At 38.4% G+C, this 539,085-nt stretch overlaps 5 protein-coding genes, 2 long non-coding RNA genes and 2 pseudogenes across 25 annotated transcripts; 3 read left to right on the top strand and 6 right to left on the bottom strand.

Moving 5' to 3' along the window:
- Positions 1–2,925: 2,925 nt before the first annotated feature.
- On the bottom strand, positions 2,926–64,407 carry LOC144309480 (ankyrin repeat domain-containing protein 26-like). 3 transcript variants are annotated; one of them, XM_077890569.1, is made up of 15 exons: positions 64,199–64,393; positions 63,868–64,041; positions 56,990–57,093; positions 43,782–43,896; positions 43,451–43,624; positions 36,414–36,520; positions 32,598–32,668; positions 29,543–29,576; positions 23,697–23,766; positions 17,065–17,119; positions 16,768–16,949; positions 10,063–10,286; positions 5,249–5,419; positions 3,499–3,532; positions 2,926–3,111 (listed from the first exon to the last, which is right to left on the bottom strand). In XM_077890569.1, exons 1-15 carry the CDS (start codon positions 64,271–64,273, stop codon positions 2,941–2,943), a joined length of 1,761 nt encoding a protein of 586 aa, XP_077746695.1. In that variant the 5' UTR covers positions 64,274–64,393; the 3' UTR covers positions 2,926–2,940. The 3 variants fall into 3 exon arrangements, with proteins under 3 accessions (XP_077746695.1, XP_077746696.1, XP_077746698.1); XM_077890572.1 differs by having other exon boundaries at positions 2,974–3,111; positions 5,296–5,419; positions 64,199–64,405; XM_077890570.1 differs by lacking the exon at positions 5,249–5,419 and having other exon boundaries at positions 64,199–64,407.
- Positions 64,408–66,863: 2,456 nt separating this feature from the next.
- LOC144309477 (B-cell lymphoma 3 protein homolog) lies at positions 66,864–74,543 on the bottom strand. Its single transcript, XM_077890557.1, has 3 exons — positions 74,315–74,543; positions 73,984–74,157; positions 66,864–66,986 (listed from the first exon to the last, which is right to left on the bottom strand). The coding sequence occupies exons 1-3, from the start codon at positions 74,387–74,389 to the stop codon at positions 66,879–66,881; spliced, it is 357 nt and encodes a 118-aa protein (XP_077746683.1). The 5' UTR covers positions 74,390–74,543; the 3' UTR covers positions 66,864–66,878.
- Positions 74,544–105,654: 31,111 nt separating this feature from the next.
- LOC144309469 (DNA (cytosine-5)-methyltransferase 3A pseudogene) lies at positions 105,655–110,749 on the bottom strand (annotated as a pseudogene).
- A 10,923-nt stretch (positions 110,750–121,672) lies between these two features.
- Positions 121,673–150,302, top strand: LOC144309470 (WW domain-containing adapter protein with coiled-coil-like). Its single transcript, XM_077890554.1, has 9 exons — positions 121,673–121,785; positions 122,348–122,460; positions 126,763–127,071; positions 139,395–139,640; positions 141,140–141,262; positions 142,390–142,538; positions 145,851–145,969; positions 147,440–147,626; positions 148,607–150,302. The coding sequence occupies exons 1-9, from the start codon at positions 121,676–121,678 to the stop codon at positions 148,724–148,726; spliced, it is 1,476 nt and encodes a 491-aa protein (XP_077746680.1). The 5' UTR covers positions 121,673–121,675; the 3' UTR covers positions 148,727–150,302.
- A 47,461-nt stretch (positions 150,303–197,763) lies between these two features.
- Positions 197,764–210,703, bottom strand: LOC144309476 (homeobox protein Mohawk-like). The gene is made up of 3 exons (XM_077890556.1): positions 210,599–210,703; positions 198,549–198,702; positions 197,764–198,137 (listed from the first exon to the last, which is right to left on the bottom strand). The coding sequence occupies exons 1-3, from the start codon at positions 210,668–210,670 to the stop codon at positions 197,764–197,766; spliced, it is 600 nt and encodes a 199-aa protein (XP_077746682.1). The 5' UTR covers positions 210,671–210,703.
- Positions 210,704–210,729: 26 nt separating this feature from the next.
- Positions 210,730–394,604, top strand: LOC144309472 (uncharacterized). 2 transcript variants are annotated; one of them, XR_013375461.1, is made up of 4 exons: positions 210,730–211,245; positions 252,501–252,574; positions 393,550–393,641; positions 394,434–394,604. It is a non-coding gene; the product is annotated as an uncharacterized LOC144309472 (long non-coding RNA). The 2 variants fall into 2 exon arrangements; XR_013375460.1 differs by lacking the exon at positions 210,730–211,245 and adding an exon at positions 215,648–218,946.
- On the bottom strand, positions 229,490–492,411 carry LOC144309468 (outer dynein arm-docking complex subunit 2-like). Of its 15 annotated transcripts, XR_013375457.1 has the most exons (28): positions 492,338–492,407; positions 487,831–487,948; positions 487,700–487,730; positions 487,044–487,103; positions 482,760–482,887; positions 481,512–481,665; positions 459,300–459,560; positions 453,035–453,192; positions 449,972–450,164; positions 449,242–449,348; positions 448,927–449,063; positions 446,486–446,602; positions 427,432–427,637; positions 425,953–426,051; positions 418,213–418,360; positions 399,748–399,894; positions 398,922–399,131; positions 395,946–396,188; positions 395,313–395,423; positions 393,201–393,355; positions 391,412–391,654; positions 361,564–361,678; positions 328,175–328,363; positions 326,684–326,905; positions 236,223–236,508; positions 235,401–235,513; positions 231,644–231,838; positions 229,490–229,636 (listed from the first exon to the last, which is right to left on the bottom strand). XR_013375457.1 is itself a non-coding variant. In XM_077890547.1 (26 exons), the coding sequence occupies exons 7-26, from the start codon at positions 459,521–459,523 to the stop codon at positions 276,550–276,552; spliced, it is 3,105 nt and encodes a 1,034-aa protein (XP_077746673.1). In that variant the 5' UTR covers positions 459,524–459,560; positions 481,512–481,665; positions 482,760–482,887; positions 487,044–487,103; positions 487,700–487,730; positions 487,831–487,948; positions 492,338–492,408; the 3' UTR covers positions 276,153–276,549. The 15 variants fall into 15 exon arrangements, 14 of the variants coding, with proteins under 14 accessions (XP_077746673.1, XP_077746664.1, XP_077746671.1 ...); XM_077890547.1 differs by lacking the exons at positions 229,490–229,636; positions 231,644–231,838; positions 235,401–235,513; positions 236,223–236,508 and adding exons at positions 276,153–276,565; positions 291,981–292,045 and having other exon boundaries at positions 492,338–492,408; XM_077890538.1 differs by lacking the exons at positions 229,490–229,636; positions 231,644–231,838; positions 235,401–235,513; positions 236,223–236,508 and adding exons at positions 276,153–276,565; positions 291,986–292,045.
- On the bottom strand, positions 338,747–343,982 carry LOC144309475 (serine/threonine-protein phosphatase PP1-gamma catalytic subunit pseudogene; annotated as a pseudogene).
- On the top strand, positions 446,997–449,037 carry LOC144309471 (uncharacterized). 2 transcript variants are annotated; one of them, XR_013375459.1, is made up of 3 exons: positions 446,997–447,087; positions 447,535–447,650; positions 448,678–449,037. It is a non-coding gene; the product is annotated as an uncharacterized LOC144309471 (long non-coding RNA). The 2 variants fall into 2 exon arrangements; XR_013375458.1 differs by having other exon boundaries at positions 447,535–448,200; positions 448,779–449,037.
- Positions 492,412–539,085: the final 46,674 nt, after the last annotated feature.

The raw sequence follows: 539,085 nt of genomic DNA, 5'->3' as shown, positions 1-539,085 counted from the left end.
CCCTCAAAAGTATAGAACACTTCTGAAGGAAATTGAGGAAGACACAAAGAGATGGAAAAATATGCCATGCTCATGGATTGGAAGAATGAATATTGGGAAAATGTCAATGGTACCCAGGGAAATTTATACATTTAATGCAATCCCTATCAAAATACCATGGACTTTCTTCAGAGAGTTGAAACAAATCATCGGAAGAGTTGTATGGAATCAGAAAAGACACCGAATAGCCAGGGGAATATTAAAAAAGAAAACCAGAGCTGGGGGCATCAAAGTGCCAGATTTCAGGGTGTACCACAAAGCTGTGATCATCAAGACAGTGTGGTACTGGCACAAAAACAGACACCTAGGAAAATGAAAAAGAATAGAGAATCCAGAAATGGGCCCTCGACTCTATGGTCAAGTTATATTCGACAAAGCAGGAAAGACTATCCACTGGAAAAAAAGTCTCTTCAATAAATGGTGCTGGGAAAACTGGACAGTCACGTGCATAACAATGAAACTAGACCATTCTCTTAAACTATACACAAAGAAAAACTCAAAATGGATGAAAGATCTAAATGTGAGACAGGAATCCATCAGAATCCTAGAGGAGAACACAGGCAACACCCTTTTTGAACTTGGCCACAGCAACTTCTTGCAAGATACATCCATGAAGGCAAGAGAAACCAAAGCAAAAATGAACAGCAAAATAAACAGTCAACAAAACTAAAAGACAGCCTCCAGAATGGAGAAGATATTGGCAAATGACCTATCAGATAAAGGGCTAGTATCCAAGATCTATAAAGAACTTAGTAAATTCAACAGCAAAGAAACAAACAATCCAATCATGAAATGGGCAAAAGACATCAACAGAATTTTCACAGAGGAAGACATAGACACGGCCAACAAGCACATGAGGAAATGCTCCGAATCAGGGGCCATCAGGGAAAAAGAAACAACAACCACAATGAGATACCACCTCACACCAGTAAGAATGGGGAAAATTAACAAGACAGGAAACAACAAATGTTGGAGAGGATGCGGAGAAAAGGGAACCCTCTTACACTGTTGGTGGGAATGTGAACTGGTGCAGCCACTCTGGAGAACTGTGTGAAGATTCCTCTAAGACTTAAAAATAGATCTACCCTATGACCCAGCAGCTGCACTGCTGGGGATTTACCCAAAGATCCAGATGCAGTGAAATGCCGGGACACCTGTACCCCAATGTTTATAGCAGCAATGTATAGTAGCCAAACTGTGGAAAGAGCCTTGGTGTCTTTCGAAAGATGAAAGGATAAAGAAGATGTGGTCTATGTATATGATGGATTATTACTCAGCCACTAGAAATGACAAATACCTACCATTTACTTCGACATGGATGGAACTGCAGGGTATTATGCTGAGTGAAGTAAGTCAATCGGAGAAGGACAAACATTATATGGTCTTATTCATTTGGGGAATATAAAAAATAGTGAAAGGGAATAAAGTGGAAAGGAGAGAAAATGAGTGAAAATATCAGGGACGGTGACAGAACATGAGAGACTCCTAATTCTCGGAAACAAACACGGCATGGTGGAAAGGGAGGTGGGCGAGGGGTTGGGGTGACTGGGTGATGGGCACTGAGGGGGGGCACTTGATGGGATGAGCACTGGGTGTTATGCTATCTGTTGGCAAATTGAACTCCAATTTAAAAAATAATAAGATATCAAAAACAAAAACAAAGATTTATCAACACTTGACAAATGAGAAATAAACCTAACTTTTTAAATGACAAAAATTTTGACAGCTCAATGAAGATATACAGATGTTAAATAAGCTCAACATTATCAGTTATTAGGGAAATGTATATTACAACCATAAATGTATATATTTATACACATATATATGTATTTATGTGTGTGTGTGTGTGTATACATATATACACCATACCCATCCATGGCTATGATTAAAAAACTGATCATACTAAGTACTGATAAATATAGATGGAGGAGTTAGAAACCCTCACACACTGCTGGTGGGTTTAGAAAATAGTACAATGACTTTAGAAAACAATTTGGCAGTTTCATAATAAGGCAATATGAAGAGACAGGAGACTAAGAGTGATGGATATGTTAACTGTCTAAATTACAGTTATGGTTTCACATGTGTATATATATGACAAAACTATCAAATTATATACTTCATACACGTGCAGTTTACCTAACTAGGGCTGTTGGAGAAAGAAAGCCTCTATTATATGAAAAACCATCTAAGACAGTGGCTGAGACATGGATGGAAAGATGGATATGAAACCATACAAGATGAAGCTAGTGGCCTATGGTCTTTCACCTCATAGCATTAAGTAGTAATAGCTAAGCTTTAAGCAAGGGGGTAACGTGATGAAATGTAAATTTTTAAAAATGTATAGTAATTATGGTTGCAGTGTACACCAAGATCCTGAGAGGTGGAATGGCAGGGAAAACAGTCCTGAGGTTAGCTCAGTAATCTAGGAGAAAAATAATGGTAACCTGACCTTGGGTGAAGACACAGAAGAGAAGCAGAGTTCACAAACACATCAAGTGTGCCATTCCCACGTGGACAACCATAATGGAAATTATAGTTCTTTTTTTTTTTAATTTTTATTTATTTATGATAGTCACACACAGAGAGAGAGAGAGAGAGAGAGGCAGAGACATAGGCAGAAGGAGAAGCAGGCTCCATGCACCGGGAGCCTGACGTGGGATTCGATCCGGGTCTCCAGGATCGCGCCCTGGGCCAAAGGCAGGCGCCAAACCGCTGCGCCACCCAGGGATCCCTGGAAATTATAGTTCTTTGGCTGAGAGTATTCAATAGTTCTCTATTTTAATATAAAACATACTTCTGAGATGAGTAGCTCTATAACTCCTCAGTGTTGTGTGGCGCAGCGCTAGACGAGATGTGCACATATTACTACAACCATATATACAGAAAAAGGCTTTATATTTATACGACGGCCCTACCTTTACAATCCATGCCAAGTTCAATGAGCAACAGGGAACTCTTATAATCAGAGTATTGCAACTTGCAATCCTCTGAAGCTGTTTCAGATGACTGAGTTAAGTCATCAAGATGCTCGTCATCAAGATGCTCCGCAGAATTCACTTGCTTTTTGACCTACAAATAAATAATACTATTTCAAAATGTCATCCAAATATTTATAAAATATACTAAGTGTAGAAAGATGATAAATATCCATCTTTTTATAAAAGCAAAAACATAGGTACTTTTTAAAAGAACTGATTTTTATCAAAAAGACCTTTATCAATAATTGGTGTTTCTGAATAATTTTTTCACAGCAGATGTCTATACAACAAAGGAAAATTTTCATTTTTTCACTATGCGTTTCATAAAGTAATTTTTTTTACCACGGAATAATGTTTCTGATAAATATGAAATATCAACATAATATAATAAAAATATATCATGAATGAAATAGAATTATAATATAATAAAAATATATCATAAATGAAATAGAATTATATATTTTGTTTGTTTGTCTACCTTGTTCTTTTCCTTAGATGTTTTCTTTGCAGGTCTAAAAAGAGGAAGGATTCTTTTCAGGAAAATATTAAATACTTAAAATACAAAGAATATTTAAAGCATATCTAAGCAATATTAATAGCAATATTAACAAAGTATTAAATTTAGATCAAAATTGCAAAAGTAAAGGAAAATCATAATGTTACTTACATTATTTGATAGGGGTAAATATACCACATTTTTTGTTGTCATTTTCAATAAAAACAAGTTTTCACTAAATCAATTTGGAAAGTGCAAACTGTTTTTTTAATGACATAAGCCCTTTTTAAATAATCGTGATATTAGTGTTTTGAAGTTTTACTGTGCAACTACTATGCATTATTTGGGACAGTTTACATATCCTAAAGGGGTTTTAGGCCTTACACAAACCGTATGAAGTAGGCAATTATACTGGGTATCTTTTCACAGGAAGCAAATGAGGCACAGAAATTCTAAGGAACTTCCCCAAGCCCATACACCTGGTAGGAGCAGACCACCCAGAACTCAAGTCCAGGAAATGTCCCTTCCAAACATGTGTTTTAAAATATGTGGTAAAAGTAAGTTAAGTATTTCTAAGTAATGTGATACCAATTGAATCTATAGTATTATTCCATTTCTAGCTATAATTATTCTAGAAATAATTTCTGAATCTTACATACATTTTTAATTTTTTATTTTTTTAAAAGATTTTATTTATTTATTCCTTCACTAGAGAGACACACAGAGAGAGACAGGCAGAGACATACAGAGGGAGAAACAGGTTCCCCCACAAGGAGCCTGGTGTCGGACCCCAGGATCACGCCCTGAGCCCAAGGCAAGACACTCAACTGCTGTGCGACCCCGGCATCCCACACACATTTTTTAATTAAAACACTTCATACCTAGGCAGTATTGAAAATCTACTTTCAATAAACTAAAGATTTAATTCGTCTAAAGAAGTTCATTAATGGGCATTCCTTTACTCATTCAAATGTTCATTCATGGATTCAACAATTACTCATGAAGCACACAATATGTGTCAATGACGCTGCTGGTACAGTAACTGTGGCTCTTGTAATTTAGAACTTTATAATCCAAAAGTAATAATCTATGATAGATGAATAGTTTTTCAATTGTAAATAAACATATTGTAAATAAACAAAACCATTCCCCTTTCCCCAGAACCTAAACAAATATTAACTTAATATAATCAGATACTCCAAAGCCCCTCACAAAATCATAGCTATTCATGATACTGTCAAAGGTACTGAATACCTTAAAACCTATCAAGAAATGATTAGTTCTATTCAGAATCGCCTATGTGTCTGTATATTTACTATTTTATATATATATATATTTTTTTTTCAATCGATGAAGGAAAGTATCTGAATATTCAATTATATGAGAATACTGCACGGTGGAACTGATTCTAAATAAACAACCTCTTACCACAAAACTCATATCCTAATCTGGGGGTCCTGGGATCGAGTTCTGCTTTGGGCTCTCCACAGGGAACCTGCTTCGCCCTCTGCCTATGTCTCTGCCTCTCTCTCTCTGTCTCTCACAAATAAATACATGAAATCTTAAAAAAAAAAAGTCACTCCTCCTCATCCTAACCTTTCAAGTGGTGTTTTTGATATACTTGAGTATTTCTTCCCTCAGCCTGTACGACACTATATTACAGTGTTTTACTTATATAATAATCATAGTTAACGTTCCTTCAGAGGGAAATAAAGAATTTATGGGATTTTACCTTCTTTCATCCTGATCCATTTTACTTAGACTGTTGTCATTACTCACTCGTAGTAGACTACCAGTTAGGGAATCGGCCTCCTCAAAGCCTGGTGTAATCACAGATGCTTTTGATGCCCACTTTACATTTTTATCTTTCTTTATTTCCATGATAGACAAACCAGGATCATTACTTAAAACAAAAATCCAGTTAAAATATCCATTAGAAAGCCAATATTTTCTAACAATTTTACTGGTAAGGAATAAAAAAAATTTTTTGTAAACATCTGTTACCCATCTGAATTCATTTATTAATTCATAGAACAGTTATGAAGTGCAACCATATGCAAGGAAATACACATATACAATTATGATACAATGTCATTTGTGGGGACAAAACTGCCTGTGTAGGACCTGTGGAATCAAGTGCCATTCACCAAGGCACGGGGGAAAAGTCTCATCTGCCCATGCATCGGGTAACAGGCATACGCACTACACACCCAGCTGTGGATCCGGCAAAAGCCCATAAATTGGCGCCACCCTCACCCTCACAGCCACCATCTGGGAGCCCCTGGAAAACACTTAGATAATCACCCATGGGGGTAGAGAGTCTTCGTGGAAAACCAGCTTTCCTATAGAGAAGTTCTAGCACATCACCAGAGCAAAACAATCAGGTTTGGACACATGGGAGCGGTAGTCATTAAAGACTGGAGGAGGTGACTGCTACTTCAAAGGCAAAGACAGCAATGCAAAAGGATATGACAAAATCAAGGAAATATGACACCAACAAAGGATTACAATAATCTTCCTGTAATCAATCTCAGACACATGGAGATCTGTAATTTATCCAAGAAAGATTTCAAAATCTCAGTCTTAAGGAAATTCAAGGAGCTACCAGAAAACACAAAAAGCCAATTCAGGGGTGCCTGGGTGGGTCAGGCAATTAAGTGTCTGACGCTTGATTTCATCTCAGGCTATGATCTCAGGGTCATGAGATTGAGCCCTGCATCAGGCTTACACTCAGCACAGTGTCCCTCTCCCTCTGCTATTCCCCCCTAGCTCACACACTTTCTCTCGCTAAAATAAATGAATAAAATCTTTAAAAAACAGTTAATTCAATAAAATGAGGAATACACTACATAAACAAAATGAGAAGTTTAATGAATAGCTGGAAGGGCTTAGTCAGTTTAAGTGTCTGACTTGGTTTTGGCTCAGGTCATGATCTCAAGGTTGTGGAATCACCCCCAGGTCTGCTTGAGATCCTCTCTCCATCTCTTTCTCTCTCTCCCCACTTGCTCTTTCTTTTTCTTTCTTTCTTTCTTTCTTTCTTTCTTTCTTTCTTTCTTTCTCTCTCTCTCTCTCTCTCTCTCTCTCTCTCTCTCAAATAAATACATTTTTAAAAATAATTTTAAAGGGACAAAGAAAAAGAAAATGTTTTGGTAACTTGTGCATACTTTTAGCCTAGTATCTAATCCTAATACAAAAAGCTAGATTTACCAACAGAAAATTATATATATTTTTTCATGGACTAAATGCATGCAAGAAAATATTATGAGCATATAGCTATGTAAATTTACAAAAAGACTGAATTTTCCCATAGGAGATTATCGGTTGAATAACTTTAGGGCACTGAAAACAAAAACAAAACCAGCAATTACTGTTTTAAAACTGCCATACAGATAACTCTTCTAGTTAAATTAAACATCCAAAAAAGATGGATCTTCCTGAAAGCAATTATTAAACAATTCTTCTCGACCCAAATTTCAGAAGTAAATCTGTAATTATGGATACGAAATAGCTTTCATTTTGAAAACAGTTAATAGAAGCAACTTTTAAATAGAAAACAACTGGTTAAAGACACCTCAAAGTTATGTTGGCGGGGGAATGCTAACATGCAGCCATGGTAACGAGAACCCATCAGAACCAGTTTTAAATGTTTGTAATGATCAATGCCATCTGTCCTCACTCACTAGCCAACCAATGTCAGCTTCTCCCTCATGAAGTATAGCCAATGTGGGACAAAATCACTCCAATACGCATGCCTTGAATGCCAACCAATCAACAACAGTCTTACCCAAATTACCATGGTGGCTTCAGATGATGACAAACCACTTAATTCTCTGAAAGTCTCCCAAGTCTTAAACTCCACTTTTCCTGAAACTGTATATAGAAAGCGAAGACTACTCTGTCAGAAAAGACTGTAAGTGGCCAGCATAGCTCCCTCTTATTAGTCAGCAGTAAATTCCGACTTCACCTTTATATTTCAGATATTGAGGGCTCATATCCTCTGGCAAAAATGTTTAAAGTCCTATAATAATTTACCACCATATTTCATTTTCCTTAATGAAACATAAATGAAGTTTGCTCTTCCTTTGTTCCATTCTACTATAATTAAAACTAACATAAATACCAGTAAAAGAATAAGTAGCAAGTAACCACAAGATTAGGCCCAAATAATCCACAAAATGCAGATAACGGACAGGTTAAATTGTCAGAATGGACCCATGCCAACCGTTCTTTCTGTTTAAGTGAGAATTGGTATTATGTTAAAAACAATACACACGGTTTAGTTAAACTCCATTCACTCAACAAACATTTATTGAATAGCACTATATATGCTAGAATGTTCTCTAAGCACTGAGGACACGGCCATAAACAGAAAAAACCCTACTCACGAGGATAGTAAACATAGTAACAATAAACTACACAGTATGAGAGGAGAAAAACTAAAGCAGAGAAATCAAATTTCAATGTGTTGTAGCAAAAGGGGTGGTCGAAATACTAGTCAGGATAAACCAAGAAGGGCCTTGCTGAGAAAGTGACCTTGAAGCAAAAACCAGGGAGAAAAAGAGGGAGCAAGGAGTAAGCCATGAGGATACCTGAGAGAAAAGCACTCCACAGAGAGTTTATAACAAGTACAGAGGTATGCCTGAAGTGTTTATAATGAGGGTGGGGGGTAAGAATAGTGAGAAATTCAAGTGTGGCTGAACAGAAGGAAAGGGATAGAAAGTAGTTCAAATCAGAGAGACAGAGGGAGGAAAGGATAGGGAGGGACCCGAGATGAACAAGTCACATAAGGCCTTGTAGCTATTAGAAAGAACTTGAGTGAATGGGAGGCCATTAGGTTTTGAGCAGAGGAGGACATAATCTGACTTATGTTTTAATAGATCCACTGTGTTTAGAATTAATGGAAAGTGAATTTTCGAAGATTATATAATATGAAGTCACTATTGAAAAATTTGATGTGGTGCATGTTGAAATATATGCTCTTTAAAATGGAAGAATAAGGGGCGCCTGGTTGGCTCAGTCGGTAAAGCGTCTGCCTTCGGCTCAGATCATAACCCTGGAGTCCCGGGATCAGCCCCACTTCAGGCTCCCCGCTTCTCCCTCTGCCTCTGCCGCTCCCTGCACTCACACACTCTCTCTCTCAAATAAATAATCTTAAAAACATTTTTAAAGGAAAAATAATAGCCTGTATGCAAAGTGCCTGAAAAAGAAGATTCACTGCATTAACAACCTCTTGGTTTATAGCATAGGGATCAAATGTTTATACAGAATATGGGACAAGTTGCCACGTGAAATCTCTTCGTAATAATATTCAGATCAATTTGAGAGTCCAACATTTGAGCACTCGTGCATTGGGAACCAAAACCAAAAACCTAATAATTAGCAGTTTTGTTGGTAATAAGGTAGAGTGCCAGTGTAGCAGGTAACTTCCCTTTGCAACTCAGCAGATATTAAAAGTATTCTAAAGTTATTGTAAGACATCAAACCAAACACTTTAAATATACTTTGGGGGATCCCTGGGTGGCTCAGCAGTTTAGCGCCTGCCTCCAGTCCAGGGTGTGATCCTGGAGTCCAAGGATCGAGTCCCACATCAGGCTCCCTGCATGGAGCCTGCTTCTCCCTCTGCCTGTGTCTCTGCCTGCCTCTCTCTCTCTCTCTCTCTCTCTCTCTGTCTCTCATGAATAAATAAAAATAAAAATTAAAAATTTTAAATTTGTTAAACAATCAAAACCCTGCAGACCTAAATTCATTTTCTCAGATAGTTACATGCTGCATTATTTTATAGGTGTGAAAACTTACTTCCTTATGGATGGAGAGTTAGACTCCCTCCAAGTTTTTGATAGATCATCTTAACATATATATGTAACATGTTTATGTAAGTATTCTTAATATATCTGTCATATTTTATAAATATAATAATATATAATAAATGTTCTTAGAATATGTGTGTCTAAGTGTTGACACAAGTCATGTTTTCCTATAGGATCTACTCCTGGCAATGAAGCCGTTGGGATATAGGGACAGCATATATGAAATTTGAAATGCACTGCTACATCACTCTTCAGAAAGGATTTGTCAATTTTCTTCCTCTCTCTCGCTTTTAAAGATTTTTATTTATTTATTCAGGAGAGACACAGAGTGAGGCAGAGACATGGGCAGATGGAGAAGCAGGCTCCTCATGGGAAGCCTGATGCAGGACTCGATCCCACGACCCCGAGATCACAACCTGAGCCAAAGGCAGACGTTCAACCACTTAGCCACTCAGGTGCAACGGATCTGACAATTTTCACCTAACAACAGTGTATGAGAATGACTTTTTCCTTACATTTGCTAACCTAGGTTATTTTTTTTTTTAGTTAAATATTTATCACTATGCCTGCAAAACAATTTGATACCTTACTGGTCTTTGCCTCTTTCTGTTTAGCACCCTGGGTGGAATATCTCTACTAAAAATATAAAATGTGTTAAACATGAACATTAGCTCCAAACAGAATTTGTTTTATAGAAAAATAATAATTATCTACTGTTTAAATATTGCTATAGGCTTACCTATCAGAATCTTCATTCTGCGTGGTAGGAAACAGGTGGTTATCAGTTTTTCCAGTCTTTCTTTGTTGAATTAGTCCAGCAGCAGGAGCAGCAGCAGCAGCAGCAGCAGCAACAGCAAGAGCAGTACCAAGAGCAGGAGCAGCAGCAGCAGCAGCAGCAGCATCATATATGTTTTCTGCTCCTTCCATTTTATTACTCGTGTGCTGCTTCCTTTCTTTTCCAGTCTTGAATGGAAATTTGATAGTTACAACTTCATTCATTAAAAAGAACTTTTTTCATTAATTGTATCATTTGACTCTTTAATGTAATTTTAATCAATAAAACTATCTTGCACTGAACTTTATCATTACGTGTAATTGTAATTTTTGGAAATTCTGCTTCATTTCTGTTGGAATAGAACAACATAATTTTCCAGAATTCCAAAAAGGGCTTTCTTAATTTTGTGTTCATATCTACACTTTGTTACCTAACATTCCCAACTTCACCCCATCTGACCAGCAGATACAAAGAAATAAAAAGACACAAAAATCTGTCCTCTTCCGTCTTTACCATCTGGATTTTGCTTACACCGACAGATTCAAAGGATGTGACATTGTGATGCTCCAGGAACAAAGAGGAAGCTTTCCATTTCTGCACTGAGCTATTCTTTCCCCAACTGCCTTTTATAATTCTTTTTTCATTTGGATCCCAGAGCTATCAAAAAAGTCACAGTGTTCATTAAAATATGTGAACCAAAGTTCACCACAACATAAAAGGAGCAAAACTGATATTAGTGTCGAATTTTGGGAAATGAGTAATGCTCCCCAAATTTCACATTCCATAACCATAAAATTTTATAGCTAGAGGGTATAAAAATAATTATCAACTTTAATCCCATTTTCTATTGATAATGGGAATAAAACCAAAAAAGATTACATGATTTGTCCAAAGTTCCTAAAGTGGCATTACCTAGCATCAAAGAGATGATACAATTCCTTGATGCTGAATCAAATAAATGACCCAACAAGTTTATTAATCAGCTATGCTAAAAGTGTGACTTTGGCACAGTAATTTAATACCTTAATTGGGGATGAGGCGCTTAGCTAATTTTTATTTTAAAGGAGGATATCTCTAGATTTTATTTTTCACCTCAAACATCAGTTTTCTCCCTTAGAGTCAAATACTGAAGGTTTGCTGAAAATCTATGCTACCTACATGATAAAAGTCGTATGTGTCAAAATATATCATCCTTTATTAAACAAAATGTAAAGGTTTGATTCAACAAAAACACCTGAGAATGATGATTAAACAAACACATATATGTGTATACACACACACACACACACACACACACACACACGTGGACACCTGGGTGGCTCAGTCAGTTAAACATCTGCCTTTGGCTCAGGTCATGATCCCCGGGATCTAGGATCAAGACCCGTGCATCAGGCTTCGTGCTCCGCCAGGAGTGTGCTTCTCCCTTTCCCTTCCACACCTGCTCCCATTTGTGTTCTCTCTCTTGGTGTCAAATAAAATCTAAAAAAAAAAAAAAAAAAAAAAAATTTTTTTTTTTTTTTAATGTAGAGGAGATGCCTGAGTGGCACAGTTAGTTGGGCCTCCATCTCTTGATTGCAGTTCAGTTCATGATCTCCTGATCATGGGATTGAGCTCCGCTTCAGGCTCCACCCTCACTGGGGAGTTTGCTTCTCTCCCTTTCTCTCTCCCTCTACCCCCTTCACCCTGCTCACACACTCAAATAAATAAGTAAATAAATAAGTAAGTAAGTAAATAAATAAATCCTAAAAGAAAAAAAGGAGTCTGTTAAACTTTATCCCAAGAAGGTAGTAGGAGATGAAGAGGGACACTCTATCATACTAAAGGATCTCTCCAAAAAGACGACCTAACAATCATGAATATGTATGCCCCAAATGCAGGAACTGCCAAGTATAACAATTAATAACCAATGTTAGGACATACTTAGATAATAATACACATATACTTGGTGACTTCAATCTAGTGCTTTCGACACTCGATAGGTCTCCTAAGTACAACATCTCCAAAGAAACAAGCGCTTTAAATGATACACTGGACCAGATGGATTTCACAGATATTTACAGAAATTTACAACCAGACGCAACTGAATACACATTCTTCTCAAGTGCACATGGAACTTTCTCCAGAATAGGCCACATACTGGGTCACAAATCAGGTCTTAAACGATACCAAAAGATTGGGATTGTCCCCTACATATTTTCAGACCATAATGCTTTGAAACTAGAACTAAACCACAAGAAGAAATATGGAAGGATTTCAAACACGTGGAGGTTAACACCATCCTGCTAAACGATTAAAGGGTCAACCAGAAAATTAGAGAAGAATTAAAAAGATTCCTGGAAACTAATGAGAATGAAGATACAACCGTTCAAAATCTTTGGGAACAGCAAAAGCAGTCCTGAGGGGGAAATACATCGCAAGACCAGCATCCGTCCCCAAACTGGAAAGAACTCAATGCAAAAGCTAACCTTGCACCTAAAGGAGCTGGAGAAGGAACAGCAACGGAAACCTTCAACCAGCAGAAGACAATTAATAAAGATTCGAGCAGAACTCAATGAGATAGAGACCAGAAGAACTGTGGAACAGATCAACAAAAACCAGGAGTTGGTTCTTTGAAAGAATTAATAAGACAGATAAACTATTAGCCAAACTTATTAAAAAGAAGAGAGAGAAGACCCAAATTAATAAAATCATGAACGAGAGGGAGGGATCACCACCAACACCAAGGAAATACAAACGATTTTGAAAACTTAGTATGAGCAGCTTTACGCCAATAAATTAGGCAATCGAGAAGAAATGGGTGCATTCCTGGAAAACCACAAACTACAAAACTGCAACAGGAAGACATAGAAAACCTGAACAGGCCAATAACCAGGGACGAAACTGAAGCAGTCATCAAAAACCTACCAAGACACAAAAGTCCGGGGCCAGATGGCTTCCCAGGGGAATTCTATCAAACGTTTAAAGAACAAACCATACCTATTCCACTAAAGCTGTTATGAAAGATAGAAAGGGATGGAGTACTTCCAAAGTCGTTCTATGAGGCCAGCATCACCTTAATTGCAAAACCAGACACAGACCCCACCAAAAAGGAGAATTATAGACCAATACCCTGATGAACACGGACGCAAAAATTCTCAACAAGATACTAGCCAACAGGATCCGACAATACATTAAGAAGATGATTCACCATGACCCAGTGGGATTTATCCCCGGGATGCAAGGCTGCTTCAACACTTGTAAAGCAATCAATGTGATTCATCATATCAGCAAGAGAAAGAACCAAGAACCACATGATCCTCCCAATAGATGCAGAGAAAGCATTTGACAAAATACAACATCCATTCCTGATCAAAACTCTTCAGAGTGTAGGGATAGAGGGAACATTCCTCAGCATCTTAAAAGCCATCTACGAAAATATCGTTCTCAATGGGGAAACACTGGTAGCCTATCCCCTAAGATCAGGAACAAGACAGGGATGTCCACTCTCACCATTGCTATTCAACATAGTACCAGAAGTCCTAGCCTCGGCAATCAGGCAACAAAAAGAAATAAAAGGCATTCAAAGTGGCAAAGAGGAAGTCAAACTCTCCCTCTTTGCAGATGACATCATAATGCAGCTAGAAAACCCAAGAGACTCCACCCCAAGACTGCTAGAACTCACAGCCATTTGGCAGTGTGGCAGGATACAAAATCAATGCCCAGAAAACAGTGGCATTTCTATACACTAACAATGAGACTGAAGAAAGAGAAATGAAGGAGTCAATCCCAATTACAATTGCACCCAAAAGCATAAGGTAACAAGGAATATACATAACCAAAGAGGTAAAGGGTTTCTACCCTCAAAACTACAGAACACTTCTGAAGGAAATTGAGGAAGACACAAAGAGATGGAAACATATACCATGCTCATGGATTGGCAGAATGAATATTGGGAAAATGTCAATGGTACCCAGGGCAATTTACACACTTAATGCAATCCCTATCAACATACTATGGACTTTCTTCAGAAAGTTGGAACAAATCATCTTAAGATCTCTGTGGAATCAGAAAAGACCCCAAATAGCTAGGGGAATATTAAAAAAGAAAACCATAGCTGGGGGCATCACAATGCCAGATTTCAGGTTGTACTACAAAGCTGTGGTCATCAAGACAGTGAGGTACTGGCACAAAAACAGACACATAGATCAATGGAAACAGAATGGAGAATCCAGAAGTGGGCCCTCAACTCTATGCTCAAATAATAGTCGGCAAAGCAGGAAAGACTATCCACTGGAAAAAAGACAGTCTCTTCAATAAATGGTGCTGGGAAAATTGGACAGCCACATGCAGAAGAATGAAACTGGACCATTCTCTTATGCCATACACAAAGAAAAACTCAAAATGGATGAAAGATCTGAATGTGAGACAGGAATCCATCAGAATCCTAGAGGAGAACACAGGCAACACCCTTTTTGAACTTGGCCACAGCAACTTCTTGCAAGATACATCCCTGAAGGGAAGAGAAAGCAAAGCAAAAGTGAATTATTGGGACTTCATCAAGGTAAGAAGCTTCTGCACAGCAAAAGAAACAGTCAACATAACTAAAAGGCAACCTACAGAATGGGAGAAGGTATTTGCAAATGACCTATCAGATAAAGGGCTAGTATCCAAGATCTATAAAGAACTTAGTAAACTCAAAGAAACAACAATCCAATCATGCTATGGGCAAAAGACATGGACAGAAATTTCACAGAGGAAGACATAGACATGGCCAACAAGCACATGAGAAAATGCTCTGCATCACTGGCCACCAGGGAAGTACAAATCAAAACCACAATGGGATACCACCTCCCACCAGTGAGAATGGGCAAAATTAACAAGGCAGGAAACAACAAATGTTGGAGAGGATGTGGAGAAAGGGGAACCCTCTTGCACTGTTGCTGGGAGTGGGAACTGGCACAGCCACTCTGGAGAACTGTGTGGAGGTTCCTCAAAGAGTTAACAATAGATCTGTCCTACGACCCAGCAATTGCACTGCTGGGGATTACCCCAAAGATACAGATGCAGTGAAATGCCAGGACACCCGCACCCCGATGTTTCTTGCAGCAATGTTCACAATAGACTAACTGTGGAAGGAGCCTCGGTGTCCATCGAAAGATGAATGGATAAAGAAGATGTGGTCTATGTATACAATGGAATATTACTCAGCCATTAGAAACGACAAATACCCACCATTTGCTTTGAGGTGGAGGGACCTGGACGGTATTATGCTGAGTGAAATGTGTCAGTCTTTAAAGGACAAACATTACATGGTCTCATTCATTTGGGGAATATAAAAATTAGTGAAAGGGAATAAAGGGAAATAGAGAAATTGAGTGAAAATATCAGTGAGAGTGACAAAACATGAGAGACACCTCACCCTGGGAAATGACCAAGGTGTAGTGCAAGGGGAAGCGGGCAGGGGGTTGGGGTGAGTGGGTTATGGGCACTGAGGGAGTCACTTGGCAGGATGAGCACTGGGTGTTATGGTATATGTTAACAAACTGAATTCCAATAAAAAATTACAAATAAAATACAAAATTAAAAAATACAAAATACAAAATATAACAACTATGAAGACTAAAGTTTCCCGAGATAACGTAAAATGTATCCACTGTTGGAGATCTTTGAGAAAGTAAAGGTCATCCTTCTACAAATAATATTGTATACTCTACGGGCAACTTTTCCTTCCTTACGATTCTATAATGATAAATCATCTTATAAAAAAATGATAAATCATGAGTTTATTCATTTGACATGTGTCTCTATTCTAAGCTTATATTTAAAAAAAGATGCATCAGAATCCAGAAAATAGTTTTTATATTTTTTAAGAATCTTGCAGCTTAAAATTTATTTTTTTCATTTAATGGATAGAGATTAAGAACCTCACTTACCTAAGAAAAAAATTCAGTTTTAATTAATGAAAAAACTAAAATGTTTATTTACGTCCTCTCTATTCTCAAAAGATATAAAGTCGACCAAGATTATACCACACAGTAAGTTTAATTAGAAACCACAAGAAAGACAACAGCCAAAGTTCAAAACTCATAATAAATCTGATTATGGCTTAAAACAGACTTCACTTTGTACTATGTATAAACACAACTCTTGCTAAATTAAATATAGGCTATCATACTTTATTAAACTTAAAAGGGTAAAATTTCCTCCCAGTTCTTCATAAAAACCAGCTGTCATTCTGAAGAATCTGAGCATGTTTTGTATTGCCTTTTATTAACTTGCATTTAAAATAATTTCTACCGCATTTTATAATATACAGCATCTGTTCTACCTTAGCCTCACTACTGCTGTGTTTTTAATAATAATCTCTCTAAACTCTCTTATCTTTACATTCATCTCATCCTTATTAAATGAATTCTTACCCCACAACCCCTCCCCTCATCTTCACATCCATCTAGCTATTCTATCCAGTTGCTTTCTAATTCTTTCCCTCCATAATGGCACACCTAAGATTTGTTTATTCCCACCAACCGTAATAAATCTCAACCCAGTACTTACTTCTCTGTTGTTATTACACTGTTTTCTCTTATATTCTTGAGGGCTTCCATTTCTCCCTAAGATTCTTTTCATTATAAGGATATCAAGAGGATAGTATGTGAAAAAACATGGGGGACAAAGTTCAAAACAACTTACCTTTGTAACACCAAGCATTGCTGAAGACGTTTGAGGAGTTTCGGGTGATACAAAAGCAAGAGGAGAATAGTCAGAGACATTGACGGATGGTTTACAGAGAGTTTCAGTCTTATCTTCCCTTGCAAAATTGTTGTCAGCAAATAAAGGTCTATCTTCTTGGCTCACAAGACCACATTTTGCTTCTATTTAGTGAAAAACAAAGTAAAGAGTACATGAAGATATCTGTAACTTTGAATTACTAAATAACACAAAAATGGACAAAACTCCGTGAAAAACACAAATCTTCAAATAGCTTACTCTTGGGTCGCAGAAAAGCAGCCATTTGCTTTCTTAAGTTTAGTTTCGGGACAGTCTAGAAAAAAAATTGATAGTTTTCAGGATTACAAGTATCACATTTCGTAAAAATAATTGTAATATTCACCATTACCAAATGAACACCATTACAAAAAGAACACAGGTTTTGGAGATCATTCAAATACAGATTCAAATCTCAGTTCCGCCATTTACTAACCTACATTTTCTCATGGGGTGAAGATTATAAGAGATTTAATAGTCCCAAAATGTTACTTTTCTTACCCCTGATTATTATACAAAGTCTTCCTCAAAAAGTTAAATAAAAATAGAGCTATCCGGGATCCCTGGGTGGCGCAGCGGTTTAGCGCCTGCCTTTGGCCTAGGGCGCGATCCTGGAGACCCTGGATCGAATCCCACGTCGGGCTCCCGGTGCATGGAGCCTGCTTCTCCCTCTGCCTATGTCTCTGCCTCTCTCTCCCTCTCTCTCTCTGTGACTATCATAAATAAATAAAAATTTAGGGAAAAAAATAGAGCTAACCTATGACCCAGCAATCGCAGTACTCAGTATTTATCCAAAAGATACAAACATAGTGATTTGAAAGGGCACCAGCACCCCAACGTTTAAAGCAGCAATGACCACAATAGCCAAACTACAGAAAAGCCCGATGCCCACTGACAGATGAATGGATAAAGAAGATGCAGTGTGTATAAATACAATGGAATATTACTCAGCCATCCTAAAGAATGAAATCTTGCCATTTGCAATAACATAGATGGGACTTAAGAGTATTATACTAAGTGAAATAAGTTAGAGAAAGACAAATACCATATGATTTCAATCCTATGTGGAATTTAAGAAACAAAACGGAGGTGCATAGCGGAAGAGAGGGAAAAATAAGATAAAAATCAGAGAGAGAGACAAACCGTAAGAGACTCTTAATCATAGGAAATAAACTGAGGGTTGTTGGAGGGGAGAGGGTTGGGGCAATGGGGTAATTGGGTGATGGTAATTAAGGAGGGCTCTTGAAGTAATAAGCACTAGATGATGTATGCAACTGATGGATCACTGAATTCTACCTCTGAAACTAATAATACGCTATATGTTAATTAATTTGAATTTAAAAATTTTAAAAAGGGGATCCCTGGGTAGCTCAGTGGTTTAGCGCCTGCCTTTGGCCCAGGGTGGGATTCCTGGAGACCAGGGATCGAGTCCCATGTCAGGCTCCCTGCATGGAGCCTGCTTCTCCCTCTGCCTGTGTCTCTGCCTCTCTCTCCCTATGTCTATCATGAATAAATAAAAAAATCTTAAAAAAAAATTTTTTTTTAATACTTTCTTTACCAAAATGTCTTAAAATAAAAATCTATCCCTAGGTAATTTAAATTAAAAAAACTAACAATAAGGGCAGCCCCGGTGGCGCAGCGGTTTAGCACCGCCTGCAGCCCAGCGCGGGATCCTGGGGACCCTGGATCGAGTCCCACATCAGGCTCTCTGTATGATGCCTGCTTCTCCCTCTGCCTGTGTCTCTGCCTCTCTCTCTGTCTCTATGACTAAATAAATAAAATCTTTTAAAAAAACTAACAATAAGAAATGTCATTATTGGGACGCCTGTGTGGCTCAGTGGTTGAGCATCTGCCTTCGGCTCAGGGTGTGATCCCAGAGTCCCACATCAGGCTCCCTACATGGAGCCTGCTTCTCCTCCCTCTGCCTCTGTCTCTGACTCTCTCATGAATAAATGAATACAATATTTTAAAAAATTAATTATTTTATTATATTTAAAATTTTTCAAATGTGTTTGAATGATTTATAATTGCATGACGATCTCTTATAAGAGAAAATATTAAAATTTAGTTTCTAGTAGTATTTATTTGGGCAAGTTGGCATTACAAACAGTTTAAGTTGCTTTTGTTTGTCAAAATGCTAAGGACAAATGATTATCTAACATCAGCTCCTTCCAGGAATGTGAGAAAAATAATAAGGCTTGTGGGGTAATGATTCAGGAATGAAAACCACAGACACACACAGACAACAGAAAGGCATAATCAAAAATATTGACAATAAACATAGAAAGAGATGGACTGAAAGAACAGACACTAAAGAAACGTGTTTTGTTTTTTTTTCCCCCATGTAAGGAAAACGTAGGGTACGGGAAAGTCATGTACAAAAAAATGCAGGGGGGACAGCCATGGTGGTTCAGTGGTTGAGTGTCTGCATTCGGCCCAGGGCGAGATCCTGGAGCCCCAGGATCGAGTCCCATGTCAGGCTCCCTGTATGGAGCCTGCTTCTCCCTCTGCCTGTGTCTCTGCCTCTCTCTGTGTGTGTGTGCGTGTGTGTGTGTGTGTGTGTGTGTGTGTGTCTGTCATGAATAAATAAAACCTTTAAAAAATGCAGGAAGAAGAAGAAAAAAAGAAAAACATAAGACGTGACCAATCAAGCATGATCTTAAGGCAGGGAAAAATGTAAGTTAAAAAAGGCCTGTGGAAAAAATGGTTAGGTTAGTATTAACTTATTAGTTAATACTAATTAATTATTAATTATTAATAATACTAACAACCATTTTTCCACAGGCCACACTATATGTGTGTGTATGTGTGTGTGTGTGTGTGTGTGTGTGTATGTATGTATGTATAGTTAGGAATATACAATGAACAGCCGCCTCTGTTTAATATATAAATGTAACATTTATATAATAGATTGCCCCCTATATATTTTCAGACCATAATGCTTTGAAACTAGAACTAAACCACTAAAAGAAGAAATATGGAAGGATTTCAAACACGTGGAGGTTAACGACCATCCTTCTAAACGATTAAAGGATCAACCAGGAAATTAGAGAAGAATTAAAAAGATTCCTGGAAACTTATGAGAATGAAGATACAATCGTTCAAAATCTTTGGGATACAGCAAAAGCAGTCCTGAGGGGGGAATACATCGCAAGACCAGCATCCGTCCCCAAACTGGAAAGAACTCAAAGCAAAAGCTAACCTTGCACCTAAAGGAGCTGGAGAAGGAACAGCAACTGAAACCTTCACCCAGCAGAAGACAATAAATAAATATTCGAGCAGAACTCAATGAGATAGAGACCAGAAGAACTGGGGAACAGATCAACAAAATCAGGAGTTGGTTCTTTGAAAGAATTAATTAATAAGACAGATAAATTATTAGCCAAACTTATTAAAAAGAAGAGAGAGAAGACCCAAACTAATAAAATCATGAACGAGGGGATCCCTGGGTGGCGCAGCAGTTTGGCACCTGCCTTTGGCCCAGGGCACGATCCTGGAGACCCGGGATAGAATCCCACGTCGGGCTCCCGGTGCATGGAGCCTGCTTCTCCCACTGCCTGTGTCTCTGCCCCTCTCTCTCTCTCTGTCTCTCTCTCTCTCTCTCTCTCTGTGACTATCATAAATAAATAAAAATTAAAAAAAATAATAATAAAATAAAATAAAATAAAATAAAATCATGAACGAGAGAGGAGGGATCACCACCAACACCAAGGAAATACAAACGATTTTGAAAACTTAGTATGAGCAGCTTTACGCCAATAAATTAGGCAATCGAGAAGAAATGGGTGCATTCCTGGAAAACCACAAACTACAAAACTGCAACAGGAAGACATAGAAAACCTGAACAGGCCAATAACCAGGGACGAAACTGAAGCAGTCATCAAAAACCTACCAAGACACAAAAGTCCGGGGCCAGATGGCTTCCCAGGGGAATTCTATCAAACGTTTAAAGAACAAACCATACCTATTCCACTAAAGCTGTTATGAAAGATAGAAAGGGATGGAGTACTTCCAAAGTCGTTCTATGAGGCCAGCATCACCTTAATTGCAAAAGCAGACACAGACCCCACCAAAAAGGAGAATTATAGACCAATACCTTGATGAACACGGACGCAAAAATTCTCAACAAGATACTAGCCAACAGGATCCGACAATACATTAAGAAGATGATTCACCATGACCCAGTGGGATTTATCCCCGGGATGCAAGGCTGCTTCAACACTTGTAAAGCAATCAATGTGATTCATCATATCAGCAAGAGAAAAAAAACAAGAACCACATGATCCTCCCAATAGATGCAGAGAAAGCATTTGACAAAATACAGCATCCATTCCTGATCAAAACTCTTCAGGGTGTAGGGATAGAGGGAACATTCCTCAGCATCTTAAAAGCCATCTACGAAAAGCCCACAGCAAATATCGTTCTCAATGGGGAAACACTGGGAGCCTTAACCCTAAGATCAGGAACAAGACAGGGATGTCCACTCTCACCACTGCTATTCAACATAGTACCAGAAGTCCTAGCCTCAGCAATCAGGCAACAAAAAGAAACAAAAGGCATTCAAAGTGGCAAAGAGGAAGTCAAACTCTCCCTCTTTGCAGATGACATGATACTGTGCATAGAAAACCCAAAAGAGGGCAGCCTGGGTGGCTCAGCGGTTTAGCACTTCCTTCGGCCCAGCGCCTGGTCCTGGGGACCCGGGATCGAGTCCCGCGTCCGGCTCCCTGTGTGGAGCCTGCTTCTCCCTCTGCCTGTGTCTCTGACTCTCTCTCTCACTGTATCTCATAAATAAATGAATAAATAAAATCTTAAAAAAAAGAAAGAAAAAGAAAACCCAAAAGACTCCACCCCAAGATTGCTAGAAATCATACAGCAATTCGGCATTGTGGCAGGATACAAAATCAATGCCCAGAAATCAGGTGCATTTCTATACACAAACAATGAGACTGAAGAAAGAGAAATGAAGGAGTCAATCCCAATTACAATTGCACCCAAAAGCATAAGATACCTAGGAATATACATAACCAAAGAGGTAAAGTGTCTCCACCCTCAAAACTACAGAACACTTCAGAAGGAAATTGAGGAAGACCCAAAGAGATGGAAAAATATGCCATGCTCACAGATTGGAAAAATTTCAATGCTACCCAGGGCAATTTACACATTTAATGCAATCCCTATCAACATACTATGGACCTTCTTCAGAGAGTTGGAACAAATCATCTTAAGATTTGTGTGAAATCAGAAAAGACCCCAAATAGCTAGGGGAATATTAAAAAAGAAAACCATAGCTGGGGGCATCACAATGCCAGATTTCAGGATGTACTACAAAGCTGTGGTCATCAAGACAGTGTGGTACTGGCACAAAACAGACACATAGATCAATGGAAACAGAATGCAGAATCCGCAAGTGGACTCTCAACTTTATGGTCAACTAATATTCAACAAAGCAGGAAAGACTATCTACTGGAAAAAAGACAGTCTCTTCAATAAATGGTGCTGGGAAAATTGGATAGCCACATGCAGAAGAATGAAACTGGACCACTTTTTTACACCATACACAAAGATAAACTCAAAATGGATGAAAGATCTAAATGTGAGACAGGAATCCATCAGAATCCTAGAGGAGAACACAGGCAACACCCTTTTTGAACTTGGCCATGGCAACTTCTTGCAAGATACATCCCTGAAGGGAAGCAAAACCAAAGCAAAAATGAATTATTGGGACTTCATCAAGGTAAGAAGCTTCTGCATAACAAAAGAAACAGTCAAGAAAACTAAAAGGCACCCTACAGAATGGAAGAAGTTATTTGCAAATGACCTATCAGATAAAGGGCTAGTATCCAAGATCTATAAAGAACTTAGTAAACTCAACAGCAAAGAAACAAACAATCCAATCATGCTTTGGGCAAAAGACATGGACAGAAATTTCACAGAGGAAGACACAGACATGGCCAACAAGCATATGAGAAAATACTCCAGATCACTGGCCATCAGGGAAATATAAATCAAAACCAGAATGAGGTATCATCTTCCACCAGTGAGAATGGGCAAAATTAACAAGGCAGGAAACAACAAATGTTGGAGAGGATGTGGAGAAAGGGGAACCCTCTCACACTGTTGTTAGCAATCTGAACGGGTACAGCCACCCTGGAAAACTGTGTGGAGTTTCCTCAAAGAGTTAACAATAGAACTGCCCTATGACCCAGCAATTGCACTTCTGAGGATTTACCCAAAGCTACAGATGCAGTGAAATGCAGGACACCTGCACCCCAATATTTATAGCAGCAATGTCCACAATAGCCAAACTGTGGAAGGAGCCTCGGTGCCCATCGAAAGATGAATGGATAAAGAAGATGTGGTCTATGTATACCATGGAATATTACTCAGCCATTAGAAATGACAAACACCCACCATTTGCTTTGACGTGGATGGAACTGGAGGGTATTATGCTGAGCAAAATAAGTCAATTTGAGAAGGACAAACATTATATGTTCTCATTCATTTGGGGAATATAAGAATTGGTGAAAGGGAACATAGGGAGAGGAGAAAAAATGAGTGAAAATATCAGTGAGAGTGACAGAATATGAGAGACACCTAACTCTGGGAAATGAATAAGGGGTAGTGGAAAGGGAGGTGGGGGGGGGGTTGTGGTGACTGGGTGATGGGCACTGAGGGGGTCACTTGGCAGGATGAGCATTGGGTGTTATGCTAAATGTTGGCAAATTGAACTCCAATAAAAAAAAGTTAAAAAAACATAAAATGACAAGAGGCAAGCCACTTTATATTTTAAGAGTAAATAATACACAACACTAAACTCAGAGCAGGAAAATTAATTTTACAAGAGAGTACTTTACCTTGGTACCAGAACTTAAGTCCTCATGTTTTGAAGGCCTTGAATCATCAGTATCAGCTTTGCAGGTACGACTTTACAGCAAAAATAGAAAACAAAGACAAGTTCATTTCTTTAAAAAGAAAAATCGAGTCAAAGTCAGTTGTTTATTAATGAAGTTTCTTGACATACGAAAATTTAGCCTCGTTTTGGTTAAGCTTTTATTTTTAATTCTAGTATCCTTAACATACAGTGTTACATTAGTTTCATATATACAATATAATGATTTGGTAATTCCATACATCACCCAGTGCTCATCATGACCCATCTCCTATTTCACCCATTCCCCTACCAACATCCCCCCTGGTAACCATCAGTTTGTTCTCTATAGCAGTCTTCTTCTTGGTAAATCTGTCTTTTCTGTCTCCTTCGCTTATTTTTATTTTGTTTCTTACATGTTACTTAGGAGTGAAATCATATTTGTCTTTCTCTGACTTACACTGCTTAGCGTAATACGCTCTAGCTCTCACCATGCAAATGACAAGATGTCATTCTTTTCAATGGCTGAACAATATTCCATTGTGTGTGTGTGTGTGTATATATATATATGTGTGTGTGTGTGTGTGTGTATATATATATATATATATATACACACACACCACTTTTTATTCACTAATCCATCAACATGCACACTTAGGCTGATGATTGCAAATAATGCTGTAGTAAAAACATGAGTGCATGTATCCCTTTGAATTGGTGTGTTTGTCATATCTGGGTAAATACGCAGGAGTGCAACTCTTGGATTGTTAGTTTTGTTTTTAACTTTTTGAGGAACCGCCATACGGTTTCCCATGGTGGCTGTCCCAGTTTGCACTTCCACCAAAAGTGCAACAGGGTTCCTTTTTCTCCACATCCTCAACTACACTTGTTTCTTGTGGTTTTGATTTTAGCCATTCTGACAGGTGTGCAGCGCTATCTCATTGTAGTTTTGATTTGCATTTCCCTGATGACGTGTGATGCTGATCATCTTTTTATATATCTGTTGGCCAACTGGACATCTTCTTTGGAAAAATGTCTGATATATTCTGATCATTCTTGACCTGGATTGTGTTTTGGGTGTTGAGATGTATCAGTTCTTTAGATTCTTACACTAACCTTTATCAGATATGTCATATGCAAATGTCTTCTCCCATTCTGTAAGGTTGCCTTTTAGTTTTGTGGATTGATTCCTTCACTGCAAAAGCTTTTGATTTTGATGTAGCCCCAACAGTTTATTTTGCTTTTATTGCTCTTGCCTCAGGAGACATAAAAAAAGAAAAACCTGGCTACAGCTAATACCAGAGAGATCATTGCCTGTGCTCTCTTCAAGGATAAAATGGTTTCATGTGATATATTTATATCTTTAAACCATTTTGAATTTATTTTTGTAAATGGTGAAAGAAAGTGGTCCTGTTTCAATCTTTTATATACCCATTCAGTTTTCCTAGCATCATTTATTGAAGGAGACTGCCTTTTCAAACCATTGGATATTCTTTCTTGCTTTGTCAAAGATTAATTAGCCATATCATTATAGTTTATTTCTGGATTTTCTATACTATTCTACTGATATTTGTATCCATTTAATGCCAATACTATGCCGTTTTGATTACTACAGCTTTGTAATATAACTTGAAATCTAGCATAGAGATATCTCCAGTTATGTTTTTCTTTTTCCAATATTGCTTTGGCTATTTGAGGTCTTCAGTGGTTCCATATAAATTTAGTGTTGCTTGCTCTAGTTCTGTGAAACATGTCGATGGATTTTAGTAGGCATTGCATTAAATTTGTAGATTGCTTTGGGTCCTATACACAGTTTAACAATAGGTGCTCTTCCAATCTATGAGATGGAATTCTTTCCACGTCTTTGTGTCATCCTCAATTGCTTTCACCAATGTTTTCAGAATACAGGTCTTTCAAAATTTGGCCTCTGTGTTATTTTTTTAACATGTTATTTATTTATTTATTTATTTATTTATTTATTTATTTATTTATTTGAGAGAGAGAGAGAGAGTGTGTGTGTGTGCACAGTAGGCAGAGAGGCAGGTGGAGGGAGGGGAAAGAAGCAGGGCCCCTGCTGAGCAGAGAGCCTTATATGTGGCTCTATCCCAGTACCCTGACATCATGACCCAAGCCAAAGGCAGTCGCTTAACCGACTGAGCCAGCCAGGCGCCCCTTGGCCTCTGTTTTTAAAAAGGGTTTAGTTATCTATTTTGCTTTCACCTCTCCTAACCTGTGAAATGCCCAGTAAAGGCCCAGTTTTAGTTCCCATAACTAAGTGTGACAGGTGAGGAATTCTCTGAAATGTCTGACAGCTAACTGGACAAAAGTTAACCACCATGAATTATCACCTTCCACCTGTCAGAATGGCTAGAATCAAAAACACACACTAAAAAATATTGGTGAGGATGCAGAGACTAAGGAATACTCGTGAGCTGGTGATGAGGATAGAAATTGGGGCAGCCACTGTAAAAAACAAAATGGAGTTTCCTTGAAGAAGTACCAATAGAAATACCACATGATCCAGTAATCCACTACTGGGTACTTACTTACCCCCAAAAAAAGAAAACACTAATTTGAAAAGACATATGTACCCCAATGTTTACTGCAGCATTATTTACAACAGCCAAGATATGAAAGTAACCCATGTCCATCAACAGATGTATAACACACACACACACACACACACACACACACACACAGAGCAATATTACTCAGCCATAAAAAAGAATGAAACCTTACCATTTGCAACAATGTGGATTACCTGGAGGGTATTAAGCCAAGTGAAATAAGTCAGAGCAAAATAGACAAATACTGTATGATTTCACTTATATGTAGAATCAAAAAAGCAGAACAAATGAACAAACAACCAAAAAGCAGAACCAGACCCATAAGTACAGAGAATTCTGTATTGCCAGAAGGGAAGTGGGTGGGGGACAGACAAAAATGGGTGAAGGGAAGTGGGAGGTTCAGCATTCCAGGTATAGTAAGTCACAGGGATAAAAGTACAGCATAGGGAATATAGTCAATAGAATTGTAAGAGCAATATGCAGTAACACATGGTAGCTACACTTGTGGTAAGCATGGGGTAACAACATAGACCTGCTGAATCACTATGTTGTACACATGAAACCAACATAACGGTGTGTCAACTATACTTAAATTTTGAAAAGGAACTATCTACAGATGTTAAAGAACAAATTTATATGTTATTACTTGGAATACTATTCCCGAAGAGATTAAAAGATTAAAAATTATAAAATCCAAGTTTCACAAGTCCTGCCTTATTTACGTCCACACAAACTAGCAAGACCTTAAAAATCATCAAGGGCACTCAGATACCCAAGAAGAGAGACTGCTATACAAATAGTCCTGATATCTGTGCCTCTATTTACCCACACACTGCCTAATATTTTCTTTTTGTGAGCTACCACTCCTGGATCACTCCTCTGCAGGGCTCAGTGGCACTCTCCAACGTTTAAGTCTTTAGCCTGCCAAGGCACAGATTCCCAAAACAAGGAAAGGCTCAAATGACCAAGAATAGGAGCCATTTCCTGCTCCTGGGAACCAGCTAAATGGAGTCTGAGTCATCCATGCAGTCATCTCAATGTAGGCACCTTACCAACTACCCAAATGAAGCTCCGTTATTGATCTGACAGCTAGTCCTACCCCACCAAACCCTACACATACATGGGAAGGGCATCAGAGAATTACGAAAAGAGGTGGAGCGATCACAAGACCCTGTGACCTTGGGCCATACATTTACATAGTTCAGAATCTCCATTCCCCCCATTATTTGAAAGGATCTAACCCGCCTTCTGTAAGGTGGGGTAGAAGTCGATGATGTCCCATTCCTATTTGCTGTAAATACTCTTGCCAGTGGTTCAACTGATTTTAATGTTTCTCAACAGAAACTCTGAAGTAGGGCAGCCGGATAGCCCAGCGGTTTAGTGCCACCTTCAGCCCAGGGCATGATCCTGGAGACCCAGGTTTGAGTCCCAAGTCAGGCTCCCTGCATGGAGCCTGCTTCTCCCTCTGCTTGTATCTCTGCCTCTCTCTCTCTCTCTCTCTCTCTGTCTCATGAATAAATAAAATCTTTTTTTAAAGGAAAAGAAACCCTGAAGTATGCTAGTTCCTTCAATTAAACCAACAAAAAGAGGGATCCCTGGGTGGCGCAGCGCTTTAGTGTCTGCCTTTGGCCCAGGGTGCGATCCTGGAGACCGGGATCGAATCCCATGTTGGGCTCCCGGTGCATGGAGCCTGCTTCTCCCTCTGCCTGTGTCTCTGCCTCTCTCTCTCTCTCTCTCTCTCTCTCTGTGTGTGACTATCATAAATAAATAAAAATTAAAATAAATAAATAAATAAATAAATAAATAAATAAATAAATAAACAAACCAACAAAAAGAAATGCTGCTCAGGACTCTCTTGAACGCTCTATTTTATTTTATTTTATTTTTTTTTGAACGCTCTATTTTAATATGCTTTTATAAACAACAACCAATATCTTGTGTTCTTTCTTTGTGTAATTGACCTTTGTCTACCTTGTCATAAACTCCAATATTCTGTCATCATTTCTAAAACTCTTTTTCCTATTCAACCCAGTGTGGTTCTTCTTGAAACATGCCCTCTCCTGCTAATTCCCGTCTCATGTACAGTAGACCCACTCCCTATCTTTATATTATTAAATCAAAGATGAGAGAAAAGGGAAAAAATCTAAATTTAAATCTCATTTCTGTCAGTTATCAAATTCAAGTAAGTCACTTTAATCCCTTTTCAGTTTCAAATTCTCCACTTCAACAACCACTTGGTAAGGATGTTAAACATGGGTTACAGCATCAGAGAGTATTTTGATTAACACATCTCTAAGATTCTTTAAAACCCTGAAATTCTATCTGCTTTTCATTTTGTCTTTAGAAAAATGGAGAATCCTTAGCTGCAGAAATGATAAAAAGTAATGGAATAAAAGAAACAGCAAGAAAATTGGAGAAGAAAGTTTAAAAAAATCAAGAAAAGAGTATAGAAAGGACATGGAGAAAAGCAAAAAAGTCTACAAAAAAAGAAAAAGCTTCACAGAACTTATCAAGGGTGCCAGCCTAAAGGGAAAATTAGACTGAGAAGTCAGTAAATAGACAACTGTTTAGAAATACCCTCTAAATAGATGATAAATTTAATTAACGTTACATGGTCTATACCTAGATTACATATCCTTCACTTTCAGAAAAATCATTCATCTCAAGGAGAGCAGACGTCACTATATCTAAGAGCTTGCCTGATTAGGGCTTGCTTATGTAAAAGCTATGGTACTGTGGCCATAGGTAACTGAGATCCACTCCAAAATCTTTGACAGTAAAAACAAGAAACTAGTTACCACTGCAATAATTACCTCTAGCTATCACTAGTTGTGTCAAATATATTAGGAAAATGCTTGGACTTGCCTGGTTCTTAAGAAAACTCCAAATCAGAGTTAACATGTAATGAAATTTGACAATCTGGGATGATCTAAGATCTGTATCTTAATTCCAGTGCTGCTGAGGGGCAAAACATGTATGTGGGAGCCACGCAGGCTAACATTCAAATCATGGGTCTGCTACTCATTAACTATGGAATCCTGGGTCAGTTTATCCATCTCCCTGAACTACAGCTGACTAGTTAATAAAAAGTAGGCTATAACAGCACAGCTCCTTGGTGAAACTATTGCAATGACTAATAAGTAATAAGTAAGACGTATTAAGCACATAATACAGTGTCTAGCCCAGAAGACAACACTCAACAAATCCTTTCCTCTCCACTTCCTTGGTTAACACATCATTTTAAAAAAATCCATAAAAGTCCTACCTGCTTAAAGAGACTTCTTCAGACTTCTTAGCCACTAGTAAAGAAAGCAGGAAAATACATTTTAAGTCAACAATAGAAAAATACAGAATATTAAAACTGTAAGACAGATGATGACTTGTTCAAAAGTATTCCTTTGGGACCACACCTGGAAACCACACTACAGTGGATATTAATTGTACTATTGGTAGGCAGTTAATGCATTAAGAAATCTCATTTTCTCCTCTATATTTACCAATGCAAGAAAGAATTCTAGTTATCAGGATGTGGTACATACAAGTGGATGTTTCTAATGACCATTATTGTAACCAAACCAAACCCTATGAGACGGACAGGAAATGGTATCATTAGCAGAATCATTATCATAAAGTGACAATGGCAAACTTAAATAGCATGATTTTCCTGGACTTCCACTACTAGGAGCAGTTAAAACAGACTATACATATTTAGCTGGGACACAACGGAACCTCTCCAGCTCCTCAGTAGAGACTGCTAAGTTCAGGATGAAATGCCTCATCACAAAGTTCGGCTCGGCTCTGGTCACAATCTTGGGGTCCTGGGTGGAGACCCTCAGGGAGTCTGCTTTTCTCTCTCCCTCTGTCCTTCCACCTCGCTTGTGCTATCTTTCAAATAAATAAATAAACTCTTCTCAAAACCTTTTCTAGAGAAAGACATAAGGCCTAGAAAAAGAACATTTTATTTTTTTTATTTTTTTAAAATATTTTTTTCTTTATTTATTTATGATAGTCACACAGAGAGAGAGAGAGAGGCAGAGACATAGGCAGAGGGAGAAGCAGGCTCCATGCACCGGGAGCCCGACGTGGGATTCGATCCCGGGTCTCCAGGATCGCGCCCTGGGCCAAAGGCAGGCGCCAAACCGCTGCGCCACCCAGGGATCCCAAGAACAACATTTTAAATGGAATGAATTGAGCCTCCTGACTTGTTCAGTAGAGAGGGCTGAAAATTTCAAAATGGACTGATACTTGGCTAAGGAAATAAAAGCTTCCTTTGTCTTCCAGTATCTTTAACTTGGTATTCTTCAATCTATCCTCCACACGAGACGCCTGCAAACTATGGCCACAGGCCAAATCCAACCTGCCATCTGGTTCTGTAAATAAAGTTGTAATGGAGCACAGTCACATCTATTTCAATACATATTGCTATGGCTACTTTCACACGACAATGGCAGAGTGTGAGACCCCAGGGCCTAAAATATTCACTATCTGGCCCTTTTAAGAAAAGCCTGGTGATCCCCATTTTATGCCATAACCAAAGGGCCCTAATTCAAATCTAATCTGATTACTCTTCTATTTCAAATTCTCCTATCAATCCCTGCTGGCTCCCTCCCCAACAGCCATTCCATATTCTTCATTCTTGCTGGAGAACCACAGCTTTATTTGGATAGTTAGTGTCCCAATACACAAAGAATGTGGTCTCGCCCCAGCTGCAAAAGGAGAAAGGATTATTCTAAGCTAATCACAGTACCTGACTTACCAGTGACTGGTTTAGGAACAAGCAAGTCATGTTACCTAGCCTATAAAATGTTAGGGGAAGTTTACTGCAAGCTGCTGAGTTTTCTTCCTATATAAAAGAAACACAAAGACAAACACAGTTCTTCTGGTCATGGATATTGTCATGTGAAAATATGCCTGAAGCTGTTGCTAATTAGCCAAGCAGGAAAAGAGACAGGGACTCCTGGGTGACTCAGCGGTTGAGTGTCTGCCTTTGGCTGAGGCCCTGATCCCCGACTTCCCCGATCAAGTCCCATGTTGGGCTCCCTGCCTGGAGCCTGCTTCTCCCTCTGCCTATATCTCTGCCTCTCTCTCTCTCTGTCTCTCATGAATAAATAAATTAAAATCTTAAAAAAAAAACACAACACAAAGACAGCTCTATTCTATTATGAGCACCTTGAAAGACCAAAACTCTCTTCCATCTTTGCTTCCTATAACTTGCAAAACCAAAGCCAACCTAAAGAATTTCTGTGATAGAGATCCACTAAGTCAAAGGTTTCTTCCTACATTTCAGACCATGCAACACACTAGGTGCCACCTCTGGGGAGCAACGGTAACATCTTTGTGACTGCGAACATTTTTGTGCTTTTATTATAATTTGTTGAGCCCAAGTTGCCCTTTTTGAATATTTATTATGATCATCTTTTGACTAATAACAGAGTATCTTATTTCCAAAAAACTACAGTATTATGCAACAAACAGGAGAGAACATTGTTCTAATGAAGTCAACATATCACATTCTGACTTAAGAGAAGTGAAGTCACTAATAGTGAGATTGTGTTGATGCAACAGCATCTAAAATAACCTGTGCTCCTCAACAGGCTTCCGTAGGATAGGTCATCACCTAAAAAATCAAGCAATCTCATTGGTCTTTCTGCACACTAGCTAAGTTTTGCAGTTCTTATTGTTTGCCATTTGTGTAAAGGACCAGCAAGGTACTGCAGAGTTCCAGTTTTAAGGATAATGAGACAAATCACGCTATAATAATATTTACTAAATGAAATCCACTTGTAAAAGTCAAAATACCATTTGTATAACCAGTAATTTTTATAACATGTTTATAGAGGAAACATAAAACATACTAACTTGAAAATCTTTTTTCCTTATTTACACAAAGCTATCCCATAGGATTTTAAGTCTCATAACTAATGAGGGCACCTGGATGGCTCACTGGTTGAGGTTGTGATCCCAGGTTCTGGGATTGAGTCCTACATCAGGCATCCGTATGGAGCCTGCTTCTCCCTCTGCCTCTCTCTTTGCCTCTCTCTGTGTGTCTCTGAGGAATAAAGAAATAAATTCTAAAAAATACTAAGATAACGAATTTATTTTCAGACAATACTGCCTCATATTTTAAATTACCAAAAAGAACTTCTCAAATTCTGAATCCTAGACTATTAAGAAAGAAATTAAGAAACCAAACACCCATGCAATTTACACATCCGATTTGTTTTGTTTTGTTTTCATTGCTTTTTCATGATCAAAACTGCCTTACTCTGACTTCATCTATGTTAGGACCACCATAAGTAATTCACTCTAAAAAATCATACCTAGATCATGATTCTGTGAAGAATTTTCAGGTTTCATTTCTTCTTCATGTTCAGAAATTAGTTGGTCACTGCTACGTATAAGAAAGAGTGATAAACAATGAGACTTTTTTAATACTGATATGAAAAATATTTACCAGATATATCAAATTCTTAAGATTTTTCAAAGAATATCAGGGTTAACATCAAAACTTAAATTACCCGAATAGGTACTTCAAATTTGTTAGTTCTAAAAACTTTTATCAAGTATGTAATTATAATTAAAGGAGAAACAAAAGTAAGGTGAACCAGTCATGAGTTGAAGGCATTTTGCTCAGTAAACTAAGAGTTAGCCTGCCATAATGGAAAGTGTCTCAAATCCCAAAGTCCCAGCTCTAAAACCAGCAGCTTTTTGTTCTTAGACCAGCCACTTCTCTTCCACTCAAAGTCTTTCTCTATAAAACAGGAATCTTACCATCTTATATTACAAGGCTGTTAGGAGGATTTAATGAGGTATTATACCCAAAACGTGGTCTCTCAGGCAAGGTGATGCCCACAACTCTGGGAAGGGCAATATGAGACCTTCCATGACCTAATAAAAAAGGTATTCCACAGGAGTTAAAGCAAGCTTGGGGGGCAGCCCGGGTGGCTCAGTGGTTTAGCATGGCCTTCAGCCCAGGGCATGATCCTGGAGATCCAGGATCGAGTCCCATGTCGGGCTCCCTGCATGGAGCCTGCTTCTCCCTCTGCCTGTGTCTCTGCCTCTCTCTCTCTCCTCTCTGTGTATTCTCATGAATAAATAAAAATAAAATCTTAAAAAAATTAAAAAAATAAAGCAGGCTTCGGGTACAGATGTAGGAACAAAGGGGAAGGAAAGTCCAGTCTCTTCTTGTAGTATTATTTGAACTCCTTTAATAGTTTAGAATGGTCCTAACTAAAGTCTGCTAGCAGAAAAGACAAACAAAATCCTCGAAGGTTAATTCATCATGAAGGTCTGGGCTAATATATGGTTTCCACGTAAGGTTTTTGAGTGTGAAGGGAAGGGTGTATGGGGCTAAAGCCAGAAGGCCCAGCTGCCAGAACAGCATGCCGGTGGCTTTGGAATAGCAGCTGAGCATATAAGCATATGTAATAAACAAAAAAGGGTTGTAAGTTTGAATTCTAAGTGTGGATCACCATGAGGACTGACGAATGAGGATCAGCAAGGGCATCCTATGAGCAAAAGTCAATCATGACTGGACTGCAGAACCAGTTTCAACAGCAATGTTGCAGGAACAGAATCAAAGGAAACCACAGAATGATGAGCATGTCCTTTTTTCCATCCAAAAGGCTTATGAAAGAGGACTGTCTCTCTGGTCTTAGGGAAACCCTTAGGTTCTCGGGAAATTCAAGGGGGAAAGTATAGGCGATAACCCACAAGGAAAAGTATAAAGTTTTCTATGAAACTGAACATCTTAGGACACAATAGTTAGTCAAAACAGACGTTGAGGTGGGTAGTTCAGTCAGATAACCATCTGCCTTTGGTTCAGGTATGGCCTCAAGGATCCAGCCCTGTGTTGGGCTCCCAGCTCAGCAGAGTGTCGGCTTCTCCCTCTCCCTCCACCCCTCCGCCTCACTTGTGCTTGCTCTCATTAATAAATAAGTAAATAAATAAATAAATAAATAAATAAATAAATAAATAAAATCTTTTTAAGAAGCACCCAGGTATAACATTATGTGAACCCCATGCAGAAGGGTTATAGTTGGAATGAAACAGATACAGTGAGGATCCCTAAGGATAAAGGTCTCAAGAGTCCTGACATAAAGAACCCTGCACCCATTGCTACTTCTAACTAGTCTAGCCTTTTGCTTGGTTTCTGGGTGATGATAGGCTCTAACTCACTGCCACCCCAAAGTGCTGAATCAAATTATACCTTCTCAGCTGTTACCTAGGAAGTAACACTATTTTACTATATTTTAAACCTCAGTTGAGAAATATCTAGCATGTTTTAAGTTATTTTCATTTTTGAAAAAAGATTTTACTTATTTATTCATGAGAGACACACACATACACAGAGAGAGAGAGAGAGAGAGAGAGGAGGCAGAGACATCAGCAGAGGGAGAACCAGACTCCTCACAGGGAGCCAGACGTGGGACTCGATCCCCAGGCCCCGGGATCATGCCCTGTGCCCACGGCAGACACTCAACCGCTGAGCCGCCCAGGTATCCTAGTAATAACTAGCATTTTAATGTAAACTTACATATTAATACTATTAATAATAGCATATTCTTCTGCAGTCCATCCATATACATCTTAGGAAAACCTTCCTAAAGAGAAGACTGACTATATTTCATGGTTCATCTTTTACAGCATATTTTACAGCAAGCATAAGGGCTATTCTAAAATAACAGAGAGATAACTTCATCCTTAAGAACTCAGAGTATTTAAGCACCTAATCTGATATACTTCATCAGGGTAATATCTCACATGTTGCTACAGAATTGACCACTAACATGTCCAAGTGTTCATTTTTGTAAATTAACCCCACGGCTAAAATGAAGGGACAAAAAAGAAGTCTCTGGTTCCACTTGGGTATCATAGTAGAAGTTGCTAATTTAAAACCCTCTGATGAACAAGAAACTATGCCGAGGTCACTGATCTGAATAGGTGAAGGGTTTTTTAAAAAAAATTCCCCATTTTGTGACATCTGGGTGGCTCAGCGGTTGAGTGTCTGCCTTTGGCTCAGGGCGTGATCCTGGAGTTCCGGATCCTGCTTCTCCCTCTGCCAGTGTCTCTGCCTCTCTTTGTGTGTCTCTCATGAATAAATAAATAAAATCATTTTAAAAATCCCCATTTCTTCCTTAAACTGGTACAGTGTACCTCCAAACCACCTGGAGGCCAGGTCGGTATAAAAGCTATCTGTAGGCTTAAAACAGTAATATTCACACTAATGATAAGAAAACAGTCATAGTTGCAGTTAGTGATGTTAAGTTAAACATGTGGTAGGCACTAAATCACATGATTATATATATATATATAATTATTTACACACAACCACCCTTGAAGGATATATTATTATCCTCCTTTTCATATCAGGATATGTATCTGGTGATGGTAAGTAATGTTTCCAAGGTCACATACCCAGCAAGGAGGCAAGCTAACAATTAAACCTAGTCTTCTGTGAATCTAAAGTCCATCTCTTTTCTCTTTATCACTCACCTATGATTTATCCTCATTAAAGGAAGAGTCTATTCACCTAAGGTTCTCTTTCATCCTTCAATCCATTCCAATTAAAAATGAAAATGATAAAACATACTGGACATGAAAAAGTATAAAAACTGATGAACCCAGAGTATCTGCTAATGGTAACCACTTCGGGATCATCTAACAACATCAGTATTCTTCAACAAAAAGTAATAAAGCAAAGTGTCATCCAAAAAAACAAAACAACTCCTACTTATGCTTATTGTATATCTTTTAAAGTATGAAATAGAATCTTAAAAAATATTAATAAAAGAGTTCAGATATCCAGAATTGTGTCATAAAGTAAACTACAAGTTGGGAGTCCCCATTATAAAACTAATAATATTAATATGAAACCCTTTTAATATAAAATCCGATGGCAAAAAAACTATTGCAAATGACATCAATCAATATTACAAAGAAATATGAATTCTGCTATACACTGTTCATGTTGGCCTGTCAGAAAAATTGCTTTCTACCTAAGAGATGACATCCTGACATTTTTCACTATATGACTATAACTTAATCATCTTAAGATAAAATTTATGACATGAGAAATTGTTACCACTCAAGACAAAATAGTAAGGTTTAAAAAACAAAACAAAAAAATACTCTACCTTTTAACCGTATCCCCTGAAAGTAGACGTGCTCCTTTTCCTACTAAAAATTTTACCATTTGCTCTTTGTTTTCATTTAGAGCAACTAAAACTGGTGTGAGGCCATCCTGTAAAAGTGAAAAAACAACTTATAATTTATAAAATTACATATTTGCATGCTAAATTTTAAAATTTCTATACATTCTGCTAAACTTAAAACATATACTGTAGAAAGTAAAATAAAATTAGCCCCTTCCTTCTCACCACTCTGTTTTCACCACCTGCTCCTTCTTTTTAAAAGACTGCTTTCTCAGGGAGCCTGGGTGGCTCAGTTGGTCAAGCATCTGCCTTCAGCTCATCAGCTCAGGTCATGATCCCAGGGTCTCAGGATGGAGCCCTACCTTGGGCTCCCTCTGCAGCAAGGAGTCAGCTTCTCCCTCTCCCTCTGCCCCTCCCCTCCACTCGTGCTCTCTCTCCTGCTTGTTTGCTCTCTGTCTCTCTCAAAAACATAAAATCCTTTTAAAAAGTAAAATTAAAAAAAAATAGACCTCCACTACCTCTTCATAGATTACCTGAAGTCATTCTACAAACTCGCTTCAAACATTGCCTGGCTCCAAGAATCTTTGTTTCTCTCACATAATATACCATGGTACACTCTATTCCACACCATCTAAACCAAGAGCTTCTCGAAGGCAGGGGTGATTTTTTTAATCTCTGTATCTCCACTCTCTAAAACATAGTAGTGAATATTTAAAATATTGTTATTGATTTTAATGGATATCTCTGGAATAGTGTTTTTTCAATTATATTCCAAAGAATACATAATTTGCAAGAAGGAAGACACTGTGCCCCAAAAGAAAGATTCAATGATCATCTATGTTTGTGAAATACTCAAAACTGCACTATACATGTAGCACAAATGAACTCCATTTACATTTGCTCATCCCCATTTGACAATTCCTTTTTTTTTTTTTGTAGCAAACATTAATACTTGAGAAATAAGAGTTCTCAGGGATATAGCTTTAAGAACTTTCCAATAAAGGCGAGGGTTTTCTCCAGGTTGTACAAACTTGCTTGATTCTCTTCTATCAATGGTATGGGATCCCAGATGTCAACACAAAACACTGAGTCACTAAGGAGTCACTAAGGAGATGGACTCTGAATGAAAAGAGCTAGGTTTCAGGGTAGCTGGGTTGCGTAGCCAGTTGAGTGACCCTTGGTTTTGTCTCAGGGTGGTGGGATCCAGCCCCACCTTGGATTCTGGGCTCCCCTGGCACTCAGCACCAAGTCTGTTTAAGATACTCTCTCCCTCTTCCCCTCACCCAACCCCCCAAGACTGTGCATGTACAAGCTGTCTCTCTAAAATACGTAAATAAAGCTTAGTAGAAATCAAAAATAGAAAAAGAATAAATAAATAAATAAAAGAAATAAGCTTCAACTGAACATTGAATGCTTAATACTAAGTAGTTCGTGGTTGGGAAACCTGAGTGGCTTAGAGGTTGAGCTCCTGCCCTCAGCCCAGGGTGTGTTCCTGGAGTCCCAGGTTCAAGTCCCACATCTGGCTCCCGGCATGGAGCTTGCTTCTCTCTCTGCCTGTGTCTCTGCCTCTCTCTCAGTGTCTTTCATGAATAAATCAATAAAATATTTTTTAAAAAAATAAATAGTCCTTGGTCAAGGAGGGCACAAATGATGAGATGAGCGCTGGGTGTTATACTTTATTGTGGCAAACTGAATTAAAATAAAATTATAAATAAATAAATAAATAAATAAATAAATAAATAAATAAATAAATATCCTTGGACTTACTCCTATTATACAATGATAAAGCTTTATCTTAACTGTTAGAAAGCTCAGTATGAGATTTTTCTCATTTTTATCTTTTTGATTAAATTCAATTAAATAACATATAGTGTATTATTAGTTTCAGAGGTAAAAGGTTGTGATTCAGCAGTCTTATGTAACACCCAGTGCTCATTCCATCATGTGCCCTCTGTAATGTCCATCACCCAGTTACCCCAAACACCCATACCAACCACTCCAAGGACACTCAGGTTGGTTCTTATGATTAAGAGTCTCTTATGGTGTGTCTCCCTCACTCTGTCTTGTTTTACTTTTTCTTCTCTTCCCCTCTGATACTCTGTTTTGTTTCTAACATCTACATAATGAATATGACCATATGATAACTGTCTTCCTCTGACTGACATAGGATATTATGCTACGTGAAATAAGTATGAGATTTGGTCTCAATTATATTAATTCTGGGACCCGTAAGGCATATCCACTTCTAAAAATCCTCTTAGTATTCCAGTTTCTACTGTGATTACTATTTATAATTATTTTGTATTTTAGGCAAAGTGTAAATCAGAAATAAAAATATAACAGCTTATCAATAAAAATAGGAATACTGGAGGAGCACTGTGTTTTTATAGATTGGTAAAATGAATTTAAATGAAAAATCTTAATAACAAAAAAATTCTAATACTGGCTTACATAGATTATTTTTAGCACAATCAATAATACTAAATAATTTAATATTCTCTGCAATATGCATAATATATCCAAATAAAATGGATTAACCTCATAGGACTGCAGATATTCCAAAAGGAACACGAATACAGTACATTTAAAGAAAAAATGGTTTTCAAAAAAAAAAAACAACTTTTAAATTTTAACTTGGAAAATTCATCCTGAGGTACCGGGTGACTCAGTGGTTTAGCATGGTGACCCGGGATCCTGGGATCGAGCCCACATCAGGGTCCCCATAGAGAACCTGCTTCCCCCTGTGCCTAGCTCTCTGCCTCTCTCTGTGTGTCTCTCATCAATTACTGAATAAAGTAATGAAAAAAATAAGGAGACAAAGAAACAGAAAATACAATCCCAATCCTAAGAAATTAACATAAAATATAAAATATATATTATAAATTAATATGGAGTGTCTTGAAATCTTGAAATCTTTGTCAACATATACCATAAAACAGTAATTGTAAACTCAATGGTTATGGAGGCAAAGCAGGTGACACGAGTCAGTGAAGAACCTAGGCGGGACACGAGCAAACTGGAGACACACGCCTCCTATAAAGGGACAGCCTCTGCACAGCATACCAAACAGCAGCATGGGCTCAAGGTACCAGAAGTGATCTGTAAGAAAAGCTCAAAATCCAGAGTTCTACATGCGTGCCATAATTTTAAATGTTAGCTCAACTGACAGTGGAAACTAAATACATCCGGGGGCCACATTTAGTCTATAGCCTACTTGTGTTTTTCTATTTGCTGTGACTGTTTCCAATGGCCGTGCATAAAACAAATACTTGGACATCAAACCTTTCCTAAAGCATCAGGATCACGTTTTACCAACAAATTAGGCCCCACCTTCTAAGGAAAATTGCTGTGAAGACTCATTAACACCTACTGTCAGAATTTTCCAATGCTTGTTTCAACTACAATCTATTTGTATTTACTTCCCTCACATTGCTAACCGAACAGACAGGAGTTCAGAGGAATGCTGAAGCAAAGTTATTAAAACAATTACCATCTGTATTGTCACTAACTACATGCTGAATGTTTAACACAGTAGTGATTATGCACTATGCCAGGGCCCTATGAATTTGAAAGACATCCTAAGATAGTCTATCGCACAGCTTCAACTAAAAAAGAAGGTTCACGGATTTCTACTGCTGCAATTGGGAAAACCCTGCTTGTAATAATCAGAATGGTAGCAAAACACGTAAAATCTTTAAAGGGTCAGACTCTACTTATTAAAAGACTACTCATAAAGACTTCCCATCTGGGTGCCGGTGAATGACTGATAGCTGGAAGAAAAGGTAATTATTTTTCAAGCCAACAGAGATGACCAATAATTTTCATCTGTAATTCTCAAAGAGATACAGAGAGATGAAAGGCTAATGTTGGAGAGAGTGGAAGGAAGTAGCCAGTATCCAACTTCAGTTAAATCTTCCAGAGATTTAATATTTTTACATCTCTAAATTTGTATATGTATACCTACCCATTCAGTAGTTCTTAGCCAAGAGTTGTATCAGAATCTCAAAACCCTATTTCCAAATTTCTGCGTACACACGTTATTGGATTCACTCCGTCGAAATCTTCACGGGACAGTTTAGGCTTGTAAATTCTTTTAAAGTTCCCTAGTTGACTGTGATTCACCAGCACAAGTCTAGCTGAGAACTAGTACAGTACACAACCATGCCAGTCTCCTCTTTCACCTATGTGGCCAATTCTCCCTATCACTTGAGTATTCAGCCAAAAACAGAAATGAGTCACTTATCAAACCTGCATTCAATTTCCATGGCTAGAGGTAGAACAAGGACTAGTAAACTCAAAATGCAACTTGATTCCATTATTTACACACTCCTTACGTCCTTCCCATCAAGACATTCTAGATTTGCAAGAAGAGTTTAGACTCGTATCTAAGTGGCTATAGCTGCAAAATACTATACTGTGTTCTTTCCTCTTCTTGTCCACTTTTTTTTAAGATTTTTATTGATTTATTCATGAGAGATGAGAGAGAGAGAGAGAGAGAGACAGGCAGAGACACAGGCAGAGGGAGAAGCAGGCTCCTCCATTCAAGGAGTGCCATGTGGGACTCGATTCGGGAGACCATGGGATCATGCCCTGAGCCGAAGGCATATGCTCAATCACTGAGCCACACAGGCGTCCCTTTTCGTGCCCATTCAACCACCAGTTTACTGCCAATCTGATGTCCTTAGAGTCCTCCTAGAATTGATCTCTATATAAATTTACAACACACTCACTGGTTCGTAAGTAAGAATTACTATCCCTGAAAATTGAAGACTCCTTACCTAAACATAAACACTGAAGAAAAACAAACACAATCCAAAAACCTTGTCTTGATATTTCCCCTCACTTGCCAAATGTCTAAATCACTCTGCATGTTCCTGACTGCTTTCTCCTTTGCCCCTCTTTTGTCCCTCTTAAGTCAAGGCTGATAAAAGACAAACTCTGACCGTGTTAATCAATCACTTTTTGATCAAATAGGAACTTCTCAACAGCAGCAAGATTTGATATTGTAAAATACACTTGTTTTGTGTTTTAAGACAAAGCCTATTTCCAAGGCAAATTTTGCTTTCCTCTGTTGTTTGACACTAAATAAGAAAACAAACTGGGTGAGAAAACATTTTTGAAAATAAAGTTTCAGAACACATTCTGTGTTCTCAAAAATATTTGCCATAAATACATAAAAGAAACCTGTATTCTCTAATGCTTCTTTAGAGGTATCATTATTTAGGGGCAACTGAGTGGCTTAGTCCGTTGAGCATCTGACTCTTGGTCTTAACTCAGGTGATGATCAGAGTTATAAGATCCAGCGCTGCGCCAGGCTCAGCACAAAGTCTACTTCAGATTCTTACTCTCTTTCTTTTCCCTCTGCCCCCACAACATCCCCTGCTTGTAGATGCTTGCTCACTTCCTCAAAAATAAATAAAATCTCACGGCTGAGTAATACTCCATTGCGGACATATACCACAGATTACTCAACAATTAGAAACAAAAATACCCACCATCTGCTTCAACATGGATGCAACTGGAGGGTATTATGCTGAGTGAAGTAAGGCAATCGGAGAAGGACAAACATTATATGGTCTCATTCATATGGGGAATAGAAAAGAGTGAAAGGGAATAAAGGGGAAAGCAGAGAAAATGAGTGGGAAATATCAGTGAGGGGGACAGAACATGAGAGACTCCTAACTCTGGGAACCAAACAAGGGATGGTGGAAAGGGAGGTGGGTGGGGGGTTGGGGTGACTGGGTGACGGGCACCAAGGGGGGGGCACTTGACGGGATGAGCACTGGGTGCTGTGCTCTTTGTTGGCAAACTGAACTCCAACTAAAAAAATTTTGAAAAAGAAAAAACTAAAAGATAAAATAAGTACATAAACCCCAGAGTGTGAGGTGAAAAAATAAATAAATAAAAAAGCTTAATTAAAAAAAGGAAGGCAGGAAGGAAGAAGTATTATGGTAAGCCTGGGGGGCTCAGTGGGTCAAGCATCTCTCTCTGGTTATGGTCACGATCCCACTCCTGACATCAAGCCCCGTGCATCAGGCTACCTGGCTCAGTGGGAAGGCCTTTTCTTTCCCTACCTCTGCCTTTCCTCCCTACTCTTGTTTGCTCTCTCTCATATAAATACAATCTTCAAAAATAAAAAGTGTTGTTATTTAAAGCAAAAGCTTAGACAGTTATTTCAAAATATTTTCATCCAGGAAATGTTTGAGCTTCCGAATATGAAAAATCGACCCTATCTATGGCACACAACAGTGTTTCTGTAAGGGCAGCGACTGAAGGTAATGCATGTCAAAGAAAACACAGGGAGACTGGCAAGTGTGGTCATCACCAGCTCCCCATGCACACCTACCACCCCACTGAGGAAATACATAGGCTGAGCAGGAGCTACTCTCCGGAATGGGAGGCCTCACCGTGGTACATGGCTGGCAGAGTGGCTACCAGCACAAGCAGACACCACCTGTAGGATGTCATGACCTGATCCCCCTGCTCTCATCTTCTGAACCTTAGGGCCTAGAGTGCCCAAGGCCTATTACAACCTGCTGCTTTCTCCTCCCATTTACATTCACCCAAGCTACTCCTCTGGGTCACGGTCTCCTACTCATCCCCAGAAGCATCCATTTCCTAAGCCCCTGCACACCTTTCGGCCTCCATCATCACCACACTCCCCTCTAGGCCTTCAATCCTTTGTGGGCTCTGAGGGCACCATCTACTCCCAGGCACAAAGGGGAAGATTTTCTTTCTGGGGTGGAAGGGTGGCTAGCAGACAGAATGTGGTCTTTCTATATGCATTACTTTTCTTTTTCACTCACTCTGCTTTGGTTTTGGAGTTGTTTCCATGATGACAGGACCTACTGTATAAAATTCAGTGTCGATGTCTTCATATATATATGTACCTATGTACATATATATGTACATATATATATAAACCTTTTGCAGCTATCTATAAATAAATAAATAAATAAATAAGTATATATATATATATAATGTCAAGTACGTTGTAAAAAAAAAAAGTTGACTTGTACCGTGTTTTTGGCCTCTATATTTGCGTTTTGTAAAAGCAGCTTCTCTGCTATTGAGACAATCCCTTCGTGGGCTGCATAATGGAGAGCTGTGTTGCCCTTGTTGTCTTTCACTTTAGGATCAGCACCGTGTTCCAGGAGAATAGTTACACATGCCTCTTCTTGGCATTGTATAGCCTGTGAGCATTACAACAAGAAACAGAATGTAAATTCTGGGAATTGAAAGGAAACATGCCACAAGTTTCACCAATGAGTTATGTTTAAATGCAACAAATGTTCATTCCAAGGACTTCAATCCAATCCACCTCAGGCAGACATAACTGTGACCACCCACCTTCACGAGAGCTGTCCTGTCTTCGCCATCACAGAGGTTAAGCTGGCAGTGCCGATCTACCAGGAGCTTCACCATATCTTCACGGCCAATGGCACAGGCCAAGTGGAGAGCAGTTCTGTGAGTGTGAAAGGACTTGTCAAGAAATTACAGTGTACCTTTTCAAAAATTGCAAATCAATTCATAGAATTGTAAATGTTAAATACTACATTATTCTCATGACTCCAAAACAAAGAATTAGTTTACTTTAGAAGAAAGTACAATATTTTTTAGTGATTTTTCACCGCTCTATTAAAAGAGCAGCCTATCTGATTAGGAAGAGCATGACCTCAAGAGGCAGCTCAACCTGGGTTTGATTCCCACTTTAACTCTGTCGCTTCACAGTGACCACTTAGCCTTATCGCAATTTCCTTATCCACAAAATGGGCATAAAAATAGTTATCTCAGGTCACCTGTCTGGCTCACTCTGAAGAGCATGTCACTCGATCTCGGGAGCCAGGGGTTCGAGACCCCTGTTGGTTATAGAGGTCACAAAACAATAGTAATAATAAATAAAATAAAAGGTACTTATCTCATAGGACCTCTTGTCGTGATCCTTAAATGAGGATCCATGCAAAGTGTTTAGATACTAGTTCCTACCACAAATATTATTAAAGCTATTACTACAACTTACGAAGACTCACTACAATTAGGTAAAATGATCCAATTATGCCTACTTTGCAGCTACGTTTAAGGATGAGCAAGAATACTCTATTTCAATGATTCCAAGATGCTCATTTTGTCACCTTTTAATATCTCTGACATCGGAATCCAATTTCTAATTCAAAATGTCTTAAAACTATAACTGGCATGATTTCTAAAAATTTCTTCTTGGTACATAAATAGTGGGGCATCATACAATCTACAGTGTGCCTGAAGTGAAAGAATGACATATACAACAGGTCTGTTGCACTTCTAGTCCTATGCTTGGAATTACATTGTTCAAGAACTAAAATAATTTTCAGTAGGTGAAAGCACATGACGGGTAAAAGAGACCACAATAGCAAAAGAATATTTTTAAGTAATTCTTAGTTTGCTTTTCAAGGAAGTTTGAGCCAAAGGAAACTCAGATTTCAAAGAAACAGGCACAGCTCATTTTATCTTTTTTGGAGGGGGGTATGTGGGGAAGCTCATTTTATTAAGCATTTCAATTAATAGAAAAATGTTTAGAATCATAGAAATCAAGTATTTCCAAGTACCAATATTAGTATTTAGTATTATTGCAATGTCAAAAGGGCAGGTAAAGGTAATCTTTTACAATTTCTGATCTTCAGAAATGTTTTCCTTTGACAGGAAGTTCCAAGGAAAAGCTTCAGGTGAGATTAAGTCCTAATACTTCCATTTAAAATTTCTCACCTTAGGGGCACCCGGGTGGCTCAGTTGATTGAGTGTCCAACTTTTGGTTTTGGCTCAGGATGATCTCAAGGTCGTAAGACGGAACCCCACATTAGGCTCCATGCTCAGGGTGGAGTTTGCTTGGGTTCCTCTCTCTCCCCCTGTCCCTCCCCTTTCCCATGACCCTCTCTCTCCCTTTAAAATAAATACGTCTTTTAACTTTTACAAAATAAAATAAAATCTCTCATCTTAGGAGTGCCTGGCTGGCTCAGTCAGTAGACCATGTGTCCTAAAACGTCAAGCCCCACGTTGGGTGGAGAGATTACACTTAACAATGAAAGCTTTAAAACCGGGATCCCTGGATGGCACAGCAGTTGGGCGCCTGCCTCTGGCCCAGGGCGCGATCCCGGAGACCCGGGATCGAGTCCCACATCGGGCTCCCGGTGCATGGAGCCTGCTTCTCCCTCTGCCTGTGTCTCTGCCTCTCTCTCTCTCTCTGTGACTATCATAAATAAATAAATAACTAAAAAGAAAAGAAAGCTTTGAAACCTAAATACATAAAATTTCTCATCTCGTTCATACTGGGCAACATGAAATCTTTTTAAGATTGAAAAGATCCTGAGTAGACTATGTCTGCTACGTAACCGGTGTTCAGGTTCTGTTTGAGAAATAAATGGACTGAAGAATAAATACATTTGGAGAGTTCAATAGTTTTTAAAGATTTATCTATTTCTTTGAGAAAGAGAGAATACATGAGTGCGGTGAAGGGCAGAGGGAGAGGGAAACAATCTCAAGCAGCCTCCCCATTGAACATTGAGCCTGACGGGGGGCTCAACCCCACAATCCTAAGAGCATGACCAGAGCCAATATCAAGAGTCTGATGCTCAACAAACAGCCACCAAGGCACCAGTTATATTTGCTACTTTTTTTCAGAAGAGGGAAACAACAAAAGTTCTATAAGCTATCACGGTATCATTTGTATTTTTTATTTTCATGAGGATTTAACTAAAATAAAATTTTATTGTTATTTACTTATTGCTTGTTATAAAGCTGCACATAACAAAATCATATGTATATATTTAACGTATGCATAATAAAATCTACAATACAGATAAAAATATTCCCCTGAGTTCTGAAGAGGCTAAAGGTTGTCAGAAAATACCAATCCTCGCCCATCAATTTTTTTTTTTAATAGAAAGAGGGGCACCTGGGTAACTCAGTCAGTTAGGCATCTGCCTTTGGCTCAAGTCATGAACCTCGGGGTCCTGGGATCGAGTCCTACATCATCAGGCTCCCTGCTCCACGGGGTTTCTGCTTGTCCCCCTGCCCCTCCCTGCTGCTCATGTGCCTGATTTCTCCCTCTCAAATGAATCAATGAAACCTCTTAAAAGTAAATAAATAGAAATTCTTTTTGCCTACACAAGATTCATATTCTTGCTGTTCTCCTGGATTACTTCATTGATAATAAAACTTTGTTGGAATTTTTATATACCTTTTCCTGTAGAAATCAGACTTTTTTTTTAAGAAACAAGAAAAATTCACTTACAATCCAAATGTTTCAAGATAACTAATTTTATATTTTTCACATCTTTTTGGCCAACACAAAACCATTGTCTGCTTATGTGTTTGTATCATCAAACCATTTTTCCCCTCATTTAATGATCCACTAAAGTACAGCTTTGCATGTTAATGTGTATCAATTATCTCTGCCACATTCAGTGGTCACATAGTAGTCCAGCCTATGGATACACTGCCACTTATTTATAAAGGCCATTAAATGAGTTCTTAATATACCGCTATTGTAAATAGTGCTGAGAAAAGCATATAGTATATTGTTTATCTTTAATTATTTACTAAAGATATTTTAAATTAATAAAATTCATGGGTAAAAGGAATACATATTTTTCAATTGGGACTTAACCACCGAACTATCTGAAAAGTCAAAAACAACTTTAACCAGGAGTATGAGTACCATCATTCCTTATCTTCACAAAGCCTGCAGATGGAAAATGGGATTTTACTCCTTTTTTATTTTAGATTTTTTTTTTGACACAGAGAGAGCACCAGCAGAGGGGAGGGGCTGAAGGAGAAGCAGATTCCCCACTGAGCAGGGAGCCTCACCAGGGGCTGAATCCCAGGACCCAGAGATCATGACCCTGAGAGGAAGTCAGAAGCAGCCAACTGACTGGGCCACCCAGAGACCCCCTATTTCATTCCTTTAATACCTTCCCTGTAAAACATATTCTTTTGTATCTGATACACATATGTTGTAAATATTTTGCAAGGACATTCTCTTTTATTTTATTAATATTATTTTCTGATATACAGAGAGTTTTAATTTTTTATGTGGCTGAATCAACCTCCAGAACTCTTGCTTTTATTTTATTATTATTATTTTTTAAGATTTTCTTTATTTGTGAGAGACACAGGGGGAGAGAGGGAGGCAGAGCACAGGCAGAGGGAGAAGCAGGTTCCATGTAGGGAGCCCGACGTGGGACTCGATCCTAGGTCTCCAGAATCAGGCCCTGGGCTGAAGGCAGCGCTATACCGCTGAGCCACCTGGGCTGCCCGAACTCTTGCTTTTAAAGTCATTCTTAAGAATGGTCTTGGTCAACATAAAAAATGGGCATAGAAGCGTTCATGTTTTCTTCTCTTGTACTGTATTTTGCATATTTAACATTTTTAATCTGTATTCCATCTGGAACTTATTTTTATGAGATAAAATTCTAGCTAGTTTTCTCCAAATAGCAGATATGTCATCAACATTATGAATGATTCACCTTTTCCTACTAATATGAAATGTCACCAGCATCAAGTTACAAAGTCTTAACATATACTTAGGTGTTTGGCATTTTCTTATCTGTTCCATTCATTTATCTGTCTTTTCAGCTGTTAGTCAACGAAAAATTTGAAGAAATTTAAGGTACATTTTAATAACTGGAAGGTATTCTATAAAATTTTTTTTTTAAGTTTTCATTTTAGTTCCAGTTTGTTAACATACACCGTTGTATTAAGTTCAGGTGTACAGGGCAGCCCCAGTGGCGCAGCGGTTTAGCGCCGCCTGCAGCCCGGGGCGTGATCCTGGAGACCCTGGATCCAGTCCCATGTCAGGCTCTCTGTATGATGCCTGCTTCTCCCTCTCCCTCTGCCTGTGTCTCTGCCTCTCTCTCTCTGTCTCTATGAATAAATAAATAAAATCTTACAAAAAAAAAGTTCAGGTGTACAATATAGTGATTGCAAAATTTTTCTTAATTTTATCACAATGAAAAGAACAGAGACCGCACGTATAATAAGCTCAGAATTTCTAAAACCATAACGTTTCTATTGCGTCATGGAATACTGATAAACACGGGAAGAGTACACATTTTCAGAAAAATGAGACTTCCTATTCACAGTCAGAACCATCTACCCATTTCCAAATCTCCTTCCAAGGTCCCTCAGTAAATAATATAGGTACAAACTGTACACAGATAGAAGTCAGATACTGCCCTGTATCCAAAGTAATTCTGGGAATTACTTCTCTCAGCATGCACTCTTTAATAACATTGGTACAGGATGTCCATTAAAAACAAACTACTACATATACGTAATTTCATTTCTTTTTTTAAGATTTTAGTTATTCTGAGACACAGACAGAGAGGCAGAGACATAGGCAGAGGGAGACACAGGCTCCGTGCCAGGAACCCGACTGGGGTTCCCAGGACCCAGGATCACAACCTGAAACAAAGGCAGATGCTCACCCACTCAGCCACCCAGGCGTCCCCTTAATTTCCTTTCTACTACTGTTGAAAATCCGTTAAATCACATCAAAACTGTCTGTAAAGCGCTCCCTACGGAGATACGAAGGGGTCCAAAGGCAGCTGAAGACGTTTTGTTGCTCAGTGGGCCGGAGTAGACCCCAGGTAAGGTTCCACGACCTAGGTACGTGCTGCGGGGCCACCAGAAGAAAGACGGCCAAGCGCCCTGGGTGGTCACCCAGGGCTCAGCTCTCCAGACTCAGGCCAGCAAGGTGAGTGCCTCTCCCCGACCTCCTTGCCTCCTCCCCGCCAGCTGCAAAGTCCCTATCACCTGTTCCTCTGGTCTCCCAGCAACAGAATCCCCTGCCACTTTTGCTTTGTGGATCTTTCTGAGACCTGTCTGGGATGTGGTACCCAGGGCCCAGGTTGGTGAGTTTGGTACCACTCAGATGCCGCGGGCTGGGCGGCCCTCCGCCGCCCGATCTTGAAGCCCAAGGGCAGCTCGCCCCTCTTACCCGTGAAGCTAAACATGGTCTTCATCGCAAAGCTTTCAGGCTTCAGACACAGGTTTTTGCCGCCTCTACAGCTCAACACTTAGTGCTGGAGATAAGCCAAGCCGGCCTCGCGGCAACGTCCCAGCAACTGAGCACCGGGGTCCAAAATCTCTCTCCGCAGAACAAATGTACCCCGGCAATGCAGCTAAACACAAATGCGCCTGCGCACCTCAGAAACTGGCGTCACTCGCCTGCTCACAAGGAGCCCATGGCCAAGAGTGCCCAAAGCGCATGTGCCAGGAGGCCCAAGCCTCTCAAATCTCCGCGGCCCCTTGAGCTGGGCTGGCTTCCCCTCAAACGTTGCCGGGATGGCTGAGCATTATGGGACATTTGCAAAAGACTCTGGGGTGTGGAAAAGCAGTCTTCCGGGCCCCTGAGTGGCTCAGTGGTTGAGCGTATGCTTTCAGCTCAAGTCCTGATCCTGGATTTTGGGATCAAGTCCCGCACAAGACTCCCCCGCAGGGACACTGCTTCTCCCTCTCCCTGAGTTTCTCATGAATAAATAAATGAAATCTCAAGGAAAAAAAAAAAACGTAGTATTTACATACGACTAGGGCTAGAGTGCATGAAAGCACGTTCCCCCAGAATACTTCCCTAACGAATGCTCTCCCTCAGTTTATTCCTCTTCCACATCCCTCGGGACCCCTGTCAGTCTCCATGGAATGCAGCGGATGCAGCCAACAGAAAACTGTTCTCATGGTCAGACTTGGCAATGTGTATCATCAAGTGCAAGCTCACAAGGGGAGAACAATTCACATTCCCTAGATGAAATGAAAACCCGTTTCTGCATGCCTCCTAATCCTCCCATTTGGCCCAGCCTTACCTTTACATTTTCTTTATTTTTAGTTTTTGCTGCTATTCCCCAATTGAACCTTTAATCAATCCAAGATTTAGTTTGCAGTGTGGTGCAACATTTAAGTTTTGTTTTTTTGTTTTGTTTTTTTGTTTTTTTTTCTGAGAGAGAGAGAGGTACAGAGGGTGAGGGAGAGAGACGGAGGAACAGGAGCTAAAATCAACAAACACGAAAAATAAAAATAAACAGAGGCTTAACCAACTGAGCCACACAGGCTCCCGCGCCCCAACATTTAAGAACTCTTTAAAAAAATAGCTATTTGCTTCTAAATAACCCATCTTTTCTCACCTAGCTTAAAATGCCACTTTATCATAAATTCTGTTATGGTTTTCTTTTTCTGGGTTTTACACTGGATTCAATTGACCAGTTGCCTTGTATCAATCAGTACTCTAGTATTTTAACTGCTTTATACATATGCTTTAGTATCCAATGCAGGTCCATAGTTCCCCTTCTTAATCTTCTCCTTCAGTATTCTCTTGGCGATATTTACCTCTATGCTACTGGAGATATATTTTTAATCACTATGCCAAATTTAAAGAATTCATGGAGAGAATTTGTAATTAGGTTAAGAGAATTAATGTTAACAGAATCAATCTCCCTGAATCAGTGTATTTAGATGTATGTTATGTCTTTGTGCCTAAGTCTTATTTGACATCCCTCCTTAGCTTCCAGGAGGTTTTTTTTTCCCTTATGTAAATCCTGCATACACTTCGTGATGTATTTATATCCTGGCTTTTTCTTTTTTCTAATGAAGTGATATATTTTCTGATTATAACTTCTAAGTGGTCACTCTTTTGATATCTGTATATTTATTTGGTAATGAGAATAAAGCACATTTTAAACTACATGCTTGTTAACAAAAGTTGGCAGTTTCTCGTAGATACTCAGCGAAGGCACGAATTGGATGGGAAAGATTTCACCAGAAAGATATACATCGAAGAATGGTATGATGTGGTTGAAAAAAAAATCAAGTAAAATGCAAACAGGATAGGCTGTTCATATTTATGTGTATGTGATACACACACACACACACACACACACAGAGGCTGTATACGAATGTCTACAGAAACTCCTTTGAATGTGGTGGTAATTGATCCATTAATTAATTACAACTGGACTACAGGCGATATTCTGGGTGAGGCAGATAGAAAAAAGCAGGAGCAAACCCATGACAACAGCTAATACAAAACTAGCTACCCCTAAACTCACCAGATTCCTATTACATTTGTTAATGATTTTAAGGATTAACCAAAGTAGGAGCTGCCCCTGACTGGCTTAGTTGATAGAATATGCAACTCTTGGTCTTGGGGTTGGGAGTTTAAGCCTCCTGTTGGGACTATAGCCTGCTTAGAAAAGGGAGGGGGTGGGGGCTTAGTCAGGCATCTGCCTTCAGCTCAGATCAGGATCTGAGGGTCCTGGGATCAAGCCCCATATCAGGCTACCTGGTCTGTGGGGAAACTGCCTCTCCCTCTCCCTTTGTTGCTCCTTATCCTTGTTTTTTCTCTCTCTGTCAAATAGATCTCTCTCTCTCTCTCTCTGTCAAATAGATCAGTAAAATCTTTTAAAAAAAAAAAGAAAGAAAGAAATTGACCAACAAAACCTAACAGAAGCCACTGTTGGCACAAGATGCACCAGCAAAATTGGGAAGTTTGGTGTCTGTTTTTACAGCAAGACAAACGCATAGATAGAAGTGTAGGCACTTATTTCAGAGGCCATTTAATGCCATTTTGTGCATGTAGGTCGCATGATTTGACAAGAAGTAGTTTGGAATGAGCAACCTAGAAACTAAGGGGGTCTGCATCTTCAGAAACTGCTGCTGGAATGAGCTACAGAACTCTGGAGACCACTAGGGTCCCTTCTGAGAGGGTGGCTAGTTCCAGGGCAGATCATGTTCATTGGTGGAGGAGCAATGAACAAAAACAAAGGAACAACAACAAGAAACCATTTCTTGGCCCTATTCAGCTTAGCTAGACCAAATGGTATTGGTGCGTGTGAATGATTGCAACTATGAGCATCAAGCATTTGTCTCTTACAGGTGCCAGCTAGAAAATTATCTTTTGTCCCCTTAGAATTCCCCAGGGTGACTTATGAGACCAGTAGAGGCTCTGTGTAGTGACAATTGACTAGAAGACTGACATTTCCTAACGCAACCTCCGATGAGAGGCAACGGCATTACTAGGCTATAAGGAGACAGGAACTCCACACCAGGACTCCAGGTAAGTTGAACAATTTGGTTGACTGTAGTGTTTTTGTATAGATCAGAGATACTCAAAGAGTATATGGTAGTCCAACTCTGAGCTTCTTTGTTCCTTGGTCGAATGCTAGGTGGATCCCCCAAAGACTTTCTCACAATCACCTGAAACCTAAGATTTCCAATTCCCAGACTTCTGTGGAAAACCATTTCGGATCTAGAACAGACATCCTCTAGAAAGTTCCTGATTAGAACTCCCATCCCCATGAGTCTCATGTATGTCCTGGTTCAACTTTGCTGCATACTCATTTGGTAGTTATACCAATGAAAATAACAAAGTGTTAGAGTAATGTATCTTTTATGATGAAAAGCAACTGAGATATGAATGCTTTACCAAATCCCTTAGCTCAGGTTTTCCAATTCTACTTCAGGGCTGTCATGTCTCCTCCTTTTAAGAGTTGCCAAGAAATTCACCACACACTTTCCATAGGGGCACCTGGCTGGCTCAGTCCATTAAAAGGCTTCGTTAAGGGAATCCCTGGGTGGCTCAGCGGTTTAGTACCTGCCTTTGGCACAGGGCGAGATCCTGGAGTCCCGGGATCGAGTCCCACGTCAGGCTCCCTGCATGGAGCCTGCTTCTCTCTCTGCCTGTGTCTCTGCCTCTCTCTCTCTCCTCTGTGTCTTTCATGAATAAATAAATAAGATCTTATAAAAATAAGGCTTCTTTAGCTCAGGTCAGGATTCAGGGGCCTTGGGGTTGCCCTGCCTCCAGCTCTCTGCTCAGCAGGGAGTCTACTTCTCCCCCTTCCTCTGTCTCCACCCCCATTTGTGTTCTCTCACACTCAAATAAATAAAAATCTTTTAAAAACAACCAACAGTTTTTCATAACTGTTTATTCATTCCTTTGGATATCTCTTCCCTTGCAGTCCACTCTATCTACCGAGGAAAACTGAATTTATGTCGTAATTAAACTATGATGAGAATTTGAGGGCTCCAGTGTGTTGAGGATGATCTGGGCCATAGTCTACTAAAAATCCCTGACCTGGGAGAACCACCTCAAAGGGACCACAAAATTAAATCAGAAACGTGTACTGAAAACCTGTATTCTGGCATTGTGGGAGTCAGTGAGGGAACAACAAACATGACATTGCGGTGTTCATGGAGTAGAGGCGAGTTTAATGCCACATTTAGGGTGAGCACAAAGGGCCTACGGAGTCATGTAAAAATAAGGGTAGTGACTCAGGGATGGATGCACAGGAAGAAGCAATATCAAAGCTAAAACTTAACGAGTAGGGGTTAGCCAGTGAGAGGGAGAGAAGCACATTCCAAAAAGAAGGGATAGTGTATCAGTGAGGATCCAAACAAGAGACAAACCACTTAGTAATTTCAACAGGGAACGTTTAATATAAAAAATGATGAACTATAACAGGAGATCAACTATAAAGATGAGAAAAGAAATCCAAATACCCTAAGGTGCAAGATTACCCAAGAAAGGTTACCCAAATGGGTAAATCCCAAGGCTGGGATTCAGGTCTCATTGAAGGAGATGTCGGAACTGCAGTCAGAGTTGCCCGGCCAAAGCTAGTCCGTGCTACAAAGCATGCAAACAGGAACTACCCTTCAGGAGTGCAGGGAGTCCTGTCTGATAAATGGATGTATAGGGAGGGTCAGGGAACAATGAGCCCACCGACAAGCAGAGCAGTGCAAGGCCTCCAGTGTATCATATGCACATGCAGAAGGATGCAACAAACCCCGTAGGGATACAGCAGAGTTAAGACTAAGGACTGGATGCAGAGAGTGAGTAGGGTGTCAACAGCATTTGCTAGGGGCATGGTATCCATTTTAGAAAGGTCACTGGCTGAGGCCCGGACTGCATGCTCTGGAGTGCACAGCTGGGAAGAGTACTTCTGATGCTGGTGAAGCGGGGTTAGCAAGGGAGGAAGAGAAAGGAAGGAGATAGGAAGAAGAGAAGAAGAAGGAAAGGAGGAGGAGAAGGAGACAGAGAACACAAAGACGATGAAGATGAAGATGAAAGAAGACGAAGAAGAAGAAGAAGGGAAGCAAACCGGAACATGGGCCAGGGCCAGTGCTCAATCTCCAGGCTAACAGGAACAACCCTCTGGGACACAAATGAGTTGAGGTTGGTAATTGGATGCGCAGAGGAAGTCAGACATACAGGACTCAAACTTCTCTGCCATCCATCGTGCTTCAATCACACCTTCTTTAGCAACTTTGGACCCCCCCTCCCAAGTTACCTCTTCTGTGGTACTGTCTTCAGACTTCTCTGTCCCACCTTCTCATTACTATCTCATCATCATTTAGTAATTCTTTATATTTACTTCCACTGTTTAAAATACTATGTCATATCTGTCTTCCGATTGGACCCAGACTAATATAGAGGCCAGGGAGTTGCACTCTTTGGATTTGTCTTCTAGAGGATCTACCATAGAGAGCACAGTTGAACTGCAGCTCAAAATGTAGACAGCTGCTACATTTTCATATCCACCGTAGCACTCACACCAAGGCCTTGTGTCTCTGCTAGGCTGTGTCCAGCCAATGACTTAGCACAGAAGGAATACAAGTCATTTCTGTCTCCCGTAGGACCCCTCTACAGGCAAGCTTCTGATGGGGACTCAAGATCAGAAAACCCCGAGGGCCTGTGCTCTGATTCTCCAACAGGGGCTTGCCCTGAGATCCACGGTACAACTTTTCCCCACCACTGACACCATGAATAGCATAGGGTCTACTGGATCCTGCGACCAAAGCAGTGAGGACTCCTAAGCACAGCCTGCACCTGCTGCACAATTCATCTGCTCTGAGACCACTGAAGTCTTGCATTCCTTAGTTTCACCAAGGTGTATGGATGAAACGAGTACTCAATGTAGGACAAGGTTTCCCAACCTTGTACCATGGACATGGTGGATTGTTGTGGAGGCCTCTCTTGGGTATGTTTACCAGCACTCCTGACATCGACCCACTAGATGCCAGCAACATCCTCAGTTGTGAGGATCGGAAATGTCTCCAGACGAATCTATTGTTAGCAGTGTCTATAGCTAATAATACTGCATTGTATACTTAAACTTTGCTAAGAGGGTAGAGCTTATGTTAAGTGTTCTTACCAATTAATTAATTAATTAATTAATGAGACCAGGAAGAGACTTTGGGAGGTGATGGGTAGGACTATGGCTTTAAGGCATTGATGATTTCACAGAGGTCTATACTTATCCACAAACTCACTGAATTCGATACATTAAGTATGTACAGCTTTTGACATGTCAAAAAACAGGTCTCCAGACACTGCCAAATGCTCCCTGAGGAGCAGAATTCTTCTCCCACCACCCCACCCCCAACGCATTGAGAATTAGTGGCGTAAAATATGCTACCTCCAGAACCCAAAGAGGTCTCCCAGTTTCTGTCTTTGTGAAAAGGTATTCAAAATGTGGCAATTTTTCTTTCACTCCTGCGAGAATATCCTGGCATGCCCACTGGATGCCTCAAAACTTCACGGATATGTCAATTCATGCCGTCTTACCAAGGGCCCAAAGCGTTATAGCCTCTTACTGATCCTCATGTCAAATTAGCATGGTGTCAATATGATAGGCCAATGAGATATTCTGGGGATGTTCAAATGGTCTAGCTCCATGAGTTAATAAAACGCTGAGGCAAATTAAATGAATGAACACTTTGCCTATACTCTATGAATATGAACTATTTCTGATTCACTAGCGGACTAGAAAAGAATGCATTTGCCAAATCAGTGGTGACACATACCATGTACCTGATGTCTTATCAATCTGTTCTGGAAGCAATAAGAGGCGCACAATAACTATGACTGGAATTACTCTTTGTTTAAGTTGACAGTAACTACAGATATTTGCCACAATCTATCCTGTCTCTGAATGGGCCAGACTAGTGAATCAAGCAGAAATGTGATAGAGCTCACCAGCCTTTCATCCTTTAGCACTATCCCACTGCACCTCTGCTAGGATGCAGGGTTGTTTTTGGTATACCCTACCAAATGAAGGCTTGGAGACAGTTTCAGAGGTTTCTGCTTGGACTCTCTAAATTTTTTTTTCTCAGTTATATTTCCTTATTCAGGAGAGACACAGAAAGAAAGGCAGAGACATAGGCAGAGGGAGAAGCAGGCTCCCTGCTGGGAGCCCTATGTGGGGCTCAATTCCCAGACTCTGGCATCAAGCTCTGAGCTAAAAAAGAAAAAACTCACAATTTCAACAAGAAACACTTTTAGCTACTGTAAAATCATACAGAAAAAAAAAAAACTATTGCAAATGACATCAATCTATATTACAAAGGATTCTGAATTATACTATACAATGTTCTTCACCATGTCCTGTCAGAGTAATTGTTTTCTACCTAACCGATCACATGCTGACATTTTTCACTATACTTATAAATACTCTTCTTATTAAGTTAAACTTTCCGCCTTGAGAAATTGTTACCACTCTCGACCAAATACTAAGATTCACAAAAAAAAACCTTACCTTTTAGCGTAGTCAACTGCATTTATATTTGCTTTTTCTACTAAAAATGCCACCATTTTCTCTTTTTTTTCATTTATAGCAAGTAAAAGCGGTGTGAGGCCATCCTGTAGGAGTGCAAACAAAATTTATAATTTACAAAATTACATATTTGGATAATGAATCGTAAAAATTCTGAACGATCCTGTAACTTAAACATGTAACATAGAAAGTAAATAAAATTAGCCCTTTCGTTCTCAGCCCTCCATGGTTTCACCAGCTGCTCCTTCTTTTTAAAATACTGCTTTCTCACGGAGCGTGGGTGGCTCAGTTGGTCAAGCATCTGCCTTCAGCTCATCAGCTCAGGTCATGATCCCAGGGTCTCAGGATGGAGTCCCACCTTGGGCTCCCTCTGCAGCAAAGAGTTAGCTTCTCCCTCTCCTTCTGCCCCTCCCCTCCACTCGTACTCTCTCTCCTGCTTGCTCACTCTCTGTCTCTCTCAAAAACATAAAGTCTTTTTAAAAACTAAAATAAAAATAATAAAATAGACCTCCTCTTCCTCTTCAACAGATTACCTGCAGTCATTCCACAAACTCGCTTCAAACATTGCCTGGCTCCAAGAATCTTTGCTTCTCTCACAATATATATCATGGTATACCCTAGTTATTTTCTTCTGCACCATCTAAACCAAAAGATTCTAGAGGGGAGGGGTTATTTTTTATCTCTGTATCTCCACTCTCTAAAACACAGTAGTAAATATTTAAAGTATCGTTACTGATTTTAATGGATATCTCCGGAGTAGTGTTTCTTCAATTATATTCCAAAGAACACATGATTTGCAAGAGATACTGTCCCCCAAAAGAAAGATTCAATGATCATCTATGTTTGTGAAACATTACAAAACTGCACTATACATCTAGCACAAATGAACCCCATTTACATTTGCTTATCCCCATTTGACAATTCCTTCTTTTGTAGCAAACATTAATACTTGAGAAACAAGAGTTCCCAGGGATATAGTTTTAAGAACTTTCCAATAAAGGTAAGGGTTTTCTCCAGGTTGTACAAACTTGCTGGATTCTCATCTATCAATGGTATGGGGATCCCAGATGTCAACATAAAACACTCCAGCTCCAAATGAGTCACTAAGGAGATGGACTCTGAATGAAAAGAGCTAGGTTTCAGGGCAGCTGGGTTGTGCAGGCAGTTGAGGGACGCTTGGTTTTGTCTCAGGTGTGATCTCAGGGTCGTGGGATCCAGCCCCACATTGGATTCGGGGCTCCCCTGGCACTGAGCACCAAGTCTGTTTAAGACACTCTCTCTCCCTCTCCCTCTCCACCTCCCCCACCCCCACAAGCCTGTGCATGTGTGTGCTGTCTCTCTAAAATGCATAAAGAAACCTTTTAAAAATTAAAAAGAAAAGTAAATAAATAAAAATAAAAGAAAGAAGCTTCAAATGAATTTTGACCACTTAATACTAAATAATCTTTGGTTAAGGTGGGCCCACAATGAGATGAGCACTCGGTGTTATTCTTTATGTGGGCAAATTGAACTCCAATAAAAAATTGTGGGTTTTTTTGTTTAAAATAAAAAATAAGAACAATAAAATATTAAAAATAAATAACTAAATAAATAGTCCTTGGACTTTCTCCTATTATACCATGATAAAGTTTTTTCTTAACTGTTAGAAAGCTCAGTATGAGATTTTTCTCATTTTTACCCTTTTATTCAAATTCAGTTCCATATAACATACTATTAGTTTCAGAGGTAGAAGTCAGTGGTTCCTCAGTCTTATGTAACACCCAGGACTCATTCCATCATGTGCCCTCCTTAATGTCCATCACCCAGTTATCCCATCCTTCCACTCCACCCCTCCAGTGACCTTCAGTTTGGCTCCTATGATTAAGAGTCTCTTAGGCTTTGTCTCCCTCAGTCTCTCTGGTTTAAGTTTTTCTCTTCTTCCCCTTCTCCTCTGTCTTGTTTCTTAAGTTCCACATATGAATGAGATCATATGATAATTGTCTTTCTCTGACTGACTCAGGGTATTACGCTAAGTGAAATATGTCAATGAGATTTTATTCTCAACTATACTCATTCTGAGAACCTAATGCACATCTACTTCTAAAAAAACCGGTTTGTATTCTAGTTTCTATTATCATTGCTATTTTTGATTATTTATAATTTAGACTAAGTGTAAATCAGAAATAAAAATGTCATGACTTACCAATAAAAATTCTAATACTAGATGAGCACTGGGTGTTTACATGTTGGGAAACTGAGATTAAGTAAAAACTATTAATCACAAATTCTAATACTGCTTTATACGGATTATTTTTAGTATAATAAAAGCTACTATATAAATTGCGTATTTAGGGAATAATACCAAGGAGAAAGAGAATACTGTCTGGAATATGCATAATCTATCCAAGCAGAACCAGGATTAACCTCACATGGCTTACAGATATTCCAAAAGGTACATGATTACTGTACATATATAGAAAAAATGTTTGTAAAAAAAACGACTTTCATTCCTAACTTAGAAAATTCATCCCGAGGCACCTGGGTGACTCAGAGGGTGAACATCATGATCCCAGGGTCCTGGGATCGAGCCCATATCAGGGTCCCCATAGAGAACCTGCTTCCCCCTGTGCCTAGCTCTCTGCCTCTCTCTGTGTGTCTCTCATCAATTACTGAATAAAGTAATGAAAAAAATAAGGTGACAAAGAAACAGAAAATTCAATCCCAATCCTAAGAAATTAACATAAAATACAAAATATATATTATAAATTAATATGGAGTGTCTTGAAAATCTTGAAATCTTTGTCAACATATACCATAAAACAGTAATTGTAAACTCAACGGTTATGGAGGCAAAGCAGGTGACACGAGTCAGTGAAGAACCTAGGCGGGGACACGAGCAAACTGGAGACACACGCCTCCTATAAAGGGACAGCCTCTGCACAGCATACCAAACAGCAGCATGGGCTCAAGGTACCAGAAGTGATCTGTAAGAAAAGCTCAAAATCCAGAGTTCTACATGCGTGCCATAATTTTAAGTGTTAGCTCAACTGACAGTGGAAACTAAATACATCCAGGGGCTACATTTAGTCTATAGCCTACTTGTGTTTTTCTATTTGCTGTGACTGTTTCCAATGGCCGTGCGTAAAACAAATACTTGGACATCAAACCTTTCCTAAAGCATCAGGATCATGTTTTACCAACAAATTAGGCCCCACCTTCTAAGGAAAATTGCTGTGAAGACTCATTAACACCTACTGTCAGAATTTTCCAATGCTTGTTTCAACTACAATCTATTTGTATTTACTTCCCTCACATTGCTAACCGAACAGACAGGAGTTCAGAGGAATGCTGAAGCAAAGTTATTAAAACAATTACCATCTATATTGTCACTAACTACATGCTGAATGTTTAACACAGTAGTGATTATGCACTATGCCAGGGCCCTATGAATTTGAAAGACATCCTAAGATAGTCTATCGTACAGCTTCAACTAAAAAAGAAGGTTCACGGATTTCTACTGCTGCAATTGGGAAAACCCTGCTTGTAATAATCAGAATGTTAGCAAAACACGTAAAATCTTTAAAGGGTCAGACTCTACTTATTAAAAGACTACTCATAAAGACTTCCCATCTGGGTGCCGGTGAATGACTGATAGTTGGAAGAAAAGGTAATTATTTTTCAAGCCAACGAGATGACCAATAATTTTCATCTGTAATTCTCAAAGAGATACAGACAGATGAAAGGCTAATGTTGGAGAGAGTGGAAGGAAGTAGCCAGTATCCAACTTCAGTTAAATCTCTTCCAGAGATTTAATATTTTTACATCTCTAAATTTGTATATGTATACCTACCCATTCAGTAGTTGTTAGCCAAGAGTTGTAACAGAATCTCAAAACCCTATTTCCAAATTTCTGCGTACACACGTTATTGGATTCACTCCATCGAAATCTTCACGGGACAGTTTAGGCTTGTAAATTCTTTTAAATTCCCTAGTTGACTGTGATTCACCAGCACAAGTCTAGCTGAGAACTAGTACAGTACACAACCATGCCAGTCTCCCCTTTCACCTATGTGGCCAATTCTCCCTATCACTTGAGGATTCAGCCAAAAACAGAAATGAGTCACTTATCAAACCTGCATTCAATTTCCATGGCTAGAGGTAGAACAAGGTCTAGTAAACTCAAAATGCAACTTGATTCCATTATTTACACACTCCTTACTTCCTTCCCATCAAGACATTCTAGATTTGCAAGCAGAGTTTAGACTCGTATCTAAGTGGCTATAGCTGCAAAATACTATACTGTGTTCTTTCCTCTGCTTGTCCACTTTTTGTTTTTTTTTTAAGATTTCTATTTATTTATTCATGAGAGTCTGAGAGAGAGAGAGAGACAGGCAGAGACATAGGCAGAGGGAGAAGCAGGCTCCTCCATTCAAGGAGTGCCATGTGGGACTCGATTCGGGAGACCATGGGATCATGCCCTGAGCCGAAGGCATATGCTCAATCACTGAGCCACACAGGCGTCCCTTTTCGTGCCCATTCAACCACCAGTTTACTGCCAATCTGATGTCCTTAGAGTCCTCCTAGAATTGATCTCTATATAAGTTTACAACACACTCACGGGTTCGTAAAGTAAGAATTATTATCCCTGAAAATTGAAGACTCCTTACCTAAACATAAACACTGAAGAAAAACAAACACAATCCAAAAACCTTGTCTTGATATTTCCCCTCACTTGCCAAATGTCTAAATCGCTCTGCATGTTCCTGACTGCTTTCTCCTTTTCCCCTCTTTTGTCCCTCTTAAGTCAAGGCTGATAAAAGATAAACTCCGACCGTGTTAATAAATCACTTTTTGATCAAATAGGAACTTCTCAACAGCAGCAAGATTTGATATTGTAAAATACACTTGTTTTCTGTTTTAAGTCAAAGCCTATTTCCAAGGCAAATTTTGCTTTCCTCTGTTGTTTGACACTAAATAAGAAACAAACTGGGTGAGAAAACATTTTTGAAAATAAAGTTTCAGAACACATTCTGTGTTCTCATAAATATTTGCCATAAATACATAAAAGAAACTTGCCTTCTCTAATGCTTCTTTAGAGGTATCATTATTTAGGGGCAACTGAGTGGCTCAGTCCGTTGAGCATCTGACTCTTGGTCTTAACTCAGGTGATGATCAGAGTTATAAGATCCAGCGCTGCGACAGACTCAGCGCAAAGTCTACTTCAGATTCTTACTCTCTTTCTTTTCCCTCTGCCCCCACAACATCCCCTGCTTGTACATGCTCGCTCACTTCCCCCAAAAAAATAAAATCTCACGGCTGAGTAATACTCCATTGCGGACATATACCACAGATTACTCAACAATTAGAAACAATAAATACCCACCATCTGCTTCAACATGGATGCAACTGGAGGGTATTATGCTGAGTGAAGTAAGGCAATCGGAGAAGGACAAACATTACATGGTCTCATTCATACGGGGAATAGAAAAGAGTGAAAGGGAATAAAGGGGAAAGCAGAGAAAACGAGTGGGAAATATCAGTGAGGGGGACAGAACATGAGAGACTCCTAACTCTGGGAACCAAACAAGGGATGGTGGAAAGGGAGGTGGGTGGGGGGTTGGGGTGACTGGGTGACGGGCACCAAGGGGGGGGCACTTGACGGGATGAGCACTGGGTGCTGTGCTCTTTGTTGGCAAACTGAACCCCAACTAAAAAAATTTTTAAAAAGAAAAAACTAAAAGATAAAATAAAATAAGTACATAAACCCCAGAGTGTGAGGTGAAAAAATAAATAAATAAAAAAGCTTAATTAAAAAAAGGAAGGCAGGAAGGAAGAAGTATTATGGTAAGCCTGGGGGGCTCAGTGGGTGAAGCATCTCTCTCTGGTTATGGTCACGATCCCACTCCTGACATCAAGCCCCGTGCATCAGGCTACCTGGCTCAGTGGGAAGGCCTCTTCTTCCCCTACCTCTGCTCTTTCCTCCCTACTCATGTTTGCTCTCTCTCATATAAATACAATCTTCAAAAATAAAAAGTGTTGTTATTTAAAGCAAAAGCTTAGACAGTTATTTCAAAATATTTTCATCCAGGAAATGCTTGAGCTTCCAAATATGAAAAATCGACCCTATCTATGGCACACAACAGTGTTTCTGCAAGGGCAGTGACTGAATGTAATGCACGTCAAAGAAAGCACAGGGAGACTGGCAAGTGTGGTCATCACCAGCTCCCCATGCACACCTACCACCCTACTGAGGAACTACATAGGCTGAGCAGGAGCTACTCTCTGGAATGGGAGGCCTCACCGTGGTACATGGCTGGCAGAGTGGCTACCAGCACAAGCAGATACCACCTGTAGGATGTCATGACCTGATCCCCCTGCTCTCATCTTCTGAACCTTAGGGCCTAGAGTGCCCAAGGCCTATTACAACCTGCTGCTTTCTCCTCCCATTTACATTCACCCAAGCTACTCCTCTGGGTCACGGTCTCCTACTCATCCCCAGAAGCATCCATTTCCTAAGCCCCTGCACACCTTTCGGCCTCCATCATCACCACACTCCCCTCTAGGCCTTCAATCCTTTGTGGGCTCTGAGGGTACCATCTACTCCCAGGCACAAAGGGGAAGATTTTCTTTCTGGGGTGGAAAGGTTGCTAGCAGACAAAATGTTGCCTTTCTACAGGCATTACTTTTCTCTTTCCCTGCCCCTGCCTTAGTTTTCCAGTTGTTTCCAGGATGACAGGACCTGCTGTATAAAATTCAGTGCCGATGTCTTCATATATATATGTACATATACAAAGAAAACTTTTGCAGCTATTTTTATTTACTTATTTATTTATTTATTTATAATGTAAAATACGTTGTAAAAAAAAAAAGTTGACCTGTACCTTGTTTCTGATCTCCATATTTACTTTCTTTAAAAGTAGTTTCTGTGCTATTGTGACATTGTCCCCTAATGCTGCATAATGGAGAGCAGTGTTGCCCTTGATGTCTTTTAGATCAGGATTAGCACCATGTTTCAGCAGAATATCTACACATGCCTCATCTTGGGATTGTACAGCCTGTGAGCATTACAACAAGAAACAGAATGTAAATTCTGGGAACTGAAAGGAAACATGCCACAAGTTTCACCAATGAGTTATGTTTAAATGCAACAAATGTTCATTCCAAGGACTTCAATCCAATCCATCTCAGGCAGATATACCTGTCACCACGCACCTTCAGTAGAGCGGTCGTGTTTTCAACATCACGGAGGTTTAGCTGGCATTTCCGATCTACCAGGAGCTTCACCATATCTTCATGGCCATTGGCACAGGCCAAGTGGAGACAACTCCTGTGAGTGTGAAAGGGCTTGTCAGGATTACAGTGTACCTTTTCAAAAATTGCTAATCAATTCATAGAATTGTAAATGTTAAATACTGCTTATTCTCATGACTCCAAAACAAAGAATTAGTTTACTTCAGACTTCTCTGTCCCACCTTCTCATTACTACCTCATCATCATTTAGTAATTTTTTATATTTACTTCCACTGTTTAAAATACTATGTCATATCTGTCTTCCGATTGGACCCAGACTAATATAGAGGCCAGGGAGTTGCACTCTTTGGATTTGTCTTCTAGAGGATCTACCATAGAGAGCACAGTTGAACTGCAGCTCAAAATGTAGACAGCTGCTACATTTTCATATCCACCGTAGCACTCACACCAAGGCCTTGTGTCTCTGCTAGGCTGTGTCCAGCCAATGACTTAGCACAGAAGGAATACAAGTCATTTCTGTCTCCCGTAGGACCCCTCTACAGGCAAGCTTCTGATGGGGACTCAAGATCAGAAAACCCCGAGGGCCTGTGCTCTGATTCTCCAACAGGGGCTTGCCCTGAGATCCACGGTACAACTTTTCCCCACCACTGACACCATGAATAGCATAGGGTCTACTGGATCCTGCGACCAAAGCAGTGAGGACTCCTAAGCACAGCCTGCACCTGCTGCACAATTCATCTGCTCTGAGACCACTGAAGTCTTGCATTCCTTAGTTTCACCAAGGTGTATGGATGAAACGAGTACTCAATGTAGGACAAGGTTTCCCAACCTTGTACCATGGACATGGTGGATTGTTGTGGAGGCCTCTCTTGGGTATGTTTACCAGCACTCCTGACATCGACCCACTAGATGCCAGCAACATCCTCAGTTGTGAGGATCGGAAATGTCTCCGGACGAATCTATTGTTAGCAGTGTCTATAGCTAATAATACTGCATTGTATACTTAAACTTTGCTAAGAGGGTAGAGCTTATGTTAAGTGTTCTTACCAATTAATTAATTAATTAATTAATTAATGAGACCAGGAAGAGACTTTGGGAGGTGATGGGTAGGACTATGGCTTTAAGGCATTGATGATTTCACAGAGGTCTATACTTATCCACAAACTCACTGAATTCGATACATTAAGTATGTACAGCTTTTGACATGTCAAAAAACAGGTCTCCAGACACTGCCAAATGCTCCCTGAGGAGCAGAATTCTTCTCCCACCACCCCACCCCCAACGCATTGAGAATTAGTGGCGTAAAATATGCTACCTCCAGAACCCAAAGAGGTCTCCCAGTTTCTGTCTTTGTGAAAAGGTATTCAAAATGTGGCAATTTTTCTTTCACTCCTGCGAGAATATCCTGGCATGCCCACTGGATGCCTCAAAACTTCACGGATATGTCAATTCATGCCGTCTTACCAAGGGCCCAAAGCGTTATAGCCTCTTACTGATCCTCATGTCAAATTAGCATGGTGTCAATATGATAGGCCAATGAGATATTCTGGGGATGTTCAAATGGTCTAGCTCCATGAGTTAATAAAACGCTGAGGCAAATTAAATGAATGAACACTTTGCCTATACTCTATGAATATGAACTATTTCTGATTCACTAGCGGACTAGAAAAGAATGCATTTGCCAAATCAGTGGTGACACATACCATGTACCTGACGTCTTATCAATCTGTTCTGGAAGCAATAAGAGGCGCACAATAACTATGACTGGAATTACTCTTTGTTTAAGTTGACAGTAACTACAGATATTTGCCACAATCTATCTTGTCTCTGAATGGGCCAGACTAGTGAATCAAGCAGAAATGTGATAGAGCTCACCAGCCTTTCATCCTTTAGCACTATCCCACTGCACCTCTGCTAGGGTTGTTTTTGGTATACCCTACCAAATGAAGGCTTGGAGACAGTTTCAGAGGTTTCTGCTTGGACTCTCTAAATTTTTTTTTCTCAGTTATATTTCCTTATTCAGGAGAGACACAGAAAGAAAGGCAGAGACATAGGCAGAGGGAGAAGCAGGCTCCCTGCTGGGAGCCCTATGTGGGGCTCAATTCCCGGACTCTGGCATCAAGCTCTGAGCTAAAAAAGAAAAAACTCACAATTTCAACAAGAAACACTTTTAGCTACTGTAAAATCATACAGAAAAAAAAAAACTATTGCAAATGACATCAATCTATATTACAAAGGATTCTGAATTATACTATACAATGGGGATCCCTGGGTGGCGCAGTGGTTTAGCGCCTGCCTTTGGCCCAGGGCGCGATCCTGGAGACCCGGGATCGAATCCCACGTCAGGCTCCCGGTGCATGGAGCCTGCTTCTCCCTCTGCCTGTGTCTCTGCCTCTCTCTCTCTCTCTCTGTGACTATCATAAATAAATAAAAATTAAAAAAAAAAAATTTATACTATACAATGTTCTTCACCTTGTCCTGTCAGAGTAATTGTTTTCTACCTAACCGATCACATGCTGACATTTTTCACTATACTTATAAATACTCTTCTTATTAATAAGTTAAACTTTCTGCCTTGAGAAATTGTTACCACTCTCGACCAAATACTAAGATTCACCAAAAAAAAAAAAAAAAAAAAACCTTATCTGTTAGTGTAGTCAACTGCATTTATATTTGCTTCTTCTAATAAAAATGCCACCATTTTCTCTTTTTTTTCATTTACAGCAACTAGAAGCAGTGTGAGGCCATCCTGTAGGAGTGCAAACAAAATTTATAATTTACAAAATTACATATTTGGATAATGAATCGTAAAAATTCTGAACGATCCTGTAACTTAAACATGTAACATAGAAAGTAAATAAAATTAGCCCTTTCATTCTCAGCCCTCCATGGTTTCACCAGCTGCTCCTTCTTTTTAAAATACTGCTTTCTCACGGAGCGTGGGTGGCTCAGTTGGTCAAGCATCTGCCTTCAGCTCATCAGCTCAGGTCATGATCCCAGGGTCTCAGGATGGAGTCCCACCTTGGGCTCCCTCTGCAGCAAAGAGTCAGCTTCTCCCTCTCCCTCTGCCCCTCCCCTCCACTCGTGCTCTCTCTCCTGCTTGCTCACTCTCTGTCTCTCTCAAAAACATAAAGTCTTTTTAAAAACTAAAATAAAAATAATAAAATAGACCTCCTCTTCCTCTTCAACAGATTACCTGCAGTCATTCCACAAACTCGCTTCAAACATTGCCTGGCTCCAAGAATCTTTGCTTCTCTCACAATATATATCATGGTATACCCTAGTTATTTTATTCCACACCATCTAAACCAAAAGATTCTAGAGGGGAGGGGTTATTTTTTATCTCTGTATCTCCACTCTCTAAAACATAGTAGTAAATATTTAAAGTATCGTTACTGATTTTAATGGATATCTCCGGAGTAGTGTTTCTTCAATTATATTCCAAAGAACACATGATTTGCAAGAGATACTGTGCCCCAAAAGAAAGATTCAATGATTGGGATCCCTGGGTGGCGCAGTGGTTTGGCGCCTGCCTTTGGCCCAGGGCGCGATCCTGGAGACTCGGGATCGAATCCCACGTCGGGCTCCCTGCATGGAGCCTGCTTCTCCCTCTGCCTGTGTCTCTGCCTCTCTCTCTCTCTCTGTGACTATCATGAACAAATAAATAAAATCTTAAAAAAAAAAAAAGAAAGATTCAATGATCATCTATGTTTGTGAAACATTACAAAACTGCACTATACATCTAGCACAAATGAACCCCATTTACATTTGCTTATCCCCATTTGACAATTCCTTCTTTTGTAGCAAACATTAATACTTGAGAAACAAGAGTTCCCAGGGATATAGTTTTAAGAACTTTCCAATAAAGGTAAGGGTTTTCTCCAGGTTGTACAAACTTGCTGGATTCTCATCTATCAATGGTATGGGGATCCCAGATGTCAACATAAAACACTCCAGCTCCAAATGAGTCACTAAGGAGATGGACTCTGAATGAAAAGAGCTAGGTTTCAGGGCAGCTGGGTTGTGCAGGCAGTTGAGGGACGCTTGGTTTTGTCTCAGGTGTGATCTCAGGGTCGTGGGATCCAGCCCCACATTGGATTCGGGGCTCCCCTGGCACTGAGCACCAAGTCTGTTTAAGACACTCTCTCTCCCTCTCCCTCTCCACCTCCCCCACCCCCACAAGCCTGTGCATGTGTGTGCTGTCTCTCTAAAATGCATAAAGAAACCTTTTAAAAATTAAAAAGAAAAGTAAATAAATAAAAATAAAAGAAAGAAGCTTCAAATGAATTTTGACCACTTAATACTAAATAATCTTTGGTTAAGGTGGGCCCACAATGAGATGAGCACTCGGTGTTATTCTTTATGTGGGCAAATTGAACTCCAATAAAAAATTGTGGGTTTTTTTGTTTAAAATAAAAAATAAGAACAATAAAATATTAAAAATAAATAACTAAATAAATAGTCCTTGGACTTTCTCCTATTATACCATGATAAAGTTTTTTCTTAACTGTTAGAAAGCTCAGTATGAGATTTTTCTCATTTTTACCCTTTTATTCAAATTCAGTTCCATATAACATACTATTAGTTTCAGAGGTAGAAGTCAGTGGTTCCTCAGTCTTATGTAACACCCAGGACTCATTCCATCATGTGCCCTCCTTAATGTCCATCACCCAGTTATCCCATCCTTCCACTCCACCCCTCCAGTGACCTTCAGTTTGGCTCCTATGATTAAGAGTCTCTTAGGCTTTGTCTCCCTCAGTCTCTCTGGTTTAAGTTTTTCTCTTCTTCCCCTTCTCCTCTGTCTTGTTTCTTAAGTTCCACATATGAATGAGATCATATGATAATTGTCTTTCTCTGACTGACTCAGGGTATTACGCTAAGTGAAATATGTCAATGAGATTTTATTCTCAACTATACTCATTCTGAGAACCTAATGCACATCTACTTCTAAAAAAACCAGTTTGTATTCTAGTTTCTATTATCATTGCTATTTTTGATTATTTATAATTTAGACTAAGTGTAAATCAGAAATAAAAATGTCATGACTTACCAATAAAAATTCTAATACTAGATGAGCACTGGGTGTTTACATGTTGGGAAACTGAGATTAAGTAAAAACTATTATTCAAAAATTCTAATACTGCTTTATACGGATTATTTTTAGTATAATAAAAGCTACTATATAAATTGCGTATTTAGGGAATAATACCAAGGAGAAAGAGAATACTGTCTGAAATATGCATAATCTATCCAAGTAGAACCAGGATTAACTTCACATGGCTTGCAGATATTCCAAAAGGTACATGATTACTGTACATATATAGAAAAAATGTTTGTGAAAAAAAACGACTTTCAATTCTTAACTTAGAAAATTCATCCCGAGGCCCTGGGTGACTCAGAGGGTGAACATCATGATCCCAGGGTCCTGGGATCGAGCCCATATCAGGGTCCCCATAGAGAGCCTGCTTCCCCCTGTGCCTAGCTCTCTGCCTCTCTCTGTGTGTCTCTCATCAATTACTGAATAAAGTAATGAAAAAAATAAGGTGACAAAGAAACAGAAAATTCAATCCCAATCCTAAGAAATTAACATAAAATACAAAATATATATTACAAATTAAATATGGAGTGTCTTGAAAATCTTGAAATCTTTGTCAACATATACCATAAAACAGTAATTGTAAACTCAGTGCTTATGGAGGCAAAGCAGGTGACACGAGTCAGTGAAGAACCTAGGCGGGGACACGAGCAAACTGGAGACACACGCCTCCTATAAAGGGACAGCCTCTGCACAGCATACCAAACAGCAGCATGGGCTCAAGGTACCAGAAGTGATCTGTAAGAAAAGCTCAAAATCCAGAGTTCTACATGCGTGCCATAATTTTAAGTGTTAGCTCAACTGACAGTGGAAACTAAATACATCCGGGGGCCACATTTAGTCTATAGCCTACTTGTGTTTTTCTATTTGCTGTGACTGTTTCCAATGGCCGTGCGTAAAACAAACACTTGGACATCAAACCTTTCCTAAAGCATCAGGATCATGTTTTACCAACAAATTAGGCCCCACCTTCTAAGGAAAATTGCTGTGAAGACTCATTAACACCTACTGTCAGAATTTTCCAATGCTTGTTTCAACTACAATCTATTTGTATTTACTTCCCTCACATTGCTAACCGAACAGACTGGAGTTCAGAGGAATGCTGAAGCAAAGTTATTAAAACAATTACCATCTGTATTGTCACTAACTACATGCTGAATGTTTAACACAGTAGTGATTATGCACTATGCCAGGGCCCTATGAATTTGAAAGACATCCTAAGATAGTCTATCCCACAGCTTCAACTAAAAAAGAAGGTTCACGGATTTCTACTGCTGCAATTGGGAAAACCCTGCTTGTAATAATCAGAATGGTAGCAAACCACGTAAAATCTTTAAAGGGTCAGACTCTACTTATTAAAAGACTACTCATAAAGACTTCCCATCTGGGTGCCGGTGAATGACTGATAGTTGGAAGAAAAGGTAATTATTTTTCAAGCCAACAGAGATGACCAATAATTTTCATCTGTAATTCTCAAAGAGATACAGACAGATGAAAGGCTAATGTTGGAGAGAGTGGAAGGAAGTAGCCAGTATCCAACTTCAGTTAAATCTCTTCCAGAGATTTAATATTTTTACATCTCTAAATTTGTATATGTATACCTACCCATTCAGTAGTTGTTAGCCAAGAGTTGTAACAGAATCTCAAAACCCTATTTCCAAATTTCTGCGTACACACGTTATTGGATTCACTCCATCGAAATCTTCACGGGACAGTTTAGGCTTGTAAATTCTTTTAAATTCCCTAGTTGACTGTGATTCACCAGCACAAGTCTAGCTGAGAAGTAGTACAGTACACAACCATGCCAGTCTCCTCTTTCACCTATGTGGCCAATTCTCCCTATCACTTGAGGATTCAGCCAAAAACAGAAATGAGTCACTTATCAAACCTGCATTCAATTTCCATGGCTAGAGGTAGAACAAGGACTAGTAAACTCAAAATGCAACTTGATTCCATTATTTACACACTCCTTACATCCTTCCCATCAAGACATTCTAGATTTGCAAGCAGAGTTTAGACTCGTATCTAAGTGGCTATAGCTGCAAAATACTATACTGTGTTCTTTCCTCTGCTTGTCCACTTTTTGTTTTTTTTTAAGATTTCTATTGATTTATTCATGAGAGATGAAAGAGAGAGAGAGAGAGAGAAAGAGAGAGAGACAGGCAGAGACACAGGCAGAGGGAGAAGCAGGCTCCTCCATTCAAGGAGTGCCATGTGGGACTCGATTCGGAGACCACGGGATCATGCCCTGAGCCGAAGGCATATGCTCAATCACTGAGCCACACAGGCGTCCCTTTTTGTGCCCATTCAACCACCTGTTTACTGCCAATCTGATGTCCTTAGAGTCCTCCTAGAATTGATCTCTATATAAGTTTACAACACACTCACTGGTTCGTAAAGTAAGAATTATTATCCCTGAAAATTGAAGACTCCTTACCTAAACATAAACACTAAGAAAAACAAACACAATCCCAAAACCTTGTCTTGATATTTCCCCTCACTTGCCAAATTTCTAAATCGCTCTGCATGTTCCTGACTGCTTTCTCCTTTGCCCCTCTTTTGTCCCTCTTAAGTCAAGGCTGATAAAAGACAAACTCTGACCGTGTTAATCAATCACTTTTTGATCAAATAGGAACTTCTCAACAGCAGCAAGATTTGATATTGTAAAATACACTTGTTTTGTGTTTTAAGACAAAGCCTATTTCCAAGGCAAATTTTGCTTTCCTCTGTTGTTTGACACTAAATAAGAAAACAAACTGGGTGAGAAAACATTTTTGAAAATAAAGTTTCAGAACACATTCTGTGTTCTCATAAATATTTGCCATAAATACATAAAAGAAACTTGCCTTCTCTAATGCTTCTTTAGAGGTATCATTATTTAGGGGCAACTGAGTGGCTCAGTCCGTTGAGCATCTGACTCTTGGTCTTAACTCAGGTGATGATCAGAGTTATAAGATCCAGCGCTGCGACAGACTCAGCGCAAAGTCTACTTCAGATTCTTACTCTCTTTCTTTTCCCTCTGCCCCCACAACATCCCCTGCTTGTACATGCTCGCTCACTTCCCCCAAAAAAATAAAATCTCACGGCTGAGTAATACTCCATTGCGGACATATACCACAGATTACTCAACAATTAGAAACAATAAATACCCACCATCTGCTTCAACATGGATGCAACTGGAGGGTATTATGCTGAGTGAAGTAAGGCAATCGGAGAAGGACAAACATTACATGGTCTCATTCATACGGGGAATAGAAAAGAGTGAAAGGGAATAAAGGGGAAAGCAGAGAAAACGAGTGGGAAATATCAGTGAGGGGGACAGAACATGAGAGACTCCTAACTCTGGGAACCAAACAAGGGATGGTGGAAAGGGAGGTGGGTGGGGGGTTGGGGTGACTGGGTGACGGGCACCAAGGGGGGGGCACTTGACGGGATGAGCACTGGGTGCTGTGCTCTTTGTTGGCAAACTGAACCCCAACTAAAAAAATTTTTAAAAAGAAAAAACTAAAAGATAAAATAAAATAAGTACATAAACCCCAGAGTGTGAGGTGAAAAAATAAATAAATAAAAAAGCTTAATTAAAAAAAGGAAGGCAGGAAGGAAGAAGTATTATGGTAAGCCTGGGGGGCTCAGTGGGTGAAGCATCTCTCTCTGGTTATGGTCACGATCCCACTCCTGACATCAAGCCCCGTGCATCAGGCTACCTGGCTCAGTGGGAAGGCCTCTTCTTCCCCTACCTCTGCTCTTTCCTCCCTACTCATGTTTGCTCTCTCTCATATAAATACAATCTTCAAAAATAAAAAGTGTTGTTATTTAAAGCAAAAGCTTAGACAGTTATTTCAAAATATTTTCATCCAGGAAATGCTTGAGCTTCCAAATATGAAAAATCGACCCTATCTATGGCACACAACAGTGTTTCTGCAAGGGCAGTGACTGAATGTAATGCACGTCAAAGAAAGCACAGGGAGACTGGCAAGTGTGGTCATCACCAGCTCCCCATGCACACCTACCACCCTACTGAGGAACTACATAGGCTGAGCAGGAGCTACTCTCTGGAATGGGAGGCCTCACCGTGGTACATGGCTGGCAGAGTGGCTACCAGCACAAGCAGATACCACCTGTAGGATGTCATGACCTGATCCCCCTGCTCTCATCTTCTGAACCTTAGGGCCTAGAGTGCCCAAGGCCTATTACAACCTGCTGCTTTCTCCTCCCATTTACATTCACCCAAGCTACTCCTCTGGGTCACGGTCTCCTACTCATCCCCAGAAGCATCCATTTCCTAAGCCCCTGCACACCTTTCGGCCTCCATCATCACCACACTCCCCTCTAGGCCTTCAATCCTTTGTGGGCTCTGAGGGTACCATCTACTCCCAGGCACAAAGGGGAAGATTTTCTTTCTGGGGTGGAAAGGTTGCTAGCAGACAAAATGTTGCCTTTCTACAGGCATTACTTTTCTCTTTCCCTGCCCCTGCCTTAGTTTTCCAGTTGTTTCCAGGATGACAGGACCTGCTGTATAAAATTCAGTGCCGATGTCTTCATATATATATGTACATATACAAAGAAAACTTTTGCAGCTATTTTTATTTACTTATTTATTTATTTATTTATAATGTAAAATACGTTGTAAAAAAAAAAAGTTGACCTGTACCTTGTTTCTGATCTCCATATTTACTTTCTTTAAAAGTAGTTTCTGTGCTATTGTGACATTGTCCCCTAATGCTGCATAATGGAGAGCAGTGTTGCCCTTGATGTCTTTTAGATCAGGATTAGCACCATGTTTCAGCAGAATATCTACACATGCCTCATCTTGGGATTGTACAGCCTGTGAGCATTACAACAAGAAACAGAATGTAAATTCTGGGAACTGAAAGGAAACATGCCACAAGTTTCACCAATGAGTTATGTTTAAATGCAACAAATGTTCATTCCAAGGACTTCAATCCAATCCATCTCAGGCAGATATACCTGTCACCACGCACCTTCAGTAGAGCGGTCGTGTTTTCAACATCACGGAGGTTTAGCTGGCATTTCCGATCTACCAGGAGCTTCACCATATCTTCATGGCCATTGGCACAGGCCAAGTGGAGACAACTCCTGTGAGTGTGAAAGGGCTTGTCAGGATTACAGTGTACCTTTTCAAAAATTGCTAATCAATTCATAGAATTGTAAATGTTAAATACTGCTTATTCTCATGACTCCAAAACAAAGAATTAGTTTACTTCAGACTTCTCTGTCCCACCTTCTCATTACTACCTCATCATCATTTAGTAATTTTTTATATTTACTTCCACTGTTTAAAATACTATGTCATATCTGTCTTCCGATTGGACCCAGACTAATATAGAGGCCAGGGAGTTGCACTCTTTGGATTTGTCTTCTAGAGGATCTACCATAGAGAGCACAGTTGAACTGCAGCTCAAAATGTAGACAGCTGCTACATTTTCATATCCACCGTAGCACTCACACCAAGGCCTTGTGTCTCTGCTAGGCTGTGTCCAGCCAATGACTTAGCACAGAAGGAATACAAGTCATTTCTGTCTCCCGTAGGACCCCTCTACAGGCAAGCTTCTGATGGGGACTCAAGATCAGAAAACCCCGAGGGCCTGTGCTCTGATTCTCCAACAGGGGCTTGCCCTGAGATCCACGGTACAACTTTTCCCCACCACTGACACCATGAATAGCATAGGGTCTACTGGATCCTGCGACCAAAGCAGTGAGGACTCCTAAGCACAGCCTGCACCTGCTGCACAATTCATCTGCTCTGAGACCACTGAAGTCTTGCATTCCTTAGTTTCACCAAGGTGTATGGATGAAACGAGTACTCAATGTAGGACAAGGTTTCCCAACCTTGTACCATGGACATGGTGGATTGTTGTGGAGGCCTCTCTTGGGTATGTTTACCAGCACTCCTGACATCGACCCACTAGATGCCAGCAACATCCTCAGTTGTGAGGATCGGAAATGTCTCCGGACGAATCTATTGTTAGCAGTGTCTATAGCTAATAATACTGCATTGTATACTTAAACTTTGCTAAGAGGGTAGAGCTTATGTTAAGTGTTCTTACCAATTAATTAATTAATTAATTAATTAATGAGACCAGGAAGAGACTTTGGGAGGTGATGGGTAGGACTATGGCTTTAAGGCATTGATGATTTCACAGAGGTCTATACTTATCCACAAACTCACTGAATTCGATACATTAAGTATGTACAGCTTTTGACATGTCAAAAAACAGGTCTCCAGACACTGCCAAATGCTCCCTGAGGAGCAGAATTCTTCTCCCACCACCCCACCCCCAACGCATTGAGAATTAGTGGCGTAAAATATGCTACCTCCAGAACCCAAAGAGGTCTCCCAGTTTCTGTCTTTGTGAAAAGGTATTCAAAATGTGGCAATTTTTCTTTCACTCCTGCGAGAATATCCTGGCATGCCCACTGGATGCCTCAAAACTTCACGGATATGTCAATTCATGCCGTCTTACCAAGGGCCCAAAGCGTTATAGCCTCTTACTGATCCTCATGTCAAATTAGCATGGTGTCAATATGATAGGCCAATGAGATATTCTGGGGATGTTCAAATGGTCTAGCTCCATGAGTTAATAAAACGCTGAGGCAAATTAAATGAATGAACACTTTGCCTATACTCTATGAATATGAACTATTTCTGATTCACTAGCGGACTAGAAAAGAATGCATTTGCCAAATCAGTGGTGACACATACCATGTACCTGACGTCTTATCAATCTGTTCTGGAAGCAATAAGAGGCGCACAATAACTATGACTGGAATTACTCTTTGTTTAAGTTGACAGTAACTACAGATATTTGCCACAATCTATCTTGTCTCTGAATGGGCCAGACTAGTGAATCAAGCAGAAATGTGATAGAGCTCACCAGCCTTTCATCCTTTAGCACTATCCCACTGCACCTCTGCTAGGGTTGTTTTTGGTATACCCTACCAAATGAAGGCTTGGAGACAGTTTCAGAGGTTTCTGCTTGGACTCTCTAAATTTTTTTTTCTCAGTTATATTTCCTTATTCAGGAGAGACACAGAAAGAAAGGCAGAGACATAGGCAGAGGGAGAAGCAGGCTCCCTGCTGGGAGCCCTATGTGGGGCTCAATTCCCGGACTCTGGCATCAAGCTCTGAGCTAAAAAAGAAAAAACTCACAATTTCAACAAGAAACACTTTTAGCTACTGTAAAATCATACAGAAAAAAAAAAACTATTGCAAATGACATCAATCTATATTACAAAGGATTCTGAATTATACTATACAATGGGGATCCCTGGGTGGCGCAGTGGTTTAGCGCCTGCCTTTGGCCCAGGGCGCGATCCTGGAGACCCGGGATCGAATCCCACGTCAGGCTCCCGGTGCATGGAGCCTGCTTCTCCCTCTGCCTGTGTCTCTGCCTCTCTCTCTCTCTCTCTGTGACTATCATAAATAAATAAAAATTAAAAAAAAAAAATTTATACTATACAATGTTCTTCACCTTGTCCTGTCAGAGTAATTGTTTTCTACCTAACCGATCACATGCTGACATTTTTCACTATACTTATAAATACTCTTCTTATTAATAAGTTAAACTTTCTGCCTTGAGAAATTGTTACCACTCTCGACCAAATACTAAGATTCACCAAAAAAAAAAAAAAAAAAAACACCTTATCTGTTAGTGTAGTCAACTGCATTTATATTTGCTTCTTCTAATAAAAATGCCACCATTTTCTCTTTTTTTTCATTTACAGCAACTAGAAGCAGTGTGAGGCCATCCTGTAGGAGTGCAAACAAAATTTATAATTTACAAAATTACATATTTGGATAATGAATCGTAAAAATTCTGAACGATCCTGTAACTTAAACATGTAACATAGAAAGTAAATAAAATTAGCCCTTTCATTCTCAGCCCTCCATGGTTTCACCAGCTGCTCCTTCTTTTTAAAATACTGCTTTCTCACGGAGCGTGGGTGGCTCAGTTGGTCAAGCATCTGCCTTCAGCTCATCAGCTCAGGTCATGATCCCAGGGTCTCAGGATGGAGTCCCACCTTGGGCTCCCTCTGCAGCAAAGAGTCAGCTTCTCCCTCTCCCTCTGCCCCTCCCCTCCACTCGTGCTCTCTCTCCTGCTTGCTCACTCTCTGTCTCTCTCAAAAACATAAAGTCTTTTTAAAAACTAAAATAAAAATAATAAAATAGACCTCCTCTTCCTCTTCAACAGATTACCTGCAGTCATTCCACAAACTCGCTTCAAACATTGCCTGGCTCCAAGAATCTTTGCTTCTCTCACAATATATATCATGGTATACCCTAGTTATTTTATTCCACACCATCTAAACCAAAAGATTCTAGAGGGGAGGGGTTATTTTTTATCTCTGTATCTCCACTCTCTAAAACATAGTAGTAAATATTTAAAGTATCGTTACTGATTTTAATGGATATCTCCGGAGTAGTGTTTCTTCAATTATATTCCAAAGAACACATGATTTGCAAGAGATACTGTGCCCCAAAAGAAAGATTCAATGATTGGGATCCCTGGGTGGCGCAGTGGTTTGGCGCCTGCCTTTGGCCCAGGGCGCGATCCTGGAGACTCGGGATCGAATCCCACGTCGGGCTCCCTGCATGGAGCCTGCTTCTCCCTCTGCCTGTGTCTCTGCCTCTCTCTCTCTCTCTGTGACTATCATGAACAAATAAATAAAATCTTAAAAAAAAAAAAAGAAAGATTCAATGATCATCTATGTTTGTGAAACATTACAAAACTGCACTATACATCTAGCACAAATGAACCCCATTTACATTTGCTTATCCCCATTTGACAATTCCTTCTTTTGTAGCAAACATTAATACTTGAGAAACAAGAGTTCCCAGGGATATAGTTTTAAGAACTTTCCAATAAAGGTAAGGGTTTTCTCCAGGTTGTACAAACTTGCTGGATTCTCATCTATCAATGGTATGGGGATCCCAGATGTCAACATAAAACACTCCAGCTCCAAATGAGTCACTAAGGAGATGGACTCTGAATGAAAAGAGCTAGGTTTCAGGGCAGCTGGGTTGTGCAGGCAGTTGAGGGACGCTTGGTTTTGTCTCAGGTGTGATCTCAGGGTCGTGGGATCCAGCCCCACATTGGATTCGGGGCTCCCCTGGCACTGAGCACCAAGTCTGTTTAAGACACTCTCTCTCCCTCTCCCTCTCCACCTCCCCCACCCCCACAAGCCTGTGCATGTGTGTGCTGTCTCTCTAAAATGCATAAAGAAACCTTTTAAAAATTAAAAAGAAAAGTAAATAAATAAAAATAAAAGAAAGAAGCTTCAAATGAATTTTGACCACTTAATACTAAATAATCTTTGGTTAAGGTGGGCCCACAATGAGATGAGCACTCGGTGTTATTCTTTATGTGGGCAAATTGAACTCCAATAAAAAATTGTGGGTTTTTTTGTTTAAAATAAAAAATAAGAACAATAAAATATTAAAAATAAATAACTAAATAAATAGTCCTTGGACTTTCTCCTATTATACCATGATAAAGTTTTTTCTTAACTGTTAGAAAGCTCAGTATGAGATTTTTCTCATTTTTACCCTTTTATTCAAATTCAGTTCCATATAACATACTATTAGTTTCAGAGGTAGAAGTCAGTGGTTCCTCAGTCTTATGTAACACCCAGGACTCATTCCATCATGTGCCCTCCTTAATGTCCATCACCCAGTTATCCCATCCTTCCACTCCACCCCTCCAGTGACCTTCAGTTTGGCTCCTATGATTAAGAGTCTCTTAGGCTTTGTCTCCCTCAGTCTCTCTGGTTTAAGTTTTTCTCTTCTTCCCCTTCTCCTCTGTCTTGTTTCTTAAGTTCCACATATGAATGAGATCATATGATAATTGTCTTTCTCTGACTGACTCAGGGTATTACGCTAAGTGAAATATGTCAATGAGATTTTATTCTCAACTATACTCATTCTGAGAACCTAATGCACATCTACTTCTAAAAAAACCAGTTTGTATTCTAGTTTCTATTATCATTGCTATTTTTGATTATTTATAATTTAGACTAAGTGTAAATCAGAAATAAAAATGTCATGACTTACCAATAAAAATTCTAATACTAGATGAGCACTGGGTGTTTACATGTTGGGAAACTGAGATTAAGTAAAAACTATTATTCAAAAATTCTAATACTGCTTTATACGGATTATTTTTAGTATAATAAAAGCTACTATATAAATTGCGTATTTAGGGAATAATACCAAGGAGAAAGAGAATACTGTCTGAAATATGCATAATCTATCCAAGTAGAACCAGGATTAACTTCACATGGCTTGCAGATATTCCAAAAGGTACATGATTACTGTACATATATAGAAAAAATGTTTGTGAAAAAAAACGACTTTCAATTCTTAACTTAGAAAATTCATCCCGAGGCCCTGGGTGACTCAGAGGGTGAACATCATGATCCCAGGGTCCTGGGATCGAGCCCATATCAGGGTCCCCATAGAGAGCCTGCTTCCCCCTGTGCCTAGCTCTCTGCCTCTCTCTGTGTGTCTCTCATCAATTACTGAATAAAGTAATGAAAAAAATAAGGTGACAAAGAAACAGAAAATTCAATCCCAATCCTAAGAAATTAACATAAAATACAAAATATATATTACAAATTAAATATGGAGTGTCTTGAAAATCTTGAAATCTTTGTCAACATATACCATAAAACAGTAATTGTAAACTCAGTGCTTATGGAGGCAAAGCAGGTGACACGAGTCAGTGAAGAACCTAGGCGGGGACACGAGCAAACTGGAGACACACGCCTCCTATAAAGGGACAGCCTCTGCACAGCATACCAAACAGCAGCATGGGCTCAAGGTACCAGAAGTGATCTGTAAGAAAAGCTCAAAATCCAGAGTTCTACATGCGTGCCATAATTTTAAGTGTTAGCTCAACTGACAGTGGAAACTAAATACATCCGGGGGCCACATTTAGTCTATAGCCTACTTGTGTTTTTCTATTTGCTGTGACTGTTTCCAATGGCCGTGCGTAAAACAAACACTTGGACATCAAACCTTTCCTAAAGCATCAGGATCATGTTTTACCAACAAATTAGGCCCCACCTTCTAAGGAAAATTGCTGTGAAGACTCATTAACACCTACTGTCAGAATTTTCCAATGCTTGTTTCAACTACAATCTATTTGTATTTACTTCCCTCACATTGCTAACCGAACAGACTGGAGTTCAGAGGAATGCTGAAGCAAAGTTATTAAAACAATTACCATCTGTATTGTCACTAACTACATGCTGAATGTTTAACACAGTAGTGATTATGCACTATGCCAGGGCCCTATGAATTTGAAAGACATCCTAAGATAGTCTATCCCACAGCTTCAACTAAAAAAGAAGGTTCACGGATTTCTACTGCTGCAATTGGGAAAACCCTGCTTGTAATAATCAGAATGGTAGCAAACCACGTAAAATCTTTAAAGGGTCAGACTCTACTTATTAAAAGACTACTCATAAAGACTTCCCATCTGGGTGCCGGTGAATGACTGATAGTTGGAAGAAAAGGTAATTATTTTTCAAGCCAACAGAGATGACCAATAATTTTCATCTGTAATTCTCAAAGAGATACAGACAGATGAAAGGCTAATGTTGGAGAGAGTGGAAGGAAGTAGCCAGTATCCAACTTCAGTTAAATCTCTTCCAGAGATTTAATATTTTTACATCTCTAAATTTGTATATGTATACCTACCCATTCAGTAGTTGTTAGCCAAGAGTTGTAACAGAATCTCAAAACCCTATTTCCAAATTTCTGCGTACACACGTTATTGGATTCACTCCATCGAAATCTTCACGGGACAGTTTAGGCTTGTAAATTCTTTTAAATTCCCTAGTTGACTGTGATTCACCAGCACAAGTCTAGCTGAGAAGTAGTACAGTACACAACCATGCCAGTCTCCTCTTTCACCTATGTGGCCAATTCTCCCTATCACTTGAGGATTCAGCCAAAAACAGAAATGAGTCACTTATCAAACCTGCATTCAATTTCCATGGCTAGAGGTAGAACAAGGACTAGTAAACTCAAAATGCAACTTGATTCCATTATTTACACACTCCTTACATCCTTCCCATCAAGACATTCTAGATTTGCAAGCAGAGTTTAGACTCGTATCTAAGTGGCTATAGCTGCAAAATACTATACTGTGTTCTTTCCTCTGCTTGTCCACTTTTTGTTTTTTTTTAAGATTTCTATTGATTTATTCATGAGAGATGAAAGAGAGAGAGAGAGAGAGAAAGAGAGAGAGACAGGCAGAGACACAGGCAGAGGGAGAAGCAGGCTCCTCCATTCAAGGAGTGCCATGTGGGACTCGATTCGGAGACCACGGGATCATGCCCTGAGCCGAAGGCATATGCTCAATCACTGAGCCACACAGGCGTCCCTTTTTGTGCCCATTCAACCACCTGTTTACTGCCAATCTGATGTCCTTAGAGTCCTCCTAGAATTGATCTCTATATAAGTTTACAACACACTCACTGGTTCGTAAAGTAAGAATTATTATCCCTGAAAATTGAAGACTCCTTACCTAAACATAAACACTAAGAAAAACAAACACAATCCCAAAACCTTGTCTTGATATTTCCCCTCACTTGCCAAATTTCTAAATCGCTCTGCATGTTCCTGACTGCTTTCTCCTTTGCCCCTCTTTTGTCCCTCTTAAGTCAAGGCTGATAAAAGACAAACTCTGACCGTGTTAATCAATCACTTTTTGATCAAATAGGAACTTCTCAACAGCAGCAAGATTTGATATTGTAAAATACACTTGTTTTGTGTTTTAAGACAAAGCCTATTTCCAAGGCAAATTTTGCTTTCCTCTGTTGTTTGACACTAAATAAGAAAACAAACTGGGTGAGAAAACATTTTTGAAAATAAAGTTTCAGAACACATTCTGTGTTCTCATAAATATTTGCCATAAATACATAAAAGAAACTTGCCTTCTCTAATGCTTCTTTAGAGGTATCATTATTTAGGGGCAACTGAGTGGCTCAGTCCGTTGAGCATCTGACTCTTGGTCTTAACTCAGGTGATGATCAGAGTTATAAGATCCAGCGCTGCGACAGACTCAGCGCAAAGTCTACTTCAGATTCTTACTCTCTTTCTTTTCCCTCTGCCCCCACAACACCCCCTGCTTGTACATGCTCACTCCCCCGCAAAAAATAAAATCTCACGGCTGAGTAATATTCCATTGTGGACATATACCACAGATTACTCAACAATTAGAAACAAAAAATACCCACCATCTGCTTCAACATGGATGCAACTGGAGGGTATTATGCTGAGTGAAGTAAGGCAATCGGAGAAGGACAAACATTACATGGTCTCATTCATACGGGGAATAGAAAAGAGTGAAAGGGAATAAAGGGGAAAGCAGAGAAAACGAGTGGGAAATATCAGTGAGGGGGACAGAACATGAGAGACTCCTAACTCTGGGAACCAAACAAGGGATGGTGGAAAGGGAGGTGGGTGGGGGGTTGGGGTGACTGGGTGACGGGCACCAAGGGGGGGGCACTTGACGGGATGAGCACTGGGTCCTGTGCTCTTTCTTGGCAAACTGAACTCCAACTAAAAAAATTTAAAAAGAAAAAACTAAAAGATAAAATAAGTACATAAACCCCAGAGTGTGAGGTGAAAAAATAAATAAATAAAAAAGCTTAATTAAAAAAAGGAAGGCAGGAAGGAAGAAGTATTATGGTAAGCCTGGGGGGCTCAGTGGGTCAAGCATCTCTCTCTGGTTATGGTCACGATCCCACTCCTGACATCAAGCCCCGTGCATCAGGCTACCTGGCTCAGTGGGAAGGCCGTTTCTTTCCCTACCTCTGCCTTTCCTCCCTACTCTTGTTTGCTCTCTCTCATATAAATACAATCTTCAAAAATAAAAAGTTTTGTTATTTAAAGCAAAAGCTTAGACAGTTATTTCAAAATATTTTCATCCAGGAAATGTTTGAGCTTCCAAATATGAAAAATCGACCCTATCTATGACACACAACAGTGTTTCTGCAAGGGCAGCGACTGAAGGTAATGCACGTCAAAGAAAGCACAGGGAGACTGGCAAGTGTGGTCATCACCAGCTCCCCATGCACACCTACCACCCCACTGAGGAAATACATAGGCTGAGCAGGAGCTACTCTCCGGAATGGGAGGCCTCACCGTGGTACATGGCTGGCAGAGTGGCTACCAGCACAAGCAGATACCACCTGTAGGATGTCATGACCTGATCCCCCTGCTCTCATCTTCTGAACCTTAGGGCCTAGAGTGCCCAAGGCCTATTACAACCTGCTGCTTTCTCCTCCCATTTACATTCACCCAAGCTACTCCTCTGGGTCACGGTCTCCTACTCATCCCCAGAAGCATCCATTTCCTAAGCCCCTGCACAGCTTTCGGCCTCCATCAACACCACACTCCCCTCTAGGCCTTCAATCCTTTGTGGGCTCTGAGGGCACCATCTACTCCCAGGCACAAAGGGGAAGATTTTCTTTCTGGGGTGGAAGGGTAGCTAGCAGACAGAATGTTTCCTTACTATATGCATTACTTTTCTCTTTCCCTCCCTCTGCCTTGGTTTTGGAGTTGTTTCCATGATGACAGGACCTGCTGTATAAAATTCAGTGTCGATGTCTTCATATATATATGTGCTATAGTACAAATATATCTACATATACATGTTGAAAAACCTTTTGCAGCTACATTTATTTATTTATTTACTGATTGATTTACTGATTTATTTATTTATTTATTTATTTATTTATTTATTTATAATGTGAAATACGTTGTAAAAAAAACTTGACCTGTACCTTGTTTTTGGCCTCTATATCTCCTTTATTCAAAAGCAGCTTGCGTGCTATTGAGATATTTCCCTCATAGGCCGCATAATGGAGAGCGGTGTTGTCCTTGAAATCCTTAGTATTTACATCAGCACCTTTTCTGAGAAGAATATCTACACATGCCTCTTCTTGGCATTGTACAGCCTGTCAGCATTATAACGAGAAACAGAATGTAAATTCTGGGAACTGAAAGGAAACATGCCACAAGTTTCACCAATGAGTTATGTTTAATTGCAACAAATGTTCATTCCAAGGACTTCAATCCAATCCACCTCAGGCAGACATAGGTGTGACCACCCACCTTCACGAGAGCTGTCCTGTTTTCTCCATCACGGAGGTTTAGCTGGCATTGAGAAAGTACCAGGATCTTCACCATATCTACACTCCCAATGGCACACGCCAAGTGGAGAGCCGTCCTGTGAGCATGAAAGGACTTGTCAGGAAATTACAGTGTACCTTTCCAAAACATTCAAATTAATTCACAGAATTGTAAATGTTAAATACTGTATTATTCTCATGACTCCAAAACAAAGATTTAGTTTTCTTTGGAAGAAAGTACAATATTTATTAGTGATTCTTCACCGCTCTATTAAAAGAGCAGCCTATCTGTTTAGGAAGAGCATGACCTCAGGAGGCAGCTCAACCTGGGTTTGATTCCCACTTTAACTCTGTCGCTTCACAGTGACCATTTAGCCTTATCGCAATTTCCTCATCCACAAAATGGGCATAAAAATAGTTGTCTCAGGTCGCCTGTCTGGCTCACTCTGAAGAGCATGTCACTCGATCTCGGGAGCCAGGGGTTCGAGACCCCTGTTGGTTATAGAGGTTACAAAACAATAGTAATAATAAATAAAATAAAAGGTACTTATCTCACAAGACCTCTTGTCGTGATCCTTAAATGAGGATCCATGCAAAGTTTTAGAATACTAGTTCCTAGCACAAATATTATTATAGCTATTACTACAACTTACAAAGACCCACTACAATTAGGGAAAACAATCCAATTATGCCCACTTTGCAGCTACGTTTAAGGATGAGCAAGAATACTCTATTTCAATGATTCCAAGATGCTCATTTTGTCACCTTTTAATATCTCTGACATCGGAATCCAATTTCTAATTCAAAATGTCTTAAAACTATAACTGGCATGATTTCTAAAAATTTCTTCTTGGTACATAAATAGTGGGGCATCATACAATCTACGGTGTGTCTTAAGTGAAATAATAGTGACATATACAACAGGTCTGTTGCACTTCTAGTCCTATGCTTGGAATTACATTGTTCAAGAGCTAAAATAATTTTCAGTAGTTGAAAGCATTATGAGAAGAGAGGACTAAAAGAACAAAAGAATGTTTTTAAAGCAACCCTTACTTTAAGTTTCAAGGGATTTTAAGTCAAAAGAAACTCAGGATTCAAATAAACGGGGAGAGTTCTTTTATTTTTGGGGGGGGTGGTGGGAAGCTCATTTTACTAAGCATTTTAATTAATAGAAAATGTTTAGATTCATAGAAATCAAGTATTTTCAATTACCAATATTAGTATTTAGTATTATTGCAATGTCAAAAGGGCAGGTAAAGGTAATCTTTTACAATTTCTGATTCAGAAATGTTTTCCTTTGACAGGAAGTTCCAAGGAAAAGCTTCACGTGAGATTAAGTCCTAATACTTCCATTTAAAATTTCTCACCTAGGGGCACCCGGGTGGCTCAGTTGACTGAGTGTCCAACTTTTGGTTTTAGCTCCGGATGATCTCACGGTCATGAAGACAGACGCCCACATTAGGCTCCATGCTCAGGGTGGATTTTGCTTGAGATCCACGCTTTCCTTCTATTCCTCCCCTCCCATGACCTTCTCTTTTTCTTTTTACAATAAATACATCTTTTATCATATGTATACAATGGAATATTACTCAGCTATTAGAAATGACAAATACCCACCATTTGCTTCAACGTGGATGGAACTGGAGGGTATTATGCTGAGTGAAGTAAGTCAGTCGGAGAAGGACAAACATTATATGTTCTCATTCATTTGGGGAATATAAATAATAGTGAAAGGGAAAATAAGGGAAGGGAGAAGAAATGTGTGGGAAATATCAGAAAGGGAGACAGAACATAAAGACTGCTAACTCTGGGAAACGAACTAGGGGTGGTAGAAGGGGAGGAGGGCGGGGGGTGGGAGTGAACGGGTGACGGGCACTGGGTGTTATTCTGTATGTTAGAAAATTGAACACCAATAAAAAAAATAAATAAATAAATAAATAAATAAAAAAAAATGTAAAAAAAAAAAAAAAAAAAAAAATACAAAATAAAATAAAATCTCTCATCTTAGGAGTGCCTGGCTTGCTCAGTCTGTAGAGCATGTGTCCTTAAATGTCCAGCCCCATGATGGGTAGAGAGATTACTTAAAAATGAAAGCCTTAAAACCTAAATACATAAAATTTCTCATCTTGCTCATACTGGGCAACATGGAGTCTTCTTTTTTAAGATTTTATTTATTCATGAGAGACACAGACAGAAAGCACAGACATAGGGAGAAGCAGGTGCCTCACGGGGAGACCAATGTGGGACTCGATCCCAGAACTCTGGGATCACTCTCTGAGCCAAAGACAGATGCTCAACCACTGAGTCACCCAGGAGTCCCTGAAGTCTTGTTAAAATTGAAAAGATCCTGAGTAGACTATGTCTGCTACATAACTTGTGTTCAGGTTTGTCTGAGAAATAAATGGACTGAAAGAATACATAAATTTATTTGGAGAATATAAATAATAGTGAAAGGGAATAGAAGGGAAGGGGAAAAAATGGGTAGGAAATATCAGAAAGGGAGACAGAACATGAAGACTCCTACCGCTGGGAAACAAACTAGGGGTGGTGGAAGGGGAGGAGGGTGGGGGTGAATGGGTGACGGGCACTGAGGGGGGCACTTGACGGGATGAGCACTGGGTGTTATTCTGTATGTTGGCAAATTGAACACCAATAAAAAATAAATTTATTATTAAAAAATTCATTTGGAGAGCTCTGTAGTTTTTAAAGATTTATCTATTTCTTGGAAAAAGAGAGAATGCAGGAGTGCGGTGAAGGGCAGAGGGGCAGAGAGATAGGGAGACAATCTCAAGCAGCCTCCCCATTGAACATGGAGCCCAACAGGGTGCTCAACCCCACAATCCTAACATCATGACCAGAGCCAAAATCAAGAGTCTGATGCTCAACAAACAGCCACCAAGGCACCAAGAAAGTTCAATATTTTTAAAGAAAACTTTTGTGAAGTAAACTAATATTTTTGAAATAGCAATAAAATGTGTATTTGCTATTTTTTAATTTTTTTTCAGAAGAGGGATACAACAAAAATTCTATAAGGTTTTGCAATACCATTTGTATTTTTTATTTTTTATTTTTATAAGGATTTAACCAAAATAAAATCATTAACCGTTCACTTATTAGATGTTATAAAGCTGCACATAATAAAAACATATGTATAGGTCATCCCCCGTGGCGCAGCGGTTGAGCACCGCCTGCAGCCTGGGGTGTGATCCTGGAGACCCAGGATCGAGTCCCACGTCGGGTTCCCTGTAATGGAGTCTGCTTCTCCCTCTGCCTGTGTCTCTGCCTCTCTCTCTGTGTGTGTCTCTCGTGAATAAATAAATAAAATCCTTAAAAAAATAAATAAAAATAAATAAAACCGTATGTATATATTTAATGTATGCGTAATACAACCTACAATACAGATAAAAATATTCCCCTTAGTTCTGAAGAGGCTAAAGGTTGTTAGAAAATACCAATCCTCTCCCATCAATTTTTTTTGAATAGGAAGAGGGGCGCTTAGGTGACTCAGTTAGGCATCTGCCTTTGGCTCAAGTGTAGGGGTCCTGGGATCGAGCCCTACATCATCAGGCTCCCTGCTCCATGGGTTTCTGCTTGTTGTCCCCCTGCCCCTCCCTGCTGCTTGTTTGCCTGGTCTCTCTCTCAAATGAATCGATAAAATCTCTTTAAAGTAAATAAGTAGAAACTATTTTTTGTCTACACAAGATTCATATTCTTGTTCTCCTGGATTAGTTCATTGATAATAAACCTTTCTTAGAATTTTTATGTATCTTTCCTATAGAAATCACAGATTTTAAGAAAATGAAAAATCCACTTAGAATCCAAATGTTTGAAGATAACTAATTTTATATTTGCACATCTTTTTGGCTAACTCAAAACCATTGTCTGCTTATATGTATGTATCATCAAAACAATTTTTCACTCATTTAATGATCCAAAGTACAGCTTTGCATGTTAATGTGTATCAATTATCTCTGCCACATTCAGTGGTCACATAGTAGTCCAGCCTCTGGATACACTGCCATTTACAAATACAGGCCATTAAGTGACTCCTTAATACACTGCTATTGTAAATAGTGCTGAGAATAGCATATTGTATATTATTTATTTCTAATTATTTCCTAAAGATATTTTACATCAATAAGCTTCATGGCTCAAGGAAATACTTATTTTTCAATGTGGTACATAACCACCAAACTATCTGAAAAGTCCAAAACAACTTAAATTTTAAGTAGTATAAGTAACATCATTCCTTATCTTCACAAAGCTTGAGATGGAAAATGGGATTTTATGCCTCTTTTTAAAATATTTTATTTATTTGAAATTAAGAACACCAGCAGAGGGGAGGGGGAAAGAGAAAAGCAGACTCTCCACTGAGCAGGGAGCCTCACCAGGGGCTAAGCTCCAGGACCCAGAGATCATGACCCTGAGAGGAGGTCAGAAGAGGCCAACTGACTCAGCCATCCAGGGGCCCCTATCTCATTCCTGTAATAACTTCCCTGTAAAACGAAGATGTTCTTTTTCTCCAAAACATATGTTGTAAATATTTTGCAAGTACATTCTCTTTTATTTTGCTAATATTACTTTCTGATTCAGAGGCGTTTTTTTTTGTGTCTGTGGCTGAATCAAACTCCAGAATTTTTGCTTTTAATGTCATGAGCCCCTCTACTGCTCGCCCCGACTCCTCCCGCCCGCCTCAAAAGCCCTGTTACCTGTTCTTCCTGTCCCTTTTATTTAAGTCATGTAAACCAAAAACCAGCAACTGCTGTATCTCCTGCATTTTTTCTGTATCGCCCTCAATCACAGCTCTGTGGATTCCCCGGAGATCTTGATATCTGATGTGGTATCCGGGACCGGGGCTGTGGAAGCTGTCAACAGTCATAGTCATAGGTGGCGACCTGACCCTCAGAGGCCTGAGGTTGAAGCCGAAGCGCAGCAGGCCCCACCCATTCCGCGCTGTAGATCTCTTTTTCATAATGAAGCCGACAGGCTTCAGTGACACAGGTTTCACCGCCTCTAGTGCGATACACTCCCGCGCCAGCAATAAGGCAAGTGGGCCTCGCCTCAATGTCTCAGGGACTAAGCCCAACGACTTAGAATCTTCCTACGCAGAACCAGTGTAACCTAGCAACGCTGCTAAATGCGAATGCGCCTGCGCACCTCAGAAGCTGGCATCCCTGCGCATGCGCACAGAGGGCAGTGGCCAAGGGTGCCCAAAGCATATATGCGAGGAGGCCCAAGCCTCTCAAATCTCTGAGATCCCCTGTGAGCTGGCTGGCTTCCCTTTAGAAGTTGGTGGGATGACTGAGAATTTGGGGACATTTGCAAAATCCTCTGGGGTGTGGAAATGTAGTCTTCTGGGCCTGTGAGTGGCTCAGTGGTTGAGCATCTGCCTTTGGCTTCGGTCATGATCCGGGGTTCCTGGGATCAAGTCTTGCATCGCACACCCCACAGGGAGCCTGCTTCTCCCTCTGCCTATGTCTTGCCTCTCTCTCTCTCTCTCTCTCTCTCTCTCTCTCTGTGACTATCATAAATAATAAAAATTTTTAAAATTTAAAATAAAAAAAATAACATCACTCATTGAGCCCTGCACCACGCAGGGGGCTGATCAGCTCCCCCAAGTGCCCACACCTGAAAGTCAGCACAAAGGCCCCTCCACCAGAAGAATTGATATCAATCAATTAATAACCAAATTAATAACCAAATTTAAGACATACTTAGATAATAATACACTTATACTTGGTGACTTCAATCTAGCGCTTTCTACATTTGATAGGTCTTCTAAACACAACACCTCCAAAGAAACGAGAGCTTTAAATGATACACTGGACCAGATGGATTTCACAGATATCTACAGAACTTTACATCCAAACTCAACTGAAAACACATTCTTCTCAAGTGCACATGGAACTTTCTCCAGAATAGACCACATACTGGGTCACAAAACAGGTCTGAACCGATACCAAAAGATTGGGATCGTCCCCTGCGTATTCTCAGACCATAATGCCTTAAAATTAGAACTAAATCACAACAAGAAATTTGGAAGGACGTCAAACACGTGCAGGTTAAGAACCCTCTTGCTAAAAGATGAAAGGGGAAACCAGGAAATTAAGGAAGAATTAAAAAGATTCATGGAAACTAATGAGAATGAACATACAACAGTTCAAAATCTTTGGGATGCAGCAAAACCAGTCCTGAGGGGGAAATACATCGCAATACAAGCAGCCATTCAAAAACTGGAAAGAACTCAAATACAAAAGCTAACCTTACACCTAAAGGAGCTAGAGAAAAAACAGAAAATAGATCCTACACCCAGGAGAAGAAGAGAGTTACTAAAGATTCGGGCAGAACTCAATGAAATCGAGACCAGAAGAACTGTGGAACAGATCAACAAAACCAGGAGTTGGTCCTTTGAAAGAATTAATAAGATAAACCATTAGCCAGCCTTATTAAAAAGAAGAGAAAGAAGACTAAAATTAAAATCATGAATGAGAAAGGAGAGATCACTACCAACAGCAAGGAAATACAAAGGATTGTAAAAACATATTATGAAAAAAAAACATATTATGAATAGCTATACGCCAAATGGACACATTTCTAGAAAGCCACAAACTACCAAAACTAGAACAGTAAGAGATAGAAAACCTGAACAGGCCAATAACAAGGAAGGAAATTGAAGCGGTCATCAAAACCCTCCCAAGACACAAAAATCCAGGGACATGTGGCTTTCCCTGGGGAATTCTATCAAAAGTTTAAAAGAAGAAATCAGGGGATCCCTGGGTGGCGCAGCGGTTTGGCGCCTGCCTTTGGCCCAAGGCGCGGTCCTGGAGACCCGGGATCGAATCCCACGTCGGGCTCCCGGTGCATGGAGCCTGCTTCTCCCTCTGCCTGTGTCTCTGCCTCTCTCTCTCTCTCTCACTGTGTGCCTATCATAAATAAATAAAAGTTTAAAAAAAATTTTTTTAAAGAAGAAATCATACTTATTCTACTAAAGCTGTTTGGAAAGATAGAAAGAGAAGGAGTACTTCCAAATTCATTCTATGAGGCATCACCTTAATTCCAAAACCAGACAAAGACCCCACCAAAAAGGAGAATTATAGACCAATATCCCTGATGAACATGGATGCAAAAATTCTCAACAAGATACTAGCCAATAGGATACAACAATACATTAAGAAAATTATTCACCATGACCAAGTAGGATTTATTCCCTGGACACAAGGCTGGTTCAACACTCGTAAAACAATCAATGTGATTCATCATATCAGCAAGAGAAAAACCAAAACCATATGATCCTCTCAATAGATGCAGAGAAAGCATTTGATAAAATACAGCATCCATTCCTGATCAAAACTCTTCAGAGTGAAGGGATAGCGGGAACCTATCCAGAAAAGACCATATACTGGGTCACAAATCAGGTCTGAACCGATACGGAAAGATTGGGATCGTCCCTGGCATATTCTCAGACCATAATGCCTTAAAATTAGAACTAAATCACAACAAGAAGTTTGGAATGCACTTTGCAATATAATTCAAATTAGAAACCAAAGATGCATATCAATTTCGTTAACTAGTGACACTCAAATTTTTGTCTTCTGTAGAATTTGTAACATACCAATTTAAATGAAATTTATAACTAAAATTTATTCTTTTCCCTCATTTTTTAAAATAAATTTATTTTTTATTGGTGTTCAATTTGCCAACATACAGAATAACACCCAGTGCCCATCCCGTCAAGTGCCCCCTCAGTGCCCATCACCCATTCACCCCCCCCACCTCCCCTTCCACCACCCATAGTTCGTTTCCCAGAGTTTGGATTCTTTATGTTCTGTCTCCCTTTCTGATATTTCCCACACATTTCTTCTCCCTTCCCTTCTATCCCCTTTCACTATTATTTATATTCCGCAAATGAATAAGAACATATAATGTCTGTCCTTCTCCGATTGACTTATTTCACTCAGCATAATACCCTTCAGTTCCACCCACGTTGAAGCAAATGGTGGGTATGTGTCATTTCTTTTTTTTTATAATAAATTTATTTTTTATTGGTGTTCAATTTCCGAACATACAGAATAACACCCAGTGCTCATCCCGTCAAGTGCCCCCCTCAGTACCTATCACCAATTCACCCCCCCACCCACCTCCCCTTCCACCACCCCTAGTTCGTTTCCCAGAGTTAGCAGTCTTTATGTTCTGTCTCCCTTTCTGATACGTCCCACACATTTCTTCTCCCTTCCTTTATATTCCCTTTCACTATTATTTATATTCCCCAAATGAATGAGAACATATAATGTTTGTTCTTCTCCGACTGACTTACTTCACTCCGCATAATACCCTCCAGTTCCATCCACTTGAAGCAAACGGTGGGTATTTGTCATTTCTAATGGCTGAGTAATATTCCATTGTATACATAGACCACATCTTCTTTATCCATTCATCTTTCGATGGACACTGAGGCTCCTTCCAGAGCTTGGCTATTGTGGACATTGCTGCTAGAAACATTGGGGTGCAGGTGTCCCGGCATTTCATCGCATCTGTATCCTTGGGGTAAATCCCCAACAGTGCAATTGCTGGGTCGTAGGGCAGGTCTATTTTTAACTCTTTGAGGAACCTCCACACAGTTTTCCAGTGTGGCTGCACCAGTTCACATTCCCACCAACAGTGTAAGAGGGTTCCCTTTTCTCCACATCCTCTCCAACATTTGTGGTTTCCTGCCTTGTTAATTTTCCCCATTCTCATTGTGGTTTTGATTTGTATTTCCCTGATGACAATTGATGCAGAGTATTTTCTCATGTGCGTGTTGGCCATGTCTATGTCTTCCTCTGTGAGATTTCTGTTCATGTCTTTTGCCCATTTCATGATTGGATTGTTTGTTTCTTTGCTGTTGAGTTGAATAAGTTCTTTATAGATCTTGGAAACTAGCCCTTTATCTGATATGTCATTTGCAAATATCTTCTCCCATTCTGTAGGTTGTCTTTGAGTTTTGTTGACTGTATCCTTTGCTGTGCAAAAGCTTCTTATCTTGATGAAGTCCCAATAGTTCATTTTTGCTTTTGTTTCTTTTGCCTTCGTGGATGTATCTTGCAAGAAGTTACTGTGGCTGAGTTCAAAAAGGGTGTTACCTGTGTTCTCCTCTAGGATTTTGATGGACTCTTGTCTCACATTTAGATCTTTCATCCATTTTGAGTTTATCTTTGTGTCTGGTGCAAGAGAGTGGTCTAGTTTCATTCTTCTGCATGTGGATGTCCAATTTTCCAGCACCATTTACTGAAGAGACTGTCTTTCTTCCAATGGATAGTCTTTCCTCCTTTGTCGAATATTACTTGACCATAAAGTTGAGGGTCCACTTCTGGATTCTCTACTCTGTTCCATTGATCTATGTGTCTGTTTTTGTGCCAGTACCACCCTGTCTTGATGACCACAGCTTTGTAGTACAACCTGAAATCTGGCATTGTGATGCCCCCAGCTATGGTTTTCTTTTTTAAAATTCCCCTGGCTATTAGAGGTCTTTTCTGATTCCACACAAATCTTAAAATAATTTACTCTAACTCTCTGAAGAAAGTCCATGGTATTTTCATAGGGATTGCATTAAACATGTAAATTGCCCTGGGTAACATTGACATCTTCACAATATTAATTCTGCCAATCCATGAGCATGGAATATTTCTCCATCTCTTTGTGTCTTCCTCAATTTCATTAAGAAGTGTTCTATAGTTTTTAGCCCACAGCAAATATAATTCTCAATGGGGAAGCACTGGGAGGCTTTCCCCTAAGATCAGAAACAAGACAGGGATGTCCACTCTCACCACTGCTATTCAACATAATACTGGAAGTCCTAGCCTCAGCAATCAGACAACAAAAAGACATTAAAGGCATTAAAATTGGTAAAATTTATTCTTAAGGCTGACCGTGAAGACCATTTAATTTATTAGCATTTGGCTGAACTAAACACAGAAAGGACAAGGAGAAAAAAAGAGTTGTGGCTGCAATACTACAAAAGAAAAGAAATCCTGCAATCTGCAAAGGAAACAAGTTACAATTAAAATGCTAATTGCAAAAAAAGTGAAATGCTAATTGCATATGTAATACACTGTTTGATACATGATAGGTCACTTCTTTTGGCTAAAAAGGATATAAATCAGACGATATGGCGGGGGTGTGTGTGAGTTACATGTTATACTTTGATACTGAAAACCCTTGCTTGTTAAGTCAAAATAAGCTCATGAAATTCATTAAGAAAACAAAGGAATCTGAAAGTAACATAGAGATACTGGCCCTCTGTCTTATTAGTGCTGAGAGAGAACACGAAATGGACAAGGTCTGACCCAAGATGGCACACTATCCTGCTATTATATTACTCCAGAATAATCACATCAAAAAGTGAGATCTGGGGATCCCTGGGTGGCTCAAGGATTTGGCGCCTGCCTTTGGCCCAGGGCGTGATCTTGGGAGTCCTGGGTGATATCAAGTCCCACATCTGGCTCCCTGCGTGGAGCCTGCTTCTCCCTCTGCCTGTGTTTCTGCCTCTCTCTGTATCTCTCTCTCTCATAAATAAATAAATAAATAAATAAATAAATAAATAAATAAATAAAATCTTTAAAAAAACCATTAAAAACCAGTGAGATCTTTTAGTTCATGCCAGCCTTTCTCAGGCCTCACCCCAGCAGTTAGAAGGGGAGTACGTGTCTATCAAGAAAGACCTAATAAAAGATACATAGTTTTTTACAAGAACATAAACCTTAACTTTTTACAGTGCAACTCCCAGACCAAGAGCAGCCACTTAAAAAGAACTACATGGAAAGTTAATTACATCTGCTTTACCCTCTACATCACTAAGCTATACTGTCAGAAAAACAGATTTAAAATATAACATGGTGAAGGCACTCATCAGAATTAAATAGGGGAACAATGGTCATAAACAACTCGCAAATGTTAGTGGCACGTGACACTGGAGATTGATTACCTCACTCCTACTCTGTGGACACATGTCCTCTGGGAACTCTGCTCCCCATTTCCACACTCCTGGGCCCCCGTGCGAGAGCTTCTACCATTTGGAACAGCACCTGTGACCAACGGGGAGTGCACGGGTGGAGAAATGTAGCAGACAGTGCGCTGGCCCTCAAAGACTTCTGCCTTGCAGTGACACACTTTACTTCTTTTCACATTTCATTGACTAAAAAGTCACATGACCATAAGTAACATAACCTTATATGTGTCTGTGAACAGCAAATATCAGACAGTATACAGCAGGATGGATAGATGCTTACAACAATATACAAAATTCTTTTTCATTCCAAGTGAATCGTCTGAAAGAAATTTTAGGTCATACACACAAAAGCCTATGATTTCACTTCTGGCATGCAAGGTAGGTACCACTATTATCATCATTCACATATAAGGAACAGAGGTGCCACGAGGTCAGACAATGAGGTATTATCATCACACTGTTGGCATGATATTCTTGGCACAGCCAGAATCCAAGTCCAAGCAATGTAGCTCCACAGCCCCGGCCCTGAACTACCACCACAGATGTGTGTGCACCAGAATGGAGAGCCCGGGGATCTGCACACACGGAATACTCCTTACTACACCCAATTGACCATATAGCTAAGGCACTCCAAGAGAGGTGACTAGACAAACATAATGACAATGAAATGACCTCAAGGATGAAAGACAAAGGAACAAAAGAAAAAAGAAAAGAGGCAGCGAAAGGTCCACACTTGACCTGGATGAATAATGAAAGGTGTCCTGGAGGTTGCAGGATCCCTCCCTCTAGAAATTACCTTTAGTGCCTTGAGCCTCACACCAGACTCTCACTCATTCAATGAGTGGTAGCTGAGTGCCTAAGGGACCAAACTAAACTTCAAGGAGTACTACTCAGTCCCTCCTCCACCGAAATCAAATGGAGCTGGTGACAAAAGTTCACTTGTAATTCTATGCTAGATTCTGGGACACATATTCCTGTGATACTGTGAATATGGTGGTGATGTCTCCAAGTCAGCCCATAAAAGCAGGTTTCAATCCATCCTATGAGGGGTGTCTGGGGGGCTCAGGCAGTTAAGCATCTGCCTTCAGCTCAGGTCATGATCTCAGAGCCTCAGGGAGGAGCCCCACATCAGGTGCTCAGCGGGCAGTCGGTCACCTTCTTTCTCTCCCTCTGCCACTTCTTACCTGCTCATTCATTCTCTCTCTCTCTCTCTCTCTCTCTCTCTCGTAAATGAATAAACTGTTTTAAGAAAAAAAATCTACCCTGTGAGATTCTACCTCAACCTTGACTTTTCTTCCAACAGAACTTGTGTTTCTATAGCCCTTTTCACACAACTCAGAGAAGCGTGGACCTAGCCTCTGTACAATCGCCACATCCCGTTCCATCTCGGCCCTGAGGAACAGGCCACTCCCTTTTACCATCTGGGTCCACAATGAATTGTGGTCAATGTACTCTGAGAACCAATGCAGAATGTCAGGCCCACGCTCATGACCAAACACCTTCCCGGCAACAGGACATGAACTACCACCTACCCTGGCAATAAAACAAGGGTTCTGAAAACCACACAGTCCAGAGACTGAGGAGATAACGAGAGATGAAGCGGGGTACTGCTAACGCCAACACAAGGCTCGGCAAGCCAGTCACCTCTGGTCACGTACAATCACCTGTAGGATGATTTGGCAAAGCTGAATACAGTGGGAGACACATGTTCATGCCCCAACAAATCCACTGTTAGGTAGAATAGCTCAGGAGCTTGTAACTTCCCTACTAGAATTCCTGGTCTCTGGAGATGGAGAAAAACAGGAATCACCTCCACAAGGGAAGTGAGAACTGCCTTCCTGCCTCCACTCATTCCAGGCAATCAACTACCTGCTCTTATGTGATGCTCAGGAGGAAACATCCCACGTGCATTTTTGTAGAGCAAATAGACTCCTGTTATTAAATTAGGAATCGATCCAAAAGTAAGGTGACTGTTCTGCAACGAAGCATGGTTGAATAAACACTTAAATCTCACACTAACTTTCAGAAGGCAGCTGATGTGTTACGCTGAACACAGACTACCTCGGTAGGAGACAGCCCCATCAAGCAACCATTTCGGGACATCTGTAAGAAGAGAAACTGAGCATTTCCAATGACAACCTGGCTCCTAATCACTCAGCCCCAGTCCCACACAGATCTCTAAGAAGGGCTACATATGGTCTCTGTCTTGAGAGTGTGAATTACAAAGGCAACTGTTTACTCAGGGTCTCAGGAATTCCTATCTTTGGCAGACTTTACCTGTTTCTGTGCCAGAAAAAAATGTCAACTATAACGTAAGAAATAAGGTTGTCTGCTTCCTCCAACACAGCTGGCTGAACAATTACCTTGGACTGCCCAAGGAGCATTACCAGCTTCTGATGCCCAGGTCTCCACTCTGTCAGACCAGGTGGCCATGGATCATTTGCAACATCTGGCTATCTTTTCCCTTTCCTCCCACCAAGGCAAATAGGACTGCAGAGGCAAGTAACATAACCACCCCAACCGGGTTACTCTGAACCTAACACCACCTCTCCCCTTTCGAACAGTACAATTTGTTTCTAACAAGCCCTGTACCCCCCCAAGTATCTTATAAAATATTCTTTTGAATCTCACTTACTACTATGTAAATCTCACCTTCCCTCCCCCACTACTTTGCTTCTCGTTGCTTCTAGACTCAAATAAAAGAGGAAACCAAAGGCCTGCACAGAAAATAAGTTTATAAAACCACTGCTCAAAACATGATCTCTCTGTCTTTCTCTCTCTCTCTTTCTCTCTTTAATAGCTTGGCTGTATCAATTATCTTGGAAATAACTTTTTTCCAAGCAACACTCATGGTGCTAATTAGTAAGAAAATTGGAATTACTGAAGGATGAAGATCACACATAAACTTCAAATTGGTCTTTCATTTTCTAATGTTTCCTACTTGGAAATATAAATATAAATAAATTCTTGTTAATAGGTTACCTTCTGAGCATCTGTTCAAGACTTACTTGTAGACTCAGACAAAGAAGACTTCCACTTTTAAAATTCTACCTAAATCGCAAGTATTAAAATCTTCACAAATTCACATGAATATCGAGATTTAAAATAAACTAATTATCCATCATATCTTCCTCCCTCTGGTCAACTACCCTGTCCACAACTTTGTGTGTTTCATTAAAAACAACATTCCAGGCTATCTTTTCCAAAGGAGAAACTGAATATTTCCAATTACAAATATAATTTGGCAGGGAGTTGGTATTCAAAATACACAACGAATTCTTTACAAACCAGCAATAAAAATAAGAACCAAATGATAAAACTAGGTAAAGCGAGACTTTTGGTTTCAGCTCAGATCATTAGGGAGAATGAAAGTCACAGAGCAAACTGCCTCTCGGAAATCAGAAAAAAACAGAGGAATAGAGAGATTCATGGCCAAGATCAGCTTAGCAAAGCAGAAGCCGGTGGAGCCAGAAGCTTGTAGGAAAACAAAAATGGTAACTCTGATGAATTGATGGTGACTGGATGCGGAAGTCTGAGAGTCAAAAACCTCCTGAGCCCCAGTCCTAGGGGAGGAGGCCCCTGCACGTTCCTTGCACCAAATTCTCATAGTGAAGACTGGAGAAAAATCCCCTTGGGTTTGCAATAGAAGAATAGAGAAACAATCATTTTGAAATACGTTAAGTCAAGAGCTTTTTCCGTAACCGAGGCCTGCCCTCTGAGAAAAGCAGCTTTAAATAGAGCCCTATTGGACCTGGGGAAAGAGCTGTAAGGTGAACTCCAGCCCCTGCTAGCCTTCCTGACCCAACTAAGGAAGGAGGGGAAAAAAGGAGGCTAAGAAATGCTTATAGGAGTCAGCAGAGCCCAGGACTCAGGCCCACTAAATAACGGACACTTAACCATCAAGATCACAAGAACAACTCCCCACCAACGGGGTGCCAGTGAAACCACAGTGGTCATAGCTGAGAGATGCACATCAAAGACCTCAAGAGAGTTCCTTAAAGAGCCAGAGGAGGAGGCAGGGAACGGGAGAGACACGAAGGTTTCCGAAGCCTCTGACACTGACAGCTATAGCAAACATTCAACACAACCTAACCTCTAGCTGGCTTAACATAAAAGCTCACACTAAAAGCTGGATTATATCAGTTCCTATTACCCAATAACTATGTCCAATTTTCAACAAAAATAATTACAAGACATGATAAGAGAGAAACACAGTTTGAAGAGATAAAGCAATCATAAGAATCAGACTCAGATATGACACAGATTTATGGAAGCAGGAGAAATACGGAGATTAAAATAAGTATGATGAATATGCTAATGCCTTAGCGGATTAATATGCTAATGTGAGATGGAAACTCAGAGAGAATTAAAGTGAAATGCGAGAAACCAAGAACAGTGTAACAGCAATGAAGGCTGCCTTTGGACGTGGCCAAGGGAAAAATCAGTAAGGTCGAAAATATGTTCATGGAAATTCCCAAAAGTGAAATGCAAAAAGAAACAAAATATCCAATAACTGTGGAACAATGCAAAAAGGATAGCAAACACATGATGGAAAACACCAGAAGGAGAACAAAGAGAGGAAGGAGAAGAAATATTCAAAGTAATAATAGCTGAAAATTCTCCAATATTAATGATAAAACACCAGACCACATACCCAGGAAGCTCAGAGAACACCAAACAGAATAAATGCCAAAAAGATCTACATCTTGCACTAATACTCAAACAGCAAAAACCAAAGATAAAGATACTGAAAAGAGCCAGAGGGGAGAAAAAAGCACCTTATCTACAGAGGACGAGGATAAGAAATACATCAGACACCTCATCAGAGATCATGCAAGCAAGAACAGAGAGGGTGCAGGTAAAAAAAGGTTAAAAAGAAAAACCCACCACCTAAGAATTCTGTAGCTGGTGAAATTGTACTTCAAAAGTGAAAAGAGGACCCCTGGGTGGCTCAGCAGTTGAGCGCCTGCCTTCAGCCCAGGGCGTGATCCTGGGAACCCGGGATCGAGTCCCATGTCCGGCTCCCTACATGGAGCCTGCTTCGCCATCTGCCCGTGTCTCTGCCTCTCTCTCTATCTCTCTCTGTCTCTCATGAATAAATAAATAAAATCTTAAAAAAATAAAAATAAAAAACAAAAAAGTGAAAAGAAATAAAAACAAAACACTCAAATAAACCCAAGGAATTTACTGCTCAGCAGACTTGTCTTGCAAAAAGTATTAAAACCAGCGTGCTGAGTTCTTAAGGAATATGACAAAGTGAAGTCAATTAAAGCAATGTTATAAAGGATGGGGAAAAAAGGAATTGAATATATTCTCCTATAAGGCAACTGCACTACCTGTGAAAAGGTGTAATGTTATTTCAGAGTGGACCTGGATTAGTTAGAAATGAATATAACAAACTGTAGGGCAAGCACAAAAAATTCTTTTAAAGAAGTATATGGGGATCCCTGGGTGGCGTAGCGGTTTGGCGCCTGCCTTTGGCCCAGGGCGCGATCCTGGAGACCCGGGATCGAATCCCACGTCGGGCTCCCGGTGCATGGAGCCTGCTTCTCCCTCTGCCTATGTCTCTGCCTCTCTCTCTCTGTGTGACTATCATAAATAAATAAAAATTAAAAAAAAAATATTTAAAAAAAAAAAAAGAAGTATATGGACAGGGTTGTCTGGGGGCTCGGTTGGTTCAAGCGTCTACCTTCAGCTCACGTCATGACCCCAAAGTCCTGCAATAGAGCCCTGCATTGGGCTCAGTGGGGAGTCTGATTATCCTTCTCTCCTGCAACTTCCTCCCCCTGCTCCTTCTCTCTCTCTCTCTCAAAACTAAAATCTTTAAAAAGAAAAAGTATATGAATATGCTAAGAAAGAATGGAATCCCATAAAATGTTAAACTAAAAGCAGAGACGGAAGAGAAAGAGAGGGTGATAAAAATATAAAAAAGAACAACTGTAATGAGTGAAAATCAGTTGCAAACATGGTGAATATTAACCCAACTACAGCAACAATTACCTAAAATGTGGATGGTCTAAATATGCCAATTAAAACAAGAGACTGGAGGTGCCTGGATGGCTCAGTGATTGAACATCTGTCTTCCGCTCAGGTCGTTAATACTGGGGTCCTGGGATCCAGTCCCACATAAGGCCCCCTGCTCAGTGGGGAGCCTGGTTCCCCTCTGCCTAGGTCTCTGCCTCTCCTTCTATGTCTTTGGTGACTAAATAAATTAAATCAAGCAAGCAAGCAATCAAACCAGAGACTGCAAGAGCAGATAAAAAGATCCAACTATATGCCGTCTACAAGATACCTACTTTAAATAGAAGTACAGGGATCCCTGTGTGGCGCTGCGGTTTAGCGCCTGCCTTTGGCCCAGGGCGCGATCCTGGAGACCCGGGATCGAATCCCACGTCGGGCTCCCGGTGCATGGAGCCTGCTTCTCCCTCTGCCTGTGTCTCTGCCTCTCTCTCTCTCTCTCTGTGACTATCATAAATAAATAAAAAATTTTAAATAGAAGTACACAGGTAGAAGAGAAGTAAAGGAAGGGGGAAAGAAACCAGGCCTACACCACCCAAAAGAAAGCTGAAGAACTCATATCAATTTCAGACAAGGCAGATGGCAGAATGAGGAAAATTCTCAGGGATAAAAGAAGGTATTACACAGTGAAAAAGGGATCAATTCTCTGAGAACACAGAACACTCCTTACTGTGTATGTATGTGCCTAACAAGAGAGGGTCAAAATACATGAGGCAGAACTGATAACATCCAAGGAGTCATGGATAAACACACTAGCACCTTTAGAAACTTCTATAGCCTTCTACACAATAATTGACAGACCCACTAGGCAGAACATCAGTGCGGATACAGTTGAACACAACAGCACCAACTAGTCTAACACTTCATCTAACACAGCACTACACAGTCTTCACAAACTCACGCAGAACCAGACAGACCACATCCTGGCCATAAAACACACTGTAACTATCTAAAAGAATGGAAATCACACACCATTAGCTTAGACCACATGGAGTTAAGTAAGAGAAATACAGCAGAAGAATCTCCATACATTTGGAAATTAAATGAGTTAAAGTTGAAGCACTGAAATTTTTAACTATTCTGAACTAAATGGAAATACAACTTATGCAAATTTGTGGAAGGCTGCAAAGGAGTGGTTAGAGGAAGATTTCAGCATTGAAGGCATATGTTAGAGAGAGAGAGAGAGAGAAGAGAACACTAAAATCAGTAACTTAAGCTTCTACCTTAGGAAACAAGAACAAGAAGAGCCAGGAGAAGAAAAGGAAGAATAAAATAGAAATCTGTGGAATTGAAACAGGCAAACATGGCTAGGTGGCTCAATCGGATAAGCATCTGAATCTTGGATTTGGCTCAGGTCATAATCTCAGGGTCATAAGACTGAGCCCTGAGTCAGGCTCTATACTCAGCAGGTGAGTCTGCTTGAGATTCTCTCTCTCTCTCTTCCTCTCCTTCTCCTCTGCTCATTCTCTCTCTCTTTCTCAGAGGAAAGGAAAGGAAAAAGGAAAAAGGAAAGGAAAGGAAAGGAAGGAAGACGCCCAGTTGGCTCAGCGGTTGGGTGCATGATCCTGGATTCCTGGGATCCAGTCCCACATCCAGCTCCCTGCATGGAGCCTGCTTCTCTCTCTGCCTATGTCTCTGCCTCTCACTCTCTCTGTGTCTCTCATGAATAAATACATAAAATCAAGAGGGAAGGAAGGAAAGGAAGGAAAGGGAAGGAAGGGAAGGAAGGGAGGGAGGGGAGAGAGAGAGGAAAACAATTGGGGAAAAAAACAACAAAGTCAAAAGCTGGTTCTTTAAGATGATTCATAAAATTGGTAAACCTACAGCCAGGCTAGCCAAGAAAAAATGAGAAAAGAGACAAATTACTAATACCAGAAATGAAAGAAGAGTCGTCGCTATGGATCCCACGGAGATTAAAAATTAAAGGTAACGATAATCCTATGCCCTCAAATTTGAGGATTTACATGACACGCACCAATTCCGTAAAAGACACAAGTAACAAAAACTCCTACACAAAGAGAAATAGGTGATCTCAATAGGCCTATACCTAAAGAGAAATTAAATCAATAATTAGTAACCTTCCTCAACAGCAAGCACTGAGCCCTGACGGCTTCACTGGCAAAAATAAGAAGATGACATTATACCAATTCTCAAACTCTTTCAGAGAAAATAAAAGAGAGGCTGTACTTCCAACTCATTCTATAAGGCCAGCCTTATCCTACTATCAAAACCAGATAAAGACAGCAGAAGAAGGAAAACTATAGTAGTCTATACTTTTCTATAGAGATATAGACTACTATATAGTCTATAGACATATAGACTACTATATCTCTTATGAACAGAGATGAAAAACTCTTCAAAAAAATTTGAAAAATTTCAAATCAAATTCAACAACATATAATATGGATGCTATACCAAAACCAATGTTTTTTTTTTTTCCAGGAATGCACAGGCTGTATAATATGCAGAAGTATTAGTGTAAGCCATCACTCCAACAAGATAAAAAATATCTATTTGATCATATCAACAGATGCCAAACAATTATTAAGAAAAATCCAACACGTATTCATGATAAAAGTTACCACCAAACTGGGAATAGAGGGGACTTCCTCAACTTGATAAACATGTATAAAATACCTAGAGCAAACCTACTTAATGGTGAAAAACTAGATTTCCCTCTAAGATCAGTAACAAGGCAAGGATATTCCCCTCTTACCACTAGTAAAGATTCAGTACTTAAGAAGAAGTCCTAGCTAATCCTCTAGGAAGGGAAAAGAAAAGAAAAGATTTACATATGGGGAAGGAAAAGGTAAAACTGCCTTTGTTCAGAGACAACATGACTATGTATGTAGAAAATCCTAAAGAAACACGAAAAAAACTCTGGGAACTAGTAAGTGATTATAGCAATGATTCAGGATGCAAACTTCATGTACAAATATCAATTACTTTCCTATATACCTGTGTTCTATGAAAGAGAGAAGAAAAAGGCTGACAAGTCCACCTTGATGAGAAATGGCTTCTTAAGGGGACTTATGGACAGAAGTGTGTCTTGGGAGGCTGAAAAATTAGTAGATCTCCACAACCCCACCTCCAGTGAGACCTGTTTTGGGGCCCAAGAAGCTGGCGGGTAACTGCTGGAAGCCCACCCAGGAGGAAATGCTTGAAAATCATAATCCTATCTCTAGAGCAGATGAAGGACATTCATGGGTGTACTTAAGGGTGTGACCAGACAAAAAGAAAGAATATGAGAGGGACCTGTGCTCCAGAAGGCTTCAGGCCACAGAGAGCCATCAGCATGGTGGGTCTGCCCAAGATAGCATTGTTCACACTGCCAATGAACAATGCGAATTTGAAATTAAAAACAAAATACCATTTACATTAGTGCCCAATCTAACAAAAAGTGTACAGAATCTCAATTCGTATAAAACTCAGCTGATGAGGAGCCCGGGTGGCTCAGCGGTTTAGCGCCGCCTTCAGCCCAGGATCTGATCCTCGAGACCCAGGATCAAGTCCCACGTCGGGCTCCCTGCTTCTCTCTCTGCCTGTGTCTCTGCCACTCTCTCTCTCTCTCTCTCTGTGCTCTCTGTGTCTCTCATGAATAAATAAATATTTTTAAAAACTCAGTTGAAAGAAATCAAAGATGATCTCCATAAGTAAATTCCATGTTTACGGACAAGAATATATAATATGATCAAGATGTCAATTCTTCCCAACTTGGTTTATATATACAACACAACCCCAACCCAAATCCTAGCAAGTTATCACATATATATGACAAACTCATTCTCAATTTTACATGAATAGGCAAAAAAAAAAAAAAACAGAACAGCTGACACAATATTGAGAAATACAAAGTCAAAGGACTGACACCAACCAATTTCAAGATTTCCTATAAAGCTTCAGTAATAAAGACACAGCAGTATTGGTCAAAGAACAGAAAAACAGGGATCCCTGGGTGGTGCAGCAGTTTAGCGCCTGCCTTTGGCCCAGGGCGCGATCCTGGAGACCCGGGATCAAATCCCACGTCGGGCTCCCGGTGCATGGAGCCTGCTTCTCCCTCTGCCTGTGTCTCTGCCTCTCTCTCTCTGCGTGTGTGTGACTATCATAAATAAATAAAAATTTACAAAAAAAAAAAAGAACAGAAAAACAGATCTGTAGAACATAACAGAGCTCAGAATAAAACCCACACGAATACAATCAACTGGTCTTTGGCAGAGGAGCAAAGACGATTCAGTGAAGAAAGGCCAGTCTTTTCAAATACTGATGCTAGACAACTGGATATTCACATGCAGAAAATCTTTGAATCTAGGCATAGAACTTATCCCTGTTCACAAAAATGAACTCAAATTAGATCACAGAACTAAATATAAAGACAAATCTGCACAATTCCTGGGTGACTTTGAGCATGGCAAGGAGTTTTTCCATGCAACTCCAAAAGCCCAACGTATGAAAGAGAAATTGCAAGGTTGGACATTATTAAAATTAAGAACTTCTGTTCTGTGAAAGAAACCGTTCAGAGAATGAAGAAACAAGCCACAGACTGGAAAAAAAATATTTGCAGAACACGTATCTAATAAACGACACGTATCCACAAAAGACAACTGTTAAAACTCAATGATAAGGGAAAAACACAACTCCCTTAAAAATAGGCAAAAAATGGAAAAGACACTTCTGTAAATCTAAGACTGTTCTAAAAAGAAGTCTACTATTTCAAAGGTATCTAATGAGAAAACTGTCCAAAGAATCCAAAAAGACGTTTCTGCAAAGATGATACAAAAATAGCCAATAAACACACAAAAAGATAATGAACTTCATCAGTCATCAAGGAAACGTAAACCACAGCAACAAGGAGGTATCATGTCCCACCTTCTTCTAGAAAGGTGAGAACAAAAAAGTCAAACAAAAGCAAGTGTTAGCTAAAACAAGTGTTGGTGGGGCACTTCAGCGGCTCAGTTGGTTACACAGCCGACTCTTGATTTTGACTCAAGTCATGATACCAGGGTCGTGTGAGATTGAGCCCCAAATCAGGGTCTGTGTTCACAAGGAGTCAGCTTGAGATTTCCTCTCTGCCCCTCTCCCTCACCACTGCCCACCTCCCTGCTCGCTCTCTTGCTCTCTCTCTCAAATAAATAAAATCTTTTTTTAAAAAATAGGGTTAAAAAAAAATAATAATAAAAAATAAAAAATAAATAAATAAAAAAAATAAAAAATAGGGTTGACAAGCATACAGAAATCAGAAGCCTCACACACTGCTGGTGAGAATACAAAACAGTGGAGCCACCTTGGGAAACTGCTGGTTCTTCTAAGTGTTAAACACAGACTTAGCACTTAACCCAGCAATTCCGCTCCTACATACATGGCCCCCAGAAATGAAAATATGTCCACATAAATACCTGTATGTGAAGGTTCCTTTTTTTTTTTTTTCATTTTGTATTTTTTTTTTTCTCCAGGTGGGGTTTTTAACGGTCACTTTCCCACACTCTGGATAATTTCTGATCCCACCACAAGGAGCCCTTGAATTGGCTAATGTGAGAAACTGGGAATGAAGACCCCTTTTAACTGCCATCTTGCCGAGGGAGTCTCCTTTTTTTTGGAAAAAAAAATCGAAAGGTTATTGCGTGAGCCTGGATGAATCCCACTCTCAACCCTCCACGGTCCGACCCACCCCATCTCACCTCATACCCGTTTTTGGCAGGGAGAAGCAGGAGTACGTGGTCCCGAATTCTCCTCCTTCACCTTGTTAAACACTAGAGGGAAAGCCCGCCATGAATGGCAACGATTCACCTTCAAGCTGCCTCCCTTCATCCAACGTTAAAACCCTTTGCACATAAGGCAACGTGGAAGCTGATGTTTTTACTCACCTCGCTGTTTTAAAGCACCATTATGAAGTCAGGTTGTACAGTAATTAACAGTACCTTTTATATATATCTCATATCTGTCATTTATATATATATACACACACACACACACAAACTGGAAGAGGTAACAGCAGCTTATAGAAATGGATCTTCTTCAAGGTTTCCTGTGTGGTAAGCACCTGAAATACTGCATAAAAGGGTCTTGTGTGATGTGTCTCCCTGCTGCTCATTGGGCTCTGTTCTGCATGACCAGGAATGGTGCTGGCAAGAGAGCTCAGCGGCTGGAAGGAAAGTCTGCTGCTGAGCGTCACTATTTTCCACCCCCTGCTTGTGCTCCTATCTGATCAGGCTAGAGAAGACAACAAAACATACATAGTTAGAAAAAACTCCAATATATAGATTTCTGTAGAATTTCCTTTTTTTTCCCTCCTGTCCTTCCTCTGCAAGGTATTGTTGCTATGTCCTGTTACTGGTTTTTGCTGCAATAAACCCTCTTTGTTTCAATCACAGCAAGAAACAAAAATCCAAACAGAAACCCCTCTGAAAAGAGTAGAAAACAAAAGGTTTTACCTACAAAAAGGGGAGGGGGAGACAGGAGGGACCTTGGTTTTGTTTTTAAAAAGGACTGAAGATTAACATTGAAAAATCAGGAGATGATGTGCAACCCTTTGTGCAAGGCAAAGCCCTCTGGTACTTCCGCCTCTGGTTTTGTTTTAAATTTCCTTTTTCTCTTCTGCGTGCGGATACTTCTCTCCATCTTCATGTTGTCAGTGTTTTGCTGTGTTTTGTGTTTTCTTGTTTAACTTTGTGTCACTACCTCAGTCTGCCCTCATGTCCCTTACACACAAACAAAACATTCCTTCAGCAGAGCGAAGAGGTGGCGGATGACCGGCACGCTCCACGACCGGCCCAGCAGTCTCTGCGTCGCCAAGTGGCTCATGTTGGAGACATCAGTATAGTGGACAGGGAAGCCAAACACCCTTTCCATTTTAGTGCACCGTAAGATGTCCTCTTTCTCATTCATGAAGACGGGGACATGCTGGTCTTTGCCCTGCTTTATGGAGTTCGACCTAGTAGTAATGGTCCTCACTTTGCTGAACTTGGCTATCCAGCCGTGCTCCAGACACTCCTGCAGCTCCAGCTTATCATTCACAGTGGATGCCAATGGCCTCCTGTTCATACCAGGAAGGTTCCCCCAGAAGTAGTGGGCCCTGTGTGCAGCTGACACTTCTTTGGCATTAATCATCATAGGGTTGGACTCGAGAATTCGCGAGATGTCCCTCTTGTCACTAATGCCCATGGCCACCACATTCTCAAAGAGCCGGAAGAAGGGGCGGTCATCGCCCTCCTTGGGCCGCGCATCATGCAGCAGGTGGTAGAACTCAAAGAAGAGCCGGCCAGTGCCCTCGTAGAGTCCTTTATGGGCAGGATTGATGATGGAGAGACCATTGCAAGGACTGCCCCCAATCACCAGATCCAATGGGCCCCACTCCTGGATATGCTTCTGCGTGACGCTGCAGACGTCCCCAACATACATGATCTTCCCCACCGTGATGGAGTCCTTGCACACCTCGGAGGCGATGTAGCAGTCCACCTGAATCCCCAAATCCTTCAGCACCAGAAGCCCTGTAGCAATTCCATCAAATAGAGACAGCACCCGGATGGGCTTCCTCTTCTCAGCTGGGACAGGCAGGTAAACCTTCATAGGGTCAAATTCCTGGTCGTGGCTGTTGGTGAAGAACATCTGGAGCCATGAGGGCCAGTCGTCCCGCTGCCGCAGTAGCCCGTAAGTGCCCTTGTGCCCACACATGTAGCAGTTCCGGGGGTCCTCCTTGATGGCTGCCAGGTGGCCCCCAGCCCCAATAAGAGATCCACACCCTCCACACAAAAACACCTGCAGCAGTTATTGTTCCCACACATGAGCACCTTGCCCCCCACCCCCCACAGCAAATGGTGTGGTAGGACTGGTAGCTGTCATCATCATGGTGATACGTATGCACACTCCAGGAAGCAGTTCTTACAGTTTTGGCACATTTCTCCAACAAAGAGAGGGTGTTCCAGGGTAACGTTGAGGCTCCCACAAGAGATGCAAATGTCCTCGATGTTCTGGCACTTCTGCCGCACTTTGTACACCAGCTGCTCTCTTGTGCGTTCATCAATGATCTTAGGCTTCTCAGTCGTACTCTTTCGGGGCTTTTTGGCTGGGGGGGGTGGTGCATAGGCAGCTGCCTCAGGTTCGACCCACATGTCTGTGTAAACTTCTTTGTAGGGGTTCTTCTCTTCTTTGGGTGGCTTCAGGCCCTTGGGGCCAGAAGGCTGGAACCCTCCGAGAGACCACTCGATCATCTGTTTGTTCTGCACCTCCACGGACTTGGCAGTGTCGCTCTCATCGCTGTCGTGGCACGCTGGGAACAACTTCCCCGCATGGCTACAGGCCACCTGCAGGACTTCATAGATGGCTTTGCGGTACATGGGCTGCTTGTTGTATGTGGCCTGGTGGAAAGCACTGCAGAAGGAGCTCAGCGGCATCAACTTCTCAACACACACCATCAAGAACTTGCCATCTCCAAACCACATGACCCAGCGGGTGCCTTCAGCTCCTCAGCTCCGGCCTGTCATCCACCAAGACACAATGCGGCCTGGCCACCAGGAGAAGCCCCGACGTTTCCCCCACACCAGCTCCCCAGTGCCAAAGCCCCGGCCGTCCTCGTAGGCCAGCTCATCATTGGCTGCTTTGGTGGTGTTCTTGTCCCCAGCATCTGCCCCCACGGGCTCAGGTGTGGTGGCCACAGTGGGGGATGCAGGGTTGGTGGGCTGCTGCATTGCAGGAGGACTGGCCTCCTCCACCTTCTGAGACTAGCCAGACCCCTGGTTTTCTTCCACAGCATTCATTACTGCGATCACCTTGGCTTTTCTTCTCAGCCCATAAGGCCACGTGCAGCCCCTCTATGTAAAGATTCTTAGCAGCATTATTCATCATAGGCAATAGGTAGAAATGACCCAAATGTCCAAAGCTGGATAAAGAGGTTAACAAAGCTGGTATATCCATAAATACTACTGGGCCATAGAAAGGTATGAAGTATTGCTACATATTATCATGTGGATTAAGCTAAGTGACAGGAGCCGATGGCAAACAAATCTACCCACCATATGATTCCATTTACATGAATTGTCCAAAACAGGTAAATAGAAACAGAAAGTAGATTAGTGGTTGCATAGGGCTGGAGTGAGGAAGGGTCAGAGGATGAAGGATTAGCGGTAGACAGCTACATGAGACAGGGGTTTGTTGGGAGGAGATGAAATTATTCTAGAATCGTGGAGGTGGCTGCATCACTTTGTGCGTACACTTCACATCCTTGCACATATACTTGAGATGGGTAAACTGTCTGATATATGTCTCAATAAAGTGGTTACAAAGAGTTACTATCTAAATGTTGATGACACCCCAATCAGAGTTGCGAGATTTCACAAAAGGAAATATAAAAAGACAGCACAGTTCATACGTCCACTAAAAAAATAAATAAATAAATTACTGTTTCTCTTAAGTTCAAATTAAACTGGATGCCTTGTATTTTATCTGGCAACCCGACTCCCAAGTCTATTACCTACAACCTAGAACTTACTAATTATCCTCAAGATCCACGTATCCAACTACACAGTAGGAAGTTCTACTTGGTTAACTGCCAAATAGCAAATGAACATAAAACTAAAATCACCTTTCTTATGAGAAGATATTCAATTATGTCAGAAATGGTAGGTCAGGGCTTGTGCAGGTCTCTGGAGCCCTCTCTCAACCCCCGATGGCCTGGCATCAACAATCTGGTGGTTGGATTAGTGGATGTGGTGTCTAGGAGCTGAGGTTTAACCAACACGGGGGAGGAGTTTCAATATGTTGAGAAACATCACCCTGATGGTGAGGGCAGGCTGAGCATCCAACTCCCTTTCTCAAAACAAAAATCACTTTCCTTCCCTCACCCATGGGTTCATTGCCATTGTCTTGACCTGGAAATCTCCAGGCCCATCCCATCTCTGTAGCAACTAAATTTTACTTCTGAAAAAAAAAAACCAGTCTGATATCATCATTCTGCTGCTTTAACCCTTTCAATATACTGGCTCCTACCATGGTCAAATAAAGTCAAAGCCAATTAAGAAGAGGTCTCTACCTGGGCCCCTGGGTGGCTCAGTTGGTTACACCCCGACTCCTGGTTTGGGCTCAGGTCCTGATCTCAGGGTCGGGACCCCGGATCCTTCACAGGGCTCCACACTCTGTGGGGAGTCTGCTAAAATTTCTCTCTCCATCTCCCTCTGCACATTCTAGCACTTGTGCGCATTCTCGCATACGTGCACATGTGGCTCGCTTTCTCTCTCTTGCTTGTTGACATACTTGAAAGTGAACAGAATGGGTCAAAAGACACACGTGAAGTTTGCGTGTGATAGAGGCTGGGAGTGGGGGGCAGCTAGTAAGAAACATAGAATGGACTAGAGGGGCACAGTAAACATTAAAAGCACATTTTACAGCAATTACAGGAAGATCCTTGTAATAGTACACATGCTACTGTGCCACTTAAATGCTAGCAACATCAATTTGTTTACTCATTGCTTTTCTAAAACCAGGATATCAGTGACTATGCTTCCTCGCCACTTACTAGTCACATTTACTTTGAAAAACCACCAAGCTTAAAACTCAAGAGCTAGTGTAACTAAGACTTTGAAAAAAAATTAGTGTCCTTTTCTTAGTAGAAATAACAACCACCTATCACTACTTTTTGGTCTTTCACGTGCTATAATTTAATACTAAATGCCTGCTTGTATTTGCCTAACCTATGTAACTATCAAAGAAAGAAGATCTTCACTATTGTATTTGAAACTCACAAACCACCTTGTTAACATTATAACATTATAATTTCCATTTTATAGGAAGGAAACAGTGGCCACATTACAACTAAATAGAGACACACATGCATGCATTGTTTTGGGCATGTCTGTTTAATGGTTAAGGGGTGCTGATGAACACAACGATACACAAAGGTACCGTGGCAATTCCATAAAAACTAAATCAAGCACTCTAGTCTTTACATGTATTGTTAGGAAAAATGCCACATCTCAACTTTTTCATTTCTTGAGAGTTGCTACTGCTTGAGGCAGGCAAATTTCAGCCAATTTGATGGAAAAAAATGGACTAAGATTTCTTCTAGCCTGTGAAGCAAAAGCACATTGCAAGTGGCTGATTTTCAAATACTATACATCAGTAACATCCTTCTCTCGTGACAGACAACCATAGCAAATTCACCTGAGTTTGGTTTTGGTGCAGATAGAGCTAAGGCACCACAGGTATCAATTTCCTACAGACTCAGGTAAGACTCACATCTTTTTTTTCAGCATCCGGAGGACAGACCCGGCACTTGCTGCCTCGGGCGACGTGGCCGGAGGCTCTCGAGCTGTCCAGGGACCGTCTGTCCGCCGCTGGCGCTGCCCTAAACACGAGCCGCTTCCGCCTGGGCCCCTGGGCCCTCGCCGCTGCCCCGCGGGAGCCGGACGCCGCCCCCTCCTCAGGCCCCGCAGCTCCTCCAGCCCGCCCGTCTCCGGCACAGCCCGCGCGGCACCCACGTCCCGGGAGTGCAGGGTCCGGGAAGCACCGCCGGCGAGGCACCCAGGCGCCGCGAGGGACGAGGCCGCCGCGCAGCCCGCGACCGGTCGCCCCGGCAGCTCGGCCCCCGCGGCTCGCACCTTCCTCAGCGCTGACATCCTCGGGCGCTCGCGGTTCAGCAGGCGCAGGGCGACATGCTTTGTGGCCCGTCTGTCCGCAGGGTCGGCTGGCCGTCAGTCCGGGGGACCGCGCTCGAGCCCAGTGCACGCTGGGAGCCCCTCGCTGGCGCCTGCGCACTGGGGCCTCACGGGGTAAACAACCCCCACTGAGCCCTGCACCAGGCAGGGGGTTGAGCAGCTCCCCCAAGTGCTAACAACTGAAAATCAGCACAATAGACTCTCCCCCAGAAGACCAGCGAGAAGGACAGGGGAAAAACAAGTTATTGACCAAGCAGCACTGGAAAGTTCCAGGGTAAGACAAGGGACTTGCAGGATACAGAATCAGACGATATTCCCCCTTGTTTTGTTGTTGTTGTTGTTGTTGTTGTTATTTTTTATTTCTGTTTGCTTCCCCCACCCCTTTTTTCTTTCTTTTTTTTCTTTTTCTTCTCTTTTTCTTCCTTTTTTCTTCCTTTTTTCTTTCTTCTTTTTTCTTTTCTTTCCGTCTTTCTCTCCTCTCTTTTTCTCCTTTTCCCAATACAACATGTTTTTGGGCACTCTGCACTGAGCAAAATGACTAGAAGGAAAACCTCACCTCAAAAGAACGAATCAGAAACATCCTCTCTCCCATAGAGTTACAAAATCTGGATTACAATTCAATGTCAGAAAGCCAATTCAGAAGCATTATTATAAAGCTACTGGTGGCTCTAGAAAAAAGCAAAAAGGACTCAAGAGACTTCATGACTGCAGAATTTAGAGCTAATCAGGCAGAAATTAAAAATCAATTGAATGAGACACAATCCAAACTAGAAGTTCTAATGATGAGGGTTAACAAGGTAGAAGAACGAGTGAGTGACATAGAAGACAAGTTGATGGCAAAGAGGGAAATGAGGAAAAAAGAGACAAACAAGTAAAGGACCATGAGGATAGATTAAGGGAAATAAATGACAGCCTGAGGAAGAAAAACCTACGTTTCATTGGGGTTCCAGAGGGCGCCAAATGTGACAGAGGCCCAGAATATGTATTTGAACAAATCATATCTGAAAACTTTGCTAATCAGGGAAGGGAAACAGGCATTCATATCCAGGAAATAGAGAGATTCCACCCCCTGAAATGAATAAAAACTGTTCAACACCTCGACATTTAATGGTGAAGCTTGCAAATTCCAAAGATAAAGAGAAGATCCTTAAAGCAGCAAGAGACAAGAAATCCCTGACTTTTATGGGGAGGAGTATTAGAGTAACTGCAGACCTCTCCACAGAGACCTGGCAAGCCAGAAAGGGCTGGCAGGATATAGTCAGGGTCCTAAATGAGAAACACATGCAACCGAGAATACTTTATCCAGCAAGGATCTCAATCAGAATGGAAGGAGAAAGAAAGAGCTTACAAGACAGGCAGGAACTGAAAGAATATGTGACCTCCAAACCAGCTCTGCAAGAAATTTTAAGGGGGACTCTCAAAATTCCCCTTTAAGAAGAAGTCCACTGGAACAATCCACAAAAACAGGGACTGAATAAGTATCATGATGACACTAAACTCATATCTTTCAATAGTAACTCTGAACGTGAACGGGCTTAATGACCCCATCAAAAGGCGCAGGGTTTCAGACTGGATAAAAAAGCAGGACCCGTCTATTTGCTGTCTACAAGAGACTCATTTTAGACAGAAGGACACCTACAGCCTGAAAATAAAAGGTTGGAGAACCATTTACCATTCGAATGGTCCTCAAAAGAAAGCAGGGGTAGCCATCCTTATATCCGATAAACTAAAACGTACCCCGAAGACCGCAGTGAGAGATGAAGAGGGACACTATATCATAATTAAAGGATCTATCCAACAAGAGGACTTAACAATCCTCAATATATATGCCGCGAATGTGGAGGCTGCCAAATATATCAATCAATTAATAACCAAAGTGAAGACGTACTTAGATAATAATACACTTATACTTTGTGACTTCAATCTAGCGCTTTCTACACTTGATAGTTTCCTAAACACAACATCTCCAAAGAAACGAGAGCTTTAAATGATACACTGGACCAGATGGATTTCACAGATATCTACAGAACTTTACATCCAAACTCAACTGAAAATACATTCTTCTCAAGTGCACATGGAACTTTCTCCAGAATAGACCACATACTGGGTCACAAATTGGATCTGAGCCGATACCCAAAGATTGGGATCGTCCCCTGCATATTCTCAGACCATGATGCCTTGAAATTAGAACTAAATCACAACAAGAAGTTTGGAAAGACTTCAAACACGTGGAGGTTAAGGACCATCCTGCTAAAAGATGAAAGGGTCAACCAGGAAATTAAGGAGAAATTAAAAAGATTCATGGAAACTAATGAGAATGAATATACTACCATTTAAAACCTTTGGGATACACCAAAAGCAGTCCTGAGGGGGAAATACATCACAATACTAGCAGCCATCCAAAAGCTGGAAAGAACTCAAATACAAAAGCTAACCTTACACCTAAAGGACCTAGAGAAAAAAAAAAAAAAAAACAGCAAATAGATCCTACACCCAGCAGAAGAGAGTTAATAAAGATTCGAGCAGAACTCAATGAAATCGAGACCAGAAGAACTGTGGAACAGATCAAACAAAACCAGGAGTTGGTTCTTTGAAAGAATTAATAACATTAATTAATTAGAGGTATTGAATAATATAAATGGTGAAGTAACCTCGTACTTGGAATTTAAAAAATTCTATCAGATGGTAGCGTGGAAAATACAGAAAGGAAAGAACAACTAGAAGGCTATAAAAGTGTAGGTTGAATCCAACAGATTTTGCCTTGGATATTTGGGTGATCATCCTACCTTAATCAGATTTGAAAGGTCTTTGAGACTGATTATTTCTTACCCCTTCTTGAAACATTGTGGGTAGTACATTTCCAAAGAAATTCAAAACATAAATGATAGATAGCATTTTCATGAAGATAAATTTAGAATAATTTTAAATACTGTAACAGAGTCTAGGTAGGAAAACAAAACATGTTAGTTATTTTAGCACAGAAAATTTGACAACACAGAAAATTTTACATGCAGGATTGGTTAAGCACATACTGCCTGTTATTGAGGAGTGGAGAAACCAAAAAGGAACACTGAGGTAACACACATACAGTATATATATATTTACCCTGAGAGCTGAAGTATGGTAGGAAGAGGATGTAGTTATTAGAACCTAATGGCTTAAAGGAGGGGCCCTGCAGAACTGGTGATATAGTACCTGCAAGCGGTGTGATGAAGCTGGTTCTGGCTTGGGTCAGATAACAGAGAACTGGAAACTGGAGCTGTGGCTGCTAGGTGTCTCCTTGTCCTGCCTCTCAGTGTGAATTCCAGTGCCTCCTATGGGCAGAATCTAACAGGAAGCTAGCTGACTAAACAGCATTATTTGCAGTATCCCAGTCCTAGTAGCATCACAGTAGAGAAGGGGGTGGTGTTGAGGCTGAGACAGCAGCTTAGTAAACCTTAATAGTTGTTGTCATCAAACTACTTGTAATGAGTTATTTCCAATAAAGTATATATTCAGGATTTTAGAATGAATCTAATTTCGTGGAAAGTGGCCTTGTTAATTTGCAAAGTAACAAACTCTAAAGTGCCATTTATCATTACAATTTCAATTTGGTAGTTCTTTGCTGATAGTTACAGTGGCAGGCCACTTGGACATTGTTTTGGCTTTTTAAAAAATCATAATTCAGAGAAAACTAATTCTGCTTGTTTTGATTTCTAAGACATGGGCTAAATGTAGTGAAATCAGAAAGAATAAATAATGGGCATGTAAGCTTGATGGACCCAAATCATAAACGGTGTCAGGGGATTTCATTTTATGGGTGGAAGCTGAAGACTGTTACCTGAATGGATTAAGTGTTACGTGTTTTCAGAATCAGGATTTCCCTTTCTATAAATTTCAAGTATAGGTATATAATCTCCGAGTAATGGTCTTTTTCATTATAATGCACCCAGTGCTGTGAGCATAACACCTAAATTATTTATAAATTACAAATTTAATCTTATCTGAGATGTTAGCTTTTGAATCTTTCTGCAGGTTACTGTAAACTCACTTTGTCTTTAAATCACTTTTAATGGAAGTTTTTGAGTAAAAATTTTAAAACATAAAATTAGTTTTTATCTAATATTTTCATAATGAAAGAATAAAATAACAGATGAATAACGTAGGTCAAGACATTATTTTAACCTAGGTTTAAGAAGTTATGGAATAACTTTTTTTTAAAAATAGTTCTTTTTTCTCTTTGAAGTTTTCAGACTTTAAATCCAACTTTGAAAATCAGTAACAATATTATCTAGTTATCTACATAGACATTTGGTTGTATGAATGATTTATATGTATCAAACGTTGATGATGGTCTAGTAGAAGTTAACCTTATTTTTTCAGTATTAGATTAAGATACTCACATGTAGTTCCCTAAGTCCCGTGATGAACATTTATTGTGATTTAACATAGAACCTAGCCTATGATAAACTATTTAGGAAAAACTTTTTTGAATGTCTCTTCCTTCCTAATATAAATCATAATAAGACTTACAGATCACATGTAGCTTGTTATAGATTAGTTATGCATATTTGTGATTTTTAAGACGCCTCCGAATTGCTTCATTTAGAAAAAAAATTATTCACATTTAAAGAGTTAATTGATATCTTCCCTTCTACATATCTACCAATTTTGATTTGCTGGGAAGTTCTTTAAATTCAATCACAGATGACTTTGCATTTATATTCCAGCACCACTTGTTATCCCTTAAATATCTTCTGCATTTTTTGGAGCTTTTCAAATTGAGGCTCTCAAGATCTACTTTCTGTAACCAGTCTTTGCCTGAAGATATTCTACTTAATTTTTTAAAATATATAAATTTATCAGAAAACTCTTAGGCCCCATGAATTTCTTTGTTATAGTAAATGCCTTTCCTTGATGTTGTAGATGTTATTCAGTGAACCATTCCTTATTAACAATTCATCAGTTAATTTCTAGGATTAACTATTTTTTTTTCCATCTTTTCACTTGGGGAAGAAGTAGTAGGATTCTGTATTTTAAGGGAGAGTGCAGAAAGGGATATACACTTTTTTAAGAGGAGAAAAACATGGTTAAAAGACATTTTGAATTGAAGGAGAGCAGATGGGTGCCTCTTTATTTGTTTAGTACATTCTTTCAGAGCAGTCCTTTTCATCCCTTTTGGTCTCAAGACCTCTGTCTCTACAGTCATGAAAACTGAGAGCTGTTGTTTATCTTCTACCAATATTTACCATATTAAAAATTAAAGCTTGATAAATGAGTCACTTGGGTGACTCAATCAAACATCTGCCGTAGGCTCAGGTCAGGATCCTAGGGTCCTGGCATAGAGCTCAATGTCATACTATTCAGTGGGGAGCCTGCTTCTCCCGCCGCTCCTCACCCTTGCCTAAGAGTGCCTGCCATGTCCCCCAACTCAAAATCTTTATTTAAAAAACTTGATAACTATGAAAAATAATTCTAAAATCAGTTGATTGTAAACCCTTTAATGTTAGCTTATGTAATGTTTTTATGAAAAATAATTATAAAATTAAAAAAATAGATCTTGAGTATCTCTTTAATGCCTCTCTTAAGAGGAAACTTCAGATGTGCTCTGCATTCAATCTTCCATGATAACATACTTTTCTACAGCATCTGGGAAAACTCCACTGTTTTTGTGGTAGAATGAGGAAGAAAAAGACCATCATATTAGTGTTATTATGAAAATAGTTTTGATCTTTTGAAATGATTTTGGGGTCCCTCAAGGGTTCCTGGACAACACAAGGAAAACTCCTGCCTTAGTATATCAAGCCTAAGCCAGCAAATTTGAAGTGTTTGCAGACCTTTTTGAAGTTTAGTTCTTCGCTTGTTGGTTTTTTTTTTAATTTTTTAATTTTATTTATTTATTCATGAGACACACGGGGGGGAGGGGCAAAGACACAGGCAGAGGGAGAAGTAAGATCACGCCCTGGACCGAAGGCAGGTGTTAAACCGCTGAGCCACCCAGGGGATCCCTAGTTCTTGGTTTTAGATACTCTTTTTTTTTTTTAATCAAATTTAACAACTTTAAGATCTAATGTTTAATATGGTGATGGTAACTGGTAACACTATATTGTGTAATTGAAATTTGCTGAGATGAAGACTTAAATGTTTTCATAAAATCTGTTAGGTGATGATGTGTTAATGAACCAGATGGGTGGAATCCTTTCACAGTGTCAAATCATCACAGCATACACTAAATATCTTCCAGTTTTGTCAATCATACTTCAATAAGGTTGAAAATACACAATGAAGAAAAGCATTGTAACACCTATTGCACAACAGTATTTAAATATTTCCCATTACTAAAAGGTTTCCCCCCCACAACCTTTTTTTTTTTTTTTGAGTATGGAAGTGGGGTGGAGAAGATAAACTAGAGTTATTAGTATGTTGTTGTAATGCTGTACGCTGAAACACATTTTGTTAAGTAAGACATTAAGTTATACTGAGCTAAGATTTGGTGGGCAGAATCCACACAGTGTCATAGACTCCTATTCTTCAAGGTTCTGGCCTGTAAACTTTTAACTGTCCTGGAGTTAACCTGGGTGTAAATTAACTGTCATTAAATAATATACCATTTACTTGAGCTGGAAAAAAAAATACCCTTTTTTCTTAAAGTGAGACTTTGACAAGGAAAAAAGTATGTTGATATAATTTTTTTTTTTTGATGCATGCTCCTTATCCCCTGCAGAACAGGTAACAATTCACAAAGCCATCGCTTTGAAGAGCAGTGGTGTAGATCACTCTGCCCTGCTCTGATGTCCTCTCATCCACCTGTCTCAAATCTTATCTACCTCTCCAACCAGACTAGTTATCATAATCAATCTCATGTAACCACCTTCCAAGCAACCCAAATCTTCCAGATACATGCATAGAAGTATTCAGTTTGGGGCAGCCCAGGTGGCTCAGCGGTTTAGCGCCACTTTCAGTCCAGGGCCTGATCCTGGAGACCCGGGATCGAGTTCCACGTTGGCTCCCTGCATGGAGCCTGCTTCTCCTTCTGCCTATGTCTCTGCCTCTCTCTCTCTCTCTCTCTCTCATAAGTAAATAAAATCTTTAAAAAAAGTATTCAGTTTGTATAATAATTTAGGTACAGGGAGTAGTAAGTGGTGAAAAAGCTTTTAGAACTTGGCCTTCTGTGATTGGGTTTCTGCAACTTGGTTGTAGCCTACCTTTGGAAACTAGAAGGATTGAGAATTAACTTTCTGTATGAGAGGTTTGGAGGCACAGGGCTGATTGCCAATAGCTTCATTATTTTGAGGCATAATCCCAAGAGCATAAGTGTGACAGAATCTGCAATATTTTTTCATCTCTTAAAATTATTGCAGCATTTTGAGAATTGGTATTGATTTGGTGGCAATAATGGGCATCCTGAAACTTAAGTTTTTATCCTTTTTTCTGTCACCAATTAGTTTTATGGCGTATGGATAACTCTTACGACTATCTCTAGGCTTGTTGCCTACTTGGCAAAATTAAAGCTGAGTCAGCAGGGCATGAAGGTTCATTCTTTTCCTCAAGCTTTAAGATTGTGTCACTGTCCACTGGTGAACCAGAATTGTAGACTACCAACGTATAACATTTCATTAATCTCAAAGCTCCTTTGAGGAAATAGTCCAGAAATTCATCTAGAAGTAACTTGGGATTCTTCCAGATTCCTGGGGCCAGTGCACTTCTTTAAATTTTACACTTTTTAGATCAGTAGCATGGAAATTGGCCCTCCTTTCAGATTTCTCTAATTTCTTTATAATTTTACTATACCTATAAAATACCTAAAGAGAATGTATCTGAGAGTTTTTGAAAGGCTAGTTTTTGTTACAGGGATATGAGTGATGCTGCTGACCTCATATATTATGTGAGACAAGGTTTAGCTTGCCCAATCTCATGGATTTTGAAGGTGAAGCAAATATATGGCTTTTAATTAGCTCTGTGTTTATAGTTTTATTTTTAAATTCTGTGGGTTTTTTTTTTCTTCACTAAGTAACAGTGAATACAGACCAATTGTTCTTGGTTACTAATATATATGAGTATTATTGTGCATGAGTTTAAAATTGATACACCATCATGTCATGAAATCAGTTAAGTATGGGTTTTCTAATCTCCACCCCCCCCCATGTGACAGGATTTCAGCAATTAAAATTATGTAATGGGGAACTTTGGTAATGCTTTTCCAAAGTCAAGATGTTAATTTTGCATTTCTCATTCTGTGCTTAATAAACTAATGTATATGAATCTGTTTTAATTTCGTATTTTACCGGATTTTCCATTGTTATTTTTGAAGGTTTTCATAGACTAAAGTCTCCTAAGAGATATAGATAGATATCTACACACACACACACATAGATAGATAGATATCTACACACACACACACACACACACACAATTACATTTTATATCAGGGTACATTTTTTTTATGGTCTTTTCCCTTATATGTGCTTTGAAAACCATTGACTGTTGAAGTTTCATAATAAGTGGTTAAATAGTATTAATATTTTCTAATTTTTAAAAATGTATTTTTAAGCCTTATGATTCTGCAGATGACTGGTCTGAGCATATTAGCTCTTCTGGGAAAAAATACTACTACAATTGTCGAACCGAAGTTTCACAATGGTTTCCCAAAAGAGTGGCTTGAAAGGTATTTGCTCTTACTCATTAAAAAATACTTATTATTCTTGACTACAGCTTAACATCTTAGAACTTTCTCAGCTTAGGTTTCTTAGTGAAACTCCTCATTCCCCCCTTCAATTGCAATAGTTGGCCCATTATGTTTTCTATAATTTCTCTTTGCTTAAAAAAAAAAAAGAAAGAAAGAAAAAACTTGGATAAGTCACTGTCCACAAGGACCTTGTAAACCATCAGTATATTTAAGATTTTATATCAACCTATATTATCATTTATAATGAACATTTTCATAATTTAAAGTATATTAATGTTTCCTTCATATGTGTAGAATTAATATTGGGGAGTTTTGGTTGTAGGGTTTAATGGTGTTATAAACAATTGCTATAATGCTATCACTGAGAAACATTAATGTTCTGTTAGCTATGTTTCATCTCCCATACCAGTTGATATTATGGCTATGTTCAGTTCTTTTATTTTCCATATAACATTCTGTTGAGCATTTGGTCAGAAGTGTCATATGTAAACTCATTGTACCTGATGTAATTTTTATGAGTTTATCTATGTTTTATTTTTAGAGAACAGAGACAAAAAGAAGCAAACAAGATGGCAGTTAACAGCTTCCCAAAAGATAGGGATTACAGAAGGGAGGTGATGCAAGCAACAGCCACTAGTGGGTTTGCCAGTGGAAGTAAGTATTAATTTTTTTTTTCTTTGAAACAACATGATGTTTAATTCACTCCTATAGTTTGTATGTTTATATCCATATGCATAGCTGTTTACATATGTAAACTAAAATAATGTAAATGTATAGTTTCTTTTATGTTAGATCTGTCTTCCTAACCTCCACCATTTTGTTTCCTGAAAAGGAAAAGAGTTCATGGAGGATTAGTACACGTATGTTATTCTTCACTACTCATACTGGCTATGATGCAGTTGAATTGGTGGAAAACAAAATCTCATATTGTGGATTGACTCTTAAAACAGGAGTTGTTTGGGTTTTTTTTCCCCCCTTTGCTGAATTGTGTCCTGTTAAACTGGACAGTGAAACTTCTTCCAAAACTCATTGAATGTTTGAATCTAACAATTGAATTGTAGCCACACACAGATGGTAACATTAAAGTGTCTCTTGGTGTTTTGTGTTTATCAGTGAGAAACTTTTTTACCTTTTATCTGGGAACTGATTACATCATCATAGATGTGAATAGCATCTCTATACTGTGAGCATACCTTAAAGGTTTTTGAGGTCACATTTTGTCTAAGTGGGACAATATGAGTAATATGCATTTATTTCTTAATTCAAATTAAATTTGAATTTGAAGCTTTTAGTAAAGGTCCTCTATTCCCAGTGGCTTCCTTTTGCCCAGAATAGAATTTAAATGCCACCATAGACTTCTTAGGCTTTTTATTAGATTTTGAAATTTGGAAGAATTTTTAAGATGTGTTCAGGGAATTCTTGGACATCTTCTTCCTGTAACTTACATAGAAGGTTGTATTTGGTCTTAGCAAGACAGTACTGCTTTTTTGATGGGAAAAGTTTTAAGATGAAGCAGATAGTAAAGTAACATAATTCTTCACTGAATTTTTAAGATATGTTCCTTTGAACATTTAATTTTTTTGTACTAGTGAAATTGTATTTAATTCTTACAAAACAATGATTTAGTGTACTGAAGTAAGGAAATTAAAACTATTTTTGAGACAGAAGACTTGGGTCCTGGTTCCATTTTACTTAATATCTTGAATAACTGTTACTTCTTGCAAACAATCAGAAATAAGGTAAAGGTTTTCCTCTCCAGGTTTAAAAAAAAAAAAAAAAAAAACCGCACCCAGCTTGTAGTAGTTCTGTCTGAACAAACTGCAGAAGGATATTGAGAAGATATGGTGGAGGAGTGGCAAATGGTTGTAAAAAAAATAGTCACTTTTTTTTTTTTTTTTTTTAAGATTTTGGGCCAGGCCTCTCACTTAGTGGGTGATAGTTCCCAGAGAGGGAAAAAAAATAGCCTAGTGCGTCAGCTTTATTCTTTCCAAAATACCCTATCATTTTAAGTCTCTTCTCCTCTCTTGAAGTAAATGGAAGTAAATAAAGATCTGATGGAAGTATTGATGAAAGTGAAAGTAGTGTTTTTTTGTCTTTCTAATAAACCATCTTTAAGGAAATAAAATCAGAATTGTGTTTTTAAATTGTGTGCATCTTTTTCTTTCACAAATGAAGGAGTTCCTTCTCTTTTTTCTTTGTAATTTCAAAAGTGAAGCATGTTTGTTACTAAAAAATAAAAAGGGGATTTTTTTAATTTCATGAGCCAAGAACATTTGGGGACATACACTTTTTTCTGCGTGTATATAAATGTGTATTAAAACTACATATGTGTGTGTTTTACATAATGGCATTATATGTTACTATTTTTAACCTTTTTTTGTTCATTAATATTTTGAGGAAATATTTCTGTGTCAGTTTAGAAATCCCTGTGTGTTAAAATTACATGGTTTTCCTTTTTTTTTTTTTTTTTTTTTTTGATGTGCCCTCATTTATAGGTAATCATCTGTGGATACTTGGGTGGTTTTTATCCTTTTCCTACTGTCAGCAGTGCTGTGATGTCTATCTTTGCCCATTACTTCCTTAGTCACATTCCTAAAAGTGCAAATGAGGAGTCAGTAGGTCTCTGTGTGTGTTGAAGTACAGTCATGTGTCTCACTTTTTCAGTTTTAAGTGATAATTAGAAAAAAAAAAACCTTAGCTATATTTCTTTTTATTTTTCCTTAATTGGTCAACTGAGTTATACCTAAGTGTGGTAGTAATGAAGTCATTGAGTCATTTAAGTGCTTAACTTTTTCTGTCCAAAAAGTATTGGCAGAATTTTCCCATGTGTCCAGCACATTGGTGTTCATGTTGGGTAAGACCTAAAGCTTTGCAGTTTGAACTGCTAATACAAGGTATGCGTGTTGGTGGGGGTGGGCAGATTGAAAGATTTTATATGAAAGGAGAAAAAGGTAGAAAATCAATTTATTTTATGCACTACAGCAAATAATGTTATCTAGAACTTGACCTTGAAAACTTTATGGATAAAATTTTTAATTTGGTTTTACTGCTACTAGATTATTTTCATTGTCTTTAATCTGTGCCTTACAGAATTATTGCTCTATACTTAGAGAAACCTTAACTTGGTGTTTCTCAACTGTAGCACCAATGACATTTTGGGTTAGGTGATTCTTTGTTGTGGGTTGCTGTCCTGTGTCTTAGGACATAGAGTACTGTACCTGGCCTCTACATGCTAGATGCCAGTAGCACACCTCCTCTCTTCCAAGTTGTGATAACCAAGAATGTCTCCTTACATTTGCCAAATGTCTTTGTTGTGGAGGCGGTGTGCAAGTAAAGTCACCATGTTAACTGTTTCGTCTAGAGTTGTGAATCATAGAAAGCTGTTGTAGCTACAGCTTCCTTAGTTCCTATAATGCTGCTGCCACTGTAAAGCTTACAAGTGTCTGAAGAAGTATCAACTTTAATTTTCATCTGAATACATTTGCTTGATACTCTTTGACTCTAGTCTTACAGAAGTGAGATTTTTTTCTTGGTGTCCAGGAAATAAAAGTTATTGGTAATCAAGTGACAGGATTGGTGGGAATTGGGTATGGTATTATTTCTGTTTTATTCCTAAACGTTTCTGTTGTAGCAGTATTCTTTTCAGGAAGAAATTGTAGAATAAAATTTAAGTTCCTTGTGCATGCAAATGGATAGTTTACTGATGAGTTAATATCATGCAACAGATGTTTGTATTTTGCTGTGATTAGCTCAATCTGTTCACCTTTTTCTGTTAAGGTTAATATATGTGTAACTTACAACACTGAATTTCATTTATTAAGTCAAAGACTTTGTGTTTTGATATAACTAAAGCTTTTTGGCAGTAGCCAGTACATTCTGTTTAGTATAACATGTAGGAGTTGTACGCTGAAGGTTTGGAAACTGACTTGTAGTTTAAGCATACTTCCTTCTTTGTGCTGTCTTGGTTTCTAGATTCAGAGGAACCATGAATTGGGAAAAAAAAACCTAAAATACTCAATGGGGAGGGCATCTTTTGGTAATATTATTATTACATATGTGCTTGAATCTTAAGATATTTCTCTACTTGAAAGTTGTTTTAAGTTTCAGTTATTGATTAGACTTATAATTTTGGTTAGAGATTTTTTGATAAATTTTATCAAGATTGGAATTTTCCTTATTTTTTTGTGGAAGCAGAAGTATTTCTGAGGTTTAAATGTTTTGTGACCAAATTGGAAGAGGATGTTTTTAATATAACTGGTAATAGCAAGTAGATTTTTCTGACTATGCTGCTGGATGTAGGCCTTCTCTGTTTTCAGATAGCATTATCTATAACTTGAGCTTATTACTAACTTGTATTGTTAGCATTTTCAAAAATATGAACTGATTTAATTACTGATTGCACAGTTCATCATAAATTCAGCCGTCCCATTTAAAGCCCTAGCACAAACTACTTTAGAGACCACTAATTAGCTACTTCAGTATTCAGAAAAATCAGGCTAATAAAGCTAATATTCCTTTGCAGTTGAACCACTGTGGATAATTCAATTATTAGAACCCATGGCCCATATTTTCAAAGAATGGACCATTTGCTTTTTATATTTTTAAAATACTTTAAAATTTTTCATTTGAGTGAAACGTTAAAACTCCATATATGGACTGTTTGTTTGTTTTTTTTTTTCCAGTGTTTTGTTTGAATTGTGGTGTGGTTCTAAAGAATCCCCAAAAGCTCATAGCTCATTTGAAATCTGAGTATAGATTACTTAGAGTTGAGGCTAAATATCCTCTTTCAGTATTTGCTGGTGGTAAAACTGCAGATACTAACTGGGCTTGCAGTTTTATAACAAGATATAAGTATGTTGCTAAATTAGCTGATGTTATAGACAGGATTCTAACGTAATCTTTTTTCTTCCCCCTTCTGTCATTCCAACATCTCTTTTTTCGAACTGTGAACTAAAGTGGAAGACAAGCATTCCAGTGATGCCAGTAGTTTGCTCCCACAGAATATTTTGTCTCAAACAAGCAGACACAATGACAGAGACTACAGACTGCCAAGAGCAGAGACTCACAGTAGTTCTACGCCAGTACAGCACCCCATCAAACCAGTGGTTCATCCAACTGCTACCCCAAGCACTCTTCCTTCTAGTCCATTTACGCTACAGTCTGATCACCAGCCAAAGAAATCATTTGATGCTAATGGAGCATCTACTTTATCAAAACTGCCTACACCCACATCTTCTGTCCCTGCACAGAAAACAGAAAGAAAAGGTATGCCATTATTACTAGATGCTGCACGTTGAACTGTAGATTGAGTTTTTTTTATTATATTACAGTATCTCCATTAGCTTGAATAAGACTCTTAATTATAAATTCTTTTTAAAAGTCTTTTAAATGTTACTGCGTAGATTTAGGTCTAGAGTTAGCCATATTTAGCTTTTTCTTTTAATTTTAATTACTAAGCCTTAGCTGTTTTGCCTTTGACACTTCGAAGTCAAGTGCTTATTAATTTATAAGTTAGTAATGGTTTAAAGTCAAAGGACTGTCCCATCATATTTGTGTAAAAGTAATTTTTGTTTTTTGTGATAATTGTCATGATGGTTTAGTTGAGATATTGTCTCAATTTTCTGTTAATTAAAATTTGATATGAATAGAGACCTTTTAAAACCTGTTATTTCTGCACAACATGCAACTATTGGTTTCAGTTTGTGAATAAGAAAACTGTGTCCTGGGCCAGAGGACAAAGAGTCTTAAAGTCTGAATTAGAACTTAAATCTGAAGGGTAGAAGTTAACTTCAGAACTCCAATTGTGTTTATCCAGCTCAGTGCTGATAACCGTAGCATGTTAAAGGAGAAAAATTGTGGCTACAACTACTCAGGAGATAACATACAACAGAAGCAGAGTGATGAGATAATAAGTTTATTTGCACAGACCACTCACAATTCTAAACTTAACACATTATAATGTGTTTTAAGAAATGAAGGAAATTAAAAGACAATAGGCAAATAAATTATAGGCAGACCCATTAGCAGCCTAATTAGCAGATTAGCATGAGTAAATTCTGAGAAACTTTTAAATGTCCTGTGGGTTTAAGAGATGTTACAGGGAGCTAATGAGTCTTTAAGCTTTTAATCTATGGTTTGATTCATTATTTCACATTGATTTAATTTGCTTACAAAGGGTTCTCATAGATTTCTTTGCTGCTTGTTTTCTTTTATGCATGTTATTTGAATTTCTTCTGTAAGTACTCATTCCATATTTAAACCACGTACTTTGGGCCGCCCGGGTGGCTCAGCGGTTTAGCGCCGCCTTCGACCCAGGGTGTGATCCTGGAGACCCGGGATCGAGTCCCACGTCAGACTCCCAGCATGGAGCCTGTTTCTCCCTCTGCCTGTGTCTCTGCCTCTCTCTCTCTCTCTCTCTCTCTCTCTGTCTCTGATGAATAAATAAAATCTTTAAATAAATAAATAAATAAGCCACGTACTTTTGTCATCTGGTGCTTAATGCATCATAAACAGATCGTCCCAAATGTTGTCAGATTCCCCTAAGATAATTTGTACCAAAATCCATATGTTGAAGTCATATTTACCCTGATGCAGAATTAAATTTGTAAAGAGAATTCTTGAGGGAAATCTGAATTAATGCAGTAATTGTTAATGTGGTAGTACTTTCTAAAGGATGTTAACGGTTTTTCAATTTTTATAATTTTGATTATTTAGTCACAGAAATTCTTTTAAAAATCATTAAATCCTGTGGCCTTTTAAAAGTCTTTATCTTGGGGTGCCTGAGTGACTCAGTTAAATGCCTTTGGTTCAGGTCATGATCCCAGGGTTTTGGGATTGAGCCCTGCAACCCTCTCCCTGCTCAGCAGGGAGCCTGCATGTCCCTGTCCCTCTGCCCCTCCTCCCTACTTGTGCTCTCCCTCTGTCTCTCACACCTTTTTTTTTTTCTCTCATACCTTTTTAAAATCTCAAATAAATAGAATCTTTTTTTTAAAAAAATATCTTTATCTCATTTCTCTCTTGTTAATTTAATTCTTAGCTCTTACCTCCTTTTTGAAATTCTTTCCATCACTGGCTTCTGGAATAATGCTATTTTTCAATATTCTAGTTCTCTTCTTGCCCCCTAAATAACCAGTATTGTTCATCCTTTTACTGTTTTCTTTTTTTCTTGCTCAGTATGTTCTCTTTTGCCAGGCAGTCTTATCTACAAAAGTGACTCCCAAATCTTTATTTCTGACTCCTACCTTTTATCTGCTTTATTTCAATAAGGACTTGTTGTGTCCCAAATGCCTCCCTTTCCCCACAGCTTATTCTCAGATTCTTGGTAAGTAACTACACTGTCCTCCACTGTTTCTTGTTCTTTAGAATTTGTCCTCATCTCTGTCTACTGACCTATCAGCAGATCTTGGATTCCGCCTTCTCTATCCTTTCTCTGGTTGTCGCCACTACTATGGAAACTCCAGGCATCTCTCTTGAAAAAGCCTTCTAATAACTGTTCTGCATCCTTCCATCCACACTATTCACTGACAGTTGTTTCATTATAAAATTTAGATTGGATTGTGTTACTTCTAATACTTTTCCATTATCCACAGGATACGTCCATACTTCTTAGTGCCTGACAGTCTGCTTGCAGCCTGTTATATCCTGGGCATGTTATATCCATTCTTGTTGTGAGCTTTTGCTGAAAAAGGACATGCTCTAACATTCCATCCTGTTGAGCTCTTTAAGAGGCAGCTCCAATGCCCTTGGGTTCTCAGCGTCAGTTATGCTCTCTTAGTCTGTGTTTCCCAAACCTCTCCCTGTTATATTTATTTATTATTATAGCACCTATCATATTGTAATTTTAGTTGACTTAATTAAACTGTTTAGAGTTAGGTATTAATTACATGTTGAACTTGGTTCACCTATACTACCTTCTCCCTCCATGCTTCACCATTCCTGACAAATTTTTAAAATATCATTAAAAAATTTCTTTTAAATATTTATTTATTCATGAGAGAGCGAGAGAGGGTGGGGGGTGCACAGACACAGGCAGAGGGAGAAGCAGGCTCCATGCAGGGAGCCCGACATGGGACTCAATCCGGGGTCTCCAGGACCACGCTCTGGGCTGAATTCTGCGCTAAACCACTGAGCCACCAGGGCTGTCCAAATACCATTAAAAATTAACTGTGTACCAGGCTTGGTGCTAAGTGTTTACTACATATTTTAGTTTATTTTTTAAGACAGTATTGCAAAGATGGTGTATCTTTTAGATAAGAAGAACCTGAACATTGCCACTGTTTAAGTACATGATGTTAGAGGCAGCTTCTCCAAAATTCATGTTATTTCCATAAAACCCTAGGGTAACGAAAGACACAAATCTATATATTTTTTTTTAATTTTTATTTATTTATGATAGTCACAGAAAGAGAGAGAGAGAGAGGCAGAGACACAGTCAGAGGGAGAAGCAGGCTCCATGCACCGGGAGCCTGATGTGGGATTCGATCCCGGGTCTCCAGGATCGCGCCCTGGGCCAAAGGCAGGCGCCAAACCGCTGCGCCACCCAGGGATCCCGACACAAATCTATATTAATTTGAACCCCAGTAATTAAAAATTGGTAACAAATCCTAGATGATTCCATTTTAATACTACAAAGTATATTTGCTAATCACAAACTTTTTCTAAAACTTTTACATATGGTAATTTTAAACTTACAGGAAGAAACTTGGTTACCTTGCAGTTGACTATTGAAATAGGAAAAATTGTATAATTTTCCCAAGTATTCCTTGTGTATAAATGAAGACTACTATTTTCAAACTGTTCATTAGTTGGTCTAAATTTGTGAAGTGTCCATTAATTTGAAATATTTTTTTTCTCTCAGGCACATCCATGTTCTTTAAGTTAAGCCTTTTTATTGACTGTTATCAATATACTGATTTCCTTGTTTGAGTTTTCCTTAACAAATAATTTATATTAAAAGGCTGATGATTGGGTAATATCAGACTTTTGGACTCTTGGTTGTAAGTGCTAATAGTATGGCTAGGCTCTATCTGGGGGTGTCCATGGTAAGATGCTGTGTTAAATAATAGCAAGATCTTTGTCATTATGACCCACTGCTCTATCCCTAGTTCTGGAAAAAATAACAGACCATCAATACTTGTAGATGGATAAGTAACAGAGAATGGTAATGGTGTGTGTGTTAAGGGCTTGGAAAGCACTTGCAGTAGTTCATGGTTTAAGAAATGGATTTGGAGAAAAAGAAAAGTATTATAATTGTTGTAAACCTAAAGATTTAGATCTGTTTAATGCCAGTGTGCCTTTTGAGAAGAAGCAACTAAATTAATTAATTTAAAGGATAAATTCAAAGTCTGTGCTTGCTTGAGAGACAGAGTGTGGAAAATCTGAAGCTCTGGTTTTGTAGGAAACAATCCTGGTGTTAGGTAGGGTGAAACAAGGTCAGGCATCTTCTTTTAGATCTGTATTTGTTGTTAGGATAACATTTGAACATCTCTTGGCATATTACTTTATTGGACAACCATATAACAGAGTGATAGAGACAATGATATACTTAAACACCTAAAACTTGGTTTTTATCAGTTGGTATCCCATTAACCATTCCTCATATATATATATATGTGTATATGTATATATATATTATTTATTTATTATACAGCGCAAGAGAGAGAATATGAACTGGGGGACTAACGGGGAGAGGGAGAAAGAATCTCTAGCAGACTTCCTACAGAGCATAGTGCGGAGCCTGACAAGGAGCTTGAGCCAAAACCAGGAGTTGGAAACTGGAACCTGGATGAGAAGTCATCCAGGAGCCTCTTCAGTCCCCCATAGACTGTTCTAAATTGTATCTAACTCTACCCTTTCTTCCAGATTCATGAAATGACAAAATAGGCAGGAAACCATTGCTTTGGCCAAATAACTGCCAGAGTGAGAGGAGTTTAATGACCTTAATTAATAAGTTTCTTACTTAGTAATTTTAGAGTTATGATTTATTAGCATAAACAAACTTGAAAAGTAAGGCAAAATAACCAAAGAAGCAGACCTATTCATTGAGTAATGCTAATCTGCTGAGGGCTAGTTTGCATCTAAATCCTTAATGTGGTTACTTAATTCCGCACTCAATCTAACAGGAGGGGGGATTAGTCATTAATGTGAGGTGTGAGTCACTTGGAATAAACTTTGCTTTTGTGTCTTGATGGTATGTAGACTGAGTGAAATTTAAATGAACCTGAAGATTTCAGTATGCATTAAGGCAGTACTAGCCTTTTATAAGCTAGTGTAGTAGGTCATTAACTAACTTGAGTGGGCCATGTTCAGCCCTCGCTCCTTTGCTTTACTTTATAATAATTTTTAGGATTACTAAACTCTTCATGAAAATTAGGAAAACTGGTTACAGATGTGTTAGTGACTCAAATTTTTTTTAAGATCTTAAAAAATTTATTTGACGGAGTAAAAGAGCACAAGCAGGGGAGAAACACCCCACCAAGCAGGGAGCCTGATGCAGGGATGCAGGGCTGGATCCCAGGGCTCTGGGATCATGACCTAAGCCAAAGGCAGGCATTCAACTAACTGAGCCATGCAGGCCCCCCATGATTCAAATTTTGTTGAATAACTGAATACGTTAGTAGAAGAATTTAGTCTGTATTAGTCTGTAACTTTAAAATTATGCTAGTTAATCTAAGATGGCACTTTTAACAATGGGACGGGGGAATAGCTGTGATGAAAGAATATACTATTTATAATTTGAGGGGTGGGGAAGGGCTTTTTAAATCAAGATCCAGTATGCCTTTGCCTTTTAAAAAAAAAATGTTGATAAATTTAAACACAAGACATATCTCAAATTGGTAGAAAATACTTGCAACACGTATAGCAATATGTTAAGGATTCATTAAGAATACATCAAAATAGTAGGAAAAAAGACAATCTAATAGAAAAAATAAGCAGTAGATATGAACAAGCAGTTATAGAAGAGGAAATTAAAATTGCCAGCCTTGGCTTACAGCTATAAAAGTTAACTCAAAATGGATCAAATACCTAAAGTTAGGAGCTGAAACTCTAAAAACTCTAAGAAGGAAACGGGTGAAAATTTCTGTGACATTGGATTTGGTAGTGATTTCTTAGATGTGACACAAAAAGCACAGGCAACGAAGGAAAAAGATAAAACGGACTTCATCAGTATTAAAAGCTTTTGTGCATCAGAGGGCACTCTAGAGTCAAAAGGCAACCCATACAGTAGGAGGAAATAAATTGTAAATCCTATATCCAGTAAAGGATTAATATCTAGAATATATGAAATCCTATAACTGAGCAATTAAATGAAACAAGCTAGCTCAAAAATGGGCAAAGGACTTGAATAGACGTGTTCTCCAAGGCCAGCCAGTAAGCACACAAGGCATTCAGCATCAGGGAAAGCAATCAAAACTACAGTAAAAAAAACATTTCACACCCATAGGATGATTATTATGAAAACAAACAGCAATGAAAATAAATGTTTTTGAGGATGTGGGAAAAATTAGACCTCTTTTTTTTATTTTTATTTTTTAAGACCGCTTGTACATTGCTTCTAGGAATGCAAAATGATGCAGCTCCTGTGGAATACAGTTTAGCAGTTCCTCAAAAAATGAAACCTAGAATTACCATAGGATCAAACCATTCTGTGCTTGGATATATAACCAGAAGAATTGAAAGCCAGGGAATCAAACCGGTGGTTATACACTGATATTTGTACCATTGTTATTTAAAATAGCCAAAAGATGGAAATGGTTCAGGTGTCCATCAGCTGTTACAGGTTTTAAAAAAATATATATTAGCTAGACATACAGCCTTAAAAAGGAAGGAAATTCTGACGCATGCTGCTGTGACATAGATGAAATTGAAGACCTTATGCTGAAAGGAGGTAGTATAGTGGCTACTAAGGAGTGGGATGATGAGCCCTTGTTTAATTGGTGACAGAATTTCTGTTTGGAGAGATGAAAAGGTTTTGGAGATGGATAGTGCTATGTGATGTTTGCACAACAGTTTGTAAATACTTAATGGCCCTGAGTTGTAAACCTAGAAGTAGTTAAAGTAGTAAGTTTTATGTTATATATATTTTAGCAGGCTAAAAAATTTCAAGAGAAAGATTATCAGTGCATATTGGAAATTAAGATTAAAATAAGATTTTTCACCTTTAAGATTAGTGACAGTTAACAGCTGGATGTGGGGAAGCACAATTGGTGGGAATGTGTATGTCGGTTATTAGAGGAATCCCTTTAATAAAATCTGTTAAAAGTTTCAATACGGGGATGCTTGGGTGGCTCATGGTTGGGCACCTGCTTCGGCTCAGATCGTGACCCCGGGATCTGGGATCGAGTCCCACATCAGGCTCCCTGCGAGGAGCCTGCTTCTCCCTCTGCCTGTGTCTCTGCCTCTCTTTCTGTGTCTCTCATGAATAAATTTCAGAGTATGTTTATCCTTTACATGTATAGCATAAAGATTTCCTCAGTTGAATAAAAAAGCAAGGTGCAAAAATATATCTTAACATATTTTACATCACCATATTTCTGTACGTTTGTAAAATGCAAAGAAAAGGTTCTGGGTGGTGGATATGTGATTTAACATATTCATGAATTATCAAATTAAAAATAAGTGAAAATCACAGATTATATACCAGGTTACTGCCACCTAGATACCTTATTATTACATTTTTTTCCTACTACTTTTGAATACTTTGTTTCCTTTGTAACTTCCCCATGTTGTAATCTTCAGTGTAACACCATTACTACAAAACAGAACAAAACAAACTGCCCTTCTTGCAACAGTAGTTTGAGCTTTGTTCACATGTTCCCCTGAATATTATTACAGCAACTCTCCAAGCATCAGAGGAAATTAATGATTAGAAATGTAGTATGGTACCTTTTACCCTTTTTAAGTGCAGTGTCTTTAGATCTTATTGTAGATCTAGAAGGAATTCTTTGGCGTGCCAGAAAAATGTAGGTCAAAAATAGATTTTGACTTTGGTTTATGCTCTTGGATATTTTGGATGGGGGCCTAGATTTAGAAGAGGTGAATATTAACTTTAAACCATAAAAGAATTAGGGTATAGTAACAGATTTTTAGGTGACTCTGAAGTTTAGTCTTTAGTAGATTATGGCCCCTACTGGTAAGCATTGGAAATGTAAGTGAATAATTCATACAAGTATAAGGGGAAAGAAAAATTTTGTCAAAGCATATATACCAAAAATGAGAGGATAAAATTTTAAAGTTTATAGTAAAGAGTTGGTTAGAGATCTGTAAGTCTTAGAAATAATCATAAGGGAAAGTGACTTAGTTTAAGTTTAAAATAGGTGTGTAAGAGATTGAAAAAAATGCTCAAAGGAACCTAGATTTGCTTGGGGAGAGTTTACATTTAAGGAATGAGACTGGAGGATGATATTCTTTAAAAGTGGAAGAGCCTATAGAAATGGCTTTGTAATGCAAAAAGTGTTCTTTTACCTACATTTACTTCTTGGTCTTTATTTTGAAAGACCCAAGTTTTTATTTGTTTAGTTTGATAAAAATATATATTTGATGACATTACTGTTTATTCCAAATAGTTCCATTTCCTCTCTGTGTTTTTTAAAAAGAAAGGTTGAGTATTTTATAGGGTTATTTAAAATAAGCTTAAATAAGTTAAATTTATCTCTAAGACTACATATAGTTCCTTACTTTTATGAAAGTAGCATAAAGCTGTAATTGTCAGTTATTTAGGATGGAGATCTTAGACTTTCCTCCGTATTATCATAAATTCTATACTTAGAGATTAGAGGGAGAATGCATGTACGTGGACCTGGGCCTTTACTGCAGGATCAGGTACCCATTCAACAAGTACATGTTGATGCCATCTTGGTGTCATGTCCTCTCGTACCAGGGCTATAGAGATAAATACAACAAAATCCCCCTACTGAAGTTGTTAAAGTTCTGCAAGAAAGGAAAGACAATAAACTATATAATAGAAGATACTGGGTAACGTTAATAGATCTCTTTTAGGGCATTCAAAACACAGGAGAGGTACCCAACCAATACCTTTCTTTAGTAATATTTTAAGACTACCTTACAGAGTAGTATTTTATATCTATATTATTAAACTCAGTACATTGTTCTCAGTTATATATATAGATTGAGGAAAGTAATATGTAAAATGTTTAACATGTAACATGTTTTGGAAGGGCATTTGTATGGATGTGTCTTTATAGGGAGACAAGGTGAGTGGAGCTATTATTAAAATAGTGTGGAAATACTTATATATGTGAAGAGTCTAAAAAACCAAAACCAAGTGTATAGATACAGAGCACACAGCTTGGTGGTTGCTGGGACGAAATAAGTGAAGGAAGTCAGAAGATACAAACTTCCAGTTATAAAGCAATGGGGACATAATGTGCATAATAATACTATTGTATATTTTCAACTAAGTCTTGAAAGTTCTCATAGCAAGAAAAATAATTTTGTAACTGTTTGGAGATCATTTTGCAGTATATATAGATAAGAATGTTGAACACCTGACACTACTAGAATGTTGTATGTCTGTTATACCTCAATGGAAAAAATAGGAGACCTACCTGGGAAAAATGATTTAGCTTTTCTGTCTTGCATCTTATCCTTAATTCCACTCACTCCTGTACCTTTGTGCTATGCTGCTTTGTTTTGGTTTTGTTTCCTTTGGTTTTTAAGGTGAAAAGCAACCTTGAAAGCTCTAACCTGTTTTTTCAGAATCAACTAGGGTGTCAGAATCACCTATAGAATTCTTACAACTTCAACATATGCCTGGGCCTCCCCAGGTTCATTAGAGTGGAGCCCAGGTATCTGTTTTGTTTTGTTTTGTTTTTAGCTTTATAGATAATTCTGATAAGCTTTCTGCTGAAAACTGATACTCAAACCTTTTAATAGAAAAATTCTGGCCTTTAAAGATGTTGCCTGTTCAAGGGTCTCCTAGATATTAAGCAGGATCACCTGGTTTCCATACTACTCTTCAGTGATCTTTGACAGAACTTCAAAAGAAATTTATCTTAGAGTAAACAAACTTACTAAAACTAAGAGTTAAGGATATTTAGTTTTTGTTACTTTATTTCTTTATGGTAATATGTATAGTTTTCTTTTCTGGGGTGTTTCCTTTTTTTGGATTAAAGGGCAGCACTCAAGAGTTTTTTAAGCTGTGCTTATTTTAAAAATGTGTGGATAGATTGAGCAGCATCAGAATACGTTAAAAAACAGAAGAAAGCCACAATAAAAGTAACAAAAGAGTAAGGATCATTTCAGAGGTATGTAAGCACTAATTTGATGGTTCATGCAGAAAGTAAAAATGCAGAACTTGTTTTCATTTTAAACATTAATCAGGAATGCCCCTAAGCTGACCCTTAAGGAGTATGATCTGGAGAAAACTGTCATCATAAAATGTAAGAACTGACAGGTTTTCAAAGGGGAAATTTTATTTCTTTCAAGTTTCTGTATACTTGTATATGAATCCAGAGCAACAAAATTGAACGTGATAGGCAATCTGCTAAACTGAATAACCCTCTTTAAAATGTGTGCTTTACAAAAATTCAGATGTTACACTTTTATCAATTTTGATCATAGTTGATCAACATAGCCATGAAATATATTTTAAAGCAGCTGTGAAGTCCATACTTCAGAGAGCTATTGCCCCTAATTCTTTTGACTATTATAGTAGTGGTATAAAAAGGCTGATAGAGGAGTCCTTTTTCAGTAAGTTTACTAGTAATTCCCAGCTTCTGTGGGGACATGAAGATTAATAAATGTTTAGTTCTTAGAATTGGAAATGAGGATTTGCAGTTACTAGGTAGCAGTGTAATATTCAGATGCAGTATTCCTGCAACTTTTATACATCATATAATAGTCTTAATTTGGGATATATATATATATATATATATATATATACAAACTTGAAAATCTTCAAGAAATAGGTGTGTATGGAAAATTAAAGATTTTTAGCAAATCTTCATATTTAGGCCAGTATTGTAAGCATATGCATGAACATCTTGATTAGTTGTTTTAATATTTTTATCCAGAGGTCCTCTGTTCCTCTTTTTTTCTTTCTTTAAAGTTATTATATTAGTAATATTCCATGGTATGAAAATACAGTGTTCATCTTTCTGTTGGTGAACATTTAGTTTGTTTCTAGTTTTGTGCTAAAATAGAAACAAGCATTGTATTATTATAAAAATTGTAAAGCCATTCCGGTTTCTTCTGGGAAATGTCTTTATTTCATCTTTTGTTCATTTTTCTTTCGTGTAGTTTGTCTTTTCTGATTATAGGAGTTCCTTAGAATACTTATCTGTGCTTTGAATGTAATTGGTTTGCTTTTTGTAGTTTTCTGCGTCTAGATGTCAAAGATACCTTCTTGTTTTCATCTTCTAGTTCTAAAGACACATAACAGAAGTTTAATCGACCTTATATTGGTTTTCTTTCAATTGTGAGTTTTTATACTGGCAAGACACATTTCACTAGCTGTGTTCTTTTTTTTTTTTTTCATGAACTTCATGGCCGTACTAGCCCTTACCTTTTTCTTTTTTTTTTTTTTTTAATTTTTATTTATTTATGATAGTTACAGAGAGAGAGAGAGAGGCAGAGACACAGGCAGAGGGAGAAGCAGGCTCCATGCACCGGGAGCCCGACGTGGGATTCGATCCCGGGTCTCCAGGATCGCGCCCTGGGCCAAAGGCAGGCGCCAAACCGCTGCGCCACCCAGGGATCCCTACCTTTTTCAAATAAGTTAATAGAATCAACTTCTCAAATACTGCCAAAAATGCTTTTGGAGTTTTGATTGCGATTGCATTGACTCTATATATGTAATTTGCAATGATAGCTTTCAGATAATGACCATTTTCCGTGCATGTTTTATTTATTTATTTATTTTTGGTTTATTTAAAATACTGAATATATGTATTGTGGATGGGTTGCTATTAAAAAAGCATCATTTCTAGTGCTAATAAGTTTTAAATGTGACAAATAGATATATTTATAGAAGGAAAGTATGTAATCTGGAAACTCAATTGTTAAGTATGAAAGTTCAAAGTTGGAGTTTCATTCTTCTGATCTGTAGCCTATATTGGAGGTGCTCGCCATGGTGTTAAATCCTGATTTGTTTTCTGGTCATTGTCATGTTTTGGAGGGCTGTTACTGTGGTCATAAACATTTTCACCTTAAATTAAGTCCAGGAGAATTGTATTGTACCTTTATCTTAATAGAAGCTTATTTGAACGTGTAGTTAATACATAACTAACTGTGTTTGAAACAGCATTACCAGTAAACAGAACATGAGACTTTTAGAATCAGACATGAATATAGCAGAATCACTGCTTTACCAAGTTTTGTGATTTCAAGCAAGTTACATAATCTTTCTTGTTTAGTTTTCTCACCTGTGAAATCGGGATATAAAAATACTTAACCCTATTATTCTAAGTAGGTAGATCTTTACTGAGCCCCCTCCCTGTGTCACCTTGGGAAGATGGAATGAAATTACTTGAGTTGGGTGTTTGGCACATGAAAGTTGCTCTTTCGATGTTGGTTCTAGTTTTCTCCAAGTAGTTTTTTTTCAGCCTTGTTATCTCCTTTTTACTTAGAGTCTACACCAGGAGACAAATCTGTATCACATTCTTGCACAACTCCTTCCACATCCTCTGCCTCTGGACTGAATCCCACATCTGCACCTCCAACATCTGCGTCAGCAATCCCTGTTTCTCCTGTTCCACAGTCACCGATACCTCCATTACTTCAGGACCCCAACCTTCTCAGACAGCTGCTTCCTGCTTTGCAAGCCACACTGCAACTTAATAATTCTAATGTGGACATATCCAAAATAAATGAAGGTAAATTGGTAACAGTTTTATTATTATTATTTGCTTCGTGTCGTTAGTAAATTCCCCAATTTAGGAGTGGTCTTTTGTTTCATTTTGAAATTCACATTTGAGCGTCATTCTTTGAAATTCATATCGTAACCTCATGGTTGTTGAAAGCCTTTGGTATTGTAATTGAGTTAGTAGTACTTGGATTTTTCCTGTATATTTTTCTTTTTTTTTTCTCTCTGTATATTTTTCAAGACTTGCTGTGTACGGTATTTACCGGAGATAAAGCTATTCTGTCTGCTTAATGTGTATAATAAATCTCTTTTTTTTAATTAAAATTAAATTTTTTTAATTTCTAAAAACTGATATAAAAACACTTAAATTCTAGCATATTGTTAATTCCAACTTTGCTTTTCAGTATGCTGTTTAGCTAGCAACATCAAAGAAGTCTGAATAAAAGTGGATATAGTTTTAATTGACAAGCTATTCAAATTCAAACAGTCTTAAGAGCATTTTAAAATTTTCTGTTTAGAATAGTCCATTTCAGTATGTGTACATTGTTACATAATATATTTAACAGTAGTGCTAAATGGTTAAGTTCTTCCTTTATCTTAAAAATGGAGCTATTTCACGCTAGTTGGTCAATAATTTTGTTCTTACTGTACTTTCTTGCATTTTGATTTTATTCTCTTAAGATAACTGTGCCATTCTATTTGATAGGTACATGTTTTACTAGGGAAAGTAGGACTTTAAGCAGTTTGAAGAGATGATAGCATAAGAAAATGTCAATAATAAAGGATCTTGTGCTTTGAAAATAAATGATGTTCCTAAATTACCTAGCTTCTTTTATTTAATGTCTGTTCTTTAAAAGATTGTTGGAGTGGGTATTAATGTAGGGTTTTATTTTATTTTATTTTTAAAGATTTTATTTATTTACTCATGAGAGGCACAGAGAGAAAGAGAGGCAAAGACACAGGCAGATGGAGAAGCAGGCTCCATGCAGGGAGCCTGACATGGGACTCGATCCCGGGTCTCCAGGATCATGCCCTGGGCTGAAGGCAGGCACTAAACCGCTGAGCCACCTGGGCTGCCCTAATGTAGGGTTTTAATGGTCACCTTGTTTAGTAAAGCATTCACATGAAATAACTACCCTTTATCTTTTTAATTTCAGGTAACCTACAAAAGCCCTTTAGCTATTAATGAATAGATTTCTGGTATAATCAGAATTTCCAGGGAACACTCTTTACTGTTTTTAAAAAGTCTCCGGAGTTTCTTAAATTGAACACAAATTTTAATGCAAAGGAAAACTACTGTTTTCCTTTACAAAAAAAAACCATTAAATTTCTTCTACCTCTGATCATTTCCTATCTCTGGACCCATTTTATTACCATCTTACAGATTTTTATTTTGAGAGTTCTAGTTTGAAACACTGCAGTTTCTTTGGGGTTTTTTTAGTTTTCAAGTTGTTACTAATACCATACTGTGCCACTATGTTTTTATTTTAATTTAAGATATGTGTTTAGTTCTTACAGCAGCTGTGACACAAGCCTCATTGCAGTCTATAATTCATAAGTTTCTTACTGCTGGACCATCTGCTTTCAACATAACTTCTTTGATTTCTCAAGCTGCTCAGCTCTCTACACAAGGTATTCATTTTCTTAGGTATTGTGAGAATTGTATATTAATTTGGAGCAGGGGGTTCATGGTAAAACTTTTTGGTTTCTGAAGAGACTAGCTATAACAATTTGATGTTTGTTTTACAGGATCCTGTAATTTGTTTTTAATTTTATTTATTTATTTATTTGAGAGAATGTACATGAGGGCGGGGAGAAACAGACTTTCTGCTGAGCAGGGAGCCCAATGTGGGACTCAATCCTGGGACCCTGAGACCATGACCTGAGCAGAAGGCAGATGCCCAATCTATTGAGCCACTCAAACACCCCTGATGTTTGATGATTTTTTTTTCTAACACTAGTATATACAGTATTTTTTTTTCCAGATGAGGCAAACATTGACATTTATCTTCCAGTATTGCCATTAAATCTGTAATACATATTTAATTCAGACTTTAAGTTGTCAATGTACTCTAAAGCTGAGTGTAAACTGATATAAAGCTGAGTGTAAACTGATAGGTCCTCAATTTTTATGAAACATTGAATATATTTTAAGTGTTGGTTTGGTTCACATTTGATGTTTAATGATTTTTGACTGACCACAGGATACAGAAATGCTCAAGTCCTGTCTTAAATTACCTATTTCTCTTCTCCATGAAACATCCAATGGAAAGAGGCATATATAGGAACAAAGAAGAAATGAATTGGTCACTTTGACTTGTCCCCCTGCCCCAATTCTGAAAACTAATAAACTGAGCAGAAACACTTATTCTGAAATTGAAATATAATAGTGCAAAGACTTAACTCTCTGGTTATCCTCATGAGGCAGGAGATAAAGGGGTATAACCAGGCCTAAATATAGAATAAGAAAGAACAAATAAGAATGGTGAGGATGCCTTCCATGTGAGAATAGTTCAGGCTTACCTTCTTGCTTCAGCCTAAAAAAACAGGTTGGAGGAGGCATACATTGGATGTGCTTCTCTAATTCACAGCTCGTTTTTAGTCCGTGACTCCAGTGAGTATTTCAGATTCTGACTTTAAACAGTTAAGTGTTCTGTCTGGTGTTCAGGGGGCATGTAGAGGGATGGAAAGACCTCTACATATATATTACGGAAGTTTTGGTTTATTTGGAATTAATTAATTGCTTTACTTTTTCACAGCTCAGCCATCTAATCAGTCTCCAATGTCTTTAACTTCTGATGCATCATCCCCAAGATCGTATGTGTCTCCAAGAATAAGCATACCTCAGACTAACACAGTCCCTATCAAACCTTTGATTAGTACTCCTCCTGTTTCATCACAGCCAAAGGTATGTTGCTTTTGAGGGAAATTTGGAAAAGAAAGCACGAAAGCACTCACTTCTGGAAAAACAAGTTTAATGTTTTAGACTCTCTATTGTAGGAAAAGCCCTCTTTGAGAACGTGTAGTAGTGGTGGAGTGAATGATGGGTCAGCTTAGATGCAGGTTAGTCTCAGTAAATTGAGGACTCTAGAGGGAGTTGCATCTATGCTACTTTTAAACATTTTTTTAATTAAAAAATTATATTTATTTATTTACAGAGAGGGCATGGGGGGGGGAGGGCAGAGGGAGAAGCAGACCCCTTGCTGAGCTGGGAGCTCACTGGCGGCTTGATCCTAGTACCGGGAAGTCAGACACATAACTGACTGAGCCACCTAGGCACCCCCATCATATGTGTTACTTTTATACGCTGATTGTTTTCTCTTACTGGCTGAGATTTGTGACCTGGAGGAAGAGTGGGATAAAGAAGGATAAAATAATTGTCTTAATATTTGTAGAGTTTTTTAACTTTTTAAAAGATATAACCTGTTTTCCAGTGGCTTTCCTCCCATACTTTTATTTTAGAAATGAATCCATTTCTGTGCTAAGAGCTTAATAGTATTATATTTAACTTCACATCATGAGAATCAACTACTATTTGCTTCATTTAATAGATAAGAGAATTAAGCCTTCAGTTAAATCCAGTTTTTGTGGTGGAATCAGAATTTAAGGCCTAGGTCTTTCTGAACACAGAATCCATTTTACTAAGCTTATACTACCTGTGTTTCTCCAAGCAAAAGTTTGCATGAATGGCTCCTCAGAGACAGTTAGAAAATTGCTGGTCTCTTCTTATTGGAATATAAACCAGACCTTAACAACACTGCCTTCAGATTTTATACTATATCATTTGAGTCTTGCCCAAATTTTTTTTTTTTAAGATTTTATTTATTCGTGAGAGACACAGAGAAAGGCAGAAACACAGGCAGAGGGACAAGCAGGCTCCATGCAGGGAGCCCGATGTGGGACTTGATCCCAGTACTCTGGGATCACACCCTAGGTGGAAGGCAGACGCTTACCTGCTGAGCTACCCAGGTATCCCTTACCCAAAATTTCTTAAGCAAATCTTAGTCATACTCATTCTTTGCTTTGTAGTCCTATTACCAGCAAAACATTAAAAGATTTGGAAGTTGGTATATGCACAAATTGCAGTTTTTTTTCTTAATGGTAAATTTAAGAAATTCTTTTTAGTTAAAAAGTAGGCTATTTCAATCCTTCATGCTGAAGATTTTTTTTTTTAAGAAGGAACTTTTTTTTTTTAAGAATTTATTTATTTATTCATGAGAGACACAGAGAGAGAGAGAGAGAGAGAGGCAGGCAGAGAGAGAAGCAGGATCCATGTAGGGAGCCCGACGTGGGACTCGATCCTGGGACTCCAGAACCAGGCCCTGGGCCAAAGGCAGGTGCCAAACTGCTGAGCCACCCAGGAATCCCCTGAAGATTTTTTTTTTTTTAAGATTTTATTTTATTTTATTTTATTTTAATTTTTTATTTATTTATGATAGTCACACAGAGAGAGAGGCAGAGACGTAGGCAGAGGGAGAAGCAGGCTCCATGCACCAGGAGCCCGACGTGGGATTCGATCCGGGGTCTCCAGGATCACGCCCTGGGCCAAAGGCAGGCGCTAAACCACTGCGCCACCCAGGGATCCCTAAGATTTTATTTTTAAGCAGTCTCTACGCTTATCGTGGGGCTCGAACTCACAACCCTGAGATCCAAGAGTTGAATGCTCTACCTACTAAGCCAACCAGGGGTCTTGCCAAAATTTTATATTGAAATAAAGTTAAGGCTTAAAGCTTTAGGCTTTTTCACAGAAGCCTAAAAATAAAAACGTATTGAAAGATAACTTGAAATTGATGCTAGGACAGCTTTTAGGTCTTCCTTAGCTTATCCCTTCCCTATTTAAGTCATTTATCTAAACTCATTTTAGGGTCAGTCTGGATTGATACATTTAACTCAAAATTTAAAAAGAAATTAGTCTATTCTGCAATTTCATACTGTTTGCACTTTGTGAGAGAAGGAAAAAATTGTTTCAACAAAGGAGATCTTCTTAGAGCTTAAAACTCGTCAGGGTGTAGTATCTTAGGAGTACAATAAATAATGACTAAAAGTGATTGTAAAGTTTTACAATCAGTTATAAGATTAGCATTTCAAATCCCTTATGTATATGGGCATCAAATTTTTTTTTTAATTTTATTTATGATAGTCATACAGAGAGAGAGAGAGAGAGGCAGAGACATAGGCAGAGGGAGAAGCAGGCTCCATGCACCGGGAGCCTGACGCGGGATTCGATCCCGGGTCTCCAGGATCACGCCCTGGGCCAAAGGCAGGCGCCAAACCGCTGCGCCACCCAGGGATCCCCATCAAATTTTTTTTTAAGTGGGAATTCAGTATTAAGTAGACCTTATAAAAATGCTTATAAAAATGATTTTTATGTAGCCAGGCTATCCAGATTTGTTTGGGGGAATATTAAAAAAAAAAAAAAAAGGAAGAAAGAAGAAAAAAACAAAACTATTATTGGAGGATGTGACTTAATCACAAATGGCTGTCTGCCTTCGTGCCTTAATTCGGGGCTTGTGTTTAAAAGTACTTGTTTTCTTTTTCTGTGGCATGTAAGTATGTGTAGTGTACATATCCTCACTGACAATCATGGTCCTCTTGTTCCACCTCTGTAGGGTAACATGTCTTTGAAGACCACTCCAGTGTTGACTCATTCACTGGTAGACCAATCTATACGCTCTGCATATGTGGTTTAAATTTGAGCAGCTGTATTTGTATGATATAGTAACATTAATTTTTACTGATATAAAAATAACTGAATCAGAGGAGCTATCTTAGTGTATTAGAAAGAAAACTGGGCTCAACATTAGAGAACTAGTTTGTGTTCTTCTGCTTTACAAAAAGTAATCTTAAAGTCTTCTGGGCCATTTTATGAAGAAATTCTATGTTAGTCTCAAAATGAACGTGGCTCTTCTAACTGTGAACTTTGGGAAATTAATCTGACTGCAATTCTTGAAGTCTCTAGATTTTTCAGAGTTTAAGACTATCCAACTAGATTTGGAGGGGTGTGTGGATTTGGGGACCTGGATGACCATGATTTACACAATTAAATATGTCTATATCACTAATAATTATGAAACAATTAGGGGACAGCTCATGTTATCTTAAAAATTACTAAAGAATAGAAATAAGAGACTTCACATTGATAGTACTTTTGGTTTTATGTACTTTCCATGGTATTTATGTATATAATAGAAGCCTGTCTCACCAGATTTTGACATTTCAGGTTAGTACTCCAGTAGTTAAGCAAGGACCGGTTTCACAATCGGCCACACAGCAGCCTGTAACTGCTGACAAACAGCAAGGTCATGAACCTGTCTCTCCTCGAAGTCTTCAGCGCTCAAAGTAAGTTCATGTGTGTTGAAACATTTTTTCATTAATGTTGCATGCTGCATTGTTTGAATATTATAAAAATATATGTATAATAGAACTTGATCTTGTAAGAATCCATGGTTAGCCTAAGTTTTATGTATTATAAGATTTACAAAGGCAAATCTTACTCCAAGTAGGTTGTTGTCTCTAGTAATGAAGCCAGCTTATTTTTTGAAGAAAGTCATTCTTCAGATTTTACTTAATAGAATATGATAGGAGTAACAATATGTCATACTTGTACAAAGAGGGCACCTGATTTTATAATACTTGTTGGAAATGACATCATTTTTTAACCTCCTCATAGCAGTTTTAGATATGAGTGTATTGCTGAATCCAAAAATGGGAAATACTATTTCTCAACTGGTATGTGTCAGGTTTTCCTAAGAGCTTCAATTTTGACCCCTGTGTGGAGTGCTTGTCAGATAGGGCTGTATTGTGTTACATGTTTCTTTGTTAATTAACAAATACAACTTTAAATGATTTTCATTTGATTGATTTTCCTATTTTGATTTCTTGCTATGAGGTAGCAAAATAATTCAACTATTGTTTTTATTGTTGTTTTCTAAACAAGCATTTCAGAACTTTTACATCCAAATGAGAGTTGTTCCCTTCAAAATAATCACCTTGGGAAGCTGTCTACTTACTCCAGCAATGTTGCCATTGCTCAGAACATTTTTGGGAAATACTTCTTTTAAATTGTCTTTAGAGGCTGCAGTATTATTTTAAATATCCTCAGTGATGAAAACTCTTCATCCTTTGGGAGATTTAGTTTTTGGAAATAACTGAAATTCATTCAGAGCCAAGTCTGGTGAAGCAGGTAGGAAATCAACTTGGGTGATTAAAGTTTTGGTTCTTACCACCATATCCCCAAACCCTAGCCAAACCATACAGTTTTAAAAGAAGATAACTTATCTCAGAGTGTTATTTTGGGTCTTATTTTGCCACTAAACTCATTTGTTGCTGTCCAATAAAATGCCTGTATTTTGCTTCACATTATCTACCCTCTGATTCAGTATTTTGTTCTGACACTAAACAAAGGCAATAGATTTTTTCCCCCTCTTTATCTACATGTACTTAAGATGCAATACTCAGTTGTGCCTTATATCTACAACTGTTAAAATATGACCATTTCTTAGTTACATTCTGAGTAGTGTTTCTGGTATACAAAATCACAGGTTCTGCTGTCAAATTTGAAGAGCACTATTAGTTTAAATTTAACTGACATTACTGTTCTTAGAAGGGCCCTTTTTCCTCCCAAAAGTGTGTTTAAGGAGTACATGATATATAACTACACTTTGGATTTTAAATTCTATGTATTTGATGTTAAAATAACAGATTTTTCTTAGGAATTTGGATATCTTTAATTTAATAGAAGATATTGACAATTTTTAGGTATCTCCTTTTAAAAATATACTATACATTCAATTCTTTTTTCTCTTCCAGTAGCCAGAGAAGTCCATCGCCTGGTCCAAATCATACTTCTAGTAGTAATGCATCAAACGCAACAGTTGTACCACAGAATTCATCTGCCCGACCTACATGTTCATTAACACCTACGCTAGCAGCACACTTCAATGAAAATCTCATAAAACATGTTCAAGGATGGCCTGCAGATCATGCAGAGAAGCAAGTATGTTACATGATTCATAGCAGATGTTTTACCTTTGGATGAATGACAAAATATAATTTCTTCTAGAAAATCTAATCTAGATCACTGAATTTAAGCTACATTTAAAGTAATGTCTAATTAGATTGTCTATAGTCAGTGCATTAAATTAAATATTTGGTAAGCACTTATTTTAGGGCATTTATGAGATAACTTTTTATGGTTTCACATAAAATATTTTAATATACTCAGCATTTAGCACTGTGCTGAGTGCTTTATTTTCTCCACTTCTCAAAACTGTTAAGCAGTGCAGATGAGTTCTCCCATTTTACCATTGAAGACCCTTAAGACCAAATAAATTATATACCAAAGTCACCCAGTTAGAATAGTTATGAGGCTTAAAGCCAGGATGCTACTCAGCCAGCTGCTCTGATAGTTTTAGAACTTGTTCATACTATTACTCTTCTATCTCTCCACTAGACTAGCAAGTAGAAGTTAGAAAACAGTTTTGCTTTGGAATGAGGGACCTTTGGACATTCCAATTAACTGCCATTGGCTTCTCCCTTTTAGCAGCTTACTGACTGTCTGAAATTTTCTCTAAGTTCACAGAGGTAATATTGCATATCTTATGACATCAGAATACAGTGAAGTCCCTTTTAACATTGTTACACCTGAACTTTACTCTGGCTGACTCAGCATCTTATTAACCACGAATCATGAGCTCTTCTATCCTTAGTGCTATGCAATACTAAAATTGGAAATACTATATCCTCCAGAAGTTGAAGGGGGAAATCTTGGAAAAATACCTTCTTTCCACCATTAGACAGTTTTTTAAAGAAAATCCTTTTTCTCCTTTAGATTCACTATCATTTTTGTGGATTTAAAGGCGGATTGTTCTGTAATCTTGGTACAAAGTTGTCAGAAATTTAATGTTTTGGGGTTTTTGTTTTTTTTTTTTGTACGTGATTGTGGCATGTATGTGATCTTTATTTCTTTAATTATAGGCATCAAGATTGCGAGAAGAAGCCCATAATATGGGAAGTGTTCACATGTCAGAAATTTGTACTGAATTAAAAAATTTAAGATCTTTAGTCCGAGTATGTGAAATTCAAGCAACTTTGTGAGAGCAAAGGTAAGTTTTTCACTGACAAAGTTTTTGTCTTAGTATATCTTAAATCAGACTGAAGAATATAAATCAAATTTCATTTCTGAAATTTAAAGTTCTCTTTGATAGAACGTGTTCCATAACACTGTAACTGCATTTTTAAAAAACGATTGATTTAAGAGAGAGAGTGAGTGAGGTGGGTGGGGGGGAGCAGAGGCAGAGAATCTTTAAGCAGACTCCCTACTAAATGTGGAGCCTGATAACACGTCTTGATCTCTAGACCCATAATAAGATCATGACCTGAGCCAAAACAAAGAGTTGAACTCTCAACCAACTGAGCCACCCAGGTGCCCCACACTATGATTACACTTTGTAATTTAATAATAATCCTGGTGAATGGTAATGGCATCTAGATTTTAGTTCTCTAACCCATGGTAGATGCTTCATTAGACTTTTGTCTTCTAACTCTGTAAAGTACAATAGTATTTAAATAGTGAAATGTTATAACACTGTTAACATATAATGTTAACTAAATGTTAACAACAACTGTTAACACAGTTGACAGCAACTAATTATAAAGGGTCTCCTCTTCAATTGAGGGTAGTATTTGGTTGCTGGCCATACTTGTTTCAGTTGAAATTTCAAATCACTGTAAACATTGTCTTTGGATATTTCCAAGATCCCTTGGAAATTTAATTGTCTAGCAAGTATATCTGTTTCTGAGGTGTTTTCACTTAAACTCTTCTTGTCTCTCAGTTTTTAATCTAGTATCCTACTCAAGCAAGGATATCTACATCCAAGTAAATAGGACAGATATTTTTTACATGTGTCTTATAAAATCAAGGACAAATTTTTAAGGGCCTCTCACATCCTATCTTTATAAGTCACTGGGTCACAAGTAGAGTTAGTCTTAACATGAATCTACAAATATTTAGTAAATACCAAGTTGGCATTTATAGTAAAAATTGAAAACTGTTTTTGTCTAATCCTTTATTAAATTCTCTGGAGTTGTATTTTGAATATCAACTGGGATTTGTTTATGATTGCTCTGAAAGTACTTCAAACATACATAAAACTTGACTACATTTTGGCTTAATAAGACAGGTGATTTGACTTTTAGGAAATTATTTGCTGCCCCAACTATTGACAACAGTATACACTGATTACCAAGCTATAAATACTATATAATTATGCCTATTTCACTGGTACAGGCAGTAAATATCATACTCCATAGAAAAGAAGGGTCAGAAGTTCATGGAAGGTTTATGAAGTTCATGGAAACCTAGTTAGCCGTGGAGTTTATTTTATTTTTTGTTTTAAATATGCTTGTTAATTGGAATTTGACTCAGCTTTCTTTATGAGCCTATGTTTATATTGAGAATTTGTTCTTCAAAATGATTAGCCTCTTGCACCTAGTTTATTCTAGGCTTATTCTGTTGTGGCCTAGAAAACATATTTGGCTCAGGTTGTGATCCCGTGGTACTGGGATCAAGTCCCACATCAGGCTCCCTGCAGGGAACCTACTTCTCCCTCTGCCTATGTCTCTGCTTCTGTATGTCTCATGAATAAAGAAATAAAATAAAATATGTGTCTCATATTTAATATGTGCTGCCTTTTGTGTGTATCTGTGGTGATACAGTAAATGACATTTTAAAAAATCAGTCTTTATAGTCAAATTAATTGAGAAATTGTTAGAAAACCAGGAGACATTCTAACTTTTGTCATCCTAGTGTTTCATGCATTCACTGGTCATTTTGTCTTAACTCTAGACTAACACATTTATTTATTTTTAAATATTTATTTATTTGAGATGGGGAGGGGCAGAGGGAGAGAGAATTTAGAGCAGACTCCCTGCTGAGCACAGAGCCTGCCATGGGGTTTGATCTCAGGACCGGACCTTAAGATCATGACCTGAGCCAAAAGCAAGAGTTGGGACACCCAACTGACTCAGCCACTCAGGTGCCCCTAGACCAATCCATTTTTAATTTCTTAGTTTTAACTGTAGTTATTCATTTTATCTTTTTTTAAACATTTTTAAAAGATTTTTTATTTATTTAAAAAAATTATTTATTCATGAGAGAGAGCAGCAGAGACAAAGGCAGAGGGAGAAGCAGACTCCATGCAGGGAGCCTGACGTGGGACTCGATCCCGGTCTCCAGGATCAGGCCCTGGGCTGAAGGCAGAGTTAAACTGCTGAGTTAAAACTAGACCTGCCCTACGACCAGCAATTGCACTGTTGGGGATTTACCCCAAAGATACAGATGCAGTGAAACGCCGGGACACCTGCACCCCGATGTTTCTAGCAGCAATGTCCACAATAGCCAAACTGTGGAAGGAGCCTCGGTGTCCATCGAAAGATGAATGGATAAAGAAGATGTGGTCTATGTATGGAATATTACTCAGCCATTAGAAACGACAAATATCCACCTTTTGCTTCGACGTGGATGGAATTGGAGGGTATTATGCTGAGTGAAATAAGTCAATCAGAGAAGGACAAACATTATATGGTGTCTCATTCATTTGGGGAATATAAAAATAGTGAAAAGGAATGAAGGGGAAAGAAGAGAAAATGAATGGGGAAATATCAGAGAGGGTGATAGAACATGAGAGACTCCTAACTCTGGGAAATGAACAAGGGGTGGTGGAATGGGAGGTGGGCGGGAGTTGGGGTGACTGGGTGACGGGCACTGAGGGGGGCACGTGATGGGATGAGCACTGGGTGTTATGCTGTGTGTTGGCAAATTGAACTCCAATAAAAAGAAATTTTTTTAATTTTTTAAAAAATTAAATAAATAATATAAAAATCATGTACTATGTATTTCCCTAAATTAAAGTGGAGTGAGTCAGAGCTCCAGGCGCTTGACAACTGCATCCCCTCACACTGTGTCAGTTTTGGGGCCATCATTGGAGACAGCCATGGTTCAGTGTGTTTCTGATCGCAGAGGTCCATGAGTCCCCAGGACACCAGATCAATTTTTGGAATTATTTACATACTTAGAACAATTGAGATAAAGAATAAGACTCTGGTGAACCAGGCAGATGGAAAACCTCTCTGAAGGTGACAAAAAGCCAACAGCTCTAAATCTACAGGAGCTTACCCCAAATGGACACAGCGATTCCCTGGGGCTCCCTGCTCCTACCTCCACAGTCTCTATCTTTATCTCCCCCATACTAGATCCAGGCGGGGTCACACACATATACATAAAGATTGGTTGGTTCCACAGTGACTCTACACTTCTTTCCTTTGAAGAATAGCATATGCTGCATGTCTCTAATAAGAAAGTAATACAGGTTCACTGCAGAATCTGGGAAAAAGTATAAGAGAGAAAGTAAAGGAAATTTAGGGAAAACTAATATAACATTTGGTTCTATGGCTTTCCAAACAGGTTTATATGTTTTTTAAAATGGGGTCATGCTGTACGTTTGCTTTTTCACTAAATTTCTACGTTTGCCTTACACCTTGTTAATAAATGATAATAATCTGCCATTTGGTCTTCCCTGATGTGAAAATGCTTTTTGCCTGTGAAATATAAACAGATTGAAAGAATTCAAAATCCAGCTTCATCCAGTTTAAACTTGAATATTGAGAGACTCAAATGTTATGAGAAGGGGTTATCTTTAGAATAATAATTACTAACTAACATTCATTGGATGCTTATTCTTATGTTAGGCATGATGCCAGGAACTCTAAAATGTTATCTGGTTAGATGCTTACAATAACCCTGTAAAATAGAATCATGGCCCTTATTTTCAAATGACACAGTAGCATAGAGGGGTCCAGAAACTCGCAAAGGACTCAGTTTGGCATTGGGGGTGGTGAGTCTTAGTGCCATGTCAGCCAAACTAAAGGTCATGTTTTTAACTACTGCATTCAATTATTCAAGTGGTCTCTATCGATAAAGTCATTTCTATACACTAACAATGAGACTGAAGAAAAAGAAATTAAGGAGTCAATCCCATTTACAATTGCACCCAAAAGCATAAGATACCTAGGAAAAAACCTAACCAAAGAGGTAAAGGATCTATACCATAAAAACTATAGAACACTTCTGAAAGAAATAGAGGAAGACACAAAGAGATGGAAAAATATTCCATGCTCATGGATTGGCAGAATTAATATTGTGAAAATGTCAATGTTACCCAGGGCAATTTACACGTTTAATGCAATCCCTATCAAAATACCATGGACTTTCTTCAGAGAGTTAGAGCAAATTATTTTAAATTTGTGTGGAATCAGAAAAGACCCCGAATAGCCAGGGGAATTTTAAAAAAGAAAACCATATCGGGGGCATCACAATGCCAGATTTCAGGTTGTACTACAAAGCTGTGGTCATCAAGACAGTGTGGTACTGGCACAAAAACAGACACATAGATCAATGGAACAGAATAGAGAATCCAGAAGTGGACCCTCAACTTTATGGTCAACTAATATTCGATAAAGGAGGAAAGACTATCCACTGGAAGAAAGTCTCTTCAATAAATGGTGCCAGGAAAATTGGACATCCACATGCAGAAGAATGAAACTAGACCACTCTCTTGCACCAGACACAAAGATAAACTCAAAATGGGTGAAAGATCTAAATGTGAGACAAGATTCCATAAAAATCCTAGAGGAGAACACAGGCAACACCCCTTTTGAAGTCGGCCACAGTAACTTCTTGCAAGATACACCCACAAAGGCAAAAGAAACAAAAGCAAAAATGAACTATTGGGACTTTATCAAGATAGGAAGCTTCTGCACAGCAAAGGATACAGTCAACAAAACTCAAAGACAACCTACAGAATGGTAGAAGATATTTGCAAATGACGTATCAGATAAAGGGCTAGTTTCCAAGATCTATAAAGAACTTATTAAACTCAACACCAAAGAAACGAACAATCCAATCATGAAATGGGCAAAAGACATGAACAGAAATCTCACAGAGGAAGACACAGACATGGCCAACACGCACATGAGAAAATGTTCCGCATCACTTGCCATCAGGGAAATACAAATCAAAACCACAATGAGATACCACCTCACACCAGTGAGAATGGGGAAAATTAACAAGGCAGGAAACCACAAAGGTTCGAGAGGATGTGGAGAAAGGGGAACCCTCTTACACTGTGGGTAGGAATGTGAACTGGTGCAGCCACTCTGGAAAACTGTGTGGAGGTTCCTCAAAGGGTTAAAAATAGACCTGCCCTACGACCCAGCAATTGCACTGTTGGGGATTTACCCCAAAGATACAGATGCAATGAAATGCCAGGACACCTGCACCCCGATGTTTCTAGCAGCAATGTCCACAATAGCCAAACTGTGGAAGGAGCCTCGGTGTCCATCGAAAGATGAATGGATAAAGAAGATGTGGTCTATGTATACAATGGAATATTACTCAGCCATTAGAAATGACAAATACCCACCATTTGCTTCAACGTGGATGGAACTGGAGGGTATTATGCTGAGTGAAGTAAGTCAATCAGAGAAGGACAAACATTATATGTTCTCATTCATTTGGGGAATATAAATAATAGTGAAAGGGAATATAAGGGAAGGGAGAAGAAGTGTGTGGGAGATGTCAGAAAGGGAGACAGAACATAAAGACTCCTAACTCTGGGAAACGAACTAGGGGTGGTGGAAGGGGAGGAGGGCGGGGGATGGGGGTGAATGGGTGATGGGCACTGAGGGGGGCACTTGACGGGATGAGCACTGGGTGTTATTTTGTATGTTGGCAAATTGAACACCAATAAAAAATACATTTATTATAAAAAAAATAAAGTCACTTTTGGAGACCATGACAAGGACAAGGCTTAACATGCTGTTTACTAGAAACCCTACTGAATGACAACCTATTAATCTATTAAGAATCTTTTTTTTTCTTTTTGTTAGTATTTTAGACCACAGAGATGCAAAGAGACTTTGTTTCCAGCTTATGATTTAATCTGTAAAGTAAAAAAGTCTATCCAAATCACAGAATAGGGACTCTAAGCTCTCTTGAGCTCTCTCCCATGCTTTAATTAGATTGACATTTTAATAGATGTGATATCCTTCTAATCACTCTTCTATTGCCCAGAGTGAATTACTGCTAAATAACTCCTAGACAGCTGTGGCTACATCACTTTTAGAAGAAATTTTTGTGGTTAGCCTCTCTTTGGGGTAGTCAGAGCTTCTGAATGAGTAATGATAAATCATTCTAAGTGATGTTTGCCTCAGCAGGAAGGAAAAAAATACCCAACAACCTGCAACACGTATCTGTTGATGACTGAACTGCTTCTTCCAGATCCACTATGACCAGAAGTGAGTTCTACTTCAAAACGTTAGCATGACAGGAAGAGATTGCAATTGAGCTTGGCGAGTATCAAGGACACTGCTTGCAGAAGAGTTATTGAAGACTGAGTTTCGACAGCCTTGAGACGAGGGAGTTGTGCAAGCTTTCTGAATAGTGAGAATTATAAAATGAAACCCACCTCATCTTCATGGATAGAGTTACAATTTTTTCCCTTTTGCAATATGCTAGCTAAATTATTTATCCTGAGGCCTTAAAGAACGAGTGGCTTCCAAAGTCATTTCAGAGTTTGAAGAAAAATCTTTTCCAAAAATTAAGCCAGTGTTTCCTCCAGCCATGACTTCCACCATCTGGCCATAGATTCTTTTCCTTCCTGCTACCTCTCATGTGGGCTGGCCCCTCACCATGGCTAATGATGCCCAGATGTCCTGGATCCACAGGGTCCCCACCTTCAGCTGCCTGTCAATGCATCATCTCCTCTAACTCCTGCCAGGAAATAAAAATTAGAAACCACATTCCTCTCTTCTGGACCAATAGCAAAGAGCTCCCTGGTCAAGGTAGGGTAAGTTGACATCTCAAAGCTTTCAGGGTAGGTTATATTTCCATTAAGAACAACAGAATATCTTTATTTTTCCAGCAGTACCCATGAAGGCACAGACCCCAGCAGTCTGTGTGCAAACCTGTGAAACTGTTGCTTGGCTCCTTATCAGTTAGGGAGTCTAGCCTTGATGGCTTTCCTTGCTATGCAGAGCATAAGAACTTGAGACTAATGGCTCCTTGTTAATTCCAAGTGGTACCTTTGTTATTGTAAAATGCACAGGTATTCTGACGCATCAATCTAGGCTGGAGGACTAAAGGTGAAGGAAGTGGGACTTATAATTTGAAAGGAACTTTTCAAATAAGCAGAGTACCACCCATCTGTCATGCCTTAACTTCACTTTCAATCTTTTTCACTAAATATTCTTGATGCTAAATTGTTCTGCGTAATCCCAATCTACCAAGATTGCTCCTCTGTGATCTCAAAGGTTCCACCTTTCCAAAGTCTAAGACTTTCACTTTGAAACTTCACTTTGAAAATGAGAATGCTGTCTATGGGGAGGAAATTGTTGGTGAGTGACCAGAAAGGGGGTTTGGAAATGTTAAATATTCTCATTTCTGTCCTTAGTTCATTGTTATTAACTACAAGGCTGGTCTAGTGTGAGGCGCAGAGACAGTTTAGTGCAGTGGTTGGAGCCCAGACCCTGGAACCAGACAGCAGGAGTTGGACTCTTGCTCTACTACTTACTATCTCAGCTGGCCAGCCGCTTGACTTCCTTGTGCTTCAGCTTTCTCACCTATAATGGGTCTAATAGCACAAGACTCATAAACTTCTTTTGAGGACCATATGATTGAATATTTTCTAAAACAGAAGAGAGCTTGAGCACTTACACCAAGCACTATATAAATCCTCATAAAATTAAAAAAAATTAACCTCCTCTCACTTTACTTTTTACATCTAGAATATGGGGTTGAATGTAGTCACCCGTAAAAGAGTATTGTTCAGAGATTTAATAAGAAAACCATTATGTAAGAACAAAATATTTTAACTCTGGGCAAAGTCCATCAGCTCAGATTAATGGATTAAGTGTGCAGAATCTATCATCGTCAAGGACAAAATGATGCTACTTTGTGCCAAACTATCACAACATGCCAAGACCAAGAGGACTGGAGCCACATGAAAGAAGAGCTGCAAACTTGAAGTGTCTAATGGATGTCGTTACTTCATTTTCGCAAGGGGAATATTGGAGATGTTACCCAAAATGTTTCATCCATGAAAGCTACGTTTCCAGCCAAAGTCTCAGAAAATGACTTCCTAACTATGCATGAATAACTCCCTGTGTGTTGCAAGGAGCATTAATTGTTTATAAAAGCACTCCATTTACATTCCAGTTGGGCTACTAGTTTTGAAAACTGGATGGACTTACCAATTCTTAGCTAACCCTTAATTCTGGCCCAAAGTTGACATTGATATTCATCCTCTAAGTTCTTCAGTAGCACAAGAACTCTTTTTCCCGAGATCAATGATATAGCTGCCACACTGCAGTTCTAGAAGGTTGACTTGTCAAATGAATGTGTAGCTGCATAGTGTTAGGTTGTGAAGTATTAATAGGTCTATCTTCAATAAAAAGAAATGGAAAAATATGCATTTGTAATGATCTAGAAACTGGCTGGAGAGTCTGGCTCCATCCATGTATTTTCTTTTTCTTTTTTTTTTTCCATCTATGTATTTTCAAGCTCTTCAGTATCTCTGAGAAACCATCAAAAAGTATTTTTCCTTTGATATATGAACTGTAGTGTATCTTTGAATTGGCTCACATTTTTGCCATGCTTTTCAAATTCCTCAAATTACCATCTCCAGAAATGGCACTAGAGACTAGGAGACCTTGCTGTTAAACCTGTCTGACTGCATTAACAGCAGAAATGACACAATAAAAGAGATGACGTTCACAAACTTCTTGGATCTTTCCGAGGAGTAGCAAATGACAGCTTCTCTACTCACAGTTCATCTGCTGTATTTATTAATAGAAAAGAAACATATTTTAGACACAAGATGAACAGGATTACTAGTCCTTCTACTTTTCAAATACATTTCAACGTTAATACATTTAAAATGTTAAAACTGTACTTGGCATGTCAGTGTTCTATGTTCACACATTTCTACATTTAAAGGTTCTGCGATTTTCTGCTTTTCATTTCAGAAACAGTCATTTAAAGTCTAAAGTGGAGTAGGGATGGGCTTTGAAATGAAGATTGGGAAGATTTTTGCTGATGGTATTGAAGGGCATGAGAATTTTAAGAAGGAACTAGGCATAAAAGGAAGATAAAATCCTTCTGGTGCCTTGGCTGTGGCTAGAGGTTCAAGAGCACTAGTCTAAAGGTCTTCTGATGTCCCATTTCGATGAAATCCCACCACCACCACGACCACCCCTCCACCTCTGCCATTTAAATCTTGCCAGAGGTATCCACTCTAAATTTCATCCAGAAATCTACATCCCAACACATTTATTAAATTCCAAAAACATACAGATCCTAATCCACTATTATCACCTAAATTTAGAATACAAGAGATTTATAGGGAAAAAATGGGAAAAATTGCTGCATGGTAATAAGTTGATCTGTTTGAAGGGAAAACAAAAACATTTTATAGATCAAAAAACCATCTTTTTGTATCATAATTTTTTGAAGCACAAGATATGTCCTGGGACCATAGGAAAACAGCCGACTCACCAGGCATGCAGCCTTGGGCAAGCTATGCACACTGCGTCTAAGTGTCTTTCCCTACAGAATGGGGACAGCAGTAACCCTACTTCCCTGGGTGGCTGTGAGGGTTAAATGAGGTAGTGAGTACTGAACTCTTGGAACAATTCCTGGTCCATAGTAAAGGCTATGGCATCATGATTCCTGAAGTGAAGAAGCAATGCTGTCACCCTTCACCAGCCACAGGAGCTGCTCCAAGTTCCACGGAGGTGCTAGCCCTATATGTGCTTTCTGCTATCACACCCTAGCCTCTAACCTGTCTTCTTGAATGCTGTAGAGAGGAGAATAATACACACAGGGAACCTCTCCAAAGGGCAGGCTCCTGGATCCCGTCTCTGAGACTGTGACTCCATAGGTCATAGAGATGCCAGAAATGTGCCTTTGAATGAGTTCCCCAGGTGCTCTAATATATGGCTGCCTGGGGAGAAAAACTGCTGCAGAGCATCACAATATGTGCTGCCGAAGTGAGCACTGCTGCAGAGCATTAGAAGTGGTTGTGTTTGGTGCAGGAATTTCTGGGTTTCACTCAAGTGTAGCAGCAAATGTACAATTTCTTCAGTTTTTCTCAAAAATCATTATGGATTCTTAATGTTCCAACAAAGATCAAATAACAGGGCTGTATTTAACAAACTAAGTTCTTGATTCTATCTTCATGTGAATAGAAGATATAACACTATTGTTGGAAAATATTTTTCAGAAATGGGTGCTCCAGCTTCAGAGATAGTTTTCATTGCCTATTTTTACTGAAATATGAATATAATGCCACTAAAAATGCCTTTTTTGGGGGAGAGATAAAACATTTCACTTTACTTGCATTGTTTTTCCCCAGTTATTACAATTTTTAATATACTATGACATATAATTCAGGGATAGTCATTACAAATACAAACTAGAGAAAAAAGAAACCCAAGATTTTTGCTGTAATATATTACAGAATACTTCAGAATAATCAAATCATCCTCTTTCTTCTAATTGGAACAGTGATGGTAACAATATACTGTTATAAGATCTGTGTTTTCTGTTTTGAAAATAAACATGTTGGCCCAACTGTATATTGCTGTGGTGGTGGGACCTTTTATTTTTGTAACCCTTGTATTTTTTTATCTTTCCTTTGGGAAAATAGGGTGACAGATAGTAATCCACATGGGATGATTAAAAACTAATTATTCAACGTAACATAGATTTTTTTCTTTCTAGGGTAGGATAATATGCTTTTAAAAACTAAAGTAAACTTAGTTTCTGCTGCTCTTAGTAGAATGTTTTATTCACGGCTGCCTCAAAAAGAACAGAGCATTGTTTTATTATACATCAACATAGTGATGAGGTTTTACAAACAGTTTTTGGTCGTTTTTAATGTTATTTTTATAACAGCCCTGAGACATAACTAGAGCTATATGATCTCTAAAGAGGAACAAGGTTAAGGGTACAGAGGGCGCCTGGGTGACTGAGTTGGTTAAGCATCTGCTTTCAGCCCAGATCCTGATCCCAGGGTCCTGGGATCGAGTTCTGTATTAGGCTCCCTGCTCTGTGGGAAGCCTGCTTCTCTCTCTCCTTCTGCCTGCCACTCCCCTTGCTTGTGCTCTCTGTCCAATAAATAAATAAAATCTTAAAAGAAAAAAGGATATAAGGTACAGAACCACTATGCAAAAAGCGGGCTACCACCAAGGCCAAAATCACTGAAATTGAATGCAGTGGAAATGATGTTGAATGTAGCTGTGAAGTAGGATTGAGAGAGTCCTGTCCAGGCCTGTGGGTGGCTTTGCTCTTGAACAAAGGCAAAATGTCAGAGCATCTTCTTGGACCAAAGGACCAAGAACCAAAGTGCAAATGGTGGTCACCTCAAAGCCACCTAATGGTTGATGGGCAGGCTGAGAACAGAGAATGGCCCAGGTGTCTGTGGAAGGGTGAGCTGAGAATGTTCCTTTCCAGAGCATGTAGACCCATCCTGTGCTGAGACCCAACTGCCAATGGCCTACCAAAATTATATATAGTGAATAAAAAGGGTCACTAAAATAATAAAGTTCCATACCACAGCCTTAAGAAATGTAATATTCAGGAAAGGTACTTCTGTGAGCTTCACAAGATATTAAAAATATAGAACTTAATCATGGAAACAAAGAAATGATAAAGAGAAAGCAAGCACCCATATACATCAAAAAACAAAACAAAACACAACACCAGATCTCAATGACCACCAGGGAAGAAGGAGAACAAATATAATATACAGAAAAATTCTTGCAAAGCCATTTCATGAAAATTTAAGTACAAAAGAATGGCACATTTTCATGATTTAAATATATTTAAATGCAAACAGCTGCCATACATATTGTCTTATAAATGTTATGTGCTGTGGTTTGTAAATAAGGCACCTTAAAAATAAAAAGAAAATATTTATTTTATCATTAAATATTATTTAGAGAAAAGAACAATGAAACTAAAACTTTCTCAAGGCTAAAAGTAGTCCTCTGCCATTCCTTATATTTTCTACCTTTTACCATAATTTTGAGACTTTAGAAAGAAATGTAGCATTTTAACAATCAATAACATAAATCAATTTTAAACAAAAGAGAGAAAGGGAGGGAAAGGCAGGGGGCTGTGCAAAAAGAAAAAGAAAGCAAAAGTTACATTTCCAGAACAAACTAGATCCACTTACCCACATTTTTGTTTCTGGTGATGGAATACTCTATATACATTCTCAAAATGATTTAAAAATTAAAATTTCCAATTCTAAATTCTCTTCAGACATCCAGAATTAGATGGTGAATGAGCAACGAGAAACAGTCATTATTGCCTTGAATCAAAATGATATAAAAGAGTCTGGCTTTCCGGTGGTCATCAAGACAGTGTGGTACTGGCACAAAAACAGACACATAGATCAATGGAACAGAATAGAGAATCCAGAAGTGGACCCTCAACTTTATGGTCAACTAATATTCGATAAAGGAGGAAAGACTATCCACTGGAAGAAAGACAGTCTCTTCAATAAATGGTGCCAGGAAAATTGGACATCCACATGCAGAAGAATGAAACTAGACCACTCTCTTGCACCAGACACAAAGATAAACTCAAAATGGGTGAAAGATCTAAATGTGAGACAAGATTCCATAAAAATCCTAGAGGAGAACACAGGCAACACCCCTTTTGAAGTCGGCCACAGTAACTTCTTGCAAGATACACCCACAAAGGCAAAAGAAACAAAAGCAAAAATGAACTATTGGGACTTTATCAAGATAGGAAGCTTCTGCACAGCAAAGGATACAGTCAACAAAACTCAAAGACAACCTACAGAATGGGAGAAGATATTTGCAAATGACGTATCAGATAAAGGGCTAGTTTCCAAGATCTATAAAGAACTTATTAAACTCAACACCAAAGAAACAAACAATCCAATCATGAAATGGGCAAAAGACATGAACAGAAATCTCACAGAGGAAGACATAGACATGGCCAACACGCACATGAGAAAATGCTCTGCATCACTTGCCATCAGGGAAATACAAATCAAAACCGCAATGAGATACCACCTCACACCAGTGAGAATGGGGAAAATTAACAAGGCAGGAAACCACAAAGGTTCGAGAGGATGTGGAGAAAGGGGAACCCTCTTACACTGTTGGTGGGAATGTGAATTGGTGCAGCCACTCTGGAAAACTGTGTGGAGGTTCCTCAAAGAGTTAAAAATAGACCTGCCCTACGACCCAGCAATTGCACTGTTGGGGATTTACCCCAAAGATACAGATGCAATGAAATGCCAGGACACCTGCACCCCGATGTTTCTAGCAGCAATGTCCACAATAGCCAAACTGTGGAAGGAGCCTCGGTGTCCATCGAAAGATGAATGGATAAAGAAGATGTGGTTTATGTATACAATGGAATATTACTCAGCCATTAGAAATGACAAATACCCACCATTTGCTTCAACGTGGATGGAACTGGAGGGTATTATGCTGAGTGAAGTAAGTCAATCAGAGAAGGACAAACATTATATGTTCTCATTCATTTGGGGAATATAAATAATAGTGAAAGGGAATATAAGGGAAGGGAGAAGAAGTGTGTGGGAGATGTCAGAAAGGGAGACAGAACATAAAGACTCCTAACTCTGGGAAATGAACTAGGGGTGGTGGAAGCGGAGGAGGGCGGGGGGTGGGGGTGAATGGGTGACGGGCAATGAGGGGGGCACTTGACGGGATGAGCACTGGGTGTTATTCTGTATGTTGGCAAATTGAACACCAATAAAAAATAAATTTATTATTAAAAAAAGAGTCTGGCTTTCATACATAAGAGTAAACAAACTACATATTTTTGTCATGAAAGTACAAAATAATTGTGTTTTTGGGTGGCTGGGGTGGAGAAGGCTAATGACAGCCAGGAAAACCATACATTCCTTCTAGTATCCCCAAGCTCTTGTAGGTAAGTTAGGTAAGTGGCCTTCTCCCCTTTTTAATAGGATGTGGTAGTTCTAGTCACTTTTCCACACTCAGGCGTTGGAAGCAAGAAGAGGGATTGGTATTCAAGGGAAGACTAGTTTTTTATCAAAAACAAAGAGATGGGTAGGCCTCTGCTCCTAGAAGAGTGCCATAGCACCATTGTTCATGACATTTCCTATTGTTTTGGATGTCTATCTCCTTAGACGCACACCCAGGTAATGCCCAGCATGAATGCACCACTCTTTGTTTTGCATACAGTTTGCACATAGGTGCACAGCCAAGGGAGCTGAAGGCATCTACTGAGCATAGGAGGAGTAACAATCCTTCTCAGGCCACCCAGAAAGGGAGCTGAACACAAGACATTACAAAACACATATGAAGAAGTGAGCCACTGTTTCAGGCCTCAGGGCAGCAGTTAATTACACAGACCTCAGCATAAGATGAGAACAGGAGGTGAGAAGGTGGAGTTGGCAAGTAAGTCTTTTTAGAAAAAGTATTTCTTTTATTTTCCAAACTTGAAGTATCTGGATACATTATCTAGTTGATTTTCAGCCTGCTTTAGGAGGCTTATAAAAACCATTCTATAAAATAATTGTTTATTAGACAACATAACATATTGATTCTTACTCAGACAAGAAGGTGGCCAATAATACTCTCAAAGTGAAATTAGTAAGGAATCTGTATTTGAGTTGACTTATAAGAGTCTGTAGGAGAAGAATAAAGAAACGAAAGATGAGCAGTAATGAAGAGCCCTTGGTAAAAATACATTTAATTATTCATACAACTAATGATTGTAAAAATAAAAATTGGCAGGGCTAGGAAAAGCAGAAAGTGGGCCTAGAAATAGAAAAGAGATTATCTTATACCGAAGAAAAGAGGAAGTAATAGGAGTTGCGTGGGGCAAGTGTTGGAAGCACCTATCAAAAGGTTGCTTTAGAAATGTGAGTCAGAGTTCATGACTAATTGAAGAATTTTTCAAATGGAATTTCAAGCTAATTTTAGAAATATTTGAGGCACAGAGAGAATAACCAATTAGTTGCTCAATTCGCCCAGCTGCTTTTAATGGGATTTGTGCCTTTGTTTTGGTTTATCATGAATTGAGCACACCTGTTCTCTGCTAATAGTACAAACTGTGAAGGATAGACTCACTTAACCACACTTGATTCCCTCAAAAGTAAAGTACACTGGAAAAAGGATAGATTTAGAAGCAGAGAGCTTGGGGTCTGAATCCCAGTTCTGTTGTATATTAGCATGTGGTCTGAGACAAGTTACCTAATCTCTCTAAGCCTCATTTTTTTCATCTGTAAAATAGATACAAAAAAATACTGAACAATGAGGACTATTGTAGAAATTATAAATAAGCACTGTAAGACATAAGGCACCCAGTAATACTTAATACATAGCAGTTATAATTATTCCACAATTGGAAATACTCTGCAGTGGCAGCAACCTTTTGTGAATGTTGAAGATTTATCTTGAAGTGGAGCAGATAAGTAACAGAACAATTTGAAATAGCTTTTGTATTTGAATTATCTAAGCTAGGTCAAGGGCAGCCATGTTATGTCTACGATGCTCAAGTGTAGAGAATTCTCACAGGAGCAAGGTTGCATATTATGAAGGCTTCGGTTTTGCAATGTCTTGGAGACTATCACTTCAGTTGCTTGGTAGCCATAATACTCAACACTTGAGGATGGAATCTTTGGTGAGAGTGAGAATGAGCATACCAAGACAAATTACAGGATTATGTCAGCAACTGGTCTTTTGCTGCTCATTTTGGGGTTGACGCATGTAAGCTATTGGACCAGTGGCTTATATATGTTACCCATGTAATCATATAGGCATGTTGGAGTATTTACTCTTAAATGCTTAGAGAAAGTATTACATGTGAAGACCCTTATTCAAGGTAGACTACAGCACCTAAATTTGAGAAAACAGCTTTGGAAATTCCTAATTCTTATAAGCTACTTCCCTAATATTTATTATTAAGGATTTCCTATGAAGATATAACTAACTAGTATATCTGTCCTTTTCACAAGGAATAAACTAATGACTTACATCATATTTAAAAGGCCTTAACTGTATCACTGCTTCATCTTAACTATACTTGAATCCTTAAATTCTTGATTGACTGGAGCAAGAATATATAGATTATTTCAAATACTCTTGATATTTTACAAAGAGACTGATGATTATTAAAAAGTTCTTCCCACTAATGACCAAATGAACAAAATACTTATTTTTCTTGAAATTTTTTTGCCATCTCTGAATGGTTGACACTTTGATAGAGAATGTACAACTACACTACAGTGAATCTGAAGTTATCCAAGTGAAAACCAAATTATCTTCTTGTACCAAATGTAAAATTATACTTTGTACATATTATTTTATCACCCTAAATCCCCCCTGCCTTTTGGGGGCATAAGTAAGGGCCAGGTTAAGTGAACACAATTCAGGTGATGATAATGTTAACTGAGCATCTTGCAAGTTGTAAGTGTGCAATTTATTTCATTTCCCTTTTGTGTGCACATATCATTTCCTTCATTTATAATATAGAAATTGAGACTCAGAAAAAATGACTGTCAAGTCCAAGGCCAAGTTGTTAGTAAACACTAGGACTAGTACTAGAAGCCACATCTTTTAAGCACAACAGAATTTGCTCTTCTCCAAGTTGTCTTTATTTACTTTTTCATGAGTCCATGGTTCATACAGCAAACATTTACTGAATGCATCTTATATGCCAGGCACTGTGGTAGGCCCTAGAAATACGAATCACCAATGAATCTCATCCCTAAGCAACTCACACTTTGATAAATGAATGACAACAGCTCCTTTTGCCAAGTGCTCTGGGAGCAAGGAGGAGGAGAGAGCAAAGGCAGGGGTAGGAGCTGGTGGTCCTGAAAGGAAAAGATATCCCTGAGCAGCAGATAGAGGCCTTGGGCAGCTGCAGCTGCAAGCAGTCTCCTCTATTCACACTAGCATGCCCAGCCAGTGTTATCATTATCTGAGTACCAAGTCCCAGAAAAGATGGGAAAAGGACAGGCCCGGGGAAAGATGAGCAGGAATTACTCAGGTGAAGAAGATGGGGGAAAAGCATTCCAAGGGAAGGGAATGGCTGCTGTATGAAAGCACGATGTCATGACATTATATGGCTCCTTTGGGAGACTCTATTTGGTGTAGCTGAAACGAATGAGGTGGGCGGCAGGGCAGTAGGGAAGTGAACCAAGAGAGATTAGCAGAGGCCAGGCACTGTGAGGTTTATGGTTTTGGGTGCATCCTGCAAGGTACAGGAAGTGAGTGAAGGGTATTTACCAGTGGTATGATCAGATGTGGATCATAGAAAGCTCCCTCTTGCCGTAGTGGAAAACCAGATTGGAGGAGCCAGGTGGGATCATGGCAGGAACCTAAGGCAGAAGTGAAGAGTCCTGGGATTAAGGACGGAACAGTGAGGATGACAAGCCAAGATTTGAGAGATAGGGGGGCAGACTTGTTGAATGTCTAGATAGGTGTAGAGATGGGAGTCAGGAGTTTGAGATGTCCCTTAAATTTCTGACTGGGATGAATGGATGGACAGTGATGATATCCTCTGAATTTAGGAAGAAAGGGAGAAAAGGAAATGTCCCTTTAGAGGAGGAGGGACATAATGAGTGATTCTGACATGCTGAGTGTATGAGGTGCTTTGAGGACTTACAAGTGTGGATGCTGGGTTGATGCCATCCTTAACATAGAACACTGTGTTTCTGGATGACTTACAGAAATTTTTTGATATTTTCTACTCAAAGCATTTATTTTAACATGGAAATTCATCAGCATATAGGAAAAGCAGCTATACAAATAAATAAGGATGAGTCTTATATGAATCTAACTACAGAATAATATTTTAGCACATAGATCTAAACATTTTCCCATTTGTTAATATTTTTCAACACGTGATTTAAAAAGTCTAAGATACCAAAGTCTTAAAAGATAAATTATTTAAAAATCTTTATTAGTCACACACCCTTAAAACATTTGCATTTGCTCTGAGAGGGAAATATACACCCAAAGGGTGAAGGAGAAAAAAATAGTTTCCTTAAGTGAAGGAATGGGAAGAACAGAAGATCTATCTGGCCACTTGCCAGAGAATATTGAAAAGCTGGACATTTCAAGACAAATCTCCACTAATCCATCTTTTACCAAAGTTCTCACTTAAAGTCCACTTTTTGACATGAAATATTTAATAGGAACTTATTTTAGCCACAAAGTGCCCTTAAAAAAATGTAATACTGGGCTCCTTACTCGGCTAAAAGAAGAAGGTATGAGAAGAAACTTGCATTTAAAAAAAGGAAAAAAGGGACTTGAGGAAAGCCTTGACCAGTTAATGAGAGTTTCTATTGAAAACTGAAAGTTAATGACAACACAAAGTTTCTTTGCTATTTAGGACAGATGTTTCTTAAAGAATGGATAAATCAATAAAGTTCATTTTCTATTGGCATCTGGAACCACAATTTTAATCTGTTGAAATGGCACAAAGACAAAGAACAAAATACAAATAAACACAAAAAGGTTTTCTGTAGAAAGGAGCACCTTTTAATTGGCTTTCACCCTCAGTTTATATTCAGCTCCCTAATGGGGAATAAACTCCCTCAGGAAGGTGACTTTTTGTTGGGTGCGTGCATGATGTTCATTTGTCTTGCATCTAAAAATTAGAACATAACAAGCTTCTAATCATCACCTGTTAATTCAAAACAAAAAGAATTCTTTTTTTTTTTCCATTGAAAGCAGATTGTAGTAAAAAAAAAAAAAAGGGCAGCATTCTCCAAGGTCATATGCTGTTGGCAAAGCTCAAAAAAACCTTGTAGTCCAACTTGCTTATGTTCAGCTGTGTTTACTTAGACTTAACATGACAAAGTCTGCCTCTGATTATGCTGTGCAGTCATCTGCCCACAGATAAATAGGTATTACACAAACTTTTGGAGAGAATGACATTTGGCCTCCATAATTTTGGAATAATTTACTATGTACCTTCAACTTAAAACACCAAAATGATCCACAATATGTTTTTGGGAATGAAGCATAAATATTTCATTTTACAAAGGGAGCAGTCTCCATGACCTTTATGGATTTTAGGTGATTTACTAACAAAGTATGGTACTGGTTTGGAAGGTGTGGGGTAGCTCTGCAACAGGCAGTTTGAGGCAACATTTATTTCAGTCTTTTCAATAACCATCAAGATTTCAAGGAATTTCTGTAAACAAACTGTCACTTAAAGAAAATAACTTTCCATCATTTTTTGCAACAAGTCTCCAGAACAGAACATGCATATAAAAATAAGAGTTAACTAAATTATTTCCAGAGACTGCATCTTGGAGTAATGTTTACACTATTGGTAGAAAGCAAAAGCTCAATGTTTTACCACCATATCTTACAGTAAATGCAAAATTTTGCTTTTGGAGTAATGTAAACCATTTCCACAGCATACAGTCTGTTCCTGATTACCTAAGAATTGATTCTGACCCATCATATTTACTTTGCTTGCTGTTGTATTTACATAATAAAAGATACACAGACATTCCTCTCCAAACTAAGATTGTTTCAAAGGTGGAAGTACTTATTATATTCCCCAGCTATCAATCAATAAACCAATCAATCAACAGATCTTTACTGTATTTTGCTAACAGCTGGTAATACAGTAGTGAACGAGAGGGAGATGGTTCTGTCTTCTGAAAATTATCTAATGAGAAAAATGATAAATGGAACACGTGCTGTCACTTTCTGGGTTACCTAGTTTAATTTACATAATTATGAAGAGTTTTCCTCCACAGAAATGAATATATTTTCAACCCTGAGTCTTGTTTTATTATTGAATTAACTTAGGAATATAGCCCTTCATTTAGAATGTGGTCTGTCAAGGGAGCCATGAATATTCAGCTGTGCCAGCTCCCTTTACCAGTTCAGGACACATCTGTAAAAAGGTTAGTTTTGACTGATTCATTTGATACTTTCTAGTTTGACCTTTATTCTAATTTACTGAATTTGCTTTGATACACACTCTGTAAAGTGAAATAAGGTAAAGGATGGCACTGCTACTCTTCTAGCAACTGCCACTTACATTTAATAAGCAAAGATTTCCAAAAGCCTTTCCCTCTAAAGAACTGAATAGATCTATGTACCTTATGCCACATTCCCCCACTGTTTTCTTACTGACTTTGGGATTCACAAACAATGATTTTAGGAATACACACACACACACACACACACACATTCATATATGCATATGTTTTCAAATGTGTATGCCTTTAAGGTTAGGAAACAAATCCATAACATGTGCTGGAGACTAGTGTCCTGCTCACACCAGTCTCTACAAGAGCATATATGTAGGCCTCATCAGCTTTATTTTTTTTAAGATTTTACTTAATTATTCAAGAAAGACACAGAGAGAGAGAGAGGCAAAGACATAGGCAGAGGGAGAAGCAGGCTCCATGCAGGCAGCCCGCTGCAGGACTTGATCCCAGGACTCCAGGATCACAACCTGAGCCGAAAGCAGATGTTCAACTGCTGAGCCACCCAGGCGTTCCAGGCCTCATCAGCTTTCAATGCAAAACTGCATCCACAATCATTCTAGAAAGGGCAGATTCCCCAGATTCGACGTGTAGTCAGAGAACTGAATCCAGGAAAATGAGGGAGTATGAAATTCTCTTCTGAAGCCCAGCCACATGACCAAGCCACTGATGGAACAGCAAGCCCAGTGAGGAAGGCTGCTGCTCTAGAGAGAAAGAAATTACTTTCACAGCTTGATACCTAGGTCCTATGATAGCTGCCTCAAAGAGGAAGGTAAATGATGTTAGAAAACATGGGGGATGTACAAATGACCACAGTTTACTTTCCGAGCATGGGAGCTGTGGGGCCAGTTGATATATTAAAGTAATGAAAACCCTTTAAGTTATGCAGCCACTTGCTGGGGGATTTCTTATTAAGGAAAAGTAAATTTGCAAGTATTAGATTGGACCAAGACATAACCCTGCACAAAAACTAGCACGAATTCCTTTTCATTTTAAAAAAGGAATTTGTAAGTCCTATATGTGCAAATTATCTGACATTCAGTCAGGGCTATCAGGCAGCAATATTATGTCTAAGAAAAGAATGGCAGACATCAGTATCTCCACACATGCAGTTTGCTCTCTAAAACACCGAATTTAACACAGAAGAAAATGTTAGTTAGCAGATCACTTGACGGGAATTAGTTTGCAGAAGATATGTAGTTGAATCAAACTTATATGGCTCTCTCAATGTTAACCAAAGTTGGAAGAAAAAAAAAAAAAGGAAAGCTTTCACAACCAAAAATCTTGAAAAATTTCCTATATTTTCTGGTTTCATTTTTCCCAGAACTGAAACACCACAAAATAACATCACCTCAGTGCACTCACTTCTAGCTCAGCCAGGAAGTGCTGAGGTACATAAACATTTTTTATTTCACTTTTTTACAAGAAGGTGACCAACATTTTCTTAGCCTTCCAAAAAGCTTCAGGTTTGGAATACATTTTGGTTAAATGTCAGCAAAGGAATTTGCTCATCGTTCAAAAAGCACTTTTTCTTTCCAACTTTGGAATATATGTAGAAACTGTGTTGTGAATGGAATTACCAAAAAGGCTTGGAGCCACAAAGGGAAATCTAGTTTTACAATTCCGAAAAGAGTTGTGTAGGGAAGCCTTCTGTATGGGAGGAAACAGAATGAACAAAGGACATTCATATAGCACAGCTTGTCAAGTGCTTTCACAACCATTAGCAACAGCTCTGGGAGGTAGGACATTTTCTCTCCCTCATTTAAAGATATGGAAATAAATCAGAGAAGTTAAATGATTTATCTAATGTTTTTCAGTTAATGGTAGAGAAAAAATATCTGAACCCAGATCTTCAAAGTCTAAGGCCATAACTAGAAGGCGCAGATTGAAAACCAAACGCCAGCATTGTGCATACTGGGAAAAAGCTAGAAGTCTTGCCAAGGTGTATCATCATCACTATTATTTAACACTGTATGTAGAGGTACAAGTCAATGCAATAAGCCAGGGAAAGAACTCATGGCAAAAATTTCAGCAGGAGGTAAAACCATCACTGTTTGCATGTAATATAACTGTATTGCTAGAAAACATAAGAAAGTCTACTAAAAGGCCTACAAAAATAATAAGCAAATTTATTGCGGTAGCAGAGTATAACAACATATGCAAATCAATGGCATTCTCATATAAAAAGCAACAACCAGTTAGAAACATGTGATGGAAGAAAGGACTCTACTTACAACAACAAAGCAGCAAAAAGATAAAATGCCTATGAACAAATTTAACAAGAAATATGCAAGACTTATTTAGAACATTTTAGAACCCTCCTAATGGCAGCAAAAGAAGCTATGGACAGACATATCAAGTTTTTGGATAAGATGATTCTACATCCTAAAAATATCGATTTTCTGTAATTAATTTGGAAATATAACACAATTCCAATAAAACTAACAAAATAGTTCTTTTTAGTAGACAGGTTGATCCTAAAATTAATATGGAAAAACAAGCAACAATAGCTAGAAAAACTGAAAAAGGAGAAATGAGAATAAACACAGCCATATATTAAACGTATTCTAAAGGCTCACTAATTAAAACAGTGTGGGACTTTCTAGTAAAAGAGTAAAAAAAAAAGAAGTCAGTAGAGGAGAATAGAGAGATAAGATAGGCTCAGTTTAAAATGTGGTATTCCTGGGGATCCCTGGGTGGCTCAGCGATTTAGAGCCTGCCTTTGGCCCAGGGTGTGATCCTGGAGTCCCGGGATTGAGTCCCACGTCAGGCAACCTGCGTGGAGCCTGCTTTTCTCTCTCTCTCTCTCTCTCTCGAATAAATAAAGAGAATCTTTAAAAAAAAAATAAAAATAAAATGTGGTATTCCCATCAGGGAAGAAGGAAAAAGACAAATGGATCAATAAGTGGTATTAGGATAACTAAGTAGCTGTATGGGAAAAAAAATTGAGTAGTTTTTCACATTGTATGATACCATATGTCAAATTAAGATGCATTCCTAAAAGATTTAAGGTAAAAATTGAGACCCATAGAAATATTGGAAGAAAACTCGTGACACCCCCTTTAAAGCTGTGAAGGGAGGAAGTTCTATCACTTAAAATCTAGAAGCCATACAGAGACAGATTATTAAATATAATTACAGTTTTTTAAAGACTACATGAGGAAAAAATCAAAATGAAAATAAACATATGTAATTAATAGAGACAAAATATTTATTACTCACAAGTATCTCCCTACTCCATAAAGTGTTCTTCAAATTAATAAAACATTATCCACAAGAGAGTCCCATAGCAAAAAGAGTATGAATATATATACACACAGGGAGAATGAAATTTTGTGACTGTCTTATTTCACTTAAAAAAATGTCTTTAAGGTTCATTCATTTTGTAGTGTGTGTCAGAATTTCCTTCCTTCTTAAGGCTGAATACTCTTCCATTTTATGTATATGCCACATTTTCTTTATGCATTCATCTGTCAGCAGACACTTGAGCTGTTTTCACCTTTTGGCTATTATGAACAACACTTCTATGAATGTGGGTGTTACAAACATCTGCTTGAGTCCCTGTTTTCAGTTCTTTTGCATATATATATCCAGGAGTAAAATTGCTGGATCATATGGTAATTCTATTTCTGCTTTTCTGAGGAACTAGCATACTGTTTTCTATAGAGGCTGCACTTATTTTATATTCCTACCAGCAGTGCACAAGGGTTCCAATTTTTCCACATCCTTCCCAACACTTGATTTCTGTTTTGTCTTATTTATTTATTTATTTATTTATTTATTTATTTATTTATTTATCTTTTTTTTTTTTTAAATAGTAGCCATCCAATGGGTGTGAAGCAGTATCTCATTATGGTTTTGACTTGCATTTCTCTAGTGACTAGTAATGTTGAGTGTCTTTTCATGTGTTTATTGGCCATTTGTGTATCTTCTATGGAGAAATGTCTATTTAACTCCTTAGCCCATTTTTTAATTGAGTTGTTTTTTGTGGAGTTGAATAGTCTTTTATATAAAATAAGGGAAATAATACTTTATATTCATATTTGCTTATAAATATTAAGGATTCTCTGTAAGGGTATATTAAAAGTTAAATATTTAAATAATGTACTTAGATGACATTCCTCTGTTACATATTTATAGTATCCTGTATTTCTTTGTAGTATTTGGCATACTGCTTCGTTCAATGCTTATCTCCCACAATATGCTGTCTGTCATGCTCATTGTTTTAGCTTTAATACATAGCAGAAAAGATCTCAAGGATTATTTGCTAACAGACTCACTAACTGATGAAGAGAGTAATTTATCACGTTAGAACATATTATGCTATTAGGATGCTAGACTGTTAGATTACAAAATAGTAGTCTTGTTGGAAAGCAGAAAGAAGGACCCAAGGGAGTTAAGCAGCAGGCTCGGGGCTGCATTATGATTTTTGTATGCTCTAGGGCCTTCTGTCTTTGCATACTCTTTCCTATATAAAAAAAGGTTAAAATTGTATTTTATGATTACATCAATAGGTAGATGTATATAATTCACATTTGTTATGTATTCATTACTATTATGTTCATTTTTCTTTTGATTTTAAAAGAAGTAAGATAGAAGTATTTCCATGGGTCCTAGCCATTGTGCTACTGTTTGGAAGTTAGCCCTTGGAGAGGTAACCAAGGAATAAGTAGTAGATGTGAGGTATTTCTTAAAGAAAGCAGGCCTATGATGCTGTGATGCTATGACCAAAGACTTAATCCTGGGGGACTGAGAGGCAATATGAACACATGTGAACCAAGTGTGCATGAAAAGAAGTAAAAGGAACATACAAATTCAACCATTTTGAGGCTTATCTTCTCTGCTTCTGCACCACTGTTCTCTGCCCTCTCTAACAACTTGCTACAGTAGTTGGCATCCATTGGCATTAAACAGGGGTTACTTCTGTGAAACTAAGTTTTGAATTTCAAGGACAATGAAAAATAAAACAACTTTCTTCTCACCCTACTCTAAAATGTTCTTCTAGTTAATTCACTTGAAATTTCAAGAGAAATTTATCTTTAAAAGAAACTAACTCTGCTTTTCTAAATGGAAACTTACAATCTATAAAAAATTGTCTTCTTTTGTTTGTTTGTTTTTTTTTTTTGGTGAGCATAGTGAGATGAACATAGTGACTCCTGTTGTACATATACACACACACATTATGTTTTAGAGAGAGTGTGTACACAAGAGGGGGATGGGGCGGGGGAAGGGCAGGAGAGAGAGAGACTCCCAAGCAGACTCCACACCCAGAGTGGAGTCTTACAGGAGGCTTGACCTCATGACCCTGAGATCATGACCTGAGCTGAAATCAAGAGTCAGATGCTTAACAGACTGAGCCACCCAGGTGCCCCCAAAATGAATTATTGTAATAAAATATTTTCTTATCTCAATATGGTCCAAAATATTACCATTTTAACATCTAATCAATATAAAAATTGATGATATATTTTCTGTGTTGTTTTCCTCCACATATTTAAACATATCTCAGTTTAGACTAGTCATATTTTAAGTGTTCAGTGGCCTCATGAGACTAGAGGCTAATATATTGGACTGCACAGTTCTAAGTGACTCTAGATAAAATGCACACATGAACCACTCTATGACCCATCTCTTAATTCTCATAGTGAGATAATGAATCCTGAGGAATCTCTGAAATACTGAAAATGTCCATAGTTTCCCACAGCATTCCTGTGAAAGCAGAGATTTCTAGAGTTATCCTACAATGAAAAAGTTGAAGATAAGACAGGGCTTGACTGTAGCATGTATTTTGCTTTCCATTCTTGATCCCTGGTTAAAGAAACCTCTTATTCACTACTAATTGGTCATGATGACCATTTCCTTTTACCACATCATCTTCAGTTTCTGTATTAGCACAAGGAGAAAAGATTCCTTGCTGTTGCTGACTTCATGCACACTCTTTCCCCCTTAAGAGTACTTTTTAATCTTTTTTATGGGATAGTGGGAGAAGACTGAACGAGGCTTATAACAGGCTTATACATAAGCCCCACAGTACTCAATAAGTAAAGAATACCAGTTTAAAGACTCACCCCACACTACTCAACATGGAATCCACAAATTCCTTCAAGAGTCTCTTCAGGCCTAATTTGTCAGTAATTCCTGGTATTTAAAAATTCTCTGGTCCTTTAGCATACAGACCCTGATCTGGAAATAAGAGTCATTCCCTTATCCTATTATGATTTTCTTGTCTTCTTAGCTCTCTCCTTTCTCAGTCCAATGAACTTTTCAAATGTTCTTTTCCCACATCACTATGAAATATTTTTTGGATGTTTCTCTTCTAGTTTTTCTTTCCTATTACACATTTATTCGGTCTTTCAATTTCTGACATCATTATTTCTTATAATCACCACTATACTTTCTATTTTTCTAGATGATTCTCTCTCAAAATCAGATTCTCTAGCTCTTTATCAAGATAGAGCTATCCGACCTATAGTCAAGTATTAAAACAGCCCTTCCATCCCAGGAAAGAAATTTATATATAATTTACCTCAAGTACCCAAGTTTAAATGACCAGTGGTTAAGATAGAGGTGAATGAAATGATTTTTGATTCTGGCTGAGTCTTTCAATGGTGGCAGAAAGCACTTGAAGAGAAGTGTCTAATTGTGATGAGCTGGCTAAAGAAGGTAAAATGTGTCTAATGTTGCTCCTTTGTTTTTTTTTAAGATTTTATTTATTTATTCATGAGAGACACACACAGAGAGAGATAGAGGTAGAGACACAGGCAGAGGAGAAGCAGGCCCCATGTAGGGAGCCTGATGCGGGACTCCATCCTGGAACTCCAGGACCATGCCCTGGGCCAAAGGCAGGAGCTAAATCGCTGAGCCACCCAGAGATCCCAATGTTGCTCCTTTGATTTAACATCCTCCCAGCTTTTCTCTCGTTAATAAATCAGAGAGTAAGCCAAGGATTGGGGATCACAGAAGGTACTCCAGTGCTAGAAGAAAGCATGGTCAGGGCCTAACTTCCACTTTGAAGATGTCTACCTCTTCAACACAACCTCAGAACTCTAGGGGTTATAATGACATTTCTGGCTTATCCCTAACTCCATACCTCTGCCAGTTTCTCAACATATGTGTTTACTGGTGATATTTCTAAGTCATATCATGGGACTAGATGGGAAGCTTCTCTCAGAAATATGATAAACTATAGCCCAATAATATCACTGCTTTGAAATAAGATAAAAATCTTTTTGTCCTGCACAATCACATGTAAGAACAAAAGTATTCATGCTAGAATACCCTAAAAATGGAAATAGAATGAAAGCAGCAGTGCTTTGAAATCATAGACCATCACCAAGGAGAGGACCATCATGGGGAAAAAAGAATGTGTCTCTTAGAATAACATAGTTTCAAATTTAAAACAAATGGAAGAAATGATCTAATTATCTAATTGACTCCTTTCCTAAAATCACTATCCACTTTTTAATACCAATTTCTATTCCTCTATCATGTTATTCACTTTTCCTGATAATGCATGTATCATTTTCTTAATAGAGCACGAACATAAAACAAAGTATTTTCTGGTGGATTTGTTTTCTTTTTTCCCAGAAGCTTCAAAGCCACCCTCAGTTTCCAAACTGGCCAGGAAGATGGAATGGACAAGTCCATTAGTATGGGCTTCTGAGCCCAGAGATGACCTCTACACTAACTGTCCTGACCTGGATTCAACTCTGCAGAGGTTATGAGAGCACCCTGCCTAACCATCAACTCTGCTTCAAAGAGGAACCCCAAATAAGTCCTAAACTCATAGTCCCAAGAACACTAGAAACTCCAGAACTATCTCCAAATGGGGTTACAAACCTAGGTGGAATGATGGTTGGGTTTTAGGGAATCCTTGAAATCTTTAAAATTATAAACACGTATAACTAAAGAAAATAAGTTCCCATTTAACATCACAAATACCTTATAAAGAAAGTGAAAGTAATAAACCATGAGGCCCCTTAGGTTTGTTTAGCATCTTGGGGGGCAGGTTAAGTATGCAAAGGTAGGCCTGGAACAGAGTTTGCAAGCTGATGCTGGAGAAAGCTGGATTCTACTACACTGAGTGAAAAGAACTTGGAGATTTCGAGACAATTAGGAAACTAGCGGGTGAATAGGAGAGGGTGGAAGGCAGAAACTTGAACTAGTGAGATGCTGTGAGGCTGGGGGACCACATCAAGCATAGCAGGAAGAGTCCCATGTGGAATGTCTAAAGGACACTTAAGAACAGGGAAAAATAGTGCTGCACATGAAACTATGTGAACTGCTATAATATAAGGCTCTCCTCCGTTCTCTCCAAATTTTCCATAGTCTACTACATTTCTGCATCTTCTGAGTGGAAGGACATGCTGGCATTTGAGGAATAAAGTACATTTCATATCTGAATCTTTGTGATGCAGAACAGGGACAACATATGTGAGATGGCAGTGCAACCCAAAGGTTGAATGTAGCATGGAAAGTACATAGTGACATATGCTTTGAAGACAGAACCCTCAGGCATAGTCAGAAATCCTCAGAAGGAAGGGCACCTGGGTGGCTCAGTGCTTGAGCGCCTACCTTTGGCTCGGGGCATGATCCCAGGGTCTGGGATTGAGTCCCACATCGGGCTATCCGCAGGGAACCTGCTTTTCCTTCTGCCTATGTCTCTGCCTCTGTGCCTCTCTTGAATAAATAAATAAAATCTAAATAAATAAATAAATAAATAAATAAATAAATAAATAAATAAATTCATTCCTCAGAAGGGCCCGACATTCCACAGCATGAATAAAGTGTCCAAGAGAATCCTATTTAGATTTAAGGAATCAAAGATACTCCTTCTACCATCTGGGTTACACTGAAGTGTCAGGTAAGGAGAATGGATGCACATTCCTCTGGACAAGGATCCAAAGCTTTCTATCCAGTTTTCAAAGCAGCCCATATACAAAAGGAGGAACAGCTCTAAATAAACTAAGAGTCACTGTTTGGGAGACTTCTACTCCATGAATGATTTTTTTTTTATTTTGAATATACTTAACTAGAATGGAAAACACCGTAAAATCAAGTGGAAAAAGCCTGAACGAGGAGCTGAGAGACTCAACTTCTCTTTCTGGCTCTGTCATTAAGTAGCTGTGCACCAGTGGGTCACTCCTTCCCACCCTGCAAGAAAGCAGGGATAATTATCCTTATTTTTACGTCATAGAGTTATAATGACGATCAAATAAAATAACAGATGTTCATGTACTTTCTAAAGTACATAGAGCAACACAATGTATTAATAGATCTAATCTGGCATTAGATTTGCTAACCTAATACCAGAATAGTAAGTACAAAAAATGACTTTAGTAAAAATATTTTTACAATTCAATCATGGATATTATACCCTTTTCTTGCCATAATAAACAATGGCATTCTGCTTTAAAGGATATTTTTATCGTTCATCCAACTTTCGGAGTCTCACTGTGTTCTAGCCTCACTTTACAACTTCTATTTTGTGACTTTTCCTACCTACTGCCTTGTTCCTCTACAGGCAAGCACATCATACTTATGCAAAGGGAAAAGAGGCTTTGCTTGCTGCTTCTACACATGGCAATGGACATGACATTTGATCTTAACATAGGGATTAAGTCATTCATGAGTACAGCTCCAAAAAAACAACTAGCCTTGCTGGTACTACAACATCCAGAAATTCAGAGTTGCTTCTGGTACAGTTACAATTTGTAGTCTGTCTGGCACTGAGAAATCCAACTGCAGTCTCTGTGGTTTAAATAAAATGTATCTACAGCAGCTTGGAGCCATGTTTTAAAATTTTCCATGTTATTTTAGTTCAAGGACAAGCTTTCAAAATTAAAAGAAAACTTTGGCTTTAATTATAGATTAAAAATGAGGGTTTTTTTTTTAAAGGAATGCTATTGTGTCCAACTTTTGGAGAGAGCATTCAAAATAAAAAAAAAATTCTTCCCCTAAAGTAACAATCTTCATTAATATAGGAAGATCAAAAACTGAGAGCATACACTCACACATAAAGACAACATTTTTGTGGCTTTAAAACTATGATAGTCACAGTTCATCTACTCAGTATGATATTTTCCAGTAATTTCAGTTACATTTTACAATCAGGATGCAATACTTTAATAGGCATTACTGCTGACACAATGACAGGACTAATAAAAGGCAGTTGATATTGTTGTTTAACCTCAAATGTAAGAAAAACCTAATATCTTAGAATATAAACTTAGGAAACATAGAAGTTGAGTTATATCCTTCATATAACCAAAGGATTCAATGCAGGAATATTTGAAGTCATCAAGTCTCTACACTGTCTTTAAAATTTGATTCAATTTAAATCTAATGTTTGTGGAATGTATCTATTCTGCAATTCAAGGCACAGCTGTATTTTCTGTGGATTTCTATAGAGTGGCTTGAAGTAGAAGCCTGAAGTCAAATTTACCAGCAGAGGCTGTAAGTGAAGCCTTAGACCCCAGACTCTAGACAAGTGCCAGCTCCTCTCCTGCCCTCAGTGCTCTGGGGCCACTCAGGATGCTACAGGAAAGAATCTGACTTCTTTTCTCAACAGATTTGCTGCCCCCTCCAAGGGAAAAGCTCCCCCTAATAAAGGGCCCCATCACCCTTGTTCTATATGATTGCTTTATCTACTTTCTCCACAGCTTGGGCTCCACAGCTCTCAGGAAAATTGCTTTGGGCAGATGTTTGCTTCCCTATGGCCATTGTTATGTCCCTGGATCCCTTCTCCTTTCTACAGAGATGCTCTGTACTTCCTCCTGGAAGTCTATGGCCTGTGTGCCATTGCCTGTCCTACAGAGAAAGCTCTGTCCTAATTTGTCCTAATGGCATCATCTCCAGCCTTAAATACTCATTCATACTGGGACTCTGAAAAAACTTGCATTACTACAAAGGAAGTGATGAAATAAATTCTGGACTGAAGGTTGTAATCAAAGATGAAGGAGTGACAAGGCTGATAATAATCTTCTGGAATGGAGAAATGATTAGGATGGCCCAGAGGAGTGAAGGGGGCTCCTTTGATACTCTCTCACACATTCAATCATTTAGAGACCTGCACGTTCTGCTTTCAAAATACTGTGTGGGAAATGGGGATGATAGGTGGTACTTACCTCACAGGGTCGTTATGAAGATTAAGTAAGAAAATGACTGGCACTTGGTAAACAGTGCTCAATAATTACCAGCTACTATTATTGTCATTATTATGCCTAAACTATTTTGACCATGCTGTTTTCCATCACCTCACAGACATCAGCTGTCCTAAAATAAAGTCCTGCAATTTTTAATGGCGATTCATTTACTATAGAAGACAGAAGGGGTAGACAGAGTACCTACTATGATTGGTGGGAGGCTGAGCACAGAGCAAGGACATAGGCTCCTTAGGAACCAGGAGGTAGAATAAATCTTGGAAAATGAGGTGGGGGGATCTCTCAAGATATTACCATCTGTGTAACTTTCCCTAGGTTTGGGGAAAAGTAAAAAAAAAAGGGGGTCCAGAGCAAGGCTTTAGAGTCAAACAGATCTGAGCTTGAATTCTAGCTCTGCAACATCACAGCTTATGTGGACAAATTTTATATAACTGTTCTTTCATCGTCAAAGTAAGGATAGTAAGACATATATCACAGAGTTATTGTGGGGTTAAATAAAATAGCACATGAGGGTAAAGCACAGTGCAAGGCACATAGTAAGCACTCAATAAATGGCAACTGTTGTTACCATGTGCAGTAGATGTTCACCATCACACTGGGAACCATTTAGGAATCTACCTTAGAAATACATTGTCAGGGATCCCTGGGTGGCGCAGCGGCTTGGCGCCTGCCTTTGGCCCAGGGTGCGAGCCTGGAGACCTGGGATCGAATCCCACATCGGGCTCCCGGTGCATGGAGCCTGCTTCTCCCTCTGCCTATGTCTCTGCCTCTCTCTCTTTCTCTCTCTGTGACTATCATAAATAAATAAAAATTAAAAAAAAAAAAGAAATACATTGTCAGTTGTCTGATGGTTGCATGTTTGTTAAAATGCCAGCTTCAGGGCAGCTGGATGGCTGTGGTCAGTTGGTTGAATGTCTGACTTTTGGTTTTGGCTCAGGTCATGATCTTAGGGTTGTGAGACTGAGCCCTACATTGGGTTCCACACTCAGAGTAGAGTCTGTATGGGATTCTCCTCCTCTCTCTCTCCCCTTCTGCCCTCCCCTTACTCACACTCTTTCTCTCTTTCTCTCTCAAAATAAATAAATAAAATCTTTAAGAAACAGCCTCATGTTATGAGCTAACATTATGATATTATTATGATAAATATATGTATCATTAAGGAAAGCAAGACTAATCAAATATATAAAGAGAATACATAATGTGCAATTTTTGTACTCATATGTAACTAATTATGTAAATGTCAACTAATTTATTTAGACAAGATTTGATTTCACAAAACCTATCCATAGCAAAGCAGTATACTTTTCATACTTTATAATTAAAAGATCACACTAATTATAATGCTTATTGTCTAAACTTTTGAGATCGAATGGGCAAAACCTTACTTAAATCCCTCTAAGTGATCTCTTCTGGGATAGGCAATATTTTGCCCCTGTGACTTTTTCCCCAGTGTCACATCTGTGAATCTGTTATGTTCCATATTAAAAGTGGCACTGCAGAGGTAATTAAGATTACCAATTAGCTGACCCTAAACTGTGGAGATTATTCTGGATTATCTGAGTGGGTGCAATTTAATCACACATGCCCTTATACTCAGAGCTTTATTCTGTGGGGATACAGGACAGAAAGATTAAGTGTCAGAGGGGAGCAATGTGCTGTTGCTGGTTTGAAAATGCGGAGAACCAGTGAGGGGATCAGGCAACTTTGGTAAGCTGAGAGGCAAAGAAGTGGGGTCCTCAGTCTTACAATCACAAGGAAATTATTTATGCCAATAGTTTAGACAAACTTATGAGTGTGATCTTTCCCAGCGCCCCCAGATAAGAGCCCAGTGTGACTGACACCTTGATGTCAACGTAGTGAGACTATGAGTAGAGAATCCAGTCATGAATGCCAGACTTCTGGCTTATAAAACTCAGAGGTAATAAATGGTATTAAGTTGCTGTTGGTGGTAATTTGTTATGTACCGATATAAAGCCAATACATAGGAGTAACAACTATTCTGCACTTTATAACCACAGTTGTCCCTTTCAAATCCGTCATGGTTAAGTATTAAAAAATACTCCTTTTCTGTCTGTGGCATATGAGCTGTCTGTTCCTAGCAATGTATGTTCCATGATCTCAAGCTGGCTTTCCAGCATTTCTTTCTTCTTCTTCATTTCAAAGCCTTCATTTAATATTTTCTTAGAATAAGTGCTTGGATATATTGCTGCCCATTAGCATCTCCCACAGAGGGTATGCAGGTTTGTTGGAAAAGAAAGCCCTTCAAATCCCTATATTCCAGGAAAAAAAAAAAAAAAAAACCCTTGTGAAGGGATTTGCTGCAATGTCCGGCTAAAAATTAGCTCTGATATTTACTGTTTATTCTTTTTGCCCAACAGCATATCAACCAGTGATAATATGTAAAGCCCTTGACCTCATCGAAATGATTCTAGTGCTTCAAAGGATATACCAAAGCATTTGCTATATAATCCAGAGAAAGACCCACCCCATAGAGCAGATATTGCCTAACATCATGACAATAAAGTCATCACAAGCAAAAGACTCTGGAAATGTTAGGTCCAAATAAAAGAGGGTGCTACTCTAGGAAAGACATTAGGAACAGTGGCCTATTTTAAATTAATTACTGTATAAATAGCACAGTCTCCACATGTTGACAGCTGGACAATCAAGAATATCCCTGAGGGAAGAAAGAAAACTCATAGAAAAGTATTCTGTGGTCAGTCTACCACTGCCCAGAGACATGAGAATGTGGTGAAATATTCAGTCAGCTTAGCCACAGTCGAACAAACTGAGGAAGAATCTGGATAGCAGAGCCCTAAATAAAGATCATGCATTTTACTCTTTAATAAAAAGAGAGAGAGAGAGAGACTGGAGAAGGGGATTGAAGGAGGAGGGGAAGGTAGGGAAGGAAGGAAGAAAGGAAAAGAAAGAAATTAGAGGAAGTCAAGATATTCTGACATTTTCAAAATAAATCAAATATGTAAATTTTAATATGCAGCTCTTTAATATGATATTTTTGAAATATGATAACAGTTTCTCTCCCATGGCATCTCTTTACTTTGATATATAACTTTAATCAGCTATATTTATAGCAATAGCTAAAAATTATTAAGTAATCCAAGTACAAAAGAGTAAAAAAAAAAAACCTAACAATCTGAAGTATATGATTATTCAATGCTCCATTAATCGATTTGCTTGACGGAATGATTGGGGAAAAGGAATGGAATTCTTAGCCACTTTTTTTTACTTAAAAATTCCCAACAGTACTCACTCACAAAGAACTTAGGTTTTCCACTGGAAGGGTGAAAAGAAAAGTTAGTTCTAGCAAGTCCTGCCACATGCTCAACTAGAGGGTAAAATAGTATCCATTCAGATTTGAAATGGATACTATCACATTTCAAAAAAAATCACATTTCAAAAGTGTAGCATTTATTAGGTCTATGACTACCAACTACTACAATATCATGTCATAATTACAAGTATTTTTTATTTAAATTATATTTACCTTTTTATTTCAAGCACTGAAGTTTGGAAAGTCTTATCATCATAATGTGTCATGTTTATGTACATGAAACCCAGCAAGATTTTTCCAGGAGTTCCCATGTTCCATTCTGTATGAAATTACTCTTTATTTATTATTCCTTTGATATTCAAAATCTATACATAATTCTGAATGTGTGTAAATTCCCACTAAAAACTATCAGCAACAAACATCTTTGAGAAAAACATTTACTGACAACAGTCTATATTACAGAGTTCCCTTTAAGATGGTGCACTGAAGAAGCTTTACTTATGTCTCTCAAAATCCCATTGAAATTATGGGATGTAAATTTAAAAACAAGTGCCTAGCAATGCTTGAAAACAATAAATGGCACCACCATCAAATCAGAAAAATTGAGAAATTCACAAAAGATGAAATGCAGACTAAATTGATGAGGAAATCTACACAGAGAACTACAACTCAAAACAAGTGGCAGAGTGTGGTAGAGTGTGAGCTGCTTTTCCCAACAGGGCACAGAAGACACTACAAGCCAGGAATTTATAGAGAACAAAGTGGGCCATGGGAAGAATCATGAAGGTTACCAGTTATAGAACAGACATCAGAAGAGCTAGCCCATGCTTTTCCTTGCTGAGTCTGTAGAGCACCTCTAGATTACCTGAATCCAGGACACAGTTTCTACAAATGTTCTTTAAACAAGTTAGGGGACCTAGCAAAGATGACTCCTAGCAAAGGCATAAAGGCCATTAAGAGATGCAGAGTAGAGATTCAGATAACTTCTGATCTCTACAGGGGTTATGACTGCTATGAAAAAGGAGTGATAAGAAAAAAAATGATGTTCTTAGAAAATAAAAAACAAGACACCAAAATTAAAAGAAGTAGAAAGGCTGACCAATAGAATGGATGGGGCAAAGCTGATGACCAAATGAGTGATCTGGAAGATAAAGCAGAGATAATTGTTCATGATATGGAGGGAAAGATGAAGAGCATGTGAGAGAAAGTAGAGAACCAAGGGATCCCAGGCCAAGATGATTTCATAGATGAACTCTTTCCAATCCTCAAGATATACAGAAAAACTAATCCTTACGTTGTTTAAACTTTTCCAGAGTAGGAAAAGATGAAGTATTTTCTAGCTCATTCCACAAGCCTGGTATACCTCTAATATCAAAATTGTGCAAGGAGAGTGTTAGAACAAAAGAAAATTATAGATAAAGCTCACTTGAGAATTTTGATATAAAATGATTAAATAAGGGCAGCCCTGGTGGCTCAGCGGTTTAGCGCTGCCATCGGCCTAGGGTGTGATTCTGGAGTCCCAGTTTCAAGTCCCACATCGGGCTCCCTGCATGGAGCCTGCTTCTCCCTCTGCCTGTGTCTCTGCCTCTCTCTGTCTCTCAGGAATAAATAAATAAAATCTAAAAAAAAAAAGAAAAAGAATTCAAGGAGGTTAAACCCTAAGAAACTTACTCTACACAAACAGATTAAAAGAGGACAGTCAAATGGTATTAAAAATTGTGGAATTAGCATCTGATCATTATAATAACCTATTTAGTTATGTGTACATTTTGGGAGTGGGGAGAATCTCTTATTAAATAATCTAGGAATGGAAAGAGAATCCCTTACCTTGACAAAGTGATGACATCAGAAATTTTCTGCAAACGTTATACTTAACAGTAAAATATAAGAAAAATTCCCTTTGATGCCTGCCATCACTACTATTATCCAACATTGTTTTGGAAAATTTGGTCAATGGAATGTAATAACTGGAGGGAGGGAATAAGGGCAAGAGAGAAAAGAGCAGAATAAGTACATAAAGCTGTTACTATTTGAAAGTTGGATGTTTATTCATCCTCTGACAATCAGGTAAAAGAAAATATAAGATGGTATAAGAAAAATACACAAACCTCAACAGATTTCCTATTATATATCAGTGATAAATATGATAATATGTAATAGATTGGAATTCATCCACAATGGAAACAATAAAAATGAAAAAATAAAACATCTAATAATTTAATGAGAAGTATGTAAACCTTATGTAAAGAAAACTATAAAAATTTATTGAATATCCTGAAAAATAATCAGCATAAATGGAAAGACTGAGTGGAAAGATGATATAATAAGGATAGAGATATTCCCCAAATTACTATATAAATTCAATGCAATCCCAGATGAATTTCCAATGAAATTTTTTAAATGAAACTTGTCAATCTTGTCCAAAGTTCAACTGGAAAAGAAAATCTTAAGTGCCTTGATGAGAGTATTTTGAAAACACGGACAGCAGACATTCCCTGCCATATGTCAAAATGCACAATAAGGCTCCAGTCACAAAAACAGTGTGCTACTGATGTAGAAATATTTTAAAAGTTTGGTGGAATACATTAGAGTCTAGAAATAGACACATTAAAAGGAAGGTAAGGTATAATAAAGGTAGCATTTCAAATATGTAAGGAAATGTGGAAGTACTCAGTAAGTTGTGTTGGGACAAATGGTGTTGAGGAAAAAACAGAAATCAGATCACTACTTCATATAATTTACAAAAAAGTTTAGGTAGATAAATGTACAATTTATCTTTATCTTTTTATATACTTGTACAATGTACAAGTATATAAATGTACAATTAAAATAATAAAAGTTTGTTTTTATGTTTTTTTGGGATAGGTCTACCTAAAAATGACACAAGACATAAAGAACACACTGACATATTTAATCATAAGCCCTCTCCACTCTTGGCATCCTAACCTACCCTTAAGGTACAAAACCCTCCCTGGGCAAGGTCCTTTCCTACTACCATGGGGGCTCCTGTGGCCAAGCTCCCTGAAGCTCCTTTGAAATGTTCCTGAGCTCAGAGTCCAAATTTGTAGTGATAAAATGGTATGCACTTAACTATGACTTTGTCAACTGTAGCCTTCTTTTTCTCCCTCTACTTTTTCGCAGAATCTCAGATTTTCAAAGGTATAAAATACTTATGCATCCCCATTTTACAAGTGAAGGAAAACCAAGGCCCTGGTTAATAAAAGAACTTGCCTTGGAACACATACCTAGCTGCTAGCAGTTCAGCTGAATATGGAGCTCCTGGTTTCAAAGGCAATTGGTTTCTGCTCTTTCCACATTATAACTTCCTGTGGCCTAATCTACAAGTGGCTAATTTTCAGGTCAGGTATGGAGGCTTACTACAGAGAAAATTTGAACCCAATAAAGTCATTTTTCAAACCACATATGAAACAGTAGGAATTTAACTATAGTCAAAATACAGATTAAACTTGTATTGTTTCCAGAGTCCCTACTCATTTATACCATAATTTTAGTTAAAGTACCTGAGAGACAGGATGAGATCAAATAGAACATAGATCATTTGCCTTTGTCTTTTTGTTCTGAGCTTCCTATTAGCATTTCACTGAGTGTGTATGTCAGAGGGTGGGAATTAGGAATGGTATTTAGGGGTTGGTAATATGTCATGAAATCATAACGTTGAGATTTTTTATATTTTCCTAATGAGAGGAAAGTTATTGTAACTATAAACTAAATTTTACTGCTTCAATCATAGTAACCATGAAATAGTCCTCAAACACCTTTCAAGATAGTTGAAAATTACTATTCCAGATGATTTATGTTTGTACTTTTTAAAGCACATTTTAAGAAAAAATATAAATAAAAAACCTCCTGAAGGAAAAAAGAACACAGGTTAGATAAACCAGAGGCCCCATGGGTTATGAGTAAATCTGAACTGGTGCCATTTTTCTGGAAAGGTCTAAAGTAAAGGAACCCAGGAGACACAATAAAAACTAAGACAAGACCAACTGCACTACTGACAAGGTTGTGAAAAAATTCCTTGATCCAACTGGATAGATTTAGCAGCTCAGAAAGAATTGAGGAGTGGGGGGGAACACCAAGAGAGATAAAATGAAGTCAAGACAATGATAAAAGAAAATGCAAAACAATGGCAGTCAACCTCAGTTGCAAACTAGCAAAAGCTATGTGGGTTCTCAAGCAGCCACAATATTATAACCATCTAGTTTTGTGCTCAGGCGAAGACATCACACCAAAGGCACTTGGCACCAAATAACTTCTGGCCAGGGATTTTACATTTAGAAATGTAAGACCCAGTAACATTTAAGGAATTCCCCCTCTTGCCAGATAGCCATCCTCTTGCCCTGAAGCCATGTGACAAATGATCCTGAATACCACGTTGCCTTTTATGCATCTGTTGTCTAAATCAGTGTAGAAACTGGAAGGAGAGACTGAATTCTGGCCCTTAGCAAAAGGCTACATTTTAGTGTCATAATGACAGTCTTGGCAGAACAGGGCATTCTTACTTGAAATGTCTCTGCCATACTAAGAGCTTTGTCCACCATAACCTGAACCTGGCTTGATCGAAGGGACTATCAGTTCTAAATTTTAAATACACAATCAACTATGTGAAAATTTAAAAGAAGCAAACTGTTTCTTGGAAATCTCACTTCATGAATGATTGTCTCTGACTACTTTTTAGCACTTGAAAAGGTTTCATTTTCATTTGTGTTGTTTTCTGTTTTTATATCACCAAAATATTTCTCTCAAAATCACCACTGAAAACTTTTTTTTTGTTCTTTTTATTTAATGACACTTGATCAAAGGCAAAATTGCTTTTGTGTACTCTGTGTGTGTGTGTGTGTGTGTGTAGTGTAGTGTATAATGGCACCAAAAAGGGAATACATTCTTTCTGTCAAAGATGTTCATCTTGGTCACTGTATCAAAGATGCTCTAAAGCACTGAAGCCGGTAGGCAAGAAACTGTTTTTAATCCTCTCTGAAGTGCAGGATGGCAAGAGAGACACAACATGCACTTGAGAGCATCCTGGCCACAGTGCCATCACTTCAGGGTTGCCCAAATCTGTGAGTATTTTCATAGCTTGCTTTTCAGACTGGAAAGATCTAAAATTGTTGGAAATAGATGAGCAATGTTGTGCTTAAACCTGAGACTAGTCTATCTTCCCCAAACCATTTTCAATTTGGGTTGTTATTATCACTCAAGTTTTTTTCTGGCCACTATCAGGTAAGGATTCAAGGTCTCCAGTGTCCACACAAGGCAGAAGGAAGATACCACTGGTCATTTTGAAAAGCCACTTTGTTTTCCTAACTACATCCAATTTCTTTCACCACTATGACTACACACACATGCAGACACACACACACAAACCAGCAGTATTAAGTTTCAGGCGTTTTCTGCAAACTATTCATATTTCCCTTAGTAACCAAAGGATGACCCCTAGGTAACGATGCCTATTACAGCCTGCAGTCCATAAACATATGTAAAGATCTTTCCACTGCAGCCATTAAAATAGAGAACGTTTTTTAAATGAACATATACCCTGCCTAAGTTCTCAAAAGTTCAACAAAAAATGACTTAAGTATTTACTTTTATTTAAAAGTAAAAGTCAATTAAGTACCTGAAATTGCCCAAAGCAATCAGACTTATTGTACCAAGGATCTGGATCATATCTCCAAACAACTAAGCAACTCATCCAAAAACACTAACAATTTCAATGCCTAGAATAGAGCCTAAAACAATTTTCTAACCTGCAAATTCAAGAATTGAACTAGAGGAGCCATTAAAGTTCACTCTTGGATTTATAAAAATATCCTTGACTATTTCCTTCTTTAGTACAGTGAAAATGAGAGAAATTGGGTAACAAAGTTGTTAAAGAAGAAAAGGAGAAAAGGGGCATTATGCAATTGTATTTTAAACGGCCTTCCTTGACCTAAACTGAAAACTAAGAGAAAAATTCAAAATTTGTAAAAGAACCATTTCTTTTGTGAGTGAACAAAATTGTTACTTTGTTGCTTCCTCAAAACTCACAACTATAAATGATATAATTTCTAATAGAAAACAAGAACAGGAGTTTCCAAAATTTAAAAGTACCAAAATTCTGGTCTGGAAGAAAACACGTATTTATTCTGAGTAAAAATTCTGTTACATCAACAAGACACATTTTGACATAGAAAAATACCTGTTTAATTTTAGAAACAAAGTAGGGAGGCAGAAGGGAAAAACTAACTGCAGTTAACCAAAAAAGAAAGAAAGAAAAGAAACCACTTCCATATTCATTAAATAGAATGTCTTGTTATTTTCACAGACAGTAAAAACTTTTTGACATCCTTTTTAGTCCCAGACTGGAGAAGTGTCAATGGATCTTATTTGGTCTCTTCTTCAGTGTGTAGAGTTTACAAGCCTAACCAAATTTAGAATTAGTGGGAGTTATGCACTTATGTTCCTTATACATAAGAGAAGAAAAAAAGGCCCTTTTATGCCAGCTTTGAGCTGGGCTTGAATTTTTATGACTTATTTAGAAGCCCTAGGGAATGAAAAAAAAAAGTTTCTTAATGGAAATACTGACACAGTCTTAAATATAGTGACATGAACAAGCACTTCTATGAAACAGCACCAGGATGTGACTGACCACTCCAGCAAGTTTGAAGTGAAGACAGTTGCAGACAATTGATGATAACTGACTGAATGACATTAGGAAAGTAATGGCAAGCTAGAAAAATCAAAATTTCCGGTTGGTAAACTTGTTTTTAATAGGAAAATATGTAAAATGTATGGGATCTTTACTCCAGTAAATGGAGGAAAAAGAAAATGTAAAATTTTTGCATAGATTTTCTTCAATTGTTACCGGATTAAAAGTAGTCATTCTTAAAAAGTCAAAGCTGTCATATCAATCCTGAGAGATGTAGCGAAGAGTTTAAATCAGTGGATCTAAATCTTGGTTTCTCAGATCTTACAAGGCTATGTACTAGATAGAGATATACAACAAATACTTGTTTTTTGTCTACCTGTTACACTTTTCATTCTTTGGTGGATTTCTAAAAATTAGCTAGTCTTTTCCATTTATCATCATATTTTCCAGAAAGTCACTTATTTACTTGAAAATTGGGTTAGTTTCATTTTATACTTTCTAAATTACTATGTTGAATCTCTTAAACCTCTCGAAGTTTTCAGCTACATTTTGTTTAGCATTTTCCTCTGGCTTTAACTTTTTTCACAATTGCCTCTTTTTAAAAAAGCTGTTTAAACTTATTCAAGATCATTTTTTTTCTCTTATCATGTTCAGGGACACAGATCAACATGTATATGTGTACATTAAAATGTCCTTTATAGTTTGGAAGGCAAACAGACCAGATCATTAAAACACTAACTCATTTAAGAAACAGTTACGGGGCAAATATGGGAAAGACACTGTATGAAGTGCTAAGGGGGCTATAAAATGTATAAAACACCACTTCAGGACCCCAGAGAACTTTTAAACACATAAGGCAGTGAGTATCAGCACAAAAGAGAGACAGAATACCGCTGTCTTTCAGAAAAACAGTGTGTCTAACCTTCCCACAAATGTGTATTAGTGTTACTATCATACTTAGGTATCGGATAGAAGAAATGTAATATTTGTTACAATGTAAAATGTTCCCACAAATGTGATTTAGTGTTGCTATCATACTTAGGTATCAGATAGAAGAAATGTAATGTTTGTTACATTGTAAAATGTAAAAGGAATGCAAAACGTACATTTTTAACAATGTAAAAGGACAGAAAACATTAGGACTAAACATAGTTCTAAAAAATGTGTATATTTTCTAAACCAAACTGCCATAGACTTCCGATTTGTTTGCAAGCCATATGGTATAGGGGCTTTAGGTCTCAGTATTTACATTTATGGTTTTTCAGACTCTCATGTAATACCAAAGAACAAAGAAAAGTGAAGGAAAAGTTACCCCTGAAGAAATCAGAAGAAATCAGAAAACTGCTCATGCCAATAGTTGTTCTTTTTTTTTAAATTTTTGTTTGCCATTACTCTCTCAGTTTTTAACAGTAGATGGAACACTTTTGCAATTTCATTTAAATTTTGCAAGTGAATTCATAAAGGAAATTTAATTTTAAAAAGCAAGCTACTGTTAAATACTCCATATGATGTATTTGGCTTTCATCATCACTGATAAACATTTACAAATCTATGGTGTTTAGAATATCGTGCTTAAGTTTGAATGATTCTGGAGTAACCTCACGCCTACCCGAAAGTCAGAACTTCTGTAGATATCATTTATAAGATTACTGCTTTGGAATAAGTAATTAGGAAAGAACCCTTTTCAAATGGCTATGAGAAAGACATCATTCTTTATTCAAAGATATTAGGGGCAAGTTTAGGATTGTGGTTAATTCTGAAACTACTGATTTGAAAGGGTGGAATATATAAAAAGCAATAGGAGGAGGTAGTTTAGAGAAGAAAGGATATTGAAGCACACCCCACATGCTGTGTTTAATATTATCATCTTAGGAGAACAGACAATTCTATATTTTTAAAATCAGTACTTAAATTTCTACTTGGAGATTTCACTTATGATGGAATACCTCATTCCCAGATGGTGTTTGATAGGCAAAGTATTATTGTAGTAAGGATACAAGACAAGAAATTGGATAACCTTTCAAGTATCCTTTAAATGTCACTAACTGGGCTCGTGATAGAGGGTTTTATTATTCTCCGCTGAAGTACATGAGCAGTCATTTGCATGCCAGGAAAAGAATGTCTGGAATAATCCAAAAGGGCAAAGCTTAGCTCTTTCACTAAAAATAAGGAAGTGACAGGCACAAAAAGGGAAATAAAAGAAGATAAAAGTATCCAAAGCAGACTTACTAGTCAACAAATCCCATAGAGAAACTACTATGTACACAGAAACATACTATTTTAACAGCTGGCTCTTGACAAAGCCTTCTCTTGACTACCATGAAGCTTTCTTTAAGCTACTCACAAATACAAAACCTAAAATTGATGAAACATATAAATTAGTAGTGATTATTCACTGTTGAAAAAGATCTGCCAAGACAGCCCTTTAAATCTTTCTTCTGCTTCATGTAACTATGGTTTCTTTGTTGAGCAGCCTAGCACAAAGCACAGGGCTCCAGTGAGCCTAGGATAGGGCCTGTGTAGAGTGGCTCTTAATATTTTTGTACATGGAATGAATGCATGAAAGAGCACCTCATACATGAGAGAACTGTATCTCAGAAACGTACCTGTGAAAGTCAGCTTTCCGAACTGGGAGTGCACTTCTTCAAAGAAGCCATTCTGTATAAAGTTAAGGTTAAATCCCAGGCTAATTCAATGCTTTTTTTTTTTTTTTAAGATTTTATTTATTTATTCATGAGACACACAGAGAGAGGCAGAGACAGAAGAAGTAGGTTCCCCACAGGGAGCCTGATGTGAGACTGCCCCTGGACTCCGGGATCAGGTTTTGAGCCAAAGGCAGATGCTCAACTGCTGAGCCACCCAGGCATCCCTAACCCAGTGGTTTTACTGAACTCCTGAGCATACCTGGGTTTTTACCACTGATAATGCCCTTTACATTCTAAAGTACTTGTGTATGTAGGAAGAGAGAAAAAAGAACATCATTAGCTGAGAGGAAATGTTTGAAAATGGCATTTAGCCTCTGGCATCCTCCCAAACTTATTTTCTACTTCCTATTTCCTCTTTCCCTAATAACCAAAATCCTTAGTTCTGTCATTTTGCTCCAACTGTGGCAGGCCATCCAAATGGCCTCTACCTTCCAAAAAATTCCATGTAGCAAATAAATGACTTCTTTTTTTTCTCTCAATCAAAATCTCCATTTCTTCAGGGATATTCACCTCAGTCAAGTGGAGGGGAAGCTAATCTAATTAATTCACACTACCATAGGAAAAGAGTTCTATCGGCCTGTATGTTTTTGCCACACCACATGTGTCTAATTAAGAGGGATTTTAGACAGTTTAACACGATGAAGTTTAAACATTCAGCCTGTGGGAGCTGGTTAAATTTATGAATTATATACTAGCAGAGCAGTGGGGCTCAGAGAATAAGCATTCAAATGTACTAGCCATTTATAAGTTGATCATTTGTGAGCTGCAAAAAGAAAGAACATAACAGGGATTTGTTCTCAAGCCAAGCAAAAGAAGGGGAAGAAGTCTACCCGTTTTACTTCAAGACTTGCCTGATTTTTCCCCTTGTCAATAGACTTCTTAGAAACCTCTCCTTTCTCCTTCAGTAAAGAAGGAAATTTGTTAGGTTTTTGAGGATAAATCAAACTGCAATGCAAGTTAGGAAAGGCTCCAGTGAGGACTCACTGTAAGGTGGCACAGATGGCACATAGCTCCTTCATGGATGGTCCCATCTGGAGAATATCAGTACTGATTCAATAGAAATGGAGGTGGATATTAAAGCTAGTCTTCATCCTGATACCTCAGAGAGCAGACTCACTGAGGGACTAGAGGGCTCGAGGTCAGTTTGTCATGGGGATTCACTCCATCACATACCTGAAAATTGTCATCCATTAACCTAACATGATGAACAGTAAGATGAACAGTATTGTAATTTTAATTTAGACATAGACAACACTGAGTGACTAAGTTTTCTCAAGTATTATTTAGCTGTATTTAGAAGCAATAACCTTAATAATTCTAGTCAATTCTTGTTTAAAGATTTTATTTATTTATTCATGAAAGACACACAGAAAGAGGCAGAGACATAGGCAGAGGGAGAAGCAGGCTCCCCAAAGGGAGCCTGATGTAGGACTGTATCCCAGGACCCCAGGATCACGACCTGAGCCAAAGGCAGATGCTCAACGACTGAGCCACCCAGGGGCCCCTAATCAATTCTAATGTTATAATTTCTGCTGTTAGAAAGAAATATTTTAGCCAATACTTATTGAAAGCCTATTTTGTCCCCTGGGGGAAAAAATCTTTTTTATCCCTTGCATGATGGGGAGACTGTAGATTACAAAAAAATGTTTAATGTCTACATAAAATCAACAAAAACATGTTTGCATCTACTTTGATGTTGTCAGTCAAGTGGAGAGGAAGCTAATCTGATTAATACACACTGACATAGAAAAGACTTCTATCCACCTATATGTGTTAATTATGATTACTACTTTATAATCTAGCAGGCTTCACCCTCCTAGAATTTACAAGAACAGGTGAAATGAAACTCAGTGATACATTATCTTTCCACACACCAACTCTTTCATTTGGCTTTTTTTTATTCAATTATCATTAATGGAATGAATCATAAGATACTAAAAATGGGTGAGGAAATGGATACAATTCTTTTTTAGCATAGATAAATTAATACACTATGTTTAAAGGTGATCTAGTCTTGAAAAAGAATTTAAAAGATGAAATCTTTGCACTAGGGACACCTGGGTGGCTCAGTGATTGAGTGTCTGTCTCTGGCTCAGGGTGTGATCCCGGGGTCCTGGGATCGAGTCCTGTATCATGATCCCCACAGGGAGTCTGCTTCTCCCTCTGCCTATGTCTCTGCCTCTGTGTGTGTGTGTCTCATGAATAAATTTTTTAAAAAATCTTTAAAAAAAGGACAAAATCTTTGCACTACTATAAAACTGGGGTGGAGGAGGGGAGTGGTATTTAATAGCAGATTGAGAGGATTTCTTTTTAGGCAAAGAAAGAAAGATATAACCAGAAGGAATTGAAGGAATTCAGAATAAGCCTGTATGCCAGAGAAAACCATAGCAGTTGCTCAGAAAGTATTTATTGAAATCCCCTGTTCTACTATTTATGCTTGAGTGGTAACCCAGCTACAACTGCAGCAACGTTGTCGCTCGGTTCCCCCAGAAGACAGCCATTTATTATTTCAGGCTGAGATTTAGCAGACGAGTCTTAGACCACCAATCTTTCTCAACTCTCTATCCACAAAACCAAAAAATTTATTTCGTTCTTTTTAAAGTTCATACTCATGCATGCAAAACCAGAAGTTTACATGTCTAGGTTGCTTTCTCATTGTTTGCATAACTAAAAAATAGGCTTTTATTTAAAAATAGAACTTGGCAGATGAACAGGCCATTGATTGGATATTTTAATAAAAATAAATGGCCAAGATACTTAATTTCGAGAAGTATCAACTATACAGGCAAGTTTCCCTCTTTGGTTTTCTACTTTATCACCTTTGAAAAGAGCATGCATTTTCAGAAGATTCATCACAATGTGTAAATTTCAAATTTGTTTCTACTGGGTAACATAAAGAAATTTATAAGAAATTTCACAAAATAATAGATCTTCAATTATTCCACCTAATCAAAATTAATCTTCATTGTTTCAAAAAATCTTCCTTGTTTTTGTCTATATATATATTTGTACTGTCATAACTGCATTCAATGTTTCCACAATTTTAAATTGTTTTCCACTTAACCTTATGCTATCAATATTTCTCATGTTGCTTTAAAGTCACTATCAGTATTATAAATAAAAATGTTGATTTTTATGCTATTCTAATCTAGCTTTGAATTAGAATAACATTTACATTTTTAAAAACTGACATACTTCCCATATTTTTATATGTTCCAGAAAAATGCATGAAGGATGAGAATTAATTATTTCTTCAAAGTTTGGGGGAAAAAATCCAACAAATCTATCAAATCATATGTTTTGGGAACAGGGTTTACTAAAATCCTTGACTTTCCCTGAATTAGTGATCATTTATAACTTTTCTCATTGTAATTTTATAATTTACTTCGTGTGGATATTACCAATTCATTTCATCTGCACATTTATATATAGTATATTGTCAAATAACTGTGCATAATACACCACAATTTTAAAAAATATTTTTAATGACTATATATTGATTGCTATATCTCCTTTCTCATTTCCAACTTTAATCTCTGCCAAGTTTTACCTGTTTCTTTTAGTATTGCTTTCAGAGTCAACTCTTAATTTATTTTTCAGCTTTCCATGTTAACTTTTTCATTTTATTTTTATTCTTTTTTCAATTATCTGTACTTGCACATTTTGACGTCCTATCCCTTTCTATCTCTGTAAATAAAATTAATGAAGCTCTGAATTATCTCCAAGTTCTGCTCTGGTCACATTAGTTAGATGTTAGTATGTAATTAAAAAATTTTTTTTTATTAGCTAAATAGTCTTTATTTCATCTTTTACTTCTTACTAGACCCAATTATTACTTACAAGACTAATTTTGTATGTCAGAGCATTTGGAGTTGTTTTCAACCTTGAAGTTGGAGATGCAAACAGAAAGTGAAGTTAAGTCTTTAAAAATGTATTGAGATTTTCTCTGAATCCTTACAGATAATATATCTTTTTTTAAAAAGATTATTTCTTTATTTATTCATGAGAGACACACAGAGAGAGAGGCAGAGACACAGGCAGAGGGAGGAGCAGGCTCCCTGCAGGGAGCCCGATGTGGAACTTGATCCCGGAACTCCAGGATCATGCCCTGAGCTGAAGGCAGACACTTAACCGCTGAGCCACCCAGGTGTCCCACAGATAATATATCTTGTACACATTTGTAGACACTTGAAGATTTCCAGTTAAATAATCTGAAAGGTATATTAAACAGACCAAATGTAATTCTTTTATAAAGACCTATTGCCCACATATCAAGCTCCTTACAAGGACTACACTCAGTATCATTTGTGTAGTGTTTAGCAGAGGGCCTAGAATATCATAATTGCTCAATAAATGAATTGTGGCAGTATATGTAATAATTAAGAGTTATCATAGTCTTGTAGTAGTTATGTTCCTCCTACCCCTTACACAGGCTAAGCTGCACTACTGATCCGGAGAAGAGTTATTAACTTGTGTTTTTGGTCTGGGTTTTCTTATCTATGATATAACATGGCAGGACTAGATGCTTTCTAAAGTTATTTCCAACTCTAAAATTTCTAAATCTCATTTGTTGGCATTTTCAGGATCTGGACTCTATCTGCACCAGATGTAGGTCACACATATCCTTTGTTCTGAAGCAACTTGCTCAAACACACTCTTTACGAGCAAAACTCTGGAAACTGAAGTGAAGATAGAAATTTTTACCAAACTCACTACTCCATCAGAAAGTTCCGGACAGGCAGAAATCAATTCATAATTTTTGGAATAAAAGTAAAAATTTCAAAGCTATTTATCAGTCTTACTTGTGCTTTCCAGGAATAAAAGTAAAATTTCCAAAGCAATTTAAGCCCGATCTACACTTTTCCTTCACATGAGTCTTGGCACCCATGCTAATTTGTGTTCATTTTCCATCACTATTAGCAATCAAAGAATTTAAGAGAAAAGATGGAACACAAAGTGTTTGCATGGCTGGCTATAATTCAGGGCATTCCTCCTCCAAGAATGTATATCATTGAGATTAAAAATGAGCATTAAGAATGAAAATTCTCATCTTTATTACTAAGAGTGAAAAACCCAAGTAGACCATCATCTACTAACAAGTACATCTGGTAATTAAAAACAAAACAAAAGCTTTCAAATTAAATTATGAGCTATATGTGAATAATCTCTTATAAAAGCAGTAAAGATCATGCCATTATACCTGTTGAATTTGCTGCAGTTTTAGTTCTATTTTAAACAAGGTGTCATGAAAAGCACAGACTTACCTGTATGGTAGACAAAGTTGCCTTCGGTTTCTGATGATGAGGGAGACACCAATTCTTCCTCAAATTCATTGGAACTAAAAGATCCCGAATGGTTTCTTTGCCTTGTCTTTCCCATCATGGCAGCATTTGTGGCCATGACATGTCTCAAGGAGTCGTTAAGGTAACGATTCAATAAGCTGCTCTTGTATTCGGGGGGTGATACGTAGTCCTCACTGGCCTGTGACTCTGGCCTCACTCCAGCTTTTATGACTGAGCTTTCACTTTTAGTCACAGGATGATGAACTGGATTATTATAGCCCCCTTCATTTATGTGGTTTCTTGGAGGATTTTCTCCATCTAAGGGAGAAAAATACCAATAGGTAGTACTTACATATACTATTCCCTGTTATAGTCAATCATTAAATATATACATAAATAAAGAATATTTAAAGTATATTAAATTGTCTTTGATACCCCAGGTTAATTTTTAGGGAAAGGAAGCAGGAATCTATGTAATCTCTCCCTATGGTATCTTAATTTTAACGAATTTCACAGAAAATGTTATTCTGACACATGATAAATCTATAAACAAGAGGAAGCAGCCATATTCTGTTGGTCATTTATAGAATTGTAAAAATGAAGTTACTTCACGCAATAAAAAAGAATCATTAGAGTACCATCATATTTAGTGGAGTCAACCTTAAAAAACAGCACTTGGGGTGAACTTCTTATTAATAGAGGGAAAGCAAAATAAAAATATTAACAAACCTTCAGAACATGAATCATCGCTGCTTACACTAAGTCGCTCAGCGTTTCCTTGAACATACTTGTTGTACAGTTTTATTCGTAAAGCCCAGCTTAAATCTGGCTGTCGAACGGTATTCTTAAGCCGACGTCTTGCATTAGCAAACCAATTTGACACCTAAAAAAGTTTTATTTTTCAATTAACAAAACAAAAAATATTACCCATCACATATTACTTTCCCACAAGGGACCTAAGCCTCTCACAGTATCTCTGATCATTAAATATTCTCAGAATGCAATAGTACTAGACATTCATTCATTCATTCAACAAATGCTGAGCACTTACTACAGAGACTGAGCACCTACTGTGTTCTAGGAATAATAATAATTAAAAAAAGAACAGGCTTTGCCATCAAATGCTCAGTCTAGTAAGAGGTAGGATAGTGTACAAATAACTTTAGTATAGGAAAGAATGTGATTGAATGGCTTAAGAGGCATTAAAATAAAATGATACAGGAATCCAAAGGAAGAAGGGGTTACTTTCATGTATGACTTAAGACTTCATGAGGAATTAAGTGAAACATTGAAGGAGTGTGTCAGGTATAATGGGTAGGAAAGTGTGTTCCCAATAAAGAGGACTTGAGAACAAATATAAGTCAAATTCCAGAGACATTGTGGTGGGTGAGGAAGAGGGAAAGAGTTAAAAATGACCTTGAGCCATTCCTTTGTAACCAAGAGAAGGACAATGCCATTTTGAGAAGGAAAGTAGAACTGTTTATGGGTGAAATGATGTGCTTGGTTTAGGGAATGATTAGTCTGAGGTACTGGAAAAGCATACAGGTGAGATGTGAAGGAAGAAAGCAAAAATGATATCTGAGACTCAAGGGAGAAGAAAATCAGATGTGGGTCAAATGCACAGAAGTGTCGGCGGCAGCTTTGAGTAGTCAGGGAGATGGCTGAAGACCAAACCCTGGAAACCTCCAGAGATCAAAGAGACAGAATTATAACAGAGAAACTAGCACAGCAGTCAGATACAGCAATCAGAGAAGTAGAGAGAGAGAAATGCCAATAACACTCAGCTTTTTTTTTTTTTTTAACACTCAGCTTTAAGTTGAAAGTCAAATGCTTCCAAAGAAAATAGCTGAATGCAAAGAAACAAACACTGCAAAACAAAAGAAAGTTACTTCCATTTCTTTTTAATAGATACTATTGTATTTCTGGAAGTTAGAATGGTGCTTGAGATTTCCTTGAAAATATCTGGCTATCATCAGGAAAAAATATATGTAAATAACCCAAAGGGCCAATATTTGCTTTTAAAAGAATGATATATGGAAAGAGAATTACGTCTTTCTGCCAATTTTTTTCTAGAACATGAGTCCACATTACAACAATAGTTTGTGTGGCAGTGCTTACGTTGGAAGTTTCTTTTTTTTTTTAGAGATTAATAATATAAACCTACAATTTTTACATATTTCTCAAGACATAATTATTGAATGGGCCTATGGTGAATCCTACTTTTTAAAAAAACAGAACTACATTTTTTCCCTCTTTGACTCTACAAGTTTTTAAAACATGGTGGTTTTTCCCAATTTACATACACACACATACACATGCACACACACATATATACAGAAAATATATCATAGGTAATATATATCCAATATTAATTACCTTTGAGTCTTAAGTAATAACTGTCCCCTTAAATTTATGTGCATTGATGTAATAACTCACCATGGCATTCCAGAAGTTTTAGTTTTTATCAAGCCCTCTTCCTATCAAGTTGTGCTATTATACTATGATTTAATATGGCTTCAATTTTTTTAGTCTTCTCCAACCTCTAGACAGACACCTTCTGCAAATACTCATTCAATAAATATACATTGAGTAGTTCTTGTGCTCTAGCTATGGTGGTCAGTGCTAGGAATGTTAAATATTAGGATAAACTTCGTCCCTGCACATATGGAAGGATTAGTGTGGAACTATGTATTAACTGAAATACATGGGTGAACATTTACTATGGAAGCACAAAATGCCTGGTCTAGTCTTCAAACCTTCCTCTACTCTCCAAGTCATAGCCGAAGTATTTATTCAGGTTTTTGTTAGTAGTAACTGGGAATTTTAGAACTTTTTTTTTCTGGATTTCTCTATCTTCCATTCTATGCACTTGAATGAATCTTAACCATCACCATCAACTTCAAGTGTTGATGTACCATTATGATTTAATTGCTTGACTTCTTCAAATCCTCATCAATATCTTGTTATCCTATAACTGTGGCATAATGTTTTCCTATTCTGAATTTGCCAAAATCAAGTGTGAATCTACAGAAGTCACTTAACTTTTCTGAACTTCAAACCCTTCATCTATAAAATGCATTAGATGGTTCCTAACATCCTTGCCAACTCTAAAAACTAAGATCTGTGAAATACAGTCTAAGCTCTCCTACAAAAGTGTTAATTTATTCCTTTTATAGTTGGTACTAATCTACCTTCTGCTTTTGACCACTGCCCTTTTGGGGCAATCAGACATGTGTGTTTATGTCTTAAACTTTAGCACAACCATCATATAGTACAGTGTAATCCAATTCTTACGTGACTCTGCATATTTTTATTTAAATGCAATGGCCTTCTAATTTCCAAGGACATTAAGACTATAATTCTAACATACAAAAATTGGGACCTTTGAATATCATGGTGGGATTACAGTTTTTCAAATACAGGGGTCATATCCTTTTTATGTTTTATATAATTAGTTCTTACCATAATATATTTATCACATGTTAGAAGATTTTCCAAAAAGGTCTGCTGATATCTAAGATGAGCTGTCTGTAACCTGATTTCATAAGTTTGACTGGCAAGCAATCTGCTAATATATTCACTCTGCCAGTACTTTATCACTAGAAATTTACTGTACAATTTAAGGTGTTTAATATCTGCTTGCATTGTCATGTAAACAGCAAACAGTTGGTTAACAAATTTGCATAAATACTGTTTTTCTTTTCTTTTCTTTTTCTTTTTTTTTTTTTTTTTTTTGGTCCTGATGCACTAATGCAAACTCCATCTGTTTCACAGAAGGTAAAAATACCAGTTCAGATTTTTCTACCTTCAACTTACTATGGATTCCTTCAGGTTGTCATGCAAATCTCATTAAATTCTATTTTACACGAAACAGGCCTCCTTACTATGGATAGGTTCTGCAACATCATTTTGATGTCAAACTCAGAGCTTAAGAAACAAGGTATTTTATAGTGAAAACTTGGAGAACCAAATATCTAGAAGTTGGAAGAGAAAAACTAGTAATTTTCATCCCTACTTTAACCAAGGTGTTTACATTCATCGTATTGACAGAGCAATCATTATAGTAAACCCAAAGGGATAAGCCAGCATCTGTCCACCTTTGAACATACAGAATTAAAAAACTTATTCTGAGTTACCCAACTGAAATATTGACAACCTCATTTCTATTCCATATAGTATAACACTTGGAATAATGTAGAAAGACCAATTTGAAATTTTGTTGAAAATTTAACAGTTGCTATAATCCTTGCAGTTGATAACTACATACATATTCCGGCAGAAGCACTCACCAAGCAAAAATGGAGTTATGTCAACAGAAGGGGCAAAATCTTAGAACAGAGCAGTTTTAATCAATGGTACATTGGTATGTTTAGCCATTATCATAGAAATGTGAAACTTCTATAAGTAAAGGAAACATTAACACCCAATCATTAAACATAATCTCAAGCTCAATGTGCATTGCACTCTGCATTGGGATCATGAAAGAAGTCAACTCAAGGAGACAGTTCACTCTTATAATCCAGAAAAAATATAATAACTATGTTTTAAAATATATACACATGAACAATGGGCAACACTGAAACCAGATATAGCACCCATCTGTCCTTCTCTGAAAAACTTCTTCCAAGGCAATTATTCTGCAGTATGCTCTATATCCTACAATAATATAAACCCTAAATGCATGCCACTTTATGTCATTCCACAATAAAGCTCTTCACATTTTGATAATACAGAGTATATTTTTTATAATGTTTAAGCAATGGGCAGCCACAGAGATTAAGCACAATGGAATATTTTGGTTGGTTAAAGTACACACACACACACACACACACACACTACCTGTTAATTTTATGGAAATGTGTATATCTCATTAGGTAGTAAGATGTCAGGTTAACAACAAAGAACTCTTTTAGCTTCATTTGTCAGGGATAAATAAAATATAAGTGTAGATTAATGTCCTTAGTGCTTCTATTTATCAGAAAAAGTACCTTTTGAGGTGCTAAAAACATTTCCTCCACTAAAGTTTCAATTCTATGCTTCTAGGTTTAGTGGGACTGCTGACCAGGTTTTATGTTCTTCCTTATCAATTTAAGAGTAACAAAACAAAGCAAAAATATGTTTTATGGAAAGCTTAATGGCCTGATACACAGCCAAAAGGAAAATGTTAAATGTGAAGGAAATTGTCAAAATACAAGACACTCTAATAGTTAAGGAATAAAAGTTATGTTAATTGCTTATTAACATCAGTTATAGAAACAGAGACAGAAGGTACTGCAATAAACAAGAAATAGGAGTTTGGAACTAGAAATAAGGGGAACACCCCATATTTATTCACAGACATTAAAAATATGACATATTTCCAGACATACTGAAGATGATAAAATGAGTTACATTCATGCCGTTGTATGGAACCATCATATAGCATTAAGGATAATGAGCTGCTCCCTGTGTATTCAATGGAATGGATTTAAAAACTAGAATATCTATAAGATTTCAAGACATTCTCTAGTTTTCAAAATGATACTTTGGAAAGCCACATGGTGATTATAGCGGTATTCCCCAAAAGAACCTATTCACTCTACAAACATGTATGAACAGTTTATGGAAAATACAGTGCTGGATAACATGGGGAGTGTGAAGATGAAAAAGACATGATCACTATTCTCAAGAAACCTGACTCCACAGTAGAAATTTGTTCACTGGGAGAACGTGATTCATTAAATAGGGCTCTAATTTGCAGAGATCAAAAGCTTTATTCAGCCCATAGCTTTCTATTTTTCCTCCAGAAGTGTAAAGTATTTACATAATTTATTTGGTTTCCCAGAGAGTCAGAATTTGCTTGAATGTTGAATGTATGTCTGACTTTCACAAACTCCCCCATACAATGCAATATAAGTGCAGCTGACCCTTGCACAACACAGGTTTGAACTGCATGGAACCACTTATGCACAGATTTTTTTTTCACCAAATCAGTAGTATTGTAAATGTATTTTCTCTTCCTTATAATTTTCTTACTAATATTTTAATTTCTCTAGGTCACTTCATTATAAGAGTATGGTATATGATATGTATAACACACAAAATATGTTTCTATCGACTGTTCATGTCATTGATGAGGCTTCCAGTCAACAGCAGGTTATTAGTAGTTAAGTTTTTGGGAAGTCAAAGCTATATATAGATTTTTGACTTGCAGGAGGGTTGGTATCTCTAACTCTTGGGTTGTTCAAGGGTCAGCTGTAGATAGATACGTATGTATACATACACACACACACACACACACATATATATACAGATATTCTTACATGGATATCTTATTATGCCTCATTGAAAATAACTGGACCAAAATTGGATTATTATACTTAAAGTCCCTTGCCTATTCCACACATTTTTATTTTTTCTGTTAATCACTATAAAGTTCCAGAAACCAACTTCATTTGCTATAAAAATTTGAAAATCATTAAGCAGGAATCACTTATTATTATAAATAATTATCTTCACTTCACTTAAAAATCAAATAATTTTGTGCATTTTTATTTTCTGAGGAGTAGTGTAAGAGAAAGAAAATACAATGAAAATATAAAGTATAATTAGAAAACCATAATAGAGTTACCAAGCTCTTAATGCAGAAAGAATGGTTATTTGCATTTGAGCTATCATTATAGGTAGAAAATAATTTGGTTCTGTATTAAAATTATGACTGCTTGCATTGCAACTCAACAGTACTATTGTACACAAAACTTTAAATGTCTCTGCTAATGACAATGTTACTTTTCATAATTAAAAAAAGTCTAAATATGCCATATGCTTTCCGTATAAAAGGACGGCAAGCATTAAGTATGGAACTGTATGATATACCAAATTAATCTAATGTTTTATTGCTGACATCATTGTGAAGTATTCAAATAGTTCTATAAACTAGTGTATTTTCAAAATAAATAGCATACCTGTTTAAACTGAAATTTGAGCATATGTATTTATTTTCACGAGTCAAGTTTTTCTGACTAGAATCACTGAAAATTCATAGTTTTATGTTAAACAGATACTGAGCCAAGAACACTAAATAAATTTTCCCCTCCAGTGCTACAGCAAATCACTATTAATACTATTGCCTGTTAACATGAAGCAAAACAGATGTTATTCTCTACAATTGTATTCTGAATATAAGCAGACAAATGCATATTATAGTTTTAATAAGCTTGAATACAAGTCAACTTTCATGCTTTGTCAAACTTTCCAGCAATTCCTAAAATGTCAACCTTCAATACTCTGGAAAGCAAGTTTTATTTTATCTAGTAGTTAAGTATTATCTTTTATTTGGGGCCTCCCTCACTATAAATTTAATGGAATGACCAAAACTTCACAAATGCAGTAATGTAGTTGCTACTATCATACATGAAACTTCTCAGCTCACTTACCTCCTCCTCCTGTTTCTGAATAAATTTGTTCTGTTTGCATGTATAAAAGTTCATGTCACCACACTTATTAAAGAAGTCTGTGGTGCGTTGGAAAGAGCATTTGATCTGGAATTACATTATTTCCAAGACTACTTCTATCCCTTAGTAACATTTAACTGCCACAGTGCCTTGGTCACATCACCTGTAAAATGCTCATTACTGCTCTAACTCACCATATTTTGGGGGAATATCAAGTAAGATTACGTACGGAAAAGTCAAATATAAAGAAGTGTTGTTCACTAGAGAAGAAACAAACCTGCACCCTTTCTCTGCACTTAACAAAGTGGTAAACCAACCACTTGAAATTGGCCTCTTCTCAACCCCAGTAGAAAGATACCAGCAGCAAAATTGTGTGGATTCTAGCTAATGCTCGGGATGCCTCTTACTTAATAAAATAAATACAATTAAATTAAATTTTAAAAAATCCACCTCTTGCTCTTCCTCTCCATCTCTTGGCTCTATTAGTCAAGGTAATTCTGAAAGTCAGCCTGTAATCGACCTTTCATGTGGGGCCCTAATGTGTAGTGCCTTTGTTTGTACACGGTTCTCAAAGTTTCAGCCAGGGCCAGCAACTTTAGTATCCTGAAAACTTGTTAGAAATGCAAATAATTGACCCCACTCCAGACCTACCCCTGAATCAGAAACTCCCGTGTGGGGCCTAGCAGTGTGGGTTTGAACAAGTCCTCCAGGCGACTCTGATGCACGCTCACGTCTGAAAATCACTGCAGGTCGTCCCATCCTACCCATCTATGCATGGCACCTTGTCATAACTCGCAGGTGACTTTTCACCTCCCTCCTTCACAAAGCACCACGCGTCCCTCCTGCATCGAGCACGAGCACTGAATCGACAGCTCAGATTGAGGGGAGACCCAGGGCAGGAGCCCGAGCCCCAGGACGGGCCTCCGCCGACCCCGTCCCACCGGCTCGGCTCGGGAGGCGTCAGGCGGGGGTTGGCGCAAACACGCCGCGGGCCGGCTCCTCGGCCGCCGTTACGTGCACGAGCGTCATCTGCGAGCCGAGCGCCAAGAGGATCTTCTCAGTCTTGGTGGGGTACGGGTTGTCACGGTGCTTGTAGAGCCACTGCTTCAGGGGCCGCGCCATGTCTTGCAGGGCCTGCCGCTTGTGCCTCACCTTCCCGCCATTCTGCCTGGCCCTGAGCATCGGGGGAGGGGGAGGGGGAGGGGGGAGGGGGCGGCCCGGGTGAGCGGCGCCGCCCGGCCGCTGTCCCCGGGGCCCCGGGGCCCCCCGCGCCTGGACGCCTGGACGCCTGGACGCCTGGGCGCCGTAGGCCGCGCGGCCCGCTCTCGGGGGCGTCGGGCTCCGAGGGACGCGCCCGCCCCGCGCCCGCCAGCGGAGGTGAGGCAGGGACGGAGCCGCACTAACGCGCATCTCGCTTTGAAATGGCCTGCTTGCCGCCAGGGGCACGTGGCGGCAAGGACACTGTCTTGAAAGGCGGGAGAGCTTGGCCAGCGGCCAGCGCCTAGAGCTGGAGGGGACCGGACGGTTGTTAAGCGACCTGAGGGAAAATGGTATTTAGGCTCCGGATCTCGCAGCGGGGCCGGCCCCTCTCCCCCGCGCCCGCCCTAGGGATGGGCCCGGTCAGGGTGCTGCCAGCTCTCGAACGTTCCCGTGGGGAGCTCACGCCTGCCTCTCCCGCCTCTCGGGAGCTTCCCGAGCTCAACCACTGGACGGCGGGAATAGAGCAAGGGATGCTGGCGGTCCTGCCGCCCCCGCTCTTTCCCACGGAGCTATTTTCTTTGATCCTCTGGACAAAGGGGAAATTCTCCACGCAAGTGTTTGTGGAGGAAGGACGCAGAACCTTAACCCCTCCCCCCACACACACACACACACCACCCCAGGGGCCTTTTCCCGACTGAAGGGAGACTTTAAAAGGTATGGAAAGCTCGGTCCCTGAGCAAAAAGCACGTTCAAAAAGGGAGGGAAGAGGCTGAAGCAGCGCGGAGCCCTAGGAGGCTTCGGCGCTGCGCTCCCCGGCGGCTCCGGGAGGTGTCGCCGCGCGCCGCGCCCTGCGGCTCCGGGACGGTCGCGCGCCTGCGCCGCAGCTTCCAGGACTTTCGCCTCCTGAAACACTTTGAAGTGCAACTCAACGCGAAAGGACTGGTAGTGACATTTCCACGAAACCTAATCTCTATTTCACTAACCAGCAACGCCGCAGAGCAAGCAGCTGATGCAATCTTTCAGGTGGAGACGGCCAGGACGGCCGCCCCTCTCCCGCGGGGCGCTCGGGGAGCCGCCGCGACGCCTCGGCAGCCGGAGGGAGCTGCCGGCCCACCCGCGAGTTCCCGCTCCGCAGCGGCCCCTCACCCCACCAAGCCGAAACCCGGCGCGGCAGGCCGGCCGCCTCCACCCCCCCCCCCCCCGCCCGGGCTCGCAGCGGGCCCCGCCGAGCCGCGCGCGCCCGCGCCCGCGCCCAGGGCGCCCCGCGCATTGGCGACCTTGCCAACACCTTCGAGGCAGCTCCGAGGCCCCGTCGCGACAGAAGATGGGGAAGGCCACGGGGCCGGCCTGACCCGGGACGCCCTGACCGCTTGGCCCTGCCCTGTTCCTTGGCATCGCGCTCAGCCCCCTCTGCCTAGCTCTCAGCCGCGTCTGCACCCGTGGGCCGGAGCGGGGCAGGCAGCCCCCACCCTGAGATGCAGGTATCGGGGCCCGAGGGGCCGTCCCAGGTGTTCTCACTTTCCAACAAGCCTCTTGTGAGCTGTCCTGATGAGCTGATTCCCCTATATTTCGAGAAACTAATGCTCGAGACCAGGGGCGGAGACCTTCCCTCCCGGGGACTCTGGGTCTCTAACCCAGGGGCCTGGCTGCCACTTGCACGCCCCGCGCCGCTCACCGCTCCCACTGTCCCGGCTGCAGGCGGGCGGGGGTCCCGGGAGGGTGCGCGTACCCAGTCCTCCGGTGTCTCAGGCCGAGGTTGTCCTTGAGGGGCGGGCCGTCCGGAATGCCCACCTCGGGGCGGGCGTGGGCACTGTCCAGGACGCCACCATAGGGCCGGCTGCCCCGTTCCCGCTCCGCAGCACCGCGGTCCTCAAAAAGCACGGCGCCGCTGAGCTTGTTGAAGACGATGGTGTTCATGGTGCGCGCTGGCAGGGGCGCGCCGCGCGGCCGCAGCGCCTCGAGGCCTGGCCGCCGGGAGCTCCGCAGGGCTCGGGTTCTAGACGAAGAAGATGCATCACGTTACTCGCTCAGTGCTCACGGCCCAACGCGTCCCGAGCCCCGGGCTTGGCCGAGGCTCTGGGCCCGGGAGCCGAGGGGAGGAGCGGGGCTGCGGCACCTGGACACGGGAATCCTTGCTCTCCCCACCTGGCTACACCGCTAACCCGCCAGCCTCCCCTCCCCCCCAACCCTGCTCGCTGGGGGGACAGGTCCCTACCCTCCTTCTGGCCCCCCGACATCGAGTTCCCAAGGAACCTCAACCAGGAATAATTTACCTGCGTTGGCAAAGGAAAGTAATTCCTAAACGAGTTCTTTTCTTGGTTTTAATCTGGAAGAACTGCAATCGGGTTAGCGGAGCCCGAGAGGCGCGGGGAGGGGGGTGTTGGTTCTTCAGGCACACGGAAGTCTAAAGCATCGCGGAGCTCCCACTCGGGTTAGAAGGAGGGATTGGAAGGAAGGGAAATTTGGGGGTAATATGAACGACTACATCTGCAAGTCCCGGTTAATGAGTCCCAGGCCACACTGGGATTCCGGGGATTTTCATGTTTTCTAGATCCTGGATGGTTTGGCTGAAACCCCTGCGTTCTAATTCTGGCTAAGGTCCCTGGGGGTAGGGGTGAGGGCAGGGAAAGTCAGCTCACTCCAGAGCTAGAAAGTTAAGTGGCGTCAGAGGCAAATGCACCACTTTGTGTCCCTCCCCCCCACCCCCGCCCGCTCCAGGACGCGCAGGGTCCCGGCGGGTCAAAGGCGCCGGAGACCCGGGCCTCCCGGAACCCGCTGTCAGTGCGGTCCTCTTCCTCAGCGCGGGTGTGAGCCTGGAGCTCGGAGCCCCTCCTCACTCGCCCCTCTCTGGAGCCTCGGGGAACCATTTCAGAGGTTGCATAGGTGTCAGGAGCGGAAGGAGGCATAGCGGTCCGCGCACCACCGAGCCTGCGGCTTCCATCCTTGGAAAAAGCTTGCAGCTCACCTCCGGGGTCGCGGCGGCCCCGAGCCTCTGGCCGCAGAGCGCCGGCCTCAGGTTCAAGCGCGCGCCGCGGCGGAGCAGTGGAGTTACCGCCCCCATCACCCCGCCTCGCGCCTCGGGGTAGCTCCTGTTTCTCCCCAGCCGCCTCCGCACTCCTGCCAGCGCCCCCTCACCCCGCCCCGCCCGGGCCGGGGCAGCCACCCCAACACCGCCAGATCTTCTGCCTCGCAGAGCGCCCACACTCGCCAACGCCCCCTAACCCCGCCCTCCCGCCGCCACAGCAGCGGCCACGCGCGACACTGAGGACCGTGACCACAAAGATTGAGAGACGGCTACCGTCAGGATTCCTGGGGAGGTGCAGCCAGCCTTCTGCGGAGTGCTCAGTGCACTATAAGGCTGAGTCCTCCCGCGCAGGCAGGTACGTGTCTGGAGTGTGCCCACAGCCTCGGCGAAAAGTGTCCAAGCAAATTTCCGTGCTTGCAGCCCCTGTTCTAAGGTCAGGACTAGCCTTGGTGGTGGTGGTGGTGGTTTTTTTTTTTTTTTTTTTTTTTTAAATCAGTGCGCGTAGTGCTTTGCGTTCACGCTGAGATGTTTGTCCAACACACCCTTTCCCACTCCGACTGTGTCTCTCCGCCCCGTGGTCCCATAGTCAACGGCGAGTTTTTCCAGGCGACTCCGCCGTGAGGTTTGCCACCCCGGACCTTTTCCTGGCTGTCCCAAGCCCACGCAGAGGTCGCAGCCACAGACACCCGGCGCAGTCTGGGTCTGCAGGCTGCAGGCGAGTTGGGAGGGGGCTGCAAGGGTCCGAGAGCCGGGTCCGGAAGCGAGGGGTTCGGGGCGTGGGGCGTGGGAAGCGCAGCTGCCGGCCCTCACCCGGCGCCCAAGCGCAGTCCCCAGCGCCCCTTTCTGCTCCTGCACCCCCCACTTCCCCTTGCCCCGCCTCGCTCCAAACTGTCGCTTGGGGAGCTCCCTGCGTGTGGAACTACCGCACCCGACGCCCGCGAACAACTGTAAAGCCGCGCAGGAGCGGCCACCCCGGGGCGCGGACCTCGAAGCGGGGTGGGGGCAGGGCGGGGAGAGCCGAGGGCAGGAGGCAGAGGGAACGCGCCCCCCCCCCCCCCCGGAGCCAGGGCGAGCCGCGCGTCCCCCGGCGCCGAGCACGACGCGCGACCCGAGGGCTGTACCTGTGGCGGTGCGGCCGGCGGCCGGCGGCAGGGCGGCTGGCTCTCCCGCGTCGAGGCTAGGCGCGCTCCCATCCCCGCCGCATGTTCTCGGCGCGGGCTCCAGCGCGCTCACCGCAGCCACCGGCGTCCTCTCGGCTTTATTTACGCAGACGGGCGCGCGCGGCCCGGGCACAGGAATACCGAGGCCTTCTCATGTTTCTTGACTGCGCGGCCCAGCCGGCGAACATCCTGCGGGCGCGGTATCCACGTTCCCGGGCCGGCGAGAGGAAGCCTCAGCACCCTCCCGGCCGCGGGGACTGCCGTTAACCTCGCAGACGAGCCGCCGCTGTAGGCGCCGCCGGGGAGGCCCCCCCGGCCCCCCTCCCCCCCCGCTCGCCGGGTCCTCCCCAGCGGGGCCCGGCTCTCAGATCCACCGGCCCCGCAGGCGCAGAGCAAAAGGGGCTATTTCCTTCACACTTAGGGGAGAAATTGGAGAAGCCGCAAGTAGCGCTCGGCTCGGGCTCCGGGAGCTGAGAGACTGCGGTGCAAATCCCGCGTCTTAGCTGGCCCGAGAGCCGGAAATTTAGCCACGCGCGGCCAGCAGGAGAGTGCGCTGCGATGCGCCCTTCATTTGCTTCGCGATTAGCGGGAGAGAAGTTAGAGCTCAGGTTTGTGCCTCTAACGTGCGAGCATATCACGGGAGGTGCTTGCGCCCCGGGAGCTTCTTTTCTGGTGTCACCGGGCTTCTGAGGTCCGGGTTGTCTCGGATCCAGGCGCACGTCCCGCGTCCGAGGCCAGGGCTGGAGAGGCTGCGCTCGCCGTGGACACAGGGGTGGAGGGAGGCAAGGCTGGGGCGAGGCGAGCCCAGGTGCCCAGCCCACGGTGACCCAGGTAGAAAGAGAGGGCGAGCCCAGGGCCAGGGACCTGCATGGAGGAAAGGGCATGGAACTTGGAAGAATCCCGAGCTGGGACACAGTGCAAGGAGTCAGAATGCCTCTCAGATTCCCTTATTGACGATAGTTCTCTTCCCACCATCACCCTAAATATAAGAGTAGCGAAAGCTGTAATTTGGGTGCAACGGTGAAGCTCAGAGCTTCTGGCAGCCTTGAATATCCTCCAGGCGCCGAGCACGAAGCCGCCCGCGTACTCGCCGCGGGCCTTGCCGCCGCAGCGACACCTTCATCTTTTTGTAAGAGCGAAAGTAGATTTTCCCAAACCTGAAAGTTATGACATCATTATTCTTTTCTCCTTAAAGGTGGCTGGTCAGCTCTGGGGCAGAGGCCCACCTAAGCATCTTCCTTTTATGGCCCTGGAAGTGGTTAAATATATCTCTATATTAAAGCTACTATTTCCAAGACTAATCACACCTTCGAATTTTCCATTATGTTATCTCCCAAAATACGCGATGGCAAACCCGGCAGTGGCACAATCTAAAGCAGAACAGGACGAAGGTTTAAGTTTTTGCGCGTTAGGCAGATAAATATTATCATTTGAGCACATTCCCCCCTGTCCTTGTTTTCCCTTCATGTATAATTTGAGGTTGGAACGTTAGCATTTTGTCATTGGGGCCGCACTTGACTTGCTGAAGTGTGAATTCAATATACACATCGGTCTACAGAACTCGCTGTGGGATTTAAAGTCCCATCATAAAATTTCAGCCACAGACTTGCAGCGAATAAGTTTCACAACAATTGATAAATTGATAATTCACAGGAAGAAAGAGAGGGATTCTCTCCTATGGCTCTATGATGGTGGTCACCAGTCATTATAATGAAATCAGCTGTAAAACGCCCCTCTGACATCTATTTTGGTCAGCTGTGCTGTGTAAAGCAACAAGCATGTACTTGGTTGCTTGTAATTTCATTGTACAGTACTGAGTTAGGGAGTAGTATATACTGCATTTTGTTGTTTTAGTCTTAACTGCATTTACACAATTTTAAAATGCACTTAGAGGACTTTCATCTTAGATATATTTACGTATAAGATTTGTTTTCTTAAAATGTGATATAAAATATACAGCAAAATAATCTTTGTGTGAAACATTTTTTATTTGGTATAGGAATAAATATACACACCTTTGTCTTAAGTCACTGAAAAAGTATTGCAGAATTATTTTAGATTATAGTTTAGTAATTAGAATCCATTTTAAAATGAAAAAAAAAACAGTGAAGGGTTGGTTTTTAAATGAAATCATATGGAGGATCCCTCCATAATATACAAATGGGCATGTGTTTTCTGATAGACCAAAATTTTTATTTTTGCAAGTTTCATCCTCTGTGCAAGAATAAAGTTTCTTCTTTATTTTAACCCACAGTTCAGACACAGTTATCATTATATTAAATTCCACCTCTTCTGAAGATGAATTTTACTGAGCTTCTAATGCTATGTTGTAATCTCAGCATATGAAATGCTGCATTATAATCCTCAGAAGCAAACCTTCAAGTTTTAGAAAACATATCAGAAGACCTAAGAGAATATGTAGTTTGTGGGAGATGGCCATGTGCAGGTGAAAGAAAAAACAGCTTAGGCCAGAAGTCAGAAAATTTGAGTCCTAATCTTAATTTTGGTTAGTTTGATCTTGGTTTAGCCTGAACTTACTAAAGCATAAAAGATGAAGCTATTAAGTTTTCCACAAATTTGCCATATGCTATTATTAAGATTTTTTTTTTAATGTGAAAGCAATATATTACTACTGCTAAAGCTAGAAAAATGTTAAGTAACAACATTTGGCAGAAATCTTGATTCATTCTGTTAGACCTAGAGTGTCATTATAAACATAAGCAATTTTCACTTTCTAATAAAAAAAAAGCCTTCATTTTAAGCATTTTAGTATTTTACCAAGGAGCCTGACAGTTCAGAACAAATATTGATTAAAGTTTTTGAAAATAAGGATTGCTTTTAAACTCTTTTTTTCTAGTTATTACTTATAGGCAATGATATAAATTACAAAGCCAGGGAATGACTGTCACTTCCCGTCCAAATGTTATAAAATAGTAAATTTATGAACAAATAGCAGGTTCACCTCACACTTGGCCAGTGTGACTTGTAGAGATACATGTCGAAGTGCATAAGGGAAACAGCGAAGCCCATAGTGAAAGCCACAGCTGCAGAAACGTGGTGGGTGAGCCAGCAGAAATGGGAGCCTCCAAATTTCTCACAAGGCATTTTTTGCTTTGTTTATGATTTAATTTTAATTGCATAAATAATGCAGGATAAATTCTCTCTGAGAGGGCCTTCTCCATAAATTCACTCACAGCCAAGGAACAGAGTACAAGTGAAAGTTCCTCGTCAGCCAGCTCCACCCAGTCACGTTCCTGGGTAGCAACCACCAAGAGGTGGCCACTGCTGATTTGATGTGCAGCCTTTGGCTCCTTCTTCTCTGGGTTCACATACATGAATGCAAGCAAATCATCATAGTTTCGCTTTCTGACCTTTTGAAATAAATGAGACCATAACTTATGCCCTTATATAAACATACACAGACACACAGAATTAAACTAAAACTCGCTTTTTCATTCGATTTCATAGAGAACTTTCATATTAGGACATATATATGTAATTCCGTATTTTTAAGTCTTACATGATGCTCCATAATCCATTTAGTCATTCTCCATCATCATTTCTGCCTTTTCAATTCTCACTATAATAAACATTAAACACCTTTGTTGGACTATTTCTGCACAAGTGTAAGCATGTTTCTAGGAATCGCTATACAGATGTGGAATTCCTGGGTTGAAGGAGACATGATTTAAAAATTTTGATAGATATTTCCTAATTTCCCTCCAATCTATGCCCCTAAAGTCCCCGTTTGCTGACGTGCTACATAGCATTTCATATATTTGGACATCATAATGTTTGCCAGTCTGATGAGTAAAATAGTGTCTTATTGTGTGAGAAGATTTTCATTTGTTTATAAGCCATTTGTATTTCTTACTTAAAGAAACTTGCTTATAATTTTATTAGATGCCTTGTTAATTTTATAAAGATCCTTTATAAATCATTTTTCCATGATATATATGTTTTATATAGTGCAAATATGTTACCTGGTCTGACATCTGCCTTTTGCCTATTTTGATTTTGCCTTATAGGGGGTTTAAAGGTGAATATAGGTCAATAGGTCTGCATTTTCCTTTATGAATTCTTGGTTTTGTGTCTTCCTTACAATTTTGTGTCTGTATTTTGTGTTTTTATTTTCTTCTAATGGTTTTAAAAAATTATTTTCACTTGGCTCTTTAATCCTCTTGGAATTAATCTGTATATGTTGTGAGGTGGAAATCTAACTTGATTCTTTTCTCTTCTTCAGTTGAATAGCTAGTTATTCCTGTGGTGTCCCTTAAAGAGTTTTCCCCCACTGATTTGAAATTCCTTTTCTGGTGTACATGGCGAATTCCTTTCCAATGTAGATTGGTCTAAGAGATGTTGCAAAACACCCAAAAGGCTGTAATAAATTTAATCTTCAAAATTTTAAAACCATCTTGCGCTCCAAAGACTTCCAATATTATTCTGTTTCTAATTTCAGAGCATGTCAAGTATCGAAATAGTAATATGCATGGCCTGGTTATGGTTCTAATTTAGAAGGCTAATTCAACACTGTTCTAGGACGAAGCTGCCTTTTATTTTGTCGTGTCCTGCTCGAAGCAGGAGAGCAGTTTCGGGCAGCCATAGTCTCCAGAGTAGAGGACGGCTGTACAGAGCTTTTCAAATGCATCACATAACCAAGTGGTAACTGACCACCAGCAATATAAGGTTATTTGTAAAAGTGATGAGTCCCTGCCATCCATCATTTGAAAAAGTAAAATGCATCTTTTTTTTTTCTTGCTCAATACTTAATGGAATGCGAATTACTTTTTTTTTTTTTTTTTTCACAAAGCAACCAGTCAATATGAGAACCTTCAATCTGCTTGCATATTAGTCGAATTCACTCTGGACAAACATGCAAATATTTTGTTGCCAACACTCCTCAAAACGTTAGCTACATAAAAAGTACAGAAATACAAATAATGAACAGTCAGTAGAGCTGAGATCCAGGTGGGTTAATGTTCTTCTTCTACTTCCCAGAGTTTGAGACAGGGCCTGAAGTAACCGTGAAGCACTAACACTTCATCTTTTCGTTTCATTCCAAAATATCTTCGGTAGCCACCAATAATCACAGAGTCTCTACTCCATTATACACATGAAAATATACTATATTGTGGAATCTTGAGGTGAAATCTGGAGAACGTTTTGTCCTCAAAATGTGCATTGAAATACAAGAATTTCTCCCAGGAGACTATTCTATCTTGAAAATCAATTTGCTTGCATATCAAAACGTGGCCATTTAAATATAGTGAAGACTTTTGATCACCAGCTAGTATGACTCTATGTTTGGAACCAAATGGACTTCAGGTACTCAATAGAGTTTTAAGATGCAATTACTCTATGTACTTCATGCTGTATCAAGCTTTTGGCTGACCCCACCACCCCATCCATCCTCCCTGCTTTCATTTTTATTCTGTTTTCATGTATGTGTGGTTTATTTGAATAAATTCACCAAAGGAATGCGTGTGAGCAAAAGTGATGTATTCAACTTTTGCTTAATCTGCTTAAAAAGAAATTGCTTGTCTTCTTTAACTCTTCCCTGTTACCAAGGGCTGGAACACGGATGTGACAGTGACCCACATCTATTGATCAGATAACAACTCAAAGAACAGCAGAGAGTCACAAGATGAAAGGAACCTGGGGCTTTGAATGGACCACATGGATGAGAGCTTCCGGGCTTGGGCTCAGATAACTCTTTCTGGGAATGGCTGGACAGTAAATGTGTGAGGTTTTGTGGGTCATAAGTTCCCCGTTCAACTCTGCCACTGCAGTGTGAAAGCAGCTGTAGATAATGCTTGAGTATGAATGAGTCAATGAATGAGTGTTGCTGTGTTGCTGTAAAACTATTTAATGGACACCGAAGATTGAGCTTTATGTAATTTTCATGTGCAACACAATATACTTCCCTTGACTTTTTTTTTTCCAGTCATTTAAATATGTACAAACTGTTCTTACCTCAGGAACAGAAACAGACAGCAGGCTAGATTTGACGGGAGGTTGATTTTGCTGGCCCCCCGCACCTGGGCTATTCAGCTCTGGACTCTTATGAGGGACCAATAGACTTCCCCTTCTTGAAGTCACAGTACTTTGGGGTTTCTTGACAAAGGGAACTTAGCCTATATGCTCCATAATGCACACCTGTACAAAGTTACCGCCAGCGGGCTTAAGCAAAGCACTTTTAGATGACTGGAGGCTTTCCCAAACAGAGGGAACTCAAAAGATGTCAAGAAAGCATGCTTTCTCCCCTCTCCTCCTGAGAATGTGTTAAATATGTTTAGAGAATCAGCCTAATTATTTTCACAATATTTTTAATGCTGTTCTTTTTGTATTTTAACCCCCTTTAAAAAAAAAGTATTGACATACCTTTAGACACGGTATTGTTTGGGTTTTGATGCTTATGTTTTTTTTAAGTCATGGAAAAATGGTGATTAATTTATAAGGATTACTGTTTTCTAGCTCACTTCCTCCTGCCTCTCCCCCAAACCCCACAAAATTCAAACTATTTTTTCCATTGTTTTCTTTTAAAATAATCAACAGTAAACATTTATGGGACACCTGCATGCAAAATCCTGTGCCAAGAACTGCATTGAATTTGATTTAAAAGACATGATCCTTGCCTAGCTTAGAAACTTGTTAAGAAAGCCCCAGAAAACAAACATACCTCATCTAAAATGTTCTAAGGTGTCTGATATAAAGATTGCTTGAATCCAGTAAATCTGTAAATCATCTGTAGAAATTGCATGAGGGAGCATAAAGACGATAAAGGGCCATTTTATGTGTCTGCTAAAAATTTTGTAACCATATTACCAACATCCTTCCCGAAAACATGCAAAAAGATCATTATTTCAGAAATTTGAGCCTGATTGAAAAACAGCATTTTCACCTCTTACATCAGACATTTTCAAGTTTTATGCCAAAAACCTCTGGGTTTCAAGAGAGATTTTTAGGGCTTCCATTGGAAAAAAAAAAAAACAAAAAAACAAAAACAGCAAGAGTAAACACAGGAGTTGTTAGCTCATCTTTCCTGGTCCAGGCCTTCCTGAAACCTGCCTCTGGTCCTCCACCTTTACACTCTTTTGGAAAACTCTTGAAGGGAGAGGGGGTTTGGAAGAGACGAGTTTTGAGAATAAACTTGTCATATGTGGCAGTGAGGTAATTCTTGAGAGAGAAGCCTCTACCTCTCTCCTAAGACCAATTCTTGCCCAAGTGTCTCGGCTCCAGACTACCCCGGCAGGCAACTTATTGGGGTGGAGTGGTGGAGTGGAGCAGTTGGGCCTTCACCTAGAACTATACAGTGATCCTAAGTAATTAGCTATCTGTTTGTTTTGATATTCATTGATCTTTGCTAAGTGTGCTTTGATGTTGTCAGCTACTACAAATCCTGTTTTAGAAGGGAGTGTGGGCTATACAAGAAAGGGAAAAGGAAAAAAGGTGTTTATGCCAATGAATTGTGCAATTTAAATAGCCCAAAGTCTAGGATAAGAGAAGCCCTGTAATATCCAAATATCACAGTTTTTTTTTTCTTGGACCTGCAGTAGCGGTCAGCTCAAGACAGAATGTCCTAATGCTGCTCTTCTGGACTCTTATAAATGGGGACATAGTTATGGAATAAAAAAATTTACATCATATGCACATGGCACTTACTACATGCCCATGTACCATCGTAGGCACTTAACTCATGTCATTCTCACAGCCATCCTTTGGGGTAAGCACCTATTAGTGCCCATTTTGTAGAAGAGGACGCCTAGGCCTAGAATTGCCCTAAGTCACGGGTTGATCACTGGTGGAGTTAGGATTTGAATGCCGTCAGGCAGGTGCCAGAGCTCATTTGCTGAATCACCTAATTCTGACTAACCGCCTCTCTGAAGGTACGCTGGAAGGGTAGAGAGAAAGAACGTTACTTGACTGCATCATTGTAGGCACAGCTAAATACGTGGTTGCACACCTTTTGGCTCCTCATGCAGCAGCAGGAAATTTGACACCAGTGTGTTTGCTTTCCTTTCTGTATGTGACCTTGGTGGGGAGCAGATAGACTCTCAGTGTCACCCAGAATGTGCTGACTTCCCACAGCTCCGACATCATTGCAAAAGGCTGTACTTCCTGTTAAATTTCATGTGTGTGTTCACACTCAAAAGCTAATAACTGCTGACTCTTCTGTGGGTTCTCTCAATCTGGAGAACATCCTTCCTACCAGGCGGTGAAGTGGTTCAGCAATGAAAAACAACATACTTTGGAACACCCCCAGCGATCTGGAAATGTTGCTCTGTTATAGGAATAGACACAGCATGATTGTAAGTGGCATATCCCAAGTGGGGTGAAAACCAGTCGTTTGACTGAGAGGCCTAAAGAGATGATAGTGGCTCCTACAACTTCATGAATTTCTTGCTGTTTTGTCTTGTCTTGTTTTGTTTTGTCTTGTTTTTGTTTGGGATAGCTTCTAGGCCTCCCTCTAATATTCGTGTAGTCCAAGGCAAAAGTACAAATGGACGCCTACACACCATATGTCTAAATATTTAAAAGTTACAAATCAAGCTAAAAACACTGTTAAATAAAATATGTCACATCCCTCTACCTTGACAACTATACTATCATGATGAAAAATCAAAAACTATTTAAAGTTATGATTTTTCTTTGAAAAATATTGAAGACAAGTTGGTTTAATTGTTACTGCACATGTCTGGATGTTTTGTTGTTGGACTAGCAATGTTAAATGAGTAATAAAATGAAAGAGACACAATTTGTAATTTATTATGTATTTATTTAGTTAAATTTATTTTCCTTGTCTTCATTTCAGTAAAGATCACTGTGTTATTATGATCGATATGCTCTCATAACTTGTGTTCTGAAGGAATTCAAATAAAAAGTAATTCTACTAAAAGTGTCCAAGATATATTGAATATATGAAATAAGTGAATATATTTTCATCAAGAATGTACATTAAAGCAAATATAGAAAATTTTAGGTTTAAAGTTATTTTAATATAGTTTATATATTTTTAATATATATTGTTATGAAGTGCTATTTCATTCTAAAACATTATATGTAACATTCAAATAGAAAAGAAAAATTAATAATTAATGAATATAGGGTTTTAAATAAAGCTGAAATTTTATTTAATATTTTGGAAAATTAATTTAGAATATTCCATATAAATAAAATTATCTGTTCATGCTAGTGTTCAAGGCATAGCTGGTTGTCAGTGTAAAGTATTGATATCTGATTTCATGAATGACAGTCTAGATCTACACACTTATCAATCTTTAAGTGTTATAAATTGTTTAATATTGCAAAATGTTCTGTCACTGCCAGGTGCAACCACTGCAAAGATTTGCTAAACATTGAATATCTTGTATTGGAGAAGCAAGAAAGTGATGCCAGGCACTTCTGGAAAACAAATACTATATGAAGCAAGGCTAGATTGCATTCAGAGGATTTGCTGAGTTGATTAACTTATCTTTTCTCTCTGCTCTTGAAAGAAATGCTCACCTCTAATGTTCTTAGCAGGATAACCAAAACCTTTCCAATATTTGGAAGTGATTACCTTTTATCCTCAGGTTATACAACAAACAATGTGTAGAAGAATTCCTATGGGCCCTGAATGGTATTGGTCACAACAGCAGATTTTTTGGTTTAAAGTCATTCTAATGAGTGCTAAGTCCTATACAACAGAGGCACTGTGTGCTCTTTAATATAGTTACCTGCACACATGTGTGTGATGTAGGTACTTTCAAAGAAAGGTTCAGGACAGTGGCCCCTTGCCTGGGTCTAAGGGTGATACTGGTTGTTTCGAGTGCTTTTAAATTTTTTGCATTTATTTACGTACTGATTAACTGACTTCTAAAAAATTTATTAAACTTGGGTTCTCTGATGAATCAAAATGAAATCACACTTACTGAATAATTCCCATGAGTTTATCCTCTGATGAGCCTACAATGATTAATGCATGTGACAACACCTGAAGTGACAGAAAGGAGTGTCATTTTTAACAGGGCAACATACATTTTTAAGAGGGGCAATTATTACAGAGCCGTTCTTAGGAAACAATATTTTCACTGAGGGTCAGGGGATTATACACTCGAGCGAAGTCAGCTTTTCTGTTTTTTTTTTTTTTTTTAAAGATTTTATTTATTTATTCATGATAGTCACAGAGAGAGAGAGAGAGAGGCAGAGACACAGGCAGAGGGAGAAGCAGGCTCCATGCACCGGGAGCCCGACGTGGGATCCGATCCCGGGTCTCCAGGATCGCGCCCTGGGCCAAAGGCAGGCGCCAAACCGCTGCGCCACCCAGGGATCCCGCGAAGTCAGCTTTGCAAATTATTTCCCTTAAGATGAATGAGGAGACAGCTGATTATGGGCACTGCATATGGCTACTACCACTTACCAGCCTTATTCACAGGCAATCATGAGCTCCACAAAATGCTTTTTATTTCCTTCAACACCATGTTTTTCAACATGTAGCTTGTGAACTGCCTTAAGCAGGGGTACTTGTTAAAAATGCACATTCCAGATCCCAACTATACATGCTGAAAGTCAGGTTTCCTGGGCTTAGGCCCTATGGCAATGCTAACACAGATGTTTCTCAAATCATACTTAGGGAAAAAATTGATTTAGGGCAGTGGCGCTTAAGCTTTTTAAATTATACACCCTGATTAGTAAAAAATATTTTGGGCAGACGTCTCTAATATATAATCATGTATTTGTAAATAGTCTATGTGCACTATTGTCCTATTATATCATGTTAATTCTAAAACACAAAAAAAAATTTTTTTAAAGGCAAAGGTAAGTAATATTTTTAAAATATCTTTTTCTCTCAGTGAAACAAAAATATTTTTTGCTTCCAGCAAAATATAATTGTTAATAAGTAAATATATATTAATATGATCAACAGGTTTTAGTGAAAGTTTTATAATTTGAATTGCTTCATAATTAAAAAAATCTTGGCTTAATAATAATTTAAAAGTTGGGGCTCAAGTTCAGGTTAATTAGAGACTTGTTTTTCATGTCATCTCAAAAAAAGATACTTCAAGACAAGACAGATTCACACAGAATAGGTCAATTTCAGACCACATTTACCATTTGTTTTCGGCCCACCCACAATTAAAAGAAGAGTTTGCTTAAAATTATGCTTACAAGTCTTTGGGGATCCCTGGGTGGCTCAGCGGTTTAGCACTGGCCTAGGGTGTGATCCTGGAGTCCCAGGATCGAGTCCTACATCAGGCTTCCTGCATGGAGCTTGCTTCTCCCTTTGCTTGTGTCTCTGTCTCTCTCTGTGTCTCTCATGAATAAATAAATAAAATCTTTTTAAAAAAATTATGCTTACAAGTCTTCCTTGATATCAATCAGTTCTTATAAATTAATCACATGTTGCATTTTTATTTTCAACAACTGACTTTAATAATTCGCTTAAACTCTTTGAGAAATTTTTAAAAAGATGTGAAAATTTCTGTTTTCAAGTTTTTAAAGTGTGATTGGAGTTTCAATAGGCAATACAAGTCATTTTAAGGAGCAAAATCACACAATGGTGGGTACACTTGTAAATCATGAGTGTCTTTTGGAAAGCAGTTACTTTCTCAATTATTGTTAAATGTCATCTTTACCTGAAGGGGGCAGATGAAGAGTGTTTTATGCTTTTTGTTCTTAAATAACAGCTAAGGTAGATTCCCATTGAAAGTCATATCCTCAAGAAGATAAACAAATGACCATGGCTTTTAAAGCTGAAGTTTCAGAGTTGTAAAGGAAATGGTGAAAATGATGAGGCTGCCAAGAAGTGAGCATAAGCTAGATATTGGGAGACCTGTGTTTTATGTCCACTGCTTTCATTTGTATCCCATAAAAAAAGAGCAGTCATGGATGCTAATTGCTGACATTGCCAATTCACTGTGGGAAGGGTATGGAGGCCTCTGGGATAATTGGGTGCGTAGTGGAATTCTTTACTGTGAGGGAGAATAGTAACAATAGCAAGAGCTCATAATTATGGAACACTTAGGTGCCAGGCACTGTCCAGGGTTTTATATGAATCACTTCATTTCTTACACAATGTCCTGGCACAGTCCTAGAATCAGGTTTTTCTGGATGAGGAATCTGAGTTCAAGGTCATATAGCTACTAAATAATGGAGCCAGGAGTCTGGCATGTTAGGGATTTCATTTGTGGATCTGGGGATTTAAAATGCAGGCCTGGCCCTGGACCTACGATTATGACTCAACTCTGACTTCCCAGTAAGATGGAGGAGGTACTAGAGGGTGCCTGGGGGGCTGAATGCTACACACTCAGGAAACCGACCAATCTCCTGTGGAAGGTGCCCTCTGCAATCTTAAATCTGCAAATAGAGCAGAGGCTAAAATAGCTGATCTTGTCAGCTGATCTTGTGGAGCATTGATTTCCTGAAGACTACAGCCTTCTTTTTTTTTTTTTTTTTTTGACTACAGCCTTCTTGGCAGGATTTCCCCGGTTGTTTTGGATCTCATTTACTTCAGAATGTGTTTCTTTAATTTCTGTGACATATAGAGATGCAATATTAGTGGCTGGGGCAATTTCTTGCCCCATTATAAATATTAGTTTATGTTTTCTTGGAGGGCTTCCTCTGATTGAGTCAATACTTTAGCATCCATTCTATTCCAGGCATTGTGCTTGATTCTTGAGATACAGTGGTTTCAAAAATCTGTCCCTTGCCCTCAGTCTAGACAGAAAGAGGTAAGTGGGTAGGTAGTTAATATAGCACGTTGAGATTGTTTTTAGGGCTAAAACAGCGTGCAGAGACTTGGAAAGACAGAAAGTTTCCCAAAGGGATGATTTGAAGATAGCTAGGTGGAGAGGTACGGGCTGCAGAGACTTCATTCACGTGTGTATCATCATACTTCAAAATAGGTATCATGTGCTTCCTATCTCTTTCCTCACTTCTGTCCTTGCCCAATACCCTCTTCACAGATTTCCTTTCATTGTTCTTCTGTTTTTAATTCCTTTCTTCCTTTAAAACAGAATCACTTTCTTATGTTCAGAAGTATATTATTAGCAATAAACAAAAGGAGATGAGCAAATCTTCACCAATAGTCCTTACCGAAGATTAAGAGTTCTCTGTTTAAAGTCATTGAAAATTATTGCAGTAATCAGTGTGAGGTACCAGAGAGATCTAAAATTCTAAGGGCATTAAATCATGGGCACTCCCACCCTCAGTGTTTAATTCTTATAGTTTTTAAACCACACACACACACACACACACAATCTTATTGTTACAAACACTGCTACCTTGAGAAAGCTAGAAAATAAGATAAGCAAAAATTAAGAAAAGAAAAGCACTATATTCCCACCATTGGAGATTATCTTTAATATCTTTTTGATTTGCTTTCAGATACTTTTTTATATATGGATGTATTTTTATAAAAAATGAAATGATTGCAAAGCAAGTTGTTTTGTATCTTGGTTTTCTAATGATCTTTCCCTTTGTGAGTCAAAATTTTAATCTTATCTAATAGTCTATCTTGAATCAGATTTTCTCAATTATCTTCATAATACCATTTAGAGCTAGTAGGTCCTACGTGTTGAATCTAGCTTTTATGGCTCTTGGTTTTCTTATATTCTAGCATCATCCTTAATTTTTTCCTCCATTGTACACTGACTTGTTGAACAGATCCGACCAAGGACCCCAACAGAATGATTCGTCTTGGTTTTGTCTGGGCGTCTTCTGGTGCTATCATTGAACTTCCCCCATCCACACTATTTTCTTATGCTGAAAGTTTGGTTTAAACTTCTGCTCAAAAAAAAAAATAAAAAAATAAAAAAATAAACTTCTGCTCAGGTTATGTTAAACATTTTGGCTAGAATATGCCACAGGTGACAGTTTGTGTTTTTTTGTGTGTCACATCAGGAGACATAATGTTTGATGGCTCCACCATTCAGGGGGCTAAATTTGAGCACTGGATTCGGGTGTTGAAAATCTGGTCGCTTTGTGAACGTACACTTATGTTTTTCTCCTGTGACTAGAAAGAAATCTTTAGTATTGCTTTGGCACTTTATAACAGTTAGATTCCCCATAAAACATGCACTTAATGCTTTTTAACACTACTTGACAACCCTTGCCTAGGTCAATAATTTCATTAGGGATCAACAATGATTAAAATCTAATTCAATCCTTCCTTTTCTCTTAGTAGGTAATACTTTTCTATGAAATAACACTTTCTTTCATCAAGTGGTGTTGTTTTGTTTTGTTTTGGTTTGGTTACTCTGTAATATAGTCTAACTGGGGCAGCAAAATAAATGTTTAATATTCCCCATTAGATACATGTTTTCAAAGGAAAAAACTTACTTAATAACTGCCTCAAATGGTGACATCTGGTGAGGAGGGCTTCTTTTTTCAGTATCATTCTCTATTCATGGATTTTCACTGATTCAATCAATGTTCCTATATCCTTGAAACATTTCTGGTCTAAAAAGTTTTAAGTTGAGTAATTCAGTATCAGTTGTTTTACACTGAAGTGCTACTTAAGAGAAACAGATACAGCCAATTCTACAATTTTATGAATATTTTGAAAAAATGAGATTGACAAGATGGTGAAAATCCCTTTCATTACACATGACGAGCCACCTGGCTCAGAGTATGCCCTTCCCCGGTTGCAGTGTGTGAAGTTCAGTCTGTCAGCCTCACAAGATGAAAATGAATTTACTCTTGGAAAAATGGATTTACAAGGCTGAAAGGGAGGCACCATTTCACTAACTGTTCTCTTGTACCATAGGCAAGATAAGATGTCTCTATTTAGAGAATTTTTCTTTTTTATTTCACAATGCAGATATGGAACTTCAGATTTTTTCTTACCCATTTTAAAAAAATGAGTTGATAAACAGCTGACTACTGGCTTAGTGGTGCAGCTCATCACATAGCACATACATTGGAAAGAGGTATATATTTATTTGCTTGTTATTCTGTCTTCTAAAGTGAAGTCAGGGATCCCTGGGTGGCGCAGCGGTAAACCAAGAAGAACATGAAAATGACAAACGTGTGTGAGCGGGTATATATAAGCATGCATACATGCATGCATTCACAGAAAGATGTATTATTGAATTGTAATGTTACTGAATGTCTTGACTTCAGCACTGAAAGTCTCGTGTCTGGGTAAACACTCCAGTCCCAGGCAAAAAGGGATGGTTGGCCACCCTAAAGTTACCAGATAGAAACCACATGGGATTCAGCAACAGATCTCTGATCAGTCTTCCTGTTCTTGACTCAGACATTTAATAAGGCCTTTAATTCAGACATGAGTTAATATGTCAAACTGGCAGGAAAATAACTTATTAAGTACATAAGAATATGAATTCAAGTAAGTATGAGGAATGCACTAAAAGTCTTTAAAACTGCCAGTATGAAAAGGATCAAGAATTGTACTCCCTATTTTTTCTTCAGAAGAGGTAATATAGCTGCCAGTATTTCTGAATATTCCAGCCAAAGCTTGGAAAATAGCATGGCGGAAGGTACGAGGTACTTGAGTTGATTTTCACGATGGAATTTTATTTATACAGAGACCATTCATTGACTGTTTAGTTAGAAAAGACCTTAAAGAGTTATATAATCTATCTTTCCACATCTAGTCAAGGCCACAATTAGATCATGATGGGATTCTACCCAATATATTTTTAAAGACCCTCAAATAAAGAGATGTTCCATTATTAATTTTATGCCTCGCCTGAAACTCTCATCCTTTATATGGAACTAATTACTTTTCTGGTTGATGCTAGAGAGTGTGAATAGCCAGAAACCATTCTCTGACAAAGGTTAGAAGATTATTTTTTCAATTTCCTTTAAGTATTTTAATTCTAGAAGCTTTTAACTTTTCTTCAAAGTTTGTACTTTTAAACTTTTGATTACATCTGTGCTCTGCTCCAAATCCCTAATGCATACATTTGGGTATGTTCTGCATTCCTAATAGCTCCTAGGTGATGCTGATGGTTCAAGGACCATAGTCTTGCTTGCTTGCTTAATTGAAGTATAGTTGACACACAATGTTACATAAGTTTTAAATGTACAACATAGTGATTCAGCAACTCTGTACATTATCCTATGTTCACCACAAGGATAACTACCATCTGTCACCATACAACACTGTTACAACACCGCTGACTACATTCCCTATGCTGTAACTTTCATACCTGTGATTTATTCATTCTGTAACTGGAAACCTATATACCTCCCACTCCCCTTCACCCATTTGCCCCTCCCCCCACTGCCTTGCCCTCTGGCATCCACCAGTTTGCTTATTCTGTATTTATGGGTCTATTTTTGCTTTTTTTTGTTTATTTGCTTTGTGTTTTTTTTTAACCACACGTTGAAGAGCAAGGTTGCAAAGAACTTAGTTATAGCTTACTTCAGACTTTTCTTCTTAACCTAGAAAGACAAATAGTACCCAGTTAGATACAGTCTTTACAGAAAGCAGTGGACATAGATAGAGATGGAAAAACTATTTTAAGGGTATTATTGGTATAGAGAAATATTTGTAAAAACAAAATAAGAAAGCTATTTCTGTAACATAGTGACTAGACTGCGATATAAATATGAATACTATATACAATGGTGACTTATCCTGTAATTGCTGATTGCTTTAGTTATGAATTTTTAATTCACACTTTATAACTAGATTTAGACTTATTTTACTCCCCTTTGATGAAATTATTTTTCTCTACTTATTTTTTCTTTTTCTTTTTTTTTTTAAATGATTTTATTTGTTCATGACAGAGAGAGAGAGAGGCAGAGACATAGACAGAGAGAGAAGCAGGTTCCTTGCAGGGAGCCTAAAGGGGGACTCGATCCCAGGATCCCAGAACCGTGACCTGAGCCCAAGGCAGACGTTCAACTGCTGAGCTACCCAGGTGTCCCAAGTTTTCATAACATGAATATATGAAATTACTTTATACAAAGAAAGTTCACATGTGGAAATGCAGTATTGCAAATACCATAAACCAAATACATTTTTATATTTTGTAATTCAAGCTAACATTTAGATTGGGGTGCCTGGGTGGCTCAGTCAGTTATACATGGGACTCTTGATTTTGTCTCAGGTCCTGATCTCAGGGCTGTGAGATTGAGCCCAGCCTGTGGCTCCATCCTGAGCGTGGAGTCTGCTTAGATTTCCTCTCTCCCTCTGCCCCACTCCACTGGAACAGCTGAGGGCAGCATGGAAAACCTCAAATGTCTCTGTGAGGAGGCCTACCAGAAGACATATCAAAACTGCAGAGGCAAGGCCTCTATCGTACTTCCAAATGCCAAGTCTCCCGCAGAGTACATCTGATTTGTCAAGCCTAGATCACATTCAGAATTCAAGCTGCAAGGCAGTCTGGAAAATGTAGATCTTAAGTTTCTAGTCTCTATGACCTGAGAAGGCCAACTAGAAAAGGGGTGGAATGAATGGTGGTCACCAATACTTTATACCCTGTCCTAGGACTATTGTTCTAGAATAGAAGCTCAACATCTACATGGGATGATGTTCTTTTTTGTCAATTCTGACAAGTCAGTATATCAATCTATCAACAGTCTTCCTGATCTTGGTCAAACCATAAAAGTTTGATATTCTCAGAAACATACCAGAATGAGGCAATCTTAGATTTGAAATAATCGTGTTATTTAAAGATTTTATTTATTTGAGAAGGAGAGAGTAAGCACAAGTGGGAGTGGGGAGGGGCAGAGGCAGAAGGAGAAGCGGGGAGCCCAGTGTGAGATCATGACCTGGGCCAAAGCCAGACACTTAACTGACTGAGACACCCAGGCGCCCCTTGAAATAATCACTTTATTTTTGGATCGGTGCCTTTATATGTATATATATATATATATATATATATATATATATATATATATATATTTTTTTTTTTTTTTTTTAGCTAGAAAATGCATTCTTCAGGTAAAATATCCCTTGGAAACATTATACATAAGTAAATAAATAAATAGCTACCCTCCTCAAAGTGGCGGTAGGGCTTGTTGGCAGAAATATTTTGGGCTTTCTGTGTATTCCAGGTGGTTGCTTAGGTCTTCCAGATTCCCTTAAAGTTAGCTTGAGACCATGTGATGGCTTTCCGGCCCTAAAACCCCTGTGGATCCTCCATTCCTTTCTTCCCATTACAGACAGTGGAGTCTGTGTATTGATACATAATAGCATCACACTATGATGACAGCTGGACCCTACGCTTACTAGATGGAAGAGGTCTTTTGCCTTATGCTGGTGTTTGTGGGGAGAGAAATAAACATTCATGATAGGATACCATTGAGATCGTATGCCATTGCAGCATAGCCTGGCTCTCTTGACAAATGTGGGCCTGAAGTCCTGCAGTCTCCACCTCTCATTCTTCCAATGCCAGCCTCTTTGCCTCTCCTTTTCTCTCTGCTTTCTACTTGCCTCCCAAGGCAAATCTACATCGCTACTTCCGGGTGCACAGTTTGTAAACCATTACTCTCGGCTTTTCAAGTACCCCCTCCTCTGGTTTTAAAAATATAAAAAACTGTGTGATAAATGAGTATTACTTTATAGATAAATGGAGGATAGGAGTGGGGTAGAAATGATGTTAAAATAGGCACAAGGGGTCCCAATTTCTGAAATAAAAATTACTACAGATACTATATCTAACCACTTGAAAATAGTATATTTGACTAGCAATAGAAATAAAGTTATATTAATCAAATAAATGGGAGCTATATTAATCAATCACAGAACATTCTACCTAATGAAGAACATTATCATAATATACTATAATTAATCAGCTCATGAAAAGCAATCTCAACAAATAGATCACAAAATTCAGAAGGGTTTATTTGAAAGATTGACAGGTTTTGGGGGGAACAGACCTATTGCATAACTCATCCAGGAATTTGATTACTTTCTTTTCCTCATCAAACATTTCCCTGCAATAATCTTAGGCACCAGAGATCAAGCAGTTGACCTCACTGATACATTGGAGGTCAGACTGTTTCTGTCAGCTTCTCTCTGGGATCCATGGTGTCCATGAATGTCTAGAAGGTCAGAAGGAAGAATGTTAATGGACTGAATATGGATCTATCTGCATTTACAAAGCAAGCTTCTAATCCATTCACACCTCAGCTCAGATGCCACCTCTTAGGGAGATCTTCCCTGACCACCTTATCTGAAATAGCTGTACTTTCCTCCCTGATCACTTTCTAGCCCTCGCTTTACCTTATTTTCTTCATACCACTTATCACTGATTGAAATTCTATTGTTTATTGTCCTATTTCTTCACTAGCACGTAAGCCCCACAAAGAGAGGTGCACCTGGGTGGTTCAATAAATTGAGCATCTGACTCTTGGTTTTAGCTCAGGTCATGAGATCAAGTCCTGTATCAGGCTCTGTACTCAGCACAGAATCTGCTTGAGATTCCCTCCCCTCCCCTCATTTGCTCATTCTCTCACTCAAATAAATATTTAAAAAAAAAAAAAAAAGCTCCACAAAGAGAGAGCTTTTGTTTAACATCACTGTAACTCCAACAAATACATTGCCTGGTACATTACATAGTAAGAATTCAATATTTCTTATATTTCCTATGGTTCTTTGCCAGACACAGTGGAGAGTTTCCTCTGATCTTTTCTATGAGAACCTGGTAGGGCTTTTGGAGATAAAACTCATTCCACCTTCCCAAGGCTGGATCCCACTCTGGAGTTTTTAATTCTCAAATTTGCACAGAGCCTCCAGCAATTTGTCAATTACAATTTAGGTTTCCTATGCCATAAATGGGTCTCTAGAAGGTTTTTCCTGCGTGGGATTCACCTATCTGTCTCTATAATTTTTGAGGCAGGGGTTTGCCCTATGACCTCAGTTCTCTAATGGATCCCAGAATTGTTGTTGATTCAGCTATTTTTATGTGGATAGGAGAGATAACTTCCAAGTTCTTTTTGTGCTGGACTGGACACTGGAAACCATTCAAAAATTTTACTAAATAAGTGAATAAATGCTATAAGAATGTACAGCTATCAGCTGGCTCACTATTCTAGTTTTGTAAATCTGAACTTTATTTTAATCAATCACAACATAATTATACAGGAAGAGATGAATTCTCATGCCAGTGAATGGCACTTCTCTGATGACTGAACTTTTGGACTGAACATCATATTATTTGCATAATATGGAAAGTGGTATATAAAAGTTACATTATTTATTAATTAATAATTCCTTAAACTGAAAGCAACATATTCTAAATGTATTGATTGTGGTATAGGCTAAGCTGCAATAACAGATACTTCCATAAATCATTGGTTCAAATATAATAGAAGATTATTTCTCTCTCTTACAGTCTGGAAGGAGATGGTTGCCCAGGTTGGGGTGGGCAAAAGATCAGATAGAGCCCCAGGCTGAGTTCAAAGAGAATATGTAACCGGATCCTGGCTGTTTAGTTAGGAAGGATTGTATATGATCCAAATATAAAGTGTGTATATGTGTGTACAGGGCTCAGATGAATCAATTTTAGCATAGCATTCCATTTGAAGAAATATATACTCCAGTAGCCCAACAGAAATTAAAAGACATTTTAATATTTTATGTGCATTTCTCAAGAACTGTTAGGGAGATCTGTGCCATAACCCACAACAATACTTTAAAAAATATTATCTGTCTTCCACACTTCTTTCGTACTCCGTGTTTTTTGCAGTCTTCTCAAAATCCCCCAATTCCCCTGACACCCACCTTTTATGGCTTTTCTGTCTTCTTCCTCCTGCCCCCACCTTATCTCTTTCTTATTTAGATCAATTTAGAATTGAGCTTCTTTTTATGGTTTCATTTCTGCTTTGCTCATTACCTGGATTCTCCACAAGAAAGAACCCAGGGCTGACCCAGAAAGCAAATATCCTTTCCCTTACTTGACTGCAGCTCTGGCCCAGTTGCTCTCCCTGTCTTCTAATTTTGCATTACAAAAACACCAAGAACTAGACTGGCAAAGAAAGACTTGCTTAAGGTGGTGGGGGAAGGGTAGAATCTGCACAGACAGGACTGGGGAGGCAGTGAATACTTACACGTTAAGACGTCTTGTTTCCATCACACATATATCATTAAGAGCTCAAGTGAGGATAATGTGGACTGCTATAACTCCAAAACAGATGGAAAATCTCTCAGTTTAAAAATATTCACAAAGCTAGATTTATGCAGATGTTCCACCTGAAGACAGCGCTGAACAAATTAATGCTCACTGTGGACTATGAAAGTCTAATCTATAAAGTGAAAAGGGAAGAGAAGGAAACTGAAAATTACTGAGCATTTACTCAGTATTGGGTTAAGCTCTTTAAAGAATGTCATGTTATTTAAAATCCCCCCATAACCCTTCAGATCAGTGTTCTCGGCTTGGGGATCTATAGACCATATTCTCACTCATATGTGAGTGCTGAGATTGAAAAATGCTTGTGTTTTCATACCAAAAATAGCATGAAAATGTTTAACACGATATAGTGTGAGTGCCTGACATTAACCTTTTTGATTGTAATGTAGGTGCCTGACATCAAGCTTTTGATTGCTGAGGTATTCATTTCAAATAAGTCCATCTCAAATAAACATACTGCCAGCTGTATGACACAGCTACTAGCTAAACAACTGTGCTAAGGAGTTAGGCTGCCCTCACCTGTGAAGGTCCCTTTTCAGAAAGCCCTGTGTCACCTAGATAGATGATTGCTTGAGTCAACCCAATTTTTCTTTCTTGCACCCCAATTCCTGCTTGGGATGCTGTAAATTCTCCAATAAAGAGTGAACCCAAGAAACCCTAGGGAACCACACTTGGATGCCAATAAAGTCAAAGCCCCAGATCCACACTTCTTCCCTCTCTCTCTACCCATGACCTCACTATATGGCCCTTGGATGTGCTGTGTACCCTCCAGGACCTCCAGTGCTCCCTTATCTTTGGCACTGAGGTGCATCTTGCAAATGTAAAAACACAAAGGCTGGTACAGCCACCACCATTGACTCTGGTCAGCGAAAATGTCTATGGGACCTTGGCATAAATAATATGGACCCAGGTGATTGGCCTCGGGCATTCCTGGGCCAACGCATTACTAACAATTGGCTGGCACTGACAGGAACACAGGGGCATGTTCTAGATCATCAGGAAGATTATCTTATAATCAAATAATTCTAACCAAAGAGTCATATGACTGTATGCTACTGTATGCTACTGTAATTGAGGTAGACTAGTGAGAAAGGCATGCAGTCAGACTTGATCTGTAAATGACATGTGTAAGCCAAGTGAAGGCCAAAATATCTCATACTGTATGAAATAAATGATGACTTTGTAAGAGCTAAAATTCAGAATTGGGCTGAGATTTGAGTCATCACCCGGCATATGGTGGTAAAGTCATATTCTAAAGAACACGCCTAGAAGCAGTATTAACATTTGAGCTGTGATTTGATATAAACCAAAAAAAAAAAAAAGTCATCACATTGTTAATGCTATTTCCTTGAGGTTTGTTGTTTTTGTGAGTATTTAAACAAATTTACAAAATGTGTTGATTTATATCAGGGCGGTATATCAGAATGATTTATATCATTCTTCCCAATTTTTCATCTCTCTCTATCCCAGCATTCTCTGTTCTACAAGCCAAGCTTATGTCTTGTGACTTCGCAGCACCCCTCACTAGAGAAGGCAGAATGCCGTAGGAAGCTGGAAAAGAGGCAAGCTGTTTATGTGGCAGCAAAACACTGGCAAAACCGTTGCTTTCAGTGGCCCAAAGGCAAAAAAAAAGTACTTAATGAACCTGTGGCAGACAGAAAGGTTCTCAATCAGAATCTTGATAATGTGAACAGACTGTAATTTGCTGCATTCAAAAAGGTACAACAAGAAAGTGATGAGCTCAGAAAAACTGGCCACTTTGCAGGCAAAATTGAGAGGGGATGTAGAGAACCTAGAAATTCCAGAAGCTGTAGGGTTGATAAATAAAATTGTTTCTCCTTTCCATTCAGTAAGAGATAAAATTTAAAAACACCTTGTATTTGAAAGACCTACTAAAAAATAGCCTCACAGAAATGACAAAATCCAGGCACAACCTCATTAAGACCGACCTTAAGGCAATGTCTGGCAGTAGATACCTTCACCTGGACAAAATGACTTTTGAGAAAAGTGATTATGAACTCAAAGTACTTGTAATTAAGTCTAGAGAGAGACAGGCCTCACAAAAACTACAGTGTGGATTTTGGCACATGGAGTGGCTGTAATTAACGGCATCAAAAATCCAACAGGTTTTCAAGAGCCATGTTTGCAAAAGTGCTGCCATGCTAGATGAAGAGGTTGACTTTGAGATGGATCAAAAAGCTCTGGGATCCCAACTTTCTAAGGGTAGCAAGTGGGTGAGAGAACTGCTCATGTTCGGCAATACTATTTCAGATGTGGCCCCAAAGGGTGGAAAGAAAAATCACACCGGAGGCAGAGCAGGGCTGTGGAGAACAATGGACTGGGCCCTTTGTCCCAGGGAGCAGAGCCAGGGCCCGAATAAAGGACTGTTCCCTACCCTAGTGGAGAAACTGGCTGATATATCCCTGTTTCAGAGTGTCTGTGGACCAGTTGACCCCATATGCCTTCCAATCTTCCCTTTTTTCAGATAGGAGAGTTTACTGCTAAATCTTGTCCCTGTTTTATGATTGTATGTTGGCAGAGGGTGACAGATTCCTTGGTTTTGTTTTGGCTTGTAAATATCTAGATTGGGAAGAGCCACATCTGGCCCCAGGGTAAAGCACAGATCCTGAACTTTGAACCCCATGCTATGACTGGATGAGACTTTTTAATTAAAATGTCTTGAGAGGCAGGGGTGGGGGGAGTATGTTGCAAAAGGGAGCAAAGTGAATAATTATTATTTGAAGGAGACTGTGGTGGATTAAGCAGCTGTCATTCTCAATTCTTCATATACTTCCTCTTATAGATCTATTCATCCATGCTCTTTGCCTTGGGACTTTGCAGTACCTCGACTAGAGTAAACTAAGATATTTCCTTGCCCCATTGAAGCTGGACCTGGCTGGAATGTTAATAAACATGATGAGGCTTTAAATATGTGTGCATGGTTTGGCATTGCCTCTTTAGTCCAGTAATACATCATTAAAAAAAACCTAAACAAAACTCAAAGAGCCAAAAAACCCAAACAATAACAACAACAAAAACCCCATACTCCGTGTAGCCTCTGATCTCAAAATGAAGACTTGAGGAGAACTGATTCTACTTGTAACCTGGGGCTAGTCTTTACCTAGTCTACCTGACATCAGCCAAACCCAGCTGTGAATAAAAAAAAAATAAAAAAAAATAAATTTAATGTGCAAGCAACAGAGATCTTTGGTGCTTTCATTTATGCAATCAGTATTAGTTGACTAATAAAATTCACATAAGGAATATAAGTATAAAGAATTCATACCTCATTTTATGTTTATACATCGCTCATGTCATTAAGTTAGAAAACATTTTGAGTTAACAATAGAGTTCAATTTTTTTTAAAGATCTCCATGGATTTATCAAGTTTTAGAAACTTTGCCTTAGAGAGTTCTGATTAAACCCATTTTCTACTATCTGTCTTTCTGCCTCTTTTATTAGTTTTAAGTATCTTCTCTTTTGGTTAGGTGACTATTAAAATTTGCTCTAAGGGCATAAAGAGATTAAAAGAAAGAAAAAAGTTTTCTAAGAAGAAAGATAGAAAGGAAAAAGCTAAACTGCTGAATTCAGATGATGCAATTTGGCAGAATAATATAAGCAGAACTGTGAATGTCCAAACCCTGTCAGAGATTTTCACCATCAAAGGATTGACGTACCAGGTTTGCGCATCCCTACTGCGGCAGACAAGGGCAGCTTTCAAAATACTTCCAAACTTGGGACTATTCATCAATAAGGCTGATACTAACATCAAAATGTCAAAATGTGCAGCCTAAAAAAAAAAAAAAAAAAAAAAAGATAGAATCTTGCAGAATTAGACCAGGAATGAGAGGCCCTTGGGGAATAAAAATGCAGATTACAAAACAAATAGAATCTTTTAATATTCAAGAGACATTTTTTTGTTGAAGTTTTCCTCACTAGACCATAATTTGAGTAGCTTCAGACATTAATCACATCATGGAGGGGTGAACCGCCCCCCACCCCTGATTTATTTTTTATGTGTCTCACTGTTAACAAACTTTTTTATATTTAGAAAAAACTTGAAAGCTCCTTGGGGATTTGCACAAACTGTTCCTAAGGTGGGCCATACAGAACCCTGTGGTCAGTCACTCCATGAAGGGAGCTGTGGCTTCCTTCAGTCTTTACCTCCTTTAGGTGAGCGGAGAGGAAAGGCTAGAGCAGCTCAAGCACCTCCCAGTCTGTCTAGAGGGAACTATAGTGACTACACAGGTTGCTTACACACAGGTAGGCTGATAACAAGAATGTCTTGTTTATGAGCATTACTTCCTCAAGGAGTGTTGTGGGGATACTAACGTGGTAAAAAGAAGGAAAGGAAAAACTAACAAGGAAAGGAGGTTAAGTCCTCCACCTCCAGCCATCTAGAGCCAATTTTCTCACTTTAGAAAACTTCATTTCTGAAAGCTCTCAAAAACCTGCCCACTTCTTAATTTACTGACCATCTCTTGGGTAAGGGTACTCACCTCCTTCATATGACATGTTGGGGCACATTTGCTCTGGAAGCAGTTTGGAATCAGAGAAGAATGGTTATCCCACAAATGTGGGGTCTCTTTCAGGGAATGATGCAAAGTCATTCAGTTTCAGGAGGTGAAACTTAGAAAGGTTGCTCTTGCAGATTCAGGGTCCTGGGGAGGTCATTCTGGTTTGGAGGCTCTCAGCAAGCCCTTGTGTCCAGGCTTCTTTGTCATTGGTAGCCCGAGGGATAAAGAGAGCAGCTGTTTAGCCAGGGCAAACTCTGTTCTGGAACCACTGTGAGAAAAATAATACTTCAAATCAAATTCCTATCAAAAAAATTCATGGATTTTTGGTCAAAATTAAGACTCGCACAGTTATCTTTATTATTGGTTGATTGATTGCTTTTCCCATGATCATAGGTGAGACCACTTCGTTTCCATCTTTACCTTTTCTACATTCTCCTTAGCTCCTTTTTTTGGGGATGCTAATCCAATTATTTGTGTTGTGGGGGTGGTAATGGAAAAAGAGAGTGGCTGCAATTATGGAAGGAGTGGAGGTATGGATCTTATTTTCAGTGCAGTTTTTACAGTAGATTTCCTTTAAAAATTACATTGAGCAGGGATACCTGACAAAAATATTACTAATACATAACTCTGAAATTAGATATAGCTATGTCTTATGTAGACCACTGTACATATCCTTAACTTGAGTAATTAATTTTGGATAGATACATTGCATTATTTTTATTTTAAAATTCTTTTAAAATCAGGAAAATTATTCTGTTTTAACAAATACAGAGGACAAACTGGTAGTTGCCAGAGGTGAGGTTTTTTGGGGAGGGGAATGGTGAAATAGATAAAGGGGATTAAGAATATAGACTTATCATGAAGAGTGATGAGAAATGTATAAAACTGCTGAATCATTATATTGTGCACCTGAAACTAATATAACACTATATTAATTATACTTCAATCAGGTTTTCTTTTTAAAAAAACAACATTTTTGTTGAAATATTTCAAGTTATTTAGAGGTACATAAAAAATGTTCAATCTCTCTGATAACAGTTTAACACTTTGGTGTATATTCTCCCAGACATTACACATACCTCCATATATAAATGGACTTTAACAAGCTTTTCTCCCTCTAGTTTTCATTGATGCTCTTCCCATGTGAGTTTATGTAATATAATTCATTCTTCTAAACAATTACACAGAATTGTATGTACTAGAATTTATTTAATCATCCCTTTATCGATTGGGCATTTAGGTTACTTCTAATTAAATTTATATTATAAACAATGTTGAAAAACAACTATGTAGAAATACTTTTTTACTCACTTAGAAAATTCTCTATAGGAAAGATTCCTAGAAATGATATATTTGATTGGCCTTTGTGCTTTTAAAATATTCATAGAAGCTATCTGATTATTTTCCAAGAATTTTACTAGCTTATAAATGCATCAAAAATAGATAAATTTTGGGATGGCTGGGTGGCTCAGTGGTTGAGCATCTGTCTTTGGCTCAGGTCATGATCCCAGGGTCCTGGGATTGAGTCCCACATCAGGCTCCCCAAAGGGAGCCTGCTTCTCCCTCTGCCTGTGTCTCTGCCTCTCTCTCTGTGTCTCTCACAAATAAATAAATAAAATCTTTTAAAAAATAGATAAATTTTCTTCCAAATTCCTTTGAATTTTTATGCAATCATAGAATTCATTTAAAAAAAGGACATTTATATTCCTAACCTCCAAAGTAATGGTATTTGGAAGTAGAGCCCTTGGGGGGTAATTAGGTTTAGAAGTGGTTATAAGTGTGAAGTTCCCATGATGAGATGAGTGTCCTTATAAGAAAAGGAAGAGCATGAACTCTCTCCATCCCTCTTTCATCCCCCTCCTCTTCTCTCTGCTGTGTGGGGACAGTGTGAAAAGGCAGGCATCTGCAAACTATGAGGAGGATTCTCATTACATTCTCAACATGCTTCACACCCTGATCTCAGACTTCTCAGAGAAATGGATTTCCATTGTTTGTCACCCAGTTTATAGTATTTGTTTTGGCAAAGCCAACTGACAAATACAAGAGTTTTCTTTCCAGTTAGGGTGTTCTCAGCTGCAAGTGATAGAAAGCCTAATTAGGTGGGGCTTAAGCATTAAAGACATTTGTTACCCTCCCCCCGCCCCACCCCTTAAGAACTTCAGGGTTTCAGGGAACTCCAGGGCTTGATAACCTCACAAATCTATCAGGGGCCTGGGTTCCTTTATCTTTGCACTTCATTGTTCACACTGTGTTCCTACACATATGTAGGAATTCCTGCCTTTTCTCATGATCTCGAAATTGCTGCCACAGTTCTAGGTGTCATATTCAGACAATTTTTATTTATTTATTTATTTATTTATTTATTTATTTATTTATTTATTTATTTTAAGATTTTATGTATTTATTTGACACAGAAGGAGAACCAGAGAGTACAAGTAGGGAGAACAGCAAAGGGAGAGGGAACAGCAGGCCCTCCACTGAGCCCGATGTGGGGTTCGATCCCAGCACCCCAGGATAGTGACATGAGGCCAAGGCAGCCACTTAATGACTGAGCCATATGGTCACCCCCAGATAACAACTTTTTGAGGCAGAAATGGTAATATGTGTGACATTCTCAGAGTGAGGAAACCTTTGCAGCCCTCTCTAGCATATTTAACGCTAATGTCTCACTATGCAAAATGTAGTCATAGACAATGAGATTGCCATGATTATCTTGCTTCAGTGAAGACTTGCCCTCTGGGCTGGGAAGAAGCCTACCCTTCTTGTAAAATTGATTGCTTTAGTTCTGTATTGCTAGAAAACAAATTACCCCCTGAATTTAGCAGCTTTAAAGAACAAACATTTATTATATCACACAGTTTGTGAGAGTTGGAATCTGGGAGTGGCTTAGCAGGGTGGTGGTGCCAGTTGAAGGTCTTTAATGAGGTTACAAAGAAGTTGTCAGCAAGCACATGAGAAAATGCTCCACATCACTGGCCATCAGGGAAATACAAATCAAAACCACAATGAGATCCCACCTCACACCAGTGAGAATGGGGAAAATTAACAAGGCAGGAAACCACAAATGTTGGAGAGGATGCGGAGAAAAGGAAACCCTCTTACACTGTTGGTGGGAATGGGAACTGGAGCAGCCACTCTGGAAAACTGTGTGGAGGTTCCTCAAAGAGTTAAAAATAGACCTGCCCTACGACCCAGCAATTGCACTGCTGGGGATTTACCCAAAGATACAGATGCAATGAAACGCCGGGACACCTGCACCCCGATGTTTCTAGCAGCAATGTCCACAATAGCCAAACTGTGGAAGGAGCCTCGGTGTCCAACGAAAGATGAATGGATAAAGAAGATGTGGTTTATGTATCCAATGGAATATTCCTCAGCCATTAGAAACGACAAATACCCACCATTTGCTTCCACATGGATGGAACTGGAGGCTATTATGCTGGGTGAAATAAGTCAATCGGAGAAGGACAAACATTATATGGTCTCATTCATTTGGGGAATATAAAAAATAGTGAAAGGGAATAAATGGGGAAAGGAGAAAAAATTAGTGGGAAATATCAGGGAGGGAGACAGAACATGAGAGACTCCTAACTCTGGGAAATGAACTAGGGGTGGTGGAAGGGGAGGAGGGCGGGGGGGATGGGGGTGACTGGGTGACGGGCACTGAGGGGGGCACTTGATGGGATGAGCACGGGGTGTTATTCTATATGTTGGCAAATTGAACACCAATAAAAAAGAAATTTATAAAAAAAAGTTGTCAGACTGAGTGGCAGTAATCTGAAGGCTTGACTATGACTGGAGTATCTGCATTCAGAATGACTCAGTAACATGGCTGTTGGGGGTGAGGGGAGCTCAGTTCCTGGTTGGCTTTGGCTGGGGTGTCGGCTCCTTGCTGGATGTTGGTGGGGTGTCAGGTCCATGCCATCTGAGCCTCTCCACATCTGGGCTGCTCATGCTTGGCAGCTAACTTCCCGGAGGGCAAGCATTGCGAGGGAGTGAGTAGTAAGCTGCACTGCCTTTAGCGACCTAGTACCCCAAGTCATGCACTGTCACTTCTACTTTATTCTATTCATTAGAAGTGAGTCACCATTAGGTTCTGTCTCTTACAGAAACAAGTATCAAAAAATTTGTGGATATATTTCAAAACCATCAGAGAAAAGTAAGTGCGGCAGCTCTTTCACAAGAGAAGAAATGAGGGTGGCTGATGAGACAATTGATTATTTTTTTTTACCTTCCATTCTTGGTTTGCTAGGTTTTTAAAGATTGTGTACACTTGAATTTTATCAAAAATCATTTCAATTATAGAAGCAAATGGAACTTTTTTCTCTTTTAATGTGTTGGATTATATTCTTAGATTTTTCTAATGCTGAAGCACCTTATTAGTAGTGGGATAAATCTTTATTGTCATTCTGTATTATTATTTTTTGTACATTGCTTATTTGATGTTGCACCTGTGTTCAAAGGTGAGATGCATTTCTTCTTTATTCTTCTATTGTCTTGTCAGGTTGTGGTATTAAAGATATGTTAACCTCATAAAATGATTTGGGAAGCCTTTCCTCTTTTTCTATTCTCTGAAAAATAAACCATGTCTAGCTGTCTCTCTTGCTCTCTCTCTTTTTGCTGTCCTTGCTTAGCCTTTTTTGGCTCCAGGGATATCTTTTAATTTGAAAATTTGTCTTTCTTAAGAGTGTGGTGTTTTCAACCACTGCCTTTTTTTCTCTCTAATAATCATATTTAGCTTCTCGTTTCACAAGGATCCCACAGTTACAGTCCCTCTGATTTATTTAGGGAACAGTTTTTCAGACTTTATTCTGCTAAAAATGTGACAGTTTCTGTGGAACTCTAGCCTAGTACTTTTGCAAAGTTTTAAGTAGGCATCCCTCCCTCTCAGTGCATGATTCCCTTTGGCTCCATGGATATCCTGACTCTACCCAAGGTGGCTGAGAGAGTTCTTGTTGGGAAGATGGTAACACACTTCTCTGGCAATTTTCTCCTGTTAGTGCTTGGACTCACTTATGAGCACTTGGTGCTGGTTTCTTCATAAAGGGGACCTCATTTGCTTTGTATACTACAGAAACCCTTCCCGATACCTGTTTTACTGGTGATACTCGTCCTTGATTTCTAGCACTTAATGGATTTATTCCTTTTACTCTTTGGAAATTTCAATGAGCTTTTGGGAGGAAGGATAATAAACCTTCGTGTTGTCCATCCAACCTGCCATTTAGACTACAAGTCTGTTGCTGCTACTTACTATGCACATAGAACTTGACCTCCACACAAGCATGTCCACAACTATGGTATTTAGAATCCATTATCTTTTAATATATACATTATAAAAATAACATATGCATACTATAGAAAACGTGGAAAATGCAAAAATGTGAAAAGAAGGAAAAAAGATCCATTGACCAAACACCTCAAAATAATGGCTTGTATCAGACCTGGTATTTTCTTGTAATTCTGTTAAATATTTGTAATCATACATATATTTTTATATCTTTTTTTTTTTTTGAGAGAGAGTGAGAGAAAGAGCTTGAGCGGAGGGAAGGAGCAGAGGGAAAGGGACAAACAGACTCCATGCTGAGCACAGAGCCCTGTGTTAGGCTCGCTTCCAGAACCCTGAGATCATATCCTGAGCCAAAATCAAGAGTCATATACTTAACAGACTGAGCCACCCAGGTGACCCTGTATATCTTTTTTTATTTAGTGTTATACCAGAATTCTCTTTTAGTGCTATTGCTTGTTTTGTAATGATAGTGTCATTTTTGAAGTCACTGTTTTCATGATTCTAGTATCTAATTTTTAAAATCTAATGATGGTCTTTGATGTTGCTTATAGCATTCCATTTTTCTGTTTTTACAGGATTTTCTACTAGTCCTTGGGTTGTGCTTTCTATGAGCAATGATTGCTCACCTTTTCTCTTTCTATGATCTTTTCCATTATTTTCTTTGCTGTAGTGAATTTATATATACTTGATATGTTATTTTGTTGCTGAAGGCAGCCCTACCAAAGTGTTCTCTCACATCTGAATATAAGTGAGTCATCTCGATTCCCTTATCACTTATCTGAAACCTGAGAATTCGAAGACCGAGTGCTGGTGTTCCAAATACTTTCAGAAGCCTGGTTCTGATCTTTAGTGAATGAGTCGTGATCTTTCTTCTATAATTTAAAGCCCTGTAATGGGATTAATTACATCTAAACAGCGGCATTTCTTACTCCCTTCAGTAATTTCCTTAAGCTTCACATCCTTCTCGACTCAGGCTATAGCACTTCAGCAGAGCCACTTCTTGCACTTCCCCCAGCTCTCCCCAGAAGCTGTTCACACTCTTCTCTGGCTCCTTTTTTTTTTTTTAATAATAGGATTTTTTTAAAATATAAAATTGACATACCATAAAATTCTTCATTTTTAGGCATACAATTCGTTGTTTTTTAGTATATTCACAGAGCTGTGCAACCATCAGCACTAATTTTAGCACTTTTCCTTATCCCCCAAAGAAACCCCCCACCCATTAGTAATCCTTCCTCATTGTCTTCCTCCTCCCTCATCCCCCTACTTTCCTGGGAATTGCCAATCTACTTTCTATTGATTTGCCTGTTTGGGACACTACATATATGTGGAATCATACTGTATGTGACCTCTTGTCACTTAGCATGATATTTTCAAGGTTTATCCATGTACTATTTATTTCTTTATTTGAGAGAGAGAGGAGAGAGAAAAAGAGAGAGAGAAAAAGAGAGAGAGAGGGAAAGAGAGAGAGAGAAGAGAGAGAGAGAAAGGGAGAGAGAAGAGAGAGAGAGAGGGAGAGAGAAGAGAGAGAGGGCGAGAGAGAAGGGGCAGAAGGGAGAGGGAGAGAGAGAACTTTAAGTAGGCTCTATGCCCAGCATGGAGCCCCTACAAGGTTCAATCTCACGACCTCAAGATCATGACCTGAGCCAAAATCAAGAGGTAGATGCTTAACTGACTAAGCCACCCAGGTGCCCCTATCCATCGACTTTTTAAAAATTGTGGTAAGAATCCTTAATATGAGAGCTACATCCTTAACAAAATTCTAAATGTATGATATGGTATTGTCTATAGACACGAGGTTGTGCAGCAGATATCTAGAACTTATTCATCCTTTACAATTGAAAATTTATACACATTGATTAGCGACTCCCCATTTCCTCCTCCCCACTGGCACCCACCATTCTATTCTTTGTTTCTATGAGTTCTATTGTATTAGATTCTTCATAGAAGTGGAATCATGCAACATTTGTCCTTCTGTGACTGGCTTATTGAACTTAGCATAATGTCCTTAAGTTTCACCCATTTGTCACATATTACAGGATTTCTCTCTTTTTTAAAGCTGAATAATATTTCATGGTACTTATATACCACATTTTCCTTATTCAGGTTGTTTCTTTATTCTGTTGTGGGGATAGGCCACATTTCGCATCATCAGTTAATGAACGTTGGGGTTGTTTCTACTTTTTTGGCTATTATGAATAATGCTGCTATGTCTCAGGGGTTTTAAGAGGGGGAATATCTCATGAGTTTTGATACAGACATTCTTTGATGGGGTATGGAAGGGGATGGGTGGTGGGAATCTCCTTAGACTTCTCTGCCCTGTGCTCTCACTCTAACAATGAATTTGCCTTCTTCTCCTTTGCTTTCTTTCTTTTTGTTTTATTTGTTTTAAGATTTTATTTATTTATTTGATGGAGAGAGAAAGAGAGAGACAGAAAGAGCAACAAGCAGGGGGAGTGGCAGGGATAGGAAGAGGGAGAAGCAGGCTCCCCGTGGAGCAGGGAGCCTGATGTGGGGCTCGATCCCAGGACTCTGAGATCATGACCTGAGCTGAAGGTAGATGCTTAACCCACTGAGCCACCCAGATGCCCCTGCTTTGTTTGATTTTTTTTTTGAGAGAGAGAGAGAGAAAGAGAGAGAGAGAGAGAGAGTGAGAGCACGAGGTGGAGGTAGCGGCTGAGGGTTAGGGAGAGAGACAATCTTAAGCAGGTTCCATGCCCAGTATAGAGCAAGATGTGAGACTCAATCTCATGACCTTGAAATCATGATCTGAGCCAAAATCAAGAGTCAGATGCTTAATGAGCATCTGAGCATCTGAGCCATCCAGGCACCCTGCTCCTTTGCTTTCTGTTCCAGCAAATCCTTGTTTGTCACTGAGCTATTTGTCTGTGCCTCACAAGGGACTGCTCTGCAGAGCCCTCTATGTGTTCTATCAAGAAAAACAAGAATGGTGAGCCACCATTCTTTGTTACTGGCCAGACACTGGCTTGGGCAAAGGAGTTCTCCCTTCTACAAGAGTTTGCTGCATTTCTTGTTCCATACTGCTCCCCTCTGTCCCAAATAACCTCTCCTCAACTGAGTAGGAGTCACAAGAATATTTAGGATTTCATGTATTTACCTTCTTCCTCCCTCTCACTTTCCACTGTTCTAGAATGGAGAGTTAGGAGTTCATCCAAATGACATTATTTATTGGTCTGTTTCTTGCCCTGACTGCCACTTTTCAAGCATTATTATATGAAATTGGCCTTCTCTCTATGCATTGCTTTTTTCCTTCTGTTTGTAACCTATTTTTTTTTTTCATTTTATTAGTTTTAAGAGGAGGGAGAGACATTTTGTGATTTGGCTTTTTTTTTTTTCAGAAAGTCTTCAAGTGATTCTCCAAAAACTGTTATAAATTATTTATTTAATTGCTATTTAATAGTCCATGGTTCAATGTGACATGATTTATTCCAGAATTCCCTTATTTTTGGACATTAGGTTTGTTTCCCTTTTTGGCTATTATAAATAATGCTTGGAGGAGCAATTTTTCCATAAATCTTTTTGTTTCGAGATCATTTTCTTAGGCTAAACTGCCAGATGTGTAATTATCTGACCAAAGAATAAGATGGTTTTTAAGTTACTTGAAACATCTATGCAAAATTATGTCCCTAAAAGATTTCTCATTTGCACTCCCAACAGTATGGGTTACATGACTCTCTGATTGAATTTTTGCTCTTATTTAAACAAAACAAATCAATGAAACACGTAACTAACTTCTTGTTAGAATTTATGGCACTATGAGTTAGAAAAAGCATAAAATTCGTTGTAACTGCCTTACAAGGCATAAAGGTGTGACAATGCTATTATTTTGTTTTGTATATCTGCCTACTTTTTGGTGGCTAGTCTTTATTTCAACGAAAACAGTAGAAAGATACATGTTGGATCAGCATGATCCACCAAGTTTGGGTATACTTAAGTAGATTTTTCAGAATCTTGACTTCAGCTAGGTCACTTTTTGTTCTGAACAGTTTTATTAGGGTAGACATACATATTGAAACATATAGTATAGTGCATATTTTAAAGTGCTTAATTTGGTACATTTGACATATGTATATGCCCATGAAACCATCAGCACAATCAAGACAAAGAATATTTCCATAATTTCTAAGTTTCTTCTTGGTCTTGTATTCTTTCCAGGTCTTTCCAGCACTCCCACCCCTCATCTGCTTTTTTTTGTCACTGAAGATTAGTTTGAATTTTGTAGAGTTAAATAAATGAAATCATAAATTACATGCTCTTTTTTTTTTTTTTTTTGTCTGGCTCTTTCAATCAGTGTAACTATTTTGAGAGTCATTTATATTGTCATGTTTCCAGTTTGAGGACATTACCAAAGAGTTGCTATGAACATTTCTGTACAAGACTTTGCATGGACATAGGCTTTCTCTTCTTTAGGGTAAATACTTAAAAGTGAAAAGTCTGGGTCATATGGTAGGTATATGCTTAATTTCCAAATAAGCTGCCAAACTGTTATCCAAAGTGTCTATGCCATGTCACATCCTACCAGCAGGGTATGAGAGCTCCATTTCTTCCACATCATCACCAACACTTGGTATGTCAGTTTTTTTGAGTTCAGACATTCTGATTCTAATGGGTGGGTAGTGGCATCCCATTGTGATTTTAACTTGCATTTCCAACTGGGTTATTTGGTGCTTTATGGATGCCTAGTGATACAGTGGAACTGTTGTGTCCCTTTATATAGTTTTGTGATGCTGGATACATTATTCGATCTCTCTGTGCCTTGGTTTATTTATCTAAAAATATATAGATGAAGAAAACTGTACCATATACTTCAAAAAAGTTGTTATTAAAATTCATGGACATTGCAAATGTAAAATGCTTTGCAAATTACATAAGTAATAGATATTATCATTATGATGGTTAAATTGCTGCATGATTTTGGGCAAATCACTTCAACTTATTTGAGGATTACTTTCCAGTTCTGTAAATTGAGGCTAAATAAGGTGACCTCTAAGTTTCCTTCAAGTACAAAAATGTTCTTGTCTAAAAAATATACTGATGTTCCAATACCACATATATATATAACACATTTATGGAAAAGTACTCCTTAATGTGGAAAAAATGATAGCAAAACATTAAAAAAATGCAAACTTTATAATTTCTTATTATCTTAGCTACGCCATATTTTAGAATTTTAACACAGATTTCTATTTTTCTGTGTCTTATGTGGAGGTGGTTACTAATAAGACCTTCCTTCATCTCTGTAACTACTCTGATCCAGAGAGAAAGAAATTTTAGTATTCATACACAAGTTCATCCTCTATTCCAAATATATGGAATTCAAAATATTCAAAATAATGTGGTCATTTCACTAAATATCATGCAGTTTAAGGCATTTTTGTGAAGTTTAAAAAACTTTATCTGCTGGGGCACCTGGGTGGCTCAGTGGTTGAGTGTCTGCCTTTGGCTCAGATTGCACTCCCCATGTCCCGGGATTACATCAGGCTCCCCCCAGGGAACCTGCTTCTCCCTCTGCCTAGGTCTCTGCCTCTCTGTGTGTCTCTCATGAATAAATGAAATCTTTAAAAACAAAACAAAACTCTACCTGCTTATTCAGATCAAGAGCCAGGCCAAATTTTGGGATGATAAAAGGTCTAGGAATCACTTCTATCTGGATTTGCATATAAATGAAATCATTTAAAGGAACACCTAATTGGAATTGGGATCAAGGGAACTGTGCTATGAAACTATTGGAGGATTCGAGGTTCCCTATTTTAATAATGTTCTGCCAAACATCTGTTTTATTGCTTAAAATCACGTAAACAAATAATAAGATATTTGATAGAATAGCATCTCAAAGTTGCTTTTTAAATTATTTAGAGATTTAAGGATATAACTTGTATCTAATGTATTTCTTAGCAATTGACCTAAACATGTTAATTCCCTCATAATTTCAATGACTTCATTATATTTTGATGCAGTTTAACTGCTCGGTTTGAAATATACTCACAGTGACATGTTTTTTCTTTAAGTCTTCCTGAGTACATTATGATTTGTCCATATTCCATAGAGTTCAACAGTCATCTATTAGATTGGAGAGAAACAGTAGCAAGCAGGAGCCAATTCCTTCCTTCATATTCTCCAGTATTTAGCAGTTGAAAGCTGACAAAGTTAAACCAGTGGCCTCCCATTTCTGCATAAGAATTCTGTTTTTCCAATATTTTATTTCATCATTTCACTGTCTTATTTTAGTTTCATTATTTCCATTTCCGGGCTTGATATTATTGGATTTGTTTTTACAACAGTTGTAGAATTACAATGATAGCTCCAGTTTTTTCTCCCTGACTGTATTCACACCCTTGGCCATCTCATTGTGAGTGGGGTGACTGTTCATCCCTCAATAAGCAACTCAGCCAGCTAACTTTCTTTGGTTAGTGGGATGTTAGCTGACCTGACTGACACAAACCAAGTCTTGAAGAAGGTGTCTGTGGCTTGCTAACACTGTGGACATCACCACGAGAATATCTTTGGGCTAGCCTGCTGGAGGATGTGAGAAAGTGGGCACAGCCAGAGTCACCCTGCTTATGCCCAGTCACCTGGATCAGGCAATGGCCAGCTGACCCCCAGTTGTGTGAACTGGTCCAGCAAAGGTTGGCAGAACTGCTAAACCAATCCTCAAATCACCCCAGATGCATGAGCAATAAACACAACATTCTCTCCAGCAATGCAGCAATGCAGTGTTATTGTCACAATAGACAAGGACACACTACCAAGTCCTATCCTTAAGCAACTTCTCTTCACATATATAATATTTAAAAAAAAAAAACAACTAAAGAGACTATTTGGAGTGGCTGAGCATCTGCCTTTGGCTCAGGTCATGATCCCGGGGTCCTGGGACTGAGTCCCACATCAGGCTCCCTGCATAAAGCCTGCTTCCCCCCTGCCTGTGTCTCTGCCTCTCTCTCCATGGCTCTCATGAATAAATAAATAAAACCTTTTTAAAAAAAATAATAATAACCCTTAAACAGACTATAAGGGTAGAATAGTCTAGAACAAAAAGGTATGGATATCTTTTGGTCAAATTTTGCAAGTATGCCAGGAATCTCCTATGCTGTTGATGGTGAATGAGAAAAAGTTTTATACCCACATTGTTTGACAAGATGGATTGATTAATACCATCAGAACTTTCATTAGGATAAAAAGGATAAAAGCCAGTGACAAGTCTGATGCTTTTCTGACTTAAATAAATTCAGGTAGGTGTCTTAAAGAAAAATTGGAGTTTATTGTTTGTTTGAAGTGCAGTTAGGTGATATAGTTACAAGGCATTGGTTCTCAACCCTGGCTGCATATCAGAAGCACAAGAGGAGGGTTCCAAAAATACCCATGTTCAAGCCCATCCCAGACCCCCTGCACCGGCATGTCTGGGAATGAGGCCCAGGTTTATACATTGTTTAACAGCCCTTCGGATTTTCTAATATGCAGGCCAGGCTGGCAGATATTACCCTAAGAGGAATGATTGCATTATATAAGAGATAATGCTAAACATTTCATTCTGACCTCAAAAAGTAGGTTTCTTACAAGAGTAGGCTTCTACCCTTTTTTTGCAAAAAAGGTAGTGGTCGGTCAGTTCTTTGGTGACAAGGTACAGAGCAGAATGATTTAAAGACTTGAAACATATGGACACTGGAAGGTCTTCCAGAGTAGTTAGAGCTCACTGTCTTGTGAACATTGTTGGCATGTAGGTTTTATTTAAGTTTTTATTTAAATTCAACTTAGTTAACATATAGTGTAATATTAGTTTCAGGTGGACAATATAGTGATTCAGCTTCCATACATCACCTGGCACTCATCACAAGTGCACTCCTTAATCCCCATCACCTATTTCACCCCCCACCTCTCCTTTGGGAACCATCAGTGTGTTCTCTAGAGTGAAAAGTCTGTTTCTTAGTTGGCCTCTTTCTCTCTCTCTCTTTTTTTTTTTTTTGTTTCCACATATGAGTGAAATCATACGGTATATGTCTTTCTCTGACTGACTTACTTCACTTAGCATAATACTCTCTAGCTCCATCCACAGCATTGCAAGTGGCAAGATTTTTTTTTCCTTAGATATTATTTGACAGAGGGAGAGAGCACCAGCAGGAGAAGGGGCAGAGGGAGTGGGAGAAGCAAGTTCTCTGCTGAGCAGGGAGCTTGATGCGGGGCTCAATCCCAGGACCCCAGGAGCATGACCTGAAGTGAAGGCAGACACTTAACTGAATGAGCCACCCAGGCGCCCCAAGATTTCATTGCTGAGTAATATTCCATTATGTGTGCATATCTGCTCATTTGTTAATTGGATTGTTTGTTTTGAGGGTGTTGAGTTTTAGAACTTCTTCATATAGTTTGGCTATTAACCCTTTATCAGATTTGTCATTTGTAAATATCTTCTCCCATTCTGTAGTTTGCCTTTTAGTTTTTTTTTTTTTATTGTTTCCTTCCCTTTGCAAAAGCTTTCTATTTTGATGAAGTCACAAGAGTTTATCTTTGCTTTTGTTTCCCTTGTGTCAGGAGACATTTCTAGAAAGAAGTTGCTGCAGCTGATATCACAGAAGTTACTGCCTGTATCCTCCTCTAGGATTTTGATTTCATGTCTCACATTTAGGTCTTTCATCTATTTTGAATTTATTTTTGTGTATGCTGTAAGAAAGTAGTCCAGTTTCATTCTATTGCATGTGGCTGTCCAGTTTTCCCAGAAGCATTAGTTGAAGAGACTTTTTCCTACTGGATATTCTTCTCTTCTTTGTCAAAGATTAACTGACCATACAGTTGTAGGTTCATTTCTGTGTTTTCTCTTCTGTTCCATTGATCTCTATATCTATTTTTGTGCCAGAACCATACTGTTTTGATCACTATAGCTTTGTCATATAACTTGAAGTCCGGGATTGGCATCCTCCAGCTTTACTTTTCTTTTTCAATATTGCTTTGGCTATTTAGGATCTTCTGTGGTTGCATACACATTTTAGGATTGTTTATTCTAGTTCTGTGAAAAATGTTCTTGGTATTTGATAGGTATTACATTAAATGTTTAGGTTGTTTTGGCTAGTATATTTGTTCTTCCAACCCATGAAGATAGAATGTCTTTCCATTTCTTTGTGTCATCTTGAATTTCTTTCATCAATGTTTTATACTTTTCAGAGTAAAGGTCTTTCTTTCACCTCCTTGGTTAGGTTTATTCATAGGTTTCTTATGGTTTTTGGTGCAATTGTAAATGGGATTGACTCCTCAATTTCTCTTTGTGTTGTCAGCATATGTTTTGATCTAATAATTTCTACCTGTCTTGTTCAGTGTAGCACACAGTTCAATAATCTTGTAACTTTCAAAAGCTTTTCATTAACAATTGCTCCTTAAGCCCCTCAGTCTCCTTCCCCCAAGAATGTACTAACCAAAGCTGAAGCAAAGAAAAGTATAGTGCTTCTATAAATCAAAAACTCCCACAAAGATTATGGGTTTGGAAAATGGTAATTATGATTTCTGCCTCCATAGCAAGTTGAACTACTGTTTGAATACTTTAAGTGGTAATATTGCTTGCTAGCATAAGAATTCTAGTTTTTTTAAAAAAAGATTTCATTTATTTATTAATGAGAGACACAGAGAGGCAGAGACACAGGCAGAGGGAAAAGCAGGCTCCCTGCAGGGAGCCCGACGTGGGACTCTATCCCAGGTCCCCAGAATCAGGTCCTGGGCTGAAGGCACGGGCTGAAGCCTGTGCTAAACCGCTGAGCCACCCAGGCTGCCCAAGAATTCTAGTTTTAAGTTCAGATAGGTTTAGATTCAAAATCTGGTTTTATCACTAATTTTGGTTTTGTCATTTTAAAAATGGAGATAATAGTTAATGGTCAGTTGCTCATGAGGTTGCTGAATGTATTAAATAACATGTCGCAGAAAAGTGTCCTTCACAGTTCTTGGCAGACAGTAGTACTCAATACATGTTATCTATAATAATGATAATAGTTATTTTAATTACTATTATATCATAAGGCAATCATTCTATTTTATATTACTTGGCAGCTCTGTACGATATTTAGGCCATTATATATTTTCTCAGAACTTCCAGTGACTGCAGTCATATTCTGAAGTACTGGGTGTTAGGACATTGACATATGAATTTGAGGCAGGAGCACAATTAAGCCCATAACAAAAAGCTTTGGAATCTTCTCCCAGAGTATGAAACCAGAGCATAGTGACCAAGGACAGAACACAGCTAGAGCTGATTCATTGAGGTAGGGTTTCTTTGAGCGTCTTTCCATTAGTACCCAGGGCTGCCCTGACTTGACTTCTGTCCTTCGTGAGACTTGGTCCTTTGCTTTCTCTTTTTTTTATGAGCAATCCCCATTCCACGTGATGCACTCTTTTCTTTTCCCTTTAAGCTAGCCAGAATTAATTTCTATTGTTTGCAATAAAAAAAACAAAACTAAACAAAAAAAAAAAAAACCTCTGACACATACCCTGAAGTTTGTTCCCCAAGTGTGGACTCTAGACAACTTGTGCCGAAAGGTGGCATCACCCTTTGGAAGTCCTTGTGACCAGAACCAACAAATTCCCAATTTGAGTTGGACCAAAAGAAAACTCCCTATATCCCTGGGTGGCGCAGCGGTTTAGCGCCTGCCTTTGGCCCAGGGCGTGATCCCGGAGACCCGGGATCGAATCCCACGTCGGGCTCCCCGTGCATGGAGCCTGCTTCTCCCTCTGCCTGTGTCTCTGCCTCTCTCTCTGTGTGTCTCTCATGAATAAATAAATAAAATCTTTAAAAAAAAAAAAAGAAAACTCCCTAATTGTGTATGTGTGCAGATATTTTACTTTATGAGTGAATTAAATTACTTATATGCTTAATAATAATTTGTTCAAAGAATATATGCTGGGAAAGGATTAGGAGAAAGTGCTCTTTTTTAAAAAAAAATTCTATTTATCACTGAAAAACCTTATTTTTTTTGGTTTAGTTAACAATTGTGAAAGTTCCCTTATGAAGACCAGGAAAAAAGTTGGGCTAAACGGACAGAACACAAATTCTCTGGTAAGAAATGTGTTGCTTGGTAATAAAAGGTTTCGAGTGAAAGTCAAACCCATAATGCTTGATTTACAGGGTGGCTCTGACAAAGACTACTATTTATACTCAATGTTCATCCTCTATCTCCCCTTTTTATGGTATTAGACTATTTTAGTTGGGTCCATGGCCACCCGGAATAAAGGTGACATCTTCCAGCCTCTCTTGCAGCCAGTTGTGGCCATATGACTATAGCTATTGGATGAGTTACATGGACAGTTTTATGGTTTGTACCCTCCCCTTCTCTTTTATTCCTTGCCATGACTAATTATGGATCTAGTGGGCTCTATTAGACAATGCAGACAAGGGCAACATCTAGAAGAGCACTAGGCCAAGAGAGAAGGAACATGGCCATCTGCTGATTTTATGGGACAGACCCTTGGCACCACCTTGAATACTAAGATCCTTAGTATTGGAGAAAAATAAGCTTCTCAAAAAAAAAAATAAGCTTCTCTGTTGTTTTAGGCTCTGTATTTTGGTTTAACCTGCAACAGTATCTATGTCCTATCTGATATAGTGGCCATTAATATGCTTTTTATCCTTGATTAAATATGGGGGTAATAGAGCAGCCCGGGTGGCTCAGTGGTTTAGGCCGCCTTCAGCCCACGCTGTGATCCTGGAGACCCGGGATCGAGTCCCACATCAGTCTCCCTGCATGGAGCCTACTTCTCCCTCTACTTCTCTCTCTCTCTCTCTCATGAATAAATAAATAAAAATCTTTAAAAAAATATGGGGGTAATAGTGGTAAATGGGACTATAACCAAATTAGAACTGTTGGTAATGAGTTGTATTCAACATGCTCAGTGAACGATGAACATGTACAATATTCACTTTTATCATATGTTGAAAGTGAGAGGAAGGCCCTCAACTTCAGTAAGAAATGTTATATTATATATTTCAATTCCTCTTAAAAAATGCTAGCAAAGAGCATTGCCATGATTTCAAGAGGTTTGCCAAAGTAGCTTGTATTGCAGTATAGTGGGTTTTGTTAATGGCCTGATCCTATCACTTCAGAGCCAAAAACAACTTAATTTCTTGATGTTTAAGAGAAAAAAAGAGAATTTCTTAATAAAATCAAACTCTGGTGCAAACAGCTCTATCATGCTGTGTATAAGTCCTTTCAAACATCAAATACTCAATTTTCTTCCATCTTCAGAGGAAAAAAATAATGACATCATATTGGACACATTATAAAACCACATACATATGCTGTAACAGAAGTGGGAATGCTTTTCAGAGTCAAATGGAACCAAAGAATGGAAATCATTTGCCCCTAACTTCCAACTCAAAGCATACAACAGTCCAGCTCTTGAGTGTGGTATGTTCCTTGATTTGGTCTTTGACAGAATGCTGAAAGTAGTCCTCAATTGGAAGTTTGTCCATAATTTCAATCCAAATATCCAGAGCCATTTGTCAGATCCATAAAACATTTTCTGCCAGTTCTGATGACCTATAATTGTGAGTTAGCATTTTTTTTATCTAATAGAATAAAAAATGAAAAATAAAACCAGGGGATCCCTGGGTGGCGCAGCGGTTTGGCGCCTGCCTTTGGCCCAGGGCACGATCCTGGAGACCCGGGATCGAATCCCACATCAGGCTCCCGGTGCATGGAGCCTGCTTCTCCCTCTGCCTGTGTCTCTGCCTCTCTCTCTCTCTCTCTCTGTGACTATCATAAATAAATAAAAATTAAAAAAAAAAAAAGAAAAATAAAACCATTTGAACTTGGAATCTAATCTAGCACTTTAGCTATCCATTTTTGAGGTTGATGTCAATTTTTGGTGAAAAGATTTCAAATCTTAAAATCTTTCTAACAATTACATAGTTTCTCTTTAATATTCTCATGAGTGTTCTTTTAAAAATTACCTAAAATGGATGTCTCCTATGTACATCTAGTGTCTAATAAGAGCATCTTGTGTTCCAAAAGTCAAGGAAAACCTTTTTTTTCAGAGTTTACATTTTCAGATTCTTTAGGGCTAAGATTCTTAACTGGGATCCATGAGTGAATTTATGAGTCTATGAGCCCACTCACTGAAATTACATCAAAATTTTGAGGATGCAGAGCCATAGCTTTCATCAGATTCACACAAACATTCATAACCCCCAAATAGACTAAGAGCTTATAAGATATTGGATAATAGATACTAAATAAGTGTTTAATATAACCTGGCTCTATACCATTAAAATATTAAAACAGTTCAATCCTTTTGCAATGATGAAAGCAAAATATCTATTGCAACAGCCCACAGTTTTCAAACCTTATTATTTTTCCTCAGTTGTACCAAGTCTTGATACTGTGATACTGAAGCCAGAGCCCTGCAGTGGCTGCTTAATGGAGAATATAACTCAAGATTGGAATAAGAGTTTGATGTTTACTGCATCAGTTTCAAAGTCCAGCTGTAAATATACTATAGTTGAGAAACAGAGCAATATAATCTTTTCAAGCTTGAAAAAACAGTGATGCATAGCCAAATACTTTGAACTGTTTGCTTAAGAACAAATCTATTTCAAGATTTGATTACCACTAACTCAGACTTTTTCATCACTAAGTCCTTTCAATTCCATATCATGTGTTTCAAATTTTGTCTGCATAACTTATTTTTGTTCTACTTTTCTGTCAAAAACAATGTGGAAATCCCAGGTTATATAATTGAGGACTTGGAGAGGCCATATACATCTAGCCAACCAAAATAAAATGAAAGCTATTATCATGAAACATGCTTAAGGAAGTGTATCCTTTGTTCGGGTAAAGAGTGCCAACATTTGTGATCTTAGAATGAAGTCAAAGGAAACTAAAATGGGTTTTCCTTAATGCAACCATGTGCAGAATCACTCTTTACCAAACATATGATCCATAAAAATATTTGTGCATATTTAGATACCCATGAGAACAAATCAATTTCAAGTAAAATAATAATGTATTATTTTTATAATATACCTGGAGGCTGAAGTCATCCCATTCATCTTCCTTACTTGGGTTTATTATCCTACACATTTGATAAGTCAAGTGGAAGCCTCTCTGCACACCCTCTCTGTATATAGAGCAGACACCAAACTGCTAATTTCTTTCTTCCTCCTTCCTTGTGTCAGGTTGACCATGCAACACATTTGAATTACTGTTAGAAGGTAAATGTTGCATGGCTTTGAACCAATATCTCTCCTGTCTATAGAGTTTTAAATTCACATGTGGGTGTTCTAGAAAGAGGAGGTTACCAATGTGTAGAGTTGTGAAGAGTCACCAAGGAAGGCAATTTAGATTTCTTTGTGGAGGGGTCAAGAGAGTAGGAGATTTTTCTGATAGGTACCTGATGGAATAAGGAAAACATTTCTCTATGGGGTGGCAGTGGAGAAAGGCTGACCATTACTGGACTGGCTATTGTATAAAATTGCCACAAAAATGCTTAATAAAGAGAAAATGAACAGCATATGGACTCTGGTTGAGGCTTCATGAAAACATTCAGGGAAAGAAAGAACAAAGGGCAATCTTTCCAATGTATATAGAAGAAGTAAGATGTTTTCCTAAGTTTTTCTATCACTGTCAGCATTTGGGATGGAAATATGCTGTAGGAAAAAGATTAACTCCAGTTTGCTTAGAAAGAATTTTCCCTGAAAATAATCCTGTGTGTTTTTAATATGTCGGGTTACATTGCCAATCAGTTCTATTTGGTAATTTTCAGTATGATTTCTTTTTAACCCATGAATTATTTAGAAGTAGGTTTTAAAATTTCTGAATTTATCAATTTCTTGGCTCTCTTTAGCTATTGATTGCATTTGTAACTTTGTTGCATTGTATTTTTGAGTTGTGTTTGTGGTCAAGTGGTGATCAGTTTTTGAAAATGTTCAATGTGTGCTTGAAATTAATATGTATATGCCATATTTATTTATAGGACTGTATACATATACAACATATATATGTATACACACACATATATATGTTATGTCAAGCTTAATAATTCTGTTGTTCAGATTTTCTCAATTTCTACTTAATTTTGATCTATTCAATCTGCCTCTCAGAAAGGTATGTTAACCTCTTTCTGCTATGATCTATATGATTTTCCACTATGATCTAAATTGTTAGCCACCCCTTCCTGCCACCTCTTGTTTTTCTGCTTACTTTTTGGCATGTATTTTGAGGTTATGTTTTTAGGTGGATACATAATCAGAATAATTATGTCTTCCTGGTAAATTTATCACTAAGTAGCTCTTGATCTTTAATAATGCTGTTTTGTGCTTAAATCTGTTTAGTATACATCACCTTTTCTTTGGTTCCTATTTATCTGGTGTTGTGATCATCACTGGTTGCTCAACCAGCATCCATTTATCCCTCTTCTAGTAGAACCAGGACCTCAGTTTTGTTCAGGTAGCCACCTCTTTCTCACACAGCTAAGTGTCTCAGGAGAAGGTTTGTTTGGTTTAAGGGTGAATCCATTCTTTTTTTCAGTTGATAGATCATTAGGCGTGGGATTCAGTGCTGGCCAAAATGAAGTGTGTGGGTAGGTAGGGAGTCTTTGGGAAAGTGTCCTTCTTCTGAGCAAGAGCTGGGGTCTCTTATTTCCACCTGGATATTGCTGTTTCTGGTAAGACACCCAGAATCGCTGCAACCATCTCGTTAGAAGCCTAAAAACCCAAACAGGGATGTCAGAGCACAGAGATGGAAAAGACCTGGGTCCTTTATACAACCATTTGCCTAATTTCTTCTTGCATATCCTTTTAATTTTTTATGTGTAACTTTCCTTCTAGTGCCTTATATAACCTGAATGAAGTTGATTAGCTTCAGACCTGAACACAGGTTTTTTTCTTAACCTCTTAAGAGGTACATTCTTCCATTTATATTCATTTACTAATATATTTGCTCTTCTGTCATCTTATTTTGCTGTTTTCAACTTCTTTTGCTTTTTAATCTTTTGTCATATATACTAACTTTTATCTATTTTTTTCTTGATAACTTTTGTAATCAGGGCAGCCCCGGTGACCCAGTGGTTTAGTGCCGCCTTCCGCCTGGGATGTGATCCTGGAGACCTGGGATCGAGTCACACGTCGAGCTCCCTGCATGGAGCCTGCTTCTCCCTCTGCCTGTGTCTCTGCCTCGCTTTCTCTCTCTGTCTGTGTCTGTCATGAATAAATAAATAAAATCTTTAAAAAAAACTTTTGTAATCATGTTTTCATTCTGCAAGCAGGTGCCTTTAAAAATAAGAAAAATTCTCAATGTTCAATGCCAGTTTTATAAAAGCAAAAATTGATACAATTAAATGGTAGCAAGAATGAAATAAATCATATATATACATGTAATGAGATGTTGATAAGCAAATGAAGTGGTAATATTGATATTCACCTGGAAAAAAATTTTAAGAGATAATGATAAAAACAGTTTGTAAAATTCTATGTACAGTTGACCTTTTGTGACTTCCTATAGTTTGTTCCCATTCCCTTTATATTTAGCAGAAATTCTGTTATGTTTCTGGCATGTAACGCCACTTTTCCTAGTTTCCACATCTAGTTCAGGCTTTCTTCTATTTTTATCTTCCATTGGTCCTATCATTAGCCTGAGTGGTGGTGTAAGAATTAGAGTTTTTATTTCTTCTGTAAGTCTTTTTTTCCCTTTAGTGTTGGGTTTCATTCATTCGTTCCTTCAATAAATAATAGTGACTACCAACTAAGTGCCAGGTATTTAAGTGTTAAGGTTAAGTATTTATGCTTAATTGTAATATTTTATCATCTATAAACTAAAAACAAAAGAGGCTGGAAGATAGAAGGTGTTAGAAAATAAAAGCCCAATAAGGTAGCTTTGACTATGAATGAATAGGAGAGATAACTTCTCATTATGTATTTGTTGTTTTCCAACTGAGTAAGTAGAGTAGTGATCAGAAGAGAGTTCAAGGAAAGTAAGAGATTAGTAAATCTGAAGTTCCTCTTATTATTTTTTTAAAGATTTCTTTATTTTTAAAGATTTCTTCCCAGCAAGTGGGAAGGGAGAGACAGAGGGTGAGAATCCCAAGCAGCCTCCCTGCTGCGCCCAAGAGCCCAACGCAGAGCTCAATGTCATGACCCATGAAATCATGACCTGAGCTGAAATCACTAATACTTAACTGAGCCACCCAGATGCCCCAGTTTAAAGCTGGTTTCAAGGTGTGAATCTTATTCTACAACTTACCAGGAAAATCCTGCCATGTCACTATGTAAGAAAATCAATAGCCTTTTAATTATCTATGCTTCAGTTTCCTCTGTAAAATGGGCTAAAAAAAAATAGTGACCCTTCTAGGTCTAGCCTAAGGATTGAGTAAATACAGGCAAATGGAGTAATAATGACATAGCTATTATATATTATAATGATATTACATATTACTACATGATATTAATAAATTCTATTATATAATGATATTATATTAATATGTCAGGCACTTTGTACTTACTTTTCATATGTTAGCTAGCCCCTTTAATCCTCATGTACCCTATGAAGTCAGTGTGATCTTTCTTATTTTGCAGATGAGGTTTAGAGGCTTACTCAAAACATTTTCCCCAGGAAATAAATTTTTTTTCCCTAGAAATTTCAAAGATATGAAGACTAGTAATTACAGGGAAAAAAACCTGAAATTATGCTTTTTTAGAAGGCCAAAGTTATTGTTAATTTAAGAATAAATGTATCACCCACAGTTGTTCTCACCAATTACATTTTGTTGAAATGAAAATAGAATTTATTGAGATGATAATTGCATACGGGACAACTATTTGCATTGGAATGTTTTTGGTTTTATTTGGAATTGAGCAGGAAGCACAAGAACCTTTGTTTTGATTTAAAGATTTTATTTATTTATTCATGAGAGAGAGGCAGAGACATAGGCAGAGGGAGAAGTAGGCTCCCTACAGGGAGCCCGATATGGGACTTGATCCTGGGACTCCAGGATCACGCCCTGGGTGTGAAGGCAGGTGCTAACCCGCTGAGCCACCCAGGTGTCCCGCACAAGAACCTTTGACTCTGTGGAAGACCCATTGTGAGAAATGGGATTCACACTCTCACACATTTAGTGACACAATAACTGAGAAGAGGAGAAGGCTTTGTAGCACCTATTATGCTTTTTAATACATAGAATTGTTGCTTTTCTTTAAGAGAGAAATGCAAGAGATCCAAGCTAAGGTTTACTCCCTGAGAATGTTCTATAACCTGTCATGGTTTGTTACACAATAACCTGCCATTGTTTGTTTCTTAATATTTGCCTACTTATTCACCCAAATCAGAGCCCAGTCAAGGACAGTTTATTCCTGCTCCCCTTCTGTCACCTGCATTACCTGAAGCAGGCAATTTACTGGCTCCCTCCACTGCACACTTCCCCACTGAGTACCTGCTATGTGAGGTGAGTGAGATGGAGTCTCCATGTTGTAGTCTCTACAGAACCCAATGAAATCAGCATAAATCCATTCCTTGCCTTGGTTCCTCAGGGATGGATACAGTTAAGTCTAAAGCAATCTATGTTGTCATTACCTGAGTCCGTTCAATCAGCGGAAAGCCCAGAGGTTTACTCAGTGGCTCGAGGAAGTGAAACTCTTTTGAATGGAGTGATGTGAGGATATGACCTTTGGAATTGCTGCAGCCCTTTTGCAACTATGAGGGAACCCAGCTGAGGAAGACAACATACAGTAGAGGGGACAGCCAACATAATTTCAGACAATAAAATTCAAACTATAATGGAAGTTTACTTGAAGATCACTCTACCTTTGGAGAGTGGTTACAAGGTCCAGTAAATTCCCTTTATTTTATTTTATTTTATTTTATTTTTATTTTTTTTTAAAGATTTTATTTATTTATTCATGATAGTCACACAGAGAGAGAGAGAGAGAGGGGCAGAGACACAGGCAGAGAGAGAAGCAGGCTCCATGCACCGGAAGCCCGACGTGGGATTGGATCCTGGGTCTCCAGGATCGTGCCCTGGGCCAAAGGCAGGCGCCAAACTGCTGCGCCACCCAGGGATCCCTCCCTTTATTTTAAATGCCATTTTGAGTTAGGGTTTCTGCTTTGCAACTACATGCATCTTAGTCAGTGCTGACAGTGGTGTCAGACAACAGGCTTGTAGAGAAATGTATGAAATCCAGGACTGTTTATTTAGCCATATGGTAACATAGTCAATAATAACTTGGTTTTTATTATTGCAGCTGATTAACTGCTTCCTGATGTCTTTTGTGTGTACCCTACATTGTATTATCTTTCTCACTTTTGATGTGGTCCGTACACATTTGTGTTCCTTCTTTTTGTTCATCCTTGGTGATCTGGCTCAACATCTTTCCTTGGTTCTCTAAATTGCCTTTCAGAACTTTGCACAGTTCTGCTCCTCCAATTTGGCAGGCTTTTCCCTGTCCTGCACTTCCCATATAGTTTGTTCACCTGCCAAAATTGTTTGTTTAAAGAGCATCCAGCTCTTCTGGAATCCTTTCTTCCCATCAAGTCTTTTTTTTTTCCTCGTCAGTGCCCTACACTTGTTGAAATTTGCTTTCCCAGAACTGATTATTTTTCCCTCATCAGCTTCTTTCCTTTTCCTTAGGAAAGGAACTTTTTTTTTTATTACTTTTACAGAAGCTTTAGTTCTCTTTTAAGTCTTTATTAACTCTGCCATTATTGAGAATTGATTTTAAAAGGACTTTTCCCTTATGATGCATTTTTAAGCAAGTAACTATCTCCAGTATATTTTAAATCTATTTCACAGTTTGTTGTTGACCCATTTTCTACAGACAATATCGGGGAAGTTAGAAACCTGTCTGATCACTACACTGGGGTATTTGGATTCCTGTCCTTGTATAATTCCAGTCCTTGTATAATCTGCTAAAATAGCTATAATTATCCCCCACCCCACTCCTAGCTCATCATATGCATACCTCTTTTCAAAGTGACTTTGTAGCTTTTTTGACCCATGACTTCAAATGCAGCAGAGGTGATGTACTAGTTTTTCCTAGGATTCAAGAAGCCTTGTATACATGTGCTTGTTCTCCTAGAACTTGGCCCAGCCTCCATGTGAACAAACACTGGTTAGCTTACTGGAGGATGAGAGACTCCATGGGAGATTCATGTCAGCTCATCTGTCCCAGGTGAGGCCCTAGACATATGAGAGCCCAGCTAGTAAAAGCAAAGCTAACCTCCCGATGATAGCAGATGCATGAGGGTGCCCAGCTGAGTCTAGTCCAAATTGCTGACCAGCAGAATTACTAGCTAAATAAGTGGTTGTTTGGAATGGTTTGTTAACCAACAAAAGCTAATTGATAGAGAAATATTTAAATCTCTGAGGATACCATCATGGAAGGAGAGTGCTAGGAATGGGGGAGGCTATGGGAAAGGAAAATTGGTGGTAAGGAAGAAAGAGCCCAACAGGGCAGGCAATGTCAGTCAGAGGTCAACTGTGAGAATGGCTGGGAGGCAGAGCTGAGGTTGGTATTACAGAGTAAGTTTTCTTTAGTCCTGCCCTAACCCCAGAATCTCCCACAAATGACTCCTACTCATGTTTGCCTTGGATGCGTGGTATTTTTCAGAATCAAAGAAAAGAGGTTGTGTTTCATATCTGCAATCACAAGGGTATGAAGGGAGGAAGGAAAGGGGAGTAGTTGCCAGAAGTGAGACTTGGGTTAACTGAACATCTAGAAGAACCAAGCAATGATTAGAATTGTGCAGTAAGTCAGAAAGATAGGTCCCACCCAAGAATTCCTGGAAATATTCAAAGTGTTGAGTTTTTTTGTCCTATGTAGGTTCAAGCCAATTTTATCTAAATCTTAGTGCATAAGATCACCCCACAAACCAGAGAATGTTCAGTCACCAGGAGCCATCAGGTAATACAAGCTTCTGTCTATCAGATACGTTGTGTCTTCATTTGTTTCAAAAGCTTAAGGTGGCTACTGAAAACATGGTATGGCACACCAGTTCAGGTCTGGCATTGGTAAGAAGTCATTTTAATTAATTCATTGCTAATGTTTCTTTTAGTACATCTGGGATCAAAAGAGAAATCTGCTCACCAACCAATGTAAAAAGCCAGGCAACAGCAAAACAGGTGTGAAGTTAAAACTGAATTCTTGGGTGTGTTTGAGGTAGAGGGAACAATGCAGGCAAGATGTAGAAGCAGGACAGTACAGCATATTTGGGGAAGAGAAACAGTTTAGTCTGGCTGATTATAGTGGACAGTTGTTTGAAATACCATATGATGTATTTTTCCTCCCTATTATTTCCAGAGTTAGTATTTTTTATTTGTTTGTTCGGGTAGTTGGTTGTTTTGAAAACCCTGCAGCCTTCCCTCCATTAAACAAAGAAGATGAAGATAATTTTTTGCAGGGAAAGGGAGACTGAACACTGTCCAGAACAAAGTCCTCGCTCAGCTCTAAGTTTCAAACTAGATTTTTAAAATAAAGTCTGGAGATAAATAATAGTCTCAAAAAATTAGACTTTCAAATACTCTGCAGTGCTAGAAAATCAAAAGAGTGCTTTTGTGCAGTGATGGGGAGAGGGTATGAAAGAGAACTGGGGGTGCTGTTGGTGTCCACTCATTGATCTGTATGATCTTGATCTTATATGGATGTTTGCTGTGAGAACTTTAATTGAGCTACATACTCATAATTGTATAAATAACTGAATGAATAATCAATAGAAAAAAATAGCCTTTCAAGCAATAGAGGAATGTTTTCTCAAATGTCTTGGAGCAGAGTTTTTATTTGAAGAACCAAAGTTTTGAGAGGTGGCCTCAGAGAAAGATGAAGAATACCATTAAAAAATGTGCCCAAACATAGAGGAGAATGAAAACCTTCTACTTTGGGAGGAGATGCCTGGGAATGCAAGGAAGAAAAGGGGAAGAGGTTGCTTGCAAGCTCTTGTCCCACTTGGAGTTTGAGGGAAACAAAACAATATTAGGGATAGCTTGAGTAGGGGCAAGCCTCAGACAAGTTCCTGTGTCAGCAAAGCATCCCAGAGGAAGATGCCCCAGCACACCTGGCTGGGAGGGACATCTAAGTTGGTGAGCTCAGAGCAGCCTCATAAGATCCTCTTACAGCTTTAAGATGCTGGGAAAGTTGCCGACACATCCCAGCCCTCCAAGAGGGCCCAGCAGTGTGGTGACCTGGATGCCAGAAGAGGCCAGGGGTCCTCAAGAGAAGCTGCTGAGATGAGGCCTTCCCTTTTGACTAGGATCCATGGAGGACTCCAGGCATCAGCACAGTTGCCAGCACAACACCCCAAACTCCAGCCACACATCAGCAGCCACCAACACAATATGCCCAGCGACCATGAGAGCCCAAACTCCCTGCAGTGTGACAGGGAGGCAGACTGGTGATGCAACCATCAGGGAAACATAACTTACCTAGAGGCTCCTCTATGCCTCCCAGGAATCCTCCCTGCCTACAAGGTGCCAGTGAGGGAAGCAGGTGAGAAAAGGGAGAACACTCAAGAAGTGGGCAAACCCTGAAAAATGCCAAAGTTAATCCAAAAGAGCTATTCTTCTAAATCAAGAGAGGCTGGACACTTTTATTTGGCAAAATCAAGTTTTTCAACCATCAGCAGAAAGGCATGTAAAAATTAAAGTTCTATGAATTTCTGCACATCAAGTCAACATATGTGATTTTTTTTGTTGTTTTGGACCAGAGTACATGTAGAATATATTTGAAAAAGAATAGTGGGAGAGAAGACCGGTGAGGTAGATTGAAATTAGAACACAAAAGTATTCTATAAAGGAAGGGAAATCGAAGACATTTATGTTAGTTTCCTTGATCTCTGAATAGAAGGGCCAGGACTACATCTGATCATCTAAGAATATTTATTTAGAATGTTATTATTATTATCATCATCATCATAATTATTACTTTTAGAAGGTTATTATTAATGTTTTTTTCCTGGGAGACAATATGCTAAGTGAAATAAGCCACTCACAGAAGGACAAATACTGAATGATTCCACTTCAATGAGATTTTCTGTGACTATTCTAAAATGAACTCAGAGAAGCAGAAAAACGAATAGTAGTTGCCAGGGGTGGGGGCTGGGAGGGAATGGGAAGATGGTCAATGGCTATAAAGTTTCACTTATGATACATGAATAAGTTTTAAAAAATTTTAGAATATTCTAGAAACTACAACACATTGCCTATAGTTAACAATTTGTTAAGCAGGTAGGTTTCATGTTACTATACACACACACACACACACACACGTGACACAAGGAAACTTTGTTTTTAAATATTTTATTTATTTATGAGACAGAGAGACAGAGACGCAGGCAGAGGGAGAAGCAGGCTCCACGCAGGGAGCCCGATGGGGGACTCGATCCCGGGCCTCCAGGACCACCTCTGGACTGAAGGCAGGCACTAAACCTCTGAGCCACCCAGGGATCCCCGACACAAGGAAACTTTGGAAGGTGTTGGCTATGTGTATTACCTTAACTGTGGTGCTGGTATCATGAGTGTTTGCATATGTCCAAACTCATCAAACTGTACAGATTAAATCTATGCAGTTATTTGCATATTAATTAAAATTCAATAGAGTTTTTTTTTTTTTAAAGAATAAATTGAGGGTTTTCCAATGCTCAATAAGGAATTCCTCATTCCTTAAAAATAGATCTGCCCTATGACCCAGCAATTGCACTGCTGGGGATTTACCCCATAGATACAGATGCAATGAAACGCCGGGACACCTGCACCCCGATGTTTCTAGCAGCAATGTCCACAATAGCCAAACTGTGGAAGGAGCCTCGGTGTCCATCGAAAGATGAATGGATAAAGAAGATGTGGTCTATGTATACAATGGAATATTACTCAGCCATTAGAAACGACAAATACCCACCTTTTGCTTCGACGTGGATGGACCTGGAGGGTATTATGCTGAGTGAAATAAGTCCATCGGAGAAGGACAGACATTATATGGTCTCATTCATTTGGAGAATATAAAAAATAGTGACAGGGAATAAAGGGGAAAGGAGAAAAAATGAGTGGGAAATATCAGCGAGGGTGACAGAACATGAGACTCCTAACTCTGGGAAACGAACCAGGAGTGGTGGAAGGGGAGGTGGGCAGGGGGATGGGGTGACTGGGTGATGGGCACTGAGGGGGGCACTTGATGGGATGAGCACTGGGTGTTATTCTATATGTTGGCAATTGAACACCAATAAAAAATAAATAAAAAAAAAGGAATTCCTCATTCCTTCTTTGGAACATCAGTCCTCTGCCTAAAGGGCTAAAAGAGAAATATTCTTTCTCAGGAAATTATTACCAGTATTATCCAAAAATGAAAATCTCACACAGCCACCATCCAGGGCAGGTCCATTTGAGCTCTGTTGGGCTCACAAGCAGAATCTGCAGAGCTGAGAAGCTGGACCGCAAGTCTTGGCAAGAGCACATCTGTCTCACACATTTGTCTGATGCATTCATAGGCAGAGAAGAAGACAGGACTCTCCTTTACACCTTCACATTTGTTGTTTTAGCTCATAATTAGTTCAGATTAAAAGAATAACCCAAATAAATTGACTTCAGAGAGCACAATGTGTTAGCTCATCTTCTGTTTTAAATCAGCATCAGCTGGTGTTTATTGCTTCAACAAGACAGTGTAACTAAGATGACCCCTTAAGGTTTTACACCTTGCAAGTGAAGATTGGGAATAACAGCCAAAGCTTTTAAAAAGCAACACATGGGTCTAGCTGTGAGCTCCTCCCGATGTGTGCACAACACTCCAATAAGACGAGGTTTGGTTGGTGCTACCATGGCCTTGCAGTGGAGGTGCATAAAGCTGGAGGGAAAGAGCGCGCAGGTGCAGACAGCAGCATTTGCAAGCAGTCAGGAAACCGGCCTTACTGTCTTTACAGGACTGTTTGTATGGAAGTTTGGATTGCATCCACAGTGCAAATTGCACAAATTCTCATCGCAGCTCTCACCGAGGAAAGAGCTCTAATAGCTCCAGAACAAACTTTTCAGAGGCCTTCAGCCTTTTTCTCTCTCAAAAAGTGCAGTATTATACATGGTAGTTGCAGAGGAGACATATTTCCCCTTTAGCACAACCTAGACATCACACAGTGGAACTTATGAGAGTTAATGTTAATTTTTTAGGCCATTTTGGTACTATTAGTGGCATAGTTGCAAGGCCTTACTATTTTCCCAAAAGTATGACTATACCTTCTTAAATGCCTAATTTGCACTCACTGAATCACACACTGGAAGAACTTGGCTCCTTCAGGATTTAAAATATACTGAACCTACTGAAGCAGCTTGAGGGGATTCTTTGTCTATGAGTCAGTGACCGTGAAGCTGTTGGAATGCTTAGGAAACAGAGGTCCTTCTAGAGAGACAGTGTGTGAGTTTATCTCAAGTCCACTGACTCTGCTGGTAAGGATGCCCCAAACCACCTTTTCTAATGATAAATTTGAGGAGTTAAGTCTTAAAAATAACTGTATCTAATTCAGCAATTCCACTCCTGCTTGTCTACCCAAAAGAACTCAAAGCAAGGGCTTGAACAGATATTTGTACACCCACGTTCAGAGTAGCCAAATGATGGGAACAACCTGAGTGCCCCTCAGTGGGTGAATGGTTAAAGAAAAGGTGGTATATACTTACAATGGAATAGAATCCATCCCTGAAATGGAAGGAAATTCTGAAGACATGCTGAGTGAAATAAACCAAACACAAAAGACCAAATACTATATGATTCCACTTATATGAGGTTCCTAGAACTGTCAAATTCATGGAGACAGAAAGTAGAATGGTGATTACCAGGGGCTGAAGGAGGAGTTATTGTTTAATGGGTAGTTTCAATTTGGGGTTCTGGAGATGGGTTGTGGTGATGGTCACACAACAATGTGAATGAACTTAATGCCACTGAACTGTACATTGAAAAATGGCCACACTGGTAAATTTTATGTCATTTATATTTTACCATAATAAAAAACATTTAAAAATAACTGTATCAGGGGCACTTGGGTGACTCAGTTGGTTAAGCATCTGCCTTCAACTCAGGTCATGACCCCAGAGTCCTGGGATGGAGCCCCACATTGGGCTCTCTGCTCAGCAAGGGAGCCTGCTTCTCCATCTCCCTCTGCCCCTCCCCAGCTCATTCTCTCTCTCAAATAAATAAAAAATCTTTTTAAAAAATAACTTTACCCCAAATATAATGCTGACTATAGCCTTCTAGATGAATTTCATTGAAATTCAAAATTCATACAAATTTGAATTTAAAAAATCATCATGCAATAGAAAGAGCATGACTGAAACATCTGTCAGAAGGGAAACAACACTCGACAAGATGGCGAATGATCTAACATAACCTAAAGAAATAATGAAAACTTGTATAAATTAAAGCAATAGTATTAATTAAAGAAACCCCTTACCCTAGCCAAGTGGATAGACTAAGACTTATCCAACATGGCATCCCCCTGGCTATATGAGACTAGAGAGCCCTTGATTTGAGGCTGGTCTGAGTTGAACTGTGCTATAGGTGTAAAATATACATCAACTCCAAAGATTTAGTGAAAAAGAAAATGTAACGGATCTCAATAGTTTTTATATTGATTAAATGTTTTAATGAGAATATTTTGGATGCATTGGGTTAAACATAGTAAACTTAATTTCACCTGTTTTAACACTTTTTAATAGGGCTACTAGAAATTTTATTTTATTTATGTATTTGTTACTTTTTTAAAAGTTTGTTTAATCTCTACACCCAACGTGGGGCACAAACTCACCACCCTGAGATGAAGAGTTGCATGCCCTTCTGACTGAACCAGCCAGCCACCCCTGCGTTTATTGCCTTTTAATTGAGATATAATTGACATACATTTATTAGTCTCAGATGTACAACATATTGATCCAATATTTGCATGTGTTGTGAAATGATCACCTCAAGGAGTCTAGTTAACATCCAACCATGGTTACAAAAAAGTTTTTCTTGTGATGTGAACTTTTAAGATCTCTCATAGCAACTTTCAAATAAACAATCCAGTAGTTTTAACTATAGTCACTATGTTGTACATCACATCCTCAGGACTATTTATTTTATAAATGGAAGTTTGTGACTTTTTTACTTCTTTCACCCATTTCACTCACACCAGTCTGTTCTCTGTATCTATGAGCTTGGGTTCTTGTTTTGTTGTTTCGAGTCCACATATAAGGGAGAGCATGTGGCATTTGTCTTTCTCCATGTACCTTGCTTTACTTAGGCTAAGCTCCTCCAGGTCTACCCATATTGTCACAAATGGCAAGATTTCTCTGGTTTTTAATGGCTGAATAGTATTCCATTACACACACACACACACACACAAACACACACACCCCTACGCCATTTTCTTTATCTATTCATCCATCAATGGACAGCTTAGGTTGCTTCCGTATCTTGGGTATTATAAATAAGGCCGAAAGGAACATGGGGATGTATTTATCTCTTTGGTGTTTTTGCTTTCTTCAGATAAATAACCAGAAGTGGGTTTGCTGGATCATGTGATACTTCTAATATTTTGAGAAAACTCCATACACTTTCCCAATTTTTATTTTCACCAAATAGTGCATGAGGGTTCTTCACATTCTCACCAAAACGTGTTATTTTTTCAATGTTAGCCATTCTGACAGTTGTGAGCTGATATCTCATTGTGGTTTTGATTTGCATTTGCCTGATGGTTAGTGATATTGAGCAGAAAAAAATTTAAAACAGAGTGGCTTGTCTTTTATTTCTATGGGACAGCACTGCTTTGGAGGTATACTAGGGTGCTTCCTAGTATAACAGTATAGAAATAGAGTTCATTTCATGATTGTGGATTCAATCTCTAACATATAAGAGAATAGCATTATTTGTTACTTTTAAGACTTTATCAGTCCTGCCAATTTTTTCTTAACATCTTTTTCTCATACTTTTTCCTTTCCATTTCTATTCTCTAGTGTTGGCTCTCTGTGGCTTTGAACTAGATCCCGTATAACCAATAATTATTGGCTTCAATTCCTCTTCTATAATCTATTCACTATACCCTGACCAGATTAACTTTTAGGAAACCCATGTGTAGATATTTTTTTCTGTGCTCAACACCTGGTGACTACAGTCTAGGGAGTTTGCAGATTCTGGGTTTCCCCAGAGATTCTGAATCAGTAGGTTGGGGTGGGGCCCAGACTTCACATTGTAACAGGTACCCTAGACTGTATTAAACAGGTCTGAAGAACAATAGCCTGTAGGATTAAGCTCAGATTCTTCAAAGTAATTTTCAAGACTCTTTTCACCTTCATAGTCTGGTTAGTTCAATCTGTCTGAGGGAGAATGGAAACACTCAATATCTAGAGAACCTCTGGAAAAAAATAAGCTTCTGTCTGAGCAGCTTTAATACTTGCCTAATTGAGGGAAGTGATTTGACCCTAAAGATATCTCCACCACAGCTATTCTATGACCCTACACTTACCATTATGATAATCTACTTCTTCAGAGTAATTTTTCTCAGCTTCTATCTGAATTTGAGGAAGCCAATCTCTTCAGTACCGCATTTTATAGTGCTGCTATCATAATATGAATCTACATAGACCAAGATAGTTTTGACATGTGTCCTTTTGCACTAATTATTTTCTTTGGTTTTCTATTGATTAACACCAGGCATCTTTAGGGATGCAATTGTCAGGATTTAGTCAAATAATCTTTCATCCTACTAGATAAAGATTATGATGTTGCAGACTTGTGAACCATATCTGGTTCAAAGAATCATTTTGATTTTTCTGCATGTTTGTTGTTATAGACTGTATCTCATAAAAATTCATATGTTGAAGCCCTAACTTCCAATCTCAGAATTTCAAGAAAGCCTTTTAAGGGGTTAATTATGGTTAAATAAGGTCAGAAGGGTGGGGCCTGATCCCACTGGACTAGGGTCCTCATAAGAGGAGGAAGAGCCATCAGAGACTTGTCTCTCTTTGCATGCACACAGAGGAAAGGGCATATGAGGACACAGAAAAAAAAAAAAAAAGCATCTGTCTGCCTCATCAGAAACCAACCTGCTGGCAGCTTGATCTTGGACTTCTAGTCTCTAGAACTGTGAGAAAATAAATGTCTGATGTTTAAGCCACTATGGTATTCTGTTATGGCAGCCCTAGCAGACTGATAGAATAGCCAATATTTAAAATTTGGGAGGATGCCTGTAAAAATCTGAATTTCTTTTGAGAAGTTGATTTGGCAACAACTGGCTAGAGATGAATAGTAATTTGTTTGCACTCCCTAGTTCTCCAGTCTCTGTCCCCCAGACATGAAGGCTAAAGGTCCATTGCCAATTGTGTCACTCTTATTTTATTTTTATTGTTTTTATTTTAATTTCAGTATAGTTAACATATAGTGTTATATTAGTTTCAGGTGTACAATATAGTGATTCAACACTTCCACACATCACCCGGTGCTCATCATGACAGGTGCACTCCTTAATCCCCATTACCTATTTCCCCCACCCCCACCCTCTCATGTCAATATTATTTTAAAAACAACAACAACAGCTGAGTGAAGTAAGTCAGTCGGAGAAGGACAAACATTATATGTTCTCATTCATGTGGGGAATATAAATAATAGTGAAAGGGAATATAAGGGAAGGGAGAAGAAATGGGTGGGAAATATCAGAAAGGGAGACATAACGTAAAGACTGCTAACTCTGGGAAATGAACTAGGGGTGGTAGAAGGGGAGGAGGGCGGGGGGTGGGAGTGATTGGGTGACGGGCACTGGGGGTTATTCTGTATGTTGGTAAATTGAACACCAATAAAAAAATATATATATAAAAAAATAAAAAAAATAAAAGATACACGAACCATTAAAAACAACAACAACAACAACATATCTAGCTATTTACACTCACTTATGTTACTTGCCTAGCCCTTGTGAACACTTAGGTTTAAGAAAAGGATTTTAAGGAAAGGGTTTTATTTGCTTATTCATGAGAGACATAGAGAAAGGCAGAGACATAGATAGAGGCAGAAGCACGCTCCCTGCAGGAAGCCTGATGCGGGACTCAATTCCAGGACCCTGGGATCATGACCTGAAACAAAGGCAGACGCTCAACCACAGAGCCACCCAGGTGACCCTAAGTTTATAATTCCTGATGTAACATATCTACTGACAAAGGTCAGTTTTCAATAGTGAAAACAATTTGCATTTAACTATCCACACTTTATCTAAATTTCATTTTTGATAATAGTCATTCTCTATGAGCAAGCCAACCAGCTATAGATTCTCTAAGACTGTATGAACCATGCTGATGTACACTAATGTACCTTTCAATCATTAAAATAAATTGGGACATAAATCTAAACTTATGACAAATCTTAACTCTGAACATCATGAGCCAATTATGTAATTTGCAAAGGATGTCTTTTTATCAACTAATAAATCAGGGTGGCATGAACTGGAGAAGAAAAATTCCTTTTAGTCTTGACAGATGCAAATAAAGAATAAATTATTTTTACTTGAATATTTGAAAATAATGAATTGGGAGTATAAGGATTCCATCTGTTAGATGAGTTCAAGTCAGCATGACAGTTGTGTATTGAAAGCATATTGAAATATTAACTTTACATCTTGCATTTATAGAAACTAAAGCATAAAACTTTTTAAGAGGCAGAAGATGTAAGAGCCATTCATCAGAGAAAATGGGAACAGAAGCTAGAGACAGAGATTTGAGTGGAGAGAAAAAAGGAAAATAAAAGCTTGAAGGCAAGGAAATTAATCTTAACAATTAGAGCATAAAAGAATAGCACACAAAAGGGGAGATCAGAATTCTATGATAGTCTACAGAATTTACTTACTGGCTGGCAAATTTTGTTGGGACTGTATTTCTTATTAGACTTATACTGTATTTCTACTATACGGGCAAAATATGTTAGTAAATTACTATATCATTTGTCTTAGCTATCTATAATGAAGTAAATAAATGAATGGGTAAAATCATTCTTTTCAAAACAACGTTTTATGAAGCAATCTGTCAATGACCTTCTGAGTTATTTCATTTGTCTACTTCCTATATGCTTGAGAATAGAACTGATCTGCTGAATTTACAAAGACCAAATAAGGAAATGTTCAAAATTTTGCAGATTAAAAATATTCTGATAGTAGGTTAGATGTTTATTTCATAAAAAAACAACAACAAAACAAAACAAAAAACAAACCAACCCTGCTCATTAATTTGATCTACGGGTTGTGTATCCCATTTGTTGATGGAGGATCTCTCTTTTAAAGTTAGTATTAGGAAGAATGTCTATCCTAGCAGTTTCCAAATAATAGAAAAGTAAATTCATTGGGTGTTTTTATTGAAAAAAAGTAATTCATGTTCATTTTGGACAGATTAGAAAACACAGATGGGCAAAGAGAAAGCAAAAATCATTCTTGTTGCTCTATTCAGATATAATCATTTGTTTAATCACAGATTGGTGTATTTAAGTTCTTTCTTCTTTCATTGTGTCTAGCTACATACTAATACTTTTCTAAAAATGTGGCTCAGGGTGTATATACTGCTTCAGAACCTGCTATCCAATTTAACAATATTTTGTGAAAGGCCTTCTATGTCATTAGTTAATATTCTACAACATGTTTTTGTTGTATGGTTGGACCATAATTGGATTAGCCAAAATTTCCCCTAACATTTGTACCATTATAAGCAATGATGTGGTAAATACTCTTGTAGAATAACTCTTGGGCATAATCCAAAACGCACACAAAATTATGAAGCTTTTGGTATGCATTGCCAAATTGCCCTTGCAGGATGATTGTGCCCATTTAGATAGACCCTAGTATGATACGAGATTATCTATTTTTACCAATTCTTCTGTATTTCAAATAAGATCACAAGTAGGAAGAAGTATATAATACAGTGCCTGTATATATTAATTAGCATTATGTACAATTTGGTTCTCTTTCTACTCCAGTGTCATCAAGGGACAGAATTCTACATTTGAGTACATGAGAAAGTGTTTTTTAGGGGGGAATTTAGTGCATTCGAGGCAGTGAGATTCTTAAAAAAGTGGGTTTCCTTACTGTTTTCACTGAATTATAGGAATAAACATAGCCTATTTATTTCCCAAGTCTTCCGTGGGATGAGATTAAATATCTTGAATTACTGAACTGTGAAATTATCTTTTAAACCTACTCCCATTAGGTAAAAGAAAAAGAAAAGATTTACCCAATGATTTCAGTTGTCTGTTTATCAACAACTGAGATTCTCATTTTCCTAACTGGAAATGCATTTTCTGAGTATTTTGGATCATAGTCTCTTAATTCCATGCCTTAGGGAGGCATAATGATAATACCAAAATCTCTCAAAATAACAGGATTTGCAATGCCATTCCATAAATGAAAACCAAATTCCTGTTAACTGTCAGAACCTAAGACAGTTATAAAAAGAGACAAGTTATTTTTAGTGCAAGTCATTCTGATAGTGGCAAAAGAACATTCACTCTAAACAGCAGAATGATCACGGCAAGATTTCTAAAAGGAAGCCCTGAAAACTGAAGATGGTGGAAGATCAAAGAATATCTATTTAAAATTCCTTCCACCTTAAATTCCTTTCAAACTGAAACAGCCGGCTATCACCAAGAGTATATTGGATTCCCAGGATGTCCTGGGGAAGAGTAAAATCTAAAAAAGAACTGTTGCTGAAAACTAATAAGGAATTAAGGTTGCCAGCTTTAAATAGCAGAAAATAAATTATAACACACAAAATCTTACCAAAAACTAATGAAAAAAAAAAAGAAAGAAAGAAAATATGAATGCTATTGTAGCATATAGTAGCAAAGATATGGTATGACTGTCCCCTGCTTGTTCTCTGATAGCTCTGGGTGCTTTCACTGTCTTTGACATTTTTCTCACGAGTTCAGAGTTTTCTGTGATGTCATTTCTCACACAGATGCACACACACACACACACACACACACACAAACCAAAATTAACCCTTAACTTCAGGTTCTCATTTGTAGTAACTAAAGATACTACCGTCCTGGAGTTAAGAATTTAAAAGAATTCTTAGGAACACACAAGACGATTTTCACGTTAATTTCCCTGAACTGTTTTCAAGTGCTTAGTTTCATTTCACTTTTTAAAAAGATTTTATTTATTTATTCATGAGACAGAGAGAGAGAGAGAGAGAGAGAGAGAGAGAGACATAGGCATGGAGAAGCGGGCTCCATGCAGGGAGCCTGATGTGGGACTCAATCCCAGGACTCCAGGATCGCTCCTTGAGCTGGAAGGCAGACGCTTAACCACTGAGCCACCCTGGTGTCCCCTTAGTTTCATTTCAAATGGCACTGTTGCTTTTCTTTTATGCATTTATTAACCATAAAAAATGAAAACCCCAGCTTCCTTCTATGAAGCATATTGTGAAAGAACAGTCCTTCACTTCCAATGACTCTTCCAATTCTTTCTGTGCTGCTGTTTTCTACCTGCTGCTTCCCTTGGATCCTAGGTCTCCCTAATATCAAGAATATTTTGATATTTTAAGATAGTGGTAAAAGCTTCCTTTAATAAAAATATAACAATAATGTTTGTTCAGTTTCTACAGCTTTCATAATCCATGATTTCTAAGATGTATTTTTAATTTTTGTGAAGCACAGGCAAACAGTAACTTTACCATTAGAAATATGTTGAAAGTTAAAGGATTTACACTATTATTTAAATCCAGTTCTTAGTTAGCATTAATACTATTGCCTTGTTCTTATTATCTTCTTTTATGACCTCTTTTTCAGAGGACGGAATAGGATTGATGTTTTACAAAACCTTGAAATTCTCAGAAACGTCTTATTTTTTTAATCAGATAATCTATCACTAGTATAATTTTCATCCTTTACAGGCTTCTCATTTCATACAAATTATTTACATTTAATTCAATTAAGTTTATGATCTTCTCCAAATTATGACAAACATAGACAGCACTTAGTATTTTTCTTAATAAAAACTGCTTAGCCTGTTCTTCAAAGAATTAACTGAGATAGTCAGTTTATGGAACTGATGCATACAAAATGATTTTCCTGGCTAGTACTGGATGCTTGGGACAGTTAGTTCCCAAACATTTTAGCACACCAAGGTTACATATGCGATTCCTTAAAGTGGCCTCTAATGTTTCCATAACCTGATAAAATGCTATTAATCTTTTGTGGCCACTTAAAAAAAAGTACTCTGTGTGCTAAAGGCGAGTTCAGAAATTCAAAGCAATTTTATGTGAAGTAATATTATCCTTACAGCAACATAAATTAATTCTTCAATAAAAGTGTTGGTCAGTCCTGTGAGGGAAATAAAACATAATTGTTTATGCTTCGTAAGTCTAAAAGTAAAAATCCCACTCATTGCTTATGTTTTTGTGATTTACATTATCTGGTACAGTGACAGCCATACATTAACTTCTCCGATGTCTGATAGTATTTAGGAGAAATCTAGAATGACCTCAGGATGATCTCTCTAGGTCCCGCTGCCTGACTCTAAATTCTATTTAATAACAGTTCGTGAAATCAGCACATCTCCTTAGAGCTCTCCCGTGGGTTGCAAGTGATCAAACAGACAAAACCATAATGACAGGGCAGTGAGATAGGTTTAACAGAAGGAAAATTCTAAAGACATGCAGAATGACTATAGGACTGCACACCAGGAAGGCCATATCTTTTATTAAAATCATCACAAACAAAAGTATCACAATTTTATTAGCTTTACATTTCATTACATGGCATATCCCCAAAATATTAAATAGAACAAAAATATCTATGCAATTTTTGGATGAAGAGTATCCTTTGCATTTTTAATTCCTGTGTTTTCATTCAGACATTTATCTGTCTGTAAAACATTTGCTCAACATGCTTCCTGATCTAGGCTTCTTGGCCATGGGACTGACATGTTCCCTGTCATGTAAAATTTGGTAGTTTGTAACGTCTGTGCACATTTCAAGTGTATCTTGCCTTGTCTATAGCAAGAGCCAGTCTGCGTATGTTGGATATACATCCAGCTGCGGCTTCCTGGAGGTCCTGGTCAGAAGACCCAATCATACCCAGCAGTAGCTGTCACATGTAAAAGAGGAGGGCGGAGAGGGAAACAAAGTATAAAACCATTAATCTCAAGGCATAAAGTTAGGCTTTGAAAACAATTTTTAATATTAAATGTTTTTAAAAGTCACCAAAAAAAAAAAAAAAAAACAAAGAAAAGAAAAGAAAAAAGGACAAGAAATGCCATTTAGGCAAATGCAAATATAAATGGTACTTAACCAGACCGAGATTTCTCATGAAATGCTTACCATTTTATTTCCTGAAGCTGAGATAGACCTATTTCTCCCACCTTTCTTTGGTCATCTAACTGCTATGGAGTCTGCTTTGAAATTTGTCTTGCATTCTTTCTGACTTTTCTGCCTCTAGGCCAAGCCAACAGCACACCATGCCTCGGCTATTAGTACAACCTCTTAGATATGATTTCTCTGCATTCCAACCCACTTGATCATGTCACAACTTAATTATGTCAATCCCCTAACTGCATTGACTCCCAGTGCTAAATAACTACAGCTTGGGACAGTTAGTTAACTAACGAGTTAAACAGTCTGTTAACTCATCCTTTAAAGGATTTTTGTGCTTTGGCCTCAGTTTACCTTTCTAGCCACTTATCTTTCTCCTGCTCTATCCTGTACTCCAAGGTCACACACTTCTCCACTTCTTTTGCCCTGATTGATGCCATCCCTCTTCCTAAAAGGCCCTCTCATTCTCTTCTCTGAATTTCTAAATTTTACCTATCTTTCATGACCCAGTTAACTTTTCCACAAAGCCTCCACTGATTTTCATCAAATAAGATGCTATCTTTGCTTTATCAGAACTATCATAGCAGTTTACTCAAATGCCTATTACTATCCTTATATCATCCCTTTTATTTTTTTTAAGTTTTGTTTTTTATGTATTTAAGTAATCTCTACACCCAATGTGGGATTCAAACCTACAACCCCGAGATCAAGAGTTGCATGCTCTTCCAACTGAGCCAGACACGTGCCCCTATGTCTTTCCTATTAAATAGATATGTAGATTAATGCTTTCTGTCCTTTAGATTATAAACTCTAAAACTTATAATACTGTATCATGCCTAATACACCAAAAAATGACATAAAAAATGTAGACACCAAAAACTGACAAAGAAATTAATTAGAACTTTAAAAAAGTCTATCAGTTATGAATCAGATGAGTAGTTCTGACAAAGGATTTGAAAATTTAATTCGAGTCATCTATTTTCTACACAGTAGCATTTGGGTACAAATGTTGATGACAGAAAAGATGTGATAAGCAAAGAGATATTGTAAAGATAAATGTGAAATACCTTAAATATGACAGGCTTAGGGATTGGACTTTTATTCTGTAGGCAATAAAAAGAAGTTATTTAAACAGTTTAATCAGCAGAGTGACATGATCACATTTGTATTTTAGAAAGACAAATTTCATGACACCATGCAGAATATGGATTATAGAAAAGAAAGGGAAGGATCCTGAAGTCCTTCAGGGCAAAATGAATTCAAGGGACATTTGGGGGTTAAGCTTGTGTTGAACACAAATGGCCCAAGGATATCTGGTTATCCAAAAAGAAGAAAATAAAGATGGTAATCTTTCATCATACATAAACATTATGTCCAGGTGAATTAATGATTGAAATAAAAATGAAAAATATAAAACATTTGGAAAGTTGGAGTTGAGAAAACCCTGATAAAATTGAGGTACTGAAGGATGTCTGGCAACTCAGGTCCTCGACCTCCTCATTGTCCATGGAATTGTCCTCCACTTCCAGGGTCACATCCTGGTCCTTATTTTTCATCATGTTCAACAGTCCCACCAGTGCTTCTTGGACATCTCTATATTAGGCAATCTCAGAACTATCTCGAACCTAATATATTACAGATAAAATTTCTAATTTTTTTCCTATCTAAACCTGGGTCCCCCATCCCCAGTATTCTCCTATATCAGTGAAGATATCACCACTTAGTTGCTCAAGCCAGAAATCTCCTCACCTCACACTCCCACCTCATCTCCCCTGCTTCTATCCAACAATTATATCTTTGTGATTCAACTGCCTACACTTATTCCAAAGTCATTTGCTTCTCTCTATTGCCATTGTCATCACCCCTGTAAAGCCTACAGCACTTTCCCACTGTCCTTGCACCCTCTCTTGCCTGGCCCCCAGTCAATCATTCATACTGTATCCAGAGTAATGTCCTAAATTGTGAAGTTCACTGACAAGGGGCAAAATTCTAGAGAAGCAAAGGGAATAAGACATGATCAGTCTTCTAAGAGTCAAGAGAAAGAAATACCGTCTTCTGAATAAGGGAAACAGAGCTGTTTGGGGGAGCTCCTGACTTGAGAGTTTTGCATTGTTAAAGTAATTAAACAGGAGGCCATTAGATAAAGTGTCTCTAAAGATTTGGTGGCCTATGTAAGCAAACCAAAACCTAATCCAGAATCAACACACTTGAATCTAAGAATATGAAACCTGAGGCCAACCAATCACAAATAGGCTTTCCCAAATAAGGCAAGAGCTTATGCTATAGCCAATCAAATAATTTCCTTGCTTTGCTTCTGTATCTTGTTAAAAACTTTCCCCTAGCTCCTGGAGTGCTCCTAACCACTTTCAGTTTGGCACTGCCTGGTTTGAATCATGCCTCAGTTTATCTTTTTAATAACATTACTAGTGTTTTTCTCCAGCATCATCCGATCACTGAGGTGTAAGATGGAGGAAATAGGTTATAGCACTGCAACTCATTTGAATAGTCATACAGTCTGAGCTGACTGAAAGGACAAACAGAAGGCTACTCATAGGGATGCCTGGGTGGCTCAGTGGTTTAGCATCTGCCTTTGGCTCAGGGCATGATCCTGGGATCTAAGATTGAGTTCCGCATTGGGCTCCCGGCAAGGAACCTGCTTGTGTCTCTGCCTCCTCTCTTTTTGTCTTTTTGTGTGTCTCTCATGAATAGATAAATCTAAAAAAAAAAAAAAAAAAAAAAAAAAAAAAAAAAAAAAAAGAAGCCTACTTATAATCTGGGAGGATGACCTGTAAGAATTAGGAAGGTAGGAAGGCAGATCTCTGTGAAGTGAGAAAACAGTGAGATGGAAGCTCAGGAAGTTGAAAAATAGGACATTAGAGTTTGAGAATGGATTATGTGGAGTTTAAGATTTTATAGATAAACTTGTATTGCTTATTGACAGGGTCCAGGAAGTGACCATGGGAACATACGTCAATATAAGATTGTTAGGCAGTTTTATACATATGTGCACATGCATACACACACACACCTCTATGAACACATTTATTTAATTTATATTCTTATTCTCTCTGCAAAAAGAGCAAATAGTGCTCTATGAACATTATTGAAAAATAATGAGAAGGAAGAACAGAGTAGCCAGCTCTCCTTGGTTACTATAACACATGGCTTAGGTGTCTCGGTATTATAACTCCCACTTAAATCCCTTTTCTAGCTTGCAACTTTTAACTCTTGATCAACAATTCAATATTTTTATCAATTTATTTATTTTCTTGTACCTCATTTTATTATCATATGAAAGCTGCTAAAGCAGACACAGCTATATGAGGCTTCGGCTACTTCTTCTTGTCATGTCCTGTTATGTGAAAAAAATAAGGGAAGAAAGTGGCACTAGCAGAACTCTGTGTTCATGGTAATAGATGGATCAGTTGCTCAAATTATAGTTTCCTCCTGCATCAGTCTCTAGTCCAGAAGGACATCACCCCCATTGCTAAATAAAGGCATGAAGTAGCTATTAATAAAAATGAGACAAAAGCATTAGATATGGAATATGCTTGCAAGAGAAATGGGAGAAGTTCGATGAATAGGGAAGTGGCTATAATTCAAAATATTCACAAAAAGTTAAGGCTAAGCGATATTATTTATTAATTTATATTATAGAAAACCAGAACTCAATCACACCTCCTTTGCTATTAGAATAATTGAATAAAACTACCTTCATTTTGGAAAAGATTATCCTATAAACTCATTTTTTTTTGAGATTTTATTTCTTTATTCATGAGAGACACAGAGAGAGAGAATCGGAGGGAGAAGCAGGCTCCCTGCGGGGAGCCCCATGTAGTGAGCTGAAGGCAAACGCTTAACCACTGAGCCACCCAGGTGCCCCTATCCTATAAACTCATTTATGAGTTTGATCAGAACTCAGATGCTTTTTTGGTCAGATTTTCTACTTCTTTCTATTGGGTTGGAAGATGTTGAAATTAAAAAATTCAATCTAAGCGAAGGAACATGGAGAAGACCACAGCGAAATGAAGTACACTGATAATTTAATATTTTAAATGATTGTCCCTTCCCCTGCCTGACCTTTACAAGGCACATTAAGGAAAAGATTCGCACCCAGCCTGCTCCTGCTCTCAGACAAAGGTAATAAACTGGGAAAAGATGGAGTATATGATAGGGGCCAAGAGGAATGTGCATGGGGAAGCCACCTATGATAATCCCATGTTTATTATTTTCTATAATATTATCCATAAAGGAGACAAAGTTATATCTGATAAGGATCCCAGAACAAGGTTTGGCTCACAGTAACTACTCTTTAGTTCTTAGCCATTATTATTCCAATAGAAAACATACTTCAAGCACTATTCTAAGAGAAAACATACTTCAAGCACTGTTCTGATTCTAGTAACAAGTGAGATGTAACAAAACATTTTCAGCACTGTATTGGCTGGCATGATATCCTCTTATGAAGAAGTCAGGTTATTGCTACCCAGTGGAGGCTGAGAGTCACGTGGGTGGGCACTTCTGTAAGGAAAGGCAAGAGGCCCTCAGAGGAAGGTCAGCAGGGTAAAGTCTCTGAGTCCCTATCAAGTTCTGCCTCTGTGATGGGATCTAAGGAGAAAGGAGGGAGCCCTGAGAGACCGGGCTCATTGCAATTGGGAACGCTGGCAGGATGTAGTACTGACAGGTTACTGCAGGTCCCATGGAAATATAGTAGAAGGAATAGACCACTCTGTATTTCCTGCCTTGGGTTATCACTATGACTTTCCTCTGGTTCTTTAGAAGGAAGTCAAAGAACACTTTTGTGGGGTAAAATGATCTAGGAAATAAAGCAGTCAGGAACTTCATCAATACGTGGTCAAGACAAAATCAAGTTTGAATCAAAGTAACTCAACATTCTCTGAAAATATCAGTGAGAGTGACAAAACATGAGAGACACCTAACTCTGGGAAATGAACAAGGGGTAGTGGAAGGAGAGGGGGGCAGGGGGTTGGGGTGACTGGCTGATGGGCACTGAAGGGGGCCCTTGGCAGGATGAGCACTGGGTGTTATGCTATATGTTGGCAAATTGAACTCCAATAAATTTAAAAAAAATGCATAGTCAACCACCACCACCAACAAAAAGTATAACTCAACATTCTCTTTGAAGATTTAAAGATACTGGCAGAGTCACACTCTCCAGTAGCCTCTTGACAAATGTGCAAAGGAGGTAAACTTCTTAAGACTCACATGTCTTTTCTATGACTTGATTAAGAGTTTTACTGAATATAGGATTCTAGGTGAGAAATAATTTTGAAGAGTTGGATGAGTTTTGAAGGCATTCCTCCATTTTCTTCTTGCTTCCAATGTTACTGTTGAGAAGCCCAAAGTGTTCTTCATGTTTGGTTTCTCTTGTTCACTCTATCTTCTTTTTCTATCCTTTCTCTTCTGAACATTACAGAATCTTTCATTATTATTATTACTATTATTATTATTATACTTAATGTTCTAAAATTTTACAGTGCTATATCTTGTGGATAGGTATACTTTTATCCATTGTATACAGGGAACCTGATGCATCATTTCAATCTGGTAAGTCATGTACTCCAACTCTGGGAAATTCTATTGAACTATTTCATTTCATTTCCTCCTCTCCATTTTCTCAGTTATTCCTTTGTGGAACTAATATTCTGAAGTTAGATCTTTTGCACTGTTTTTTTTTTTTTATTTTTATCTTTCCTTTTTTCATCTCTTTATGTTTTTACTCTTTCTGAGAGTTTTTTTCTTTTTAAATTTTTATTTAAATTTTAGTTAGTTAACATACAGTGCAATATTGGTTTCTGGAGTAGAATTTAGTGATTCATCACATACAACACCCAGTGCTCATCACAAATGCCCTCCTTTTTTTTTTTAAATTTTTATTTATTTATGATAGTCACACACACAGAGAGAGAGAGGCAGAGACACAGGCAGAGGGAGAAGCAGGCTCCATGCACCGGGAGCCTGACGTGGGATTTGATCCTGGGTCTCCAGGATCGCGCCCTGGGCCAAAGGCAGGCGCCAAACCGCTGCGCCACCCAGGGATCCCAACAAATGCCCTCCTTAATACCCATCACCCACCTAGCCCATCCCCTCTTACCACCCCTCCAGCAACCTCGGTTTGTTCTCTATCATGAAGTATCTCTTACAGTTTGCTTCCCCCTAATTTTCCCCATTCCCATATATTCATCTGTTTTGTTTCTTAAATTCCACATATGAGTGAAATCATATATTTGTCTTTCTCTGACTTATTTTGCTTAGCTTATTTTGCTTATAAAACACTCTAGCTCTATCCACATTGTTACAAATGGCAAAATTTCATTCTTTTTGATGGCTAATATTCTATGGTATATATGCCACATCTTCTTTATCCATTCATCAGTCGATGGATACCTGGGCTCTTTCCATAGTTTGGCTATTGTTGATAATGTTGCTATAAACATTGGGATGCATGTATTCTTTCTGTATTTTGGTATCGTTAGTAGTGCAATTGCTGGGGCATAGCAATTCCTCAATTCCTTGAGCAAAAAGTTCAACTTTTTGAGGAACCTCCAAAATGTTCTCCAGAGTGGCTGCACCAGCTTGCTTTCCCACCAACAGTGCCAAGACGGTTCCCTTTTCTCTGCATCCTCACTAACATTGTTTCCTGAGTTGTTAATTTTAGCCATTCTGACAGGTGAGGTGATTGTGGTTTTGATTTGTATTTTATCTCCCTGATGATGAGTGATGTTGAGCATCTTTTCATATATCTGTTAGCCATCTGGGTCTTTGGAAAAAATGTCTATTTTGTCTTCTGCCCATTTTTTAACTGGATTATTTGTTTTTGGGGTGTCGAGTTTGCTAAGTTCTTTATAGATTTCGGATACTAACCCTTTTTCAGATATGTCATTTGCAAATATCTTCTCCCATTACATAGGCTTTTAGTTTTTTTGACTGTTTTCTTCATTGTGCAGAAGATTTTTATCTTAACTCCCAGTAGTTCATTTTTGTTTTCGTTTCCCTTTCCTCTAGTGATGTATCTAGTAAGAAGTTGCTCTGGCCCAGGGTGAAGAGGTTGCTGCCTGTGTTCTCCTCTAGGATTCTGGTGGTTTGCTGGTTCACATTTCAGTCTTGCATCAATTTTGAATTTATTTCAAGAAAGTGGTCCAGTTTCATTCTTCTGCATGTTGCTGTCCAGTTTTCCCAACACCATGTGTTGAAGAGATTTTTTTCCCATTGGATATTCTTTCTGCTTTGTCAAAGAATAGCTGACCATAGAGTTGTAGGTCCATTTCTGGATTCTCTGTTCTGTTCCATTGATCTATGTACCTGTATTTGTTGTGCCAGTACCATACCATTTGTTGTACTTGTATTTGTTGTGCTAGTACCATACTGTCTTGATGACACAGCTTTGCAATAGAGCTTGAAGTCTGGAATCGTGATGATTCCAGCTTTGCTTTTCTAAAATTTTCAGGATTGCTTTGGCTATTCAGGGTCTTTTGAATTTCTGTACAAATTTTAGGATTGTTTGGTCTAGCTCTGTGAAAAATGCTGGTGGTATTTTGATAGGGATTGCATTAAATGTGTGGATTGCTTTGGGTAGTATAGACATTTTAACAATGTTTGTTCTTCCACAAGCATGGAATGTTTTCCATTTCTTTGTGTCTTCTTTAATTTCTTTCATAAGTGTTCTACAGTTTTCAGAATACAGGTCTTTGGTTCTTTGATTCAGTTTATTCCTAGGCATCTTATGGTTTGGGTTCGGTTTAATCCTCTTCGGTTTATTCCTAGATACCTTACGATTCTTGGTGTATTGTAAATGGGATCAATTCCTTGACTTTTTCTGCTGCTTCATTATTGCTGTATAGAAATGCAAGAGATTTTTGTATGTTGATTTTATATCCTGAGACTTTACTGAATTCATGTGTTTGTTCTAGCAATTTTTTCATGGAGTCTTTCAAGTTTTCTACATAGAGTATCATGTTATCTGTAAATAGTGAAAGTGACTACTTCCTTGACAATTTAGATGCCTTTTACTTCTCTCTGTTGTCTGATTGCTGAGGCTAAGGCTGCCAGGACTATGTTAAATAGTAGTGGTGAGAACAAGGCATCCCTGTCCTTGTTCCTGACCATGGAGGAAAAGCTCTCAGGAAGATGGTATAAGCTGTGGGTCTTTCCAATATGGCTTTTATGATGTCGACGTATGTTTCATCTATCCATCTATTCCTACTTTGTTGAGGGTTTTTATAAGGAATGGATGCTGTCTTTTGCCAAATGCTTCTTCTGCATCTGAGAGGATCACATGGGTCTTATCCTTTCTTTTATTAAGGTGGTATATCACATTGATTGATTTGTGAATATTGAACCATCCTGGCAGCCCAGGAATAATTCCCTCTTGATCATGGTGAATAATTCTTTTAATGTACTGTTGGATTTGATTTGCTAGTATCTTGATGAGAATTTTTGCATCCATGGTCATGAAGGTTATTGGCCTATAATTCTCCCCTCCTTTTTAGTGGGGTCTTTGGTTTTGGAATCAAGTAATGCTGGCCTTGTAGAATGACTTTGGAATTGTACCTTTCATTTCTATTTTTGGAAACAATGTGAGAAGAATAAGTTTAGTTTTAGAAGATTAAGTTAAAGAAGTAACTCTTCTTTAAATGTCTGGTAGAATTTGCCTATGAAGCTACCTAGTCCTGGACTCTTGTTGGTTGGAAGATTTTTGATTAATCTTCCAATTTCTTTGCTGGTTATGGTCTGTTCAAATTTTCTATTTCTGTTCAGTTTTGGTAGTTTGTATGTTTCTAGGAATTTACCCATTTCTCCCAGATTGCCTAGTTTGTTGGCATATAATTTTTTCATAATATTCTAATTGTATTTCTGTGGTGTTAGTAGTGATCTCTCCTCTTTCATTTGTGATTTTATTTATTTGGGTACCTTCTCTTTTCTTTTTGGTAAGTCTCGCTAAGGGTTTATCAATTTTATTAATTCTTTCAAAGAACCAGCTCTTACTGTCAATCTGTTCTACTGTTTGTTTGTTTGTTTCTATATCATTTACCTCTGCTCTAATCTTTACTATTTCCTTTTTTCCGTTGATGTTACACTTTATTTGCTGCTCCTTTTCTAGCTCTTTTAGGTGTAAGGTTCGGTTGAATATTTGAGATTTTTCTTGCTTCTAGAGTAGGCCTGTATTGCTATATAATTCCCTCTTAGGACTGTCTTTGCTGCATCCCAAAGGTTTTGGACTGTCATGTTTTCATTTTCACTTGCTTCCATGTATTATTTTTTTTAATTTCTTTTTTAATTTCCTGGTTAGCCCATTTGTTCTTTAGTAGGATGTTCCTTAAGTTCCTTGTATTTATGGTCTTTCCAATTTTTTTCTTGTGATTGATGTCAAGTTTTATAGCATGTGGTCTGAAAATATGGATGGTATGATCTCAATCTTTTTGTTATTTGTTGAGGGCTGACTTGTGATCCAGTATGTGATCTATTCTGGAGAATCTTCAATGTGTACTTGAAAATAATGTGTTTTCTGCTGCTTTATGATGAAGTGTTAATATATCTATTAAGTTCATCTAATCCAGTATGTCATTCAAAGCCATTGTTTCTTTGTTGATTTTCTGCTTGGAAATCAGTGGGGTGTTAAGGTCCCCTACTATTATTGTATTATTATCAGTGAGTTTCTTTATGTTTGTTTTTAATTGACATATTTTTGGGTGCTCCCAAGTTGGGGACATAAATATTTACAATTGTTAGATCTTCTTCTTCTTCTTTTTTTTTTTAAAGATGTATTTATTTATTTTTAGAGAGACAGAGGGAGAAAGAAAGTGAGAGCAAATGGTGGGGAGGAGCAGAGGGAGAGAATACACAAGCAGGCTCCCTGCTGAGCATGGAGTCTGATGTGGGGCTCGATCCCAAGACCCATGAAATCACTATGTGAACTGAAAACAAGAATCAGAGGCTTAACTGACTGGACCCCAGGTGCCCCTATAATTATTGGATCTTCTCAATGGATAGAGACCTCTGAGAGATTTATCTTCCAATTCATGTTCCCTGAATGCTCTCTTTTCTTTTTCTTTTTCTTTTTCTTTCTTTCTTTCTTTCTTTCTTTCTTTCTTTCTTTCTTTCTTTCTTTCTATCTATCTATCTATCTATCTATCTCTCTGAGGATGTTCACTTTTTTCATTCTCTCTGCTACACTATGTTTCTTCCAAGCACTGATTTGTTTCCATTTGTTTCAGTTTTTGTCTTCTATATTCAAAACATTCTTCAGATGTTACTTGTTGGGTGAATAGAGAATTTGAGCACATAAATGGGGCTTGTTGGCTGTGTTTTACTGTAGGATAATCTGAGTGGTCTCAGGCCACTCAGGATTGTGCTCTCGATGAAAACACCGGATTAAAGGGGCCTGAAAAGCAGCTCTCATTTTCTCACTATTTCACTGGTCAAGGAAGAAGGGATGCCTTTTTCTTCCCTCAAACGTGTTATCTCCTTTTTAAGTCTCAGACCAACAAAGCTACATCTTCTCAGAGGGAACATCTTTTTCTAATTCACATACAACAGTTTCCCACAGCCACCAGAGGCCCTGGAAAGGCTGGCTGGGGTCTTCCCCAGGTCAGTATCTTGAAATCTTCTGTGTTGAGCTAGTCAGATTCTCCAAGGAAGAGCTTTTCAAACTCCAACCTGTAGAGGAAGGGACTCACTTGTAGGAATTTGGGACTGAGAAGGGCAGATCATCCATTTAGCTTCGGTGTTTATATGGTCACTTAATCTCCATCTTCAGTAGAATATCTTTACTTCACAGGGGCTGCTGTCCTCCAGTCCAGAGACTGTTTTATTTGGGCAGCTGCTGTGTTGGGAAAGGGCAGTGACTTACTGAGTGGAGTTAGGGAAGGGGCTCTAGCTTTTACTCAGTTTCCCTTATTATAGCCTCCATCCTGAACCCTACAGACCAATTCCAGAGGCACTTAGGGCTACCAGTTCTTAATATTTTGAGGCTTCCACATTGTAAGCTGGGTTTTTTTTGAGTTTCTCCCACTGTTGACTTTACATTCTGATTCCTGAGGTCTGCCAGGCAGTTGTCACTCTTCCACTGAATTTGAATTTACAAAATTTTGTTATTTTCTCCTCTCCAATTCTCCGTCTTTTTTTTAGTCACTTGAACGTAATGTTAGATTTCAGAAGGAAGCAAAAGTATATTCAAGAGTTTAATATGCTTGGAACAAGCTATAGGTTTTCTTCAGACTCCAGGAAAAATGTCCTGGATATCAACTCTTAATACAATGCCTGCATTTAACGTGAGTTATCTCCCATTGAGAAGAGACTGAAAGTCTATGTGGTTGCCTGTGTTCTATTGTTAGAACAGTTTTTGAGAGAGTATTTAGAAATATTTTTCTGAGAGAGGCTGTATATATATATATATATTTTTTATTTATTTATTTATTTATTTATTTATTTATTTATTTATTTATCAAATATATGTATATATAAGTCTCCAGCTCAGACCATTCAATTGCCTGTTTGACATCTGCACTTGGAAAGAAAATACACTGAGTTTCACAGAGGATGAACAGAGCTCAATCCCTGACCCTTTCAAAACCTATTTCCCTATGGCCTCCACACCTCAGTTCATGTCAACTCATCTCTCTAGCTGCTTGGGCCAAAAACTTTGGAGTATCCCTGACTTCTTGCTTTCTCTCACTGCCTTTATCCAAGCCATGAACCGATCCTGTTTTACCCTCAAAATGTACCCAGAATCTGACCTCTTTACCTCTGCTGCGGTGATCTGAGCCACTATCATCTTTCTTGGATTTAAGGATGAGGCCAAATTTTTGATATGCAAGAAGATCTGGAGCTAACTTTGAAAGGTATAGCCTAGAGAAAACTGAATCACTCAGATCAGCAATTTGTGAGAATCTGTTCTTCTTTTTAAGAAGAAAAGGCAGAGAAGGGAAGAGACAGTAAAGTGATCCACTGGGAGAATGAAAGCCTAGTTCAGAAACGGCCATGGGTTTTTTACCAGCTGCCAAATGTAATACCTGTCTTGAAGTTGTTGGCATTGCTACAATGTATACTTCCTTCCATCACTACAAATCTTTGATTTTTTTAATTAAATTTTTTTGCTTTGTATACAATGACTTTATAAGAATGTTTTTGTTTATTATTCTCATCAAGGTAGAAGTTAGTGGGGAGAACAAGATAAAAGGGTGAAATTTGAAATCTATGTCAGCTCTGGGTACAAAATGCTTATAAGAATGAAACAATCCATAACCTGAATGAAATAATCAGACTCTGGGTAATACACAGAATTCCCTCTAAATTAGACATTGTCTAGGGCATGGAAAGCAGAGGGAAGCTTGAGCCAATATTTCCTACATGATCATGGGAATGGCAGCCTTAGCTAACATCTGAACTACTGACTATGGGTTTTGTTTGTTTTGGTGTTTTGTTTTTGTTTTTGTTTTTGTTTTTTGGTAACATGAATAAAATTGTGACTTAAGATGACATCTCATCTCAAAATAAAAAAAATAAACACTTTGACCCAAACAATAATGTCACCCATAGCCTCAGAATTTGACCTTCTCAGTTCCATTGATTTTTACCCCTACTCCATAAAACTAGTCAGCTATTCTCATGGTCATACTTGGGCCTTACTAATCCAGTAACTGTTCCATATCTGCCTCTAATTGCCCTCTAGCAGAAGCTCCAGGTTCTGGTAGAGACAGAACGGGACTGAAAACACAGGAGACACTTGTATATTCACAGTCTTCCTGCTCTTACCTACCTTCTGGGCTTCACCATGTCAGCTGCTTTTCCATCACTAAGTTTAGCTCTCTTTTCTCTACTATTCTCCTAACATACTGATATTACAAATTGAAATCCCAGATCCCAACTAAGCTTCTGGATAATGCACACATGTTCATGGTCTCTTATCTCAACTGGCTCTCAATTCTGGCAATCCACAAAGGTATCCTTTCTCATCAGCTTTTTTTCTCTGCAGCAGCTATTTAAAACTTTCTCTATTCTCCTCAAATTACCCAACTCACTACTTCAGTTCCCTTGCTCTCAGCCTGTGCCTTTGCCTCCTACTTGATGGGGAAAATAGAAATCACAAAAAGGGAAATTGCCCAGCTCCCTGTCATCTCGTGCATAGATTACCACTGCAATTGTGCCCATCCTTTCCCCCTTGCCATCTGTCATACACAAGAGGTGTCTCTCCTCCAGGCTAAACTCATCTCCATGCCCTCAAGCTCTGTGTTCCCCTACCTCTCCATTCCTCTAGGAGCTTGCTCCATATCATTCTCAGTCCGATACCTTCACTGGCTCCCCTCTCTTCCTGCACTTGCCAATGAGCACATAAGCACACTCAAGTTTCTACTGTCTCAGGACACAAAATAAACAAAGAAAAAACCACCCAATCTGCCTTTACCTCCCCTTTCAGCTACCATTCTTGTTCCCTCTTCTTCTCTGCCAAACTTTCCAGAGTGGCCTCACTAGCTGTCTTCATTTCCTCATCTCTTTTCTGAGGTTATTAGAAATTGCTTTGCTATGAATCTAGTATGTGCTTTTTGTTCTTGTTTTTCTTCACTTTTCAGTTGGTCCCACTGGTTATGTCCTTGTTCTCAAAATAATCTCTCTTCTTGACTTTCCTAAAATAGCACTTTCCTTATTTGTTTTGATTTTTTCTCTTTAATACTCTGCTTGTGTGTGTGTGTGTGTGTGTGTGTGTGTGTGTGTGTGCATAATCCTCTTTCTTTGCCTTCGTGGTATGACTCAGGATATCATATCAACCCTCTCATTTTTTCTTTTCTCTATATACCCTCTAAGAGAAATGTCACCCAGTCTCATAATTCATGGACCATGGCTTTCAAAGCTGTTGTTAAGGCTTCATAAAGATACATAGGCTTCATAAAGCTATGTAAATATGTGTGTGATATCACATATACACATATATCACATCTCTGTATCTTTCAAGATGTTCAAAGCCAAAGTTCCTCAAAAAAAAATTCACAGAGGTCTTCTTCAGCAGGCTTCAGTTAATATTTTTTATCTTTTTTTTCATCTTTAGTTTCTAATTTGTTATCAGTGAACATACATTACTTATGTTATTTAAAAAGTCATAACAAGTGGATTAGCCAGAAAGAAGTGAGACCCGCAAAGGAGATGAAGAGTCAACAAAGAGGTGAAAGGAGGACCAGGAGACTATGGAATCACAGGAGCTAAGGAAAGGTGGCACTTTAAGAAGATGGTGGGATCAATATTATAATGAGACTTAGGGAGATTAAGTAATTTGAGGACTGAAAAGAATACCTTGGATTTGGATACTTGAAAATTCTAGAGATTACCAATAAAGCAATCTCAGAATTTTTGAAGGTAAAAGCCAATGGAATTGGCTGAAGAATCAAGGACAGCTGGAGAAATGAGGATCTCTAGAGAATGAAACTCCTCTGATATGGTGGATTCCATAGTGGATGTGATCAACTGATGGTGCAATATGAAATGAGTAAGTAGGCAATGAGATATTAAGATTAAATATGCAGAAGTTAGAGGGAATAGCCAATGTCAAAATCTCCAGCTTTTGGAGATAAAATGAGATCATGAGTATAGTGGAGTATAGCCAGGAGAAGGAACACGCAAAGACAAGAGAGGTGTATAGACTGAATGTAGTTAAGGATAAGTTTGTAGGTGTAGGACAGAAAGTCAAATTATTTTCTGCCTGTAACTCAATTTTCTTTTTAATCTTGAATGCAAGTTCATGTGAGTAATATCCCTACTAAATACAGACGTAGGTCTATAATTGATAATTTCACATGGAAGTATTTTAAAACAATAAAAGATAAGCGCCATTTATAAGAAGGTATTTAGCTTAATTACCTTAAGAAATTATCATTGGAAAGATTTTGGTTTGGTTTACTTTGCTCTAGCAAATGCTAAGAATTTATAAAGTCTGATGTCAAACTATAAAATTATATCTTGCCAAGCTAAGAAAAAATTTAAAATTGTTTACTATAAAAATAAGGCCAAGCATTATCTCAAAATGGATATATTAAAAGGGATAATGATTTCCACAATACTCCTCAATACTAGAATCAGTCTGAATTATTAATGTTATATTGTTTGCATTTATATTTATCTCCAAAAACTGGCACATTATTAGAAGGAATTCAAAACCAAAGACATGTTAATATTTAAAATACCTTACTAGATATAGAATTCGTCCTGCATGGGAGCAAAAATGGAAAGATATCCAGAAAAGTTGAAGCTGAAGAATTGAAAAGGAAAAAAAAATCCTTTAGTGAAACCACTTTCCCAATTTCATTTTGATTTCTTTTCAGCTTTAAGAGCAGCTTAATATGGAAAAAAAAAAATAAAGCACAAGGCTGGAGAGAAGAGCCACATTTTTTCTTCTTCATTGTCAAAGAAATAGCTTTCCCTGCTCCTACTAAATTGGAACTAAGCTCATAAGGATGAAAATAAATGACTAATTTCTTGGGAAATAACCTTAAATGAAAGATTCTTTTTGCCCAATGGTTGCTTTTCTTAAACTCCAGTTGACTTAACCTCATTCTCAAGGCCTCTTCTGGTCTTCCTTTCCTTGCACCCTACTGGTATCAAGTGTGCCTTAGAAGTCTGTCTCATCACTTGCTACCCATTTGGGAAATGTTTTCCTTTTGTGATACAATTTGTGGGAAGGAATAAGTCAAATGTGATTGTGCTTACTTAATTTCTCTTTTAAAACCCACCGAATGTTTAAGATTTGTAAAAATGGCAACCAAAAATATGACCATTAATTTTGCAAAGTAATGTTTCCAACAACTCTGACAAAAACTCCTGATAATCCTTGAAGTTTTTAATATATGCCTAAATATTAATTTTAGTCTTCTCTTTTTTGCTAAAATTATTTAAAAGGATACTTCTTAGTGTCATCTGTGTAAGAATTTAAAATTTCAGTGAAAGAAACTGAATTAATTTTATTAATTAATGAACACAAAGACTGTGTTCATTTCAGAGCCCACCTTGCATGGTTTTTGCTAGGTTAGCTGTTTAGAACTTCAGGGCTGGCCCTAAGCATGGTATTTAGGCCAGTGATTTTAAAAAAAAATTTTTTAAGCAGTGGAAATCTTTTCCTCTCCTGCCCTCAAACTGAATCTTAACTATCCCATGAAATTCATATATACATAAATATCATATGTAAGACAAAATGGAACATCTGAAGAAAAAGTAGGGCTTGGGTTCCTAGAACTCTGCCTATTTCTTCTTGTTTTTCATAGTGACTCTCTGGTACCTTCTTTGATTCTATGATATGCAAAAAAACCACTCATCTTCACCATAGAAAGAGGGCCAAACTTTGGTCTCCATGCTCATTTTCTAGAATTTCTTTCTCACTGCAAAACACCTCTCCTTGCTTCTCACTCCTCAACTGGTGATGTAAGCTTGTTCATCATTTGTTCATTCCACACAGATCTGCCCAATCTACACTTGTACCCTTTCAACAACTATCCCAAACCACTACTTGCACCACAATCCCAGAAACTCAGTCCCTCTATTCCGATAGTCTTAGCTAGACATTTGGTAGAACACAGTTCAAACACATTGCTATTGAGTTTTACACGAGTGATAGCCTTGTTTACTGTTCCCAGATTTGAAAATTTTTGTTTACAAATTTTAGAGAAGATATTTTTTAAGCCAAATACTTAGTCTACAGAATTTCAATTATATACCAAAGTGTTACATTTTTTAAAAGATTTTTTTTATTTATTCACCCTGTCTCTGTATCCTGAGAGAACTGGAATGGGTCACATCCCTAAGCTGATTCCAGGACCAGTCCAGAGATTCTGATCAGACATTTTCATAAAGTCATTCCTTCAATCTTACTTTAAAATCTACTTGGATCTGGGTTACTAAAGTAGCTTATTTGTATCAATACTAATTTTATGTTAATCTAGCTTCTTCAATACACATCTTACATTTCTGGGAAGATTTTACGTTTTTTTTTTAATTTTTTTTATTTATTTATGATAGTTACAGAGAGAGAGAGAGAGGCAGAGACACAGGCAGAGGGAGAAGCAGGCTCCATGCACCGGGAGCCCGATATGGGATTCGATCCCGGGTCTCCAGGATCGCGCCCTGGGCCAAAGGTAGGCGCCAAACCGCTGCGCCACCCAGGGATCCGAAGATTTTACTTTTAAGTAAATTTTTTCTCTATTACATCTTTTTGGGTATGATAAGCAGGTGGGGCAGTTCTTTGTTTCCTGTGTCAATCAAGAAAATGTTGCTGATCACCTGTGATGGGATGTGATGTGAAAGGCACTATAGGAAAGGCACAGTCTAGCTCTCAAGAAGTGTACAGGGTGAGAAGCAAGGCATATGGCAGCCAGTGGCCCAGGGTAATAGCCCTCTCTCTGCCTTGTGGAGGGGAACCCAGGAGACAGAGAATAAATGACTTCCCAGCTTTCTGGTTGTTGTGCCCAGTGACTCAGGGAATGGGTGGTGGGGAAGATCTCTCCCTTTACAAAGCAAAGCCCAGGCCAGATATAAGTGAAAGCTCAGGCAAGCTTTCTCAGATCATCATCACCCAGTCTTTACCAGAAATGACATTCCTCCACTCATTCCACCATTAAAGATCCAGGAGAGGCAGGGAGGATAGGTATCCCTTGGGAAGGATGGAACTAATAATAGCAATAGCTAAGATTTCAACAAACAATTAATGCCTGCCAGGTATCAGGTACTATTCAAAGGGCCTTATATATGTCAATTCATTTAATGCTCTCAACAAACCCAAAGTTAAATACTATCATTAATAGTCTAGTGTTACAGATGAGGAAACTAAAGCATAGAGAGATTAAGTCACTTGCCCAAAGTTGCAATGTTTGGGAAAGCCAGGATTTGAACACAGGCTCCAGATCCCATGCTCTTACCCATATATACACACTGCATCCCTTGGTGTAAGTACCCATGGAGAGGGAGGTGGTCTGGCCTGATTTCTGGACCTGGACTCCCGGGGCTAGCACTTCCTGAGGTGTGTCTAGTTTTCCCTGGTCCATGGGCCATCATGCCTGCACCTGATCTTGAAATCTGTAGTCATAGTCAACTGCCTCCATCAGCAATTCTTTCATTCAATGGGGCCTCTCTGTTCCTGAAAACTCTCCTGTGGGTCTTATAGGAGCATGTGGCTCCCTTGTTTGCTATGTGTAATCTGTGGGGCCAGGATCTAGCTGTGGTTGACCTTTTAGATGCCCACCTCCACCAGTGGTGGACCATTGCTCCTACACCATACTGGTTTGCAGTCAAACACACTCACAGCTTCTCCTGAAGGCTGAACCCCTTACTTTCATCTCTGTGTCTTCAGGGGCTAACACAATCAACATTACTTTGAGGTTAAGATGCTCTGCATATTGAGTGGAGGTATGAGGTAACTAAGTGATGGGCATTAAGGAGGGCATTTGATGTAATGAGCACTGGGTGTTACATGCAATGGTGAATCACTAAATTCTACCTCTGAAACTAGTTATATGCTGTATGTTAACTAAATTGGACTTAAATGGGAAAAAAAAGATGCTCTGCATATTTCAGCTCCAGCAACAAACAAAACTGAGATTTTAAAAATGCCCTTCTGATCCTTTTTTTTTTTTTTTTTCATTTCAACTCATATTCCTTTTCAAAAGTGCTTGAATTTTTTTTTTCTGGTCCAAAATAAAACTTAACCAGCTACTCTTTTGTCTGGGCACAATGACACTGGATCTCTCTGCTTAATATTCCTCATAGCTTACTTGTGTTCACAGACTGGATTTCATTGTGTATGTTTTTTTCTAAACTGTTCAGTGAGATTATTCCTAGGACTGACCCTTCAAGAAGGCTGCCCAGGAATGGCTGCCCCCTCTATCTGTTCTCTTGTCCTTGTGTCCCTGTCAGGTTTCCTGACCATAGCAAAGCTTACTTATTTTGAATTGCTTTGGTGCAGAACTTTGTCACAAATGTCCTAGAAACTTACATGACAACTGGTTTCCTCCTTTGGGGCACTAGAGGAGCCCTAAGCACATTGGATGAATTACCATAATACACGTAATCGGCAAAGCTATTTTTTCTCCTCAAGTGTTATGCCTTAACACAGAGTAAAAGGATTTACTTAATGTTGCATTTCAAGAGGAGACATTCACAATTAGAATCTTATCCTCTCCATGATCCTATGGTATGTTAAAGTTCTCATGTATTAAAACTAAGGGGATCCCTGGGTGGCGCAGCGGTTTGGCGCCTGCCTTTGGCCCAGGGCGCGATCCTGGAGACCCGGGATCGAATCCCACGTCGGGCTCCCGGTACATGGAGCCTGCTTCTCCCTCTGCCTGTGTCTCTGCCTCTCTCTCTCTTTCTCTCTCTGTGTGACTATCATGAATAAATAAAAAAAATTTAAAAAAAAAACTAAGTATCTCTTTTCAGCCTATCAGCTTACTCTGACATAAGCCATTACTATGAAAATGATCTTAATGAGCATTAAAATTATAAGTAGCAGAAATAATTTTAAAATTATTTCAGTAAAGTCAAGTGTTTATGAAGAAAGTATCAGTGCTAAATGGCTTTCCTAACTTGGTAGTGGTAATTTTTAAAGTTAAAAGCTTTGAAATTTTTACCTTGATGCAACAAACTGGCTTTCTCTTTTTCCCAGCCATGCTTTTTGAAGTTTTTCACATACCACAAAAATACATAATAAGGGATAGTTAACTTCACTCTGAACCCCAGCTACATGACCATGACATATTTGGAGGTGACTTTGAGGTGCATTCCCAAATATGGTACAATGCTTTCTAAATTTACAGTCTGATTTCCTGCTGCCAGTTATGACTGCCAAATGCTACCTACAGTGCGGCCAGTTTGTGGTGTCCCTAAAAATCATCAGCAATTTGAAAACATTAGCGCCCGGCAATAGTCATACTTTGCAATGATTGCCTGTATTTATCACCTTACTTTTCCAGGGTACAAACTAAAAAAAAAAAAAAAAAAAAAAAATCACAGAGAAAAATTAAACTTCTCTAGCAGAGGGAAAATATAGAGTTGAAAAGTCAAATGCAGTATAGGATCCCAACCCCTTTCTGTATTGTTTAAAAACAAAAATAAACAATTTAAGCCCTGGGCTTCTGTGGCTATGCAGAAGAAAAAGATCATAAATATGTACCCTCCTCAAATGCTGCTTTTGTTTGCCTTCACATTTGCAGAGCATTTCGAAATATTAGTATTTCGATCCTAATTGTGGTTATGTGGCAGTACTAAAAATGGGGAGAAGTTCATTGCTTCATTCAGCAGATATTCACTACGTTCTGCACCATGGCATGAACTGTGCCTGGCAATGCAGAAGTGCATGACACAGGCCTGGCTTCTGCCTTCAGGAATCTTATAGTCTCCCGAGACAAACAGTGATGTCCATACAACAGAGAAGAGGAGGCAGTGCTAGGAGAGCACATATGTAGGCAGGCAGTAAATACAGACTCCCCGGAGGAGCAAGAGTGAATCCAAAGCCCAAAGGATGGATGTGAGCAGTGCAAAGTGTGGTATGGGCATTTGGAGAACATTCCAGACACAGGAAGAATGGTGGGGCCACCTACTAGAGATTTGGGTTTGTGCGGAGCCCAGAGGCACCAACAGAAGAGATGAGTAGCAGTCAGCCCCTGCTCTGCTCTCCATTTGTACATCGTGGCAAGTAGCTGTCTCCCATCCAAGACCATGTGTCTGTCTTTTCATACAAAGGTACCAAATGCTTGCCAAATCAACTCCTATGAGTAGGTTAACTTTTTAAAAAGTATTTTATTTTTTTTGAGAGAGAGAGATAGTAAGAGAGCAGGGTGGAGAGGGAGAAGCAGTTCCCCTGAGCAGGAAGCCAGACATGGGGCTCGAACCCTAGACCCTGGGATCATGACCTGAGCTGAAGACAGATGCTTAACCTACTGAGCCACCCAGGTGCCCCTGAGTATGTTGAGTCCAGGATAAACTATTTTCACATACAGACTCCCAAACTTAGTGGTTTAAACAACCTAGAAGTTTGTTTCCTCTCATGTGACACTGAGCAAGTGGTCCAGGGGCAGTAACGTGGCTCTACCACTGTCAGTGGGTTGGCTAGAGTCCAAAGCCACCCAGTGGTCTCTATTCTTTAGCCTTCAGGAGTAGGGAGAGGGATGTGACCTGGGATACACATGTGAGCCTTGATGTAGGGCGAGAAACACAAGTAGCGTGCATCACTTCTCACTTCTCATTCACAGGGTCATAGCAAGATTCAGGGGAGGCTGAGAGATGTATCCTGTGGCTGGAAGCCATTTGCTGTGCTAAAATTAGCATCAAAGAGTGGAGGAGGGATGTGGGTGGACACTCAGCAGTCCATGCCACAAGGGCAGTGAGGAAAGAAGGCGGGTGTGATGGTAGAGAGGCAGGCAAGAGTCCATCACATGAGGCCTCATTCAGAGCAAAGGAAACCATGTTAGTGTCTTAAAGGCAGTGGTGGATTTAGGAGTATGGTATTTGCTCACAGAAGAGGCTTTTGCAAAAGCCTTGATTGATCAGGGCAGCCACAAGCCAAGGTTTTCTACTGATTCTCCCATTGAATTGTCACATCACCTTCTTCACCAAAAACCCAAACACACATTCGGGGGACACATATCTGAGTCATATGGTCTCTGAAGAAATGGCTTGAGGACTTTTAACAGATAGTTGTGTGTAGTTAGACAGAAACCTGAAATATCCTGTGTTATTTGGCTTTATACTGTCAGTGACCGTAGGGCGTACTCTGAGGTTACACCCAGTCACAGAGGTCCCAACAAAACACACAACCTAAGGTGCGGAGGTGGCCACGGCAGCACATTCCTACCTGTAGATACAAGTGTGGCCTCTGCATTGTGGTCAAGCTACAGGAAAGAGCTAAGCTAGAGCTACCCTCTAGGGGGGCACAGTACTGCCTGCAGCCTCTCTGGGGAGCTGTATTTGTGGTCAGATCCCACCATGGATACAGGGCTGTCCACACAGCATTTTTCAGGCCAGCACGCCAAATTCTGTCTACACTGGGAACATCGAGGTCAAGGACTTTGCTGCTGTCTGATTTGTTCGGTATACAGGAACTGGACTTGAATCCAGGGAGAAGCCTGTTAGAAAGCCACCTGCCCCACACCACAGCTCAACTTGGCAAGATGCCACTCTTTTAAGGATAGCAGCAGCCATTCTGATGCACCCGCTGCGAGGCAGGCTCTTTATATATATGTAAGTGTGTGTGTGTGTGTGTGTGTGTGTGTATATACATGTCATGTTATATAGAAAGATGTATATATTATATATGTCATTTTCATCCTCTCAGTAACTATTTGAGGTACATATTATCATCCTTTTAGAACCATGGAGCCTGGGAAAGCAGGGTGACTTGGCAGCTGCACCCATAGGCAGAATTCAAACCCAGTTCTGATGGCACCAAACCCCAAAAATTTTACTGCTGTGTTATTTATTTAATTAGTAAGTTTCTTCCTGATATTTAATTTTCTAAATTCAATCAATGGACTGGCTTTGGGACATCTGTTTAAATTATACTTATATAAAAAAATTATACTTATATATATTATATATGGCTATCAACTAAAATGATCTTTTCGGGGCACCTGGGTGGCTCAGTTAAATGTCTGCCTTTGGCTCAGGTTGTGATCCCAAGGTCCTGGGGTTGAGTCCTGCATCAGGCTCCTGGCTCTGCGGGGAGCCTGCTTCTCCCTCTGCCTCTGCGTCTCTGCCTCTCTCTCTCTCTCTATGAATAAATAAATCTTTAAAAATAAAAAAATATGATTTTTTCAAAACCTACCTAAATTTGCATGCAAATCACTGGCTATATCCTATAAAAAGTACATCAGAAAATTCTGATGCTCTTATTCTTAAAAAATGGCTTTTGGCAGCTTTAGTGCCTATAGGCTGCCTGGATTCTTGTCTTAAGGCTTCATTATCAAATCATTCTTTCTATGATAGGACATCATTTCTTTTAGGATAGCAATCAATGAATGAAAAATACAGAGAAGTCATGGCGGTGGTGTCCATTTAATTACTAATAAGTGTTATCAACTGATTAATAGTTAATTTCTGGTTAATCATCAATTATTAATTTAATTGAGTTGCCAGAGCTAAAACTTAAAATGGAGCTGAAGCACAGAGGACTGATTTAATAAAAGTCAAACCTAATCAGGAGAGTTAAGTGAATCACAGCTAAGCCTCAAAACTAGAAATGGGGCTTCTCTCAACACAGGGTTTTTGAGATCAGTCCATATTGTTGCATATGTCACGGCTTGTTCCTTCTCATTGCTGGGTAGTATATTCCATTGTATGGATGTACCTGTCATTCAGCCATTCACCTGTTGAAGGACATTTTGATTGTTTCTGTGTTTTGGTGATTAAGAAGAATGCTGCTATAACTATTCACAGAGAGGTTTCTGTGTGCACATGTTTTCATTTCTCTTGGGTGGATAGCTCGGGGCAGAGAGGCTGGGCCATATGGTAGGTGCATGTTTAATTTTGTAAGAAACCAGCAAGCTGTTTTCCAAGGTGGCTGTATCCTGTTGCATTCCCAGTGTGTGAGCAGTATATAAGGGTGCTGGTTTCTCCACATGCTTGTCATCACATTGTATTGTCAGGCTTTTGAATTTGCGCCATTCCAGGAGCGTGTGCCTGTTTCTCAAGAAGTTTTGGTTTTCATTTCTGTGATGATTAGTGATGATGATTTTGAGCATCTTTTCATGTGCTTGTTTGCCATCTGTATATCTTTGCTGACATTTTGCAAAGTTTTGAGTTATCTTCTTACGTTGTAATAATTTTTTATGAAATTTGAATAATACAACTCCACTAACAGATATGTATGAGGGGGGACTTGCCCTAGTTTTGACAAGAGAGCTGGACTGAATGTTACCTAAGTCCAGATCTTGAACACTCAACTTCCAGACCCAAACTCCCCCACTATGAGAATTTCTGGGACTTGTGCAAACAAAATGGAGGGCACATTTTGGTGCAAGAAAGGTATATTCATCCAGATATATATCCGGACATATGATAATTTGTTGTTGATACACGGTTTCACCATAAAGTAAAGCAGCATCTTTGCTTCCTCTCCACGTCTCAGTAAGCATGCTGCATTTCCATCTGTGCAGCCCTCTGACCATGCAGCATTGTGCCAGCAGACCTGTCCCTAGCTGATCATGCAACACATCTTAGATGTGTTTCTACTTCTCTTTGGCAAAGATGACAATTTTCAAAGAGATTTTCATTTTTACTTTTCTGCATGCAAGGTGGAGTAAAATCATCCAGTCAACATTCTTATAAGTAGTTTCACTGGCAAGTGACCATCTGAGGAAAAAAAATACCTTTTGGAATTTATTTTCACAGAAATGTGATCAGATCTCCCCCAATCAGAAAAGCATGACCTAGAGAAAGTATCAATATTTGCACTAGTCAGTGTGCATATTTTAAGTTACTTCTTACCATAAGCAGAGGTAAAAATACTAAGCCCCATGTCATAAAGAGACCCCCCCAAAAAGCATGTCAGTTTTCACTGCTGTACATGGAAAAGAGGGGTGCTTTTCTAATTTTTTTCCTCCTTGGGGATTCAAACTTAAAACTTGGGTTATAAAGAATAATAGCTTCAACTTTAGAAATATTTTTCTTACTTTTACTCATGGATAACTAAAGACCTAGAGAATGAAGTGCTTTTTCCCAAAAGCATATTGCAAACTAGGATATTATAAACAAATCCTAACTTGTTAACCATAAGGATAAGCCATTATGTTTGATCACTCCTGAACCACAGGCATAGTTGCTCTGATTTCGATCTGAAAAAGCTATAATTAATTTGATTTTAAAAATGTAACTTTTGTTTAGCACCTGTACTTTTAAATTTGTGTCCAAAGACATTTCAAAGAGACATCTTACACCATGGCAATAGGTTGGAAAATACAGAGAACACAGCTCCTAAGAACCCAAGAGTTTTGTATTTTTTTTCTTAACAAAAACTGATTGATCCTGAAGGAAGTGAAAAAAAAAAGGAGCCTTAGAAGGGAATGTTAATGCATGCATATTTTTGGTACATTAAAGACTCCAACGTGCTAATTCAAGCACTGTTTACTTTTCGTATATAACAGGATTGCTGTTTTCAAGTGAAAAACAGAAGATATTTTCTGAGTGCCAAAAACTACTTATTCATGAAGTCTGAAATGCCATTATTATTATTATTAATTCTTATGTCTAGCATCTGTGAATAGCTTCTTATACGAGAAAACCATTTTGGGTCAGCTGAAGGCCAAAAATAATGAGCTGGCCTCCTGCCTCTGTGTATTGAATCAAGTAGCTGCCAATTAATAAAACTGATTTTTTTTTTTGTTCCTGGGGTAAATTTCAGAAAATGAAAACAAACAGTTGTTGGTGCTTTTCATAAATTTCCAATGGAAAGAATATATTTTTCACAAGTTTAAAGACTGACTGTACTATAAGTAACCAAACAATTACGAGAAGCCGTCCGGTGTATTTCTGTGGTTTAGCAAAAGGGCCAAGTCGGAAGGAAAAGACATTCCTGGCATTTTCTGAAGCTAGATAAATACAGAGAAGAAATATAGATGAAAGATGGAACTGCTCTGCACAGTCCCTGCCAGATTCCTCGACTTTTTGGCATACTGATTGAATTTGGCAAATGTAACCAGTAACAATCTTTTCCATTAAAAAGAGCAGCATATACTTTATTTTACCATGCTGTTTGTGTATTTCTGACCCTCCCAAACTGTCTCTCTGTTTTAGAAAGTGATTCTTTCTGCAGAGTTGGCTGCCACTTCATTTATTTGAAACGGATCATTTATCACCAAAAAGGCTGCAGGGCACAGCTACTGTTGAACAGCTCCAAGAGACCTACAGCTCGGCAGGAAAAGTGTCTTTTTCTAGACCGAAAGATCCTTTAACATGTGCCAACAGCATCTTATGCCAATCTAATGCCTTGATATCCAAACCTGTGTAATTTTGAGGAATCCTGGACTGTACAGTTTAGACAACATAAGCTACCCAGTCCTGTCATTTTCTTTTATTTGTGATCAGAAAAACTCTAATGTAGCCTGATATTCCTAATTTTGGTAACATGATTACATTAAGAAAAAGAATAACTCTCCAGCCCCAAGTCTAAATTTCATGGACTCCAACACTTCTGAGCCCTAATGCTTTTTTCTTATCTGGCAGTGATACTATAGTAAATTTATTAGGATAGGTAAGTAGCAATCTCTAGAAATACAATGTTGAGAAGCAAATACTAAGGCTTTGGTTCAGCTTCCCCCAGTTTAGGGAATGGAGGTTCACACTTGATAGGCCTCTTATGCAACTCAGATGGAAATGACCTTTTGTCCTTACCTTTCATTGGCTTCTTCTAAACTAAACAAAGATTAGGGTGTTCACCTGTTGCTATGAAGTTTCTGAATACAACATGATAGACATGTTTTGGTTTTTAATCAGCCAAAATTCAAGCAGCCTTTGTGTGGTTGGCAGTGATTTGTGTTTGTTATTGCTCTTATGCTATTTGCCATCTCATACACCCTTTCTTAGTCATTAAGTAGCAGCTAATTTAAAGCAAGGGAAAAACATTAGCTTGGTGTATGTGCCAGATAAATCCTGTGGTTTCAATTTACTGTTTGGAGCCAACAGTGACAGATAAAAAAATGAGAATCTGTAATTTGCCAAGTTTAAAGTCCCAAAACCAACATGTGAATACTTCATAGGCTTATATGTTCATAAAATGAAGACTGTTTGCATAGATTCAAAATGCATATGAGTGTTGTTTCTTACACTTCAAGATGACAGATAATAATAGGCCTCATTTAATCACAAAGTATTGGACAAAAAAAAAAAAAGCAAAAAAAAAAAAAAAAAGCAAAAAGTCACTGTTTAAATTTCAGAATGCTATTCCATACGAGTGGTAGGTCCAAAATATTCTCAATAAAAATTACAAATAATTACTTTCCACATTTTATAACTTACATCCATTTAATTCACAAAGGTTGCTTTATGAATGAGTTTTTAATAATAACAATAGAGCTAGCCAAAGCTGTTAGCAAGAATTTATAATTTTAACAAACATGGCATAACTGTTTTTAGAAATACTGGGTAAGGGCAGCCCCAGTGGCACAGTGGTTTAGCGCCGCCTGCAGCCGGGGGCATGATCCTGGAGACCTGGGATAGAGTCCCACGTCGGGCTCCCTGCATGGAGCCCACTTCTCCCTTTCTCTGTGTGTGTGTCTCTATGAATAAATAAATAAAATCTTTAAAAAAAAATACTGGGTAAAATGACTTTTTTTAAAATTTTTATTTATTTATGATAGTCACACAGAGAGAGAGAGAGAGAGAGAGGCGCAGAGACATAGGCAGAGGGAGAAGCAGGCTCCATGCACCAGGAGCCCGATACGGGATTTGATCCCGGGTCTCCAGTATCACGCCCTGGGCCAAAGGCAGGCGCTAAACCTCTGCGCCACCCAGGGATCCCTAAAATGACTTCTGTACATCTTTACAAGACTTGCAAAATAACCTCACAACTAAAGTTATATAACTCCAAAACACCCTCAATAACAGCATGATAATAAAAGAGTAAATGTTAACTGCCCTAAAATTTTCTCCCATTATTGGTCCAGAAATCCAAATCCTGGCTTGTCACATTAGTGCACACCCTTTACGGTATCTGCCCAGCCCACCAGGGATGCTCTTGCCTGCTCCTGTACCTCACCCCCAGGGCAAGCCTTGGAAGCAGTTCTGTAAATGACACACTGTTTCCTTGTCCATACTGATTGGATGAAAGGTGGATACTCTTCCTGAACTGGGCCAGTCAGATCCCCCTTCCCTGAAGTTTCCGAATTGAGAGTGTGAATAGGGGGCACCTGGGTGGCTCCGTGGTTGAGTGTCTGCCTTTGGCTCAGGTCGTGCTTCCGGGGTCCCAGGATCGAGTCCTGCATCGGGCTCCCCACAGGAAGCCTGCTTCTCCCTCTGCCTATGTCTCTGCCCCTTTCTCTGTGTCTCTCATGAATAAATAAATAAAATCTTTTTTAAAAAGTGGGAATACTATGTGGCCTCACTGGGTTGACTGGAGAGTGAAGCTTGGGGACACAGTGGAGGAAACCACAGAAAAACAAGGAAAGCCAACTGATGGAGAAAGAATAACATGGAACAGATACAGATGACAGATGAGGGAAAAAATGTACTAGAAAACCTGTGAGACCCTGTCTCAGTACCTTTTTAGATCTGGGTCTGCTACCTTCTTGCTTGCTTTTCTTTTTCTTTCTTTCTTGACTTATTTATATAGAGGGATGGGGGAGGGAGGAAGGGAGAGAGAGAACACGTGTGAGCATGAATGGATGGGGCAGAGGGAGAGGGAAACAGAATCTCAAGCAGACTCTGCCTGGATCCCAGGACCCTAACATCATGACCCAAGCCAAAACTAACAGTAGGGTGCTCAACAGGCTGTACTACCCAGGTGCCCCTACAGCTTCGCTGCTTTCTTGCCCATGAGATGTTAAATATCTGTGTATCTTCTTTGGCACCCAAGCTTATTTGTGTTGTTTACATTGCTTGCAATTTATTGTATCCCAATTGATCCTGCATTCTATCTATGGGGCTTTGGACACATCGCTTAGACTATTGAACTAAAGCTTCACAAATCCTTAAAATGGGGACAGTATTGCCTGCATCACAGGGTTCTTGCAAAGACCAAATGAAATAAGAAAGCACCTAACCCAGCAATGACCACTCAGTAATTGGCTGCTATTTTAAAGAGATTATTCTATAACTTCCATTTTATAAAATATATACAGCTATTTATATTACATATTTGTTAGTCAAGGGAAAGCACTGCAACCTCTTATTAAGCCTAATATTCTAATATTTGCTAATTATTCATTTAATGGGTGATTCCAAATTGTTTGGTGAAATTTAAAATAAAGAGGGGCTTCCTAACAACTATTACCACTATAGTATTTCCCTCTTCATAGCAGAAACCTTGTAAAAAAAAAGTTTGTGAATAAATCCATAATTCTTTCTTTTCTCTTAATCTCGCATTTAATCTGTAATGAAGCCCTGTTTAGGCTGCCATGTTCCCATGCACTTGACAGCTCACCAGCTTCCTAGAGGGTTTTTGCCAACACCCTTTCTGACCTTCTCCCTACAGACCTCTGAGAGTGATCTTCAAAAACACAAATGGGATCATATCACTGTTCACATTAAAATTTTTCAATAGCTTCTCAGTACCACTAGAACAAAATCCCAATTCTTTACTATGGTCTGGCATTCCCCATGTAATCCAGGCCCCCACCCCCATCCCTCCAGCTTTCTAAACACATCTTGTGTCACTCTCCCATTCAATTGTCACTTAGCCTCAACTGCCTTGATCTTCTTATAAGTCCTTGGAAACTCTAAGCATATTCCCACCTTATGGCCCCTGCACATACTTTCTTTCTGCAAATTCTTCTTGTCTTCATCCTTTATATCTTAGTTTAGATGCACCTGCTCCAAGATGCTTTCTCTGATTTCCTGGTCTAAATAAAATATGTTAGCCCTCTATTACTCTTCATCCAGCCCCATTTGTTTCCTTCATAGCATTCAGCACACTTAATAATTATTTTGTCCATTTATTATTATTTTTTTGACCAGGACCTTCTTATAGCATTTGAGAAAGCTATGAGGCCTGTAGTCCTACTCTTTTCTCCTGAATTCTGGGAGTGATGACTAGGCCAAGTCCTGCCTGTGTGGAGGATCTGTATACTGTGACTTTATTCTACCCCTTTGCAAAGGGTTATCTTTGTGAAGGAGGAGTCATCGCCTGGATCAGCACTAAACATATGTGGTCATTCTTGATTACACTTTTCAAGAGGTCTTGCCCCCAGTTAGCAGTGCATAATCTCCTCTGATTTCAATAAATTAATAACCAGCCTATGGAAATGAAGTAGAGTGGAATCACTTCTTTTCACTAATAGTTATCAATCTGCAATCATTTGAAGGATTATTTTGCTAAAAGGGAAATTCAGAAGCATATAAAATTACCTTTAAATAGATTCTATAAAGCAATAGACTATTTCCTATAGATTAACTTAAAGTGGAAACTAAAAATGTGGTACCTGTGGTAAAATCTTTAAATAAATTTAAATGACAAACTGAAAGGGAAAGTCAAGTCAGCTAAGTTATTACAATTATTTTTTTAAAGATTTCATTTATTTATTTGTGTGAGAGAGAGACAGAGAGAGCAGAAGGAAGGGTAGAGAGAGAGAGGGAGAGAGAGATTCTCAAGAAGACTCCATGCTGAGTGAGGAGCCCCACAGGGCTCCACCTCAGGACCCTGAGATCATGACCTGAGCTGAAATCAAGAGTCAGATGCTTAACCAACTGAGCCGAGGAGCCAAGTGATTAAAATTCTGAATATTTATCCAATATATTGGATATTTATCCAATCCAAATATTTATCCAAGTTTGAACATTTGAACTCTCATCTGGCATGAAATCAGTACAGCAAAAGTAATTGTTTAGTAATAATTATTAAAACCAATTATCAGTCAGTGCATAGGTCCACCAAAAATCATGTCAAGAATGCTCATAGCAGCACTATTTGTAATAGGCCTAATTTATTCTCACTTAGTATGTAGAAGATTATTTAAAAAGCATTATGTTCAAGTTATCCATTTGTAAGTTTCTCAGAATGTTGAAGAAGTACTCTATAATTTGTAAACAATGTAAATGTCTGCAATTATACATAATGTGTTATATATTCTCTAGAATAGATGAGAAACTAGTATCTAAAATAAATTAGAAACTGGTGTCACAATTTAAAAAGTAAGAGGCTGAAGTCACTTATTATGGAATATTAAATCTTAACAGAAACATCCTGCTTGCACACAAATCTGTACACAGATACCCTAAGGGTTAGGAAAGAGAGCTGAATCAATAATAATTTACACATCATTCCAGTAATCTGTGTAAATATACAAAATTTGAATACAATTATGATGGATGCTGCAATGGCTGCCCAGTATAACTGAGTAGAAAAGCAATTGACTGATGAAGAATATCTCTACATACCACAGTTACCTAAGAGACAACTATAAAATTTGGCATTCAAACTTAATAAATTAATTTAAACAACAAATAGTCTGAATGTGGACTAATTCATCAGAATCTAGGATATCAGAAGAGTGTCCCCATGAAATATGAAGTCAACAATATAAGGGCAAATAAAGTTGCTTTCTACTGAAGAAAGTAGAAGACTTATGAAATTTTCTCGTCTAGCATGTGGTTTCGGATAATAATATGAAATACTTAAATAGTGTTAGAAAAGTTATAGTGACCACATGTCCCAAATCAGAAATTTTAGCAATGTATATAAAACAGTTTTATGCATTCAGCACACTTATAACAATTAAATCACATTTATACATGTAACATACCTTTAGGGTCCATCCAAATCAACTTTATAGAAAATATTAAAACCATATCAAATTCGGATAATTAATAAAGGCAATCATGGAAGGAATACTTTAGCAACATTTAATTCCTTTTTCTAAGTTTAAGTGTACTCCTTATCCAGTGCTTCTCAAGCTTTACTATGAATATTAACCATCTGGGAATCTACTTAAAATGCAGATTCTGATCCAGTAGGTCTGAGGTAGAGTCTGAGATTCTGAACTTCTAATATGCACCTTGGTGCTCCTGTTGCTTCCTGTCTGGCACCACACTTCGAATAGCAAGTCCTTAGCCATTGGACTGTTGGGAGAGACCAAGAGCAAGAAAAAGCCCCAGACCAGTTGCATCCAAGCCACCGCAACTTTGTCCATTTATTCCAGGGTGCCATACAAATATCCCATACTTTTCTGCTGACAGGGGAAAGGTTAGGAAGCAGTGTTTTAGAAGACAAACATATAACATATATTTTGATAAACTTTTGGAGGCAATACCATTAGTTGGCTTGGCCAGGGGTCCGGCATACTGGGTCAGGTCTTCCTATTTTAGGAGAGTATTTTAAACTGGTCAACACGTCAATTTGTCTTCTCTCAGTTTTAGGAACTTATAGATATATTTTTATAGCATTAGCAGAAAGTTCTCCTTGTTTTCTTTTCTTTGATGAGGAGCAAATCAAGTGCCCTAGGGAGATTGTCTTCATGCTTGCAGGAATACAGCAAAGTGCAATTCTATAACTATATGCCTATCCCAATCTCGCATGGGCCAGAGCCACACTCATCCTGTTCAGCATGACATCATACACTGGAGCATTCTACATACACAGTTGTATTTGTTGAGGGGATTAGTTTTCCATGTAATGGCTTACTCATCCTCAAGCATTCTTTAACTTTTTTCTTTGAGAAGGCTGATTTTTATTTCCCTTGCATTTAGCGTCATGGACCAATGAATATAAATGCTTCTGCTTCTCTTGCCACTGAAACTCCTGTGGATCAAGGGTTCTTAAACTTTTGTGTGCTTCTCAGTTACCTTAGGAGCTATTGAAATACAGTTTTCAGGTCTTATTCATAGAGACTCTCAGTCAGTCCATTTAGGGTATGGCCCAGCAGTCTTTTTTTTTTTTTTTCAAACTCCATATTGCTCTAGACAGGTGGACTATAGACCACCCTTTGAGAAACACTGTGGCAATGCACCACAGTACATGAACGTGGCCCAGGAGTAACTGTTGGGAATGTTCCATAATACTTAAAGAGTATTGTGTAAGGAGAGATGAAAGCGCTGACTCGTAAGAAGTTATAAGGCTAAGAATGGACGCTATTATTCAAGATGTGCTAAGAGGCATGACCTTTTTATTGCAGGTATCCAGTTTGAACTTAGATTTTTAATTTGATTTCTTTCATTAGGGATTTTTCTTTTTACTGCATAATAATTAATGGCATTTAAGGTACCTAGAAGTCATCCCTTGGTAGTGGGGGACGTGTTTTTTTGTTTTTTTGTTTTTTTAAGATTTTATTCATCCATTCATGAGAGACACAGAGAAAGAGAGAGACAGACAGAGACACAAGCAGAGGGAGAAGCAGGCTCCATGCAGGGAGCCCGACGCGGATCTGGATCCCGGGACTCCAGGATCACGCCCTGGGCCGGAGGCAGGCGCCAAACCTCTGAGCCGCCCAGGGACACCCGGGGGGATGTTTTTAAAAGTAAAAATAAGATACATGAAAGGTGACTAGTTACAAAGATCTTAGACATTTGGAATAGAGCTCATGTAAGTGGTAGGTATAGAAAATTGACGTAGATTAGTGTAAAAGATTTAAATTAAACCCAAAGCTGATGTATTCCAGTTTTCTAGTTTCAATTATCTTAATTCTAAAAATGCAAATATAGGGCAGCCCGGGTAGCTCGGTGGTTTAGCACCGCTTTCAGCCCAGGGCCTGATCCTGGAGACCTGGGATCAAGTCCCACGTGGGGCTCCCTGCATGGAGCCTGCTTCTCCCTTGCCTGTGTCTCTGCCTCTCTCTCTCTCTCTCTCTGTGTCTCTCATGAATAAATAAACAAAATTAAAAAAATAAAATTAATTAAAATGCAAATATATACATATATGGGTATATACTTATGCATACAAACATATATGACATAAAATGTCATTAGTATTAACTAATACTAATATTTGGAAAATATAGCTACCCTTCTTAAAGTCTACGTAATAGAAATAACTTTAAAAAATCACAAAATCATATGGTTTTAACTACATATACCATAACTCTTACTAGTAATAATGCTTAATTAGCATAAAGTTGCAAAGACAGCAAGCAAGACTAGAAAATCCTGAAAACCAAGGAAAGAAACAGAGCATTTGGGATGCAGGAGGACGGCACCATTCCTCCATAAAACAAGTATGTTCTCTGTCAAGTCCTATTCCCCCTTGTGCCTTCCGAGACAGCTGCTCTGTCTCATAAAGCAGTTTCTCAACCAGGCTTAGTCTTTCAAACACAGCCTTACACAGCAGCGTCCACACCCACACACTGCTTTACCCTGCAGTGGCCGTTAAGAGAACAGACTGCAGAACCAGATTTCTTGGGTCCTTTCCTTATGACCTGGGTGATTCAGGGCAAGTCGCCTAATCATTATGTAACTCAGTTTCTTTACCTACAAAATAAAGATAATTCCCATATCACTGGAAAATGGAGAAGACTAAATAAAAGGGTATGTGTGAATGGCACACAGGAAGCCAAATAAAATGAAAATGATATTACTTTTATCACTATCTCTTTTGCTCTACTTACATGCAGCTCTGTTTTTCATCTTTTCTCACCTTTAGCCTTCAGGAAGGGGAGGGAAATTTATTCTGCTGGGAATGTGGTAGTGGAGACATAAAAGAAGTAAGATGGATTCATTAGAGTGAAGCAGAGCTAGTATGGATGAAGGAGACAAGTGTCCTATTAGCTCAGACTGTCTGAGACACATTTGATTTTTCCAAGGGCTCCCTGGATATTGTAGAAGACCACTGAATCACATCAAGCGTAAAAGCATTTCCTAGAGCTGTCCAAGGAAAATTTAAAAACACAAACAAACAAAAAGTGGCTTCAAAGAGTCATTCTGGTATCAGATTTTTAGATGCACTACACTTATAAAAATGCAAAGAATTAAGATTAAAATTCTTGATTCTTATTTTGTAAATCTTTCTGTCAAAGCAGAGTGCTAAATAAATATGAAAAAGAGCTCCTACTGGGTTTCATAAACAACAATTAAAGGGCAGCATGGCCCTAGTGCAGTAATTTTCAATTTTTTCTAAAGCAACAAAAAGCTGTTTTAAAACAAGATCTCATGCATAATCCTAATATGTAAAATGGAAAAACTAGCTGCTCTAATTAAAGTAGGTGACTGCCCCCCACACCAAGCATTGGCTTCCACCTTGCCCTGAGGACTGGGCCCCGATCTCTCCCAGGGGGACCCTAACAGTCCACGAGACACAGTTTGAAATTCTCTCATCTGTGGAAACAGCCCTAAACGAGACATCACAATCATTTATGATGTTATGCCATGTGTTGACAGTGTGGTTTTCGGTACTTCACTGATCTGGGCCTTACATTCCTCATCTGCAAAATGTGTATTTAAACAGGTAACTCACGTCTCCCAGCTCTCACTTTCCATGAATTTATTATATAAAGAAAGGATAAAAAGGAAATAGGAATTCTGCTTCATGCAAGATAGGCTAATAGGGACTGGATTTATCTTCCTGTCTAAAAAAACTTAAAAATAGTAAAATATATAAAGCAATGGCTTTTAAGACACTGGACATCAGGCAAAAAAGGACAATCATCTCTGAGAAAAGGTAAACTCAAGAGGTAAGCCCAACCACTGACCCAGCTCCTGCCTGGAGAGAGCTGGAGTGCAGGGAAAGAGAACCCGAACAAAGCACAGCAGCCTCTCCGAGCTGGGAGGCCAAACTTGGAAGGTTGGAAAGCTGTGATGACTGGAGTCTTCAGGGAAGATTACTGGAGGGGAGAGAACATTCTGAGCACAGAACTCTGGAGATGTGTAGTAGATGCCCATGAAGCTTTAGCACAGAACTGATCAGCACTTGTGTGTGCAGGAAGTACTTACCCAGACAACAATCTTGAAGCTCTTACGGGTCAAATAGTGCCTGATCTCACTACTCAGCATGAAAGCCTTAATAATCTATGGGTTTCAGGTAGAGTAACCAGAAGGCTCTTATCTCAGTAGTGGGTAAGAATTAGCCATAATCTAATTGTGACAACAAAGCATAGAACTGAGGGATGCCTGGGTGGCTCAGTCAGTTAAGCATCTGCCTTCAGCTCAGGTCATAATCTCAGGGTCCTGAGATGGAGTCCCAAGTCAGGCACTCTACTCATCTAGGAGCCTGATTTTCCCTCTGGCCCTGCCTGCTACTCCCCCTACTTGTGTTCTCTGTCAAATAAATAAATGAAATCTTAAAAAAAAAAAAAAGAAAGAAAAGAAAAAAAAAAAGCATGGAACTGAAAAGATCAAATTGTTTCTAAGTAATACAACCACATCCTAGGAAAAAAACTCAAGAATATTTATAGAAACGATCAACTCAACACATTAAAATTCTGTGTCTTCCAAGAAGCAGACTCTTCACTATGGAGGGCAAACTGATGGTTACCAGAAGGGAGACGGGAGGGGTGCAAATTGGTGATGGGGATTGAGGAGGGTACTTGTCTGATGAGCACCAGGTGTTCTATGTAACTGTTGAATACTGTACACCTGAAACTAATACTATACTGTATGTTAACTATTCTGAAAATAAAATTAAAAACTTAATTAAAAAAATCCCTCCTACCCCACCGTCAGCGCCTGACATGACCCATGAAAAGGGAAAAAAATTAACCAGTTGAAAGTAAACCAGAAATGACACTAGAACTGTTACTAGAACTGGATTTCATAGGAGCTAGAAAAAAGACTCAGTATATTAAGGAGAGACGTGAAAGATACAGCAAGACCCAAATCTAATCTTAAGAGATGCTATTATACTATCTGAGATATAAAACGCATGAATGGAAATAAAGGTAAATTAAACATTATTAAAAAAAGATTTTTTGAACTTGAAGGCACAGAAATAGAAACATTCCAAATTGAAACACAGAGAGGAAAAAAGACAAAAAATAAAAAATTAACAGAGCCACAGGGAGCTGTGGGAAAATGTCAAGTAGCCAATTATGGGTGAAAATGGAGTTTCCAAAGGACAGTAGAAAAGGAAGAGGACAAAGAAAAGTATTTGAAGAAATAATGGCTCTAAATTTGATGAAAACTATAAGCCTATACATCTAAGAAGTTCAACAAAGCCCAAGCATAAGAAACATAAAGAAAACAATACCAAGGCACATCATAATCAAATTGCTCAAAATCAGCGAAAATGAAAAAATCTTAAAAGCAGTACAACGAAAAAAAAGACATACAAGTAAACAAACATGAGCATGACAGGTTTCTTCTCAGAAATGACACAGGTATGAATAAAATGAAGAAACATGCTTATTGAAGGAAAAAAAAGTCTTTGTAAAATTATATGCCTACCAAAAACATTATTCTTCTTTTTTTTTAATAAATTTAATTTTTATTGGTGTTCAATTTACCAACATACAGAATAACACCCAGTGCTCATCCCGTCAAATGCCCCCCTCAGTGCCCATCACCCATTCACCCCCACCCCCCGCCCTCCTCCCCTTCCACCACCCCTAGTTCATTTCCCAGAGTTAGCAGTCTTCACGTTCTGTCTCCCTTTCTGATATTTCCTACCCATTTCTTCTCCCTTCCCTTCCATTCCCTTTCACTATTATTTATATTCCCCAAATGAATGAGACCATATAATGTTTGTCCTTCTCCGACTGACTTACTTCACTCCGCATAATACCCTCCAGTTCCATCCACGTTGAAGCAAACGGTGGGTATTTGTCATTTCTAATGGCTGAGTAATATTCCATTGTATACATAGACCACATCTTCTTTATCCATTCATCTTTTGATGGACACTGAGGCTCCTTCCACAGTTTGGCTATTGTGGACATTGCTGCTAGAAACATCGGGGTGCAGGTGTCCCGGCGTTTCATTGCATCTGTATCTTTAGGGTAAATCCCAGCAGTGCAATTGCTGGGTCGTAGGGCAGGTCTATTTTTAACTCTTTGAGGAACCTCCACACAGTTTTCCAGAGTGGCTGCTCCAGTTCACATTCCACCAACAGTGCAAGAGGGTTCCCTTTTCTCCACATCCTCTCCAAAGTTTGTGGTTTCCTGTCTTGTTAATTTACCCCATTCTCACTGGTGGGAGGTGGTATCTCATTGTGGTTTTGATTTGTATTTCCCTGATGGCAAGTGATGCAGAGCATTTTCTCATGTGCGTGTTGGCCATGTCTAGGTCTTCCTCTGTGAGATTTCTCTTCATGTCTTTTGCCCATTTCATGACTGGATTGTTTATTTGGTGTTGAGTTTAATAAGTTCTTTATAGATCTTGGAAACTAGCCCTTTATCTGATACGTCATTTGCAAATATCTTCTCCCATTCTGTAGGTTGTCTTTTAGTTTTGTTGACTGTATCCTTTGTTGTGCAAAAGCTTCTTATCTTGATGAAGTCCCAATAGTTCATTTCTGCTTTTGTTTCTCTTGCCTTCGTGGTGGATGTATCTTGCAAGAAGTTACTGTGGCCAAGTTCAAAAAGGGTGTTGCCTGTGTTCTCCTCTAGGATTTTGATGGAATCTTGTCTCACATTTAGATCTTTCATCCATTTTGAGTTTATCTTTGTGTCTGGTGCAAGTTAGTGGTCTAGTTTCATTCTTCTACATGTGGATGTCCAATTTTCTCAGCACCATTTATTGAAGAGACTGTCTTTCTTCCAATGGATAGTCTTTCCTCCTTTCTCAAATATTAGTTGACCATAAAGTTCAAGGTTCACTTCTGGGTTCTCTATTCTGTTCCATTGATCTATGTGTCTGTTTTTGTGCCAGTACCACACTGTCTTGATGACCACAGCTTTGTAGTACAACCTGAAATCTGGCATTGTGATGCCCCCAGCTATAGTTTTCTTTTTTAAAATTCCCCTGGCTATTCGGGGTCTCTTCTGATTCCACACAAATCTTAAAATAATTTGTTCTAACTCTCTGAAGAAAGTCCATGGTATTTTGATAGGGATTGCATTAAACGTGTATATTGTCCTGGGTAACATTGACATTTTCACAATATTAATTCTGCCAATCCATGAGCATGGAATATTTTTCCATCTCTTTTTGTCTTCCTCAATTTCTTTCAGAAGCGTTCTATAGTTTTTAGGGTATAGATCCTTCACCTCTTTGGTTAGGTTTATTCCTAGGTATCTTATGCTTTTGGGTGCTATTGTAAATGGGATTGACTCCTTAATTTCTCTTTCTTCAGTCTCATTGTTAGTGTATAGAAATGCCACTGATTTCTGGGCATTGATTTTGTATCCTGCCACGCTACCAAATTGCTGTAGGAGTTCTAGCAATCTTGGGGTGGAGGCTTTTGGGTTTTCTATGTAGAGTATCATGTCATCGGCGAAGAGGGAGAGTTTGACTTCTTCTTTGCCAATTCGAATGCCTTTAATGTCTTTTTGTTGTCTGATTGCTGAGGCTAAGACTTACAGTACTATGTTGAATAGCAGTGGTGAGAGTGGACATCCCTGTCTTGTTCCTCATCTTAGGGGAAAGACTCCCAGTGCTTCCCCATTGAGAATGATATTTGCTGTGGGCTTTTCATAGATGGCTTTTAAGATGTTGAGGAATGTTCCCTCTATCCCTACACTCTGGAGAGTTTTGATCAGGAATGGATGCTGTATTTTGTCAAATGCTTTCTCTGCATCTAATGAGAGGATCATATGGTTCTTGGTTTTTCTCTTGCTGATATGATGAATCACATTGATTGTTTTACGAGTGTTGAACCAGCCTTGTGTCCCGGGGATAAATCCTACTTGGTCATGGTGAATAATTTTCTTAATGTACTGTTGGATCCTATTGGCTAGTATCTTGTTGAGAATTTTTGCATCCATGTTCATCAGGGATATTGGTCTGTAATTCTCCTATGTGGTGGGGTCTTTGGTTTTGGAATGAAGGTGATGCTGGCCTCACAGAACGAATTTGGAAGTACTTCATCTCTTTCTATTTTTCCAAACAGCTTTAGTAGAATAGGTATGGTTTCTTCTTTAACTTTTGATAGAATTCCCCTGGGAAGCCATCTGGCCCTGGACTTTTATGTCTTGGGAGGTTTTTGATGACTGCTTCAATTTCCTCCCTGGTTATTGGCCTGTTCAGGTTTTCTATTTCTTCCTGTTCCAGTTTTGGTAGTTTGTGGCTTTCCAGGAATGTGTCCATTTTTTCTAGATTGCCTAATTTATTGGCGTATAGCTGTTCATAATATGTTTTTAAAATCTTTTGTATTTCCTTGGTGTTGGTAGTGATCTCTCCTTTCTCATTCATGATTTTATTAATTTGAGTCTTCTCTCTCTTCTTCTTTTTTCTCTCTCCTTTTTAATAAGGCTGGCTAATGATTTATCTATCTTATTAATTCTTTCAAAGAACCAACTCCTGGTTTTGTTGATCTTTTCCACAATTATTCTGGTCTCGATTTCGTTGAGTTCTGCTCGAATCTTTATTAACTCTCTTCTTTTGCTGGGTGTAGGATCTATTTGCTGTTTTTTCTCTAACTCCTTTATGTGTAAGGTTAGCTTTTGTATTTGAGTTCTTTTCAGTTTTTGAATGGATGCTTGTATTGCGATGTATTTCCCCCTTAGGACTGCTTTTGCTGCATCCCAAAGATTTTGAATGGTTGTATCTTCATTCTCATTAGTTTCCATGAATCTTTTTAATTCTTCCTTAATTTCCTGGTTGACCCTTTCATCTTTTAGCAGGATGGTCCTTAACCTCCACATGTTTAAGGTCCTTCCAAACTTCTTGTTGTGATTTAGTTCTAATTTCAAGGCATTATGGTCTGAGAATATGCAGGGGACGATCCCAATCTTTTGGTATCGGTTCAGACCCAATTTGTGACCCAGTATGTGGTCTATTCTGGAGAAAGTTCCATGTGCACTTGAGAAGAATGTGTATTCAGTTGAGTTTGGATGTAAAGTTCTGTAAATATCTGTGAAATCCATCTGGTCCAGTGTATCATTTAAAGCTCTCGTTTCTTTGGAGATATTGTGCTTAGAAGACCTATCGAGTATAGAAAGAGTTAGATTGAAGTCACCAAGTATAAGTGTATTATTATCTAAATATTTCTTCACTTTGGTTATTAATTGATTGATATATTTGGCAGCTCCTACATTTGGGGCATTTATATTGAGGATTGTTGAGTCCTCTTGTTGGATGGATCCTTTAAGTATGATATAGTGTCCCTCTTCATCTCTCACTACAGTCTTCGGGGTAAATTTTAGTTTATCTGATATAAGGATGGCTACCCCTGCTTTCTTTTGAGGACCATTTGAATGGTAAATGGTTCTCCAACCTTTTATTTTTTGGCTGTAGGTGTCCTTCTGTCTAAAATGAGTCTCTTGTAGACAGCAAATAGATGGGTCCTGCTTTTTTATCCAGTCTCAAACCCTGCGCCTTTTGATGGGGTCATTAAGCCCGTTCACGTTCAGAGTTACTATTGAAAGGTATGAGTTTAGTGTCACCGTGATATCTATTCAGTCCTTGTTTTTGTGGATTGTTCCACTGAACTTCTTCTTAAAGGGGAATTTTAAGAGTCCCCCTTAAAATTTCTTGCAGAGCTGGTTTGGAGGTCACATATTCTTTCAGTTCCTGCCTGTCTTGGAAGCTGTTTATCTCTCCTTCCATTTTGAATGAGAGCCTTGCTGGATAAAGTATTCTTGGTTGCATGTTCTTCTCATTTAGGACCTTGAATATATCCTGGCAGCCCTTTCTGGCCTGCCAGGTCTCTGTGGAGAGGTCAGCTGTTACCCTAATACTCCTCCCCATAAAAGTCAGGGATTTCTTGTCTCTTGCTGCTTTAAGGATCTTCTCTTTATCTTTGGAATTTGCAAGCTTCACTATTAAATGTCGAGGTGTTGAACGGTTTTTATTGATTTTAGGGGGATCTCTCTATTTCCTGGATCTGAATGCCTGTTTCCCTTCCCAGATGAGGAAAGTTTTCAGCTATGATTTGTTCAAATACATATTCTGGGCCTCTGTCCGGCACCCTTGGGAACCCCAATTAAACGTAGGTTCTTCTTCCTCAGGCTGTCGTTTATTTCCCTTAATCTATCTTCATGGTCTTTTAATTGTTTGTCTTTTTTCCTCAGTTTCCCTCTTTGCCATCAACTTGTCTTCTATGTCACTCATTTGTTCTTCCACCTCGTTAACCCTCGTCGTTAGGACTTCTAGTTTGGAGCCGCGCAGCCCCTCCGCACGGAGCCTCTTCCTCTGCTGGAGCCGCCGCCCGAGCCCCTCAAGCTGCTCCCGCCCCGCAGCCCCCTCCGTGGAGCCACCCCTGAGCCCCTCCGAGCTGCTCTGGGTCCTGCCGTGCGCGCTGCAGCCCTTAGGGAGCTCGGCGCACTCTCCCGGGGCGCAGGTGTCTGTTAGTGTCCCCGGGAGCCCGAGGGCACCCCCGCCCTCCTGGGTCCTGCTCCAACTCCCCGCGAGCCCCTTTCTGCCCGGGAAGGTCGGTGCCGCTCCTGCTCCTCCGGGACGGGGCTCTCCTGTCCTGGGGACACTCGCCCTGGCCTCAGCCCGGCTCCTCGCGGGGCCCCTCCCCCTTGGAGGCCTTTTGTTTCTTTACTTCTTTTTCCCCGTCTTCCTACCTTGGTAGAAGCGCGAACTCTTCTCACTGTAGCATTCCAGCTGTTCTCTCTTTAAATCTCAGACCGAATTCGTAGATTTTCAGGTGATTTGAAGGTTATCTAAGTAATTTGGTGGGGACAGGTGATTTGGGGACCCTACTCTTCCGCCGTCTTGCCCCTCCTCCCCAAAAACATTTTTCAAACACAAAGACAAAATAAAGTCTTTTTCAGAAGTATGAAAGATAAAAGAATTTATCAACAGGGCTATACCAAGAAATGTTAAAAGTCCTTTGGGCAGAAAGAAAATGATACCAGATGGAATCTGCATCTATAGAAAGGAATAAATAGCACTTTTTCCTATTTATTTAAAGTTCTGAAAGTGATATTTGATTATTTACAGCCAAAAGGAAGAACAATGTGGAGTTTATAATATATATAGGAGCCAAATGCATGACAATAGCACATAAGCCAGGAGGACAAAAATGGAAGCATAGTGTTGGATAATTCTTAAACTATATGTTTCTGTGTGTAATAAAACTTGAAGGTACCCTGTGCTAAATTATATATGTATACTGTAAACTCCAAAGCAGCCACTAAACTAACAATAATCATACAAACTAAATGATAAATAAATAATAAAAACAAAAAGGATAAAATGGAATGCTAAGCAAATATTCAGTAAGAAGACAACAATGAATAAATGGGAAAAAAAGGGAACAAATAAAATGACATTTAAAGCCAACCCGGTCAACAGCACATTAAATGCAAATAGTGTAGACACTCTATAACCTGTCCACAAAGGCAGAAGTTGTGATTTGAATTAAAAAAAAAAAAAAAAAAAAAAGCAAGCCCCTACTACATGCTGCCTACAAATAGTGAATAAATTAAAATACACAAATGGGGTAAAAGTTTAGAAAGGACTACAGAATTTAGCATACTAATTCCAACCAAAAGAAAGCAGGAGAAAAGGCAGATTTCAAAGCAAAGAATATGACAAGGCATCAAGGTGATTTCATACATATAAAGGGGTCTCAAGAAGACATACTATTCCTAAATACTCATGTAGCTAATAAGAGAGCTCTAAAATGCATGAAGAAAAGAACTGATGAGATAGAACTGTAAGAAAGATGTATAATATTTGAACAATATATATATATTATTAAGGGAGATATATCAGCGCTATAAAATTCTCCCAGAAAACTTAAGGAGGAACAATTTCCAACTCATTTACGGAAGCATTACTGTGATAGCAAAACAGAGACATTACAAGAAAAAAATACTACAAACCAACATCCCTCATGAACACAGATGCAAAACTCTAAGCAACATTTTAGCAAATTATGTTCAACAGTGTAGAAAAAGGATAACACACTGTAGCTACATGGGTCCATCCCAAGAATGCTGGGTTGGTTTAACATTTAAAAACCAAATCAATGTGATTCTCCATAATAACAAACTCTAAAAGAAAAGCCATAATATAATCTCAATAGACACAGTAAAAAGCATTTAACAATATCCAGTATCTTTTCCTGATAAAAAAAATTTTCATCGAAGTAGTTATAGAAGGGAACTTACTCAACCTGATAAAAGTCACCTAACAGGGGTACCTGGGTGGCACTGGTGGTTAAGGGCCCAACTCTTGATTTCAGCTCAGGTCTTGATCTTGGGGTATTGTGAGTTCAAACCCCACATTGGGCTCCTTGCTGGGAATAGAGACTTAAAAAAAGTCACCTAACAAAAACCTACAGCCAACAGTAAACTGAACGGTGAAACAATGTATTCCCTCCAAGATCAGGAATAAGACTGGGATATCTGCTCTTATTGTTTTATTCCCAGTATTGCATAGGAATGACTGGCCCATGCAATCAGTAAAAGAGGCATCCAGGTTAGAAATAAAAGGCATCCAGGTTAGAAAAGAAGAAAGAGAAGTCTTTATTTGTAGATGACATGATTATTTATGCGGCAATTGACAATCTGTTTTTGTACGGCTTAAAGAATGAAGAATGTTTTTTGTACAGTTATAATCAGTAATAACAACAACAATAAAAGAAGAATCTGTAACAGAGACTTAATGTGGTCCATAAAGCCTAAAATATTTACTATTTGGTCCTTCAGAGAAAATGGTTGCTGACTCCTGGTCTATGTAGAAAATCTGCTGGAATCTACAAAAGCCTACTAGATCTAATAAATGAATTTAGCAAGGTTGCAGGATATAAGATTAATAACACACAAGATCAATTAAATTTCTATATAACAATGAACAATCAAAAATTGAAAATCTTAAAATTACATTTAAAGTAGCATCAAAAACATTTATATAGGAGTAAATCTAACAAAAGATGTAAAAAACCTATGTGAAGAAAATCACATAATATTGCTGAAAAATAAACATGTAAATAATGGAGAGATATTTCTTCTTTATGAGTAGATGACAATAATGTTAAGATGTCAATTTCCCCCCAAAAGATGTATAGATTCATTGCCCATCCCAAACAAAAACTCAGAAAGCATTTCCTGTAAAAATTAACAAACTGATTAAAAATTTATATGGAAATGTAAAAAGCTAGAATAGTCAAAGTAACTTAAAAAAAGAAAAAGGTAGGAAAACTGACACCACCTAACTTTAAGGCTTATTACAAAGCTACAGTAATTAAGACAATATGGTATTGGTATAAATATAGACAGAACAATGTAACAAAACATATATTCAACTATTTTTTTTCAAGATTGCAAAAGAAATTCAGCAGGGAAAGGGCACTATTTCAACAAAGGATACTCATATGCCCCCCAAATGAACTGCAATTCATTCCTAGGATGGTAAACAAAAATTTACTCAAAATGATTTACAGACTTAAATGTAAAACCAAAAGTTATAGAACTTCCAAAAGAAAACGTGGGAGATCTTTGTGACTATGTGTTAGGCAAATATTTCCTAGACATAACACCAAAAGCACAGTCCATAAAAAAAAAAACAACAACGAAACCACAAGATAAATTAGACTTCATCTACTTTGGGGAGGGGATCATTATCCTGATCTGATCCTGGCTTTGTGGGTATGTGTCTATACCTCACAATTTATTACACTGACACTCTTGATATGTGCATGTCAATTATAAAGTTATTACGTATTTTAAGTTAGAAATGAAATAAGGAAAACATTTGTGTATGTAAGATATTAGAGTTAATCGAACTCACGGAATCCTTAAGTAATCATACATTTCTTTCTCACTTTATTTTTTAAAAATTTTATTTATTTATTCATGAGAGACAGAGACAGAGTGGCAGAGACATAAGAAGAGGGAGAAGCAGGCTCCTTGCAGGGAGACTGATGTGGGACTTGATCCCCAGATCTGGGATCATGCCCTGAGCTGAAGGCAGATGCTCAACCGGCTGACCCACCCAGGTGCCCCTCTTTCTCACTTTAAAGGATAAATGCAGGGGATCCCTGGGTGGCGCAGCGGTTTGGCGCCTGCCTTTGGCCCAGGGCGCGATCCTGGAGACCCGGGATCGAATCCCACATCGGGCTCCCGGGGCATGGAGCCTGCTTCTCCCTCTGCCTGTGTCTCTGCCTCTCTCTCTCTCTCTCTCTGTGTGTGTGTGACTATCATAAATAAATAATAAAAAAAAAATAAAGGATAAATGCAAATAACGAGTCAATCAGAAAGAAATCTGGGGGTGCCTGGGTGGCTCAGTCCGTTAAGCATTTGCCTTCAGCTCAGGTCATCATCCCAGGGTCCTGGGATCGAGCTTCATGTTGGGCTCCCTGCTCAGTGAGAGCCTGCTTCTCTTTCTCCCCCTGCTCATGCTCTCTCTTGCCATCTCTTTCATTATCTCTCTTCTCCCTCTCAAATAAATAAATAAAATCTTAAAAAAAATAAAGTAGAAACAAGTCTGTATATGACTCTATCTTTGGTATCATCACATAGTTACTGATACCTAAAAGTGCTAAGTAATTCAATAGCATATCACCAATAGACCATCCCCAGCACTCCAGGGAATATCTGGAATGTGAGGAAAGTGCACAAGACCCATACAATTACAGAAAGAGTTTTCATCAGCAGAAAAGATTATAGTTCTATCAAGCATTAACTATGTGGACTACAGAGAGGCACTGAGAGTTCTTGGGTGATCTCAGCCTCTAAAGTCCATTTCCTTGACTCAAAAGTATTAGTGATATTTTTTGTTTTGGTGCCAGGCTTCAAGGACTAGAGGGTGTGTTTGCTTCTGGGTTCATCTTCTCCACTCTCTGGAATGCCACCTTAGTCTGGGAGGCTGCCAAGATGGCCCTTGCAGGTCCACCCAATGTGAACTGTTCCTTCTACTCTCTGCTGGACCCACTTCTGGTTGTATTTTCTGCAATCTCTTCAATTTCCTGCCTTCTAGAAAAGTGATAGGCTCTAATGTAGCTTTCACCTGCCTGGTATAGACATTTGCAAAACAAATCCAGTCACCATGGGGAAGGGAGCTTAATGCTGTTTATAGGTGCTCATCATCTTTCTATCTGATCACTTTTTCTGTCTTAGGAAAGGGCTTGTCTTGCTCAGTTTTTCCTGCAACTTCTTTTCCTCCTTGTATTACTTTCTTATGTTACGGTTTTGTTATGATTAGCAGTAACTGTTATATCTCCTAGACTTATGCTTTCAATAGAGTTGCCAACAGATCTGCATGCATGTTCACCAGGTTTTATAATAATGCAAGTCCCTGTACTGATACTTTTGAGAAGAGATCTGTGTAAAATCATAAAGAGGATAAAGAGTGCATTATTCCTCTCATGTCGCATTTACCAGGGCAGGCGATTTCTTAGTTTGTACAGAACTTCTTATCTGGAAAGGCTCTAACCCCAGGATTATTTTTCAACATAATTGAGTCAGGAAATCCTTATTGATCACTTCGCAGTTTTTAAACACAAAACCTTTGGAAACTCCCTCTTCCTCTGGCTTCTAGAACTCCTAGGTAACCTGTGAACTTCCCAAGGTTACTTTGACAGCTCTTCTTCCTAGCCTACATGCTCCGTGAATGCAAATATAGACATTTCCCAGGCTTCTCTAAACTCTCTGCCAAAAACAACTTATCTACCCTTGTTCGTGACTTTTTACCTCTCACTGATACTTCCTGATCTTCCCCTCTCCTGCCTCTAGACTTGTGCTGTCCAATAAGAAAGCCACTAGCTGGGGATCCCTGGGTGGCTCAGCGGTTTAGCGCCTGCCTTCAGCCCAGGGCGTGATCCTGGAGTCCCGGGATCGAGTCCCACATCGGGCTCCCTGCATGGAGCCTACTTCTCCCTCTGCCTGTGTCTCTGCCTTTCTCTCTCTCTCTCTCTCTGTCTCTCATGAATAAATAAATAAAATCTTTGGGGAAAAAAAAAAAGAAAGAAAGAAAGCCACTAGCCACTGGTGAGAACCTGAAACATGGCTAGTCCCAATGGAGGTGTACCGCCAGTATGCAACAGAAATACTATATACATATACACATACACCCATATATATGTGTGTGCATGTGTGAAATAGTATTGATTAAATGTAGAAGTAAAAATATTTTGGATATAATAGGTTAAATAAAATATGTCACTAAAACTAATTTCACCTCTGTTTATCTTTTCTGAAATTCTACCCCCTAGAAAGTTTAATGTTACATATTTGGCTTACTTTACATTTGTACTGGACAACACTGCACTAGACCAGAAATTCAAACTGACCATTTAAATCGAACACAGTAGAAACTGAAACCAATCTATTCCAGACCCTCAAGCCTGCTCACTGTTATTATGGAATAAACATCGGTTGGCATGAGACAGATAGGTTGTGTAACATCAGCTGCTGTTGTTAAGGAAAAGGTAAGATGAAGGAACTAACTCTAGGATAAATTACTCATGAACCGGGTGACAGGATGAGTCTGGTAATTGTCAACCTTGCTCCTGGGCAGCTGTAATGGGAATGTATGTAGGACTGGGAAATAACACTATAAGATTTTGACTAGAAAGGCACAGTAGCAATTAGGAATGAAAACAACTGGGGATTTGCCAAAATAGTGGATAATGTTTATATGGATTTGGAGTAAAAAATGTTAGCAGTTACACATTGTGACACTCACAGCAGGTACTGTTAACCAAACAAATATGCCAAATATTTTCTTGCATGATCTTGGGTGATAGAATCTTCCTCTTCACCTAGCTCCAAATCTGGAGTCATTTTTGACTCAACCCTTTCCTTAGTCCTCATACCCAACCACTACACCAAGCCCAGTTTATTCTACTGATACTCACTCACCACATCCACATTTATTTCCTCCTTAAAGAAAACCAGAGAGGGGTGCCTGGGTGGCTCAGTTGGTTATGTGTCCTCCTTGACTTGGGCTCAGGTCATGATCTCAGGGTTGTGAAACTGAGCCCTGAATGGGGCTCTGCGCTGAGTGTTGAGCCGGGTTAAGACTCTCTCTCTCTCTCTCTCTCTCTCCCTCTGCCCCCCCATCCCCTCTCATGCGTACGCTCTCTCTAAAAACAAAACAAAACAAAACAACAGAAAGGAGACATGGGTCCATATGCTGCCTCCACAGTCCCAAGAGGGAGAGCTTAGGATTAGGGCTGCCTCTATATCATGACAGAGTAACTTACAAAAAACAATATCCTGTTCTTTACAGTTATTCTCTGGTAGAAATAACAGGTAGTTAGGAAGGCAAATAGGCAAGATGGAGAGGCCCTCAAGAGACCTTGAGATGAGGAGGAAAGAAAGGGTCTAGGGCTAAAAAACCCTTGTTTTCTTTCTTGGCTTTTCTCTTTCCTGTCCCCTCCCTCTAATAATTTTTATTGCCTTCTTTTTCTAGCACATATAAGCTGTGGGTGGGTGAACAGAGTTTCATCACTTTACATAGCAGAATACAATTCCTAAGTGATTTTTGGGTTATCCATTGGCTTGCCTTAGAAGAAATGATTCAGAATTGCATGTGCAGCTGGCATGTATGTCAATTAAACCATAAACCTTAATAAATTTTAAAACTTTGAGTAGCCTAGAAATTCTCTTTTTAAACTGGCAGTTGTCTCCGCATATGTTATATTTCAGACACTGTATTATGCTACTTAATTTTTACAGTTTAATTTTTTTAAGGCTATACTGACAGCATGTTAGGTTGGGCAAGTCTTGTTCAAGACCAGAATGTATAGATATATAAAGGTCTATGTGCAGAAACTCTCCTACCTGTGTATTGACTAAAGGCAAAGAAAATTTGATGCACAGATTTTTTTGTTAGAGAAAATATGTCTTTAAATTGGTCCTTTGCTATTACAGTTAAGACTGTCAGGTTGTAGTCTAGTTGTTGTTTCAGTCAGCTCCTTTGCTGTTGAGTTCATGCCTCTATTTTGTTATTTAAGTGCTAAGTAAATAATATATTAAGTAGAATTATGAATGCCAGTGATTATTTATGCACTGTACATTTTTAAAATCAATTCAAACTACAGAGCAATTATTTAACTAAGTATGTTTTAATTCTTTAAGAAAAATTCGATCTCCAACTTTTCTGCAGCATAAACCATGCTAACACATAGCTCAACTGCAGCCACGACCCAACAAGTAGGCAGTTTTGTGTGTCCAAATACCCCTCATCAGTGAAACTTTATTGTTATGTAAGTTTCTTTTCAGCCTCCATCTACCTAATTTGGACTAAACCATAAAGTCAACCATACCTTTACAGTCAATCATACCTTTACCGCACCATTCTCGTGAATGGTGATGCAGTTATCTGCATCTTCTGAGAGCTGGTACAAGGCTTGAACTGTTGCTCGATGTACGTTGGCATCATTTGATTTCAGATAACGCACTAATGGAGCCACTGCTTTGTACTCGCCAAAGGCCACTCTATTTCTGCCCCACATACAGCAACGTGAAATAGCTTCTGCTAGATGACGCCTCAGTTTATCATTATTCTGCACAAAGGAAATGAATTGTGGTATATGTATTGCAATGGACCTGTGAGGTCATGTTTCTGTGCTAGATGTTTATTACCCAATAAAATGCCAATGAGTCAAGGGAAAAAGGCTAGCAGGCTGGTCAGATGGTGTCTTGAAGGAAATTAGTATTCTCCTGGTCCCCCATGGGCCAAGGTTCAATCCTGAGTTTTCTTTTTATGGCTTTAAATTTTTTTAAATTTCTTTTTGCTGACTACTGAATGTAGTCAATACACTCAAAAGTGATCAAGTGTCTGGCATTTATTATTTGCTCAAGGATTTATTCCTTTTTGAGCAAGTGCTTTAGTTAAAAAAATAGTTAAAGAATATTGGGCATTCTTACGGGGGGCATTTCACTTTACTGGGATAGGTGATTAACTTTATACCTTTACCCTAGGAATACTTCTACATCAGTAATACACCTTGGTCCCCAAGAGGGAGAAGACAATGCAGCAATGACATGTTTCAGTCTGCCACATTTCTTTCTCTATCCTTTATCCAGACTATATTCTTCTTCTTCTATGTATACTTACTCCTACAGGTATAATATAACTAAACAGGATATAGTTTTCTGTTTATTATATTTTTCTCCTTATTGAGGCAACAACTTGATGTCCTTAAGTGAATTTGGAACTCAGTGTTAGGCTGGCCCTAAAAAGTCTTCTAAACCAAGCATCCTTCCAGTGATGGAATTTTTGCTCTGAGATTTTCCTGCCAAGAGGTAGCCCAAGCTATGCTCAAATACTTCTGGTCATGGTGAAGTCATTATCTCCCAAGGCTGCTTATTCTATCTGGCACAGCCCTGAATAAATAATACAGTGGTTGCCAGAGTCTTCCAGCCCAAGAATGCCATCGATCCAAGCTTTTAAGCCTGGGGAGGAGCATTTATCTTCTTAAGTTGGCATGAACAATTATCTTAAAGATAATGATAATGATGGTGGGGATAGAAGATGATAGCTAATACTTCTACAATAACATTTATGTTTGCTACCACTTTACTTCCCAGTAATAAATAAAAAACAGCCTCTATTTTATAAGGATCTTGCACATAAAATTACACAGTTTGAATACACTTTTGCATTGATTAGTCTCAGAGAAATTAAATGAGGTGACTCAAAATCTCATACTTCATAGGTGATGGATATTAAGCTTGAATCCAGGTCTCTGGACTTTAAGCTTATTTTTTTTTATTATTCCATGATATTTTATGACAATACACACTGAATATAAAAGGATGTTGTTACTTACTGTATTTGCTAGTTTGGACAATAAAGGGACAACTCCAAGATCTGTAATAGCAGCTAAATTTTCTTGATCTTTTGCAATGTTGGTAATAGCAGCACATACACTTGCCAAAACTTCTTTATTATCTGATTTCAGTAAATTGACAATAAGTTCCAAACCACCAACAAAGCAACGAACCATTTCTCCAGCATCCTAGAGAACAATTAAAAACAAAAGATGTTACCAAAAATAATCTTATGATTAATAGTTTTTTAAAAAGTAGAAAGTAATGATAAGGCTGTGAGGTACACTTTTGGCATAAAAAACAAATTCAGTTTATTTCCTTATTATACATATTTCTATGTATGTAAGTATATGTATAATTACACACACAATTCAGTTTCAACAAATATTAATTGAACAACTACTATGTGAGTTACCATGCTAACTACTGGGGATATAGAAGTTAGTAAAATACAGTGGAGTCTTATTATTTGCAGTAGCTGTATTTTATAAAGACATCACAAAAATTGAATTCGTAAATATTGAACCATTGTTTCTAGGGGAAATGCAGCATTAGCTTCCTACACACTTCTGGTCACAATTTTGTCAACTGATCAGTATATAACCTTGTTTTATGTGTGTTTCTGCTTAAAGATTTCTTGTTTCATAAATTGTTAATTCATTAATGTTGAATTTGTAGACACTACACTGTAAGTCATGCCAGAGGGAAGCTTATCTAACACACAAATTTTTTCCCTAAGGCACATCACAGCCTTCTGATGCTTAGGAAGACCAGAGAGCACTGAGGGGGTACTACAATGGCAGCCATGACAAAAAGTGAAATCACCAACAAAACCAACAAAGATATGAAAAATGTGCCATTGAGTAGACTACAAAATGGATGCTTATTAATAAATAGTATGAGAGCTAAGACAAGAAGGCAGAGTGTCATCTTGTTCAACCCCAGCTGAGAATATGCATTTTAGGTGACTCAAATTTTTCACCTCTCTGTGTATGTCCAAGAATGACCACAGAAGTGTTCTAAATATTGATTTGAGGGTTACATTTTAGCAAGTAAGCAAAAATTCCCAAACTGAATTTGTGAAGAATATAGATTAACTGTGTATACCTTTTTGCCATTGTATTACTTGCAATCCAGTGGGGAGTAGGGACATTAAGAAGTATAATGGAGACACCTAGGTGGCTCAGTCTGTTAAACAACCAACTCTTGGGCAGCCGGGGTGGCTCAGCAGTTTAGTGCTGCCTTCAGCCTAGGGTGTGATCCTGGAGACTGACCCGGGATCGAGTCCCATGTCGGGCTCTCTGCATGGAGCCTGCTTCTCCCTCTGCCTGTGTCTCTGCCTCTCTCTCCCTCTCTCTGGTCTCTCATATATAAATAAATAAAATCTTAAAAACAACAACAACAACACAACCAACTCTTGGTTTTGGCTCACATCATGATCTCAGGGTCCTGAAAGAGAGAGCCCTGTGTGGGGCTTTGTGTTCAGTGGGTAGTCTTCTTGAAGTTTCTCTCCCTCTGCCCCTTCCCCCAATTCTCTCTAAAATAAGCAAATAAAAAAAAAGGAATAATTATAATGAATAGCACTAAGGGGAAAGATTCAAGGACTGCCACCAAAAGGATGTTTATTAACTAAGTCTAAAAGATGAGGAGTTAACCAGTGTGAAAGGGATTCAGGGTGGAGGAATCATCATGAAACAGAGTGAGAGGAGGTGCCTTTTTTTTAAAGTGCAAAATAGAGCATAAACTTACTAAGATCTTGAAGGGTCTTTATTGTGAGCTTTGGTAGAGAACATGGAGTTCATTTTAAAGGTGCAAGAAAGCCACTCAAAAGGTTTGAGTGTGTGTTGGTGGGAGGGTGGGGAGTGGGGAAGAGGATTTTATCAATTTTGTTTCACAGTAGACCTCTCTGGATTACAGAGTTGAGGTTAGGGCAAAGCCTGGTGCTGGAAACTCAGGCTATTTCACTTCACTAGGTTCAGGTAAGAGGTGGTGGCAGTTTGGATGCAGGTGATGATCTAGCTCTGGAGGAAGGAGTGTGGGTTTGTGAGTGTTGACTGGTGAAGATAAGGACCAGGGACTCAATAATGATTTCCCTGCTCCTAGCTTTACCTAATTGCGTTAATGTTGGGAAGGCAGGGTATTGTTTTGTTTTCTAGAGGTGAGAAAGGATGGTACTTGATATTAGTGGCCTGATTTGAATGAAGTGCCTATGAGACATTTATGTGGAGACATCAGAAGTCAGCTGGATATACTGGTGTTTGGAGCTCAGGGAAGAAAACCAGGCTGGAGTTGTAGATTGGGAAGGCGTCAGCATGAAGTCTGTAACTGAGATAATGTGTGTGAGAGGTGGGGGGTGAGGGATGAGGGCTCTCTGTACCAGAGCCTAGAGAATGGACAGGAAAAGAATTTGTCAGAGGAGCCTGAAAACAGATAGTTGCATGGAAATCTTCACCTCCCCTGATGCATGGCAGTGCCTGTGTGATGACCAATTATTTGGCTCCATGGCTTTCTCAGGTAACAGAAATGAATACTTTTGGAGGGCCAATTACATATTGGAAACTTTGCATAAATTATCTCAGTTAAACTTTGTAATAACCATGGAAAGTAGATATTATTTCCATTTTATTTATTTTTATTTTTTTCTTTTTCTTTTTTAAATTTTTTATTTATTTATGATAGTCACAGAGAGAGAGAGAGAGAGGCAGAGACATAGGCAGAGGGAGAAGCAGGCTCCATGCACCGGGAGCCCGACGTGGGATTTGATCCTGGGTCTCCAGGATCGCGCCCTGGGCCAAAGGCAGGCGCCAAACCACTGTGCCACCTAGGGATCCCTTTTTTTAAAAAAATTTTTTATTTATTTATGACACTCACACACACACACAGAGAGAGAGAGGCAGAGGGAGAAATTATTTCCATTTTAGATTTCAAAGATGTTTAGATTTCATAAACTAGACTGTATCCCTCAAGGGGCCATGTTCTAGTTATCTTGGTGAAATTTATAATCATAAACCTGAACATCCCATCCCCATATCCCCCAAATTCTTCTGTAAGGATAAAATCCCTGTGGCATGTGTGCCCCTGGCTTCCCTGTCTCACCTTCTCTGCCTTGATTTCCCTTTTCAACACGCCCCGCCCCATGCAAGCCCTAAGCCAGTACCTAATGCCAATAATTAATAATCAGAATCCTGACACTCATTTTCTGAGAATGGGGTTCATTAAGTCTGGGGTGGGGCGTATAATTTTTTTTTAATTTTAGAAATCTCTCCTGTGATTCTAAACTTCAGTCAGTATTGAAAATACTGCTTGTGCAGGACCTTCAAGTTATTGTCCTCAAACATGCTATGTGCATGTCTCTGTCTTTGTGTATGGCTTTTTTTTTTAATTTTTTTTTATTTATTTATGATAGTCACAGAGAGAGAGGGGGGCAGAGACACAGGCACAGGGAGAAGCAGGCTCCATGCACCGGGAGCCCGACGTGGGATTCGATCCCGGGTCTCCAGGATCGTGCCCTGGGCCAAAGGCAGGCACCAAACCGCTGTGCCACCCAGGGATCCCGTGTATGGCTTTTTTGTCTATTTTCTGACTAGCTTGGAACTTTCCATGTGGTCTCAGCTGCTGACTAAGGTATCATTCTCTTCAGGGAGCTTTCCTGAACTTTGAGTCTGGGTTAAGCTGCTCTTAGTATAATACCTGGTTCTTCTATATTAGAGCACTTACTATTTTCTGCAGTAGTGGCTTATTTGCCTTTGACCTAGAACATAAGTTCCAGGAGGACAGGGGCTCCTTCTGTCTTGTTTATTGCTCTAGGCCCAATTTCTGTGAAGGTTTCTCTGCCAGTTTCTAGAAACCCCATTGAATTAATTTGCAAACTCATAGCTACATAAGGAAGCTTTCACTGAGGACATAAACCAAACTGAACTTCTAGTTATTGGTGAAGGAAGGACCCCAGTCAGGTCCTCCCCAGGTGTAAGTGGAAAGTATCTTTTCCACATCATGTTGCCTCTCCTGATTGCTGTGGGAAGTGTGTGAGCAGTATTACTGGCCTTGTTCCCAGTACCACACTTAAATACAATTTCTGCTAGGACATATGTTCACATTCTGATGTATTAATAAAATTATTTTGAAAATATTTGCCATTTTCCCTAAAATTCTATAAGAAAGCCTTTTATATAAGACAAAAGAAATGACTATACTTTGAATTGTATTCTACATTGCCACCTTCTCACTTCTATGCACTAGGATGCAACCACATTGAAAGATTAAAGTGTTAATTTACTAACCTTCAGTCAAATACACTACATAATTTAATCCAAATTTCCCCTTTGAAGCACTTAGTAGTAGTAGTAGTAGTAGTTGTTGTAGTACTACTTCTAAGGAAAACCTTAGAGAAGTGAATTAGTATGTGGAAAGTGAGATGATAAATGGCACAGTGTGTCTGAATCCATGTCTGCTTGACTCCAAAGCCACTCAACAATACTGCTGTTATGTAAACCCCTACCACACACGTGGTCTGGATGAAATAAATTCATAATCCTAACCACATACTTGGTCCAGATGTACATGTAAACTCAAAAGCAAAAACAATGGCTCTCAGAATTTCAGGGAACTTCAAAAGTGTAGCCCCAAAACTTCAAGTGACATTATGTGTATCAATAAGCTAATTTACTTGTCAATTATGAAGTTATAGAACAATTCTTTTTCTCTAGAAAGACTAGAGGATTATCAGGAAGATGATGGTGGCATAGTTTTTTAATCTTCCTAAAGAAACAGAGAAATTAGTGGCAGCAAAACAAAAATACAGAAACTCTAGATGACAAGGTATCTTCAAAGATCCCCAAGAATACACAGATTGGGACAAACTACCAAAACTACATGCTGTAAGAAACCAGAAATCTACAGAGAGAAGGCAGAAGGACTTGTGAAGGCCCTAGAACCAGGGAGTCCAGGCTGCCACCAGGTCTCACTGGAAAGCTCTGGAAAGCTCAGGAGCAGCCCCAATGGACTTTCTGGGCTCTGATTAATAGATAAGACCAACATGTCTCCAGGTCTGACAGTGCTGTAGCATTCTGTGGTCTGAGTTCTGTGAATCCATAATACCAACAATTGAAAGTAGTGGTTAAAGTCCTGTACTAAGGAAGAACTACTGGGAGTTGCATCCAAACAGGAAGACAGGGATAATGGGATGAAGGAATGATACAGTCCAGGTAAAAAGGGGTGAGGGGAAGCAAAGGAGCCTGAGTCTCCTCTCCATCACTTGGAAAATAAGAGGAGTGAGATCTTGAGAAGCATGAAATTAGAAAAACAACTCTGGTCCACACTTCCCTCCTAAAACACCATGAAAACTCATTTCACTTAAAACTGAGCAAAACAAAAAGATTACAGTCAATTCCATATGGAGTTAATATAAGAAAAAGAATGAGCTGAAAGAAAATCACAGAAGCAATGAAAAAATACCAATTAGAATTATCAAAGCTCATGAATTAGGTGATTAGTAAAAAACCAATCTTAAAGGCAGGTGTAACCTATCTGCAAAGGATTAGAAATGAAAGAAAAAGTCATTTTGAAAATGAAGAGTAAACTAGAAGGAATGCAAAAACAAAAACAAAAAAAACTAGAAGGAATGCAAAAATGAATATACATAATAGGTAATATCTTTAAATAAACAGAATATGTGAAGAGTCTAAAATGATGGGGGGAAAGCTAACAAAAACTTCAGGAGACTAGGCAGAGAAAATAACACACACATAGTAAGTCCTGAAGAAGGAAACAAAACATAATAATAGAGAAAATTTTTAAAACTATGATTTAAGAAACCTGAAATAAATAGAATCTGAGAGTATATTGGAAAGTCACCATATACACCTGGGAAAATTGGCCCAAAATGTGCTAACATAGAGAAATATTCTAGTACAACTGCTGGACTTTAATAAAAAAGAAAAAAAAATTATTTGGTCATCTAAGCAAAAAGACTAGGTCACTTCTAAGGGAAAGAATAAGATATTATCTTTAGCCTTTTCAGTAGTGATGTTTTTATGCTGAGGGAAAGAGAATAACATATGCAGACTATCTCAAGAGAAAATGTGAATCAATGTTTTAATATCCAGCCAAAATGACCTTCAAGTATAAAACTGTTATAAATGTGGAAGACTCCAGGGAATGTGAACACAGGCCCTTCTGAGGAATCGACTTGAGACTGACAGATCTCCAAAAAGACTAGAAAGACATTGACAAAAGGATGGAAGGTTTCTTAAAATGCTCTAAGGCTTCATTTCCTTCAGGATGAGGTTTAAGTCATTAGCATGATTCAAGTGTTTTCCCAGTCTGGCTCAACCTTACCTTCTGGTCTTTTTTTTTTTTTTTTTTTTTTATTATTTTTTTTTTATTTTATTACCTTCTGGTCTTACTTCTAAGTGTATACTTTTGTATAAACTATTTTGCAGCCTCTAGGCTTACTAGTGTTCCCTAAAGTGCCATGTTCTTTTACATTTGTGCCTATGTCACTTTCTTTACCTGGATGCCCTTCTAAGCTCCCAGAAAATCCTACTCAGCCCTGAAAAGTGACTCCTTTTAATAGCAGCTTAAATAATATTTCCCCCATAAAATCCACCCCCTCCCCTTCTTAGTATGGTACTCCTACCCTCCACATTTCTGAAGCTGCTTTCCTCTCAAATCCATTCCTTCATTCTCCCATATTTGCCACAACTTGATTTTGCTTGAGTGTCTAACTGTCACACAGAAGCACTTGGAGAAAGTGCTTCTATGCCTCAGAGGTAATTCTTGACTGGCCTAAGCCTATCATGGAAGTCTCATTCCCTTGACCATTATTTGTTTAGGGCTGGGCTAGATATGGCCCAGTTATGATCAGTGAGTTCTGAGATAATGTCACCCAGGAATCCTCTGGAAGTTTTCCTGTTTATAATAATCATCACAGGTCATATTGAGAATGACAGAGCCTGGAATCAACCAGGCCTAAAATCCACTTTGGCCATTTAAAACCAATGGCATTTGTAGCAACAGTTTTCATTCTATTGTAATGATTTTCTTTTTTTTTTTTTTTAATTTTTATTTATTTATGATAGTCACAGAGAGAGAGAGAGAGAGAGGCAGAGACACAGGCAGAGGGAGAAGCAGGCTCCATGCACCGGGAGCCCGACGTGGGATTCGATTCCGGGTCTCCAGGATCGTGCCCTGGGCCAAAGGCAGGCGCCAAACCGCTGCGCCACCCAGGGATCCCTTGTAATGATTTTCTAATGGGTCCTTTCCCCGTTATTTGTGAGCTCTTTAAGAACAGAGCTGTCTGGTCTTGTTCTTTGTTTCTCATTTGGAATGTGGTCTAATGTCTGTCACAGAGTAGACTTTCTTTTAAGAAAATTATTTATTTATTCATGAAAGACAGAGAGAGAGAGAGAGAGAGAGAGAGAGAGAGAGGCAGAGGGAGAAGCAGGCTCCCTGGGGGAATCTGATGTGGAACTTGATCCCAGGACCCCAGGGCATGACCTGAGCCAAAGGCCTGAGCCACTCAGGTGCCCCTCACACAGGAGACTTCCAATAAATGTTTGACGAATTGTGAAAAAAATAAAAATAATGAGGGAACTATGACTTTAGGATACTTAGCCACAGTCACAAATACTAAAAAGCAAAGACCATTAATTATGTATTGATAGTATAACTATGTAAAAGTAATCTAAGTGGGTAAGACCAATTCAACCTCACAGTCTTCCTGGTTGTCTTGCTGCTTTATCAGTAGAGACAGTGAGTCACAGCGCTGGGGCCATACTGGAAGAAATAACAAAAGTGATCACATCTGCTTCTGCTCCAAGAACTTCCTAAGGTGCATGGTATGAGATAGAGGGAGCCAAAATCTCAATGAGATCATGGGCATGGCTCACCAAGGTCTTATAATGTTTACAATCTGTGGGACAGTGAAATGTTAGACTCAAGCCTACAGGTCCTGCCAAAGTTTGTTTATTTGCTTGGAAGGTGAGATTTCTCTCTCTCTCTCTCTCTCTCTCTCTTTTTCCCTTTTAGGTTTAAAGATTCTAAACATACGACATCTTGACTCACATAGTTTCTATGGAAAGGGAGACAGTATATTTGAGAATGGAAAAAGTAATTATTCTGCCAAAACTGTCTTTCACTAATGCTAAACAACTGGGCAAATTTAACACATTTTCCACCTTCTCACATATCTTAAAAACTAGGCCTTGCCAACTCGCCACTGGTGTGATATTGGTTGTGCACAATTCACATTTTCATCTGTCATGCAAAAACCCCCAATTAGAATAATAATAGTAATAACAATGAAAACAGTCTAGCTTTTTGCAGTTTACAAAGGATTTCCACAAAGCTATCTCCTTTGATCCTCACAGCTCTGCCTTTGGGAGGCATGATACACCTCCCCCCCTTTTATAAGATGGGAAGGGTCAAGGTTCATGAATAGTTAGTGACAAAACTAAAAATCCACTTTATGTTTCCTGATTTCTCATTTCTGCTATACGCTGTGTGCTTAGACCAGAAAATGCCAACAATTATATCTACCAGATTAGACCTAGTTATAAACAGTGAGAAGAGTCTTCACAATTTAGAGGATTAAAAATTCCAAAGAGATGAAGCTACTTTGCCAATGACAGTCCATAAGACAAACAAAACAGTAATTGAAAGAGAGAATATGAAACACCTTTATAATGCTATTAAAGCTTGAATGTGTAATCAAGCAGGAAAAAGTGTCAAGTTCAAATTAACCGAAGTTAAGTCAAATACACAAAATAGGACGAAAAATGTAAAGTAACAAAATACTTTTGGTTAAAATTCAACTAATAGGAAAATATTAAGGTGTTATTTACAGATTAATGAATAAAACAGAAAATTGGATGTTTGGGCATAGAGCAATTATACTAATGGGTATGAAATTCCTTCTCTTGCCTCCAGCGAAAAGAACTGGCAGTTTTCTGATGAGGTGAGATATACATAATGCAACTTTAAAGCACATACAAGGCAAGCATAACATGACTTAAGAACAAAAATTTTTAACCAGAAGGGCTATAAAAATACTGTTTTATGCCATACAGAAACCATACAATGCATAATACAGTATTTGAAAAAGATTTAAAAATAGCACATTGCATATAAAAAATTCCAAAAATGCTACTTTCACATTAGAACAGCATGTCAGAGAAACCAAAACTGAACAGGCAAATCTTGTCCTAAAAGTATATTCATTACATCAAATGCTTTAAAAATTTTAAATACAACATATATACACAAGGAGAACAGGCTGTTTGTGTCGCTCTGTCACACAGTAAGATCCTTGTTCTGTTTCTAGGAGTTAACAAGTCCAACAGCTAAAAAAAATTTACTGATTTAGAACTACCTTCAACTTTCAAATGCAGTTCTTCAAAAATCAAGGTGAGGATATCAGTTATTACCTTTTCTTTTCATTCTAAACTGAAGTAAAAGTAAATTAATTTCAGGTAAAATAATTGATTCACTCCTCAGAGTGTAGATTTGCATGGCTGAAAATGCATTGTACTTTGAGGGTAGCTCTATCAAATTAAATCACACACACAAAAAAAGAACAAATTTAATGGTTTTGATTTTCTCTACTTCCCAAGCCTAATTTATGATAATTTTCTTAAATATCACAGTTTTCTGTGATATCTTCCTATGTCCTGTGTTGATTCTGTTTTAGATACATTATTATATTAATAAGGAGGTCTAAATTGTGAGAAACCATTGTGTATCCTATTCAGAGGCTTAGAGAGTTAATTAAATGACATTCTTAAATGATGACTTTGAAAAAAGCATATAATTAGTACAAAAAGCTGAACAAATGTAAGTCAAATTATCATAAAATAGCTATTATATAAATATATGTGTGCATATATATGCATTTAATTTTTAATATTAGATATATATATTTTTAAATAATGGCTTTAATTGTCATTTTGAATATATGGTAAGGGAAAGTGTACTTTAATTAAATATACATCATACCAGTGATGCTGGCAAGGCTGAGTTAATCCTAATATTGATAACTATAAAAAATATTTTGTACATGATAAGACAATGAGAGAAAAAAAGCAATCCCTTTGAAACAAAACTAAATATATATATATATATATATTCACAGTGGTTTGTATAAACAGTATGCACTTCATGACAAAAACATGTACAGATTGAGCACCCTAGGGCTCTCTATATCCTAAAGAAAATGAGCATTTACATTATTCATGGATTGAACTGAATTTTAAAAAGATCAATTGTACACTTACCCCTTAGGATAAAATGTTCTGGGTTGTACAACTTTAACACCATCATTAAAGTTGTTTGCAAAAGGAATACAGAATTAAAAAAACAAAACTTGGGATCCCTGGGTGGCGCAGCGGTTTGGCGCCTGCCTTTGGCCCAGGGCGCGATCCTGGAGACCCGGGATCGAATCCCACGTCGGGCTCTCGGTGCATGGAGCCTGCTTCTCCCTCTGCCTGTGTCTCTGCCTCTCTCTCTCTCCTCTCTGTGTATTCTCATGAATAAATAAATAAAATCTTAAAAAAAAAAAAAAAAAAAACCTTTTTTTCTTGGGAGTGGAGAGTCTTTCATTTGCTGTTATAACCAGCAAATACCATTCATTAACTCAAAAAATGGAAGAGGGGGCCCCCTAAACACTATTTGAGCAAGCTGACCAATATACATTACAGTTTTAAAAATGAAAGTTATATGCTCTATGTTACAAGTCCCAACTAGGCAGTGTCAGAATGACATCTATTTCTTTTTTTTTTTTTTTTTTTTTTTAATGACATCTATTTCTTTGCTTGCTTTGTGATCATACCCCTTGGAGGTGTTATAGGTCACGTGGCATTTGGCTTCTTTTTCTCTGCAGGCTTTAAAATATGAAAAGAACTCATTAGAGTCTCAACCACACTCATCATGGCACCTGCATTGTCAAAGTCTCCAAAATAATTGGGTTCAGGAAACAGAGTGACCAACTGCGTCTTTGCAAGAAATTCATATCCATCTTCAACCACCTGATGGGCTCTACATAGAAGATCCAAATCATGCTTATGGAGAAATTTTGCAACCACTTCTACACCAAATGTGAAGGACACTCCTCTGTCATTTTCATCTCAGCCTAAGACATCTTTAAGGGGGTCAGACCAGAAAAGATTACAAAGACCCTGATCTGGTACATCAGTTGGTCACGTAATTTGCCGAATCTGCTCCATAGATCAAAGATCTGGTGATAAACCTCTGTGACAGCAGAGTATCTTCTCATCCACGATGGCTGGTATCGGTAAACAGTTAAAGCAGTATTCATCATAAAATCCATAAATTCTATTGATGCTGGCACACTCATGTTTTCCTCTGAGAAGAAAGAATTCTCAAGATATTTGATTTTGTAAGCCAGTGAGGGGCAGGTAGTCTCCGATGACTGCTTCCCCTGTCCCCAAGGCACCGTTGCTTTCTGGTGGGAAAGTTGAAGCAAATCATAGTCTTGCCCGTGGATATCACCACTATTGTGAGTGGCGCTTCAAGGCCTAGTAGGATAGGCTGACCGAGAAGGATCTCTCAGGACTTTACGCACAGTCCTCGGATTTCATTCTCCTGTAGCTGGACTTTCTTACCAGGCTTGGACCCTCTCACTTCCTGCAGCCATTGGATGATGCTGTTGACGTTGAGTTTATCCCCCCTAACTGCCCCGCTCTCTGCTTCCTCCTTCTCTCCTCACCGGAACCATGAGAAGCAATATTAGATATATTTACAACTTCTTCCCACTTGTACTCAATAACACACAGTTGTCAAGCAACTTCAGGTTAAAATCCAGTCAGATGCCTCTGAACAGTGAGTTGCAAGGACCACACTAAGAATGACACTTGAAACCATAATCTTGACAGGAAAAAAAAAAAAGTTTAACTACATGAAATACTATTTAAAAAAACCAAGAGTCTCTCATTTATGGAGAGACCGTTTTCAAAAGGTTTACTTGTTTGGTCTATTACATCACATTTTTTCTGTAAATATGTGGTTAATATCTCAGTTTGATAGATAAGAGTCTATTTAACTCATAACCAACCTGAAAAATAACATACTAATGGCAACTAATCTACATTTTCATGAATGGTCTTCTAATATTTGAAGCCAGATATCTTGTCTACCTTATCTTCTGTGATGTGTACCTTTAATTTTCACATGAAATGACTTTCATGGGTCTCCTCTCTCTTTTTTATCAAAGTTTCTCTTAAAACACACCCAGCGTTTAACACAACATGGTCAGATGTGGTCTGACTAGAGGAGAGTGCATAGGAATTCCTATCTTCTGTGAAATAGATATAGTATTTCTGCTAGTGTGGCCAATCACACCTACTATTTCAGCAGTTACATTGCCCTATTTGTTCACATTAAGCTTTGTCAGCCAAAATCCCTGTATCATTTCTAAGTGAATTATTATACAGCCAGTACTCCCACATCCTGCATTTATGGGATTTCCAGCTTCCTTTTATTGCATAAAATGGACTGAGCAATTTTCATATAAAAGAGAGAAGCTTTTAGATGTAAATTTCACTTTGTAAAAATGTATTTCTATGTAAAACTTAGAAAAACCAAGGGAACCATCTGGATATTTTGAGGTAAGTAATTTATCTAAGCATTCTTAGAGGTAGAAAAAAATATTTTTTTGAGGCAGTAGTTCTCAAACTGTGTTTCACATTAGAATTCCAAGGGGGAATTTTTAACTTTCTCTAAGCTCAAGCTGGACCTCATACCAATTAAATCTAAGTGTATGGTGGTGGGTGTCAGCAACCATACATATCTCTAGATGACTCCAATATATACCAAAGTTTGAAAACTACTGGTTTAAGAGTGTAAGTCGTATAATGAGAACACATGGGGGGCACATCTAAGTTTCATCACTATTAGTTATAAAGCCTTGAGCAAGTTACATAACTTCACTTCAGTTTCATCATCTATGAAATGGAGCTAGTATTTACCTCCTGAAGGTTGTTAAAAGGATACATATAAAGCATATAACAAGGTGCCTGGCATATAATAGCTGTTACTAGTGTTATTTTTCTAATATTTTGAGAATGTATATGTTACCAATAGTTGGCACAACAAAATACCAACTTAAGGAATAAGCACATGAAATTTATTTTATTCCACATGTCATTCACCCTTATGAATATATTCAATATATATAACTCAAGTAGCAACATTTTTACTACATGTCAGTCCTGTTTTAAGAGCCAAATGGGAATGAGTTGTCAAAAAAATATGTCCTTGAGTATAATTAGATAATAAATTTGTTTATTTTATTAAAATCACTTTCATTCATGTATTCATTCATTTGGCAAATTAGGAGCCTCATAAATGTTAAGATACTATTTTATGTTGTGGAATTCAAAATAAATAATTTGGTTTCAGGCAGGGCAGCCCGGGTGGCTCAGCGGTTTTGCTTCAGCCCAGGGCATGATCTTGGAGACCCGGGATGGAGTCCCATGTCGGGCTCTTTGTATGGAGACTGCTTCTCCCTCTGCCTGTGTCTCTGCCTCTCTCTTTCTCTCTCTCTGTGTCTCTCATGAATTAATAAATAAAATCTAAAAAATAAAAATAAAAAAAATAATTTGGTTTCATATTATAATCATCTGGAGTGATTTTTTTTGAAGATTTATTTATTTTAGAAAAAGAGAGAAAGAGAGCATACACATGTGGTGGAAGAAGTGGGGGGCAGAGAGAGAGAATCTCAAGCAGACTCCCTGCTGAGCATGGAGCCTGATCCCAGAACTCTGAGAATCATGACTTGAGCTGAAATCTAGAGTCAGACACTTAACTGAGTCACCCAGGTGCCCCCTGGAGTCATTTTTTTTTTTTTAGAAATATGAATGCCTAGGCCATAGTCTCAATACATAGAATGGGGATGGGGCTCTTGCATGAGAATATATTTTTTAAAGCTCTGAAGGCAATGTGCATCTAGAATAGAGAATGACTGATGTGCACAATTCAGACTGTGTTGCTATTACAAAGTCAGTACATGGATGATGATCTGAAATGCCCACATTTAGTTTAAGAATAGATGAGGGAGGGATCCCTTGGTGGCGCAGCGGTTTAGCGCCTGCCTTTGGCCCAGGGTGCGATCCTGGAGACCCGGGATCGAATCCCACGTCGGGCTCCTGGTGCATGGAGCCTGCTTCTCCCTCTGCCTGTGTCTCTGCCTCTCTCTCTCTCTCTGTGACTATCATAAATAAAATAATAATAATAATAATAATAATTAATAATAATAATAGTAAAAGAATAGATGAGGGAGGGTGCTTCTGGAATCTTCTATAAGAATGAGAACAGTAGCAAAAATTGGCAAAAGTAATTTCTTTAGAACTCTAGAATATAATGAAAAGTTCATAATTCAGCATGTTTATGCAAGAAAAATGGCTTGATCTCAGTAAGAACAATAAGTTTTGTGGCATTTAAAAACTTTCCCTATTCCCACCTCCCTCTCCCCAGCTTGATAGTAGCTAGAAACTATGTTATCTGAGAATACCTGTAGCCTAGCAACCATAGGAGGAGAAGAATGTGTTTGGAGCTCCGCCTAAAGCTCTATCCCAACAGAACACTTGTGATTTGACTTTTTTTTTTAATTTATTTTTTATTGGTGTTCAATTTACTAACATACAGAATAACCCCCAGTGCCCGTCACCCATTCACTCCCACCCCCCACCCTTCTCCCCTTCTACCACCCCTAGTTCGTTTCCCAGAGTTAGCAGTCTTTACGTTCTGTCTCCCTTTCTGATATTTCCCGCACATTTCTTTTCCCTTCCCTTATATTCCCTTTCACTATTATTTATATTCCCCAAATGAATGAGAACATATAATGTTTGTCCTTCTCTGATTGACTTACTTCACTCAGCATAATACCCTCCAGTTCCATCCACGTTGAAGCAAATGGTGGGTATTTGTCATTTCTAATAGCTGAAGAATATTCCATTGTATACATAGACCACATCTTCTTTATCCATTCATCTTTCGTTGGACACCGAGGCTCCTTCCACAGTTTGGCTATCGTGGCCATTGCTGCTAGAAACATCGGGGTGCAGGTGTCCCGGCGTTTCATTGCATTTGTATCTTTGGGGTAAATCCCCAACAGTGCAATTGCTGGGTCGTAGGGCAGGTATATTTTTAACTGTTTGAGGAACCTCCACACAGTTTTCCAGAGTGGCTGCACCAGTTCACATTCCCACCAACAGTGTAAGAGGGTTCCCTTTTCTCCGCATCCTCTCCAACATTTGTTGTTTCCTGCCTTGTTAATTTGCCCCATTCTCGCTGGTGTGAGGTGGTATCTCATTGTGGTTTTGATTTGTATTTCCCTGATGGCAAGTGATGCAGAGCATTTTCTCATACGCATGTTGGTCATGTCTATGTCTTCCTCTGTGAGATTTCTGTTCATGTCTTTTGCCCATTTCATGATTGGATTGTTTGTTTCTTTGGTGTTGAGTTTAATAAGTTCTTTATAGATCTTGGAAACTAGCCCTTTATCTGATATGTCGTTTGCAAATATCTTCTCCCATTCTGTAGGTTGTCTTTAATGGCAAGTTCTAAGAAAAGCTCCAAAGCTTTGTCTTTACCTCAGGGCTTATTCATTAAGGAAAGCCCTATTCTCAAGGCGTGTCATAAAAACTATCAGTGGCAATTATTTAACATAAAACCTGTTTGATATGGTAATATCAGTTCATCAGTTCGGACAAATGAGAGGCTGGCCCAAACATAATTAAAAAGGAAAATTTTAAAAATGGGATGTCCATAGAGGGCTTTGAAAAACTCCAACATTTTTGTGGGGATCTGAAATGCCACATATAAGTGAAGGGCATGTGTATGGTCAGAAAATACCTGAGATGGCCCTAAATGCTCATCTCTGGCTGACTTTGAGGCTCTACACAAGCAGAAATAAAGGGGAAAGTTGCAAACTGTTGGAGTGTTCAATGTGTGCCATAAAGTATACACAGAACACCTCATTAAGGATGAGAAACCTACTGGTGAAAAGAATTTAAGGAAATTTCTGTTAACTCATTTGCTGACCAGTAATTCATTTGCTCAGTAACTGAGCAGAAATCTCAGTGGCCATACTGACAAAGAATAGACATTATAGAATTAGTACAAGAAAGTAACTAACAAAGAAACAAAAGCAAAAACAGCAACACATAGCAAAAATACAACCCCTGAGAAGGAGGAAATCTGATTTCCAGAGTTTCTACATTGTATTATTTAAAATACTAAGTTCTTTCCAAAAAAAATTATGAGACATACAAAGAAAGGGGAATGTTTACCACAAAATATAACCAAAGAAAGAAATCAGTCAATAAAACTGGACCCTAAGGAAGCCCGTACCATCTTGGATTTAATAAAGGCTTTAAATCAGCTATTAAAAATAAGTTCCAGGAACTAAAGGAAACCATGCCTAAACAACTAAATTTGAGACCGTATCTCAGGAAGTAGAGAATATTAATAAAGGGATTGAAATTACATATAAAAAAGAATCATTAGAGGGCAGCCCAGGTGGCTCACCTGTTTAGCGCCGCCTTCAGCCCAGGGTGTGATCCTGGAGACCTGGGATCAAGTCCCACATCGGGCTCCCTGCATGGAGCCTGTTTCTCCCTCTGCCTCTCTCTCTCTCTCTCTCTCTGTCTGTCTCTCATGAATAAATAAATATACTCTTTAAAAAAAAGGAATCATTAGAAATTCTTCAGTTGAAAAGTACAGTAATTGAATTGGAATTCACTTCATGGGACCAATAGCAGATTTCAGCATGTAAAAGAGAGACTCAATGAACTTGATTTATTGAGACCCAATGAATCTGATAGGCCAATCAGACTATCCAGTCTTCAGAAACAAAAGAAAATGAAGAAAAATGAACACATCATCAGAGATCTATAAAACAGCATCAAGCATACCATTCTACATATATGGGAGTTTTGGAAGAAGAGGAGAGACACAAGGGGCCAAAAGAATTTTTTTTTTAAATTTTTATTTATTTATGATAGTCACAGAGAGAGAGAGAGGCGCAGAGACACAGGCAGAGGGAGAAGCAGGCTCCATGCACCGGGAGCCCGACGTGGGATTCGATCCCGGGTCTCCAGGATCGCGCCCTGGGCCAAAGGCAGGTGCCAAACCGCTGCGCCACCCAGGGATCCCCAAAAGAATATTTGAAGAAATAATGGCAATCACTTCTCGAATCTGATGAAAAACTTTAACCTATATATTCATGTATCTTAATGAATTCCAAGTAGGATAAACTACCACAGACTAACTAATATAAACTGTATAGGAGCTCTGGAAACCAGTTCAGAGATCTATAGCAAAGAAGTAAGAAAAAGTCACAATAAAAACTTCAGGAAATTTCCTGGCATTTTTTTCTTTCTCTTGTCCCACCCTCTTCCAGGCAATGACACAGGAGGAAGCAGATCAACTCCCAGTTCCTTACCTTGGAAATTATCTGCAACACTCTGGCCTGCCTATGGGCTACCTCAGAGAGACTGGTTTCTATCTCACCTCACTCAGAGCTCAGACAAGAAATTGTGGCAGAGTTTGGACCTGAGGTGGCAAAAACTATGGAAGGCAGTGGCAGGCATTGTGGTGTGGGGGACTTTAGATTCACAGATACCTGGGGGCAAGAGATTACAAACAGAGGAATATAATAAAACATCTATGCCCCCAAAGAGAAGCTGGAGTGAGACTCTTTGATAAATTAAGATATTTATTTATTTTTTTTTTTTAATTTTTATTTATTTATGATAGTCACAGAGAGAGAGAGAGAGAGAGAGAGAGGCAGAGACACAGGCAGAGGGAGAAGCAGGCTCCATGCACCGGGAGCCTGACGTGGGATTCGATCCCGGGTCTCCAGGATCGCGACCTGGGCCAAAGGCAGGCGCCAAACCGCTGCGCCACCCAGGGATCCCGATAAATTAAGATATTTAAACACAGCCATAATCACAGGGAAGTTTTTAAAAAGGATACACACAGGCCCAGATAGAACACATGCCCAGAAAAGACCTCTAAAGACCTTATAGCTTCACCCTGGGCTGATTCCAATAGAAATGACAGGATCTTGTTAACTAACTTTCCACTTTTCCAATGTGGAAAAACTAGGAAAGGTGGCTGTATTTTCATATGCCCGCTTAAAAGATCACAACACATACCAAGAAACAAGGCAACACAGCTCATTCAAAGGAACAAAATATATCCTCAGAAACCATCTCCGAAGGAACAAATGTATCAGGAAGGCTTTAAAACAATTGTCTTAAGTATCCCAAAGCTAAAGGAAAATACAAAGAATTAAAGGAAATAAGGAAAATGACATAGGAACAAAATGAGAATATGAACAAAGAGATATAATGAAAAAAAAAAAAGGAACCAAATAGAAATTCTGGAATTGAAAAGTACAATAGCTAAATTGAAAATTTCACTAGAGATAAAAAAGAGACTCAACCAGGCAAAATAAAGAATCAGTGAACTTGAAGACAGGTCATTTGAAGTTACTGATTCTAAGCAGCAAAGGGGAGAGAGAGAGCCAGAGAGAGAGAGAGAGAGAGAGATCAACATAGGCATTATGAGAGTCACAGTAGAAAAAAAGAGAGAAAGGGACAGAGAGATTATTTCCAAACATTTAGTCTTGGAACATTGAAAAACTCACAGCTCATATCATGATCAATGATGAAAAGACTGAACATTGTCCAAGACTAAATATTTTAGGCCACAAACAGGACTAAATGTCCAGACTAAGGATTTTAGGCCACAAAACCAGTCTAAATTTTTTTCAAAGACTGGAATCATACAAAGTGTCTTTTCCAAACACAATAATTGAATGAAAACAGAAATAAACACCTGAAGGAAAACTGGAAAATTCACAAATATGTGGAAATTAAATAACACACTTTTAAATAACCAATGGGTTAAAGGAGAAACTATTTTCTATTTCCTATTTCCATCTATTTCCTAGAGGGAAAAAAAATAGCAAAACAATAGAGAATATAAATGAAACCAAAAGTTGGCTATTGAAAAAGATCGGTAAAATTGACCAATTGTTAGCTAGATTGACCAAGAAAAAAAAGAGATAAGACTCCAGTAATTTAGATCAGAAATAAAAGAAGGGACATAACAACCAATTCTAAAGAAATAAAAAAGATCAAAAAGGAATATTATGCATGGTTGTATGCAAACAAGTTGAATAACTTAGATGACATGAACAAATTTCTAGAAACACATAATCTAATAAGACTGGATTATGAAGAAATAGAAAATCAATATATCTATAATTAGGGAATTGAAACAGCAATCAAAAAGCTCATGACAAGTTAAAGCCCAGGACTAGATGGTGTTACTGGTGAATTTCACCAAACATTTAAAGAAGAATTAACAATAATCTTCCTGAAAGTCTTCCAAAGAATTAAAGAGCTAATATTCTCAACCTCAGTTTATGATTCTGATACCACAGCTAGACAGACACTATACAAAAAGAAAACCATAGACCAGTACTGTTTGTGAATATTGATGCTAAATTCTTGACAAAGTGCTGACAAGCCAAATTCAACAGGATTATACACCATGACAAAATAGGATTTACTCCTAAAGTGTATGGATGGTTCAACATAAGAAAATCAGTAAGTGTAATATACCACATTAAGAGAATGAAAGTAAAAATCCATAAGAACATGTCAATTTCTGCACAGGAAGCATTTAAACGAAATCAAATACCCTTACATGATTTTTTTTTTTAAGTCAACAAACTAGGAATAGAAGGAAATTATTTCAACATAAAGAAAGCCAGATAGGAAAAACTCACAGCTCCTATCATGATCAATGATGAAAAGACTGAAAAATTTCCCTCCAAGGTCAAGAGCAACACAAGTATGCCTGTTTTTATCACTTCTATTTGACATAGTACTTAGGAAGTCCAAAAGAAAAAGAAATTTTATTTTTTTAAAAGATTTATTTATTTGAGAGAAAGAGAGTAAGAGAGAGTGTGTGAGTGGGGAAGGAGCAGAGAAAGGGAGAGAATCTCTAGTAGACTCCATGCTGAACATAGAGCCTCACAAGGGGTTTGATCTCATGCTCCTGAGATCATGACCTGAGCCAAAACCAAGTCGTTTAACCACTGTACCACACAGGCACCCCAAGAAAAAGAAATTTTAAGATCTAAATTGGAAAGGAAGAAAAAAATAATCTCTATTCACAAATGACATGATCCTATATGTAGAAAGCCCTAAATTCTGTAATAAACTGGTAGAACTAGTAACTGAATTCAGCAACATTGTAGGTTACAAAATCAATATGCAAAAATTAGTTGTGTTTGCACTATACATTAACAATGAACAATGTGAAATGGAAATTTAGAAAACAGTGCCAATTAGAATAGCATCTAAAAGAATAAAATACTTAGGAATGAATTTTTAGCTTTGTACACTGGAAACTATAAAAGATTGGTAAAGAAATTAGATACAAATAAATGAAAGATATCTTGTGTTCATAGATTGAAAGATTTAATATTGTTAAGATGGCAGTGCTACCCGTAGTGATCTACAGATTCAATGTAATGAATGTATCAACATCCCAATACTTTTTCTTGCCAAAATAAATTAATTCATCCTAAAATCTATATGGAATCTCCAGAGACCCTGAACTGCCAAAATGATCTTGAAAAAGAAAAAGTTGGACTCCTTAGACTTCCTGATTTCAAAACTTACAACAAAGCTATGGTAATTAAAAGAGTGTGGTACTGACATATGAACAAACATGTAGACCAAGGGAATAGGATAAGAAACTCAGATATAAACCCTTGGCTATGTGGTGGAATGATTTTTGACAAGGCTGCCAAGACCATTCAATGGGGAAAGGACAGTTCTTCAACAAATAGTGTTGTGAAAACTGGATTCCACATGCAAAAAGAATTAAGTTGGACCCTTACCTTTTCTATATTAAAAAATAATAATTTGGAATGGATTAAGGTCCTAATGTAAGACCTGAACTATAAAAACCTAGACGCACTGGGTGTTATTCTATATGTTGGCAAATTGAACACCAATAAAAAATAAATTTAAAAAAAAACCTAGAAGAAAATAATCCAATGAAGCTAAAGTTTGAGCAGGCTGAGTTTAGGTCTAGAAGTAGGATAATAAAAGTATTCCAAGCATGGGACCCAAATCCATTTCACTTCTTAAAAACAAGGGTACACAGGGGCTTCCACATTCATGAAAGGAGGCAGGAAAACACTACTAACTACTGTGTATGGCTACTTCTTGTGTAAATATGTGTGTCTAGAGAAACAGAGTGGTGTAACTTTGTGACTAGGAACATCAGTGAGATGTCTGTTGGAGGAGAGTGGGGATGTGCTAGATGGGTGATGGGTATTAAAGAGGGCACATGTTGTGATGAGCACTGGGTGTTGTATGTAAGTGATGCACCACTGAATTCTACTCTAGAAACCAATACTACACTACATGTTAACTAAAATTTAAATTTTTTAAAAATAGGCTATACCTTTGGTTGTAACTTTCCATTCTGTATATTACACCTCTGTCAATTCCATCCCCTCCTACACTAGCAACCTACACGGCAGCCCTTTTTGGAGGTAGCGTCTGAGAAGTACATGGTAGGGGAGAGCAGCCCCAGAGCAGGGGAGGAATGTAGGTGAAAGCCACAGATTTGACCTTAGATGGGGTGGTCCTTCCAGCTGCAGTCTGAAGATAAGCCGTTTAACACCCTCACTATTGTTTTGGTCCTTCATGAATCCACCACTTGAAAATGTGGCATACGGAAAAAAAAATATTTGTAAGACAATTCACTTTAATCTTTTAGGATTTGGGGAACTGGGAGCCAGATGAGTATACTTCAAACTGTTTGGTGACTTTAAAATGAGAGCAGACCCCAAATAGGCAGAACACAAACATGGATCCCATTTTAAGGAGCTTTCAGATTTAAAACAAGACGAAACTGTGTAGCCTGTTAGGCGCACCATTGGACAGCTATACATTTGACAGTCCAAACATGACCAAATCAAAGCTCATAAACCATGTTTATGGCAGTAGTCTTAGTATGAAACTACACCACTACACATGCCTTCTCTAGCTTCTCTTTGGCTTCCTGATTGGGCATGGGTCATTGGACAGCTGAAGGTAAACAGTGTGATGTCAGATTCCTGTGCTGTTTGATCAGCTGTGTTCCGTCACACCTGCAGTCAGGAAGCTGGCCTCATCCACACTCAGTGCTTGACATTCCTGGCTAAAATTGCCTAAACGTGTATTCCAACCTCACAGAAAGTAACTTTTTCTCTTCCCTTTTGGGGAATCATTCACAAATGTCTCTGATAAGCTACTCTGTTTGGAGGAGCTCCTTAGGCCACTGGGTTTGAAATTACTAGCGATTATTTTCCTCTAAGATCAAAATTCAGAACCAGACATTATTTTCTAAACAGCTAGCAAAATCAAGTTTAGGGAAGTGACAAAGCCAAATGATCTCATGGATATATTACTTATTTGGAGTATTCTTCCTAATTCTACAAGTGGGTTACAATACATGCAGAATAGTTATTCTAAAAATGAGAATACCTGTTTCCTATCTAATTCAAAAATGATGGCTATAATATAACACTTTAATACAAATTAGCCTGATAAAAAGGCAAATGAACATATCTGAACTTCCACTTTTTCTTATTAAAAACTTTTTAAAAATTAACGAAAAGAAACAGAATTAAGAAAATCAAATACTATCTTGCCAAACTGTGGAAGGAGCCTTGGTGTCCATCGAAAGATGAATGGATAAAGAAGCTGTGGTCTATGTATACAATGGAATATTACTCAGCCATTAGAAACGACAAATACCCACCATTTACTTCGATGTGGATGGAATTGGAGGGTATTATGCCGAGTGAAGTAAGTCAATCAGAGAAGGACAAACATTATATGGTTTCACTCATTCGGGGGATATAAAAAATAGTGAAAGGGATTATAGGAGAAAGGAGAGGAAATGAGTGGGAAATATCTGTGAGGGTGACAAAACATGAGAGACTCCTAACTCTGGGAAACGAACAAGGGGTAGTGGAAGGGGAGGTGGGCAGGGGGTTGGGGTGACTGGGTGATGGGCACTGAGGAGGGCATTTGGCGGGATGAGCACTGGGTATTATACTATTTGTTAGCAAATCAAACTGCAATAAAAATATACAAAAAAAGAAATAACATAAAAATGCAACAATGTTTTAAGAAAGAAAATGGTTCTCATAAATGTTGGTGAAAGACAAGAAAATAATTAGAAGCAATGTACCAATTATATATTCTTTATATGAGTTTCTGTATCACAAATTTGAGTTGACGCTCTGCAGCAGAGTTTTGCTTCTTAAGAACAAAGAATTTAATACATGGATTTTTGCCAGACCCAGCTGTTGCATCACAAGTTTGTAATACTGAACACCTGTTCAACCACTGTTTTTCTCCCAAAAATGTGTTTGATCATGCAGCTTGAAAGGAATGGCTTTTCACTTCTATTTACAAATCTCTCAGACTTTTTACACAGTACTTTAATTGTCTGCAACCATACTTAGGGCTCATGAAATTTACTAAATAACTTCACTATAGAGGTCATGAGGATCTCTATCCTTTTCAGCAAGCTTAATTGGAAAAAAAACAAGAAATTTTCCTCAAGCCTAACACACAAAAAAACTCTCACCTTACAATGGTACGCTGTTAAATAAAATGACTTAGAAAAATATGCAGTGAATTTTTTGTGGTTATTTCAGTTCAGCTTTCTGTTCTTCAGTCTATCAAGAACTGATGAACAATGCTTATTTTCTGTCTTGGATATTCTTCCAAGTTTTATATATGACATAAAACAGGTTCGTATTTCACATTCTGATTTTCCGGTCATATAAAGAAGAAACAAAGAATTATTAAGCTTGCAAAACATACCTCTTTCATGTACCATATTTTCTTTACCACTGAGAAGCTATCAAAAACTATTACCGACTTTCTCAAAAATGAAGGAAAATGTTATGTTTTCTAATTGAGGTCTAGTGGTGCGAGTGTCAATCCTCCTTACTATGAAGATGTCACATTCCATTTGTTTTATGTCTCTAACAACTATAATGCAGCTGCAGTACAAAATCAGATTATGAATCTTTATTTGTCTCAAGGATCCCCCAAGTCAGTACCTTAGTACTTTGCTGCCTAGCTCATTCACTGATATGTCGCTTTAAATATTCCTTTGCAAGAAAAGATGCAATGCATTCACTAGAACTGATTTTCACATCTCATTTCCTTTACAGGTCTGAAAATGTGTTCTAATACACCTGGTGTTAAAAATATAAAAAGTGGATAACATCTGTTTTGAACAGTTGACATTTCACCATATCCACTCCACATGGACTCAAACATAGTGTGCTTAGGCTTCATGATGCCTGACAGACGTGGTAGGGACCCTGACATAGCATAAGCTGTCTGAAGGCTTGGCTTATGCTTTCTTCCCATTTATGTTGCTCTTAGCTATATTTGACAGCTGATTTCTGCAGCATTTCTGTCAGTGTTCTTAATCCAGACAAAGAAATTCTTTATTTCAAAATGGTGCTAAATCCTATCATTCATAAGTTAATAAGCTTAAATGACTTGCAAAGCATCTTATGTGGAAATTCTTTCTTAGAAAATAAAACACAATCTTTCCTAGAAAGTTGAGTCATTAACTTACTTGAATGGGGCTGGGGTGGGGAGGAGGAGGGAAGAACAGACCAAAGTATCTGGCAAGATATCTTCTAGTTCCTTAATTTTACTGCAAGCTGGAAGCCCTGCATAGTCAGAAAATGTTTCCTGCCTCTACTCTCCTTCAGAATTTATAATCTCATTAGAAAACTATTTTAATTCAAGTAAAAACAACAGAATATCCAAACTGCTACTTGAAAATGCTAAATTGAGGGCACCTGGGTGGTTCAGTGGTTGAGCACCTGCCTTTGGCTCAGGTCATGATCCCAGGGTCCTGGGATGGAATCCCACATCAGGCTCCCCACAGGGGGCCTGCTTCTCCCTCTACCTATGTCTCTGCCTCTCTGTGTGTCTCTCATGAATAAATAAATAAAATATAAGAAAAAAGAAAATGCTAAATTGAATATAATTGAGTAGGATAAATTTTGGATGGTGATGTTCAATAAAACATGAGGCCCCAGAAGAGTTCCAGTACACATAACCTGTCTCCATGCATACAGACATTTACAAGTATCTTTATCCATATTATTTCAGCTAATCCAAAAGGCAGTTGATTGTAAAATGTGCAATTATATTTACATACCACCAAGGAAAACATTGCCCTTTAACCTATGATGCAATGTCAATTATAAAACATTTCCCTGAGCTACTATGTTTGTATCTCTACCATTAGGTCAAAGGTAACTTTACTTTCTCTAAGTGAAAGAACATTCTAGAAAGTCTCAACTATTTTGTTTAACCTCATTCTGTATTTTAACACTGGAAACAACTGCATAAATGTTATGCATTTATGTTAAGATTATTTAAAAAAGGCATACAAAATGTAATGTGTACCTACAGAGGGTTTGGCAAACAGTGCGAAATAATGTTGCTGAATTAATGAAGTTATCTGATTTGCCCAGAGATTAAATGAAATCACTGCTGACTTCTAATATAATATTAATTATATTAATATAATATGATTTTAACTTCTACTTTACTGTATTCGTGTATTGTCACAAAACTCTTTAAGGCAAAATGAAAATTTAAATGTAAGTGCTTAAGAAGTATAAATCCAGTCCATTTACTAATTATTAATACTACAACATGTTCCTCTCAGGCATCGTTATATATTTGAGAGCTATCTTTCACACTTACTTAAAGCCAATGGAAGTGATGGAAGATGCTGTATCTCCTTAGGTATAATATGTGGATGAAATAGGAATAAAAAATTATTCATCCCTCAAGTTACTATGTCCTAGGTTGAAAATGGAATCAAAACCAAAACCAAATCTTTTCTATTCCTGATTTGTGATTAATTTTTGGTAAAAGAATTGAAAAAACAAAGAGCCCAACAATTCATGGATTTGAATTATTAATTAGGTTTAGTGTGAAAAAGGATTACTCAATAAACTATAAAAACATTGTTGAAAGCTTACTAAAATAAATACAGCAAGACCCAAATGTCTTTGTGTGGTTTACACTGTAATTACTTCAGAGTATAAATGGTTCAAAATTTGAAAATTCAATTATATGCATTTCATTTTCATTTAATTTTGTGAATTTTGAAAAGCATGTGGTTGTTTCTTTTTAAATTTTAGTTTTTTAGTCTCTCATTGAGGATGGCAAATACTGTTGGAAACAAAACACTGAAGGTAAAATTTTAAAGTTTCCCAAACTGAACAAGTGTCAAAGAGAGTTAAATAATGACAATTCTAAATGATTTTTAAAGCTTCTTTTTTTTAAACATACTCTGTCATTTAGAGCAGTTTTTGGTTGATAGCAAAATTGAGCAGAAGGTACTGAGGTTTCCCATAATGTCTGATCCCGCACATGCACAGCCCCCCATTATCAACACAGTGGTACCCCATTGTATGACAAATCGAAGATTTGAAATATTTGAAATATTCTCTCAAAGTGGCACACTAAATGATATTTTTTTAAAGCTTGTAGCATTTACATTTTTGAGGTTCTCAAAGCTTAAAAGAGCCCTAAGACTTTAAGAAATCCCATATTTTCTGGAGCAATAGGGCTTTTCTTCACAAAGGAACTGTCCAGAAAAAGCTTCAAAATGAAAAGAAAACTGTAGAAACTTGTTTGTTGATGTGGGTGGCAGCTGTTTTGTGGTAGAACCATAGCACAGGATATGGGGTTAGAACTGGGTCATATCATACGCTCAGTTACCATTCTAGTTATGTGATCTTCAGCAAGTGTTTAAATAATCTGACAACTTACTTTCCTCAGAAGCAAAAATAATTGTGCAGTTAATTGAGATGCTATATGCAAAAAGCTATAGGTTACATACATAAAATTAATTATGGTGAAAACAGTAAAATGACAATCTAGTGTGAAAAGAGGTAAGTACCATGGAATCTGCTTTACAACACAAATCTGGATGAAGAGTTGAGAGTCCTAGAAGGACACATACCTGGGAATGACCGTGTTAACTAAAGAAGAAAATCTCTGGCCAAATTAATATGTGGGACCACACTTCCTCTTTTTTTGGTTATCATCTGCTTATTTTTCTTATCATTTTAAGTTTTTATTTAAATTCCAGTTTGTTAACATAGTGTAATATTAGTTTCAAAACACAGTGATATTAGGTACTTCCATACAACACCAAGTGTTCATCATAGCAAGTGTATTCCTTAATCCCCATCGTATCATTTTATTTATTTTTTTCATCATGGTAAGTATATTCTTTAATCCTAATCCTCTATTTCCTCTATCCTCTCCACCCATCTTCCTTCTGGTAACTATCAGTTTGTATTCTATAGTTAAGAATCTGTTTCTTAGTCTGTCTCGGTCTCTCTCTTTTCTCCTTTATTTAAGCTCATTTATTGCTTAAATTCCACATATGAGTAAAATCATATGGTATTTGCCTTTCTCTGACTGACTTATTTCACTTAGCATGATACTCTCTAGCTCCATACATGTTATTACAAATGGCAAGGTTTTATTCTTTTTCATGGCTGAGTAATAGTCCAGTATATATATATATATATGTGTGTGTGTGTGTGTGTGTGTGTGTGTGTACCACATCTTCTTTATCCACTCATCAATGGATACTTGGGCTATTTCTAATAGTTTAGCTATTGTAAATAATTCTGCTATAAACATAAGGGTGCATGTATCCCTTTGAATTAGTGTTTTTGTATTTTTTGGATAAATACCAGTATTGTAATTACTGGATTATAAAGGAGTTGTATTTTTAATTTTTTGAGGAAAAATATTTTCCAGTTTTACACAGTGGCTGCAGTTTTCATTCCCACCAACAGTGTAAGAGGGTTCCTTTTTCTTCACATCCTGACCAATACCTGTTGTTTCTTATGCTTTTAATGTTAGCCATCCAACAGGTATGAGGTTATATCTTATTGTAGTTTTGGTTTGCATTTCCCTGATGATGAGTAATATGGAGCATCTTTCCACATGTCTATTGGTCATCTGTGTCTTGGAAAAATGTCCATGTCTTCTGTCCATTTTTAAACTGGATTACTGTTTTGGAGGGTATTGAGTTGTATCATTTTTTTATACATTTTGTATACTAAACCTTTATAAGTTATATAATTTGCAAATATCTGCTCCTATTTAATAGATTGCCTTTTATTTTTGTTGATTTTTCCTTTGCTGTGCAGAAAATTTTTATTTTGATATAGTCCCAAAAGTTTATTTTTGTTTTTATTTTCCTTGCCTTAGGAGACATATCTAGAAAAATGTTGCTACAGCTGATGTCAGAGAGATTACTATGATTTTCTATCTCACATTTAGGTCTTTCATCCATTTTGAATTTGTTTTTGTATATGGTGTAAGAAAGTGGTCCAGTTTCATTTTTTTACATGTTTTTAGAATAGCTCAAATTAAAATTTTTGTTTCACTAACTTCATTCTCCTTTAACACTGGAAATTTAAATGCGTAAATAAATTATGAAATGGCCATACAACAAAATACTATACAGCTAAGGAAACTAGACAGGGTGTGGAAAGATATAGAGAGAATAAGAGAGGTATTCACAATTCATTTTTAAGGGAAAAACTCCAATCTAACTCTTAATCATGGTTATCCCCAAGTACTGAGATTACAGGTAATTTTTTTCCTTTGCTTTTATTTTTAATTAAAAAAACACTTTTTACTTGTAGGAGAAAACTCATAAAACTCCTTGTTTTTATTTACATCCTAAATTTTACAGAGTGAGGATGTAACCTATGTTATGTAAAACTTCAGGTTTACAGCTCTTTGCAGGGGTGCCTTAAAAGACAACCCACCATTATTTGCATATCTTAGACTTGGGTTTCCCAAAACAACAGCCACTAGCTGCATATGGCTACTTAAATTTAATTTAAATAATTTAATTAACATAAAACTTAATATAATTAAAAATTCAATTCCTCATTCATACTAGTCATATTTCAAGGGCTCAATAGCCACAGGGGGCTTAATGGTTACCATATTTGAAGAGTACATTTCCATAATCACAGAAATTTCCATTAGATTGAGCTATCTTAAACCATAGATTGGGATCTGTATACACAATAAGATACGATTTTTCAATATTATGAATGTGCTTTCTTCTTTTTGCATTTCTGAGCACATGACCTCTTTCATACTCTATCCCTGAGGTATCCTTCTACCTTGGGAAGATAAGTTTTGTTCTATAAAGATGAAGGAGAGAGACCATACAATACTCATTTACCTTCTCATCATAGAAAATAGGATTTTTCAAAAAAACAAGAGCCTTGCAAATCCACCATCTTTGCCTGAAATCATGGTCTTCTCATGTTTTGTAAAGTTACCATTTCTTAGTTGTCAAAGTTAAAATACAAAAACAAAAACTCAAACTCTCTCTTGATCACCTTTGCATAGCCAATACCAATCACACACCAATATCTGATTCTACTTTGCAATTCTTTCTTTTTCTTTTTCTTTCTTTTTTTTTTTTTTTTAGAGAAAGAGAGTAGGGGAGAGGTAGAAGGAGATAGTGAGAGAATCTTAGGCAGGCTCCATGCCCAGCATGGTTGATCTCACAACTCTGAGATCATAACTTGAGCTGGAATCAAAAGATGCTCAACCACTTGAACCACCCAAGTGCCCCTGCAATTATTTCTGTACTGACTCTTCTCTTTGCCCACACTGCCACTGTGTCAGGTCAGATTCTAATTATTTTCACCCGAACCACTGCACAAGCCTAATTAATCACCTACTCATATTTTCTAATTAACCAATCTGCTCACATCACATCCTTATTTAAAATTCTTCAAATGTTTGTGTTGCCTAAATGATAGTGCATACAGAGGAGTGTAGTTCTTGGTAAGAGTAGTGAACAAGCAGGGATGCCTGGGTGGCTTAGTGGTTGAGCATCTGCCTTCTGATCGGGGGGTGATCCCAGGGTTCTGGGATTGAGTCCCACATTGGGGTCCCTGCATGGAGCCTGCTTCTCCCTCTGCCTATGTCTCTTTCTTCTCTCTGTGTCTCTCATTAATAAATAAATGAATTTTTTTTTAAAGAGTAGTGAACAAGCAGAGATCATGCATCTGCTCTTTCCTCAGGAGTGATAAGATGGGGGCTGAGGTTTCCTTGAGAAAAATTCAAAGACACTAAAGTGGTAGGAATAGATAATGCGCAGGGAAGATTCAATAGAAATGGAAAAGTAGGAGCTCTTTATGGAGGCTTGGATCCAATGTAGGACTTGGGGCCAGGGGCTAAAAGACAAGCATGATGGGTTGTGTTTAGTTTGAGTGTGGTTCAGTTTAGGTTGCTAGAATAGTCAGATATTCAGGACAGAAATCCTGGGCAGGAATGATGAAAATGAAAATACTGGTGTGTCTCTTACAGAATGTCTTATTACAGATAATAAGATAAATAGGCAAATTTGTAAATAGGCAAATTTGTAATTAAAATCCATGAGAATAAAGGACATAATTTACACATAACAGCACTATGTAGAACTGTTAATCTATATACAAAATGGTATCTCATCATAAAACAAAATTAAATTCTGTATTTAAGTTTATATTTTTGGTGATGATTGGGAATGAACCAGTATCCACAGCATCCTTCTCTGGGAAAAGTAAAGACTTTTAATATGTGTTTACCTGTTACTTTACACTACCTAATACATTTTTTTAAATTTTTTAAAAATTTTTTAAAATTTATTTATGATAGTCACAGAGAGAGAAAAAGAGGCAGAGACATAGGCAGAGGGAGAAGCAGGCTCCATGCACCGGGAGCCCGATGTGGGATTCGATCCCGGGTCTCCAGGATCGCGCCCTGGGCCAAAGGCAGGCGCCAAACCGCTGTGCCACCCAGGGATCCCAATACATTTTTTGAATCATCTAGTAATTTAGATTCAGATTGCTACTGTGATAATATTATCTGCCTTTATTTTATTTTATGTCATTAATTTTAAATTCTTTCTTAGAAATTTTCTAAAATTTGAGAGACATATTATCAACAAAAATTTATATTTACCTATAAATTCCAGTGAGTTATTTGCTTATTATTGTTTCTATAACAAATGCTATTCTCTTTTTTAAAGAATGTTTTGTTTTGCTGGAAAATAGTCTAAAGTTGTTGGGGTTTTGTTCCAGAAAAGGTTTATGGGGAATAAGCTTCCTGAGTCTTGACATTTCTGAAAGAAAAATGTCTTTATTCTGTCCTTACTCTATACTCACTTGAATGCTAGTTTTTATAGGATATAGAATTCCAGGATAAAAATACTTTCCTCTAAAGACAGTGAAGGATTTGTTCCATTTTCTTTTACAATTTATTGTGAATGATGTTAAGTCTAATACTGGTGTGATCCTTGTTCTTATGTAATTTTTTCCCTTCCTCTAATTTTCTGGAAATGTCCAATCTGAATTTATGTCAAGGTATAGATAACTGTCTTTGTTCTTCCTGCTTGGCACTAAGTGGATCTTTTCAATCTGAAGACTACAATCTTTAACTCTTCACTTTACAGAATCTTCCCTCCATTTTTTAAATGATGATTTTTCTTTATTTCAATTGCTCTCTTTCCTTTTGTGTATTTTCTTGTGCTATATTTTCAAACTTTCCCCCATCACCAGCCTACTTTCTTTTTACTTTTACTTTGCATTCTTATTTACTAGACTTTATCTTTCAGATAATTACTCAATCATATCTAGTATTTGTCTCTTCTATTAAATTTATTGTTTTGCCAAAACTATATATTTTTAAGATTTGTTTATGTATTTATTAGAGGGAGGAAAGGGCAGAGGGAGATGGAAAGGGAGGGAATCCTCAAGCAGATTCCCACTGAGCTTGGAACCTGACATGAGGCTTGATCCGAGGACTCTGAGATCATGACCTGAGCTGAAATCAAGAGCCAGATGTCCAACCAACTAAGCCACCCAGATGCCACACCAAATCTATATTTAATCTCCAAAAAGCCTTTGTTAATCTATGAACGTATCTTTTTTTTTAATATAACAGCCTTTTTGGGTATAGTATTCCCCTTGGGTCATTCCGAGGATATAAGTTTTTAAAATTTCATATTATATTCCTTATGTTATCTGTTTCCTCTGAAGTTAATTCTGCTTCTTAATACTGGCTTATCGATATCAAGGATATGTAGTGATATTTCCTTAGTGGACTCTTTCTTGATCCCTAAATGATCCCTAAATACTATCATTTACGTTTTACATTTAAAAAATTTTTGTGGACCTTAAAGAATAGGAATTATGTTATATATCTACTTCTGAAACTTGGTATTTTTGCTCAATATATTTATAAGATGTATTGATATTGATGAATACATTACTGAAATACATTTGTTTCTCACTACTGCGTTGTATGATCATAGTATCATCCTGTTGTTCATTTTCATGTAGGTTGACACTTGAGGTGTTTTTATCTTTATGTTTTATTACACTTATTTTGCTCTTATATAAAAAATAGCTCATTGACCAGTCTGTAATAGATTTCTTCTATTATCAATACACATCACAATTCACTTTTTACAAAAGATTATTTCTAGTCACAAATATTTACAATGATATTTAGAGTCATGTTAAATTTATTATAGGAGTAAAATCCTTTAGATTTTTTAAATCAAGCTGAAAAGAGATCTTTAAAGAAAATAATAAATTTACAAAAGAGCTAAAAGACTTCCAGTTCAGCCTTTTTTTTGTCATGTAAAAATTTTATTTATGGGTTTTATATCCAGTATTTATTGAAGCTAAGAAAAGTGGGATTCATGAAATAATTTTACTTTATTTTAATTATTTTAATTGATGCTAATCCTTGGTTCTTTGTATTTTACTTTTTCAAAGTAACAAAGAACTTAACGATCTTTCACTGTCATATTTCAAGCTATATAAATAAGATAGAAGTAATTTTATGTTTCTTAAAGTAGTAGGTATATACAGACAATTTTCTTATCACCCAAGAGATAAGAACAGTCAACTTTTCTTCCTCTTGACTTACCTGACATACCTGTTTCAATTGCACCAGCCAGGTAGAACACGGTAAGCGCTGCCACCTGAGCCTAGTTTCATTTGGCATTTAAAAACTAACCAGGAAAAGACATTGCTCAAAAATTATTTTGGCACAAACATTCAGTACTCTTTTCTGCTAGATAAATCAGACCAAAAATAAGTCGAAAGCAACTAGTGACCTGTGATGACATTATTCAATATAATATTAGAGATTCAAGAAGGGATTGATTTGTAGTCTGTTCTTACCTTAGCGTTTTGGATGCAGGGACAGAGGGCCCAAGCTGCGCTGGCCTTCACATCTGGATGAGGATTTTTCAGCAGGGACCATAGCAAACGAACTCCATCTAATCGATCAATTATTCTAATGTGAGACCAAAAACAGAAGTATAAACTGTAATTAGTATTTAGGAATGAAACTTAAGTGGCCTATCTATCCACACAACTCTAATTATTTTTCTCCTTGTGACATTTGGCTTAGATTTTTTTTTTTTCAAAACTAACAACAGCCGGGGAGTCTGGGTGGCTCAGTGGGTTAAGCAGCCAAATCTTGGTTTCAGCTTGGTTTTAATCTCAGGGTCCTGAGTTCAGGCCCCATGTTGGGCTCCACCCTGGATGTGGAGCCTACTTAAAAAAAAACTTTAACAGCAGGAATAGAATGTGCTACTAAACTGTAAGCTCTCTGATTTCAGTTTTAAATTCATGACACAGAAAGCAAGCTCTGGGATAATTATGATTCACGCAAATGTAAAATCAAGCCATGTAATTTTTTAATGAGTTGTACACAGACTGTTACCTAAATGTCAAAATACTAGTTCCTTTATATAGTAACATCTATATACTTTCCAAAACAAATATTTATGCCTGAAAACTGTGAAGTTACCTTTTTTATTTGGTCTACCCTTAATTGACTTACCTTACTATATGACATATTTTAAACTCTGCCAGTCCTAATCTAGCATTAGGAATTAAAATCATTACACCACAGTGCACCCTTTGTTAGGCATGGATAACACGTAACTTGTTTTCCATGTGCTCCCTTCTCAGCAAGACTAACATTGCAGACTGTGTTATAATTACTTAAACACACTGTAATCAAAATATCTTCATGACTAGCTGAAAAATGAATTATCATCAGAGTCATCTCTACACCATCTGTCTTCTGTTTATATATCAATCAGTCCAGGGAGCATAACCTTGCATTAAGGTCCATTGAGTACACTTGCAGTTGAGAAGATGGCCAAACAAAACTTAATATCCTTTACAAACATGGCTTTGTTCAGAAAGATATGTTAAACTCAAAACAGATGAAAAAAGATAAAGAACATCAAAACTCCTTTGATTTTTAATCTTGAGTAAAACACATGTAGTATTTAGCCACAGACAGAATAAATACTACTAGTTTAGAAGACCATTCAAATTATCTCTTGAAAACTGACATAAAGACAACTACATATCATATTGGAGATGAGTTGGCCAGGAAAAAAAAAATTATTTCAACTGGTCCAAATATGATACCAGGCTTGCATAACCTTATAAAATAGCTGGTAATGCAAACAGCCTGTAGTAAGATACAAATTGTCTCTTTAGAAAATGACTTTTAATAAGAAAGAAGCACACTGAGAAAGTATTTTAACACAAAGTTTAACTAAATAGCTTTCCAAACTGTAAAGCTCTCTGTCGATATCATGCTGAGAGAAAAAGTTTTATTTCTCAACTGATGGAAAATGTAAAGAAAGATACCAAGCACTTCATAATGAATGATTTACTTTACAAAATTAAACAATCTTACTGCCTTACATATGCCACTGAAAGCATAATTGATACTAATCCTTGGGTCTATTTTTTTCACATGCAATTAATTTCTCAGTGAACAATAGGTCTGTCCTACCCTCTTGCAAATGTAGCAGTAAAATTTGCATTGGTAATATTTAACTGGACAGTGCTGGACATAACTTGACATTAGAGCAGAAATCATTTGCATGGCACATCTTTTCAGGTTTCTTTTAAAGGGATAATTCGGTGTGTTCTGGACTCCCACCCCTCTGACAAAATTTCACAATTAGCTATAAAAATTCACTATTAATTATAAAACTACATCTATTGTCCCTAATCATCACCCAAAACCTTAGGCAATTAATTCATTAGCTGCTTAGTTGTAACAGATGAGGATTGTGGCTTCATCACTGGTGCCTTAGAAGACTCAGCACAGGGGATCCCTGGGTGGTGCAGCGGTTTGGCACCTGCCTTTGGCCCAGGGTGCAATTCTGGAGACCCAGGATCAAATCCCACGTCAGGCTCCCGGTGCATGGAGCCTGCTTCTCCCTCTGCCTGTGTCTCTGCCTCTCTCTCTCTCTCTCTGTATGACTATCATAAATTAAAAAAAAAAAAGAAGACTCAGCACAGCACAGAGTAATAACCTTAGATGAGGGGAAACGTGATTGACACACATTTGCAAGCACAGGAACTAACAAAGTCAGGCGGTAGCAGACTATAGGATTTAACTGGCCCTCCCAACTCCCTCATTCTCTGTATCAAGTTATTTACTGCTGATTTTTACTTCACAATAAGTCAAGTATCAGGGCGCCTGGATGGCTCAATTGGATGAGTGTCTGACTCTTGATTTTGGCTCAGGTCAAGATCTCAGGGTGATAAGATTGAGCCCAGGTCAGACCCACACTCAGCACAGTGTCTGTGAGTCTGCCTGAGATCTCCTCCCCCTTTGTCCCTCCCCCTGCCCCCCTGCACATGGTCTATCTCAAATAAATAAAATCTTAAAAAAAGCGCCAAGTATGTGCCCTTACTTCCCCCTTCCACCTGCCAGCGCCCTAATTCTGATCTTTACCACATCATATCAGGATGGCTATTGTAGCTGCACCCTTGGTTTGGGGTCTTCAATTTCTCTCAATTCTATCCATCCTATAATTCCTGTGAAATTGATCTTCCTAAAGGACCTTTTGGAGCTTCTGTAGTGGCTCCTTGAGAGCAGGTCCCCAGGTTTATTCAGTCTGTTCATCACACCACCTCGCACATTTAATCAATGCCTGCAATTCCCGGAGAAACTTTCCAATGGCTTCCCATTACCCCTGTGGTATTAAAACCCTGATTCCTGAACTCAGTAGTTATCATTTTCAATAAGCTGATTTATTCTTCCCAATTTCCTATATTTGGGCATTTGCTTATAAAACTCTTGTGCCATCCACGAAACACTAAGTGCTAAGCATACAGAAATAACATATACAGTCAACTCTCGTTACTTGGGGGGTAGTTATGTTCTATAAAGTCATTGCAAACAGGGAATTAATCAACACTGAACCATTGCTCCTGGTTCTCCCAGGGAGAAATACAATTGTCCCTGAGAGCCTCTGTTCAGAACATTTTTGTCAAATGATCTATAACCATGTTCTATGTGTGTTTCTGTTTAAAGCACCTTGTTTAATATATATTGTTGATTCATTAACATTGAACCAGCCCGGGATCCCTGGGTGGCGCAGTGGTTTGGCGCCTGCCTTTGGCCCAGGGCGCGATCCTGGAGACCCGGAATCGAATCCCACGTCGGGCTCCCGGTGCATGGAGCCTGCTTCTCCCTCTGCCTGTGTCTCTGCCTCTCTCTCTCTCTGTGACTATCATAAATAAATAAAAAAAGAAAAAAAAATTAAAAAAAAAAAAAAAAAACATTGAACCAGCCCATGGCCAGCAGCACTGCCATTCATCCTGAGCAAAGCTTCCTAACACCTGTAGTTTCTGTGTAAGGCATGTTATAATCTTCTTGCGCTTGGGAACATTAGACCAGATGGCTCTTTCCCTCTGCTTAGGGACCATGTTAAGCAGCAACATAACCAACTCAAAACACAAAAATGTGAAGCATGTGGCATGACACAGGTTGTAAAAAAAGATGCTTGTTTACAGTAGAAGAGCTGAAACAAGAAGACAGAGCCTGGCCCTCTGTTCAGTATCGGCTGAACAGGTGCATGAGGTGACTTAAACTGTTCCTGCTCTGTGCATGTCTGTGAATGACAGCAAAAGTGCTGTACTGCTTTGGAGGTTACAAATAAATTTTAGCAGGGATGTGAAGTCACAAACATGGAATCTACAAATAGGATTTTAACTGTCCTTCAGGAAAGTACAGTCTAGTGAGGGAGATAAACCGTTATAATCCATTATGATAAATACAGTAGATGGGTGCATGGGGTTCCATATGAACACAAAGAGGACACAATAGTTTACTGACAGGCTACAGAAAGTCTCTCAACTGTGAGCCTTTCCCTATACCAGATCCAAAACAAGATAGTCTTTGCTCCATGAATCTAAAATCTCTCCCAACACAAATACATTCATTTCTAACCTCATTCTTTCAAAGTACATGTTCAAGTTCTAAATCTAACCATTGGAATAATCTTCCATTTGAAAGTCGAAGGTGCGTTTTCATAAAATTTCTTTGAACTTTATCGCTTTTTGCATATACAGCAATGGGTTTATAGGTAGCATTAGTTTACACCCACAGGCCATTGCAAATGGGTTTATCTCCTTTTGTATAGTTTTTTAAATCTGATTAGCAGCTTGTTCTGAATTCGTTTTCAGTAGTAAGTAAGCTCTTCTCATTTTGATTATCAATTGAATTTTACATTAATTCTTTGACATTATAAACACAAAACTGAATTGTGTTTTCAAAATCTTCAACTTTATCGTAGAAGTCAAACTGTGTGGCTGGCAAAATAATAGTTCTAGAAAGATGAATACATATTCATACTCTATTAAACAAACCCAAACAAACTAAAAATGATGTAGCTGCTTGTTATGTTTCTTAGGGGTTTTTGTTGTTGTTGTTATGGTAACATTTGCCAAGATTGTTAAGAAGGTTGGCTGGCTTGCCTGCCCACTGAGGACATGTATATCAACAAAAGTGAAGTGTCTGTGCCCACAGAGTAGGCATAGCCAAGGTTGTAGAGTTTCTTTCTGGCAATGTCAACAGAACTATATTGAAACCATAATTTTACATGATTTCTAAAAATCTCACAATTTTCACTGAAAAGTACACTGGTAAATATTATTATCTCGTGATGGCTCACAATAAAGGTGGTTGACCTGAGAGAACATGTTATTCTTACACCTTGTTAGAGGATGCAACTGAAATCTATAGATTTTAAAATCAAGTTGGCAACTCAGTAAAAATGGAAACATGAAAAGGATGTCAGAATTAAGTGGTCAGGGACACCTGGGTGGCACAGTGTTTGAGCATCTGCCTTTGGCTCAGATAGTGACCCCAGAGTCCTGGGATCGAGTCCCATATTGGATTCCTCGCAGGGAGCCTACTTCTCCCTCTGCCTGTGTCTCTGCCTCTCTCTATCTCTCATGAATAAATAAATAAAACCTTAAAAAAAAAGAATTAAATGGTCACCGATGAAAAGCTACAATTAGAAAAGAATTTTACTTTTTTATAATGATTCTCAATGTTTTTATGTTTATCTCTCTAAATATTAGAGATTCTACGGGAGACCAAATTTGAAGAAAAAAAGTGAACATGACAAACTCTGGAAAGTTATGTCCCAGAATTTCTTGGCCCTGGTAGTATAGAATGATAACCTATCCTTTTATAGTTGTGTAAACAATATGATTAGAAAAGTCCCAGAAACATTTTCTCAGGGGAAAAAAAAATCATTCTTACAGTAAATATTAAGAGAGTGCCCACTAGGTGCCAGGTAATTTTTGAGGCACTGGGGATATTTCCACCTTGAAAGCAAACTGAAATCCCTGCTCTCATGGAGCTAATATTCTTTTGGGAAAAGACACAGAATAAAAGAGCAACCTGGCACATTATATGAACTATTAAAGTGACTGGAAAAAAAATAAACCAGAGAAGTGTGGTGGGATAGACGAGTGGCGGGGGGGCGGTGCAAGGAGGCTGTCCATGCAACAGTAACATGCGGCAGTACCCCTGCAGGGGTGAGAGAAGCTAGCACAGGGCTACAGAAAACAGTGTTCTGGTACCTAGTGCAGTCCCTGGCATGAAGAACTAGTCATTTTCAGTAAACACTAAATGAAAGTTACTCAGTAGTTGTTACATGCATACAATATTAATATTGGATCCTAGAGAACATATACTCCAACACTTTTATTACCCAATGAGAAAGCAGAAGTAGAGTGCCTAACCAACTCTGTATGATATGTGGTATGTTGGTTGGATATGCAAATAAAACATAATTTATTTTTTCTTTCTTCCCTGGAAAAAAAAAAAAGCATGATTTAGATGAGTGTGTGAAAAGCAGCTGAGGCATGGCTTGCCCAAAAGAGAGAGCAAAATGGACCAACACAAATATTAATACTTATGGTTACCACAATGACAAGACACCCATTCCATTCACTACCCCTTCTGTTTTATAATCTGCCTTTTTAATTCAATATATGTAATGGAGCTTCTGTGTCAATGAATGCAAATGAACGTAGATTCATAGTAATCATTTTAATGACAAGTATTGCTATATTGATGTACCATAATATAGTTAACTGATCCTTTATTAATTGAAATTAGGTTCTTTCTGGTTTTGCAAAATAATAAAAATAACATTGCAAAGGCCATCCTTGCATTCTTTTGCAATGCACTGATTATTTTCTAAGGACACATACTGAGAAATGGAATTGCTCAGTAAAGATTTTGTATATTTTAATTTTTAATACACAATAGCAGACTATTCTCCATAAAAGTTATGTCAATTTGATTCCACATACACAGATCATAAGACTACCAGCCACCAGCAACAGCAACTATCTTAATTTTGTCTCTACATGCAAAAACTTTAATTTTTCACCTTAATTCTTTTTCTCCTTCATTATGGAATATTTCAAACATACTTAGTTTTTAATGGTAAATAAACATGAATAACACACAACTTTCAAAACCTCATTGCCAGTGTCATCTATCAGTATAAATGTGTGTTTATTTTTTCTAAACCATTTGTAAGTGAATTAGAGAAATAATATAATTCGCAGCTAAAATTTCAAGAAGGTCCTATCCTAACAACATCTTCCCTACCTTAAAGTTTTAGCATCTATTAATTATCCTTGCCTAAAATAATTATTTTATTGGGAGTTAGAGTAAACAAAATTAAAAAAACCACTACATTCATTGACTGAATTCTTTAATAAAGAGAGCTTCCTCTCATCACCTAGGGGCTCAGTTATCCTACAGAAAAGCAGAGTAAGTTTAATCTATTCCCTTTAACCACTAATTTGTTGAGTAAGAAGTTACTATACTGGTTATTTCCAGTGGAAGAGGAAATTTTTCTTCTCTTTCATTTTCATTCTTCCTCAGTATTTAAAATCCTGTGTAATTAGATCTATCAATTATTTTCTTTATGATTTTGATCTTTTACTTATGCTTAGAATAGCCATCCACACCCCCAGATAGTAAAACTTGAATATTTCTTTTGTTCTCTTATAATATACTTTGCTGGGCAGCCCTGGTGGCTCAGTGGTTTAGTGCCGCCTGCAGCCCAGGGTGTGATCCTGGAGACCCTGGATCGAGTCCCACATCGGGCTCTCAGAATGGAGCCTGCTTCTCTCTCTGCCTGTGTCTCTGCCTCTCTCTCTCCTCTCTGTGTATTCTCATGAATAAATAAATAAAAATCTTTAAAAAATATATACTTTGCTTATACTTAAATATGTTAATTACCTGAATTGTCTATAAGAAGGAAGTAGAGATCCAGCTTTTTTATGGTCATTCTGTGATAGTATACTAAAATTTAAAAAAATATTAAGTATGGTGGATCTGTTTCCTCAGGCAATGGACATAAAAGCAAAACTGAATATTGCAACTACATCAAACTAAAAAGCTTTTGTACAACAAAGGGAACTATCAATAAAATAAAAAGACAACCTACTAAATAAGAAAAAACCACGTCTGATAAGGGATTAATAACAAAATATTTAAAGAATACAATTCAGGGATCCCTGGGTGGCGCAGCGGTTTGGCGCCTGCCTTTGGCCCAGGGCGCGATCCTGGAGATCCGGGATCGAATCCCGCATCGGGCTCCCGGTGCATGGAGCCTGCTTCTCCCTCTGCCTGTCTCTCTTTCTCTCCCTCTCTCTGTGACTATCATAAATAAATAAAAAAAAATTAAAAAAAAAGAATACAATTCAACACTGAAGCCCACAAATAATCTGATTAAAAATAGGCACAGTACCTGAAAAAGGATATTTCCAAAGATATCCGGATGGCCAAGAGACACATGAAAAGATTTTCAACATCACCTACCACCAGAGAGATGCAAGTCGAAACCACAATGACATGTAACCTCATATCAGTCATAATATCCTAAATTTTGATATGTAGTTATATAGTTATATATAGATATATTTATTTAGCCTATCTAATTTATTCCATTTATCTGTCCATACTTGCACGATTCTTGTTTTCTTTTCTTTTCTTTTCTTTTCTTTTCTCTTCTTTTTTTTTAGAGAAGGAGAGAGCAGGGGTACGAGCAGAGAAAGAGGGAGAGAGAGAATCTTAAGTAGGCTCCATACCCAGTGAGAAGCCGAACATGGGGTCAGCCTCATAACCCTGAGATCATGACCTGAAGTGAAATCAAGAGTCAGACATTTAACCCACTGAGCCACCTAGGTGCTCCTAATTGTTTGTTTTTAATAGTATGGGTAGGAGCTCTAAAGACTGAACAATAATCTGCCAATTGGATACCCTTTAATTGTATAAAATAATTTGTTGTTGCCTGATTAAGAGGCATTTATATAATTTGACTTAGATTATGTATTTTTCAAAAATGTTTATAATTGGTTTCAAAAGAAAGAAAATTCTGCAACCAGAGACACGAAAACTATTGTAAAAAAGACCAAGTGGAAAAGCTAGACTTGAAAACTGCAGTATGAGAAAGGAAGAATTTATTAGATGGGCTTAACAACAAACTGAAATTAGTAGAGAAAGGAATATATGAATTTAAAGAAAAGGCATCCAAACTGAAACATAAGGAGAAAAAATGAAAAAATAAGAGTTCAATGTCTGTGGAATATTATTAAATAAAACAGCATGTGCAAATTGGAATTTCAGGAAAAAAAGAGGGAAAGAGAGAATGAGACCAAAGAATATATGCAAAGACAATGACTGAAGTCTTTCTAAAATTGATGGAAGACATTAATCCATAGGTCTGAGAAGCTCAGTGAACCCTAAACAGAAAAAAATACAAAGAAAACTACACCTTAAGCATTTCATAATCAAACTGCTGAAATCCAAAGCTAAGAAGCAGGTCTTAAAGCCAGCTAAAGAAAAGACACATCGGGTATAGGGAATTAAAATAAAAACAAAATCTGACTTCTCACAATAAACAATGAAAACAAAAAGACAAGAAAATAGCATTTATAATGTGCTGGAATAAAAATGCTGTTCATCTAGACTTCTAAACCAAGTAAAAATATCTTTCAAAAATAATGATACAGCCCCTTCCCTGTGCCCCCGGAATAATTCAGCCCCAAAATCATTATGTGTGGGAGAACAATGTAGGGACCACAGTAGAAGGTAAAGTGCTTTAGTGGCCCTGCATGGGGTATTAAAGCCCAAGAAGATGAAGAAGGAATCTCTACATGCAGGATAAAGCAGGAATGTGGTATCCAGTTCTAAATCAGAGCAGCCCCTAGGAGTACAACTCAAGTGGGGAGGTGGAACCCTTGCAAAAAGAGAGCCCCTCGAGAATCAGCCTGTTGTGTAATGATGAGCCTGAACAGGGTGCGAAGTCTGGCTCGGGAAATAAGAGACTAAGCAGTATGAAGAGTGAAAGGGAAAGGTGGTCCAGCATGGGGTACCAGAGCTTGAATAGGATAAAGACAGCATAGCATGCAGGCACCTGGGCATTCTGGCATGTTGAATCAGAGCCAAAGCAGAATGAGAACAGCATCTGCAAAGGGGACAGGATAGGGGTGAACATGGAGGACAGGTTATATACAGGGAGGGAAGTCTGATAAGTATAGATGGGAATCAGTTTCTTATTGTCAATGGAAGAAATTACAAATACTGACAGAAAACTAGAAACAAATTTATAACTGTAGTGAACAATTTTAGCACCTCTTTCTCAGGGGTAATAGAATAGGAAAAAAAATTGTAAAGATACAGAAGACTGAACAACACACTTAACCAACATGACCTAATCAACATTTTAAAAACACTACAACTGCAGAATGCACATGCAAAATCCCATGCAAAGAGAATATTTACAAAAATGGACCACATGGCCAGACCATAAAGCTAAATGTGGAAAAGTTAAAATCTCAGTGAATATCATCTCTGACATGGTCTTAAATTACAAATCAAGCATGATATGGTTTCTGGAAAATACTCAAATTTTTGGAAATTAAGCAACACCTGTAAATAACCCTTGGGCCAAAGGGAAGTCACAAAGAAATTCAGGAAATATTTTGAATCAAACAAAAAGAAACCGTATTTGTGGGATGTGCTAAAATGGTACTGAGAGGGAAATATATAATAGCTTTAAATGCCCACAGTGGCAAAGAATGGACCTGTAATGTAAACTATCACAGCTTTTACTTCAAGAGAGCAGAAAAAGCAAAAACTTAAACCTGAGATGAGTAAAATAAAATAATAAAAAGAAGATGAATAATACTGATAATCCACTAAAGTAACAGTTGACAAACTTCTTATGAAAGGAGACAACAGTGAGTATTGTAGGCTTTGGAGGCAGCATATGATCTCTGTTGCATAGTCTTTGTTTTGTAAATATTTAACATGTAAAAACCATTTTTAACTCACATGTTATTAAAAATGGTCCTTGAGCTGCATCAGGGACTGATAAAAAAAGAGACACAAAAAGAGAGAGAACACATATTACTATCATTACAGAACGTACAACTGATAAAACGATAAAAATAATAATACAAGGACATTATAAATAACTTTGTGCCAATTAACTGAACTTAAATGAAAACAAATATATTGAGAGAAACAAATGACATAATTGGTCCAAAAAGACATGGAAAATCTAAACAGTACCATATTTATTAAAGACACATAATTACCTTTAACACCATCAGATACAAATAAATCATCATCAACAAAAGTCCTTTCCACAAAGAACTCCAAGTCCAGATGGTTTTGCTGGTGAATTCTATCAAACATTTAAGATATAATCCTACACAAATTCTATTTGAAAACAGAAAGGAAAGATGATCTTTTGACTTGTTTATAGGGCCAGCATAATCCATATGCTAAAACTCGACAAAAATATTACAAGAAGAATATAAACCAACATACCTCATCAATATAAACATAGAATATGAAACACCAGCTAATAAAATCCAAGAATAAATGAAAAGGGTAATATAACATGCTCAGTGATTTTACCCAAAAAATGGAAGGTTGACTCAATCTTTGACTCAACCTTCAAAAATCAATTCATGAAATTCACCTTGTTGTTAATAGAACAAAGAAAATTTATCTGATACTCTCAAAAGCTGTAGAAAAAGCATTTTACAAAATTCAAAACCTATTTATGATTTAAAAAACAAACTCCAAAACAAACTGGGAATAAATGAACTTCCTCAATCTGATAAAGGGCATCCACAAAAAACCTACAACTAGTAGCATACATAACAGTAAGAAATGGAATGTTTTCTCCCCAAGTTCAGGACAGCACACAGATGTATGTGCTCACCTCACTGTAACAGAGGTCCTGGCCTGTTCAACAAAGGAAAAGAAATAAAAAGCATAAAGATTGGGGGAAAAGAGTAAATTCTCATTATTTGCAGATAACATAATTCTATATGTAAAAAACCCTTAAAAAATCTATAAAAATTTATTAGAAAGAATAAAGTTAACAAGGTTGTAAGAATACTCAAAGATATACTTGAATATATACAACTATATTAAACAGTCACTGAAATTAAAGAAGACCTAAATAAATGGAGACATATGCCATATTAGTGGATTGGCAGTCTCAATATTATTAGGATTTCCACTCTCCCAAATTGACTAGATAGGTTCCTAACAACATTTATTAAGTGTTAAAATAACCTATTATTTTGAACAAAAAAAGTCAGACAAAACAAATACATACTATGCTTCCATTTGTTTCCAAGTAGAGACAGGACTGAGCTATACAAGGAGGCATTCTCAAGAATTATGAAAACAAAAGCAAGATATGAAATGCCATAAAAGGCAAGAGAAGGGAGCTCCCCGGAGTGAAGAGAGGTGGCAGTGGATACCTTGCGGTAAGGAGGAATAGCCAGGGAGTTTTTAGGGTAATGACAATATTCTTGGCTTGGGTTGCAGTTATAGGAGTCTTCCCTTTTCAGTACATTACAAATATGTACATTTGCATCATGTACTTTCCTTTATACATATTACATTCCTCAAAATAAATGTTTGAAAATGCGTTTTAATTTCCATACACAGATATATATTCTTTCTATCACAAGAAATGGTACTGAACAGCTCATTTAATTCAGTGTTAAACTAAGCACACATCACAACTGGATAAAATATATAATATGAATAAATAGAATCCACATCATCTTCAAATCAAAAATCCCTACAGCTTGTTTTAAAATGAGAAAATGAAGATTCAGAAGATGAAATTATTCACGTAATTACTTTGCATTTGTCATTTGTTATCAGGCAAATCCATGTGCTTTTAAAAGTATGTAGATGAGAAACAACAAAAAAGAAAACGTGAAAAGCAGGAAAAATGTTCTTAGTGATACAAATATATAAAACATACTCTATTTTACGTCTTGCATAAACCCTAAAAGGTCAAAAGACTGGTTCTGTGGTAAAAGAAATATTTGGGCAGCCACAAAGAGATTAAATCTCTTTTGTATACAAACAAGCGTAGCTTTACTTTTTCCCCTCTTTTAAAAAGAACAAATAAACCCAATGTAAAAATAAGAAAAAACTATGTAAATGCAACATAATTATGTTTAAACCACAGAAGACAGGGAATTTAGAGTTACAGATTCCATGGTAAGTTTTAATTCTATCCTTGTGTACATGTTTTATAAAAAGAGTCTTTCATTACATGATCACATAACACTATACCATGTAACAATCAGTTCAGCAAATGTTTATTTTACAATGTGTGGAAGGAAAATATTTTATAGAATAAATTACAGGAAATTAGTACATTATTTAGGTAGATTGCTCCTTAAAATTTCTGAAAGTCTTGGATATTTACTGAATATTAATAGAAACACTCTTTTCTTATCTTCTAAAGAAAATGAAATTTAACTCTTATGGGTAAGCACTTATATTTGAAAGTCGACCTTTAGATTTTAAGGTTATTTTGAAGTAATGAAAAATAATTCATTATTAGGACATTAGGATTTTAGCAGGTTTTGAATTCTGTATGCCAGGCATTTCATATAAAAGAACAGTAGAGACTGAAGTAAATCATGAAAACCCATGAGTTCATAATAAATCCCCAAAATAGCCCTTACTGTCACTACTGGAGTTTGCTAGGGCTCCTAACAATTCAGATATCTGAAATTTGACTTTTTTTCGAAGAAAGGAAAGGCATTTATCCTTCTGCCTTTCCTGTATTAATTCTATTTCAGTTTAACCAAATAGTTAGCAATCAACTATGAGATAAACCTATAAAAATATTGTTTTCTAAAGACCCCTCTTCCCTCAAAATCTCAAGGCCTCCAGAAAAAAAGATCAAATGACTTACAAAGACAAAAGAATTAGACTAGAATCAGACTTCCAAGAAAAAAAAAAAAGCTATGAAGCAAGTAAAAAATGGTGCATTTTTTTTTTACTTCAGTGAATAAAGTGGGAATAAAAGATTTTATATCTAGCAAGGCTGTCCTCTGAGTATTCATAGGAAAATAGCTTCAGTGGGTATTCACATGTGTGTCTGCACAGCAAAGGAAATAGTTACACAAAGAGGCAATCTATGGAATAGGAGAAAATATTTGTGAACCATAAACTGAGGAGTTAAAAATCAAAATATATAAGGAGTTCATATAAGTCAGTAGCAATCAAACAAACACCTTTATTTAAAAAATGGGCAAAGGAACAGACATTTCTTCAGAAAAGACCTACAAATGGACAACAGGTATATAAAACCAGCTCAACATCACTAATCATCAGGAAAATGCATATCAAAGCTATAATGAACTATTGCCTCACTCCTTAAAAAATCTATTCCCCAAAAGACAGGAGATAAAAAATGTTTGCAAGGATGTGGAGAAAAGACAACCCTTGCACGATGTTGGTGGGAATGTAAGTTGGTACAGTAATTATGGAAAACAATATAAAGGTTCCCCCCAAAATGAAAAATAAACTATTGTATGATCCAGCAATCCAACTTTTGGGTATATATGCAAAGGAAGGAAATTCAGTATCTCAAAGAGATACTTGCACTCTCACATTCATTACAGCATTATTCATAATAGTCAGGATATGGAAACAACCTAGGTGTCCATCAGTAGATGAGTAGAAATTGTGAGTATATATATAAATAATGGAATGTTATTTGGCCTTAAAAAAGAAATACTGCTATTTGTGATATGGATGGATTTGGAAGACATTATGCTAAGTGAAATAAGCCTGACACAGAAAGACAAATATTGCATGATATCACTTATATGTGGAATCTAAAAAAGTTGAACTTGGATGTCCATTGATAGATAAATGGAAGAGATGTGGTATATATGTACAATGGAATACTATTCAGACATAAAAAGAATGAAATCTTGCCATTTGCAACAACATGGATGGAGTTAAAGGGAATAATGCTAAGCAAAATAAGAGAAATAAAAATACCATATGATTTCACTCATATGTGGAATTTCAGAAACAAATGAACAAAGGGTAAAAAAAGAGAGACAAACCAAGAAACAGACTCTTACCCATAGGGAATAATAGATGGTTACCAGAGAGGAAGTGGAAGGGGGGATGGGTAAAATAGGTAATGTGGATTAAAGAGTACACTTATGTGATGAGCATTGAATAATGTATAGAAGTGTTGAATCACTATATTGTACACCTGAAACTAATATAACACTCTAGGTCAACTATACTGGAACTAAAAAACTTTTTTACAAAGTTGAACTTAGAGAAACAGAATGTAATGGTGGTCACCAGGGCTAGGTGGAGGAAATGGGTCAAATGTACAATGTTTCAGTTTTAAAGTACCTAAGTTCCAGAGATCTAGGGTACAGAACAGTAACTAGACTAATAATAATGTATACTGATATCTTGAGTGTTCTTATCATACACCCAAATAAATGAATAACTGTGTGAGGTAATACACTAATTAGCTTGATTGTGGAATTATTACACAAGGTACATTATATCAAACACAACGTTGTATACCTTAAATATACACAATTTTAAAACTGTCAATCATATCTCTAAAAATTAGAAAAAAGTAAAACATTTGAAACCTTATGGAATTCTGCACCCATGAATCCTTTATGAAGATTTTACTACAGGATGAATTCCAAACAATTAAAATATGATAAAAACTTCAGCAAAAACTGATTAGTGTGTGTACACGTGTGTATGTACACATATATATGACTAAACAAGAACACAATAATGTTCAAATATTATATGTTTTGACAAAGTAGAAATAATGCACTAAAAAATGGGAGGTAAAGGGGCACCTGTGTGGCTTAGCCAGTTAATCATCTGACTCTTGAATTAAGCTCAGATCTTGATCTCAGGGTCATGAGCCTACTTTAAAAAAAAAAAAGGTAAAGGGAAGGAAAAGAAAGAGGGAAAGAAAAAACAGAATACACTTACTATTATATAGAGAATAGATAGGAGTTAAAAGATAACCAGTAAAAACTGAGGAACTAAGCAGCAAAATATGACATAACAGAAAGGAAAAAGAGGGCAGTAGAAAAATGTACAGGTACAGGACAATGACTAGAATAAAACAAGAATGCAAAGCTTTCTAAGTAACAACAAAAACTAGCAAAGACTACAAATCTTTTTTTTTTTTAATTTTTTATTCATTTATGATAGTCAGAGAGAGAGAGAGGCAGAGACATAGGCAGAGGGAGAAGCAGGCTCCATGCACCGGGAGCCCGAAGTGGGATTCGATCCCGGATCTCCAGGATCGCGCCCTGGGCCAAAGGCAGGTGCCAAACCGCTGCGCCACCCAGGGATCCCTACAAATCTTTTTGAAAAGCAGCAGCAAATATAATAAAATATGATTATGAAATATTATTACATTGTTGAGACCAAATGTATCAGTCATATCAACAAGTGTGACTGCATTCAATTCATTAAAAGAACAAGTATCCTGGGTGCCTGGGGTGGCTCAGGTGGTTAAGTGTCCAAAACTTGATTTTGGCTCAGATCATGATCTCAGAGTTGTGAGTCAGGCCCCCACTGGGCATAGAGTCTGCTAAAGATTCTCCCTCTCACTCTGTCTCACACCCCACTCTCTCTCACTGAAAAAAAGAGAAGAAGAGCAAATATTCTTAATTTGGCTTGCAAAGCAAGACCCATCTATATACTATTTTAAAAGGGAATACTTAAAAGAAAATTATTCAAAAAAGGCTAAAAATAAAGGGTAGGCCAAGATATCCCAAGAAAATGCAAAAAATAAGAAAGCAGGAGTAAAGATTCTGATATCAGACAAAGTAGAAATCAAGCCCAAATTCATTAAACAAAGCAGAGAATAGCCCTTGTAATATTAAAAGCCAAAATTAACGACTATTAAAAACATTTATGTGCCAAACTATATAGAACTTGCCTTTAAGAAGTAAAAACTATATAAGATGTAAGAAGATACAGATAGAAGCACACTACTGATAAAAGGCTTTATTATACTATTTTTAGTATAACACAGCTTAAGTGTACAAACAACGCTAAGTAGAGATAAAAGCTAAGTAACATAATATACATCAAACTCTACATTCTGTTGACATAGAATACATTTTCATCCCAAGATGCTGTGCAAAAATTTACTTTGTATAAGCTTGTAAAAAATCACTAACTTCCATAAAAAGTAGAAATTGAAAAATTAGCCCAGACCAAAACATAGTACAAGCTTCTCCTGCTACCCAAAATTAAAGTGTTCCTATGAAACTTTTCATTAGCCAAAAGGGAATAGAGCAAGGACACATCTTAGGACACATCTTGCTAATGGATGCACAATATTGAGATAAAACACAGATGCTCACAAGACATAGTTCAAAGCTATGGTGGCTTGATGCTGAGAGCAGTACCCAGGAAAGGAGCTTGACACTGCCACTCTCACTGCTTGGAATGCACACTACCTCTGTAAGGGCTCACTGAGAAATGAATGCTGAATGCTATTTTTGCTTTTTGCCTTTTTTCCATAAAAGCAAAAATCTTGGGATCCCTGGGTGGCTCAGCAGTTTGGTGCCTGCCTTTGGCCCAGGGCATGATCCTGGAGTCCCGGGATTGAGTCCCACATCGGGCTCCCTGCGTGGAGCCTGCTCCTCCCTCTGCCAGTGTCTCTCCCTCTCTCTCTCTCTCTCTCTCTCTCTGTCTGTCTCTCTCTGTCTCTGTCTCTGTCTCTGTCTCTCTCTCTCTCTCTCTCTCTCTCTCTCTCCGTCTGTCTCTCATTAATAAATAAATAAAATCTTTAAAAAAAGCAAAAATCTTCAGATTTCTTTTGGTTAGTGAGAACAGGTACTAATGTAGATCTTTCAAAAACATGATGTGGCATAATGTTAACTTTCAAAAAGTGGGTGATGCCTTTATATTGAGAAATAGCTAACAAAACAAAAAATTAAAAAGTTCTTCCTTGTAGAATAACAAAAAAAATCTATTAAACAATTCCTGGGCTAAAAGGAAAATAAAAACTGATATAAAAGGATTTCCAAAAAATGATGATAATGAAATCACTACATATCAACTATACAAGAGATATTTAAATCATGTCAGAGGAAAATTCATGCACAAATTACTTTTATTATTTAAACAGTAATGAAACTAAATAACTTCCTAGCTCAAAATATTAGAAAAAAAGTTACAAAATACACCAAAAGAAAGCAACAAGGAATTAATAAAGATAAAAAAAAATAATTTGTGAGAGAAAGAGTGAGAGATCACAGAGGCAGAGGGAGAGGGAAAAGCAGACTCGCTGCTAAGCAAAGAGCCTGATGTGGGGATTGATTCCAGAACCCCAGATCATGACCTTCCCCAGATCATGACCAGATGCTTAAAACTGAGCCACCCAGGCACCCTGGGTTTTTTTTAGAATTAAACAATTAAAAAAAATCAAAATAGAATAACCAGATAATTTGATCAGGAAAATACTAGATGAAAGCTCACATATACCAAAAAATATATATACACCAAATATATATATATATATATACACACAAATATATATATATACCATTAAAAAGACAAAATTTAAAAATCATAAGATATGACTTTGTAGACCACTTACTCAAATAAATTCTGTCATACAATGAAATTGAACATTTTACAAGGAGATGCAGATTGCCATAAATGACCATTAGAGTAGGGAGGATAAAGAGATTCTATAGAAGAACTAGAGAAAGCTAATAAGGAACTAATAACACACACACATAGTAGGGCCATTTGATTGCACAGTAGACTTCTATTGAACCTTTAAAGTCTAGGTGGTCTCATTGATCAATAAATCATTCCAGAGTAAAGAAATGAAAGAAGACTTAATTCCTTTTGTGAAGCAGGTACAACATTGATACCTAGACTTGACAGAAAAGAAAAAAAAAAAAAAAGAAACAAGCCAATGACCGTCACTCATTTCATTAAAAAGAAAATAAAATATTAGGAAACAAAAGCAGATACTACACTAAGAAAACAGTACATTATAACCAAATGAAACAATTTCTGGAATGCAAGGTTGGTTCAGTGTTTAGAAACCCGCTTAAGGCCATATGAGCACATAAAAGGGAAAAATCATAATGATTATTTCCATAAATGTTCGAACACTCTGACAAAAATTAAATACTTTTCTGATTAAAAACAACACTTTAAAATAGAAATTGATTTTTAATTTAATTTGAATTTTAAGATGATAAAATATATAATTTAGTTCTCAAGATGTTATTTTACTTGCTATAAAAATACTAGAGGCACTTCCACTAAAATCAGGAAAAAAGGCAAAGAAGACCACTGACTATACAACTATCCAGTATTATGCTAGGAAATTAGTTAATGAAATCAGACAAGAGAAATCAATTTAAAGAACTTCTAAAGAAGAGATAAAATTTTCTCTGGAATACCCTAGGGCAGAAGTCGGCAAATTTTTCTGTAAACAGGTAGATAGTATTTTAGTTTTGTGGGTCATTCAGTCTCTGTTGCAACTATTCAACCCTGCCATTGTAGCCAAAAAGCAGCCAAAGACAGTAATAAATAAATGAGTGTGACTGTGTTCCAATAAAACTTTATTTATAAAGAAAGGGTTTGGACCATGGGCTACAGTGTGTCAACCACTGTGCTTAGACAGTTAATAATAAAATGAACTCAAATAATGAGAGCATTCTGTAAGATAGCTCCATATAGAATTAATATATAAAATTTAATAGTGTTCATAGAGACAATTAATTGAGGGACATAATGGCAGGAAAAAAACCATATATAACATCAACAAAGAAGATGAAATACTTAGGAATGACCTGAACAAAAATGCACAAAATCCACATTAAGGAAACTTTACTCTTCAAAGTGAAAAATCTACACTTCAACAAAGAGTCCTATAATTTCACTGTGGTTATGGAGGATGTTAAGGGAAGCTGGATAAAGGGTATATGGGAAATCTCTCTATTTTTGCAACTTTTCCATAAGTCTGGTGCTACTATAAAAGTTAGGTGATCCCTGGATGGCTCAGTGGTTTAGCGCCTGCCTTTGGCCCAGGACGTGATCTTGGAGTCCCGGGATCAAATCCCTCGTTGGGCTCCCTGTGTGGAGCCTGTTTCTCCCTCTGCCTATGTCTCTGCCTCTCTCTCTCTCTCTCTCTCTCTCTCTCTCTCTCTGTCTCTATGAATAATAAATAAGTCTTAAAAAAAAGTTTAAAAAATGTTTTTAAAAAGTTAAGATCCTGACGTAGAAAATAAATCATGGATATTTATTAAGTTTTAAGCTTCTATGCTTTTTATTTTGGATTTTTACAGTCTTTTAATAGAAAATTACATTTCGCAAACTGCAAGTGTTTTTTTGCAATGTTGGTGTGATTTCATATACCTGAAAGCCAGATTACTTCCAGATGAATTTTGTACATTTCAAGTAGATATTAAGTCAACAAGAAGAGAAAATTCAGCACAAAAAATCTACTTTTTCACGAACTTTGTATGTCAGAATGCTGTTCCATTTTAGCTCCTGGGCAAGGGCATAATTAATATGAAATAATTCATATTGAGTTTCTAAAAGCAGTCATCTGAAGTACTGAAAAAAGCCAATAGAGTTTTATGAAATCATTGGTTTCTCAAAAATCATTTTTGATTCAGTAGCCAAATTGTTATTATTAAGATGTTTCTGATTCTTATTTAAAAGGGAGAACTGCTTATGCATTCTATTGCACAAAGTTCATAAAACTGTGCTATGAGTATATGTTTATCCTGCTATGTGACCTAAGCCTTAGCCACAGCCACAGCCACAGACAAATCACTAAAACATAAAACTGCTAGTCATTAAAATAATGAATTATATCAGACTCACATGCGGGAGAGGTATTTGTTTGTCATTTCCTTACCATTTACCTGAAAGCTCAAAGATGCAATAAATCCTACAAATCTAGCAAGAACAGCCATGCCTGAAATATGATGCCAAGAGCAATGCTGTTTGGATTCTTACCAAGTTCAAAACACTGTTTTCTGAAACCACCTTAGTGCGTTTATAAAAACATTTGTGGGAAAACCGTATTTAAGAGTACAAAAGGATCCATCAACCCCTTGTTGCACAAGGAAGGACAATTTTGTCTTTATCTTATGAGGCCTTCTCAGAGAATGTGACAGTTTTGAACTCTTTTGCTCTTTTAAATGTTCTCTTTCCTTTCTTTCTTTCTTTTTTTTCAATAACTCATTTAATTTCCCTCACAACTCTTGCTGATTCTTCTGTTTCTTTATAGGTACTTCCTGTACATTGCTTCTCCCTGAAAGATCAGGTTCAAGTAGGATCCTGTTCATTCTGCTTTCATCCTCACAATCTCTCATGTATAGCTATGACTTCAGTTACCAAATATTATGACACTATGTCTAACCTGCATCTCTATCCTGAGCTTTAGACACGACTAAATCCAATAACTGGTCGCCATCAGCACATGAACATGCCATGGGAACCTCAGTGTCCACCCAACTGTAACCGAATTCACCATCCATTCCATAAGAAATGTTTGTTGGGTGTCTACCCTGAGCCTTGGACTGTGTTAGGTACTATAATGATGAACAAGTTGATTTCATTCCTCCCCTAGTCAAGTTCCTTCTTCCTTCACTAGTACTGTACCTATATCCCCCATGTCAGTAAGTGGTGGTACCATTATCTATCTAGTTGCCAAAGTCAGAAACCTAAATATGCATATGATATCAAAGCAACATACTGTACATCTTACACTCACATAATGTGACACATCAAATTTATTCAATTAAAAAAAAGAATCCTAAATATTATCCATCACTACTCCTTCTTCTTTAGAACTCATGTTTAATCATTTACCGGGTTTTATTCATTCTTCCCCTTTATATCTCTTTAATCTGTCAATTTCTTTATTTTTTATTATATTATATTCCACTGGCTTAGTTTAAGCCACCTTCACCTCTGGCCTACAATGATCCCTTAACATGATCCTCTGTCTCATGTTATACTTAAAACCTTGTAACTTTCAGTCAACTTTCAAACAAAAAGTAAATGTATTAGCATGATGCAAAGGCCTGAATTGTAATTGCCTATTTACATATCAATGCCACAGCCTCCAAGCTTCTAATTGCAGGTGAGAGTTTAAAGTGAGTTATTCCCCATTTAGGGGCCACTTGTTCTCAACTTAAAGCAAATTAAATAGCATGATTAATTTGATGCAAAAGTAACATAGAAACAAGGAATTCATCTGTAGATGAGTACAGATACTAGACAGTCTGACTTTAATTTTCTATTTACGTATTATCATTTTAAATTGTTATTAATCGAACCCACTGCTACATGAACATTTACCCAGTACTTATTACATAAGTACTTTACACATATTAATTAACACAGTCATCACAACAATCCAATGAGATAGGTATCCTTACCATTCCCATTTTATATATGTTGTAACCAAGACATCAAGTAGTTTAATAATTTGCCAAAGGAAACATAGTTGGTAAGTGATAAGACTGGCATCCAAGCAATGGTTCCAGAATCTACGGTTTTTTAAAAGATTTATTTATTTATTTATTTGAGGGGGGAGAGGCAGAGGGAGAGAGAGAATCTCAAGCAGACTGCATGCTGACTGCGGGAAGCTGATGCAGGGCTCCATCTCAGGACCCTGCGATCATCACCGGAACGGAAACCAAGAATCAGATGCTTAACTGACTGAGCCACCCAGGCGCCCCAGAATAAAAGGGGATTGTGAAAGGTATTAAACAAGAACTTTAATTTTGTAATGATATGTATTTATCATATAGACTATATAGAAACATATAAAGAAGAAAATAAGAAGTGATCCCAAATCCTGTCTTTCAGAAATAATGATCATTGATAATTAATGTAAATGATTCTGGACATTTCTTTATGCCTAAAGCTAAACAGGATGGATAGACAGAGAAAATGAATGCATAGATGATAAACAGATAAGAGAAGGTTGTATACAGTATCTACTGATTCATTTATGTGAAAGAGGATAACTCACTTATCTTGTATTTGTTTTATTTTTATCAGATAGTTGTATTGTTAAATTATTATCATTAGTATCTATAAAATAGTATGATTCCTCCAATGATAACTCCTCCATTATTTCCTTAGTTTAATATTTAAAGAAACTCAATGGTCTCTACTGATACATTTTAGCCATATTTTGCTGTTGTATTTATTTATTCATGATAGACATAGAAAGAGACAGAGAGGCAGACACAGGAGAAGGCAGAAGCAGGCTCCATGCCGGAAGCCTGACATGGGACTCAATCCCAGGACTCCAGGATCGTGCCCTGGGCCAAAGGCAGGCACTAAACCGCTGAGCCACCCAGGGATCCCTAGTTTGCTGTTTTAAAATACTTTAATTTCTTGATTGACTTTCTGTAATTGGCAATTTTTTTCAAGAAGATCTAGTACTATGTTTACCGAATCCTTGCATGATTGAGAATGTGCTACTACCTTCACACTTGAAGAACAACTGGGCTGGATGTGAAATTCTTGGGTAATATTTTTTTTCTACCTCACAATGTTAATCTGTGGGATTTGATCCTTTAATTAATGTTTTTTGACCTTAAAAGAAGTTGTGGAGGAATATGAAGGCATTTTGTCCTCATGGTTTGTTCTTTTGCCTAGATATATTTGTTTTTTCCTTTACTTTTGAGATACAAGTAGATTTATCAGGATGCATTACTGTAGGCTATTCTGTATCAATATTACTAAGGTCTTGTTGGGTCTTTTGGTCTACAGAATCACATAAAATTTTTTTCTATTGTTATCTTTAATTAAGATCATATTCCACTGGTTCTAGCCTCTTCTTAAGGAATATCCATTATGTTTAAGTTGGGTCTCCTTGGGTTCCATATTTACCAATTTCCCTATTGTAATATTAATATATTCTTCATTTCATTTTACATTTCCTATATACCACTTGCCTGATGGTGTTTTTGGTTGTGTCTATCACACTTCTTTTGCATCTATTCAGACTTTAAGTTCAATAATTTTTTTATTTCTCTTCTGAGCTCTGACAACTAGTTTGTCATAACAACTTAAGTTGTCTTATAAAGTCTTTTTGTAAAATTTTATGTAATTTCTTTTGGCTCCTTTATTATGAGGGAGTATACTGTCTTAATAGCCTTGTGATTGTAGGGAAATTTTTTGTCTGAATCTATCTGTTTCTTTTTATGATGGAATTACCTCAAAATCCTACAAAAATCTGCTATTCTCTTTGCCTTGTGAACACATCTCTTTCATTCAGTTTTGAGCATTCAAACAGTCAATCTGGCTTACTCCAAATCTCTAAAAATTTATAGCTTCATTGTGTTGCAATCCAGCAGTCATAGTCTCTAGTATTCTTTTCACTCCAAGGGGTCTCCAACAGTCTGCTTGGGCTAGAAGACTGCTGTAGACAATATAAAATAACATGTACATATGACTTTTCGTTAGGCTCCACTTCTGGTGTTTTACGTGCAAAACTAGGTCTCTGATGGGAAATTCCTCACTTCTTCCAAGGCCTATTTACTCCCCTAGTCTCTGTTATGAAGAAAAAAAAAGGTTGGCTATACATTTCATGACCATGACACTTATTTGGGGGGAAATCTCGAGATATGAAGCAGCATGTGTTAGCTGTCAACATATTACACACAGGTCAGTAATTTACCTACATTTTTCAGGTGTGTTTTACATTTAAGATTTGGAACTGTGGCATTTCCTTGTTTGAGAGGACATACCTTTTTCCTACTTCTCTTTTTTTGTAGTTTTCATATTAACCAGAAGTCAAATGTTGCATAAAGCTATTCAAACTAGTACTGTATATTTACAAATAATGTTTGTTTATAGCCATTTCATTATCTACTCTAACATAGTAAAATTACTTGTCTGTCTCCTCAACTCAGTCAGAAAGTCCTTGAGGCTTGCTGTTTATTACTGAGTTGTTCTTTCATTACATTTTGTTGCTTCAAAACCTATGTTAAGATTCAGAATAAGAAAACTATATGGGGTCCCCAAGTGGCTCAGTCGGTTAAGCCTTAGATTGAGTCCTGCATTGGGCTCCCTCTCAGCAGGGAGCTTCCTTCTCCCTCTTCCTCTGCCTGTTGTTCCCTCTGCTTGTGTTCTCTCTGTCAAATAAATAAATCTTAATTAAAAAAAATGTAGCTGTTTTCTCTGGCTTTTCCTTGAATGGGTTCAACTGAAAAATCAATATAACAATTTGCCTAATATAGTTATATTAAAAAGAGTTTGAAGGCCTGTTGTAAAAGTAATGTAATGATGACATTTAAAAGTAATTTTTACAGGTCAACTAGATAACCTGGTAATGACTTATGTGGAAATCATTAAATCAGAGATACAGAATAGAAGGAGGGGCTTTGCAATAATGAATTCTAACCTATATGAATGGAATTCAATATATTTGTTATTTATTCTTGGAGCAGAACAGAAAACCCAGAAATAAATCCATACTTATGTGGTCAATTAGTTTTTGACAAAAGAGGAAAGAATATGCAATGGGAAAAGACAGTCTTTTCAACAAATGGTGTTGGGAAAACTGGACAGTTACATGCAAAAGAATGATACTGGACCACTTTCTTATACTATACATAAAAGTAAGCTCAAAATGGATGAAAGACCTAAATGTGAGACCTGAAACCATAAAAATCCTTTAAGAGGGACGTCTGGGTGGCTCAGCGGTTGAGCAGTCTGCCTTTGGCTCAGGGTGTGATCTCAGAGTCCTGTGATTGAATCCCACATCGGGCTTCTGGCATGGAGCCTGCTTCTCCCTCTGCCTGTGTCTCTGCCTCTCCCTCTCTCTCTGTGTGTGTATCTCTCATGAATAAATAAATAAAATATTTTTAAAAATCCTTGAAGAGTGTGCAGGCAGTAATTTCTGACACCGGCCATAGCAAAATCTTTCTAAGTATGTCTCCTGAGGCAAGGAGAACAAAAGCAAAAATAAACTATTGGGACTTAATAAAAATAAAAAGCTTTTGCATAGCAAAGGAACCAATCAACAAAACTAAAAGGCAACCACCCTAATGGGAGAAGATATTTGCAAATGACAGATCCACAATAAAAGGTTAGTATTCAAAATATATAAAGAACTTATACAACTCAACAGCCAAAAAAAATAATAACCCAATTTAAAAATAGGCAGAAGACATGAACAGACATTTCTTCAAAGAAGACATACAGATGGCCAACAAACACATGAAAACATGCTCAACATCACTTGGCATCAAGGAAATACAAATCAAAACCACAATGAGATATCACCTCACACCTGTCAGAATGGCTAAAATCAGTAACATGTGAAACAACAGGTGCTGGCAAGGATGTGGAGACAGGAACCCTCTTGCAGTGTTGGTGCGAATGCAAACTGGTGCAACTCTGCAGTATGGAGGTTCCTCAAAAAGTTAAAAATAGAGCTAACCCTATGATCCTGGAATCACACTACTGAGTATTTACTTCTAAAATACAGAAACACTAATTCAAAGTGATACATGAACCTTTATGTTTATTGCATTTACAATAGCCAAACTACTGGAAGAAGCCCAAGTGTACACACACACACACACACCCCGATACACACAATGGAATATTATTTAGCCATAAAAAGAATACAATTTTTACCATTTGCAATGACATGGATGGAGCTAAAGCATATAATGCTAAGTGAAATTAGAGAAAGACAAATATCATATTCTCACTCATGTAGAATTTAAGAAACGAAACAAATAATAAAGGAAAAAATACAGAGAGAGACAAACCAAGAAACAGACTCTTCACTATAGGGAAAAATTGATGGTTACTATATACATATATACATTATACACTCTACTTTCAAGATGAAGCTTGAGAGGTAGAAAGGGGCCAGGAGGCAAATGCTTTGAATACCAGGGTAAGGAACTTAGGTTGGGTTTTCAAAGCTTGAGAGGGCATTGATAGTTCTTTAGGCCAAGAAAACAACCCTATCAGACCTACAGTTTGGAAGAATAAATTTCAGTGCCATGCAGGGAGGTGTGGAAGGGGAGAGATGTGAGATGAGACCAAATAGGACCTGCTTCAATTGTCCAGGTAACAGATGCCAGAACCTCAACTAAAGGCAGAGAGCAGGAGGATACATTCAAAACAAGTTCAGAGGCAGCTGGTGTCATTGGCAGATGTGAGAGACAAAAAGTAAGCAAGAGCCAAAGATCAAAAGAAATACATAAACCCAATACTGACAAGTGTTTATCATGTGCTACTGAACACCATGTGTTTTTCCGAAAGAGAAATACAATAGAAAACTGTTTTATAAGCCCTTCTTTCCTTGAAGTTATCATGAGTACAGCTAGTGTTCCTTGGTGCCTGAAATCCCTGAGCCTAAGGTTCCAGAAGCCAAATCCAAAAAGAATTATAGAGGCTTTAGTACTTTTATTCCAGATATGCAGTGAGATGAGACTCACATTAACAGTGTTTCAGGGCTGTCTTAGAATTGCAGGCTTCCCATGAAGGAAGAGGACCTTCATGAACACAAATGAATCACAAAAGCCAGGAAAGTGAGAAGGAAGAGGGCACTACCAGAGACGACTGGCATAGGGTAAAAGCTTCTGGTACCAAATGGTAAAATAGATAGGAAATAATACATTTCCACAGGGTTTTATGTATGGCCCCAAAGTATGATGCTCTGTATACGTCCACGGGAATGGTGCTCCCTAGAGTTGTGCAGGATATATCCTTACACAGCAGCCCTGGGTGCCTGGTCATACATACTGAAGAGCTGAATGAAGGAGTGAATCAGAATGAAATGATATGGGAGATACATAGGAGAGTCATATGATTAAAAGATTATAGGTGTGACTCATGGATCCAATCAACCATCTTAATAAACACTGCTCTCCTGGACTGAAGTGGACAGAAAAAGATGAAATGAAGGAAGGTTGTCAGATCTCTGGGATTATATAGGATAGGCCAATAGAGCTAACCAATTGCCAAATAACTTGGTGTTCTTTCATACATAGCCAGGATTCATGGGTCTAGGAATCAGGGAATGGAAATGACTCACTATTACCCCTAGTGACTGATCCACTAGCAAATTTTTTGCTTCCTGTTCCTGTGACCTTATACTTTGCTGGTTTGGAGGTCTTTGTCCCACAGGGAGGAATGCTTCCACTAGGAGACACAACAGTGGTTACACTGAATTGAAAGTTAAACCTGCCTCCCAGGCACTCTGGCCTCCCCGTGCCTCTATATCAATAAGCAATGGAGGGAGTTACTATGTTGGCTGGGGTGACTGATCCCAATTATCAAGGGACTGCTACTCCACAATGGAGGTAAAGAAGACTATATCTGGAAAACAGGAGATCCCTCAGGGCATCTCTTAAGTATTACCATGCCCTGTGATTAAGGTAGATGGAAAACTGTAACAACCCACTCTAGGCAGGAATACTAATGGCCCAGACCTTCAGGAATGAAGGTTTGGGTTACCCCACCAGGTAAAGAACCACAACCAGCTAAAGTGCTTGCTGAAAGCAAAGGGAATATGGAATGGGTCATGAAAGAAGGTAGTTGTAAATACAAGCTATGACCACATGGCCGGTTACAGAATAAGTACTGTGATTGTCACAAATACTCCTTATTTTGTTATGGATTATGTGTGTGTGTGTGTGTGTGTTTCTTTTCTTCCCTCTTATCCTCTTATCATGTAAATGAGACATTAACTTTCTATCATAGTTTTTAAGTATGATGAACTTTACATCAGTGTATTTATAGAATATCAAGGAAAAGAATAAACATCATCCAAGAACTTTGCTTCCTCTTCTAAGAAAAGGGCTAAGTGCATTTTCAGTGGTACACTGGATAGTTGTATAGTGGTAGGCAGGAATATGGCCTTGTTATTATCTTTTATTATCTTTCTATGGAGATTAAGTGTGGTTTAAGGAGATGCATGAGTGGGTACCAAGTTGACAAGGGGTGGATATGTGATGGTTAATGTTGATGTGTCAACTTAGCTGGGTTAAGGGATGCCCAGATACTTGATCAAAAAAAATTTTTTTGAGAGAGAGAGAGAGAGAGAGAGAGAGAGAGGGAGCATACATGCCAGCAGGGGGACCAGAGCAAGAGGGAGAATCTCAAGCAGGACCCATACTCAACATAGAGCCTGATGTGGGACTTGATCTCACAACCCTGAGATCATGACCTGAGCTGAGATCAAGAGTCAAGTGATCAACTAACTGCGCCACCCAGGCGCCCCTGCTCAAACATTGTTTTGCATATTTCTGTGAAGGTGTTTTCTGGGATGAGATTGATACTTAAATTGGTGGACTTTGAGTATAGCAGATAATCCTCCATGACTTAGTGGGCCTCATCCAATCAGAAGGCCTTAGTAGAAAAAAAGGCTGACTTCCTCTGAGCAAGAAGGAATTCTGCCAGCAAACTGCTTTTGACCTCAAAATGCCGCTCTTTCCTGAGTCTCCAGCCTGCAGCCTTGGGTCTTGCCAAGCCTCCGCAATCACCTGAACCAATTCCTTAAATCTATCCCCCCTACTCCTCCCACCTTTCTCATCCTGTTGGTTCTGGTTCTCCGGATAACCCTCATACAATATTTGGCCCATATGGATTCTTGCCTTTCTGCACACACACACACACACACACACACACACACACACACACACACACACAATCATATTTCATGTAAATACATTTACATTTAATTTATACACAAATGTTTATATTTTTAAATATATATTTATGTATGTATATATAATCTCTATATAATCTTGCTATTGTTCTTACGTTGTACAACATTTAAGTCTTTTCTTCCTAATTAGACAAAAATTTGCTTAAGGAACAAGATCACAGCTTAAAATTCTTTGTCTCTTTCCCTTGTTAGTTCACAGCTAACTTGTTAGGTGCTTAAAATATGTTTGCTGAATTGAATTGAGAAACAAGGATATTGTGAGAATGCCATCTAGAACTACCTAGGGTCTCAGTTAGATAGATGGATAATTCTTCCTTAGGAAGCAGAGAAAAATTTTGTTGATTATATGAAGGTTTCCAGGTGGGATATTAATTACTGGGAATGTTAAGTCCTCCCAATATGCCCAGCCTCAGCCCTCCAGCTCATCCAAAGGAACAATGTGGCTCTGTAACTCATGACTGATAATCTTGTGGTTATTTATAAGTAAATCCATTTTACTTTTTCACCATTTATGCACGCCAATTCTAAGTGATGACACTATTCTATTATGACCTGAGCATTTCCCCTAACACTCTCAAATAAAATCTTTCAGTTGTGAAGCTACTTACATCATACTTTCAGGTTCTACTGCACAAGCACCAACTGCTTTTGTGACATTGACAAGAAGAGTTTGGTTTATTCCAACAAGGAGGTTTACGAGTGGTTGAAGGCCACCACATTTCCGGACAAGGACACGGTTTTCATATTCCTGACAACATTCTCCCAATGCACCAACCACATTCACAAGTACTTCTTCAGGCTGGTCAGTTAAAAGTCCCACCAAAGTTTCAATGGCTTTGTATTCTCGAAACCTAAGTTCATCACAAGAAAAAGAGATAGGGCGAGGGAAAGAGAGGAACGATATTACTTTTGGTATAAAATCAGCTGATAATATTAATAGCACAAAATTGCCAAATGCCAACCATATGCTCACTCAGTCCTTACAAAAACCCTATGATGCAAGTACGACCACAATCCCCATTCTCAGAAAGCTCATTTGAAGCTTGGTACACAGCGATGCTGGCATCCATATCTAGCCATCTGCACCTTTAATCACTATACTATACAGTCTCTAAGACAACTACAACTTCTTCCAAATGACAGTGTCAGCAGTTCTACTATTCTACAAGTGTTTTTCCCATGTCACAGAGACTATTTTACATGAACAAAGCAAAAATAAATCTATCTTCTGTTAAGTAAGATGTGAATTTCTTGTTAAATCATCACACTGAGGGGCACTTGGGTGGCTCAGCTGATTGAGCATCTGACTCTCGATTTCAGTGCAGGTCATGATCTCAACACTCAGAGATCATGCCCCCAAGTTGGGCTCCATGCTCAGTGGGGAGTCTGCTTGAGATTCTCTCTCTCCCTCTCACCCTCTCCCCACACATGCATACTTTCTCTCTCTCTCTCTCTCTCTCTCTCTCAGGTAAATATATAATCTTAAAAAAAAATCATCACATTGATACAAAGAAGGGTTGCCTCAGAATATCCATCATAGGGCATAAGAACTCTAAAAGTATATGAAGAGATAAATTTGAAGATTAAAATAAATCAGTTTACAAGTATTTTAAAATTCAATGAAATAATTTGAAAATGACTACTCTTTAACTGGTTAACTGGCATCCAGCTGACTCAATTATCTTTAAAAAAGGAAAAAGAATGGAACCACTTCCATCTCTAAAGATTCAGTGGGAAATTCAACCCCTCACCATCACATCAACCCTTTCTCTACAAGAAATCAGAGATACTTATAATTTAAACAGCTGCCCCCCAAAAAAAGAACTCAACACACAGACTATGTCAGCAAGTCCTTTAGTGAGGCACAGAAAACCATTGCCAGGTGGTGGGATGGGAAGTAGAAGTCTTTCATTTCTAAAAATACCTTGATTCTGCAAAATTGGTCTAGAAGGTACATGTATAAAAACTATAGGAGTTATATTAGGACCGATTCTTTATTAAAATAACATTATGGGAATGTAGTTTAATGGCCATAAATTTTAGGCATCCATACTTTTATTTAGAAACATTTATATATTGGGGCACCTGGATAGCTCAGTTGGTTAAGTGCCAGCCTTTGCCTCAGGTCATAATCTTAGCATCCTGGGATCAAACCCCATGTTGGACTCCCCACTCAGTGGAGAGTCTACTTCTCCCTCTTCCTCTTTCCCTCACCTTACTCATGCTCTCTCTCTCTCTCTCTCTAATAAATAAAATCTTTTTAAAAATTTACATATTAATAAGAGAAGATGTTAGTTGAAGGACTCACTATACACAATGTAGTTTCAGTGAGTTAAGAATACAGCTATTCCTCAATGGCCATGTTTTTATTATAGAATATTGAAAGGCTTCTCTTACTTGGTCGCATTCTCTTTGCTGATGGAACATTTCCATATTGCCCCAGTGACAGCAGCCAACCGTTCTTTATTGTCAGTGTTATTGAGCAGACTGGCCAGGGGTTTAAGTCCTCCATGCAGTCTAACCAGGTCACGGGTTTCCTTATCTTCAGCACACTACACAAAAAGTCAAATCAGAGGCTGTCAGTGATGACGGCATATCAAGCTTCCAGTGATTGCTAAAGAGGCTGACATTCTGGTGGCTACAAAACTTCTTTTCAGAGAGTATCATTTTCTGAAGGGGCCTCCAAGTAAAATATAATTCTCCTTTATATTGGCAGTTATCTGACAGTGTCTCTCTTCCCTTACAGGATTTTGGCAATGTCTAGAACTTTCTACATGCTTGGAAATTCTTCCAAGCTGTTCTGAGGTAGTGTGGGCTTCCATGAAGACAGAAAGAGAGGTTGGTAAGAAATCTAGAATACCACATGCATGGACAGAGAATTTCTGCAGTCATGCAATCCCCAGTCTCGGGAAAGTATAGAAAAGATAGCTGAGTGATAAAGCTTTAGCCTGATCTTCAATGCTTCTGCCCCCAAATCTAAGAGATGAGCATTTCCCTAATAGAGTTCCTATGCTCTGAACAGTTAGTTATATCAACAGCAAATGGCATTATATTCAGATATATTTGTCCAGAAGTTTGTGTAATACTTATCCTTTGAGATAAGTATTATGTTTATCCATGTTCGTGTCATCTTTTGAAGTAAATATGTACTGCATAGATGTTCCCAGCTTATCATGATTCCCAGGTTTGAGAGAAAAAAGATGCTAAATTTGGTGCATATATATGTTATCATCCTAGGCATACAGTTGGTTGTGAGGCCACATGATACAGATGCATGTCATGCATCATCTGTGAGGGCCACTAGAAGAAATCCTCACAGTAAATGCACACAAGGCACCTGCCATTTTATCTTCTATTTATGATTTTCAGTTTTTTACATTGCAACTTCTAAAAACTTAATCACTATTTCTAACCAATCCTTCATAATTACTCATATGAGGCATGTATGCCAGTCAAGGCTATATATATCCTTGTTATGAGTTGTGTTTCCTTAAAACTGATATATGTCAAAGTCCTAACCCCTGTACCTCAGAATGTAACCATATTTGAAGATAAAATCTTTAAAGAGGTAATTAAGGTTAAAAAAGGTCACTGAAGTGGGCTCTAACCCAATATGATTGGTATCCTTAGAAGAAAATATTAGGACACAGAGGAAGGAACATGTGGAGACATGTGAACATGAAGATGACCATCTACAAGCCAAGGAGAGAGTCTCCAGAAGGAAGCAATACTATCAACACCTTGATCTCAAACTTGTAACCTCCAGAACTATAAGGAAATAAATTTCTGTTATTTAAGACACCCAGTGTATGGTATTTTGTTATGGCAGCCCTTGCAAACTAATACAATTCTCTACTGACATGAACCCCTTTCTCTAACTCTGTCATTTTGGCATACTGTCACTGTGCACATTTTAAAATGTATTCCTCTAGGAAATCAGCTCTGATTTCTCTGATAGGTAGAAGCTGGAATGGCCAGTAAGCAGCCATCTACTAATTTGTCAAGGCTACCTTTTCTTCCCTTTTCTGATGTACTATGAAATGCATAACTCACAAAAAGCTAATGAAGATTAAAATAATAAAAAGATACAACAGGAATACACACACATACACAAGCATACACTCATTCATCATCCATCTGTCTTGGCAGAAGATAAATTTCCCAAGATCAGTATGTTTGAACAGGGTACTTGAAAAGCAATATAAAGGCACCATGCATATATTTAGCTATTTTACACTAAGTAACTTGTTTTAGGAGACAAAGATATATAAGTACCTTCTAGAAATGTACATAATCAAGATATGTTGGAGCAGGCTTCTCTCTCTCACATACACAGGCATCTATCATTAGCACAGTGATGCAGACCTGTGTGTGCAGAAAAATCCCTGGGGATTCTTGCTAAAAATGCAGATTCCTGAGTCATAGCCCCAGAGAATGAAACTTCATATTTAGAAATGCCACCTTAACTATATGAAGAACACCACAACTTTGCTGGGGAGTCCACCATACCTGGTAGATGGCCATGGCACACTGTTCCTGTAGTTGTTCATTCTCACTATTTAGGTTCTTGACTAGATTTTCAATTATCCTTTCTGCTTTGATTGCAGCTCGGTACTTTTCCTAAGAATACAAATTTAAATATTTTTTTAAAGATTTTATTTATTTATTCATGAGAGACACAGAGAAAGAGAGTCAGAGACACTGGCAGAAGGAAAAATAGGCTCCATGCAGGGAGCCTCACATGGGACTTGATCCCAGGATTCCAGGATCACACCCTGGGCCAAAGGCAGGTGCTAAACCACTGAGCCATCCAGGGATCCCTTAAATTTAAATATTTACATGTGTAATGCATGAATATAAATATCTATTTACATTTACTAATAAGTATGCCAAACAAACTTTCTTAAAAAACACTAAAGTCCAAGATTAACACAACTGTATAAGAGAATTTAGTCAACATTTTAAAAAATACATCACACAGGTAACCATTTAATTAATGTTCTATTAGTTTCATCTTCTCTAAAGAACTGCTGACTTCTCAAAAAAAAATCCTTAGCAGTCACAATAATCTTAAAAATTATTATTCAACTAAAAAAAAGTTAATGCAAATGAAAACAAGGGAAGCAGAGCTGGCTTGAGTACCTCTGATGCACATTCTTGCAATGTCCCCACCACTGGAATTAGCATGTTTTCATGAGAAGTCTTCAGTAAGTGAGCCAACAAAGGAATGCCGCCGGCTTTATGAATGGTTTCTTTATTTGCATAACTCTTACTACAGCTCCATAATGCCAGTGCCACACAGCGAGCTACTTCCACATCTCTGGCATTATACAGACTTGATTGAGCTGGTTCTGCTGAACTCTGTACACAGTCCAGTAAAGCGACCTACAAAAACAGATAAATACAATGTATGTGGGAATCTTTAAAATAAAACAACATTTCCCACAACAGTTACAGGGCTGCTACCAAGCTAACTTCTATCAAAAATAAGAATACTTCTACGAATTAATTTTCATACTACACAGAAATAGTCAGTGAAAGCAAAGAAACAGAACCCTTCAAAATATATCTTCCTCCAGATCTGGGAGCCTTTACATTTCCTTCCTACAAGAAATTTAATCTCACCAAGATTGTATTAATATTAATATGGCTGTTACATTTATATTAACAAGATTTGTATACTATATCTGCAGCCCGGGTTCTTACAATCCTTCCCTGCATGGATGCATTCTTTCTGCTTGCTCAGAATTCTTAACTTCTGCCCAGGTTTCTACCAGGTGTGCCTCTTTCGAGATCTATCTCCATCTAAGTGCCCAAACCCCACTGTGGTCAATGGCCTCCTGCCTGCTCTTCTTTTAACCTCCATTCCCTTGCTCTGATGTCATGACAAGCCCACTGTTCCATCTCTGTACTGAGTGATCTCCCTCTCTTCCCATTTTAGTGAGGGACTCTTATCTGTATGTCATCTACCCTCATATTGTTAGCAAACCAAAAATGGATTACCAATCCTGATCTTTCTCAGATGTGTTCTCAACCTAGTAATTACAAGTCTATTAATGGTTGATCTATTACTCTTCTTTCCCATTCCTAACTTAGCTATCATGTAAGATTATATTAAAATGTGTAGCATTATCTTGACTAAGTAATTGCAATTCAGGTACCAAATTCTAAGTCCCCGAATGTGATATATAAGACTCTCATAAAAGAAATTTACTAAAATTTATAGTTTTAAGTTACATTATTCATTTATTCTATACATTATTCATAATTCCAGTAGACAGCCACATCAGCCTAATGTATTACTTCATTACTTAAGCAGAACACTGATAATCATACTAATAATTACCTTTCCCCAACATTTTATTATGAAAAATTTTCAAACATACACAATGGCTGAAAGAGTTGTACAGTGATTATACAGCAAAAAATGTATACATTCCCTAGATTCTATAATTAACATTATCACATTTGTTTTATCTCATAGCTAACCATCTATTTATCCATCTATGCAGCCATAAATCTATCTTATTTTTGAAGCAAATAATTACACTCTATTGTGATCTACAGATTACAAGTGACATCAGACGGTCCCCAATTTATGATGGTTCAACTTATTTTTCAACTTTACTATGGTGTGAAAGTGATATGCATTCAGTAGAAATCCTATTTGGAATTTTATCTGAGCTAGTAATATGTATGTTACATTCTTGTGATGCTGGGCAGTGGCAGCAAGCCTCAGCTCTGTCAGCCACAACATCACAAGGGTAAGCAACTGATATGGTTACAACCATTTTGTTCCCAATCTGTAGCCATTGTGTTTTCACTTTCTGTACAGATTCAGTAAATTACAAGAGATATCAATGCTTTATTATAAAATAGGCTTTGTGTTAGATAATTTTGCCCAACTAGAGGCTAAGTATTTTGAGCATGTTTAAGGTAGGCAAGGCTAATCTGTGATATTCAGTATGTTAGCTGTATTAAATGCATTTCAACTTAAATGCATTTCAACTTACGGTATTTTCAACTTACAATGGGTTTATCTGGACATATAACTCCATTGTAAATCAAGGAAGATCCGTACACAGAATCTCTCAGTAAATTTCTAAACACATTTCACTGTGTATGCATTCCTATTAAATGCATATTGATTCAATGTATATTTATTAACCTTTCATATGTGTAGGGTACTGGGCTAAGTGCTGTAGATGACAGTAAGATAAGTAAGACACATCTCTTATCTCAAGGAACTCAAACTATAGAAGTGGAGACTGTCCAGTATGTAAATGCTATAGGAGGAACACAAGATCCTTTGGAAGGTGGATGAAAATGCATTTCCTTAATGCCCTACGTTTTCTTGACATGAGTGTTGAACAGAATGTTCACTTATTTCTTTCAGTGACAGTTATTGATATAATCATTTTTTAAATTATAAAAATAATACACAATAAATTGGCAAATATGGAAAAATATGAAGAAAAATTGGTAGTTATTTCAGAGGAAACACCTGCGTACAATTTTGTGTATTTATTTCACATGTTTTTATAGAAAACTTGTTATATACTTGTTAGGTAAGTCTTTGAAAATTGGAGTCATATGTGTCAATCAGGTTTTGATCCTGTCATAATTTTATATAATATTATATACTGATAGCTGATGATGCATGTTTCCTCGAGATACACTTCATATTATTTTACTGATCTCATATGGTAAACATAGTTTTCAGTTGTCACTATCATAAGTAACAATGAGATGAATAAATGTCTGTTGCTCTGACAGTCTCCTTGGGAGGCAGTCCTCATGGTGAGCTCACCAGAGCAGAGAGCATGGACTACACTTCCCGACATTACACACACACATAAACATCTCCCTACCAATGTGGTAGGTGTAAATTACATCTCTTATTTAGATGTATATATCTTTGAAAAATAAGATCAGACCTGTTTTCTGGCCAGTTGCTAATGTGAATACACAAAAACAGTTTTTGAGGACGTTATACCAAAGAAGGTTCCTGGAACACACCTATGGTTATTTAACATCCAGGAGTGGCCAGGAAGGACAGCAGAGAGGTGACATCTTGGTGGCAGGTGGTGTGCTGATGACAATGGCAGAGGTACTCACCAGTTTGGTAATGCCTCCATGGTGTCTCACTGCCCGTCGGGCTCTTCTAAACTTGGCAACATTTGCGATTGTCTCAGCTGCCAGGCATTTCAGTCTCTTATGTGGAGAATCAAGTATATTAACCATAATTGGTAAGCCCCCAAGGTCAACAATATTACGTCTGATTTGAGGATTATGACTGATTTCCTTTAGGATTTCTAATGAACCAATCTAAATGAGAAAATAGGAGTTAGAGGTGAAAATAAGTGCTTAATACATAACCAGTCCTAGAGTTTTAAAAATTCCAAGTCTACCTCAAATCCTTCCCTCATGAAGTTTTTATTTTTATTTTTATTTATTTTTTTTTTAATTTATTTATGATAGTCACACACAGAGAGAGAGAGAGAGAGAGGCAGAGACACAGGCAGGGGGAGGAGCAGGCTCCATGCACCGGGAGCCCAACGTGGGATTCGATCCCGTGTGTCCAAGATCGCGCCCTGGGCCAAAGGCAGGCGCCAAACCGCTGCGCCACCCAGGGATCCCCCTCATGAAGTTTTTAAAGGAAATGCCTTCTGTTCCCAGGTGTTACACATAGCCTCCTTATTTTCCTTCAATTATGCAGACAAACATTCATCATTTAAGAAGCACATAGAAAAGGTTCTGGAAATGAACCAGAAGATAAAGCACAGCCAAGAAGAGAAGAGCAGCGAACAAAAGGAACAAGCTATCAGTGAGATGAGCAGGCAAAGAAAAGAACTAGGCAGAGGTAGCAGAGACGTATCAGTAAAAAGAGAAGCACAAAGAGGTATGAACAAGGCTCATCACCCACGTGAGGTAAGCCACTCACCTTATATCTGAATTCATCAGTATCCAGTAAATTTATCAAAACTTTAAGGCCTCCAACATCTCTGATTGCCAACTGGCAGGTCTCTTGCGCCAAGTTGAAATCTTTTATTGAACGCAATGCAATCACTGTAGCTATCTCTTTTCCTTCCTACGAAACGCAAGGCCATGGAAAGGTTAAATAAGATCACGCTTCTATAGAAATTTCCTTAATGGTTATGAATCCATGAACTGGGAAATGTGTCTCCCCATACATGGCATGTTAAATTTTTTTAAGTTCTCCGAGTGGGTTATAATTTGTTAAATGAATCATGTAGAGTTGAAGCACAAAAAAGCTTTACAGAGTATCATAAAACATTATTCCAATTAAGAGTCAACATTTAAAGGTGGTCTGTCTGCTTTAAACAGCTAGAGCATTAGGTGGTATTAGTACATTAAATAGAGTCGAGGGGCAAGCCTTGAGAAATCCACTGAGGAATGTAAGTTTTATGCAGAGGTAACAGGCCGTCCCTGGAGTTCTTGAACAGCATACTGTGCAATCCAAACCGTGTCTGGAAATTATTCTCACAGATGTATGTAGAACAGTCTGGAACAGGGAAAAACCTGAGGAAAGGGAAACCATGTGGGAAGCAGTACAACAAACCATGCTGGGACCAGGATTAAGTGGGAGAGGGGCCATGGGGTTGGGAAGGAGGTGGCGAGCCCATTAGGAACTGGAGATGACTCCGTGTATGGATAAAGGACAAAAAGGTAGCCTTCAGTATCGCATGCAAAATGCTGTCCCAGTGTTGAGAATCATGTGATCAATGTCTGCTTGGCTAATCACCAGCTGTAAAAGGTAGTGGGGAATGGCTCCTTTAAGGTAAAACAATCTGGGAGAATTTAAAAGAATGTAATGATTGATCAGTGAAACAGATGCACCAGGAAATTATAATCAGAATTCATTGCAGGAATTCTTAAGCAATGTCCACCCATCATTAATGCTTTAAAAAATCTTCTGATGGATGCAACATAGTACATATTACTTCTCCTCCTATTAAGACGGGATGGTAAATAAGAGTTCCAGTATAAGCACCGAAATAGTTCATAAGACACAAGAGCAATGTTTCTAATGGAGCTAAGGATAAACTATTTTTGTAAAAGGTGCTCATGAAAGATGGCCTTCGGTCTCTACCTCAAAACACAGTATGAATGGCCTCAAATAAATCTCTTTCCTTTTTGAAGAAAGACACCTACAAAATATGTTTATTCTCATTTGCTGATTATGACTTTATATTGCTATATTACAGATACATGTTCATAGATACAATATATACATTTACACAAAAGTGGAAATTATATCCAAGCAGCCCAACCTCCTCCTTCATATCTCACACACACACAAATCCTTTTGTGAATACAACATGATGTGTTACTTTTAAAATAAGCTGAAATGGGATTATAAGAGGGCAAGCATCAAAAAGATAGAAAGGTTTAGACTTCAGCCTTTCCTCTTAATGCGTCCATAAAAGCCCCTCCACATCTCTAAAAATATTACAAACCACTATCCTGTGCTGAAACCATTGTCAGTCTGCTTTTCATATTAATTTTCTTCCTGAGTAATCCAGGCTGTCCTCTATATTCAAGATGAAGTTGAGAATGGCAAAAGCCTTCACTTTACTATTTACATTGAAAATAAGGAGTTTTCTTCCCATAGCTTTTAATGTCTTTGTTTATATCAAGAGAAATTTTTACCACCACCAATCGTCCTACAGTTCATTTTGAAACATAAAATAGTAAATCCTTATTACATTCAATTTTATAATCTCCCTTGTTTTGGGGTACAGGACCTCTTCAAACACACATTAGCACTTTTGATGCCTTTCTTTTTAAAAACAGAAGGCAGATATTTCATAAATCATAAAGAAGAATCTAAATGCTAATCATAATATATAAAAAAAAAAAGAGAAAGCGAGAGAAACAATTATTTAACAATTCTTTTGTTGAATTTAATTGGGTTAAAAGGAGCCCAAAAATTCCCCTGGTGTACCTGGAGGAGGAGAGCTGGGTGGGCTCCCACATGAAAAGTTTAAAAATGCAAACCAGGAGCTTCAGATAGAGTTCTTTAGGCAGTGCCTTCAGACTCAAGCATGACTTGAAAGCAAGAAGGTATCAAACAGCATGTCATGCCTCAGTCAAGCCAACAGAGTCCACACACACACACCAAACTCCGAGGCAGAGCATGCTGTCCTGGCGTTCTCAGTGGTGTGTGATAGAGGACTTTCTTGACTGCTATACTTGCATTGTATTTTCTTTGGTAGCACTTTCCTACTTACACATTCCGCACAGTCATTCTTTCCTATTTCATTTCGAGGTCTCTTAATTTTTCTCTTCTAGATTATTTCTATCTTGTGTGCTTGATTTCATCATATGCACCATAACCAATGACATAACAATTTTAAGGAATTGTGTACTTGTGGTAGATGCCCAAAAGGTAAGACACTATATTTTTCTAAATGATCTCTAAGCCACTTTTGAAGCCAAAGGATGGAAAATTTTCTTTTATCATTGAGAAGTTAGATCCTTATAGAAAAAAACTCTGTAAATCAGCAGCTTTTTTTCTGAAAATCTGGAAACATATTCATAGACTTGAGAGTTTTTTTTTTAGAACAGTTTTATATTAGGGAAAGTTAGTTTTTCCACATTTCAGGATTTAGTTCTACTCTTGTCACTGACCACACTCCCCAAAGGATTATAAATCTTTCAGAATGAATACCAGCGAATGGGAGCCAAAATATTCAACATACAGAGCCACAAATGTTAGCCAATTGCTATTCTTTAAATACCAGCTATGTCAAAGGATTTTCAAATGTTTGTTCTACTTTGACCAGATGCCATAAACATCTTACTAAGAAGAAGCAGTGCAAATATGCTTATTTTTCAATTAAATCTCCCCTGAGAATGTAATTAGTTGCCAATACTTATTTTCACATTTTATCATGTATTTGCATTTGTGAAGTTTTAAGAGCTGGAGAAAACATAGTAAAATATTATTTTACTAGTTTCTGAAGGGTTTTGAAGAATGCTTCCAATAAGCTTTTCCACTTCTTAAATTAATGCAAGTTGTTTTGCTAGTTGTCATCCTGCCCCTGCGTCTTCTCAGACATTTCCAGGCTCTGTCAGCCTTCAGATACTTCGCAGTTCACATTCCTTTCTGAGACTGGGAGGCCTTTGTTCATTATCATTATCACAATCATGTTGCTAATATGTGAAAGTTGAAGAGATCTTGCTTTTTCCTTCATTTTTCTCAAAATTTCTTTTGGAAAGACAAGATCAATAGGCACTCTTCTAAACAATGTTTCTCAGTGTTTTAAATAACATCTTTGAAAAAAAAAGTATTACCTTATCTGGTACATAGAGTAATATCTACCTCCAATCCTCTTACTGCTGATAAAAGAGAAATAAATGCTTATGAAATTGAGATGAAGAATGTATCTGAGACTAAATCAGGGAGCCAGATGCCTCCAACCATCCAACCATTTTTTAATTCTTTCATTCAACAAATTTGCAGTTATTCACCATGTCTGATACCAGGAACTAGAGACATCCTGGTAGACAAAAACAGATCTAGTTTTTGCCTCGTGGAGCTCATAAAGCTTAGTGGAGAAGAAAGATCTTAATTGTTAAGCCCATCCAAATAAATGAAAACTTTAAGAAGTGTTATACAGAAAAGTGGCACAGGGTTATGGATGTTTGCAACAGGGGACTCTAGGCCAGGACATCAGGAAAAGTTTCCCTGAGGAAACTATGTCTGGACTGAAGTGTGGACAGAGTAGGAGCCTTCCCTGGTGAAGGAGGTCGGACATGATGAAAGGCACACCAGTCAGAGGAAACAGTATGTGTAAAACCCTAAGGAGGATTGGAACATGGCCTGTTTAAGACCTAACGAAGGCCAGTGTGGCTGAGACCCAGAGCCTGGGTGGCAAATGATCCAAGATGAGCTAAAAAATTAAGTGGGCAAAGGAATCTGCTGCACCCATAGGCCAGGTTGAGGATTTTAATCTTCATTCAAGATTAATAGGAAATATTCAAGGGTATTGTTTTGGAGGAGAGTGGGAGGACTCACATGAGTTGCGTACATTTTTAAAAGATCATTCCAGCTAAAGGGCCCCCTGTAGGGAGGGGGCAGATGGAACATATGGAGACCATGCAGGTTACTACAGCTATCCAGAGAGGAGGTAACTGGGATTAAGAGGTCAAGGATACTTATTTGTGTCATAAAGACTTCAAGTAACTTGATTCAGAAAAGGATACTATAAAACAAGTAGACGAAACTCTGATAGGCTACATGCTCCCAGAGCCATCATTTGGAGCTTCCTGTAGAGTCCCACATGGTGACAGTGAGATAAGAAGGCAGTCAGAGGCACAATCGGGAGTGGAGGCCCTTCTTTTGCTCCCCACCGTCTGTAATCAAGGGGCAGTGGGTGAGACCTGGTGAGGAGATACAGCCATCACACAGCCATCCAACTGACTTTCAATGATTTCAGCATTTTTTCCTCCAAATATGCCACTCAGAGAGCAAGAAAAGTGAAGCCTGCCAGTGACTGTTTATTAATGATGACAGAGGGCCTGGCACCCAGCACAGAGGTTGGCTTACAGATACTCTTCATGTCCCAGGATGAGAAATGGTAAAAAGTCAATGCTCAGAGTGAATGGCATATGAGCACGTAAGTCAAAATAGTAAAATATATTGCTTTGCTTTCTGTTTATTTGCAAACTGGCTTTATACTGATGATTCAGCACTCATAAACCTAAGACTCAAGAGATGAGACTCAATAGAACTCCAGGAAAGAAAATGAGAAAATATTGTTCCAGAGGAAAAAAGAAATTAGACTCAAACTGTTGTATTACAAGCTTGCTGAGAATTTTTATTGGGAATGGGTAAGGAACAATGCAAGCATTCCCTACACATTCCTTTTAAACAGACATGGAACATTTACAGAAATAGATAATCTGCTGGAATGTCCTAGTCACTGCAATGAGGAAAAATTTGTAGCAAATATAACTGCCTTTCTAAAAAGATTTGGAAGACTATACTGAATAATTATGATAATTAATAAAAATAGCTCAATAAAGTGGATATAAGGGCCACATTAAAAATGAGTAACTCCCCCATACACTAGGAATAACAAATCACAATGCATAATTTGAAAAATGTTCCCATGCCAGTATTAGCAAAATAATAACAAAAATATCAAGGAGTAAATCTCACAGTATGTTGAAAATATGTGGAAAAGAAGCTATTAAGTTTTACTAAAATACATACAAATTTAAAAATAAATGAATGGTCATACCATGTTCCTGAATAGGATAACTGAATGATATTAAAATTTGCAAGCCCACAACTATATGGTCAATTAATCTTTGACAATGCAAGAAAGAATATCTAATGGAAAAAAGATAGTCTCTCCAACAAAGTGTTGGAAAAACTGGACAGCGACATGCTAAAGATTGAAAGTAGATCTTTTTCTTACACCATCCACAGAAATAAATTCAAGATGGATTAAAGACCTAAATGTGAGACAGGAAATCATTAAAATCCTAGAGGAGAACACAGGCAGCAACCTCTTTGACATCAGCCCTAACCTTTGACATCAGCTTCTCTTGAGGCAAGGAAAATAAATGCAAATATTAACTACTGGAACTTCATCAGATAAAAAGCTTCTACACAGCAAAGGAAACAATCAATAAAACTAAAAGGCAACCTATGGGATGGGAAAAGATTTTTACAAATGACATACGAGTTGACAAAGAGTTGGTATCCAAAATCTATAAAGAATTTATAAAACTCAACACCCAAAACACAACCCAATTAAAAAATGGAAAGAAGATATAAACAGACATTTCTCCAAAGAAGATATCCAGATGGCCAACAGACACACATTAAAAAATTTTCAACATCACTCATCATTAGGGACATACAAATTAAAACTACAATGAGATATCACCTCACACCAGTCAGAATGGATAAAATTATAATACAGGAAATAGCAGCATTAACCAAAGGATACAAATATACTAATTCAAAGGGAATGGAAAAAGGGAATATTTATAGCAGCATTATCAACAATAGCCAAATTATGGAAAAAGCCCAAATGTCCATTGACTGATGAATGGATAAAGAAGATGTGGCATATATACAACGGAATATTACTCAGCCATCAAAAGAGTGAAATCTTGCCATTTGCAATGGCATGGATAGAGCGAGTATAATGCTAATTGAAATAGGTCAGTTAGAGAAAGACAAATACCATAGGATTTCACTCATATGTGGAATTTAAGAATTAAAAAAAATGAACATGGGGGTGGGAAGAAAGGAAAACCAAGAAAAAGAAACAGACTCTTAACTAGAAAGAACAAACTGATGGCTACCAGAAGGGAGGGGGGAGGCAGGGAGGTGTTAAGTAGGGGATGGGGATTAAGGAGAGCATTTGTTGTGATGGACGCCGGGTGTTGTATTTAAGTGCTGAATCACTAAGTTGTACACCTGAAGCTAATATTACACTGTGGTTAACTAACTGGAATTTAAATAAAAGCTTGAAAAAATTGCAATTTATCCAAAATAATTTATAAATTCATGTAGACCAGCCAAAATCCCCGGTAGCATTTTTGAGGGTTTTTTTTTTTATTTGATTTTCAACTTTTCTAAAAATGATCTGGAATGGAAAATATGCAAAAAGTAGTTTTAAAGAATTTAAGAAAACTCTCTGGCCAATCAAGTATTAAAATACACCAAAGTAGCAGTAATTAAAACAGCATGGGCCTGGCATGGGAGCATCCAAATAACTCAATGTAATAGAGAAGGATCCAGAAAGAAACTCTCACATATGAGATGACAATACTTGATATAGGTAATATCTCAGATCACTTGAGGAAAGAGTGGAGAAGCCAATTATCTGTGTTGATACAACTGAATCTCCATCAAAGAAAAAAAAAAGTAAAATTAGATCCCTGCCTCACACTATACATAAAATGACATCAAGATAGAAGCAACTTCTAAACATTTTTTTAAAACTATAAACCTACAAGGAGGAAATAAAAAATTTTTGTTCTCTTGAAATGACATCAGAAAAATCTTCTTAGCTCTTAATACACAAAATTTTATAAGCTATGAAGGAAAATCAATATATTTACTAATGTACAATTTTAAAGTTTTCAAACAGAAGAGTAGATAAAAAGACATGAGAAACTGAAAGAAAATACTTACAAATACTATAACAAAGGGTTAATTTGTATTAAGATTCAAAACACAACCACAGAAAAATAGGCAAGATATACAATGCAATGGCTATTGGACACATGAAAATATTTATCAACTTCACTACTAATCAGGAATATGCAAATTCACACAAGATACCTTCTCTCAGTTGGAACAAATTATTTTAAGATTTGTGTGGAATCAGAAAAGACCCTGAATAGCCAGGGGAATTTTAAAAAAGAAAACCATAGCTGGGGGCATCACAATGCCAGATTTCAGGTTGTACTACAAAGCTGTGGTCATCAAGACAGTGTGGTACTGGCACAAAAACAGACACATAGATCAATGGAACAGAATAGAGAACCCAGAAGTGGACCCTCAACTTTATGGTCAACTAATATTCGACAAAGGAGGAAAGACTATCCATTGGAAGAAAGACAGTCTCTTCAATAAATGGTGCCGGGAAAATTGGACATCCACATGCAGAAGAATGAAACTAGACCACTCTCTTGCACCAGACACAAAGATAAGCTCAAAATGGATGAAAGATCTAAATGTGAGACAAGATTCCATCAAAATCCTAGAGAAGAACACAGGCAACACCCTTTTTGAACTCGGCCACAGTAACTTCTTGCAAGATACATCCACGAAGGCAAGAGAAACAAAAGCAAAAATGAACTATTGGGACTTCATCAAGATAAGAAGCTTTTGCACAGCAAAGGATACAGTCAACAAAACTAAAAGACAACCTACAGAATGGGAGAAGATATTTGCAAATGACGTATCAGATAAAGGGCTAGTTTCCAAGATCTATAAAGAACTTATTAAACTCAACACCAAAGAAACAAACAATCCAATCATGAAATGGGCAAAAGACATGAAGAGAAATCTCACAGAGGAAGACATAGACATGGCCAACATGCACATGAGAAAATGCTCTGCATCACTTGCCATCAGGGAAATACAAATCAAAACCACAATGAGATACCACCTCACACCAGTGAGGATGGGGAAAATTAACAAGGCAGGAAACCACAAACGTTGGAGAGGATGCAGAGAAAAGGGAACCCTCTTGCACTGTTGGTGGGAATGTGAACTGGTGCAGCCACTCTGGAAAACTGTGTGGAGGTTCCTCAAAGAGTTAAAAATAGACCTGCCCTACGACCCAGCAATTGCACTGCTGGGGATTTACCCCAAAGATACAGATGCAGTGAAACGCCGGGACACCTGCACCCCGATGTTTCTAGCAGCAATGTCCACAATAGCCTAACTGTGGAAGGAGCCTCGGTGTCCATCGAAAGATGAATGGATAAAGAAGATGTGGTCTATGTATACAATGGAATATTCCTCAGCAATTAGAAACGACAAATACCCAACATTTGCTTCGATGTGGATGGAACTGGAGGGTATTATGCTGAGTGAAATAAGTCAATCGGAGAAGGACAAACATTATATGGTCTCGTTCATTTGGGGAATATAAAAAGTAGTGAAAGGGAGCAAAGGGGAAAGGAGAAAAAAATGAGTGGGAAATATCAGAAAGGGAGACAGAACATGAGAGACTCCTAACTCTGAGAAACGAACTAGGGGTGGTGGAGGGGGAGGTGGGCGGGGGGTGAGGGTGACTGGGTGGCGGGCACTGAGGGGGGCACATGATGGGATGAGCACTGGGTGTTATTCTATATGTTGGCAAATTGAACACCAATAAAAAATAAATTTATATATATAAAAAAGATACATTCTCTCCCCATTTGGAATTGGCCAAAATAAAAAAAGACTGTAGATTAGTGAGAATTTGTAACAATGAACCTTATTTCTAAACAAATAATTTTAACACCCTGGAAAGATTTTAAAGACAATCTGCCTAGATCCCACTTCACACCAATTGGTTTAAAACTTCCATGAATATTACCTGAGCATTGAGATTTTTGCTTTGTTTAGTTTTTAGGAGCCTGGCTGATTTCACTGTGTTCAAGGTCAAAAATCATTGGTATATTACTAATTGAGTGTAAACTAGTATTTGCTTTGTGTAAGTAGCTACAAAATTTTTTTTTTATTCAAACCAAGCTTGGTCAGTTTATTACTTTTCATTATTTCTCTTTAAATTTTAAAATTTCATTGTAATACTTCTCTAACTTCATTGTGCATATATTGTTTCTTGTTTAAAATAGATTGAGGTGGAACTGATATGCAAAAAACGAGTTGGGACACATGCGTACATCTGTGAAACCATCACCACAATCAAGATAACAGGAACATCCATTGCCTCCAAAAGTTTTATGTCTCTTCCCTTTTTGTCATACTTACACTTACCATGAGATCAAATACCCTCTTACATTTTTTAAATGTACAATTCAATATTGTTAACTATGCTGTGCAGCTCTCTAGAGCTTGTGAAACTAAAATTTTGTACCAATTGAACAACACCTCCCCATTAGAACTATCAAAATTTTAAATGTACACAGTCTTTGACCCAAGCAATTCTACTTCAAAGTAGCTATCCTACAGAAATAGGATACATATCCAAAGAATATGTAAAAATATTTACAATGTTGTAATAATAAAAATTGATCTGGGAGACAAGGCAAAATGTTATCAGTAAGGGAACTGTTACATAAATTATTGATATATTCATATAGTACAAAACAATGTTGTAATTAGAAGAACTGAGGCAGATATGGAGGATCACCAAGAAAACATTAAATATAAAATGCAAAATGTCACATAACAAGTAGTCTGACTTCATTTCATACATAAAAATTTCATATGTATATTTATATAAACAGAAACATCTGGAAGGGGGCTTTCCCTGTTATTCTTTTGCATGGCTTAAATTTTAGGGTATATATTAATGTATTATTTTTATAAGATTTAAATAACTTAAATACAGAAAAGAGATAAGGGAGGGCTAGAAGAGAAACCTGTGCTTCTGCAATGCCCTGCATGTCCCAGAAATATCAGAAGGCCACAGCCAGCCACACACCCCCAGACAGCAGGAGCTGGGAAAGGAGCCACAGCCTTTGCCAGTGGGACTAGCAAAGGCTAGTGGACCACAATGGGACCTAGAGTTTAATATTTTTCCTACAAATATGCAATTTCTAATAATGAGTACAGTACAAGTATATGCATATAAAATGAAAAGATCACTTATACCAAATCTGGTACCTTTTACTCCCTAACTCTTCTATTTATAGATTCTTCAATGTGCAAACTTTTATAATAGGACCTGAATATGTGTTTTTTCAATAAAAAGTAAAGCAGCCTAAAGCATTATACAAACTGGGAACTAGGCAACGCTACTTTTCTACCATTTATTTAGCCTCTCAAGTAAATTTGGGGGAAAGCATACTTTGAGGAACAAACAATAGTGTTGCTGGCAATACACTGAGCAACAAATTCCCCCCATTTTACATTTTCAGATTACATAAAACTGAACAGAAGTCACATAAAAGTTTGATAGCAAAGTTCTTTACAATCAAATATCTTATGACTAGCTAGATGAGCAATGTGTAATATCATAGAATTGTATTCTAGCTGGGCGGGCTCACAGGTACATTTATGAATGAATGAATGAATGAATGAGTTAAAGCTTAAGGGAGCTCCCTTGAGATTTTTAACATCGTCATTTTCCAGTAGGTAAGTTGATGTGGTTGTATAATGTCAGCCAATGGTGGTATGAAGTGTTATGATTCAGTAGCATTACTTTATCGTTCTTATCCAGTTATCTTTGCTTTTCTCCACTCTTGTTTATGATACCCAAGGGGCAAAAAGAGCTTATAGCTCAAAAACTAAAAAGCTCAATTAGTTTATTTGTGGAATACAGATTCCTCTGTGGAGATGAGGAGACTCTCCGTCACTTTCATGACCTCCTTTGTAACAAAGGATCATTTTTTTGGGGGGCAATATATAAATATACAAGTGACACACAACTCAAGTAATCCAAGTACTTAAAGTATGTTCATGACTTACCTTGCAGTATTTAAGAAAACATAAGTGCAAATTCTACTAAGTAGAAATTTTTTAGGTGATGCAATTTAAAATATCTTATGATTTCTAACAGTGTTTTTTTTTTTAAAGGATAAAACTCTTTTGTCATGGAGACATTTTTTTAAAAGTTAACCCACATCAATGCAACACCACATGTATTAACTTAAAGACTTTCTCAGGAAGGTGGTAGTAACTTTGCTTTCTAACTACTGCCATTCATTTGAATATATAAAAAGTGACCATTTTTTCCATTTTTTTAAGGATTCTGCTGAACACAAATAACACTGTTCTATCACAATCTTCTCCATCTCTTTCAGTATAAACTTAGCCAAAGAGCACACTCTCATAGTGCCTTCCAGAAATGAACATTGAATTCCTTTGTTTAGAAATGCTCCCTGTTTATTTAGTTTCTTACTCAAATGAAGAAAACCAAACAAGAGAGTAAATAGGAGGACACAACAGCAAGGCCTGAAGGCCCTCTGTGTCCTGAGTTTCTTGACAGAGGAACAGAATAACTAGGCAACAGGCAGTAAAGATAGAAGCCTGAACATCAGCCTGGCCCACGGCCACCTCGCCTTCTGTGTGGCCCAGAGTGAACTATTTCTCAGCTTTTCCACCAATGAAATAAGGATCACACTACCTGCACCTCCATACCCAAAACCCGAGTAAGGGGAAAGGAATTTAATTAACTGTAATTGACTGTAAAGTACATCAAATTCCTGCAATGAAAAATCACATAACTCCCAATTACCACTTAGAAGAACTCTTTAACCAATTAAGGTGGTTGTGTGTGTGTTTAATCAGCTCATGAAAGATTATTAAGGAACTGAATGCCACAAAAGTAGTCTTTAACAAAGGTTTTAAAGTTTCAAAATGTCTCTGCAGCGAATCCCCTTCCAGACGGGGAAATCTAAAACATGCCAAGGACAGAGCCTGCGGGGTCTCCTGGGAAGCCTTGTGGAATTTCTGATGTGATTCTTTGAGTTTCTGATGTGATTCTGCTCACTGTGGAACAGAGTCTTGGTCACTGCAAAGCTGGGGGGTAACTTCACTTTTCATGGCCTGAGAGATCTCAATTTGCAGATACGTAACAGAGCAGGAGAGTAACTAGCAAGACCCCTGGCTCACATGAAAGGTGAAATAAACACCAGTGTTTCACGAATTTGATCAAAGACAATTAAAAAAAAATTAGGCACCACCCTCACAACATGGTGGCTGGGGGAAGAGAATGAATGTGTGGTGATGCCCAGTTGTGATCATATGATGTCACTCAGCAGCCAGCATTAGCCATTCTCCACTGAGTGACACATGTCTGGACAATATCACCATCCCCCAGGACTTGGGAACAACGACTGCACAGATTTAACATTTAAGAATGATACCACATTTGTGAATTTACATTAAAAACCCCATCTTTCCCTGACTTCATCATAGGAAGGAACCATAGTTCCTTATGGTTTTAGGGTGTAGGAGCTTTCAACTGGAGGGAACCTTACTTTAAAAATAAACATTGTTCTCTTTTTGCTTCAAACTTTCCTATCTTTCTTTAATTAATCTTTTTTTATCTACTGGCTAGTTGCATAAAATTACCAAATAAAATGTTACTTTAAGATTTTTTTTTTTTAAAGCTTTTTTTTTTTTTTAATTTTTATTTATTTATGATAGTGAGAGAGAGAGAGAGGCAGAGACACAGGCAGAGGGAGAAGCAGGCTCCATGCAGGGAGCCCGACGTGGGATTCGATCCCGGGTCTCCAGGATCGCGCCCTGGGCCAAAGGCAGGCGCCAAACCACTGCGCCACCCAGGGATCCCTACTTTAAGATTTTTAAAAAAAAAAGCTGATGAATCAATCTGTTTGTAAGCTGGCAAACTAATATTTAAGGAAAGACTTCTATTGGAATAATAATGGAATTTTGATCTAAAAATATCGCTTTGGGGGATGGCTGGGTGGCTCAGCAGTTGAACATCTGCCTTTGGCTCAGGTCGTGATCCCAGGGTCCTGGGATTGAGTCCCATATTGGGCTCCCCATAGGGAGCCTGCTTCTCCCTCTTCCATTGTCTCTGCCTCTCTCTGTGTGTCTCTTGTGAGTGAATAAATAAAATCTTTAAAAAAAACTTGCCTTGGTTGTACTAACTGGAATGGGAGGCAGCTACTTTCTGATTAGTTATTAAGAGGTCATATTCCTTCATGAATAAAAAGACAAAAACAGGCACAATGCTTCACATGCTCATTCATGCCCTTGGGTCCAGAAGCAGTAGTTCGATTTTTAATGAATAATGTGAGCTTCAGTCCTTTATTTCCAACTACGGCATGGGCATTTCTATTTGGGTATTTCATTTTTTCAAACTCAATCTGATCCAAACCCAAGCCTCCTCATAAACTGACCTGCTTCCTTTCCTAGCCATTTCTTTGCTGCTTCCAAGATACTTCCAAGGACAGTATCCTATTCAAAGCCCCCAGCACACTCTGATCACTGCAACCCCCTGGTTACTGGTCTTCTGTCTCTTCCCAGTCTGATTCATTATGTAGACCACCTACTGCTGGACTCAACTTTCTAAATCCCTGCTTTCATCATCCTGATCCCCTGGCTGGGCTCTGATCAAAATCCCAGGTGTAGAAATAGGCATCCTGCAAGGAGGAGGCACACCTGGGAAGATGGCCCTGGGGATTGACCCCAGATGCTTCCATTATTGCCTCAAGGACCCAGGAACAAGACCAGCTGAGATGAAGCACTTCAGAGTAGCGGCAGACATCTACAAGCCCGCTTGCTAATAATCTCCCATCTGAGCCTGGAGGTAATGCCAGAGTAGTATTGACATCTTATCCTCAAGTGACAAGGAAATGCCTATAAGGGAGATAGAGCAGGATTCTAGACCCAGTCTCTGTGATCCCTCCAAACTACCTAAAATCTTAACCAGTCACATTCTTGGCATCACTCTATAGCCTCCTCAATTTTCTCCTGGATTTATTTATCCTATAGTATTAAGTTCCATACCCAATCCTTCTCCAATCCACACAGTAATAGATTTCAATAGGCTTGAAACCTTGTGTCCAGAAATTCATTCTTCAGTTTCATGATAGGTATAATGTGTATGAAATGCAGACCTACTTATAGTTACAACTGTTCAACATTTTCTCTCACTTGACTGAAGAGTACCCATTTGTATTAACTTATAATACTATAATACTTGTGACTAATCCACATTTCCAAACAAAATAAAATTCTGCAACTCTCCTCCTATTTCATAAAGGGGTTCTTTGTGAATGTAACTGGTTGAGTAGTAAAACTTCCACATTTTACAAAACTTCACAGAATCAGTGTGGGATGCACCTTAACAAACTATCTTCCCCAATTGCTGGAATCGATCCAAAGCAAAACATTTTAATTGCGAGATTTTAAAGCAGCCCTGGCCAGGGGAAAAATAATACCCATAGAAAGCTAGAATATACAGCAATAAAATTGCATATCTACATGGAGAAAGGGAACAGGAAAGGGAGAGGGTAAGAGAAGGTGGGAAAGATGTCAAGAGCAGAAGGAATGACTCTGGCTCACAGGGAGGAAAAACTGCTCTCAAGGAGCTGAGCATGAAGAACAGCACAGCCTGGCCCTTTGGGAACCCATTCTCTCCCCATCACACCTCCTGAGCAGAGGGTTGAGAGACAAGCCTGTACTCACTGGCTAGGCACTCTGCAAGACATAGAAGTGAGTTTAATATGGTCTTTCCATTTGAGTAGCTGACAAGACAGACAAGTTGAACCATAAAGATAGCAGAAGAAAGAATGTGTTTCTTGCTAAGGAAGCTGAAAAGGTGGTTTATTGCTTCTTTTAGAACTCGGGTACAGAGTCATCTGTTATGTGTGTGGGGGGAGGAAGAAGTTGGAAGGTTAAAAAGTAAAAATGCAAAGTCTTCATTAGTTTAAAAATTAAATTGTATTCTAAAAATCTAGATTAAAAGAATATATGCATATATAAAACTTGTAAGTTGAAATGAATGTATGTCAAAGCCAAATAATTAAATATAAATTCCCTTTACTTACATGCCAAGATCTGAGCTCATAGCTCTGGATAAATAACAAGCTATAGTTCATTGACCTGTTTGGGTATTAATGAGCTCATCAAATTTTTTTCAACAATTACAGACATTGCTGTACTTGGAAAATGGTAAGTAGAAAGTCAGGTCAACATTAACATTTTTCTACTAGTGTAAGTCTACATTTAAGGCATAAGTCTGCAATTAAAATGTCAGGTGTATTTATTTTGAGATTACCTAGAGACATTCAATTTTGCATTTCATAGACTTTTAATATCCTTTTGTGTCCCCATATAAAACATTTATCTGTGTCAAAAAGCTTGAAATCATTTGTAGATATACTTTTTCTTTTATTGGCTATGTTAAGAATATCTACCTGTGGGAACTATAATAATTCCAAGCAATTTACTGTCTGGCCAAAAGTATCACATTTGCACATGATTTATTGATGAATAACTTGTGCAAGCTTAAGTAGCACTTCATCAATAAATGTTTTCCTTAGCTGTTCTGGGACAGAAATAGTGCATCCCTTTTTGGCCTGATTTATATGGACTTATCCTAAATAGTCGAAAAACTCAAGATAGTTATCCAATAGTTAGGCTATTACGAGAAACGCTCATTGCCATGTTCACTGGGAGGATATTATTAAGGATGTCATTCACTACCACACTCACTGTCTGCTTCATTAAATCCTCAGGGAGAAAATTCTTTCTGCTCTTAGTACCAGGATCAGTTACACACATTGGCAACTGGGCTATTTTTACCTCATGATGGTAAGAGTCTTTCCCTCATGGTATTAACTCTGTATTTCCCTCCTTTTATTGGTTGCTAGAAAATTTAAAGCAAAAGTTGAAGGCCAGCTTTGCAAGTCCAGAAGACTCCACACCATATGTTGTCTATAATAATAATAATATGTAACAGAAGCCATTATTATTACTAACGAGTACTGAGTACTTTCTGCTAAGCACTTTATATGTGTCAGATCTTTTTCATAATAATCATAAAACATGAGAACCTTTGTTTTTGCCAACTTGACCAATGAGAAAACAAACTGAAACTCACAGAGGTCAGTCAAATACCTCAAGGCTACTGAGCCAGTAAGTGGCAGACTCCTGACCCAATTAGAATCTTTCTAACATGGAAGGTCATGCTTCTAACTGCTCTGGTAGTGTGCCTCCTGGTCCATCCATGCGTCTTTCCTGTTGACTCTTTATTTCCTTTGACTAATGAAATAAAGTTAACAGACCAGAATTATTTGTATAAACACCAGGGCTCCCATCTGGCTCAAGTTGTTCAAATGCTAGATGGCAAAATTCTCTGATGCATTTCCCTCCCCCCCCCCCCAGAGTGACATGTGCTTTATGAGTACAGGAGAGATGGTGGGAAGATCCACGGACCTTCCTACCATCAGGAAGGTCTTCTGAGTCTGAACATTGGTGCTGTGCATGCTAGGCTGAACCACTATGTTGACTGCATGATTTGTATGCAAAGACGCCCACCAAGGGCATGTGCCTGACCATGGGGCCTGACCTCCAGCCTGTGCTCCAGATAGTTTCCAAATTCCTAGGATAGGAATATTCAAGATCCCAGAGTAAGATCTCCAAATTCTTAGGAATTCTTGAAATGATAATCATTCCATGTTTTTTCCCAAATTGTATTTATATATTTTTAGGTGATAATGATGATCCTAAAAGTTTTCCATAATAATAAATAGTATATCATTTTTTGTAATAGATATGCTAAAAATTTCAGAGGTTTTCTATTAAAAAAAACCTCAAACATATCTATTGCAATAACATGAAAAATGATCTCCACTAAAAGAGGGGAACATTACCACGAAATAAATGCCAAATCAAAGCCATTTTAAAAATTGAAGTTGATATAAAAATATTTACTATTTAAAAGATATTATTCTTAAGATGAAATTTTAAAACAAAGCATTTAATAACTAGGCTTTCAAAAGCATAGTACCTAAGGTGGGCATTAGGATTTGCTTCACAGAAGCTCCCATCCTTTTTTAATGATGAAAATCTTTGATTTGCTTGCCTGGATCCTGGTCTGGCCATTGAAATCTATGTTACAGTGGAGAATTAGAATACTTTTTCCCAATTTCTTGACTAATTTTTCTTGGGATTCAGGAAAACATAGATTTTTTTTTCCTGAGAAATACAGGGAATTGCAGCTGGGACCATGCTAAGAAAGGGGGCATATTTTTCTTCTAAAGCAACTTTCTCAGCTACAAAGCTGTGTCCATGCAGAGGATGTTTATTGAATTCACAAAAATGTATGTATAAACTATTTTACCTGTCAGCTTTGAAGGACCTCAAGGGCACCAGAAAAGTAGCCTTAAGTAATTTAGGAGCCACATAAATATCTTTACATATTGCAAAGCCATTGGCAAATGCCCTTGATTCACTCAATCATGTAGAAAAGCTGGAGGAAACTATGAGTTAAGTAAAAATGTTTTTACGAGTACTTCTCAACTATTGCTTTAGTCCTGGCCTACCTAGACATTATCAATATCAGTTATCCACTGATATTAATCTGGGTTTTGGCAAATCATTTTCCCTGCCCTGCCCCCATTCATGTCTTAAATACATTATATAGGCCATTATTATGTAACATGTGTTTACACATATTATGTTGAGAGTAATGAAAAGGGACTGATACATATTTTAAGTATCTACAATGTACCAAACACTATCCACATCTTTCAAATATGCTTTACCAACCCTGAAGTAATCCTATAGGACAGGTATTAACCTATTTTCCATAGGTTAAGAAAAATAAGGCTCAAAGCTATAATCAACAGCTATACTGTTGGTAAGTAACACAGCCTAGAAATTATAGTCCAACTTTAAAACAAATCCATGTTCTTGATGCCACAGCATACTGCAAGGTGTAAAATGATGGCAAGTCATAATAGCTGCTGGCTACCATGGCCCAGGGGAAAGGGTTGGTACCAGGCAGACCGGCTGCTCCACGAGGACTAACCGTGCTATCCTCAGGGTAATAAGACCTTCCCCTGTGCACACAGGGTAATAAGACCATTCCCCATGCACATTTAAATAATAACGGGAGTTTTTACTACTCTTATTTGAAAAAAAAAAAAATATATATATATATACATATATAATCAATTTGGAAGTAGAATATACATTTTTAGGAAAGGAATTAAAAGAATCATTGTAAACACAATACAAAGAGGTTTGTCTTACCTTTAAATATTTCACCAGTTTCTGAATTTGCCAATATTCAGATGACAAATCTGCATTTGCTTCCTGACGACGATCAGGTGGTTCTTCATCTTCCTCATTCTCTGAGGAGCTGTCACTAAGAATTTCCTCAATCTTCTCAGCACTCTTACTAAGAACAGTAACAACCACCACATATAATAAACATATTTATGCTACAAAATGGATGTGGTTATAATCATTAATATTTCAGCAATATGAACATAAGCAATGTATAAGGTACCAATACCTTCTGAGTTCTAAAGATCTTTGCTAAGATCTAAGCAAGGAGATGAATAAATCCCTGTCTCTGTACCAGGTGCAGTTCATTATTATTGCTTTGTATGCAATAATAATAAAGAAAATAGTAAGAAATGAACAAAGGCATTAAGTATATGTCCTATGGCTGTGCTGTACAAAAAGGCAGCCACAAGTCATAGAAGTTAAATATCTTCTGGTTATTTATGTTTATATTTATTTAAATTTATTGATTGAATCATGTTTATATTTATTTATCAAATTGAAATGAAATACAATTAAAATTTCAGTTTTTCAGTCAAAATAGCCACATTTCAAGCTCTCAACACTCACCTACTATACCAGAAGCTTAGATAGAAACCATTTCTATCATCAGGGAGAGTTCAATTGGGCAGCACTGCAAATGCCCACAGGAAGGGTGTCTCTTTTATGAAAGGGAGTACACTTTGTTCCTCACTGCTCTAGAAGCTTCTAACTCAACATCAGGGCCATGGATACCAGCAAGTTCACTCAAGCTTTCATCACCATATCTAATTCATTCTCATTTTCTCTTTCGCTCCATCCTCTCTTCCCTCCAATCCCCCTGTGTGATCTCTTCTCTCAATGTCTTTCCTCATTCTGTTTTGAAGCAAAGGAGAAAGCATATTTCTAATAATTGCACAGAAGTAACTTTCAAGTTTTATTAATTTTTAAAAAGATCTTCTGTTTATTTATTTGAGAGATAGAGCATGAGCAGGGGATAGGTAGAGCAGGTGGGAGAAGCGGACTCCGTGCTGAACAGGGAGCCTGAAGTGGAGCCAGGGCTTGATCCCAGGATTCTGGGATCATGACCTGAGCTGAAGGCAGATGCTTAACTGACTGACTCACCCAAGCGCCCCTGAGTTTTATAAATTTTTAAGATTTTTTTTTTTTTGAAAGGTGCTTTTGCACAGAGAGTCATGCAGAATGATGCTCCTGTGCTGTCTGGGCTGCAGTGGAGTGAAACTGAAATCCTGAACTGAAGTGCCTGTTCCAATTCATCAAGCCACATGATGAGTTTCAGTTTAATGTATTCTCTTGTCCAACAAATGTCAGGAACCTGGTTTGGTTCCAGAGCAAAATCTGGTAGATAAGGCTTACTTAAGAACCAATGTAAATTTAACTCAAAGGTCCCAGATTGAAACATATACTAAATAACCTATATCCTCCAGAGAATCTCTAAATGTACTTTCCCTTAGCCTAGCAAGCTCCTGGAGTTAAGAGCAAGGTGCACTGGGTTGACCCAATCACTCTCGAATCATGTTAAAAAAAAAAAATCAGTACCTCAAAGGAAAGCTGTTCTCTTTTTCCAATGATGAACCCTTTGACATATAACCTTAAATGGCTTTCCCTATTTTATGAGGTTCCCTTCCGGTCCTGTCCCATAGCAACCATACATTTGGGAGGTAAAAATAAGCAAATCTCAATGTTTCACTGACCTATGAACTCCACCTTAAGAAATACTTCTCTACTACATCATTATATCCACTTAAGAAGAGACATAGAGAAGTTCACATTTTTGTCAGAGTAATGGTTGTTGCTTGGATATACTACCCCTTTACCCTTATCTATTACTCTAGAATTCTCTGACTCACTAAATTTTTTTTTGACTCACTAAAATTTGACTTAAAATTGAAACATGTAAGGCCAAACATTTAGTTTAGGAAAGATGAAGTAGATCTTAAGTACATAAAAATCCTGGATATTATATATAAAACAAACACGATAGGACTCTGACAGGTTGAAAGGAGAAGAAAGACTATTTAAGGATCTACAGACTTGAGGAGCAACACAATGGTGAGTTCCTTGGGTTTTTTGTCTCGTGTATTCCAGATTGGGTACTAGAGAAGATAGTGATGCAGAATTATCAGTGGGCACAGGGAAAAAAGCACCTAAGAAAAGCCTGCTCTTTCTACTCAGAGGACCAGAAAAGGAACAGCTTAACAAGATAGAAAACTTTTAGGCAACAGATGATCTATTCTAGTCAACACCACAGAAAACACTGTGGCTCACCCCCACTTCTGCTAACAATGCTAAGAGAAGAGTGTTCTACCTTTATCAGACTACAACAAAACTCCCTAATCCCTGTGTCAGAAGAGACCTAATGGAGAGTCAGAATTTCCACCAACCCCAACCCCACTGACAAATAAACAGAGTCTCTTCCTCTCTGTTACCCACAGAGACCTAGTCAGAGCTTGAACTTCCATTACCAGTTAAAAATGATGAGAAGCCCCTCGCTCACCTCCCCAAGTTGTCAATGAAGGCCTAATTGAAAATTTGTAATTTCCTTCTCTAACCTGAGGAGACAATACACATCTTATTCCACCAATGTGATGTAGGAGGAAACCTGCTAAAACATAAAATTTAAATAAGATTCAGAAAAATTAAGAGAATCATAGAATCTCAAACATTATTAAAACCTAAAAATTACCCATTCTTTTACCATGCTCCAAAAGGTAATAGATAAAAAAGACATTCATGGAAGAAAGGGTTAGAGAGAATGGAGAGAAAGAAAACCAAAACCAAAACAAACAAAAACAATGAACAGAAAAAAATATATATATAATGACAAACTTAAGCCCTAACATAATAATGACATTAAAGGTAAAAGTTCTAAATACACCAATTAAAAGAATTTAACTTACTGTACCAAAAAGAAAAAGAAAAGAGAATCAACCAAATGCTACCTACATGGAACTCATTTCAAATGTAATGATATAATATCATTAGTTTGAAAGAAAAAGAGGAAAAAAACCCACCATGTAAACAATCAAAAGAAAGCAGAAGTGTCTATAAAATAATCTGATTAGGTAGACATCAATAAAAAGAAAATGACAAGGCATATAGAGGAACATTACATAATGACAGAGACATATCAATCCCAAATATGTACACACCAAACAGCAGAGCTGCAAAATGCATAAAGCAAAAATAGAACTAAAATGAGAAACAGAAAAATTATACTTAGAGACATCAATACTACTCTCTCATCAATTTGTGGAACAACTGGACTGAAAATAAGCTAGGATATAAAAGAAATCAACACCACCAAACAATATGATTTAATCCACTTTTATAGAATACTCCAACAGCAGCAGGCTCTACATTCTTTTAAGCACCCAAAGACTCTATACCAAGATAGTGTGACCACACAAAACCTCAACAAATTTAAAAGAACTAAAATTATATAGTGTGTGCTCATTGCCCATAATGAAATCAAACAAAAAAAAATCAATAACAAACAGAAGACGAAAAATCTCCAAGAGTCTGGAAACAAACAAACAAAAAATGCACTTGGGTCCAAGAAGCGAGCCTCAAGGGAAATTAAAAAAAAAAAAAAGCCACACTGAACAGAAATTAAAATGAAAATACAACATATCAAAAACTTTTGTACACAGATAACAGCTAACACAGTGCATAAAGGGAATTATATAGCACTAAATGTTTGCATTGGAAAAGAGAAGTCTCAATTCAATAATCTAAACTTAAGTCTAAAGAAACTAGAAAAAAGAATAAAGTAAACCCAATGCAAACAAAAAAGGAAATACTAAAGAGCAGAAATCAGTAAAATTAAAACAGAAAAACAATTTGAAAAATCAGTAACAAAAAGCTGCTTAAAGAAAAGATCAATAAAATTGACAAAACTCTAGTATAACTGACAAGAAAAAGAAAAGACACAAATACCAGTACCAACAATGAAACATGGGATATCACTACAGATCCTGCAGACAACAAAAGAATAATAAGAGAAAACTATGAACAACTATACACACATAAATTTGACAATCTAGATAAAATGGACCGTTCTTTTAAAGTATAAACTATCACAACTTGCCCAATATGAAACACATAATTTGAATAGCACAATTATTAAGAGAATTTAATTCACAATTAAAAAACCCAAAACAGAAGTCTTTAGACCCAGATAGCTTCACTGTAGAATTTTACCACACAGAAGAACACCAAATTTTATATGATCTCTTCTAGAAAATAGAATAGGAGGGAACTCATTTTACAAAGCCTGATATCAAACCAAAGACAGTGCAAACAAAAACAAAAACCAATACAATACTCTCAAGATTGTGGATGCAAAAATTCTTAACATAATATTAAGCACATGTAATTCAGCTACCTATAAATAGGATGAGTGCACTATGACCAAGTGGGGTTACTACAGAGATGCAAGGCTGATTTGGTATTCAAAAATCAATCAGTGTAATCAACCACACTAACAGCCTATAGAAGAAAAATGACATGATTATACAATTGATGTAGAAAAAAGATTTGACCAAAATGAACACCCAAATGTGAATAAAAATGTTCAGAAAACCAAGAACAGAAGGGACCTTTATCAACTTGATAAAGAATATTTGTACAAAAACCTACACCATCATCATACTTAATGGTGAAAGACTAAATACTTTTCCCTTAAGATTGAGAACAAACAAGGCTATTGTTCACTTTGATCACTGCTGACCAATACAGCACTGGAACTTCCACTTCTAGTTGTAAATCTAAGAAAAAATACACAAGACTTGTATGCTGAAAACCATAAAACATTAGTGAAAGTAATCAAATACTTAAATAAACCGAGATATATAATATTCATGGATTGGAAGAGTCTACATAGTAAAAATATCAATTCTTCCCAAATTAATAGATATTTAATGTAATTTCCAAGAAAATCATCAGTGATTTTTTTCTGTTGGAGATATAGCAAGATTATTCTAAAATTTATGCAGAAAGGAAAGGAACTAGAATAACTAAAAGCAATTTTTGAAAAAAAAAAAAGTGAGAGAAATCACTTTTCCAGACTTCAAAATTTACTATACAGCTACAGTAATACAGATTGTGTGGTAGTGGTAAGGGGCTAGATGAAAAGAAAAAAATCAGTGGAATAGAACAGATACCCAGAATAGCCCCACATATGTACACCGAACTGATTTTGAAGAAAGATACAAAAGTAATTCAATGGTGGAAAGATAACCTTTTCATTAAATAGTGCTGGAGAAATTGGACCTCCACTTAAAAAAAAACAAAGCAAACAAAAAAACAACAACAACTAAATCTTGACCAAAGTCTCACACTAAAAATAAGAAAAAGGCCATAGGCTTTATAATGTAAAACTATAAACATTTTTAGAAAAAATAGGTGATAATCTTAAGGACCAAGGGCTTCATGAGGACTTCTTAGACATGACATCAAAAATACAACCCATACAGGAACCTGGGTAGCTCAGTCAGTTGAGCATCCGTCTCTTGGTTTGGGCCCAGGTCACAATCTCAGGGATGTAAGATTGAGCCCTGCACAGGGTCTGCCTGCTTGAGACTCTCTCCCTCTCCCCTTCTCTTCCCCATGCACTCTCTCTCTCTTTATCTCTAAAATAAACATATTAAAAATAAAAACAAAACAACCCATAAAAGAAAACATTGATAAATTGAACCTCATCAATAGTAAAACGTTATTCTATGAGAGAGACTCTATAAAAAGGATGAGAAAACAACTTACAGGGAGAAGGAAATATTTGCATACTACATATTCAATCAAGGATATCCAGAATAAAGAACTCTCGAAACTCAACATTTAAAAAGTGATCTGATTAGAACATAAAAAACAAAAGACAAAGAGACATTTCACTAGAGAATATATATGGATGGCAATAAGCCCATGAAAAGATGTTCAACATCACTAGCCATTAGGGAAATGCTAAGACCATGATGAAATAATACTATACATCTTGTAGAATAGCTCAAAACCAAAACCAAAAAAAAGTTTGGATGCAAAGGCAAGGATGAGGATAAACTCAGTTTCCCCTAAGTGTTTGATGGGAACTAAATGGTACAGCCAGTCTGGAAAAGTTAGATAGTTTCTTAAAAAGCTACACAATTATTATGTGTCAGCAATTGGGCATTTATCTTAGAGAAATGAAAACTTCATCCATATAAAAGCCTTTATATGATTGTTCATAGCATCTTTATTTTTAATATCCAAAAGCTGCAAACAATGAAAATGCTCCCAATAGGTGAATAATTAAATAAATGATGGTACAACCACACCATGGAATGCTACTCAGCAAAAATAATTAATAAATAAATAAATAAATAAATAAATAAATAAATAAATAAAAAACGATTGCACTATGAACATATGCAACAACTTAGATGGATCTTAGGGGTATTATAGTGATGAAAACAAAGTCAATATCAAAAGTGTATAATTCCATTTACATGATATTCCCAAAATGATAAAATTATAGAAGTGGATAACAGGTTAATGGTTGCCAGGAGTTAGGATTATAGGGAAGAGGTGTGGGCATAACTATAAAGAGGTGGCAAGAGTGGCTTCCCAGTGGTGATGGAACCCTTCCACACACTGACTGACATGGTCATCACACACATCTACATGGAATAAAGTGATAGAAAATGATACATGCACATTATATCAATATCAGTCTCCTGGTTTCAGTGCTGTAGGATAGTTATGCAAGATGCAACCACTGGGAGAAGCTAGGTGAAGGGTATGAGATTCCTCTGTACTATATTTGCAGCATTCTGTGAATCTGTAATTAATTCAAAATAAAAAGTTTTAAAAATAGTCAAATAAATCAAATAATTTATTATGTTGAACCCAAGAATATAGGATTAATGTAGTAGGGTGTCTTAAAGTTTCTTCTTTTTCTGTGTGCACAAACTTTATAATGTGAAATGTCTGCATTTCTTCCCACTACTACCCCAAACTTACTAACAAAAGTAGCTGACCCTCCTCCACATATGCCGCTTTTGTTGTCAAAATGAAAATGGAGTCAGAAGTTTACTAGCCTTCTATTGATGGCTGTTTTTTAAAATATTTTATTTATTTATTCATGAGACACAGAAAGAGAGAGAGAGGCAGAGACATAGGCAGTGGAAGAAGCAGGCTCCATGCAGGGAGCCCGATGTGGGACTAGATCCCGGGACTCCAGGATCACACCCTGGGCCGAAGGCGGCGCTAAACCGCTGAGCCACCCGCGCTGCCCTGATGGCTGTTTTAATGAGAAATAACATCTATCACTTTAGGATTGGCAGTGCCACCAGTGATGAGTAAAATGAGGCTCAGGAAGATGACTTACCCTTGCTATGATAGGATTGTTCAAAAGTAAGAGATCAGCAAAGAGCCCAGTTCTCCTATCACTCAACTCATGGCAATTAGCATTAAATTCATTTGTTTACAGAGAGTTAACTAGTACCAATAGATGCCTGTGTTTCAAGGAACTCTTCACTAAAAGGATATCTTGCAAATATATTCAAAGAAATTCAGTATTATCATTTTTATAACTAGTCAATACTAGTTGGTCCAAGGGTCCAGTAGAGGACCCCGATGTAATGATAAGAACACCAGAAATTTGCATGCTATCTAGCCCACTGGGTAAAGGGTGGCTTTAAAGGATGGTTCCTTTTAATAGATACGTACCGAACTAACTGTGCTCTTCCAGGTGAAACAGGTGGTCCTGACCTTTCAAGTCTTCCTCTATGTTTTTTCTCTTGAGTGTCTCTTAGTAAGCTTTTGTGCCTAAAAATATATTAACATTTTAAAATTAACTTATTGTGGATTGATAGGAAATTAAAAATAGAAATGTACCTAAAGATTTCATCATTTTCATGCACCCGTGTGACATGTTTTCCTAATACAGAAAATAACTGTATGAGTTCCAGCCTCATCTGACACCTGGAATGTCCCTTCAGTCTTTCAGGCACATTTTGGCCAGTATTTCTTTTATAAGGACCAAGTACTAGGAACTGTCACTCTGCAGGCCCCTTCACTCGGAGCCTTCTACTCTGGGCACATCCTGCCCTGGGTGAAAGTTGCCTGGTTACTTCCCTTCCCCACCCGACTCTGCCACAGGGCCTGGATCTGGTTTTCCAGGGATTCCCAGGTTTAGCGTGGTCCTTGGCACATAGTGGGTTTTCATTACATAGTGGCTAGGTAAACTCATAACTGAAAAATGCCAGGACGTGGGAAGAGTGGTATTTTAAGATTCACCTTCCAGCATAACAGAGCAGCCTGTGTATTTGTCATTTTCATACTCCTTCAGATAGGAGTCACAGAGATCAAACACCTCAAAATTGATGAGAATTAGAGGAACAAGAGCATCTCCTTTTTCCCCAGGACTCCTTCCATCTGCTCTCTGGGTTTGCTGGCAACATGTACTCACTCCGTGGTTCTCAGAATCCCTGCAAGTGAGGGTCCCCTGTGACCAGCTGGGAGCCACTTCTTGCTTTACCCAATCGGGGACCGCATGGAACATTAAAAATAGGCTGAAATTTGTAAGCTATATGCTAATTTAAAAAGTGTCCTTGGCATCTCCGACTGCCGGCTTTTATGAAACACAGGGCCTTAATCTGTGCTTAGGTACCTATTTAAAGACGTCCCTAAGTGGAACTCGTTTTGTATGTCAGACATTCTTTAAATTAGTGTCCGCTTCACTTAAGCCTGTTAATATTTTGGAGGCTCTAGCCTTTCTGTGGTATTTACTTAAAGTTCTGTTAATAGATAAGATGCTGTCTCTATCAAGATTTCCCTGATTCACTTCACATAATTTTAATCATTCTAAATTCACCTAGCACTTAACTTCTTCAGGTCCCTACCACTGCGTTTACATTGCCCGTGAGATTCCTCCATGTCTTTTATCATCTTTTTCACGTGATATTAGCCCTGACCTACCAATTGAGTCAATGGTGCTCTTGCCTTCCCTTCTGGTGCCCACACATAAGCCGTATTCACGCCAAATACTTCTACTTGGAATATGAAGAGCAGGGAGGGACTGACTTGTATTATGGAGGGACATGTCAACATCTACTCTGGACTTTCTCCCATGACATAAACTAACAACTAGGCAAATGTGGTTACTGAGGATGTATCAGAGAAGCCCTCATGCAAATTTCTACATACTTTTTGAAATCAACAGTGGCCTTCCAGTTTAAAGTTGGCTCTAATCTCTTGGTCATTTGAAACTTCCCGAAGTTAATTTGGTTCTTCTCTAGTATATTCTTGCTTGAAGCAAGAAAAGCTTTAGGAAGGGCGTCTGCTTCTTCCTTCTTAGGTACCTCCTTAGGCTCTTCATTTTCTTTTTTCCATTCTTCAGTGAATCTAATATCCTTTATGTACAAAAAAAACAGTAATTTTTACAATGACATCACTTCTGAATTGTTTTGTGCTATCTGAAAATTAAAAAGTGATAACTTCAGAAAATGAAGTCTCTGATGCCTCTAACTTGTGTTGCTTAGTGACACACACTAGAGAAGGGCCACTTCAGGACTCAGGTCTCTACTGGAGTGACGTTGCCAGAAATGTGATGTTCCTAAGCTCCCCTCCCCACTGCAGCACACACAGATACAACAGCAGGGTTAGACCTACTCACTCCTCACTACTGCCAGACAGATCTAAACTCAAGGGCTGCCTGGGTGGTTCAGTGGTTGAGTGTCTGTCTTTGGCTCAGGGTGTGATCCTGGGGTCCCAGGATTGAGTTCCACATCAGGCTCCCCGCAAGGGGCCTGCTTCTCCCTCTGCCTATGTCTCTGCCTCTCTCTGTGTGTCTTTCATGAATAAATAAAATCTTTTAAAAAAATATCTAAACTCAGATGCTATATTGACTGGGACACATCATGTATAAATTTCTGAAACAAAGGATTAAAAGCATATTTTGCAGTTAGCCAGAGATAAAAGACACATGACAGAGGAAGTCATTATATTTAAAAGACACATGACAGAGGAAGAAATATAATTATTAAAAAAGACTTATCAGAAACAATGCAAGCCAAAGGAAAAGAGAATGACATCTTTAAAATATTTTTTTTTAAAAAAGACCTGCCAACCCAAAATTCTAAATAGAGATTAAAAAAAAAAAAAAGCTTTCAAAAATAAGGGCAAAATAAAGACTTTCATAGATGATCAAAACCAGAGAATTCTTGTTCACTTCCGGAAGGCCTGTGCTAAAGAAATGGCGATGAAGTTCTTCATTCAGAAGGAATAACATACCAGAAAGAGGACTATACCACATCTATACAAAGAAATGAAAATCTGTAGAAATGGTAAAAATATAAAAGACTCCTCATATTATTTTTAATCATTCTAAAATGTAATTGATTCTCTAATGTAAAAATAGTATCGTTGTGTTGAGGGGTTAATAGCATACAAAAGTAAAATGCATGACAATAGTGCCAAGGGTAGGGAGAGGCACTGAAGGTTACTGTGGTAAGTTCTTAAAGTCTTTGTGAAATGGTAAGACAGTATTTAAAGGTGGGTAGGATAAATTAGAGATATACATTATGAGCCCTAGGGCAGTCACCATGAAACTTTTAAGAAGCATAACTGACAAAAAGCGTAAATAAAACAATCATTTTTAAAGGCTCAATTAATACAAAAAGGGCAGGAAAAGAGAGAAAAAATAACAAAGAACAAATGAGACAAAAAAGAAACAAGTAGCAAATTAGTAAATTTAAATTCAAATCAATCCCTAGTTACATTAAATAAAAATGATTTAAAACTTCAGTTAAAAGAAACTGGATTGAATTGGATGAAAAAGGTATTTAAAAACCCACTTTCCATACGACCAATAATCAAAAAATGCAGGAATGGTTACATTAAAATCAAACAAAATGGACTTAAAAACAAAATATTATCAGACCTAAAAAGGGAGACACATAATGACAGTCAACACAACTCTTATTGTATATTCACCAAACAACAGAACTTCAAAGTACATTTAGAAAAAAATGTAACTACAAAGAAAAATAGATAAGCCCACAATTATGAGACTTCAAAAACTCCTCTTTCAGTAATCAATAAAATAAGCACACAAAAATTAATAATATAGAGAACTGAGCAATACTATCAATTACATTGACAAAACTGACAATTATAGAACATACTACCCAATGGCAGCAGGACACATACTCCTCTCGAACAAAAAAGAAATCACCAAAATTGACCACATTTTGGTCCATAAAACAAACATCTACAAAGCTAAAAGGACTAAAATCATATGAAAAAAAAAAAAAAAAACCTTCTCTTAATTCAATGGAATTAAACCAGAAACCAGTAAAAGAAAGATAACTAGAAAATCTTCAGATATATTAATGTGCCTGAAAACATATCAAAATCTATGGGATGTAGTTCATGTAGTGTTCATATAGAAATTTACAGGATAAAACTTTATAGTAGAAAAAATAAAGGTCTCAAATGAATGGCTAAACTTCCAAATTAAGAGATTAAATAAGAGCAAATTAAACCCAAAAAAATCAGAAGGAAAATAAAATCATCAAGAGCAGAAATCAAATAAAAAGGAAAGCAGCCAAAAAAATCAATGAAACAAATAACTGTTCTTTAAATAAAATCAACCACTTCTTTCCAGATTAATCAAGAATAAAAAGAGAGAAGACTCAAATGATCCATATCAGAATTGAAAGAGCAGTCATCACAAAAGATCTTCCAGACATTAAAGGATAATAATGGAATGCCATACTTGATGCCAATAAATTAGATAAGTTGGATAAAATGTAAGAATTCACTGAAACACACAAACTACCAAGGCTCAAGAAGAAGAAACTGGACTAGCTCTATATCTATTAAAGAAATCAAATTCTCAATATAAAAACATTCCAATAAAGAAAGCTACAGGCACAGATGGCTTCACTGGTGAATTGTATCAAATATTTAAGAAAGGAATAATATCTAATTTGTATGAAGAATTCTAGAAAGAAGAAAAGTAAGTGAATATTTCCCAATTCATTTTCTGAGGCCACATTACCCAGCTACCAACACCAGATAAAGATGTTAAAAAATAACTACTAACCCATACCTTTCATGATTATAGATGCAAATATCCTCAGTAAAATACTATCAAATTTCATCCAGTAATGTCAAATAGGGTAAGACATAATGATGAATTGGGATTTACTCCAGAATTACTCAAAAAAGTCATCAACAGACAAAAGAAGGATAATCGTGCAATCATCTCAAGAAATGCAATAAAATCACCACCTCAAAGCAGCAATGGGCTCATCTCCCATGGGTTAAGTGGAGGCCCCATGGGAAGCATGTAAGAAGGCACTCTCCCTCCCTATCAGCCAAGGTAGCGTCAGCAGAGGCTTCATAGGAACTGAACTTCCACCCCTGTCCAATGGTAATGAAGCATACTATTCCACCAGAGTTGTCAATGGAAAGTGAAGAACTCAGATCTTGCAGGACCTCCAGACTCCACCAGCAAAGTACCAGAGAAGGCCTGCTAAAACAAAAGATCTAAATAAAATCCATAGTTTCACAACATAATGCCCCAAATGTCCAAGACAATAAAAGATCATTCATCCTACCAAGAACCAGAAAGATCACAACTTGAATGAGAAAGGATAATGTAGGAATAATGTTTATACCAAGATGAAATAGATGTTGGAATAATTTGATATGAATTTAAAGCTGCCATCATAAAAATGCTTCAGTGAGCAATTTTCAAGACTTAAAACAAACTAAAAAGCCTCAACAAGTAAATAAAAGACATGAAGAAGAACCAAAAAGAAATTTTTTTATTTTATTTTTATTTATTTATTTTTATTTTTTTTTTTCAAAAAGAAATTTTGAAACTGAAATTTATGAACCAAAAAAAAAAAAAAAAAAAAAAACCTCACTGGATAGGCCTAACAATATGATGGAGAGGACAGAGGGGAAGAATCCATGACCTTCCATGAAATTACTCAGTATGAATAAAGAAGGGAAAATTCATTGCAAAAAAAAATGATAGAACCTCAAGATCTGTGAGGCCACAACAAAACTTCCAAAATTCATGTCATCAGAGTAACAGAAAGAGAAGAGGAAGGGAGTCAGACTAAAAATGTATTCTAACAAGATTTGAAATTTTCTCAAACTTGGAAAAAGACATAAATCTAAGATTCAAGAAGCTGAGGAAACCCTAAACAAACAAACAAAGTTATCCATGCCAAGACACACACACAAAAATCAAACTCGACAAACTAAAGACAAGGAAAATTCTTAACAGCCATGAGACATAAACAATATTTTGCTTTTAAGAGGAAAACAATTAAAATAATAACAGATAATCATGGAAGCCAGAAGAAACATTTTTTAAACACTGGAAGTAAAGAATTGTCAGCCTGGGATACTATATCCAGTGAAAATATTCCTTCAGAAATGAAGGGGAGGTCAAGAAATTCTCAGATGAGGGAAAATGAAGAGAAGCTGTCATCAACAAACTTAACCTAAAAGAGTAAGTTCTTAAACAGAAAGACTATGATAAAAGAAGAAACTTGCAACAGCAAAAAAAGAAAAACAATGGAAAAGAATAAAAGTGTAGGTAAATACAAAAGACATTCATTCTGCTTTTGAGTTTTTTAAATGAAGTTTGATGTTTGAAGCAAAACATAATGCTGTCTTATACAGTTAGCAATGAATATGGAGGAAATAAAGACAATTACAAATGAGAGAGGTAAAGGGACTTAAAAGAAGATACTTTTTTTTTTTTTTTGGTTACTAAAATTGTATTTATTTTTTCAGTCCCATCAGTGTAATAGTATTATAGCTTTTGCAAGAAGTTTATGTTGAAAGAGAAATGACATAAATTCTCATAGTATATTTGTAAAGAAAGACTATGCTGACAGTTTTTTTGTGTGACATCTCAGGGAGTTGCAAGGGATTAAGTCATACACAATTATTGTTTGAAGGCGACATGGTTTCTGTACTTTGCTCAAACTGGTATAATGTCAAATAGTAGATTATAATTGATTACATAGGTATATATGGTACAATACTCATAGTAACCACAAACATGCAAAATCTTTACAAAGAGGTACATTCAAAACACTATGGATAGAGGAGCAAGATGGCGGAAGAGTAGGGTCTCCAAATCACCTGTCTCCACCAAACTACCTAGAAAACCTTCCAATCATCCTGAAAATCTATGAATTCGGCCTGAGATTTAAAGAGAGACCAGCTGGAATGCAACAGTGAGAAGAGTTCGCGCTTCTATCAAGGTAGGAAGACGGGGAAAAAGAAATAAAGAAACAAAGGCCTCCAAGGGGGAGGGGCCCCGCGAGGAGCCGGGCTGAGGCCGGGGCAGGTGTCCCCAGGACAGGAGAGCCCCGTCCCGGAGGAGCAGGAGCTGCACCGACCTTCCCGGGGGAAAGGGGCTCCAGGGGGTGGAGCAGGACCCAGGAGGGCGGGGATGCCCTCGGGTTCCCCGGGACAGGAACAGAGCAACTGCGCACCCAGGAGAGTGCGCCGAGCTCCCTAAGGGCTGCAGCGCGCACGGTGGGACCCGGCGGGACCGGAGCAGCCAGGAGGGGCTCGGGCGGCGGCTCCGCGGAGGGGGCTGCGGGGCGGGAGCAGCTCGGAGGGGCTCGGGCAGAGGAAGAGGCTCCGTGCGGAGGGGGCTGCGCGGTTCCAGGAGCAGCTCGGAGGGGCTCGGGCGGCAGCTCCGGGGAGGGGGCTGCGCAGCCCGGGAGCTCGAATCCAACAGCGCAGGCACCGGAGCACAGGGCGCCGGGACACAGCCCAGGATCCGGCCTCCCCCGGGACAGGCAGAGGCCGGGAGGGCCCAGGACAGCGAGGACGCTCCTGCCCCGAATGAGCAGATCAGCGGCCCCGCCCCGGAGCCTCCAGGCCCTGCAGACGGAGTTCCTGCCAGAGCTGAATCCAAGTTTCCAGAGCTGCCCCGCCACTGGGGCTGTTCCTCCTGCGGCCTCACGGGGTAAACAACCCCCACTGAGCCCTGCACCAGGCAGGGGCACAGCAGCTCCCCCAACTGCTAACACCTGAAAATCAGCACAACAGGCCCCTCCCCCAGAACACCAGCTAGACGGACAACTTCCAGGAGAAGCCAAGGGACTTAAAGTACACAGAATCAGAAGATACTCCCCGGTGGTTCTTTTTTTGTTTTTTGTTTTGTTTTTGTTTTGTTTTGCTTTTTGATTTGTTTCCTTCCCCCACCCCCTTTTTTTCTCCTTTCTTTTTCTTTCTCTTTTTCTTCCTTTTTTTTTTCGTTTTTTTTCTTACCTTTTTTTTCTTTCTCTTTTCTTTCCTTCTTTCTCTCCTCTCTTTTTCTCTTTTACCCAATACAACTTGCTTTTGGCCACTCTGCACTGAGCAAACTGACTAGAAGGAAAACCTCACCTCAAAAGAAAGAATCAGAAACAGTCCTCTCTCCCACAGAGTTACAAAATCTGGATGACAATTCAATGTCAGAAAGCCAATTCAGAAGCACTATTATACACCTACTGGTGGGTCTAGAAAAAAGTATAAAGGACTCAAGAGACTTCATGACTGCAGAATTTAGAGCTAATCAGGCAGAAATTAAAAATCAATTGAATGAGATGCAATCCAAACTAGAAGTCCTAACGATGAGGGTTAACGAGGTGGAAGAACGAGTGAGTGACATAGAAGACAAGTTGATAGCAAAGAGGGAAACTGAGGAAAAAAGAGACAAACAATTAAAAGACCATGAAGATAGATTAAGGGAAATAAACGACAGCCTGAGGAAGAAAAACCTACGTTTAATTGGGGTTCCCGAGGGCGCCGAAAGGGACAGAGGGCCAGAATATGTATTTGAACAAATTCTAGCTGAAAACTTTCCTAATCTGGGAAGGGAAACAGGCATTCAGATCCAGGAAATAGAGAGATCCCCCCCTAAAATCAATAAAAACCGTTCAACACCTCGACATTTAATTGTGAAGCTTGCAAATTCCAAAGATAAAGAGAAGATCCTTAAAGCAGCAAGAGACAAGAAATCCCTGACTTTTATGGGGAGGAGTATTAGGGTAACAGCAGACCTCTCCACAGAGACCTGGCAGGCCAGAAAGGGCTGGCAGGATATATTCAGGGTCCTAAATGAGAAGAACATGCAACCAAGAATACTTTATCCAGCAAGGCTCTCATTCAAAATGGAAGGAGAGATAAAGAGCTTCCAAGACAGGCAGCAACTAAAAGAATATGTGACCTCCAAACCAGCTCTGCAAGAAATTTTAAGGGGGACTCTTAAAATTCCCCTTTAAGAAGAAGTTCAGTGGAACAGTCCACAAAAACAAAGACTGAATAGATATCATGATGACACTAAACTCATATCTCTCAATAGTAACTCTGAATGTGAACGGGCTTAATGACCCCATCAAAAGGCGCAGGGTTTCAGACTGGATAAAAAAGCAGGACCCATCTATTTGCTGTCTACAAGAGACTCATTTTAGACAGAAGGACACCTACAGCCTGAAAATAAAAGGTTGGAGAACCATTTACCATTCGAATGGTCCTCAAAAGAAAGCAGGGGTAGCCATCCTTATATCAGATAAACTAAAATTTACCCCAAAGACTGTAGTGAGAGATGAAGAGGGACACTATATCATACTTAAAGGATCTATTCAACAAGAGGACTTAACAATCCTCAATATATATGCTCCGAATGTGGGAGCTGCCAAATATATAAATCAATTATTAACCAAAGTGAAGAAATACTTAGATAATAATACACTTATACTTGGTGACTTCAATCTAGCTCTTTCTATACTCGATAGGTCTTCTAAGCACAACATCTCCAAAGAAACGAGAGCTTTAAATGATACACTGGACCAGATGGATTTCACAGATATCTACAGAACTTTACATCCAAACTCAACTGAATACACATTCTTCTCAAGCGCACATGGAACTTTCTCCAGAATAGACCACATATTGGGTCACAAATCGGGTCTGAACCGATACCAAAAGATTGGGATTGTCCCCTGCATATTCTCGGACCATAATGCCATGAAATTAGAACTAAATCACAACAAGAAGTTTGGAAGGACCTCAAACACATGGAGGTTAAGGACCATCCTGCTAAAAGATAAAAGGGTCAACCAGGAAATTAAGGAAGAATTAAAAAGATTCATGGAAACTAATGAGAATGAAGATACAACCGTTCAAAATCTTTGGGATGCAGCAAAAGCAGTCCTAAGGGGGAAATACATCGCAATACAAGCATCCATTCAAAAACTGGAAAGAACTCAAATACAAAAGCTAACCTTACACATAAAGGAGCTAGAGAAAAAACAGCAAATACATCCTACACCCAAGAGAAGAAGGGAGCTAATAAAGATTCGAGCACAACTCAACGAAATCGAGACCAGAAGAACTGTGGAACAGATCAACAGAACCAGGAGTTGGTTCTTTGAAAGAATTAATAAGATAGATAAACCATTAGCCAGCCTTATTAAAAAGAAGAGAGAGAAGACTCCAATTAATAAAATCATGAATGAGAAAGGAGAGATCACTACCAACACCAAGGAAATACAAACGATTTTAAAAACATATTATGAACAGCTATACGCCAATAAATTAGGCAATCTAGAAGAAATGGACGCATTCCTGGAAAGCCACAAACTACCAAAACTGGAACAGGAAGAAATAGAAAACCTGAACAGGCCAATAACCAGGGAGGAAATTGAAGCAGTCATCAAAAACCTCCCAAGACACAAGAGTCCAGGGCCAGATGGCTTCCCAGGGGAATTTTATCAAACGTTTAAAGAAGAAACCATACCTATTCTCCTAAAGCTGTTTGGAAAGATAGAAAGAGATGGAGTACTTCCAAATTCGTTCTATGAAGCCAGCATCACCTTAATTCCAAAGCCAGACAAAGACCCCGCCAAAAAGGAGAATTACAGACCAATATCCCTGATGAACATGGATGCAAAAATTCTCAACAAGATACTGGCCAATAGGATCCAAAAGTACATTAAGAAAATGATTCACCATGACCAAGTAGGATTTATCCCTGGGACACAAGGCTGGTTCAACACCCGTAAAAAAATCAATGTGATTCATCATATCAGCAAGAGAAAAAACAAGAACCATATGATCCTCTCATTGGATGCAGAGAAAGCATTTGACAAAATACAGCATCCATTCCTGATCAAAACTCTTCAGAGTGTAGGGATAGAGGGAACATTCCTCGACATCTTAAAAGCCATCTATGAAAAGCCCACAGCAAATATCATTCTCAATGGGGAAGCACTGGGAGCCTTTCCCCTAAGATCAGGAACAAGACAGGGATGTCCACTCTCACCACTGCTGTTCAACATAGTACTGGAAGTCCTAGCCTCAGCAATCAGAAAACAAAAAGACATTAAAGGCATTCAAATTGGCAAGGAAGAAGTCAAACTCTCCCTCTTCGCCGATGACATGATACTCTACATAGAAAACCCAAAAGTCTCCACCCCAAGATTGCTAGAACTCCTACAGCAATTTGGTAGCGTGGCAGGATACAAAATCAATGCCCAGAAGTCAGTGGCATTTCTATACACTAACAATGAGACTGAAGAAAGAGAAATGAAGGAGTCAATCCCATTTACAATTGCAACCAAAAGCATAAGATACCTAGGAATAAACCTCACCAAAGATGTAAAGGATCTATACCCTCAAAACTATAGAACACTTCTGAAAGAAATTGAGGAAGACACAAAGAGATGGAAAAATATTCCATGCTCATGGATTGGCAGAATTAATATTGTGAAAATGTCAATGTTACCCAGGGCAATATACACGTTTAATGCAATCCCTATCAAAATACCATGGACTTTCTTCAGAGAGTTAGAACAAATTATTTTAAGATTTGTGTGGAATCAGAAAAGACCCCGAATAGCCAGGGGAATTTTAAAAAAGAAAACCATATCTGGGGGCATCACAATGCCAGATTTCAGGTTGTACTACAAAGCCGTGGTCATCAAGACAATGTGGTACTGGCACAAAAACAGACACATAGATCAGTGGAACAGAATAGAGAATCCAGAAGTGGACCCTGAACTTTATGGGCAACTAATATTCGATAAAGGAGGAAAGACTATCCATTGGAAGAAAGACAGTCTCTTCAATAAATGGTGCTGGGAAAATTGGACATCCACATGCAGAAGAATGAAACTAGACCACTCTCTTGCACCAGACACAAAGATAAACTCAAAATGGATGAAAGATCTAAATGTGAGACAAGATTCCATCAGAATCCTAGAGAAGAACACAGGCAACACCCTTTTTGAACTCGGCCATAGTAACTTCTTGCAAGATACATCCACGAAGGCAAGAGAAACAAAAGCAAAAATGAACTATTGGGACTTCATCAAGATAAGAAGCTTTTGCACAGCAAAGGATACAGTCAACAAAACTCAAAGACAACCTACAGAATGGGAGAAGATATTTGCAAATGACATATCAGATAAAGGGCTAGTTTCCAAGATCTATAAAGAACTTCTCAAACTCAACACCAAAGAAACAAACAATCCAATCATGAAATGGGCAAAAGACATGAACAGAAATCTCACAGAGGAAGACATAGACATGGCCAACATGCATATGAGAAAATGCTCTGCATCACTTGCCATCAGGGAAATACAAATCAAAACTACAATGAGATACCACCTCACACCAGTGAGAATGGGGAAAATTAACAAGGCAGGAAACAACAAATGTTGGAGAGGATGCGGAGAAAAGGGAACCCTCTTACACTGTTGGTGGGAATGTGAACTGGTGCAGCCACTCTGGAAACCTGTGTGGAGGTTCCTCAAACAGTTAAAAATATACCTGCCCTACGACCCAGCAATTGCACTGTTGGGGATTTACCCCAAAGATACAAATGCAATGAAACGCCGGGACACCTGCACCCCGATGTTTATAGCAGCAATGGCCACGATAGCCAAACTGTGGAAGGAGCCTCGGTGTCCATCGAAAGATGAATGGATAAAGAAGATGTGGTTTATGTATACAATGGAATATTACTCAGCTATTAGAAATGACAAATACCCACCATTTGCTTCAACGTGGATGGAACTGGAGGGTATTATGCTGAGTGAAGTAAGTCAGTCGGAGAAGGACAAACATTATATGTTCTCATTCATTTGGGGAATATAAATAATAGTGAAAGGGAATATAAGGGAAGGGAGAAGAAATGTGTGGGAAATATCAGAAAGGGAGACAGAACGTAAAGATTGCTAACTCTGGGAAATGAACTAGGGGTGGTAGAAGGGGAGGAGGGCGGGGGGTGGGAGTGAATGGGTGACGGGCACTGGGTGTTATTCTGTATGTTAGTAAATTGAACACCAATAAAAAAAAAACACTATGGATAAATCAAAATAGAATTCTAAAAAATGTTCAAGTAATCTGCAGAAACCACAGGAAAAAGAAAACAAAAATGAAAACTAGGAGGAACACAAAATAAAAGTAAAGTGGCAAGCGTAAGCTCTAACGTATCAATAATTAAATGGATATTATCTAAACACATCAGTAGATACATCAATTGAGTTACACAAATTTATTTTTAAAATGACTCAACTATCTGCTGTTTACAAGAAACTCACTTCAAATATAACAATATATGTAGCATGAAAGTAATAGGAAAGATGGGTGCTGGGTGGCTCAGTCGGTTAAGCATCTGCCTTCAGCTCAGGTCATGCTCACAGGGTCCTGGGATAGAGCCCCACATTGGGCTCCCTGCTCAGCTGGGAGTCTGCTTCTCCCTCTGCCCCTCCCCCCGCTTGTACTCTCTCACTCACTTTCTCTGTCTAAAATAAATAAATAAAATCTTTAAAAAATTATATTAAAAAAGAAAATAATAGGAAAGAAAGATATAACATGCAAACAATGGTTAAAAGAAAGCAGGAGTGGCTATAAATGTATCCAATTAAGTAGACTTCAGCAAAAGGAAAATCATGAAGGACAGAGAGGGACATTACATGATGATAAAATGATCAATCAAGAAGATATAGCAATATTAAATGCATATACAGAGCTTCAAATACAAAAACAGAACTAAGAGAAAAATTAGACAAATCCATAATTATAGTTGAATACTTCAAAACTTCTCTCTCAACAACTGATAGAAAATCAGCAAGAATATGAAAGAACTTAGCACCAAAAACCACATGATTTTTTACACAAGGTAAAAAGAAGAGAAGAAATAATAAATACCAAAGTGAAGTAGAAAAAAACACACAGAGAAAAATCAATGAAACTAAAAGCTAAGTCTCTGAGGAAACAGAAAATCAAGAGACCTCTACCCAGATGAGTCAAGAAAAAATAAAACACCAATGACCAATATTAGAAGTGAGAGAGGTAACAATAGCTACATAGTCTACAGACATTAAAAGATGAATAAAAGAATAACCATAAACAAGTTTACACCAATACATGTGACATAGATGAAATGGACAATTTCCTTTAAAGACAATCTACCAGGGTGCCTGGCTGGCTCAGTCAGTAGAGCACGCAGCTCTTGATCTTGGGGTTGAAAGTCTGGGGATAGAGATTGGGATAGAGATTATTTAAATTAAAAAATAAAATGGCAAAAGGTTATGTATACTTTACATATATATATGTATACATATATAAAGTATATGTATACTTTACTCCAACAGAATCATTTTTTAAATAAGTAAAAAAAAATAAAGATTACCATAACTTCCTCAAGAAGAAACAGATAACCAGCCTGGCCCAAACTAGTAAAGACACTGAAATCTGTTGTTTAACAACTTACCTACAAAGGACACTCCAGGCCCAGATGGCTTCACTACCAAACATGTAAGAAAGAAACAATATCAATTCTACACAAACTCTTTCAGAAATTGGAGAGGAAAAAAAAAACTTCCCAACTCATTTTATAAGGCCAGTATCACTCTGATAACCAAAACCAAAGATATTAAAGAAAACTACACATCAAAACCTTATAAATATAGATGTGACACTTAAAATCTTAGCAAGTTAGATCCAATAATATATAAAAATGATACTACATCCTGAACAAATGAGCTTTGTTCCAGAAATGTATGGTTATTTTTTTAAAGCTCATCAATGTAATTTATTACATTAACAAACTAAGAAAGAAAAAAAAACATGTAATTTTCTTAATAGGTAATCATTTGGTAAAATCCAACATCCATTCCTTTTTGTTTTGGTTTTATTTAAATTTAAATTAGTAAACATACAGTGTATTATTGATTTTGGGGTAGAATTTAGTGATTCATCAGTTGCATATAATACCCAGTGTTCACTACATCAAATGCCCTCCCTTAATGCCCAACATCCCATTCTCCCATCCCCCACACCCACCTCCCCTCCAGTAACCCTCAGTTTGTTCTCTATAGTTGAATCTCTTATGGTTAGTCTCCCTTTCTGTTTTTATCCAATATCTATACCTAATAAAAGTTTTCAACAATCTGAAATAAAGGGGAACTTCTTCAATCTTATAAATGTCATATACAGCTAACACATACTTAATAATGAGAAACTGAAAGTTTTTCCTTTACCACCAGGAGCAAGAGACTACTTCTATATAATTCTGTGCTGGAGGTTCCAGATAATGCATTAAGAAAAGACAAAAAAAGGCACTGAGACTGAAAAGGAAGAGGCAAAATGATCATTATATACAGTCAATATAATCACATACATAAGAAACCCTCTGGGATCTATGAACCAGACACTAAAACTAGTAAATGTTTCAGAATATAAAAATGATATATAAAAATCAAGTGAATTTTTATATAGTAGCAACAGATAATCACAAATTAAAATTTTAAAACTACCATTAACCGTAGCCTTTTTAAATAAAAATTCAACTTTGAAGTTAGATTCAACTTTGAAGATCTAACTAGCTTTATTAATTGATTCATGAAGCCAGCAGCATCCCATGTAGCTAGCAGACAAATGTTCCACTGAGCTAAACAAAAGAAATAATTTTAAAGGCAGAGAGACCATTTGAAAAAAGGAATTTATTAGCAAGGAATGTATTCTTTAGACAAGGTTGCCCTCTTAAGAGAAGCAGAAGGGGTAAATCAGTAAATATCCTAGTATTGACCAGGAAATTCCAATTGACTTGTTATAAGTTACATTCCTGGGTGGTTGAAATTGCAGTTATTTAGGTATAAATAATAATAATATAATATAATATATAATAATATAATTCTTGAGTGTTGACTTGGCCTAAGTAATGCCACTTTGGGCCTGTGGTTTTCTTTTTTAACACTCTTAAAATATGAAATATTTATAAGTAGGTTTCACGAGATATATGCAAGACCTGTGCATTGAAAATTACAAAATATTGCTGAGAAACTGAAGGCCTAAATAAATGGCGAGACATACTCTGTTCATGGATTGGAAACCTCAGTATTGTTAAGACATTAGCTCTTTCTAAATTGATCTATAGATTCATCATAATCTCAACCATAATTCTTTCAGGCATTTTTTAAAAGATTTTATTTATTATTTATTCATGAGAGACACAGAGAGAGAGGCAGAGACATTGGGAGAGGTAAAAGCAGGCTCCATGCAGAGAGCCTGATGTGGGACTCGATCCCGGGACTCCAGGATCATGCCCTGGGACAAATGCAGGCGTTCAACTGCTGAGCCACCCAGGCATCCCATCTTTCAGGCTTTTTATGAAGAAATTGACAAGCTGACCTTAACATTCTAATGGATATGCAAAAGATGTAAAATAGACAAACAAGTTTGAAAAAGAAAACATTGAAGGACATATACTACCTGACTTCCAGACTTATTATAAAGCTACAATAATCCAAAGAGTGTGCTACTGGTATAAAAATAGACAAACAGATCACACCCATACAAACGGACAACTGATTTTAGACAAAGGTATAAAAGTAATTCAATGGAGAAAGGATGGCTTTTTCAACAAATGGTGCTGGAAAAACTAGATATTTATATGCAAAAGAAAAAAAAGAACTTTGATCCACACCTCATATTATGTACAAAAATTAAATTTAAAGGCCTTAATGTAAAACCTAACATTTGAAAACTTTTAGGAAAAAAACACTGGAGAAAATCTTTCTGATACTGGGTTTGGCAAAGCTTTATGAGATACAACACTATAAAGAAAAAATTAACAAGTTGGACTTCATTAAAATTGAGGACATTTGCTCTTTGGAAGATATACTGATTGGAGAATGAAATGACAAGCCACAACCAGAAGATCATATTTACAAGCCATATATCTAATAGATTACGTAAGCCAAAAATATATATAAAAGAGCTCTTACAACTCAGTAAAGAAATCAAACAACCCAATAAAAAAAAACTGGGTGAAAGATCTAATAGACATATATGATATATAAATGGCAAATAAACATATGAAAAAATGCATTCAAGAAATGCAAATTAAAACCCAGTGAGATATTAGTACACACACCTATTAGAATGTCTAAAATTAGAGGACTGACCATACCAGTTATTGACGAATATACAGAAGAACTGGAAGTCTCATACACTGCCAGTGTGTATGTAAAATATTACCACCGCTTTGGAAAGCAGTTTACCCATTGCTTAAAAAGTTAAGCATGCAACCATATGATCTTGCTGTTTATTCCTAGATTTTACCCCAAGAGAAATGAAAGCATATGATCTGTGGAGATATACACCTGGAAATAAAATGTTAAAAATATGAGACCTTAAATTTTAAAGATATGTACAATGTTTTGAAAATAAAAGAATATTTGCAGGTGGGTGACAGAAAAGAAAATCAGAGGATCAATCTCAGAAGCCCAACACCCAACTAGTAAGAGAACAGAGAAGAAGGAATGATTAAAGATGTGATACCAAAAAAAGTATTTTTCTAGTTTTGAAGGACATATGTCATCATTAATGAAAAACAAACAAAACCAGCACCAACCATATCATCATTAAAATTACAGAACATCTGGAATAAGGATCCTAAAGGCTTTGTTAGATGGGAAAAGTCAAAACAGGCCACGTAGGAAAAAAATGCCTCTAAAATTCTAAGTAAAAATTGTTTTTGAACTATCATTATAGAAACAATAACAGAGAGAAAAATAAAGATATTTTCATATGCTAACCCTCAATTTTTTCCCTGTTATATGCCTCTTTTACTCAGGAAGCTCCACCAAAATGATGGGATATACCAACAAAAGGAAAAATAAATGGAAGGGAACTTCAACATAATAAAGACCATATATGAAAAGCCTACAGCAAATATCACATTCAGTGGTGAAAGCCTGAAAGCTTTCCCCCAATATCAGGAATAAATATGGAGATAGTGTTCACTGCTTCTATTCAGTGCAAAATCCTAAAAGGTCTAGCCATAGTAATTAGACAAGAAAAAGAAATCTAAGCGGCACCGGGCAGGCTAGGAAGCCTGCCTCTCCCTCTCCCTCTGCCTGCTACTCCCCCTGCTTCTGCTCGCTCGCTCTTTCTCTCTCTCTGTTAAATAAATAAAATCTTAAAAAAAAGAAAAGAAAAAGAAATTTAAAAACACGCAAATTGAAAAGAAGTAAAACTATTTGCAGATGACATGATCTTTTATGTAGAAAGACCTAAAGATTAAAAAAAAACTGAGTTAATAAATGAATTCAGTAAAGTTGCAGGATGTGATTTTGAATTTCACATTCAAAAGCCAGATCTGATTTCAACACTAAAAAAAAAAAAACAGTTCCATTTCTCCTCATTAGCAGTGAACAATCAAAAAGGAAATTAAGGAAACAATTCCATTCAATAGCATCCAAAAGAATATAATGCTTAGAAATAAATTTAACCAAGGAGGCAAAAGAAGACACTGAAAACTATAAAACACTGCTGATAAAAAAAGTTAAAGGAAACAAAAACAAATGGAAAGACACCCCATGTTCATGGATTGGAAGAAATAATATTGTTAAGACAACAATGTTATACAAAGCAATCTATAAATTCAATGTAATCCCAATCAAAAGCCTAATGCTGTTTTTTTGCAAAAATGGTAAAACCAAACCTAAAAGTCAAGGGAACCTAAATAGCTAAAGCAGTCTTTAAAAAACAAGAACAAAGTTTGAGGAGTCATACTTCTCAATTTCAAAACTACCACAAAGATAATCAAAATAGTATGGGACTTGTATAAGGGCAGACAAAAAATAATAGAATAAAGAGTCCAAAAATAAACCTCTACATCTATGGCAAATTGATTTTCAACAAGGATACCAAGAACTTTCAATGGGGAAAGAACAATCTCTTCAACAAATGGTGCCCGGAAAACCGGATATCCACATGCAAAAAGAATTAAATTGCACATTACTTTACTTACACCCTATACAAAACTTAACTCAAAATGAATCAAAGACTTAGAGATAACACCATGACATTATTAGATGAAAACAGGGCAAATCTTCATTACCTTGGCTTTGGCAATGGTTTCTTATGATACCAAAAATATAGGCAAGAAAAAATGTATTTGTTGGACTTTATCAAAATTAAAAATGTTTGTGCATTAAAGAACACTATCAAGATGAGTGAAGACAACCCACAGAATGGGAGAAAATATCTGCAAATATTCTATCTGATAAGGGATTAATAGTCACAATATATAAAGAATTCCTACAACTCAACAACAAAAGACTACCCATTTTTTAATGGGCAAAGGACTTGAATAGACATTTCTTAAAATAAATATACAAATTCCCAATAATATGGAAATATGCTAAACATTACTATTAGGGAAATGGAAATCCAAACTATAATGGAATACCATACTTCATACTTACTAGGATATCTATCATAAAAAAACACACAATCACACACAGAAAATAACAAGTATTGGTGGTAATGTGGAGAAGCTGGAATCCTTCTACAGGAGCATAAAATGGTTCAATCTAGGTACAGTTTGGTACTTCCTCTAAAAGTTAAATACAGAATTAGCATATGACACAGAAATTCCACTCCTAGGTAACCTCCAAAATTAAAACAGGGACTCAGTTACTTGTAAGCCAATATTTATAGCATTTTTCACCATAATCAAAAAGTGGAAACAACCCAAGTGTCCAACAATAGATTTACTGATAAACAAAATGTGGTTATATACACGAATGGAATATTATTCAGCCACAAAAAGGAATGAAGTTCCGACACATGCTACAACATGGATGGACCTTGAACATATTATGCTAAATGTAATAAGCCAAGCACCAAAGTACAAATTTACAATTCCACTTCTCTGAAATACCTAGGAAAGGCAAATTTATATTTGATTAGAAATCGAGAAACCAAAAAGTAGATTAGAGGTTCCTAGGAGCTGGGGAAGTAGGCATGAGGAGGTTACTGCTTAATGGGAACAGTTTTAGTTTGAGATGATGAAAAAGATTTGGAAATGGACAGTAGTAATGGCTGCACATAATTAATGCCACTCAGTGATACACTCGAAGTAGTTAAAATGACAAATTTTATGTTTTGTACAGGTATATTATAACAACAACAAAGGAAAACTAGAGTCCAGGAAATAGGTGATCAAACACCAGGGGAAAAAAACTCACAGGATGATGACAGAGAGACGTTTCAGGACAAGAGCAGCAGCAGAATAGTAAGAAAATAGAGTGCTCTGGAAGTGGCAGTGTCAGAAGGAAAATAACAGATCTGATAAACTGTCTGATGTAGGATTTGTGGAATTGACATCATCTTGAGAATCAGCCTGGGGCTTAAGTGTATCACTTTAGTATTTCTTGCATATTGCTTCTTACCCACATCAGCTTCAATCAAGATTTAATAACTGTATTAACTGATTCCTTTGTCCACCTCAAAAACTATTTCAAAAACCATGCAAGACACAGAGAAAGTACAGTTCTTATGCATATGCAGTTGACACACTTACTGAGACAATCCAACTAGTTAGTAATCATGGGATGCCCAGAAAAGATAAAAATAATCAAAACATCTAGGCTTCATTAACAGGGATGACTGCTTTGTTCTTAGCATTATAAATTCAAAAGGAAAGATAAAAAGTGCTTTTTTAGAAAGCAATCTGACATATTTTACACCTATTACCTAAAGAGGTTCAGAAACTTCCTTGAAGTACTCCACTTATAATATTTCTTATGTAATATATTGTGAAAAACTCTCTAAAAATTATAAACAGGGTCCAAAAATAGAATTATTCTCAACAGAAGGTAACATGTCAAGTAACACTATGCTATGATATTTCAAGATTCTGTAAACTTACCTGTTTAGACATATTTTCTGAAAATTTTGCCGATTTTTCTTTTAAAAATGTGACAAGGTCTTTATAAATTTCACTTTTTCTCTCATAATTAATTTCCCCCTCATCTTCTGTTTTGCCCTTTGGAAGAAAAAGTTTGGTGCAATTATTAATGTAGTAGCATTTGAACCTGATCAATACATCACAACCCAAGGCCACATATTGTTTTCTTCTCTCGAGGATCCATGTGGCAGTTTTTATACATCAAAAATATGGGCAGAATTCTTCCTTCTTAAAGTTATCCATTTGTCCGTCCATCCACTCATCCACCCATCCATCATCCATACATTATGCTTTTACTGAGTACCTCCTATATGCATGTAGGGCATTTTGCTAGTTAGCAAAGAATGGAGAGCTTCCTTCCCTCTGCACTCCTCTAATGCAAAAAAACAAAACACACACACAAAAAAAAACATTATGACTTCAAGAGAATCTGATGAAGTCATAAAAGGTCCCAAGATTAGAATGCCACCATAGAAAAGCTTGTTTCCATTTGTCACACTCTGTTCTTGTTCTGTGTGTAAAGAGGTTGCTATGGGATTATTTTCTAGAGTTACAACCTCCATGTAAGCACCTGACACTCCAACCTTTTTCTCCATACCTCTTTCTTTTTGTCTCTTTCCTTTCGTCACCTATCCTAATAGAAAAGATTTGGCTCTGCCTTAACCAAATGTATATATAAAAACCCATAGTGTGCTTTTTATATATACGTAACCACACACATACACAAAACATCATATACACCCATATAACTCAGGCGTGCCATGCATTTTGTCGTAATTATTGAATCATGTTCCTTATCTTTCATTCTTGAAATTGAGAGGAACACTTAGATATTTCCATATCAAATAAAGGTATATGTAGATTAGTAGCTCTTGATAGGAACAAAGTGTCCTTGCCCCACTCTAGAAGGTCAAAGTCTCTTATTTTCTGATTGGAAATTTCACTTTCTTAGAGTATCAAAACAAACCAAAGGCTAAATCATATTTAGCTCATCTCCCCCCTCTGTGCAGATATAATCTGAGAAGATCATGCTGAGAAGAAATGCACCATAAGGCAAGTCAGATGAGATGCTTGCTGGTCATCAAGAAAGTGGCACTCACATTTTGAAGCCAATCCAAACCAAGAGGTAGCAATTCTCCCAACAGTCCCCTGTGATGAGGAATCCCCACTAAGGATTTAGGTTCTCCCTGCAGATATTGCCTGTGAGGCCCCACATTACATTGAAGACACCAAGGGCAGGGTTGCCAAGGGGAAAGCTGACCACCTAGTAAGTTCAGTGAACAGGTATGAGACAAAAAATAAAATGTGTTCATGTGGAAGATTCAGAAGGCCACCACCCTGCTTAGTGCTCAGGGGTGGGAATCTGGAATGCTGTGTTTCTCCCTAGTCAGCTTCAGTTAGCAGCAAGTAAAAGGAAGACTGTAAAGCTGGAGGAGGGAGAAAGGGACTGCTCCCAGCTCCTCGTCCCCTGTCCCCAGCAGTGAACCCTGGCAGTGGCAGCTGCTTCCAGTAGCAACAGTTGGTTCCAGTTCCCAGGGGTTTTTCCCTATGTTCCCAGAACCTGGCTCATTACAACTCCTTAGAATCCCATTACAAACCAACCAGGTCTCCCTCTTCCAAGGTCTGGGTCTCAGCTCTGCTGGTTCTGCAAAGATCCTCTCCTCTGAGCTCCTGAGGTACCAGCTCCTGGGCATTGTACTCCTCTGACATCTGGGTGCCAGTTTCATGAGACCCCCTGTGCTCCAGCATAGCCTGGAAGCGACCATTCTTCAGAGATATGGATCCCAGCTCTGTGGGAGTCCCCCCTCTGAACTCCCAAGGGACCATAACCAATGTAAGCAGGGTCCCCTCCTCAGAGGTCTAAGTCCCAGCTCTGCAAGGACATCTTCTGAGACCCTAAGGAACCAGCACAGCCTGGTGGTGCTCCCTCACCAGACACATGGGTCCCAGCTTCTTGGGGGTGCTTCCTCCAAGCTCCCACATTTTAATTCCTTCCCTTTGTCCTCTCAACACTTAGGGCAAAAGCTATAGTTACTGCTTCTGTGTTACCTCAGCCACCTCTTATTTGCCCGAATACTTGTATAATTAATTAATTAATTAATTAATCAATCAATCAGTGAACTGATCGTTACAGAGGTTTTCATTTTATAAAGTGGCGTGGGTTCCTTTGACGGTCATTTCTTAGAAGACTGATTTAATGACCTGCAATGGGGAACACCGAGGCTCATTCTGAAATGGTTTTGGATTTGCTCAGCAAACACATAGCAAAGGGATCTGCTTCAACCCAACAGAACAGAATCGCATTTTCTGTGGCCATCAGCATTCAGTCCTGGAGACATGCCTGCATTTACAGAGATGGAGCCAAGCACCAAAGACAACATGGTTCTTAAAAAATTACTTACGCCATTTAAAAATACTCCTTCTGTACTACAAGTAACACACAGAGTTTCAACATCATGGGGTTTTACCAGCACGTAACAAATTTCCCCATGAATTTGTCTCCAAGGTGGGGCTCGACATCCATTTGAAAATTCATAATCTGAAACCAATTATCGATCAATTAAAAGGAGCTCTGAAAAATAAAATATGTTATCTTTAAAAAGAAATAAATATGATTACAGTTTTTTTCAAATACTCAATCCTAATGTAGCTATTGAAGCATTTGGAAATAATAATTATTTTACATAACACAAAGCAAATCTGAGAATAATAGAAACCTGAAGTATAGTCAATAGATTCCAAGACAGTTTGTTCTCCTTTTCCTGAGAAATGTTTCAGCAGTTTTATATCGTTCTTAACAGTTGTTGGGTTTAAACAGATTTGTCTGAAATGAATGATAAGAAATGCATTTTAACACTCTAAAAGAGAATCTCCAGAAAACAGATGAAAATATACCATTTTAGCAAGGGGGGGGCTGGTGGGAGGAGGAATATCACTTTTTATAATTAAAATTGTAGTCAAATTATACAACAACAAAAATGTTGCAGTTAGTTTTAGCTGTGTTATAGCCTTACAACACTGTCAAGACATCAAGAAACCAGTGATTCATATTTAATGCAACATTAAATAAATTCGTTTAAAAATTCATTTCATTTCTTAGTGGTAATAGCATAATACTAGAAAAAAAACTACAAAAATGAACAAGTTTTAAACCTTACAAAGTCTATATGATATTTGCATTACTATTTAACCATCTATTTAATTGTCTGAGGAGAGTGAAAATAACAAGGCCACTTCATGTCCTCAGAATCAGGTGAAACCCCATAGAAAGCTCTAGCAAAGCTAACAGTAAATCTTTACATTTTAGAATTAGAAATATCCATGCAATACCCTAAAATCTACTGTTAAATCAATAACAACTCCTATAATTTGTGTATGTTTAAAAAAATTCTGAAAGCATTTTTTGTAACTAACTTTTAGAGGTTTCTTTTTTCTAAAAAGACTCACAATGAAATACATTTTAGAGAATGATTCAGTAGGTGCAGATCCAGTTGCTTAAGCAGCATGCCAACCTTCATCTTTATCTCACTCTCAGGATCTTCATCTTTGGTAATTTTATCAAGAATATTTACTCTGGATGTGTCTTCTTTCACCGTGTTATAATCCAAACCCAGGATTTTTGTTACAGGATCTCTGTTAGCTGATCAAACAAGTAAATAAATAAAAATGATTCTCTTGTCTTCTGTTGTAAGAAAAATAATGACTAACAAGTCCTCTGAAGCCCACCCAAATGTGCTTCCTTCATTAAGCTTTCTCTCATGGACCCAATTTGAATTAATCTCAACTTCTCAGATTCTACTGCATTTAGGAACTTTCTTGTACTCCTTGAGATTCTCTACCTTGTACTGCAGTATCATCTATCTATATCATATCTCTCATAAGACAAAGAACAAGACCTTCTTTTTTTTTTTCTTTTTTTTTAATTGACTGTAGGGCATTGTCCAGCATGGTCATTCAATTAGTGTATCCAGAACTGATTTGAAGATAGAGAAATACTGGTCTCCTTAGAAGAATCATCACTAGAACTGTGTGTGTGTACGTGTGTGTGTGTGTGTGTATGTAACCACTGAGGCTTAGTGTTCACAAATGCTTTCTTTCCAAAACAGCATGGTTTTCTCAGTCTAAAGATCTACCACCAGTCTTTTCCACCTGTTCAAAGTGCTTATATTTTCTTTCTTTTTTTTTAATTTTTTTTTATTTATTTATGATAGGCACGCAGTGAAAGAGAGAGAGAGAGAGAGAGGCAGAGACACAGGCAGAGGGAGAAGCAGGCTCCATGCACCGGGAGCCCGACGTGGGATTCGATCCTGTGTCTCCAGGATCGCGCCCTGGGCCAAAGGCAGGCGCCAAACCGCTGCGCCACCCAGGGATCCCTCAAAATGCTTATATTTTCTTTTTTTTTTTTTTAAGAAATATTCTTTTTTTTTATATATTTATTTATTTATTTATTTATTTATTTATTTATTTATTTATTTATTTATGAATGATAGACACACAGTGAGAGAGAGAGAGGCAGAGACATAGGCAGAGGGAGAAGCAGGCTCCACGCACCGGGAGCCCGACGTGGGATTCGATCCCGGGTCTCCAGGATCGCGCCCTGGGCCAAAGGCAGGCGCTAAACCGTTGCGCCACCCAGGGATCCCAATGCTTATATTTTCAATGCCTTTTTATGTTCAAGTTGGAAAAACAAATCTGGCCAGTACTCACACACATACCAAAGTTACAGTGAAAAACTCCAATACTAATTCATGATCAAGGCTGACATAGGTGTGAAAGTAGACTCTAGAGATGGTTAAAACTCTAGAGATGGTTAAAAGAATTTGGTGAAAGCCAAAGAACCATGTAGTTGCAAGTGAGGAAGAAGAGGGCAAAGCCATATTTGGAAAGGAGGAATTTAAATAAGATGAAATATATATGTATTTGAACAAGGAGGCCCATGGGACTAGTTCAGAAAGCTCCACCTGATTGAAATGAGTGAAGCACAGTGATGGCATTAACTCTGCAGTGGGAGATGGACTCTGGCACCAGGAAATAGCAGAAAAGGCTTAGGGCTTCTTAGAAAAAAACACACAAGGGGAGGGGCAGGGAAAAGAGATCTAGGAATCATCTACTTTTTGAGCATCTCAATCATCCTTACAGCAGTCATCTCATTAAGACTCATGGAAAAAGGTATTATATGAATTCTGGGGAAAGACACAAACCTGCCCCCCAAATTGCCCTGCACCATGGAATCTGGACCCAAAACTAAGAGTTGTACCTAGAGCTCTTACAGAAAGGACAAAATGCAGCAAAGGATACACATTTAGCCAAACTAGATATATAGCAGCCAGTCTATGTATTAAGTTCATGCACTAAGTTGAAATTAATGCTATTACCAACCTCCTTGAATTCAACTTTACTCTTAAGATTTCATTCCTCCTCAGCAGGGTAGCTATGAGGTATAGATAGATAGATAGCCTAATAATGAAGAGTAGGCAAGAGAGAAGAAAAGGCTGCTGTCCTAAGGTTCACATCTTTTTTTAAAAAAATATTTTATTTATTTACTCATTCATTAGAGTCATAGGGAGAGAGGCAGAGACACAGGCAGAGGCAGAGGGAGAAGGAGGCTGCAGGCAAGGAGCCCGATGTGGGACTCTGATCCCGGGTCTCCAAGATCACACCCTGGGCTGAAGGCAGACGCTTAACCGCTGAGCCACCCAGGCATCTCATAAGATTTACATCCTAAAGAATATTTTTTTTAAAGGTTCATCTTCCCACGTCATAGCAGTAGACACAGCAAAGAATGATTAGAGGCAAGACCAGGCACCTCATGCTTGAGTCCTTCTAGTCACATGATTCCAAACAGGCAAAACATGTATATGACACCATTACGTACTGTTAGGTATTTCTACTCATAAGAAAAATTCAGAAAACAATTGCTCCAGGCAATTGGTCACATTCTTTTACGCATGTTAGATGCTTAGACAATAATGAAAATCTACATCCTTAATGAAGAGGAAAACGTTTCCCATTGAGTGAATGTAACTACCTCCACAAAGCTATGCAACCTACAAAGGAACATTACTGAGACCAATGGAAAGTGAGATTACTCTGGGCTATCTTTGCTGCATACATTTTAGAGGAAACCGAGCATCATCCGTCACAGCAGGCCTGAGGGTAGAGGGTGGAGTTTGGTGCAGGCCCCACTAATCTGTCTTCTCTCCTGTGTAGACCTTAGAGGATACAGGCCTCTGGTCTTTCCAGAAGTGAGGAAGCCTCTCTTTAAACCACATGCTAAAATTAGAAATCTAGAAGCTTGCTAGTGGTAAAGTATTAGGCCTTTCAGTTTAAAGTAGAAACTTGATATGAGCATGACATTCAGCCAAGAAAAATGAATGACATTTTTACAAAGTCGAACATAGGACTTTTTGCCTTTTAGGTCACGGAACTTTTTTCAAGAGACTGCAACTCCCCCTCCCCCATGATTATGTTTCTAAAAGTTCAAGTCATAGACTGGAGCATAAATATCACCTTTGATACAAGCCTGTGCTTCCTTCAGCTTTCTGTCTTTGGCAATAAGCAGCAAACGTGACAGCTGCCCCAAGCTCCTGATCTTAATGTGTGCCACAGAGAGGAACAGCAAAGGCTGCCCATCTTTATCAACTTCTTCTGACTTGACTGTTGTTTCACTAGGAAATAAAAATAAATAAATAAATAAATAAATAAAATCTTAAGCTTACCTGGATGCTAGTGAAGTTAAACATAAGACATTCTGACAAATCATCCCTCTGGCTCATTATAAAACACAAAATATAAGTACTTCTTGTTAAAAGCTCATGTCTTTTCCTCATTTGTCCACACTCAGATCCCTAAGTTCCCAGGCTTATTAGCAACCATAGTTAGCAACATGATATACCCAGGAAGAACATTTTAAGCCACGTCTTGAATACTTACATGAACTCAATCACAGTTTTTGGTTTTGTTTTTCTAACAATGTGTTGGACAACTTTAAAAAAATCACTGGTTCTACAGGACCATTCATGTTTTGGGGATTTCTAAAGTTATTTTATTTATAAAGTTTACACCACAGTAATTAGTGGTTAGAAATCTTCTTGGCTACTCTGTGTTTATGAACAAAAAGCTATAAAAAAGAGAAAGAGAGAGAGACAAACTAGGTTCCCTCTGTGGATGTTTTCCCACTCCAAACCCCCTAATTTGGTTTACTTTAGGATAATAAGCAGTTTTTCTAAATGGACTTTTCCTGATCAGAAATTTCTGGGTCTCCTAGATTTGTCTTTCTGCCCATTTTAATTATTTTTTTTAGGTCAGCATTTAAGAAATATTAAGATGTTTTTACGGCAGTGATATTTCTATAGATTTCTACCACGTACAACATTAACTAAGCTACCTAGGTTTTTATTAGATATGGATATCCCTGGAAAAACTGCTCTCCTCTTAAGACCTGATCTAACATATTTTAAATTGTAAGGCAGATAAACAGATGTGGTGTATTGCCAGTTCATCAGAAAAAGTAAACCTGACAGACTCAGACTCAGATGTACTACCAGCACGATTTCACTAGAAAAGGAAGAAGATAGAGATCATGGAGGCAGACTAGTGGCTTGCCACGGATGTCCACATCCTAACACCCGAGGCCCACAAATGCCTTATCTTACATGGCAAGAGAGACCATGCAGATGGATTAAGTTAAGGATCTTGAGATGGGAAGACTATTCTGAAATGTGCAGGAGGGTCAAGTCAGAAAAGCCAACGTGACATGGAAACAGGGTTCAGAGTAACACAGAGCCAGAAGCTATGGAATGTAGGTGGCCTCCAGAAGCTGGAGAAGACAAGAATGGATCTTCCTTCAGCCCCCAGAAGGAACACAGCCCTGCCAACGCCTTGATTTTAACCCTACACACTTATTTTAGTCTTTTCACCTCCAGAACCCTAAGAAATTAAATCTGCATTATTTTAAGTCACTAAGTATGTGAAAATTTGTTACAGCAGCAATAGGAGGCTAATACAGGGACTTTTACCAGGCTTTCCCACTGTTCTTCCAGCAGTAACTTTCATAGTAACTCACATAGGAAGTAACTTACATAGTAATTGTACACAGAAGGTACTCAATAAATAGAAGAGGAATAAACGAATAGAAGATTTCTAGGCTGACCAGTGATGTGTGTTGTATACAAAATGTGTGTTTTCTCTAAAATAAAGCTTTTGGAATAATGTCTTCAGGTTTGAGATTTCTTAAAGGTCTGTGCCAGGTTGGTCACATGTGCTAAGTGGATGATGACAAGACTAAGTTATAAGCTGACTGAATGCCAACAATATCAAGCCACTGAACTTGAGAAGGTGAAACTCCTGGTAAGATATGGGAGAAGTCAAGGGCACAGGACACATATTTCATTGCTCCCACCAGTTGAAGCCTGTAACTCAGCAAAGCAGTAGGAACTAAATGCCAGCTCCAGGGAGGATGTGGAAGAGCAGGTTTGTTTCGGGGTTTGCAGTTTCTAATACTGGAAGAAAGAGATTTTGGAAAGAAAAAATACTATGCCCATCTTGTGAGGTCAAGATAAATGTGCTGCAAATGAAATCCACTGACCTGATCAAAAGACTTTCAAACTGTAATTGTGGAGGGCAGCTGAAAATACTATAGCTTTATGCTATAAGGTGAGAGAGCAGAAAAATGTCACATTTATTTCATCCCCAGTGTCTAGTTTAGTGTCCAGAACATAGTAATTACTCAATAAATGAGCCTAAAAAATAACAAGAGATATAAAGCTACAGTTGCAAAACTAGTTAGTAATTCTCAGGAACAAAAAACAAAGAGCTCAAGTAACAAACGTTATGGCCATCGATTTTAATAGCATAATTTGGACATTTCACCAAAATATGGGGCACCCATGTGGCTCTGTTGGTTAAGTGTCTGACTCTTGGTTTCTGATCAGGTCGTGATCTCAGGGTCATGAGATCAAGCCCTGGTTGAGCTCCACAGTCAGTGAGGCGTCTGCTTGTCCCTCTCCCTTTGTTCCACCCCCCCATCTGCTTGCTCTCTCTCTCTCTCTCTCTCTCTCAAATAAATAAAATCTTTTAGAAAAGTTTTACCAAAACATAATAATTATCATCTCATAAAACAATACAATTTTAAGATCAGAGATCATGTAACTGATCCTTCATGACATTGATAAGAGAACTAGAACAAGAAGGTAAAAGGATCAAACAATGCCCATTACCAAGGAGTATTGGGAAGTCAACAATAAAAAAGATGCCTGTAGAGATTTACAAAAGAAAAAAGAAAACTAGGAATCAGAAAGGTATGAATTGTGAGGGCGGTGGGCAGGACAGGGGGAAGAGGGTCACTGCTCGGGGCTCAACTCCTCATCTACACAGCACTCTTACCAGGAGAGAATTTTGTCCCAACTCAGACATATCATTGAGACAGCAGAGAGACATTAGAAGCTAAAATATCACAGTATTAAAGCTGACATGAGTCAAAATCGTAATTTTACCAAAAAAGAAAAGAACTGATAATAACATTGTCACTAAGTGATTCTGAACACTTATCCAGTCTTTATATTTCCTGAGCTACATTCTAATGAGTCAAAGCAACTGAGCTCTGTATACCACCACCATATGGTGTTAATCATTGAAGGGTGTCATTTGTCCTTAGCTTACAGTGGACTTGGGTTTCATTCTGGAGTGTTTTAGAAAGATTAGTTATCTCATTCTGTCTGATAAGAACAAAAGCAATTGAAAATGGTAATACAAGGAGACCTATGATTTCCATTAGAATGAAAGTGGAGTTATTTTCCCCAAAACAATGAACATGGAAAGACGATGACCAGTGTTATTATAGAATGAAGGGTTGTACATTGGAAATGATTCTAAAAGAAAAGAGTAAGTCATCTAACATGTGGACAGTGCCATGCCTATCTACTCAACAATGATCTGCACAAAAGAAGATGGGTGACGACATGTAAAACCTTTTTTCAGTGCATGATGAGCAGATCAGTTTCAATGTCAGATGTCTGTTAGCCTAATTCAGAAGAAGGCTGATCAATTTTTTAAGGACTGCTGCAAAGAGTACATTTGGAGATGTGCAACATCAAATGAGAAATGAGGCCTCAAGTGCGAATATAAAAGAGATCAACAAAAGAGGGTAGCTTACTTACTTCAACAGACTTTCCATGTAAATAAAACTGACTTGTTTTGGAACAAAAGGCTGAGAGAACATATAGTCCCAAGAGGAAGAAGAAATATCCTAAAACATCCAATAATATTGTGGTTTGGTAGAAATGCATCCAGAGGCTCCAAACTCAAAGCCTTTATGATGACTTAGGTATCCATATTTATGTGGACTTACAGAGCTGAATCCTATCTGAAAGGACAGCAGTTGACCCTCCACCCTTTAAATAAATGAATAAAAGGTGTCCTAAGGGCCAGCAGCCTAAGCAAGAACAGTGCATGTGTACAAAAGGGCAAAGAATGAGGTAGCCGGGACTCTTTTAATGGTACGTTCTTCCAGCCATTGAGGGCATCTCTGGTCTATATCACTTTTGTTATGTTGGTGGACACAGCATACCAAGTGGCTATGGGTTGCTGACAGTTCTTTGGTTTGGGGGGGTGGGGGTAGAGCAAGGGGAGTGGTCAAGACTTGGATGTGTAAACATTTAGAATTTTCCATAACTACCAAAATCTCAGCTGTATCCTTTGCCTTCTTCAGGACTATCAGTACCCACCTGGTTTTCATCCAGCCACAATGGCATGGTTTCCTTCAACTACAACAAATGCTACTTTCAGACCCTCTTTTCCCTTCCGAGGTCAAAGATATCACCAATAAAAGTCAGAAATAAGAATAATGGATAGAAAAACTGGCCCAAGGAAAAGGTGTCCAGTAAATTTGACAGAAGGAAGACAATCAAGAGGTAGTTGGTTCAAAACATATATGTGCCAAAATGTTGAGACTTCCTGCTTAAGAGGGACCTCTATGCATAAAGACTGTATGAAAAAAAAAAAAAGACTGTATGCAGAGGTATAAGAATGGAAATAGAGCAAAAAGCAATTGGATAAGGATAAAGAAAGAGAAACAGTGATATGATTGAGGTATGTGTAACAGCCCACCTAAGTAGGTTGCAGATGTGGTCATGTTTGTCCTTGGAACACAAAATAAACAGAGGTAAGATACAATGACGCTCTTGATACTCTTATGACATCTGCTTTAAATTCATCTCTGTACTAAGTAGTTCATATGTTTTTGAACTATATGGTTTTGCAGATGAGTTCATCTTTCAAAGGTTAGAAAAAACAACATGTGACACTACACTGAACTTAAGTGGGAGCAATGAATAATGACAAGCACTTTGGGAGGAAGTGACCATAGGCAGAGTTAGAAATAAAATACAATTTTAGAAAAAGGCTTCAGGAAATTCAGAGAGAAGGTAGAGCATGACAACAGAACCAAACACTCCTGAAATACAGTTCAAAAAAGGTTTTTCAGTACTAAAAATGAAATTCAGAGTTTATTCTCACAAATAATCCCAAAGGGAAAAAGTGGAAAAGGCATATATAAGAAGATTTGACTGATTAGTGACCTGTCTTTGATAATGTCACACTTTAAAAGTTCATATGCAAAATTAAGGAGGAACACGGTGGCAGAAAAGAGGATCCCGATGCCTGAAAGTGGAAAATAAACTGAAGCTGACCAAAACAACAAAAAAGATTTACATATGCAAATGTCAATTACTCCTATATAATTATGATTACATTTATATAAATACATATATATTTTTTTATCTAAGCTCTCTAGAGCTAAGTTGACAGCTCCCTGTTTGAGGTAGAGGTAGGTTTTTCTTAAATCTCAGATTTGGAAGGTTCTCATTTGAGGACAATGCTAATTGCTAATTAGCCTCTCCCATATATTGAGGGAAATTTACCGCTCCCCAGGAATTAATAGATTTTAATACCAGAAGGGATTTTGCCTATAGCAGAGGTCACAAAACCAATGCCTACTGACACCTGTAGGGTTGTATAGATGAGTGGAAAGCCCAAACATAAAGCAACAACAATTGTTGGAGTGTGGTGAACTCAAGAATGCATCCCCTATCAAAAGAAATTCAAATCAAAATTTAAAAATTAGGAGTGCCAGGGCACCGGGGTGGCTCAGTGGTTGAGCATCTGCCTTCAGCTCAGGTCATGATCCCAGGGTCCTGGGATTGAGTCTCACAACAGGCTCTCTGTAGGGAGCCTGCTTCTCCCTCTGCCTGTATCTCTGCCTCTCTCTCTGTGTCTCTCATGAATAAATAACATCTAGATAGATAGATAGATAGATAGATAGATAGATAGATGATAGATAGATAGATAGATAGATAGATAGATAGATAGATAGATAGAAAGAAATAATTAGGGGTGCCTGGGTGGCTCAGTCGGTTAAGGGTCTGCCTTTGGCTCAAGTCATGATCTCAGGGTCCTGGGATAGAGCTCAGTGTCTGGCTGGCTCCCTACCCAGCCAGGAGTCTGCTTCTCCCTCTGCCCCTGCCCCTGCTCATCTTCTCTCTCTCTCTCTCTCTCATAAATACATACATACATACATACATACATACATACATACATAATTTTGTTGTGCTAAACAGAATGTTCCCAGATTTCAGCAGAGTGCCTCCTGATTGCAATTCCTGGGTCAGAATATTTCTGAGATTCACAGATGTTAAATTACTTGCCCAAAACCTACAACTCATTTATCAAAATATGTACAATAAAGACATTAAACTCTAGAAGCTCTTTACCAGCTTACCTGACAATATATCCTGATTCAAATGCTGAGGGGTCCAAGTTTGTTTTCCATTCAAGTGGTTCTACAAAAACATATTTTGCTTCTTGAGGATGTTTGTAGATAAAACTCTCCACAAACATCACAATTTCTTTCAATATCACTTCATTCAGTGGAGTAATTTCCAGGGTTCTGGTCCCATATCCAGCAGCAGTCCACTGTGCAGACCTTGTCAGAGCCACCCCCATGCTCAGTCAATGCTCAGATCTGAGCTCACCACACACCCTGCATCAGAGTGGAAAGAGTTAGAAACACAGGATGGCAATCACCTTTTTCCTGGAACCGTTCTCACTTTCAAGCCTTTAAGCCATCCAACACATATTCTGCTTCTTAATCTTAGTGGTCAATTTTTTTTCATCATCAAATTGCTCCTTAATGCAACAGAAATATTCATTTTTACTGGGCTAGCTCTAAGTAAAACTGACAGGCACTTGGATTTTCTAGTATCTATTTGCCCTAAGCAAATAACTTTCTCATTTCCCTGGGCCCCAGAAAGAAAAGCTCAAATAACTGGGCAGAAAACAGAAACAGAAAACTCCCAACAGTGGAAGGAAGAGCTGGGGGAAGATGGCATCAAGGCCTTTGGTCCAACAGGTTTGCTGGAGCCAAAGGCTCTTCTGGGCTGGGCAGTGCATAATTTAGAACCATGCTGTCAAACTGAACTCTGTTATTCTGACTTTCTTTAAAAAGAGAACATTATCTGCAACATTGAGTAAAAGCCGAGTTAGCAAGCAAGTTCTCACTGTGAACATTTAAGGCTTTTTTTTCCCTGATAGTCTATACTTGTTTGATTTTTCACTAATAGGATCATGAAAGGCTTCCTTCCAGAATATTAGAATGGTGATAAAGTTAAATATAGAATAGAATTAGCTTTCCCCCATTATTACTAAAGCTCCGAAGTACCAGGACCCTTCGGAAATGACTTGGGGATTTTGGGTTTTGTACTGCACTAAATCTAGTAACAGGATATCTAGATCAGTGGCTCTCAATGAGGCAATACTCATAATTCAGAAATATTATTAAGGATATTTCATTATCAAAATGATAGGAAGGGGACATCATTGGGATTTAGTAATGAGGACCAAGAATGTCAGACATCAGGGCACCCGGGTGGCTCAGTGGTTGAGTCTGCCTTTGGCTCAGGGTGTGATCCTGGGGTCCCAGGAGCGGGTCCTGGGATTGAGTCCCGCATCAGGCTCCCCACAGGGAGCCTGCTTCTCTCTCTGCCTACGTCTCTGCCTCTCTCTGTCTCTCATAAATAAATAAACTCTTAAAAAATAATGTCTGATGTCCTGCAATGTGCACAACAGTCCCCAGACAGAATTATACTACACTCTTTAGGCATCTGGTGGGCGAAAAACTTCAGATAAGTAATACCTGCGCTAAGAATCTAACTCCACTTTACAAAGTAATTTTTCCACAGTTTTGACATACACTGAATTTTCCAGGATTGCAACTATCATGTAAGTCAAAGGAAGGTTGTATATATTCTGTCTTATATGGAAGTCTACCAAGAGCTCAGTATTTTGGAAAATCACACCATTGATGGCCATGCTGGTCACACAATTTAAGTTTCAATGATGTGTTTACATCAGCCTGCATTTGGAGCTACTGCATTCACAGTATATAATTCTATGTAAGGCTGGAGCACCTGACTACTTCACTACATATTCTAGTGTAGTGGTACCTGAGCATTTACATACTATTACTGTATTGCAATTATTTACCTTTTAATTTTCCTTTATTTTACAGTTAGGGGACATCATTGGGATTTAGTGATGAGGACCAAGAATGTCAGACATCAGGGCACCTGGGTGGCTCAGTGGTTGAGTGTCTGCCTTTGGGCTCAGGCTATGATCCTGGGGTCCCAGGAAGTAGCCAATATCATTTTGATAATGAAATATGGTTAATAATACTTCTGAGTTATGAGTACTGCCTCACTGAGAGCCACTGATCTAGATATCCTATCTACATTTAAAGATATCCTATCCTACATTTAAACTATGCACACATGTAGAATTACTACCTAGGATTTTGATTTTGGAGTAGCAAAGAAGGCATTACAAAATATTTGTTATAAAAAATGATAGTTCTCAGGGCTAAGAATGGCTGATATATGTGTACATAAATAGGTATATATATTTTTATATCTGTGTATATACTTATATATACAAATACATACAATTATAAAATATATACAATTAGGGTACAGATTTTTTCGTGTGCATTTATTTTAGTATTCTAGTAGTTTGTTTCTATTGCTTGATTCCAAACATGTAAGCCTGTACTGATGCTTACATCAGTAACACTGTTGAGTTTGCCAGTATTAAGAGAGTAAGTGCAAGCTAAGAATAAGTGCAAACAGCTTTATCACATATAGAAAGTCTTATGTGCACAATTTATTTTTAATCTTAAGCATACCACTTGTTTCAGTGGTCTTATAAAACTACAACATGTGTATCATTTCCTTCTTGTACTTTTTAAAAGGAAAATGTGGACATACATAGATTATATAAGACTGTAGCAGCAGTCAACACCCCATACAGCAACTTCCTGAAAGACACTTTAAAAAGAGCTAAGAAATGCAAAAAGGTCTTCATCATGATAAATGTCTATACAAAAATAACACGTTTGTATCTCTTCAAATTGTTTTTCTAAATCTGGAAAGGCAGGAGCTGCAACAATGAACAGGCTTGATTTGAGGTCTAAGAAAATTTCAGGAGGGTCTGGGACAACCCAGAAGGCAAAAAATATTATTAGGGGGGAAAAGTGTATCAAAATCTTGAACAAGATAGGTAGAAAAAGCCTTTAAAAATGAGAGTGAGAGCAGAGAGAGAAAGAAAGAGGGACAGCCTGGGCGGCTCAGCTGTTGAGCGTCTGCCTTTGGCTCAGGGCATGATCCTGGGTCTGGAATCGAATCCTGCATCCAGTTCCTTGTGAGGAGCCTGCCTCTCTCTGTGTCTCTCATGAATAACATCTTTTTTTTAAAAAAAAGAGAGACGGACAGAGAAAGAGAAAGAAGTACTTTGTAGGCGTAAGTGAATAAATTACAAAAAGAAAACAGTGTAATCTAAAGCTTTTCATGTTAAGTCTAGGACATTTCTAATAGCCTCATTTAGCAGGAGAACCGTATTTATTCCACTAGTCCCAGGGGTGTTAAAAAAAAAAAAAAAAAGGTCTGTGTAACTCAGGTAAAAATACAAAACTAAATTTTTTTTTTTTTAATCAAAACAGGCTGTTCCCCAGTTTCTACCCACTGCCAATCCAGGAGTCCTTTTGGCCTAAGAACCACAGTTACAACGAATACACATGAATATGTAGTAAGTATCTTTGAATTAAGGTGCGACTGTTGAAAAGTTTAATGATTAAATGGAGAAAAGTTTCTGTGCACGTGTTCTCATAAATGGAAAATCATTTATATTCATTTTGTCTATTATTCTACTCATTTTCTGTCCGAATCAAATCACTGTAACACAGCTTGTTTTTCTTTTTTAAGGATTAGCTGCAAGCTTCCCGTAGCATTAAAAAAAATGAAACCCGTCCGTGAATAATTTCTGTAACGCTTGAGCAGAAACAGAGCTAAGGGAAGGTGAGCATCCACGCTGAGATCTAGAAATGTGGCTGGTAACACAGATTGGGAGTCGGCGCATACACGTGCCATTCTGGGAATGATGAAGCTACAGAAAAATCAGAATTTCAGAACTGGCATGTGCAGGGCCCTGAATCCACGTACACTTAAAGCCTGCGTGAAAACACCGAGCAGACGGCGACAGGCGTTAGTTAGAGCCGGAGCTCAGTCTGTAGGGGTGAGGGGGCAGGGGGCGCCGGCAGGAAGGCGCAGGGAGGAGGACGGTAGGTGGAAGGAGGGCGAGCTGCAGGGGCGGAGGGTAGGAGGACGGGGAGGCGCCGGGAGTCGCCTGAGCCGCGGAGAGGGGCTCGGCTCGGGAGCCGAGGAGCAGGAGGCGCCCGGGCAGGGGGTCTGCGGGGAGGGGAGGGGAGGGAGAGGGCCGGGACAGGGCGGGCCGCGGCCCGAGGAGACGAGGGGAGCGGGCGAGAGAGGCCCCCATTGCTCGAACCCCGCCGCGTTAGGCTGCAAGGACCCCTGCGCGGGGCGGGCGGGAGCGGCGGGGCCCGGCGCGGAGAGGCGGCGGCGAGTCCCCGGCGGCCGCCCTGCGCCCAACGGCCGCACTCACCTGCAGCGCCCCGCTCCGCGTCCGCACTGCGCCCAGCGCCCCGCGCCCCGCGCCGCCAGCCGCGCGCCCGCCAGTTGCTAGGGCGCGCGGTAAACACTCAACGCCCCGCCGCGCGGAGTGTCGCCGCCCCGCGGAGGGGAGGCCCGAGCCCGCCCCCGCCCCCGCCCCCCCCCCGCCCCCGCCCCCCCCCGCCCCCCCGTCTCCCCCCCTCCCGTCTCTTAAGAATCAATAAACAAAAACTTAAAAAAAAAATAACACACTAAAAGAGATCATTGTCTTTTCAAATGCCCTAATCTCAAAAGATCAAAAGGCCCAAAGGAAAACAGTTAAAGATGGTTCCATCAAACGAGCAAAATAAAGCACCACAACCAACCCTTAAGAAATGAAGATCTATGAATTACCTGAGAAGTAATTTAAAATAATAATTCTAAAGATGCTCTACTAAAGATGCTAAAAGACAACACAAAAGATACCTAAATGAAATCAGGGAAATAATGCATGAACAAAATAAGAATATTGACACAAAAACACTTTTTAAAAAAGGTAAATAAACTTTGTAGCTGAAGAATACAATGATTAAACTGAAAAATGCACTAAACAGATTCAACTTCAGATTTGATCAAGCAAAAAAAAAAAAAAAAAAAAGATTTGATCAAGCAGAAGAAAGAATCAGCAAACTAGAAAACATCATGTGAAATTACTGAGTCACAGGAATGGAAAAAAAAAAAGGAATGATGGAAAGTAAAGAGAGTCTATGGGCTATACAGGACACTACAAAAAGTCTATCTATGCATTATGGGAGACCCAGGAAAAGTAGGAAAGAGATAGAGAGCCTATTTAAAGAAATAGTGGCTGAAATTTTTCCAAATTTGAGGCAAAAAAATGGATATATAAATTCAAGAAGCTGAATGAACTCCAATTAGGGTAAATGCAAAGAGACCAACACTGAAACACATTATAATGAAACTGAAAAGCTGTGCTCACTTCAGCACCACATATAGTAAACTGAAAAGTTACAGGAAAAAAGCAATCTTGAATGTAGCATGAGAAAATGGACTCCTCATGTAAATGAGAACCTCTGTTGATTCAAAGCCAATGTCTCTGCAGATATTTTGCAGGTCAGAGGGCAGCAGTATGGTATATTCAATATGCTGAAAGAAAAGAACTACCAAGAATACTGTATCTATAAAGTCATCCTTTAAAGATGAAGACAGGGATCCCTGGGTGGCGCAGCGGTTTGGCGCCTGCCTTTGGCCCAGGGCGCGATCCTGGAGACGCGGGATCGAATCCCACATCGGGTTCCCGGTGCATGGAGCCTGCTTCTCCCTCGGCCTATGTCTCTGCCTCTCTCTCTCTCTCTCTCTCTCTCTCTCTCTGTGACTATCATAAATAAAAAAAAAATTAAAATAAAATAAAAAAAAAACAGGCAAAACTATAAAAAAAATAATAAAATAAAAAAAATAAAGATGAAGACATTAAGACTTTCCCAGCCAGATAAAAGCTGATGGAGTCAATCACCACTGGACATGCCACACAAAAAATACTAAAGGATTGCCCTTGGAGATGAAACAAAGGACCCTAGACAACACAAAACCATAGAAAATATAAAGCTCTCCAGTAAAGGTAAATACTTAGGCCAAAAACAGAACCCTAACGTTGGTGCATAAATCATTTTTCATTCTTTTATAGGATTTAAAAGGAAAAAGCATTAAAGTATAAATCTATGTTAACAGACACACAATATGAAAAGGCACAATTTGTGACATCACTAACAAAGCAGGGAAGGTGGAGGGACAGAGACATAAAGGAGTAGAGTTTTTGTATGCAACTAAAGCCATCAGGTTAAAATAAACTGAAATCATGAAGATATTTTATGTAATACCCAGAGAAACCACAAAAAAAAAAAAAAACTGTAGAAAATACACAAAAGGTAATTAAAAGGGCATGTGTCCAAAAAAAACTCACTAAAACACAAAGAAAAGGCAGTAGTAAAAGAAAAGAGGGACAAAAAACTTACAAGACATACAGAAAACAATTAAGAAAATGGGAATAAAATACCATCCTTATCAGTAATTACTTTTTCTTAAAGATTTTATTTATTTATTCAGGAGAGACACAGAGAGGCAGAGACATAGGCAGAGGGAGAAGCAGACTCCTCGCAGGAAGCCTAATGTGGGACTCGATCCCAGAACTCCAGGATCATGCCCTGAGCCAAAGGCAGATGCTCAACCGCTGAGCCACCCAGGCGTCGCTATCAGTAATTACTTTAAATGTAAATGGATTAAACTCCCTAATCAAAAGACAGAGTGGCTGAATGGATTTAAAAAAACAAGTCTCATTCATTTGGGGAATATAAAAAATAGTGAAAGGGAATAAAGGGGAAAGGAGAGAAAATGAGTGGGAAATATCAGTGAGGGTACAGGACATGGGAGACACCTAACTCTGGGAAACGAACAAGGGGTGGTAGAAAGGCAGGTTGGGCGGGAGGGTGGGATTACTGGGTGACAGGCACTAAGGGGGGCACTTGATGGCATGAGCACTGGGTGTTATGCCATATATATATATATATATATAGGCAAATCAAACTCCAATAAAAAAACATACAAAAAAAAAAAAAGACCAACCACATGCTGTCTACTAGATACAAACTTTAGATCTAATGATACACATAAGCTGAAAATGAAAAGATGGAAAAAAGATATCCCATGAAAATGTTAACCAAAAGAGAGCAGGGTGGCCATACTAATAGACAAAAGAGATGAAGTCAAAAACTAACAAAACACAAAATAGGACATTATATAATGATAAAAGGGTCAATTCACCAAGAAGCTTTGACAATTATAAATATGTAAACACCTGACATCAGAACTCCTAAATTTTTGAAGCAAACACTGGCATCAACACAGTAAGAGAAGACTTCAATGTCATTCATTCAAAAGAAAGAACCACCAAACAAAAATCAATGAGATAACAGAGGACTTGAACAATACTGTAGACTAAATGCACCAAACAATCATACATGGAGGACTCTATGCAACAACAAGAAAATGCACATTTTTCTCAAGCACACACAGAACATTTTCCAGGACAGACCACATGTTAGACCACAAAACAAGTCTTAACAAATTTAAGAAGTCTGAACTCACACCAAGTATCTTTTCTGACCTCAATGGAATGAAACCAGAAATGAAAAACAGAAGGAAAAATAAAAATCCACAAATATGTGGAAATTAAGCAACACAGATTTAAACAACCAGTGAGCCAAAGAATAAATCACAAGGGAAATTAGAAAATATCTTCAGGCAAATAAAAATGAAAACACAATGTATCAAATCTTATATAACGAAAGCAGTGCTAAGAGTGAGGTTTATAGCTATAAACACTTACATTTAAAAAAAAGAGAGAGAGAGAGAAATCTAAAATCAGTAACCCAACTTTATAACTCAAGGAACTACAAAAAGAACAATGTTAGCAAAGAAAGGAAATTATTAGAGCAAAGATATAACAGAAAAAATTAATGAAACAAAAGTTGTTTTCAAAAGATCAACAAAATTAATAAACCCTTAGCTAGGCTAAGAATAAAAGATGACTCAAATAACTAAAATCAGAAATGAAAAAGGAGACATAACAACTGATGTCACAGAAATTAAAAGGACCATAATAGACTCTTAACAACCATACACCAATAAGTTTGATAACGTAGAATGGATAAATCCCTAGAAATAAACAACCTACAAAGTCAATGGCTTAAATTTAAAATCTGAACAGACCAATATCCAATAAGGATATGAAACAGTAATCAAAAACCTCCAGCATATTAAAGCCCAGGGCCACATGACTTCATGAGAGCATTCTACTAACCATGTAGAGAATTAACACCAAAACTCATCAAATTCTTCCCCAAATTTGAAGAGCAAGGAATACTTCCAAGCTCATTCTGAGGCCAACATTCCTCTGATAGCAAAGCAAAACAAGATACTACAAGAAAACTATAGACCAATATGCCTGAAGAACAGTAATTTTAAAATCCTTTTAAAATACTAGCAAACTGAGTTGAATGGCACATTTAAAGGATTACACACCATTACCAAGTTGAATTTATCCTACGGATGTAAGGATGGTTCATCATACAAAATGTGATATATCATGTTATCTGAATGAAGAACAAAACCACATGATCATCTCAATCCATTTGACTAATTAAATACCTTTCACAATTAAAGCAATAAACTAGCAATAGAAGGAAACTATCTCAATATATAAAGGCCATATATAAAAAGTTCACAGCTAACATCATACTCCATGCTAAAAGACTGAAAGCTTTTCCTCGAAGATGAACAAAGTATTGATGTTCACCCTCACTACCGCTATTCAAGAGAGCACTAGAAGTAAAAATTTCTTTGCAATTTGGCAAGAAATAAATTAGGAAAGAAGAAGTTATCTCTGCTCACAGGTAACACTACATGATCTTATATGCACAAAGCCCAAAAGATTACACATACACACACACACCCAAATTATTAGACTACTAAACAAATTCAGCAAACTTGCAGGATACAAAATCACCACAAAATAAAATAACTGAGTTTTCAAACACAAACCACAAACAAAAGGACAATAAGAAAACAATCGCATTGACAAAAGTGTCAAAAAGAATAAGAGACTTAAGAATAAACTCAACTAACAAAGTAAAAGACCCATAGAGTGAAAAACTGCAAAACACTGCTGAAAAAAATTAAAGATGCAAATAAAATTGTTAAAATGTCCATTGCACCCAAAGCAATCAACAGATTCATTATAACTCTTATCAAAAATCCTATTTTTGGCAGAAACAGAAAAACTGCCCTAAAATGGGATCTCAAGAAACTCTGAAAACCCAAAACAATATTGAAAAAGAAGAAAAAAGTTTGAGACTTCACAGTTCCTGATATCAAATCATATTATGAAGCTTCAGTAATCAAAACACAGATAGACTGGCATAAAGACAGACATACAGACCAACGAAACAGAATAGAGAACCCAGGAAAAATACTCTCTGGCATATAATCTCAAAAACACTCTCAGGGGGATCCCTGGGTGGCGCAGTGGTTTGGTGCCTGCCTTTGGCCCAGGGTGCGATCCTGGAGACCCAGGATCGAATCCCACGTCGGGCTCCCGGTGCATGGAGCCTGCTTCTCCCTCTGCCTGTGTCTCTGCTTCTCTCTCTCTCTCTCTCTCTGTGTGACTATCATAAAAAAAATAAAAATAAAAATAAAAAAACACTCTCAGGATGAATGATCTTCAACCAAGGTGCCAGAACTACTCAATAGGGAAAGGACAATCACTTCAACAAGTGGTGTTGGCAAAACTGAATATTCACATGCAAAAGAGTTATGTTGGATCCTTACCATATACTGTATACAAAAATTAACATGAAATAAGACCTGTAAAACTCTTAACAAGAAAACAGGTTTCCCTGCTCACATGTAAGCTTCAAGACATTGAATTTGGGAATGATTTCTTGGATATGAAACCAAAAGCAGAGGCAACAAATAAAAATAAATAGGACTACATAAAATCTTTGAAAACTTCTGGGAAATAAAGTAAGCAATCAACAGAGTGAAAAGACAACCTACAGAATGGAAGAAAATATTTGCATATCATATATCTGATAAGGGGTTAATATCCAGAATATGTAAAGAGCTCCTACAACTCAACAAAAATACATGAGCAAAGAACTTGAACAGACATTTCTCCAATGAGCACATGAAAAGACGTTCAATATCATTAATCATTAAAGAAAGTACAAATAAAATTACAAAGAGGTATCACCTTATAGCCACTATCTAAAAACAAAACAAAACACAAAAAATAACAACTGCTGGCAATAATGTAAAGAAACTGGAACTTTGTGCCCTGTTGGTGAGAATCTACAGTGGTCCAGCCACTATGGAAAACAGTATGAAAGTTCCTCGAAAATTAAAAATGAAATTGCCATGTGACCCTGAACAATTCCACTTTGGCTTATATACCCAAAAGAATTGAAAGTAGGAGCTCAAAGAGATATTTGCAAATTCACATTCATTGCAGCATTATTCACAATAGCCAAGAGGTTAAAGCAAATCAAATGTCCATCAATAGATGAATAAACAAAATGTGGTTTATACACACACACAGACACACACAAACAATGGAATATCATTCACCTTAAAAAAAAGGAGGAGATCCTGTCACATGCTATAACATGAGTGAAACTTGAGAATATTACACTAAGTGAAATAAGCCAGTCAGAAAAAGAAAACTGTGTAGCTGTATTTTTATAAGGTATCAAAAGTAGCCAAACTCACAGAAACAGAAAATAGAATGGTGGTTGCCAAGGGTGAGGAGGGCAGGAGAAACGGGGAGTTGTTTGATGTGTACAGAGTTTCAGTTTTGCCATATTAAAAAAAAAGTTCTGGAGATCTGTTACACAACAATATGAATATACTTAATACTACTGAACTGAATGCTTAACAGTGGCCACTATGGTAAATTCTATGTTACACACTTTACAATTAAAAACATGAGTGTGACACTCAAAGACAGACTAAGGAAGAAATGAAATTACTACAAATTAAACAGTAGCCAGGGGCAGCCCGGGTGGCTCAGCAGTTTAGCGCCGTCTTCAGCCCAGGTTGTGATCCTGGGGACAAGGGATCGAGTCCCACATTGGGCTCCCTGCATGGAGCCTGCTTCTCCCTCTGCCTGTGTCTCTGTCTCTCTATGTCTCTCTCATGAATGAATAAATAAAATATTTTTAAAAAATTAACAGTAGCCAGGATAGTGGCCCAATAATCCCGAGATTATTATAAGAGATAGGAAAGCTTATTTCTATCAACAAGCAAACTGATTTAAGCAGCATTTGCAAATACAAGCCAGCCTGCATTGTAGAGCACGCGTGGCAGTCTTGGAACTCAAGACTCAAACATAAATCACCGTTGTAATTAGGGGCGCCTGGGTGGCTCAGCTGGTGCAGTGTCTGCCTTCTGCTCAGGTCACGATTTCAGGGTCCAGAGATGGAGCCCCAGTGCGGGCTCCCTGCTCAGCGAGGACCCTGCTTCTCCCTCTGCCCCTTACTCAGCTCATGCTCATGTGCACACGTTTGCTCCCTTCTCTCTCTCTCCCTCTCTCTCTCTCTCAAATAAATAAAATCTGTAAGAAAAAATTATTGGTGTAGTTAAATGCACACTTTTCTGGGAAGAGATACTAACACCAGGGGATTACACTATAAATTAGGGGTACAGTAAATGGTTTTAACCATCACTATCAATTATAACTGACAACCCAACTGCTACACCAAAGTAGATAATGTAGTAAATTTCATGACACTCATTTACTTTGGAAAATTTTCGAACTGTGGTTAAACAGTGGTGCAACCCCACAATATTTCTGTGCCTTCTCCTCTTCCAGGCACCTGGGAAGAGAACGGCACTTCCCCACCTCCTTGAAGTAAGTTTGGGTCTTATGACTTGCCCTGACCCATAAAAAGAAAGCATCAGGTTTGTCCCTCCCGGGAAGACGCGTTTAAGAGAATCTTACATCTCTTTCCCAAGCTGTCCAATGTTCAAGGGAATGGCACCTCCACCAGCACAATCCTGACAGAGAGGACATGGAGCTGAGCACCCCACCAGTGTGCAATGGACAGAGAGCATGAGCCAGAAATGAACATTTATTCTTGGAATTGTTTGCTGCCAAAGCACAACCTAACCCATCCTGACATACCAGCCATTTGCAAAAATCAATGGTATACTTTGTAAATAATAGGAATCATTTAGTCTAAGTATTTATATTACTATTTACTAGGTACTAATTAATATTGTGTGGTTCAACCCAGTAGTGCCTAAAAATAGAGTCCACTAAAAACATCTGCAAGGAATCTGGGTATTTATAAACATGATTTCATGTGTTTATTCACTTGACAACACAGAAATCTGCAAATCGTCTAGTTTTGTCTGTTTCTCAGGCCCTAATACATGGCTATAAAAAATACAAGCTTTCTAAAAATCAGTTGTTTGTTAAATATTATTTATAATATCAAAGTTAATTGTTATTTTCTAACTAGAGACAGCACTAAAGAGGTAAACTAAATGTCACACACAGTGATTGTTAATGCATATTTATATACATGTTTTTTTAAAGCTATCACACATAGTGATGAAAGAAAACATGCAATTCAAAAGCACTGGCCATGGATAATATAAACAACTTTCTACTAAGTTAGGTTTTCATCCATGGTGGTCTGTCTTTACACGCTTAAAGGAAATTCTCACTTTCTGCCATATGAGGGGATGTTCATAACATACTCATCAACGACAATGGTTTCCAAAGGTGAAAATAAAAGGGAGTAAGTCCCTTAAAGAACCTATTCTTATACAGAAAATAGTGAATACGGTATTTTTTTTTAAAATTTTTATTTATTTATGATAGTCACAGAGAGAGAGAGAGAGAGAGAGAGGCAGAGACATAGGCAGAGGGAGAAGCAGGCTCCATGCACCGGGAGCCTGATGTGGGATTCGATCCCGGGTCTCCAGGATCGCGCCCTGGGCCAAAGGCAGGCGCCAAACCGCTGCGCCACCCAGGGATCCCAGTGAATACTGTATTAACTAAAAGGGAATCTGTTCTCAGACTTGGAGTCTATTATAACCCAAGGGTACTTTTAACAGTATTTCATTGCCATATATCTTTTAAAGCTAGCTTCTCCAACTATGTCAATACTTCAACGTCATTAATATTAGTTCCTGGAATCTACTGACCACACTTTGTCAATCTGTAATTTGCATATCACCACTCTGAAATGGATTATTTTCATTTCCAGAGTGAAACAAATGAATGGAAAGGGGAAAAAGTTACCATTTCCAAAGTTTCCTGTGAAGATGGAACAAAAATTAAGTTGCCAAGACAAGTACCATGCCAGTCATTGTTCAAAACCATGGGAAATGTTTACATAAGAGTGTTTCGCAGAATTCTGCAAAGGCTCTGAGTGGATTCACAGACACGCTGTCTTATACTCACACACACTGGAAAGATACAACGTGATAGAGAGAAAACTTACTTTATGGTTAATTTAGGTGAAGAAATTTTAGGATTAGAAGAATGTGACTGAGAATGAAACTAGACCACTCTCTTGCACCATACACAAAGATAAACTCAAAATGGATGAAAGATCTAAATGTGAGACAAGATTCCATCAAAATCTTAGAGAAGAACACAGGCAACACTCTTTTTGAACTTGGCCACGTAACTTCTTGCAAGATACATCCACGAAGGCAAGAGAAACAAAAGCAAAAATGAACTATTGGGACTTCATCAAGATAAGAAGCTTTTGCACAGCAAAGGATACAGTCAACAAAACTCAAAGACAACCTACAGAATGGGAGAAGATATTTGCAAATGACGTATCAGATAAAGGGCTAGTTTCCAAGATCTATAAAGAACTTATTAAACTCAACATCAAAGAAACAAACAATCCAATCATGAAATGGGCAAAAGACATGAACAGAAATTTTACAGAGGAAGACCTAGACATGGCCAACATGCACATGAGAAAATGCTCTGCATCACTTGCCATCAGGGAAATACGAATCAAAACCACAATGAGATACCACCTGACACCAGTGAGAATGGGGAACATTAACAAGATAGGAAACAACAAATGTTGGAGAGGATGTGGAGAAAGGGGAACCCTCTTACACTGTTGGTGGGAATGTGAACTGGTGCAGCCACTCTGGAAAATGGTGTGGAGGTTCCTCAAACAGTTAAAAATAGACCTGCCCTACGACCCAGCAATTGCACTGCTGGGGATTTACCCCAAAGATACAGATGCAATGAAACGCCGGGACACCTGCACCCCGATGTTTCTAGCAGCAATGTCCACAATAGCCAAACTGTGGAAGGAGCCTCGGTGTCCATTGACAGATGAATGGATAAAGAAGATGTGGTTTATGTATACAATGGAATATTACTCAGCCATTAGAAATGACCAATACCCACCATTTGCTTCGATGTGGATGGAACTGGAGGGTATTATGCTGTGTGAAATAAGTCAATTGGAGAAGGACAAACGTTATATGGTCTCATTCATTTGGGGAATATAAAAAATAGTGAAAGGGAATAAAGGGGAAAGGAGAAAAAAATGAGTGGGAAATATCAGAAAGGGAGACAGACCATGAGAGACTCCTAACTCTGGGAAACGAACTAGGGGTGGTGGAAGTAGAGGTGGGGGGGGGGGGTGACTGGGTGACGGGCACTGAGGGGGGCACTTGATGGGATGAGCACTGGGTGTTATTCTATATGTTGGCAAATTGAACACCAATAAAAAATAAATTTATTAAAAAAAAAGAATGTGACTGAAAAGTCTGAAACACAAAAACAAACAAAAAACCGCCAAGGTGTGCAGGGACAGAAAAGAGGAGATACCATATGGAAGCCAGGAAAAAAAAAAAAAAAAAAAAAGGAAGCCAAGAGTCAGTCACTCCCTATTCACACATTCTTGGGAGAAGACAGGCCCACACACAAGGAAGGACAAAGACACACTCTGTGCACATGGATGCCACTCAAAATTAGAGAAAATTAGAAAAATTAGAGGCCTGCTCACACAGGCCTTTCCCCAAATGGCATCTTAGTGGGGTCCCCTGGTCTCCCTTCCTAAAATCTCCACACAGCCCCTCAGCCACTTGAGGTTTCTTGGTGCTTATCACAACCTGTGATGGATACATCATTTGTCTTGTCTATGGTTCAGTCTTTCCTAGTCAAATACCAGCCACAAGGGGGCAAAGACATTTATCTATGTCACTCACTGCTGAATTCCAACTGTCTTAGCACAGGGCTTGCCACAGTAGGTGGCTCCGTAAATATTCGCTGAATGAAGAATGAATGTGTGAACACTGGAATCTCTACCAATTTTAGCTATAATAATATCCCAGCATTGCTTATCACCATTGTGTTTGGAAAATTTCTACTATACAACTATAATTATCTCAAGTCATATATTCAATTAACTAAGATAGGTAAAAGACTTCAAATTAGTTCATAAAAGCCTAGTCATTGAATATAGCAATACAGAGGTGTCTGGGTGGCTGACTTGATTAAGCATCCAACTCTTGATCTTGGCTCAGGTCATGGTCTTTGGGTCATGAGATTGAGCCCCATGTTGGGCTCTGGACTCAGTGTGGAATCTGCTTGAGATTCTCTCTCCTCCTTCTACCCCTCTCCTCTCTCTCTCTCTCTCTAACAAATGTTGGGAAAATAAAGAAAATACTAATATAAACATAGAGGTTCCTATCTTCTGAATATTTAGGATCTAATTCCCAAACAATCCAAGGTTACAGGAATATAGACATTATGATATTCACCAATAAACTGACAATGTTCATACCAGCCCTCATTTAAACATTTCTTCCCACCTAATACATGCCCTCTATGCTGTCATTAGTTTTTACCTTGGATGCCATTAACATGACTGCAAAAATACAGGACTTCACAGGGCTGATGAAAATGATGACGAAGTGATGCTGGTGGTAAACAAGCCTCTGAAAGAGGTCTGCTAGTCAGCAACTGAGAAAAATGTAACATATCTGACAAAACTCCCCACTTTGAAAGGGAACAATCTGAATACCGAACTTTAAAAATGAACAAAAACCAAATACTACTGGAGAAACTAAAGTCTTCAAATATTTTTGTTAAACTGCCCTTTTAACTGGAAAAGTCAAAGTGCTATTATAAAATGTTGGCAGCAATATTATGCCAACAAAGGAAAATTCAGCAGGATACAATGCATCCATGCTAAGAATTAGCAGTTACAACTGTAACCTACAATATTCTTAATTACATTTCAAATGTGGTCACATTTTATATTTCCTGTTCCTACATAAAGTTCTGTTCACTTCCCCCACCATTTTCTTGCTCTTTTCGTACCTGTTTAATGCAGATTAATTGTAACTGGCCTTTTCCTACTATGTATTATTACTAGATAAATGGACCACAGAATAACAACATCAACAGAGAAAGCTAACAGGGTTCCGACCTTCACTGAGAGTGAATCTAGCTATGCCAGAAGTGGAACTGAAAATGCATTTATTTCACAAAAACAACCAAAAAAAATAATAAGCCACCCAAACAGTGTCAGAATACAAAGTACAATAATAAGAATTAGGTTTTCTTTATCCTGAGAGCTAATTTCCCCCACCTCCAGGGCTTTGTCATTTAAGAAATTCCGTTATAAAGTGTCATGAAGCCACCAAATTTCTCCAATAATTTTTAAATTAAGGACATCGACCTTTTGCCAATAAACTGTTTCCAGAGAAAGCACAAACTAACGCTTTCTAGGATAAAAACTGATAGCCACTAAAAATAGAGATGAAAACAAAATAGACTATACAGGACAACTGGATTCCTACATGCACAAGAATGTAGATTCTTAGATCCCTATCTCACACCATACACAAAAAATTAGCTCAAATTTTAAATCAAGGGGTAAATCCTCATAACCTTGGGTTTGCAAAGAGATTCTTAGATATGCTACCAAGAGCATAAGCAGCACAAGATAAAATGGACACTGATCTTTATAGAAATTAGAACTTTTGTACAAAGGATACTATCAGACAAGTGAAATGATAGCCTACACAAGGGGAAAAAATATTTGCAAGGCGAAAATATGATAAGGGTTTAATATCTAAAATATATAAAAAATGCCAAACTCAACAACAAAAAGGCAATCAGATCGCCAAAGACTACCTGAAAACATGCTCAACATCATTAGTCATTAGGGAAATGCAAATCAAAACCACAATGAACTACCACTTCATGCCCACGAGAATGGCTATAATCAAAAATTACTCAGTGTAACAGGTAGTGATGAGGATATGGAGAAATTGGAACCCTCATATAATGCTGGTAGGAATGTAAAATGGTGCAGACTCCACGGAAAACACTTTGATGGTTCCTTCTCACAAGCCTAAACAGAATTACTATATAAGCAGGCATTTCAGCTGCTAAGTGTCTACCCAAAAGAACCGCAATCGGGACTCAAAACAGATAGTTGTACAGCAATGTCCATTGCAGCACCATTCACAATAGCCAAAAGGTGGACACATGCAAGTGTCCATCAACAGACAAATGGACAAACAACATGCAGTGTATACACATAGTGCAATGTCATTCAACCATGAAAGAGAAGGAGATTCTGATACATGCTACAACATGGACAAACCTTGAAAGCATTGCATGGAGTGGTATAGTTACAAAAGGGCAAGTACTGTATAGTTCCACTTATGTGAACTATGTAAAACAGTTAAAATATAGAGACAAAGCGTAGAATGGTGGTTGCCGGAGCTGGGGGTGGGCAACAAGGGAAGGTAGCGCTTAACAGCCACAGAGTTTCTGTGTAGAGTGATGAGAAGGTTTTGGAAATAGAGAGTGGGGACGTTTGCACGACATTCTGAATATACCTAATGCCATTACATTGTACGTTAACATGGTAAAAATGGCAAATTTTATACATGTATCTTACCTTAAAGAAAAACTGAAAAATAAAAGCCAACTACATGTACATTATGAAACATTGTACTCCTTACAGCTAAAAGAGAAATCACACCACTGCCATTAAGATTATACAATGAGTCTCAAAATGAAAGACAAAAACTACATAATGAATGAAAATTATTGGCAGAATTCCTGTATGAGAGGACTGTTGCACATACAAAGTTCTGTACAATGCCATGAGACACAACATATTCAGCAACTTGTTTACATGGCATTTCTGTAAAGACTAAGATAATAATCACAATAAGATGATATATTAAACCTTTTTAAATGAAGTTTATTTTTATCTATTTTTAATTCTTTTTCCCTTATTTTTTGTATATTTGTTATTGGGGTTTGATTGGCCAACATATACTACAACACCCGATGCTCATCCCGTCAAGTGCCCCCCTCAGTGCCAGTCACCCTGTCACCCCAACCCCGGCCGACCTCCCCTTCCACCACCCCTTGTTCGTTTCCCAGAGTTAGGTGTCTCTTATGTGCTGTCACCCTCACTGATATTTCCCACTCATTTTCTTTCCTGTCCCCTTGAATCCCTTTCACTAGTTTTTATATTCCCCGAATGAATGAGACCATATGATGTTTGTCCCTCTCCGACTGACTTACTTCACTCAGAATAATATATTAAATCTAACAGACGACAGGGTAACAAATAGAGAATTTGCTTCTGTATCTCCCTCTAGATCTGGTCTAGTCTGATTCACCTGCTTCTTTTGTGTATAAATTTCTGTCACCAATTAACAGTATTTATTGAATACATACAGTACAGTACAGTCACTGCAGGAAAGTCTACTGCTATTACCCACTGTAATAAATAAAGCCATTCATTTGAAAAACTCAACAAAAGGAGAAATGACGGTTGGGCTTTTTGTAATAGCAAGAGTACGCAATGTAGCAGAGTCACTGGCTAACATGTAGTAAGTATGCTAGCAGATATTTACCTTACAAGAAAACTATTAATAGAACAGAAGTGAAAGCCCACCTCTAAGAGCTACTGTGAGAAATGCCACTAAGTGATTTTCCTGTTTAAAAATGAAAAATCCAGGGCAGCCCGGGTGGCTCTGCAGTTTAGCGCCAGCTTCGGTCCAGGGCCTGATCCTGGGGACCGGGGATCGAGTCCGACATCTGGCTCCCTGCTTGGAGTCTGCTTCACCCTCTGCCTGTGTCTCTGCCTCTCTCTCGCTGTGTGTGTGTCTCATGAATAAATAAAATCTTAAAAATTAAATAAAAATGAAATAAAAATGAAAACCCATTATTACATGAAGACGACTTTTTGCTTCATTCATAAATACTTGAGGAGCAGTAACAAGGACAAGAACAAGTGTCCTGGTTTAATTTAAGAATGAAGCTCTATGTACTGATCTCCCCCCAACAAAAGTTGTATCCAAATGCCAAATCACACGCTGCTTTCTGTTCACACAGAACAGCTTGCGGTCAGCCACATACCTAATGAGCTTGATTTGCTATGGAAGAGAACTGTAAAAATAAAAACATGATCCATTCAAAACTCCAGAGTATACCTCATTTTGGAAGCCATTTGAAGAAAAAAGAGCAAGTTGAAGATGCTGATTTTCCATGATGAAATACACTCAACATCAAAAGGGAAAAATAATTCATGTTTTAAATGAAATATGAAAACAAAACATTTGTAGGACATTGGCAAGGCCAATAAAGTCCATTCTAGTTACTTCAAAGGGCTTCTGCAAGTGGCAATATTGCAGTGATATAGTCAAAACCTTTCTTCTTTCAAATCTACTGCTTTAAGAATGGAACTTCATGCTTTTGATGTTGGAAATAAAGGTTAACCAGGTTTCTTAAGATGAGCCTATGGTATAAACAATTTGAATGTTGGCCAAACATTTTTTTTCTTTTTTTTTTTAATAAATTTATTTTTTATTGGTGCTCAATTTGCCACCATACAGAATAACACTCAGTGCTCATCCCATCAAGTAAGTGCCCCCATCAGTACCCGCCACCCAGTTACCCCCACCTGCCACCCACCTCCCCTTCAACTACCCCTAGTTCGTTTCCCAGAGTTAGGAGTCTGTCATGTTCTGTCTCCCTTTCTGATATTTCCCACTCATTTTTTCTTTCCCCTTTAATCCCTTTCATTATTTTTTATATTCCCCAAATGAATGAGACCATAAAATGTTTGTCCTTCTCCGATGGACTTATTTCACACAGCATAATACCCTCCAGGTCCATCCACGTCGAAACAAATGATGGGTATTGGTCATTTCTAATGGCTGAGTAATATTCCATTGTATACATAAACCACATCTTCTTTACCCATTCATCTTTCGATGGACACCGAGGCTCCTTCCACAGTTTAGCTATTGTGGACACCGCTGCTAGAAACATCGAGGTGCAAGTGTCCTGGCGTTTCATTGCATTTGTATCTTTGGGATAAATCCCTAGCAGTGCAATTGCTGGGTCCTAGGGCAGGTCTATTTTTAACTCTTTGAGGAACCTCCACACAGTTTTCCAGGGTGGCTGCACCATTGCACATTCCTACCAACAGTGCAAGAGGGTTCCCTTTTCTCCGCATCCTCTCCAACTTTTGTGGTTTCCTGCCTTGTTAATCTTCCCCATTCTCACTGGTGTGAGGTGGTATCTCATTGTGGTTTTGATTTGTATTTCTCTGATGGCCAGTGATGCGGAGCATTTTCTCATGTGCTTCTTGGCCATGTCTGTGTCTTCCTCTGTGAGATTTCTGTTCACGTCTTTTGCCCGTATCTTGATTGGATTGTTTGTTTCTTTGCTGTTGAGTTTAAGAAGTTCTTTACAGATCTTGGATACTAGGCCTTTAACTGAGAAGTCATTTGCCAATATCTTCTGCCATTCTGTAGTTGTCTTTTAGTTTTGTTGACTGTATCTTTTGCTGTGCAAAAGCTTCTTACCTTGATGAAGTCCCCATAGTTCATTTTTGCTTTTGTTTCTCTTGCCTTCATGGATGTATCTTGCAAGAAGTTACTGTGGCCAAGTTCGAAAAGGGAGTTGCCTATGTTTTCCTCTAGGATTTTGATGGATTCTTCTTTCACATTTAGATCTTTCATCATTTTATCTTTGTATATGGTGCAAGAGAGTGGTCTAGTTTCATTCTTCTGCATGTGGATGTCCAATTTTCCAGCACCATTTACTGAAGAGACTGTCTTTTTTCCAGTGGATAGTCTTTCCTCCTTTGTCAAATATTAGTTGACCATAAAGTTGAGGGTCCACTTCTGGATTCTCATTTCTGTTCCATTGATCTATGTGTCTGTTTTTGTGCCAGTACCACACTGTCTTGATGACCACGGCTTTGTAGTACAACCTGAAATCTGGCATTGTGATGCCCATGGCTATGGTTTTCTTTTTTAAGATTCCCCTGGCTATTTGGGGTTTTTTCAGATTCCACACAAATCTTTTTTTTTTTTTAATTTTTTTATTTATTATTTATGATAGTCACAGAGAGAGAGAGAGAGAGAGAGGCGGAGACACAGGCAGAGGGAGGAGCAGGCTCCATGCCTCGGGAGCCCGATGTGGGATTCGATCCCGGGTCTCCAGGATCGCGCCCTGGGCCAAAGATAGGCGCCAAACCGCTGCGCCACCCAGGGATCCCGCACACAAATCTTATAATACTTTGTTCCAACTCTCTGAAGAAGTCCATGGCATTTTGATAGGGATTGTATTAAACGTGTAAATTGGGATCCCTGGGTGGCGCAGCGGTTTAGCACCTGCCTTTGGCCCAGGGCGTGATCCTGGAGACCCGGGATCGGGCTCCCGGTGCATGGAGCCTGCTTCTCCCTCTGCCTGTGTCTTTGCCTCTCTCTCTCTCTCTCTGTGACTATCATAAGTAAATAAAAATTAAAAAATAAATAAAAATAAACGTGTAAATTGCCTTGGGTGATCACTGACATTTTCACAATATTAATTCTTCCAATCCTTGAGCATGGAGTATTTTTCCATCACTTTGTGTCTTCCTCACTTTCTTTCAGAAGTGTTCTGTAGTTTTTAGGGTATACATCCTTTACCTATTTGGTTAGGTTTATTCCTAGGCATCTTATGCTTTTGGGTGCAATTGTAAAAGGGATTGACTCCGTAATTTCTCTTTCTTCAGTCTCATTGTTAGTGTACAGAAATGCCACTGAATTCTGGGCATTGATTTTGTATCCTGCCACACTTGGGCCGAACATTTTTAAAAGAAGTAAACAGAACTTATTTAAAAGAAAAAAAGTTATGTATGTATTGAAGTCTTTAAAAGAGCCAGAGGAAAAAAACATGCTTTGAAAGATTACTTCAAATCAGAGATCCTGACAGCTGACCTCTAACTAGAAATTTTAGGAATAATCATTTCATCATCTTTCACTATACTGAAATATAAATAGATAGATGATAGATAGATAGATAGATAGAGAGATAGATACACAGATAGATAACAAGAGCCTACCTAGCATTCTTTGCTTACTAAAAATGCCATTCAAGAAGACGCAGGTGGCCTGGGTCGAGGTCCTGGGATCAAGTCCCTTGTTGGGCTCCCTGCTTGGAGCCTGCTTCTCCCTCTGCCTGTGTGTCTGCCTCTCTCACGACTAAATAAATAAAATCTAAAAAAAAAAAAAAAAGAACACAGGCAAACAGGGAGATCATTCAAGATAGTCACATAAAAACTTCTGAAATCCTTTCCCTCAACAGACACAATATATCTACAGCTACATATAAAACAATTATCTCTGAGCAGGACAGCTACTCCACAACGAAGAATTAAACAGACAGGGAGGAGAGACAGATGTAGTTGTATTTTTGCCGAAAACCTCACCTCCCCCCATGCAACGACCTATGGAGGAGGGGTTGCACAAATACAGAACCCCTCCCTGAGGGAGGGAATCTGTACTACTCATCAGGCACCATGACCCATGGGAGATGCACCAGACAGACAGCCCCCAAAGCACCTGGCTTTGGAAACCAGTGGAGCTTCCGTCCAGGAGACTCCTAGGGCTGTACTGAGTGCAGGCTCTGCTTTTACAGGGCTCACAATCAGACTCATTTGCCTCAGGACCCAGTACAAAAGCACCAGTTTGAAAGGAGCCTAGACCAGATGTGAAGGGGTTCCATTTGCTAATCTTAAAGCATCTACCAGAAGGGCAAAAGCCCACTCAGATTCCCTCCAAAGACAAAAGATACCGGAGGGTGCCATATTTACGCTTTCTCTACCTTGCTACTGCCAATGCTGGCAGGAGCTATTTTTGCATTCCCATAACCTTCTAGTACCTCCTTCCCCCTCCATACTGCTGCCACGGCCCTGCCAGAAGCAGGAGGCCAGTGCCCTGACCTCTAGTTACACTCCCACTGCCAGAGGCCTCCAAGCCAGCAGGTACATGCAACCCACACAGGGGATGCCTACTGAATATGAGACTCTGGGGCCAGGGTGGATTGTGTTTGTGAGCCCCACAGGTCTAGAATAATTGGGGAAACAGTATGAGAGACAACCAAACACTGAAGCAAGGCTACTATAAACAAAAATGTTCACCCACACACAGCCACACCTTCAGGACTAGAAGAGATAGCTGTTTCACCTAACACAAAGACATACATACATACAAAGTCAGGCAACATGAGGAAACAGATAAACATGTTCCCAATGAAAGACCAGGATTAAACCCCAGAAAAACTCAACAAAGTGGGTATAGACCAAATGTACCTCAAAATGTAAGGCCACGTATGACCAGTGCACAGCTAGCATCATGCTCAACAGGGAAAAGCTTCCTGCTTAACATCAGGAACAAGGCGAGGATGCTAACACAGTATTGGAAGTCTTGGCCACAGCAGCTAGGAAGGAAAAAGAAAGAAATTGGAACCAAATTGTAAAGGAAGAAGTAAAACCATCACTGTTTGTAGATGATACAATTTTATACACAGAAAACCCTAACGACTCTGTGGAAAAAAAAGACTGTTAGAACATTAGTTCTAACCTTATTTCTAAATAAATTCAGTAAAGTTGCAGGTACAAAACTGATATACACAATTCTGTCACACTTGTGTACACCAACAACAAACTATCAGGAAGAGAGACTAAGAAAACAAATCCCATTTAAAATTGCATGAAAAAATACCCAAGAATAAATTTAACCAAGGAGGTGAATGATCTATACTCTGAAAACTATAGGACACTGAGGAGAGACAATGACACTAATAAGTGGAAAGATATTCCATGCTCATGAAGAATATTGCAAAAATGTCCATACTGACCAGAGCAATCTACAGAGTCAAGGCAATCTCTATTGAAATTCTAGTGGCATTTTTCACAGAAATACAACAATCGTAAGATTTGTATAGAACCACAAAAGATCCCAAGCAGCCAAAGCAAATCTTGAGAAAGGACAAGTCTGAGACATTACACTCCTTGAATTCAAGCTGTAGTATCTAACAACTAAAGTAATCAAAATGTATGGTATTGGCATAAAAACACACACACAGATTCGTGGGACAGAAAAGAGAGCCCCGAAATAAACCCAGGCATATAAGGCCAATTACTTTACAAGAAAAGAGGCAAGAATATACAACGGAGAAAGACAATCTCTTCAATAAATGGTGCTGGGAAACCTAGACACCTACATATAAAAGACTGAAACTGGGCCATCATCTCACACCATACAAAGAAATTAACTCAAAATGGATTAAAGACTGGAATGAAAATCCTGAAATCATTAAACTCCTAGAAGAAAACATGGGTCGTAAGCTCTCTGACATCACTCTTGGAGATTTTTTTTTTCCTTTTTGGATCTTATGATTCCAAAGGCAGTGGCATCAAAAAACAAAAATAAATTAATGAGATAACATAAAACTAAAAAGCTTCTGCACAGCAAAGGAAATCATCAACAACAAAAAAGGCAATCTACCGAATAGAAGGAAGAAGAACTGCCAATTCTATCCAATAAGGGGTTAACAGCCAAAATATATACAGAAATTCATGTAGCTCAATATCAACAAGAAACAAACAATTCAATATTAAAAAATGGACAGAGGATCTGAATAGACGTTTTCCCAAAGACGACATACTGATCACCAACAGGCACACGGGAAGATGCTCAACATCACAAATCATCAGAGTAATGCAAATCAAAATCACAGTGAGATATCGCTTCACACCTCTGAGAAAGGCCAATATCAGAAAGACAAGAAAAAATAAGTACTGATGAGGCTGTGGGCAAAGGGGGACCCTAGTGCACCGTTGGTGAGGTTGTAAATTGGTGCGGCCACCACAGAAAATAATCTGGAGAACAGTCAAAAACTTAAAAATACAACTCCCACATGATCCTGCAATTCCACTTTTGGGTATTTATCTGAAGATTCAAAAGGATACATGTACCTCTATGTTCACTGCAGCATTATTTACAATAGCCAAGATATGGAAATAACCAAAGTGTCCTTCCTTTGAGGGATGAATGGGAAAAGATTTACACACACACACACACACACACACACACACACACGAATACTATTCAGCAAAAAAAAAAAAAAAAAAAAAAAAAAAAAAGGAATACTATTCAGCCATAAAATAAATTAGCCATTTGCAACTGGCATGAATCTGAAGGGTATTATGCTAAGTGAAAAAAGTCAGACAGAGAAAGACAGATATGGTATGATTTAACTTATACCTGAAACTAAACAACAAATAAAGTCAGAAATACAGAGAATACATGGGTGGTTGCCAAAAGGGAAGGGGGTGAGGCTGTGTGGGTAAAAACGGATAAAGGGGATCAAGAGTCCCATCATCCTCTTACAAAATGAATTTACGCACAGCATGGTGACTATAGTCAATAATAACATATTGCAAATTTGAAAGTTGTTTTCAGAAAATACGTCTGAAAAGTTCTTAGCACAAGAAAACAAATGGCGTGACTGTGCATGCAGAGAGATGTTAACTAGACTTACTATGGTGTTCATTGTGCAAGATATACAAATGCCAAATTTTATGTTGCACGCCTGAAACTAGTGTGTCATATATCGATTATAATTTAATAAAACGAAAAAAAAATGGAAGGAAATAAAAACATGTACTGATTCACTGAAAGACATAGTTTGATAGCCACAAACCCTCAATACAGGAGATTCTAGAGCTTTTTTACATTAAACAGGTGAAAAATCAGCCTGGATGACAAGGCTGAGCTGTAAGATTGGGACTAGAACAAACAAAATGGTGGTTATACTAAATGAATAATGACGTTGATGTAAAGCAAAATAAGGATGTCTTCAAGGTTGTGAGGGGTTTTTGTTTTTCTGTTTGTTTTCTAGAGAGAATTAAAATACAGGACACAATAGCACTGAAGTTGGCAGGAAAGTATATGCGGCAAAAGTGCGCTAAGATTTCTGGATCTTTTCCAGATGACAATAGACAGATTAAGATAGGATTTTATAATAAAGGATTCATGTCATAATTTCTAAGGTAGCCACTCAAATAACAGAAAGAGAATGTTTTAACTTCTCAACTGTATGCAGGGAAAACCCTAACCAATCCAAAAGAAACAAAGAAAAATCAGGACAAGAAAACACAAAATACGTCAGATTTTAAATTATAAAGATCATACGTCATAATGAACTGTAGTGAAGATATTCTAGCTGAAAGTAAAGACTTCTGACTTGTTACCTCAGAAAGCTCCAACTGTAATTCACAAAAGCTGTAATAAAGCAGGAATATGGAATAGTTGACAATAAAAGGATAGGAAAAGATATCCTGCAAATGGCAACAAAAACATATCTACTTTAAAATAAACTCTATTAAAAAGTATAAAGTGTAGTAATTCACCAGCAAAATAACAAATTTATATTTAATAACAAATTTAAATATATACAACAAAAAATGAACAGAGGGAGCCTGGGTGGCTCAGCCGGTTAAGCACCTGCCTTCAACTCCCGACAAGATTCCAGGGTCCTGGAATCAAGGCCCACATCAGGGTCCTTGCTCCAGGGGGGAGCCTGCTTCTCCCTCTCTCTCTCTCTCTGCCTGTCACTCCTCCTGCTTCTTCAGTGTCCGATAAATGAATTAAATTAAAAAAAAAAAAACCACAAAAAAAAACTGAACAGAACTGCAAGAAGAAAACCATGGTCATAATGGGAAACTTTTTTACCATACTTCTCTTGGTAACAGAGAATAAACGAACAAAAATCAGTGAAAACACAGAATATTTGAATAGGTTTACAAACTTGATCTACAGACACATACAGAAAACTATACTTAATGACTGCAGAATATACCTTCTTTTTAGACACAGACAGGATACATTACAGATATTGAATATGTAGCTGGCCGTAAAGTGTAAACACATTTCAAAGGACTGAAATAATGCAAATTAGGTTTTCTGACCTCAAAGCAATTAAGGTAGAAATCAGGAACAAGATAGATTAAAAAAATCCTTATTTGTAAATTCAAGAAGTCTAAGTAAGCAACTACAAAATGATTCTAAGTTAAGAAAACCAGTACCTTGGGAGAAATGGCCTTAAATGCTAACGTTAGGAAAAGAAGAAGGTTGAAAATTTATGAACAAACGTTCATAACAAGAAAAAGAATTTTTTTTAAAAAAGTCAATGAAATAAAAACTAATATACAATGAGGAAAATTAATAAGGCCAAAGGTTTATATCTAAAAAGACTAATGCCAAAACTCTGGCAATATTGAGGAAAGAGAAGAAAGGGCAATAAGTACCAATATCAGGACCAAGAAGAAAAACAATTAGCATAGAAACTGCACATGTGAAATATTATAAGCAACCTTTTCAGAAATTTGACAATGTAGTTGAAATGGACCAAATCTTAGAAAAATATGAATCATTAAAACTAATCAAGAAGAAATAGAAAGCCTAAACGTTCTTGTCATCTTTAAAATAGTTACCAATATCCTTATCAAAAAGAAAACATCCAGGCCCAAGGAACCCGACAAGTCAGTTCTGCTAAAGGACAAACGAACTTCAGTCTTTCATAAACTTACCCACAGAAGAGTAGAGACTTCCACCTCACAACATAAGGCTACCCAGGATATTGTGAAGATCTGATGAGAGAGATAAGAAAGCAAAATTATGGGCTGAAGTCTCATAAAAGGAGACATTAAAGTTCTAAATAAACTAGGAGTCAACTAACTCCAGCAGATTATATGTAAAGGAGAACAAATCATGAACAAATTAGGTTATCTCAAATAATAGTCCAATGATAGCCAGTTGAACAGTCAAAAATCAGTAAAAAAAAAAAATGTCAAAAACCAAAGAACTTTCCTATGTTGAGACTGACAGGAAACAAATCATATGATCATTACAATAAATAAATAAAAAGCAAAAAAAAAATTAAAAAAAAAAATAAATAAATAAATAAAAAGCACTTGACAAAGTCCAATGGCTAGTCATTTAAAAAGTCATTTTACACAGAATAAACGGAAACTTCTTAAATTGAGTAAACGGCAAATATGAAAAAAATAATCTAGAGCAAATATGACAAAGAAGAAATGTTGAGAGAATTTCTTTTGAGATCCAGATTCACACATAATAAACAAAAATCTAGAGTAGCGAAATCAAAGTGAAAATGAAAAAGGGAATAGCTTTTTGGTCACACATTAAGGAAATGTTTCATGAATACAATTCAGAAATCACTAACCTAAAGGAAAATGGTGCTCGACGAGTAACTTCTGCATAGAGAGTAGGGGAGGACAGAACAAAGCATGAGATGACAAAATATTTTTCCATATGTTTTCCCACCAAGAGAATCTGACATCAGCATGGTTTTACCTTTACCGGTGAATGCAGGCTTTTCTCACCAAACATATCCCAGAGGAAGGTCAGGTCTTCCTGGCTGTCCACACGTGGCCCCAGCCGGCCTGCACAACAGCCAACAGCTCATACAGACCTAGAAAGTGAAAATAAAACACAAAGCGTAACCATAGAGTGATCTCATTAATTTCACTTAAGGTGTGTGAAGGATGGCTGGAACATGTCGTTTTTACTGGATCAGTAATCTGGGCCATCAAGCAGAATGCTTCTCCGCGGAAGCCAAGGAACCTTTTTGATTTTTAAAGCCCAAATATGTAGCATCAACAGGCTAGCCTAACCTTTCCTTTGTCAACATTCTCCAGGCATCCAAGCGGACACAACCCGAGGCAGAAAACGTGTACAAGCTTTCAGAGGAAGAAGAAAACTAAATCGTCACTACATTTGCCTCAGTGTTAGCCAAAGATCAAAAGGAGTCATGAATAGGAAAAACTCCTTAGAAGAGCAGAAAATTGATAGAGTGGCCCATTAAAAAGGTTTTGTGGTTTCCAAAGAGTTCCTAATGATATATAGCTTCAAAACCATCTGCGTTATCTACATCCAAATTCAAGTTCCAAAAAGCTAAGGCCTATTAAGCCATACGTGGTGTTGCTTTCTTGTAGCTGCTCATTTTTCAAAAAGCAACAACCACAAGCTACACAGAACTGAGTTTACCTTTAACTCCAATCTGGGCGTATGCCGTACCCTCTGAAAGAGTTAAGGAAAAGGATGCAGGTTCCTCGGGGCCCTCCTCACTAGAAGCTTCCTGGGGCTAGACAGTAGCACCCTGTTCCACCAGTAGCCTGTTGCAGAAACCCTCCCACCTCCTTTGGGGCCCATCAGACTCCTGTCCAAGAACTGTTACGACAGTGCCTGCCCGGGGCCTCTGCAGGGAGGTGACCTAGAAGAAGTCAGTATCAACTCTCAGCACACGTTTCACTTTCCAGTGGGATTATACGAGGTAAAAAGGAGAAACTTCCTTTTATTTCTGTCTGCTGTCTACAAGAGCACCGAAACCTCCTGGGATCTACGACACAGGAGCGTGCTGTTATTCCTGCTCTGAAGTGCTGCTGTTCATCACAGGGACAGCTTTACAAGATATGTAACTAGCAAAGAATCATAAATTATGGCCTGCTGATTAGTCTATCTATTATCTTCCTAAAGTATTATCATATTCTGATAATCAGTGATCATTCACCAAATGTATTCGCTTTGCCTTGGAAAGCTGGATCTGTAACATGAGACGTTAAACTCCAACATTCCTGGGACTGCATGTGGCCAAAAAGATCTATTCTACTTTAGGGGGAAGAAAATGTCTCCCTATTACATTCTTAAGTATTCTTGATGATTTACACTTATTCCCTTAAAAACCTGGCATCATGCCTAAGCTAGCTCTTATTGATGATTTCATAAAACTATTTGTAAGGTGTCCCAACATAATTCGATGTATAATAATGCAGGTCTCACTTTACACGTACACAGATACACACAACTTTAAAAACATGACAATTGCCAAGATCAGCGATTAAGGTCAGAGGTTCAAATTGAAAATTAGGTAAAAAGGAGGTAGAATTTCGCTATTTTATTATTGATTTAGGAGCAACAAAAGGAATTCCTTGTTCCTTGGAAATATGGTTAGTTTAATTAATAATACTAGTTCAACTATAACATAATTTATGAGGTATAGTTCTGGGGGGGGGGGCGATAACTGAGGTAATGTATTAGAACAGCCCCGGCATATGGTAAATAGTCTATTTCATATGTAACTTAGTGAGCTTCAGCTATTGTTGTTATTCCTGTTATTCATCAGGACTATTATTTTTTTTAGGATTAATTTATTTTACAGAGAGGCAGGGGACAGGGGCAGAGGGAGACAGAATCTTAAGCAGACTCCACGCTCAGCATGGAGCTTGACACGAAGCTCCAAATCATGACCCTGATCATGGCTGGAGCTGAGACCAACAGTCAGACACTCAACCCACTGCATCACCCAGGAGTGTCCATCGCTACTGCTATTGAAAAATCAAAACTCTGAGTCAAACAGACCTAGATTCAAACCAGGTCTATACTTCATTTACCCCCCATAACTTACCTCAGCCTTCTTTCCATCATATGTTCAAAAGAAACGGAATCTACACCTATAGTAAACTGGACAGGAAAAAATATACATACGTATGCAGATACACAAGTGTGTGCATATAACACAGGTAAAATCTGAAAAAGCCTAAGGGACTGCATCAGTGACGATGTACCCACGTGGTTACCATAACTATGCGAGATGTCACCACTGGAGGAAGCAGGGTCAAGGGTACACGGGATCTGTATTATGTCTTCCAACACATGAATCCACAGTTATCTCAAAGTACAGTTAAAGCAAGAGGAGAAGTGGTGGTTAACATTGTTATAAGAATGCAAGGGAACAAGGCACGTAGTCCTGTGGTTGGCACAAAAGAGGCATTTGATGAATTTTTAAAAGATTTTATTTATTCATGAGACGGACAGAGAGAGAGAGAGAGAGAGAGACAGGCAGAGACATAGGCAGAAAGAGAAGCAGGCTCCATGCAGGCAGCCCAAAGTGGGACTCGATCCCGGGACTCCAGGATCACACCCTGGGCTGAAGGCTGACACTTCAGCACTGAGCCACCCAGGCGTCCCTGATAAAAACGTTTTAAAAATTGGGCAGCCCGGGTGGCTCAGCAGTTTAGCACTGCCTTTGGGCCAGGGCTTGATCCTGGAGACCCAGGATCAAGTCCCACTGTGGACTCCCTGCATGGAGCCTGCTTCTCCCTCTGCCTGTGTCTCTAACTCTCTCTCTCTGTCTCTGTGTGGCTCTCTTATGAATGAATAAAATCTTAAAAAAAAAAAGAGTTTTAAAAAATAATAAAGTGATTTCTTAAGACTTCCTCAAGTGGCAACTGCCCCTTACTAGAATTCTGTCTATACCTTTACTCCACTTCAAAAAGTTTGGTTCTCGAATGAACCACCAAGAGGAGCAGAGGAATAAGCATCCGCATAAAACACATAAAGTGAAAGATCCCTATAATTTCTAATCTGTGGATGAAACCTGAAAGGCGTCTGGGGGAGTAACCAAATAGCAAATCACTTTGAGATTGATGACATATGCCTTATTATATAAGTTAAAATAGGAAACACAGGGACATCTGGGTGATTAAGAAGCTGAGCGTCTAACTTTGGCTCAGGGCGTGATTCTGGCCCAGGACCCAGCCCCACATTGGGCTTCCTATGGGGAGCCTGCTTCTCCCTCTGCCTGGGTCTCTGCCTCTCACTGTCTCTCTCACAAATCAATAAGTAAAACCTTTTACAAATAAAATAGAAAACACATCTAAAAAATCAACTTCTGAAGATAATCGATTTCTTTTTAATTATACGGCCCCGATATTTAAACTATGGCTTTTCAAAATCATCAACAAGGAAAAAATTTTAAAAAGCAACAGATAAGTACTAGGAGATCATGAAAACCAGCCCATCGCAGTCTGCGCCGCACCCATGCCCCGGCAGCACGTGGTCCGGGAGGCCCCGCCAGCGAGACAGCCAGCCCGGGCGAGGGAGGAGGCCGCCGCGTGCAGCCCGCTACCGTGGCCCCTGCAGCTCTGGGTCCCTGCCCGCTCCCCGCCCGCGGCCCCGGCGGTTCGCACCTTCCTCAGCGCCGACATCCTCGAGCGCTCTGAGTTCAGAAGGCGAAGGGCGACATGCGTTGTGGCCCGTCCGTCCATCCGCACCGCCAGCCAACAATCCGCGGGGCCGGGGCCGCCGCCGCCGCCGCCACGCGTCCCACCGCGCTCCAGCCCCGCACACGCTCGGAGCCCCCCGCCGGCGCCTGCACACTGGGCGCCCCGGAGGCCTGGTGCGCTGGGGGCCGCCCGGCGCGCGGAGGCACCTGGGAAGGGCCAGGCAAGCGCGGGGAGCCCAGGCAAGCGCCGCGCCTCCGCCACCCCGCAGCCCGCGGGCAGTCCCCGCCCCGAATGCCACCTGTGGCGCGGGCTCGCCGGGTGCCCTATGCGGCCGTTAGCCTGAGGCGCGTGCTGCTCGCTGGCCGCAACAAGGTCCCAGCGCCGCAGCGCGGCCGGTGCCAGGGCGAAGCGAAGGTAGCGCGCGTCCCCCCAGGGGCGGTGCCCCGCAGCCGGAGGACGGACCGGACACTAGCTGCCTCGGGCGGCGTGGCCGGAGGCTCTCGAGCTGTCCAGAGACCGTCTGTCCGCCGCTGGCGCTGCCCTAAACACGAGCCGCTTCCGCCTGGGCCCCTGGGCCCTCGCGGCTGCCCCGCGGGAGCCGGACGCCGCCCCCTCCTCAGGCCCCGCAGCTCCTCCAGCCCGCCCGTCTGCCCGGAACAGTCCGCGCCGCACCCACGCCGCGGGAGTGCAGGGTCCGGGAAGCACCGCCGGCGAGGCACCAAGCCGCCGCGCGCAGCCCACGACCGGTCACCCCTGCAGCTCCGGGTCCCTGCCCGCGCCCCGCCCGCGGCCCGCACCTTCCTCAGCGCAGACATCCTCGGGTGCTCGGAGTTCAGCAGGCGCAGGGCGACAGGGCACACGGCCCGTCCACCCGCAGGGCTGGCCGTCAGTCCGGGGGACCGCGCTCGAGCGCAGTGCACGCTGGGAGCCCCCCGCCGGCGCCTGCGCACTGGTCGACCGGGAGGCCCCGCACACTGGGGGCCGGCCTGAGTGCGAAGGCACCTGGGGAGGGGCCACACCCGCACCAGGGAGCCCAGGCAGCACCGCGCCCTGTTGTCCGGGGGGTCCTTCCGCCCCACCGCTCCCCCGCCGCCGCCGCCGCCGCCACGCGCCCCACCGCGCTCCAGCCCGGCACACGCTCGGAGCCCTCCGCTGGCGCCTGCGCACTGGGCGCCCCGGAGGCTTGGCGCGCTGGGGGCCGGCCGGCGCGCGGAGGCATCTGGGGAAGGGCCAGGCAAGCGCGGGGAGCCCAGGCAGCGCCGAGCATGGCGTCCGGGGATCCTTCCGCCCCACCGCTCCCCCGCCCCTGCCGGCGCGCAGGCCCCACCCCGGATGCCACCTGTGGCGCGGGTCCCCTGGCGCTCAAGGCGGCGGTAGCCTGCAGCAAGTGCAGCTCGCCCGCAGCCCCACGGTCCCAGCGCGCCTGCGCGGCCGGTGCCAGGGCGACACGAAGGTAGCGCGCGTCCCCCCAGGGGCGGTGCCCCGCATCCGGAGGACAGACCCGGCACTTGCTGCCTCGGGCGACGTGGACGGAGGCTCTCGAGCTGTCCAGGGACCGTCTGTCCACCGCTCGCGCTGCCCTAAACACGAGCCACTTCCGCCTGGGCCCCTGGGCCCTCGCCGCTGCCCTACGGGAGCCGGACGCCGCCCCCTCCTCAGGCCCCGCAGCTCCTCCAGCCCGCCCGTCTGCCCGGAACAGTCCGCGCCGCAACCACGCCGCGGGAGTGCCGGGTCCGGGAAGCACCGCCGGCGAGGCACCAGGCCGCAGCGCGCAGCCCACGACCGGTCACCCCTGCAGCTCGGGGTCCCTGCCCGCGCCCCGCCCGCGGCCCGTACCTTCCTCATCGCAGATATCCTCGGGCGCTCGGAGTTCAGCAGGCGCAGGGCGACAGGGCACACGGCCCGTCCATCCGCAGGGCTGGCCGTCAGTCCGGGGGACCGCGCTCGAGCGCAGTGCACGCTGGGAGCCCCCCGCCGGCGCCTGCGCACTGGTCTACCGGGAGGCCCCGCACGCTGGGGGCCGGCCTGAGTGCGGAGGCACCTGGGGAGGGGGCCACACCCGCACCGGGGAGCCCAGGCAGCACCGCGCCCTGTCGTCCGGGGGTCCTTCCGCCCCACCGCTCCCCCGCCGCCGCCGCCACGCGCCCCACCGCGCTCCAGCCCGGCACACGCTCGGAGCCCGCCGCTGGCGCCTGCGCACTGGGCGCCCCGGAGGCCTGGCGCGCTGGGGGCCGGCCGGCGCGCGGAGGCACCTGGGGAAGGGCCAGGCGACCGCGGGGAGCCCAGGCAGCGCCGCGCCCTGTCGTCCGGGGTTCCTTCCGCCCCACCGCTCCCCCGCCCCTGCCGGCGCGCAGGCCCCGCCCCGGATGCCACCTGTGGCGCGGGTCCCCTGGCGCTCAAGGCGGCGGTAGCCTGCAGCAAGTGCAGCTCGCCCGCAGCCCCACGGTCCCAGCGCGCCTGCGCGGCCGGTGCCAGGGCGACACGAAGGTAGCGCGCGTCCCCCCAGGGGCGGTGCCCCGCATCCGGAGGACAGACCCGGCACTTGCTGCCTCGGGCGACGTGGACGGAGGCTCTCGAGCTGTTCAGGGACCGTCTGTCCGCCGCTGGCGCTGCCCTAAACACGAGCCGCTTCCGCCTGGGCCCCTGGGCCCTCGCCGCTGCCGCGCGGGAGCCGGACGCCGCCCCCTCCTCAGGCACCGCAGCTCCTGCAACCCGCCCGTCTGCCCGGAACAGTCCGCGCCGCACCCACGCCGCGGGAGTGCAGGGTCCGGGAAGCACCGCCGGCGAGGCACCCAGGCGCCGCGAGGGACGAGGCCGCCGCGCAGCCCGCGACCGGTCGCCCCGGCAGCTCGGTCCCCGCGGCTCGCACCTTCCTCAGCGCTGACATCCTCGGGCGCTCGCGGTTCAGAAGGCGCAGGGCGACATGCTTTGTGGCCCGTCTGTCCGCAGGGTCGGCTGGCCGTCAGTCCGGGGGACCGCGCTCGAGCCCAGTGCACGCTGGGAGCCCCTCGCTGGCGCCTGCGCACTGGGGCCTCACGGGGTAAACAACCCCCACTGAGCCCTGCACCAGGCAGGGGGTTGAGCAGCTCCCCCAAGTGCTAACAACTGAAAATCAGCACAATAGACCCTCCCCCAGAAGACCAGCGAGAAGGACAGGGGAAAAACAAGTTATTGACCAAGCAGCACTGGAAAGTTCCAGGGTAAGACAAGCGACTTGCAGGATACAGAATCAGACGATATTCCCCCTTGTTTTGTTGTTGTTGTTGTTGTTGTTGTTATTTTTTATTTCTGTTTGCTTCCCCCACCCCTTTTTTCCTTTCTTTTTTTCTTTTTCTTCTCTTTTTCTTCCTTTTTTCTTCCTTTTTTCTTTCTTCTTTTTTCTTTTCTTTCCGTCTTTCTCTCCTCTCTTTTTCTCCTTTTCCCAATACAACATGTTTTTGGGCACTCTGCACTGAGCAAAATGACTAGAAGGAAAACCTCACCTCAAAAGAACGAATCAGAAACATCCTCTCTCCCATAGAGTTACAAAATCTGGATTACAATTCAATGTCAGAAAGCCAATTCAGAAGCATTATTATAAAGCTACTGGTGGCTCTAGAAAAAAGCAAAAAGGACTCAAGAGACTTCATGACTGCAGAATTTAGAGCTAATCAGGCAGAAATTAAAAATCAATTGAATGAGACACAATCCAAACTAGAAGTTCTAATGATGAGGGTTAACAAGGTAGAAGAACGAGTGAGTGACATAGAAGACAAGTTGATGGCAAAGAGGGAAATGAGGAAAAAAGAGACAAACAAGTAAAGGACCATGAGGATAGATTAAGGGAAATAAATGACAGCCTGAGGAAGAAAAACCTACGTTTCATTGGGGTTCCAGAGGGCGCCAAATGTGACAGAGGCCCAGAATATGTATTTGAACAAATCATATCTGAAAACTTTGCTAATCTGGGAAGGGAAACAGGCATTCATATCCAGGAAATAGAGAGATTCCACCCCCTGAAATGAATAAAAACTGTTCAACACCTCGACATTTAATGGTGAAGCTTGCAAATTCCAAAGATAAAGAGAAGATCCTTAAAGCAGCAAGAGACAAGAAATCCCTGACTTTTATGGGGAGGAGTATTAGAGTAACTGCAGACCTCTCCACAGAGACCTGGCAAGCCAGAAAGGGCTGGCAGGATATAGTCAGGGTCCTAAATGAGAAACACATGCAACCGAGAATACTTTATCCAGCAAGGATCTCAATCAGAATGGAAGGAGAAAGAAAGAGCTTCCAAGACAGGCAGGAACTGAAAGAATATGTGACCTCCAAACCAGCTCTGCAAGAAATTTTAAGGGGGACTCTCAAAATTCCCCTTTAAGAAGAAGTCCACTGGAACAATCCACAAAAACAGGGACTGAATAAGTATCATGATGACACTAAACTCATATCTTTCAATAGTAACTCTGAACGTGAACGGGCTTAATGACCCCATCAAAAGGTGCAGGCTGCCAGACTGGATAAAAAAGCAGGACCTGTCTATTTGCTGTCTACAAGAGACTCATTTTAGACAGAAGGACACCTACAGCCTGAAAATAAAAGGTTGGAGAACCATTTACCATTCGAATGGTCCTCAAAAGAAAGCAGGGGTAGCCATCCTTATATCCGATAAACTAAAACGTACCCCGAAGACCGCAGTGAGAGATGAAGAGGGACACTATATCATAATTAAAGGATCTATCCAAGAAGAGGACTTAACAATCCTCAATATATATGCCGCGAATGTGGAGGCTGCCAAATATATCAATCAATTAATAACCAAAGTGAAGACGTACTTAGATAATAATACACTTATACTTTGTGACTTCAATCTAGCGCTTTCTACACTTGATAGTTTCCTAAACACAACATCTCCAAAGAAACGAGAGCTTTAAATGATACACTGGACCAGATGGATTTCACAGATATCTACAGAACTTTATATCCAAACTCAACTGAAAATACATTCTTCTCAAGTGCACATGGAACTTTCTCCAGAATAGACCACATACTGGGTCACAAATTGGATCTGAGCCGATACCCAAAGATTGGGATCGTCCCCTGCATATTCTCAGACCATGATGCCTTGAAATTAGAACTAAATCACAACAAGAAGTTTGGAAAGACTTCAAACACGTGGAGGTTAAGGACCATCCTGCTAAAAGATGAAAGGGTCAACCAGGAAATTAAGGAGAAATTAAAAAGATTCATGGAAACTAATGAGAATGAATATACTACCATTTAAAACCTTTGGGATACACCAAAAGCAGTCCTGAGGGGGAAATACATCACAATACTAGCAGCCATCCAAAAGCTGGAAAGAACTCAAATACAAAAGCTAACCTTACACCTAAAGGACCTAGAGAAAAAAAAAAAAAACAGCAAATAGATCCTACACCCAGCAGAAGAGAGTTAATAAAGATTCGAGCAGAACTCAACGAAATCGAGACCAGAAGAACTGTGGAACAGATCAAACAAAACCAGGAGTTGGTTCTTTGAAAGAATTAATAACATAGATAAACCATTATTCACCCTTTAAAAAGAAAAGAGAGAAGACTCAAATTAATGAAATCATGAATGAGAAAGGAGAGATCACTACCAACACCAAGGAAATACAAAAGATTTTAAAAACATATTATGAACAGCTATATGCCAATAAATCAGGCAATCTATAAGAAATGGACATATTTCTGGAAAGCCACAAACTACCAAAACTGGAACAGGAAGAAATAGAAAACATGAACCGGCCAATAATCAGGGAGGAAATTGAAGCAGTCATCAAAACCCAAGACACAAAAGTCCAGGGCCAGATGGCTTCCCAGGGGAATTCTATCAAACGTTTAAAGAAGAAACCATGTCTATTCTACTAAAGCTGATTGGAAAGATAGAAAGAGATGGAGTACATCCAAATTCGTTCTATGAGGCCAGCATCACCTTAATTTCAAAAGCAGACAAAGACCCCACCAAAAAGGAGAATTACAGACCAATATCCCTGATGAACATGGATGCAAAAATTCTCAACAAGATACTAGCCAATAGGATCCAGCAGTACCTTAAGAAAATTATTCACCATGACCAAGTACGATTTATTCCCGGGACACAAGGCTAGTACAACACTCATAAAACAATCAATGTGATTTATCATATCAGCAAGAGAAAAGCCAAGAACCATATGATCCTCTCATTAGATGCAGTGAAAGCATTTTACAAAACACAGCGGCCATTCCTGATCAAAACACTTCAGAGTGTTGTGAGAGAGGGAACATTCCTCAACATCCTAAAAGCCATCTACGAAAAGCACACAGCAAATATAATTCTCAATGGGGAATCACTGGGAGCCTTTCCCCTAAGATCAGGACCAAGACAGGATGACCACGCCCACCACTGCTATTCAAGATAGTACTGGAAGTCCTAGCCTCAGCAATCAGACAACAAAAAGATATTAAAGGCATTCAGATTGGCAAAGAAGAAGTCAAACACTCCCTCTTCACCGATGACATGATACTCTACATAGAAACCCCAAAAGCCTCCACCCCAAGATTGCTAGAACTCATACAGCAATTTGGCAGCGTGGCAGGATACAAAATCAATTCCCAGAAGTCAGTGACGTTTCTATACACTAACAATGAGACTGAAGAAAGGGAAATTAAGGAGTCCATCCCATTTACAATTGCAACCAAAAGCATAAGATACCTAGGAATAAACCTCACCAAAGAGGTAAAGGATCTACACCTAACAACACCCTAAAAACTATAGAACACTTCTGAAAGAAATTGAGGAAGACACAAAGAGATGGAAAAATATTCCATGCTCATGAATTGGCAGAATTAATATTGTGAAAATGTCAATGTTACCTAGGGCAATTTACACGTTTAATGCAATCCCTATCAAAATACCATGGACTTTCTTCAGAGAGTTAGAGTAAATTATTTTACAATTTGTGTGGAATCAGAAAAGACCCCGAAAAGCCAGGGGAATTTTAAAAAAGAAAACCATATCTGGGGGCATCACAATGCCAGATTTCAGGTTGTACTACAAAGCTGTGGTCATCAAGACAGTGTGGTATTGGCACAAAAACAGACACATAGATCAGGGGAACAGAATAGAGAACCCAGAAGTGGACACTCAACTTTATGGTCAACTATTATTCGACAAAGGAGGAAAGACTATCCACTGGAAGAAAGACAGTCTCTTCAATAAATGGTGCTGGGAAAATTGGACATCCATATGCAGTAGAATGAAACTAGACCACTCTCTTTCACCATACACAAAGATAAACCCAAATGGTTGAAAGATCTAAATGTGAGACAAGATTCCATCAAAATCCTAGAGGAGAACACAGGCAACACCCGTTTTGAACTTGGCCACAGTAACATCTTGCAAGATACATCCACAAAGGCAAAAGAAACAAAAGCAAAAAATGAACTATTGGGATTTCATCAAGATAAGAAGCTTTTGCACAGCAAAGGATACAGTCAAAAAAACTAAAAGACAACCTACAGAATGGGAGAAGATATTTGCAAATGACATATCAGATGAAGGACTAATTTCCAAGATCTATAAAGAACTTATTAAACTCAACACCAAAGAAACAAACAATCCAATCATGAAATGGGCAAAAAACATGAAGAGAAATCTCACAGAGGAAGACATAGACATGGCTAACACGCACATGAGAAAATGCTGTGCATCACTTGCCATCAGGGAAATACAAATCAAAACCACAATGAGATACCACCTCACACCAGTGACGATGGGGAAAATTAACAAGACAGGAAACCACAAATGATGGAGAGGATGTAGAGAAAAGGGAACCCTCTTGCACTGTTGGTGGGAATGTGAAATGGTGCAGCCACTCTGGAAAACTGTGTGGAGGTTCCTCAAAGAGTTAAAAATAGACCTGCCCTACGACCCAGCAATTGCACTGCTGGGGATTTACCCCAAGGGTACAGATGCAATGAAAGGCCGGGACACCTGCACCCCGATGTTTCTAGCAGCAATGTCCACAATAGCCTAACTGTGGAAGGAGCCTCGGTGTCCATCGAAAGATGAATGGATAAAGAAGATGTGGTCTATGTATACAATGGAATATTCCTCAGCCATTAGAAATGACAAATACCCACCGTTTGCTTCAACGTGGATGGAACTGGAGGGTATTATGCTGAGTGAAATAAGTCAATCGGAGAAGGACAAACATTATATGGTCTCATTCATTTGGGGAATATAAATAATACTGAAAGTGAATAGAAGGGAAAGGAGAAGAAATGGGTAGGAAATATCAGAAAGGGAGGCAGAACATGAAGACTCCTAACTCTGGGAAATGAACTAGGGGTGGTGGAAGGGGAGGATGGCGGGGGGTGGGGGTGAATGGGTGACGGGCACTGAGGGGGGCACTTGACGGGATAAGCACTGGGTGTTATTCTGTATGTTGGCAAATTGAACACCAATAAAAAATAAATTTATTAACAAATACAACCAGAAATGTAGAGGAAGGGCAGGCCAAGCGGCTCAGTGGTTTTCCACCTGCCTTTGGCTCAGGGCATGATCCTAGAGACCCAGGATCGAGTCCCACATCGGGCTCCCTGCGTGGAGCCTGCTTCACCCTCTGCTTGTGTCTCTCATGAATAAATAAATAAAATCTTGGGATCCCTGGGTGGCGCAGCGGTTTGGCGCCTGCCTTTGGCCCGGGGCGCGATCCTGGAGACCCGGGATCGAATCCCACGTCAGGCTCCTGGTGCATGGAGCCTGCTTCTCCATCTGCCTGTGTCTCTGCCTCTCTCTCTCTCTCTCTCTCTCTCTCTCTGTGACTATCATAAATTAAAAAAAGAAAAAAAGATTGAAGAAAATAAAAAAGAAATGTAGAGGATGTTACACTTGACACCACAAAATACAAAAACACTATAAGAGATGGCCAGAAACAATTATACATAACCATACTGAAAGACCTAGAAAAAAAAGGATAAATTCCTAAAAATGCACAATCTTCCAACACTGAATCATGAAGATACAGAAGACCTTAGTAGGTCAATTATAGGGATGCCTGGGTGGCTCAGTCAATTAAACATCTGCCTTCAGCTCAGGTCAGGATTCCAGGGTACTGGGTATGAAACCAATATCCAGCTCCCTCCTCAGCAGGGAGCCTGCTTTTTCTCTCCCTCTTTCTCCCTCTGTTTGTGTGGTCTCTCTCTCTCTCTCTCTCTCTCTCTCAAATAAATAAAATCTTCAAAATTATTTGTTTTAAATAAGATCTTAGTGGTCAATGATGAATAATGAAAATGAATTAGGAATAAAAACTCCCCAAAACAAGGACTGGACAGCTTCACTGATGGTTATACCAAATAGTTAAAGCCCTATAACTCTCAAATTATTCCTCTCCCCCTAAAAAGAACTGAAGAGAAAGGAAGGCTTCCAAATTCATTTTAAGTGGCTAGCACTGCCCTGATATCAAATCCAAAGACATCACACAAAAAGAAAATCACATGCCAGAGTCTCTGATGAACACAGATATGAAAACCCTCAACAAAATATTAGCAAACCTAATTCAACACACGTTAAAAGGAGAATGCATTATAATCAAATGGGATTTATTTCAGGGATGGAAGAATGGTTCGACACTCACAAATCAACATGATGTACCCACATCAACAAAATGAAGAATAAACATCATATGATTTTTCTCAACAGGTGTAGAAAAAGCATATCATAAAATTCAACTTCCATTTATGATAAAAAAAAGTCTCAACAAAGTGTGTATAAAAGAAATATATCTCAACGTAATAAAGGCCATATATGTCAAACCCACAGTTAACATTATACTCAGTGGTGAAAACTGAAGGTTTTCCTCAAAGATCAGAAACAAGACAAGGATGCCCAACCTTGTCACTTTCATTCAATATGGTATTAAAAGTCCTAGCCATAGCAATTAGATAATTAAAAAAACGCAGAAAAATTGAAAATGAAGAAGTAAAACTGTCGTTATTTGCAGATGGCATTACACTATATATAGAAAGCCCTAAGGACTCCAAAAAATTATTAGAGCTAATAAGTGAATTTCATAAAGTTATAGGATACAAAATTAGCATACGGAGAAATTCATTGTGTTTCTTCCCTACACTAGTAACTATGAGAAAAAGAAATTAATGATGCAATCTCATTTACAACTGCATCAAAATAAAAAAAAAGCTTAGGGATAAATTTAATCAAGGAGGTGAAAAACTTGTATCCTTAAAACTATAAAATACTGAAAAAAGAAACTGAGGACAACACAAATAAATGGAAAGATATACTGTGCTATGGATTGGAAGGATTGGAAGAATTAATATTGTTACAATGTCTATGCTACTCAAAGGAATCTACAGATTCAATACAATTCCCATCAATATACTGGTGACACTCTGCACATAACTAGAACAAAGAATCCTTAAAATTTGTATGAAACCATGAAAGACTCAAAATAGCCAAAATAATCTTGACACAGAACAAAGCTGGAGGCATAATGGTCCCTAATTTCAAACTATAGTAATCAAAACAGTATGGTACTGACACAAAAATCCTTAGGTCAATGAAATAGAGACCCTGGAAATAAATCCACATATTTATGGTCAATTAATCTATGACAAAGGAGGCAAGAACACACAATGGAGAAGACATTCTCTTCAGGAAATAATTTTGGGAAAATTGGACAGCCACATGTAGAAGAATGAAATTTAACCACTATCTTACTACCATATACAAAAAATAAATTCAAAATGGACTAAAGACCTGAATGTAGGACCTGAAACCATAAAACTCCTAGAAGAAAATGCAGGCGATAAACTTTTGACATTCATCTTAGCAACATTTTTTTGGACCAGCCTCCTCAGGGAAGGAGAACGAAGGTTAACACAAACAAATGAAATTACATCAAAGTAAAAATCTTTTGCACAGTGAAGGAAACCATCAACAAAACAAAAAGGCAACCTACCAAATGGGGGGAGATATTTGCACATCATATATTCAATAAGGAGTTAGCATCCAAAATACAGAAAGAATTTATACAACTGAATATTTAAAAAGCAATCTGATTTAAAAACGAGTAGAGAACTTCAATAGACATCTTCCCAAAGAAGACAAACATAGCTAACAGGCATATGGAAAGGTGCTCAACGTCACTCAACATCAGGGAAAAATGCAAATCACTCCAGCCAGATTAACTTTCAAAAATACAAAAACAGCAAGTGTTGGAGTCTGTGGAGAAAAGGGAATTCCAACGCACTGTTGGGAGGAATGTATATTGGTGCAGCCACTATGGAAAACATTTTAGAGGTTCTTCAAAAAATTAAATTTAGAATTATCATATGATCCAGCAATTTCACTTATTTATCCAAAGAAAATGAACACACCAATTTGAAGAAATATATGCACCCTAGGTTTACTGCAACATTATTTACAACAGCCAAGATGTGGAAGCAGCCTAATGGTCCAGTGATAGATGAATGAAGAAAGAAGATGTGGTAGGTATATCCAACAGAATATTACTCAACCATAAAAATGAATGACATCTTTCCATTTGCAACAACATGGATGGACTTAGATCAGTGCTATTACACTAAGTGAAATATGTCAGACAGAAGAAGAGAAAAACTTTATGATTTCTCTTATATGTGAACTCTAAAAACACAACACAAAACAAGCAGACTCATAGGTACAAGAAACAAACTATAGGCTACCAGAGGGGATACGAGTTGATGGGGGAAACAGGTAAATGTGGTGAAGTGGATTAAATGGCACAAACTTCCAGTTATAAAAGAAATAAGTCATGGGGATGTAATGTACTACATAGGGAATATAGTCAATAGTATTGTATTAACTTCACATAGTGGGAGATGACAAGCAGATTTATCATGGGGATCATTTTGTAACATGTAAAAATATCAAATCACTATGATATATACCTTAATATTATCTTGTATATCATTTATACTTCAGTAAAAATTAAATACATGGATAAAATAGAGTATTCCCCCAAAAAAGGACAAAAGGTAAAGATAACACATCAGAAACAACTGACAACTATAAAAATAAGTGTAAGCAATATTGTGTTGAATAACAGTTACTTTGCAGTATCAGATATAAACTGAAGAGTTAAATTAATGCTTACTTTATTACTTTTCCTTAATATTATATCTTTAGTTACTGATAATTGGTAAATTCAAGGTCTTTTGATTGCATCTTATGCTTCCCTATGTTTCTGTTTTCTCATTTGAAATACCCTCTCTTCTTTGCTCTATTTATCCAAATCCTTAACTCTCAAAATCCAGTTCAATTTTTCTTATTTCCTCCCAACACTCTCAGTACATAAACATGTGATAGCTTTTGAATTCCTAGATAATTTTTGAATTCCTAGAATATTAAATGCTTTTTGTAGGTAACTGGCATGTAATTATGCACTGCTTGTCCTTTCACTCATGCAATTAAAGTAACTACTATATGCTAGGCACTCTGCTACAGCTAGAAATAGGACAGTAAACAAGGCAGATGCAGTCTCTGCTCATCATTAAAGCTTCCTAGTCATTGGAAAACAGAGCTTTATGCACAGAGTCATCCAGCAGGGTAGTAGGACCATGAAAAAAGCCCCAGGGGTATGGGATACAAAGCCACTCAGGGAGGGTGCAGGCTTGGAAAGGTTCCATTCCAAGAATACAGTACAGGAAGTCATAAGTCACTTCTCAGAAAGAGGATAATTTCAGAAAGAGGACAATTAAATACTGAAGAACACCCAAGGACTAATGGGAGAGCATTGGCCGCTTCTGGTAGAAAGACTGACTGGCATACAGCTGCCTTTTGCAAACAGTTAATTCCACTTCAAACTCACAAGCTTCATGTCAGCTAGGAGTATATTTAGTAGAAGCTCAGCAAAGATTTGTTTGAGTGCATGAATTAGAAGTAAGGCCTGGACAGAGTAGGGACTGAGACAGAACTCAGTATTTGCAAAGGAAAGTTGTAGTCCAATAAAGAAATGGTTAGTTAGCAATAGACTGTATAAATTAGTGCACAGTATACCCTAAAGTGCCCAGATTTTTTTTTTAATTTATGTGTCACATAATGCTATCCACAGAAGCGGAATCCCAGCAGAACTCGCCGAGGGCCTTTGTTGAAACAACTCACACATTAATGGAAAATATTCCTGGCCTCTTTAGAAGATGTAAAGAGATGAACTCATCTGGAAAATGTGAATTTGGGCCTAAATATTTCTTCATTGTTAAAGAATAGGTTTTAAACATTTGTTTTAGCTGAAATTCACCAAAGAGTACAAATAGGAGCATGTGATATATTCATCTCTTATAGAGCAAAGATTGCTAACTGTGATCTATAATTAGTAAACACAGATCGCCAATCTTGTAGCAGCCTCTGAGTCAGAGATGTGATTTCGGTTAGAATAATCAACCCACAGATAAGCAATTCCAACTTATATTGATAGAAGCCTATGTTACAGGCTGCATAGAAAATTAACAGAGCAGGCATTAAAAATTAACTGATGAGGGATCCCTGGGTGGTGCAGCGGTTTAGCGCCTGCCTTTGGCCCAGGGCGCGATCCTGGAGACCCGGGATCGAATCCCACATCGGGCTCCCGGTGCATGGAGCCTGCTTCTCCCTCTGCCTGTGTCTCTGCCTCTCTCTCTCTCTCACTGTGTGCCTATCATAAATAAATAAAAATAAAAAAAAAATTAACTGATGAGAACCTGTGAATTCCAAAAGATTTACCACCATGTGCTGAGGACTATTGTGATTTTTCAGGCAATGTCCTTTTAAAAAAAGAAGAAAGAAAGAAAGAAAGAAAGAAAGAAAGAAAGAAAGAAAGAAAGAAAGAAAGAAAGAAAGAAAGAAAGAAATGTAGTGAGAGAACAAAGGACTGTTTTCCCATGAGAAATTTGTTTGAAACAGTTAAAAAGCGAACATTAGCAGGAAACAAACAAGTGAAATTAACTGGCACATGGGATTCCTACAGGAGGCAACTCTGTACACAATTGCAACCTATGACTTTTCTGTAAACAAATGAACAGTAAACCTGTGAAGCAACTAGCTAATGACATCTTAAACTAGGTAGATTCCAACAGTTTCTCTTCTCTGCCTTCTCCCCTATTTTATAGTACTAGCTACTTCTGACTTTTGAAAAAAACAACTCATAATCTGGGTGAAAAATCTCAATATATTAATCCCCCAGCAGCAAGCCCGTAAATGGCTGCTTGTACCTGGCTGTGAACCTGATACCTAGCCTGCTGAACCAGTTCTTTGCTGTGGTGTCACCTACGTCTATGTACAATTCACCTGTTCTGAACTTGGTTCAGATAGAATGCTATCTTCAGTGTCTTTGTGCTTCAGTTACTGGAAACTGAAGACACACTGATTTTTCTTAACAAATAAATGTAAATGCTGAACACAATGAAAACTTTTCAAGGCTTCTTATATATGAGGTACTGGTTTTCAAGAGAGTGTAACATGGATGAGGGAAATACATCTTTATTTTTGGTAACCTCAACTAAAATTTGGTGTTTTCTTTAATCATGAATGCAAGCAATACATCATGGTAATAGTAGTACCTGTGACTCTCTCACCAATGATAAAAAAAAGCTTTAATATCACTTTGTAGAACTGAAAATATCTCAAGAATGTCACTTATGCTTATCAGTCATTTGTGTTTATTCCATTCTCCTTCAGACCTTGTCACTTAATATACATTTACTAATTTACTAATTTACTAAGTCAAAATTTGGGATTTAAAAATATTTTAATAATTGGTATTGTTTCCTTTGTAATTCTAGTATTTTGTTTCATATATTTAAAACAGTATTATTGGGGGTGAATGGGTGACGGGCACTGAGGGGGGCACTTGACGGGATGAGCACTGGGTGTTATTCTGTATGTTGGCAAATTGAACACCAATAAAAAATAAATTTATTATTAAAAAAATAAAACAGTATTATTAAGAAGTTCATCAGACTGCCAAAGAGATTTGTGACACACAGAGATACATAACACACATGATTAAGAACCACTGGTTGCTGTGAGCCTGGGTGGCTCAGTTGGTTAAGTGTCCAACTCTTGGTTTCTGCTCAGGTCATGATCTCAGGGTCTTGGGATCAAGCCCTACATGTGACTCTATGCTCGGCATGGAGACTCCTGAAGATCCTCTCCCTCTCCCCGTCCCCCCACATGTGTGCACTCTGTCTCTAAAAATAAAAATAAAAAAATCTTTTTTAAAAAGAGAACTGGTGACTGTGAAGAATTCTGCTTTTAATTTACAATGTCTCTATCTTCAGAGGGAAAAATTGTTATTGACCAAGTTTAAAAAGCCAAGAGAGAGGAAGACCCTGAACAAAAAATAATATAATTAAGAGATTTTATCTAGCTAGCTTTACTCTTACAAAAATTAAATTACATGGTTTCTAATTCATTCTTTCCTCACTAACTTTAAAATGCTATTAAATATGATTTTGAAATTTTTGAATTATGGTAGATGTGAGGCAGAATGGTTTAGATAAACATAATTACTGTTACCAGCTGTTGACAAGCTAAGTTAGAAAACAAACGAAACTATAATAATTGCTTAACACAAAGTAATCACTTCCCCTTTCTAACATATGTGGATCAGAGCCCCTAGAAAGCACTGATCATCACTAATATTACTGTTTCCTGGATACGAGAACCTTTTTAAGTTCTAATAGCAGAAGTTGAATGCAATGGTTTAGAGGATGGATTTTGGAGTTAGAATTGGTTTTTAATGCTGATTATACTATTACAATTTATATAACCTGGGTCTGAATTCTGTGGCCTGAAAAATTAGGATAAAATATCGATATCTTGTAAATTTATTCTGAAGATTAAGAGACTTAACAAGTGCAAAAGAATTAGCACATCATATGGGAAAAAAGGAACCAGTTTGTAACTGGAAATCGATCACAAGAGTAGCAACAGTTGTGGGACAAGAAATGAAAGGAAAATAGCAAAAATGGTATGAAAGTTATATTCTTTAGAATTGGCCATATCATTCTGTTAAAAGAGAAACTAAATCAATTAAAATTAAATTCAATTAAAATTGTTAGCATCTTAACAGAAATTCTCTCTTCATGACACAAGGGACTCCAGAGGCACCAGCTTCTCAGAAGCCATAGTGGGTAGCATTCAAGACATCTGAAAGAGGTAAATCATGGCGGGGGCGGGGGGTAGAAAGAACTTTAGAAAAATCTCAGTCAAAACTATGCCTTGAACAAATATTGCCACACTCCCCAAGATGATAAAAAGGAACATTGATTTTATATAAATCAGGGCACTGTGAGCCTGTGACAACTAATTTAATAAAACACAAGTTGCTACTTGTGTGCTATAGCTTAAAATGCCAAAATCAAACTGTTTTCTCTCTCAATCTGGTCCAGGTCAATATATAATATAGCCAAAATCATGTAAATTGAATTGCTAACATGCTAAAGCAATTCTGGAAAAGCAAGTGAAGTTCTGGCACTAAAGATTTAGTTTAATCAATTTACAATCTAAAATCTACAAGACAGTCTTTGAAAAAAAATCGACTTTCTATATCCTGATTCTATGTATCTTCTCTATCCATGTTTTCTATATTCCTTTCTCTGAAATAATGAATAAAATGCCAAGATGACTAAAATAGTATCAGACGTTTGGTAGTCTGGACAGATCAAAATATGCCTAAATCCGAAAATGTTTCTGACACACTCCAATAGTTAGACACCTGTAGTGTTAGCGATTAGTTGTAAATCTTCTCAGAGTAGGACTGTGGTGAGCATATGTGTCAGGGATGGCATAGTCATGAGTTAGGAAGGATGGAGAATGTTTGCTTTGTCGATTAACCCTTACACAAAACTGAGGCTCACTGTTCACTAGCTTCTGGGTAAAAGCAGACCCAGAACAACCAGTCTTCTAAGTAGGCAAAGGGATCTGGCCTTTCGTTTGTTGATTTGACATTTTTCAGAGCCTATTGAACAAAATCTGTATTTCCATACTTCATATGATCTTCAGATAGAATTTCCAGATAGATAAATATCAGAGCTCTAAATTAGAAGTCAGAAAAAACTGGACTCATATTCTTGTTCTTAAAACACCATGTGAGCCGGGGCAAGAAATATAACCTCATAATCTTAGCCCCTTTATCTCTCAATGAATAGTTTAAACAAATTACAGGTGACCCCATCTGCTCTAAAATTCTCTGAACCACTAAGCAAGATAAAACAATGAACTAATTTAGCAATGGTCCTTCAGCATAACTAGGTTGCTATAATCAGGAGGACGCTCCTGAAATACATTATTTTTCTCCACTTCTGGCTTGAATATATTATTTTTTTCTATCATAACAGTGTAACAGCCCTGAATGCCTTCAGTCAAAATTCCCTACAGCACACAGTCATCTTGATTAAAATCTCAACAGTTTATTACAGATGGAGTAGTTCCAAAACATAATAATACTCTTCAGGTAGCAGGTGTTCCTGCATTTATTCAAATGGCTGGCTGAAAAGATGCAAAAGTCTTTTGTTTCCTGATGAGGTTAAACAGACTTTTACCTATGAAAACAAACTGTCAAACACAGGTACATTTAAAAACTCCTCTCAAATTATTTTTTGAGCATTAAAATCTACATATAACTCATCCATAATTAACCCGATCAGAAAACAAGTAGCCAGAAAAACAGGTAAAATTAAATATATTTGTAAAAACAAGTTGACTTTTATGTAACACGGCTTTGTTCTACCTCTGAGCACTTGGTTCATTTTTTGTTTTAAATCTTAGATGATCTGAAAAGCAATACATTTACACTTCACAAGAAATTTAATGCTGGATGTAAATGAGTAAAAGGTAAGTAAATATAAGTAAAAGGAGACATGTTATCAAGAATGAGTAAAATTTTTTGAAAAAAAGAATTACTAAATCAGAAAAAGACCTGGCAATGTAATTTAAATTATCAACATCTGATTTTCCTCTATAGAAAGACAGAAACAAAACCGATTGTGTAACATTCTAAGCTTAATTTTTAATCACCTGAGTTAAAGTCCTAGCTCATCCACTTACTTACAACCTTTGACTTAATATTTAGTCCCTCTGAGTTTTCATTGACTCATCATAAATGAAGACATAACCAGTTACCATCGATTAAATCCTACTCGCAATGTGGTTTGGTCCAAGAAATGAGTGACAGATCTATCCTCCTATATGGTAAATTGTCCAATGTTATTTAAAAAATTAGTTATGTTTTAAAAAGTTATTTCTCTTGAAAAAGTCACTTCATTTTATTTTGTGTGTTTCTACATATATAACTAAAGGAAATTCAAAGGAAAGAAAAAAATAATTTCTCAATGAAATACTTTTTTCCATCTTTGCGTAATTCACTCATCACCTTAAGACAAAAAAGATTACATTTGTTCCAGATACATCACTTTAGTGAAAATTAATTCTCATGTGACGGTAGGCAAGCAATATAGAATAAAAATATAATATATAGAATATGGAAAATTGTACAGCTCTTTACTAAATGTTTCCTAAACAAATAGTTTTGCTATCCTGATACTTCCCTAAATTAACTCCTTTAATACAAGAGTAGGGATCCCTGGGTGGCGCGGCGGTTTGGCGCCTGCCTTTGGCCCAGGGCGCGATCCTGGAGACCCGGAATCGAATCCCACGTCGGGCTCCCGGTGCATGGAGCCTGCTTCTCCCTCTGCCTATGTCTCTGCCTCTCTCTCTCTCTCTGTGTGACTATCATAAATAAATAAATAAATTTAAAAAAAAATACAAGAGTAGTTTAAGAGTCACAAATATGCATGCTAGGAACTATTACTCATTTTGTTTTCCTAAAAAAGAAAATTATTCCATGATTTGAGCCAATGAAAATAGATCTCTCTAAAACAGAATCTGTGTTTCATTATAAAAGCAGAACTCATAGTATCAGTGAAAAACTCTCGGGAATAAAGGTGAGGGTAAAAATGTAAGTTTTGGATGTAAATATACCTAGATTCAAAGTCCCAGCCTGTCAGTGACTAGTTAGGTAGACGTTTCTATGAAGCTCCCTTTACCCATCCTTCAGTAAAATGGAACTTGCATTTTAACTCAGAGGGTTGTGCTAAGAATTAATTACATAAAATAGTATTAAGTATTATGTTCAATAAATGTTAAATATTTGATGTTCAATGAATGCATCCACTACTGTGGTTGTGATGTCTAATCAGAACTACCCTTCCCAACAACATTGATATTGAATTATTGCTCAATGGTTGCATAGCTTTTGCATCTGATTGCATGTATGTATCTCAGAATACAAATTTTTCAGATCAGACTTTTTATTGAATTATAATTGACGTGGAATATTATATTAGTCTCGGGTGTATAGTATTGCGATTCAATATTTTTGCATATTATGAAATGATCGCCTGGAGAGGTCTGGTTACTACCTGTTAGTATAAAAAATTATTGCAATGTTATTGACTATATTCCATAGACTGTACATTGCATGCCCATAAATTACTTATTTTATAACTGGAAGTTTGTAACTCTTAATCCCCTTTACCTATTCCAACTGTCCCCTGACCCTCTCCCCTCTGGCAACCACTAGTTTGTCGTCTGTATCTTTCTGTTTTGTTTGTTTGCTTTTTTTTTAGATTCTACACATAAGTGAAAGCATATGGTAGTTGTCTTTTTCTGATTTACTCACTTAACACAATGCCTTTAAAGTGTATCTGTGTTGTTGCAAATGGTAAGATTTCATTCTTTTTTTTTTTTTTTTTTTTTTTTACAGTTGAACAATATTCTTTTGTATATCACATCTTCTTTAACATTTATCTCAATGGACACTTAGGGTTACTTCCATGACTTGGCTATAGTAAATAATGCTGCAGGAAACACAGGCATGCATATATATTTTCCAATTAGTGTTTTTGTTTTCTTTGTATAAATACCCATAAGTGGAATTGCTGGATCACACGGTAGTTCTATTTTTGAAAAATTTTTGAGGAAAATTTTATACTGATTTCCACAGTGGCTGAACCAGTTTGCATTCCCACCAACAGTGTAGGAGGGTTCCCACATCCTCACCAACACTTATGTCTTGTGTTTTTGATAATAGCCATTCTGATAGGTGTGAGGTGATACCTCATTGAGGTTTGGATAAGGCAGCCTATAGAAGAGTCTTGTTTTCCTTATCCATTTAGCCATCCCATGTCTTTTGATTGAAGGATAGTTCCCTTACACTTAAAGTCACTATTTCTAGGTATGTACTTACTGTCATCTTATTAATTGTTTCCTCACTGTTATTGTTGTCCTTCTCTGTTCCTTTCTTGGTTTGTTACTTCGTGTTTGTTTTCTTTATATTTAGATTGCTTTGTCTTTTACTTTTGTGTTCTTAACTATAAGCTTTCTTCTTTGTGGTTATGGTCTGGTTCACATATAACATGTATATAACTGTCTCCTTTAAGTTGACAGTAAGTTAATTTTGAACGTATCCCAAAGTTTTATATTTGTACTCCTCTCTTCTGCATTTTTATATTGTTGATAACACATTTAACATATTTTTTATTTTATTTATCCCTTAACTCATTGCGGTAGTTTTATTGTACTACCTTTGTCTTTTACCCTTCATATTTGTTTTATAAGTTGTTGATCCACTCACTACCTTGATTACTTGTCCTTCCGGTTAGATTTTTAACTCTCATTTGTTTTCTTAGTTTTCTCTCATTTTTTTCTTTAGTTTTCTTACTAGTAATTAGTACCTTTTCGTTTTAGCTTAGAAAAGCATTCTTTACATTTTTTGTATGGTTGGGTTCAGTGGTGATGAACTCCTTTAGCTTCTGCTTCCTGGAAAACTCTTAATCTCTTCTTCAATTCTGAATGAGAGACTTGCCAGGTAGAGAATTCTTGGTTGGGAGTTCTTCCCTTTCAGAACTTTGAATATATTATGCCATGCATGCCCTTCTGACCTATAAATTTCCTGCTGAGAAACCTTCTGATAGAGTTATAATGGCTCCCTTTTATACAGCGTGTTGCTTTTCTCTTGCTTTCAGTATCTTCTCTTTATTATTAATTTTTACTATTTTAATTATAGTGTTCCTTGGTGTGTTTCTCTTTGGATTCATCTTTTCTCTTTTTTAAAAAGATTTATTCATTTATTTATGGGGGGAGAGAGAGAGAGAGAAAGAGAGCAGGAGGAAGGTGAGAGGGAAAGAATCTTCAAGCAACCCGCCCACTGAGTGCGGAGCCCAACGTGAGGGCTCAATCCTATAACCCACAAGATCACGACCTGAGACAAAACCAAGAGCTGCTCACTCATCCAACTGAGCCACCCAGGCATCACTGGATTCACCTTATTTGAAACTCTCTGGGCTTTCTGGACTTGAATATTTATTCCCTTCCCTGAATTAGGTAAGTTTTCTGCCATTATTTCTTTGAGAATTTTCCTGGCCCTTTCTCTCTCTCTCCTCCCGTGACTCCTATAATGAAAATGTTATTCTGCTTGATACTGTCCCAGTGGTCCCTTAAGGCATTTTGTCTTTTTAAAAACTCTTTTTTGCTTTCATTTTCCTGCTGTGATTGGGTGTTTTCCATGGATTTGCTTCTGTTTTACTGATTCACGTTTCTATTCCATCCGTTCTGCTGTTGAACCCCTACAGTGCGTTTCTCAGTTCAGATTTAACTTCTCTTTGGTATTTTCATCTAGTTCCTAACTCCCTGCAGAAGTTCTTGCTGTGTTCATCCATTCTTCTCCTGAGATCTGTGAGCCTCTTTATGGCCATTACTATGAATTCTTTATTAAGTGTGTTGCTTATCTCAGTTTCATTAAGGTCTTTCTCTGAGGAGTTTCCTTGCTGTTTGGATATATTCCTCTGTCTCCTCATTTTGCCTCTCTCTGTTTCTCTGTATGTATTGGGTGAAATGGCTACCTTCCTTCATCTTGAGAGAGTAGTCTTATGTAGGAGTTTTTCCATGTGAGCCAGAAGCACAACCTCCCCTGGCCACCAGAACCAGGCACTCTATGGGCATCTGCAGTATGGTTTGAGTAAGTCTGCTGGCTCTGATAGAGCCACAGTTGCTGTGCAGGGAGATCAGGGCTCCCACCACTTGCCCACTCCATTTATGCATCAGATAGGTAGAGTTCAGGATGCTCATCTGACCTGCTTGTGGCTTGGCTGCTACATGAGGGAGACGGGCTCTGTCACTCACCTGGTCTTGATGCAGCTCCGATAATGCACAGAGTGAATGAAATGTGGGGAGCTTCCCCCAGCCTCGTTATGTGGCAGGGAGAGCAGACCATGACCTTCATGTGTTAGCTAGAGGGAGGGCACCAAAGATGGCACACATTTGTTCTATCGTCAGGAAGTTAGGATGAGTGGCAAAAATGGACACACCAGCACTTCCATCCCTGGATAATGTCCTCACAGGTTCCTGACCCTCTGGCAGTCATTTTAAAATTAGTGCATCTCCCTTCTTATGGTTTAGGTGCTTTCAAGTCTATTCCTCTTGTGCTAGATCTCCATGTGAATGCATTTGCAGATGAGCCCTTTTAGAGTGGGATATATGTTCCTTATAGTTCTATGATTCTTTTGGTCCCTATTGTGGGGTTATTGCATCCGGGACAGGGCCCAGGGAGGCCATGTCTCTTCCTCTCCTATCCTTTGCAAAGTGTCTTTTTTGTCTCTTACTGTGGAAAGGCTAGTCATCTAGTTCTCACGGGGGGAGGGGGCTTTCCTTGTTTGTTTACAGAGGAAAATTATTACATGTATAGCTAGAAATTTGTTGTGTCTAAGGAAAGAGTTGCATTTAGGGTATTCCTACACCATCATCTTGAACTACCCTCTCTTCCCAGACTAGATTTTACTTTTGTGCAGGTAACCCATAACAGTCGCTCCTTCACAAGGACTGTCCCCAAAAGAGGTGCTTTGGCCTAGCACCACTCCTCTTCTGCAGGCCCTTCTCTGAAGAGCCCAGAAGGACAAAAAGCCTAAAATTTCAAGGTCTTGCTCTCAAGATTTTATGACCTGCCTGTTGAAACAGAATAAGTATAATTGAACATTTAGTGAAAAAGAAGAATTTTTTGGAGCTGTGAAGGACACAGCTTCTTATTCTGAGGAGTAATCATGGTGGGCAAAATTGGTCAAGGAAAGTTTTGCAAAAAGCTCAATCTACCAGATTGTGTTGGGTTTGGTATGGAGGCAAAAGAGGGAAACACAGAAGGAGATATTCCTGAGAAGAGACAGAGGAGACTGAGCCAGAGGCAACACCTGCATAAATTGAGACCATTTCAAAAGACAAGAAGTAAAGAAATAAATACATAGAAGGCAGAATTCTTGCTCCTATCATGTCTGCCATCTGGCTAGGATGCTTTCAAATTAATGAGCAGGTTAAAATCCAGCATGGTTCCACAAAGAGAGAAGCCTAAGAAGTACTTTGTAATGATGATCAAAAATATGTATTATATTAATTACCAAAATAAAACGATTGCTCTAAAATTCCTGAATATAATATACACGATGAAAGATTTCTCTTTTGCAATAAATATCACTAAATGAAGATAATCATGTTTTTTTTTCTTAAAAAAAAAGTGTTACTGGGTTTTAAAAAAACATAGCAGAAAGATAGTTTTTTAAAAATACTGTTAAATATCTATAGGAATCAATCGGAGGAATCATAGGAGTTCAACATGACTTGACAGGAAGACTTCTCTCTCACAATAGTTTAATTATACATTTTATTAGTAATATAAAGTTTGTTACTATGATAGAAGAGAGACTAAGGTGAATGTGAGGGAAACAAATACTAAAGCAAAGTCCACAAGGCAGAGCAAAATCTTTCACCTGAGAAATCCTTCCCTGTGTAGCCAGGTGTCACATGCGGCAATGTACTTGCAGAACACTCTTGTGCAAACTTTAAGCATTATATTTAAGCTCCTACATTTATATGCAAGCATAAATCACAGTGGTATTTGCTGCACGTGTTTTATTAGGTAGGCATTTCTGATTATCGAATAACCCTAAAATATACAGTTAACTCGGTTTTTGGATAAAATGCAGACTATTCAGCCATCACCTATTCCGAAAGAGATTCGGTATTCAGTATTCTAGTCAGGCGTTCTCCAACAGTGCTAGGGTACTTCAGCAAAGCTCGTGTGTGATAAAACAGCAGTGGCCTCTAGAGCATGTTTTTAAAGCCAGCTCTCTCAGAATTCTAACTAAATTCCTCAAATGAACACACACACACACACACACACACGTGCATGCACACTCATCTCGTTTTTGCTGCTGTTTTAACTTGCCAAAGAGTAAAGGTATATGAATCAGGTCTTATTAATATTAATATATACGTTGTTATTTTGCTCCCTGAACACTGTCACTTTGTTATACTAAATTAAAGCCCTCACAGAAACATCCAATGAATCATCACTAAGAAAATGCATTGTTGTGTCATAGTTAATAAGCAGTTCAATGTAATCACACCTTGATCATTCTCCGGAGCAGTTCGGTCCTTTGCATGGTGTGGTTAGAACCAAAATGTCTAATATTAGTTCCCTTAATGATTGCTCAAACAGAAGTTAAAATGGAAAGTCACTCTCCCTTCAGATGTACAAATAATCTTTTTTTTTTTTTTCTGAGAAGGATAGGGAAGGAAACGTCAAAACAGCAAGAAGAAATTTATGAGTCTTAGACTACATGTTATCATAAAAGGAGTCTCTGGGATTCAGTCATAATCACAGGGTATGATGTTGAGCTCAAAGCTAGTTCCCATGCCCTGCTTATCAACCCCCACAGAACATGTGAACCACAAGTAGAAGCTCCCATCCCAGATGAAAGGAAGCTTCTTCTGGCCAAGGTAGCAGAACTGTAAAAACTCCCTTTGGCCATGGACGGCCTGTAGGGCACTTTGATAAGCCCAGAGGAATCACAGGCAAAGGTCCTACCTTAATGAGGACTGAATGGACCCCGTGGCTTTTGCAGATAGGAAATACCAGAAGCTTAGGGTGCGGGCAGTGCTGGATTCTTGCCACACAGCACTCTTGAGGTGTGCTTCTTCACCCCGAAGACCCAATGGAGTAGCCTCCAGATACAAGAAGTGTCCTAGGAACAAGGACGGCATTCAGACAGGGCACGAACAAGAATGAGGGGATCATTTTAGCTCCTCCATCTTACTTAGGGTTTTTAAGTATATTTCATAGGCTATGAGCTGCCACAGGCATTTCCATTTGAAACAGAAAGAAAACCCAATAGCCTTGCTTCTAGCTCACTGACAGAACAATTTCCAACTGTCTGTGCTTTGAGCAAAGTACTTCACAGAATGCAGATTAACCGATGTGACAGGATATTTATGCCACTGAAGCAACAAAATAGTTATAGAAATCATTTCATGGACCCCCTAAACTACCCACTTGTAAAACAATGCAAAGATACTATCTACAAAAAATATATAAAGGAATTACGGTGTACTTTCACAAATTCAGTCACCTACGGAATGCACAAGTAAAATGCTGAGAATCTTATTATGTACCATGAAGGATATTGAGTTTTGGGATGCCTGGGTGGCTCAGCGGTTGAGTGTCTGCCTTTGGCTTATGGGGATGGAGTCCCGTATTGGACTACCTGCAGGGAGCCTGCTTCTCCCTCTGCTTCTGCCTCTGTCTCTCTCTTGCTCTGTGTCTCTCATGAATAAATAAATACATCTTAAAAAAAGATATTGAGTTTTACATTTGTGTATCCAAATACTTTTATGTACGTAGACCTGAGTGTTTGCACGGGGCTCAGACCTTTCTTTCTCTGGTGTGGTTAGTTTGGGCTCCTGGAGGGCTCTGTTTCATCATAAGCCCATGGAGTTTCCACACTTAGACACCATCTTTCCTATTCTATAGCTTCCAGGAATTCGAGGTCCCTTCTTTACTGACATCCCTTGACCATCGAGTCTGAGACTTGACCTCATTTACTCATGGCAAAATTGAGGCATTCCCAACACTTCTGACATGTGTGACCTTACAGTCACATCGACACAGCACCTCTGCAGCTTCCCAACTACCTTCCTTCACACATATCATCCCATTTCTCTAATCCTTGTTTGGGACACAGGGAAAACTTGATTCTTTCCATTTGCAGATGAGAAATTTGAGAATCTGAAAAACTATATGACATAGGAATGATCACATGAGTGATAGAATTTTGGGTTATTAATTATAAATTATGCCATTTAGGAAAAGTGCCCGATGGCAGCATAAATTATCATCTATCTACAATTATTAGAATGATATTAAAATTTGGTAACTCCCCCGTTATGTGTCGAATTGCATCCCCGCATCCCCCACTCCCCCAAAGATGATGGAGTCCCAATTCCATTCCCCTGTGAACGTGATCTTATTTCAAAATAGGCCCTTTATGGATGACCAAATTAGAATGAAGTCATCAGGGCAGGCCTCAATCCATACTAAGAATGTGTCGTAATGAAAAGGATAAATTCAGACACAGAGACAGACGTGCACAGAGGGAAGACAATGTAAAGACACATGAGAATGCCACCTACAAGCCAAGTAACGTGTGAGTCTACAGCAGCTAAGAGAGAAGCAAAGAATTGGTGATTTCCCCTCACAGCCCTCAAAAGGAACCAGTTGTGCTGACACCTTAATCGCACACTTCTAGCTTCCAGAACTGTGCAACAATGCCTGTGGCTTACATCTCTGGTACTTTGTGATGGCAGCCCCAGGAGACAAATACGCTCACCAAATGTTTGCCTCGCTTGCCATGGTACCAGAGTAATCTCTCTAGAGATGCTGTAAAAGACTCATAACCTACCTTTTTTGTTTCCAAGTGTGTGGTCTTTGGGAGGTCTTAGGGTTTGATGAGAGCCAACTCCCAAAGCCCAAAGTTTTCAACCAAGGAGTTTTGCCAGCCACACCAGCCTCTCTCAAAAGTACAGGAGGTACCACATTCATTTTCATCAGTCTCATCTCCACAGTCATCTACAAAATTACAGCTTTGCTCTGGTTTATAACATTTGCCGTTCTGACATTCTCGAAAGCCAGGGGGACAGATACCTAGAAGACAGAAAACAAATGAAGATGAGGAAATACTACTAACACATCTGAAACTACATGACATCCTTACTTAGCTTAAAAGCTAGTAAGAGTAGATTCACTTTAACACATAAAGAAACATGGTGTTCTTAGGAATGTGAGTTATCTGACTCCTATCCTTCTCTCCTGGTCCCCTCCAGGGTTTTGCCCAATAGATCACTCACGAGGATTACTCAAAATGAAAAAAAAAATCAAGTATCATTTTACTGATCTAGGAAAGTATCCCAAGTCGCCTCACATACAGCATTTCCTGTAAGTTCAAGGATATAAATTAGATCTGAAAGCCAAAGTGAGGCTTTCAATTTTTTATCCTGAAACAAAATCTTTAGGGTACTCAGAGCTTATGTATTATGTTGTATTTGGAAGTCTATTCCATTACCACCCACACATTTCAAGATTTATCAGAAACCAAATAGATACATGGTACTTCTTCAAAAGCAGGTGTATGAATATATAAGTAATATTCAACTTTCTAACAGATTTTTTTCCTTCAAAATGCACATATATCTGTCAATCATTTAGAATTTTAGAACCAATTTGCCTACATAGCAATGTCAACAATAAATATTTTTTCCCACAAAGCTTAAAATAAAGGGCAATGTTTTTGAAGACCTGAGTTTGAATCCTGGTATTGATACTTCTCAGCTATGAGACTTGGCTTAATTAGCTAAGCTCATTGAAGAGACTACTGTTGATATTCTCAGCATCTAGAACAGTGCCTGGCCATTAGTAGGTGACTAAAAAATATGAGTCAAATAAACGGAGAAGTGAAATACAGTGCTCTGGAAATGACAAAGCAGTTCCATATTCACATTTAGGGTATAATTGTTATCCTGCTCTAATATTACAATAGGGCATAGCACCAGGGTAACAATATTTCAGTAGAAAAAGCCATTTGAAGATCCATCTTGGAATATCTACTTCCCAGGCTCTGTGACACTATGGTATCTGAGACTTTCTTCCTTCCTGTCTTTCCTATCTGGTAGGTAGAGGAACCAATAATGCCTCCCTATTTTACTTCTACTTGAGCTTCTATGGCCTGGAGTTGTCTGGTGGCTGAGGATTGGTGTGGATTAGAGCTGAGAAGTAAGTTGGGAAGGTGTTCTGGAAGCTAAAATCTCCTGCTGATTAAAATCTTCAAAGATTTTACAAAGAAGCTTTCATGTCCTCCGTCAGTCCCACATTTTAGAAAATAGAAGGCTAAGAGGGAAGAAGTGGGAGGAGATGGATGTGATGTCATGTAGAAACCATTGGGGGAGAAGACTAGTGTTCTGGAAGCTTCTAGCCATTTTGTGTGTTAAGCTGTTTCTGGACTGCTTGTTCAAAATTGCCTAATTAAATGCCCTTTACACTTGCAAAGCTTTTGAAAATAAGTTTCAACCATGCATTCTGCCTCTAACAAAACTTTCTTGTCTGGGTTAATTGCTAACATTTTCTTTTTTTGCAGCGTGGGATTAAACTATTTGTATTTAGCTGCCCAGTTCAGTTTTAGCAGATTGGGGGTAAGGCAAAAGACCTTTAATGTTTCAATCACAGAGCTTGACTCAGAATCAGAACATTAAAGCATTCCTGAGCTACCTAGAAATGGAGATCATTTACATTAACCTCCATTCATAGATGAAAGATAAATGAGGATTATAGATGTTAAATGACTTGATGATTTTTTGATAGCAGAGGTACAATTTGCACCCAGGTCTATTATCTTCTGAACTATTTTTTAAATCTATTGACTTGAAAAGAAGAGCAGTGATCCAGGTCAACTATCACAAGACGAGACCACCAAGGAAGAGAAATGGTGGTGTTGACCACCAGATGAATTATTTCTCATGGGACTGTTGAAAACCTGTGAAATTACTAGATCATTTAATTTTACACAAGTAGGCATTTGTATTGATTCCGTCAATTCCAGTTTATTTGGGGAGTAAAAACAAAACTGGTTCTTGAGATACTTTTCTCCAAAGAGACTGAATCAAGCTTATATTTAATCCTTTTAAAGCAAATAAGAAAATAATTTGAACATGTTTCTAAATGGAATCACATTACAAATCCCAATATATTACAGAATCAATACAGCTCATATTTTGGAATAATCATAATTTTTAAGTTCTAAAACATAATAGCTACATAATTTAAAAATACAATAATTTAAATATTACATAATATTAATTTTGAACAGAAAACCCTTCACATTAATAAAGACAATTTTACTGCTATCATGTATCCTACCAATAAAACACCTTTTTGCTAAATATCAAGCAATAATCAAAATTATCGACTAATGTTATTTACCTATTTCCAAATTATTTTCCATGTCTGTTGTTTTGTCCAAAGAAATCAGCTACTAAGGGAGGATGTATATCTTTAAGTGATTCTGGGATTAAAGCTTCTATGAAATTATGTAACTTTGATTTTTAGTAAAAATATTTTATTTACATTAGGCAGAGACCTTCTTAGTGGGCAGGGTTTTTTTTTTTTTTTGGTAAAAAAGAACAAATTATGAAAGTAAAAAATCTCCAATGCAAATAAATCTTAGAGACTGAATCTGAAGCTTAACATGCTGAAATGCAAACTCTGATTCTTCCCCTCCAAATTTTTTTCAAGTTAATAGCTTTCTTCAACTGTGTCTATGGCAACTCTACAACACCAGTTACTCAGAGGCAAAACAAATCTTGTAAGGAGCTCTGTGTAATAGAGTCTGACTCTACTTCTTGATGTTAGACTTGATTGCTGACAGCTCTTCCTTTGTGTTCCACATCTGGAAACCTAATAAGATAGTCCAGGTGCTTCCCTTATTGGCAGGAGGTTCACACCAAGTATGCCCTTATCAATGCACAGAAATTCTCACCCCAGACCCATCTTCCAAATACCATAAAACTCTAAGTCAGTTTCTTTTCCTTGGTCTCTTAAAAAGGATTGAAAATGTCTATTACTCACATAATGAGGCTTTCTGTGACATAAGGGTAGCTCCAAGGCATGTCTGAAAGTAGTTTTTTTTTTCTATTTGAGTGAAAGCTCACAAGCAGGAGAGTGACAGAGAGAGGGGGAGAAGCAGACTCTCCTGCTGAGCAGGGAGCCAAACATGGGGCTTGATCCCAGGACCCTAGGATCATAACCTGAACTGAAGGCAGATGTTTAACTGACTGAGCCGTCCAGGTGCCACTGGTATTGTCAGTCTTAACATCCAAACCAAATTTTGAATAGAGGCCCACCTTCTAACTAAGTATTGGCCCCAGTAGTGTGTGTATACAACTTTTTATCTCATAACTCATATACAATTTTTCACCATTACTATTTTGGTCTAAGTGACTATCATTTTGTGTGACTTTATTACAATGCTTTCCTTTCTGATCTCCTTTGACCCTTTATGGTCCATTAAACAAAAGATAGCCATGTGATATTTTAACATAATTAAATGTCACTCCTCTATCCCAACCTCTATTTAAATACTATTTCACATTAAAATGAGCCAGGTCCCCTTGAGAAAATGGTCTGTTTAGAACTAAAAACAAAAAAAAAATTCAAAATGAGCCTAGATTTGTTTCTGTACCAGAAAATAAGAAAGTGCTCAAAAAATTATAGCATTAGAATGAAAGGTTTAAGGAGCCAGCTTTTAGAGAAACTTACTGGTCAAATCAGAGACAATTAGAATATCAAGATTAAGTAATTTGTGCCCAATTTAAACACAGTAAGAAACAGTAAAAAAAAATAGTATGAAATTATTCTTCAGCAACAAACAACTAGAAACTTGGGCAAAATACATAAAACAAGTGTTTTCAGATATTGAACATAAGGAAACACAGGACTGTGTGAAAAAAGGCACACCCTATGATCACCCCTAGATTTCTGCATGGAGGCACTTATGAACTATAACTCCTAAAAGGTCAGCCTACCAGAAAATGGGCTTACACATAGGAGGAGATAGAGTTTGGAACATCTAGAATTTTCAATACTGGGTGGTGGAGGAAAGGGAGCTAGACAGAGAAGAAGATCAAGAGATATGCTTAAGTCTTGGAATCTAGCTTTTATATTTGTAGGTAAAATCCCAAAGGATAGATAGAAAACAAACTTCTAAGACAGCAATAACTAGGAGCTATAAACTGAAAAACTGCCAGAATCCACAGAGGGCCATATATATGTGAATTTCTACCAGCCAGAGTGGAGAGAGATTGGTGAATACACAGGGTATTCAGTAGGAACTCCAGAAAGGTACACTTTAGTATGGGGCAAAGTAACTCTAGAAGGAAATAGACTCTACTATAATCTTAAGAACAAATCTGGCCAACCACCAGCTTAAGTAAATAATGTTTTATTGGGACTTAGCCATATCCACTTGTTTACACATCATCTATGGTTACTTTCACACTAAAATGGCTGTTAAGTGGTTGCAATCAAGACCAATGAACTAGGGATCCCTGGGTGGCGCAGCGGTTTGGCACCTGCCTTTGGCCCAGGGCGCGATCTTGGAGACCTGGGATCGAATCCCATGTCGGGCTCTCAGTGCATGGAGCCTGCTTCTCCCTCTGCCTATGTCTCTGCCTCTCTCTCTCTCTCTCTCTCTCTCTCTCTCTCTGTGACTATCATAAATAAATAAAAATTTAAAAAAAAGACCAATGAACTATTGGGACTTCATCAAGATAAGAAGCTTTTGCACAGCAAAGGATACAGTCAACAAAACTAAAAGACAACCTACAGAATGGGAGAAGATATTTGCGAATGACTATCAGGTAAAGGGCTAGTTTCCAAGATCTATAAAGAACTTACTCAACTCAACAGCAAAGAAACAAACAATCCAATCATGAAATGGGCAAAAGACATGAACAGAAATCTCACAGAGGAAGACCTAGACATGGCCAACATGCACATGAGAAAATGCTCGGCATCACTTGCCATCAGGAAAATACAAATCAAAACCACAATGAGATACCACCTCACACCAGTGAGAATGGGGAAAATTAACAAGACAGGAAACCACAAATGTTGGAGAGGATGCAGAGGAAAGGGAACCCTCTTGCACTGTTGGTGAGAATGTGAAGTGGTGCAGCCACTCTGGAAAACTGTGTGGAGGTTCCTCAAAGAGTTAAAAATAGACCTGCCCTACGACCCAGCAATTGCACTGCTGGGGATTTACCCCAAAGATACAGATGCAATGAAACGACGGGACACCTGCACCCCGATGTTTCTAGCAGCAATGTCCACAATAGCCAAACTGTGGAAGGAGCCTCGGTGTCCATCGAAAGATGAATGGATAAAGAAGATGTGGTTTATGTATACAATGGAATATTCCTCAGCCATTAGAAATGACCAATACCCACCATTTGCTTCAACGTGGATGGAACTGGAGGGTATTATGCTGAGTGAAATAAGTCAATCGGAGAAGGACAAACATTATACTGTCTCATTCATTTGGGGAATATAAATAATAGTGAAAGGGAATAAAAGGGAAGGGAGAAAAAATGGGTAGGAAATATCAGAAAGGAATATTAAAACTTTTTTAGATAAACCATTTACAAATATCTTCTCCCATTCAATAGATTGCACCTAATATAATAAGATACCAGGGAATAAGCTTAACCAAACAGTTGAAGGACCTGTCCCTCTCAAAACTATAAAACACTGGTGAAAGAAATTGAATACAACACAAATAAAGGGAAAAATATTCTTTGCCCATGGATTGGAAGAACAAATTTTGTTGAAATATCTATACTATCCACAACAATCTACAGATTTAATACAGTCCCTATGAAAATGCCAAGAGCGTTTTTCATAGAAATAAAAAAAATTATAAAATATATATGGAACCACAAAAGACTCCAAATGGTCAAAGCAATTTTTAAAACAAAAGCTGAAAGTATCACAATTCTGGACTTCAAGTTCTATTACAAAGGTGTTGGAGTCAAAACCATATGGTACTGGCACAAAAATAGACGCAATGACCAATGACCAATAGAAAACGCAGAAATAAACCTACAACTATGTGATCAATTAATCTTCAATAAAAGAGGCAAGAGTATCCAGTTGGAAAAAGTCTCTTCAACAAAGGAAACTGGGAAAATTGGTCAGCGACATGTAAACAAATGAAACTGGACCACTTTCTTATACCATACATAAAAATAAACTCAAAATGAATTAAAGACATAAATGTGAGACCTGAAACCATAAAAATCCTAGAAATGAGCACAGGCTTTCTTACGTCTCTGACATAAGCCAAAACATTTTTCTAGATATGTCTTCTGAGACAAGGGAGATAAAAGCAAAAATAAAGTATTGGGACTATACGAAAATAAAAAGGTTTTGCACAGCAAAGGAAACAATCAACAAAACAAAAGGCAACCTACTATTGACCTTTTGACCATACATCAGAAAAAAGATCATCTGCTTCCTGCAGTGCGGTTGACCTTGGGTAACTGTGAAACCCCAGAGAACAAAACCAGAGACAAGAGGGGAATACTGTCATATTTACTCTCTGAATGTAAAGTGCACACTACTCAAGTGAATATTTAATGAAGTCAGCCAGAATGGAGACCTTTATAAAACTAAAATGACTTGCAGTTGAAAGCAAACCAGATTAGCTTTAAAACAGTAGCAAAAAAAGAAAACCTCTTTAACTTTTGGTTTTGCTGTGTTGGAGTGTAGAATTTGAAATAAATGCAAGATAGAACTCAAAAGACAAGAACAAGGGTATAGTATAAAAATTCCTTTACTAATTTTTTTCGTATATATAAGAACGCTAGCTCTTACTCTAAACAATTGCCATTCAAGTAAAATTAATGGCAGAAGACTATATAATACTGAAGAATATTCTTTCAAACTATAGTGTACCAATAAATAAGTTGGTCATAAAACTATAGATCTCGCTTGGTTGTATGTTTACAAATCTTTGAAGGTCTCTTTTAAGTTTTTCCTTTCTGAAGGCAGTGCATCCGTTCTTTCTGCATTATACTTATATGACTCTAAAGTTATCCTACTGTCCCTTGAAAATTACTAAGGAAAAGGAGGGGATGGGGTTGGTGGACAATGTTTTGCAAAATTATTTAATTCCTGTTGAAGATCTTTAAGTCAGGCAAGAGGGAAGGTTATAGGAATATCAGATTTTATTGATCTACCGATACCTGAAATGAAACTCAAGTAGTTTTGAGTCAAGATAATATAGGGGCATGGTTATTTTTATGAAGTTTGGTGGAGCATACTATTGGGAAGACTCTTTCAGCAATCCATGCAGAATGTAGATCAGAGCGATGAGAAAAAGGGTGCCTGGGTAGTTCAGTTGTTTAGGCATCTGCCTTCAGCTTGGGTCGTGATCCCAGGGCCCTGGGATCGAGCCCCACATTGAGCCTGCTTCTCCTTCCTCCTCTCTCTCTGCCTTTCTCTCTCTCTCTCTCTCTCTCTCTCTCTGTCATGACTAAATAAAATATTTTTAAAAAGAGAGTTGAGAAAAATCAGGGACATTGTTGGGTTGTGATATGTTGGCAAGGTAGCTGTACTCTGACTCATCACAAACCTACATGAGCATCTATACTATACCAAGAGATTCAGTAAATAATAAAATGTGACGATTTTCCTCAAGAAGCTGAGTCCTTTGGGTAAGAAATAGTTTGTATATAGTAGGGTTGTACTGTAATTAGAATAGAGGTCTAAACAAGGTGTTGTTACAACTCTAAGGATTGGAGAATGTGTTCTTTAGAAGGTAGATAATTTTTTTTTTAAAAAAGAAGAAGGTAGATAATTTCTCAGCAGGAATTTCTTAAATTTTTTTGTTTTTGTTACAAGAATTATCTATTGAAAGTTTTGACAGGGATTACCAGTTGTAAACCTGTCTCTGAATAGATAAAGACTATTACCAATCTACATGGTTTAAGAACTTTATCTAGGGATTGCCTGGGTAGCTCAGCAGTTTAGAGCCTGCCTTCGGCATAGGGCATGATCCTGGAGTCCTGGGATCGAGTCCCCATCGGGCTTCCTGCATGGAGCCTGCTTCTCCTTCTGCCTGTGTCCCTGCCTCTCTCTCTGTATGTCTCTCATGAATAAATAAATAAATGAAATCTTATCAAAAAAAGAACTTTATCCATATAACTCCTATAATCATGAAAACCAATCTAAGGAGTCACTATTACTAGCCTCATTTTATAGACTTTCTTAACAGTTTGTGTCCATTCAGGAGACAGAAACCACACTAGAAATGTGAACAAGGAAAATGTAATAAAAAGAATAACTATGTAATTTTAAAGAGTAGTTATGTACAACGAGAAACAAAAACAAAACAATAGGAAGAGAGGAATGACAGATGTGAGGAGCAACTTACTACTTCTAGTTCTGACACAGACAGTCCAAGGGAGGCATCATTTTGGATGAGAGCACCCCCCCCTCCATATCCGAAAAATGAGTTTTAGACTTTATTGGAGAGGGTGTGTTACTGGGACCCATTGGAAGGTAGAAAAATTTGCCGGGATATTGTGACCTAGATTTGGTTAGTAGCTGGTAGGGAAAGGGAGAATTTATTCATCAGGATGCCTGTAAAACTCACTGAAGGAGGACTGTAACTGGGTTGCTTTAAATTGCTAGCAGTCACAGGGCCAAAGCAAACAAGCCAAAAAAAACAAAAAAACAAAAACAAAAAAAAAACAAAACAACAACAAAGAAAAGAAAAAAAGAAAAGAAAAGAAAAGAAAAGAAAAGAAAAGAAAAGAAAAGAAAAGAAAAGAAAAGGAAAGGAAAACCAATAAGTGCACTGGAACCAAAAGGAGAAGCTTCCTACACGCTGTGTTTTGTGGTATCTGACTTGTGCTGTCTGCTAACAAAGCCAAACACTGTAGGAGCTATTCAGAAGAGAAGTGTGTATCTGTGTATGCATACCACTACTTCTTTATTCATTAACTTACTGATGGACACTTAGGTTGTTTCCATGTCTTGGCTTTTGTAAATACTGCTGCTGTGACAATGCGGGTGCAGGTATCTTTTTGCATTAGTGTTTTTGTTTCCTTCAGTATATTCTCAGAGGTGGAATTGCTAGATCCTAACTAGATCTTTTTTTTTTTTTTTTTTTTTTTTTAGGATTCTCCATGCTGTTTTCCATATTGGATGCATGAATTTACAATCCTATCAGCAAGGATTCCCTTTCCTCTACAGCTATGCCAATAATTGTTCTCTTTTGGTAGAACCCACTCTTTTTCTTTTTTTGCTTCATGTAGGCAACCCTTTTTCTTTTTTAAAAAATTAAATTGAATTAGCCAACATGTAGTACATACTTAGCTGCAGATGCAGGGTTCGATAATTTATCAATTGCATAGTAGCAATTCTAACAGGTGTGAAGGGATATTGTAGCTTTAATTTGCATTTCCCTAATGACTAGTGATGTCGAATGTCTTTTTTTTAAGATTTTATTTTTTTATTCATAAGAGACACACAGAGGCAGAGACAGAAGCAGGCTCCCTGCAGGGAGCCTAATGTGGGACTGATTCCCAAGATCCTGGGATCATGCACTGAGCCAAGGGCTGACCCTTAACCCCTGAGCCACCCAGGCATCCCTGTTGAATGTCTTTTCCCATGTGCTTGTTGACCCTTTATATATCTTCTTAGGAGAAATGTCTATGCATGTTCTTTGCCATTTCTTAATGGACTTATTTGGTTTTTGCTATTGAATTTCATGAGTTATGTTTTGTATAGTGATCCCTTAGAAGATAAATGGTTTATAAATGCTTTTTTACCAGTTTGTAGGTAGTCTTTTCACTTTGTGGATAGTTTCTGTAGAGTGCAAAAGATTTTTAGTGTAGTCATACTACATTAGTTATTTTTGACTTTGTTGCTTTTGCATGAGATGTTGTAGCAAAAAAATGATCCCTAAGACCCATGTCAAGGAAATTTGGTCCTATGTTTTATTTTTGGAATTTCGTGTCTCACACTTAAGTCTTAATCCATTTTTGGTTAATATTTATAAGTGGTGTAAGATATGGGTCCAATTTCATTCTTTTACATGTGAATATTTAGTTACCCCAGCATCATTTATTGAACAGATTGTCCTTCCTTCATACAGTATTGTTGTCTTGCCTGTCAAATATTTGTTGACTTTATGTGTTTGGGTCTATTTTTTGGGTTTCTATTCTTTCTATTGATCCCTTATCCATTTTTGTGCCAGTACCATAATGTTTTGGTAACTAGAACTTTATAGTATGGCTGGAAATCAGGAAGACTGATGCCTCCTGCTTTGTTCTTTTTTCTCGTGATTTCTTTGCCTATTTGAGATCTCTTTTGGTTCCATATAAATTTTAGGAGCGGTTTCCTTTGGGGAAAAAAAGCCATTGGAATCTTGATAGGGATTTCATTGACTCTATGGATGGCTTTTGGTAGTATTGACATTTTAATAGTATTAAATTTTTTAATCCAGTTTGTGTCTTCCTGGATTGCTTTTATCAATGCCTTCTAGTTTTCAGGGTAGATATCTTTCACTTTCTCAGTTAAACTTATTCCTAAGTATGTTACTGTTTTTGATGCAATTGCAAAATGGGATAAGTTTCTTTTCAGAAAATCTGCTGTTGCTATGTAGAAATTCTTTTAAATTTTGTATGCTGATTTTGTGTCCTGTAACTTTATTGCATTTGTTGGTTGGTGTAACAGGCTTTTGGTTGAGTTTTTAGGATTTTCTTTATATAAAAACAAATCATCTTCAAACAGAGACCATACATTAAAAAAAAAAATTCTGATGGCATTTATTTAGTTAGCTAGTTACTGATTGCTCTAGCTAGGACTTTTATTTCTATATTGCATAGGAATGATGAGAGTGGGCACCTTATCTTGTTGCTGATCTTGGAAGAAAAGCTTTCAAACTTTCACCATTGAGTATGATATCAGCTATGGGCTTGGCATATATGGTTTTTAGTATATTGAGGTATGTTACTTCCATACCTAATTTGTTAACTGTTTTTTCATAAATGTTAGATTTTGTCAAATGCTTTTTCTGTGTCTATTGAGATGATCATAGGATTCTTTTCTTTCATTCTATTAATGTGATGTATCACATTGATCGATTTCCATATTTTGAACCATCCTTTCAACCCAGGGATAAATCCCACTTGAATATGGTCAATTATCCTTCTAATGATTCTTTTGATAGGCCGCTGAATTTTTTTTAAAGATTTTACTTGAGAGAGTAAGAGAGAAAGCACAAACCAAGTGAGGGGCAGAGGAGCCTGATGCAGGGCTCACTCTCAGAACCCTGAGATCATGACCTGAGCTGAAGGCAGATGCTTAACTGACTGAGCCACCCAGGTGCCCCATAGGCTACTGAATTTTTTGTTAGTACTTTGTTGAGAATTTTTGCATCTATAATCATTAGGATATTGGCCTGTAGTTTTCTTTTCTTTCTAGTAGCATTCTTTTCTGATTTTGTTATCAGGATAATGCTAGCCTCCTAAAATGAGTTTGAGAGTGTTCCTTCATTATTAATTTTATGGAGAATTTGATAAGTATTGGTTTTAAATCTTAATTTAAATGTTTGGTAAAATTCACAGTGAATCCACCGGGTCCTGGACTTTTCTTCTTTGGGACTTTTTTTTTTTTTTACTCAACATATATTTATTGAGCACTTTTTATATGCCAGGAATGAGCACTGATCAAAATGACAAAAAGTCTTTGCCCTAGGTGAGTTTATATTTAAGAAGTGGAGGGACGCCTGGATGGCTCAGCAGTTGAGCATCTGCCTTTGGCTCAGGGTGTGATCCTGGAGTCCTGGGACTGAGTCCCACATTGGGCTTCCTGCATGGAGCCTGCTTCTCTCTCTTCCTGTTTTTCTGCCTCTCTCTGTGTGTGTCTCTCATGAATAAATAAATAAAATCTTTTAAAAAATTTAAGAAGTGGAATGTAGGCTATTAAAGAAGTAAAATGTTTATAGTATGGAGAAAAACTAATCAGGTAATGATAATAGGGAGATACTCATGTGGGGAGGGAGGTTGCAGCTTTAAAAAATTATTTATTTTAAAAATTCCACTATAGTTAACATACAGTGTTATATTAGTTTCAAGCATACAATAAAGCGATTCAGGAACTCTATACATTACTTAGTGCTCATCATAATGAATGTACTCTTAATCCCCTTCACTCATTGCTCATATCTTCCCACCTACCTCCCCTCTGTCAACCACCAGTTTGTTTTCTATATTTAAAAGTCTGTTTTAGGGATCCCTGGGTGGCGCAGCAGTTGCGCCTGCCTTTGGCCCAGGGGGCGATCCTGGAGACTGGGGATCGAGTCCCACGTCGGGTTCCCGGTGCATGGAGCCTGCTTCTCCCTCTGCCTGTGTCTCTGCCTCTCTCTCTCTCTCTCTCTGTGACTATTATAAATAAATTTTTTTTAAAAAGTCTGTTTTAGGTATGTCTTTTTTGTTTTGTTTCTTAAATTCCACATGTGAGTGAAATCATATGGGATTTATCTTTCTCTGACTTATTTCATTTAGCATTATACTCTCTAAGATCATTCCATGTTGTTGCAAATGGCAAGATTTCTTTTTTTCTTTATGGCTGGGTAATATTCTAGTGTGTGTGTGTGTGTGTGTGTGTGTGTGTGTGTGTGTCCACCACCTCTTCTTTTTTTAAGATTTTATTTATGAGAGAGAGAGAGAGAGAGACGGGGGGGAGCAGAGACACAGCGACACAGGCAGAGGGAGAAGCAGGCCCTATGTAGGGAGCCCGATGTGGTACTCAGTCCCGGGACCCCAGGATCATGCCCTGGGCCAAAGGTGGCGCTAAACCGCTGAGCCACCTGGGGATCCCCACAACCTCTTCTTATCCTTTCACCTATTGATGGATGCTTGAACTGCTTCAATAATTTGGCTATTAAAAATAATATTTCAGCAAACATAGGGATGCATGTATCTTTCAAATTAGTGTTTTCATATTCTTTGGGTAAATACCCAGCAGTGGAATTACTGGATCATATAGAACTTCTATATTTAATTTTGTGAGGAAATCCCAAGTTGTTTACCACAATGGATGCACTTGAGTTTGCATTCCCACCATTATTGCACAAAAGTTCCTTTTTCTTCATATACTTGCCAACATCTGTTTCCTGTGTTGTTAATTTTAGCCATTCTGACCCATGTGAGGTAATATCTCATTGCAGTTTTGATTTGCATTTCCCTGATGGTGAGTGATGTTGAGCATCTTTTCATGTGTCTGTGGGCCATCTGCATATCATCTTTGGAGAAATGTTTGTTCATGTCTTCTGCCCATTTTTAAATTGGATTGGTTTTTTTGGCATTCAGTGTAGAAGTTCTTTATATATTTTGGATATCCCTTATCAGATATGTCATTTGTAAATATCTTCTCTCATTCAGTAGGTTGTCTTTTCTTGGTGGTTTCCTTTGCTATGCACAAGTTTTTATTTTGATGTAGTTGCAATAATTTATTTTTGTTCTTATTTCTCTTGCTTTAGAGACATATCTAGAAAAATGTTTCTGTGGCTGATATCAGATATGTTGTCTTCTGGGATTTTTATGGTTTCAAGTCTCCCAATTAGGTCCTTAATCCATTGTGAGTTTATTTTTGTGTATGGTGTAGGTCCAACTTCATTCATTTGCTTGTAGCTGTTGGATGTGAGGGCGATCTGGCTGCGACACCTGTCACCCCATTGATCACCAGGGTTGATTCGGCTGATCTGGCTGGCTAGGCGGGTGTCCACTTCCTCTCTCACTGCTCCATGTGCGTCCCTCCCGAAGCTGCGTGCTCGGTGGAAGACGACGACCATCCCCAATAGAGGAGGACCGTTCTTCGGTCAAGGGTATACGAGTAGCTGCGCTCCCCTGCTAGAACCTCCAAACAAGCTCTCAATGTCCAGTTTTCCCAGAACCTTTTAGTTAAGAGACGTTTTCCCATTGCATATTCCTGCCTCCTTTGTTGTAGATTAATTAACCTAATAACTGCAGGCTTATTTCTGGGCCCTCTGTTCTGTTCTTGATCCATGTGCCTATTTTTGTGCCAGTACTATATGATTTTCATTACTACAGCTTTGCAATATAACTGGAAATCTGGGATTGTGCTACTTCTAGTTCTGTTTTTCTTTTTCAAGATTGCTTTGGCTCTTTGGGGTTTTTTGTGGGTCCATACAAATTTTAGGATTATGTAGGTCTGTGAAAAGTGCTGTTGGTAGATGGAGATTTTATTAAATCTGTAGATTGCTTTGCGTCCTGTGGTCATTTTAACAATGTTTATTCCCCCTTGGGGCATTTTTGATTACTTATTCAATCATCTAACTAGTAGATGGTCTAGTTGCATTTTCTAATTTTTCCTGATTCATTCTTGGTAAGTTGTACATTTCAGATAATTTTTTTCATTTATTCTATGTTGTGTAGTATATTGGTATATTGTTAAGATCTTTGTATTTCTGTAGTATCACTTGTAATGTGCTTTTTTACATTTATAATTTTATTGATTTGGGTCCTTTGCCTTTTCTTTGTTAGTGTACGTAAGGGTTTGCCTAAGGGTTTATTTATCTTTTCAAAGAACCAGCTCCCACTTTGGCTATTCCTTTCTATTGTTTTTCTATTCTCTATTTCATTTATGTTTACTTTCATTTTTATTTCTTCTAATTTTGGACTCAGTTCCACTTTTTCTGGTTCCTTAAGGCTTAGAGACTTAGGTTACTTATTTAGGATCTTTTTTTGCTTCTTAATGTAGATGTTTATTGCTGTGAACTTCCAATTAGAATTGCTTTTATTATAGCCCACAAGTTCTGGTATGTTGTACTTTCATTTTTGTTTGTCTCAAAAAATAAAAAATAAAAAAACCTTTCCTATTTCTCCTTTAACTATCAATTGATCAAATGGTTTTAAGGAGAGTGTTATTTAATTTGCATATGGTCATGAGTTTTCCAGCTTTCCTGTTGGGATTGATTTTTAATTTCATGCACGGTAGTCAAAAAAGATATTTGGTGTAATTTCAGTCTTCCTGAGTTTGCTAAGACTTGTTTTGTGGCAAAGTTTATGGTCTGTTCTAAAAAGTATTCCCTGCCTGCTTGATAAAAATATCTGTTCTGCCATTGTTGAAGAGAATGTTCTATGTATGTGTTAGGTCTGTTTGGTCTGTAATGTTTTTTAGGTATACTGTTTCCTGATTGGTTTTCTGGATGATCTATCCATTGCATTACTGTTGATTTCTCCTCTGAGCTTTGTCAGTTTCTGCCTTATATATATTCAGGTATTCCAACGTTATGCACAAAATATTTACAATAGTTATTATCTTATTAAAGCATTGGTCATTTTCTCATTATATAATAACCTTCTTTATCTCATATCATTTTTATAATACATGTAATGTAAGTAAATTTAGTGCCAGTAATTTAGTGCCATTTGCTTGAAACGTCTTTTTTCATCGCTTTATTCTGTGTGTCTTTGAGGGTAAAGTGAGTCTTTTTTAGGCACCATAATGTTGGGTATGGTTTTTAATCCATTTAGCCATTTTGTGGCTTTTAATTGAAGAAATCTGTTTACAACTAAAGTAATTATTTATAGATAAGGATTTACTATTGCCATTTTGTTCATTATTCTCTGGTTATTTTGTACACCCATTATTTCTTATTTAAACCTGTTACTTTTTTAGGGTGTGTTTTGATATCTTTTGGTATCATTGTGCTTTGAGTCCCTATCTATGTTTTATGTAATTACTAAAGGATTTTCCTAGTAATTACAATGAGGCTTACATATAATATCTTAAACTTATAACATCTCATTTTAAACTGATACAACTTTGATAAAATTGATAACCTTTACACTTTTACTCCCTCTCCTCCTTTTTGGTTATCGCTTTTACATTGTGTAATAACAGATTAACATAGTTATTTTTAGTACATTTTTTAAAACTTCAGCTAGAGTTTTAAGTGAATTAACTATCCCTGTTACCATATTGCAGAATATATGACTGTATGTTTACCATTACCACTGAGATTTTTGCTATCTTTTTATGTTTTTGTGATCATTATTGTTCCTTTACTTAAAGAACTTCCATTAGCATCTTTTGTAAGGTAGATATAGTGATAAGGAACTCCTTTACTGGTTATTTGCTCAGGGAAGTCTTTATCCTTGCTTTGTTTCAAGGGACAGTTTAGCCAATATAGAATACTTGGTTGACAGTTATTTTCCTCCAATAGTTTGAGTATGTCATCCCATTCCTTGATTAAAATGTTTTGTTTTGATTTTTGACTAAAATGTTTTTGTGAGAAATGTGTTAATAATCTTTTGGGTGTTCCCTTGTGTGTAACTTTTTCCTGCACTGCTCTTTTTTTTTTTTTTTTTTTTTTAATTTTTATTTATTTACGATAGTCACAGAGAGAGAGAGAGAGAGAGAGAGGCAGAGACACAGGCAGAGGGAGAAGCAGGCTCCATGCACCGGGAGCCCGATGTGGGACTCGATCCCGGGTCTCCAGGATCGCGCCCTGGGCCAAAGGCAGGCGCCAAACCGCTGCGCCACCCAGGGATCCCTCCTGCACTGCTCTTAAAATTCTTTCTTTGTCTTTGACTTTTGGCAGTTTGACTATAATGTGTCTCAGTGTAGCCCTATTCAGGTTCATCCTATTTGAGGTCCTCTGGACCTGATGAATCTGGATGTTCATTTTTTCCCCTAGATTAGGGGACATTTCAGCCATTACTGGTCTTTCTCCCTTTCTTGTCTCCTTCAGGAAATTCCTATAATGCAAATGTCATTCCTTTTGATTGTGATTTATAATTCCCGTAGGATTTTTCACTCTGTCATTCTTTTTTCATTTTGCTCCTCTAGATTATTTTCCATGACTTCTCTTTCAAGTTACTGATTCCCTCTTCTGCATGGTTGAGTCTACTTTTGACATTTTCTGTTGAATTCTTCAGTTTACTTATTTTTCAAATCTAAGAATTATATTTGGATTTGTTTTTGATGGTTGCTCTTTCAAAGTTCTCATTTTTATTATTCATTATTTTCCTAATTTCATTTGCTTTTCTGTGTGTGTCTGTGTTTGTGTGTTTTGTAGTTCACTAACTTCCTAAAGGTGGTTCACTTTGAATTCTTTCTGACAGTTCCTAGATCTCCATTTATTAAGGTTTAGCTTTTGGATCTTTATGAGTTTATTTTGGTGGTGTCCTATTTACCTGATTTTTTTTTTGTGTGTGATCTTTGATTCCTGATGTTGGAATCTGTGCATTTAAGTAATTGGGCTCCAATTCCATACTTGACAAGTTTGCTTTGGCAGAGACACTTCTTCACCATTCAGCTCAGTTTCAGTTTCTGGGCATTTGCTGGTAATTTCTTTGGGCAAATGGGGTCTGCTATTGTGGTCTTTTCTTGGATGGGGCCATGCTTCATACTTTAAGGTCAGGGATAGGAGATGTTCCAGTGACTGAGAGAGTTGTATAGGACTGCCAGCTTGGTTCCCTCCCTAAGAAAAGCTATAGGATGGGCTTTGCAGTTGCCTGGCTTCTCTACAATTGCTTGGATTCTCTCCTAATCTGGTTAGGCTTCATGGATGGTCTGGACTGGCTACTATATTCAGCAGTAGATAAGACTATGAATTAGTTTCCCTTCCCTAGCATGACAGCAGATAGAACCAGGGTCTGTATAGCTCATTGTTGGTGGACCCGAATCAGTGTAGTGTCTGCACTGAGTTGCTTGGTCAGGTGAGGCCACTGGTTTTGCTCTGCAGACTGGGGAAGCCACAGGCTATGCTCTTTGTTCAAATGCCACTGTAGGTAGGGCTGTTGGATGGGCTACAGAGCTTTCCTTGTGCTTTGGTTAGATTCTCTGGTTGGATAGACTGATGGCATTCAACAATGAGCAGGGTTATGAATTAGATTCCCTGTCTGGGTGCAGTGGGAGAAGCAGTTAAAGCTGCTATTGTTCTTTGTTTGTTGTTTCAACTCAGGCTGATCCATTCCCCAAGTTCCCTGACCAAACAGGGCCGCTGTGCAACTTCAATTCTACCAGCTTCTCAGCTTGACTGCTATTGGGTCACAAAGCTTTCAGGAGTTTTCTCCAGCCCTTCTTGTCAAATTGGACTAGAAGATACTCTCCACAGTCGAGGAAGGGAGCTGTGATTCAGTTCCCTTCCTGGGCTTAGGCAAACTTGGCTCTATGGTCAACAGTATTCATTTGATCAGAATAAATAAGATCTATATTCTGCTAATTCCCTGGTCAGAGTATATATCCATCTTGGTTCTGATAATGAGGAAAGCCGCTGGTTGGTATTATTACTTGGACACTGCAAGTATGAACTTGGTCGGCCAAGGTCGTATGCTAGTTGTTGCAAGCCTCTCTCCTATTCTTTGTCACAGTTAGAATCCCAGTGTTTGAACCTTATAGTTTTCCAGCAATCCCTGTGTAGGCATGAGATCAGAGTAGGGGTTCAAACAAAGCAGCCACAGTGCTGAGTTGGGGGGCTGGCTATTCCCCCCTGTGCTCTCTTTTCCCACTGGAAGAATTGGAGGCTCAGTTGAGACCTCAGGTTGGTGCTGAAATGGCCTGGATTTGGGGGAGGAAGTGCAGCCAGCGTGTGGCCCCTTCTCTTCCTATGCAGTTTGTCTTGGCCTCTGAGGTGTGGGGAGTACCTCACCATCATGTTCTAGGGTTCTTTCAATGTTGTCTTGCTTTTTTTTTTTTTTTTTTTGTCTTGCTCTTGAATAGTTGTTCATTTGTTTTGGGAGGGGAGTGAAGTCAGGAATATCCTATGTTGCCATCTTGGTGATGTGATTCTTCATGTTCTTTTTTTTAAATAAAAAGAATATCCTTTCCCTTTAGTAATTATTTATTTAATCACATTACATTTAATAAGATAGTTGAAAAGAGGATAGGAGACCATGATTTGGCTATGGACCCACGATCATAGTGAATTGAGTTAGAAAATTAGCAAATGAGCTCCAAATTTCTAGAGTATTTATTTTTATTTCTTTGTCTGATTTTTTGGCAGAGGTAATGTTATACTGTGGATCTGTTTTATTTATAGAAATTGTTTTTTTTTACCCCATTTTTATGAATCTATGTGTTAAAAATTCTGACACTTGAGTTGAGGAAAAGACAAAGAGTTCAGGAGAATAAGAGTAGGGGTCTTTGTTTTGCAGCAAAGGGAGAGAAGCCCATGGATTTTAGGCTGAGAGTCTGGTGGTGGACTGACTGACATATCAGTTTCTCCACAGAGAACCTTAATTGCTTGACAAAACAGGCGTTTCCTATGAGGAGAAAAACACAATACCACCCTGAGGATTTCTATTCATAAACATAAATCCTCCTTAAAAGGAATACTGGCAATCTAGAATTTCAGATATTTAATATTTTTAATGAAATTTATCCTAATTTTCTCATTTTTGTAAGCATCTGTAACCCAACTCGATTTCTCTTTCTTTTAGATGAGACTATTACTTACCTCCAAAGAGTTATTAAATTTGCCATGGATTTAGGTTTTGGGTGCTTCTAAAATATCTCCAAACTTTTTAGGAAAGAGAATACCAAACATATGTTTTAACACAATTTTGGCATGAAAAAAGAATTTTTTTCAAAAATTGGGGATTTCAAAACTAGAGGTTATAGCAATTTGCAGATTATTGAGAATCTTGATTATTTAATTGAATGTTTCCTTATTTAAAATACTAAACTACAACTACTTTAATTCAACCTAAGTGTATTTTATGAAGCCTATCTTCCTGCCACCTTGCCCCCCACCCATTTTTTTCCCTTAAGGGTCACTGTGTTAAAAAAAAACAGTCAAAGCAACAAAATAGAAATGTTCTAGTTTGTCTGTGCTTAAAGTGCATTTTGAAATTTGCTTTTAATCCTCTCATGGTCATGAAGATACTCTTCAGAAGTTTCTATTTTTGTGAAAACATATTAGCTTTCTCAGACTAAAATACACTGAGCTTGATTTAGTCCCAGAAAATAACCCATATACTGGAAAATGAAGATTTCATACATCAAGTAGCACCAGTGGTGCATTTTCTCAAGTCTACGTTGTGTAAACAGGACATTTTTACATTATTTTGTTCTATTCTCCATGGTATAATGTAGATGAGAAAGCCAAAGTTTTCATAAACAACTCTGTACACAGTAAAGATATTTTAATATTCCCAAACAATATTTTTGATCACTGTAATTTATTTCTGCCTGCAAACTTTTGAGTCATGTGCTTTTTTTTTTGAGATCTAAACTATTTCTCATTTTCTACTTTATCTGTTCACAGGAAAACCACATAAGTCAATACTTAGCATTTGGATTCAGTAAAGGCTAAGCAAAGACAGGTGGAGCAATATAGGAAAAAGGAGTGATTTATTATTTTTATGATGTTCATTTTCTTTTTTTTAATTTTTTTTATTTATTTATGATAGTCACAGAGAGAGAGAAAGAGAGAGAGAGAGGGGGGGGGCAGAGACACAGGCAGATGGAGAAGCAGGCTCCATGCACCAGGAGCCCGACGTGGGATTCGATCCCGGGTCTCCAGGACCGCGCCCT

Source organism: Canis aureus, unplaced genomic scaffold (assembly GCF_053574225.1).
Source record: "Canis aureus isolate CA01 unplaced genomic scaffold, VMU_Caureus_v.1.0 NW_027326412.1_RagTag, whole genome shotgun sequence".
NCBI lineage: Eukaryota > Metazoa > Chordata > Mammalia > Carnivora > Canidae > Canis > Canis aureus.
Note: the sequence above shows the minus strand (reverse complement) of the source record. Positions and strands in the feature narration are given on the sequence as shown.

Coding starts and splice junctions, on each gene's coding strand:
- LOC144309480 (XM_077890569.1), bottom strand. CDS start 64,273: ATGGTGAAGCTCCTGGTAGATCGGAAATGCCAGCTAAACCTCCGTGAT. Junction 29,577..32,597: donor TTCACAGAATCATGATCTAG/GTATGATTTTTT, acceptor TTTCTTTACTAG/TGGCTAAGAAGTCTGAAGAA. Junction 3,533..5,248: donor ATGGATCAGGATGAAAGAAG/GTAAAATCCCAT, acceptor TCCTCTTTTTAG/ACCTGCAAAGAAAACATCTA.
- LOC144309477 (XM_077890557.1), bottom strand. CDS start 74,389: ATGGTGAAGCTCCTGGTAGATCGGAAATGCCAGCTAAACCTCCGTGAT. Junction 74,158..74,314: donor ACACGACCGCTCTACTGAAG/GTGCGTGGTGAC, acceptor TAATGCTCACAG/GCTGTACAATCCCAAGATGA. Junction 66,987..73,983: donor ATATGGAGATCAGAAACAAG/GTACAGGTCAAC, acceptor GCACTCCTACAG/GATGGCCTCACACTGCTTCT.
- LOC144309470 (XM_077890554.1), top strand. CDS start 121,676: ATGATTCTGCAGATGACTGGTCTGAGCATATTAGCTCTTCTGGGAAAA. Junction 121,786..122,347: donor CCAAAAGAGTGGCTTGAAAG/GTATTTGCTCTT, acceptor TTTTATTTTTAG/AGAACAGAGACAAAAAGAAG. Junction 139,641..141,139: donor CATATCCAAAATAAATGAAG/GTAAATTGGTAA, acceptor ATATGTGTTTAG/TTCTTACAGCAGCTGTGACA.
- LOC144309476 (XM_077890556.1), bottom strand. CDS start 210,670: ATGGGAGCGCGCCTAGCCTCGACGCGGGAGAGCCAGCCGCCCTGCCGC. Junction 198,703..210,598: donor CGCCGGCCGCACCGCCACAG/GTACAGCCCTCG, acceptor AAACTTTTTTAG/GTGTCAAATTGGTTTGCTAA. Junction 198,138..198,548: donor CGATGATTCATGTTCTGAAG/GTTTGTTAATAT, acceptor TTTCTCCCTTAG/ATGGAGAAAATCCTCCAAGA.
- LOC144309468 (XM_077890538.1), bottom strand. CDS start 459,523: ATGGGGGTGGCTCTGACAAGGTCTGCACAGTGGACTGCTGCTGGATAT. Junction 453,193..459,299: donor GAATCAGGATATATTGTCAG/GTAAGCTGGTAA, acceptor TTTATTTCCTAG/TGAAACAACAGTCAAGTCAG. Junction 418,361..425,952: donor GGAAGAGCACAGTTAGTTCG/GTACGTATCTAT, acceptor TACTGTTCTTAG/TAAGAGTGCTGAGAAGATTG.